The 574,864-nt window shown below is 39.8% G+C and overlaps 9 protein-coding genes and 2 non-coding genes across 22 annotated transcripts; 10 read left to right on the top strand and 1 right to left on the bottom strand.

Annotated features, from left to right (window-relative positions):
* The first annotated feature begins 54 nt into the window (after positions 1 to 54).
* Positions 55 to 53,470, top strand: BICD2 (BICD cargo adaptor 2). Of its 2 annotated transcripts, XM_029203392.1 has the most exons (8): positions 55 to 365; positions 38,255 to 38,467; positions 44,978 to 45,130; positions 45,469 to 45,903; positions 46,542 to 47,549; positions 47,796 to 47,947; positions 49,274 to 49,484; positions 51,364 to 53,470. In XM_029203392.1, exons 1-8 carry the CDS (start codon positions 126 to 128, stop codon positions 51,367 to 51,369), a joined length of 2,418 nt encoding a protein of 805 aa, XP_029059225.1. In that variant the 5' UTR covers positions 55 to 125; the 3' UTR covers positions 51,370 to 53,470. The 2 variants fall into 2 exon arrangements, with proteins under 2 accessions (XP_029059225.1, XP_029059224.1); XM_029203391.1 differs by having other exon boundaries at positions 49,274 to 53,470.
* A 50,582-nt stretch (positions 53,471 to 104,052) lies between these two features.
* Positions 104,053 to 153,674, top strand: IPPK (inositol-pentakisphosphate 2-kinase). Its single transcript, XM_029201725.1, has 13 exons — positions 104,053 to 104,217; positions 112,186 to 112,233; positions 114,350 to 114,445; positions 117,337 to 117,403; positions 119,453 to 119,574; positions 120,971 to 121,060; positions 129,194 to 129,252; positions 129,655 to 129,727; positions 133,160 to 133,439; positions 135,378 to 135,528; positions 136,271 to 136,373; positions 148,843 to 148,922; positions 151,319 to 153,674. Exons 1-13 carry the CDS (start codon positions 104,137 to 104,139, stop codon positions 151,542 to 151,544), a joined length of 1,476 nt encoding a protein of 491 aa, XP_029057558.1. The 5' UTR covers positions 104,053 to 104,136; the 3' UTR covers positions 151,545 to 153,674.
* A 205-nt stretch (positions 153,675 to 153,879) lies between these two features.
* CENPP (centromere protein P) lies at positions 153,880 to 384,568 on the bottom strand. The gene is made up of 8 exons (XM_029201721.1): positions 384,289 to 384,568; positions 366,660 to 366,841; positions 364,053 to 364,141; positions 347,921 to 348,009; positions 325,814 to 325,910; positions 155,772 to 155,851; positions 154,545 to 154,636; positions 153,880 to 154,201 (listed from the first exon to the last, which is right to left on the bottom strand). Exons 1-8 carry the CDS (start codon positions 384,393 to 384,395, stop codon positions 154,071 to 154,073), a joined length of 867 nt encoding a protein of 288 aa, XP_029057554.1. The 5' UTR covers positions 384,396 to 384,568; the 3' UTR covers positions 153,880 to 154,070.
* ECM2 (extracellular matrix protein 2) lies at positions 207,623 to 244,425 on the top strand. Of its 3 annotated transcripts, XM_029201714.1 has the most exons (11): positions 207,704 to 207,740; positions 218,576 to 218,891; positions 223,009 to 223,197; positions 225,433 to 225,933; positions 228,197 to 228,312; positions 229,963 to 230,098; positions 235,517 to 235,674; positions 237,828 to 237,967; positions 239,322 to 239,648; positions 242,990 to 243,040; positions 243,255 to 243,349. In XM_029201714.1, exons 2-10 carry the CDS (start codon positions 218,600 to 218,602, stop codon positions 243,003 to 243,005), a joined length of 1,875 nt encoding a protein of 624 aa, XP_029057547.1. In that variant the 5' UTR covers positions 207,704 to 207,740; positions 218,576 to 218,599; the 3' UTR covers positions 243,006 to 243,040; positions 243,255 to 243,349. The 3 variants fall into 3 exon arrangements, with proteins under 3 accessions (XP_029057549.1, XP_029057548.1, XP_029057547.1); XM_029201716.1 differs by lacking the exon at positions 242,990 to 243,040 and having other exon boundaries at positions 207,623 to 207,740; positions 243,255 to 244,425; XM_029201715.1 differs by lacking the exon at positions 242,990 to 243,040 and having other exon boundaries at positions 207,623 to 207,740; positions 225,367 to 225,933; positions 243,255 to 243,469.
* On the top strand, positions 212,427 to 212,533 carry LOC114884883. Its single transcript, XR_003790944.1, has one exon. It is a non-coding gene; the product is annotated as a U6 spliceosomal RNA (small nuclear RNA).
* Positions 264,491 to 279,834, top strand: ASPN (asporin). Of its 2 annotated transcripts, XM_029201724.1 has the most exons (7): positions 264,491 to 265,092; positions 268,471 to 268,583; positions 270,765 to 270,978; positions 272,035 to 272,145; positions 275,685 to 275,778; positions 276,168 to 276,306; positions 278,578 to 279,834. In XM_029201724.1, exons 1-7 carry the CDS (start codon positions 264,759 to 264,761, stop codon positions 278,773 to 278,775), a joined length of 1,203 nt encoding a protein of 400 aa, XP_029057557.1. In that variant the 5' UTR covers positions 264,491 to 264,758; the 3' UTR covers positions 278,776 to 279,834. The 2 variants fall into 2 exon arrangements, with proteins under 2 accessions (XP_029057557.1, XP_029057556.1); XM_029201723.1 differs by lacking the exons at positions 275,685 to 275,778; positions 276,168 to 276,306 and having other exon boundaries at positions 278,578 to 278,752.
* OMD (osteomodulin) lies at positions 290,278 to 299,271 on the top strand. Of its 3 annotated transcripts, XM_029201719.1 has the most exons (4): positions 290,278 to 290,531; positions 293,868 to 293,872; positions 294,590 to 295,541; positions 298,141 to 299,271. In XM_029201719.1, the coding sequence occupies exons 3-4, from the start codon at positions 294,602 to 294,604 to the stop codon at positions 298,464 to 298,466; spliced, it is 1,266 nt and encodes a 421-aa protein (XP_029057552.1). In that variant the 5' UTR covers positions 290,278 to 290,531; positions 293,868 to 293,872; positions 294,590 to 294,601; the 3' UTR covers positions 298,467 to 299,271. The 3 variants fall into 3 exon arrangements, with proteins under 3 accessions (XP_029057552.1, XP_029057550.1, XP_029057551.1); XM_029201717.1 differs by lacking the exon at positions 293,868 to 293,872 and having other exon boundaries at positions 290,281 to 290,531; positions 294,587 to 295,541; XM_029201718.1 differs by lacking the exons at positions 290,278 to 290,531; positions 293,868 to 293,872 and adding an exon at positions 291,394 to 291,421 and having other exon boundaries at positions 294,587 to 295,541.
* Positions 305,959 to 321,891, top strand: OGN (osteoglycin). The gene is made up of 7 exons (XM_029201720.1): positions 305,959 to 306,157; positions 307,177 to 307,425; positions 308,831 to 308,927; positions 314,760 to 314,918; positions 316,992 to 317,194; positions 319,924 to 320,019; positions 320,827 to 321,891. Exons 2-7 carry the CDS (start codon positions 307,252 to 307,254, stop codon positions 320,995 to 320,997), a joined length of 900 nt encoding a protein of 299 aa, XP_029057553.1. The 5' UTR covers positions 305,959 to 306,157; positions 307,177 to 307,251; the 3' UTR covers positions 320,998 to 321,891.
* Positions 384,569 to 385,006: 438 nt separating the features above from the next.
* Positions 385,007 to 407,295, top strand: NOL8 (nucleolar protein 8). 2 transcript variants are annotated; one of them, XM_029203643.1, is made up of 17 exons: positions 385,007 to 385,147; positions 385,912 to 386,135; positions 386,861 to 386,923; positions 388,306 to 388,384; positions 389,759 to 389,894; positions 390,413 to 390,481; positions 392,119 to 393,996; positions 395,267 to 395,380; positions 395,861 to 395,983; positions 396,266 to 396,356; positions 399,178 to 399,316; positions 399,969 to 400,046; positions 402,627 to 402,898; positions 404,431 to 404,557; positions 405,130 to 405,200; positions 406,327 to 406,406; positions 406,895 to 407,295. In XM_029203643.1, the coding sequence occupies exons 2-17, from the start codon at positions 385,997 to 385,999 to the stop codon at positions 406,943 to 406,945; spliced, it is 3,510 nt and encodes a 1,169-aa protein (XP_029059476.1). In that variant the 5' UTR covers positions 385,007 to 385,147; positions 385,912 to 385,996; the 3' UTR covers positions 406,946 to 407,295. The 2 variants fall into 2 exon arrangements, with proteins under 2 accessions (XP_029059476.1, XP_029059475.1); XM_029203642.1 differs by having other exon boundaries at positions 385,008 to 385,147; positions 385,970 to 386,135.
* A 2,931-nt stretch (positions 407,296 to 410,226) lies between these two features.
* IARS (isoleucyl-tRNA synthetase) lies at positions 410,227 to 491,152 on the top strand. Of its 5 annotated transcripts, none has more exons than XM_029201782.1 (34): positions 410,227 to 410,325; positions 416,993 to 417,118; positions 417,664 to 417,820; positions 418,068 to 418,187; positions 420,069 to 420,151; positions 423,559 to 423,676; positions 427,728 to 427,875; positions 436,866 to 436,953; positions 437,222 to 437,282; positions 440,130 to 440,225; positions 443,166 to 443,288; positions 443,813 to 443,904; positions 444,829 to 444,927; positions 447,077 to 447,203; positions 448,903 to 448,976; positions 449,354 to 449,548; positions 451,683 to 451,769; positions 453,457 to 453,540; positions 454,674 to 454,818; positions 456,422 to 456,542; positions 460,826 to 460,917; positions 461,690 to 461,767; positions 462,683 to 462,804; positions 463,250 to 463,352; positions 463,600 to 463,683; positions 465,928 to 466,102; positions 468,617 to 468,729; positions 470,524 to 470,619; positions 471,445 to 471,621; positions 472,391 to 472,496; positions 479,806 to 479,931; positions 481,866 to 482,009; positions 482,724 to 482,876; positions 490,527 to 491,152. In XM_029201782.1, the coding sequence occupies exons 2-34, from the start codon at positions 417,000 to 417,002 to the stop codon at positions 490,607 to 490,609; spliced, it is 3,789 nt and encodes a 1,262-aa protein (XP_029057615.1). In that variant the 5' UTR covers positions 410,227 to 410,325; positions 416,993 to 416,999; the 3' UTR covers positions 490,610 to 491,152. The 5 variants fall into 5 exon arrangements, with proteins under 5 accessions (XP_029057615.1, XP_029057616.1, XP_029057617.1 ...); XM_029201783.1 differs by having other exon boundaries at positions 410,265 to 410,358; XM_029201784.1 differs by having other exon boundaries at positions 410,281 to 410,460.
* Positions 413,387 to 413,519, top strand: LOC114884876. The gene has a single exon (XR_003790939.1). It is a non-coding gene; the product is annotated as a small nucleolar RNA SNORA84 (small nucleolar RNA).
* Positions 491,153 to 574,864: the final 83,712 nt, after the last annotated feature.

The following is a 574,864-nucleotide window of genomic DNA, read 5'->3' as shown; positions in this document are numbered from 1 at the left end:
GTGGCGGCGGCGGCCGGGGCGCCGTCGGGTTGGGCGGCGGCGGCGGCGGCGGCGGCGGCGGCGGCGGCGGTCGGGAACCCGGCCTGAGCCTCGGACCGAGTGGCGTGACTCCGGCCGTGGTCACCATGTCCGCGCCGTCCGAGGAGGAGGAGTACGCGCGGCTAGTGATGGAGGCGCAGCCGGAGTGGCTGCGCGCGGAGGTGAAGCGGCTGTCGCACGAGCTGGCCGAGACCACGCGTGAGAAGATCCAGGCGGCCGAGTACGGGCTGGCAGTGCTCGAGGAGAAGCACCAACTTAAACTGCAGTTCGAGGAGCTCGAGGTGGACTACGAGGCCATCCGCGGCGAAATGGAGCAGCTCAAGGAGGTAAGGAGCAAGGGCCGCCGGCGCCACGCCCTCCGCGCCCCCGGCCAATCCCGACCCCGGACCCGGACTGACCTTAGCACTGACCCCAGAGCCGGCCCTTGACCGTGGCCAAGACTACCCCCGAGCGGACCCCCAACCGGCCTCCGACGCAGGCCAAACTGATCCCTGACCCCGGGCCGGGTCGACTCCCCAGCCGACCCCTGACCCCAGGCAGCCCGGATCAGCACCGGGGCGCCCAGGGTCAGTGTGCTTGGCCGGCCGGGAGTCGGCCCTGCGGTGGGTGGCGGGCCCCAAGTGTGGTGGGCGATGCGCGTTCTAGAAACTCTGGCCTTCGCGGCAAGGGCTGCGGTGGAACCGTGTGGTCAGCTTTTCTGCTACTGATGGCAGGTCTCGGGCACGGTGGGATGGCGTCCTCTGCGGTGTTTGATTTTCTGAGTGCGGGGGATGGGGACGTGGGATGGATGCAGGTGACCGGCTGGGAAAGACCGGGCGTGTGTCTCCATCGTCTCCAGGCACATCACCTCCTTTCTCTGGGCGTAGCTGCCTTCAGAGGTTTCAGCGCCGGGAGACCAGGAAAAGGCGAAGCCGGGGGCTTGCCTTGCATGTGTTCATCACAGCTGGCGGGGGTACCCCACAGCCTCTCCCCATGCTCAGCTCGCAGACCACCCCGCTAGTTACTTCTCTGTAATGAAGTGCTTCTGTCCACTTCCCGTCCTGGTTGCCTTCCCAGGCCCTTCCCTGAAGTTGGGGGACAGGTCTGTGGGTGTTTGTCATGGATAAGCCTTGTGTCTCCTGTGTGATTTTTACTCCGGGGTGAGCAGGTCGGACCCCCAGGCTGCCAAAGAGCCTTGCAGCGAGAGAGCTGCGCAGTCCTGCCGTGAAGTGATTCTCTTGGGTGATTTAAGCACCATTTTCTCTCAGTCCTCCTTGCCTCCCCAGCCTTGTTGTGGGGGTGGGGAGGGAGAAGTTGCTTACTGGGTGGAACACCCAGGTTTGGATCCAGGTCTTGCCTTTTGCTGGTGATGTGGCTATGAGCAGGGACCTTAGCTTCTTCCTCTGCAACATCCCACCCAGAAAGCGTTCGTCTGAGGCATATTTAAAGAGCCTGGACAAGGTGTTAGGTATCTAGCCTGTCAGTGCCTGAGATAGTCTGCCCCTTCCCTACTTGATTCTTATCCTGTCCAGGTAGGCTCCTGGCCCTTGGTCTCAGGATCCACCATGCTCGCTGCTTCCCAGACTGCCCACCTCCCAGCACCCCACTCCCAGTGGCCTCAGGAAGGTGCCTGGGCTATTTTAAGCCTCCGTGTCTCACTGGGGAGACCAGTTGGGTCCCCTTCTGATAGTGCAGGGAATTAATTCATGAAGGTACTTAAATCTATGCTTGGTGGAGCAGGTGCCCTGTAGAAGACTGATAGGGGCCCCAGGGAGGGTGATGGTGGAGCTCATTCGACCCGAGGTCTTGTATCTGTCAGCAGGTATTGGTGCCTACTCCAAGCCAGGCTTATCTGGCACTAGATCTACAAGAGGGGTGACATGTGACCCCTCTGGCAAGGGCCTCATCTTAGTGTGTGGGGTAGGGGAATGTGCCCAAGATGGAGGGATGCTGAGGGGGCCTTGAGAATATGGAGTGGGAGACCTTAGGCTCACCCTCTGCAGCTCAGAGGTGAGCCTGGTCTTCCCTAGCCTCTCCCCTCAGAGTTCATAGTGAGCTCTCACTGGCAGCATGTGCAATCCCCTTCTGTGTTCACAAGCTCGAATTCACGTCCGCTGTAAGAGCAGACCAGAAGGGAAAGTTGCACAGGAATTAATCATTCCCTGCTTAGGGATGTTTCAGTTGTCAACTCTTTACTGTCACAGACATTTGGCCAGTGTAAGAATATTGACTCAGTTTTGTGGCGTGTGTCGGGAGGATGGGTCCCCAGGGGAATTGGGAAGATGGTATATCGGTCTCCACAGGTGTTCTTCAGGCGGCTGCTTGCTTAGTTTGATGTTACCGTCTGGCTCTCGCGCACACTGGCTACATGGCCTTGGACACATTGTCCCACTGTCCTGAACTTCAGTTTCCCTCATTGTAGGTGGGATGAGAACAGTTCAGCTGGAAGTCTCAGCAGAACTAGAGGAAGGTGCATCAGAGTCTCAGTAGATGTTGCCAGAAAGCTCACACCACTTTACTCAAAGCCATGTCAACACAGGCTCTTGTCAGCCTCTCTTAATTCTTGTTATTATTATACTTGGAAATATTTACTCTTATTTTAAAAATCAAGATTTAAGGAGACCATATCTGTTGGGTCTTTTTAAAATTTTATTTGTTTTCTCCTGTAGAGAGATGAGCCATCTTCATTCTTTTAAAACTTTATTTCTTTAACTAAAGTGGGTTCAGTTACTAACAAATTATGCTACAAACAGAGGGGCCTGTATTCCTGTTGAGCATTTGTAGATAATACTGTCTTAGAGGGAGAGAAGCTGGCTGGTCTGTCGCAGGTGACTGGGTTGTGACCAGACCTGAGGGAGGGTCCTCTGTGGGGCCAGTGGCAGTGGTGCTGGCCCTGCAGCCTTTCTCACATGGTGAGTGTATGTGTGTCTGTGTCCTACTGACACCATGGTGTGCGGGAGGAAGGGTACCCACTGGCCCATTTTGCCTAACCATTTTGCTAGTGATTGAGCTTGGCTTAATAAGGGCCCTGTATGTCACAAGTTCTGCTGTGCCCCCTTCCCCACCATGGTGACAGATTTTGGTCAGCCATGTGATGTTTCCTGTCCTCAGTAGCCATGGAACATCTCACTCTGTGTCCTTAGCTGCAGTTTGAAAAGGACAGGTGTGCTGCCCTTTTCAAGACAGTTCCTGCCTGCATGGCTCAGGCAGGTACCATGAGTGAGTGGTCCTTGTAGGTTGGGAATGTGAGGGCTGGAGGGCATGCCGCAGGCAAGTGGTGGGGGTCCTGGTGCAGTCTCAGCCCCACCCTCGCTTGGCTCCCAGAGAGAGCAGGAAGACAAAGTCTGGATGCCCTTGCTGACTTATGTGCTACCTCGGGATCTTGTCTGTGCAGTATACTTATATCCCAGGGAAGCCGAGGGTGGAATTTGGTGAGCTGAAGCCTGTCACAGGCTGGGACTGGTGCCTGGCACACAATAAGTGCTTACGCAATAAGTGTGTGTTGGCTGGTGTCATCAGCTCCTTCCTTCCCTCCGCCTTACCCAGGCCTGGATGCCCTCCCAGCTGCCCCTGTAGTCACCTTGTCTCTGCTTCTTGTTCTCGCAAGGTCTGGAGTGGCCCCGCTTCGCGTCCCGGAGGGCGGCCTGAGCCTGCCGCCTGGGGCCTCTGGCCTGGCTCAGCCTGCACTGCTCTCTGCATCCTGGTTGCCTTCACTGCCCTCACCATCCCTGCCTCTTCCCAATCTTGGATCTTGGAAGCTCTGCCTGCCCTGCAAGGCCTGGACACTTTTCAGAGCCTCCTCTGGACTTGCCTGAGCCCAGCTCCCAATACCTGGATATCCCTCCCATCCTGCAGGCTCTGGCTGCATGAACAACTGTGGCAGAGCTGGTGGGAGCAGCTGCTCTGTCCTCTTCGCTTCCTCCTTCCCATCCCTCTTGTAATTTCCTCTCTCAGAGGATGGGGAAACCAAGGTAGGGATGGGTGTGAGTGATTGAGGAAGGTCCAATAGGTCAGACCAAGTTGGAAGTTTTCTTTGGGCACCAGGTTCCTGTCCAAGTCTGTGTAGAAGTTCCGGCCATGAGCTGGCTTCACGGAGGAGGGTGGTGTGAGGGCTGCCGCTCAGGCCTCACCCCCGTTGGTGAGCTGTTCCTGCCATAGCCTCCGCATGCCCCACCGACTCCTGCAGTCCTCATGCCATCCCTTGGGGTCACCACCCTGTTATGTCTGTTGTACTGCTGGGGAAACCGAGGCATAGAGAAGCTGAGTTTCACTCAAGGCTCTGAGCCTAGGAAGCCTGTCCCCAAGAGAGCAGGCACCTGTGGAGGAGGGAAGGGCAATTGGAGGACTCTGTGCAAGGCGCATCCTTCTCAAGTGTTTGTTTTGAGACAGGAAAAGTCCTGATTTGGACTAAACCCTGTGAGGATTCTGCTCATCTGATACCACCCTAGAACTTGGAGCAGAGAGCCATTGGGGGTTGGGAGACTCTAGGAGACCTGTGGGCCTTTCAGGGCAAGCTGTGTGGTGGTCTGCTGTCAGCATGAAGAAGCCTGACTTGTGGTGGAAGTTGGGATCCAGGGAGTCCTGGAGGTGCTGAGACAGCCCTGCTCCCAGGGGTCTAACAGCTGGGAGAGGCAGCTACCAGCATCCAAAGGCAATGACCACATGCCCCACTGTGGCTGCATTGCTGGGCATTCCCCACTTTCCTGCCTGCAGAGCTTGTGTCTGGCAGGGCGTTGTGAAGCAATCTTGAGGGCTCTTCCATTTTTAAAAATTCCCAAGACTCCCGTGTCACCTGGCATTCTGTCTTCCTGCAGGGCCTGGGGGTTAAGCAGCTGTGTACCTCAATGTTCTCAGGGTGTGGCTTTGGATGGGTGGTTGGACACACTATGAAGGAGCTGCTTTTCCATAACTGGTGCAGGAGGGAGGCCAGGCCTAAGAGTGGCACTGCCTGGGCAGGTGAGGAGGTACTGCATGTGCTGTCCAGGGCTGTGGTTTCCACACTTTGGCTCCAAGGGAGCAACTGGACCCTTCCTGGGCCCTCAGGAGCTATGTGGCCCTGGAGGAATGGCTCTTCCCTCAGGATCAGGCTGGTGTACCTGGGGCACTTGGGCAGGTAGTGGCCAAGGCTCCTTAAGTTTGAGCAGCTGCCTCAGAGAGAGCCATGGCCAGGTAGACACAGACTCCTGCTGGGCCTTCCCACCTCAGGGACCCCAACCCCTTACTGTGAGGGAGGAGAGATCAGTTTACCCTTGTCAGTTTGGGGCAGCCACCCCCCAGTCAGACCTGCTTCTCCACATCCGTGCACTGGATAAAGGGCCACTACACACGCTGAAGGTAAAGAAAGATTTGATTTCTTCTTAGACAGCCAAGTGAAGGTGGCTAGCAGGCAGGGGCTGGCCAGGACCCTGCAGGCTCTGATGGATGAGACTCTCCTGGACCCCAGGCCCCATACTGTCCAGTGTTTGAAGTATGGCCCCTCAAGCTGTCCCCCAGAGCCGGAGAGGGCCCCGTGTGACTGCCCAGCCGCAGTCCTGGGCATCAAACCTTTCTGTCCCAGCCCTGCTGTGCCATGGGAGGTGGACTGACAGATGGGGCTGCAGGGGCAGGGTGTGTCTCGGGGACATGTGGTGGAACAGGCAGTCCAGGCTCAGGCAGGTGATGACATCAAGGAGTATCGGGGCCTGGCTTCTTCTTTAGAGCTTAATATGCTTAAAAAATTGTTCATTCACTTTAAGAACATCAAAATGTAGAAATGAGCATGTCTCTGTAGGAATTATGGAGTATGTATGGGGAACTACCGGGTTTGTCTACTTGCCAGCTTTTTTCTTCCTGTGTATGTATGTGAGATACATATGATCTATAAAAACTAGAAAGTGCTTTGAGCATCTATAACAGTTGTTTTTAAAAAGACACAGAGTTTGGTGTTATTCTTTGAGTTGCAGAAAAGTAGGTTTCATTCAAGTGGTCGAAGACATGGAGGTTTCCATGGGTTTGGAAGGTTCTGTGCACTTCCAGTCTATTGTTGTATCATGTGAAATAATTGTCGTAGTTTGAGTTTTATGGGTTTGCTTTTTTAAGGCAGTTTTTCTGCACTGTTACCCTCCTAAAGGTCTTCCATCTTTAGGGGAAGTTTTAAGCATAACCAGAGCAGAGAGATTGGCCTGCGTGTTTACGCCCCCACTTTGGCAGCTCCAGCTTTGGCAGCCTCCGTTCTGTGTCTCACTTCTACTGTAAGTACATTGGTGTGTTGTGTTGAGAAATTAATCTGTGATTCTGTTTTTTTATAAAAACAGAATCTCAAGATTAATTTTCATACCTCACAAGATTAACAGTGACTCTTTAATGTCATCTTCTATCTGGTCAGCATCTGGATTTCCCTTTTTGGCTCATAGTCGCTTTACAGTTGTTCTGTTTGCATTGGGAGCCAAGCAGGGTCCACTTGGTGCACCTGGCTGAGGGCACCACTGCTTACAGGGCCTCATGTGACCATCCTGAGGCTGCCCATCCTGCTTCCCCACTGGCAACCTGGAGTAGCTGTCCCCGCCCCCATGCAGGCCAGGCACCTCACTCTTGTCTTGTCTTTCCTTTTTCTTTTTTAGGAAATTGGCCATAGTGCTACCTTCAGCTGATACATGGCCTTGCCCTTGCACTGCTGGGTCATTGTTGCCCATCCAGTTCATTCATTAGACCAGCTTTTATTATGCCGCTGAGGCTCGTGGTCACCTGTCAAGTGTATTCTGACTGTGGTGCTGAGAGGTGTCCAGCTCTCTCTGAACCAGGAGGGAGGAGCTCTCTTTGTCCCAGTTCCATAGGTGAGGATGCTGGGGCTCAGAGTGAGGGCTAACATCCCACACCGTGTGCTAGCAAGGCTTGACATGATCTTGAGTGGTCCTCTTCCGGGTCCTTGGGTTCCTTGTTTTAGGCCAGCACATCCCTGAAGCCCTGGCAGTGGACCAGATTCTCCCTCAGTGATGGTGTCAGGGCAGGCCTGGGACCTCACCCTTCTAGCTCCTGGGGTCCCCTGGGCATTCTCCTCCCACCTTCCCCCTCACATCCTGCCCCAAATTCTCTGCAGGGGTCTAGGCTTGTCCACCAACCTGAGAGATTCCCTGGGTGTTGTAGAACCGTGACCCAGGATGATCAGAGGGGATGTAGGCCCCTGGAGTTGCTGCACCCAACAGTCATGAACCCGAGGCTGTACCTAATGTTGCCCCATTGCCGGCTTGGAGAGGCTGGGGTTGCAGTGAGTGCAGCAGCAGCTGACAAGCAGGTCTGCATTCTCATCAGCACTTAGTGTTGTTGGTTTTGTCATCGTAGCCAGCACGGTGAGGGAGAAAGGGTGTCTCAGAGGGTTTGATTTATTTCTTATGGGAGCAGTCAGTTCTGCCATAACACTGATTTTTTTTTTTTTTTGCGATACGCGGGCCTCTCACTGTTGTGGCCTCTCCCGTTGCAGAGCACAGGCTCCGGACGCGCAGGCTCAGCGGCCATGGCTCACGGGCCCAGCCGCTCCGCGGCATGTGGGATCCTCCCGGACCGGGGCACGAACCCGTGTGCCCTGCATCGGCAGGCGGACTCTCAACCCCTGTGCCACCAGGGAAGCCCCATAACACTGATTTTGAAAATGCAAATTTTTTCCAGAGTGATTGATATTTGAGGGAACAATATGAGCATAATAAGAGTTATGTGTGATTTTGTCCTCAGAAAACACCAGGTGAACACAGAACCTGCACCCAGTGACCCACCCACCTGCATCTGGTGTGACTTTCCATCTCATTTCAGAAGGCCTGCTTTCCTCCTCTGGAGGCATCATATCCACGGGCAAACCTCAGGGTTTTGTCAAGATAAAGTGCCATGTGTTGCAGCATTTATGTGTTTTTAAACTACCTGACACTTCTAAAACTCTGCTGCCTTTTTTCATTAATTTTAAAAAATAAACTGCTTTAGGGCTTCCCTGGTGGCACAGTGGTTGAGAGTCCGCCTTGCCGATGCAGGGGACACGGGTTCGTGCCCCGGTCCAGGAAGATCCCACATGCCGCGGAGTGCCTGGGTCCGTGAGCCATGGCCGCTGAGCCTGCACGTCCGGGGCCTGTGCTCCGCAACGGGAGAGGCCATGGCAGGGAGAGGCCCGTGTACCGCAAAAAAAATAAATAAATAAAAAATAAACTGCTTTAGATCCCCTGGCTGAGGTGTTTGTCAGGCATCTCCACTTCAAGGTGCTCTTTCATCCTTTCCAAACTGCACAGCCGCCACCCTAAGGAGAAGGCGGGGGCAGGAGAGGGTCATGCTCACTGCCTTGAGGGGAAGCATGTACATACATTGTTCGGAATTTTTCCCCATGGGAGACATGTCTCTTCCCAATTTATTTGTTTATTCATCCATTCATTTATATTGGTATGGACTCACGGATATTTATTTTATATTTGGGCTTTATTTTGTTGCTCAGCTTGTTACAGCTTTGGCCCCTGGCAGCTCTTTCATTTGGCTCCTGTGCCCCTTCAACATACCTATCATTGTGATTGTTTCCTTCCTTGCTTCCTTACTTCCTTCCTTCCTTCCTTCCTTCCTTCCTTCCTTCCTTCCTCCCTCCCTTCCTTCCTCCCTCCCTTCCTCCCTCCCTCCCTTCCTCCCTCCCTCCCTCCCTCCCTCCCTCCCTCCCTTCCTTCCTGAGAGCCTCTTTACTTTCTGGTGCTACAGGGTTCTCCAGAGGCATCCTGTGTGTTCCCTGCCCCAATACAAGAGTAAGCATTCTCCAAGGAGTCCTGGTTCCTTTTATTGGAGAATGGTATTAGAAGCCAAGATCTGGGCGCTGGGTGTTTGTTGCTGCTGGAGTGTCCCTGCTTCTAGGCCCTCTCAGCCAACAGAGGCAGGAGATAGATCTGGCCCACATATACACACACATCTATAAACATTTCTAGATGTAGTCACATGTATTTATATTAAGCTGAACATGAGTTCCTACTGATGTCTCCAGCTCTGATCTATCACCACATAGATCATTCCCACCACCTCCCCTTGCTTATCTGTATGTAACCTCCCTCCACCAGAGAGACACCTGGCTTCCCCATCCCCCACACAGCTACATAATTGTTCCATTCCAGCACACATCACAGTAGTGTCAGAACTGTTGACCTATACCCCTTTGTGAAATAATTTATCAACTAGAGTATAGTGCTCATGTGCTGTTCTTTTTGACTTTAGTCTTATATACTCCACTGATTTCCAAATACATTACTTAAGCAAGCACCTTATTTGCTATCCCCTTCAGTGAGGTGGTTTCATCTATCTGTAACGCAGTTAGATTGTTTTACCACGTTCTGTGTTCCAGCCTAGGATCCCCATACGTCCTAAATGATTTTTTTAAAAAATTTTATACATTAAGGTTCACTCTTTGTGTGGCAAAGTTATCTGGGTTTTGACAAACAAGTAGTGTCATTTATCTACCATTACAGTATCATACAGAATTGTTTCACTCTGTTAAAAAAATCCCCTGTGCTTTATTCAACACCACTCCACCCCAAAAAATGAACCCCTGGCAACCGCTGATATTTTACTTTCTCCATAGTTTTGCCTTTTCCAGAATGTCATATAACTGGAATCATATAGTATGTAGCCTTTTCAGATTGGCTTCTTTCACTTAGCAATATGTGTTTTTTTTTTTGCAGTACACGGGCCTCTCACTGCTGTGGCCTCTCCCATTGCGGAGCACAGGCTCCGGACGCGCAGGCTTAGCAGCCCTGGCTCACGGGCCCAGCCGCTCTGCGGCATGTGGGATCCTCCCGGACCAGGGCACGAACCCATGTCCCCTGCATCGGCAGGCGGACTCTCAACCACCGCACCACCAGGGAAGCCCCAGCAATATGTGTTTAAGATTGATCCATGTCTTTTCGTTGCTTATTAGCTCTTTTTTTTTTTTTTTTAAATCACAGAATGATATTTCATTGTTTAGATGTACCACAGTTTGTTTATCCATTCAAAGTGGGCATCTTGGTTACTTCCAGCTGGGAGCAATTATTAATAAAGCTGCTATAAAACATCCATGTGCAGGTTTTGTGTGGACATAAGTTTTCAGCTCCTTTAGGTGAACACCAAGGAGTGTGCGACTTGCTGGATCACGGGGTAAGAGTATGTTTAGTTTTGTAAGAAACCGCCAAACTGTCTTGCGAAGTGGCTGCACCATTCTGTATTCCTACCAGAAATGAATGAGAGTTCCTGTTGCTCCACCTCCTCACCTGCATTTGGCAGTTACTGGAGTAGGTATATAGGGGCATCTCATTGTTCTCATTTGCATTTCTCTGCTGACATATAATGTGGAACATGTTTTCATGTTTGTTTGCTGTCTGTGTATCGTCTTTTGTGAGGTGTCTGTTCTGATCTCTTGCTCATTTTAAAATTGAATTGTTTGTCTCCTTATCGTAGAGTTTTAAGAGTCTTTTACCTATTTTAGATACAAGTCCTACTTTGCAAATAAATAACCCAGTCTGTGGTTTGTCTTTTCATTCCCATAATAGTGCCTTTCACAGAGCAGTTTTTAATTTTTTTAAATTTATTTATTTTTATTTTTGGCTGTGTTGGGTCTTCGTTACTGCGAGTGGGCTTCTCATCGCGGTGGCTTCTCTTATTGCGGAGCACGGCCTGTAGGCATGCGGGCTTCAGTAGTTGTGGCTCACAGGCTCTAGAGCTCAGGCTCAGTAGCTGTAGCTCATGGGCTTAGTTGCTCCGTGGCATGTGGGATCTTCCCAGACCAGGGCTCGAACCCATGTCCCCTGCATTGGCAGGTGGATTCCCAACCACTGCGCCACTAGGGAAGCCCGAGAAGTTTTTAATTTTAATGCCATTTTGTTTTCATGTTAAGATTGTCCTCACCAAACCCAAGGTCATATAGATTTTTTGCCTATGTTTTTATTTAGAGGTTTTATTAGTTTTGCATTTTATATTTAGATCTGTGGTTCATTTCAGGTTGATTTTAGTGAGAGGTATAAGGTCTTTGTCTAGATTCATTTTTCGCACATGGATGTACAGTTGTTCCAGCGTCATTTGTTGAACTTTCTTTATGAAGTTGCTTTGCTCCTTTGTCAATGATCAGTTGGCTGTATGTGTGTGGGTCTACTCCTGGGAGTTCTGTTCTGTTCCAATCATCTGTGCAATTATCCTTTTTCCAACATCCCACCCTCTTGAATGTTGCTGATTTTATTAGGTTTCTGTCTTTTTATGTGTTAATGGTGAATCTTTCCCTTAAGCCCTGTGGTTTTTGTTATGTGACTCGGCACACCTGACTGGGATCTGCTGGCCTAGGTCTTCAGCCCTGGGTTGGCAGGGTTGGTCCTGGTCATCATCAGTTGGTGGTCCTTTTTTTTTCTTTTTTTTTAAATCTTGAGAAAAAGTAATAGAATGCAAATTGTTAAAAACAAAAATCCCTAGTACAGTTGGTTAGATTTTTGACAGAAGATGAGTATGATACTTCTCTGTGTCTTTGTGTCACTGTTTTTAAGGTGGTCCATGGGACCTTCTGTTTGAGCAGCTCAGTCAGGGTTGACTTTACTCCTGGGAAACCACCGAGAAAGCTGCTTATCTTACTAGCCTTATGCATTTGACCCAGGCAATAGTTGGGGGAGGGGTGTGGACTCAGCCACTGCTCAGACCTGGGATTGGGTCCCAATTGGGCGTTTACTAGCTGCTTGCCCCACAGGCAGAAGCTGGTGGCTAGGTCCCTCCAAAACTGTGACAGATGCATCCCCATCTTGGTTTCAGGTACCTTCACTATTATTTCAGGTGCTCACCACCCTATGTGAGCCCCTTTCCAGCCTGCCAGGCCTCTAGGTCTGGCCCTCTTCTCTGGTGCTAGGGTCAGACTCCACCCCAGAGATGCCCGCCCAGCCTTTCCCTATGCCAGCTCTGACTCTTCACTACCTTTGGAACAGGTGTGTAGGGACCCACAATGGATTTACGGTTGGTGTGGGTGGTGTTTACGTGCCAGGCCGCCAAGTCTGCATCTCTCGCAGACTCTCACTACCAAGCACACCTCTTTTTCCTCATGCTCTCTCAGCATCAGTGTCTCACCTCCACTGTGGGATGCCCCTTTGTGCCTGTACTGGTTGAAGTCTGGAACACATCTCTGTTTTCAGGACCCACAGGAGCCTGTGAGGCTTTGGGGAGAGGTAGCGTGCCTGGGCCAAAGGCGCAGGGCAGAGGGTCAGGTCCTGATGTGGCACTTTCTTTGGCTGCGATTTGCACAGTGGCTGCTGCAACTTAAAGCAGTGTTGGTGCTGTTGTGATTGCGCTGAGAAATGGCCCCGGGCAGTCTACTGGAGGGTATCCAGGATGAGTCAGGAGTGTTAGGCTTTCATGCCCAAGCTATGATGAAGTGAACCATGTGTGCGTGTGTGTGCATGTGTTCACATGTGTGTGTGTCACAGCACAGGAAGGATCCCTGCAGGCCTCACTCTTCTGGGTGACCTCGATGTGTGCAGGTTGGAGGGGCGAGGCTGGGAGACCAGGTACCTGGCTTCAGTACAGGGTCTCAGCCGCCCACCCTAGCCTCAGATTCTCACCTCTTTTCATGAGCACTGCAGCATCCTTGGTTCCTCGGGGTGTGGGAGTCCTTCATGACAGGGACTTACCCTGCCAGGGTGACTGTGACAGAATGCCAGACATGAGGGACACTTGGCTCCTGACACCCTTTATCTCATCATGGCTACAGCTGCTGACAGGCCCGTCTGCCTTCCAGAGCCTCTTAGGGCAGATGTGAGAATTGAATCATCATTGCGGCCCATGCCCATACATAGTTCCATTGGCTCCACTCTCGTCTCTAAAGCTGCAGACCTCTGGGTTCTTGAAGGGACATGGCCTGAGTTACAGAGTCTCTGGCTACTTGCTGACTGTGAGGCTTGCTGGATGTCCCTTCCTAAATGGGACTAGTAACGTGAGGACATGTGTTGAGATTAGAGATGAGGTGAGAAACCGCAATCCACTCTCCTGGTGTTTCCAGTCCGGTATAGTCCCGGCTGCTCTGCCTACCAAATGTCTTCTGAGGCTTGGGATAGATGGGAGCTGGACAGCTCCCTCGACTGCAGGCCGTTGAATAGAGGTTTGTGTTGGGTAGCCAGCTGCCTCGGAAGACAAGGGCTTGTCCCCAGGCCCCAGGATTGACAGAGGAGCCAGGGTCTGTGGGGAGTGCCACTGGCTACAGGGCTCAGCTGGCCAGAAGCCTGTCTGCTGACACTGGGGCAATTAGAGTGTAATCTTCTCTAAATGGCACCGATTCTGGCTAAATCCCTCCTGTTCAGGAGTGGATTCCCAGTTTTCTAAAAGCAGCTTAGTGTTTGGACACTGCCCAGGGCAGCTGGGGTTTGTGGTTGGTGATGGGATGGATGTGGACCTGTGGGACAGGCGTGGGGGTTGGGGGTGATCCCTGGGTGAGTACCACCCCTTGGGGCCAGTTTTTCTGATCCCTACAGCCAGTGTGCAGGTGCTCTGATGGGAAACTAAGACGGGAAGCCACACAGTGGGAAGGGCAGGCCAGTGGAGAACAGCTGTCACACACGTGCCCCTCCTGGGCCTTTGGAGGGAGTCTGGGACAGGGTTGGGCCCTTGGCATGCTGATCTGATGGATGAGGCTTATTTGCTTGGGCAGGGTGTATGCAGGTGTGCTTGTAGCCTCTGTTCTGCTCCAGTTCCCAGGTGGAACCCTCATCCCCAGGAGGCCCCCATCCTCTCCTGCAGGGGAGATCTGTGCAGCCTTCCCCAGCTCCTCCCTGTCCTCCTGCCAGGTGAGGCTGCTGGGGGCTCCTTGGAGCCCAGCTCCACCTTCATCCCACCCTGCCCTTCCCAGCTCTGGGAACTACTTTGCTGCAAAGAAGAAAAGTTGTTTTTGGAGTGAGAAGCCCTGTGGTGCCATTCAGGGGAATCACCTGACCTCGCTGAACCTTGGTTTGCTCACCTGTGAAATGGGAGTGATAAGTTTCTACTTTGCGTGGCTGTTGTGAAGATCAAATAAGATTCAAACCCACCTCGGTCACCTTTGGGGGGTAGCCAGGCCTTCCCAGGCTGCCTCCAAAAATGTCTAGAGGCCTGGGGCCATGCCTGCCACCACCTGTCTGTTCAGGAAACCTGTGAGACAGGGAAGAGGGAGTGGGTCTGGGGTAGGTCCTTCTTGGAATGGAAGGTGGGAGCAGATGAGAAGAGCTGGCTGAGGGTGGTGAGCTGAGTTCTCCCATGGAGTGCATGGGGTGTCCTTTTGTGTGGGTTTGCAGGTCTCTGAGGGCCTGTGTAGGGAATGGGTCTGTTTCTGGTTTCTCAGCTGGCTTGGGTTCCCTGGGAAGCTCATGCAGAGCCAGTGTGGTGTATTGAATTTCTTGCACGCCAGGATCACCAGGGAGCTTTCAGAAATTCCAAAACATTGGCCACACCCAGAAGGATCAAACAGTTTCAGGGTGGGACTTGAGCATCAGGAGATTTCATGTTTCTGGAAGGATCCCAGTGGGAAGATGCATCTGGGAAACCTATCATGTTACTGCAGCTTATGCTAGGGATCTGAACCCTCCCTGGCCACATGGGTGGACTGTCATTCTGTACTTCTGCACAGCTACAGGATTTATCCGCATCTCTGCACCTTGGTGCACAGTGGGGGCCCAGGAATGCCCTTGGCTGTGTCCACATGCTGGCGGGAGGGCCTGCCTCTTTGTCTGCTTCCCATGGCCAGGTCATGGGCCACTGGCTACCCGGGGCTGGCCCTGGAAAGGACCCCTCTCTGTAGGTGTGCATGAGCCACAGGCAGACCCAGGTAGAGGGGTGAGCCTAGGAGCTATTCCTGCTGCCAAGTCATGGGGGTGTGTCTCCTGCTGGCTGGGGAGGAGCGGTAAAGAGGAGATGCCTGCAGGGCCCGCTTCCCAGCTCCTGCAAGCACCAAGCCTCACCCAGCACCCCTACCACCTGTCCATTCACTGGACCTTCTGTCCCTGTCCACCCACTTCTGATGTGGGCCTGTCACCCCCTTGCGGTGTCCCCACATCCTCCCTATTCTCCTGTCAGTCAGCATATATTTACTGAGTGCCATTCTCTCGCTGGGAGTGGGCATGCCCACTCCAGGCCTATACCCAACTTAGGAGGCACAGACTCCTTAGGCACAGGCCAGGCATGGGGTGCCGTAAGGTGCACCACTGCTTGCATTCCCACAGACCCACCTTCCTTGTGTGAGAAGCCACCTCACCCCCACTGCCCTGGCCTGCACTATGTGTCCAAGGGGTTTGAACCTTGCCTCCCCCCAGCCCAGCTCTGCATCTATGAACTCAAATGGTAGAGCACCAGCCTTAGGATGGCTTTCTGTAGGGAAGGTGGAAGGTCCCAGAGTAGCCCCTGACACTCTTTTTTGCCTGTCCCCTGCTGTCCCTGGGGCTGACTGCCCTGAGTGCCCTCCCAACCCAGGCCCCCTTGGCCCCTGGTGACACCCTAGGTCTGAGATATGGCCTGATATGGACCCAGTGGGGATGTCACAGGGCTCTGTTCAGCCCTCCAGAAGGTTCTGTCCTTCCTTGTGTGTGAGCTTGGCATGTCATCCCTCCCCACCTTGGTTTCTCTTCCTGGAAGCTGCTCCTGGCCAGTTTGGTCTCACCCACCTGTCGGAATTTGGGTGATTCACTGCGAGGCGAAGCTGAGCCCCTCTTCCAGTGGCAGACTGCATTGTTCAGGTACACCTCTGACAGATGCTTCTGGAGTGACAACTCTGGCTTCTGCCCAGAGGATTCTATCTGTAATCAGCTCTCATTTTAAAATTGGGGCATAATTTACCTATTACAAGACACAGAGTTGTTTGTGCTCCTGTGGCTGCTCTGCCTGAGGGTTGTCCTCTCATGCCTTCCAGCCCACCCCATCCAAGACAGCCCTGCCGACCTTCTGCTGCAGTGATTAGGTTCTTTTCTAGACTTGCATATTGACGGGCTGCACCCAGGTGGCCTTTTTGTCTGGCTCCTCTGAAAGGCATCAGAGCTGTGAGTGTGTTGGTGGTGGCTGTTCTCTCTGAGCAGCAGTGCCTGAGTCGTATGCCTGAGTCACCAACACCTCCCCTTGGAGGACATCAGGGTCACCTGTGCAAGGCTCTGTGTGGACCTGCATTCTCAGTTTCCTCGGTGATACCCGAGGAACAGAACTCACTTCCTTTTGTCTAGGACAGATACACACAGTTGGCCACCCTGGTCCCTTGGCCAAAAGGCCAGCTCCTCTGCAGGTTCTGCCCCTTTATTTAGCTAGTGCTTGAGGGTGGCAGGGCTGTGCCAGGAGAGAGGTAATCTCCATAAGTTATGTGAAGTAGGACCAAGGACCAGCATGACCAGCCTCAGCCAGATCTGGGGATTAACAAGCACTGCCCCAGTAAGCTGGAACATTCCAGATTCCAAGCTTGAGACTGGCAGAGCTGACTGGCAGGTGGGCCTGTACTTGGGAAGGTACATTCCTGGCTCCTGGTGTGATTCTTAGGTGTGGGCAACTGAACAGCAGAGTCATGGGTCCAGGTGCTGGTTCTGCCTTCCAATCTGTTACGCCTCTTTCCTGCCTTTTCTGGCAGTCCCACCTGGGAAGTCATACGGAGTTGCTTGTTCTCAGAGTTCAGTTTCTTACCTGTGAAAGGAGATCCCTCCTGTGAGAGAAGCTGATGGGCTCATGTTGACACAGATTGTGAAGTGTACAGGCCTCGGGTTATTGCCCACCCTCCTGGGCCTCTCCCACCTGGTTCATCTCTTCCCTGGACTCCCATCAGAGCTGGAAGAGGGGCCTGGGAAAATGGGCCTTGGAGCCACTCTGTTTCTGTGTGCTGTGTGATTCTCAGGGTCTTTCTCAAGGACATCTGTCCTGGATGCATCCTTATTGATTGCCAGCTCTAGCCCTTTTCATGCCCCTCTCTCCCTACCCCATCCGGTCCCCCATCCAAGCTGGTACTTTGTAGCTGTTGTAACTTGTTTCTCTCCAGTTGCCAGCAAGACTGTGTTCCTGCGTGGGGCAATTGGAAGCATATGGCCCAGAGTGAGCATGCAGTCCATTTTTTTTGTCCCATTTCCTGGCTGGACCTTGCATTCTTATGTCAGGTTTTTGCTGAAGTGCATTTATGGAAAGTTGATCTCTCATTGTCTCTCTGATACCTTCTGTTTCATTAGTAATGAGTAATTGGTCTCCCTGGGCTATATTGAGATCTGGGGTACATTTGGTTTGGGTTTTGTTAATCTTATAACTGTAATTACATACAGTAAAACGCACAGACTTTAAGCGCATGTGCACACCAACCCAGGCACATTTGCATCCTGCTTCCTGTTCTATCTCATCACCAGGAGTGGTGGTAGCTAAGGTTCTGAGCATCTCACCTCATTGTGCATTTAGATAACATTGCAGATGTTGCATCCTTTTCAATGGTTTGTTTCTATTTCAGTATGCAGTTTCATAAATCATTTTGTTTACTTTTTGAGATATAGTTTACTTCCTATTTATTTTTAAGCCCTATTATAGTTTTGACAATGGTTAAAATTAGTTTTTATTGGAGTATAAAATATAGAAACTACACAGATCATACTTTTACAGTTTGATGTTTCCATGCAGCTCCACAGATGGAGCAAGGAGCATGTTGTCAGCATCCCAGAGACTGTTCTCTAATGCTTGTTCAGGGTTAATAATTCAGACACTGCCCCATACATTGATCTTACCTGTTTTCGACTTACTCTAGGCAGTCCTACAGACCTTGGGTTTTGTGTGTTCACTCAGCATTTTCTATCTAGAGACACTGTTGCCTGAATTTGCAGATTGTCAGCACTCATCACTGGCAGGGTTCCATGTGGACACACCATGCTTCCTTACCCAGGTTTGTGCTGTTGGACTCTGTGCCTCTGTGAGCATGCATGTAGATAGCACCCAGGGTGGGCACTGGCATTTTCCATGTTAAATTCTGGCCTTTCTGATCTGTGTGTCCTAGTCGCCATCCTGGTGCTAGTTTGCATTTCCCCGTGGACCTTTCCTATGTTGACTGCCTATTTGGAAACCCTCTTTTGTGAGGAGCCTGTTCAGGAGCTTTACCCTTTTTTCTGTGGGGTGTCCACTTTTTTCTTCCTGATGTGTCAGAGTTCTTAATATATTCTGGACATGGATCTTCCTGCCCTCCAGCAATAGTTCTGACACTGGTGCAGCAGAAGGAGCTGGTGTGAGGGGGTAGGGATGGCCCAGAGTCCCAGCTGTGCTTCTGCCCAGGATAGCTGAGCATGATAGCTGACAGCTTGACATGGCCCCGGCCTCTGGGACCCTTAGTTTCTTCCTCCATAAAATGGGAACCAGAATTCTCCTGAGAACTTTGAGCTAGGCATTAAGTGAAATAATAGATTTAAGGAAAATTATAGGAGTGGTAGCTATTATTATTACTAATATTAATCTTTTTTTAAATGGGAGGAGACCTTACACCTACTAGGATGGGTAAAATCAAAAGACCAACAATAACAAGTGTCGATGAGGCTGTGGAGAAATCAACACTGGAATGGAAAATGATATGCTGCTTTGGCAAGCAGTTTGGCAATTCCTCAAAATGTCAGGCATAGAATTACCATGTATATGTACCACCGGTTCACTCCTACATATATACCCAGGGAAATGAAAATATGTGTCCACACAACAACTTGTATGTAAGTGTTCACAGAAGCATTATTCATAGCAACCCTAAAGTGGAAACAACACAAATTGTCCATCAGCTGATGAATGGATGAATAAATGTGGCCCATCCACATTTACTGTATTGTAATACTATACAATGGGATAGCATTTGACAGTAAAAAGAAGTGAAGTGCTGGTACACGCTACAACATGGATGAACCTTGAAAGCATTATGCTCAATGAGAGAAGCCAGTCACAGAAGATAACGTGTTGTGTGGTTCCCTTTATATGAAATATCCTGAATAGTCTAAGCCATAGAGACAGAAAGTACATTGGTGGTTCTTAGGGTCTGGGGGAGGGTAGCTGGGGAGTGAATGCTAATGGGGAATGAAAATGTGGGTTATGAAAATGTGAAATTAGATGGTGGTGATGGTTGCTCAACCCTGTGAATCTACTAAAAACCCCTGAATTGTACGTGTTAAATGGGTGAATGTTATAGTATGTGAATTATACCTTAAATTTTTTTTCATTGGAGGCAAAGGGGAGAGAGTCTCTTTGCTAAATCACCTGGATAAATTGCACTATTGCTCTCAAGTAATCCCAGAGGATTTGGGGCAGCTTCCTTCAGCCTTATAGCTGTGGTGTCCCAGACACATGAGCTCCAAATGACAAATCAGGCACCTTACTTATACCCTTTTAGGTTCAGCCCTTCTTGTTAGCCTATTTATCATTTTCTTTGAATATCATTTTCTGGTTAAATTAATATTCAAGATTAATGTTTTTTGATGTTGAGATTATAAATGTAATTTTTTTTTTAAAGTACGTTTTCCTAGCCTAATTTAACTTGGGAGGATTGGAGATTTCTAAATGACCTTTTTGGAGGTGTTTCTTTGTGCGTTTTCTGGAGAAAATTAGGCAATCAGACCTGCAGACAATATGGAATTAATATATCCTTTCTTCTGTTTCTTTCTTCCAGTCTCTGAAGTGTGGTGGGAGGTTATCTTGCCTTGTCCTTTTAAGTGGAGTGGCTCTAGTCCTTGTCCATGATTTATTAACGCGTTCTGTTCCTTGTTAAGTTGGCTCTCATTTTAAATGTCTAGGTAGATTTACTGCAGCTATAGGTGCTCTTTCTATGAAATTAAGAAAGAAAGTTACCATATCCATTTTTCTAAAACTTCAGTTGAGGAGTGAATTGAAAGCATCTTTGTGCAGATGACATTCTTACATCCTTTCTAAACATTGGTTTGTCTGTGACAGGGATGTTGATAGTTCACCTTCTGACAGCACTATATGGTTTACTTCTGTGCTTGCTTATCCTGATCCTGGACAGGCACCAAAGCAATATTTTTAAATTGAATTAAATTAGTGCCTCTGGTTTTGTGTTCCTGGGGCAGGTGACTGATTCCCAAGGTGAACTGTTGGCTTCTGTTTGCTGAGGTCTCACCTAAGTTTTTGCATGCACAGTCAGCCCAGGTGTCCTCGGACACCCCCCCACCCCCACCGGCTTTTGAAGGAAGGATTTGTGGATCTCCTCTATGAGTTACAGGGTGTCCATTGAGCCTGTGATGACTGCCCCTCCCTCCCCTCCCCCCATCCTGTCTTGTGCTGTGAGTGGACATGGAAGTGGACAGAGAAGTCCCAGGTTCCATTCCTGCAGCACAGTTCAAAGTTCCAGGGAGTGGGGCGGCAGGGCGGAGGGGACTGGCTTACAGCTCCCTGTTTTAGGGGCATGTGCTTTTCCTATGGATATAATCATCACCAGCTTGAGAAAATACACTAACTTAGTGGCTTTTTTTTTTTCTTTTGTTTTGGGTTTTTGTTGTGTTACTTCCCCTTTCTAAGACCTTTGCCTCATTACTTTGTTCAGTTTCTGTTTCTTTTTATCATTAATATGGATTTTTAGTGTAACCCCTCCCGCAGCACGGTACTGCTTTGGCAGTGATCCCCAAGTTCTGATATGAGATGTTTCTATTTTTTGTTTATTTGGTTTCCTGTTGTTTGTTCTGTATGCCCTCTCTGGTCCAGACATGACTTAAGAGATCAATTTCCATGTGTTTGGGTGTGAACTGATTTTATTTAATAGCTTTTGTTTTCTAGAACAGTTTTAGGTTTACAGAAAACTTTTTGAAATACATTAAAAAATTTTTCTTCTACAGTGATGCACACGTATATGTAGTTATATTCCCTTTGTCAGATTACTGTGATATCACTCTGTCCCATTGTGATACCATTTCCTTAGGAAAAAGCTTGAAAGGAAGCATGTGCCCTTCATCCTTCTGTTGAGTCTTCTTTACGTTGATGCTAATTCTGACTCATTTGAACCCCGGTCGAGTTCTTTGCCAGTTGACACATTCTTGCATGTCTACCATTATACAGTATTTTGTACCCGGCTGTTTTGGCCAGTGAATTAAGTGTTGATAGGTTTAATCAACCTTTGAGAGACTTTAATCTCCTAATGCTATAAAATCTTTATCTCATAATGTTATAGAGCTTGTTATTTGTGTCCAGTTCATAAGCCTTAGTCCCGTTTTGAGGTTAATGAGGCTCACGTGGTTTCTTGGGGCTGACAACCTCGCACAGAGAGTGTGTGGCCCCATATCACAGGTCCCCCCATCATGTCTTCTTTCCATTTCTCAGAGTTGCCAGATCCCCCTTGACTCAACCAAGTGGTGAAGCCCTGTGGTTTGTATGTACTAGTTTTGGGGTAGGGGGAAATCCATCAGCCGTCAGTATCTGCTGAACAACTTCTGCGGCAGTCTGCACTGAACTTGAGTTACTGGTTCCTCTCCCTTACCTAGCTCCCTGCATAAGGATTGGGAGGGAGGCCAGCTCCCAAGGCTGCTCCTTCCTGCCTCAGAGCAGAAGCAGACAACTACAGCTTTCTACTGATTAGTAAGTGCTCTGTGCTCCAGGTGGGGCTGAGCCTGGGCCGCCAGGTCCAGCAGGCACAAGTGTGCCAGCAGATGGTGACCATGTGGAGTGATGACTGGAGGGAGTCCTCCCTCCCTGAGCACCAGCTGCCATGTGGCCCAGCTCTGCCCCAGGCTGGTGCCCTGCACCTTGGGGCTCTCAGCACACATTTGCTCTGAGGAGCTGCTTCCCAGGGTGAGGTTCTGGTAGGGACACCACTTAGAACCAGAAAAGAAGTGAGGGACACTTTAGGGACTTCTCACTCTGGTTGGGGGATAGAGAGAGGCTGTGGTGCTGACTGGTTATAGTAATCAAGACCATTTGTGAGCTGAGGGTGGGCGGTGTTTCTTTCCATTCAAGTGGTTCCCCAGGATGCCAGACTTTGGAGTCCCAGCTGGGATAGAATTGGCTCCTGAGGGCCTGACAGTGTTGGCTCTCCTGGTACCACTGGCACCCACCTGAGGCCAGACACTCAGTAAGCATGCTCTTGCTAACGGCAAACTGAATGCTACCTGGAAAGGTCCTTGTGAAGCTAGCCGGTGGGATTTCCTATAAGCCTGCACAGGAAGACGATGTGGGGTGGGTACATAATGACCATCCGCAGCCCCTGGTCCCAGGAACAGGATTAGGCAGGAAACCCAACAGAGGGGCCTGGATGGGCAGCTAACAGAAGTGGGGAATTTCCGGGATGCCCACACCCTGCTTGGTAGCCCTTCAGGAAGAGGTAGGAACTGCTGTGAGTGGATGGGGCTGGGTCAGCCCAGGAATTCCAACAAGCAAATCCCAGGCTTCATTGTGAAACTGCTTCCTGGAATCATGCCTTACCTCCTGGAAATGCTTATTAGTCCGGTTCTCCTCGTTTGGCATGTATTGTGCCTGCTGTATCAGATCATCACCCGAAAAACTGGTTCACCTCTTGGTGGATATCAAGCCAAAAGACACGACCAAGCCAAAGAGCAGGAGAAGGAAGGGTTTATTACTTGGCAGCAAGTAAGGAGAGTACCAGGGATCTTTCCCAAAGCAGTGTCTCCCCGAACATCAAAATTGGGGAAGTTTTTTCCTTTTCTTATTCAATATTATTTTCACTTTATTACTCAAGAATATTTCTGAGCTGGATAGTGTGGCAGAACCCCTATCAGATTTGTCAGTGAAAAGAGGCAAGAGGAAATGTAATTCTGCAGGCAATATAATAGATACAGTTTTAAAGAAAAAGGGCAAAGAAAATGTAAATTTGGTCTGTCTTCTTACCTATAAAGAAGGTAGGCACAGGAGTAAATTATTTTTTATGTTACATTTATTTCTAAAGGTTTATAAGATATGATTTTAAAATGGGTGTATTTTATGGTTTCTATATTAATTGATACAGACATAGCAAAATACCTATGTGTATAAACTATTAGGCCAGTATCTGCTCACTTCATACCTTTAAGAAAGAGAATATAAGGTTATTTGCAATAATAATTAGTTAATAACATAAAGCAAGCTAATTTTTTTTTTTTTTTTTGTGGTACGTGGGCCTCTCACTGTTGTGGCCTCTCCCGTTGCGGAGCACAGGCTCCGGACGCACAGGCTCAGTGGCCATGGCTCACGGGCCCAGCCGCTCCGCGGCATGTGGGATCTTCCTGGACCGGGGCATGAACCCATGTCCCCTGCATCGGCAGGCGGACTCTCAACCACTGCGCCACCAGGGAAGCCCAAGCTAAGATAATTTTTAAAGAATGTTGACCTGAAAAAGTGTAATGATTCTCAGTGTAGGCGTTCCTATGTGGAACAAATTATGTGTGAATTACAATACAGTTTAAAAGTACACATGCATATAACTATCCTCTAAAGAGCCTTATAATTTTTGAAGATAAATCTACCACATTTCTGAATAATGTGTTTCAGTCCATGATAATCATCAAAAAACGATCAAGGCTGCCTTCCACATAAAGCGCCCTCTGCCGGACAATATGGGGAAATGAAGAGCTCCATCAAAATGACACTTTGCCATCTGCATTGTGAGATTTATGCTGCACAGAAAAGTTCAATTCCTAAGTGATGTTACACTGTATTGAACAAATATAGAGAATTCACCAATCATAAAATTTCCTCAAAAATTGAGGAAGTTTTGGGCTTCCCTGTTGACGCAATGGTTAAGAGTCTGCCTGCCAATGCAGGGGACACAGGTTCGAGCCCTGGTCCGGGAAGATCCCACATGCCGCGGAGCAGCTAAGCCCGTGCACCACAACTACTGAACCTGCACTCTAGAGCTCGTGAGCCACAACTACTGAGCCCACGCGCCGCATCCCCTGAAGCCCGTGCACTCTAGAACCCGTGCTCCGCAACAAGAGAAGCCACCGCAGTGAGAAGCCCACACACTGCAAACGAAGAGTAGGCCCCGCTCGCCGCAACTAGAGAAAGCCCGCACGCAGCAACGGAGACCCAACACAGGCAAAAATCATAAACAAAAATAAATAAATATATATTTTTTTAAATTGGGGAAATTTTAAGATAGTGGCACATGCATATTCATGAAGGGACTTGGGCAGTGTATGCATATTCATAAAGGGACCAGAGCAAAGGAGAAATCAGCATAGAATTGGGGCACAGATCGATAGAGTCCAGGCATTAGTTGGAAGTCACAAGGGTCAGAAAAGGTCCATATCATTATCCCTTAGGTTCCAGTTGATCTGTTATTTGAGCACTTCAGGCCAATCTTTACCATTGAAACAGAACTGGGAGTCTTTACAAATATATATTATCTTTGTTATTATTACTTCTCTTACTTGATAATAGGGAATCATTTGTTCCCGCATTCTTTTCTTCCTTTAAGATAATTACTGAGACCTGCTCAAGGACAAGCGCTGTGACCAGGCTTAGATCACAAAATGTCTTTGGCCAAAAATGGCTTCTCTTATGTCAAGAAAGCCATGCCTGATTCTTTCTCCAGGGACCCCCTACCCTATCTGCTAACAAGATGGCCAGGCTGGGTCAGGAAGAAAGGTCCTCCAGAGCAGCCCTGTTTGCAGCCTGGTTCCCACTGCTGCTTCTGCCCTGCTAGGGTCAGGAGCCAGGCTTGTGCTCAGTGCCCTCATGCAGACTTGTTTCTGGCCCCTTGTAGGTGTGTCAGAGTCTAAGGATCAACCTCTTTGAGCTAGGACTGGTGACCCGTGCTCATTGCAGAAATGCTAACATTGTTCTCTTGATGGGAAGGGGAGTGGGCAGTGAGGACACTGCAGAGCAGACTCTCACCCAGGGTCACTCTTCAAGCCCTGGCAGTCTTCATAAGTGGGCTCAATGGGGCTTATTTCACCTGGGGCTCAGGGCCCATCAGCTGGCTTGGGATTGGACATTCTAAATACAGCCCAGTTTACAGTTGGGCTCAGCGAGGGGAGGGACTTGTCCAGACTCACAGCCAGGATGGACTTGTCCAGACTCACAGCCAGGATGGAGCAAAGGCAGCAGATGCCACAGTACTCATACCTTCTTTCCTGCCCAGTGAGTGCTAGGGTCTGCCATGGCCGAGGAGGAAGGGGCCTTCTTGTTCAGGGCTCAGAGGCATGGCATAAGGACCCAGCTCTCTTCCTAGCCCACCTTGTCCTGCCCTGGGCTTTCGTCATGCCCATCCCTGCACCTGCAGCACCCCTTATCCTTCCAGGTTCTGATCCGATGCACATTTCCTCCTCTGCACCTGGCTTAGGGATGGGCCCCGTCAACATACACTTAATAGTTTTTCTATAGTGAGCCACAGAAAGTGGATGCCAGGTGATGACGAGGTGCTGGCCCAGACTAGGGGTCAGCAAACTGCTGCCTGAGGGCCATATTTGGCTTTCAGTCTGGTCTTGTAAATAACATTTTACTCATTTTTGCCTCTGTTGTCTACGGCTGCTTTCACACCACAGCAACAGAGTTGAGGGTCATTGCAACACACCCCATGCCTGTGTGATGGTTAATTTTGTGTGTCAACTTGGTTGGACTAAGGGATGCCCAGATAGCTGGTGAAACATCATTTCTGGTTGTGTCTGTGAACGTGTTTCTGGAAGAGACTAGCATTGATTCAGTAGATGCCTCCTCAAGTGTGGGTGGGCATCATCCAATCCATTGGGGGCCTGACTGGAGCAGAATGTGGAGGAAAGGTCAGTTCACTCTCTGCTTGAGCTAAGATGTCCACCTTCTGCCCTCAGGCATCGATGCTGCTAGTTCTCTGGGCTTTGTGCTCAGACTGCTTACGCCACAGGTCTGCAACTTGCAAACAGTAGATTGTGTGACTTCTCAGCCTCCGTAACTGCCTAAGCCAACTCCTATAATAAGTCTCCTCTTATGTATATCTACATATATTCTCTTGCTTTCATTTCTCTGGGCATCCCTGACTAATACAGATTTTGGTGCTGAGAGTATGGAGCTGTTTCAGCTCTCTTCCTGTCTGACTCCCTGTTCCCTCCCTCCTGTCCTTGTCTCTGCCCTGGATGCCCCACCCAGAGAGCCTGTGTGGCAGCCAGGGCTTCTCTGGAGGGACCTTCTGTGTCCGAGGGGTCCTGAGGTCTGTGCCCTGATCCAGGCAAGTTAGGGAGAGGCGGATGGGGCCTTTTACCTGGAAAGTCCACAGACTCCCTGTAGACACCAGGCTCTTGGTCCCTGTCCAGTCGCTGACCCCCGTGTGGGCCATGTGGGCCTCACACCCATGGACTGAAGGCAGAAGCCCCAGCGTCATGCTAGCCTGCTTCAGCTTTCCCATTTAGCTGTGCTCCAGTACAACTTTAGCTGTAGAATGAGGCTTGGACCAGACATGGGCCACAGTGTGCTGACCTCCATTCTTCTCATCAGGTGGAAGAGGCAGGAGGGGGGCTGTTTGTCTACTGGTGGGTCCCAGCCCTTGGTGGAAGCAGAGGTTTGGTTTGTTGCATGAATGTCCTCATGGGGGTCTGCTCCCTGCCAAGACCCCACCCTCATAAACAGTTGATGGTCGGCTAGTTGTCACCCTCCCTACACTCACTCCATCCCCTCTGTGTCCTGCTCTCTGGGTGCCCTGTGCTCTGGACCATGCTGCCCTCGATGCCTCACTGCCAACACACCGAGTTTGGTGGCTGCACTGGACAGCAAGGTGGGGCCACCCAGAGCCTGAACTTCGTGACAGGAACTCATCCTCTCTTGTCTCTAAGGGCTCCCGCAGTGAGACTTCAGGCTTGAGGGAGGGAGGGTCAGGGTGGTACCGGTCTCGTTTACCAAGGTGTGCAAGTGCCCTGGTCTCTGAGCCCTCACCACTGTTGCCACTCCACAGAAACTAGGCAGCATGCTAAGTTACTTGGGGAAGCCCCCAGGCCTGACTCCCATCCTCACCCAGCCCCTCTGCTCCCCACTTGGGTCTTCCTGCCCAGGCTGTCCCTGTGGTCTCTGAGACTCTCAACTCCTCCATTCTCAGAAAGCGGCTCCTGATACTTCCCAGAGAGCCTGGGATCTTCTGCCTGGCATGTGCTCACACCGTTCCCCGGGCTTTGGCCCCTCTTCCCACCACATTTGGCTTTGAAATCTTACACCTGGAACCCTGCAGCTCCCCTTCCTGGGCTGAAGCTTGCCCTTGGCCCCCTCCCCATTTGGCACATGCAGCCTCCCCCACCATGTCTGGTTCTGGCTCCAGGCGTCCACATAAATGTGGATGTACTTGAAGCAAGGCCCAGCGTGACCTCACAACTGAGCTCACTGGGCCTGGGAAGCTTCGGAGCAGTGGGCAGGGTATGGGCTGCAATCCTGTATCAGGAACAGCGTCAGCCGGCTCACAGCTGGAGCAGCCCTGAGGGGACATCACAGAGGCACTACCACTGCTGCCTCAGAGTCAAAACAGGCACGCTGTGGTCCAGGAGGTCGTTGCCTTTCTTCCCCAGAGTGGCCAGGGAATTTTGTGGACAGACCTGGGATGGAGGCCAAAGCTGGGCCCTTGAGCTGCCCAGAAACTTTTGGAGGCCCTCCAGTAGGCACCGGCCTGGGAAGTGTGCAGTGAGGCGAGGACAAGCATTTCCGCAGCTGGACACCCCAATCACATGGTAAATGGTGCTGCTCTGAGCGCTTCCTGGGATAGGGAGGCAGGTTTTGAGATAGACTCAAGCCTGCACAGGATGGTGCAAGGTGGGAGTAAGGATGCTTTGGTCAGAAGAAATTCAGACAGGTGGGCTGAGTGACCAGGGGCATAGATAGTCTCCACTTCTCCCAACTTCAACCTCCTGGCCTGTGAGCTGGGGTAGTGAGCATAAGGGTTGAGGTCTCCAGGTATGATGCTTCAAAGACATCCAGGTTGTTGTCTTAGCTTTATTGAAGTATAAGTGAAATACAATAAATTGCATATATTTAAAGTATTCAGTTTGATAAGTTTTCATATAGGTGTATACTCATGAGGTCCACAGTGTGATCGAGATAATGAAGGTATTCATCATTCCCATGTTTCCTCATCCCCATTTGTAATTTCTTTCCTCCTCATCCCCAAGCGACCATGACATATACATTTGTTTGCACTTTCTAGTTTTAAATAAATGGAATCATACAACACATACGATTTTTTTTTTTGGTCTGGCGTAATTTTTAGATGTACCTTTGTTAATGTGCATATCAATAGCTATTCCTTTTTGATTGCTGAGTAGCATTCCATTGTGTGGCTGCTCCACACTTTTTTTTTTTTCCCACGCTTTAAAAAATCTATTTTCCTATTGATGATCATTGGGTTGTTTTGAGATTTTTGTTTTGTTTTGGCTGTTACAGATATACACATTCCTATATGAGTCTTTGTATAGACAATATGCTTTCATTGCTCTTGAGTAAATACCTAAGAGTGGATGGCTATGCCATATGTCAGATGTATGCTTAACTTTTTAGGAATCTGCCAGATTCTTTGCCAAAGTGGTTGTACCATTTTACTCTCCCCATCAGCAGTGTAGGAGAGTTCTAATTGCTCCACCCTCATGCCAACCTTGATAGGGTCAGGCTTTTTTTTTTTTTTTTTTTTTTTTGCGGTACGCGGGCCTCTCACTGTTGTGGCCTCTCCCATTGCGGAGCACAGGCTCTGGACGCGCAGGCCCAGCGGCCATGGCTCACAGGCCCAGCCGCTCCACGGCACGTGGGATCTTCCCGGACCAGGGCATGAACCTGTGTCCCCTGCATCGGCAGGCGGACTCTCAACCACTGTGCCACCAGGGAAGCCCTTCTTCTGCCCATGTTTTATTGGGTTATTTTTCTCACTGAGTTTTGAGAGTTCTTATATTCTGGATACAAATCCTTTATCGAATGTCTGATTTGCAAACATTTTTTTCCCAGCCTATGACTTGTCATTCTCTTAACTTTCCTAACAGCATAAATTTGTAGTTTTGGAGTCCAGATTACCAGTTTCTCCTTCTGTGGGTCATGTCCAAAGTCACCAACATTTTATCTTGTTTTCCCCTGGAAGTCTTATATTTTCAATGTTTAAGCCTATGATCCATTTTAAATTACTTTTCATATGCTGTAAGGTATGGATTATAGCTCATTTTTTTATATAAGGATATTCATTTATTCCATCATCATTTGTTAAAAGATTATCCCTTCTTCACCAAATTGCCTTTGTACCTTTGTCAAGTCAGTTGGCCATACGTATGGGTCTATTTCTCAATTCTCTGTTCTGTTCAGTACCTCTGTTTGTCCATCTTTATGCCAATAGTATGCTCTCTTAATTACTGTAGCTTTATAATATTGAAATCAGTTAATGTTAGTCCTACTCCTTTGTTGTTCTTTTTCAAAGTCATCTTGATTGTTCTAGGTCCTTTGAATTTCCATAGGAATTTTAGAATGAGATGTTCAATTTCTACCAAAACAAATACTGGGATTTTGATTGGCATTGTGATGAATTAAAAGATCCACTTCTGGAGAATTGACATCTTAACAATATTGAGTCTTTTGGCCCATGAATAGGTATGTCTCTCCATGATTTAATTTCTCTCAGCAATATTCTGTAGCTTTTAATGTATAGGTCTTGCACATCTTCTGTCAGATTTAAGCATAAGCATTTAATATTTTTAATGCTATTGTAAATAACATTTAAAATTTTTTCACTTTCTGATTGTTCAATCCTAGCATATAGAAATAAGCTTGATTTTTGTATATTAATCTTGTGTCTTGCAGCCTAGCTGAACTCACTTATTAGTTCTAGTGGCTTCTTTGTAGAATTCTTTGGATTTTCTATACAGACTGTTGTGTGATGTGTAAATAAAGACAGTTTTACTTCCTCCTTTCCAATCTAGATGCCTTTGGTTTTTCTTGTTTCATTGCACCGTAGGCTGGGAACTCCAGTGCAAGGTTGAACAGAACTAGGGAGACTCAGTTTTTCGTCATTAAATAATATTAGCTGACAGGTGTTTGGAAGATGCCCTTTATCAGGTTGAGGATGCTCCCTTCTGTTCGCTGAGAGTGCTTATCAGGGATGAATGTCAAATTTTGTCAGGTTTTCCTGCATCTTTTGAGATGATCCCATAGATTTTCTTTTTTTGTCTTAATATACTGAATTACATCGTTTTTTTTCTAGTGATTGCTAATGAACACTACATTCTTTGGATAAACCCCTCTGGATCATGGTTCCTTATCCTTTTTATATATTGGTAGATTTTTTTTGTTTTGTTTTGTTTTGTTTTTGTTTTTTGTGGTACGTGGGCCTCTCACCGTTGTGGCCTCTCCCATTGCGGAGCACAGGCTCCGGACGCACAGGCTCAGCGGCCATGGCTCACGGGCCCAGCTACTCCGCGGCATGTGGGATCTTCCCGGACCGGGTCACGAACCCGTGTCCCCTGCATCGGCAGGCGGACTCTCAACCACTGTGCCACCAGGGAAGCCCTATTGGTAGATTTTTGTACTGTCTTTGGTTTTGGTTACAGGGTAATGCTGGTCTCATAAAATTAGGTGGAAAGTATTCCCTGCTTTTCAGTTTTCTGAAAGAATCTGTGTACAGTTGGATTTATGTCGTTCTTAAATGTTTGGTAGAATTCACCAGTGAAGCCATCTGAGCCCAGAATGTTCTCTTTGGGGATTTTAACTACACATTCAATTGCTTTAGTACATATAGGACTATTCAGATAATCTATTTCTTCTTGAGTGGGCTTTGGTAGTTTTTGTCTTTCAAGGAATTTGTCCATTTCATCTAAGCTGTCATGTTTGTTGGCATAAAGCTGCTCATGATATTCCCTTATTATGCTTTTTAATGTTTGTGGTGCTCCTTACCCCCACCCCAGTTATTCTGGCTAGAGATTTATCAATTTGATTAATCTTTTCAAAGCACTTGCTTTTGAATTAATTTATTTTATCTATATTTTTTCTATTTCATTTGTTTCTACTCTGATCATTATCACTTCCTTTTTTTCGTTGAATTTCATGTGCTCTTCTAGTTTTTTGTTTCTGTTTTTACTTTTTATTGAGGAAAAACATACAAAGCACAAAGCATAAGTGTGAACTTCCAGATGCTGAACACACCCATATAACAAGCACCCAGATCAAGAATCAGAACATCTCCAGCCCCAGAAGCCTCTTTCAAGGGCCCTCCCCCAACCCAACAGTCACCACTGCCCTAATACCAGCAGAGATTAGTTTTACTTATTCTTGGAACTGTATATATAAATGGAATCATACAGTATATCTCTTTTGTGTCTGGCTTCTTTCACCCAATATTATATGAGATTCGTCTCTGTTGTCTAAATAGCAGTAATTCACTCATTTTCATTTCTGTGTAGTATTTCGTCATGTGACTATATCATAATTTTTCCTTCTGTTGACAAAACTTGGGAACTTTCTGGGTTTTTTGTAAATAATGCTCCTATAAACACGCAGGGTCAGAGAACAGGTGTGTGCTTAGTGTTAGTAGATAATAGTTTTCCTAAGTGGTTGTACCAGTTACACTTCCACCACCAGAGGATAAGAGGTCATGAGGGTTTTAGGCAGGGCATAACAATATGTGTCCTAGTCCACCATCCTGCTGTCCAGTGTTTGTTGAGCAACAACAAACAGTGAATACACAAGCACACAGCTGAAAAGAGAGACAGTTCTGACTGGGGCTGGCTGAACTCTCATCACCTACCATGTGGGCCCAAAGACTAGCCGTAAACAAGAAACAGCTCCTCCCCTAAGTAATACACAGTCTATAAGGAGGGTTTAAAACCATGCTCCCAGTGGGGTTTATAGGGTCTGTGTTTAGTACAGAATTTGTGTCTGGGACGTAGAGGTGAGGAACATGGCAGCCACCAAGCAGGACTTGAAGGCCTTCATCCCTCGGTCTGTAGAAGGCCCAGAGAACGTTTGGGCTAAGGCCTGGAGGAGTGTTGTCTGGAGAAGACGAAGCATGGTGAGCTGTGGTGAATGTGGGGCTCTTAGGAGCTTTGCACCTGGGGCCTAGGCTCTTAACCTTGTGAGCCTCAGTCGTCTCATCTGTTAAAAGGGCTTAACCCCACAGGGCTTTTAGCTGTACCTTGAGCTTTGTGTCCATTACCTGGTCTAGTTTTTAAGATGGAAGTGAGGTTATTGATTGGATTGGTGTTTGGTTTTGTTTTTTGGGTTTTTTTTCCTGTAACATAGTCATTTAGTGCTATAAATATCCTCCGAGGTCCTTGCTATAGTGGCATCCCACAAACTCTCACATTCATTTCATTTTCATTTAGTTAAAAATACTTTCTAGTTTCACTTTTGATTTCTTCTTTGACCCATGTGTTGGTTACGTGCCAAATATTTGAGGATTTTCTGGAGAGCTTTACATTATTGATTTCTCATTTAATTCCCTGTGGTTAGAGCAAATTCTCTGTATGGCCTGAATCCTTTTGGGGCATGTTTAATGGCCCAGAATATGGTTTGTCTGGGTAAATGTGTCATTGAAAAGAATGTGTGTGCTGCTGTCGGGTGGGAGATTCTACACATGCCAATTAGGTCAACCTAGTTAATAGTGTTGTTCATGTCTTCTGTGTCCTTACTGATGTTCTGTCTACTTGTCCTATGAAATCTTGAGAGAAATATGAGGAGTTGGATGTTGAACTCTCCCAACTATAATTTTGGATTTATCTATTTCTCCTTGCAGTTCTATCAGTTTTTTTTAAATTCTATAGCTACTCTGATTTTTTTTTTTAAGTTATCCTTTCTTTTTATGTATGTATGTATGTATGTATGGCTGGCTGTGTTGGGTCTTCATTTCTGTGCGATGGCTTTCTCCAGTTGTGGCAAGCGGGGGCCACTCTTCATCGCGGTGCACAGGCCTCTCACTATTGCGGCCTCTCTTGTTGTGGAGCACAGGCTCCAGACGCGCAGGCTCAGTAGTTGTGGCTCACGGGCCTAGTTGCTCCGCGGCATGTGGGATCTTCCCAGACCAGGGCTCGAACCCGTGTCCCCTGCATTGGCAGGCAGATTCTCAAGCACTGCGCCACCCGGGAAGCCCAGTTCTATCAGTTTTTGCTTCATAGAATTGTAAGGTTCTCTTTGTGACTTAGACTCCTTTTTTTGGCTGTGTTGGGTCTTTGTTGCTGCGCGCAGGCTTTCTCTAGTTGTGGCGAGCGGGGGCTGCTCTTTGTTGCGGTGCATGGGCTTCTCATTGCAGTGGCTTCTCTTGTTGCAGAGCACGGAGTCTAGAAGCGTGGACTTCAGTAGTTGTAGCACGTGGGCTCGGTAGTTGTGGCTCACGGGTTCCAGAGAGCAGGCTCAGTAGTTGAGTTGCTCCACGGCATGTGGGATCTTTCCGGACCAGGGATCGAACCAGTGTCGCCTGCATTGGCAGGCAGATTCTTAACCGCTGCGCCACCAGGGAAGTCCCTAGACTCCTTATTATTATGAAATGATCCTCTTTGTTGCTGGTGATATTCTTTGCTTTGAAATCGACTTTATCTGATATTAATAGAGCCATTCCAGCTTTCTTTTGATAAGTGTTAGTGTGGTTTATCTTTTTTCATTCTTTAACTTCTTTGAACAACTTTAATGACTTTATTTATTAATATAATTCACTTACCATACAATTCACTCATGTAAAATGTATGGTTCATTGGCTTTTATATTCAAAGTTGTGCATCTATCACCACAACCAATTTTAGCACATTTTCATTAGCCCCAAAAGATACCCCTTTAACTGTCACCCACTCCAACCTCCCAACTCCACCCCCCGCCATGGGCAACCGTTGATATGCTTTCTATCTCTATAGATTTGCCTGTTTTGGACATTTCATATAAATGGAATCATAAAATATGTGGCCCTTTGTGACTAGCTCTTTTCACATAGCAGATATTTTCAAGGTTCATATATGTTGTACCGTGTATCAGTAATTCATTTCTTTTTATTACCAAATAATACGCTATTGTATGGATAGCCCACATTTTATTTATCCCTTCATCAATTGCTGGACATTTGTGTTGTTTCCACTTACTGGCTGTTATGAACATTTGTGTACAAGTTTTAGTGTGGATATATATTTTCTTTTTTTTTTTTTTTTTTTTTTTGAGTCTATACCTAGGAGTGGAATTGCAGAATCATATGGTAATTCTATGTTTAACTTTCTGAGGACCTGCCAGGCTGTTTTCCAGAACAGCTGCACCATTTTTCATTCCCACTAGCAATGTATGAGGGCTCCAGTTTTTCCATACCTTCACCAGCACTTGTTATTTTTCTTTTTTTTAAATTTTATTTTTAAATTATTTCCATCCTAGTGGGTGTGAGGTGCTATCTCATTGTGGTTTTGACTTGCATTTCCCTAATGTCTGCTGATGCTGAGCATCTTTTTATGAGCTGATTGCCTTTTTTTTTATATGCTGTGGATACTAGACCCTTATCAAATGCAAAATTTAAAAATATTTTCTACTGTTGTATAGGTTGTTTTTTCACTTAATAGTGTCCTTTAATACACAGATTTTTAAATTTTGATGAAGTACAATTTATCTATTTTTTTCTTTTGTTACTCATGCTTTTGGTGTCACATGGAAGAACCCATTGCCAACAAGGTCATGAGGATTTATCCCTATTTTCTTCTGACAGTTGTAGTTTTAGGTCTTCCATTTAGGTCTCTGATCCATTTTGAGTTAATTGTTATATATGATGTAAGGAAGAGATCCAGCTTCATTCTTTTGCATGTGGATTTCCATGTGTCCTAGCACCATTTGTTGAAAAACTATTCTTTCATCACTGAATTATTTTTGCACCCTTCTCAAAAATCAATTGACCACATATGTGAGTGTTTATTTCTGGACTCTTCTGTTCTGTTGGTCTGTATTGTCTATCTTTATGCCAGTACCACACTGTTTTGATCACTGTAGCCTTATATTAAGTTTTGAAATCTTAAGTTTGAGAATTTCAAAACTTAATATGAGTCCTCCCACTGTGTTTTTTTTCAATATTGTTTTAGCTGTTCTGGGCCCCTTTCAGTTCTGTATAAATTTTCATTTCTGCCAAAAAAGGTCATTGGAATTTTGATAGAGATTGCATTGAATCTCTTAATTATCTTTTAAAGGGATTTACATAAGAAGAAGAACAAGTCTTTTATATTTACTCTTCTCCTGAAGGATTTTATTTAGCACTTTGTAATGCATATCTGCTGGTGATGAATTCTTACAGATTTTGTATGTCTGGAGTCTTTATTTCACCCTGTTTTTGAACAGTTCTCACTGGGTATGGAGCTACAGTTAATAAGTTTTTTGTTTTGTTTTTTCAAGATGTTGCTCCACTGTCTCCAGGCTTGTCAGAGAAATCCTGTGTCATCCTTATGCTTCCTTCTCTATAAGTAGTGTGTCCTTTTTCCTCTGGCTGATCTTAGTTTTTTTTTTTCCTGCATCACTGGTTTTAAACAAGTCTGTGATATGTTTAGTGCAGTTTTCTTCTTATTTCTTGTGCTTGGAGGTTGATGAGCTGCTAAGATTTGTGGATTTATAGTTTCCATCAAATTTGGAAAAATTGCGGCCATTATTTCTTGAAGTTTTTTTTATCCTCATCTCTTCCTCTCCCATAGGGACTCTTAACTACCCATTTGTTGGGCTCCTTGCAGTTATCCCACAGCTCGCTCACACTGTGTTTGGTGTTTTAGTCTTTTTTTTGTCTATGTGTTTTACTTTGTGTAGTCTTATTGCTGTTTCTTCAAGTTTACTAATCTGTGTTGTGCAGTTTTCCATTAGTCCCATCCAGTGCCCCTTTCATCTCACACCTTGTAATTCCATCTCCTCTACCTTTGGTTGCTGCTTGGCATGGCTCAGTGTTCCTGAGTCTGTAGAAATCAGTCCCGCCCCGTCTCCCAGCTCTGTCACTGTGTCACTCTGTCCTCTCCTTTCCTCGTGGACTGGCTTCTCTGCCCCTTTGCAGGCCCAGTCACCAGTGATTGGGTGCCAGGTTCTGGGTTTCACTGTGTTGGGAGATGGTGCGGTTGTTCCTGTGTGTGTTCGTGTGCTTTATTCTGGGATATAGTTTGATCCTTTCAGGTTTTGCCCTTAAGCTTTGTTGGTCGGGACCAGAGAGCATTTCCCCAGCTCCACTTTGCCCTGACCTGCAAGGGCTCTACCTGCTGCCTGTGGGTTAGGGCTTCCCTCTTGCTGGTAGGAACAAGTGCTGCTTACAGCCTCTGTCCCTATGGGTGGCCGTTTCCTGGCTTCGGTGGCTTCCTCACAGGCTTGCACTGACTGTCCCCTGCGAGGACTGAGGGCCCCTCTGTTCAAAGGTCTACTGCCTTCACTGCCTTGTCCACTCACTGTCTTCCAGTACCACCTCCTTCTCTCAGTCCTGCCAGGCCTCAGTTTCTTTCTGCATGGTGGCTGAAGTTCCTACCCAGAGGAGTGGGAGGGTGTTATGGAGCTTACCTGTGCCCTGCCTCTCACTGTCTGGTGTTCAGTGACTTGAAAACTATTGCTTAGTCACATAAACTTCCCAGTTGTTTTTAGTTTTCCACATGGGAGGGAGATCCAGACTCTGTGAGTGTCTTGTCTTGGCAGGGAGGTGTAAGTCTCCAGCTCCATTGTCTTTGAAAAGCTGCCTGGGTGCTCATGGGCCCCAGGCTGGGAGCCGGGTGGAGGTAAAGATTCAGGCCAAGGTGTGAATGTGTGTGTGTGTGTGCGCGCCCACGCGTGTTTAGCCATCCCACCTCAGGATAGCCTCTGAGGATGACATGGTGCCTCAGGAGATGTCGGTGCTCCAGCTCGAGATCCAAGGGCGTGTTCTGCTCTGCTTACCCTGTTAGGCTTGTCTGGAGGTTTGGAGAGACACCCATGACCTGGCTGATGCTTTCCAGTACACCTGCCCCATGGGTTGGGTTCTTCCTGCACTTCTGCCAAGTTCTGGTTCGCCCAGGGCTGGTGTGCAGCTGGGGGTTGGGGCTGCCACCCAGGATACGGCAGGTCCTATGTAGACACAGATTTGTACTTTAGTCTTTCCCTGGGACCAGGATGGAAGAGGTGGAGGACAGCAACAGAAATCATAGAGCTGAGCTGACTTGATTTAAAAAGGAGCCTGTGTCTTCACAGAGCAGGTTGTCAGTGGCTGAGAGCAGATGAACAAGACTCACTCTTGGGAGGGAGAGCAGTTACCCTGACCATACCCTACCCTACTTTATTTAGCCAGTCCCCTGCCAACAGAGAAACAAGACACTTTCTACATTTTGATTTTTTATATTACAAACAGTCCTGCTCAGTAACATCCTTATACATGGCATTGCACGTTTTCCCAGTTGTTTTCTTGGACTAAATTCCTAGACTTCATATTAAATAATAAGTGAATGAAAATGTTTCTGTTTCTCTCAAGAGATAAAGCCATCATTTTCTTTGCTTTTTAGGAGCCCTCTCTCTTTTATTTTTCTTCTGTGAGCCAGGAGCCCTGTAAAGAGACAAGGTCTCCCCTCAGAGGTCTGCATGGGGTGGCCAGTGGGAAGGGAGCCCCTGGGGAGGACACACACTACAGGCCTATGTGGGTCACGTCCTGGCTACTGTGGTGGTGCAGGGTGAGAGGGAAAGAGAAGCAAAAGTGCTTACTAGGGGCCGTGACACCTGGGGGGACACGGCATGATGGCAGGTCCGAGCCAGCCGGGACCTGGGGCATGGACTTGGGCAGGCCAGCACCAATCCTGGTTGTACTTGCCCATGGGGGCTCCTCCCTGAGCCAGCCACATGCTCCTTTGCCTCTTACAGCCCAAAGCTCTTGCTGGGTACGGGGATGGTGGGTCCTCTCCCCTCTGGTATTTTTATCTCTGTGCTCAGGCCCTGGACAGGTGGGCAGGGTCTCCTGACTAGGACACACATGGGGACCTGTTGGCTGATTCTGAGTGTTCTGGTTCACACTCCTGTCCCCTCACTTGTGCCAGGCTTGGGCTTCCACCTTCCCAGGCCTCCCCAGGCACAGGTGTCTCCCAGGATGAGTGAATCAGGATCAGGCAGGGGAAGGGCACTTCCCTGAGTCTCGGTTTCCATATCTGGAGGGAGACCTCAGACCCACCCTGGTTCTGGGGGCTTCCCTTCCTGGCCCCGAAGTGGGGCCAATCTGCTGATGGGGGCCACACTGGCAGAGATGGTGGCTGGGGCTTCCTATCCCTGCCTCTCCCCAGTTCCTCCAGCCCGTCCCTCTATCCCATCCCACCAGGGCTCGTCATTAGCCCCACTCCCAGCTCTTCTGTAACCTCACAGCCCTCGTGTAGCCCTTAGGTATCTTGCTCCTCCTGTGTCCCCCTCTTCCCCCACGTGTGTGGCCACAGGGTTGCCTCCAGGCTCCCTCTCAAGAGCATCTCATCTCCTGCAGGCATTTGGACAGGCCCACACGAACCATAAGAAGGTGGCTGCGGACGGCGAGAGCCGGGAGGAGAGTCTGATCCAGGAGTCAGCTTCCAAGGAGCAGTACTATGTGCGCAAGGTGCTGGAGCTGCAGACAGAGCTGAAGCAGCTGCGCAACGTGCTTGCCAACACGCAGTCAGAGAACGAGCGCCTGGCCTCAGTGGCCCAGGAGCTGAAGGAGGTAAGCAGCAGAACTAGGGTGGGCTGCTTGACTGGGTGGGTGGGAAAACAAGCCAGTGCTTCCTGGGGGCAAGGCCACCCACAAGTTGTTCCACTCCCAGCCCAGTTTTATGTGGTTCATGGTGGTCCAGGAAGGGCTGAGGGTGGCAGGATCCCAGCTCTGCCCTTGGGCTGATGTGAATCCTGGGTTCCTCATGTGAACAACAGAATTATAGTGTCCACCTGCCAGCTCATGACAACAAAATCAGAAGGGACCACCACAGATAGCTCCTGGGATCAGCTCGGCCCCTGACAGGGGCCTGGCCATGAGAGGCGTGGGCCGGTGGAGAGGGGAGAGCAGGCATCTAGTGCCCTCTGAGAGAGGTGGGAGGGTGGACCACCATTCGCAAGATGGGGTGGGACAGCATCAGGGGAGCAGCAGAAGTCTACATGAGCTGCAGTCCTGGCTGTGGCCTTGGGGGGGGTCCCTGGTTGTTAGAGCCCACAAGTTCTCATTAGGAGGGGCAAGAGGCCTTGTTCTGGGCTGTGGGAAGACCCACTCTCTGGCCTCTATTCTCCTGGGTTGGGGCGGGGGGGGAGCAGTGACAGGTGACCAGAACAGCAGATGGTTCTGAGCGGTGGGCAGCTCTGAGGTCGACACCTCAGATGTGAGGATGTATGACAGTCAAGGTCCCACAGGGCTGGGAGGGGACACTAGCAAGGTTTGGGGCAGAGCCCAGGATCTGGCAACAGTGGGGAGTAGTCACCCACCCTGGTTTGGGATTAGAGATCACCAAGGCTTGTGGGCCTGGGAGGAACTTGGCTGGATCCAGGGGGAGTGCATGATCTCATTTCCTCCCACAGGAGCATTCTAGTCAGGGTGGGGAGAAGGGGCCATCGGAGCTGTAGATTTGACCACCCAAGTTGGAGACTAGACTCTTTGCTGGCTAAGCACCCTTTTCCGGAAGAGCCAGTAGAGGTGCTCTGCCCAGCCCAGACTCATTCTGCTCCTTCCCCCTTCTAGAAGGGGGCAGTCAGGAGCGTGGTGGGGGACTTGCTGACTACTGGCTTTGGTGTCAGGAAATGAGCTCAGCCAGTCCCACACACTGCTATTAAAGAGCAGGTCTGGTTGGGCCAGGATTCCTGCTGTTCCTGTTAGTGCTTCAGGAGGAAGCCTTCCACTCCCCACCCCCATACATCCTCAGTTCATCTTTCTTCTGAGGCCCCACCTGTGCCCCTGATCACTGTAGGAGCTCTGTAGGATCACTGTGGAGCCATGCCAGGTTCTTGGTTGGAGTGGAGGCTCTCCATCACTGCCTACTCAGACTAGAGCCCTGGTCAGTGTCCCCATGATTGCTGGCTCTGTCTGTACTCCGCGCCCATCCCACTCAAGTTACTCTTCTGCTGGTCCTGGCCCTGCTGCTTCTGCCTGAGCTGCTCTGCTGAGCTCCTCCATGGCCGTCCCCCATCCTACAGGAGGCTTGCACCAAGGCTCAGGCCTGGCTGAGGAGCCTGGATCATGAGGACACAACACCAAGCACTGTCCCTGATAAGCACCAACCTGTACCTGTCTTGGTGTGACCCAGCCGAGGAGGCTTTGCACAGTCGCCATAGGAGATGCCCCTTCCACAGAAGGTCATTTCCCTCCTTGTGCCTGGTCCTGCTGCTGTCCATGTTCAGTGACTGATGGGCCAGCTGTGCTGTGCCCTCTGACCCCCACCCCCATCCCCATCCTTCCACCCTGCGATAACTGGCTTAGGGGTTCAATCCCCCATGCCCAACTCTCCAAGAGGAACTTGTGGCCTCCATCATGTGACACGTGTAGCAAACATGCTCAGCATGTGAGACAGTTCCAGCTACCCTATAACGTGTCCTCTCAGTGACGCTGTGGGCATCCAGTTACTTCCCTCATCTCACAAATTGGGAAGCCAAGGTGCAGAAGGTTTGGCTGCATGCCTAAAGTCAGTGGGTCCTGACCTCTGCACTGTGAATGGATGGGCCCTGTCGACTTCTGTCCTGGGACATGGCCTTGGGCCCCATTTTGCAGATGGAGAAGCAGAGGCCCAAGGAGCTGGGCATGGCCACAGCCGGCTGGAGGCAGAGTCAGGTCCTTGGCACATGCCAAGGCCTTCCACGGATTTGCCTTGGGAATGGAGGAGTGAGGGCGTCCTGGCGAAGCAGGACTGTGAGTTGTGGAGGGGTCAGCAGCATCTGCCCAGTGGGACCCCCCACTAGGAAGAATCTTTCTGTCCCATTGGACCCTGGCCTTGCTTTCCTGGTGGACTCTGCACATGTCAGGCCCTGCACAGGCCCAGGAGTAAGTGACAAAGATGTCCCAACAGAAGTCATGTCGGTTGTCATCTCCCCTGTCCTGGCTAGGAGCCAGGAAAAGGCTTATTTCCTGCTGTGGTGGCATCTGGGCCACCAGGAGCTGCTGGAAGAAAGCAAGGTGTTTGGCCACAAAGTGAGGTGGTGGGTGTTGGGTCAGGGGCAGCAGCCCCATGCTCCAGCGTGGAGTGGACAGGCTTGGACAGAAGGACACCTGGCTCCAGAGCCAGGGCATGGAGTTGTCACATGGGCAGACAACCCAGAGGTTGCTAATCATCCAAATTCCTCACTTACTAATTCTGCTTTCCACCCAGCCCTGGTATACAGCTCAGTCTGGTTTTCTACCGCTTTACAGCAAGGACAGCCTTTCCACTGTTTCTTATTCCCTCCTAAGGCCTTACTGGGAGCACTTCTAACTAACATTCGTACCTCTTCTAGTGTTATTTTGTGATGGTATATGCATTCCCTAAGGCAGCTGAAGATTTCTCTGTGACTCTTCTCTGAGCCTCACCAGAGTCACCTGAAACGATTACATTTCTACCAATAGTCTCAAGGCAGTCTGGCCTTTTCCTGTCCTCCTCAAAGCTCTTCCAGCTTCTGGCCATCCCCACCTCCACAGCCACTTCCACATATTCAGGTATTTGTTACAGCAATGTCTTTTTCCTGGTATTAAACCTATATTTGTATATTTGTTTTTTCGGGCCACCATAATAGATTGCCACAGACTACTGGCTTAAAACCACAGAATTTTATTCTCTAAGATTTTATGTATCTGAAATGAAGGTGCTGGCAGGACCGTGTTCCAGGTGGAGCCTCTCCAGCTTTTGGGTGCCGGCAACCCTCAGTGTTCCTTGTCTTGTGTTCACATTGCTCCGGTCTCTGCCTCTGTCTTCACCTTCTCCCTGTGCAGGCTCCACAGCTCTGACAGGGCTGGGGCATCCCTCCCACCTCCGCCCTGGCCTTACATGGGGCCACAGGCCTTTCCTGGGGCTTGGGCTATGGCCTCATGGCTAAACATCTTGTCCTTTCCTCTGAGGGAAAATACTGACCAGCTTTGGAGCGCTCCTGTGCAGGACAGTGCTCCCTCCCTATGCCTTAGTTCCAGCTGTGCCGTGATGGGGCTTCTGCAACATGGGGTACTGGCTGCTCTGCATTCCAGACTCCCAGACCTGACTTCAGTACAACACCCCTCCTCACTTACTCAGGGCCTCACTCAGCAGTAGCTGACACCAGTTGGCAATGTGTGTGCTGTGCGTGGGCGACTATACACGTGCCTCAGTGAACAAGACAGAGCCTAGAGCAGCACCTAGCACAGTTGGTACTCAGTAGTGAAGGAGTGGGTGATGCCCCTTGGGGTGGTCGAGCACCAAGTGCAGTGCCAGTATGGAGACAGCACCAGGGAAAGGTTTTCTGAGCCACACAGGGAGGCCACATGTTGTCCAGGTCTGTTTCTGTGAAAGGCAAATCCACAGACTGAAAGCAGATTGGTGGTTGCTAATTGGTGTGTGGTTTCTTTTTAGGGTGATGAAAATGTTCCAGAACAGGTAATGGTGCACAACTCTGAGTGAGCTATAACCACTGAATTGTACACTTTCAGTGGGTGAACTTCATGGTATATGAATCATATCTCAATAAAAAAAACAAAGACGATTCCTGTGCAGGAAGACTGTGCAAGGGTTCAGCTCAGCAGAGGTTTCTGGTGCAGCCTGGGCACATAGGTTCTGGGGTGCAGAGGGCTTCGGCCTAGGCAATCAGGCTGGCCCGTGGTCTTATCTCTTTCTGTCTTCTTTCTGTCCACCTCGGGACCACTTGTTTTATTGAGGGGAGTTGTTAAGTTTTAAATAGAGCCCATTTACATTGTTCGTGACCAGCAGCTGCCCCTGCCCGCTGCCCCTGTCTCACCATCTTACCTCCTGTGTCCTCCCACACTGAGAGTGGGCAGGTGGTCTCAGCAGGTGCATCAGGCCAGAGCGGGCTGAACCACAACAGGTGGGCAGCAACCAGCTTGCCTTACACAAGGTGGATGCAGCAAGCATGGTTCTTGTATAGCCATCATTGTGTTAGCGAGGACTCTACAGAGAAGCAGACCGATAGGGGTGTGTGTGTATAGAGAGAGAGATTTATTGTAGGGAATTGGCTCACTCAGTTGTGGGAGCTGGCAGATCCAAAATCTGCGGGTTGTGCCAGCTGGCTGGAGGCCCAGGGAAGAACTGATGTTACAGCTTGAGTCTGAAGGCTGTCTTTTTTTTTTCCTCAAGGCCTTCAACTGACTGGATAAGGCCCACCCACATTATGGCATGTGATCTGCTTTACTCAGTGGGTCTACTAATTTAAATGTTAATCCCATCTAAAAGATACCTGAATGGCGACATCTAGGCCGGTGTTTGACCAAATTTCTGGATGCCAGGACCTAGACGAGCTGACACTAAGATTAACCATAACAGTCAGTTGGGTGGTTAACAAGGGAGATGGCCAGAGTCGAGGTGTATGCAGAACTTCGTTAGGAAGCAAGTAAGTATATGTTTCTTCCCATTGCCACTCACACTGTTATTTTGTTTATTTTTGCCTAATAGGAGTTTTGCTTTCCGGGGGCCTTGCATTTCTCCAGTCAGTAACTTGGTGTCTGTTTTTTCTGGTGTTGGCTCTTGGGTACCTCCTTGGGTCACTTATTGAGAAGACTGCATCAGTCCATTTACTGGAGATTTTGGTAGTGAGCGTTTGTCAGGAGTGCTTGATACATATAATGACTCACTCCCCTCTCTGTTGCTTTCCTGAACTTTTTTTCTTATTGGTCCTATTTCATTTTACCAATCCAACATTGCTGTTCCGTGTGTACCTATATGGAATCTTAGTGTATGCACGGATGTGATCACAAGAAACCTCAGCGCCAGCAGAGAGGCCTGTGTGCCGGGTGAGGAGGACAAGGTGAGCTATGGGGCCCAGTGGGTGATGGCGCTTCTAGCCGAGGGTCCAGGCGGGGTGGTGTTGGCCTGGGGGGGTGTTAGATCTCTGCAGGCATGTGGGGGAAGCTGCTTGGATTGTTGGGAACAGGGATGTGGGGAGAGATGGAGAGTTTGTCTAGGGGATGATTCTGCCCCCGTGGCACACTGGCCATGTCTGGAGGCAGTTTCAGTGGTCACAACAGGGGTGGGGGCTGCATCCAGTAGGCAGGGCTCAGGTTGCTGCTAACCATCCTACAGTATACAAGATGGCCCCAGAATGTGGGCCAAGGGACCCAGGTCCTGGCACACGGTGCATAGTAGCAGCCAGTTGAGAATTCCCACCAGTCTTGATTGCACAGTTAATGACAGGTCTGCGCTGGCCTCTCTCCGTGCATGATATTTGAATCCTCAAGGCACCTCGGAGGCAGGAACTCTTTTTTTAACAACTTTATTGAGATAATTCATATCCCTTACAACTCACCCACTTAAAGTGTACAGTCCGTGGATTTTAGTATATTTACAGATTTATGCACCATCCCAAATCAATTCTAGAATATTACATCATTCCAAGAAGAAACCCCATTAGCAGCCACTCTCCATCCCATCTTCTCCCTGCCCCCCAGCGACCACCCATCTGCTTTCTATCTCTGTGGATTTGCCTATTCTGGACATTTCATGTAAGTGGAATCATACAATACAATACATGACCACTAACACCTCTTCTTTTACTCACGTTGTTTTCAAGATTTATTTGTGTTACAGCATGTTATCTCATCAGTTGGTGGACATTTGAGTTGTTTCCACCTTTGCTATTGTGAATAGTGTCTGAACATTTGTGCACAAGATTTTGGTGGACATGTGTTTTCCTTTCTCTCGAGTGCTTGCCGAGGAGGGGCATTGATGGGTCAGATGTTAACTCTGTGCTGAACTGTTCGAGTAGCTGCAGACTGTTTCCACAGCACTGCACCATTGTACATGCTACCAGCAGCATGTGACCGAGGAACTACTTTGAACCCCATTTTACAGATGAGGAAACCAAGGGTCAGAGCTGGCTGAGATCCTGCATTGTTCACTGCAATACCTCACAGCCCAGGGCCCCAGCTCCTCGCCAGGTGGCCACATCGGGCACCAGAGCAGGCCTGGGATTCCAAGTCCCAGCTATATGGCCACTATGGTGGGCCTGGCTGCACTGAGCTCCTTCTGCCCCAGGGGTGGTGAGACCAGCTAGGGCAGGCTGCTCACACCTGCCTTCCTCCTGGCAGATCAACCAAAATGTAGAGATTCAGCGTGGCCGCCTGCGGGATGACATCAAGGAGTACAAGTTCCGGGAGGCCCGCCTGCTGCAGGACTACTCGGAGTTGGAGGAGGAGAACATCAGTCTGCAAAAGCAGGTGTCTGTGCTCAGGCAGAACCAGGCAAGTATCTGGGCTGGGCAGGTGGGACAGGTAGGTTGGCTCTGGGCCACGGCCCTGGCTTAACCCTCACTTTCACTAGGCAACATTTTAAGTCACCTGACAAATTGGCAGTGTGGATGTGTTCTGATTTCCATGGCATCTCTGGTGATGAGCAAGTCTCATGCTTCTGCACTGTTCATACCACGTGCACGTGTGTCCCAGGTGTGGGCTGACCATTTCCTGTGTGCGCCTCATGCCTGTAACCCTCTAAGCATCTGTGTCTTCCCAGCTGTGCAGTCAGCACAATGGTGCTTCTTCCCCATTCCTCAGGCATAGAAGAGTGTTGACCTCTTTCACAGGTGGAGTTTGAGGGTCTCAAGCATGAGATCAAGCGTCTGGAGGAGGAGACCGAATATCTCAACAGCCAGCTGGAGGACGCCATTCGGCTCAAGGAGATCTCGGAGCGGCAGCTGGAGGAGGCGCTGGAGACGCTGAAGACAGAGCGGGAGCAGAAGAACAGTCTGCGCAAGGAGCTGTCGCACTACATGAGCATCAATGACTCCCTCTACACCAGCCACCTGCACGTCTCCCTGGATGGCCTTAAGCTCGGTGATGACGCCGAAGCCCTGGCCAATGGCTTTGAGCACGGTGGCCTGGCCAAGCTGCCGTTGGACAACAAGACCTCCACGCCCACCAAGGACGGCCTTGCTCCACCTTCCCCCAGCCTCGTTTCTGACCTCCTCAGTGAGCTCAACATCTCTGAGATCCAGAAGCTTAAGCAGCAGCTAATGCAGGTGAGCGGGTGGGTAGCCCCACCCCACCCAGGTCTTGTCACAGCCCCGGGCCTTGGGCCCACGTGCACCATTCCCACCTCCACTCCTGTCCCCCATGGTGTTGGCCAGACCTGCTCGTCACCAGGACAGCGCTTTCCTGACACTTTGTCAATGCTATGCACCTTCTTTTACTTACGTTTCTTTTACGTAGGTAATTCTGTATTGTTAACCTAAGTGGAATTGCAGCATTATAGGTGGAAGGTGCCCAGAGAATTAGGTTTCTGGTTACAAGTTTGGGCACCACCAGAGGTTTTCTTATGTCCCTCTGAGGTCCCTGTGTGTAGTTTCCCATGCTGTGTCCTGTAGACACGTCACGTCAGGGTTTCCTACCCCGACTGAACAGAATCCCAGGGTCTGCACCACAGCCCCTTGGTTCACTGCGTGTCTCTGAGGAGGGACTCACCAAGCCCCGCAAGCATCTGGGCAGGGGGAAGAGCCATCATAGCCCCACACATGACACCTCCACCCGAATTTATCACAGAGAGGCTAGCAGGGTGATGGTCATGGCATGGATAGGGTCACTCCTGGGACTGTCCAGGGGTCTTCTGAGCGCAAGTACTTCTGTGGGCTGTTGACGGGCCTTTTCTGTGCCTTCGCAGATGGAGCGGGAGAAGGTGGGCCTGCTGGCAACGCTGCAGGACACACAGAAGCAGCTGGAGCAGGCCCGAGGGGCCCTGTCGGAGCAGCACGAGGAGGTGAGCCGCCTCACAGAGAACCTGAGTGCTCTGCGGCGCCTGCAGGCCAGCAAGGAGCGGCGGACAGCCCTGGACAGTGAGAAGGAGCGAGACAGCCATGAGGATGGTGACTACTATGAGGTGGACATCAATGGGCCTGAGATCCTGGCCTGCAAGTACCGTGTGGCCCTGGCAGAGGCTGGTGAGCTTCGGGAGCAGCTGAAGGCGCTGCGCAGTGCACACGAGGCCAGCGAGGCCCAGCACACCGAGGAGAAGGGCCGGCATGAGGCCGAAAGCCAGGCGCTCACTGAGAAGGTCTCCCTGTTGGAGAAGGCCAGCCGCCAGGACCGCGAGCTCCTGTCCCGGCTGCAGATGGAGCTGAAGAAGGTGAGCGACGTCGCAGGCGAGACACAAGGCAGCCTGAGCGTGGCCCAGGACGAGCTGGTGACCTTCAGTGAGGAGCTGGCCAACCTCTACCACCACGTGTGCATGTGCAACAACGAGACGCCCACCCGTGTGGTGCTGGACTACTACCGAGAGGGCCCGGCTGGCGCCGGCAGCTGCAGCCCTGAGACCCGGGGGCGTCGCTCACCTGTCCTGCCCAAGGGGCCGCCTGCCGCAGAGGGTAGGGCCAGGGACAGCAGCCCCTCACCTGGCTCCTCACTGCCCTCGCCCCTGAGTGACCCACGCCGGGAGCCCATGAACATCTACAACCTGATCGCCATCATCCGTGACCAGATCAGGCACCTGCAGGCAGCTGTGGACCGCACCACAGAGCTGTCGCGGCAGCGCCTGGCCTCACAGGAGCTGGGCCCAGCTGCGGACAAGGACCGGGAGGCACTCATGGAGGAGATCCTGAAGCTGAAGTCGCTGCTCAGCACCAAGCGGGAGCAGATCACCACGCTGCGCACGGTGCTCAAGGCCAACAAGCAGGTGTGCATGGCGCTCGGGTCCATCAGGGGTGGGCACGTGGGCGGGGGGTTTCTCACCCTCCCTGGCCTCCTGTCCCGTGCTGTTCCTGCTACTTAAGGAAAGATGTGAGAAAACCTCACCTCAATGCTGTGGGGAGGGGCTGAGGGCTTTGAGAGGGCTGGCTGGGGCCTTGGTCTGTGGCACTGAGGCAGCAGACCCCTCCTGACGCCCCTCACCTGCCCGTCTTTTGCATCTCTGACCCCCTAGACAGCAGAGGTGGCCCTCGCCAACCTAAAGAGCAAGTACGAGAACGAGAAGGCCATGGTGACCGAGACCATGATGAAGCTGCGCAATGAGCTCAAGGCCCTCAAGGAGGACGCGGCCACCTTCTCCTCACTGCGTGCCATGTTCGCCACCAGGTAACGCTCACCGCTCCTTTCGCTGCTCAGCAGCCCAGGGGCCCAGTTTTGTCTCCACTTTATGCCTAAGATGAGAAAGTTGGAAGCAGAAAGCTGAAAGTGTGGGTCCTTATGGCCAGGCTGGAGGCATGAGCTTCGAAGGAGAAACAGGCAAGTGGGCAAGCCAGTGATAACAAATGAGTTTGCCCCCAGAACTTGGTGGGAAGTTCATGTATTTAGAAGGAAGGTTTCCCTCCCAGCAGGGGCGGGGTCCCAGTGCTGCCCCTCTGACCCTACCAGTTAGAGTTTGTGGGGGTGGTGGGCGGCATCTTTCTTTAGGCCAGTCCTGTGGTCAGGAAGCCGGGCAGGTGCAGAGCTGGAGGCTGCTTTTGGGGCCTGCTTCTGGGTGTTTCCCTATTCAGAGAGGCATGGTGCCATCTGCTGGCCAGTGTCAGTCAGGGTTGGGAGGCTGAGGCTCTGGGTTAAACAGTGTTGAAACTGAGCTCAGGGCCTACTTTGCCTTGTGCTAGGGTGCTGGGCACTCCCTGCATTTCAGCGATGTGGGAGGAGGGGGCAAAGACAAAGAAAGAAGCTTCCAGGCCTCTCTGGAAGCTTTCTTTCCTCCTGGGCAAAGTGCTTGGGAAAGCTCTCAGTTAGTCCTCAGCACATAGTATGTTGACCCTTGCTTCCTCAACTTGTTTTATTTAAAAGCCTGACTTCTCAGATGGTGCCAAGATTGCAAACCTCGGGGCAAGGGTTAAAACTTGCTGATGGTCCTTGGCCTTGGTGGATGGGGGTGTAGGGTGGGTGTGCCCACCATCCCCTTCACCCAGGCCGCACTCCCTCCCTCAGGGACAGACCCAGGATGGGCATTTCTCTCCCAGCTCCTTACCTAGTTGGGGAGCATGTGCCACAGCTCAGCAGATACTAAAATAGGGCTGTTTATGACATCCACATGTGCTTTTCCCAGGCTCTGGTTAGCCATTTGTTCTAGACTTACTAAGCACCTACTGTGTGCCTGGGCTATTCCGGGAGCAAGCCAATTCCTGCCCTCGGGTTTATCCCCACATCCTGAGAGCCAAGTGATATCACACCTCCAGCCCGCTGCCCCTGAGCCACCTGGAGGCCTTGAAGGGCAGCCACCACCTCCTTTAGTGAAAACTGGCTTCAGAGAGCCCCTCCCAGAGAAAGCTAAACCTCAGAGGGGCACATCCTCTTCGTTTCTAGCCCAGTGAGCAGATGGGGTCTGCTCACCTTCTGGAGCCCTCAGTACGGGAGCCATGATCACACACGCCGCTGGCTCTCCCAGGTCCTTCAGCCACGCTCTCGCCTCTTGCGTCCCCGCAGGTGTGACGAGTACATCACACAGTTGGATGAGATGCAGCGGCAGCTGGCAGCTGCTGAGGACGAGAAGAAGACACTCAACTCGCTGCTGCGCATGGCCATCCAGCAGAAGCTGGCGCTGACCCAGCGGCTGGAGCTGCTTGAGCTGGACCATGAGCAGACCCGGCGAAGCCGCGCCAAGGCCACCCCCAAGGCCAAGTCTGGTACCCCGAGCGTAAGTCACACCTGCGCCTGCGCTAGTGACAGGGCTGAGGGTGCTGGGCTTGCTGCCCAGGTGCTCTGTGGCGAGAAATATAACGTTTACTGCGATTAGGGCCGCAAGGGTACACGCTGCAGCTAACCTGCCGCCTATCACCTGTCCGCTTCACCTCAACTAACCTGGCAGCAGTGGGACCATGGTGCTAGGCTGGTCTTAACTGTGACTAATGCACAGAGGGAAGAATTTAGCAGAGGCAGCCTGCTTCTCCACCTGGACACTGCAAGCTTTGTGTCTGTTTCTCACCCCTCGGGACCACCCTTCACAGCAGCTGCTCTCTTGGAGGGGTGGTCAAGGTGGGGTTGGAGCCATGTGTCCTCACGAAAATGTGGCTTCCCAGGGCCCGCGTGCCATTGGCTCTCACTGGGAGGGGCAGAACTTGCATTGAAACTTGCATGTTCCCTGCATGTGTCTAATGCAGTTGTACTGCCCCGGCACCCAGAAACCAGTGTTAGAGGTTCCGGCCTGAATCCCAGGTGCGGCCTCGGAGGACACTCTGTGCTTGGTACAGATTACGGAGACAATTATTTTGTAGTTTGTGCGGCATCTCGTTACAGTTTATATTTGGGACAGAATTACAGAATTCCTTCCCCTAAACCCAGAGGAAGAGCAGCCCTGTGGCCCATGTCCTCCAGCCCAGGCGTACACGTGCTCAAGAGGCACAGGCACACCTAACCACACCCCAGACCAGAGCTCAGCAGCCTCAGCTTCTCTTTCTGAGATTTGTACACTTGTCTGGTGGCCTGCAAGGTGACAAACCGGCAGGCCAAAGGCTTGGGTTTTTTCTAATGGGAAAAACTTCCCAAGTGCCTGGCCAGACCTCTGTCCTCACAGGAAGCCCATCCTTTTGTACTTAGAGTGTCCCCAGCTTCCAGTTGGATTTTTTCACTCTCTGCCCATTATCAGGCCTTCCTCTCAGGGGGCTTCAGACTACAAGAAACAGGGCTGTGGAAACCCCCAACCTGAGCTTGAGTTACCAGCGGGCCAGGCTGAAATGAGGGACTGGGTCCCACACCTATTAACTGAAGCCCGGCCTGGTGTGGAAAGGGAACCTTGAATGGACCCAGGGCTAGTTTCAGGATTCACGGTAGGAGGAATATGGTTCTTGATCATCAGTGCAATTCCAGAGGTGGTGACAGGCAGGAAAGGCAGCCATAGTACTCCCCCATGCTCAGAAGCTGCACCCACACCAAGAGCTTTGGCAGCCGAACTTCTCTCAGTGTTTCTCTCCATGTCATCCTTGGGGCCCACCAGCCATGAAGGTGCAGTCTCCCTGAATAGCTCTTTGCCTCCTCTCTCTGGGGCCCAGAGGGGGAATTTTCATTGTCCCTGCACACAGGTATCTGCCCCCATTCCACTCTTTCCCTTAATTCCCAAGCATGTCTCAATTCCCACCAGATGCCAGGTGCTACCCAGACCAACTTGGATTTGGCAAACTGCGGAGTGAAGATACACAGGATGGACCATACCTGTCCCTTCTGTGTGCCTATACCCAGCTCCAGGCTGTTTTGCAGATGGGATGTCAGGTCTTGGATTGCCCTCCCACTTGAGAAGATGTCAGGCCATCTCCCCTCTGCAAGCAGGACTTCCAGGGGCATGGCTGCCTGCTGGCGCCGCATACTGCTTCTGCCTCCTTGCCAAGCCTGGCACACAGCTTCTCTCCATACTTGTAAAGTAAAGGGTCTTCATGAGGTACTCGGGGCCAGCGACGCCCCCTAACACATGCAGGTCTTCTCTGCTGCCAACTAACACACCCATGCCCTCACAGCTCGGTGAGAGCTTTAGTTGTCTGACGGGTGACCGGTTCTAACGTTGTCTTGTTTTCTCCCATTTTCAGCTGTAGAGTAGCTGCTGGGAGGACTCGGCCGCCGGCCCTGTCACACTGCAGCCCCCTCCCCTCCTCTCCCATGGGCCCACGCAGAGGAAGGAAGGGCAGCCTAAAAGTCCACTTAGAAACGTTTTTGGATATGCTACTGCAATTCTTTTCAAAATAGCATTCCCCAAGTTTTTAATGGCAGAGGAAATAAAAGCTTTAATGTTGAGAATGCCGGCAGCTGCTGCTTGGAAAGGCCTTTGTACAGGCGCTGAAGAACCTGCTTGGACAGCGACCACCAGGCTTGCTTAGGAACCCTCTAGAAACACTCACCACTGGGGTCTCCCTATTACAGATACTCCTTTTTTACCCAGTCCACCTGTGCACTTTTGATATTTTGATATTATATTTGCTTCCTTCATCCCTGGCGTAGAGATGGTCTCAGATGCCGTAGTCTGTCTCGTGGTCCTGTAGCTCCCAACGGTGTGTTGATCTGTTATCAGCACATGGCACAGGTGTGTCCTCCTAGCGTGTAGCTCTAGATTGTTTAGGTGGAGGCTTCAACTTGGTAAGGAGCCCGGCTAAATGTATCCATGCTGTGGTTCAGCAGCCTTTTAATTATACGGCATTGTGGTTCATGTTTGAAATTACAGATTTTAAATGCCATGTTCATTAAGAAATCCAGGGTATTCGGATTCTGGGGTTTTTCATATTGTATTATTATTATTCTTAGGAATAGTTCAATGTAACAAGAAGAAAACTTGACCTTTGCTCTGGTTAAACAGTAAAAGGCACTTGAAAACAAAAAGATAAATTATTGAATGAGTAGTATTACCTACAAATTCCAGAATTTTCTGGGTTTTAGGACATTGTGAAGCATGACTGATTAACAGAATTTTATACAACTGTACCAGTGAAATTCCAAATTGGAATTGTTTTGTTACTCCGGTTGTTGTGCCAAATTGTGGTACACTTAGAAAATTCTACAGTCGTCGATTTTTAGGGTGTTATATTTCAACGCCTTTTTGTTAGTAATCATTGCCAGTAGTGCCTTCATCAGTTTAGGGAGGTGTTCCAGCGTAGTTTATTCTCTAAAATGGACAGTGAAGAGCTAGTTGGGAATGTTGAAGGCCAGTGTGGACCAATCAGTGTGAACAGGTGCACACCTTCTAACCTGACCCTGGGCATCTTCATTGAGGGAAAGAAAACAGCAATTGTGCAAAATTCTGTTAGTCAGTGATTCTTTACTGTGCAGATCCTTGCAAATTCAGGGGCTGAGAAAACGAAAGTGAACACAAACCTTGAGTGTGCTTTGGGAACCAAATGGACTTCATGGGACAAGCTAAGCAAGCTATGTGAACAACACGCCACGTTTGTGAAGAGTGGGGCGGGTGGCAGGGGAGCCGGCACCGTCGGCCTCGTGCATTGGGGTGAGGGCTAGCCATAGTATTCTTTGCAAATGTGAGAGAGAGACATTATATATTCTCTTGCTTGGTGTAACTAATCACTGTTAATTTCAGGAAACAGAAGTCACTAAAGCTCCTTGGCAAACCAGATCTGTGTCCTGTCCTGATTTGCTGAGTGAGGTTGTGCAAGTGGTCAAATTGGTACTCAAGGAGGAGGAAGAAAAAGTGTCCTCTCTCCTCCAAAATACAGGACAAATTATAATAATATAAGTAGCAAGAATAGAAGAATTCTGTTTCCTGGAATAAGCATTTTTATTCCTAGTTGTAGGGACCCCTATTTTTACCTTCTCTTACAGTGTTGATTCATAAGAAATAATGTTACATTTACAAAAACTTCATCTGTACGGGGTATTTATTTGCAATGATGTCTGTGTACTGTATTTTTTCTGTGCATTACCTTAGTGTCAGAATGTCTTTATTTTAAGATCATATGCATGTTCTCCTGCCAAGGAACCTTTACACAGACCCAAACAAACAAAAATGCCTTCAGATTCTGAGAAAATGAGGCACAGCATGGAAAAGGAATAGGAAGGAGAAATCACTCACAACTTGGGACACAGACATATGGTGCAAATGTCTGTAAAGCCAGTGCACGTAGGAACAGTGGGCCTGGGTAAAGGGTCACGTTGGTAGGACCAGTAAATAAAGAATAATAAAAAGACAAAGCACAAAACTTGTTCTCTGTGGCTGCTCTGACCCCCTGCTCCAGATGACTGTGGGTCCAGCAATGCACTATAATTCCAGCACCTAAAACAAGAAAACCAGCCTATCGTTAACCCTGGTGGTGGAAACTGGAAGCAACCTGAAGCCCATCTCAGGAGGCGTGGGGGGAAGGGGAGACAGGGGGTGCCTCCCGTGACGGGCGTCAGGTGTCGTGAGCACCCAGCAGCGTGGCAGTGAGAGCACATTGCCTTTGCATTGTACTGACTAGGAAGCAAAGAGATTTGCATGACGAGGGATCCTTTGCCCTCCAAACTCTTGCTCTTTGTGCCCAGGAATGAATAGGTGCAGGCAACAAGAGTTACTTGTTTGTCAACACAAAACCATGTTCACCTGCAGGAATGTGTTCAAGGCACACCGAGCCCGTCCCAGTGATTGCTTGTGAGTGTGAGCATAGGGTACAAATCATGTCTGAGGGAATAGGAAGTCTTAGGGACAGTTTGCCACCTCTCCTTCTGATGGTCTCAGTCAGGCCTGAGTGATTTCACCCAAATCTCAGGGCTTCCCTTGGGGAGGCTGTCTGAGGTCAGGATCCTGCTACCCTGGCATCTCCCCTCCACCCGGAGTCTCCCTTGGCTTCATGGTCACTGAGAGGCCCCCTCCTTCTCACAATCCCCACCCATCCCACTTTAGTAGCATGGACCCATGTTCAGTTTGAACCTTTCTTTCCAAAGAGAATTGTTTTTGTAACTCAGGAGCTAGAAGGAGTCTTCTTTCTCTACTGTCCTGTCATCCCAACGGTTCCCTGGAAGAGGTTGGGAAGAGAGCCTGCGACAGATCTGGAGGAGACCCCCAGGAGGAGGGGCATTGGCAGTGAGCTGAGCAGGGCAGGCTCTTTTTCAGGTGGGGATACCACCTGGTCCTTGGCCCAGTCCTGCTTTTTGGGGTGTTTGATTTGCACAAGCGCATATGCTGAGGCCTTCCCTACCCCTCAGTGTGCTTCAGGTCCTTGAACATGTGCTTCTTCAGGAGTGGCAGGCTCCTGAGTGGGTGGGGTCCTGGGGAGCCTGTGGGAGGGGGCAGTTGGAGCTGAAAGGCTTTCCACTTGGTCTTCCTTTCCGAGAGGGAATGTCCCCATTCCTGCCACCTCCTCCATCTCCCTGCAGTGATTTTCACCCCCACACACCCAAGCAGGTTACCAGAGCTGGAAACAACAGCGCCAGCTTGGAGACACTGTCTCCTGCCTTTGGGAGCCTCCTGGAAAAACAGATATGCCTTCAGCCTGACATCACCTGGTGTGGAATTTTGGCAGGGATCAGATGCCATCAGGTTTGCCTCTGTGCTCATCTTTCATTTGTGCCCAAACAGAGCTGGAAGAGCGATGTGTTACCATTTTGTCAGATTTCTTGTGGGAAAGCACACTGGCTCTTGTGAGTTCACCTCAGTCATCCATGAGCTTGCCTTGGTAAGCCTAGGTCCCTGGAGCGGAGGCTCCCTCCTCCCCGCCACCCCCCCACACACACACAGCTCCTCCTCCTAAGCAAATGGCAGTGCCACAGCACCTTACCCACAGAAAAGGCCTCCCTGCCTGGATAGTATGAGCACACCCCCTCGTGGGCCTCCATGAGAACAATAGGAATCAGTGGTCACACCCACACACACCAGGATCCATTTTCATCTCTTAAGGAACCAAGATTTGTTTTATTTACCCTAAAGTGTTTGTGAAGTATAGCACACATACATAGGAGTGCAAGCAGGTGTCCAGTGGCTGTATATTTGCAAAATGGACACACTCTGCAGCCACCATCCAGATGAGAAAGCAAATGAAGGCAGGCAGTCCCCCAAAGCCCTCGTGCTTTCTGCACCCACTCCCTTTCAGGGATAACTCCCTGAGTCTGCCAGTTCAGGCCACTTGTGCCATTTTCTGTACTTTATATAAATGGAAGCATACAGTAGAGACCCAGACCTATAATAGATTTGCTTACCAAACTACATTTGATTTCTCACACCGTCATCGAACTATGGGTGTCTCACTTTTGGTTCAAAGACATAAATCAATTGACTGTAAAATGACGGGAAAAGGTATTCCATGCAAACAGTATCCAAAAGAGAACAGGAGTGACTCTACTAATATTAGACAAAATAGACTAATTAAGACAAAAATTGTTACAAGAGACCAAGAGGAGCATTATATAATGATAAAAAAGTCAATTCACCAATAAGATATAACAATTATAAACATATGCAACAGACAACCGAGCCCCCAAATACAGTGATAATACAAATTACGGAATACAAAAGAATAGACAAATAGATCGATGGAACAGATTAAAGAATGGTACTGGAACACTTGGACATCCACATGCAAAAAGTTAATCTAGACTCAGACCGTAAACGCTTCACAAAAATTAACTAAAATGGATTGAAGACTTATACATAAAACTCAAAATTGTAAAACTTCTAGAAGATAACATAGGAGAAAATCTAGATGACCTTGGGTTTGGCTTTTTAGATACAACACCAAAGGCATGATCCATGAAAGAAATAATTGATAAGCTAAGCTTCATTACAATTAAAAACTTCTCCTCTGCAAAAGACATTGTCAAGAGAATGAGAAGACGGCTGTCTTCTGGAAAGAAGCTATTTGCAAAAAACATAAACGTTTCATTTTGGATAAAATAAAAGGGAATACTCTTACACTGTTGATGAGAATGTAAATTGGTGCAGCCACTATAGAAAAAAACAGTTTGGAGGTTCCTTAAAAAACTAAATATAGAGTTACCATATGATCCAGCAATCCCACTCCTGGGCATATATCTGGAAAAGACAAAACTCTTAATTTGAAAAGATACATGCATCCCAGTGTTCATAGCAGGACTACAGACATGGAAGCAGCCTAAGTGTTCATCAACAGATGAGTGGATAAAGAAGATGTGGTGTATATATATATATGCAATGGACTATTACTCACTATAAAAAAGAATGAAATAATGCCATTTGCAGCAACATGGATGGACCTAGAGATTATCATACTAAGTAAAGTAAGTCAGATAAAGACAAATATGATATCACTTATATGTGGAATCTAAAAATTAGTATAAATAAACTTATTTACAAAACAGAGACAGACATAGAAAAGCTTATGGTTACAAAAGGGATAGGGGAGTGTGTGTGTGTGTGTGTGTGTGTGTGTGTGTGTGTGTATGTATTCTAATCACTTTGCTGTAAACCTGAAACTAACATGGTACTGTAGGTCAGCTATACTTCAATAAAAATAAGTTCAAAAAAATTTCAGAATACCTTAATACTGTAATGGTAGTGTGTAAATCACTTAACTCTAGTATAAAAGCTAAAAGACAAAATTTAGCTACAATAATTTGTTAATGGTACACAATATAAAAATATGTAAATTGTGATATCAAAAACATAAAATGGGGGTGTAAAGCAGTACAGTTTTTATATGTGATCAAAGTTAAATTGTCAATTAAAAATAACTATGTTTTATGTAAGCCTCATGGAAACGACAAAGCAAAAACCTATAGTAGAAACACAAAAGAGAAAGAGAAAGGAATCAAAGCACAACATTACAGACATTATCAAATCACAAATGAAAACAGGAAGAAAGGAACACAGGAATTACAAAGCAGTCAGAAAACATTTAGCAACATGGAAATAGTAAGTCCTTACCTATTAATAATTACTAAGTGTAAATGGATTAAGTTTTTTAATCAAAAGATACAGAGAGGCTGACTGGGTTAAAATTGAAGGAAAAAAAAAAAAAAAGACCCAACACCCTACAAGATCCTGCCTGTAATCAGTCCAGCTTTAATGACAGTTGTAGACTGAAAGCAAAGGTGTGGAAAAAGATATTCTACGCAAATGGAAACCAAAAGAGAGCAGGGGTAAATATACTTCTGGCAGACAATATAGACTTTAAGTAAGACAAGAGACAAGGTCATAAATAATGAAATAATGATAAAGGGGTCATTAAGAAGATATAACAATTGTAAATAGGTATGCACCCAACATTGCAGCATCTGAATATATAAAGCAAATATTAACATGTGAAGGTAGAAATAGATAGCAATGCAATAATAATAGACGTTAATATCCCACTTTCAACAGTAGAGCATCCAGACAGGAAATCAGTAAGGAAACATTGGACTTGAACTGCATTTTAGACCAAATGGACCTAACAGGTATATACGAAACATTCCATCCAACAACAGAAGATATACATTGTTCTTAAACACACATGGAACATTCTATCATACATTAGGTTACAAAACATAAGATCTTAACAAATTTAGGAAAACTGAAATCATAATGAGTATCATTTCTGACCCTAATGGCATGAAACTGGAAATGATTGACAGGAAATTTCACACACACAAAAAGGGAAGTTAACACACACCTGAACAACCAGTGGATCAAAGAAGAAATCAGAAGGAATATCAAAAAGTGTCTTGAAACAAATGGGAAAAAAACATACCAAACTTACGGGATGCAGAAAAAGCAGTTCTGAGTAGGAAGTTTGTAGTGATAAGTGTGTACATTAAATAAACAACCTAGTGTTCCCTGGTGGTCCAGTGGGTCAGACTCTGTGCTCCCAATGCAGGGGGCCTGGGTTGGATCCCTGGTTGGGGAACTAGATCCTGCATGCATGCTGTAACTAAGAAGTCTACATGCTGCAACTAAAACCCAGTGCAGCCTAAATAAGTAAATAATTTTTTTTGCTGTATTCGGGCCTCTCACTGTTGTGGCCTCTCCCGTTGCGGAGCACAGGCTCCGAATGTGCAGGATCAGCGGACATGGCTCACGGGCCCAGCCGCTCCACGGCATGTGGGATCTTCCCGCACCAGGGCATGAACCTGTGTTCCCTAGCATCGGCAGGCGGACTCTCAACCACTGCACCACCAGGGAAGCCCCAATAAATAAATATTTTTGAAAAATAACATAACCTTACATGTCAAGGAACTAGAAAAAGAAAAAGCCCAGCATTAACAGGAGGAAGGAAGTAGCAATTATAAGAGTAAAAATAAATGAAATGGAGATTAGAAAACAATAGAAAAGGTGAACAAAACAAGAGCTGTTTCTTGAAAAAATAAAATTGACAAACCTTTAGCAAACTTACTTTAAAAAGAAGAGGCAAACAAAGTCAGGAATGAAAAAGGAGGCATTACAACTGATGCTACAGAAATACAAGAATCATAAAATACTACTATGAACAATTATATGCCAACAAATTTGATAGCCTAGAAGACAGATATAAATTTCTAGAAACAACCTACCAAGACTGAATTGTGAAGACATATAAAATCTGAAGAAACCAGTAACAAATAAGGAGATTGAATCATAATGAAAAACACCCCAACAAAGAAAAGTTCTGTACCTAAGGTTTCACTGGTGAATTCTACCAAACCTGTCAAGAATTAATACCAATCTGTCTCAAGCTCTTTCAAAAAATTGAAGAGAAGGGAACACTCCCTAATTCATTCTATAAAGCCAGCATTACGCTGATACCAAAGCCCAACAGGGACACTATAAAAGAAAATTACAAGCCAATACCTCTGATGAACATAGATGCAAAAATCCTCGACAAAGTCCTAGCAAACCAGATTCAACAGCACATTAGAAGTTCATCAAGTTGAATTGGGATTTATCCCTGGGATGCAAGAACAGTTCAACTTACATAATAAATGTAATATACAACATTAACAGAATGAAGGAAAACACATGATCATCTCAACTGAGGCAGAAAAAGGGACTTCCCTGGCAGTTCAGTGGTTAAGACTCTGCGCTTCCACTGCAGGGGACGTAGGTTCAATCCCTGGTTAGGGAACTATGATCCCACATGCTGCACAGCATGGCCAAAAGATAAATAAAAAATATAGAGGCAGAAAAGGCATTTGACAAAATTCAGTATCCTTTCACAATAAAAATAGCCAACTAGGAACAGGAGGAAACTACCTCACCATAATAAAAGCCATATATGAAAAAGCGACAGCAAATATCCTACTCAGTGGTGTAAGACTTGAAAGCTTTTCCTCTAAGAGCAGGAACAAGGCAAGGATGCCCACTTTCACCACTTCTATTCTACAGAATTGGAAGTTCTAGCCAGAGTAATTAGGCAAGAAAAAAATAAAACAAAAGTCATCCAAATTGGAAAGGATGGATTAAAATTTTGTCTGTTTGCAGATGATATAATCTCATATGTAAAAAAACTGAAACGTTTGCACAGAAGATACTGTTATAATTAATGAATGAATTCAGCAAAGTAGAAGAATACAAAGTCAATACACAAAAATCAGTTTTGTTTCTATACACTAACAATGAATAATCTGAAAAGGAAATTGAGAAAACAGTCCCATTTACAATAGCATCAAAAATAATAAATACTTAGGAATAAATTTAACCAAGGAGGTGAAAGACCTGTACACTGAAAATTATAAATCACTGATGAAAGAAGTTGAAGAAGGCACAAACAAATGGAAGGAAAATCCTGTGTTTATGATTGCAATAATTATTATTCTTAAAGTATCCATACTACCCAAAGCAACCTATAGATTAAGTGAAATCTCTTATGAAAATTCTAATCCATTTTTCACTGAAAAAAAAATCCTAAAATTTGTATTGAACCACAATAGACTTCGTGTACCCAAAGCATTTTTGAGAAAGAAGAACAAAGCTGGAGGACTAACACTTCCTAATTACAAAGATATAATAAAATAATATCATACTGGGACTTCCCTGGCAGTTCAGTGGTTAAGACTCCATGCTTCCACTGTGGTGGGGCACAGGTTCAATCTCTGGTCAGGGAACTAAGATCCCGCATACCACATGGTACAGCCAAAAACAAACAAACAATATGATACTGTCATAAAAAGACACACTGACCAGAGAACTCTGTTCCATTAGAAAGTCCATAAACCCACACATATATCGTCAACTAACCTTCAACAAGGGCGCCACGAACACACAATGGGGAAATGATAGTCTCTTCAATAAATGGTGTTGGGAAAACTGGATACTTACTACAAAAGGATGAAACAGGACACATATCTTTCATTATTTGAAAAAATCAACTTGAGAGCCATTAAAAACTTAAATGTAAGTAAGTCCTGAAACCATAAAACCATAAAAAAAGCTCCTTGATGTTCATCTTGGCAGTCATTTCTTGGATATGACACCAAAAGAACAGACAACAAAAACAAGTGGGATTACATTAAACGAAAAAGCTTCTTCACAGCAAAGGAAACAGTGAACAAAATAAAAAGGCAACCTACATAATGGGAGAAAATATTTGCAAACTATATGTCTGATAAGGAGTAATATTCAAAATATGTAGGGAATTCAATGGGGAAAAAAAGTAACCTGATTAAAAAGTGGGCAAAGGACCTGAATAGACACTTTTCCAAGGAGGACATTGGTACAGCCATTAGGGAAAATGGTACGAAAATTCCATAAAATTAAAAACAAAACTGCCATATGATCCAGTAATCTCTCTTCTGGGCTTTTATCCAAGGGAAACAAAATCAGTATCACATAGAGATTTGCAGTCCTGTGTTTATTACAGTATTTTTCACAATAGCCAAGATACGGAAACAAGTTAAGTGAACCTTGACAGATGAATGAAGGTAATGTGGTATACATACAATGGAATATTATTGATCCGTAAAAAGAAGGAAAGCCTGCCATTTGCAATGACATGGATGAACCTGGCAGGCATTATACTAAGTGAACTAAGCCAGGTAGAGAAAGATAAATGCTGTGTGCTGTCATTCATACGTGGAATCTTAAAAAAAAAAAAAAAATGTCTCATAGAAGCAGAGTAGAATGGTGGTTGCCAGGGGCTGGGGCTGGGGAAAATGGGGAGATATTGGACAAAGAGTACAAACTTTCATTTATAAGATGAATAAATTCTGGGGATCTAATGTACAGTGTGCAAATTAAATATGTAAAGCTGTATATAATTGGATCAGCATATAGTATAGATTACTATAGTTAGGAATATTGTATATATAAAATTTGCTAAGGCAGTAGATTTGAAGCTTTCTCACCACACATACACACACAGAGGCACAAAAGGCAACTATGTGAGGTAATGGATATGTTAATGGTAATCTTTTTACAATGTGTTTGTATATAGAATCATTGCATTGTACACTTTAGATATATACAATTTGACTTGTCAATTATACCTCAATAAAGCTGGAAAATAAAATGACTGAAAGGGGAGAGGATAGAGGTGTAAAAGGAGCAAGGTTTTTTTTTTATGTTATTGCAGTTAAGATGGTATAAATTCAGATTAGAATGGTATAACTTTAGGATGTTAAATGTGACCCTCTGGTAAACGTAAAAGAAAATATCTATAGAATATACACAAAAGGAAATTAGAATGAAATTTAAAGATTTTACTACCAAAAAATCAACTAAACATAGAATAAGACAAAAACACAGAAAATGAGGACGAAAAGATTATAGGGCATAAAAACAAACAAACAAAAAACTGCAATGACAGAAGGAAGTCCCTCTTTAATTACTCATTAATTACACTTAATGAGTAATTAAGTGTAAATGGATTAAACTCTCCAATCAAAAGACAGATATTGGTAGAATGGATTTTTAAAATGATCTGACTATATGCTGTCTATGAACAACTCAATTGAGATCTAAAAACACAAAAAGAAAAGGATATATGCAACAACATAGGAGGATCTTGAAGTCATTATACTAAGTAAAATAAGCCAGTTACAAAACGATAAAAATACTGTATGATTCCGCTTACATGAGGTACTTAGGGTAATCAAAATCATAGAGATAGAAAGTAGAATGGTATTGCCAGGGGTTGGGAGGAGGGGGCAAAGGGGAGTTATTGTTTAATGGGTACAAAGTTTAAGTTTTATGAGATGAAAAGAGTTCTGGAGATGGATGGTGTTGATGGTTGCAAAACATGAATGTACTTAATGCCTTTCTACTGTACACTTAAAAAAGGTTAAGATGGTGAATTTTAGGTTATGTGTATTTTACCACATTTTAAAAATTGGGGAAAAAAAGATGCTCAACATCATTAATCTTGGGAAAATGCAACTCAAAACTACAGCGAGATACCATCTCATACCCATTATGATGCCTACTATCAAAAAAAAAAGGAAAATAAGGTATTGATAAGGATGTGGAAAAATTGGAACCCTTGTGCACAGTTGGTGGGAATGTAAAATGGTACAGTCAATGAGAAAAACAGTACGGTGGATACTCAAAAAATTAAAAATGGAAATACCACATGATCCAGAAGTTTCACTTCTGGGTGTGTATACTCAGAATAATTGAAAGCAATATCTTATGAAGATATTTGTACACCAATGTTCATAGCAACGTTATTCGCAGTAGCTAAGATGTGGAAGCAACTCATGTCCCTTAATGGATGAATGGTTATGCAAAATGTGGTGTATGCATACAATGGAATACTATTCAGCCTTAAAGGTAAGGACATTCTGACATGCTACAACATGGATGAAACTTAAGGACATTATACTAAGTGAAATAAGCCAATCATAAAGAGACAAACACTGTATGATTCCATTTATGAGGTACTCAGAGGAATCAAAATCATAGAGACAGAAATAGAATGGTGGTTGCCAGGAGGCTGTGGGTTGGGAAGGATGGAGAATTCTTGTTTAATGGGTATAGAGTTTCAGTTTTACAAGATGAAAAGAGTTCTGGAGGTGGGTGATGGTGTGGTACATAACAATCTTAATATACTTAATACCACTGAATTGTACAATTAAAAATAATTAAGATAGTATATTTAATGTTATGTGTATCTTACCACAATAAACCACTTTCAGTAATTGAAAGAACAACTAGGCAGCTAATTAGAAAGGATAAAGAAGATTTGTACAACACTTATCAAGCAACTTGACCCTAGCTGACACTTATAAAACACCCAACTGTAGAGTACATATTCTTTTCAAGTATTCATGGAACATTCTTCAGCACAGTCCATATTTTGAGACACAAAACAAGTGTTATAAGGTTGAAAAAGATAGAAATTATACAAGGTATGCTCTCTGACACAATAGAATTAAAGTAGAGGTCCATAATTGACAGTAATATGAGAAAGCTCAGAATATTTGGAAATCAAAAAACACACTTCTTAATACTCTGTGTCCAAAGAAGAAATTAGAAGGAAATTTTAAAAATATTTCTAACTGAAAGAAAAGAAAAATGCAACAAATCAAAATATAGGAGATGCAGCTAAAGAAGTGCTTAGGGAAGTGCTTTAAACACGTAAGTCAAAAAGAAAAAAAGGTATGCCAAACTAACAATTGCTTAGGTTGTTAAGAAAGTATAAAAAGAAGTATAGAGAATTCCATGGAGGTCCAGTGGTTAGGACTCTGCACTTTCACTGACGTTCAATACCAGGTCGGGGGAACTAAGATCCCACGAGCTGCATGGCCAAAAACAAAAAACAAAAAAGTACATTTATCATAACGCAAATAGAATGAAGGAAATTATAAAGATAAAAAGCATAGGGAGAGAGCAAGATGGTGGAATACAAGGACATGGAGCTCACCTCCTTCCATAAATGCATCAAAAATATATCTACATGTGGAACAATTCTTGCAGAATACTGGATGCTGGCAGAACTCATACAACCAAAGCTGCAAGAAGGATCACCACATAACCAGGTAGAGCAAAAGAAAAAAAAAAAAAGGAATCAGAAGGAGACCTGCACCCCTGGGAGGGAGCTGTGAAAGTGGAAATATTCCCTCACCCTGGGAACACCCTTTCCCTGCTGGGAGGTCAGCTGGGACAAAAAGGGAGCTTCAGAGGCTCAGAGGAGAGTGCAGCAACTGGCTTGTGGCAGGCAGAACAGAAAGAGACCAGCACAGATGGTCCTGGCCACCTGGCTGCACGCCCCAGCCTGAGATGTGCATCTGCTGTTGCATGCAGGGGCTGGTTCCTGAAACTCAGGCTTCAGCAGACAAACCTGGAGAAAAGACTGGAGTTGGCTGCATGGAGACAGCCTGAAGGGGCTGGAGTGTGACTCAGGCCATAACTGGGGGTGTGCACAGGATGAAGCCCAAATCCCCCATAGAAACCCCATTGTTAACACACATGAAGGGAGGGCCAGGGCCCCACCATAGCAGTCTCATTTTCTGCGTGCTCACAGCAGGCACAGCTCCACCTCTCTGAGCTCTGGGAGCATGCCCATGGTTGCCCACACATGGAAGTGGGGCTGAAATCAGCCGCGTCTGGTGGCTTTGCAACTTTGACTGATTTATGCTGCTGGTGCCTTTGTAAGCTCAGTGCCTGCAGGACATCTTAGCGAATTACTGGTGCTCCCACGGCTGTGGGAGGTCCAGAGTTAGCAGCTTCAGGCTTTGCGGGTGTACACACGCAGAGGCAGGGCCAGGGTCTATGCTGATTCTGTAGCACCTGTGGTGGGTCCAGATGTGCGACTATGCATGACTACAGTGGGTCCCAGTGCCTGACTTCAGTTCTGCGCTGGTGGATTTAGGAGCACAGTGCCTGAGAGACATCTGGCCAATTGCCTGCATTCCCACGGCTGAGGCGGGGCCAAGGGCAGTGCCAAAAACAGTGTACTTTGTGCACGTGCACGATGGATAACAGATGACACAACAGAGCGCACTTCTCAGTGGAAACCTCCTGTGGAGGAATGCTCAGTGGCTTCTCTCTCAGTGGAAGTGCTCCAGTTCCACCTACTTCACACTGCAGCTCAGAAACAGATCTGTGGCTTCTACTCCAACAACTAGGGAGCAGATCCTCCTCCTGACAAGGCTATAACAGCCAAAGAGCAAAGAGGAGGCCCTACTCAACATCCAGTGCAAGCTCTATTCAACATAACACCAGTCACACCCCCTATCAAGGGGATAATGGCTAGCACACCCAGAGGAAAGATGTGGCAGGCAACCATACCTAAAACAGCCCTCACACCAAAAATGTTAGATTCATGCAGCCTACACAGGGACACTCCCACTTAAAAACAGCCCTTCAGGACCACAGTAGATAATTGTTTCTCTTAAACTCAGAGAAACATAAGTAAAATGAAGAAGCAAAGGAGCCACTCCCAATTAAAAGAACAGGAGAAATCCCCTGAGAGAACAAAGAAAGAGACCTTTCCAGTCTACTAGATCCCAAGTTCAAAAAGGAAGTAATAAAAATACTGAAGGAATTAAGAAAGGCTATTGATAGAAATGTAGATCACTGTAAGAAGGAACTAGAAAGTATAAAGAGGAACTAAGTACAATTAGAAAACTCATTTGCCGAGATGAAAGCTGAGCTAAAGATAATAAATAGCAAACTAATGTTGAAGAACGAATAAGTGATCTGGAAGATGGAATAATAGAAATCACCCAATCAGAACAGCAGACAGACAAATGAAAAAAAAAGAAAGAAAGCAATATACGAGATCTATGGTATAATATAAAGTGAGCCAATCTACGCATAATAGGGATCCCAGAAGAAGAAAGAGAATAGGGGATCAAAAAGTATTTGAAGAAATTATAGCTGAAAACTTCCCAAACCTAAGGAAGGAAATAGATATCTGGGTACTGGAAGCAGAGGGTCCCAAACAAGATGAACCCAAACAGACCTACACCAAAACATAATAATTAAAATGGCAAAAGTTTAAGATAAAGAAAGGATTCTAAAGGGAGCAAGAGAAAAACAAAGAGTCAGTTACAAGGGAACCCCCATAAAGCTATTAACTGATTTTGCTACAGAAATGTTGCAGGCCAGCAGGGAGTGGTGAGATATATTCAAAGTCCTGAAAAGGAAAAAACCTGCAATCTAGGATACTCTACAAAGAAAGATTATCATTTAGAATAGAAAGGGAGATAAAGAATTTCTCAGACAAGCAAAAACTAAAAGAATACAGCAGTACTAACCCTATCTTAAAAGATATATTGAAAAGTGTTCTCTAAACAGAAAAGAAGCCAGAATCTATAGGAAAGAGAAAATCACAGCTGGAAAATAAATCACTTAAATAAGCCACTACATAGAATTTAAAAAAATAAATTGTGAAAGCAGTGATAACTACAGTGAACAGCAAAAGGATAAACATGAAGATGTAAAAGAGGACATTATAACAACAGAATGTGGGGGAGAGGAGTAAGAAAGTGTAGGTCTTTTTTAACGAATGTGTTTGAGCCTATATGACTACCAGTCTAAAGCAAGTAGATATAGTAATTTGTTAATATACTCGAAAAACAGGGTCGCCACAAATCAAAAACATACAATAGACGTACGAAAACCAAAAATAAACGAGAGAACTCAAGCATAATACAAAAAGTAATCAAACACAAAAAGAAAAAGGAACAAAAAAGAAATACAAAATCAATTGGAAAACAAGGTTTAAAATGGCAATAAAACACATCTATCAATAATTACCTTAAATGTCAATGGTCTTAATGCTCGAGTCAAAAGACATAGAGTGGCAAATTGGATAATAAAACAAGAGCCTACATATGCTGCCTATAAGAGACCCACTTTAGGGCAAGGGACACACATATACTGAAAGTGAGGGGATAGACAAAAGATGTTTCATGCAAACGGAAATGACAAGAAAGCCGGGGTAGCAATACTCATATCAGGCATAATAGACTTTAAAAAAAAAGGCCATGAAGAAAGATAAAGAAGGACACTATATAATGATAAAAGGATCAAGAAGAGGATATTACACTCGTTAACAGATGCAGCCAATATAGGAGCACCTAAATACATAAAACAAATAGTAACAGCCATAAAGGGAGAAATTGACAGGAATACAATAATAGGAGACTTTAACACCCCACTGACCTCAATGGATATATCTTCCAGACAGAAAATCAGTAAGGCTAGAGATCCCAAATGAAACAATAGCATAATTGGACTTAATTGATATCTTCAGGACATTACATTTAAAAAAACCGAAAATACACATTCTTCTCAATGCACATGGAACATTCCCTAGGATAGACCACATACTAGGACACAAAAACAAACCTCAACAAATTTAAGAGGATAGAAATTATTTCAAGCATCTTCTCTGACCACAATGGCATGAAACTAGAAATCAACCACAGAAAGAGAAACAAGAAAAAAACACTTATATGGAGGCTAAACAACATACTACTGAAAAACCAATAGGCCAATGATGAAATCAAAGAGGAAATTTAAAAATACCTTGAGACAAATGACAATGAAAACACAACCATACAAAATCTATGGGATGCAACAAAAGCAGTCTTAAGAGGGAAATTCGTAGCCATACAGGCCTTCCTGAAAGAGCAAGAAAAATCTCAAATAACAATCTAACCTACCACCTAAAAGAATTAGAAAAAAAAAGCACAAACAAAAGTCAGCAGAAGAGAGGAAATAATAAAGATCGGAGAGGAAATAAATAAAATAGAGATTAAAAATAGAAAAAATTAATAAAACCAAGAGCTGATTTTTTGAAAGGGTAAACAAAATCAACAAACCTCTGGCCGGCCAGGTCCACCAAGAAGAAAAGAGAGAGGACCCAAATAGACAAAATAAGAAATGAAAGAGGAGAAATAACGACTGATACCACAGAAACACAAAAAAACCTTAAAAGAATACTATGAAAAATTATATGCCAACAAATTGCATAACCTAGAAGAAATGGAAGGGTTTCTAGAAACATATAGCCCACCAAAACTGAATCAAGAAGAAATAGATAATTCAAACAGACCAGTTACTAGAAGTGAAATCGAATCTGTAATTTAAAAAACTCCCTGCAAACAAAAGTCCAGGACCAGATGGCTTCACTGGGTAATTCTACCAAACATAACAAAGAAGAACTTATACTGATCTTTCTCAAACTCCTCCAAAAGATTGAAGAGGAGCAAACACTCCCAAAGCCATTCTCTGAAGCCAGCATCACCTTTATACCAAAACCAGACAAAGACACTACAGAAAGAAAGAAGGAAGGAAGGAGGGAGGGAGGGAGGGAGAGAGGGAGGGAGGGAAGGAGGGAAGAAAGAAAGAAAGAAAGAAAGAAAGAAAGAAAAGAAAAAGAAAGAAAGAAAGAAAAAAAGAAAGAAAAAAAATTACAGGCCAATATCTTAGATGCAAAAATTCTCAACAAAATATTAGGAAACCAAATCCAACAGCACATAAAAAGGATCATACACCATGATCAAGTTGGATTCACCCCAAGGTCACAGGGATAATAGTTCAACATATGCAAATCAATGTGATATGCCACATCAACAAAAGACAAAAACCATATGATCATCTCAGTAGATAACAGAAAAAGCATTTGATAAAATTCAACATCGATTCATGACAAAAACTGTTACCAAAGTGGGTGTAAAGGGAACATATCTCAGCATAATAAAAGCTATTTATGGCAAACCCACAGCCAACATAATACTCAATGGTGAAAAGCTGAAAGCCTTTCCGCTAAAATGTGAACAACACAAGGATACCCAGTCTTACCACTTCTCTTCAACATAGTATTGGAAGTCCTAGCCACAGCAGTCAGACAAGAAAAAGAAGTAAAAGGTATCCAAATTGGGAGGGAAGAGGTAAAATTGTCATTATATGCAGAATGACATGATATTATATATAGAAAACCCTAAAGACCACACAAAAACTACTAGAACTGATAAGCAAATTCAGCAAGGTAGCAGGATATAAGGTTAACAGACAGAAATCTGTTGCATTTCTTTACACTAACAATGAAATATCAGAAAGGGGAAGTAAAAAACAATCCCTCTTAAAAATTGCATCCAAAACAAAACAAAACAAAACTTTGGAATAAAACTGACCAAGAAGGTGAAAGACTTACATGCTGAGAACTATAAAACATTGATAAAGGAAATTGATTCAAAGAAATGGAAAGATAGCCCATGCTCTTGGATTAGAAGAATTAATATTGCTAAAATGGCCATACTACTCAAAGCAATCTACAGACTTAATTCAATCCCTATCAAATTACCCATGACATTTTTTACAGAACTAGAACAAATAATCCTAAAATTTACATGGAACCATAAAAGATCCAGAATTGCCAAAGCCATCCTGAGGAAAAAGAACAAAGCTGGAGGCATAACCCTCCCAGACTTCAGGCAATACTACAAAGCTACAGTAATCAAAACAACATGGTATTGGCACAAAAACAGACATGGATCAATGGAACAGAATAGAGAGCTCAGATATAAACCCACATACAGTCAATTAATCTTCAACAAAGGAGGCAAGAATATACAATGGAGAAAACATAGTCTCTTCAGCAAGTAGTGCTGGGAAAGGTGGACAGCTGCATATAACTCAATGAGGTTAGAACAGTCCCTCACACCATACACAAAAATAAACTCAAAATGGCTTAAAGACTTAAATATAAGACACATCACCATAAAACTAGAAGGGAACATAGGCAAAACATTTTCTGACATAAATTGTACCAATGTTTTCTCAGGTTATTTTCCCAAGGCAATGGAATAGAATAGAGAGTGCAGAAATAAAACCTCACATATATAGTCAAGTGATTTTTGACAAGAGTGCCAAAGATCTTTGATGGGAAAAAGACAGCATTTTCAACAAATTGTGCTGGGAAAACCCAGCACATGCAAAAGAATGAAGCTGGACCCTTACTAATGCCATATACAAAAATTAACTAGGAAGAGGATTCTGGGAAGATGGTAGAGTAGGAAGAACCAAGAATCTGTCTCCTCACCTGGACAACAGTTGCAGTGGCAGAATCTCTCTGATATTACTATATGGGACCTCTGAAGTCTGTTGAAGGATTGCAACTTCCAGGAGAAGGCTTAGATCATAAATTGCCATCAATTTCAGCTCTTAGCATATTAGCAGCTACCCATCAACCACCCACAGCCACATGGCAAGCAACTGTACATATGTTTCTAGAGCAGATTGCATACAGCATGTGGGAGCAAGGGTGGGTAAAAGAGACCCTGTCTTCCAAATATTGGAGATCTGTGTTCTGATTGCTGCTTCTGATCATAAACGTGCAAAGATGTGGGCAGCCATTGTTGTTCCATCTCCTCCCATTGTTGCAATTCCCTCCTCCTCTGGCTTAACTGACTTCCAGAGATTTAAAGGGCTAGCACTCTTCCTCCTGCCCCTTCTTTTTCTTTTTTCTTTTCCCCTTTCAGGAACCAGACTTTCAAGACTAGGACATTCGAAAACAACTGCATATGTGAGGAAAATTACAATAGAAAGTGACTGTGCATGCCCAAAGAAAGGCTCAGAAAAGACCTAAAAAAACCCGTTAAGTTTACACCTCAGACTGATCCTCAGCACAGAGACAGCCTGCAAGAATAAAAATAATAATAACAGAAAGTGGCAAACTCTGGGAAAGGGGGAAATCTCATTTAGCACATTTTTAGATTCAAATGTTCAGTGTTCAACCAAAAAAAAAAAAATCACAAGATATACAATGAAACAGGAAAATATGACCCATTGAAGTAAAAAAAAATAAGTTAACAGTCTGTTCCTGAAAAAGAATTAATGGTTGAGGGACTTCCCTGGTGGTCCAGTGGGTAAGACTCTGTGGTCCCAATGCAGGGGACCTGGGTTCATTCCCTGGTCGGGGAACTAGATCCCACATGCGTGCCACGACTAAGTCCACATGCTGCAACTAAAAAGGCCCCTCATGCCACAACTGAGACCCAGTGCAGCCTAAATAATAATTTAAAAAAATTTTTTTAATTTAAAGAAAGACATAATGGTTGATATTATAGGCAAAGACTTTAAAGCAACTGTCTTAAAGGTGCTCAAAGAACTAAAGGAAGATGTGGAGAAAGTTTTAAAAAATGTGAACAAAATGGAATTATCAATAAAAAGATTTTAAAAACTGAAAAGAAACCTAAAAGAAATTCTGGAGCTAAGTGAAAAAGAAAAATTCACTAGAAGGATTCAAAGGCAGATTTAAACTGGCAGAAGGAAGAATCAGTGAACTTGAACATAGGACAATGCAAATTATTGAGACAGGAACAGAAAGAAAAAATGATTAAAGTGAACAGAACCTAAGGGAGTCCTGCAAATTGAAAGGACACTGGATAGCAACTCAAAGCAGTGTGGAGAAATAAAGTTCTCAATAAAGGTGAATACATGGGCAATTATAAAATCTAGTATTATTGTAACATGGTTTGTAACTATACTTCTTGTGTTCTACATGATTTAAGAGACTAACACATTTAAAGAAAATAAACAATTATTAGTGTAAAAGCTAGTATTACTGTAACTTTGGCTTAAAACTCCAAATCTTGTTTTCTAAATAATTAAGGAGACTAATGCATTTAAAAGAATTATTAGTTTATGTTTGGGGGCACACAATGTATACAGATGTAAATTGGTGACATCACAACTGAAAAGGATGGGGACAGAACTGTAAAGGAGCAGAATTTTGTATGTTATTTATGTTGCTATAAATTCGAATTAAAATGTTATAACTTTAGGATCTTATATGTAATCCCCATGGTGACCACAAAGAGAATAGCTAAGAAATATGCACAAAAGAAAGTAAGAATGGAATTGAAACATTTCACTGCAAAAAAACAACTAAACACAAAAGAACACAGGAATACAGGAAATGAGAGACAAAAATAGCCATAGGACTATAGAAAACAGATAGCATAATGACAGAGGTCTCTCCTTGTGAATAATTACTTTAAATGAAAAGGGATTAAACTTTCCAGTCAAAAGATAGAGATTGGCAGAATTTATAAAAACACATGTTCCAACTATATGCTTCTATAAGAGACTCACTTGAGATCTAAAGACACAGACAGGATGGAATGTGAAAGAATGGGAAAAATATTACATGCAAATAGTAACCAAAAGAGAGCAGGAGTGATTATACCAATATCAGACACAATAGACTTTAGATCAAAAAAGATTACAAGAGGCAAAAGAATCTTAACAAAATACTAACAAATATAATTCAGCAGTATATTAAAAAATTTATACACCATGACCAAGTGAGATATATTCTTGGAATGTAAAGATGGTTCAATGTATGAAAACTGATGAATGTAATGCACCACATCAACAAAATGAAGGGGAAAAGCATGTGATATCTCATTGAAGAAAAAGCAATTGACAAAATTCAACATCATTTCATGATAAAAACACTCAAAAAATAGGAATATAAGGAAACTATCTCCACATCGTAAAAGCCATATATGAAAAATCCACAGCAAACATAACACAATAGTGAAAAGTCTTTCCCTCTAAGATCATAACAAGGCAACAATGCCTGCTTTTATTCTATTCAATGTAGTACTGGAAGTTCTAGCCAGAAATGTCAGGCAAGAAAAAGAAATAAAAGGCATTCAAATGGAAAGAAAGTAAAATTATCTCTTTTTGCAGATGATATGAACTTATGTGCAGAAAATCCTAAAGAACCCACAAAAAAGATCTGATAAACTGAGCAAAGTTTTAGGATACAAAATCAATGCACAAAAATCTGTTGCTTTTCTGTACAAGAACAATGAACAATCTGAAAACGAAATTACAAAAGCCATTTCATTTATAATAGCAATGAAGGAGGTAAAAGACTCCTTCATTGCTATTATAATTTAATGAAGGAGGTAAAAGACTTGAACAACAAAAACTACAAAACATTGCTGAAAGAAATTAAAGAAGACATAAATAAATGGAAACACATCCCATGTTTATGGATTGGAAAACTTAATATTGTTAAAATGTCAGTATTACCCAAATCAATCTACAGATTCAATGCAATCCCTATCAAAATCTCAATGACGTTTTTTGCAGAAATAGAAAAACCTATCCTAAAATTCATATGGGACTTTAAGGGACCCCAAATAGCCAAAAGAATCTGGAAAAAGAAGAATAAATGTAAAACCTAAAACATTAAACTGTTAAAAGGAAACATAGGACAAAACTTCATGACATTGGATTTGGCAATGATTTCTTGGATATGACACCAAAGGCACAGGCAACAAAAGAAAAAATAGACAAATTGGATTTAATTTAAATTTTTTTAAAATTTGTATATCAAAAGTCTTTATCCACAGAATGGGAGAAAATATTTACCAATCATATATCTGATAAAGGATTAACACCCAGAACATAAAAAGAACTCCTAAAACAAAAACAAAAAAACAAACAACCCATTTGAAAAATGGAGAAAGGACTTAATAAGTAGACACTTCTCCAAAGAAGATTTTCCAATAGCCAATAAGCACATGAAAATATGCTCAACATCCCATCAGGGAAAAGCAAATCAATACTATGAGATACCAGCTCACACCCATTAGGATGGCTACTATCAAAAAACAGAAAAAACAAACCACACAAGTGTTGGCAAGGCTGTGGAGAAATTGGAACTCTGTGCACTGTTGGTAGGGATATAAATGGTACAGCCACTGTGGAAAACAGAACGGAAAATTAAAAATTAAAAATAGAATTACCATATGACCCAGCAATTCTATTTCTGGGTATATATATCCAAAGGATTTGAAAGCAGGTTCTCAAAGAGATGTTTGTACACCCGTGTTCATAGCAGCATTATTCACAATAGCTGAAATGTGGAAGCAACCCAAGTGTCCACCACTGGATGAGAGGATAAACAAAATGTGGTATATACATATACTTAGCCTTAAAAAGAAAGGAAATTCTGACACATGCTTCAACATGGATGAACCATGAGGACGTTACTGAGTGAAACAAGCCAGAGACAAAAGGACAAATATTATGATTCCACTTATATGAGGTACCTGGAGTGGTCAGATCATAGGGACAGAAAGTAGATAAGTGGTTGCCAGGGGCTGGAGGAGGGGAGAATGAGGAGTTATCATTTAATATGTACAGAGTTTCCCTTTCATAAGATTAAAAGAGTTATGGGGATGGATGGTGGTGATGGCTGCACGACAGTGTGAATGTGTTTAATACCATTGAATTGTACACTTAAAATGGTTAAGATGCTAAATTTTATATTATGTGTATTTTTGCCATAATAATTTAAAAACTAAGAAAAGAAAAGTTACGTTGAATCATATCACTCCCGTCTAAAAATTCCTCCACAGTAGCGGGGTAGTTTGTGTGTGTTTGGAACACATATGGGAACGCTGTACTTTCTGCTCAGTTTCTCCGTAAACCTAAAACTGCTCTAAAAAATAAAGCTTATTAATTAAAAAAAAATCTTCCATGACTTCTTAGTGCACTTAAACAAAGACCCCGCCTCCTCATCCTGCCTTCCTTTGCCCTTCCCGCCTAACTTCAGTCCTGCTGGCCTTCGGTCCCCTGAGCAGGCTTCTCCCTGGATCACTTCTCACATCCCTACTGTCGATCTGATACCCCCCTCCCCCATTATAGCTCTCATTCCTCTCTACTCTGGGGTGACATGCACAATGCCCCACCATGGGCCTCAGACAAACCAGTGGTATTTTCCTTCCTGGGAATGTATATACAGTGGTCAGTCTCAGGAGGGCAGTTTCCACCCAGGGGGCATTTGGCACTATTTGGAGACATTTTTGGTTTGGGGAGTGTGCTACTGCCCCCTACCATAATCCAGCTCTTTTTCATTACTGCCTACAAGCACTTGCATTATCCAATGATTCAAGGAAGTTCCATTGTGCTTTGGACCTTCTCCCCAAGTCCCCAAAACCTCCTCCCTCACCAATCCCTGCAGGGGCTGGCTCTGGTGACCCGCCTGCTTCTTATACTATCCTGGTGAGGCCTCCTGGGCATCTTCTGTTTCCCCCTTCAGTCTCTTGGGGACTTTGCTCTGTTCCTGCCCTTCACGCACCACTAGGTCAAGCTGGGTTCTGAACCCAAGTCTCGACTGTGTATGTTCTCTGACACCAGGGGTTCATCCTCACTGCTTCAAGCGTGGGTCTTCACTCCACCCTGGTCCACTGCTCTCTGGCCCAGGCGAGGGCCAGTTGCAATCCTGCTGAACCACAGGCAGGCTGAGATGTTTCCTCACCTTCTCTCGGCTATAGAGTTGCTCACCAACAGGGCGCACTGGCAGGGAACACAAAGTCCAGGGCACCCTGCTGGACACATGAGGCTCTTCCCTCCTTCAGTTTTGCTAAATCAGGTAAATCAGCCAACACCATCAGCCCAGTCTGCAGGCCACCATGTATCCCCAAGGATGGCCTTTGTCTCTGCCTTTCACAGTCCCCCCAGAACAGACACCGCCTCCTTCTCCCGGTCTTGTGCCATAGTCTTCTACCACGCTCATTCTCCTTGCTCGTCACTTCTTAGTCACTGACTGCCTGGAGCACTCCTGAGAAACACCATGCACACTCGGCGTGGCAAAGCGGCAGTGCTACATGCATGTCCCAAGGGGAGAGAGAGGAGTTTGGTTTCATTCACTCATTTATTCATCCATTCACTGGACAGGTATTTATTGAGTGCTTACTGAGAGCTAGGCATGGCTGGACACTGGAACACACGGGCACCGCAGTGGCTGGGCAGTTATGGGGTTAAAGTCCAGTGTAGGATGGGGGCAGACATTGAAGAAATATACAAACAGGGCTTCCCTGGTGGCGCAGTGGTTGAGAGTCTGCCTGCCGATGCAGGGGACACGGGTTCGTGCCCCAGTCTGGGAGGATCCCACGTGCCGCGGAGCAGCTGGGCCCGTGAGCCATGGCCGCTGATCCTGCGCGTCCAGAGCCTATGCTCTGCAACCTGAGAGGCCCGCGTACTGCAAAAAAAAAAAAAAAAAAAGAAATATACAAACAAAAAATGAACTTGTGTGATGGTAGATATATACATCCTCCCCATCCCCTGGTAACCACCATTTTACTTCTATTTTTTTTTTTACAGCTTTGATTTTTTAAAAATTTTATATTGGAGTATAGTTTATTAACAATGTTGTGTTAGTTTCATGTGTACAACAAAGTGATTCAGTTATACATATACATGTATCTATTCTTTTTCAAATTCTTTTCCCACTTAGGTTATTACAGAATAACCAAGAAGGACCTACTGTGCTATACAGTAGGTCCTTGTTGGTTATCGATTTTAAATATAGCAGTGTGTATATGTCAATCCTAAACTCCCAATCTATCCCTCCCTCACCTTTCTGCCCTGGTAACTATAAGTTCATTCTCTAAGTCTGTGAGTCTGATTCTGTTTTGTAAATAAGTTCATTTGTATCATTTTAGATTCCACATATAAGCAATATCATATATTTGTCTTTCTCTGCCTAACTCCACTTAGTGTGATAATCTCCAGGTCCATCCATGTTGCTGCAAATGACATTATTTCATTCTTTTTAATGGCTGAGTAATATTCCATTGTATATATGTACCACATCTTTGTTATCTATTCATCTGTCAATAGACATTTATGTTTTTTTTTTTTTTTTGCTTTTGTGATACGTGGGCCTCCCACTGTTGTGGCCTCTCCTATTGCAGAGCAACAGGCTCTGGATGCGCAGGCTCAGCGGCCATGGCTCACGGGGCCCAGCCGCTCCGCGGCATGTGGGATCTTCCCGGACCGGGGCACGAACCCGTGTCCCCTGCATAGGCAGGCGGACTCTCAACCACTGCACCACCAGGGAGGCCCGACATTTATGATTTTTTTAAAGATTCCATATACGAGTGATATGATATAGTACGTGTCTTTCTTTGCTTGATTTATCTCGCTTAGCATGATGTGATCAAAGTCCATCCATGTTGTTGCAAATGGAAGGATATTTTCCTTTCTCATGGCTGAATAATATTCCATTGTGTATATATATTATACCATATCTTTTTATCTATTCATCCGTTGATGGGCATTTGGGTTGTTGTCATATCTTGGCTATTGTGAATAATGTTGCAATAAACATGGGTGTGCATATATCTCATCGAAATTCTGTTTTCATTTCCTTTGAGTGTATACCCAGAAGTGGAATTGGTGGATCATATGGGAGATCTATTTTAATATTTTGAGGAACCACCATACTGTTTTCCGTAGTGGTTGCACTAATTTACCTTCCCACCAACAGTATACAAGGGTGCCCTTTTCACCACATCCTCTCCAGCACCTGTTGTCTCTTGTATTCTTGGGCATAGCCATTTTAACAGGTGTGAGGTGATCTCTCATTATGGTTTTGATTTGCATTTCCCTGATGATTAGTGATGTTGTGCATCTTTTCATGTGCTTGTTGTCCATTTTTGCCTGTTTTAAATTGGGTTTTTTGTTGTTGTTTTAGTTCTTTATGTATTTATATATATTTATGTATTTTGGATACTAACCCCTTATCTGATATTTGGTTTACAAAAATATTCTCCCATTCTGTAGGCTGCCATTTCATTTTGCTGATTGTTTTTCTTGCTGTGCAGAAGCTTTTTAGTTTGATGTAGTCCCATTTGGTGATTTTTGCTTTTGTTGTTTGGCATCATGTCCAAAAAATATCATTGCCAAGACCAATGTCAGTGAGTTTCTTTCCTTTTTTTAATGTTTTATTCTAAGAGTTTTACGGTATCAGGCCTTTGTTTCCATGTTTAAGTCTTTGATTCGTTTTGAGTTAATTTTTCTGAGTGACATGAGATAGGGGTTCAACATCATTGTTCTGCATATGTTCCTCCAGTTTCCCCAGCACAATTTGTTGAAGAGACTATCCTTCCCATATTGGGTGTTCTTGGATCCTTTGTCAAATATTAGTTGACCGTAAATGCTGGGATTTAATTCTAGGCTCTTTATTCTGTTCCACTGGTCTATGTGGCTATTTTGTGCCAGGACTCTATTGTTTTTATTAGTATGGCTTTGTAGTATAATTTGTAATCAGGAAGTATATTACCTCTGGCTTTGTTATTTTTCCTCAGGATTGCTTTAGCTATTTGTGATTGTCTGTGGTTCTACACAAATTTTAGCGTTGTTTCTTCTATTTCTGTGAATGCATTTGTTATTTTGGTGGGAATTGTATTGAATCTGTAGATGGCTTTGGGTAATATAGTCACTTTAGCAATATTTATTCTTATGATCCATGAACACAGGCTGTCTTTCCACTTGTTTGTGCCTTTGATTTCTCTTTTCTTTTTAAAATATTTATTTATTTATTTAATTTATTTGACTGCACTGGGTCTTAGTTGCAGCATATGGGATCTTCCTTGTGGCATGTGAGCTCTTAGTTGTGGAATGTGGGATCTAGTTCCCTGACCAGGGATAGAACCTGGGCCCCCTGCACGGAGAGTGCAGAGTCTTAACCACTGGGCCACCAGGGAAGTCCCGTATCTTTGATTTCTTTCTGCAAAGTCTTGTAGTTTTCATTGTATAGATCTTTCACTTCCTTGGTTAAATTTATTCCTAGGTAGTTTTGATGCTGTTTGAATGGGATGGTTTTCTTTCTTTTCCTGATTTAGTGTAAAGAAATGTCACTGATTTCTGTTAGTTGACTTTGTAACCTGCCACTTTACTGAAATCATTGATTAATTCCAACAGGTTTTTCATTGACTTTTTTGGGATTTTATATATAAGATCATATCATCAGCAAACAGCAACAATTTTACTTCTTCCTGACTCATTTGGATGAATTTTATTTCTTTTTCTTGCCTAATTGCTCTATCTGTGACTTCCAGTACTATATTGAATAGGAGTCTTAGGAGTGGGCAACCTTGTCTTGTACCTCATCTCAGAGGAAACCCTTTCAATTTTTCTTCATTGATTACAATGTTAGCAGTGAGTTTATCATATATAGCCTTTAGTATGTTAAAGTATGTTCCTTCTATACACAGTCTGTTAAGGGTTTTTATCATGAAAGAATGTTGTATTTTGTGAAATGCTTATTCTGCATCTATTGAGATGATCATGTGATTTTTAGCTTTCAGTCTATTAATGTGATGGATTACATTTATTCATTTGCCTATGTTGAATCCTCCTTGCATTCCAGTGATAAATCCTACTTGGTCATGGTGTGTAATCCTTTTTAATGTATTCTTGATTCTGTTTTCTAATATTTTGTTGAGAATTTTTACATCTATATTCATCAGGGATATTGGTCTATATTCATCTATATTCTTTTCTTGTGATATCCTTGTATGATTTTGTTATCAAGGTAATGCTGGCATTGTAGAATGAGCTTGGAAAGGTTCCCTCTTCCTCAGTATTTTGGAAGAGTTTGAGGAGGACTGGTATAAATTTTTCTTTACATGTTTGGTAGGATTTATTGGTAAGGTTGTCTGGTCCTTGAGTTTTTTGTTTCGGGAGTTTTTTTTTTTTTTTTTTACTGACTCAATCTCTTGACTCATTATTGGTATGTTCTGATTTTCTATTTCTTCCTGATTCAGTCTTGGTAGGTTTTGTGTTTCTAAAATGAATCCTTTTCTTCTAGGTTGTGTAATTTTTTAGCATATTATTGTTCATAGTAGTCTCTTACAATTCTCTGTATTTCTATAATACCAGTTGTAATGTTTCCTCTTTCATTTCTTTGTTTTTTCATTTCTAATATTATTTATTTGAGTCTTCTCTCTTTTTTTCCTTAGTCTAGTGAAAGATATGTCAATTTTGTATCTCTTTTAGAAGAACCAGTTTTTAGTTTTGTTGATGCTTTCTATTGTCTTTCTGGTCTCTATTTTATTTCCACTCTGATTTTTATTATTTCCTTCCTTCTGCTAACTTTGGGATTAATTTGTTTTTTCTCCCTAGTTCCTTAAGGTTTAAGCATAGGTTATTTATTTGGGATCTTTCTAATTTCTTAAAATATGCATTTTTTGCTATAAACTTTCCTCTCAGAGGTGCTTTTGCTGCATCCCACAAAATTTGATACGTTATATTTTCATTTGTTTTGGGATAATTTTTTATTTCCCTTTTGATTTTCAAAATCTATTGGTTGTTTAGAATTGTATTGTTTAGTTTCCACATATTTGAATATCTACTCACCTTCCTCTTGTGTTGATTTCTAATTTCATGTGATTGTGGTCAGAGAAGATAGTTGGTATGATTTTAATCTTAGATTTGCTTAGTTTAGTTTTGTGGCCTATGATGTGATCTATCCTGGAGTATGTTCCATGCGCATTTGAAAAGAATGTGTATTCTTCTGCTGTTGGATAGAATGCTCTCTATATGTCTGCTAAGTCCATTTGTTCTAAAGTGTGGTTCAATCCCAATGTTTCCTTGTTTATTTTCTGTCTGGATGATCTATCCATTGCTAATAGTGAGGTATTAAAGTCCCCTACTTTTACTGTGTCGTTGCCTATTTCTCCTTTAAGATCTGTTAGTATTGGCTTAATATCTTTTGGTGCTTAGATACTGGAGGAGTATATATTTATGGTTGTTATACCTTCTGAAATACTGACTCCTTTATCATTATATAACATTTTTAGCTTGAAGTCTATTTTGCCTAATATAAGTACCAGCTACACCTGCTTTCTTTTGGTTACCATTTGCTTGGAATATTATCTTCTACCCCTTCACTTTGAGCCTGTTTGTCTTTGGAGCTGAAATGAGTACCTTAAAGACAGCAGATAGCTGAGTCTTGTTTTTTAATCCATCCAGCCACTCTGTGCCCTTTGATTGGTAAGTTCAAACCATTTACATTTATGGTGATTGTTGATCTATGAGGACTTACTACTGCCATTTAATCTTTTGTTTTCTGGTTGTTTTGTATGTTTATTGTTTCTTTTTCCTTGTGCTTCTGTCTACCTTTTTAAGTTGGTGGTTTTCCATGATGATTTGCTCAGTTTCCCCTTTCTAAATGCTTCATGTTTTTTCTCTAGATTTTTGTTATGTGGTTACCATGAGGTTTGTATAAAATGTCTCATAGATAAACTAGTCCTTTTCTGCTGAAAGCAACTTGTCTTCATTTCCCCACACAAATTCCATTCTTTTTCCTCCTCCCACTTTATATTTTTATTATCACAAATTATTCCTTTTTATGCTGTGCCTTGCTTGCCAAATTGTAGTAGCTATAGCTATTTTAATACTTTTTTCTTTAACCTTTATGATATAATAAAGTGTTCAACACTCTATTCTAAAATAAAGTTACAATTTTCTGATCCTGTCTATTTACCACCTTACTCAAAGTTTTTTGTACTTTTGTCTTTTCATTTCAGGTAGAAGAGCTCCTTTCAAAATTTCTTGTAAGGCAGGTCTAGTGGTAATAAACTCCCTCAGCTTTTGTTTCTCTGGGAAGGCCTTTATTTCTCCTTCATATATGAATGATAACTTTGCTGGTTAGCGTATTCTTGGCTGGCAAATTCTATCTTTCCGTACTTTGAATGTATGGTTGCACCCTCTCTTGGCCTATAGAGTTTCTGTTCAGAAGTTTGCTGATAGTCTAATGCAGGGCTCCTTGTAGGTTACTTTCTTTTTTCCCTGGCTGCTTTTAAAATTCTTTCTTTATTATTGACTTCTGACAGTATCATTTTAATGTGTTCTGGAGGGCGTCTTTTTGCACTGAGATAGTAAGATGATCTTTTAGCTCCATGGACTTGTATGTCTAGTTCTTTTCCCAGGTTTGGGAAGTTCTTAGCTATTATTTCTTGAAATAATCTCTCTGCCCCCTTCTTTTCCTTCATGTATACCCATTAATCTTATGTTGGCTCTCCTAATGGAGTCTGATAACTCTCCTAGTGTTTCTTCACTTTTAAAAAGTCTTAGTTCTCTCTCCCCTTCCACCTGAATCATTTCTAGATTCCTATATTCCAGATCATTTATTCCCTCTTCCATCTGATCTGCTCTATTTCCAATGCTTTCTAATGTAGTCTTCATCTCCTTTATTGATTTTTTCAGCCCCAGAATTTATTTGATTCTCTTTTTTTAGAATTTCAACACCTTCTGTTTATTAATTTTATTTCTAAGTTCACTGAATTGCTTTCTGAGCTTTCTAATCATTCATTGAATTTCTTCATAACAGCTATTTTGAAATCTCTATCAGGAAGATTCCAATCTTCTGTACATTGACTTTGGTTGCTGGAAAATTGTCATTTTCCTTTTGTGATACCATATTATCATGATTTTTCACGGTGTTTGATGAAATATGCCTTTGCTGCCACATTTGAAGTATCAAACCCTTTTCTTATTTTGAAAAGATTTTGCTTACTTTGATTTTAACAGTTCAATGGGTTGGCAATTAGAGGCCTTTCTTTTGTTTTACAGCAGGTGGCACTATAGCAAAAGTTTTTGGTTTCTCTTTACCTGTGCCGCCTCTTGGCTGTATTTGGAGCACATGTTCCACCTTCTACCTCTTCCACAAGAGGGGTTGCTGGCACCCGCATTGCTGCTTGACCACCAAGGTCACTAGTGACCTATCCAGTTCTGGAGTAGTTGGGGTTGCAGGCCCCCCACCACAGTGTCTCCGGGAGTCTCAGGCATTGCTGCAGGGGAGGAGGGTTGTGGGGGCATTTAAAATTTCTTAAGTAACTTCCATTCTGATTTCCATAGTGGCTGCACCAGTTTACATTCCCACCAACAGTGTACAAGGGTTCCCTTTTCTCCACACCCTTCCCAGCATTTGTTATCTCTTGTCTTTTTGAGAATAGCCCTTTAACAGGTGGAGGTGATATCTCATAGTGGTTTTGAATTGCATTTCTCTGCTAATTAGTGATGTTGAGCACTTTTTCGTGTACCTGATGGCAATTATAATACCTTCTTTGGGAAAATGTCTATTCAGGTCCTTTGCCCATTTTTAAATTGGATTATTTGCTAATGAGTTGTGTATTTTGGATACTAACCCCTTATCAGATATAAGGTTTGTAAGTATTTTCTCCCATTCCAAAGGTTGCCTTTTCATTTTGTTGATTATTTCTTTTGCTGTTCAGAAGCTTTTCAGTTTAATGTAGTACCACATGTTAATTTTCGCTTTTTATTGCTGTGCTTTTGATGACATCCAAAAATCCATTTCCAAAGACCAGTGTCAAGGAGCTTTTTCCTTATGTTGTCTTGTAGGAGTTTTATGGTTTCAGGTCTTGTATTTAGTTTTAGATTATTGATTTTAGTTTTTTCTTTTTTCTGCTATATGCATTCACTGCTATAAATATGCATCTAAACATTGATTCCACTGCATCCCACAAATTTTCGTAAGTTGTATTTTCATTTTTTTCAAAATATTTAAAAAATTACTCTTGAGATGTCTTCTTTGATTCATGTGTTATTTAAAGTTTGTTTTTTAATCTTAGTTCACTCATGCTGCTATAACAAAAATACATAACAACAGAAATTTATTTCTCATAGTTCTGGGGGCTAGGAAAGCCAAGATGAAGGTGCCAGCAGATTCAGTGTCTGGTGAGAACCTGCTTTTTGCTGTGTTCTCACATGGGAGAGAGCTCACAAGGGAGCTCTCTGGGGCCTCTTTTTTAAAGGCACTACTCCCATTCATGAGAACTCTACCCTCATGACTTAATTACTTCCCTAAGACGTTCACCTCCAAATGCCATCACGATATTCAGGATTAACTTTAAAATTTTGAATTTGGAGGGTCACAAACATTCAGTCTAAAGCAAATCCGCATGTATTTTGGGATTTTTCAGCTATCTCCTATTATTGAATCTAGTTAAATTTCACTGCGTCCTGAGAGTGTACATTGTATGATTTCTATTCTTTTAAATTTCTTAATGTGTTTTGGCACCCAGAATGTAGTCTATCTTGGTGAATGTTCCATGTGAGCTTCAGAAGAATATGTATTCTGATGTTGTTGGATGAAGTAGTCTACAGTTGTTAATTACACCCAGTAGATTGATGGTGCTGTTGAGTTCAACCATGTCCTTAATGATTTTTTACCTGCTGGATCTGTCCATTTCTGTTAGAAGGGTGTTCAAGTCCCCAACTATAATAGTGAATTCATCTATTTCTTCTTGCAGTTCTATCAGTTTTTGCCTCATATAGGCTGATACTCTGTTGTTAGGGGACTTCACATTAAAGACTGTCATAACTTCCTGGAAAATTGCCCCCTTTATCATTATGTAATCACTTCTTTATCCCTGATAACTTTCCTTGCTCTGAAGTTTGCTGTGTCTGAAATTAATATAGCTATACTCACTTTTGATTAGTGTTAGCATGGTATCCCGTTACTTTCTCCATCCCTTTATTGTTCTTTTAAATAATATAGAAATCAAAAAGTACAGTTACAAGAGACTGTTATAACAATATTAGATTTTAGAATTGCCCATGTATTTACCTTTATTGAGATCTTTATTTCTTCATATGGCTTTGAGTTTTGTCTCCTGTTCTTTCCTTTCAATCTGCAGGACTCCCTTAAGCATTTCTTGTAGGACAGGTCTAGTGGTCATAAACTCCCTTAGCTTTTGTTTATCTGAGAGTGTCTTTTTTTATTGATTAAATTTTATTGTAAGGAATAAAAAACAATGTAATAAATATATCACCAATCATGTACATATACAGTAATATATACATAGTCATAATTCCTTTTTAACTAATATGTTTGATATAAATGATATTTCTACTGTGCTTAAAACCATCTTTTATAAGTTTAAAGTTTTTCTTTGCTATCTTTTTCATTTGTTGGGATTTTCTTTTTTAAATATATATATATATTTAATAATCACAGTGTGCATGTGATTTTTAAATTTTTATTTATTATTTATTTTTGGCTGCTTTGGGTCTTTGTTGCCGCATGCGAGCTTTCTCTAGTTGCAGCGAGTGAGGGCTACTCTTTGTTGCAGTGCACAGTCTTCTCATTGCGTTGGCTTCTCTTGTTGTGGAGCATGGACTCTAGGTGTGTGGGCTTCAGTAGTTGTGGCACGTGGTCTCATTAGTTGTAGTTCATGGTCTCTAGAGTGCAAGCTTTATAGTTGTGGTGCATGGGTTTAGTTGCTCCGCAGCATGTGGGATCTTCCCGGACCAGAGCTTGAACCCGTGTCCCCTGCATTGGCAGGCAAATTCTTAACCACTGTGCCATGAGAAGTCCCTTAAATATTTTTTATACAATTTTTAAAGGTTACATTCCATTTACAGTTATTACAGATATTGGCTATATTCTCCGCGTTGTACAATACATCCTTGTAGCTCATCTTACACTCAATAATTTGTACCTTCCACTCCCTCAACCCTATATTGCCCCCTCCCACTGTAACCAGTAGTTTGTTCTCTATATCTGTGAATCTGCTTCTTTTTTGTTGAGTTCACTAGTTTGTTGTATTCTTTAGATTCCACATATAATTGATATCATACAGTAATCTGTCTGACTTCTTTCACTTAGTGTAATGCCCTCCAAGTCCATACATGTTGCTGCATCTTCTTTATCCATTCATCCATCAGTGGACACTTCAGTTGCTTCCATATCTTTGCAGTTGTAAATAATGCTGCTATGAACATTGAGGTTCATGTATCTTTTTGAATTAGTGTTTTTGTTTTTTAAGGATGTATATGCAGGAGTGGAATTGCTTGGTCATATGGTTCTATTTTTTGTTTTTTGAGAAACCTCTACACTTTTCCACAATGGCTGCACCAGTTTACATTCCCATATTCCCCAGTGTGTGAGGTTTTCCTTTTCTCCACATCCTTGCCAACGTTCATTTTTGTATTCTTTTTAGTGATAGCCATTCTCACAGGTGTGAGGTGATATCTCATTGTGGTTTTGATTTGCATTTCCCTGATGATTAAAGATGTTGAGCCTCTTTTCATGGCCTGTTGGCCATCTGCATTTCCACTTTGGAAAAATTTCTGTTCAGTTTCATTTTTTAATTGGGTTGTTTGTTTTTGTGATGTTGAGCTGTACAAGCTGTTTATATATGTTGGATATTAATCCCTTATTGCTCATATCATTTGTAAATATTTTCTCCCGCTCACTATGCTGTCTTTTCATTTTGTCAATGGTTTCCTTTGCTGTGCAAAAGCTTTTGAGTTTAATTAGGTCCCATTTGTTTGTTTTTGCTTATATTTCCTTTACTTTAGGAGACAGAGCCAAAAAAATTGCTGCAATTTATGTCAAGGAGTGTTCTATGTTTTTCTCTAGGAGTTTTATAGTATTTAGTCTTACATTTAGGTCTTTAATCCATTTTCAGTTTGTTTTTGTATATGGTGCTAGAGAATGTTCTAATTTCATTCCTTTACATGTAGCAGTACAGTTTTCCCAGCACGACTTATTGAAAGATTGTCTTTTCTCCTTTGTATATTCTTGCCTCCTTTGTCATAGGTTAATTGATGATAAGTGCATGGGTTTATTTCTGGGCTCTCTATCGTGTTCCATTGATCTATATGTCTGTTTTTGTGTCAGTGCCATATTGTTTTGATTACAGTAGTATAGTCTGAAGTCAGAGAGTATGACTCCTCCAGCTCTGCTCTTCTTTATCAAGATTGTTTTTGCTGTTCAGGGTCTTTTGTGTTTCCATACAAATGTTTAAATTATTTGTTATAGTTCTGTGAAAAATGCCATTGGTATTTTGATAGGGATTGTATTGAATCTGTAGATCACCTGGAGTTGTATGGTCATTTAAACAATATTTATTCTTCCAATCCAGGAACACAGTATATCTTTCCATCCCTTTGTGTCATCTTCAGTTTTGTTCATCAGTGTCTTATAGTTTTCTGAGTACAGGCCTTTTGCCCCCTTAAGTAGGCTTATTCCTAGGTATTTTATTTTTTGATGCAATGGTAAGTGGGATTATTTCCTTACTTTCTCCTTCTGATAGTTCATTGTTAGTGTATAGAAATTCAGTAGATTTCTGTATATTAATTTAGTATCTGGCAACTTTACCAAATTCATTGACGAGATCTAGTAGTTTTCTGGTGGCATCTTTAGGAATTTCTATGTATAGTATCATGTCATCTGCAAACAGTGACAGTTTTACTTCTTCCTTTCCAATTTGAATTCCTTTTATTTCTCTTTCTTTTCTGATTGCTGTGGCTAAGACTTCCAAAACTCTGTTGAATAAAAGTGGCAAGAGTTGGCATCTTTGTGCTGTTCCTGATCTTAGAGGAAATGCTTCAGCTTTTCACGATTGATATGTTAGCTGTGGGGTTGTCATATATAGCCTTTATTATGTTGAGGTAGGTTCCCTCTATGCCCACTTTCTGGAGAGTTTTTATCATAAGTGGATGCTGAATTTCATCAAAAGCTTACATCTGTTGAGATGATCATATGGTTTTCATTCTTAAGTTTTATTCTTAATGTGGTGTATCACACTGATTGACTTTGCAGATGTTGATATATCCTTGTATCCCTGGGATAAATCCCACTTGATCATGGTGTATGATCCTTTTAATGTATTGTTGGATTCTATTTGCTAGTATTTTGTTGAGGATTTTTGCATCTATGTTCATCAGTGATATTGGCCTGTAATTTTCTTTTATTGTGGTATCTTCATATGGTTTTGGTGTCAGGGTGATGGTGGCCTCATAGAATGAGTTTGGAAGTGTTCCTTCTTCTGCAGTATTTTGGAATAGTTTCATAAGGATAGGTGTTAATTCTTCTCTAAGTGCTTGATAGAATTTGCCTGTGAAGCCATCTGGTCCTGGACTTTTGCTTGTTAGGAGTTTTCTAATCACAGATTCAATTTCAGTATTTGTAACTGGTCTGTTCATATTTTCTATTGCTTCCTGGTTCAGTCTTGGGAGATTGTACCTTTCAAGAATTTAGCCATTTCATCTAGGTTATCCATCTTATTGGCATGTAGTTGCTTGTAGTAGTCTCTTATTGTCCTTTTTATTTCTGTGATGTCCATTGTAGCTTCTTTTTCATATCTAATTTTATTGATTTGGGCCCTCTCTCTGTTTTTCTTGATGAGTCTAGTTAAAGGTTTATCAATTTTCTTTATCTTTTCAAAGAACAAGCTTTTAGTAGTTGATCTTTTCTATTTTTTTTTTTAGTCTCTATTTCATTTATTTCTGCTCTGATCTTTATGATTTCTTTCCTTCTACGAACTTTGGGCTTTTTTTGTTCTTTAGTTGCTTTAGATATAAAGTTAGGTTGTTTATTTGAGATTTTTCTTGTTTCCTGAGGTAAGCTTTTTTAAAATTAATCTTGGGCTTCCCTGGTGGTGCAGTGGTTGAGAGTCCGCCTACCGATGCAGGGGACATGGGTTCGTGCCCCAGTCCGGGAAGATCCCATATGCCGTGGAGTGGCTGGGTCCATGAGCCATGGCCGCTGAGCCTGCGTGTGCGGAGCCTGTGCTCTGCAACGGGAGAGGCCACAACAGTGAGAGGCCCGCGTACCACAAAAAAAAAAAAAAAAAAAAATTAATCTTAATTGGAGTATAGTTGATTTTCAATGTTGTGTTAGTTTCTGATGTACAGCAAAGTGAATCAGTTATACATATACATACATCCACTCTTTTTTAGATTCTTTTCCCATACGGGTCATTAGAGAGTATTGAGTAGAGTTCCGTGTGCTATACAGTAGGTTCTTGTTAGTTATCTATTTTATATGTAGTAGTGTGTATATATCAATTCTAATCTCCCAATTTATCCCTCCCCTGCTTCAGCCTTGGTAACCATAAGCTTGTTTTCTACATCTGTGACTTTATTTCTGTTTTGTAAATAAATTCATTTGTACCATATTTTTAGGTTCCACATATAAACGATATCATATGATATTTGTCTTTCTCTGTCTGACTTACTTCACTCAGTATGACAATCTCTAGGTCCATCCATGTCACTGCAAATGGCATTATTTAGTTCTTTTTAATGGCTAAGTAATATTCCATTGTATATGTGTACCACATCTTCTTTATCCACTCATCCATCAATGGACATTTAGGTTGCTTCCATGTCTTGGCTATTGTAAATAGTGCCACAAAGAACATTGGGGTGCATGTATCTTTTCAAATTATGGCTGAGGTAAGCTTGTTTCACTATAAACTTCCCTCTTAGAACTGCTTTTGCTGTATCCCATAGGTTTTGCATCATCATGCTTTCGTTTTTATTTGTCTCCAGGTATATATATATATTTATTTTATTTTATTTTATTTTTTTTTGCGGTACACGGGCCTCTCACTGCTGTGGCCTCTCCCACTGCAGAGCACAGGCTCCGGACGCGCAGGCTCAGCAGCCATGGCTCATGGGCCCAGCCGCTCTGTGGCACGTGGGATCCTCCCGGACCGGGGCACGAACCCGTGTCCCCTGCATCGGTAGGCAGACTCTCAACCACTGCGCCACCAGGGAAGCCCTCTCCAGGTATATTTTGATTTCCTCTTTGATTTCTTCCATTGGTTGTTTAGTATCATATTGTTTAGCCTCCACAAGTTTGTGTTTTTTACAATTTTTTTTTGTAGTTGATTTCTAATCTCATAGTGTTGTGGTCAGAAAAAATACTTGATACAATTTCAATTTTCTTAAATTTAAAGAAGCATGTTTTGTGGCCCAGCATGTGATCTATCCTGGAGAATGTTCCATGTGCACTTGAAAAGAATGTCTATTCTGCTGCTTTCAGCTGGAATGCTCTATAAGTATCAGTTAAGTCCATCTGCCCTAATGCCTCATTTGAGGCCTATGTTTCCTTACTGATTTTCTGTCTGGATGATATGTCCAGTGATGCAAGTGGGGTGTTAAAGTCTTCCATTATTATTGTCAATTTCTCCTTTTATGTCTGTTAACAATTAATTGCCTTATATATTGAGATGCTCCTATGTTGGGTGCATATATATTTACAATTGTTTTATCTTCTTCTTGGATTGATCCCTTGATCATTATGTAGTGTCCTTCTTTGTCTCTTGTAATAGTCTTTATTTTAAAGTCTATTTTGTCTGATATTAGTATTGCTACACCAACTTTCTTTTGAATTCCATTTGCATGGAATACCTTTCTCCATCCCCTCACTTTCAGCCTGTCTGTGTCTCTAGATCTGAAGTGGGTCTCTTATGGACAGCACATATATGGGTCTTGTTTTTGTATCCATTCAGCCAGTCTGTGTCTTTTAAAAAATTATTTATTTATTTATTTACTTATTTATCTGCATTGGGTCTTTGTTGCTGCGCATGGGCTTTCTCTAGTTGTGGCGAGTGGGGGCTACTCTTTGTTGTGGTGCCTGGACTTCTCATTTTGGTGGATTCTTGTGTTGCAGAGCACAGGCTCTAGGCACGCAGGCTTCAGTAGTTGTGGCACATGGGCTCAATAGTTATGGCATGGGCTCTAGGACTCATGGGCTTCAGTAGTTGTGGCGTGCGGGCTCAGTAGTTGTGGCTTGCAGGCTCTAGAGTGCAGGTTTCAGTAGTTGTGTCACACAGGCTTAGTTGTTCCGCAGCATGTGGGATCTTCCCAGACTAGGGATTAAACCCGTGTCCCCAGCATTGGCAGGCGGATTCTTAACCACTGTGGGAAGTCACAGTCTGTGTCTTTTGGCTGGAGCATTTAATCTGTTTACATAAGGTAATTATTAATATGTATGTTCTTACTGCCATTTTGTTAATCGTTTTGGATTTGGTTTTATAGGTCTTTTTACTTCATTTCCTCTTTTGTTCTCTTCTCTTGTGATTTGATAACTTTCTTTAGTGTTGTAGATTCCGTTTTCTTATTTGTGTGTATATCTATTATAGATATTTGGTTTGTGGTTACCATGATTTTTTGATATAGCAGTCTATATATATATATACATAATTGTTTTAGGTTGCTGATCTCTTGGTTTCAAATACATTTCAAATATCCTGCATTTGTACTCTCCTCCTCTCATGATTATTGGTTTAAGATATCATATTTGTGTGTGGATAATTTCCTACCTTTACTGTATGTTTGCCTTTATTGGCAAGCTTTCCCATTTTGTAATTTTCTTGTTTCTAGTTGTGGCCATTTCTTTTCCACCTAGAGAAGTTCCTTTAGCATTTGTTGTAAAGATGGTTTGGTGGTGCTGAATTCTTTTAGCTTTTGCTTGTCTGTAAAGCTTTTGATTTTTCTGTTGAATCTGAACGAGAGCCTTGCTGGGTAGAGTATTCTTGGTTGTAGGTTTTTCCCTTTCATCACTTTAAATATATTGTGCCACTCCCTTCTGGCCTGCAGAGTTTCTGCTGAAACATCAGCTAATAACCTGATGGGGATTCCCTTGTATGTTATTTGTTGCTTTGCCTTTGTTGCTTTCAATATTTTCTCTTTATCTTTAATTTTTGTCAATTTGATTACTACGTTTCTCAGCATGTTCCTCCTTGGGTTGATCCTGTGTGGTACTCTCTTCGCCTCCTGAACTTGGGTGACTGATTCTTTTCACATGTTAGTGAAGTTTTCAGCTATTATCTCTTCAGATATCCTCTCAGGCCCTTTCTCTCTCTCTTCTCCTTCTGGGACTCCTATAATGCGAATATTGGTGCATTTGACGCTGTCCATTTACATTTAAGGAAAATTTTTTAAAGTATAGATTCCAGATTCCATTCTTTTTTTTTAAAGTATTTATTTATTTATTTGGCTGTGTCATGTGTTAGTTTTGGCACACAGGTTCTTCGTTGTGGCATGCAGGCTCTCTAGTTGTGGTGCATGGGCTCCAGAGTGTGCAGGCTCAGTAGTTGTTGCACAAGGGCTCCAGAGCACATGGGCTCAGTAGTTATGGCACACAGTCTCTCTAGTTGTGGCATGTGGGCTCTAGAGTGTGCAGGCTCAGTAGTTGAGGCACGCAGGCTTAGTTGTCCTGCAGCATGTGGCATCTTAGTTCCCCGACCAGGGATTGAACCCATGTCCACTGCATTGGAAGGTGGATTCTTAACCACTGGACCACCAGAGAAGTCCCCATTTAAGGTAATTATTGATATGTATGTTCTTATTGCCATTTTGTTAATTGTTTTGGATTTGTTTTTGTAGGTCTTTTTTCTCCCTTTCTTCTTCTTTCATTCTCTTGTGATTTGATCATTATCTCTACTTTTATGTTTGGATTCCTTTTTCTTTTTTTTTTGTGTGTGTGTATATCTTTCACAGATTTTTGGTTTGCAGTTACCAAGTGGATTTTGTATAGCTATATATATATTAAGTTGCTGATCTCTTAATTTCAAATGCATTTTAAAAACCCTGCATTAGTTCTCTCCTCCCTTCATGACTGCTTTGTATGTTATCATATTTTACATCTAATTGTTTTGTGTATCCCTTAACTGCTTTTTGTGGATATATATGATTTTTCTACTTTTGTCTTTTCACCTCCCTACTAGCTTTGGTGTGGATGATTTCTTACCTTTACTGTATGCTTGCTTTTACCAGTGAGCTTTTTCATTTTGCAATTTTCTAGTTCCTAGTTGTTGCCTTTTGCTTTTTGCCTAGAGGAGCTTCTTTAACATTTCTTGTAAAGCTGGTTTGGTGGTTCTGAACTCTTTTAGCTTTTGCTTGTCTATAAAGCTTTCGATTTATCCATCAAATCTGAATGAGAGCCTTGCTGTGTAGAGTTTTCTTGGTTATAGGTTTTCCCCTTTCATCACTTTAAATATATTGTGCCACTTCCTTCTGGCCTGCAGAGTTTCTGCTGAAAAGTCAGCTGATAGCTTTATGGGAGTTCCTTTGTATGCTATTTGCTGCTTTTCCCTTGCTGGTTTAATATTCTCTCTTTATCATTAATTTTTGTCGTTTTAATTACAATGTGTCTTGGCATGTTCCTGTTTAGGTTCATCTTGTATGGGACTCTCTGTGCTTCCTGGACTTGAGTGATTGTTGTTGTTGTTGTTGTTTTCCCCCAGGTTAGGGAACTTCTCTGCTATTATGTCTTCAAATATGTTCTCAGGCCCTTTCTCTCTTCTCCTTCTGGGACCCCTATAATGCAACTATTAGTGCATTTGATATTGTCCCAGAGGTCTCTTAAACTGTTCTCATTTCTTTTCATTCACTTTTCTGTTCAGCGGCAGTGATTTCCACTACTCTCTCTTCAATTCACTGCTTGTCCCAGAGTAAGGTCTGGGCTGCTGTGGGCACACTGGTTCTGCAGGCTGTGGGATTGTGGTTTTCTTGCATTTGGTGTCTGCCCCCTCGAGGGTGAGGCTGGTTTAGAGGCTAGTGCAAGCTTCCTGGAGGGCCAGTGCCTGCCCCCTCATAGTGGAGCTGGGTCTTGGCCTGGTGGGCAGGGCAGTGTCTAGGGGCATGTCTAGAGGCACATGAGATTTTGTCTGTGCCCTTTAAGAATGAAGTCTGTATTTTCCCCAGTACTGTGGGGCTTCTGATAGTAAAGCCAAATGCTCTTGGGTCTTGTCTTCCTGGCACATGATCCCAGGGCTGGGGAGCCTGATGTGGGGCTCAGAACTCTCACTCTTATGGGAGAATCTGTTCAATATAATTATTATCCAGTTTGTGGGTTGCCCACCTGGGGGTATGGGACTTGATTGTATCATGAGTCCACTGCTCCTACCTGTCTTGTTGTGGTTCCTTCTTTATGTCTTTGGTTGTAGAAGATCTTTTCTGGTAGGTTCTGTCTTTTTTGTTAATGGTGGTTCTGCAGATAGCTGTGATTTTGGTGTGCTCCTGAGAGGAGGTGAGCTCAGGGTCTTTCTACTCCACCATCTTGGCTGATCTGTATCAGAGAGTGTCTTAATTTCTCCCTCACTTTTGCAGGACAGCTTTGCTGGATATAGGACTTTTGGTTGACAAGTTTTTTTTTTCTATCACTTTGGTCCATTGTCTTGTGGCATCCAGAGTTTCTGATAGCAAATCTGCTGATATTGAGGATCGATTGTATGTGACAAATGACTTCTCTCTTGCTGCTTTCAAGATTCACTCTGTCTTTGTCATTTGACAGTTTGATTATGTGCCTTGGTGTGGGTTTGAGTTCATTTTACTTGGAGTTGGTCGAAATCTTTGGATATTTATGTTCATGTATTCCATCAAATTTGGAACATTTGCAGCCACAGTTTCTTCAAATATTCTCTGTGCCCCATTTGCTCTCTTTTCTCCTTCTGGTACTCTCTCAATGCATATGTTGTTCTGGGAGATTGTATCCCACAGGTCCCTTAGGTTCTGTTCATTTTTCTTGAGTCTTTTTTCTTTCTGTTTTTCAGCTTCAATAATTACCATTGTCTTGTGTTTAAGTTCACTGATCGATTCTATCTTCTGTCTGCTCAATTCTGCTTCTAGTAGTTTTTTCATTTTAATTATTGTAATGGAACTAAAATTATTTTAATTATTATAGTTGAACTAAAAGTTCTTGAATTGCTTTTTAGCTTCTCTATCTCTTTATTGTTCTTTCCATTTTATTCATACATCATTTTCTTGACTTTCTCTATGTCTTTCTTTAATTCTTTGAGCATTTTTAAGACAGTTGTTTTAAAGTCTTTTTTTCAGAACAGTTTCTGTTGGTTTATTTTTTCCTTTGAATGGGCCATATTTACTGTTTCCTTATATGATTTTGTCAAACACTGGACCTGTAAATCTAATAATGTGGTAACTCTGAAAATCAGATTCTCCCCCTTCCCAGGGTTTGCTATGTTATTATTTTTGTTTTTTAGATTGTTGTAGGTCGGTTTTTGTGCTAAGAATTAGCCTGAGGTATAAACTTAAGGTCTTATCTCAGGTTGTGTCTTTCCTTGGGCTTACACAGTGACTTTCTAATTTCCAGTATACACAGTTGCCATTGAATGTCCTAGTTTTTAATATGTTTCTCCCAAAAGGGCAAAAGAAAGAAATGAATGGGGTGGCACCACGCTTTTTACTCCCTTAAAAGTCATTTCAGCAGAAGGGGGAAGGGCTTACAACGAGGAGGTGTAAAAATAATGGCCACCCACCTCCTTGTACCTCTGTGATCAGAGGCAGCAATTAGTGATCAGAACACAGATCCCAAATATTTGGATGACATGGTCCTTATTGCCCAATCTGACTTTCTAGAACAAATGCATAGCTGTCTGCTATGAGTCAGGAGGCTGGGGGATGGGTAGCTACTACTGTGCTAAGAGCTGAAATTGACCAAAATTAACTGCAATTTACCATTCAAGTTTGCAATAGACTCTAAAGTTACCAGATAGTTACATCGGACAGATTCTGCTAGTGTGATTGTTGTTTGAGGGGAGATAAGATTCCTGGTCCTTTCTACTACCATCTTCCTAGAATCTTCTTTCTCTCCTTCACTTTTTTTTTTTTTTTGCAGTATGCAGGCCTCTCACTGTTGTGGCCTCTCCTGTTGTGGAGCACAGGCTCCGGACGCACAGACTCAGTGGCCATGGCTCGCGGGCCCAGCCGCTCTGCGGCATGTGTGATCTTCCTGGACCAGGGCGTGAGCCCGTGTCCCCTGCATCAGTAGGCGGACTGTCAACCACTGCACCACCAGGGAAGCCCTCTCCTTCACTTTTGAAGCTAATTTTTCAGAATACAGACTTCTTGGTTGATGGGGGTTTTCTCTCAACACCTTAAATATTTCACTCCATTCACTTCTTGCATTGTTTCTGAGGAGGAGTCAGATATCAGTCTTACCTTTCCTCCTCTATAGGTAAGCAATTTTTCCCTCTGGTGTCTTTCAGGATTCTCTGTTTTTAATTCTCTGCAGGTGAATATCATATGCCTAGGTGTAGTTTTATTTTGGCATTTAACCTGGTTGGTGTCCTCTGAGCTTTCTGGATCTGTGGTTTGATGTCTGACATTAATTTGGTGAAATTCTCAGTCATTACTGCTTCGACTTTTGCTTTTGTTCCTTTTGATCTTTCTTCACTTTCTGGTATTCCCATTATACATATGTTACACCTTTTGTAGTTGTCTTCTGTATTCTTTTTTTTTTTTCAGACTTTTTACTCTTCACTCTTCAGTTTTGGAATTTTATCTTGACATATCCTCATGCTTAGAGATTTTTTCATCAGCTGTATCCAGTCTACTAGTGAGTCAATCAAAGACATTCTTTCTCTGTTACAGTGTTTTTGATCTCTAGCATTTTCAAAATTCTTTCTTAGATTTTCCATCTCTCCATTTACTTTGTCTACTTTACCTATCTGTTCTTACATGTTGTCTACCTTTTTCATTAGTGCCTTTAGCATGTTAATCATTGTTATTTTAAATTCCTGGTCTGGTAATTACAACATTCCTGCCATATCTAAGTCTGATTCTGATACTTGCTCTGTCTCTTCAGACTATGTTTTTGCCTTTATTATACCTTGTTTTTGTTGAAAGGCAGACATGGTGTACTGGGTAAAAGGAACTAAATAGGTCTTTAGTGGTATAATATAAAATGTGGAAGTGGGGGAAGTCTTCAGTCCTATGATTAGGTCTCAGTTTTTTGTGGGCATGTTGACCTGGGATCTGATCTTCATAAGTAGCTCTCAGTTTTTTCCCCAGCTTAGGTGGGACAGGATGTTTGGAGGGGGTTGAAAGTGGGGTAGTTCCCTTCTCCACATGGAAAGCTAGAGGGGGTTGAATTTGCATATTACCCTTTCCCCAGGTTGGTTAGACTCTGATAGAACCCAAATAGGTTAGGCTCTGGTAAAACAGTTTCTCCTGAAGGCAGACCTTTTAGGAAGTACAGAATGCTCTGTGTGTTTCAAAATGATTACTTTTCTCTTCTTCCTGCTGGAAGCACAAGGGGATTTTTCTCCAACATTCACTGTGAGAAACCTGCTAGTGCTCCTGGAGGTAAACTTACAAAAAGTGTGGAGGCCCCCAGTGAATGGGCCTATGGAGTTTTTAATCTCTCATACTTGTCCACACTGAGCCTCCAGCAATTAGTCAATTACAATTCAGGTTTTCCTACCCAACATTGGTTCCTGCAGATGTCTCTGCCTGAGGGTTTCTACTCCAGTAAGCTGATTCTCTGTATCTGCCTGTCTCCCCAGTTTTTGTGGCAGTAATTTGCCCTGTGACCTCACTTCCTCAACAGAGCTAAGATTTGTTGATTTTCAGTTTGTTCAGCTGTTTACTTGTTAAGCTAGAGTGACAGTTTCCAAGGTTTTTATACGTCAGACCAGAAACCAGAAGTCCTATTTTTAATAGGCAGCACATACATATGTACAAAATTTAAAAAGGAAAAAAGGTTACACAGAGTATACAAGGAATTTTTTTTTTGCTAGCATCACATTTTACTCCTAGTATATAACTGTTACCAATTTCTTGTATCCTTTCAGAGATACCCTATGCTCATAGAAATATTTGGCTGATTAGATATGTATGTTTGTGTTGTATATTTTTATATGAGTGGTATCATAATGTACACAGTATTAAAATTTACCTTTCTCATTTAGCAACGTATCTTGGAGACATTCCTCCTTTGTAATAGCTGCATAGTATGTCTCTGATGGATAATTTAGATGTTTCCAACTTCCTTTTTTTTTTTTAATCTGCTATGTGCATTGCAGTTTTGTGACTTTTGTTGTGCTGAGATTTTCTTTTTAGTGGTATTATGTACATTCATAATGTACATTCACCACCCTCCATCTCCGGAACTTTTTCCTCTACCCAAACTGAAACTCTGTAGCTTTTTAACACTAATTCCCTGTTACCCCTCTCCCCAGTCCCTCGGAACCACCATTCTACTTTTGTCTCCATGAATTTGACTACTCTAGGTATTGATACCTCAAGATTTTAATTTTTAATGTAGACAAAGTTATCAATCTTTTGTTTGATGGATTGTACTTTTCTGTGTTGTCTAAGATGATAATGATGCCCTGGGATGCCCTTATTGGAAGGGTTGGGCCTCCTTAGTCATGCTGTGGCACCATCACCCTTTCCCCTGGACTTTCCTGGAGTGTAAAAGCTGGAGAAAGGAGAAGGTGGATGAGGAGCAGAAATTCTGGGCATCAGACCCCAGGAGAGTGACTAATTCAGGTAATAGCATGCCCAACATCATCATATCCCTGTGTGGAAAGAGGCCAAGTTCCCTCCAAGGACTCTTGACTCACCTTCCAGTCAGGATACCTTGGAGTTGGTGGGATTACCTGAGGTCAGCAGTTCAGGTGGCCTGAATATCCTGGAGTCCACCCTCAAGAACACCTGCCTAATTCTATGTAGCTGAGCATCCTGAGGCCACTGCATGCAGAGCTTTATTATTTTTTTCTAATTACAAAGATAACTCATACTTTGTATGCAAAATTCAAATGTTACAGACACATGTAGTGTAGTCAGTGCACATCACCTGTGGTCCCATCCCCAAAGAAAATCTCAGTACACAGCAAGGCACCTATTTTTTTTTTAGGTTTGTTTGTTTATTTATTTTGGCTGTGCCAGGTATTAGTTGTGGTTTGTTTGTTTGTTTATTTATTTATTTATGTAGGCTGCGCCGGGTCTTAGTTGCAGCACGTGGGATCTTCGTTGCGGTATCTTTTAGTTGCTGCATGCGGGATCTTTAGTTGCGGCATGTGGGCTTCTTAGTTACAGCGTGCATGTGGGATCTAGTTCCCCGTTGAGGGATCCAACACGGGCCCCCTGCATTGGGACTGCAGAGTCTTACTCACTGGACCACTAGGGAAGTCCCAGGCACCTATTTCTTGATCGTTTTTCTTTTCCATTCAAAAACAAACACCTATTTCTGTATTAAACATACCATGGCCATCTTTCCATATTCATACATAGTGATAGATCTATCTAATTTAAAAAGTATTGAGAATGTATTCATTTAAATTTTTATTACAGAAGTGTTACATGAATACATACTCTGAGTCAACAACATAGAAATATAAGAGGAAAGTGACATTCTTCTTTTGTTTCTCCTGCTCTCCTCTTCCCAGATGGGAAAATTTCCTTTCCCTTTTCTTTGCATTTACACACAGACACAACACATACACACACACTTGTTTCACTTAACCATAGACCTTGAACATCTTTCATGTCAGTACAGATCTAACTCATTTCCTTACTGCCTGTATAATTTTCAAGTATACCATAATTCAGTGGTTCTGGGATTCATGTGGGGAAGTTGTTAGAACACGGGTTGCTAAGCCCCTCTGCAAGTCTTCTGCTGGGGTGGGCTGGTGCAGCCTGAGGCTGTCCTGAGGTGCCCACATTGGGAACCAAGTCCTGTCCATCACTCTTGTGTTTGTACAAACATCCTGTACATATCTCTGAGCACTGGAGGGAGGGTTTTGTAGGGTAATTTGTAGGCATGGAAATGGATCAAAGGGGATTAGCTATAGCTACAATACTTTTAATGACATGGCCAAACTGGGCTCCAACAATGCAGATCCTCTCCTCCACAGTGCACACGTCCTGCCTGTGTATACCACGCATATCAAACACTGTGCAAAATTGCTTTTATTTTGCCAGTTTGATATATATTTTAAGATATATACTTATTTTAATTATTTAATTATGAAAGAAGCTGAACAATGAATGCCTTCCTTTTTGTGAACTTTTAATTTTGGATTTTAGATTTATAGAAATGTTGCAAGATAGTACCAAGTTCCCAAATGCCCTATCCCAATTTCCCTCCACGTTAACATACCTAACTATGGTACATTTCCCAGAACAAAGAAATTAACAGTGATCCATTACTAATAACTAAACTCCAGATTTTATTTGGATTTTACCAGTGTTCCCACCAATGTCCTTTTCTGTTCCAGCATCCCACATTGCATTTAGGTGTCTTGTCTCCTTAGGCTCCTCTGGTCTGTCCATGTCTCCTATGACCTGGGCAGTTACAAAGACTCTTGGTCAGTTATTCTGCCAAACGTCTCTCAATTTGGGTCTGTCTGATGTTTTTCTAATGATTAGACAGGGATTATAGTTTTAGGGGTGAGGGGAATACCACAGAGGTGAAGTGCCTTTCTCATCATGTCATGTCATGTCATATCACATGATATCGCATGCTTCCTTCAAAAATAAGAACTGTTTAGTAAGGAAAATTCCAGACACACATAAAAATAGGAAGAATAGAGTAAGTACTCATCACTGGGCTCCCAGTCACTAGTGTTTTGCCACTTTGGTTCTGGATGGCTTTTCAATGTGGTTGGAAGATGAGTTTCCCATCTCATCTTTCTTCCTTTTCTCTTCTCTTTCCTTCCTTCCTCTCTCTCTCATTTCCTTTTTCAAACAGAAAGGTGACACTGATTAACTGTGGTGGGAATCTAGCTGGGACCTAGATGGAGGAGCATAAAGCATCTAGGCAAAATGTCCTCATGTAGGAATCCCAGCTAATGATGGCCTTTTGGTCTTTGCTTCACTTCTAGCTTTTTCTTGAAGAGGTGACTGGTCCAGCCTAGGGTACCCTTATTATTAGCTTGGACTCTAGGATCTGAGTGAAAGGAACCCAACTCAAATTGTTTAAGCAAAATACAGAATTCACTAGCTCAGAAAATTAAAATCAACTGAGTTGGACTCAATCCTCTGGCTCACTTTGTGTTCCCTTTCTTGCCACTTTCCAGCTGTTTCCCCTCTGTTGCTGCCACCTGTGGTACCTGGGTCACTGCTGACAGCATGTGGTGACCCCCCCCCAGCTTCTCAGCTGAGGTTGATTCTCCCCACAGTCATTTCAGTGCAAGCCAAAGGCGTGCGCTTGGTTGGACAAACCTGGATTACTTCCCTGTGCTTCCTGAACCAACCACTGGGAATGCAATTCTTTATTGCACAGCCTTGAGGCTAGAATCAAGTTCATTTAAGTCAGACCACATGGGTTAAATAAAGGAAAAGGTACTTCCCCTAATAAAAACTGGGTTGATGCTATAAAAAAGAAGGGAGTGTGGATCCAGGGTATGAGAAACAACTGATAAACCCTGTTTATCTGGGACCCCTTTCTCATGTCTTTCTTTTCCAGCCTTTCCTTCTCCCAACCCCTGCAGATGAGCCCGCTCTCCTTTGTGTCCCTCACTGTTTAACCCACCATGATTCTTCCAGAGCATTTGTCCCTTTGATAAGGTGGGTGTGGTCCACCCTAGGAGCATCTGTGGAGAATTTTTAAACAATCATAAAATCAAGATTTAATCTTTTAAATAACCATACACTAGTAATTCTAAACAGTGTCAGTGATAAAATGTTCCTTGAAAAAAAACCCCAACAAACCAAGATACAGAACATTTCCAGCACCACAGAGGCTTCCTTAAGGAAATGTTTTTTTGTTGTTGTTGTTTGTTTGTTTTTGCGGCACGCGGGCCTCTTACTGCTGTGGCCTCTCCCGTTGTGGAGCACAGGCTCCGGACGCGCAGGCTCAGCGGCCATGGCTCACGGGCCCAGCTGCTCCGCGGCATGTGGGATCCTCCCGGACCGGGGCACGAACCTGTGTCCCATGCACCGGCAGGCGGACTCTCAACCACTGTGCCACCAGGGAAGCCCAAGGAAATGTTTTGATACTTAACAATCTGATCTGAATTCTGCATTCACAGATGCTGAGAAAATCTCAGACATGTTTAGGGTCCCCTGGCCTTGTGGGGGTGTAGGAAGGCCTTCTCACCCTTTGTGAGTGTCCCCCCCACCCCCCCAAGTAATCCCCCAGTCCCCTTGGGGATTACTTACCTCCAGGAGTGGGCTGTTTCTGCCCCCATTTCTCGACCATCCCTGGAGTGGGGCCTGAGCCTACCTGCGCCAGTCCTTTGGGGCCCAGGGTGGGGGAGATGTTCAAAGCTATCAGCTCATTTTCCTGACTCACTAGCTTCATTTCACTACTATTCCCAAGGCCTTGCCAGGTGCTCTAAGCTGTTCTCAGAGTAGGGTCTACAGGTCTTTCCTTGTTGAACCACATACCTGAGGCTGGGTTTTCTTCATATACTTCAACCCTAGCAATATATTGCAACAGATTCAATGCAGAAGCAGATGTGAGACTCCAGCTATCTTCTATGAAGCCAGACTTTAAAGAGATTTGCAAAAATGTGAAACATTTGCCACTCTTCTCTATATTTGGGGGAATTATAGCTACGTTTTAAAAAAGGGTAATGTTTATTTTAAAACGAAAATTTTTAAAAATTTGTTTTAATTTATAATATGGTAAACATAGAAAGATATAAGCCATATTAGCAAAAACTTTTTGAGGCCTTCAATCTTTTTTTTTTTCTTGGCCACACCACACGGCTTGAAGGATTTTAGTTACCTGACCAGGGATTCAATCTGGGCCCTTGGCAGTAAGAGCATGGAGTCCTAACCACTGCACTGCCAGGGAACTCCCGTCAATCATTTTTAAAAAGTATAAAATGGTTTTGCGAGTAGGAGTCTGAGAATCGCTAATCTAATTTAATCCTCATAGCAGCTCTATAAGGTGTATCATTAGTCCCACGTCAACAGTGAATAAATTGAGGCCCAGAGAAGGGAAGAGATCTGCCCTTCGCTTCACTGCCATTAAGTGGCAAGGGCAGAATTCAGACCTCCTGCTCAAGGTACATCCCTCAAGATTCAACGAAACCTACTCCTCCTGTAGGCAGATAGGGTAGGGGAGGTCCCCGGAGAAAGAAATCCAGGCATGGCTTTCTTTTTTCTTTTTAATACATGGACTCCTGTATTTTTAAAAAAATTTTTATTTATTTATTTTTGGCTGTGTTGGGTCTTCGTTTCTGTGTGAGGGCTTTCTCTAGTTGCGGCAAGCAGGGGCCACTCCTCATCGCGGTGCGTGGGCCTCTCACCATCGCGGCCTCTCTTGTTGCGGAGCACAGGCTCCAGACACACAGGCTCAGTAGTTGTGGCTCACAGGCCCATTTGCTCCGCGGCATGTGGGATCTTCCCAGACCAGGGCACAAACCCGTGTCCCCTGCATTGGCAGGCAGATTCTCAACCACTGCACCACCAGGGAATCCCCTGGGCATGGCTTTCTTGACATAAGAAAAGCCATTTTTGGCCTAAGTCATTTTAAGCCTGGCCACAACGCTTGCCCTTCAACAGGTCTCAGTAATGATCTTAAGAGAAAAAAAGAACAAACTGTTATCAGGCAAGAGAAGTAACAGTAGCAAAGATAACATATCAGTAGTAAAGACTCTCAATTCTGTTTCAATGGTAAAGAGTAGTCTTAAGTGCTCAACTACCAGATCAGTTGGGACCTAAGGGATGATGTAGACCTTTTCTGACCCTCATGACTTCATTCAACTAAAGCTTGGACTCTGACTGCCCAAGCCCTTTATGAATACACATGTTACCTTAGCTTAAAACTTCCTCAATTTTGCTATTTGGGGAGACGCTGCTTTGGGAAAAAGCCGCAGCATTCTCCTTACTTGTTGCAAGTAATAAATCCTTCCTTCTCCCACTCTTTGTCTTCTGGCTTGACACCCACCAAAAGGCAAAGCCAGTTTTTCAGGTAACACTCCGACAAGAGCGCCATTTAGGAGTCCACTTGCCTCTTTGAGCTACGTATCCTCATTTGTAAGATGTGGACCACAATGTTTCCACTTCCTGGGACTACTGGGGTGATTCTGCATCAGGTAAAGAGCAAACGAGGATATTAATAACCCGATGAGTGAGAAATGTATCCCATTTTACAGAAAAGAAGGCTGAGGCCCCATGACTAAGCGGGCTCCAGCTCTAGGGACCACCCGCCCCCGGCCCGCCTGGACCGTCCCCTTCCAAGCTCCCGACTTGCCTGGGCGTCCCCCGCCCCCAGCCCCACTGGGACCCCCTGGCTCCTAGCGCGCCAGTACCGCTCTAACCCCAGCCCGCCTGGACTCATGTTCCCCAGCAGGCCAGTGCTGGTCGCCGGGTAGCAGACGGCTCCTCCCGCTTGCCTCACTTCCGGCGCCCAGGCCGGAAGCCTCTCTTCCGGTTCTCAAGATCGCGCTCCGGAAGTGAGTCACTCTGCCAGCACCTAAGATGGCCGCCAGTCCATCAACCACCGTGGCCAACAGAGGAGAAGCGGGCGCGAACCCGGAAATTGCCCGGCTCGGCCATGGGAGATGTTGGGGGCGTGGCTTCCGGCGGCCAGCGCCTGCGAGTGCGGGCGGCTGGGTCTAGCTGAGGCGGCGGCTGACAGGAGCTCCTCCCCGGTCGGCTGCGCTGGTGCCTAGGCGAACCCGCGGCCCTCAGCTCGTGGCCCCGCGAGGCTCCAGGGCCGCACCGTGGGATGGACGAGGGGAAGATGGACGAGAATGAATGGGGGTACCACGGTGAAGGCAACAAGAGCCTAGTGGTGGCCCACGCACAGGTGAGCGGTTGACGGCGCCTTTCAGGGCCCTTACCCTACTCCCGGTGGGTTCCGCGTCCCCCAAGCACCCCCTCCGCTCAGGTCGGTTCTGCATCCCCTCAGGACCCACTACCCCCGGATCGGTTCCCCAGCAGCCCTCCTTCCGGTCGGTTGCGCGTCTCCCCAGTGTCACTGCCCCGCGATAAGTTTCGCGTCCCCCCAGCATCACCCCACCCTGTCGGGTCAGTTCCGCGTCCCGCTGGTGTCACCGCCTTCCCCCAGATCAGTTCCGCGTCCCCCCAGCGCTCTCCTCTCCCTAGGTTGGTGCCATGTCTCCCCAGCACTCCCCTCCCTCCAGATCGGTTCACTGTTCCTCCAGTGTCACCTTTTCCCCCCGGGTTTGTTCCGCGTCCTTCCAACGCTCCCCATCCCGGCCTCACACGGTGCCGCCTGCGACTGCCCAGCTGCGGTGAGGCCGTCCGGAGTAACCTTAGGGAAGATACAGGGTACGGGCAAGGTCAGGAGAAAGAAGCAAAGTGCTTGGGGTGCTGTTACCTCCCTGAGATGCAGGGAATTGCTCTTCTCCTGCTGCTGTTGTTAATATTAGTGGAGCATTGTCTACAGGTCCTTTTCCAGAATCTTTTAGAATTTAAAGAATTTCCCTTTCTTAATTCAGTAAGGAAGAGAGTTTCAGAGAGTGCAGTGAGGACTCCCAGTGAGTTGAATCCGGGAAGAGAAGCTTGTGGATTTGTGTGAAGGCCCAGATCTCTCTGACATCTTGCTGTCTAATACAACCAGGCAGGAATGTGGTGGGCTGGGGGAGGAGTGATAGATGTCATTGAGGGCTTAAGAGTATGGGAGTTGCAGTTACACAGAGCTGGGCAGAATCCCAGTTCTATCACTGCCTGGCTCAGGCTCAGTTTCTGCATTTTCAAAGTGGAACTAGTAACAGAATCCCCTTTGCGGAATTGCTAGAAAGATGAGGAGCTGGACAAGTTATGCAAGTGATATCTATCATCCACCTTGGACTTGGCGGTTAAAAGAGCTGACCCAGCCCAACAGCTCCTGTGGGGAGCTCATCTAACAATTCCTCAGTAAGATTGCATGGTATTTCATCATTTCATATAAAGCTAATTAAGGCTTCTTTTGGCTAATGTACTGAGTTTCAAAAGTAGCCTCAGATGAAGTAGCAAGTTCCAGACTCAGCGTAAAAGAACACCAGGCCTTGGGCCCTCAGATACCTTCTCCATTGTCCCTGACAAGCATGTGCCTACCCTCCAGGGCAACTGGCCCCTTCCCTTGTTGCACAGCCCCAGGTGTTAGGGTCATGTTTCTTTTTCCTCCCCCCCCCCCTTTTAAACTGAGTCATCAGGCTATCCTGTACCTGTTCTCTTCATTCTTTATTTAAAATCTAAATTTGCTTTACTATGCTCATTCTTGCTTGGTTGTTGTTAGCTCAACATTTGAATTTGAAGATTATCATCACGTGTAGTCTTGTAAGAAAAGGTTCCCACCAAGTGAAGGCGCTGAGTAAAGGGAGAACTCTGACCCTTGGGTCTGGAGAAACCTTTGTGCTTTGCCTGGGCCTTGAGGGAGGACAGAGCCCTGGAAGGCAGCTTTCAGGACCCTACTGTGCCCAAGGAGAGGGTGTGTGTGTGTGAGTGGGATAGAAGAAGGTGGGTGAGCACCAGGTATTTCTGCTCCCATGGGTGGACTCTCCAGACCCACCTCGTTCATTCTGAAGTAGAGGGTGACCCTCACCAGGTTTCTTTCAGATCGGGAGACGGTCTCTTTCTCAGAGGGGGCATCGTCTACTTTCAGAATTGAAAGGTCCTTAAAAAGTGATGAGTCTGTCCCCTCTCCTTTCCAGTGTCAGAACCCGACATACCTTCAGCCAGCCAGTCCTGAGGCCTGGCATCTGCACTGAAGGAACATGGGATAAGACACAGACAGACAACCTTCTAGGCTGGTGGGTTGGGAGGCTTCCAGGAGCACAGGACTTGTAGAAAATGGGGCCTGGATATGGAGGAGCTAAGTGCAGGCCGAAGGAGGCCATAGCGTGGTGTGTGCTCAGGGTTGGGCAGTAAGAGATGACAGTGTGAGGCCTGAACCGTATGCCAGTTCTTGACAGGTTGCTGTCAGTTTTCCTGTGGCCCAGTGCTCAGCATCCTTGGGTCCAGCTGTGCAATTTAACCCTTTCCCAGGCACTGGCCCTTGGCCCTGGCACTGACCCTCTGAGGTGCTCTAAGGCTGTGGCCAACCTGACACTGTACTCTAGTGGGTGCCCGGAGTCCCCGGCACTGACCCTGTGGGGGGTCTTGGGCAAGGACATTTCCGTTGTGGGCATGTACTTTCCTTTCCTTACTGTAGCCTGAGGGTGCTGTCACTTGTTCTAGTGGCTGTGCCAGTTCATGCTGAGCTGTGGTCACGAAGCCTGGCGCTGCCCTCAAGTGTGCTGCTGCCAAGTGGGATTTCTCTCCGTGTGGTGGTGTTGCTTTTACATCTGCAGTGACTCTTCTTTACCTTGGTCTTGTTCGCTTTGGCTTGGCATCTGTCCTGTGAAGGTCACTGTAAGTCTGGTTTGTCATTTGATCTCATACGTGCCTTCAGTGGGGAGAGTCACCCAGGGCAGGCCAGGCAGAGACTCCTCCCCAGGCACTGAGCTGCCTTCCAGCTGCCCTCGCCTCTGGGGTGCAGGGCAAACAGGGGCCCACTCCCTTTATCACACTAAGCTGTTGTGATGTTTTCCTCCTTGTTGACAGAGATAACATGAAAGACCCGACAACCAAGATCTTTTATCAAAAGTTTGTTCCTGATCTTTCAGGTTTTATAGCCTTTCTAAGATTCTGATTGGGCTTCAGATCCTTTCTGCAATTGTTTTGATGCCCTGGGGTGTTTGTCCTGAAGATATGGGGTTCAGGCAGTCAGGAGCTGTGTGTTTCTCTTCTCTTGTGTTTTAGGATTTGTAGATCATACTTCTTAATGGAGCTGTTGGAAGCAAATGAGTTGTTCTCTTTTTTTTTTTTTTCTTTCTTTCTTTTTTTAATGGCGTATTCCCAAGTCCTGGGCTAAATTTTCTCCTGAATCTAGTATAAAGAGTCTTAACGTTCTGTTGCCTATAGTATTTTTTTTTAACAAGTAACTTATTCTGCATTTGAGATTTTTAATGATATTCATACAGGTTGATACAGCTGATGTGCTTTTCTTGGTGATGTCTCATTGAAGAGCTGTGCATGTAGCCCTGTCTTTATTCCTGGGATCACCTGCAGTTGAAAGGTTAGGAATTGTTATTTCCAAAATATATTCCCTTTGGTGGTTTCCAGTCCTGGCCTTGGTGAGTGCTGAGCTCTGCCTTTCTAGCATGTAGGGGTCTGCTGGTCTAGGTCTGGTATCCTAAGGTGGCATGGTCACTTCCCCCGCCCCGACAATACCTTCTTCCTCCTCAGCAGAACTCAGGACAGCAGCTGCCCCTTTTACCAGGAAGGTAAGGAAGGTTTCTGTGTCTGCTGCAGAAGGAGGAGACCACAGCACTGGGTCACCTACCTCTTGGTTTGTTTGGACACCTGCTCTGTGGCCATCATGTGGCCTTGGAGAACCTGGGGTCCTTGAAGGCTCCACTCTACGACACCCTCACTGTGCGTTCCATGCATTTGTGGTGTGTCTTTATAAAACATTCTGATTCTCTTCTGGCTGTTGGATTTTCTATCCTTTAGGGACCATCTGAACACCTCTTCTGCTGCAGCCCCTAAGTGTCCTGCCCCCAAATGTCACCTGGGCTTACACCTCCACTGTCCTGTCCCCCACCTCACAACTTGCATCTGTGTCTGCTTCAGTCCTGAGGCAGCTGTGGGTCCATACAGGCAGGTGAAACATGGGAAGGAAAATGTCCTGCCCATTCCAGACACCTGCTGTCCCCACCTGTGGTCTCCACCTCCTGTCTGGTCTCCCTCTGGAGTCCTTGGCCCCACTTTATGACAGGGGTTCCCAACCCCCGGGCTGTGGACCGGTATGGGTCCGAGGCCTGTTAGGAACCAGGCCGCACAGGAGGCGAGTGACGGGCAAGCGAGCGAAGCTTCATCTGCAGCTCCCCATCGCTGACATTGCTGCCTGGACCACCCTCCCCCCCACCCCCCGGCCTCCGCCGTGGAAAAATTGTCTTCCACAAAACTGGTCCCTGGTGCCAGAAAGGTTGGGGACAGTTGCTGTATGAGATGTCTCGAGTCACCCTCCATCTGTTCTGTCTGAGGCTGTCAGCCCAACAATGCGTCCCACACCTTGTCCCTCTTATCCTTCTGTGGGCCCTGGGGTGTGTTTCTGGTTGTCTCTGGTCAGCAGAGGCAAGTGACTTGGCTTGGTATTCTGTCACGGATATTCTGATGGAAGACTTGGGCTGTGCCCGAGTGGGGTGTCTGTGGGTGGTGGCCTCACTGAGAAGAAGGGCTGAGCCATTTTGGGATGCCTGGGGCAGCACCCTGAGGGTCGATTCCTTCTGCTGTTGTGTTTATCTGTCTCCCTTTCCCTTGAAAGTTGCCTGATCTCTGCTTCCCTGGGGTCTTCTTGGGGCCCCATCCTGGGTTATATCCTCACTCTGGTGGAAGACCTGACTTGGGCTTGTCCTCCAGCAGTGAGGCTTCAGCGACTGATCACTTCACACCTTGTCTTTGCCAAGAGGCCCTGGAGTCTTAATTCCACCCACAAGTTTCCTTCCTTGGGCTTCACATGGGCAGGTGACCCTTTTATATATTGTTTTTGTGGTCTTTTATTTTTATTTAATACCAATCATTTGTTCCTCTCTCTGCCCCAGAAAATACAGAATCCTAGAAGGAAGAAAGTAAAAAGCATCCAATGTCTCCCTACTAAGAAAATAATTTTTGTTAACACTTGGTGCACTTCCTTCTATTATATGCTTTTATTGGGTACTTAAGCATCCTTATCTGTCTGTTTTTGTTTTCTGCTTTTTCACTCAACCCTACAGCATAAATATGTAGATAATTCTTCACACAAGTTTTCAAGGCTGCAGAGCACTTAAGCAGCCAGAGTTCCTGTGCTGTCAGACATTCACATTGTTGTGCTTTTAGAGCTGTTGTGAGCCAGGCTTTGCTGATGTCTTGGTGTTTTGAGGACTTGGGTGGGTTCTCAGAGGGGATCGAAGGAACATCTCCTAGGCCTCGTGGCACATGACATGCCAGTACTCCCCCACCCCTGCCATGGCCTGAGACCCTCACAGCACTGAATGCTTTCTATTCCTTTTATAAGTGGCGTGTTATACGTTTTGAGGTTGTTTAATGTGTATGTGTTTATATGTGTCATTTCTCCATTCACTGACTTTTTCAGCTTGTCAAAATCTTTGATTTTCATCTAGTGTTCCACGGTATGAGAGAGCACACCATGATTTTCTGTCCTCAAGGACAGAGAAGGTGTGGCCCTGGCCTAAGATTCCCTGTCCTGCTTTGGAACAGGGAAGAGCTGCTTCTGCCCCAGACTGTGCAGAAACTCTTGTTAAGCCCCTCTTCTTAGTCTCACCCCTTTCTCTTCGTTCTTAGCATTTTAGCCTAGACACTATGAAGAGGGTATGTTTTAAAATCTGGTTTCAGATATTTAGTTTAAAAGGAAAGGAGTTGTTTCCTTCACAACTGGTTAAGACCTTGTGAGCTTGCAGGGCCCTGGTGCTTACCAGATTATGTGTTGGTTTCGGCTCCTTCATGGGAATCTCCCCGTGGGTGGCTGGATCAGTCCCACTCCATGCCATGGGTGGCCCTTGGACTAACTGCGTCTTTGTGCCAACCAGGGCTGGTGAGGTTGATTTCTCACCTTTTCTCTGCTATCCACTTGAATAGGTGTTGTCTGGTCCTATGGCCAGCCTCGTGGCATGTAACAGGGCCACCAACCCAGCCCAGTCAGACCTTTACAAGGGGCAGTTAGCACTCACCGTCCAGAATAGGTGTGCCCACTGAGTGCTTGTGTTTGTGGAGACTGGCCTTCAAGGCTGACACTGCAGCTCCTATGTGGCAGGTGGGCAGTTTCTGGCGATGGTTTTAAATGGGTCCCTAGAGAAAGCAGTTTTCCTTGAAGCAGACACAACATGACACTCAGAATTTCTTAGCAGGTCTTGAGAAACAGTGAAGTCCAGGTGAGAAGTGAGTGTGCTTTTAGGGGGGGCTGAGTTTCTGGAAAGTTGCCTAGAGTTAGGGTTTCTGCATATCAGCTTTTGTTTTTCCTTGAATTTTTTTTTTTGTGGTACGCGGGCCTCTCACTATTGTGGCCTCTCCCGTTGCGGAGCACAGGCTCCGGACACGCAGGCTCAGCAGCCATGGCTCACGGGCCCAGCCGCTGCGCGGCATGTGGGATCTTCCTGGACCGGGGCACGAACCCGTGTCCCCTGCATCAGCAGGCAGACTCTCAACCACTGCGCCACCAGGGAAGCCCTTGCCTTGAATTTTGATGGACTCCTTGGCCAGTTGATGCCCATGATCGAATATTGATGTCTGCCTGGATTTGGGAGGGGTTAGGGCCATGTGCACGTCCTCGACCTTTGCTTTCCCAAGTCTGAGCTTGGGGCTCAGGGAGATGATGGATGTCTGGGGTTTTGAGAGGAGTGTGCGTCATCTGAGTGGGGCAGGAAGTGCCAGGGGGTCTGTGGGCTAGGGAAATGGATCTCGTCTCTATGGGCCTTCCTTGCTCTCAGCCATGTTTTGGGTTCTAAAGCTGCACTTTCTGAGCCTCTTCAATCACCAGCTCCTCGCACCCCACCTAGATCCCAGTGCTCCAGACAGGGCCCGAGCTCCTGCACCTCTGCTCACCTTCTCCTATTCACTGCTTCTCCCTGAGCACAGTCCAGGTTCCTGACCCAAGCCCTTCTGCCTGGAACTCCCTATCTCCATGAGAATGGTTTCCAAAGTTGTCCACATGGAATTATCTCCCCCATTACCAAGGCTCCACAACACATCCAGGTTATTTCCTTGGAGAATGGCCATTTCAAAGGCTGCACTAGTTTAAAAGGTTATTTTTTCCCATTTTTTAAACTTTTTTTTTTAACATTTTTGTAATGTATGTTATATGAGCATTGTAAAAAATTGGAAAACCCAAATAAACAGAACTTTAAAAAATAAGTTCCCAGTTGGTGCTACCTGGACACGCGGTTACGTATTCAGAAGCCCTTTCAGACAGTTCATACAAACTCAGCATGCACATACTTTATTTAAAATTTTTTGTTTTACAAACTTTAAAAAATGAAGAGTAATAAATCTACAGAAAAGTGGTCAGATCATATGTGTATACACAGCTTGATTATGACAAAATACATGGACCCGTATTCTCATGACCAGCCCCTTCTAGAGCCTTTCTTAGGGACCATCCCACCTGCCAGAGATCTTAGTCTTGTCTGTTTTTGAGCTTTACATAAATAGAACTATACCCATACATCATTCTCTAATACATACACACACAACACACACACACACACACACACACACACACGTGTATGTACATATTTATATAAAGATAGGTTCATTCTATAAGCGCTATTCTGTAATCTTTTTCATTTATCAGTAGATGATGACTGTACCTTTGTGTCTGTAAATACGGATCTTCCTTATTTTCTTGTAAATGACGGCATAGTATTTCATGGTCTGGAATATGTCCCTCTGTATTTAACCATCCTACTATTGTTGGTTGTTTAGGTTGTTTCCATTTTATTTGGAATTATAAACAGTACCTTTATATGCAGTAGCTAAAATCTTCTGTGCGTCTTTAATTAAGATAAATTACTGGGAGTGGGCTGGCTAGGTCAGAGAGCACAGGTTTTCCTGGTTGCTCTGTGTCTTTAGATGTGTGGCCCAGTACTGGCCCCCACCTCCTCCCTGGGGCACTGGCTGCCTGTGGGGCTTCCAGCATCTGCACTGCTGAGGATGGCTCCTTATCCACAGCCACCCACCCTTATCCCCGGGCTTTGGGTGGGTACTAATCAGACTTTGTTTTATTTTCCAATAGCGTTGTGTGGTGCTTCGTTTTCTGAAGTTTCCTCCTAATAGGAAGAAGGTAAGATCAGTGGATTTGCCACCCAATCATTAAAATAATTATTTAAGAAAACTTTGATTTTTTTCTGATGCAGAAGTTTTAATGCTAACTTTAGAAATTTGAATATGATACAAGCATTCAATGCCGAAAGCAGTGTGTCCATCTTTTGTGCTGGATTCAGCACTTTGACCTGCTGGGGTCACTATGGGTCATCATGGTTAGTCCCTGGGTACTGAGCCAGGAGCCTCCCTGACTAGTTCAGAGAGCTCTGCTTGTGGCTGGGGAACCCAGGGCCAGGTCTTGGCTTTACCTTGGCGATTTTCTTACACCCGGCTGCCTCCGTTTCCCCATCTGTGGAATTGTATCAATGAAAATGAAGTCTGTGATGCTGTGGTAGACAGTCAGTGTTACAAGTCACAACAGGCAGTTCAGATGGAGCCTTGTGTTTCTATTCACTGAGTCAACCAGGCAGAGTACCGTGGACACCCTCAGAAAGCCATTGTTGTTCTGTTGTATGCCCGCTGACCATTGAGTTGCAGTGTCTCTATACATTGAGGCGGGATGTCATTGTGGTGTTGATCTAAGTGGTCGCAGCGGTCAATATGGCGTAGCCCTGTGGGAGCCTTTACTCTTTCATGATCTGGGGGGAAGGAGGGAGGTCCAGAGGGGCTAGGTGTGAGCATAGGCTCTTATCTTAAAAGGGGAGAAGAGGCAGGAGCTGCACGTCACACCCACACAGTGGGGGCAGGGCTGGTGGTTGTTGCGTGGTGAGTAGAAATTGGGCTCAAGATCAGGGTGTAGGAGACATGCATGAGTCACTACCTCACCTCGTTTGAGTTATGGAGAAACAGCCAGAAAAGAAGGTGAGGTGGATGGCTGATAGGTATCAATGGTGGCTGACTGTGCAAATGAAGGGCACACTTGCAGGTTAGCTTCATAGAAAGAAGAGTGGGGACTGTGGGAGAAAGCTGGGGGCTGCCATCACAGTGGGGCTGCAGTGAGATCTGGGGACAGTGTGGTTAGTGCAGAGAAAGATGGCACAGGATGGGAGGGTTCAGCTGCTGAAGAGAATTGTGCAGGGTGGTTCTGTTTCTGTGGAATCCAGGTGGAAACTAGAAACATCTCGGAGGCTGCCTCTAGCCCCCCTCCCCTCCCCTCTATCCCCACTCAGGGTCTACAGAGCCTAGCCTCGGTGAAGGGCCAGCGTTCTCTGGATGCCTCTATTTTCAGTTTTTCCTGTTTACATTTATTGAGGCAATGTCTTCCAAGGTAACAATTTGCCTTTCTTTATTATATAAATGGCACTGTGTGATGCCAGCTGCGTTATTTGTGGGGAGTTGTGTGTGTTAATTCTGTCAATAAGAAGAGCTTTTTGTCAGAAGCCCTGTGTCCACAGCTCTACTTACGGAGCCACTGGGCGTGTTCTGGGGTTTTTTGACAGGCTTCATTCTAATACAGTAGTCCCCCGGAATGCAGACTGTGGTCTGCCTGTTTTATGGTGCCTGGGTGGCAGCTCAGACTGAGACCTCCCCAGAGCCGGAGCCATGTGTCAGGCGCCTCCCAGCCTGCGGTTGAAGAAGACAGCCGTCTCACTCCTGAGCGAGACCTGTGATCAACACTTTGCACTTCTCGCCTTGGGTCAGAGTGAGGGATACAGCAATGATTTCCTGTCTCACCTAAATCTCACAGCTTATTGATTCTTTAAGAACCTCTGAGGAGAAAATATTTTATTTCTACATCTAGAAGCTGAAGAATAACATCTAAATACTGATTTTTGGATGGGACCGATTTTTAAAGTCGAATTCCTCAGAAGGTGTGCACGGGCCACTGGCGGGATCCACGTGTGTTCCTGGTGGGGAGGAAGGCAGGGGCACAGATATGGTTCTCAAACTTATGGTTTCACAATCACATGGGGCCCTGAGTACAATGCAGAGGTGGGCCTGGGGGCCCTGTGGGACAGAAGCTCCAGTGAGTGTGGCAGTCTTCATGATGAGGCTCACCTTTCTCCAGGTCCAGGGCCACTGGTGGCTTTTTGTGGCCACATACATGGCAGCCCTGTATGTGACAGGGGCTTGTGGTGGTGTCAGAGTCTAGGAGGTCCCGGTCGTTGAGGTCTTCTTGTCCTTCTCTTTTGCAGACCTCGGAAGAAATATTTCAGCACCTACAGAACATAGTGGACTTCGGCAAAAATGTCATGAAAGAGTTTTTGGGAGAGAACTATGTTCATTGTGGGGTAAGTGATTTTTTTTTTTAATGTAGTCTAAATTCATGGGCCTGTTCTGTATCAACTTCTCATTTATGGTTTGGAAGTTGCTCAATGATACGGCCCCCCACCCCCACCCCCACACTGTGTTAGTTACAGAGTTTCCAGGTGCTTTCCTCACTTGTTGCACTGTGAAATAGCAGAGCAGATAGTGCCCTTCCCATTTTCTAGCACGAGGTTCAGAGATACTTGCACTTGCTGAGACTCCTGGCCTTCACCATCCTGCCCTCATGGAGGCATTCAGTTTGGTGAGAGCTCTCTAGTGAGGTCCAGGCAGCAACACTGGCCTTCAGTGGGCACCTTTGAGCAAGTTAGGGAGAAAAGGGGATCCCCATGCTGGGAGGTGTGACCTGGTCTCACCTAGCTGAAGCCCATGTGGGGTGATGGCCTCCACCTACCTGCAGGTGGTCTGCGTTGCTGGCTTTTTCTGGTCTCAGTGACTGAGAGGAGTGCCTGTTACAGGCAAGGTCTGCTGTTCAGACACTCATGGAGAGGGCAGTGTAAGAAGCCACAGTGGACTGGCCCTGTGATCCTGGCAATCCTCAGAGCCAGTGGCCTTGGTCCATGCCTGGGACAGCCATTCTTCTGTCTCCACTTTGATCACTGCTGCTTCTCTGCTTACACTGGCCTGACTGCTTGTCTTAGATCAGAGCCCTGAACAGACTAGCAGGTTTGTCATTTTGAACAAAGGGAGCACTGCCTCTGTTTTGTAAATTCTGTACCTTGTGTCCATCCTGAGAAAAATGATACCAAGAAGGTTGAGTAAAAGTTTCTTTGAAGCTTCAGGATTGCCTAGCAAAGTAGAATTTAAATGGCTCCGACGGCAAAACATCCTCCAAGGAGGGTCATCCTTTGACAGCTTAGGAAGTACTGTGGATGATGTTGCTTTGGGTTCCTTAGGGCTGTAGTCTAATCTGTAGGCTGGGACTAAGGATCCTCTTCCAGGGTGGCCCAGAGCCGTGGAGCTGGCAGTGTGGTGCTGACTGTTGACTGGGGGCCTCAGCACCTCCCAATGTGGCCTCTCTGAAGGGCTCTGAGCATCCTTGTGACTTGGCCCTGACTCCCCCAGTACACCATCTGAGGGATGACCTGTTCGGGAGTTGTGTCTGTCGTTTCCACAGCATCCTGGGGCCTTTACGGGTCAGCCCTAGGCAGAGTGGGACTACACAGGGGCAGAGGTCACGGGGGCCATCCTGGGGGCTGGCACCACCCCTAGTGAGGTCCCCAGCTGTCCTGTTGAATTGTGAAAGCCTGAAACCCACCACCTGTGAGAGCCTGAGTCTCTGAGCTGTCTGCGTGCTGGGTGCCACCTACTTCTTGGCCTGGACGGTGTGTGAGTGAATGCAGGTATGCCAACTACCAGTGTCCTTCTTGGGGAGAGAGCATGCTCATCTGGCCAAGTGGGAGTGTTTCTCTGTCTCACAGCACTTGGGGGCTCTAGACTTTTCTTCCAGGAGGGGCCAGCAGTGAAGGAGAATGGTGAAGAGCTTGGGGTTCCAGCCAGTGGCAGCCCGGCAGGTGGGAATAGCATTGGGGTGTCCCCCCAGGGCCCAGGGCATGCTCTGGCTCCAGGTTTGATTCTGTTTGTCCACAGTGCACAAGGCTCTGGGCATATGAGGTGAGCCCACCAGGTCACATTTCGGGAATATTCATCCCGTTGACATATCTCCTTCACGTGAAGACACTGCCAGAGTGAAACACAACCTGCTTTTCCTCCAGGTAGTTGTAGTATCAAGAGAGGACTGCCACTCAGGCCCAGCACTGTTGAAATGTGGGATACGGAGCACATCTCTGGCCCGAACAAGACCATGTTCAGGCAAAATCAGCATTTGTAAATGATGCTGTTTTCTCTGACTGATGGCATGAGCTAGGTTAAAGTGGAGCCCTGGGGAGAGTGTTTCCCTCTTCTGTGTCCTGGGATGAGACATAACTAGCACAGTGGTGAGAGAGCAAGGCTCAGACAGAGTGACAGACACACCCCTTGTACCCGTGCTGCCTCCAGCCCTGCCTGGCTGGTTTGGGGACTGGTCTAGGCCTGTCTTCATGTGAGCTGGAGGCTAGGTGGGACGGGGCATGATGGAGAAGGTGTGGCATGTAAGTGGACAGGATCCCAGCATTCTCATTCTAGGCAGGTATCTTGCGTTGCCTTGGGATTCCTTTAGAAGTCAGAATTCTGCCACCCTGGAAACATGGGGAAGGTGATGAGCAATGTGGATTAAATAGAAACTCTTAGTTTGGGAGACTGCAAGAAATAGTAGAGAGTAGTTGCTCCTTTGTTTTTTGACCCAGAGCACCAAATATTGGCCATCCTGAGTCCTGTGGCTGATGGGTACCCAGGACATCTCACCCAGAGATTAATATTTGGTCTAGACCCTGTTCCTTGAGCTGCTTCTCAGATGGAAATGTGAGGAGCCTCAGGTTGTCTGAGGAGATAGCTGGTGAGGAACTTCTTGCAGGCAGAGAACTGCCTCAGGCCCCTGCTCTGCCGTCCACAGACACTGAGAATGAGGATGAGGTCGCCGTGAGAACAGAGGAGCTGGGTGAGGAGCCCTCTGTGGAGACTGACTAGGTGACATGGGGCACGCTTCTGGCCACCACCACTGTGGACACCAGCTGCTCTGAGGAGGGCCTGTTCCTCTTAGTGCACAGAAACTTTAGCCTGTCTGTTTAATCTGGACATGTCCTTAAAATAACAGAGCAGCTTTTATTCCTAAAACCCACATACTGGGTATTTTTTTTAATATGGTAACATAACATAAAACTTACCATTTTAACCATTTTTAAGTGTGTGGTTCTGTGGCATTAAGTACGTTCACATTGTTGTGCATTCCACACTGAGTACTTCTTATTTGTTCTTACAGGAAGTTGTTCAGCTGCCTTTAGATTTTGTGAAACAGCTTTGTTTAAAGGTACAGTGTGAAAGACCAGGTAAGGGTTTCTAACTTACGAATTTATAATATTCCATTTGAAATGTGTTTGAAGTTATTACTCATCTTAGGTAGATATAGATACAGTTTTTAACTTTATTATCAGGGGTAGAAATCCTAGGAGCTCATGAATACAATTCGGGGCATCAGATTTGCAGATCACTGCAGGGAATATATGACCAAGAACAAATTAATAAAAATAAAAATGCATTTGGGAGCCAAGAGGGAGCTGAAGGAGTTCAGGGAGACTTAGGGAAGGGAAGGTGGGCTCCAGGGGGTGCCTGGAGGAGTCCAAAGGAAAACCGGGGTAGACCTGAGCCCTGGAGGGTGGGCTAGGCCCTAGAGGGTGGCAGTCCTGAAAACCTTCTCCCAGAAGCTGGCACCACCCAACCTGCTCATCCTCTTGAGGTAAGGTGAGAGACTTGAATTTTTGTACCTCCCCGCTTCACCTCATGTACTTCCCCACCATCACCATACATACCCCACCCCCCATCACCACACATGCTTTCCACCCATCACTACACATACCTTCCCCTAGTCACCTCCCAGACCTTCTCCCATCGCCTCCCGTACCTTTCCCAATCACCACAAATACGTTCCCGCATCATCTCCCAAACCTTCCCCCATTACTTCCCATACCTTCCACTCATTACCAAACATACCCTCCCCCCATTACCTCTCATATCTTCCCCCCATCACCACACATACTTTCCCCCTGTCACCCCCCAAACCTTGCCCCCCTTTACCTCCCACAACTTTCCCACATCACCACACATACCCTCCCCCATCACCTCACGTACCCTCCCCGCAGTCACCTCATGTACTGCCCCACGTCACCTCACGTATTTTCCCCTCAGTACCTCATGTACCTTCCCTACACTTGCTCGTGGCAATAATGACAGTAACCATGTCAAAGCTTTTCCTGTCACAGTCAGAGGCAAAGATGTAAAACCTGTGTTGTTGAGGAGTGAAATGTCTCCTCCTAAAGCACAGCCAGGCAGTCAGGGTGTGCAGTGAGTCAATATAAAATCCTTTTCATGTTTGATTAGGAAAATGAAAGAAAACAGGATGCTGTGCCCTGGAGCCCTCAGTTTGGGGAGCAGTGAGGAGCAGGGCTTCATGGATGGAGAGGACCAACGAAGGGGAAGGAGGCAGCAGCTTTGTTCAAAGCCTGGACTGTGTCTTGGCTCTGTTTTCCCCATCTAGACAAAGACAGACTGAGGCCTGCTGTGGTTCTGCCATCTAGTTACTAGTGCCACACAGCGTCATTCGTTTTATAATTGGCAGTTATACGACGTAACAGTAATAAGACCGTCCCCTGTTGTAATAATGACTCATAGTCAGCCTTGTTATGTGGAAGGAGGAAAGCTGACTTCTCCTGGGACCAAGAGGCCATATCTTATGTGACTGTCTACAATATAGCTTCTAGCAGTCAGTGCTGAGGAAATATTGGTGTTTGTGTATTCTGAAGGAAGCTTTAAAAGGAAGGTAGTGGCTGTTGTCTCCTTCCTCTCTGAGCTCCTGGGTTAAGGGAGTCACAGAATTGGGGAGCAGTTCCCAAGATCACCCTCACTCATGAGAGCTGCAGTTTGGGGGGTCCCCAGGACCAATCTCAGGTCTGATAATTTGCTAGAAGGACCCACAGAACTGTTACCCTTATCGTTATGGCTTATTACAGCTAAGGGGCACAGATTAAAACCAGCTGAGATAAGAAGGGTTAGGGTTTTTGCTGGGGCTTGGGCATATAGACACAGCTGACCACCTGTGTGGCTGCCCTCAGCCTCCAGCCCCTCTGGAGGTCAAGCTGATACTATAGGCCCCAAACTCCTACCACAGATCGCAGCATTATACTCATGTGAGTCTAGGTTCCCAGGTAAAATCCTCAGGCAAGACATCCCAAGGCTTAGAGGTGACCTCTCAAGAGTGGAGACCAAGGCCAGCCCTCTCTTGGGCAAGGCTGATCCTTCCCCAACAGGAGTCCAAGTTGCCATGGAGTCATCTTGTCTCTCTTGCACTGATCCTCAGTTATTTTCCTTGCTCTGTTTTCCAGAATCTCGCTGTGACAAGGACCTGGACACACTCAGTGGTTATGCTCTGTGCCTTCCCAATTTAGCCAGACTTCAGACCTACCATTTTGCAGAGCACCGGCCGATTCTGTGTGTAGAGATCAAGGTGAATTTTTGTCAAGGGGGAAATGGTGTGGGGGAAAAGGGAAAGGTGGGTCCAGACTGTAAATCTATGAGTCATCTGCCTGGAGTGCACTTTGCCCATGCTGGGCCCCATGACCTAGGCAGCCCCCCAACTCGCAGAGAGTAGGCTTACTTCTTGCTCCTTCTGTGCGTGCCTCTTGCACCGTGCTATTCTGGTTCCTTACCCTGGCCAGACCTGAGGGGCATGGCTTCCCAGACCCCCAGGTTTAGGCTCGTTCTCAGGTGTCATAACAGGGAACTAGCCAGGGACAAGTGCTAGCCGATGGCCACCAGAAGGAAGCATGGGCTCCACTCTGCTTATTTTCCTTGGAGGGTACAGCTTGCCAGGGCCTCTCTTGACCTCCTTCCCAGCTGTGCCTGCTTGGCTGCTTGGTGACACTGCATGCCATGCTCCAAGGGCTCAGCTTGAGGACCACCCTTTAGACTGGGTGACACTCTGTTCCTTTGCTTCTCAGGAGAATGCTCAGGAGAGACCTCCAGGAGGCATAGAAGCCTTTGTGTCTCTCAAGGCCCTGGTTTGTCGTGGCAGGGATCCTCAGGAGGAGGCGACAAAAGATGTCACTTGTCTAGTGCAGGGCAGTGATTGCTGGATAAGGGCCAGGCCGCTGCTTCAGCTCTGTGGCTCAGTGTCCAGAGTGGCCACCTGAGTCTCCCTAAAGAAGCCTGCCAGATATCTTGTTATTCGTTTCCTTCCTCCAAACCTCTGGTGGTGACTTGTGGGTCATGCTCTTGGCCCTGAGCATTCATATCCATGGGTGCTCAGTGTGGACTGATGTTCTGCTTCTCCAAGCAGAGGATGAGTGTCTCAGGCGTCACAAGTGATGGGCAGCGTGATCTTCAGTGCCCGGACGCTAGGCAGTGGTCTTTCATATTGTATGTGCCCAGACATCATGGCTTTTAAAAGGCAACTAGAGTTTCAGATGTTCTGGGAGCCCAGCAGCCACCATATGGGCACCTTCCCCTTCACACATTCTTATCAGAGGGACCAAGGGTTCTTCTTCTTGGGGCTGGAGTGTGTGGCAGATCTGCACTCCTAGAGTCTTTCCAGTCTTGTTCTATGATGAAAACACAAAGCTACTCTTTGTTGTCAAGCTAGCAATTGAGGCATCACTGTTCTTCCCCAGTGAGAGTTCTGGCTTTGGATTCTCTAGTGGCAAAGAGATATTTATGTGATGCAGTGGGGGAGGCATCAATTCCCACTGGGGACTGAAGATAAAAGCAACTTTTGGGAATGTTTATATCTAACACTTGCTGATTCTCCTGGGAGCTGCACTTCATTATCCTGTAGTTATATGTCTACCTAAAGGTATGTGTTTTCTCCCTAAGCTTTTTTTCTTCCTTACTTGTTTATTTTGCAGCCAAAATGTGGGTTTATTCCTTTCTCCAGTGATGTTACGCATGAGATGAAGCATAAGGTGTGTCGTTACTGCATGCACCAGCACCTCAAGGTGAGAAGAGTTGACCAGCTGGGTTCCCTCCCTGCACAGAGCCTTGTGATGAATGGCTGGGCCACCTAGAGTTTTCAGAGGAGTAAAATAAAACATAGATATGATTTACTTTTTATTTCAAAAGTACTTCATGTTCATCTTTTCCTTCTTAATTGAGATATTTGCATATCCTAAGATTTACACTTTTAAAATATATAATCCAGTGGATTTTAGTTTATTCATAAGGTTGTGCAACCATCACCACTATCTAATTCCAAAACATTTCATCACCTCGAAAAGAAGTCCTGTGCGCATTAGCAGTCACCCCCTGTCCTGCCAACCCCTGGCAACCACCTATCTCTGTGGATTTGCCTATTGCGGACATTTCCTATAAATGGAATCACACAAATTATGGCTTTTTGTGACTCTCTTCTTTTACTTAGCATAATATTTTTGAGGTTCATACACATTGTAGCATTTATCAGCACTTCATTTCTTTTATGGCTGAGTAATACTCCATTGTATGGAAACATTTTGTTTATCCATTCATCTATTGATGGACATGTGGGTTTTTTCCTTTTGGCTATTGTGAATAATGTTGCTATAAATGTGCGCGTACATGTACATGTTTGAGTCACTGTTTTCAGTTCTCTTGGGTATATTCCTAGCAGTGGCATTGCTGGGTCTTAGGGGAATTCTGTTTAACTTTTTGAGGAAATGGCAGATTGTTTTCTACAGCTATAGCACCATTCTATATTCCCACCAGCAATGTATGAGGGCTCCAGTTTCTCCACATCCTCGCTTGCACTTGTTAATTGTCCCTGTTTGTGATTATAGTCATCCTAATGGATAGGAAGTAGTATCTCATGTGATTTTCATTTGCGTTTCTCTAACAGGGATGTTGAGCATCTGTTCATGTGCTTATTGGCTATTTGTATATCTTCTTTGGAGAAATGTCTGTTCAAATTCTTCACCTGTTTTTGAAATGAGTTGTTTGTTTTTTAGTTGTTTTAGGGGTTCTCTGTTTATTTTAGATGTTAATTTCTTTATCAGATATGTGATTTGCAAATATTTTCTCCCATTCTGTTGGTTGCCTTTTTACTCTGTTGATAGTGTCCTTTGTTGCACAAAAGTTTTAAGTTTTGATAAAATCTAATTTGTCTTTTTTTTCTTTCATTGCCTATGCCTTTGGTGTCATATCCAAGAAATGTTTACCTAAACCAAGGTCATGGTGCTTTTCCCATATGTTTTCTTCTAAGAATTTTATAGTATTAGCTCTTATGTTTAGATCTTTGATCCATTTTGAGTTAGTTTATGTATTTGATGTTAGGTAAGGGCCCAACTTCATGTGATATCCAGTTTTCCCAGGACCACTTGTGAAAAGACCATCATTTCTCCATTGAATAGTCTTGGCACCTTTATCAAAAATCTATTGGCCATATATATGAGGGCTTATTTCTGGCCTTCTATTGTATTCTGTTGGTCTGTATGTCTGTCCTTATGCCAGTACCACACTCTTGATTGCTGTGGCTTTGTAGTAAGTTTTGAAATCAGGAAGTGTTAGTCTTCTAGCTTTGTTCTTCTTTTTCAAGATTGATTGTTCACGATTGTTTTGGCGATTTGAGGCCCCTTAAAATTACATGTGAATTTGAGAATTGGATTTTTCATAACTGCCAAAAAAGACTTTGGAATTTTGACAGAAATTTCAGGAATCTATAGGTCACTTTGGGTAGTACTGCTATGTTAACAATACTAAGTCTTATAATCCATGAACACAGGCTCTCTTTCCACTTACTTAGGTTTTCTTTAATTTCCTTTCAGCAATATTTTATAGTTTTCAGTGTACAAGTCTTTCACCACTTTGGTTAAATTTATTTCTAGGTATTATTTTGGAATATTGTAAATGTGGTTATAAGTAGGATTGCTTCCTTAATTTCCTTTTTGGTTTGTTTATTGCTAGGGTATAGAAACACAACTAATTTTTGTGTGTTGATCTGGTACCCTACAACTTTGCTGAATTCATTTATTAGCTCTGGTAGCGTTCTTGTAGATTCTTTGGAATTTCCTATGTACAGGATCATGCCATCTGTGAATAGAGTTTTACTTCTTCTTTTCCAATTTAGATGTCTTTAAGCTTCACGATTTCCAAGACAGCAGCTGGGGTTTTTGATAAGGATTCCAACGTATTGCAGATTAGTATGGGAAGTACTGCCACCTTAACAGTATTAATACTCTGTGAGCACAGGATGTTTTTCCATGTATTTAGGTCTTTAATTTCTTCCAGCGATGTGATAAAGTTTTCAGCCTATAAATCCATGTGTCTTTTGTTGAACTTATTCCTAAATTTTTTATTTTGGGGGATGCTATTGTAAATGGAATTTTTAGAAATTTCATTTTCAGATTGTTTATTGCATAGAAATACAACTGATTTTTTAATATATATATTTAATTGTGACGAAATACACATGACATAAAATTTACCATCTTACCCATTAAGTGTACAGCTCGTTGACATTAAGTACATTTACATTGTTGTGCAACTGTCACCATCATCCATCTCCAGAACATTTTTCATCTTGTAAAACTGAAACTCTGCATCCATTAAACAACTCTACATTTCTTCCTTTCTCAAACCCCTGGCAACCACCATTGTAGTTTCTATCTCTATGAATTTGACTACTCTAGGGACCTCATATATGCAGAATCACACAGTATTTGTCCTTTTATGACTTTTATGACCATAAAACCTTTTATGGTTTATTTCACTTACCATAATGTCCTCAAGGTTCATCCATACTGTAGGTTGTGTGAGAATTTCCTTCCTTTTTAAGGCTGAATAATATCCCATTGAATGTATATACCATATTTTGTTTATCCATCCATCCATTGATGGGCACTTGGGCTGCTCCCATTTCTTGGCTATTGTGAATAACACTTCTGTGAACATGGGTGTACAAATATTTCTTTGAGACTCTGCTTTCAATTCTTTGGGGTATATACCCAGAAGTTGAACTGCTGGATCATATGGTAATTCTGTTTTTAATTATGAGTACAATATTGTATAGAAATAGTAAGAGTGGGCATCCTTATCTTGTTCCTGATATTAGGGGTAAACCTTTCAAAATTTCACTGGTGAATGTAATGTTCTCACTGTGAGTTTGTGAAAGATGTTCTTTTAGAGTTTTTTTGTTTTGTTTTTATTAATCATGAAAGAATGTTAGATTTTGTCAAATGCTTGTCCTGCATCTGTTGAGATGATCATGAGTTGTTTTCCTCTTTCTATTAATATGGTGTATTACATTGATTGATTTTCATATGTTGAACCACACTTGTATTTGATAAATCCCATTTGATGATAGGTGTGTAATCTCTTTAATATGCTGCTAATGTGGTTTGTTAGTTTTTGTTGAGGATTTTTTCTTGAGGGATATTTGTCTGTAGTTTTCTTTTCTAGTGATGCTTTTGTCTAGTTTTGGTACCAGGGTAATAACTGGCTTCATAGAATGAGTTAGGAAGTGTTTTCCATCTTTTACTCTTCAGTTTTTTGGAAGAGTTTGAGTATTGGTGTTGATTCTTCTTTAAACATTTGGTAGCATTCAGTAGCAAAGATGGGCCAGATGGTCCTGGGGTTTTCTTTGTTGAAAGATTTTTAAAAAATCTTTATTGAATTTGTTAGAATATTGCTTCTGTTTTTTATGTTTTGTTTTTTTGGCCCCAAGGCATGTGGGAATCTTAGCTCCCCGATCAGTGTTTGAACCCGCACCCCCTGCACTGGAAGGTGAAGTCTTAACCATTGGACTGCCAGGGAAGTCCCCATTGAAAGATTTTTGATTACTGATTCAGCCTTTTGTTATGTCTGTTTAGATTCTCTATTTCTTCTTGAGTCAGTTTTGGTAGCTGTATGTTTCTAAGAATTTGTTCATTTCATCTAATTTGTTGGCATATAATTGTTCATAGCATTCCTCTAAAATTCTTTTTATTTCTGCAAGGTTGGTAGTAATGTCTTTTCTTTCATTCTTGGTTTTAGTCATTTGAGTCCTGTCTTTTTTTTTCTTGATCTAGCCAAAGGATTGCCATATTTGTTGATCTTTTCAAAGAAACAACTTTTGGTTTTGTTTCTTTTCTCAAATTTTCCCTTTCTATACTCTGTTTCATCTGTCTCTGCTCTAATCTACTACTTCTTTCTCTCTGTTTGCATTGGATTTAGTTTGGTCTCTAGTTTTTTAGGGTAGAAAATTAGGTTATTGATTTGAGATCTTTCTTCCTGTTAATATAGGTGTTTACAAGTATAAATTTCTCTCTAAACATTGCTTTCTCTGCCTCCTATAAATTTTGTTATGTTGTATTTTCATTTATCTCAATTTATTTTCTGACTGCTCTTTTGATTTCTTATTTGACTCATTGATGATTAGGAATGTGTTTAGTTTTCATGTATTTGTGAGTTTCTCAAATTTCCTTTTGTTTCTAGTTTCATTCCACTGAGTTTGCAGAGTCATATCTTTTTAAATTTATTGAGACTTGTTTTGTGGTTTAACATATGGTTTCTCCTTGAGAATGTTTCATGTTTACTTGATTAGAATATACTCTGCTGTTGTTGAGTGGAGTGTTCTATAGATATTTGTTAAGTCTAGTCGGTTTATAATGTTGTGCAAGTCTTCTACTTCCTTGTTGATATTCTGTCTAGTTGTTCTACCTATTGATTTAACATCTTAACCTAAACAATCTAACTCAATAACAATTCAACTTCAGCAGTATACATAAACTCTGCTCCTATATAGCTTTGTTGCCTTCCCGCTCTGTTGTGCTGTTATTGTCATACAAATTACGTCGTTATGCATTGTATGCTTGTCAATACAGATTTGTAATAATTGCCTTATGCAGTTATAATAATTGCCTTATGCCATGCAGGGGACATTCTGTCTTTTGAACCAGGTAGAAGAAAAAAGTTACAAACAAAATATATTTATATTATCCTTTATACTTACCTATGTAGTTCCTTTACCCAGTGCCATTTATTTCTTCATGTGGGTCTGAGTTACTGTCTAGTTCCCTTTTAGTTCAGCCTGAAGATTTCCCTTTAGTATTTCTTGTAGGGCAGGTTTTCTAGCAACACATTTTAAAGTTATTGTTTATCTGGCAGTGTCTTAATTATTGCTTCATTTGAAAGGATAATTTTATAGGCAAGACTTCTTGGTTGATAGTCTTTTCTTTCAGCACTGTGTATGCCATCCCAGTGCCTCTGGCCTCCATGGTTTTCAGTGAGAAATCAACTGTTAATCTTATGGAGGATCCTTTGTACATCATGAGTCACTTCTCTCTTCCTGCTTTCAAGATTCTCTCTCTCTTTGTCTTTGGACAGTTTTATTATGATGTGTCTGGGTGTGGAACTCTTGGACTTTATCCTAAAATCCACTGATTGTTTCTTCTGCCTACTCAGATCTGCTGTTGAGCCCTTCTTGTGACTTTTTCATTTTAGTTGTTGTATTTTTCAATGACAGAATTTCTATTTGGTTCCTTTTTATAATTTCTGTCCTTATTAATATCCCCTGTTTGTTAATACATTGTTCTCCTTGTCTCCTTCAGTTCTTTGTCCTTGGTTTCCTTTAGCTTAAAGCTTATTTAAAATAGTTGAGTTAAAGTCTTTGTCAAGTAAGTCCAATGTATGAATTTCTCAGGGACAGCCTATTGATTCTTTTTTTCCTGGGTATGGACCATACGTTTTTGTTTCTTTGCATGTCTTGTAATGATTTGTTGAAAACAGGCATTTTAAGTAATATAACATGACCACTCTGGAAATCAGTTTCTACAACCTTTCTAGGATTTGTTGTTGCTGCTTGTTGTAATTGTTATTGTTTTGTGATTTTTCTTTGCCAAGTTTGAGAAGTCTGTTCTTTGTTGTTTGTGGCCTCTGATGCTCCATTAGCTTAGGTGAGCAGCTAATGGTTTAACAGAGATTTCTTAAATGCCTGATACCATTAAGTCTCCCAGGCATTACTGAGGGGCTCTGTGTGTGCACTGGGGCCTGCCATCAACACTTAGCAGGGCAGTTGCAACTCTGCCTTAGCCTTCACTTCTGCAGAGCCTCAGATCACCAGAAGGTGGTGGCCTTTTCAGGTCTTTCTGGAGCTTGTGCATGGCCTCCTAGATGCCCAGGATATACTGGAGCTTTTCAAAGCCCTGTGTACATGTCCTTCCTCTGCTTTTTCTTTTTAGTTTTAGGTTAGCCTATTGTTTGCCACAACTGTTAACCAGTATCTCAGGAAGTCATGGAGTTAAACAGTTGCCTCTGAATATTTTTCACAAATGTCCCTGGGGGAAAATGCCCCCCCCCCTTTTTTTTTTTTTTTTTGCAGTACGCGGGCCTCTCACTGTTGTGGCCTCTCCCATTGTGGAGCACAGGCTCCGGATGCGCAGGCTCAGCAGCCATGGCTCACGGGGCCAGCCGCTCCGCGGCATGTGGGATCTTCCCAGACCGGGGCACGAACCCGTGTCCCCTGCATCGGCAGGCGGACTCTCAGCCACTGCGCCACCAGGGAAGCCCGAAAATGCCCCTTTTGTAATTGGTTAGCTCTGAGTCAAGTAAGTGAAGACAGGAAACCAAGAGACAGGTCAAATAATGACCACTCTCTGGAAATGAGGCTTTGGAGAAGCTCCTACACCATTTAGCCTTCTCCAGTGGCTGCCACACTTCTGTTTTCACTGTGATTGGGGATGTTGGTTTTTAGGGTTCCCTTGGTGCTAGACAGAAGGGGTAAGAATAAGGCATTAAAAGTGCCACATAGCTCACTGTTCTTATTTAGATATGGCCATTTTTCTTGTATAATACTTTCCAGATTGTTGTAAGCCTTAGGTTAATTTTCTGGTTTCTGAAAATTTTGATCCTGACTGTTTTTGCCAGTTTTCTCCTTGCCCTTATGGGGGAGAGAATTTCTAGAGGTCCTTAGTCCATCTTTTCTTTGTGGTGGTATAACTTTCTAGGCTCTTAGGAAAAAGAAGGTATGTGAGCCATTCCCTTTAGGAGATAGTTTTCATTTGTTACGATTATAATGGATTTTTAAGAACTGTTTGTTTGTTTTTTTTTGCTATGAAATAGTACCTGCTTGTTTAATTGTTAAAATATGTAATTTTATGAATTAGGTCTCCTGCCTTCCCAGAGGTAACTCACGTTGTCAGTTTGCATGTCCTTCCAGACTTCTTTCTGTGCCAACAAAAATATACATGTTATTCAAGTGGAAGTGAGGTGATGCCTTTCCATACACATATTCTCATGTGTGCTCACACGTGCATGTGTGCACACATACACTTTTATAAAGCAAATATGGAGTCTTGCCATAAGTTATTGTTCTGCTAATTGCTTTTTTCACTTAAATAATCCTTGGAGATTGATTGTTGTGTATCCTTCAGGGCTTTTTCAATGCATATTTAGATACATGCATGTATAGATGCACATATCCTTTTTTTTTTTTTAAAGCAAAAGTGATTTCATATGCATTGTTCTGCCAATTGCTTTTCTCCTTGAATAAATATTGGTGATTTTGAGCTCTGCCTCTTTCTGTTAGTGGCTGCATATTATTTATTCATTCAACATGTGGCTTACTGTGTCCTGGCCCACACGAGCAGATGTCCTTTGATTTATTTAGTTGTTTCTAGGTCTTGCTGTCACAGTTAGGTCGCAGTGAATCCTTGACCCAGCAATTCCTCATACATTTGCCAAATCAGGGGGCACGCACATTTAAAATTTTGATGGAAACCAGCAAGTTGCCTTTCAAAAGGTTGTACCAATTTTTCTTCTCGCTGACAACATGAAATTGCTAGTTGGGTGCACCCTCCCCTTCCTGGATATTATAATTGTAAAGATTTGTTCATCTGATTACCAAAATTCAGCCATGTCATTTTATAAAGGTGCTTGCTGCCACTTCTCTGCTCACGTGGAGGGGCTGGCAGCTACGTGAGGCTCTCAGAGGAGGGCCGGAATTTCCTGGGGTCACAGTCAAGCCCGCTGCCCCAGCTAGTGATGTGCACTTGGAGGTGGTGTCATCTGCTGGGCCCTTCGGCTGCCTTGGTCATCTCACAGTCACTTGGGCTGTTTTGTGTGTTAGAGTTGGAGTGCTCCCCCAGTCCACTCATTGGTACCATGTGGTGGTTTCTTAACAGGTAGCAACTGGGAAGTGGAAGCAGATAAGTAAATATTGTCCCCTTGATCTCTACTCAGGGTAAGCGAACACTTCTCCTTTGTCCCTAGTGCTGCCTTTCTTGGTGGGGGGTGGGAGTGGGCCGCATTCTGTGAAATGGGGGCTACTTGACTGCAGATAGCCAGGGCCCTGGGCAGGGCCCAGGGTTCTTGCCTAGGGTCAGTGTTGCCTCCATAGGTTCCTGCAGATTACCTGTGGGAGCCAGTGGCTGGGAAGGTATTGCCAGAGGAAGGGGCAGAGAGCAGGGTGGGGATTAGGGGCAGGGATGGGGGTGCCTCTGTGAGTAGGGCTGGGGAGAATGCAGCTCCTTAATCTGCAAAGCTCAGAGACCTCGAGTGGCAGCTCTTGGGCATGTCCCCTGAGCCACGGGCAGGTGAATGCAAAGTCTGCTTTAATTCTGTCAATAATACTTTCTCTTTTCAGAAATAAACAGAGAATGTACTTTGCTTTGAAAAGCTTGTTACAGGAGGCACAGAACAACTTAAAGATCTTTAAAGTAAGAGCTGCTTCTGTCTTATGGCACTTTTAGGGTGGGGCCTGTTGGTGTCTGAACTGAGCTGGATGAACCCATGGTGCTTTGGTCCCTTACAGGGCTCTGTGACCTTGCAGATGAGGGCATCTGGGCTGGGGCTGGCTTAGCATGATACTTTGGGTCCTTTTTCCAAGCCTCATTTCTTGGGCATGTCATCCTGGGACTCCTGGGATGTGTGATGGTGACTCCTTGACCACTGGGTGGCCTTGGGCTCCTTTGACACATAGACCCTGACTCTGGTTCTTGGAGAAAGATGGCCTTGACTGTGTCCCAGGAGCCTGTGTGGTTGAGATGGGAGCAGGAGCTGGGGCAGGGCATCCTAGAGGGTGGCCACACCTGTGCCTTTCCTCCCGAGTAACTTAGGGAACTTATAATTTGGGGATCTCCTTGTCAATTAGTGAGTTCTCAGAGTCCTGCATCCTGATCGTGGGAACGGTTCTGCATGCAGAATATTCACCATCTGGCACTGGCACCTTCTGCTTCCTCATTGCCACCTGCTGCCGGCACCCTGACCAGACTTGCTGAGGCCCTGTGGTCCCCTGGCCTGCTGCTAGTGGGAGGAGGAGGAGAGGCTGAGGGACAGGAGTGTGGAGAGAGGGGGTGCGGGGAGAGGGGAGGAGGGGCCCAGATCTGGAGGAGGGCTTGGTGTGGCCTGTGTTGGAAATGTGTCCCCTGGGATCCCCCTGGTCACCTCCTTTTCTGCTTACCACTGACTGTCCCCCGTCCTGGTTATCTTCTTATTAAGTATGACATATAAGCGAGAGTTTGTGACAGGCTCCAGGTTCACAGGCTCTGGATCTGTGTGGAGTAGCAGGGCTGTTGGATGTGGACAGCCTTGTGCCCTCTGTGTCCTGCTCCGTGTGGACAGTGCTCTTCTGCACACTGGATGCCCCTCAGAAGTGGGCTCAGAGAAGTTGGGAGGGAAGCCTATTCTTGCCTTGCTTCCCCCCATGGTTCAAAAATCTGGTCAGAGTGAATCAACTTTACCTTGTCTGCCTCCACCTTCCCAAATCTAGAAAAAGAGGACATTTTAAAATCAGTTTTTATTTCTAAATCTTATAAAGACTTCAGGAATTGTATATTTAAATCCTAAAGATAAGTTCCCTTTCATCTGGGGATTTATTTGGAACCTATAATGAGGCTGGCATTTTGTCCTAAATGGACCCTTTTCTGACTGCCCCTGCCTAGGCTGGCCCACACTTAAGCTGAGTGGTGAGTCTGGCTTGGCCCCTGGGTGAGCTGACCTGTCCTGGGGCCTGGGACCTGGGACTGAGAACCCTGGCTATCTGCTGCTTCTGTTGAACTCAGCTGGGGGAAGAAAATCCAGAGGTTGAGATAATAGTTTCAAAAGAGATGGATTAAAAGAAGTGACACGGAATGGTTTTTTAAAATAATCCCCGGAGCAAGTCAGTACATTATTGCAAGTGCCAGCATCCCTCAGGAGCAAGCTCTCTGGTTCTGAAGCTCACGCCTTCCCTTGTTGTGAAATTCCATGTGTGGAGAAGTTTCCTGGGCCACGGTCGGTGCTGCCACCGTGCTTTCTGTTGTTGGAGCCTTCTCCTTGTCTGTCTGAATGTCGTTCACAGACTCCAAGTCTGTGGCTCTGTCCGCTAATACTGGACACTTGTGAGATGTGGGAGACATGCGGGGTTGTCACAGAGCCCAAGACGATAGCTCTCTGCCAAATGTCACATGAGGTGCTTGAGCAACCATATTTGTATATGTAAAATGCCCATCTACCTGGATTCCAGACACTGGGGAGAAGAGACCTTCTATTGTCCAGGGGTCACTCAACTGCTTATGGGCCTGGAGGAGAGAGTTTCATGGTAGGCCAAGGCTGCCCTTGCACTGGACCGCAAGCCAAACTCTGGCCCTACCTCCTGGTTGCAACCCATGTTGACTGGTTTTGGCTTGGTACTTCATCTTGGCCTGCTTTCCTCCTGGGAGCTCCTGCTTTTCCTTTGCCTGGCGCACCCTCCTCCCTCTGTAAGGCCATCTCAAGGGTCAGCATCTCTTGTTGGTTTCCCCTGGTCCTTTGGCCAGCAGTGGCCACAGTTGTGTTCCCATCTCCCTGGACATCCACATCCGTGAACTCTGATGGTGCTAACAGGGGGCTCCCAGGGGAGGCATCATGCTGCTGAATCCCGGGGACTTGCTGAGGGAGGAATGCCCAGTCCACACTTCTCACTGGGTTGAATTGACCCCCATCTGCCACCTGGGGGCAGAGCAGGGATCGTCCTCATCGTATTATCTACTACTGCATAACAGCCACTTATCATCTCAGTTTTTGTGGCCAGGAATTAAGGAGCAGCATAGCTGGTTCTGGCTCAGGGTCCCTCTTGAGGCTGCATCCCATATGAAGGCTCAGCTGGGGCCAGGGCTCTGCTCCTAGGATGGCGCCGCCACAGCCATTGGCAGAAGGCCTTAGTTCCTGGCCACGTGGGACTCCACGGGGCTGCTCAGTGTGGCTGCTGTGATCTGAGAAGAGAGTCATCAGGACAGAAGCCACAGCATCTTTTATAACTTAATCTTGCTGGGGGTATGCTATTGCTCTGCTCGTATTCTCAGTCACACAGACCAAACCTCCACAGTGCAGAGAGGACTACAGATTATGAGTGTCAAGGGATGGGGGCCATTGGGGACCTACCTGGAGGCTGCTGACCACGCTGTCTCACAGACAAGGAAACTAGGGGCAAGGGATTCATCACTCCCCTGGGATTGGCTGATGCCCAGGGTGTGGGGACCAGGATTTCCTTAGGGGTTTTCCTCCTAGATACCACAGACCCCTGTAAAAGTCACAGGGTTGTACCCACTGAGCATCCTTTCATGTAGCCCTGGGAACATTGGTGCCATAAGGAATTTCTTTGCTGGACTTGGTTTTAGAAGGCAGGATGGCCTCAAAGGTGAAGATTTCTATACTAGTGATGCTGTTGGCCTTACCCACCGTGGCTGGAGCCTGGCTTAGTCTTTCGCAGAGGACAGAAGCCCTCTGGGATGCTGGCGGCCGATGTCCACACTGGCCGAGAAGTTTGCTTAGGGTCAGATGACACCGTGTGTCCCTCAGTAGCACAGTAGTGTCACTTGGCCTCTTGCGTAACAGGCTAGGGCCTTTGGGAGTTTGTGCTCTGGGCCTGAAGGTTTGTATCTCAGGCCCAGGGCTCTGATCTTTGGTTCTTGAGAACTTTTCTCCTTTTTCATGTTCCAGTGGGATTTTTCTCTTGGTCAGTGACATGGTACATGAGGGTGAGTTTCCCCAGAGGGCTGCAGTATGCGGAGACCCCAAATGGGGGCATGTAAAATGTCCGGTCCTTTGGCCTGTCTAGTGGATAGGGACGGAGGTGTCTTCCTACTGGCCTGTTGGAGTTGACGTTTCCCTGTTTCTTTCCCTTCCTGAAGAATGGTGAGCTGATCTATGGTTGTAAAGATGCCCGCAGCCCTGTGACTGACTGGAGTGAACTTGCACACCACCTGAAGCCATTCTTCTTCCCATCCAATGGCCTGGCCAGTGGGCCCCACTGCACAAGGGCCGTGATCCGGGAGCTGGTGCGTGTCATCACACGGGTGCTACTGAGTGGCTCGGACAAGGGCCGGGCGGGCGCCCTCAGGTCGGGGCCTGGGCTGCGGGGCCCACCCGTCTGTGAAGCCAGCCCTTTCAGCAGGAGCCTGCGCTGCCAAGGTAGGCCTGGTGGGTGGGCTGGGTGCGGGGGAGCAGAGCCTGTGGCATGGCCTGCGAAGGTCCTGCCTGGCCTCACGGAGCTTCTGTGGGAGCAGCCTCAGTCTTGTCAGGGCTCCCCAAAGCTGGGCCTCCCTGTCTCTCAGCCCCAGGTGGGGATACTGCCTTTCTCATCTCTTATCTGGGTTTATAAGTTGCAGCATACATTTGGGCTATAGGGTTTTCCCTAAATATCGTCCCACACATCTGTGCATCCTCTGTGGTTTGCTGAGTGTTTTCTCTACATTGTCCTGTTCCATCTTATTGCAACCCTGGGGATAGGTTTTCCTTGGCCTTTTTCTTAGATGGGAAGAATTGAGGCCCGGAATGTTGCAGTCCCACAGTGCAAGGCCCTTTAGGGCAGGTGGGTGGCCTCAGTGGGTGGCAGTTTGCAGACAAGTTGTGAACTCAGGCGTGAGGGACCTGTGGCTCTGGGTGCCTCCTTCTCAAGGCCCCATTCCTCACAGACTCGCTGTGGGCTGACTTTGACTCAGTGGGCCTCCAGACTTCAGGGCGATCCGGTGACTGATTTGGGTTTTTGCCATGAATGTTCATGGCCTCCTCGTTTGCCATCTTTGGTCGCCTGCTGGCGGGCTCCACAACACACTCAAGTATGTGGCATGCGGAGCCATAGCCAGGAACTTATTTTGAGGGGCCAACCAGGAAGATTCAGATTATTCAGTTTTTGTGCTGATGATCCCTGTGGGTTCTCAGAGCCTCTGAGGATGGCCGTGGGGGTGTGACATAGGAAGATGGTAGCCCTGCTCCTGCGTGGATTTTAGGTGCTACTGTTTTGCCATACAGCTTCCTAAGCACAAATCACCCTACTTCTGTCCCCCATTTCACATTTTTCTTAGTACAAATGCATTTTGTGGGTATTTTTCTTGTTGCAAAAGTGATACCTAGTCACTTCAGACAATTTTGGTAAACTTATGCCCATATTTGGGTACTTAACTGCTTTTAAGTAGATGGAACGTGTTTGGAAGGACACACAGATGGACACTGGTCTGAGGCATTGTTGACACCTGTGGACTTTTCTTCCAGACCTTCCCTGCGTATGTACACAGACATAAACCTGACGCATGGGATGTGCAATGTGTTCTACATACTATTTTGTAACCTGATATTTTTGTCTGATCAGTATAAATCTGTATCTATATCAGCAATTGTATTTTTTGAAATTTTATGGACCATGAGGTAGATATTCCACTGTATGAATAGCCTATAATTTTAACAAATCCCTTCTAGCTGGGTCTATGCACTTTCACTCTGTCTTACATGACTGAGCATGTTTTGCCAGAGGTGGGGGAGGTCAGAGGTCAGAGTGTCAGAACTGCACATGGCCACAGCTGCTCCCTGTGACTTGGACCCATACTCATATATTTGTTTGTTCATAGGACATGGCTGTTTCTTTGAAGGGTGGGATAAATGGGCTGGGACTCTGTCTCCCCAGCCCTCGAGGCCCCTGGTGCATGGCAGGGGCCCGAGAATGCTCGAGTGTGGAATGGACCTTGTTTCCGCACCATCCCTGCCATGACAGCTCCCTGCTCAGTGTGGTCACTTGTCTCTCAGTATGGGCTGTGGCTCTGGGCTTCACAGATGCAGTCTTGCAGTTTTGGAGATGTCAACACGGTCGTTTTAAATTTTGTGTCTTGTCTTATTTAGACTGAGGGTCATCTCTCTAAACTCAGATCTGGGCTGGTGTGATGGAGGTTGAAGGATGTTGAGAGGAAGGAGAGGCACAGAGTGAGGTGTGGGTCACCTGCCTTTCTTTTGTGCCTGGTCCTGAACGTCTGCTTGTCCCAGCCCCAGCAGCTCCGTGAGGCAGGGTGCGGCCTGTGCCCGCCACCTTCTTTAGTCCTTGACAGTAAACCTCTCATTTTCCCCTGATGTTCTTGGTAGGAAAAAACACCCCGGAGCGCTCAGGGTTACCGAAGGGCTGTCTTCTGTACAAAACCCTCCAGGTGCAGATGTTGGACCTGCTGGACATCGAAGGCCTCTACCCTCTGTACCGGCGGGTTGAGCGGTACCTGGAGGAGTTTCCTGAGGAGAGGTGAGGCCCAGGTCCAGGGCTCCCCTGCCCTTTCTGGGCCCCCATGGGGCCCCAGCAGCCCTGAGGGAAAGATGGGGATGAGGGGAGCAGGTCGGCCCAGTGGGAGGACAGCATTGGCCTCCGAGGAGGATGACTCACCCCAGCTACCTCCCCTCCTTGCCCCCGGATGCCAGGCTCGGCCCAGAGATTCAGTGCCATGTGAAGGAGGACCAGGGTCCTGTCAGATCAGTGGTCATTTGCCCATTTCTAGAAAGGAAAAGCACATCTTGTGAACCTGACAACCCTGCATTAGGCAGCTCCATGTCCTGAGTTGGGCTGAGCCTGCAGGGGGCAGTGCTGCTCCACAGCCAGTGAGCCGTGCTCACCCAGCCACCGCTGGGCTTTGGCCTTCAGGCACTGCCTTGTCCATCTCCTGGCCATCTTGATGGGGGTTGCTAGGGTCCACACCTGTGGCATGTGGTGGAGGCTGGGGCCATTGCCCAGGCCTGGCTTCGCTTCCTCCCTAGCACCCCTTCACTAGCATCTCTTACCTGGACACCATTTGTCATAAATAAGAGACGTTCAGCCTTGGCTCTCCTGGTTCTGGTCTTGCAAGACGCTTCATAACGAAGTTTAGCATTAGGAAGAGATGAATCCATTAATGTTCTTTAAAACCAGATGTATGATTCTTAAACTGCTAACAGTTTAACAAATGATTTCCAGGCAGCTTTGTTATCCTGTTTTTTTGTGCTTTGTCCTTCAGAAAAACATTGCAAATAGATGGGCCTTATGATGAAGCATTTTACCAGAGGCTGCTTGATCTTTCCACTGAGGATGATGGCACAGTGGCTTTTGCACTGACAAAGGTGGGTAGATCCTTCCAGAAACACACTGCATGCTTCTTAGGCTCTTAACACTAACTCGGGGTTTTCCTAAGAAGTGTTTCCCAGTACCTACCCCTGATGGTTAAAGCAGAAAAATTGGGGATTAAAAAAACGTGGCTAAAGTTTCCCCCAGATGGACTGGGCCGGGTGGTAATAACGTTACTTTAGCTTCTAGGAAGGATTTCCCTGTGTTCACTTGGCTCCAGGCCACTCTGGGCCCAGCCGTCTCTCCACCCTCCCTGTACTGGGGTCCAGGACCTGAGGCCACTGCTCTGTGCTTCCTTCTTAGCAGCCTTAGAACAGGCTAGCGCCAACCATTCCTCTCCTTACAGCCCTCAGTGGGACTCTAGGCCCGGACCCCACCTGTGGTTGTGTGTGGCTGGCTTCCTTCCTCCCCATACCTCAGGCCAAGGGGCACCCTGGGAGAATCTCTTAGGGAAGAGGCCTCATCCCATTCTTTCCGGTTCTGTAAAATCGGAATTCAGGGGCTCCATGAACTTGGATAGGAAAAAAATTACATCTTTGTTTTCACTAACCTCTGATTGAAATTAGTGTTTCCTTCCATTACGAATGTGGCAACAACCACTGTGTGGTCAGCAGGACCCCCAACTTTGCCATTTAGAGAAATCAGACCTTTTAATTTCACACTGTAGTTGCTACAGATATCTCATGATATCTTTATATTCTTCACTCCTTAGATTTTGTTATGTAATACTACATAATATATTTGTTTTAAAAAATAGTTCGGTATTTGACATGGTCAAGCCTCTATTTTTTATTTTCTGCATTTAAAAATGTTATTCTGAGAGGGATCCATAGGCTTCATTGGGCTGTCAAAGGTTTTGCTAAAATGGTTAAGGAATACTGTTCTAGTGGGAGCAAAGTGACAAAAAGGTAGGAACAAAACAGAATGACCTCCTTCTCTACATCCTCTGGGCAGCTGCCCTGGAGCCCTTAGTTTAACTGTCCTGGTCCTGACAATGTGTCTGTGGTTCTCACTTGTTAAGAGTCCTCACTCTTGTCCTTGGGTGGGTGCTCCCTCCCTCCCAGGTTGGGTGCTCCCTCTTCTGCAGCTGTTGGGCTTTTGAGGAGGTCCCCTCCAAAGCCAAGGGCCCTGAGGGAATTAGCTGAGGTGCTTGGGCATAGAGCTGTCCTCAAGGTGGGGAGAGACCCAAAAGGGGGCCTCTATCGGAATAAAGTGACGGACTGCCCTGCATTGTCTGCAACTTGGGTACATTGATTTAGTAATAAGTATCAGTATTCCATTTTTCAAGAGAAGAAGCATAGGACTTTACTTCCTTTTTTACACATTTCTATATTTTTCAAAATTGTGATAAATAAGCATGGATTACTTTTTATTGCAATTTTTAAACCTCATATGTAAACATAATCTTGTAGGAGATTCAAGCAATCATTACACAACTATCAGAATGACTAAAATAGTAACATTGAAATAACACTGAATGCTGGTGCAGAGAAACTAGATTTGCAGAGCTAAACATGCATGTGCCCTATAACCCAGCACCTGCACTCCCGGGCATTTGTCACAGAGAAGGGAAGACTCAGGCTCACCCAAAACCCTGTACAGGAGTGTTCATAGCAGCTTTATTTGTGATAGCTAGAAGCTGGGCACAACTCAAGTGTCTGTCAACAGGTGGCCTACAACAGGTTACATAAACTGGAACTGTTGAGCAGTAAAAAGGAACGAAATCTCAATACACACAACAACCTGGGTGAATCTTCAGAGAAATGTGCTGAGTGACAAAAGCCAGTCCCAAAAGATCACACACTATGATTCTGTTTAAATGACATTCTTGAAATGACAAAGATGAATGGTTGCTGTGGGATGGGGAGGAGGTGGAAGGAAGGGGGTGTGGTTATAAAAGGTCAACAAAGAGGGATCTTCTGGTGATGGAACTGCTCTGTATTTTAACTGTGGTGGCAGATGCATGAACGTACATGTGTGATAAAATGCACAACACACAGGACTACATGTAAAACTTGGGAGATTGGAATAAGATCATGGAGTGTATCAATGTCACTATCCTGGCTGTGATATTATACTATATAGTTTTGCAAGATGTCACCATTGGGGGAGACTGGGTAAAGGGCACTCAGGATCACCTGCATGTGAACCTACAATTGTCTCAAAACAAATAATTTAATGAAAAAGATTCAAGCAGTGAGTATATTGTCCGGGAATATCCCACAGGCCGCGGAGCGGCTGGGCCCGTGAGCCATGGCTGCTGAGCCTGCGCGTCCGGAGCCTGTGCTCCGCAACGGGAGAGGCCACAGCAGTGAGAGGCCTGCGTACCGCAAAAAAAAAAAAAAAAAAAAATGTGATGTTATTCCTGCCCAAGCAATAGGTGTTCACTGTTAACAGTATGTATCTTTTCAGAACTTCACACTAACACACACACACTCACTCATACCATTTGGGGGATTATCCACATTATACGTGTTCTTCACTAGCTTGCATTTAACCTAACATGGCTTGAGGTCTGTCTGTGTTGGAATATAAGGGTCTGCCTCTTTTTTTGTTTTAGGGATTTAGGTTCTGTTAGTTGGAATCTGAAGAAGGTGGAAGTGAAGCTGAAGCTGGGGGAGCAGGTTGAGAATATTCCTAGGCTACAGACTATTGAAAGTTCTTTCATGAATACTGTTTATCCAATTGAGCTTTGTACCTCTGATGAAATGAGAGAGGTGCGAATATTGTATTTATTTCGAAGCTCAGGAAACTGCAGCCCAGCGTATTTCTTGCTTTCTGACTATCGTTTAGTATTCTGTAATGGGAGTCAGCAAACTTTTTCTATAAAGGGCCAGACACCACAGCTCTCATCCCAATCTAGAAAACTGATACTGGTGCACAATGGCTTGGAATGGGCTGCAAGGGCCCATACGGTGATTGCTATGGGCAAGGCACAGGAGTCGTATCTGGAAGGTAGAGGAGGGTGTATCCAGGGGGTCTGGTTTGGGGTTGACAAAATGCGTTTAGGGCTTCTTTCCAAGTTCTGCTTTTACATGATCTCTGGACCCCTAAACTGATGGTTCTCAGTCCTAGCAGATCCAACACTCTTTTTCTATAGCAAATACTGTAATTCCCCCTTTACTATCTTGAAATGAAATTCATAGATAATATAACCTACCTAAACACATCTTAACTGTAATATAGATTTTTGTTTTGTTTTGGTTTTGTTTTTTTGCGGTACGCGGGCCTCTCACTGTTGTGGCCTCTCCCGTTGCGGAGCACAGGCTCCAGACGCGCAGGCTCAGCGGCCATGGCTCACGGGCCCAGCCGCTCCGCGGCATGTGGGATCTTCCCGGACTGGGGCACGAACCCCTGTCCCCTGCATCGGCAGGCGGACTCTCAACCACTGCGCCACCAGGGAAGCCCCTGTAATATAGTTTTAACTGTAATATAAATGGGGAGAAAAAAAAAGGCAAGTATTTTGTCATAAAATAACATGTATTTAAATTAAAAAAAAAAAAAGGCCGGGGTGGCAGAGAGTAAATGCTTTAGGCTTTGGCCATCTGGTCTCTGTTGTAGCTACTTAGCTCTGCCATCATAGCTCAGAAGCAGCCAGAGACAAATATAAATGAGCATGGCTGTGTTCTAGTAAACCTTTATTTACAAAAACAGGTGGCAGGCTGGATTTTGCCCCTGGCCTGTAGTTTGCTGACTTCTGTGCACTTTTGCTTGTTAGTTTTTATATTCATTTTTTTCTCTGTTGGTTTGGGAGTTAGACATTCTGCTACTGTCATTTTTCTGGTTACTTGTTCAATTTGACCATGCATATTTAAAGACTAAAATTAATAATTTAACCCCCACTCCCACCCCAGCACCTGCCACACAGATACATAATATTGGGTTGGCCAAAAAGTTCATCTGGGATACTTTAATTCCAGTTATCGCTCCCAACTTATATGCAGTTATTGTCATATAAGTTTTTGTCATATAACTTTTCTTGGGCGTATACCTAGGAGTGGAGCTGCTGGGTCAAGTGGTAACTTACGTTAAACTTTTTCAGGAACTGCCAGACTGTTTTCCAAAATGGCTGTACCATTTTACATTCCCACCAGCAGTGTACGGGGTTCCAGTTTCTCCATATCTTTTACAGAACTTGTTACCTGCCCTCTATTTGTCTTATTGTTTTTTTTTTTTAAAAAATCGCAATTTACAGTATTATTTTTTACAGGTGTTTGTTTAGATCTACCACGTTTACCCATATCTTTGCTTAACATTCTTATATCTCAGATCTTACCTCTTTTTCCTATAAAAGTTTTATTGTGATATGTTACATACCATACAATTTACCTGCTTAAAGTATGCAATTTGGTGGTTTTTACTATATTCACAGATATGTGTAAGCAGCATCACAGTCAATTTTAGAACATTTTCATCACCTAAAAAAAATTCTGTACCCTTTAGCCATCACCTCCTTATCTCCTCATCCCCAGCAGCCCTAAGCAACTACTAATCTACTTAAAAAAATTAATTTATTTATTTTTGGCTGCATTGGGCCTTTGTTGCTGTGCGTGGGCTTTCCCTAGTTGTGGTGAGCGGGGGCTACTCTTTATTTTGGTGCGCAGGCTTCTCATTGCGGTGGCTTCTCTTGCTGCGGATCACGGGCTCTAGGAGCGCAGGTTTCAGTATTTGTGGTGCGTGGGCTCAGTAGTTGTGGCTCGCAGGCTCTAGAGCACAGGCTCAGTAGTTGTGGCACACGGGCTTAGTTGCTTTGCAGCATGTGGGATCTTCCTGGACCAGGGCTAGAACCCATGTCCCCTGCATTGGCAGGTGGGTTCTTAACCACTGCGCCACCAGGGAAGCCCCCTAATCTAATTTTTATCTCTATAGGTTTGCCTATTCCAGATATTGCATATGAATGGAATCATTCAATAGGTGGTCCTTTATGACTGGCTTCTTGCACTTTAGCATAATATTTGCAAGGTTCATGTGTATTGTAGCAGGTATCAATACTTCATTTCTTTTTATGGCTGAATAATATTCCATTGTATAGATATACTGTATTTTGTTTATCCATTCATCAGTTTGATGAGCATTTGGGTTGTTTTCACTTTTTGGCTATTATGAATAATGTTGCTATAAATATGTGTATAAATTTTTCTGTGGACATATTTTTACGTTTCTTGGGCATATACCTAGGAGTGGAGCTCAGGAGCTCAGGAATTTCAGGAACTGCCAGACTGTCTTCCAAATGGCTGTACCATTTTACATTCCCACCAGCAGTGTACAGGTTTCCAGTTTCTCCATATCTTTGACAACACTTGTTACCTGCCCTTTTGTTTTTAGCCATCCTGGTGGGTATGAAATGGTATCTCATTGTGGTTTTGATTTGTATTTCTGTGAAGACTAAGAGCATTTTTTAATGTGCTTATTGCCCATTTGTATATTTTCTTTGGAGAAGTACCTATTCAGGTCCTTTGATCACTTTTAAATTATGTTATTTGTTTCATTGTTGAGTTGTAGGGATTCTGTATATTGTGGATAGTAAGCCCTTAACAGATATATGATTTGCAAATATATTCTGTCAGAGACCTTTTCACTTTTTTGATAATGTTCTTTGTTGTAAAATATTTGCAATTTAAAAACTTTACTTGTTCATTTGAAATATAGTTGATGTACAATATTATGTTAGTTTCAGGTATACTACATAGTGATTTGACATTTGCATACATTATGATATGATTACCATGATAAATCTAGTAACCATCTGTCCCCATACACAAAAAAGTTTTTAACTTTGATGAGGTCCAGTTTGTCTGTTTTTCTCTTTTGTTGTTTGTGCTTTTGGTGTCATATCTAAGAATGCATTGCTAAATCCGAAGTCATGAATATTTTCCCCTGTTTCTTCAAAGAGTTTTAGCTCTTAAATTTAGTTCTTTGATCCATTTTGAGTTAATTTTTATATATGATTTGAGGTAGAGATCCAACTTCATTCTTTGTATGTGGATATATAGTTGTCCCAGCACCATTTGTTGAAGAGACTATTTTTTCCCATAAATGTATGGGTTTATTTCTGGATAGTCAATTGTGTGCCATTGATATATATGTCTATACTTATGCTTGTACCCTGCCTTGATTACTGTTGCTTTTTAGTAAGTTTTGAAATTGTTCTTTTGCAAGATTGTTCTGGCTATTAGGAGCCCCTTGTAATTTCATTATGAATTTTAGAATCAGCTTGCCAAGTGCTACAAGGAAGCCAGCAGAGATTGTGATAGGGATTGTGGTGAATCTGCAGATTGCTTGCATATGGCCATCTTTATAATAGTAAGTCTTCCAGTTTGTTAACATGGGATGCTGTTCCATTTATTCAGATCTTTGTTTTTCTTTCAGCAGTCTTTTCAGAGATACATTTTGTACTTTGTTAAGTTTATCCCTGAGTGTTTTCTTTTTGCTGTTGTAAATGAAGTTGTTTTCTTAATTCCATTTTTAGATTGATCATTGCAAGTGTATAGAAATACAATTTGTTTTTGTATATTGATCTTATAGCTTACAACCTTGCTGAATTTATTAGTTCTAATAGTTTTTTACTGAATTTCTTAGGATTTTCTCTATATAAGATCATTTAGAGATAGTTTTACTTCTTCCTTTCTTTGGTTGCCTTTTATGTCTTTTTCTTGCATAACAGCCCTTGGCTAGAACCTTTAGTGCAATGCTAAATGCAAGAACAGACCTGTCTGATTTGTTTCCGGTCTTATTGGGACAGCATTCAGTCTTTCATCATTATGTGTAATGTTAGCTTTGGGCTTTTCGTAGCTATCCTTTATTGGGTTGAAGAAGTTCCCTTCTTTTCTTAAATTGTTGAATGTTTTTATCATGAAAGGATGTTGGATTTTGTCAAATGTCTTTTCTGCGTCGATTGATATTTATTATCATGTGTTTTGTTTTTCTATAGCTATGACATATTAATTTATTTTTGGATGTTAAAACCAACCTTGCATTCCTGGGATAAACCCCACTTGGTCTATGATTCTTCTTATATATTGCTGGATTCAATTTGCTATAATTTTGTTGAGGCTTTTTGTGTCCATTCTCATAAGAGGTATTGGTCTGTAATACTGGCCTTGTCGAATGAGTTGGGAAGTATTTCAGCCTCTTTTTTTTGGAAAGGTTTGAGAAGGACTGATGGTAATTCTTCTTTAAATATTGATATTTGATAGAATTCACCAGTGAAGCCATCTGGGTCTGGGCTTTTCTTTGTAGGTAGTGTTTTGATACCCAGTTAAGTCTCTTTACTTGGTATAGAAAATTGTGCTATTTCTTCTTGAGTCAGTTTTTGTAGTTTGTACCTTTTTAGGAGTTTTTCCATTTTATCTAAGTTGTCTAATTTATTGGCCTACAGTTGTTTACAGTTTTCCTCTTCTTGAAGTATATCTTTTAGAAGTTACTTTAGTGAATGTCTTTTGGTAAATTCTCTTTGTATCTGTTTATCTGGATATATTTATATTTTGTCATAGTTTTGAAAGGTAATTTTTTCTAGGTACAAAGAAGAGGTTGATTATTTTTCTATTAGCATTTAACCATTTTATGCAACATTATCTGACTGTGGATGTTTCTGCTGAGATGTTTTCTGTCAGTCTAACTGTCTTTCCTCAGGAGGTGATTATTTTCTCTGTGGTTGCTTTTAAAGTCTCCTCTTTTTAAATTTGACATTTTAGTGCAATGTGATTAGGTGTGGTGTACTTTTAATTTATTCTGCTTGGTGTATGTTGTGCTTTCTCTATTTGTGGATGTGTCTTTTATTAGTTCTGGAAAATCCTCAACCATTTTCTCTTCACATATTTTCTCTTCTCCATTACCCTATTCTCTTCTTCTGGGACTCTAATTAGATATATATATCAGAGCTCATTTTTATCATTTTCTTCAGTTCTACCTTCCCATTCACTGATTCTTTCTTCACCTGTGTCTAATCTGTTCATTCATTTGTTCAATGAGTTTTCCACTTCATTAGTTATATTTTTAATTTCTCTCAAAGTTCCGTATGGCTCATTTTCATATCTGTTTGGTATTTTTGATAGTTCCTTGTTGCTTGCCCTCTTTTAAATTCCATCTTTTATTTCTTTAAACAATTTATGAATAGTTGTTTTATATTCTGTATCTAAGTTACAGTAAAATTTTGGAGGTAAAAAATCTCTTGTTATTTTACTGACTCATCCTTGCTGCTTTGTTTGCTTGGGTTTTTAATTATGTATGATTGTGAGCTCATATTTGTTTGATTTTGATCTATGAGAATCTTGGGGACCTAAACAGGGGATGCTTTCCTCCAGAGGAAATATGGATTCTTGACTTAAGGGAGAAGTATCAGGTTTAGACCCTGTGCTCCATGGCTTATTCCTAGAAACCATGCCTGCACTGACGTTGCCTACAGGGCAGCTTAGCCTTCCAATTGCTCCTTGCTCAAAACTCTAGTTTCAGCTCCTGTGGGAGTGAGTGTGAGAAGAGGGGATTGGGTTGGGGATTTCCTTTACCTTCTGCAAGCCTAGCAGTGCATTAAAAGTGTTAACAGGGATATCATTGTTTTGTAGGAGGTGCCTTGGAAGTTCTCCATACACCTAAAAGTGTTGTTCTCCTTAATATGGTCACATAATTAATTGTCATTTATTTGGGTGTTATCTTTAATTTGTTACTGTTAAAAATGTTTACATTCACATTTTTGTACTTTAACCCTTGTGCACTTAAGCATATCTTCCAGAGTGATCCTTAGAAGTTAAATTGCTAGATTTATTTTTTATAGATTGTCATATTGTCCTCCTGAAAAGATTTTGCCAATTTATATTCCTTCTTGTAACAGTCGAGGGTCCTGTTTCCCACATGCCCTCCAAATTACTTGATATTTCTAGTATTTAAAAGTTTGATTTTAATTTTCTAGGCTTTTGTTTCATTAACCATTTGTAATGTTGAAATACAGCACATATAGAAAAGTGCACAGAAAGAGGTAAAGCTCAATGATTTGTCATAAAGAAAACTCTTGGAGAACTACCAGTTAGGTCTGAATATGGAACACTGGCAGCTAATTAGAATCCCTATTGGTTTCCTGTACAGTTATTCCTCTTGCCTTTCTCCCTCAAGTTAACTATTGTATTGACTTACATACCTATAGTTTAGTTGTTTTTGAACTTTATTATTACAGAATCATGCATATATCTCGTGTCTTGTTTTTTTTTTTATGTTCTATATAACATGTATAAGATTTACTCATGTTATTGCATGCATTTCCATATTTTCAGTGCTTTGTAGTGATCTATTTAAATGGATATCACCCATTCTACTGTTGATGTATATTTGAGTTGCTCCCAGTTTTGACCGTTATGAATAAAGTTTCTGCAAAACATTCTTGTACAGATCTCTTAGTGTACATGCACATACGTTTCTCTTGGGTATATTCCTAGGAGTGGAATTTCTGGGTCAGAGGTGTGAGCATATTTAGCTTTAGTAGGTACTATGTAATAGTTTTACCTGTTTATATTCCCTACAACAGGCTAGGGTAGTTCGACAGACTAGGGGGTTCCTGTGGCCCCATACCCTCTCTGCCACTGGGCTGTGGGTCTTTTTAATTTTAGCCATTCTAGTGAATGTGTAATGGTAGCTTATTGTGGTAATGAGATTCAACACCTTTTCATATGTTTATTGGCCATTTATATTTTCTTTTCTATGAGGCACCTATTTAAGTCTCTTGCCCAGTTTTTTGTATGGTTGTCTGTCTTTTTCTTATTGGTTTGAAGGAAATCTTTATGTATTCTGGATAGATGCTCATTGTCAGATATGTGTGCTACAGATATCTTCTTCCACTTGCCATTTTACTCTCTTAATAAAGTCATTTTCAGAAGGGGAGGTCATAATTTTAAGGTCATTTAATTTACATCTTTTTCCTTCTTTAGCAGTCTTTAAGTTTTATCTACCTTAAAGTCACACAGATATTTTAGAAACTTTGTTTTGCCTTCTGCAAATTGATTTTTGGTATGGCATGAGGTAAGGTTTTATTTTCATATGCGGTTGTCCTAGAATCATAGGAATTGTCCTGATCACTCTAGAGTCATAATGAATCTTGATACCCAGTAGAGTAAATCCTTCTACTTTCTTCAGGAATGTCTTTCTTTTAATTAATGCCTTGGCTCTTCTTGACCTTTTGCTTATCTGTACAAATCTTAGAATCAACTTGTTCAAGAAAAGAAACAGACTCACAGATAACAGAGAACAAATGAGTGGTTATCACTGGGGAGAGGGATGAGGGAGAGGCAAGATAGGGGTTGGGGATTAAGAGGTACAAATTACTATGTATAAAATAAATAAGCTACAAGGGTATATTGTACAACATAGGGAATATAGCCAATAGTTAATAATAGTTATAAATGGTGTATAACTTTAAAAAGTTGCGACTCACTGTGTTGTACACCTGAAGCTTATATAATATTGTACATCAGTATACCTAAAAAAAATTTTTTTTTAAAGAATGAACTTTGTTCAGTTCTACAAGGAAAAGCAACAACAGACCTTTTGGGATTTTGATTGACTTGGCTTTAAAATGATGACAAGAGTTGACATCCATACAATATTAAGGCTTCCAACATGGGCGTTTTCTTTTTATTAGGTGTTATTTAAAGTCTGATAAAACATTTTATGATTTTCTTTAGAGAGATCTTATATTTTATTAGATATATTCCTAGATATTTGATAGTTTTAGATATAGATGGTATCTATGTGGATATATAGGAATGTAATTGATTTTTCTACTTTGACCTCTTTATCTGTCAACCTTGTTGAAGTCACTTACTAATTCTAACAATCTATAGCTTCTGTTGGATTTTCATTATATATAATATATGTAATATATGTATGATTATATATAATCATATTGTTTGTGAATTTGATTTTTTTCCTTTCCGATCCTTATACTTTTCACTTATTTATTTTGTTTTGCCTAACTGCATATAGTTAATTTTTGTTCCCACTCTCAAAGAGAAAGTATTTACCATTAAGTAAATTGTTTGCTGTAGGTTTTTTTGGGCGTTGCTTAGTTTATTTTTAAAATAAATAACCATTATCAAATTAAGGAAGCTCCCTTCTATTCCTGATTTGTTAAGAGTTTTTATCAGGAGTGGGTGTTGAGTTTTTCAATGCTTTTTCTGTTTCTGTTGAGAAGATCATGTGACTTTTCTCCTATTTTCTTTTAATGTGATTACAGGTATACCTCAGAGATATTGTGGGTTTGGTTCCAGACCACCACAATAAAGCAAATATCTTAATAAAGCGAGTTACATGAATTTTTTGGTTTCCCAGTGCATATCAAAGTTATGTTTACACTATATTAAGTGCACAATAGTATTATGTCTTAAAAAATGTATATACATTAATTAAAAAATATTTCATTGCTAAAATATGCTGACCATCACCTGAGCCTTCAGCAAGTAATCTTTTTGCTGGCAGAGGGTCTTGCCTCGATGTTCATGGCTAATGACTGATCAGGGTAGTGGTCAGGGTGGTGGCTGCTGGAGGTTGGTGTGGCCATGGCAATTTCTTAAAATAAGACACCAGTGAAGTTTAACACGTTGGCTAACTCTTCCTTCCATGAATGATTTATCTGAAGCATGAAATGCTCTTTGAAAGCACTTAACCCACAGCAGAACTTCTTTCAAAATTGGAGTCAGTCCTCTCAAACTCTGCTGCTGCTGCTTTATCAACTAAGTTTACATCATATTCTCAATTCTCTGTCATTACAGCAATCTTAGCAGCATCTTCACTAGTAGATTCCATCTCAAGAAACCACTTTCTTTTTGCTCATCCAGAAGAAGCAAGTCCTCATCCAGTAAAATTTGCTCATAAGATTGCAGCAATTCAGTCACATCTTTGACTTCAGAGTTGAAACACCTGGGTTTGAGTCTAGCATAGCAGTGCAGAGTGGACAGGTCGTTCTATGTCTGTTTCCTTATCCATAAACTGGGACACTAGCAGTGCCTGCCTGTGGGGTTGCTGTGGGGATGAAGTGAGTTAACAGTTGGTGATCCCTCTGTTTTGCAGTGTCATTCATGGAAGCTGCATGACATTCTAGTGTGCTATGTGATCTGGGGACATTTTGTTGCTCTAAGCAGGGCCTTGGTGTGTGTCTGTGTGCCGCTGTCTTGAGGTATAGAGTGGTATGCTCAGTGCTGTCAGTGTGGCTAGCACATCAATAGCTGACGCCACTTACTGCTTTTTCTTCCAAGGTGGGCTGTGATTGTCTTGCCAAAGACAAGCCCTAGGTCCCAGGTTTTGGAATCAGGGTCCATACACTGCCTGCAGTGAGAGGTCAGAGGGCAGCACTGGCCTCTAATGAGCTCTTTGGGACTGGGTCTTCCTAACCTACCCCCAGGTCTGGGACCAGTTCTTGGACCTCTCCAGTGGGGAAGGGTGTGTGTGGCAATGCCATGGAGCTGACCTCTCCTTCCCCTGCAGGTTCAGCAGTACCGGGTCGCCATGACTGCGAAAGACTGCTCCATCATGATCGCACTCTCTCCTTGTCTGCAGGATGCAAGGTGAGGCACCTGCTACTGTGTCGTGTGTCCTTGGTCTAGCAGGGTTTTGTGGATTGGCAAGAGAGTTGGTGTCCCTATATTTAGAGAGGCTCTGGCAGGATCATGTTTATTAACAGAGGCCTATTTCCAAGGCCTACTTGATATCATGGGGATTATTAACTCTTGCTCTTTAGAAGTTTGTAATACAGTCAAAAAGACATTATTGAGAATAATTTTAAAAGCTTGTTCATTCAAGTTTACTATTATTTTCTAAGAAAATATCTCAAGGGCTTGGATACTGTGGTCCAAATTCTTTCTCTCAAAGAAAACCCCAAGCTACCATCATGGCTCAGAGGCCCAAGAAGCTGTAGGTTCCCGTGGGCCTTATTTTTCCTCCTTTTACCAGGTCCTGATGTACCGACCTTTATAGTCGTTTCGAAGCCTTTAAAACAACATTCCATTGTTCTGCTTCCTCTTTGCAGCATCTTCTCCTGGACGTCATTATCCAGTCCCCTCTGTGCCTTTTTTAGGAATTCAGGATGAACCTGATAATCTTCTCTGTGATTAGATGGCATCCTCAGCATTGATCTTCAGGGTGCCAAACCCCACACACAGTTTTGCAGAATGTTTCACAATCATCTGATGTGTGTTCCTGGGTCAAGATGATCTCGTCACTGGCTGCCAGCCACCCGTTTTTCCGATGCTTTTGAACTAAACATTCCCAGGAGTCCTGCTTCTTGGCAGGCACAGAATTGTCCACTTTCTGATAGGAAACACAGAGGGACATTTATAGGGCGTAACTGAAATATTTTAAAAAAAAAGGTGGTTCTATTTAGTTGAAAACTCTTATTATCCCCTAAGAAGATGCCCCCACTGGTTAGTGACAGGAATCCATTTGGATTAAGCAGTGTTGTTAGATGAGAGAAAACCACACAGATGTGATTATCTATTGCCCTTCCTGAAGCAAGGATGCAGTCAGGATACAGAAATGTGAGGGGCTGAGGGCCAGGAGTCCTGACACCCTTGGCCAGCTGCTCAGCAGAAACCGACATGGTGGGAGAGGAGCGGGGACACGTGTCTAGAAACTTCTGAGCCGTGTGATCACCAGTGTCATCCCCAGGGCAGAGAAGCATTTCAGGTGTCAGGAACCTCAGGCCTGGGCTCACTGGGAGCTTGAGGTCAGCAAACGGTCAGACTCTCCTCAGCAGTGGCTCTTGGGCCGTGCTCCCACCAGCCTCTGCGTGATGGACTCCTCTCTTTATTCATGTCATCTTATTGGGTGTTGGTTCTGATGTGATGTGAGGTATCCTATAAAATGTGCAGCCCTGTTGAGGGCCAGAGATGTTCACTGTCCCAGCCCCGCTGTGTGGAGCTTGGGTTTCAGGCCCTGAGACTGAGACTCAGAAGCAAGACCTTAATTTGTACACATGTTCTCTGCTGTTCAGGAGGGAGTAGCTAAGACCCCAGCAAATGAGCCAGGGATTCGTTTTTCCTGTAAATAGTATTTCTGAGCAGGAATTGAGCTAGAGTCTAGGCCTTGATTAGGTTCATTAAATAGGAATGTTTTATCTGCCTTCCCTCTCCCAGGCAGGAGGTTTTGAAATTGGTATTTTGTTTGCTTGTTTTGTTTTTTTAATAATTTTGAAATTTAGAAGAGTAGTACACATGGAGAAACCAGGACTCCTGAATACTTCTCTCGGGCTAAACTGAGCTCATGTAATGTATTTAACCCATCATTTGGATGCATACTATGTATCAAGCACTCTGAGAGCTAAGTGATATATATAGCAATCTTAGTACAAAATTCAGAATTAGCCTGAAAGTGTTTTTTAAGTACAAGTAATTGTTCATATTTTATTATAAGCACACAACTATTACAATACTTAGAAAGACCACAACTAAACCCTAAGAAACAAAACACCAAACACTGCAGATACAATTTGAGAATAAAACGTGAGACTAGATCTCTCTCTCCAAAAGTGAAAAAGTATAAAGGAGCAAGAGTTTCTCACCAGACGATAAAGGACACGAAAAGAGAAGTCTGTCCTCAACATTTTATCCGTTTGGCTGTTGAATAGCCAGATCTACTTTCCCCATTTTCTTAGGTTTTGTAATACTTGGCTCACGATAAAGTAACTTTCTTAGCATTCGTTTATACTACTGGGATATGGTGAATATCAATCGAGTATTCTACATAATTGCTTTTCCATCTTTCTGCACATTAACTCTCTCTTGTCTGGTGTGCTGGCGGGTATCACAGTAGGTGCCTCTCTTGCAGAAGCTTCTAGCACTAGTACATACAGTTGGCATAGACAGAGATGGAATGCATATTGATGCACAGAATGGGTACTCTTTGTGGGTTGGGTTGAGAGGATTTGGGAGGTTTGTGTATTCTGAAATTGTTCTTTTGCTTCCAGCTCCGATCAAAGGCCCATTGTCCCTTCATCGAGATCCAGGTTTGCCTTCTCCGTGTCTGTGCTGGATCTTGACCTCAAGCCCTATGAGAGCATTCCTCATCAGTATAAACTGGATGGCAAGATAGTCAACTACTATTTAAAGACTGTACATGCCAAAGACGCCACCGTGATGCCAACTAGGTTCAAGGAAAGCGAAGATTGCACATTAGTTCTCCATAAGGTCTAACTTTTTTCCTGTAGTGGTTTTGAAACTTGAACATAGAATGTGAAGGTTGAATGATAGAGTTTCTGTTGTGTTGGGTGACTTTTGGCTGTGAATGTTTTTGCTTTTCAACCCCTGTTCAGGTGGGACTGCCTCTGGGAGACACAGAATGGAAGAGCACTAGAGACATCTTCCAGGACAAGGAATGTTGGACGTGAGCCCAGCAGTGTGCTGTGCCCGGGAGGCCCCTCTGGGCAGTTCTCCCTTTCCACGCAGGGCTCACGTCTAATCTCTAAAAAGCCTTATAAGACCCAAGGTTTGGCTTTCCTACCACCAGAATCCTAACACAGAAAACTTGAATTGTCACATATACCTTAGAGTTTGGACTTCTAAGAAAACACAGATACTACTGGAACTTTCCCAGCTGAGTTACTTGGTCACTTTTCCAATGCAAGCCATGTGTCAGCGCAGGTTTAGTGGTTCCCTGCTGTGGAGAGCAATAAGTTGTTGATATGGACATCAGTTTTGAGCAGTGGACTCAGAGTCCCTGTGGAGATGCCATACCCACCGCTCTGCACAGGGTCAGCAGGGAGCGTGGCACTCAGGGCAGGGGTTGACACCACTCATGCGAGCACTGACTTTTTTTTTGTGCTGAATGATTTTATCCTCTTTAACTTTAGGGGAGACAAGGTGTTCTTTCCCACCTGAAATTGCTGCTGTGGGAGCTGGAAGCAGGGCTGCAACTCTGAGCTGCTGTGCCCAGCGTGGGTGTCATGGGGTGGCTGTGCTCCTGCCAGCTCTGGGTTCCTGGCATTTTTGGGTGTTTGGGAAACCTCAGCTACTTCTGCCAGAGCCAGCATCGAGTTTTCCCTCCTTCCCCATACCTGTTCCTCCCTTGGGTTTCACTAAGATGTGTGGTGTTAGTGGCCTTGAGTGGTGCTGGACCACCTCCCCATCGGGGCTGCCCAAAGCCCTGCTTCCGCAAGACTCCTGGCTGGCACTATGAGGGTTCTTGTTGTGGTCACCAAAAGTGTGCCCAGCTGCTATGAAAACTGTTGGGAATCTTGGCTTCAGTTTTTTATTCTATGGTAGGTTGTATAGATTATTTATATCATCATTTTGAGGGACTAATGAAGGCTTATTGTAATATAATATTAGTGAAGCCGTGGGATTGTATGAAAATACTACACAAAAAATAAGAATATTTTGCTGATTGTAAATTTTTGTGGGGAATTTTGTGATAAATTGAGAATTATGCTTATTAGAATCAAGCCAGCTCTTCCAGAATTTATTCTCCAATTCTGTCCTATCATTTACTTCTTACTACCATTTACCACTTACTACTTAATTCTACACTCAGAGGTTCAAAAACATATTCAAATGACACACATCTCTCATTCATGTGGTGTGTTGGGGTACAGGGGCTTTGGAGATTCCACTCATAGGGATGTGCATGGAGCCGCGTTCTCATGGGCAAGTTGCAGGCTCCAGAGTGCGTGGAAGTAGGCAGCTTCCAGAGTTGTTTTGGCCTGAGGTTCCTTGTTGCTGGCCTGGGGTGAGGATGGTCTTGGCCAGGGTGTGCAGAGGACCCTGAGTGCCTGTGTGCAGAGCTCCGGAACGCCAGCTCAAGGAGGTGGGCTGGGTAGCCTCCTGTTGCCTGTCCTGGCTGGTCTGGACTGTCTGAAAACCATCACCCTCTACTTGGGGGGAAGAGGTGATAGATGAGTGTCCCCTGCTAGAGGGTCTTGACCCAACCCTTTGCTCTTCTCACACTCCACCACGGCCCCTGCTCTGAGGCTTTCATTTGATCGAAACAATGTTTTCACCCATTCTACTTTAAACTGGCAACTCAGGTCAGTGCAGCACTTAGACTCTGGGGGACTTTAATGAAAACACTGTTTCTTCTGTGCAGAGGGACCAGGGGTGCTAAGGTCCTATGTGAAGGGACAGTGCCGTATTTGCTGTCTTCCTGTGTTTTTTTATGCTAACCGCTCTACTTTTTTTGTGGAAGACCAAGAAGAGTGAATGTCAGAGGATTTGCTGCTGAGAGGTGCTGTGAAAGCCTCCAAGTGCTGCTTTCCAGAGCCAGGAGGCGAGGAGGGTGGTGTGGCTCCCCAGAGGTTTCTGAGGAATGTCTAAGAGATGAGGTTGCATTGGCAAGCCCTCCAAGAGTCCCTAGGTGGTGGGTGACACGAGGAGGGTCAACCTTTGAGATGGGCTGGGGCCACCTCTGCCGTCATATTCATACCATGGTGGGGCGCAGAGTGGCTCCCCACATCCCAGGGTGGGCAGCCACTCCTGTACTTCCTCAGATGTTGAGTTTACTTTTAAAAATACACTATATGTGTCACTTATTTGGTATTTTGAATTTAAATAACTGTATTTATTTTTCATGTCCTGACAACTTATATATAATGTGCCATAACTGCATAAACATGTTCTAGAGGTAAGGTTTCTAAGTGGAAAAGAGCAAATTTTTATATTCAATAAAATCACATGCCTCCAGGTGCAGCATCTTACTTCTGTGTGTAGTTTTTCACTGTTTGGGAACTAGTTGCTTGCCTCTGTGTGAAGTGATTTAATCAGACTTTCCAGAGTGGCTTCAATGCCCAGCACGCCCAGTAGGGTTCGGAAGCTGAGAGGAGCAGTTTCTATGACTCCGTTCTTGTCCAGTTCCAGGGCTGTAAAGAAAACAAACTGGGTGAGAAACTTCACCGAGACAATGCCCTCATTCTCTGCTGGCCACACTGAATGGGAAGGCAGGACGACTGAATCATGACCTTGAACAGAGCACTTACCCAAATGCCTGCGGCAGAGACATTGAGCACTCAGCCTAGGAGGGCCGTGGGGGAGCAGTCCCCCTTGCCTGTGCTTTTTGAGTGATTATGGACAAAAATATTTTGAAAACTGATTTAAAAAGTACACTAATGAAATTTTTGACTTTTGATTCTTGCCATATAAACCCAGATGAAATAAGTAGGTGTCTGTGTTGAGCATAGTGAGAAATCACCAGAACATCCCTACCTTGCAGCGGCACTTTGGTGAGAAGATCCAGCTTTGGCAAAACCTTCCCTTCTTCATCTATTTGTATCCTCCAAACAATTACTAGTTCAAACCTGAAAGAGGTAAGACGCATTGCTAAGTGCTCTTGAAATCAGACTAAACTGTATGCAGCACCTGCCTCTCTCTCTAGAGGAGAGAATGCCCACCCAGGCAGGAGTGCTGCTGTCCTCCCAACCATCCTGGGAGTTCCTGCCCTTCCCCAAGGCCGTACTCGGACTCCCCTGATCTTAAAGACCCACAGATGAAGAGAGAATATGGCCAGTGAAACATGAAAAGATGTTCAACATCATGAACAAACAGGAAAATGGGAACTAAGACCATAGTAAGCTACTGCAATATACCCACTGCATATTACTGTGATCATACAAGTGAAGTACAGGATGTAGAGCAATAAGAGCTTAAAAATTACTGCTGGGAAACATAAATTGATAAACTACTTTGAAAAGAATTTGGCAGTGATAGCTGAATCTGTCCTATGACCCAGGAATTTCACTTCTAGGTATATGCCTAAGAGAAGCTTGTGTACTTGTGTGCCAGAGGACATGAACAGGAATGTTAGAAATAGTGGAAAATGATGAATAACCCAAATGCCCAAGACCTGAAGGATGCAGAAATACATATATTCACCTAATGGAGTATAAGCACTGAAAATGAATGAACTACAGCTACATGCACCATCAGAGGTGAATTTTGGAAATAATGTTGAATAAGGCAAGTTCCAGAAGCTTACATAACTACAACACCATTTTAAGGCTTGGAAACAAAACATCTTTAGGCACAGGTCACAGAAGCACATCCTGTCCATGTGCACATAAAGGTGCCCATGGTGGGTGGAGGGAGACCCAGATGAGTTCTCCCCTCACTCAGTGCTTGCTGACTCCCCACATTTCTTGAAATAAGTTGGTGAAAATAGAGCTCCACCCCTCGTGGCCTCCCCTCCTTGGCCTCCTAAGGACCCCAGCAGTGAGACTGGCACCTTTTCCTCACAGACTCCGTCTGTGTTTACAGTCCCCACATGGTCCCCCTTGTGCTCTCCTGCCATCGGCTGCTTATCTGTATGACTCCACAGACATAGCTCAAGATGTCAGTTAGGTGGTTTACATTTGTTTTCTATTTGTAATCCTCATTTTTAACAGGAAACAACCGTCTGGGTGTTGGGGAGGGACTTGGTGGGGCCTGTGCACTCACCCTGGTCGGCTGGGGTTCCTGATGCCCATGCAGCTGGAGGAGGCCCCCTCTGAAAGGTGCACAGCCTCTGGGTACTTTTCCTGTGGGGAGAAGAAACGGTTAGAGAAATCTGTGGGGTGCAGGGACGCTGTTCAGGTGACTGAAAAGAAGCAAGAAACCCTTTTCAGGTGTGTCTCGCATTCCCTGAAAGTCTTTAATTTTCAGGTGTGCCATTTTCTCATCCAGGCATCATGGCGTCCTGGCCATGGCCGTCCCCACTCCTGCCTTCTGTGGTCATCAGCACTGCCTGTTCTAGATCTCCACTGACACACAGCCTCCAGGATTCCACACCATCAAGTGCCCAGTGTTAACAGGTTACAGAACTCCATTCTGATTTCACTGGCTTGCAGGGCCCCACAGCGTTTGGCCGACCTGCTTCCTTTGTCTGTGTCTTGTGACCAGGACAGCTTGAGGAGGCTGGTCAGGCATGCCGGCCAGCTGACCCACCAAGGTGATGCTGATCCTGATGACTGAAGTGAGGTGCTGTCTGCCAGGTTTCTCATTGTAAAGCAAATGTTTTTCTCTAGAGTGCTAGCATTTGGCCTTAAAAGCCTTTCAAACTGAGGCCTGTGGGCTGGTCCCCACCACAGTGGATGCTTCCACCATCTGTCCTCACACTTGCTGCCGAATGGCCCTAGCCTGCATATTGGTAACTGTGGGCACTTGGCTCCTGCACAGCCCGCGCGGGGCCACCTGGATTCTCCTAGTGACCTGTGTGTCTCCCCCAGGCATGGTGTCTGGCTATTCTGGATAATAGGGTTTCAGGGAGCATGCTCTGCTAAAAGTTAGCTTCATGATGAGATCGTGTACCATTTTAGAGTCAAAAGTATCCTCTCTAAAATGGAAATGAAGTCAAATTTCACGAGTTTCTAGGCTTGCAACTCTAAAGTAGGGTTGGCTTTTCCCTCCATGTAATGTAATAGTTCTGGAAATGTCTGCTTCTATTATTTGTAGGGGGCTCTGGGAACCTCTAGCATTAGACTTGTAGATCGTTAGAATAACAAAGCTTTGCAAGAATCTGAACAGAATGTTCACAACAAATAGAGTAATGAGTGGCCCCATCTTCTCAATTCTTGGAAAAACTTATTTTTGTTTGTTCTTGTGAGAACAGATTGCGGGGTTGGGGTGATATGATAGAGACTAAAAGTAGGCTCCACAGTAAGATTCTAAGTTCCAAAAGGGTCAGCTTTTGAAAGACACATTTTCTTTCCCTCTTCTCACAGCTCCTGCTGTAGAAACGGACACCTGGACTGATGCTGAAATCACATGTAAGCCCGGCCATGTCCCAAATCCAAACCCAAACCCAGCCATCGTGGCTGCCCCAAACCTCGTGGAAGGAAAGTGAGGTGCGGCTTCCTCTGAGAAATGTCTGATCTAGCAGCGAGTCAGAGAAACCCCTCCTCCTGCAAGAGAAGGGGCAGGGCTGGAACTGTGGGTGAGCAGAACTTGCCTGCTTCAGAGGATGGGGCCTTCCTGAGGATGCAGGTACTTGATGGGCTGAAGAAAATCAGCTCCCGTCAAATGAGGTCTTGTGGGGACAAAGATGTGTCATAACCTTTAAAGGGCCAGCCACATATCAGTGAGTTTGTTGCCAACGTGTGAGGCCAGTGCTCTCAGACCCCTGTGTGAGAAAGATGCTGATGGAGCGAGAACACGTCCAAACACCAAGCCATTCTGACCAAAGGCTGGGTTGGGCCTGGTTTAAACTTAGATGATTTCTAATTTCAGCGAAATAGTTTTTATGAGAAAATGTATACCTAAGTTTTTAAAATGGAAAGAGTGCTGGGTGATTTTTAAACCTCAGGCTCTTCTAAATTAATAACAGCTGTATGAGGAATGTAAAGGAGAACATGTGAATGTGGCAGTGTAACTTCCAGGCTGAGCTGGAAGCACATGGCCTGGGCCAGTTCCAGCCTGAGGCTCAAGGGCTTGGTCTGCTTCCAAGCAGACCTCACAGCCTCTCTAGGCCTTCTCCTCATGAGCAAAAGGAGGGTTTAGATTAGAAACTTTCTCTAAAAAAAATAAAATTTACTCTCTTTAGTTTTTAAAATAAAAAACCAAAAGTAGAAACACTAACGTTAGGAAGAGATCAGGCATTTAGTATGTGTTTCTGGAGACCTTTTAGGGGCTTGTGTGGAAAGTTCCCTTTTATACAAGTTAATAATATTGCCCTGTTTATCCAGCTTCATTCATTTGTCTGGTGACCTCAAATATTCAAAGCTGACAGGAAGAAAGCAACTAAAGGCTGAAGAGTAGCCCAGAGACGCAACATAAAAAGCACAGTCTAGATACCGTCAACGATAGAAATACAAAGGGTGGGTCTCATCCACATGAGACATGTACAGGTGGCTTTGAGGGAGAAGACAGATAAGTTGTGAAATGTGATACAACTCTAAATGCAAAGTGGGCCTGAGGTCATAGCATAAAATCAGCATATTTCAATAGCGATTGAAAGTTTTACATATTACCATATTTGACATTCAGAAAAGCCAGCTGAATCACCAAGAAAGGATTAAGATGATGTACTCTGATAAGGCAGCAATCTGGCCAATATATTTTAGAATATTTAACATGAAAAAATAGCTTCACACAGAAAAAGTTGACTGGAAAGTTATCAGCCTGACCTGGAAAGCACCTTAGATACTTCACATGCTGCCACTGGTGAAACTAAGGTCGAGGTCTGGTACATAAAGGGAGCAAATGGGAGGCCTGTGCTTCCCAGCGTTGTTGGGAAGGCTGGGAACAGGCTGCATGGTGTGGGTCCTTTGCACACACTGGGCCTGTCAGCCTTCCATAGGAAGCTTGTTCTAAGCGGTGATTCAAAATGGATGTTTATTTAGCTGCTTGCCATATATATGCCTGGACTTTTCATTCAAGAACTCTCCTGGTGTTTATGATAGAAAAAATGGTAACTGTGAGAAAGTTGCCAATTTGTTATTCATCCCAGTTTTCTACCTGAGATCTACTCTGCTGTTGGAATGGCTGCTGGATGCTGGTCCAAAGGGAAGAGAATTTTAAACAGAACTTTAGAGAAAACCAGCCTTGTGTTATGGATCAGTCATACCATCCCGCTTCACCCCCCACCCCCACTTAAATGAATGGGAAACCTTGAGTCTTTAGTTGAAATGTACCCTTGAGTGTCCATAGATACACTAATTCATCTTGACTTTAATATTTTCCCAAAGATTATGTCTGTCTGATTCGGTAGTGTTTTCCCCTAAATTGAGGTATAATTCACATTAACAAAATTCACTCCTTTAAAGTGTATAATTCAGTGAGTTTTGGTATAGTCACAAGATTATGCAACCATCACCAGTTTCTAACTGCAGAACATTTTCATCCCCTCCTCCCCCGCCCCCGCCCCGTAGAGAATCCCTGTTCCCTTTAGTTACTGTGCTATTGGGGAGAGGTGGGCATGGTTAGGAAGATGTGCGACTCCCAACACAGGTCAGTCTGTGGAAGTGCCCATGAAGATGGCAGAGGTGGAGGCCAGGTGTGGGGCAGGGAGCACAGGCAAGGCTCAGGGAGGAGGGAGTGGTTGACTCTGTGGCTCCCTCTGTGGTGCTGGGACAAAGGTGTTGGTGGGGCCGTGAGGAATTGTGCTGGATTCTGGTGGATGAAGAAGAATCCAGGATGAGGAAGGACACAGACACAGGCTGTTCCACAAGGAGCGCTTGTTGCCAGGAGAAGCAGGGAAACAGTGGAGCTGCCAGTGAGGGATATGAGGTGCTGGAATTGGGTGTGTGCAGATGGGAATGGGTACAAAGGATGAGGGCCAATCCTCAAATCGTCATGGCATTGGGACAGACTTAGGTGGATGGTGGCAGAGGCAGCTGATAAAGTTAATTTGTAAATCAGGACCCATAAGATGGAAGTTACCCCTGCGGCCTGGCCCACGGCACACATCTAAAGCTAAGTCAGCCTGCATATCTGGACACCACCTAACCCCAATCACAGTCCTCCAATTCAGCTTTAATGAGCTCACTACACCCTAGAAAATGGGATCTCCTAGCCAATCCTGCCTTGTTTTTGTGTGGGCTCTTTAACAAGTCTATAAAACTCCCTAGGGAGCAGTGTTCCCCTGCTTGTGAGTCCCTGGACTTCCCCAATTCATGGATTTTTTCATTTAAATAAAACACATCAAACTTGTTACTAAATTGTATTGCTTTTGTCACTTGACGCAGTACACAGATTCCAAGTTGCTGGGTGTAGGAAAAGGAGGGAGAGCCCATCTGCCTGTAGGCCTGGGTTGGGGCATCACCTGTAGCAGCTCTAGGCTGGGGGCCTGTGCAGCTCTGGGAGGGTGTGCGGCCAGAGTCAAGATAGGCATCCACACTGTGCCCCACACCCAAAAATCCTGAGACAACGGTTCCAGTTGTTCCCAACATCAGAAGGCTTAGAAATGCCTACAACATCTGCACTTAGAAGACAATGTGCTCTTATTTTAAAGATGAAGCTAACAAACGTTAAGTGGTTCCTCTGTGCCAGTCACAGGTGCAGTTTCTTTTTTTTTTTTAAACGTCTTTATTGGAGTATAGTTCCTTTACAATGGTGTGTTAGTTTCTGCTTTATAACAAAGTGAATCACCTATATGTATACATATATCCCCATATCCCCTCCCTCTTGTGTCTCCCTCCCTCCCACCCTCCCTATCCCACCCCTCTAGGTGGTCACAAAGCACTGAGCTCATCTCCCTGTGCTATGCGGCTGCTTCCCACTAGCTATCTATTTTACATTTGGTAGTGTATATATGTCCATGCCACTCTCTCACTTTGTCACAGCTTACCCTTCCCCCTCCCTGTGTCCTCAAGCCCATTCTCTATGTTTGCGTCTTTATTCCTGTCCAGGTGCAGTTTCTTTACACACATTTTACATCTATATAATCACAGATGTCACATATGATGTTATGGAGTGAACAAGTGTACCATTTTGGGGCCTCTGAGGCCATTCTGCCCGGATGGGACCCTCTGTTATCTCCCTGCAGGCTCACTCACAACCATTACACCCACAGTCAGTCGTCCGTTTCTAGAGCGAGCAGTAGATAAGATACCCATCACCCCTGGACACTCAGTGGGCATTTCCCCAAATGGGGCCATCTTCCTGCTTTACCAAAACATAACATTCCATCCAGAAAATTTCAGATGTCCCCAGCTCCCCTCTGTGCCCATCATAGCCCCTGCCCCCGCCCCCAATCTCCAGTCGGTCCCTGCTTCAAGTCTTGGCGGTTTGGAGAGTGAGACCTCTTGGGCTGCAGATGGGCCTCAGCCCAGGTTTGACGTCGCCTCATGATGCTACATCAGGAGTGCCACAGAAATGCTGCTGTGCTTTTGGGGTGACCCAAAAGTCACCCTTTTCCCTCCGTAACTGGTATTTTCCAAGGGGACATCCTGAGACCAGGCCACTGTCTGGCTCCTCAGTCAGATGTCCACTCACCAGCCTGGGCCTGCTGTTGCCTCACAGCTGAGTCAACCACATGAGGGTTGCCAAAGGGTGACAGTCTGTCTCCATCATTCCTTCCACACTGACGAGAAGATTTCCACCAGAAGAACGAGCTTTTACTTCTCCCTTATTTATTTATTTTGTATCGGTATTGACCCTAATTTATTCAACAGGTAATCAGTGTTTCTCCAAGGAGCTAAGACCTGGGCTTATTGCTCCTGGGGCTTCAGTGCATCCAGGCCCTCTCAGGGGAAAGAGCTTGGTAAGACAGGTTGGTGTGACACACGCACACACCATAGCCCCTTCAGAATCCTTCTGCACATGCATATTAACAAGCAGGAGATCACCCCAACACCTCGGTCCACCCCTCCGAATTCTCTAGCCTTCTTTCTTCTGTGGCTCTAAAATCACTCTATTCCTAGGAAGGGATAAAGTTTACACATATAATCCTTCTATAACTTCCCTGTTTAGAATGGAAAGGGGAAGGTTAGACAAGCAAAATCAGTCATATATACAGCCAAGAAACATACACCATGCAATCAATCTGAAGGCAAGTGTACCCTTAAAAGATCAACCCCATTAAGATTACTAGACAGTAAACATCACTTCAGGTGGGGATACATGTCCAAACAGTAGTTCTGTTTTTAAGATTGTTTTTTTCATTCTAAGCTAATTGGGTAGCAATTGTACGCTTTTAAATGTAGTCTGTTCCCTCCTAGACTGATAATTAAAAAGGCAAGCCAAGTTGGTTTCTTTTAAAATAGTCAGAAATGATAATTAAGAAGCTGAACACACACACACACACACACACACACACATAAACATAATCAATGCTAGAAACCCTTTAGAGGTAAGGTCACCACTTCCTCTTCATAAAGCTTTTAATATGTAATTAAGCAAAATAACGCAATGCAAGCTGATGATGGAAGTAATACTCCAGACATTCACTGGCAATTTTATCATTACTAGGGTTGAAACTCTCTCATTTCATAAATCTCAAAGTAATGTCCAAAGCATCGAAACTCATTATAATTTAAAGTAACTATGGTCTAATTTAAATTTTTTCATAGAATCACAGACTTTTTGAGTTTTTAAGGTGTCTAGTTTCTTTTTCAAAAGACAAATTACACACCCATACTGCCACACACAATTTATCGATCTCAACATTTGCAGGCCCTGTGCACTTGACATGCATTAGCTCATCAAATGTTCACAGCAGTCATATGAAACCATTGGTATAATGCCCATTTAAATGAAACTGAGGGGACTTCCCTGGTGGCACAGTGGTTAAGAATCCGCTTGCCAATGCAGGGGACACGGGTTCGAGCCCTGGTCAGGGAAGATCCCACATGCCGCGGAGCAACTAAGCCCGTGCGAAACGACTACTGAGCCTGCGCTCTAGAGCCCGCGAGCCACAGCTACTGAGGTCTGCATGCCTAGAGCCCGTGCTCCCCAACAAGAGAAGCCACTATGCAATGAGAAGCCCGCGCACCGCAACGGAGAGTAGCCCCCACTCACTGCAACTAGAGAAAGCCTGCGCGCAGCAATGAAGACCCAACGCAGCCAAAAAAAAAATAAGTAAATAAATAAATTTAAATAAATAAATAAATGGAACTGAAGCTTGAAAAATTAAGATACTTGCTCAAGATTGCACAACTAGTAAACTGATTCAAACCTAAGGCAATAGGTTTCCAAAACCTGAGCTCATAAACAATTCTACCATTTAATATTTCTAATTTCAAATATAGTTGTAATACACAGGTCAAGTGTGATTACAATCAACTTGTAACAGAATTCATGCTGGCAACTGATTTTGATGGTAGCAACAGAAACATTTTTGTTGGGAAACATAATAGCCCCTACAGGTTTGTTCATATATTCCATGTGGTATAAGACTTAAGTCCCCAACAGTAAAGGGCTCCTGATCTAGTGAAGGCAACTTGTTGTGTCTATTTTTTTTGAGGGGTGGGAGGGGGTGGCCCACACCATGTGGCTTGTGGGATCTCAGTTCCCCAGCTAGGGACTGAACCCCGGCCACGGCAGTAAAAGCCCGGAATCCTAACCACTAGGCCACCAGCGAACACCCCTGTGCTTATTTTTATTAGAAGTCCACAGTTTTCTCTCCAGAGGAGTCAGGTTGCAGAGTCCAGGCCCTTTCTGGAGGTTCCTAGCTTTTTCACATAGGCCTTCTGTCAGGGTGAGGACGGACTGACTCTCATATAGACTTTCTACTAATTCTCCTATCCATAGTCCCTCTATCAGAGCTTCCACAGAACAAATCAACTTCCTTCAAGGGTTAGGTTTCAGCTTTCTCTGGTCATCAAACAACACACTGTTATCTGCTTCCTGTATGTTACTGCTGCCTTCCTCTGGCCTATTCTTCATCCTTGTGCAGTATGTCTTTTAAAACACTCTCTACTGTCATTTCAGAAGGGTTTTAGCAGGGTGCCCAGCAAAGGCAGTGTGTTTCAATTGTCCATTTTTGAGGCCTTTCATGTTTATATTTTCAATTTTCCCTCATACTTGATGAATAGTTTGGGTATAGAATTTAAGGTTTAAATAATATTTAAATTACATTTTATATATAGAGCTAATGATATATGTCCAAACTTGTATTCTAGAGTCCTATGTTAAAATGCCTTCAGTTTTTAAAAATGGGAAGAAAATATATGAACCATTGTCAACTCATGTCCGTAGAAACAGAGGAACCCCAAAATAAAATAGGGCACAAATAATTTATGTAAATAAAATTTTAAATGGTTGAAATTTTGGGGGCTTCCCTGGTGGCTCAGTTGTTAAGAATCCGCCTGCCAATGCAGGGGACACAGGTTGGAGCCCTGGTCTGGGAAGATCCTACATGCCACGGAGCAACTAAGCCTGTGCGCCACAACTACTCAGCCTGCGCTCTAGAGCCCGTGAGCCACAACTACTGAGCTGGCGTGCCAAAACTACTGAAGCCCACTCGCCTAGAGCCCGTGCTCCGCAACAAGAGAAGCCACCACAATGAGAAGCCCGCGCGCTGCAACGAAGAGTAGCCCCCGCTCGCCACAACTAGAGAAAGCCCACGCACAGCAACGAAGACCCAACGCAGCCATAAATAAATAAATAAATGGTTGAAATTTTGTATTACATCAAATCCTGATGGTTTAAAGAAAAATAAAATAAAATGAATAAAATAAAATAAAATAAAATGTGAGAGGGAAAACAAACCTTGGTAAAATAGTCCAAAGGACGATAATAATTTATTCTATTTGCACAATACTTCTAACTTTGCCAGGTCTTTACGTATTTAATCACAGGATAACTTTATGAGGCAGGGATATAAAATTATGTCCATTTTAAAAATAAGAAAAAAAAAGGCTCAGAGACTTGCAAGGCTGCTCCAATGACCCCAAGCCCAAAGTAAAGAAGCCAAGCTGAGCTGGCCTCTTGACCCCAATGCCTTTCTCAAAGCAAATTTCAGGTGACCCACAGTCCGGCTCAGTGCTGATCAGAGTGAGGGAGGTCAGAGTGAATTCACCCTAAAACCAATAAGGCTTATACGCTTCAGGGACCAACACCCCCTCCTCATACATGGGCTCCTTTCAAGACCCTCTACTGAATTTTTATTTTAAAAACAAACTTTTAAAAAACAGTTTTAGACTGACAGAAAAATTGGGAAGATAGTACAGAGTTCCTATATCATTAACATCTAATATTGGTGTGGTATATTTGTTACAATTAATGAACCAATCTTGGGACATCACTTTTACAACTAAAGTCTACACTTTATTCAGCTATCTTAGTTTTTGCTTAATGTCCTTTTTCTCTTTCAGGATTCCCACCCAGGATCCCACATGACATTTGTGAGAGAGATAGGAAAATTCACCTAGATCCTTACTCTATACACCTCCTTATGTCCTGCCACGGGTGTAAGTATTTTGCTTATTATTGTTATTGTTTTGAATAAGGGGCTCCCATTTTTCCCTTAAAGACTCAAGAGAAAATGCATAGTTGTTTTTGGGGTCTTAGAATAACACACGTCTTGTCATCTGGCCACAAATGATATAAGCATCCCCTTCAGGACTGGGCAGTAGGAAGGGGCCAGCTGATCCTGGGCTTGACTTGAGACTCAAAACAGGTAACAGGAGAGTAGCAAACATGGAAAATGCTTTCATTTATGCATTTCTCTACAGACCGTCCACGAACTGGCAAAACGCATTCTGTAACAGTTCAAATTTTCAGCATGGAATATCTCTTAAATTGATTGAGGGCAGAAGGATTTTCTTTGCTGCCTTGTCCTGAAACTGCTTTATTCTCCTAGAAGAGCTCTTTATTTATTATTTTTTTAAATGTTTGTTTATTTATTTAGGCTGCTCCGGTCTTAGTTGCGGCATGCGAACTCTTAGTTGTGACATGCACATGGGATCTAGTTTCCTGACCAGGGATCAAACCCAGGCCCCCTGGACCACCAGGGAAGTCCCTAGAGGGCCTCTTAAGTAAAAGTATTTCAAGTTCATCCTCTCATACATCATGAGGCCTACACACATGATGAACTTGGATTGACTAATTCATTCACTCAGAATGATTTGCAGAGTGTCTACTGTGTGGAGCTATTGTGGACTGCAGACCCATTTTTCTTTGCCTGGCAAGCTTTCTTATTACCCCTCCTCTGGTAACAGACCTGTCCCTGTTCACAGGATTGGCTCAGGTCATCACAGACTGTCAGCTCCTCACAAACAGCATATGACGTGTCCTGGGCCAACTGACAGGTAGATGCTGGGAGGACAAAATCTTTTCCTACAGGGGTTGCTCAGCAGACAGCCTCTTCCAGGCTGTATGAGGCCCGTGTGTTGTCCAGAGAACCAGCAGAGAACCGTGCAGAGATGAGGGCCTCACAATGGCAGGGAAAATCCTCTTATCTTGGTGTGATCCCCAAACGCAGGCAACCTTTCTTTGATTGTCTGAACTACTCTAGCCCTCTACTACTACTGGAGTGACTAACTTTCCTTTTTTAAAAAAATATTTATTTATTTTTGGCTGTGTTGGGTCTTTGCTGCTTCATGCGGGCTTTCTCTAGTTGCAGCGAGTGGGGGCTACTCTTTGTTGTGGTGCGTGGGCTTCTCGTTGTGGTGTCTTCTCTTGTTGCGGAGCACGGGCTCTAGGCACGTGGGCTTCAGTAGCTGTGGCACGCCAGCGCAGTAGTTGTGGCTCACGGGCTGTAGAGCACAGGCTCAGTAGTTGTGGTGCACGGGCTTAGTTGCTCCGCGGCATGTGGGATCTTCCCGGGCTAGGGCTCCAACCTGTGTCCCCTGCATTGGCAGGCGGATTCTTAACCACTGCACCGCCAGGGAAGTCCCTAAATTTCCTTTTTTGCTAAGCCAATGTGAGTTAAGATTCTGTCCCATCCTCTGTCACTTGCATTGAAAGAGCTCTAATAAAAACCACGGGCGCTTTGTTAAATGCTGGGTATGTCCTGGTGAACAAAATAACACTGAGCATCAGGAAAGTACAAATAAAAACCACAATGGAATACCACAACATACACACCTGAATGGCTACAAACAACTGACAAAAGCGGTGTTGAAACTGAATTGAGCAACTGGAACCCTCACACCCTGCTGGTGAGAGTATAAATGGGCACAGTTACTTTGAAAAACTGTTTGACAACACCTCAAAGCTGAACATACATCTACCCTAAGATTCAGCAACTCTACCCAACATAAACATGTACATGTGTCACCAAAAGACATGCACACAGCAGCACTATTTACAATTGCCAGGACCTGGAAGGGCCCAGGAACAGAATACTGGGTGAATGCTTTGTGGCTTATCCACAGGACGGAAGGCTACATGGCAACAAGGGGAATGATCACCAGTTATACTCCACATGGACGGACCTCATATGGACACCGTATGCAGTGACAGGTGCCAACCCCGTCCTGTGGAGTCCTGTGGCAGGTGGGTGGGCCCTGGCCCTGGCGCTGTGGAAGAAATGACAGAAGGGAGCACAGGGGCTCTGGGGGCTGCTCTTTGCTCTGCTTCCTCTTCTGGCCGGTGGTTCTATGATTTTGAAAGAAATTATCCAACTGTATATTTATGATGTGTGCCCTTTTCTGTGTCTATATATTTCAACAAAAAGTTAAAATACAAAAGACAGCATCCCTGAGCCCATGAAGCATACGATCTAGTGGAGAAGACAGACATTAAACAAGTAAATACACGAATGCCTCCCCTCTGCCACTGCCATCCAGCGTGGAGAATGCTTTGTTCTTTTCTTCATCTGGAAGCTCTGTTGCCATCAAGATTACTTTGCTGTCTCTTTTGCGTCTTTTCCAACTCTGTCATGTCTGTCCTGAAGAGCAGTGACCATAAATGCATGAAATATTGTGTACAGATGTTCCAGGATTTGGGACAAAGAACATAAAATCTATTTTCTTTTACCTGATCTTCCTAAATTAAGACTAGCAATCTGCAAGCCTTTCTTGATGTAGAAGTATCTGAAATACTGTTTTGGGAAGCAGTCAGTATGCCTTTTCTTGGGTCACGATTAATAGCCAAGGGCACATCTTTTTGTTTTTTTTTGGTTGCTGCGCAGCATGTGGGACCTTAGTTCCCTGACCAGGGATTGAGCCCGCGCCCCCTGCAGTGGAAGCTCGGAGTCTTAACCACTGAACCACCAGGGAAGTCCCCAAGGGCACGTCTTTTGATAAGTATTTTCTGGATTTTTTTTTTTCTTGAAGGTCTTATCTTATGCACAGTAAATTTTTATTACTTTTATGTGTGCTCTGGATAATGTTTTCAGTGCATTCCCACCCTCTGGGTATTTCAATGTGTGGAAATGCTTAAAGTTGTCTGAAAATATGGAGACCTTACTGTTGACTCCCTCTTGGGTCATTTACACAGAAGTGCAATTGTTTAACACTTCTCTATTCTGAAAATATGGTCACATGATTTTGTTCAACTGGAATTAGTTGAATCACATTTGAAATAAAAAAGGGCCAAAAGCTGCAGCTTAGAAATTTTTGTTACCTGAAAATTTTACTTGTAAAGACATTTGTTTGAACGTTTATAAGCTTTCTACTTATCTTTCCTAATCTCCTTCTATTAAAGTTCAGCTAACTTGTACATTTAAATAATATCTGAAGAAACATACTAATTTCCAGAGGCTGAGGCTGACCAAAGAAATGGAAAAGGCCTGCACAAACTTTAGCTTTATTTGGGAATAGAGAGACACCGTGTTGACGGGCTGGAGGGGAACTCGGGCCCCAGGACCCCAGAGGCTTGCACAACTGTCCAATGTGGATTATGCGCCCAGCAATAAGAGAAAATGGAAACAGAGGATGTGGGCCAACAAAGTCAAGCTTTTTTTTTTTAAAGAAAAAATAGCCAAAGGACAGATTCTAATTTCCTAAAGGTCATACTTTAGCCTCAGACAAACACATATTCCATGCTGTTTTAAATATCAAAAGCTGTAAGCAGAACATTTACACATTTGTAACAGAAAGAGGGTTCTTTATTTACAAGTGCCATAAGCACTGAATACTAACCAGATGTAGTTTACTGCCTCTTATAAAGCAGAAAACATACAGAGACGAAACCAAAGTTTGAGCTTGAAAAAAATCTTAAAACAAGTGGTTAACAATTTGTTATACTAACAGAACTAGAGAAGTTGAAAGCCCTTTGCTGAAGCATGCCTCCACTGACACACTATTAGTGAACTTGCTTAAGCAGGGCCCTCTTGTTTCTTTCAAGAGCACTTGCAAATATATGGGCTTTTCTGCCCACACCTTTGTATGTGAAAGTGATGGTGTTCTGGTAGGATGTTCCTAAGTGACTGGCCTGAAGACCCTGACTTATGCAAACATGGTTATGAATGTCTGAAATCATTTAATTAATTATAAGAGGAAGGTGATTACCTCAAACATGCTTTTCCGAAGTAATGAATCTTCAAGTTCTTGAGGCAAAAAATATAATCAGCCTTTTCTTTTGGGGGGTGGGGTGGGCAGTGATACTGTGCAGTTCGTGTTTATCAGAAAAATACACTATTTTAAACATGTTAAAAACACTGTAATCAAAGATTGGATAAAGACCAATAGAGTCAGGAAATGTGAACATATGGTTATTTTCAATTTAAATTACAACTAGACTTTGTAAGATAAGGTAGTTTAGAAAGGCATTCAACAACAATTTGAACTGTCATAAATAGCTTGAAGTAAAATAGTTCAGGGTGAAAAACAGATCTGCAGGATGCTTAGTTTGAAATCTACCTTAAAACCATACAAAACCACTTCAGATCCACTAGAGTACCTATTATAAAAAAGACAGACAGTAGCAAGTGTTGGTGAGAATGGGGAAAGTGGAAACCTCAGGCATTGTTGGTGAGATGTAAAATGGCACAGCCACTTTGTAAAACAGTTTGACAGTTCCCTTTTTCCTCTTTTTAAAATGTCCTTTATAACTTCTGAGATGATAAATTCACGTACAAAGTAAAGTTATAATTGTTCCTTTAAACGTACTCCCTCTTTTCACACAGAATCCTGTCATTCAAATCTTTCTGCACTGGGACAAACAACTGAGGATATCTGACAAGGTAATAACATTCTTCTCTTTAAATATAGCATCTATTTCATTCTCTCTGTCTGGAACTCTTATTAGATTACGCTGAACCACCTAATTCCATGCTTCTTAACTGAACTCATTTGTTTTCCATCTAATTATCTTTCTGTTCTTTGGGTGATTTCTTCAAATAAATCCTCTAATGTTCTCTTTAGTAATATTTAACGTGTTGTTTGACTTATCCACTGGTTTCTAAATTTTTAAAATTCTAATCACATTTTAAAAATTTAGAGTCAATTTGTTTCTTTTTCCAATAGGCTTCTGTAAAAAATTGTCCTATATTTTAAATTAGATCTATTTGTTTAGTTATTACTTTGATATCTTAAACCTTGTACTTTGTAGTTTTTGTCCAGATTGTTCTACAATTCTCACTTAACAGAAGTTTGTTTTATACAATTAATGTATAATTTAAAAAATATTTTATTTATTTATTTATTTTTGAGCTGCGTTGTGCCTTAGCTGCGGCATGCAGGATCGTTTGTTGTGACACCCAGACTCTTTGATGTGGCGCGTGGGCTTCTCTCTAGTCACGGCACGCAGGCTCTGTAGTTGTGGCGTGTGGGCTCTTTAATTGTGGTGCGCGGGCTCCAGAGCGCATGGGCTCAGTAGTTGTGGTGCACGGGCTTAGTTGCCCCACGGCATGTGGGATTTTAGTTCCCCTACCAGGTATCGAACCCGCATCCCCTGCATTGGAAGGTGGATTCTTAACTACTGGACCACCAGGGAAGTCCCAATTAATGTATAGTTTTTTAATGTGCACTTGCTTCATCTGGGGTCATTTTTGTCTGTGACAGTTGTGTATGTGTGAGAATTTCCCTCCAGGGAAGTTTCAGGGTGGCTTCTCTCAGAGCCTGGGGGAGTCCCTGTATCTACAATTTATATTCCTTTCCAGATTTGGGCTTCTACCTAGCCCACACGTAGGCAAGGTAAACTGAGACCTTGTATATATCTATGTCAGGGATCTGAAGAGGTGAGTTTTTCCCCTGCCAAGTTCCCTGCAGCTTCTTTGGGGTGGCTGGCACTCTTTCCTCTTCCTCTTTCAACTGACGGAAGTCTTTGGATCCACCCCAGCATCTGATGCAGCCCAGGCTGTCCTCCATCTCTGACCCAGGGCCCAGATCTGCTCTGAGATGCTGTGGGCTGGCCAAAACCAGCTCCTGCTCTCGCTTTGATTTTTCTCCTTATTTCTGGCTCTCAGGACATTTTTACTTCTTTCTTTTGAGCTTGACTATGTACTTAAAACATGTTGTACTTAATCCAGAATTTCTGTAAGATTAAAATGGCAGGGGAGGGTACATATGGTCATCTCGGCCTGCCATATTTCTTTTTTTTGTTTTTTTTTGGCCGTGCCATGAGGCATGAGGGATCTTAGTTCCCCGACCAGGGATCAAACCTGTGCCCCCTGCAGTGGGAGTGTGGAGTCTTAACCACTAGACCACCAGGGAAGTCCCTGCCGTATTTCTTTAAGTCTCCTCTTGCTTTCTTTTTGGTGAGAAATATCACATTTTCATTTCTCTTTAATTATACAAGTAATTAACAAATGCATTCTCACTATAAAAATTAAATGGTTAAAGCTAAGTTAAACTCTTCTTTGATGTAAGCCCAATTCTAGTCTCCACCCCTCTCTCCCCAGATGAGTATCTTGCAGATCTCTCCTCATATTACAGATCTCTATGGACCCACAGCAAATAGGAAAGTTACACCTCAATTAAAAATACCTCAATAGAGAAAATTTAATAAATACAATCATACTATACCATATTGTTTTCGCATTTCTTTTTTCTTTTCTTTTTTTTCCCGGTACGCGGGCCTCTCATTGTTGTGGCCTCTCCTGTTGTGGAGCACAGGCTCCGGACGCACAGGCTCAGCGGCCATGGCTCACGGGCCCAGCCGCTCCGCGGCATGTGGGATCTTCCTGGACCGGGGCACGAACCCGTGTCCCCTGCATCAGCAGGCGGACTCTCAACCTCTGCGCCACCGGGGAAGCCCGGCATTTCTTTTCTTCACTCAACAATGTGTATTGAAGAGCTTTTCCTATGAAGATAGAGTTGCTGTGTTCTTTTTAATGACTGTGTAGTATTCCACTGTGAATAATTTTCAAGGGTGTGTCAGCCTATGAGGGAAAAGTTCCTCAAAGGAAGGGGGTGGGGCTTCCCTGGTGGCGCAGTGGCTGAGAGTCCGCCTGATGATGCAGGGGACGCGGGTTCGTGCCCCGGTCCGGGAAGATCCCACATGCCGCAGAGTGGCTGGGCCCGTGAGCCATGGCCAGTAAGCCTGCGCATCTAGAGCCTGCGCGTCCAGAGCCTGTGCTCCGGAATGGGAGAGACCACAACATCGAGAGGCCCACATACCGCAAAAAAAAAAAAAAAAAAAAGGAAGGGGGCACTGTCAGAAGAAGGAAGGGAATGTGTTGGGCACCAGACAACTGATGTCCACCCTCTACTACCATGTCCTACCAGGCACTCATTGCTACATACTCTAAGTATGGTGTTGAGACCATTCCACAGACCATGATGGACACCCCCCACCAAACTTGGGGTCAGATGTCAACATTGATGGTTCCACACATTGCAAGAGGGTGTGAAGAGATTTATTACTCACATAATGAGGATTCTGGGAGGGAAGGGCAGTTAGTGTCCAGCTGAGGATGACAGTCATGAAATGAGCCAAGTTGGTACTGGGGGCGGGGGGCAGTGGAGTGGTGAGGGAGAGTCCCTGAGAAAATATGAGGAAGCAGGATTAATTACAGTGGTTTGATTCAGTCTTTGATTCCTATCTGATATGGAGCATAATGCTTGCATAGGGTTTATGATGGTTCAAGAAACTGAACTACGATGGATCGACTTGGAGGGCATTACACTAAGTGAAAGAAGTCAGACAGAGAAAGACAAATACTATATGATATTACTTATATGTGGAATCTAAAACATACAACAAACTAGTGAATATAACAAAAAAGAAGCAGACTCACAGATACAGAGAACAAATGAGCGGTTACCAGTGGGGGCATGGGGAGAAGGGTAATGTGGGCGGTACAAATTTTGGGTGTAAGATAGGCTCAAGGATGTATTGTATAATAAAGGGAATATAGCCAATATTTTGTAATAACTGTAAATGGAAAGTAACCTTTAAAAATTGTATTAAATAAATAAATAAACTGAACTAAGAAGAGTCATTGAATTGTAGACAGAAAACATGGTCACTGCTAAGTGCTTGATCATTGCTAATTCTCCCTTCCAAAGACGTAAATAAGCCATTTTCAGCATGAAAGCAGTTAAAATTTACTTTCACTGTTCTGAATTACAGATATCAAATGGCATACCAACATAAATAGATGATGGCATGGCTCCTCCTGCAATCATGCTGGTGATTTTATAGTGAAAATATTGTTTGTTTCACTAAAGCCTGCTTGAAATTTGTCAGTTTAAAAGCAAAACAACTCTCAACCAGAGAGGAATTTGCTTTTTGTGTGTTATAACAAATGGTTTTTAACCACCTCTAAAAAAGAAAAAAAAAACCTCTCAGTAATTTAAGTATATATTCAGAAAAAATTAAACAAAGCAACCACAGTCCTTGAACATTGTATATAATAATTAAAGGACAATTCTCATGAGAAAGAGCTAAAAATTATATAAAATCTCAATAATCGGGACTTCCCTGGTAGCCTACCAATGCAGGGGACACGGGTTCGATCCCTGGTCCGTGAAGATCCCACATGCTGCAGAGCAACTAAGCCCGTGCAACACAACTACTGAGCCTGCGCTCTAGGGCCCGCATGCCGCAACTACTGAGCCCACATGCTGCAACTACTGAAGCCTGCACACCTAGAGCCGTGCTCAGCAACAAGAGAAGCCACCGCAATGAGGAACCCATGCACCTCAATGAAGAGTAGCCCCTGCTCGCCGCAACTACAGAAAGCCTGCACGCAGCAACAAAGACCCAACGCAGCGAAAAATAAATTTTTTAGAAAATCTCAATAATCACTTATAAGTATTGTTATAAATGAAACAAACTAAAAAGAAATAATCAGTAAATATTTACTGACAGATTAATAGGCACAAAGCTTGCCTTAGGCTACACAATAGAGCACTCCAACAGTATAAAGATGTTCTCTTCAGGAAGTAAAGATAAATACATGCTGATTGAAGAAAGTTATATTAAATTTTAATAAATTTTCTCTTTCTTACAAAAGCTTTACCTGGGATTGTCTATGTGAAAATACTTTTGTTAAATATGTTTAACTCTGTACTATATTATATCACCAACACCCAGCCAAGCTTTTATGACCTGCACTTGCCCTAGAGATCATAGTTGATAGGACTAGGGGTGAACACATGACCCAAGCTGGCTAAATCAGGTTTTCTGGAAAAATCTGAAATTGAGGGCCATACCACCAATCTGGGAAGTTGCTTGAACTGAAGGTAAATAGGCTTGGGTTCTTTGAGATGGGCCATTGGCCACATTCCTGTCAACACAGTGGGAGCTGTCCTGCAGAAGGCAAGACCTACTGAGAGGAGAATGAAGTGAACATACAGAAAATGGTAGAGATGATTTAACTCAGAAAAAGAAAGCAAGATGAGAGTCCGTGAGGACTGCCTGGACCATGAGGGTGACCTCATTCCTGGTCCCAGGCCCTTGGGAATCCTTAATGCCCTTCAATAAGAGGGTATTCTCAGTGTCCTTTCAATACACCCATGTTGTACTTAGGCTTATTTGAAGTTTCTATTACTTGCAATCAAAATGTATTTACAAACAAAATGGTCATTTCAATTCCATTAGTGACAATAAAGAGTATGGGATGGATGAGGGAGATATTTTTGCAGAAAGACTATCTAGGTCATCATGAGTAAACATAGATATTAAAAGAGAGGCAGAATCAAGCTCTGAATTATTTGTTCTTTGCCTTTGGTCAATCTCCTCAGTCCTGAAACAGTTCTTTTTACACAATTTTTCCAGCTTTACACTTATTTTCCTATGGAGAAGATTCAGTGACCTCTTCATTCTGCCATATTTGGAAGTTCCACCACAAATGACTTTTTAAATTTTATTTAAAATTTTTTTATCTCTTTGCTTCTTTTTGATTAGCTTTTAAAAATTTTGCTTTTTCCCATATATTAGTTGGGATGTCACATGCTCTATTTCTATATGTCAAATGGTTACCTTAGCTATTTTATCATGCATACTCATCAAAGTCCAAATTAATCCGTGTCTCAATCCTCCTCACGAACAAAGGACAGCATTTTAATTTCAGTCACACTTGTACTTTTGAATTCTAGCTTAAAAAAAAAAGACTTCCCTTGACATTATTATGACTTTATTATATGGTCACTGTTTGCTGTATTTACCATATTCTTTGCTCCTATTGCTTCTTACATCTCAAACCTTCTTAGATCATTTTCCCTCTGCCTGAAGAATATCCTTTAATTCTAACATGAACATCTGTTAGAGGTGAATTCTCTCAGTTTCTACTTGTATGACTTTCACTTTTATTTTTTCCAAATTTTATCGAGATATAATTGACATATAAGATTGTATTAACTTAAGGTGTACCATGATTTGATATATGTATATATTGCAAACTGATCACTGCTGTGACATTTTTATGCATATTTCTGTATACACATGTGCACACATTTCTTTCGAATACATACCTAGGAGTATGTGTATCTTCAACTTTTATAGATAATATCAAAGTGTTGGTACCAATTTACCGTCAAACAGCAGTATATGAGAATAGCTATTGTTCCATATTCTAACAATTGGTACTATCAGTCTTTTTACTATTAATCATTTTGGTGGGTGTGCAATGGTATCTGATGGTGATTTAAAATAGATTTTCCCTCATTTGACTAGTGGAGTTGAACATGTACATGCATTTATTGGTCATTTGAATTTTGGGATCAGTCTGTTCAAATTGCTTGCCCATTTTTCCCTATCAGTTTTTGGAGTTCTTTACAAATACTGCCTGGGATATACCAAATTCTCAATAAAACACACTTGCCATATAAACTACTTATGATTGATTTTGCCATTTAATGTACCAAGATATATCCCATATCAGTAAACACAAATCTACTTTGTTATTTTTAAGGCAATAAGGCAAGCCATTGTATAGATATACAATATATTGTGACTTAACCAATTGTCTATTGATAATCTTTTAGGTTATTTGTAATTTTTCACTATTTTATATACTACAATGAATATCCTTCTAAGATATTTTTGTACATTTTTAGAAGCAGAACGGCTTAATGTTGAGTAAAGGCTGATAAAATGACCTACATAAAAAAACTATCAATTTATATTTCTACCAACAATGTGTAAAAGTGCTTATTTTGGAAAGAATTTGAAAATTCTCTTCTCTTAGTTCCTGTAATTCTTGTGAACCTTGCCCAAAGGCCTGGATAAAGACTTTATTATATATAAGTGGATATATATATATATATATATATATGTATTCTTTTTCATATTCTTTTCCATTATGGTTTATTACAGGATATTGAATATAGTTCCCTGTGCTATACAGTAGGATCTTGTTATCTATTTTATATATACTAGTTAGTATCTTCTAATCCCAAACTCCCAACTTATCCCTCCCCTTTCCCTCTTGGTAACCATAATTTTGTTTTCTATGTCTGTGAGTCTGTTTCTGTTTTGTAAATAAGTTCATCTGAATCATATTACTCAGCCATAAAAAAAAACGAAATTGAGTTATTTGTAGGGAGGTGGATGGACATAGAGTCTATCATACAGAGTGAAGTAAGTCAGAAAGAAAAACAAATACTGTATGCTAACACATATACATGGAATCTAAAAAAAAAAAAAGGGTTCTGAAGAACCTAGGGGCAGGACAGGAATAAAGACGCAGATGTAGAGAATGGACTTGAGGACATGCGGAGGGGGAAGGGTAAGCTGGGACAAAGTGAGAGAGTGGCATGTACATATATACACTACCAAATGTAAAATAGATAGCTAGTGGGAAGCAGCCACACAGCACAGGGAGATCAGCTCGGTGCTTTATGACCACCTAGAGGGGTGGGATAGGGAGGGTGGGAGGGAGACGCAAGAAAGAGGAGATACGGGAATATATGTATATGTATAGTTGATTCACTTTGTTATAAAGCAGAAACTAACACACCATTGTAAAGCAATTATACTCCAACAAACATGTTAAAAAAATGAATCATTTTTTAGATTCCACATTTAAATGATATCGTATGGTATTTGTCTATCTCTTTCTGAATTACTTCACTTACTATGATAATCTCTAGGTCCATCCATGTTGCTGTAAATGGCATTATTTCATTCTTTTTTTATGGCTGAGTAGTATTCTATTGTGTGTGTATGTGTGTGTGTATGTATATGTGTATATATATATACACTACATCGTTTTTTTTTTATATCTTTATTGGAGTATAATTGCTTTACAATGGTGTGTTAGTTTCTGCTTTATAACAAAGTGAATCAGTTATACATATACATATGTTCCCATATCTCTTCCCTCTTGCGTCTCCCTCCCTCCCACCCTCCCGATCCCACCCCTCTAGGTGCTCATAAAGCATCAAGCTGATCTCCCTATGCTATGCGGCTGCTTCCCACTAGCTATTTTACGTTTGGTAGTGTATATATGTCCATGCCACTCTCTCACTTTGTCACAGCTTACCCTTCCCCCTCCCCATGTCCTCAAGTCCATTCTCTAGTAGGTCTGTGTCTTTATTCCTGTCTTACCCCTAGGTTCTTCATGACATTTTTTTCCTTAAATTATATATACGTGTTAGCATACGGTATTTGTTTTTCTCTTTCTGACTTACTTCAGTCTGTATGACAGACTCTAGGTCCATCCACCTCATTACAAATAGCTCAATTTCGTTTATTTTTATGGCTGAGTAATATTCCATTGTATATATATGCGCCACATCTTCTTTATCCATTCATCCGATGATAGACACTTAGGTTGTTTCCATCTCCTGGCTATTGTAAATAGAGCTGCAATGAACATTTTGGTACATGACTCTTTTTGAATTATGGTTTTCTCAGGGTATATGCCCAGTAGTGGGATTGCTGGGTCATATGGTAGTTCTATTTGTAGTTTTTTAAGGAACCTCCATACTGTTCTCCATAGTGGCTGTACCAATTCACACTCCCACCAGCAGTGCAAGAGTGTTCCCTTTTCTACACACCCTCTCCAGCATTTATTGTTTCTAGAATTTTTGATGATGGCCATTCTGACTGGAGTGAGATGATATCTCATTGTAGTTTTGATTTGCATTTCTCTAATGATTAATGATGTTGAGCATACTTTCATGTGATTGTTGGCAGTCTGTATATCTTCTTTGGAGAAATGTCTATTTAGCTCTTCTGCCCATTTTTGGATTGGGTTGTTTGTTTTTTTGTTATTGAGCTGCATGAGCTGCTTGTAAATTTTGGAGATGAATCCTTTGTCAGTTGCTTCATTTGCAACTATTTTCTCCCATTCTGAGGGTTGTCTTTTGGTCTTGTTTATGGTTTCCTTTGCTGTGCAAAAGCTTTGCAGTTTCATTAGGTCCCATTTGTTTATTTTTGTTTTTATTTCCATTTCTCTAGGAGGTGGGTCAAAAAGGATCTTGCTGTGATTTATGTCATAGAGTGTTCTGCCTATGCTTTCCTCTAAGAGTTTGATAGTTTCTGGCCTTACATTTAGGTCTTTAATCCATTTTGAGCTTATTTTTGTGTATGGTGTTAGGGAGTGATCTAATCTCATACTTTTACATGTACCTGTCCAGTTTTCCAAGCACCATTTATTGAAGAGGCTGTCCTTTCTCCACTGTACATTCCTGCCTCCTTTATCAAAGATAAAGTGACCATATGTGGGTGGGTTTATCTCTGGGCTTTCTATCCTGTTCCATTGATCTATCTTTCTGTTTTTGTGCCAGTACCATACTGTCTTGAATACTGTGGCTTTGTAGTATAGTCTGAAGTCAGGGAGCCTGATTCTTCCACCTCCGTTTCTCGTTCTCAAGATTGCTTTTGCTATTCGGGGTCTTATATGTTTCCATACAAATTGTGAAATTTTTTGTTCTAGTTGTGTGAAAAATGCCAGTGGTAGTTTGATAGGGATTGCATTGAATCTGTAGCTTGCTTTGGGTAGTAGACTCATTTTCACAATGCTGATTCTTCCAATCCAAGAACATGGTATATCTCTCCATCTATTTGTATCATCTTTCATTTCTTTCATCAGTGTCTTATAACTTTCTGCATACAGGTCTTTTGTCTCCTTAGGTAGGTTTATTCCTAGATATTTTATTCTTTTTGTTGCAGTGGTAAATGGGAGTGTTTTCTTGATTTCACTTTCAGATTTTTCATCATTAGTGTATAGGAATGCCAGAGATTTCTGTGCATTAATCTTGTATCCTGCTACTTTACCAAATTCATTGATTAGCTCTAGTAGTTTTCTGGTAGCATCCTTAGGATTCTCTATGTATAATATCATGTCATCTGCAAACAATGACAGCTTTACTTCTTCTTTTCTGATTGGATTCCTTTTATTTCCTTTTCTTCTCTGATTGCTGTGGCTAAAACTTCCAGAACTAAGTTGAATAAGAGTGGTGAGCGTGGACATCCTTGTTTTGTTCCTGATCTTAGTGGAAATGCTTTCAGATTTTCATCATTGAGGACAATGTTGGCTGTGGGTTTGTCATATATGGCCTTTATTATGTTGAGGAAAGTTCCCTCTATGCCTAATTTCTGCAGGGTTTTTATCATAAATGGGTGTTGAATTTTGTCAAAAGCTTTCTCTGCATCTATTGAGATGATCATATGGTTTTTCTCCTTCAGTTTGTTAATATGGTTTATGACATTTATTGATTTGCGTATATTGAAGAATCCTTGCATTCCTGGAATAAACCCCACTTGATCATGGTGTATGACCCTTTTAATGTGCAGTTGGATTCTGTTTGCTAGTATTTTGTTAAGGATTTTTGCATCTATGTTCATCAGTGATATTGGCCTGTAGTCTTCTTTCTTTCTGACATCCTTGTCTGGTTTTGCAATCAGGGTGATGGTAGCCTCGTAGAATGAGTTTGGGAGTGTTCCTCCCTCTGCTATATTTTGGAAGAGTTTGAGAAGGATAGGTGTTAGCTCTTCTCTAAATGTTTGGTAGAATTCGCCTGTGAAGCCATCTGGTCCTGGGCTTTTGTTTGTTGGAAGATTTTTAATCACAGTTTCAATTTCAGTGCTTGTGATTGGTCTGTTCATATTTTCTATTTCTTCCTGATTCAGTCTTGGCAGGTTGTGCCTTTCTAAGAATTTGCCCATTTCTTTCAGGTTGTCCATTTTATTGGCATAGAGTTGCCTGTAGTAATCTCTCATGATCTTTTGTATTTCTGTAGTGTCAGTTGTTACTTCTCCTTTTTCATTTCTAATTGTATAGATTTGAGTCTTCTCCCTTTTTTTCTTGATGAGTCTGGCTAATGGTTTATCAATTTTGTTTATCTTCTCAAAGAACCAGCTTTTAGTTTTATTGATCTTTCCTATTGTTTCCTTCATTTCTTTTTCATTTATTTCTGATCTGATTTTTATGATTTCTTTCCTTCTGGTAAATTTGGGATTTTTTTGTTCTTTCTCTAATTGCTTTAGGCGCAAGGTTAGGTTGTTTATTCGAGATGTTTCCTGTTTCTTAAGGTAGGATTGTATTGCTATAAACTTCCCTCTTAGAACTGCTTTTGCTGCATCCCATAGGTTTTGGGTTGTCGTGTCTCCATTGTCATTTGTTTCTAGGTATCTTTTGATTTCCTCTTTGATTTCTTCAGTGATCACTTCGTTATTAAGTAGTGTATTGTTTAGCCTCCATGTGTTTGTATTTTTTACAGTTTTTTCCTGTAATTGATGTCTAGTTTCATAGCATTGTGGTTGGAAAGTATACTTGATACAATTTCAATTTTCTTAAATTTACCAAGGCTTGATTTGTGACCCAAGATACGATCTATCCTGGAGAATGTTCCATGAGCACTTGAGAAAAATGTGTATTCTGTTGTTTTTGATGGAATGTCCTATAAATATCAATTAAGTCCATCTTGTTTAATGTATCATTTAAAGCTTGTGTTTCCTTATTTATTTTCATTTTGGATGCTCTGTCCATTGGTGAAAGTGGGGTGTTAAAGTCCCCTACTATGAATGTGTTACTGTCGATTTCCCCATTTATGGCTGTTAGTATTTGCCTTATGTATTGAGGTGCTCCTATGTTGGGTGCATAAATATTTACAATTGTTATACCTTCTTCTTGGATCGATCCCTTGATCATTATGTAGTGTCCTTCTTTGTCTCTTCTAGTAGTCTGTATTTTAAAGTCTATTTTGCCTGATATGAGAATTGCTACTCCAGCTTTCTTTTGGTTTCCATTTGCATGGAATATCTTTTTCTATCCCCTTACTTTCAGTCTGTATGTGTCTCTAGGTCTGAAGTGGGTCTCTTGTAGACAGCATATATATGGGTCTTGTTTTTGTATCCATTCAGCTAATCTGAGTCTTTTGGTGGGAGCATTTAGTCCATTTACATTTAAGGTAATTTTCGATATGTATGTTCCTATTCCCATTTTCTTAATTGTTTTGTGTTTGTTATTATAGGTCTTTTCCTTCTCTTGTGTTTCTTGACTAGAGAAAATCCTTTAGCAGTTGTTGTAAAGCTGGTTTTGTGGTGCTGAACTCTCTCAGCTTTTGTTTGTCTGTAAAGGTTTTAATTTCTCCATCAAATCTGAATGAGATCCTTGCTGGCTTGAGTAATCTTGGTTGTAGGTTTTTCTCCTTCATCACTTTAAATATGTCCTGCCAGTCCCTTCTGGCTTGCAGAGTTTCTGCTGAAAGATCAGCTGTTAACCTTATGGGAATTCCCTTGTGTGTTATTTGTTGTTTTTCTCTTGCTGCTTTTAATATGTTTTCTTTGTACTTAATTTTTGACAGTTTGATTATTATCTGTCTTGGTGTGTTTCTCCTTGTATTATCCTGTATGGGACTCTCTGTGCTTCCTGGACTTGATTAACGATTTTCTTTCCCATATTAGGGAAGTTTTCAACTATAATCTCTTCAAATATTTTCTCAGTCCCTTTCTTTTTCTCTTCTTTTTCTGGAATGCCTATAATTCGAATGTTGGTGCATTTAATGTTGTCCCAGAGGTCTCTGAGACTGTCCTCAGTTCTTTTCATTCTTTTTTCTTTATTCTGCTCTGCAGTAGTTATTTCCACTATTTTATCTTCCAGGTCACTTATCCGTTCTTCTGCCTCAGTTATTCTGCTATTGATCCCTTGTAGAGAATTTTTAATTTAATTTATTGTGTTGTTCATCTTGCTTGTTTCATCTTTAGTTCTTCTAGGTCCTTGTTAAATGTTTCTTGCATTTTCTCTATTCTATTTCCAAGATTTTGGATCATCTTTACTATCATTATTCTGAATTCTTTTTCAGGTAGACTGCCTATTTCCTCTTAATTTGTTAGGCCTGGTGGGTGTTTACCTTGCTCCTTCATCTGCTGTGTATTTTTCTGTCTTCTCATTTTGCTTATCTTACTGTGTTTGGGATCTCCTTTTTGCAGCCTGCAGGTTTGTAGTTCCTGTTGTTTTTGGTGTCTGTCCCCAGTGGCTGAAGTTGGTTCAGTGGGTTGTGTAGGCTTCCTGGTGCAGGGGACTAGTGCCTGTGTTCTGTTGGATGAGGCTGGATCTTGTCTTTCTGGGGGGCAGGTCCACATATGGTTGTGTGTTTTGGGGTGTCTGTGGACTTATTATGATTTTAGGCAGCCTCTCTGCTAATGGGTGGGGTTGTGTTCCTGTCTTGCTAGTTGTTTGGCATAGGGTGTCCGTCACTGTAGCTTGCTGGTCGTTGAGTGAAGCTGGGTGTTGGTGTTGAGATGGAGATCTCTGGGAGATTTCGCCATTTGATATTACGTGGAGCTGGGAGTTCTCTTGTGGACCAGTGTCCTGAAGTTGGCTCACCCACCTCAGAGGCACAGCACTAACTCCTGGCTGCAGCACCAAGAGCCTTTCATCCACACGGCTCAGAATAAAAGGGAGAAAAAGTAGAAAAAAAGAAAGAAAGAGGATAAAAGAAAATAAAGTAAGGTAAAATACAATAAAGTTATTAAAATAAAAAAGTAATTATTAAGAAAAAAACTTTTTTAAAAAGTAAAAAAAAAAAAAAAAAAAAGGACAGATAGCACCCTAGGACAAATGGTGAAAGGAAAACTATACAGACAAAATCTCACACAGAAGCATACACATACACACTCACAAAAAGAGGAAAAGGGGAAAAAATAATAAATCTTGCTCTCAAAGTCCACCTCCTCAATATGGGATGATTCGTTGTCTATTCAGGTATTCCACAGATGCAGGGTACATCAAGTTGATTGTGGAGATTTAATCCGCTGCTCCTGAGGCTGCTGGGAGAGATTTCCCTTTCTCTTCTTTGTTCGCACAGCTCCTGGTGTTCAGCTTTGGATTTGGCCCCACCTCTGCATGTAGGTTGCCAGAGGGCATCTGTTCTTCGCTCAGACAGGACGGGGTTAAAGGAGCAGCTGCTTCGGGGGTCTGGCTCACTCAGGTTGTGGGGAAGGAGGGGTACGGAGTGCGGGGCGAGCCTGCGGCGGCAGAGGCCGGCATAACGTTGCACCAGCCTGAGGCGCGCCGTGCATTCTCCCGGGGGAGTTGTCCCTGGATCCCGGGACCCTGGCAGTGGCGGGCTGCACAGGCTACCCGAAAGGGAGGTGTGGACACTGACCTGTGCTCACACACAGGCTTCTTGATGGCGGCAGCAGCAGCCTTAGCATCTCATGCCCGACTCTGGGGTCCGCGCTGTTAGCTGCGGCTTGCGCCCGTCTCTGGAGCTCCTTTAAGCAGTGCTCTTAATCCCCTCTCCTTGCGCACCAGGAAACAAAGAGGGAAGAAAAAGTCTCTTGCCTCTTCGGCAGGTCCAGACTTTTTCCCGGACTCCCTCCTGGGTAGCCGTGGTGCACTAACCCCTTCAGGCTGTGTTCACGCCGCCAGTCCTCTCCCTGTGCTCTGACCCGAAGCCGGAGTCTCAGCTCCCAGCCCCGTCTGCCCCGGCGGGTGAGCAGACAAGCCTCTCGGGATGGTGAGTGCTGGTTGGCACCGATCCTCTGTGCGGGAATCTCTTCGCTTTGCCCTCCGCACCCCTGTGGCTGCGGTCTCCTCCGCGGCCCCGAAGTTCCCCCGCTTCGCCACCCGCAGTCTCCGCCCGCGAAGGGGCTTCTGGTGTGTGGAAACATTTCCTCCTTCACGGCTCCCTCCCACTGGTGCAGGTTCTGCCCCTATTCTTTTGCCTCTGTTTATTGTTTTTTCTTTTGCCCTACCCAGGGAGTTTCTTGCCTTTCGGGAGGTCTGAGGTCTTCTGCCAGCGTTCAGTAGGTGTTCTGTAGGAGTTGTTCCATGTTTAGATGTATTTCTGATGTATCTGTGGGGAGGAAGGTGATCTCCACGTCTTACTTTTCCTCCATCTTCCCCCTCTCTCCTACACTACATCTTTTTTATCCATTCATCTGTCGACGGACATTTAGGTTGCTTCCATGTCTTGGCTACTGTAAATAGTGCTGCTATGAATACTGGGGTGTATGTATCTTTTCGAATTAGAGTTTTCTCTGTTTATGTGCCCAGGAGTGGGATTGCTGGATCATATGGTAATTCTATTTTTAGTTTTGTAAGAACCTCCATACTGTTTTCCATAGTGGCTGCACCAATTTACATTCCCACCAACAGTGTAGGGGAGGGTTCTCTTTTCTCCACATCCTCTCCAGCATTTGTTATTTGTAGACTTTTTAGTGATGGCCATTCTGACTGGTGTGAGGTGATACCTCATTGTAACTTTGATTTGCATTTCTCTAATGATTAGCAATGCTGAGCATGTTTTCATGTGCCTCTTGGCCATCTGTATGTCTTCTTTGGAGAAATGTCTATTTAGGTCTTCTGCTCATATTTTGACTGGGCTGTTTGTTTTTTTGTTATTGAGTTGTATGAGCTGATTGTAGATTTTTAAAATTAAGCCCTTGTGCATTACATCATTTGCAAATATTTTCTCCCAGTCCGTACAACATCTTTTTGTTTTGTTTATGGTTTCCTTTGACGTGCAAAAGCTTAGAAATTTGATTAAGTCCCATTTGTTTATTTTTGCTTTTATTTCTATTGCCTTGGGAGACTGACCTAAGAAAACATTGCTATGATTTATGTCAGAGAATGCATCACCCAGATACCAAAACCAAAGATGCTACCAAAAAGAAAATTACAGGCCAATATCTCTAATGAATATAGATGCAAAAATTCCCAACGAAATATTAGCAAACTGAATCCAACAACACATAAAAAAGATCATACACTACAATCAAGTTGGACTCATCCCAGGGTCACGAGGTTGGTTCAACATATGCAAATCAATCAATGCAATACACCATATCAACAAAGGAAAAGAGAAAAACACAAACGATCATCTCAATTGATGCAGGAAAAGCATCTGATAAAATTCAACATCCATTCATGATAAAAAATCTTACCAAAGTGGATACAGAGGGAACATATCTCAACATAATAAAAGCTATTTATGACCAACCCACAGCCAACAAAATAGTGAACAGTGAAAAGCCTTCCCACTAAAATCTGGAACAAGACAAGGATGCCCAATCTCACCACTTCTATTCAACATAGTATTGGAAGTCCTAGCCACAGCAATCAGACAAGAAAAAGAAATAAACCAATCCCTTTTAAAATCACATCAAAACAAAACAAAAAAACCACTTAGGAATAAACCTGACCAAGGAGGTGAAAGATTTATATACTGAGAACTATAAAACATTATAAAGGAAACTGAAGATGATTCAAAGAAATGGAAAGATATCCCATGCTCTTGAATTGGAAGACTTAATATTGTTAAAATGGCCATCCTAACCAAAGTAATCTATAGATTTAATGCAATCCCTATCAAATTACCCATGACATTTTTCACAGAGCTAGAACAATTAATCCTAAAATTTATATGGAACCATAAAAGACCCAGAATTGCCAAAGCAATCCTGAGGAAAAAGGACAAAGTTGGAGGCATAACCCTCCTAGACTTCAGACAATACTACAAAGCTACAATAACCAAAACAGTGGTATTGGCATAAAAACAGACACATGGATCAATGGAACAAATAGGGAGCCCAGAAGTAAACCCACACACCTATGGTCAATTAGTCTTCAACAAAGGAGGCAAGAATATAAAATGGGAAAAAGACAGTCTCTTCAATAAGTGGTGCTGGGAAAGTTGGACAGCTGCGTGTAAATCAATGATGTTATAACACACCCTCACACCATGCACAAAAATAAACTCAAAATGGCTTAAAGACTTAAACGTAAGACATGTCACCAGGAATTCCCTGGTGGTCCAGTGTTTAGGACTCTGCACTTCCAATGCAGGGGGTGCGGGTTTGATCTCTGGTCAGGGGAACTAAGGTCCCACATGCCGTGCAGCACAGCCAAAAAAAAAGAGATCATAAAACTCCTAGAAGCAAACATTGGCAAAACATCCTCTAATTAGGTCTTGAAATCCCCCCTACCCTCATAGAGAAATCTTCTCCCTCTCTTGAATTATTGTAATCATTTCTTAAATGGAGCCCTGTCCCTAGACTTGATCCTTCCACTCACTTCATAAGCCAAACTACAGAGTTATCCATCTATTGATAAAATGCCAAACTGGTTATGCTCCTCTCCTGTGGCCTTTGGGTAAAGCTCCAAACCTCCAACATCCCTTTTAGAGCCTGTGGAGATCTGGCTGCTTCTCTCCTGCACTCAGTCCTCCACACCTCACAATCACTTTCGCTTCCCAAAAGATGCCAGTTTCATCAGGTCTTTCTCCTACACTATCCCCTCTGGCTAGAACATTCTCTCTTACCTTATCCCTCTGTATACAAACTCTTATTTAACTTTTAAGTTTCAGTTTAAATATGTCTATAGTCAAATTTAATTTAGGTTTGAGATGACTCCTAGACATTGAAACAGATATGTCAAGAAAGCAGCTAGAAACTTCCAGCATACAGATGGTAATACAGATGATCAAACTCACCTGGGGAGAAATTATAGCTAGAGAAGAGGTTTCAGGCCTGAGATCAAGTCGATGAAGAGGAGGAATCAGCAAAGGAGATTATTAAGTGTGGCAAAGGAGTTGGGCTGTAAAAACCAAGAGATATGAGTGTTGGAAAGAGGGGAAGAATCATTTCTGCTGAATGTTGCTAAAAATTGCTCTGACAGCTCCAGATGGGTATCTCCTGCATATTTCCAATACCACCTCACAACCCAGCCACAGAAGTGATCATACTGTTTAATACCAAGGCAGCCATTTGTCTGATCCCTTAGTAGTAAGAACTGACTTTAATTGACTGTAAGTAAGAACTCTGTCAACCTTATTTATCGTTATAGATTTCTGCAGTGAGCTCAAGATGCACTCAGTAAAAAAAACTTGTTGAATGACTTAATCACCGGCACACATACGTGTAAGTCCTCAAGGAATTTACATACATTTGGGGAAAACATATGGAAACCACTATTTATAATACAAAGCAGGGTGTAATCAGTGCTGGCAAAGTAGTACAGCCAGCGTGCAGTGGTTGAACTGTGGAACGGGAGAAAGCTTCCTGGAAAAGATGATACTGAAGTTAGGGACTGAAGAAAAGAGCAGGCTATCAGAAAGTGGAGCCTTGAGGTTCTTTTTTTTTTTTTTTTTTTAAACATCTTTACTGGAGTATAATTGCTTTACAATGGTGTGTTAGTTTCCACTTTATAACAAAGTGAATCAGTTATACATATACATATGTCCCCATATCTCTGAGGCTTGAGTTTTTAAAACAATAAAAAATCGTTGTTAATTACCCAATTGTGGCAAGGCAGAGATTATTTACATATGTGCCTGGGAATGGCAACACTCAAACTCTTCACTCTGGCAGAAATGCAGGGTAAAGATGAGCATTGTATTTAAAAATACTATTATTTATGCATTAGTTATCTGAACAGGGTATGACCATGGATAATTTTAGTCTTCTTTACATTTTCTAGCAATTTCTAAATTTACTATTCTGCTATAATTTCCAGAGAGGGGTTTAGTTTTATTCTTTTTAAGACCAGAGTTTCATCTGGGCAAATTGAGAAAAGAACTTAATTCAAAAATGATATCTTTGTACGTACACAAAAAAGTCAGTAATTTCCAGGATACTATTCATAAAAATTCCACAAATCTTAGAAGAGTTTGAAAACTGCATTCACAAATCTGGCAGAATTAAAATTAAATTTCTGTTTAAAAATGGAAATACAACATAATAAATGAAGTTAACATTAATTTTTTCCTACTCTTGGATGCTGAAAGATTCTAATGGAAATGAAAAAGATGAGATCACCCACCAGTAATGGGGAAAAAATGAGGCCATGGACAAACACACTATGTTTTGATTTATTAAACCACAAGCAAGCTTCACTTTATCCCCCATGAGTGATGGCTTAACCGGTTGCCAAAGTCTTCTTTTCCACTAAATACCTTTGTAAATATTGTGGTTACTCTGATTTATAGCCATCTCCTTCAGACAGTGTATCAGTAGAAAAGAATCCCTTTCCCAACAAATGTTAAAACTACCGTCTGTGTAATCGTCTCACAAACCTCACGCTACGCATGGGTTTCAGGGTTTGCAGGAGGAAAATTATAGGAAAAGACCAGTTCTGGAGGCTGTGTCTGCAGTGACTCATCCCAAAGTGGGAACGCCATATCCAGAACGCCAGAGAGAAACACCTGAGTTGTCAACAGGGGACTTTTTTAAAGATAAGAACCTAGTTCCAGAGAAGGATGTGACTCACCCAGTCCTCCCTGGGAGGCAAGAGGCCAAGATGAATTCTGGCCCTGATGCCTCTGAAGTGACGTTTACCACGTCTGCTCTCCAAACACTCAGGCAATCTGGTTTTCATCTCAAAGGCGTCTGACTCCTATGGCTTTATGGGTGTGTGGAGCCATAATGGTGATGAGAGTCGGTTTCTGCTGATGTGGGCTGCAGAATATAGTTCTACCCATCCTTCCATTTCTGCTGGGGGAAGGAGCACTGCAGGGGCAAGCTGTAAAGTGACTCTAGCTTGACTGTTGTGGAAAGAAAGAAATAAGACTAACTTGAAGTCACTCTTAGTTCTCCCATTTCTCAGCAAGTCAGGCAAATCATTTAACTCTGTGAAGCTTTAGTTTCCTCATTTAGCCTCTGTAATACTTCAGCTTTCTTCCTCTGTAAACTGGAGGATAACAAGGTACATCACTGGGTTGAAGGATTTATTGAGCACTGTGTCCAGCAGAGAACTAGGCGTCTGGCACACAGTGGAACTAGTTAATGCTGCTGGTTCCTTTGTTTCTCTTCCATACCCATCATGTATAGGAACAGGAGAGGACCTGATTCTGCCAATGCACATACTAAAAATGTCTATTCCTAGGTTATTTTGCAACTCTACAAAACTATCTAAGTGTTATAATAACATGCATTATATTTTTAGCTTTGAATGCACACTCTTACGGCAAAAAATGACTTACTGTAGTTTTTAAGAATGGAAATTAAACCATAAATACCAAATGTATTTTCTTTGCACAAAATTTCTCCTCTACAAAATTTAACCTAAAGTCTCTTGAACTCTTGTCAGAATATTACAAGTGTTGAAACAGGTTAGTTTGGATAAGCAAAACAATATCCTGGCTATAGGGACATAATATAAACTCACATCTCCTTTCAAGCCTAAACTTAAATAAACATCTATAAAAAGCAGAGACAAAACCAAAATTTAAAACCTCTCTGAGCAGTAAAACCAGCAATTAGGTAAATCTTGCATTTCTGTATTTCCATGAGTTATCTACAATAAGGAATACAGTAGGAATAACAAATTTTGGAGGGTAGATAGTATATCTTGTTATTCTGGATGTGCTGATGCAATGTGTGGGAGAGATCTAAGCCAAGTTGAACAAATGGAAGTTGGCAATTTGAATATAAAGCTCAGGAAACAGTTTAGAGCTTAGAATAGATCTGTAGCTTATTGGTATATGTTAAAGCAATGTGATTACTGCTCATTTATGTTTGCTTAATGGATGAACAAGATCGTGAAGGAGAGCAAGGACAGATAGAGAAGAGGGCTATGGAGGATGGGGAACATCATTGTTTACAATGTGTAAGTGTGTGGGGTAAGGGCAGTAAAAGATGATGAGAAAGAAAGTAAGAAAGATAGAAGTAAGAACAGACTGACTTCCAAGAATAGGGCAATCAATAAGAAAATGACAAAAAAAAAGAAGGCTGATTAGATAGCTTCTGAGGGCCACTGGACATTTGAGAGGACACTTTCACAACAACCATAAATGCCACAGCAGAATCGCAGTAGTAGCAGAATTTGTTAAGGAACAAATGGGAAGTTGAATACGTGGAGGCATTTCCTGTAGATATTCTTTTAAGAAATTAAGGAGAAAATGGGAAGATAAAATAGATGGCAGTTTGAGGACAGCCAGACAGGATATAGTAAGATTCTTTCTGGCTTACAGAAGCTGAATATATTAGTAGGTGAAGAAGAACAAATTATGATTATGCAAAATGCCATGTTACTGATTCAAGGACACCAGGATTCCATTGAGGCACAGTCACTGCCATCATTGAACACCTGGGCATGAATGTCACACTCTCGAGACAGTTGAGTCATTTAGGTTTAGGTCATGAATACAAAAGAATGGATACCTGGGAGGTATGAATTCATACACAAGACCAGACTGGCAAATATTAAAGGTCTCCTCCCGATCCACAGATAAGTTTATAAAGATGCTGTCTTCAGTCATGTATGAGAACCTACCTGCTTCTCACACATTTATTTGCTGTACTTTTTGTACCCAAATCAGATTATTTCAGAATAGTTTCCTTGATTTGTATTACACTACAGTAGCACTTCGCTTATCTCAAGAACAAAGTACATTTAGAAACATACGATATCACAGAGGACATCATTTTTGGGAATTGTGGTGTATCACGTAACCACTACACCTAAGTCCTTACCATATGATTTCTCCACTCAGAATATTTTCTTCTCTGAAAACTATGGTTTCCACTCATGATATTTCTTAGTTTGTAATCCTAGTCCCACACTTAGACCTGGGTGAGAGTGTATCTCTGGAGTCTCTGAAATGGGCTCCACATTGGTCTTCCTCTGGCTCTCCCCTTCCCACTAAGCAAGGGGCCCACATGCTTTCTTACAGCTAGCACCTCCCCCTCAAGATCATGCTGTGGGCATGCACCTAACACCCCAGAGTTTCCTGCCCTAGTGTCTCAGTTTCCAGGGCCCATGCAGGCCTCTTCCCTGGCTCTATCACCCTAAGGACACACCCAACTGCTAGTGTGAGCAACCCTAGGCCCAAAGGGTTTGCTTGTGTGCAGTTGAGGAGGAACTTGGAAGCATGGGCTGGGTGTCCACACAAGCAGGTCAAAACTTGGGGCAGAACATGACATGGGGTAGGAGGGAAGTGGCCACCATCCTGTTCCTTCCTGAGCCACCATATTCTTGTGGAGGCAAATTCTGAGAAGTTCAGCTTTCCAGGTAGTTATAAAGGATGCTGGACAGGGTAAGAGAATGGAGCCCCAACATAATTTATTTAACTATTTCCTAGCTTGATTTATAATTTTGCACATTTGTAATATCATATATGAACCTTCACCCATACTCTTGCCTTAATCCCTTCATCCCTTCCAGCCTCCCCAAATGATTGTTCCTGCAGCACAATAGGAAATCAAACTAAGATGAAATGAAGAAATGATAGGCCCTAGGAACACTTGTTATATCAAATGTAATCTCTTACACTTTACTCAAATCTTAATACAAGGAACGGCACTAATTCATTAGATTTTTCCCTTATCAAGACTCAGCAGGGACTTCCCTGGTGGTCCAGTGGTAAAGAATCCACCTTACAATGCAGGGGATGCAGGTTCGATCCCTGGTCAGGGAACTAGGATCCCACATGCCGTGGGGCAACTAAGCTTGCGTGCCTCAACCAGAGCCCACGTGCCGCAAACTATAGAGCCCACGTGCCGCAAACTATAGAGCCCACGCGCTCTGGAACCCACGCACCACAACTACAGAGCCCACACGCCCTGGAGCCTGTGAGCCACAACTAGAGAAGAGAAAACGCGCATGCCACAACTAGAGAGAAGCCCGGGCACCACAATGAAGAGCCCGTGCACCACAGCGAAAGATCCTGCATGCTTCAGTGAGGATCCCACATGCCGCAACTAAGACCCGATGCAGCCCCAAATAAATAATAAAATAAATAGATAACAATCTTGAAAAAAAAAGACTCAGCACCCCAACATCCTCAAGTGGCATCATTCGTTCACTTGAGTTTGTCTCCACACCTAGAAGTAATGCAGAGAAACCCATCAATGTATCCTCTGCCCGGTATGCTAAGCATGGGATTGCAGGGTCTGTTCTAGAGATCTGGGAGTTCAAAGGAGGGTTGCAGAATTAGTAGACTGGAGGACCCATGGACAGAGAATCTGACCTAGAACTTGCCTCTGTCCATGTCACCTGTTTTACTAAGAATGGCCTCTGATCAAACTCTGCTCAGGGAGTGAGGGAAGTTCCCAGAGACGGGTGGACCTCTATGGTCCCTGTGGTCTGACAATGCCATCTTAAGAAGGCAGAATCAAAGACACATGGAACCTTAGCATTAAAATGATATCATCGAGTCCATGTATCCCTGGGATAAATCCCACTTGATCATGGTGTATGATTCTTTTAATGTATTGTTGGATTCAGATTGCTAGTATTTTGTTGAGGATTTTTGTGACTATGTTCATTAGTGATATTGGCCTGTAATTTTCTTTTTTTTGCGGTATCTTTTTCTGGTTTTGGTATCACAGTGATGGTGGCCTCATAGAATGAGTTTGGGAGTATTCCTTCCTCTGTGATTTTTTTGGGAATAGTTTCAGAAGGATAGGTGTTAACTCTTCTCTAAATGTTTGATAGAATTCGCCTGTGAAGCCATCTGGTCCTGGACTTTTGTTGGCTGGGAGTTTTTTTTTTTTTTTTTTGCCACACTGCACAGCATGCGGGATCTTAGTTCCCTGACTAGGGATCAAACCCGCGCCCCCTGCAGTGGAAGCATGAAGTCTTAACCACTGGACCACCAGGGAAGTCCCTATTGGGAGTTTTTAAATCACAGTTTCAACTTCAGTACTTGTGACTGGTCTGTTCATATTTTCTATTTCTTCTTGATTCAGTCTTGGGAGATTGTATGTTTCTAAGAACTTGTCCATTTCTTCCAGGTTTTCCATTCTTTTGGCATATAGTTGCTTGTAGTTGTCTCTTATGATCCTTTGTATTTCTGTGGTGTCCACTGTAACTTATCCTTTTCCATTTCTAATTTTATTGATTTGAGCCCTCTCCCTTTTTTCTGATGAGTCTGGCTAAAGGTTTATCAATTTTGTTTATCATTTCGAAGAACCAGCATTTAGTTTCATTGATCTTTCCTACTGTTTTCTTCGTTTATATTTCATTTATTTCTGCTCTGATCTTTGTGATTTCTTTCCTTCTACTCACTTTGGGTTTTGTTTGTTCTTCTTTCTCTCATTGCTTTGGGCATAAGGCTAGGTTGTTTACTTGTGATTTTTCTTGTTTCCTGAAGTAAGACTGTATTGCTATATACTCCCCTCAGAACTGCTTTTGCCACATGTCCCATAGATCATTGTGCTTTCATTTTCATTTGTTGCTAGGTTATTTTTTGATTTCCTCAGTGATCCTGATCCATTGGTTGTTTAGTAGCATATTGTTTAGCCTCCACATGTTTGTGTTTTTTCAGTTTTTTTCTTGTAGTTGATTTCTAATCTCATAGAGTTGTGGTTGAAAAAGATGCTTGACATGATTTCAATTTTCTTAAATTTACTGAGGCTTGCTTTGTGGCCCAGCATGTGAACCCTCCTGGAGAATGTTCCATGTGCACTTGAGAAGAATGTGTAATCTGCTGCTTTTGGATGGGATGCTCTATAAATATCAATTAAGTCCATCTGGTATAACATGTCATTCAAGGCCTGAGTTTCCTTACTGATCTTCTGCCTGGATGATCTGTCCATTGATGAAAGTGGGGTGTTAAAGTCCCCCACTATTATTGTGTTACTGTTGATTTCTCCTTTTATGTCTGTTAACATTTGCTTTATATACTGAAGTGCTCCTATGTTGGATGCATATATATTTACAATTGTTATAGCTTCTTCTTGGATTGATCCCTTGATCATTATGTAGTGTCCTTCTTTGGCTCTTGTAACAGTCTTTATTTTAAAGTCTATTTTGTCTGATACTAGTATTGCTACACCAACTTTCTTTTGATTTCCATCTGCATGGAATACCTTTCTCCATCTCCTTACTTTCAGCCTGTACGTGTCTCTAGATGTGAAGTGGGTTTCTTGTGGACAGCACATATATGGATCTAGTTTTCAAATCCTTTCAACCAGTCTATGTCTTTTGGTTGGATAATTTAATCAGTTTACATAAGGTAATTGTTAATATGTTCTTATTGCCATTTTGTTGTTTTGGATTTGTTTTTGTAGGCTTTTTTTCCTTTCCTGTTTTGTTTTCTTGTGATTTGATAACATTCTTTAGTGTTGTGTTTGGATTCCTTTTATTTATTTGTGTGTATACCTATTAAAGATATTTGATTTGTGGTTGCTATGAGGTTTTGATATAGCAGTCTATATACATACATAATTGTTTTAGGTTGCTGATCTCTTAATTTCAAATGCATTTCCAATATCCTGAATTTGTGCTCTCCTCTTCTCAAAATTGCTGGTTTTGATATCATATTTGTGTGCAGATGATTTCCTACCTTTACTTTATGTTTGCCTTTACTGGTGAGCTTTTCCATTCGTAAATTTCTTGTTTCTAGTTTTTCAATATCCGTAAATCAATCAGTGTGATACACCACATCAACAAATTGAAGAATAAAAACCATGAGATCATCTTAATACATGCAGAAAAAGATTTTGACAAAATTCAACACCAATTTATGATAAAAACTCTCCAGAAAGTAGGCATAGAGGGAACATATCTTAACATAATAAAGGTCATATATGGCAAACCTACAGCTAACATCATAATCAACAGGGAAAAGCTGAAAGCATTTCCTCTAAGATCAGGAATAAGACAAGGATGTCCACTGTCACCACTTTTATTCGACATACTTTTGGAAGTCCTAGCCACAGCCATCAGAGAATAAAAAGCAATAAAAGGAATCCAAATTGGAAAAGAATAAGTACAACTGTCACTGTTTGCAGATGACGTGATACTATACATAGAAAGTCCTAAAGATGCTATCAGAAAACTACTAGAGCTCATCAACGAATTCAATAAAGTTGCTGGATACAATATTAATACACAGAAATCTGTTGCATTTCTATACACTAACAACAAGAGATCAGAAAGAGAAATTAAAGAAACAATTCCACTTACCGTCACATCAAAAAGAATAAAATACCTAGGAATAAACGTACCTAAGGAGATAAAATACCTGTACTCCAAAAGCTATAAGACACTGATGAAAGAAATCAAAGATGACACAAACAGTTGGAAAGATATACCATGTTCTGAGATTGGAAGAATCAATATTGTCAAAATGACTATACTACCCAATCTACAGATTCAATGCAATCCCTATCAAATTACCAATGGCATTTTTCACAGAACTAGAACAAAAAATCTTAAAATTTGTATGGAGACACCAAAGACCCCCAAATAGCCATATCAATCTTGAGTAAGAAAAACGGAGCTGGAGGAATCAGGCTCCCTCACTTCAGACTATACGACAAAGCTACAGTCATCAAAACAGTATGGTATGGGCACAAAAACATACAGATCAATGGAACAGGATAGAAAGCCAGGAATAAACCCACACACCTATGGTCAATTAATCTATGACAAAGGAGGCAAGACTATACAATGGAGGACAGACAGTGTCTTCAACAAATGGTGCTGGGAAAACCAGACATCTACACATAAAAAAAATGAAATTAGAACATTCTTTAACACCATACACAAAATTAAACTCAAAATGGATTAAAGACCTAAATATAAGACAGGATACTATAAAACTCTTAGCAGAAAACATAGGCAGAACACTCTGAGATAAATCGCAGCAACATCTTTTCTGAGCAGTCTCCTAGAGTAAAGGATATAAAAGCAAAAATAAATGGGACCTAATTAAACTCAAAAGCTTTTGCACAGCAAAGGAAACCACTGACAAAACGAAAAGACAACCCACAGAATAGGAGAAAATATTTGCAAACAATGTGACCGATAAGGGATTTGCCTCCAAAATTTACAAAGAGCTCATGCGACTCAATATCCAAAAAACAAACAACCCAATCAAAAATGGGCAGAAGACCTAAATAGACATTTCTCCAAAGAAGATATACAGATTGCCAACAAACACTTGAAAGGATGTTCAACATCACTAATCATTAGAGAAATGCAAATCAAAACTACAATGAGATATCACTTCACACCGGTCAGAATGGCCATCATCAAAACATCTACAAACAATAAATGCTGGAGAGGGTGTGGAGAAAAGGGAACCCTCTTGCACTGTTGGTGGGAATGTAAGTTGATACAGCTACTGTGGAGAACAGTATGGAGGTTCCTTAAAAAACTAAAAATAGAACTACCATATGACCCAGCAATCCCACTACTGGACATATACCATGAGAAAACCATAAATCAAAAAGAGACATGTACCACAATGTTCATTGCAATACTATTTACAATAGCCAGGACATGGAAGCAACCTAAGTGTCCATCAACAGATGAATGGATGAAGAAGATGTGGCACATATATACAATGGAATATTACTCAGCCATAAAAAGAAATGAAATTGGGTTATTTGTAGTGAGGTGGATGGACCTAGAGTCTATCATACACAGTGAAGTAAGTCAGAAAGAGAAAAACAAATACCATATGCTAACACATATATATGGAATCTAAAAAAAAACAAAAAACGTTCTGATGAACCTAGAGGCAGGACAGGAATAAAGATGCAGACGTAGAGAATGGACTTGAGGACACGGGGAGGGGGAAGGGTAAGCTGGGATGAAGTAAGAGAGTAGCACTGACATATATACAGTACCAAATGTAAAATAGATAGCTAGTGGGAAGCAGCTGCATAGCACAGGGAGATCAGTTTGGTGCTTTATGACCACCAAAGGGGTGGGATAGGGAGGGTGGGAGGGAGATGCAAGAGGGAGGGGATATGGGGATGTATGTATGCATATAGCTGATTCACTTTGTTATACAGTAGAAACTAACACAACATTGTAAAGCAATTATACTCCAATAAAGATGTTTAAAAAATACAAAAATGGAAGTATTTAGAATTAAATATATTAAAAGATGTATACAGTCTCTCAAAGAAACTTATAGAACATTACTGAACACAACTGCTTACTTGAAGGAACACCGACAGGTTAAATTTTTGATAATTTGGGAACAAAATGAAAAATGACATAATGGACTATAATGGATGGCATAAAAAAAAAAGAATCCATGAGTTCATGCTGATAGCAAAAACATTCAAAAGGAGGGTGGGAAGGATGGAAAGCTCTTCTTCACAAAAGAATGCCACCGAATAAGAAATGAATGATGGAATTTCAAATCACTGTTTTGCAACCTCCATAGTAAGAACTGATCATCAATGGATGCTAAAATCATTAGGTGAAAGATTATAGGGAACAGATTGTGTCATATAATGTCATCCAGTAGGTTATTTATTAATTTCAAAGGAAAAAGGTCCCTTTTCAAAGATGAGATTTGGCAGACATCACCTTAGTGAGGAGATCAAACTTAACATCAGGAATAATGAGACATCAGATCAAGTATGTTCTGAGGTCAGCACTGAACAGGGAACAGTACCTTTCATCCAATACATCTGCCAAAAATTTTAACCAAAATCTAATCATGAGGAAAGAATAATCTATCCAAGTTAAAGATTTACAAAACGATTTACAAAACGTTGTTCAAAAATGTCAATGTCATGAAAGACCAAAAAAAAAGAGAGACAGAGACTGAGAGAACTGGAGAACTGCTGCTTTAGACTGATGAGACAAAACATGTCGGGACTTCCCTGGTGGCACAGTGGTTAAGAATTGGTGGGCTTCCCTGGTGGTGCAGTGGTTGAGAGTCCGCCTGCTGATGCAGGGGACACGGGTTCGTGCCCCGGTCCAAGAAGATCCCACATACTGCGGAGCAACTACGTGCCACAGCTGCTGAGCCTGTGCTCTGGCGCCTGCGAGCCACAACTGCTGAAGTCCGTGCGCCTAGAGCCTGTGCTCTGCAACAACAGAGACCACTGCAATGAGAAGCCCACGCACCGCAATGCAGAGTGGACCCCGCTCGCTGAAACTAGAGAAAGCCCGTGCACAGCAACGAAGACCCAACGCAGCCAAAAATAAATAAACAAATAAATAAAGATACATGTCAACTAAATTAAAAAAAAAAAATGGGCAGAAGACCTAAATAGACATTTCTCCAAAGACAACATACAGATGGCCAAGAGGCACATGAAAAGATGCTCAACATCACTAATTATTAGAGAAATGCAAATCAAAACTACAATGAGATATCACCTCACAACTGTCACAATGGCCATCACCAAAAAATCTATACAATGAATGCTGGAGAGGGTGTGGAGAAAAGGGAACCCTCCTACATGGTTGGTGGGAATGTAGATTGGTACAGCCACTATGGAGAACAGTATGGAAGTTCCTTAAGAAGCTAAAAATAGGGCTTCCCTGGTGGCGCAGTGGTTGGGAGTCCGCCTGCCAATGCAGGCGACGCGGGTTCGTGCCCCGGTCTGGGAGGATCCCGCATGCCGCGGAGCAGCTGGGCTTGTGAGCCGTGGCTGCTGGGCCTGCACGTCCGGAGCCTGTGCTCCGCAGCAGGAGAGGCCACAACAGTGAGAGGCCCACGTACAGCAAAAAAAAAAAAAGAAGCTAAAAACAGAGTTACCAGATGATCCAGCAATCCTACTCCTGGGCATATGTCCAGAGAAATCCATGGTTCAAAAGGATACAAGCACGCCAATATTCATTGCAGTGCTGTTTACAATAGCCAAGACATGGAAGCAACCTAAATGTCCATTGACAGATGAATGAACAAAGACGATGTGGTACATATATACAACAGAATATTACTCAGCCATTAAAAGAATGAAATAATGCCATTTGCAGCAACATGGATGGAACTGGAGATTATCATACTAAGTGAAGTCAGACAGAGAAAGACAAATATCATGATATCACATCTGCGGAATCTAAAAAAAATGATACAAATGAACTTATTTACATAACAGAAACAGACTCACAGACTTTGAGAACCAACTTATGGTTAGCAGGGGGGAAGGGTAGGGCAGGAGGGATAGATTGGGAGTTTGGGATTGACATGTACACACTGCTACATTTAAAACAGATAACCAACAAGGGCCTACTGTATAGAACAGGGAACAGTGCTCAATATTCTGTAATAACCTAGGGACTTGCCAGGGACTTGCCTGGTGGTCAGTGGTTAAGACTCCATGCTCCCAATGCAGGGGGCCCGGGTTTGATCCCTGGTCAGGGAACTAGATCTCACATACCGCAACTAAATATTCCACATGCCACAACTAAAGATCTTGCATGCAGCAATGAGGATCCTGCATGCTGCAACTAAGACCCAGAGCAGCCTAAATAAATTCTGTAATAACCTAAATGGGAAAATAACTTGAAAATGAATAGATACATGTACAACTGAATAACTTTGCTGTACACCTGAAACTAACACAACATTGTTAATCAACTATGCTCCAATATAAAATAAAAATTAAAAAAAAAAAGAAAATCCCTTAGCCCAGGAAAAAAATGATATCATCGAGTTCAGTGTCTGAGAATTACCTTCTGCAGCATTTCCAGTAGAATGTCATCTGGTTTCTACTGGACTTAGCATCTCAGTAGGCAGCTCAGTTGGACACTTCTAGTTATGAGAAAGGGCTTTTGTTTTTTAAACTCAGCCCAAACCAGCCTGTCTGTATCATCTGTCCATTGATTTTGGTTCTAGTCTCTGGAGCACAGCAGAACAAGTCCATGGCCTGTTTTAATATCTACAGTCTCTTCTGTCTTTGTTCCTCAGTCTCTCTAAATTCACCTGGCAGGGCCACTTCTCTCAAAAATCAAGTAGCCGAACGTGAATGAATTCTTGTACTACTTTCTGTTCCATTGGTCTACTGATTTTCCTTGTGTTATTACCAAACTGTCTTAATTACTGTAGCTTCTTATAATAAGACTTGATATTTAGGACAGAAAGTCCTTTAGCCTTGTTCTTCTTCAAGAATGGCTTGGCTATTCTTTGGCCTTTGTATTTCCATGTACATTTTAGAATTTGTCTAGTTTAATAAAAACAAAAAAAATACATCTTTTTCTTTAATTCTCTAACCATAGAAAGACACAATTGATTTTTATTTATTAATTGTATATCTGGAAAACGTGTTAGATGATTTAATCATTTTTCTGAAAGTTATTTCAGATTTTCTTTTTCTTTTTCTATTGAGGTAACATTGATTTTTAACATTATATAAGTCTCATGTGTACAACATTATATTTCTACTCCTGTATACCCTGCAATTTGCTCACCACAGAAAATTTATTTTCCATCTGTCACCACACAGTTGAGCCCCTTTACTCATTTCACGGTCCCCAACCCCTTCCCGCCACCATTTCAGATTTTCTATGTATACAACGATTTTACCTGGGCTAATCAGAGATTTTTCCTTCTTTTACTTAATTTTCTTTTAAAATAAATTTATTTCTTTATTTGTTTTTGGCTGCATTGCTGTGCACTGGCTTTCTCTAGTTGTGACGAGCAGGGGCTATTCTTTGTTGTGGTGCGTGGGCTTCTCATTGTGGTGTCTTCTCTTGTTGCGGAGCACAGGCTCTAGGCGTGCGAGCTTCAGTAGTTGTGGTGCGCGAGGTCAGTAGTTGTGGCTCGTGGGCTCGAGAGCGCAGGCTTAGTAGTTGTGGCCCACGGGCTTAGTTGCTCTGCGGCATGTGGGATCTTCCTGTACCAGGGCTCGAACCGGTGTCCCCTGCACTGGCAGGTGGATTCTTAACCACTGTGCCACCAGGGAAGTCCTTGATTTTCTACTTATACATTTAAAACATTTTTTTCTTTTTCTTGCCTTACTGCACTGGCCAGGACCTTCAGTGGGCCTGCTTGTCTTATTCCCAGAAAGGGAAAACTTTCAATATTTCAACACTGAGTATTTTTTAATAATAGCTTTACTGAGATATAATTTATATATCATTAAATTCACCCTTTTAAAGTATACAATTTAGTGTTTTTAGTATTTTCATAGTTGGGAGCCATCACCACTGCCTACTTTTGGAACATTTTGGTGACTCTATAAAGGAACCCTGTACCCATTAGCAGTCACTCCCCATTGTGCCATCCCAACTCTTACCCTCCTCACCCCAACAACCCCTCATCTACTTTCTGCCTGTATGGATTTGCCTATTATGGACATTTCATATGAAAGAGTCATACAGGGCTTCCCTTGTGGAGCAGTGGTTGAGAGTCCGCCTGCTGATGCAGGGGACATGGGTTCGTGCCCCGGTCCGAGAAGATCCCACATGCTGCGGAGCAGCTAGGCCTGTGAGCCATGGCCGCTGAGCCTGCGTGTCCAGAGCCTGTGCTCTGCAACAGGAGAGGCCACAACAGTGAGAGGCCCGCGTACTGCAAAAAAAAAAAAAAAAAAAGAGTCATACAATATGTGGCCTCTTGTGACCGGCTTCTTGCACTGAGCATAATCTGTTTGAGGTTCATCCATGTTGAACATGGATGCATCAGTGCTTCATTCCTTTTTATTGCTGAATAATATTCCATTGTAGAAACAGACCACACTTTATCTGTTCATCAGCTGATGGATATTTGAGTTGTTTCCACATTTTGGCTGTTATGAATAGTGTAGCTACACAATTCAAAATTCATGTACAAGTTTCCATGTGGATTTATGTTTCCACTTCTCTTGGGTATATAGCTAGGAGTGGAAGTATGTTGTTTTTTTGTAGATAACTCTGACAGACTAAGGAGTTCCCTTCTATTTTAGTATGGTAACAGCTTTTTCTCTCTTCCTTCTTTAAACATTAAGGTGATAATATAATGTTTGGATTTCCTTAAATCAACCAGGTATTTCTTAAATAAACCTAGTGTAGTCATGATATATTATCCTATTTATATACTGCTAGATTTGGTTTGCTAATATTTTACTTTTTTTTAAATCTATGTTCACTAGTTAGACTGATCTATAATTTTCCTTTCTTGTAATGTCCTTGTCAGGTTGCAGTATGGTATGGTTATGCTGACCTTAAAGAATTGTTTGGTAGAATCTGTTGATTAATATAGGCCTATAGTATTCTTTGTGGGAAGGTTTGAAATTATGGTTTCAATAGTAGACAATTCAGATTTTCTATTTCTTCTTCTGACAGTTTTATTAAATTGTCTTTTTCTAGGAAGTATCCATACTGTCTAAATTTGCTGGCATAAAGTTGTTTATAATATCCTCTTATTTTAACTGTTTTCACTCTGTAGTAATAGAAATTTTCCTATTCCTCATACTGGTGATCTGTGCTTTTTCCCTTTCTCCTGCATCAGTCTTGCTACATATTTTATTAGTTTTGTTAAAAAAAATTTTTTTTGGCAGTGTTGATCCTGTCTCCTGCATGAATTTTTCTATTTCATTGATATTTTTGCTTTTAATTTTTTTTTTTTTTTAGCGGTACGCGGGCCTCTCCCGTTGCGGAGCACAGGCTCCGGACGCGCAGGCTCAGCGGCCATGGCTCACGGGGCCTAGCCGCTCCGCGGCATGTGGGATCTTCCCGGACCAGGGCACGACCCCGTGTCCCCTGCATCGGCAGGCAGACTCTTAACCACTGCGCCACCAGGGAAGCCCTGCTTTTAATATTTTTGACAGACACCGCCAGGGCAAAAAGGTGCTCATGAACCCTCTCAGATCTAAACCCAGTGATTCCTTATGGTCTTTTTTTTTAACCTCAATGACGATTTTAAGATGTTTTAAAATAGTGATCCAGTTTTTTTAGTTGTCTTTGATGGAAAGGTTGGTAGAATCATCCAATCCTCCAATATTGGATATAGAAAACTGAAAATTTTAACCGTGTATTAAAAAAATTTATGCTACTTATATATATTACCTATTCAAAAATACAAAAATCATTTAAAAAATAAAGTGGCAGGTAAATGGACATTTTACATATTTCCGGTGGGAGTATACATTACTAGAATGTTTTTGGAAAGCAATCTGGAAAAATGCACCAAAACTCAAAAAGGGGAAAAATCCAAATGTCCACTGATAGGGGAATGTATCATGGCATATTCATACATTAGTACTCCACTTAAATGTAAATAGTCCTCTGAGAGGGTAAATTCAATGAAAGCAAATGAAGCACTGTCACACTTCAGCGTGAGTTAGCTGAAAAGGCATTTAACTATGGCACTAGCAAGGGATATAGAATAGGCCTGAAGCAAGATAAGACTCCCATTTCTGAGAGGGGAAATTTAGCTTTATCTGAGCAACTACACCCTTAAAAGAAAGACTAACTCATTGAAAATATTGAAAAGGTGACTTTACTCAAACACATGTTTTGGAGTTGGAACCCATGCTGGCTGTGCTTGTAGCCTGGGCACTCAGGGACCTGTTGACACCCTGTTTGGTGACCAACACCAAACTCTGCAGAGTGGCTGTCAGAGCCAAGCTTTAGAACATAGTTATGGCTGCAGTACTAAAAAGGAAGAGAACACCAATACCAGCATTTCCCATGTACTACTGTGGTTAACATAGTTTCTGCAGGACTCATGTAACAGTCCATTAACCCACAAGATTTTAGAGCAGGGACCTCAGAAACTGTATAATCTGGTTCTCCGCAACTTTGCCAATCTTGGTATGATAATCTTGGCTATTCCTCTATGCTGCTATTTAAGTTTTTTCTTTTTCTGATTGTTTAAAGTTTTTTTAAAAAAAGGTATTCTTTTTTTTTCTGATCTGGTTATGAAAAGCTCAAAACATTATAAAAGTACAGAATTACATACTAAAATCCTCCCATAATTCCATCACCCAAAGATAACCACTAACAGTTTGTTGTTTATTTCTTCCAATTTGTTCTCTAGGAAGATGTTAAATTGTATACATTAAAAGAAGGGAACATAATAGCACGTGTACTATTTTAAAATTTCTTTCTTCCTCTTGGTATATTGTGGACAATTTTGCATGTCTGTATAACAGTTACTTCGGTCTCTCTACGTAGCTTATGGCAGCCTACTGTTCCCTATCAGTATATAACTGGTTAATTCCCCTCCCCCCTTGGGAACAATACTTCAAAGTACTTTCCTAGAGGCACACTTGTGCAGAGAAAGATGTGTTTCTACAATGGATTCCTAGAAGTGAAATGCTGGGACAGAGTATAGCTATTGTTAATTTGTCCCCTTATTTATTTATTTATTTGGCTCTGCCGGGTCTTAGTTGTGGCACATGGGATCTTTAGTTGCTGGCATGCGGGCACTTTTAGTTGGGGCATACGGGCACTTTTAGTTATGCGGGATCTAGTTACCTGACGAGGGATCGAACCTGGGCCCCCTGCATTGGGAGCGTGGAGTCTTAACCGCTGGACCACGAGGGAAGTCCCTATCCTGTTTCTTTTGAGGACAACTTAACAATAGCTATACTCGGTCCCAGCATTTCACTTCTAGGAATCCACTATAGAAGAGTTTCTCAGACTCACAAACTTAGAGAACAAACTTATGGTTATCATGGGGGAAGAGTGGGGGGAAGGGATAGTTAGGGAGTTTGGGATTGATATGTATATACTGCTATATTTAAAATGGATAACCAAGAAGGACCTACTGCATAGCACGAGGAACTCTGCTCAATGTTCTGTGGCAGCCTGGATGGGAGGGGAGTTTGGGGGAGAATGGATACAAGTATAGGTATGGCTGAGTCACTTTGCTGTGCACCTGAAACTATCACAACACTGTTAATGGCTATAGTCCAATATAAAGTAAAACGTTTTTTAAAAAAAAATATAAGTTTCTGTTTGCCCTAAGCAATGTGTCCAATACTGCATGTCATCCACATTGTTTTCCTCCCAGAACAATGTATATATTTCAAATCAGGCCACATTTTTTTTTTTTTTTTTGCGGTACGCGGGCCTCTCACTGCCGTGGCCTCTCCCGCCGCGGAGCACAGGCTCCGGACGCGCAGGCCCAGTGGCCACGGCCCACGGGCCCAGGCAACCCGTGGCACGTGGGATCCTCCCGGACCGGGGCACGAATCCGCGTCCCCTGCATCGGCAGGCGGACTCTCAACCACTGTGCCACCAGGGAAGCCCCAGGCCACATTTTTTTTAAAGACTTCTTTTTAGAGCAGTTTCAGATGCACAGAAAAATTGAGAGGAAGGTTACAGAGGTTTCCCATATATCCCTAGTCCTCCCCATCACACAGCCTCCCCTATTATCAACATCCCCCACTAGAGTGGTGCATTTGTTATAACTGATGAACCTATACTGATGCATCATAATCACCCAAGTCTATAGTTTCATTATGGTTCACTCTTGGTGTGTACATTCTATGAGTTTAGACAACAGTATAAACACATGTATCCATCATTATGATATCATACAGAGTATTTCCACTGCCCTAAAAATCCTCTGCGTTCCACCTATTCATTCCTCCCACCACCAACCCCTGGCAACCACTGACCTTTCTACTGTCTTCATAGATTTGCCTTTTCCAGAATGTCACATAGCTGGAATCACATAGTACATAGCCATTTCCAAATTGCTTTTTTTTACTTAGTAATATGCATTTAAGGTTGCTCCATGTCTTTTCATGGCTTAATAGCCCATTTCTTTTTAGCACTGAATAATATTCCATTGTAGGATGCACCACAGTTTATCCTTTCACCTACTGAAGGACATCTTGGTTGCTTCCAAGTTTTGGCAACTATGAATAAAGCTGCTGTCAACATCTGTGTGCAGGTTTTTGTGTGGACATAAGTTTTCAACTTATTTGGGTAAATACCAAGGAGCATGACTGAATTTTTCTAGGAAACCACCAAACTACCTTCCAAAGTGGCTGTACCATTTTGTACTCCCACAAGCAATGAATGAGAATTCCTGTTGCTTCACATTCTCACCTGCATTTGGTATTATCAGTGTTTTGGTTTTTGCAATTCTAATAGGTCTGTAGTGGCTTCTCATTCTTGATTAAATTTCCAAAGCTCTTTTCTGATTGTGGGTAGGTATTTTGGGGGGGAGATGAGGGGAACTCCTATCTCTAATGTTAGAATCTTTGCAAATGTTTGGTAATCTTGGGCTATCTGCATATGTCAAGAACACTGACCCAAAGCTCTGAATGTGTGGGTGGAGATAGTCAACTTCGTGCTTGTACTGGGTTGAGCTAGTCTGGATTCTGAAGATGGGGGTTCCCTTTTCTACTAGACACCCAGGGCCAAGTGGATGAGAACATGGGTTCACTTTGGGGGTAAATGCCTAATACTTTGAACAAATGATGGAGACATCAGGAAGGTTGGGGTCATATGCCCTGCTTCTCTTGAGTACAGTTTCCCAACAAATCTCACCATTCCCAGGATCTATAATTTCTAAACCTGGAACATCCTCAGAGTTACCTTGTCTCATATGTGTTTTGTTGTCGTCTGCCAGACAGAGCCTATGCACCTTCAGTTTTCAAGAAATTTCTCAACATTTCTTGTCTTCTAATAGTACTAATTATTTTGTAGTGCAGTGTTACATTTTTAAAAACAAACATAGTTTTTGTTATTTTTAGGAATTTGGGTGGCGCGTGTGCTCAGTCCATCATCTTGATTTGATCTATCTAGGTCATGTTAAGATTTTGGAAAGACAAAAATGTATCTTCTCTCTGTCAAATAATTTAGACCCATGAGGTAAGTAAGAATTTTTAAAAATACATATTATAATTACCTAGTCTACGACAGGTATTTTGTATGTGCTATTCATTCTATCTGCACAAAAATTTGAAAGATAGGTATTACCATCCCAGCTGTACAAAGAAAAAACTTTAGTCACAAACAGCAGTAACTCACCCAAGGTCCTCTATAAGCAGCACTGTGGGCCAGGAACCTTGATCTGTCTCTGACCTGCTTATTTGCAGATGAAGAAACTGAGGCTGAGGTAGATAATTAATTTGCCAGTTACCTTAATCAGAAGCCTCATAGCTCCCTTGAATATTTTCTTCTTATTGCTTAAGGTTGGAAGTTACATAATTTCAATGACATTAATATGTAACAGCTTTCTGTTTTGTTAACAATATTGTGTGTGAGACTGGTGTGGCAGGCAGAGAGCCGATGAGAGAGTTAAATAACATTAACCCAATTAAAGGCATTCCAGGAATGCACAGTCCTCTAACTTGGAACGTTAAGATTTTTAATGTAATTAGTCTATGAAAATCACGCATTTCTTAATCAAGCTCCCCTTTTGTGCTTCCAACTCCGCCTTCTCAGCCTACAGACTAATGCTTTTTCCCCCCTCTGCTGCTTTCCACTTTTCCCATGATTTAGAACAAATATTTGCCTTGGTAACTATTTTCCCTGGTTACTCTCTTGGCTGATTTTCTGCACAAAGAACCGAAAGGCATGTATCCCCAAGGGAAGCAGTTATTTTAGATTTTGCAAAGAAGTCAGTTAACAATTTTCAACAATCCCTTCTTTGTTTTAAAGAAAGCTCTGGTTTTGTTTCATTTTCATCTGGAGACTTAAATGACACCAAGCAAAGCCTACTTAGTTTAGATTTCCAGGTAAAATGTTTTAAATTTTAAGTTTCTACTAAAGCATGTGGAATGGTTTTAATATTTGGCTGTTTTATGTTGCAAATATGTTTAACCCTTGAGGAAATAAGCTCTTACTAATAGATTTTAAAAGTTTAAAGTGTACATTATTTTGTTTACTTGTTTTTTTCAGGATGACTACTTCCGAAGTATTTAAAACTTTATGAAATTAGGATTCAATATATTTTTATATGTTTAAATAGAATTACATGCTCAATAGAAGTATAAGTTGGTTTGAAAATTTCATTCTTTTCTATTTTTAAGTCCTAAAAGAGCATAAAGGATTAATTAAAAATGTTTTTCATTATAAGCTTATAGAGTGAAGTTAAAAGGGATAATAGGCATCTCATGGCTTTGTGTAGAAGTTTAAAATTTAATTTAAACCCTTTTAAAGCTTACTTAAGACAGATCACGAAGAATTTTAATGGAAAAAAATAATAAGTTAACCAAGATTTACAGATGATATTTAATGTTGGGATAAACACAATAAATGCTAAAATGAAAGAAAATTTTACTTGATCAAAATAATACCTACAGTGATTAGACCTATTGTGTCATAAAAGTTTACCTCTAGAAACATATTCACTCAATTATAAAGTTGTTTTTGGAATAAATATTAAAGGCAATGTGAAATTCTATAAATCACTGAAAATAACAAAGGCCGAGGCATCAATGATAAAATTAGTATTGAGAGGCCATTTCATAAACATTATTTAAACATTTCAATTAGACTATTTAGATTCTGATTTTCTTAAAATTAAGATAGCTCTGTAAATTTATTTTTGTACATATCTATTTAGATTTCTGGATAAGTAAAAGTGAGCCAGTTTGGGAGGGGGGTGGAAGACAAAGAGGGATGGGGATAATGGGAGAAGGGTGAGCTTGGGCAATGCTCTGCTAAGTAAGAGGCTCAGGGACAACACGATGCCTGAGACGCTCATGGAAGTTTATCTCCAGAGCCCTTAGATCCAGGGCCTGACTCCTCATAACTCTCACCTACCACAGGATGGAGAGTCACATATATGACTGTCAAAGCAAGAAAATCTCCATGTACAGATTTTATGTAGAGCACATTTTATGTAGAGCACATTTTATGTATGCTCTCTGTCAGAGCTCACTTCCCCCGCCACTCAGCAAATTCTACTTCTACCCTGTCTCACAGTGCAACTTTTCATATTGCTTTCCCCTGCTGCTGTTGCTATTTCTTCCCAACATATTACCTTGCTCTCTGAATGGGCTTTGACAATTTTAGCCACCAATCAGCTAGGGGATTTGCTCCTCCCTTATATTTTGCATGTTAGTTTTTCTAAAACTAATATAGATTATGAAAAGTTGTTCTAATATAGTTTCATTTCAGTGACCTAGAGTAAAGGGTTTGAAATTACTGCAGTAATTAAAGTACCTATATACTGAAAAAGAGATTGCATGCTGAGGTTAGTTGACATGAAAATAACTTAGAGGCTGCTATTTGTTGAGCCAAGGGAAAATGGTGACAAGTCAGCATATGATCCAAGTACATCCTGACTACAGGAGGATAATTCTGGCAAATGAAGTTATAAAAAGAACTGAGATTCAAGAGGGCAAACTAAGCAGATATCACCCTTTTCCTCTTACCAAATACCTAGACATAAGAGAAGATATATTACAAACAAATACACACATGGATATATAGCTGCAGTAGGAAATAAGAAGGGGAGCTTCTGGTGAGACAGAAACTGTGAGGAATCCTTCAAATACAGAGAGAAGATGGGAATGAATTTAAAGAGAAAAACCATAGCCTTGAATAGGTATGGGAGAGAACTGTGTAAAAAGAGCTTGTGTGGAAAAGAAAGAAGTCATTAGAGTAAAAGATCCTAAGAAGGATACAATAAGGAAAAAAACAAAACCCGTACATTATAGTAGAACTTCTGAATATTAAAAATGAGTTCAAAATCTGAAAAAAAAACTTCTACAGAGAGAGGAAAAAAGACTTATTACAAAGAGATGAGAATCAGATTCAATTTAAACTTTTCATCAGTAACAGATATAAGAAACAAATGGAACAATACCTATGAAGTATTGAAGGAAAATTATTCTAAAATCATAATTCTATTTCCAACTAAACAAAATGATATTTTCTGACATATATGAATTCAAAACTTTTACAACCCAAAACATTCTCTTAAAGAAAAATGATATATTTCAGGGAAATAAAACTAATCTGAGGGAACTCATGCTTCTTATAATGGCAGACTATGCAATTCAGACCATTCAGCCTACTGAGAATAATCAGAAAAAAATAGGAAAAATAACAGGGCCAATATTTGGGATAGGACTGGAATCCTAAGAGGTCTGGAACAGCTTTTCTTCTGGAGGCATCTGTGGAACCAAAAGAGGTGACTGAGAAGCTTAGTATAGCTTTAAAACAGCCTCTCAAGTCAAGACAGAAACAAAACTCAAGGAATGGGGCCAATCAAGCAGCAGGGGTGGCAGGCAAAAGTGATGCAGATGAAATCACCAGGTTTTGGTTTGGGACTTAAAGTATAATTATTAATTAGTTATAGTGAAACTCAGCTTCAAATCATTCAATTTATGATTGTTAGTGCCCTTAACCTCATGTCTGAATGTAAATCCTTTTAGGATAAATAATAAATATATCATTGTAGGCTTCAAAGTATATTCACAATTTTTCATATACAATGGCTGGCAATCAAATGCCATCAGGCATAGGAAGAAACAGAAGAAAATGGCTAAAAACCTAGAAAGAAATAACAGACAATAGAAATATACATATAGAATGTCCTGAAATGGAGTTTTCAGACTCAGACTTAAATAAATGTGATTAATAAGTTCAAAACGTGAAAAACAAGATTGAAAATTTCAGTAGAGAAACAGAAACAATAAGAACCCACTGAAAAGCCGAAAAACTAAAAAGACACAATAATAGAAAAATAGAAGTCAATGGATGGATTTAATAGCAGATAAACCATAGCTGAACAGATAATTAGTGAATGGAAGGGAGGTTAGTGGAATAACCAGAATCAATCACAGGGTGAGAGAAGGATAAAAAATACAAGAGAGGGAAAGTGACATTAAAGACATAATGAGAAGGCTATCATACGTGTCACTGTAGTTTTGAAAAGAAAGAGGAGAGAGAAGTAGGAAAGTATTATTTGAAGAGGTAAGGGCTAAGAAATTTCCAAATTTGATAAATATCAGTCCACAGATTCAAGAAGTGCTATGAATCCTATATAGGATAAAACCAAGTAAATCATATCTATGTACAACAGAGTAAAACAGCTGAAAACCAAAGCCAAAGAGAATATCTTAAAAGCAACAAAAAAAGTTACTTTCAAAGGAGAAATAATTAGATTGACAGATGACTACTCAACACAAAATACGGAAACAAGAAGACATTGGAATGAAATCTTCCAAATGCTGAAAGAAAACACTTGTCAACCTAGAATTCCATATTTAGCAAATACACCCTTTCAGAATGAACATAAGATATAAACATTTTCATATGACCAACAAACAAAAGAACTGGTCATCAGCAGTCCTGCACCAAAGGAATTACTAAAAGGTATTCTTTTAGGAAGAAAATAATCCTGATAGAAGACTGGAGATGCAGAAAGAAGTAAGAAGAAAGAAAAAGGATAAATGTTTAGGAAGATCTAAATCAGTGATTCTTAATTGGAGGCAGGCTGAATCCTTCCACCCCCAAGACACATCTGGTAATATATGAAGACATTTTTGGTTGTTATAACTGAGAGGAGGTATCTACTGGGTAGGAGCCAGGGATGCTACTAAATATACAAAGGCCAGCCCCACACCACAACAAAGGAATTATCCAACCCAAATGTTAATAGTGCTAAGGTTGAGAGAGCCTGATCTAAATGAACTTTTAGCATAAAATAATAATAATCTTTTGAGGGTTTAACAAATATAAAGAATTAAAATATACGCCAAAAGTAGTATATGTTCTGGGATGAGGTAAGTAAAGTTAAAGTCCAGAAAGAGGTAAAGGTACTAATTTATATTAGACTTGATAAGTTAAGGATGTATGTGGTAATCTCTACAAAGAACTTTATAGTGAAAAGTATACAATTACTAATGGAATAATAAAAACTAAGCAATCAATTGAAAAGAAAGCAAGCAAGAATGAAAAAAAAAACACACAAAGAACAGGCAGGACAAATAGAATGCAAATATTCAGAAAATATATTTAAATTCAAACATATCAAGTGTTACAGTAAATAAAAATAGACTTTCTATTCCAATTAGAAGATAAAAATTGTCATATTGAACTAAAAATGATATGCTAATAGAAAATATATTGAAAATATGAAAGGCTGAAAGTAAAATGATGCAAAAAATATATTAAGCAGGCATTAATAAAAAGAAAGCAGCTACATTAATTAGACAAAGTAGATCTTATGACAAAACACACTACTAGAGATACAGAAAGTACCTAATGATAAAAGCACCAGAAATATATAACAATTCTAAATGTGTATATACCTATACCATGGCCTCAAAATATATTAATAAATATGATCAAAGTGACTTATATTAAATTTCATCTAAAAATAAACCCAAGAGACAACATAGTTAAAAACAACAGAAAATCTATTATTACATTATTTATAAATTAAAATTACAATTAAGAACATAAAAGTGCTCACTTTGGCAGCACATATACTAAAATTGGAACAATACAGAGAAGATTAGCATGGCCCCTGAACAAGGATGACATGCAAATTTGTGAAGCATTCCATATTTTTACATAGAGAACAGACTTGTGGTTGCCAAGGGGGAGGAGGGGCGGAGGGGAGGGAGAGGGATGGGCTGGGAGTTTGGGCTTGGTAGATGCAAACTATTATATTTAGAATGGATAAACAACAAGGCCCTAATGTATAGCACAGGGAACTATACTCAATATCCTGTGATAAACCATAATGGAAAAGAATATGAAAAAAGAATGTATATATGTTTATAATTGAGTCACACTGTTGTACAACAGAGATGGGCACAACATTGTAAATCAACTATTCTTCAATTTAAAAAAAAAAGAAAAAAGAACATAAAAAATATTTCCAGAAGATATATGCACAAGAGTGTTTTGTTTTGTTTCATTTTTTGGCCACGCCACGCAGCTTGTGGGATCCTAGTTCACTGACTACAGATTGAACTCGTGCCCTTGGCAGTGAATGCTCAGAGTCCTAACAACTGGACCAAAAGGGAATTTCCACAGGAGTGTTTACAACAGACGAAAAGTGGAAAAAATTAAATATCCATCACCAAATTGTTTGTTACATAACTTATGGAATGAAAATAGAGTGCACAGACCAGATAGATTTACATACATTGACATATATGTCCATATGACCACAATTTATTACTGAATGGAAAGAAAACAGATTGCAGTATATTGAACAATTCCATTTATGTTTAAATATATATGTTCATATATGTTTAGAAGGTATCATGAAAGATACCCTTAAACTAGGGGATGGGAAACTATGGCCCATAGGCCAAATTCTGTTTTTCAAAGTGCCATCAGAATACAGTTGTGGTCATCCATTTACTTGTCTATGGCTATTTTTGGCTACAATAACAAAGTTGAGTAGTTTTAACAGAGACTGTTGTCCTGCAAAGCTAAAAATATTTACTCTCTGGACCCTGAAGAAAAAGTAGGTCTACCCTTGTACTAAACTATGAATTATGGTTAAGGCAACTTGTTTTTTATGCCTATGTATCATTTTGAGTTTTTAAAAATTATGTACTAGTTTTAGAAACTTAAACACATCTTAAAAAGCATTGATAAAAAAAGATTAAGAACTCAGGAGAAAGAAAACTGTGAACATGGCTTATCTTTAAATCTCTTATGGGCCATGATATGAACAACAAATTGTATCTCAATCTAAGGAAGACTTTTCTGACAGAGCTGTCTGAACATGGAAGATAAAGAACTTCCCATTACTGGAAAAGCAGATGACTTCAAAGATTCATTCAAAATCTGAGTTCTATACAGTGAAGCACCATTATAAATGATATAGATTGCTAGGAAGCAAAAGCATCACCTGGCCACAATGAAAACACAAACTGAAAGTAGGATCATAAATCAATGAACATGCAACTCTGACTAAATAAGCATATAAGCATACCACAGAGATGTGTGTTTGGTTACAGACAACCACAATAAAGCTAATACTGCAACACAGGGAATCACACATTTTTTTTTGGTTTCCCAGTGCATATAAAAGTTATGTTTACAGTATACTGTATTCTATTTAATGTGCAATAGCATTATGTCTAAAAAGATAATCAATGTTCCTGTCTTAATTAAAAAATACTTTATTGCTAAAAAAATGCTAGCCATCATCTGAGCCTTCAGAGCATAATAATCTTTTGGCAACCGTAACATCAAAGATCACTGATCACAGATCACCATAACAAATATAGTAATTTGGTAATAATGAAGAAGTTTGAAATATTGTGAGAATTACCAAAATGTGACAGCATGAAGTGAGCAAATGTTGTTGGAAAAAAGGTGCCGATAAACTTGCTTGATGCAGGGTTGCCTCAAGCCTTCAATTTGTTAAAAAATGCAGTATCTGTGAAGCATGATAAAGTGCAATATAACGAAGTATGTCTGTACTGTCTCCACAGTTTTGTCTTTTCCAGAATGCCATGTAGTTGCAGTCACACTGCACTAGCCTTTTCAGATTGGCTTCTTCCACTTAGTAATAAGCATTTAAGATTCTTCCATGTCTTTTCATGGTTTGAGAGCTTTTCTTTTTAGTGCTGAATAATACTCCACTGTTTGAATGTAACACAGTTTATTTATCCATTCACCTACTTAAGGATGTCCTGGTTGTTCCCAAGCTTTGGCAGTTATGAATATAGCTGCTGTAAACATCCATGTGCAGGTTTTGGTGTGGATATAAGTTTTCAGCTCATGTGGGTAAATATTAAGAAGCATGACTGCTGGATTGCAGGGTAAGAGTATGTTTAGTTTTGTAAGAAATTGCCAAACTGTCTTACAGAGTGGCTGTATGGTTTTGTATTCCCACCAGCAATAAATGAGAGTTCCTGTTGCTACACACCCTTACCTCACAATTTGTCAGTGTTTTTGATTTTGGCCATTCTAACAGGGTACAGTGCTATCTTGTTGTTTTAGCTTGTGATCTACTATTTTAAAAATCCAGATTTGGGAGAATAAAGTAGAAATTCTGGATGATAACTGTGGATTTGTCTAGTTCTTCTTGCAGCTATACCAGTTTTTTTCTTCATGTAATTTGAATCTATACTGTTCAGTGTATAAAGGCTTAGAATTGTTACATCTTCATGAATAGATCCTTCTATCATTACATAATGGCTCTCTTTATTCTTCTTCATCTTATATTAATATAGCCATCCACTTTTTTTATTGTGTTAAATATGTCTTTTCTTAAAACTTTATTTTATTTATTTATTTTTTTGGCTGCGTTGGGTCTTCATTACTGCGCGTGGGCTTTCTCTAGTTGAGTCAAGCGGGGGCTACTCTTCATTGCAGTGTGCGGGCTTCTCATTGCGGTGGCTTCTCTTTTGTGTAGCACGGGCTCTAGGCATGTGGGCTTCAGTAGTTGTGGCACATGGGCTCAGTAGTTGTGGCTCGCAGGCTCTAGAGCGCAGGCTCAGTAGTTGTGGCGCACGGGCTTAGTTGCTCCACGGCATGTGGGCTCTTCCCGGACCAGGGCTTGAACCTGTGTCCCCTGCATTGGCAGGTGGATTCTTGAGCACTGTGCCACCAGGGAAGCCCCCACTTTTCTTTTGATTAGTGTTACCAAAGTATATATTTTTCCATCCTTTTAATTTTATCCATTTGTATCTTTATTTAGCATGAGTTTCTTATAGGCAGCATAGAGTTGGGATTTTATTTTATTTTGTTTTGTTTTATTTTATTTTATTTTGTTGTGCTGGGTCTTAGTTGAGGCTGTGGGCTCCTTAGTTGTGGCATGTGAACTCTTAGTTGTGGTATGCGTGTGGGATCTAGTTCCCTGGCCAGGGATTGAACCCAGGCCCCCTGCATTGGGAGCATGGAGTCTTAACCACTGGACCACCAGGGAAGTCCCTAGAGTTGGGTCTTAATTTTTAAAAATTCAATGTGGACAGTCTCTGTGGCAATTAATGAATTCACATTTAATATGATTTACATGTAATATGTTTTGGATTATTTTTATTACTCCACTTTATCACCTTTATTGGTTTACTAGCTATAACTCTTGTTTTTTTTGGTGATTACCTTAGGGCTTATAGTATGCATCTTTAACTTATTACAATTATCTTCAGTTGATATTCCACTTTGCTTATAGTATTAGAACATAACAGTATATTTACACTTCCTCTTTCCTGCTTTCTGCTTCTGTTGTCATACATTTTACTTTCACTTAAGGTAGAAACCCCAAAATACAGTATTGTTATATTAATCAACACAACTGTTAAACAGATGACTGTATTAAACTAGCATCTTTTAAAGAGATTTAAAAATAAAAAAGAGTATTTATCTACATATATGCCATTTCCTGTGGTATTCATTCCTTTGTGTAGATCCATAAGTCTATCTGATATAATTTTCCTTCTACTTTAGCATTTCTTACAGTGCAATTATGCTGGTGATTAATTCCTTCAGCTTCTCTATGTCTGAAAAAGTCTTTATGTTGCCTGTGTTTCTGAAAGACATTATCACTGAGTATATAAGTTGATTTTTTTCAGTACCTGAAAGTCATTGTTCCACTGTCTTCTGGCTTGTACTGTTTTGAATGAGAAGTCTTTTATTCTATTCTTAACTTTGTGTCTTTTTCTCTGGTCACTTTTAAGATGTTCCCCTTATTACTGGTTTTAAAGCAATTTGATTATGATGAATATTTGACATTATTTTCTTCATATTTCTTATTTTGGGGGTTTATTGATCTTGGATATGTGGGTTTATAGTTTTCATCAAATTTGGAAAATGACCAGTCTTTATTTCTTCAAATATTTTTGTGCCTCCCTAGTCCTTCAGGGACTGGAACTGGACATAAATTGATCTTCTTGAAGTTGTCCCACAGTTTGATGATGCTCTGTTCATGTTTTTTACTGGTCGTGTGTGTGTGTGTTTCATTTTGGATAATTTCTGTGACTATGTTTTCAAGTTTACTAATTTTTTCCTGCAATGTCTAATGTGCTATTCATCCCTTGCAGTATAGATTTTCCTCTCTCACATTGTAGTTTACATCTTTAAAAGTTCAATTTGGATTTCTTTAAATATCTTTCCTCTACATTCTTGAACACGCAGATTATGGTTTTAATAACTTTTAGTGACCTACTTAATAATTATGTCAGCTGTGCTATGGATGGGTTTCAATAGATTGATTTTCCTCATCATGGGTCAACAATTCCTGTTTCTTTGTGTGCCTGGTAAATTTTTGCTGGATTTCCCAGTACTTGTTGGGTGCTCTGGGACATAGTTAAGTTGTTGCACACAGTTTGATCCTTTCTGGAGGCTTGCTATTCAGTGCTGTAAATGGGATCAGATCAGCCGTTAGTCTAGGGTAAATTGTTTTCTCTGATGTGCCGATGCCCTTCTGAGCACTCTGTCTGATGCCCTTTGCAGTACAGGTTCTCCACTATGACTGGTGGACACACAGAGTCTGCCCAGCCTTTTCTAGCCTAAAGGATTTTTTCTTTTTGTCCGTCATGGTAGTTCTTTCTCAAGTGTTGAGTAGTTTTCTCATACAAATGTGCTAATCATACTCGGTTGAAGACTTGATATCTTTGGAAGTCTTTTTCAGGGTAGCTCTCACCTCCCTGTGCTCTGCTCTGCAAACTCTTTCTTGCCTCTCTGGCATCCCCAGGACCCCAGGTTTTTTGTTTTTTTTTTTCAACTCAGGGAGATTGTTGGGCTCTGCCTGGGTCCTCACCCTGGGCTTCAGCCTCAGGAGGAACTCCCTCCAGGCAGTGAGCAGGAGCTCAACTTGGATTTTCCCCCTCTCGGGGATTTCTGTTCTGTGCTAATCCATGTTTAAGGTTTGAAAAAGTATTCATTTCTCAAATATGTTTTTCAGCTTCACCATGTGCAGGGCACTGTACTCCTCGAGACCAGCTGATTAAAAGTTACTCTTTGTCCCTCTTACCTCTTTATAACTGATACTAGTTTGCTGTTATTTTTATTTGGTGCAATTATGCTCTTTCCCCCCAACAAAGAAAATTAGAACACTAGAGAGTAAAATAATAAAATATAAGAGCCGGGAAAATGAATTGTGGATGATGTTAGTCACAGAATGACTTGGCAGAGAGGTGGAGAGAAACCTCCTGAGTAACCTCTGAAAACCTACAACACAGTGGTCCAGAGAGGGGTTGGCACACTCTGGCCTGGGGGCTAAGTCTGACCCACTGCCTGTTTTGGAATTTGTGTACACAATTGTGCACATATCACGTACACAAACTGTGTACATATCACGTACACAAACTGTGTACATATTGTCTACCTTCATGTTACAAGGGTCGAGTGGAGTAGTTATGACAAAGACTGCATGGCCTGTAAAACCTAAAATATTTGCTATATGGTTCTTTATAGAAAAAGTTTGCTCATGTCTGGTCTAGCAATAAAGTACTAAAAATTATTTGATTCTGACAGAAAAATTCTAAATTCTGACTTGGCAGTAATACTATAGCATAGAGCCCATATATTATATGTGTTATATCTCACAGACTTGCTACTGAGGGATATAGGCAATTATAGGCCAATTTTCAGAGGTAAAAATTTAGTCACTAACTCTGAAATTGTTTCATTCTCATCGTAGGAATCAAATAGTGAAAAAGCAAGCATGAGGTTTTCAAGCTTGTATTGTTTTCTTCTGCTTCTCGTTATTCAAACTGACTTTGGACAAAATGAAGAAACTTCTAGGAAGGAAAGAAGGAAGATGTATTATAGAAGACAGAGAAAAAGTTCCTCGCCCATCCACAGATCCAGTAGACAGCTTGGAATTCAGCAAATGAGGATAGTTACACCAGCAGCAACACTTCCTCCCATGGTTAACTTGGATTATAGTACGGAGGAAAAGTTTGAATCCTTTTTAAGATTTCCCGGAGTAGAATCAAGCTATAATGTGTTACCAGGTAAGAAAACAGTAGAAGAGAGGAAGAGAGAGAAACTCCAAAAAGAAAATTTTTAAAAAATTCAAGTTATTATATTATCTTTTGGTTTAATCTACAAAGATAAATTTTGAAATAATTAAAAAACCCATTTACAGAATATACTTATAATACAAATTATTGTAAAACAGAAAAAATATTACTTATCCTATAACTACATTTATAAAATCATAGTTACTATTTTGGTTTATTATTTCTAGTCTGTTTACTATGCCGTGTATTTAAAATAGTTGTAATCATAATATAGTAATATACATGTCAAAACTGCTTTTTCATTTATCATGATAGATCATCTAGGATATAGAAATAAATGATTCAGATGAGTCTATGAACTCACGGCTATTAAATATTTTCAACCAAACATGAAGTTAAGCCACTGAATTTATTTTATATAGACCAAACTACTGAATTTTTAAAGTTTGAAAAGATTGGAAATTCTTCCGAAGATTTCAACTAGGCATTTTTAAACACTAATATTTAATGGTCCACATTTTTCCAGGTTTGGAAGGAAAAAGTAATTATATTATACATATGGTACCATTACATAAAACTTTCAAAAGACAAAAGAATGTATCACTACATAATGTTCTGTGACCAATACTTCATACATTGTCTCAAGAAAACCAAATGCTTCTAAATGATGTTATTTCCACGAAGTTAACAGAAATAACATACAATTACCATGAAAAGAGACAATTTAGGTCACATTTACAACATGATTGAGAGAAGAGCGAGCCTGGAGGCAGGGAATTTAAAATGATGATTATAGCGTACCCATAACTCTTAAAGAACGATGAGGTCAATTTCCCTAATTAAGTGGAAAGATATCCAAGCTATAATAATAGAAAATAAAAAGGTTGAAAAGTAGTATGCATAATGTGATCTCAAATCTGTTTTAAAAAATATGCAGCATAGGGTGATGTGCATTAAAAGGTATAGAAGATGTATACGAAAGATTTCTAAATTGTCCTAAAATGTTTTCCAGTGGTCTTACAGTACTTTTTAAAAAAATTGTGGGTTTCCCTGGTGGCACAGTGGTTGGGAGTCCGCCTGCTGATGCAGGGGACACGGGTTCCTGCCCTGGTCCGGGAGGATCCCACATGCTGTGGAGCGGCTAGGCCCGTGAGCCATGGCCGCTGAGCCTGCGCATCCGGAGCCTGTGCTCTGCAACGGGAGAGGCCGCAACAGTGAGAGGCCCGCGTACCGCAAAAAAAAAAGAAAAAAAAAAAGAAAAAAAATTGTGGTAAAATACACATGACATAAAACTTATCATTTAACCATTTAAAAGTGTACAATTCAGTGGCATTAAGTATATTCACAATGTTGTGCAACCATCACCACTATCTTGTTCCTGAACACTTTCTTCACCCTAAAAGGGAACTACATATATATTAAGCACTTACTCCCCATTTTCTCCTCCCCGCAATCCCTGGCAACCACTAATCTTTCTGTCTCTATGAATTTGCCTATTCTGAATATTTAATATAAAAGGAGTCCTATAATATGTGGCCTTTGGTGTCTGACTTCTTTTACTTGGCATAATGTTTTCAAGGTTCACTCATGTTGTACAGTGTATCAGTACTTCATTCTTTTTTTATGCTGAATTATATCTCATTGCAGAGAAATACCATGTTTTGTTTATCCTTTCATCCATTGATGGATAATTGCGTTGTTTCCACCTTTTGGCTACTGTGAATAGCACAGCTACGAACATTTGTGTACAAGTTTCTATCTGAATTCCCGTTTTCAGTTCCCTTGGGTATATACCTAGAAGTGGAAGATCAGGTACCTAGGAGCTGGGCCATGTGGTAATTATATGTTTAATTTATTGAGAAATTGCCAAATGTTCCCCACAGAAGCTATATCATTTTATATACCCACCGGCAATATACAAAGACTCCAATTTCTCCACATCCTTGCCATTATTTTCCATTTAAAAAATATAGCCATTCTTGCGGATGTGAAGCGGTTATCACATTGTGGTTTAATTTGTATTTCCCTAATGACTCTCAGCATCTCTTTATGTGCTTATTGTTCATTGTATATCTTCTTTGGAGAAATGTCTATTCAAGTCCTTTGTCCATATTTTAATTGGGCTGGCTTTCTGTTGTTGAGTTATAAGAGTTCTTCACGTATATTCAAGATATTAGACCCTTATCAGATATGATTTGCAAATATTTTCTCTCATTGTGTACATTGTCCTTTGACTTTCTTGACAATGTTCTCCAATGGACCAAATTTGAAATTTTGATACAGTCCAATTCATCTATTTTTTCTTTTGTTGCTTGTGCTTTTGGAATCATATCTAAAAATCCATTGCCAAATCCAAGGTCATGCTTTATTTTATGAATATTATATTTTACATCTTATATTTAGGTTTTGATCCATTTTGAGTTAATTTTTATATTTGGCATGAGGTAGGGGGCAACTTCATTCTTTTGCATACGGATATACAGTTGTCCCAGCACCATTTGTTGAAGAGACAACTTTTTTCCCCATTGAATGGGCTTGGCACTTTTGTCAAAAATCAATTGGCCATAGATGTAATGGGTTTATTTCTGGACTCTCAATATTCCACTGGTCTATATGTTTATCCTTATGCCAGTACCATACTGGTATAAGCTGATTATTGTAGCTTTGTGGTAAGTTTTGAAATCTGGAAGTGTGAGCCCTCAAAAAATTTTTTTTCTTTCAGGATTTTATTTGGCTATTTGGGGCCCCTTATAATTCCTTATGAAATTAAGGATTAACTTTTCCATTTCTGCAAAAAAGGCTGTTGGAATTTTGATACACTATAGTACTTTTATAATCAGGAGACAACTCCTGATTATATCTATTTTTTTTTCCAGGGGAGAAATTGGATGGGTGGGATTAGTTTACTGTAAGTATCCAAATGAGAGATGGGTAGGGCTTGAACAGGGTTGACACAGCAGTAAGGGAAAGAAGGGGACAAATGTGAGAGCTCATTTGCGGGGACAGTGGCTCAACAGATGGAAAAGAGTTATCAGGAATAACACTAGGATTGGAAGGAAAACATCCCCTCTAATATTCAAATTGACTGTCTAATGGCCTGCTTAGTTGACACACATATCCATGTATCTACAACACTGTATGTAGAGAAAACAATATACTAAAACCCACTGCACTGTGTACTTTAAAAGGGTATTTGAATTGTATTTCAATAACACAACTATTCTAAAAAAAAAGAGATTGTTGCAATGTCTCATCGAGAATTCAACGTAAAAAGCACCACAAGCATACTGTCTTGTTTCACCTCTCCATCTGCACATCAGGAAGGGTACAATGTGGGCTCATTCATCATTAGTGCTGTTCCAGCTCTCTGCTCTCTGGCACGTGATGGAACTATACTGCTTTTTCTCTTCTGAAGTTAGATGTAGCCGTATAATTTGCCTTGGTCAATATAATTAGACATGTTTAGAGCTTGTGTGTTATTTGCAACCTCACATTCCTACTGCTGTGGTCATCAGGGCAGCCTGCTTGGAGATGAAGCCTATTTTTTTTTTTTTTTTTTGCGGTACGCGGGCCTCTCACTGTTGTGGCCTCTCCCATTGCGGAGCACAGGCTCCGGACGCGCAGGCGCAGCGCCCATGGCTCATGGGCCCAGCCGCTCCGCGGCATGTGGGCTCTTCCCGGACCGGGGCACGAACCCATGTCCCCTGCATCGGCAGGCGGACTCGTAACCACTGCGCCACCAGGGAAGCCCGAAGCCTATTTTTTATCCTGACAATATCTACATTGGACACATAGCAGGAACAAGAAATAACTGAGATTTAGGGGTTTGTTGCTGTTGTATAACTTCGCCATCCTGACAGATGCAGGATGGAAGTACAATTCAGGCTCAAGTTACCATGAGGAGGTCACTCTCCGAGCCTAAGTAAGAGGGGTTGAGAATACAGCATGTGAAAAGCATTTCAGAGGTTTACATCTGTAAGATACTTTTATCCTCTGCATGAAAGAACATAGAATGTTATTCTTGTGTGGGTCTATCACATTGGGCTCACTTCCATTCACAAGTGCTAGTAATCATACAAGAAATTTAAATGTTACTGTTCTCTTCTAGGAAAGAAAGGACACTGTTTGGCAAATGGGATGACCATGTATAACAAAGCTGTATGGTCTCCTGAGCCCTGCACTATCTGCCTCTGCTCGAATGGAAGAGTCCTTTGTGATGAGACCAAGTGCCACCCTCAGATGTGCCCCCAAACAGTTACACCTGAAGGAGAATGCTGCCCCGCCTGCTCTGATACTGGTACAAATATTTAGCCCAAACAAAATATCACATGTGATTTAGTCTTTAACTTCCATTTGTTTTTATTTTGTCACTACCTTAAATTTTTAATTATGATAAACTAGTCATCAGGGTACTTAAAATATTGGCACAATGATGATAAACATGGAAATTATTTGGGAAATTGCATGATAGGGGAGAGAAAAATAAAACATCTTGGCTTTAGAGTTCTAGCTCTATTAGAATGAGTAAACTCAGACCAGATCACATTCCACATTTGACTCGCAGCATTACAGATGTAGTGATAGAATTTACATAGCAAACAGCTCCCATGTTCTTAGTATGTGTGAAGAACTCTGCTTAGTTCCTTACATGCATTATCTCACTTAATTCAACTCAGTGTGTTTACAGTTATCAACCCAAATGAAGATGAAGAACTCATGGTGAACAAAGGGAGGAGTGGCTTGCATCTAGAGAGAATAAAGCCCAGTTTTCCCAGTCTATGTGCAGTCATTACTGCTCAGGTAATCCTAGGGAAATAAAGGGCAATGGCCCTGGAGCAGTGGCTTTCTGTTGTGGCACTGCTGTGCACAGAAAGATCACACTATGAGGTTTTGTTGGCTGCTCACTGTGCCTTATCTATGAGGCTGATGCAGTAGAGGACTCTAGGGAGGAAGCCTCAGGACTCCTGCAAGAAAAGCCTGGCCAATAGCTTATGAAATAAATAAATATGTGTTAAATAATTCGATGGGAAGGGATACAGATATTTTCTGTTGCCTATGATCAAGGTAGATTGTTTCCAAGCACACAGGATGATCACAGGGTGGTTACCTACAAAAGTCTCCTACCAGGAAGAACTTCAGAACATTTAAGAACTGTATTTTGGTGTATACTACTAATTATTTTACTAAGGTATTATGACTTTAAAAAATGTTAGAAAATAAAAGTGTTTAATGAAACTGACTCCTTGGGATATGAAACAGAAGATTTATAAAGGCAAGATCCAGAAATTCTCAGACATTTTTCAAAGGACTTGAACTATTATTCTTGAAATGCTGTGGTTATTTTGGAAAAATAAACTTGGATATACAGAAAAGATTTTAAACGTTTCAATATGATAGTTTTAGTTTCATTTTGCTAATTTTTTCCTACTCTCCTTTTGCATGTTCTGTCAGAGATGTGAAAAAAATAACTCACAGACTTTATAATACATACTGAATTGAAATCTCAAGTAATTCCTTCACATAATTATATTTTGAGTTCTTTTTTGGGGGTGATTTATGTATGGCATTAAATAAAATCATAGAAATGATTAAGTAAATTTTTATATTTTGATGAAAGAAAATCTATGTACTAAGCTCACTTTTCCCTAAAACTCTTCATTCAGAGGGTGAGTCTAAAATCTGGTCTTTGTCAAGTCTTCCCCACTTTCTGCCAAAGATAATAACAGCTAAATACAAATGTAGATAAACTTTCTACTATTATATATTATGCTATCATCATCATGGAATAATAAAAAGTACTCTTGTGCATATGTCTAGGTTAAAGAATCATCATCTAAATCCAGGACATCTTCTATAGGTCTCAAGAAGTAAAAATAATTTAAGTACAGAGTCTGGGAGGAAAACAGAAGAGAATTTTCTATAACTCTAAATTTCAGAGGATGCTTTTAGGCCCATGGAGCTGAAAGAAAATCAGACAGATATAATAAATCTATAAATAAAAGCCAATTTCACTACCATAAACAAGTAAAAGGTACATCTCTTTCACTTTTTTATGTCTGACAGTGTACAAATTCTTACATTATCAATAAGCCCAATTAACTGAACAGTATCTACTATAAAGTTATCACATCTGATTATATTACAATCTCACAATAGGACTGCTTATGGTAAGCAACATATGGTAATATTCCCTCTTTAGTCACCAGATAGCATGATACTTTAGTAAAAATAAGTATTAAGGCTCACAAGGAAAAACAAGAATTGCCTATAAAGTCTTATAAAACAGAAATAAAGTTTATTTATTTCTATTAAAACTTCAAACAAAAATTTCAAGATGCATTTCACATTTAAACTGCACTCATATACCTACAGGGAATGTTATTTACTAACCTAATTTTCACTATGATTTTTCCTTTCATTAATACCACAACTTGCCCCTGCTGTCTTCTCCTTATGTGGTCAGTAGCCTCCTATTTGCTACTCAGTAGTATAGCATTAAATGACAGAACTGAATTTTCTGGTGATTCTTCAGAACAAAGAGAGCCTACCAGTTTACTTCATAAGCAACAGCCGTCTCCTTGGGTGGAAATGCATCAAGCACTGAGAAAAGAGGAACTTCAATTTGAGGAGGAAGAAGAAGAAATTAAACAAGATGAAGATAGGGAGCAAAAGGAAAAGATCCCTAGACCTGGAGACTGGGGGAGACCTCCCAATGAGGGACAGAGCAGAGAAGGGGGAGAGCAGAGACCTGGAGAGGAGGGGAGGCAGGCCCATCAACACAGAAACCCAGCAAGGGAGAATGAGGATGAGGACGAGGACGAGGACGAGGACGAGGACGAGGATGACGATGACGCCGTCAGAGGAGATATGTTCAGGATGCCCTCTCAACTCCCAATCCCAGCTACCCCCAGAGGCATACCACCTCTGCCAAGCAGGTGCTCTCTGTCATACAAAACCATCTCCTGTATCAGCGCCGACCTCACACAAATACCACCGCTAACAGCACCAGAGATAACAAGTCTGGAGCTCATAGGTAAGAGATGTTGACGTTAAATTGATTTTGTGGTTAACTCCCATTGTCCTATGAATGTTATATTTTAATTTTATAATATAAGTTGACCCCAAACAGATTAATTTCACAATCTTCAAACATAAAAACTTTGCAGAAGAGATAGGTGTTTACTGCAGAATAGCACCATCAGTTATAAAGTAAATTCCTCCAAATCAAACCATGATTTCCCATTGACTTTTTTCTGAAGCCAGGTTTAGAAGGTATAATTTATATATAGTAAAACACTATTAGCATGTTATTCTTTGAGGGTTTTTTTAAGATTTTTTTTTTGATGTGGACCATTTTTAAAGTCTTTATTGAATTCGTTACAATATTGCTTCTGCTTTACGTTTTGTTTTTTGGCCGCAAGGCATGTGGGATCTTAGCTCCCCAACCAGGGATCAAACCTGCACCCCCTGCATTGGAAGGTGAAGTCTTAACCACTGGACCACCAGGGAAGTCCCTGTTATGCTTTGAGTTTTGACAAATGCTTACAGTCAATACCACAATCAAGATATAACATTTCCATCACCTCACCAAATTCTCTCATGTCCCTCCTTTCACCAGCCCTGATGTTTTCTGTCTCTAGAGTACCTTTTCTAGGATGTCACAGAAATGGAATCATACAGCATGTAGGCTTTTCAGCTGGACTTCTTTCACTTATCATAATGCTTCTGAGGGCTATGCAGGTTGTGGCGTTTATCAGTAGCTGGCTCCTCCTTACTTCTGAGAGGTGTTCTGTTGTTTGGACAGACCACAGGTCTCAGGTGAAGAACATCTGGATTATTTCCAGTTTGGGGCAATTATGCATACAGTTGCTATAAACATCCACATATGGATGTTTGTGCCGACCTAAGTTTTCTTTTTCCTAGGGTATATACCCAGGAGTGGGATTGCCGAGTGCTACAGTAAAAGCATGTTTAACTTTATAAGAAACTACCAAACAGTTCCTTAAAATGGCTGTGACACTCCTTCCAGCAGTATCAGAGAGTTCCTGTTGTTTTCCCCCCTTGTTTTAGCCATTGTGGTAGGCATGGAGTGGTCCAGACTTTTTGCCCACATTCTTATAGGGCCAGGAAGAGCTCTGAGTGGAGGAATGGCAGGACAGATACGTGTGTGAGGCTGGCTGGTGGGGAGACTGGGACAGTGAATGAGTCTTGGCAATAAGGCCCATGCTGGGGATAGCTCTGAAGATGCAGGGGTGAGAGAATCTGAGTGGGGTTTCAGATGTGTCTTGGGGGAAGTAACAGAAATCAACTACCACAGAAATAATAAATGATCGTATAAATAAATACTCAATGGTCACAGCGTGACCCCTTTAATCAGGATAGCCAATCTGCAATAGGACATTTCTGGTGTTATGGCCTTCCTGATACCATGTTCACATGACCTCCTAAGGAATTCTTCTCATGCCCAGAGTGTCCTGCTCCAGCAATGCCCCCTCCTTCTATAGCCTGCATGCCAGGTGTGCTCTGCCATTAAAACAAAACAAAACAAAACAAAACAAACTGTGAAAGTCTAAAGTCTTATGAAAGATGAATGACCTGTGCTCAGTCACAGTATCTTGGTTTTATAAGAAGGTCACCACATGATTTTTATAGTACTCACTATTTCTGATAAGCTCATTTTCTGGCTTTAAAAATCATTGACTACTGTACTTAATTAAATGTCAAACCAAAACCCCATAAATTAAAGCATGCAGGAACTTCTATAGATTGAAGTCACAGAATTATAAGATCTGGAGGCAATTTGAGAGATTATCTCCCCAAGCTTCTTACTTAGAGGAAACTGATGCTCAAAGAAGGCAAGTCACATGCCCAAGGTTTCATTGTAAAAAACAGTATATTTCTGGTCCAGGGTCTAGGAAATGTCAATAGGGAAATACGAAGAACTATAAAAATCAGTTTCTATAGCACCTTCCATAAACACATCTTTGTTGTAAAATGCATAATGTTAACAGAATTGTCTACCAAACCACATTCTGGCTGTTTTAAAGCAGCTTCATCTGAAACATGATGTACTAGAGCATGACAAGTCCTTAGAGTGAAAATTTTGACCATATGAAATAGTCTAGTCCCAGTCTTGTTTTTTTCCTAAACACTCATTTTCTTATATAATACATATTGTCCTTGCTATAAGTATTGCTTTTCCTCCAGATAAAGCTCTCTTTTGCTATCTATGCATGTGCATGTATACATGTATTTATAGGTACATAGGCCTAAAACACAATTGCTACGTGTCCTAGGAAATTCTATCACCTCCATTCCGGATGAAGCATTTAATGGATTACCGAATTTGGAAAGGCTTGATCTGAGCAGAAATAATATCACCTCTTCAGGCATAGGTCCAAAAGCATTCAAGGTAAATAACATGCTCTGACTTCTAACAATCCACGTGGATGGCTTTTTCATGACTTGTACTGTCAGTGAGTGGAGATGGAGAAGGAAGGAAAAGTAAAATGTTTTACTGGAGTTTCCTCTGAAGAAAGTTTCTGATGTCCCTAAACTGTAGTCAAGTTTTATCTTGAATATACTATATTGTTTTATAGGTTTCTAGCTGTTTTTCCTATGCTTTGTCCTTAAAGCACCCACAACAGCATGAATGACAAAACTAATGTTTTGAATTTATAGAGGAGTTTCTCCTTAAGTAGCAGAAAACATGTTGAAATATGGTCTCTTAGTACATGAGGTGTTTCTGGGAAAAAAGGAGAGCTTATCTGGAAATTCTGTTAACATTTTCAGGCCAGCAATACAAAATTTCCTTATTTTGTGCTATCTGCAAAATCTGATAAAGGATACTTCAGCAGGAGGGGGTTCTAGAAAAACAAATGGGCTCAGATGAAAATTAACATGGGGATACGCTAGGGAAAGAGAAAAGCATAGAGTAAACCTTTGAAAGAATCAGATTTAATTAAAATTTTTTTCTAAAAGGGAGAAAACAGAGTATCAAGGACTTTCAGAAAAACAAAGGCAGAAGAAAGGAGGGGTTTATGTGTGTAAACAAATACTCATAAATGTGTGCGCTTAAAGAAGCCCAAGTAAAACAAGTTACATGCCAGGAGGTCAAACTTTATCCCCTTGGATGGTCTTCTGTCCACTCTTTGGACAAATCACTGGCCTCTTACAAGCTCAGTTCCTGGTTCTCATATAGATTCTGGACTGCAGACGAGAGAGCTCCAGATACTTGGTGTCCACGTTCATGTGAAAGACCTGGAGTCCTGCCTCATGCTAGTCGTCCTGATAGAACAACAGTTGGGACCTGTGCATTTCCTGTATTTGATCAAAAAAGAGGACACTGTAGGAAATTACCTTTTTCTTGTTTTGGGATTCTCTGTCCCATTTCCAAACTGCTGAAATTGACTCTGAGCACCACTGATGTAAATCATTCTGTAACTTTGGTAGTGTAGGTTAGTTTGGCCAACAAACATGTAACTACAAATGTGGATATGCACTCTCCAGACAGTCAAAACTGTTTGGGTACCATATAGAAACAGTTTGTTACATTTGTAGCATTTAATTTTGAAGAATTTCCACAATCGTTAGTGCTATTTTATGACTCTGTCTCTACTTAGTATAGATGGAAAACTGAGTTCACAAACACATTGAAAGGGTTCAGACTGCTGTCTTGTTAGCATCTATGACAGATTCACATTATTGCATGTTTTAATTAACTTTGTGTCTACTGCTGAGAAGTTGAAAACCTAAGATCTAGGAAAATATGACTGGTCCAGCGGTGACATGAGCTTTCTCTTGCTTTCTAAAGTCACCATAAAAATATGGGTGAGTGTGATGCAAAATCACCAAATGTAGTTTGCTGAAAATACCAGGGAATAAATGCTATTAACAGGACCAACATCTACGTGGCAGGGAGAATATGGGGATTCTTGTCTAAGCCTGAGCAACTGAAGGTTTGTGAAACTTTAGTAACTACCGCAAACTGACCATTAAATGACATATATGACTGTACATCTGTAACAAGATAAAAAAGTAATTTTGAGATTTGCCTTTTAAGCTTCTAAAGAATTTAATGCGCCTGAATATGGATGGAAACAATTTGGTAGCGATTCCTTCAGAACTACCATCTACATTAGAAGAACTTAAAATCAATGAGAACAATCTTCAGGTTATTGAGGAAGAAAGTTTATCAGGTATTTAACGTTTGACTTTATGATATGTGTCCATATAACCTTTCTTCTGTAGTTGTGTGGAAATTTTATTTGCAATATTGCTAAATGAATAGCTAGTAAAATTTTTTTAGGTCATGTTACCATTTTAAGTTGATAAAATTTATTTTAACTATTGACTGGTGAAACTTAAAAAAATGTATTTTAAACTGCCCGTTGTCTTAAAAATGCATTTTATAAATAAACTTTCACTGATTTCAGGTTTTCATCATTCACAATACAATAACTAAATTACAAATCCATAATATCCTAAGAGCTACATTAACATTCCCCACACAGCCAGGTGTTCTGGTGCTGTGTTTGTACCGATGTTTTTGGTATCAGTGGTGATAACACAGTATCATGGCTTGTTGAACGGGTCTCCTTAGATGCACAATACACCCCATACACAACTCCCACTGTCTCTGAACATTTTGCTATTTTTAACTTGACATGTTTTGGCAAATGAGAATTATGCATAAAATATAAGTAAATGAGCAACTATGTGAGGCTGAGGGGTAATCCTACAAACAAAGTACATAAACTTTAGCACATGCACTCTATATGGCAGTCACTTTGGCTTTGACAGTCTTGTTCCCTAGAGGGCTGCTCTGGCACTTGTCCATGAGACACATGCACCCCACAGGGCAAGACAAATGATGCCCATGGGTGTGTGGTTGCCACGACAGCCTGGCTTTCCCATGGATGGGTTTTAGTGAAGGTGCCCCACATTCTGTACATTTGATACAACTGGAATTTACTCTTAAGACTGTTTCTGGACTAGCTGGATAACTAAAGTTGTCATATTATGAACTCTGTATAAAAGAGGCAGTATTACATTTACCTTTTTGTGAATTCTAGCTATGTCTTTATATGCTTCTTTAAGACAAAAACTGCCTAATTTTTCTTTTTATCTTCCTAACAGTCTAGTGTAGTTCTTGAAGTATAGTGCTTAACATTTTTTATTTGATTTGAAGTATATTTATTAGGTTAATGTTGATAACCAAGCCTTTAAAGGAATAAAACAATTCCATTATTTCCTTTCATTCCTCAAAAAACTTCATAAGGACAAAACACTTCTGGTGATGGGGAAAAAACAATAATGAGAACTGCCAGATCTGAGGATTACAGAGTTATGGAAATACTCTATTTCCAGATGGATTTCGGGGTACTTAACAAACAAAATTTGAAGGTCTTTTGTCATATGGAAAAGACATTAGAAAGTTCAATTTCTAACTGCTAGGTGAAACAGACCAAAGGAACACTTAATTTAGGACAAGTGTACTAATGGGTTATATGTGATCTACACGTGAGATGGTATTTATAGCAGTGTTGTCAAAATGACATGTTTTAAGTCCTTATTTGGAAGGTGCTCTCACACATTCCTACAACTGCTTCTCCACACGCACTTCCCCCTTGTGAAAAAATTTCCATATTCCCAGAGGGTTGACTGTGTTCCAGGGTGAACACTGGCCTCTTCCTTGATCCACCTCGCATCTCTACAGTCTGAGCACCTCACAGGCCTTGGCCCTGTGCAGGCGGCCAGTGAGGAGCCTCTGCACTGTCACCTTGTCCAGAGAGGCCCCTGTAGTGTGTGGCCCAAAGGCCTGTGTCTTTAGTCCCGTTCCAGTGCTGGTCCCTCAGGTACTGAGTTCTTAGTTCTGCTCTAATGCTGTCCCCTCAGGTACTGGGTTTTCTCTTGACTGCTGTAGCCACTGGGGCTCCTCAGCTCCTGTGAGTCCCACTGCTGTGGATGGCCAGGTTGGCTGGCAGTGAGCAAGGCAAGCCCAAGCACAGTCCACTGCCAGCGCTGTGACACTGCTTTTCTGGGTGGAAGCCCCTGGCTTGACCATCAGTGGTCTGTAGCACTTCTGTTAGCTCCCTCATGACCCTTCAGGTTTTATATATATAGTTCCAGAGAAGTGGGGAAGCAGGGCACTCCAGGGAGAGAAGCAGTATGTACAAAAGTGTGAAGAAACAAAACAATTTGGATGCTATGGGAAATCCAGTTTCATGGATCTTGGATGCAGTGTGTGATGGGGAGTGAAGAACAAAAGATGATGTGAAGAGGTAGGAAGGAACCACACAACAGACAGCTCTGCACATGCTATGCCAAGGTGCTGGGAGTTCATCCAGAATCCACTGAGAGATGTGCATACCCACTATAGAGAAAAGGAAGGTCTTAAAATTGAAGGGAAGGTGAAAAAATAGAAGGGAGGGATAGCAGGAGAAAACTGGACATGCTAAAAAATGTTCCTGTCTTCATTAATGTTAAAAACAAAACAAAACCCATGATCATGGTGTCCTTTCTAGCAATGATGGTGGTGTGGCTATCCAGTCAGAATATCTATGAGGTCAAGTTCTCACACAAGTCTACCCATGTCTATAACCTGTTATGTAGCTCCCCGCCCACAATGGGAAGGACTTCCTACCAACTTCCTGCTAATAAATCCTCTTTCTGCCACAGTCTAACCTACAAGAACCTTCTCTACCTCCATCCTGTTGCCTGTTACATATAGGAACGTACATAATATCTATGTATATACAATATACACATAAGCCAGAGAATAACCGTAAAGTAATGTATAATATTAATTTACATTGTTGTGTTTTGTTTCTCTTTCTTGTGAGGTCATGTAATGACCACCAGTCTACTTCTATTATCTATTTTCCTCTGAAAAACTTGTATTACATTCCAAAACCTCAACTATGTACTAGATAATTATGCTGGATTCTCAGTATCTTTAGTTGTGGAAATTAAAGAGTTTTGGTTATATGAGGAAATAGAATCACTTATCATAATTTACTAGTTGGCCTCCATAATTCCTCTCTGTCCTTCAGCTGATGTTAAAAACACCAGCAGATTAATATTTTGTCATGCTGTTCCCTATCCAGAGGCTGCTTGTTGCCTAGAGAAGGAAAGTCAGACCTTATTTTCTGGTGCACAAAGTCCCTGCACAGCCCACCTCTGCCCTCTCAACAACCTTCATCCCCTCTTGCATATGGCCCACTCCAGGGCTGGTCTCTTTCCTACTCCTGAGCACATCCATGTGGGTTCATGCTTCCATGAGTTCACCTGGCTGCCTCACCCTCCCATGTCTACCTACATCTTTCTGTCTTGAGAATCTAGCCCCACTCACACTTCCGTACCACTCAGGTATACACTGCCACCTCCTCCTTGTCATGTTCTAGAATCTATGATCTGTACTCCTGATGGTAGTATCTTTTGTTTATCCTTAGACTATGTTTTACTTCTCTGATATGCCTAAGAGTAGGATCTGAGTTGCACAGAGCATTTCAGTGCAGTACCCATGACTTGAGCTGCATATGAAAACATCCCCTATTCTGAAAATTTTGGCCACTGAACAAACTCCAAAGTTACACCCTGAATGTCTGACTCAGATACCTCTGGGTATCTTCACTGCTGAGCTGTCCATTTTCCTTTAAGTTTCCAGTTGATTTGGTCATACCACTCCTGAGGCCAGTAGAAACAATTTAGAAAAATCTTGTTTGTAAAAAGGCCTTTCTTGGTAGCTCAATCTGAATGTGTGGAGAATTTTTGATCATTCTCCTTTCAAAACGTCCATCTGGCTGCACTGTCTGCCAAGAGTGAACACTGTGATGGGAATTCACTGCTAAAACTCTCTTGTTCAGAGACTGAGGGTTTGCCAGGCAGAGAGTGCTCCTTCAGTGTCCTGGAAAAAGGAACCACCCATTGCATTACATTCCTCATACATCCTTGATTATGCTGCCATTTCATACCTGTCCGTCTTTGCAAATACTTCGAATGACCCTCTACAACCTTCTACTTCTCATCTGCCTGCGTTCCAAGTCCCTGCTTGGCCATTGGTTCCTCTGTGGGGTGCCCTGGCCCCCCAACTCCCTCCTCTGGCTTCTGTTCCTTATACAAACTTTCCTTTCCATTCTGTACATTCTTGACTTCCTTTGTCATAGATTAATTGACAATAAATGCATGGGTTTATTTCTGGGCTCTCTATTCTGTCCCATTGATCTATGGGTCTGTTTTTGTGCCAGTACCACACTGTTTCAATTACTGTAGGTTTGTACTATAGCTTGAAACCAGGGAGTGTGATATCTCCAGCTTTGTTCTTCTTTCTCAAGATTGTTTTGGCTATTTGGGGTCTTCTGCGTTTCCATACAAATTTTAGAATTATTTGTTCTAGTTCTGTGCAAAAGGGTATTTTGATAGGGATTGAACTGAATCTGTAGACTGCCTTAGGGAGTATGGTCATTTTAACAGTATTAATTCTTCCAGTCCATGTACAAGGTATATCTTTCCATTTGTTTGTGTTGCCTTCAATCAGTTTTTTTTTTTCATGAATGTCTCTTGGTTTTCTGAGTACAGGTCTTTTATCTTCCTGTTTAGATTTATTCTGAGTACAGGTCTTTATTCTTTTTGATGCAATTGGAAATGGGATTGTTTTCTTAATTTCTCTTTCTGATAGTTTGTTGTTAGTGTATAGAAACTCAACAGATTTCTGTATATTAATTTTGTATCCTGAAACTTTACTAAATTCATGTACTAGTTCTAATAGTTTTTTGGTGGCAGTCTCTAGGATTTTCTGTATATAGTATCATGTTGCCTGTAGTGGCAATTTTACTTCTTCCTTTCCAACTTGGATTCCTTTCACTTCTTTTCCTGTCTGATTGCTGTGGCTAGAACTTCCAACACAATGTTGAATAAAAGTGGTGAGTTTGGGCATCCCTGTTTTATTCCTGATCTTAGAGGAAATGCTTTCAGCTTTTCACCGTTCAGTATGAAACTGGCTGTAGGTTTGTCTTATATGTTGAAGTATGTTCCCTCTATACCCACTTTGTTGAGAGTTTTTATCACAAATGGATGTTAAATTTTGTCAAAAAAGCTTTTTCTGCATCTATAATAAAAGATCATTTGACATTTATTCTTCAATTTGTTAAGGTGGTGTATCACATTGATTTTTATTGTGGATATTAAACCATCCTTGCATCCCTGGGATAAATCCCACTTGATCTTTTTGAATTTGGTTTGCCAATATTTTGTTGAGGTTTTTTGCATATACATTCTTCAGTGATATTTGCCTATACTTTTTTCTTTTTTTGTGTGTGTGGTGTTTTGGTTTTTGTATGAGGGTTACAAACTTTCATCATACAGCACAACAGTGATTTCTCTACAGGTCTGCCTCTCCTAGACCATGCATTCAGCATTGAGTCCTGGCTTATCTGAGCATTTGGGATTTGCAAAGTACTAGGGAAAAGGCTCTAAGGGGGTAGGGGGATACAAATAAAGAAGCTACAACATCAGTCCTCCAAATAAACTGAACATTTCACATGACATTTTGAAAGCCTATAGAAATTACATGGTTTTAGTTATCCTAATGTCCCAATAATTTTATCTTTTTATAGACTTAAATCAATTGGTCACCTTAGAATTGGAAGGAAACAGTCTCAGTGAAACTAATGTCAATTCTTTAGCTTTCAAACCTTTGAAGAGCCTATCCTACCTGCGTCTGGGAAGAAATAAATTTAGAATTATACCACAGGGTCTTCCTGCTTCTATTGAGGTACCAATATCTTACTTATAATATTTTATATTTTAAATACAGTACACTATGACAAAACAAACAATATATTTTAAAAGGTTATTGTGATGCATATTAAACTCAATAGTTTTGGTGCTATATACAGAATTTACTATACTTTGAGCACTGTTTTCAAACAATACAAAATTATGAGTCAAAATTATAACTACTAGTAGAAAATCTTGATAAAGCGAAAATTGGTTCTGCCGACGGCTCTTGGGGAGAGAACAGGCAAGATGAACTGAGTATTCAAACAGAAACTATAACTTGCAAAAAGTACCTTGACTTGCAAAACTGTCTCAAACTGGAACTGTGACATTCATCCCAGTCTGTTCCACCCAGAGTCCCACATGGACTAGCAGTGACCCTGTGAAGATGGACAAGATTTGCAGAGAAGGCTGCTGACTGTGCCAGCAGCACCCACCCCCACCCCCTTCCCACAGCTTACTAGTTCTAACTAGCTCCTACCAAGGGCCCAAGCACTGTTGTGTCTCCATCCCCTCTGGAGACACTCCCTGCTGCCCAAGTGTGTGGTCTCTCTTGCTACAAGGAACACACTTAACTAAGGGGGGACTCTGGGGGTCTTCCCTGCTGAGTGTACGCCCCAGCTTCCTGCATTAAGAGGCCTGGCAGATCCAGCTGACTCCTAGGCCACCTCCTCTGAGCTCTGTTTCTGCCGCATACACAATCAGACAGCAGGACGAAGCTTCCCACTGCTGTGGATGCAGTGAGCCAAGAGAGGGCCATTAATCTCAATATGATACTGCTGCTACCACAGCCACCATGCTTCCTCTTCCTACTTCCAGATTAAGACAGACCTTTAGAATTTACCAAAATTGTAAAGATTGAGGTTCTATAACCTGGCTTTACCTCAGAATCACTTGGATTCTAAAGAAATACAGATTCCTGGACCTATCCCAGACATGCTAAATCAGGTTCTTTGGAGAATGGGGTCAACAATTTATATTTAAAAAATTAAAATCTGAAATAGATAATGCATGCACACAGTAAAACACACACACAACACTTGAATAGTACAAAAGAGCAATGTGTCTCTATTCCACGTCTGACCCTCTCATCCCTGGTTTCTCTTTCCAAAGACCCTCTCGCTAGCTTCTTGGGAGGTGCTGTCCATGCAAGTACATGTACTGTGAATCCTTCCAATGCACTGCTTCACAGCTGCAGTTTCAACGTATAAATGAGTGTGCTCTGATTTAGGTTGGAATTTATACTTTAAAAAGCTCATGAGTGATTCTAACATACAATCAAGTTTAGGAACCACTGATCTAGTTCACCCCTAAATATGTAGGAAGGTAAAAGCAAAAAGCTAAAAATCACTTTACTCACTTCCAACAATACCAAAATTAAATGACAAAGAGGGGGAAATTACTACAACAGGAATAGAAAGTTGCTCTGAATATATATACCAATTTTACTTCTGAATTCCAACAAGATCCCTGAGTGAAAAATTCCTTGTAATGCCAAATGAATTTAACTTGAAGGCAGCTAGCTGTTGAAAACTTACTAATGGTTCTAGCAAACTTCACCCTGATGTTAAATGAAGGCTCTTAATTAACTGTTAATTAAAGTAATTATAATACATACAAATCTAAAAAATGTGAGCCTAAAACAATTACAGACAGCATGGACTGGTAGGAAGCAGGCTGACCTAAGCTGGGGCCAGCCAGCATGAGTTTCCCTCATGTATTAGCTGTGTAACCTTGCAAACATCTTGCCATCTCTCCAGGCCTGAGTTTCTCTACTGCTAAATGGTGATAATTTCTACTTATTTCCTACTTTCTAGGATCTTGAAGCCCAAATGAAATAATTTATGTGAATAAGTTTTGTAAATTAGAAAGCTTTATACAATTATTATGGTATGCTATATCATATATCATTTTATGGTTAAAAAATAATTAAATAAAATTCATTTATTCCATAACCATGACAGATAGTACATTTTATTTTACTAGTTAGAAAATCTGACAACTTAAAAATATGAACTCATTTTGAAGTGCTGCAAGACTCTTTAGCTAACACTAGTGACAACAGTCTATAACCTGATTTTAATTCTGTGAGATTGAATATATTTATCAACTAATATGAAAAAAATAAGTCTCTTCTCTTAATTATAGGAATTATACCTAGAAAATAACCAAATTGAAGAAATAACTGAAATTTCTTTTAATCATACCAGAAAGATCAATGTCATTGTACTACGTTATAATAAAATTGAAGAAAATAGAATTGCTCCTTTAGCCTGGATAAATCAAGAGTAAGTACATGCTACAATCTGACTTTCTTAGATGATTTCTTTCCTTTGCCATTATTAAACAGGGTATGAACATGGGCAAGTGAGGGAGGTGACAGCATTCTTTCTTAGTGAACCTCCCCCTACATAAAACTTGGCTATTTGCATAGACTTCAAACCACTCATGATATGACTGATGTTAGGACGGCCATGGTCACTGCTGCTGGGGACACCCTACAGTGTGCAAGTGCTAAGCCCAAGCAGTGTGACCTTAGGTCTGATCACTGTTCTGCTCTCTGCTGACCTCACAGGCAGTCATGAAGTTTAAGTGAGATAATCCCCTACCCATAGTGAGGAAAGAAGCTGCCCTCCTCCCGCTTTCTCCCTCACCATTAGGTGGAAGCACCAGCATTCACTGTTCTATACCACACTGTCTTCATTCCTTCAAACTATTTCTCTATTTCAAGTGCTACAAAACAGACTAAAGAATGCCTGACCCAACAGCAGAAGCAAAAAGCAGAGCCCATCCTCCTGGAGAGGAATCAGTGGCCCCAGGCTGTAGCCTCAGTGAAGGGCAAAGTGTGGAGGCCTTGCTCATCAGGAAGGAGAGGATTAGCTACACAGGGAAGCAGGGTCAGGCCCTGGCAGCAGCTGCATCAGAGCAAATCTAGAGTCATGTGGTGAGGGAATGAGGGATCTGAGTGGCACCATGGGGACAGGCATCTTTCAGAAGCAGGACAGAGATGAAGAGGCCTTGAGGGCCAATTAGGTTCAGCAGGATGTGGCAGTGGCAGGGCAACTGAGTCTTCATCAGGTGAAAAGTCTTCATGGGGTGGGCAGAAGCCGCAGGTAAGGCTCTGAAAAAAGCCAGATAGTTTACCACATTTCCCAGATCTTCTGGCTTATTAACAACCTTTTCTAGATGCCTCATTCTCACCCCAAGTCTCAGGTCCCAGGTCATCAGATCAAATGTGGAACAAGAATGCAAAAACCCCTCAACACTGCTACTTTCTTGCTGGAACCAGAGATGATTTTAGGGTTTGATGTCAGCTAGGACTCTGGACTTCATTTCTGATACAAGTTTGACCTTAGAGATATTTGGGGGACCTCTTTGGGTCTCAGCATTACCCCTGGGATATGAGTTTTTCTCTCTGAACTCTGGTGCTCCTCTATTAGAGAAGAACTCAAGCAGCTGTGTGGTACCCGGGTAAGAGCACTAGCCTTGCAGCCAGACCACCATACAGCCACACTTGCACTGGGAATCATTACAGCACACTGAGTACTGGCAGGAAAATGGACAAGCATCTTGACTGGCTTGTCAAAACTTAGAGCTTACAGTCACTGCCCTGAAGTCCCCACTCTGTTTACTCTTTTCTAGAAATCTAGAATCAATTGACCTCTCCTACAACAAGCTCTACCACGTCCCCTCCTATCTACCCAAGTCGCTGCTGCACCTTGTGCTCATCGGCAACCAGATAGAGCGCATCCCTGGCTTTGTGTTTGGTCACATGGAACCAGGCCTGGAATACCTGTACCTGTCATTTAATAAACTTGTGGATGATGGCATAGACCAAGTTTCCTTCTATGGGGCTTATCATTCTCTGCGAGAGCTGTTTCTGGATCATAATGAATTAAAATCTATACCACCTGGGGTACAAGAAATGAAAGCACTACATTTTCTGAGATTGAACAACAACAAGATACGGTAAATTCTGGCCTTTTCAAGTATCCATTTAAATTGTCATGGGTGACAAAATATAGGATTAAACAACAATGACATGATGTCTGGAATTTAAAGAAAAAAGTGACAAGAGGTTGCATTAAACAAGATTGGCAAATGTTAATGATTGTTGAAGCTGGATGATAATAGGTATGTAAGGAATCATTATAGTGTTTTTTCTACTTTTCTATGTATGCAAACTTCCATAGTAAAAAAATGTAAAAATAGAGTATGATTATATAATACCTAGAACCTTAGAGGCATGTTCAAATGAGGCTTCAATGCAGTAGACTATGGTGCTAATCCCACCTCCATATGTAATTTCAAACACTGTAATCTGCAGAACACAAAGCCTAAGTATATGCTAAAATTAAAATTGCTTCTATCAAGATTTTTCTGAAGACAAAATTCTGAATAAATTTATTGACACTCAGCTCCCTCACTTCTGAGGATACATTTTTCTGTGTGTGTTCCGTCTGCTGACAGAGTCATCACCCCTGCCTAGAAAGTATGAATGTCTCAAGAATTAATCTGGAACGCTTTGTTAGTGCAGCCAACGAGGGAGGCAGATTCCAGAGCTCTGTGGTCCTGTCCTTGGAGATTATACCCCTTACTCTTTTACCTGTCTCTACATTTCCAAACACAAACTCCTGAAAAATAAAACAAAGAAAGAGTCAAAAGTATATAGGGGAAGAGGTGGGGATGGGAAAGGCTTTAAAGATTCAGAGTCAAAATTTTTGGGCCAAAATAATTCCTAGGTCATGCTTATATGCTTCCTATTGCACTGCATCAGGAGGCATACAATAACTGTTCCATTCTGGTGGGATTTAGGCGGTCACGGCCTGATATCTCCATTATAACCTTTCTCCTCCACCACTGAACCAATGGTTTTTTCACTCACAGATGCTTATTGCTTGCATCTGTTATTTCCTTAGGGGTAATAAAATGGTGAATTTCTATTTTTGTCATTCTTTCCACATTTTATAGCTGGACTTCCTCTGTAAATAATATTCTCTTTTCAATTAGGGCAACTTTGTTACTCTGAAAGGTAGGCTCAGTTCTTTCCTTTAAACTGCCTAGCAGAGTAAGAAGTTGGTTACAGATTTGTAACTGTGTGAGGTGATGGATGTTACCTAAACTTACGGTGGTGATCATTTCAAACACATACACATACATCAAATCATTACGTTGTACACTTTAAACTAATACAATGTTATGCCAATCTTTATAAAACTGGAAAAAATTATATATATGCATTAAACATGAAGGAAAAGGACTATAAAATATATTAAAATTTTAACAGTGGCTGTCTCAGGATAAAAAGGAAGTTGGTGCCTAAATATTTTTGCTTTATTAATTTGTTTTTGGCTTCCTCTCTTTCTCTGGAGAATCAATATGAACTTATGGCTTTATATATTAAGAATGTTTCAATCAACTGCAATCATTGTTCTTAAACTGTCCCATCTTTGGCCAATGGTAGCCCTTCGAGTTGGTTCCTGTGTCCTTGGATAGGCCTCTGTAGATCTTGAATGGCTCACTTTTATATTCCCCACTACAGCCCGATGCCAGCCTTCTTCCAAAGAGCCCTAGCTCCTCTCACTGGGGAATCATGTTCAGAGGCCCCAATCTGGGCACCAGGCATCTTCCTTTCAAATGTGTCGTTATTGTTTCAAGGCCTTTCAGTGGACTGCCAGAAATACGTATTTTGTGAAGAAAAAAAAATGAGTTCATACTGATATTCCCAAGTCAAATTTAATGTTATAGAGAAGTCCTTCTGTTTTAAACTTGCTTATCTTACACTGAAAATCTAGGTTCCCAACAATAACTTATATTTACTATAAACAATAGTTTCAAAATGATAATACCATTATTACAACTAACAACAAAAGTATTTAATTAAGTTTTTATGTTTTTAGTAGTTCTACTTGTCCTAAGAATATATTCCATGAAGGATGTATAGCTTAAATACAGAAGTTTTCTCTGTAACAATAGGTCAACAACTTAATATTCAGATAGGTCTTTAATTTGCTTTGGCTTTTAGGAATTGCTACTTTCTATATAATATTTTTCTATGCCTGTCCCTTATACCATACTCCACCCTTTCCCACAGGTTAAGTTTTTTAAAATTTATTTTTGGCTGCACTGGGTCTTCATTGCTGTGCACGGGCTTTCTCTAGTTGTGGTGAGCGGGGGCTACTCTTTGTTGCAGTGCGCAGGCTTCTCATTGCAGTGGCTTTTCTTGTTGCGGAGCATGGGCTCTAGGCGCGTGGGCTTCAGTAGTTGTGGCATGCAGGCTCTAAAGCACAGGCTCAGCAGTTGTGGCGCACGGGCTTAGTTGCTCCGCGGCATGTGGGATCTTCCCGGACCAGGGCTCGAACCCATGTCCCCTGCATTAGCAGGCGGATTCTTAACCACTGCGCCACCAGGGAAGCCCCTAAACTTTTAAATTAATTTCCCATTGATGATCCCAGTGTTATTTTTTTAAAATATAAGCATACATACATGCATTCATATTCCCCACTGCCTCTCACAATTATTATACAAATTATTACACCAAACGATTATTATTTTTTTCTCTCTGGAAAGAGTGTATATTTTTCTGTTCTTCACTTTTAAAAATTATCAGTATATCCTGGATATCACTCCATATCAGTATGTAGAGAATTTCCTCATTCCTTTTTACAGTTGAATAGTATTCCACTATATGGACATTTTATTCAACCAGTTCCTTATTGATAGACATTTGATTGTTTCCATTTTTTTATACTATAAATAATGCCACAACGTACAACTCTGTTCAAATGTAATTTTGTATTTTTCCAATCTAACTTTGGGATAGATCCCTAGAAGTGGGATTGCTGAGTGAAAGGTATAAAATACACATGTAATTTTGCTAGATACTGCCAAATTCCTATCCATGGGGCTGTACTGTTTTGAATTTCCTTCAGTGATGTTTGATCCTATAGAGCCTCATCATCAGAACATGTTAATGAACTTTTGGATTTTTCTGGGAGGGCGTTGGGCAAATCTGGTAAGTGAGAGTGGTATGCCAGTATCATTTCAATTTACATCTTTCTTATCATGAATGAAATTAAGCATCATGTTTACATGCCATTTCATTTTCTCTTCTGTAAACTGGTTACCCAGGTATCTTTTTTTTTTTTTTTCTCATTTCCCTCTCCTCCTAGGTTTTTAGGTCTTTGTATATTAGCCCTTTATCAGTAATATAAATTGCAAATACTTTCTCCTAGTTTGTGATTTGTCTTTTAACTTTGCATTAAAAAAAAAAACAAACCTGTAGTCAATTTATTAATCTTTTCTTTTAGTGCATCTGGTTTTTGAGTCACACATAGGAAGATTTTTCCCCCACTCCCAGGGTATGACCATGTTTTATTCTACTATTCTATGGCTTCATTTTTTCACATGTAGATCTTTGACATATTTGAAATTTTTTCGGGTGTATAAGAAAAGGATCCAATTTTATTTTAAAAACAAAAGAGTTTTTAAAACAAATGTAAAATTTAACTCCTAAATTATGAAGGCAGAATATTACTTGGATCATTTATGACTTGCATGTCTATTTTTCCTTAGGAATATTCTTCCAGAACAAATTTGCAATTCTGCAGAAGATGATGATTCAACCCTGGAACATCTTCATCTTGAAAACAACTATATTAAAACAAGAGAAATATCATCCTACGCATTTTCATGCATAAGATCATATTCAAGTGTCATTCTTAAACCACAAAATATCAAGTAATTCCACGTTTTTCTTTGTCATTTGTAAATTATACTCACATATCTGTTTCAGTAGCATCTTTCATCAATAAGAGAGATATAATGTCATGTTATTCTTAGTATCATTATGCTAGCCAACCTGATTCGCCAATGCACACAAGAACAACCAAAGACATATCTACAAGGTTTAGTCTTCTGGCAGTTTTAGTGAAGGTTTCAGTTTTACACTCTAGAAAGAGGCCATCTCATTGCACAGTTTTCTCATGAGAATAGGATGTTGTGTGCTACTGAACTAGACTGGAAGAATCTGGAACAAAATAAGCATGTCCTTTACAACAGATCTTAGTATTGCTATTAGCTAAGAACTCCCTAAGTCCTTTTAAAAATTATGTATATTATGGTTCAAGACCAAGAAGTTGATAACAGGAAAAAATAATAGGTAGAATTTATGAACTAGTGTTCTGTTTATTATTCTACTGTTAAAGCAATAATTTATTAATTTTCTATAAGACCCTATGATACAATTACTGGTATAAATAAACTTAATTATTGTCTTAGCTTTAGTTCCTTCTATTAATTACACGTGTGGAATTGAAACACTACTATAAAGTTAATTTCCTGGTTTTGAGAATTGTACTATGGCTAAGTATGTGGTTATTAACATTAGGGGAAGCTGGGAGAAGTGTATATGTGAATTCTATATGATTTTTGTAATTTTTCTGCAAGTCTAAAATTTCTCTGTAAGTCTAAAAAGTTTAACAGTATTTTAAGATCACCCTCATTATTCTTTGCTCAAGATCAAAAGATTTTATGGGAAGCAGTGGAGTTTGCTTAAAATATATGTTAATTTTCCTTGACTAAGCCTTGTAAATGTAAACCTAATGCATAAATTAAAAAAAATGTTTGCTCCTCTGGTCATTGTTAGTACCTCTTTTCTTTGCCCTAATTTGCTCAAATGTATCCTTTTACTCAGTTCAATTTAACATAAAGCTATTAGTATTCACTATGTACTAGACCCTAACAAAACCATATAATATATTAAAATTTTCATTATATAATGATCTTTTATCTTTATTTCTAAAGTAATTTGTAAAAGACACATACAGAAACCACATTGACTTTTCTTGTTACTCTCAGTTTTGTACCTTGAAAAAACACCAGATTAGGAACTTAAGTTCTAGTCTTGGCCCCCTTGGGCAGGTTACTCTAATTTTTCAAACTTCAGTTATTCAATCCTTTAATAGTTCTCTCACTATCCTCAGAACCTTCCAGCCCCACTTCACAGGGTCATTATGAGAACCAGAGAATAAAAAGCATCTAGGAAGTGTGGTATGCACGGTGAGTATACTTATAATTGCCAACATTTCATATAAAATTGACAGCAACCAGCATATTCAACCAAAGTTGATTATTATCTGGACAGCTTTCAAAATGTGTAAGTTTGATTTATCCCCTTTAAGCTAATGTTATTTCTAAGCCCCTTTTCTTAATATCTAGGTTTCTGAGATTACAAAATGAACAAGAATAATAATATGATACAAACTGTTAGAATCAAGGGTCAAAGGCTTAAGCCAAGTTGCTAAGAAGAGAAATAAAATCCTATGGAATAAAAGTTGAGATTTATAACTAGTTTAGGAATGTAGAAGCATTGCTAATTTAAACTGGCCAAGTTGAATGTAAGAGACAGATGAAAACAAGAAGATATGGTTATTCATTTAATCAACAAGAACCCTTGTGCAATGCTTCTTGCTGTGTGAATATAAATGCATTGACATAAGTGGTTTAAGGCAACCTAAACAGTAAACAAAATTAGTGTCAGAGGGGACTCAAACTGAATAAGGTGAGTCAAAAGAATTAGCATCCTGGACAACACAGACGAATACTGAAACACTCCAGCATTCATTTCTCACTCTGACTTTAATCAGATGTGTCCCAGGTGCTGTTCTACAGAGACAGGGATGAATAGATCAGATGAGGTCTCTGCTCTCTGGCAATGCATGCTGCGTTAGGGGCAATAAGCAGGAAATCAAATAGACAATCAAATCAACAGGCCAAGTGTAATGAAGTCAGCAGAACAGGGTGGTGATGCAATGAAGCATGCTGAGTTCCTGAGGCCCCTCTGCCTGGGCCTGGGGGTACTCCCAGATCGTGGGTTTCTAGAGTGTGCAAACAGCACAAGTTGCAGTAAGACACAGCAATCCCTGGAAGCCTTGGAGTAACACCAGGCCCAGGAACACACTGAGACCCTATTGTGCACTCAGGGACACCCTGTTGGGAGCAGAATCTCTAGAAAGGCTAAAAATCAGAATGACTGATGAAAGCTTTGTTTTTAAGTTGTAAGATGCTTTTATTTCTGATTTTATAATTTAAAATATAAAATATATCTAGCATTGAACTTGTTTGCTTTGAAACTTCATCATACTCTGGATAGAAGCTTTAATTCCATTTTTAAAAATGTGATAAATGTCCATATAGCAAACATTGTTCATGATATATAATGTTTAAAATAAAGAGGTGCTCTGTTTGGCTTCAGAAATATGCTGTAATTACTAATACATATGTACACGAAGGAAATCCTGGCCCAGCTATGGTCTGAAAATATTAATGGTGTGTCATCTTTGCACATAAGTACGAGGAGTACTAACTAACTTTTCAATTTTGAGATTTGGCTTATTGTAGATTAAAATATTTCAAAAAGCACTAAAGGTAAGATGTGGTTAAAGAAACATATAGCCTAGAATCATAAGGAAATAATTACACCAGGAATCAGGACACCTGGGAGCCCATCTTGGTCTCCAATAATTATGTAGTCATTTTACTTTTCTGAGATCACTTGATTCAATTATAAAATAGCATGCTGTGTGAATATAAATGCATTGATGAACACATCAGTGGTTTTCAAGCATGGCTCATTAGGAGTTCATGGTGCCCTGGGGTGGAAGTGTCCCTAAAGAGGAAGTACACAGACTCTCTTCAGACAAAACAGCTTTGCTACCATCAGGAAGGGTTAGCTGCCACTGTTCCTGCCTGCCTCCCTAACCACCCTTATTTCTTGAAACCAGTAGACAAGGTACTATATAAATGACACATCAAGTTTTAAGAATCATAAGGAATATTCAGCCAAAGTCCCTGGTCCTTATCCTCTGCTCAGCTCCTCCCACACTTTCAGAGAACTTCACTGGAGAGCTCTGGTCTGAAGAAACGCTTCTCAGGTATGCAGATTACAGCTGCCTGGACACAGCCAACCTCTGAGTATGCCAGGGCAAGGAAGTTTAGTAGATGTGTCTGTTCCTTTGGAGCTCCTAGGGTGGGATCAGCCCTGAGCACTTCTGCCACAACCAAAGACTACTGACCTCCAACCTGAAACACCCTGAAAGGCAGTCAGCATGAGTACGTGTTCTGTAGGACAGGCACAACATGGCACAGTGCTGTAGCGTGCACAGACTGGGCTCACATCCTCGTCTCTGTCAGACTGTGTCACTCCCTATGGAGAAGGCAGGTCAGGATGACCCCAGCATCCTGAGGGTGAGTGTGTGGCGCTTGGGAATGACAGGGAGTAGGTGGCTGAGTCTGGACTTAACATGCATCTTCTGAATGAAGACCACAAAGTGGAAAGTCTGGACACCTGAGAGTGCGTATGGCACACCTCTGAGGGTGCAGCGCACCTGGTTTGGCAGGTGCTGCCAACAGGAGCGAGAAGATACAACAATCTCTCCTTGGGCTTGTATTGTCAAATGACTCTACACACATCCCTTAGGAGTCAGGCTTGTGAGGTTAAAGTTAACTACTCTTAGGGATGACTGCTTTTATTAACATGGAAAACACCACCCACTACACTAGTTGAAATCTGCCCCTGTTCTGCATGGACACCACTAAGAGCAGTGAGGATGACACCCCATTCACACATAAGAATGTGATTATTCCAATAACTGTTCAAACTATGTAGTATAAACCTTTAAATTCATTGGGAAGTGTTAATAAATTATAATGCTTGTTTCAAGATAATTTTAGATTTGGTAAGTGAGTGGAAATTTAAGCCACAGATGATGGGTATATAGCTAAAGGATAAAATCCCAAATTTTTACTGGTGCCACACATTATGTTAAGCATAATGCTGTGTGCTATAGGCAAAAATGGCTTCCCTGAATTGACAAATTTAAATCAGGAGTAATAAAGGAAGCCTGTGGTATATACGATACGGGAAATAACTAGCACTGAGTTTGGAGAAGAAAAGATCAACAGGCTTGAGCTGGGCCTTGAAATAGGATTTGAATCAGTCGAGGGGGAAGGAATGACTGACTAAAAGAGGCATGAGCCAAGCATAGTTGAGGTTCACCAGTGGAGGAAAGATTATACAGGAAATAAGAGGCCTGGGACGGCTTGGAAGGCCAGCAAGAAGAGACCAGACTTACTGTGATGAGCAATGTAGTGCACCACCAAAAAACTCTGAAGGGAGGAGTATGTCATGAAAGCAATGGTTTCAGGAAGGAAAAAGAGCCACCACTGTAATAATCTAGAAACAGAATAAGTGGGACCCACACAGCACAGGTGACAGGAAGAAGAAGCAAGAACAGGAATAGGTATGACAGAGAGTTTGAAAGAAAGAAAAAAATATCTACATTCTCATCGTGGAGATTAAGTCTGAGGGCAAGTTTGCCATAATTAGTGACCACCTGTGGTCTTCTGAGGGGCTCAATCTCAGAAGGACATTATGAGCCATGAATAACTGAGAATATATTAAAAATAAAATGAACTGATTAAATGTAAAAAGAAAGAAAGAGAATAAAAGAAAAGAGAAGAACTATTAGTGGATAGTGATCTACCATGTAAGGGACACACACAAAGAGAAAAGGAGACAAAAAGGAGAACTGCTCTGAGTCTCATTGATACTGCTGAGAAGCTGTAAGAAAGGGACAGTTTGGGTGAGAATATGCTGAAGTTGGGAGGGGGGGGTGGTCACCATGGAATTCAGGCAGGAGGGTGGGAATGCACTCAGCTGGAGTGGAATCCAAAGGAAAGGATACACATTGAGGGGCAGGTGAAGAGAAGGGCAGGGGAGTGGAACCCTAATGAGCACCGACTTCCAATTTCAAGGGGAGCAAGTACACCATAAGTCTCCATCTGACTTGAGCCATATGATCTGATCTCAAGGAGCTTCCAAGGCACAAGACAAGCTGTGCTTAGAAGCCCAGCTCCCTGGGAAGTGACCCCTCCCTTCGGCACTCGGCATGTGTTCCACCAACCTCATGAAAGACAGATCTGGTATTATGAGTTAGGTCTGCATTGATTATTTCTTTGCATGTGGGGTGTTGTACGGTAGATGGGTAGGAGGTGTATCTTGTTTTCCCCAAAAGACTGTAAAACTTAGAAGAAGAGAGACAATTCATTTCTTGGATCCCTGCATTCTGTGTACAAAGTAGGTACTAAAATGACTGTTGATTCCTCAGTCTAAACAATCAGCTCATGAGTTGTCCAAAGTTGATCTTAATACTACTCCTAAACAAAACAAAAAGAAATCTGCAAAATTTAAGGATTTTTAAAGGAAAAGCAATAAATATTTATAAAGGGTCATAAAATTAATAAGGAATAATTTCTCATTAATATTTCCTGACATGGACATTAGAAGACACAGAGTATATTTTATAAAAAATTAAGTCATGCTTTGACAACTGGTAATACTTAGTAATCAACTGATTGTTCTCCATAACAGCAACTTTGACAATGTTTTCCAAAGCCATCATTTAAACATGAATTACTAGGTTCATAGATGCTGACATAAAAGAATGCAATACTCATGTTCTGCTGTTTAAGTGAAACCTCAAAGGGCTGGAAAAACCCTCTAGGATATCTATTCCATCTCTTTCCCTTATTTAGAAAACAGAAAGTTTCCTCATAGGAGAAGTACTTACAAATTGGTGATAAATGAATTATTCAACTGTCCATAGTTGAATTCAGACTCTCAGTCAAATTAAAATTCAAAAATATTAAAAGTACTTATGAAAACAGAAGTTTCTGGCCAGCTCTAACATATACCAGATGACTCCAGGGGCCCTTAAACCCTAGAAGTCTGTGAAACAGGAGGTCCACCTCTTGAAATGAAAAAACAAGAACGAGTATCTTGGGTCTGAACTGGAATCCTTATTAGCTGTGGGCTTGGTCAAGTTACTTAGACTCTGATTTCCAGTTTCCTTGCCCATGAAATTGAGGAGAACATCTGCCTACCAAGGCTGCTGGGAAGGTTAAATAAGGTGATGTCCATGACAGTACTGAGCACAGGGTGGACGTCAGATGAGTGTCCATTCCTTCATGGATAGGCACTGGGAAACCAGCAGGTAGGAAGGTTCAGTGACTTGCTCAAGGCTGCCAAGTCTCATAATATGGTAGATATTAATTATTAAAGGACATTGATTCCTTAGATTGTGATATACAGTGGAAAAAGGAGTGGACCTATTACAGCAGGGCAGGAGTCAGCAAATGCTCTCTGTAGACGGCTGCACTCAAGTGGGACTCTGCAGTCATGTCAGCGTCTCTCTTGAGCTTGGCAGTCTTTGTGCTGTGTCACTGCATGCTCATATCCATCACACAGAACAGAATGAAACTAGCTTAGAACAAGGGCTAAGCAAGGGCTCGAGCCTTACCTGAGCAAGGGCTCTCTAAACACAGAGTAAAACCAGGACTCACAGAATCTAAACTACTTATTGTCATAGATATGGCAATAGTTTAGAAGCAGATTAAAAAAAAATCCTGATTATAGGAAACAAAAGTAATTCTAACTTATAAGTGTGATTCACTGTAATAATATAACACCAAAAAGGGAGAAAAACTGTATTTAAAATAGCCAAACTAGAAGAATATTTGATCAGTAAACCTGTCCTGCAGATGGATTCCTACCTCAGAGATAACCCACAAGTGGGTCTACAGGGATACAGTAAGAGTCTGCGTGTAAGCCTTGGCCAGGTGCGGCATGCTCTGGGCAGATGGTTCTCCTGGGGAGTTTAAGTATTTACTATCCTTATAAACATCAGCTCTGATTAAACCTACTCCAACAGACCCAGAGGCATTTGTGAAAGATTTTCAGAGAAACTAAAATCTACTGTAAACAGTATAGATATGTGTATATAGATATATAGATAGATATCTATATATCTATATCTATCTATATCTATCTATCTATATAGATATAGATACATTTCATCCTATATGTCTTAAACAACGCTTTGGCATATTAACGTATTACTCACATGTCGTTGCTTCAACATGCTGTACAGGAACAGTTGAAACTATAAGTCATGTTGGAATTTGGTCTGTCACACACTGTTATGTGCAAAGAGGTGAATGTTTCTAACTAGATTAATAGAGCTTAGTGATTATACAACTAAAAAATAAAGGCATGACTGTTTCTTCTTTGACATTATATTTCCCTTTCTACATGAAAATGGATTAAAAAATTTACAGTCTAGCATATTTTTCCCTTTGCACAAAATATGAAGAATGTGAATCCACACAAGGGAAAGCAGACTGCATTAAAAATAACATATGATTGCACTAAACACATATTAGTTTGGAAAAGAAAAGGAATACATCATGCTATTAGAATGTCATGGTGTGTTTCTAAGTAACAGAATCCCTGTGGTCAAATAAACTTACATTGAACTATCAGCTGATATAAGCAAATCTTTTTATAAATTGGAATCTGCTGAAGGTTCATTTGCTTTACATAAGTTGAGAATTACATTCACAATTACCAAATTTATACATGAACTGTCTGAAATGCTAACTAGTATGTAGACACTCAAAATAAAGAATGCATTATAAATTGTAAATCTACTCTAGGTCAGTAGTTCTTAACTATTTGAAGGATGGACCCCTCCCTTGGAGGATATGATAGAAGCTATGATGGACCTTCTATGCAGAAAAATACACATATACAAACACTCTGCATGTATCAAAAGACTCATAAAACCCATCCTAAATCCTCTAGGGATTCTTGTACAATAGCTAAGAATCTGTAGGTAGAGTAACACCTTAATTAACTTCAAATAAATTTTACATGTAAATATTTCGCTAGAGTTAAAGATAAATCAGAGTTAAAATTAATTTAAGGCAAATTGCCTTATTCCCCACAACTATTTAGCATTTATTTAGCAATATTTTTATGGCCATAGAAAAGTTGAAAGAATACAGTGAACATCTACATATTCTTCACCTACATTCACCAATTAATATTTTGTCATCTTCATTTTATCTTTTTCACTCTTTCCATATCCCTGTCTATACATATATATGTATTTGTGGGGTACAGGGGCTGGACCATCTGAATGTAAGTTGCAGATATCATGTCACCCTAGTACTTCAGTATAAGTCTCCTAAGAACAAGGACATTTTCTTACATAACCATGAGACAATGATAACATTCTCTCACATTATCAAACCTCAGAAATTTAACATCGATTCAGTTTCAACATACAGTCCATATTCAGATTTTCCCAACTGTCCCAACAATGTCCTAAATTGCTGTGCGTGTGGTATGTGTATATGTGGCTCAAGATCTAATCAGAGTTCACTTGCCTTTAGTCTCCTATAAACTAGAGTAGAAATTCTCTGCCTATGTTTTCACCCCTTCACTTTTTGAAGGGTCCAAGCCAGCTATCATGTAGAATGTCCCCTAATATGTATTCGTCTGATTGTTTCCTTACGATTAGATTTAGGTGAAACGTTTTCGCCAAGAATCCCACATAGGTGATGTCATGTACTTCCTTTTGTATCATATCAGGAGGCACAAAATGTCGGGCTGGCGTGTTATTGGTGATGCTGAGACATTGGTTAAGGTAGTGTCTTCATCTCCTTGTAATTAAGAAATATCCTGCAAGGTAAGACTTTAGGTCTGTGTGAATATCTTGCCATCCAATAACCTTTCACTTAGTGGTTTTAGCTCCCATCTTTGCCTAAGTCAGTGACTATGTTGGAGGTTTCACAGTGGTGATTTTCTAACTCTGTGATTCCTTCTGTACTCATTAGTTAGCATTCCTCTACAGAAAAAGCTATGATCCTTTTGGCCCTCTTCCCTCTGTTATAAAAAGGATTTTGCATTTGATGTGCTATAATCCATTGCCATTCTTATTTGAGGTATTCAAACTATGCCTTCACCTAGCTTCTATGTTCTGTTCACAGTCCTCAGTAATCTCTGAGTGCTTTTGTGCCTGCTGGTATGATGAAATGTTGCAGGCACACTTTACAGATTCCCTGGCCCTGATCTATTACTTGACATTTTTCTCAGGGGCCTTGCTCCTTCTAATGAAAAACGGCCCTTAGAAACACAGATCTGGAAGTTAGATGCGCTCCCTGCTTTTAGGTCTTCTCAGTTAAAAGAGCCTGGAAATTTATTTAAAACAAAACCATTACTTGCACCCATTCCTGAAAGCAAACTGGCCTTTGAGGCATTACTTAAAAATATTTGATACCTACATTTTTATTATAAATTCAACTCAATCCATTTTAAATGACAATTTATGGCATTAATTCATCTTCAGAGCAAAACATCCAACAGGATGATGACAGGAGCTCAGCCTGCAAGTTGCAGAAGCAAGTCCTTACCAGCACAGGGTATAGAAGAATGGGAACTGAGAACCAGGAACCAGAAGCCCATTTGAAGAAGGTTGCTGCCATGAGCTCAGCCAATTGCTGGAACTGCACAGGAATTCAGGGCCTGTTTTGTCAAACTGAGTTTTTAAGATATGGTAAATTTAGACTTTGATATAAAATTTCCTGGTTTTTAAAAATACCATATGCTCCAAACAAACCATATCTGTGGGCTGAATACTGCCCATGGGTCATGATCTACTGTATAAAGTCAATTCTCATTATAAACCACAGAGCCTAGTCCACCATGAAGGATGCTTGAACATTCAAAACAACCCATAAAATCATATCAAACCCATGAATTCACTTCTTTCAGAAGTTTTTGTGAATGCCTACTATATACAACCTCTGTTATGCATAAAGAGCATACATTATTTACATCCTAGGATTTGATGGTCTAGAACATTCTTGAACTAGGTATTTGGAAGGCACATCCCCTCATTCCCTCAGGGTTTCCCTGACAATCCCCCATCCCATTTTGCTTTTCTTCATGGCACTTAACACCGTTCTTTGAATAAACGGATGGACAAAATTTTCCTTGTAATTTCTACTATGAGAGACTAGTACACAATCCATTCCAATGTACTCAGAAGGTTAAGGTAAACAGGGGAGGAAGCACCAGATACCAGCTGACAAACATCATAAAACTCAATCGTCCTAGTGATACTTGAGCTCGGGAAGGTGTCTCATGCGACCACAGTCACCCCTACTCCTCACCCACTGGAGTTTTAATTTGCATGAGATGATTTCTAAGGTCCTTTCCAGTTCTCATTTGTTTGGGCTTTGACCACTGTTCTCCATTTCTACATTAGCAGAAGGTCAGGAAAGGGTCTTAAAAATTATATGCAAGCGTGGCTTAAGCAATTTATTTTTATTTTCATCATGATTGGAATATACTGGGCCATGCAAGAAATTTGTGTTGATGTTCCTTTTATGCAATCAATGTTTCTGTTCATAAAATGTCAGTAGAGCGAATATTACTTTTCTAATTTTGAAACTTATTGCAGTTTATTAGTGCAGATTATTAACTTAGTGCAGATTATTCATGATTCCCAAAGACACTGTTTGATATAGTAACACTAATTCTCCAGTATTTAGACCAAGGCCCAATGAAGCAAAAGCCAAACAATAGAAAACAAACATGTAGAAAAGAATTAGGTCCCCTTCATAGGACCCTTATAGGAACCAAAAAAGGAAGATTTTTTCCTCACAATACTCTAAGGAAGAGGAGGTACACTGATGTGTCTGGAATGACAACCCGCAAAGGTGTGGAGAAAAAACTCCAGTTTATATCCAAATGGTGTGTTTGTGCACGCTGGGCTATCTCTGCAGTTGTGAGGTAAAGCTTCCCACCTGCAGCTCCAAGACTGTGGGAGGGGTTTTGGGCCCTGGGCTGTACCTCTAGTCACAATGTCAGCAGAATAGGGTGAATAAGCCAGAAAGACCACCTGCATCTTGGCATTATACTCCAGGGCCCATTTCTTTCCCTAAGCCTTCTGACTAAAGAGCACAACAACATGCTGGAGGAAGATAAGCTCAGGGCTCACAAGTGAGGAGAGGAGAGAGGCTGCAACACATCTTTAGAAAAACAATCTCACAGGAAGTGCCTCCCAGCTCTCTAGACAAGGTGGCAGAACCCTGCCTAGACGGGTGGTCGCGGGGCAGATGCCATGACTGAGAGGTGAGGAGAGGCTGGTAGAATGATGTGGGAGAGGAACACTGTGTGAGCACAGGCAAAGGTAGAGAGTGGGAGGCACACATCCCACTGAGAGGAGGCGCTGCCACTCAGCCCCAGCCAAGTGTTGCCATGCAAAAACAGGAGCCACCCAGTGGCAAGGCTTTACTTATCAAGAGAAGTTGAAACTTCATATTTTTTTTTTTTTTTTTTGCGGTACGCGGGCCTCTCACTGTTTTGGCCTCTCCCGTTGCGAAGCACAGGCTCCGGACACGCAGGCTCAGCGGCCATGGTTCACGGGCCCAGCCGCTCCGCGGCATGTGGGACCCTCCCAGACCAGGGCACGAACCCGTGTCCCCTGCATCGGCAGGCGGACTCTCAACCACTGCGCCACCAGGGAGGCCCCATAATTTTTTAAAAATATTTATTTTATTTATTTTTTTGGCTGCGTTGGGTCTTCATTGCTGCGTGTGGGCTTTCTCTAGTTGCAGCAAGTGGGGGCTACTCTTCACTGCGGTGCACGGGCTTCTCATTGCAGTGCCTTCTCTCATTGCAGAGCACAGACTCTAGGCGCGTGGGCTTTAGTAGTTGCAGCATGCGGGCTCAGCAGTTGTGGCTCACGGGCTCTAGAGCACAGGCTCAGTAGTTGTGGCGCATGGGTTCAGTTGCTCCACAGCATGTGGGATCTTCCCGGACCAGGGCTTGAACCCCTGTCCCCTGCATTGGCAGGCAGATTCTTAACCACTGAGCCACAAGGGAAGCCCCACAATTTTTAAATATAGAGCAATTCTACCTGACAGAAACACATACACATGAGCCTCAAATGACAGATCAAGGAATGCTTAAAAGTTCATAGCTACACTCCAAATGGAAATTAACCCAGTTGAATGAATATATATATATATGTGAATATACATATAAAATATATAATTTCTGGCATATTCATACAGAAGAATGTTATATAATATGGGTATACCTTGGAGATATTGCAGGTTTTGTTCCAGACCACTGTGATAAAGTAAATATTTCAATAAAGTAAGTTACACGAACTTATGGGTTTCCCAGTGCACTATACTGTGATCTATTAAGTGTGCAGTATCATTCTGTCTTAGAAAAAAAGAACAAAACTTAATTTAAAAGATTTTATTGCTAAAAAATGCTAACCATCGTCTGAGCCTTCTGCAAGTTGTAGTAGTAATATCAAAGACCACTGATCATAGATCACCATAACAAATATAATAACAAAGGAAAAGTTTGAAATATTGCAAATTACCAAAATGTGACACAGAGACATGAAGTGAGCAAATGCTGTTGGAAAAATGGCACCAATAGATTTGCTCGACACAGGGTTGCCACAAACCTTCAGTTTGTCAAAAAACACAGCATCTATGAAATGCAATAAAGTGAAGTGCAATACAAGAAGGTATGCTTATAATGAGAATGAACAAACTATTGCTAACCACAATGACCTGGATGGATCTCTAAAACATAACGTTGAATGAAGAAAGCCAGACTCAGAAGAGAATGCACTGTATATATAAAGTTCAGAAAGCTATGGTTTTTGAAGTCAGACAGCAGCCTCCTCTGAAGACAGAGTGATTCTGAAGGGTCCAGGAGTGCTGGGATTTCTTGATTAGGTGTTTGTGAAAATTAATTGAGCTGTACCATTACAATGTTTATTTTTTTGTAATGTATACTTCAGTTAAAAGTTAAAAAAACAAAACAAAACACTGTGAAGGACACAGATTTCTGCCCAAGGAGCTTCTCATTTATGGCCACTGCTTTGATGGAGCTCAGGTTAATAAAATCCAGTTCAACACTCACGATGTCCCAATTCATCAAGGTAACAGACAAATGTTTCGAACTAAACATAACTGAATAAATGGGAACATGAGCATTATAACCAAACAGAAGGCCTGCCAAACCTCAGGTGCTGCACCCAGGGCAGGCCTAAAGCTCTGCAGAGGCCAGCATACGGGACTGTCTGATGTGAGGGCCACAGAAGTATATTTTATTTAAGTGGGGGCTGGGTGTCCTGCACATTGGAGGCACAGTACTTTTTCTATGGCTTGCTTCAACATGTGCCATTTCTCTGGGAATCAGGAACAAACGACAGTCAGATTCTTTGTGTCAGGAGAGACCAGACTCTGCTAAACTACTGGAAACACGCTTTGCAAACAGGCTGGCCCCCAAATCTGCACGTCATGAAGATGCTAGTTTGGCGTTACCTAGTACTTAGGTACCCAGACTTAGAAAAATGTCCTCTTGAAGGATAATGTCTTAATTGATGTGGGAATTGGGCATTCTCTCAGGCCTAATTGTGAATGTTGTCTTCCTGCTCCCATGTCCTCCCTAAATGCTATGTGGTCATAGGTGATATTCTCTTGAAAAGTGAAGGTCCAAGCAGGCTTCACCTGTATCCTTGCATCAATGTCTGTATCACAGCATATAGGCTGGGGCCAGAAGCATTATATAGGGCCTGGTCTGCAGTTCCCCTGACATGCCTGTGGCAGGGCCAAAAGCTTTTAAAGAAATTCTTGAGACGTATGCTTGATGTAACAGCTTCAGTCATCAGAAGAAAATTAACAGCATGGCTCCTTTCTTAGGTACATCTGGAGATTGGGTTTACATTTCAATAATGTACTCTTTCAGTATTCCTTCCTAAAACTGATAAATATTTTGTTAGTCTATATAGAGTGAGTGATTTTTAAATTTGTAACTTATAAGTATTCATTCATTTAAGAATTTCATATTTTTTTCAAATCAGGTATTTCTTGAATGGCTTTGACTGCACTTTCAATGGCCAGTTGCCATGAATTATTAAACTCTCTCTTTTTTTTCTTCAGAATCTTCCAGTAGACGTCTAGAGTTTAGCTAGAAGTCTTGGCTACGATACAAACAGTGATGGAAAACATATGAGCAGTAACAAGTTTTAATCTCGCTTCTCAGTACTAACATGGGCTAATCTGTGGAAGCAGCTTATTCCAGTGTCACCCAGGGTGCAGCCACACCAGGCTCTGCAGAAGGCTGTTTTTCTTTTAAATGTAATACCTTCTCATATTTTCTTCTTAAATAGTAGCTGAGAACACTTACGTTATAGATAAGTAGTACATGGTGGAAAATTCTACTTTCAGGAGAACTTACTCTCTTCTTACAAGGTATGTTTTCATGTCTTTTTTTCATGTACTAGTGTACAATTGTTTTAGTCAATACTAAGAGGACATTAATGTTATTAACATAAATGCTTGTAAATTATATAATATAGTTTAAAGTTTATCTGTATAATTTCTTAAAAAATAGCACTTAAATACATATCTAAAATTACTCTAGCTTTTATGTTTTACATATAATGGATTTACTTTCAACATAATTGCGACTTTTTAAAATGGCTAAATGATAACCTGTCATTATACTTTACCATATAAGTTAACAGGATTGATTTTTAAAATCATTTAAGCAAATATCTTGTGAACATGTTCTTTTAAGAAAATAACATTACCTTAATAATGAATGATAAGAAAGTTTGGGGATATTACAAATACATTAAGTGAAAACAGTAAAAGATTTTTTCAAAATGTGAAACTATGATATTTTCTAAGGTATTTTAAAAATATACGAGTTATTCAAATGTTTTTACTTACATATTTGAATATTCATATTTTGCCTTGATAAATGTATTCCTTATTCTTATGTAATGAAATGACACTGGACAGTTAAAATGGAGATCCATATAACTCTAAGAAAGAATATGTATCAGCAATAGTTTAATTAGCCCTATATTCAATGTGAAAGATTAGAAACTTCTTTTCACAAAATCCAGTTGGAGTGTAAAACAAAGATTTCCTTTGTCCCCTCCCAAAGTAAATTTTTAATTTAATATTAGATTTTAACAAATTAAACAATGTATTTGATATTCTACTCCCTCTTTTTATTTAATATTAGATTTTAACAAATTAAACAATGTATTTGATATTCTACTCCCTCATAATCTAATACAGCACAGCATTCTTTCTTGTTAACCTATTTGGAGGTGTGGCAGCCATAAACAGTAGCCACATGGTATATAGGATTAAGTCACAAAGAATCTGAGGGGGTATATATCTCTCTAAAAATAAAGAATTAAAAAATCCCACCAAGAACCGAGTTGTTTAAAAAAAAAATCATAAGCCCACACACGTGTAAAAGCATCTTGATGTTTTTAGTATTTAGCCATATAGGGTAGTGGTGGAAAGAATTGAGGATATGCAGTCTTCTGTTACAGCTACTTAATTAAAAAAGAATATTCAGATATCTGATCTGAGGTTTGAGACAAGAGATTAACTTTACAAGCACAAGTTTTAAGGAAGCATAGGAAACAATAGAAAAATGAAGAGGTAGGAGTTTTTTGTTTTTAAAGACAGTAGCTAGGTTGCTAGATGCATTGAAAAACTGATGAAGGATAAAACATATAAAAGGAAAAGCAGCCAGCAAGTTCTTCAATCAGCTGCTATTTATACTTTCAAGGTAAAGTTAAGTATCTCTTTAAGGAAATCATAGGCTTTAAAAGTATCAGTTTCCATGACAAAAAGGTACTGTGAATAAGTTTCCAAAGTTTAACTTACTTGTCCATTTACAAGGCTGTGCCTTGACTACACCAGAATTTAGTCTGGATTCCTTCTGTGAATACACGGAGCATGTTATATCACATTTATATACTGAAAACTATTATTGGTACTTGTGAATCGAGAGGAATTTCAGCCAAGCAGAACTTTAAGCATAGGATTTCAAAGTACAGTGACTTATTTTCCTAATGATAGTGTCTGAGAGGAAATACCATTTCACTTAGACAAATTTTCCATTCCAGTTTGTGGAACATTTAAACAGAAAATAGGAGCTTATGTAAATTCAGAAAGACACTTCTCAAGCTACATTTCCAGTCCTAAGAACGTGGCCAAGCCTCTCACCCCATCCTCTCTGAGGAGAGTCTGGTTACTGTCTGGAAGTCACTGTGGGAATAAGACCCATTTAGAGGAGGCCAAGCAGAAGGGTGGACAATGCAGCAGTGAGGAGGCCAGCTTCGGCTTCTTCTGCTATAAAAGAGGGCATGGTAGCAAAGTCTCAAAGGCCTCTCCTGGCTCTAATGTGCCATGGCTTAGTAATAACAGCAGTAGCACTGAAATAATATTTCAAATATTATTCAGAGTAAGAGAAATTTGAAACCAAATTTCAAAGTTTTCCATGAGTAAGAAACTCTGTCAAAACGTCTATATCAGGGAAATACTGAGCTTTCTTGAGAACAAGACATAAACATTTTTAAAGGTTTTAAAAATAACAATCTAAATACTGCCAAAACTAAACAAATAAGAGCTTGAGCCATATTAATAAACACAAGATTTAAAAATAAAACAAACAACTAAGAGTCATCATTTAAATGAGAAACAATATTCTCTACACTCTCTGAATAATGGGGAAAAAACATTGTTATTTAGTGTTCCCTCTTGGACATTCCAATATTTTTCTACTGATAAAAAATTGCTTAACTAGAATAGGGCAAGGTTTGGGGTCTATAATCACTTGTTTTTTTAATCAAGGCTTTGCCATCTCAAATGAAGGGAATAAATGGTTAATTCCTCATGGAATCAAGGTTCTCCTAACTTCTCTTTTCAAGTAAACAGGATAAGAGAATGCAAAAAGATCAGGTTAATTTCATATAACTAACAGAAAACAAGTAGCACAGAGAGAAGAATGTGACAGAAGGCATTTTTGGTCTCAATATAAAGAATTTCCTGTCAACCACAGATGGACAGCAGTGGAACTGGATGCCTCTTGAGGAGGTGTGCTCCCTGAGTCCTCTCACTGGAGTCATGCAATCAGAGAGCAGACACACCATCTGGTCTACAATGTTCTGGAGGAAACTTCAACACTGGGAGGGAGTTTCAACTAAATGACATTTCCTGCTTCCACATGTCTCCTCTCTCACTCACCAGGGAAGGGTCCAGAAGGGCATGACTGGTGGCTGCCCCCACCAGCCAGCAACTGGAAAGCTTGCCAACTACCATAGACAAGCCACTGCCTAACATAGCAGGCCAGAGTCACAATCTTATCTAGGCAGGGAGGAACTCATGTAGCTTATCAGTGTAAGAAAGAAGAGAGAGGAAGGGAGGGACACTGGCTGATGTTCCTCCTGACCCCACAGGTAGGCTGACCAGCAGCCCTTTTGGAGGGAACATGTAAGAGAAATAAGTCCTCTCCCTCATGCTTGGCTTTCTTCCTCTCTTTCACCTGAGCACTGATCTTCTGTGTCTCCTCCCAGCTCTGCTCCTCATACCAGTGTCCCTCTAAGTCTGTCACAACTGCTCTGCTCCCCCTCATCCCAGCCTGCACCCCGCTCCAGGGCTCTCCTACATCATAGGGCAACATGACTGCAGCAGGAAATGGGGTTTGCAGGAGTGAAGGCAAGTCCCTGGCCCTGCTGCCAGGCTACAGGGAAAGCCAAGGCATTGCGTCCTGGCCTCCCACTTTGGATCTCTAACATATTCCTCTTGTTATATATATATTTTAAAGTTTTACCATTTTCTTAGGTCTATATTTCTGGTATATTATGCATTACATAGATTTTTCTGGTCTAGACGGGGAAGCTACAGCCTATTTATCTCTAAGTTTCTACAAAAATAATGAAACTCAAACAACCAACCAACTCAAAAATAACTTTTTATTAAAACTCTTTTATCTCCCATGGACCAGAGTAAATAGTGCTAGCCCTCAAGAAATTGTGGCTCCAGACTATTTTGAAGGTAGGCACTGTTGGTTGAATTTTGAGGGGACAGTGTATGGAAAACCTTTAATTGTACTGTCTAATGTTTCTAGAAGTGGTAAGAAAAGGCAAAAGTATATGGAGGACCAGAGTAAAGACCATTTTCTTGCAGATTGCTATTTAAAATATTTAAAAAGCAAAATAATAATTTTAAAAATATGCACCATAGACAAGAAAATAATCCTTCACTCATAAGCCCACTACCCCTCTTATTAGGTTTGTGTATTCTATTTCAACCTTTTTTTCATGTATGTATATTTTATAGATGTCTTTATTTCTATTGGTCTCAAATAGTAAACTGAGATTTATGAGGAGTACACAATTTATGAGGAGTACACAAACTTATGGTGAAGAATTTTATTTTCAGAGTTTGGGGACCACACATCTGGAGATTATTCCAAAATGTTAGAGCCAGAGTGTACACAGCCAGCACTGACCACCCACAGTTTAGTTCTATTTACTAACTTGAGCATTTATTTTTTAGTTTTCCTATTAGCATACCTGACATTCAAGTATTAACTTTTACAACAATCCCACACTTACCTGAGAGTAGCGGATTAGGAGCTGTGGTTGTGTTTTGAGCAAGGAAGCGTGGGAGAAGTGGATAGGGAGAAGCATGTCCATTGAACATCCAAACATGTTCTACTTCATGGATTATGTATCCTAACCCTGTGCCTGGTACACAGTGGGTACTTGATAAATGCCCAATGAAAAACTCCAGCAACCTCAAAGAAAGCCAGAGACATGACCTCAAACGACATTTAATTCACTAACTTCTCTACCAAGGTCAAATAAGGTCAGGGCAGCTATGGACCTAGAAGATAGAGCTGCGATGCAGAACAATCTTAAAGAATAAATTGGTACCAGAGACAATCTTTGGTTTTGCTAAGGACCAAGAGCTAAATTAGCTCAAGAATGAGAATTGTGGAAGTCAAGGCAAGGCAGGGCACCAAGCATTAAGGAGCCAGGAACCACAAAGAAGCCTACGGTCAAGAAACGTAATGGAGCATAGTTAGGCAGGCAGCTAAGAAGCAGAAATGATGTGCCAAAGTGATGCTGGAAATGAAGCCTAGTTGACCAAAACCAGGTGCCTGTGCCAGGATTCCAGGGTGACTGGAATAGTAACCTGCCTGTCCCCAGGGCCGGCTGACAGAAGCTGCTGGCCCTTGAGTTGCCAGCACAATCTCTCTCTGCACCATACAAATCTGAGCACACAACCACTCCCATTTCCACCCTCCGAAAGCTGTGAGTGCACTCCTTTATGTACAGATGTACACAGGACAGCAACATGTGGACTGGCTGGAAAGGAGGAGATGATAGAGGCCACTAGATAAAAGAAGATAAAGGAGAGTGCTCCTGTGTGGGTTGCAGCAGAAGATGCAAAGAATGGGTTGGGACACGTGAGCTCTAACTCAATTTCCACTTCAATTTGGTTATGTGGCCTTGGGGAAGGCACTGACGCTCTTTGCACCTCTCAGGCCTCCTGGTTAATGTGAGAGACGTATCTAGAATAAACTGAATTGACAATTCCACAGGCAGTGTAGAGATGGAAGGACAGAACTGGTTCTGAAGTGGGATTCAGAATAAGATTATAAAAATATAAAAATCTTTTCTGTTCTGTGTCCTGTAATCTCCCCTTTCCTAGCACAATTGAGTGTGAGTTCTCATAGGGAAACCTGATAAGGCTGGTCATGTCCAGCCGCCCAGTGGGCAAAATGTACTTGTTGCCATATAGATTTCTAAGAGTTAAATAATGTTAGTTATCAGGTTAGTCACTGATGACAGTAGGGTTTTTTAAAAAACCTTTCTCTGATGATTAAAAGATATATAAATGAATATTTTAATTAAGTTAGTTAATTCATTTCTGATTCTTAAGTCCAAAAAAAAGCAAGGCTGTGGAGAGATATTAAAGCTGATTTCTGGGTTCTAGAAAACTGTAAGAAGCTGGCATAATTCAAGGATTTGGAGGGCCAGGTCTTCCTGAGGCTGGACCAATTCTGACTGACTCTAGAAGCCCTCTGTGGCTAAGGTGCTATCTGGTGCTCAGGCATAGCAGGACAGCTACACTGTTGGATGATCTGGCTGGGCGTGGACTCCCTCCTGCCAGGATACAGACTCACCAATGGGCATTATGTGAAGCTAACTGCATGCCCCAAAGGGAAGACAGGCATAAGTCTGTTTTAGATGATATCATAATGCTTTTAATTTTTGAAAATTACAAAGAATGTATGTTTCACAGTTGATGGTTAAGAAACCATGATATGTAAACATACCTGTAGGAATATCCGCCATCAGATGACAACAAATCTATTCTCAGAAGGTTCTAATTCGTACATTCCAGTTTTGTGTGGGCTTTAAAAACTACAACTGAAAGCACCCCATGCCTTCCCCCTGCAAAAAAACTAAACAAAAGGAACTCAGTGGAAAGATCAGTAAAAAAGAATAGCCTGGACCAAAGATGCTTTGGATCAGGTATTAGATAATGGAACAGATTGAAAGGAAGAAATCCAATAACACTGTGGAAAAAGTAACCAACTCTGAGAGTGAGGCTGGGGAGGATGGTGGGAGAGAAGTTAAAAGAAAACTTCCAGATGTACTAAGGGGATATGAAGGATTTTACTTTAAAAGTGACATAGATATTAAGGCAATGGAAGGATTTTAGGAGTAAACAGTCAGGTATGAGAATATGTTTTTGTTTTTAAAAGCATTTATTAGTTTCCTAAGTATAAATGTAGTTCTTATTGCTCAGTATAGAAATTAAAGAAAAAAAAAGACACAAGTAATTCATGACTCTACCATCCAGATATTATCATCAATTAGGTATATTTGTGCCAGGTTTCGTGTGTGTATGTGTTTGTAAGTATACTATGTATAGATTTTTTATATTTTCTTTTATTTCAAAAAACAGTTTTTCATATTTTTAAATATCTTTGCAAACATTTTGTGGGTTCCAAAGTATTTCATGGAATAAATATACCCTGTTTTATTTTACTATTTCTCTTTAACCATTAGTATTATCTTTAATTTTTTTGCTATTATATATGATTCTCTGATGAACACCTTTATGCACATTAGAATTGTTTCCTGAGACTAGATGCCAAAAGTAGAACTGCTAGATGAAAAATAAAGATATTTATAAAGCTTCCAATGCATATTGCTGAACTGCTTTCCCAAAACTTTTAATAAACTTACTCTCACACTGGTAATAAATTAGAATGCCATTTCATTGTACTCTTGCCAGGTCTGAGAAATGTACAGCAGCAGGAACTGTATTTATTTAAACTTTAACTTAATCCTCAATGTCTACTTAGTTCTAGACCGGTCTCCTACACAGGACGACATGAAGGAGTATGTGCTCCTAGTGTTCTTGACTTTGTGCTCTGCCAAACCTTTATTTCACCCTTCGTACCTGACACTGAAGAATATGATGCTGAAGGACATGGAAGACGAAGGTGACAGTGATGCTAACAACTCTCTTTTCCCAACAAGAGAGCCAATTAACCCCTTCTTCCCATTCGATCTGTTTCCAACATGTCCGTTTGGATGCCAGTGCTACTCGAGAGTTGTACACTGTTCTGATCTAGGTAAGGACACATGTCAACTTGTTTTGTAGAATAATGTCGTTTTGACAAAATTTAAAGGATAGGGAAAGACCTCACTGAAATTTCAAAAATCAGCTGATTGTAAAGGAATTTTTCACTTAAATTTTTGAAAAGTATAACAAACCCCAAAGTACATCCAAACTTATTTTTAAAATCCAGAAAATCAGAGGAAAACAATGGAAATTTCATATACAGAACATTTCCTTCTCTTCCCAAATTTGAATCAGTATTACATTTTAATTTCCTTTAGAGAGAACGGATGTCACTGTGGTTTCATCTTATAGAGTGTCAGCTGGTTGAAACTGTGCTTCCTAGCAAAATTTTACCATAACAAAATAAGTTGCCCATCCAGAACAATAAATAGGTTATAGAGTTTGTGAAATCTCTAATCTAGACATTTTAAAGACAATACTCTATTTGTTTTGAATGTTTTGGGTTTAAAACTATCTAGAAAATAAATGGCTGAACTAAAAACCACTTTCTAAAGTCTCTTAAAAATGTGTAATTCTCTGCTATTTTATTCTTTTAATACTTCTAATGAAGGTGCTCTCAAATAGAAGGGCATACTCAGGGAGAGGTGTAACAGGAATGCACATCAACAATTGTTGTACTCAGCTATTTGTAAAAGAGGAGATGGCTCAGACCTGACCCACTGTGGGAAACCCAAAGTATGGCACACACCTCCCATTCTGGACCTGGAGGCCCCTTAAGGCCACTTCCAGAGCGCATATGAGCAGACAGTGCCTCTGAAAGCTTTAGATTCATTTCCTACTGCCACAGCATTCGTGGCAATAGTCAAAGCTTGTTACAGTGAACTCCAGAGACTTTAAAAAAATGTGTTACTGGGCTTCCCTGGTGGCGCAGTGGTTGAGAATCCGCCTGCCGATGCAGGGCACACGGGTTCGTGCCCCGGTCCAGGAAGATGCCGCGGAGCGGCTGGGCCCGTGAGCCATGGCCACTGAGCCTGCGCGTCCAGAGCCTGTGCTCCGCGACATGAGAGGCCACAACAGTGAGAGGCCCGCATACCGCAAAAAAAAAAAAAAAAAAAAAAAAATGTTATTATGGGACATAATGAGAAAGGTGAACAAAAAACATCCCCAAACGAGGATATTATTATGAGCTAGAATCGCTCGTAAAGTCTTAATGGAATATACAGGCCAGGAAAAAATGGGTTTTAAGCTTTACCTTTGACATTCTTGTGAGAAAGAGATGACAAGATGCAAACAACGTCTGCTGGTCTGGAAGCACAGGCAAGAATGACTGTGGGAAGAGCGGCAGGAAGGAGAAATGTAGAAGCTGAAACAGACCCTGGTGTGAGAAAAGGTTAGATTAGGGAGTATCGGAAGGTCTTTTTTTTTTTTCTTTTGGTACTGTCGTTTTTAAGCTGCATCCCAGGCAGGAAAAAACTTCACTATCAATTTGTAGAGTTGAAGCCTGAGAAAACACTTTGCTAAACAAAGATCAGGATAAAAATGTATATATCTACTTTGATACTGCTGGATGTAAACTGGGTTTGTTCTGGGTAAAACTTTGACTAAGGAGATGTTCACCTTTAGCACACACCATCCTTGAGTGATGGCCTTCATGTTCACTCCAGCACAAAGTCTTCTACTTCAACTTAAAGACCTTGAAGGAAACACTGCATAGCTCTGCTCCAGTATGTGACTGTCTTCAAAGAACTGAGAAAAACCAAACTGCCTCATGACAGACAGTTGGTTGCAAATAGTGTTTTACTTACATGGTCTCTTGAATATTTAGCTTTGAAAAAAATCTAATAAAATTCACCCAAGAATATCTGTAATAGTATGACACATACCTTTAAAATGACACAGCACTGTTAGCAGCATATAGTGGTCCCCCATGACAACTGAAGATGAAAAGGACACTTAACAATCTTCTTCCCTCAGGAAATGAAATTTTTTTCAGAGCTTCCAAATTCATCAGGGGTAGGGTAGGGGAAGGTTTGTCAAAGTTTATGTTACTAGATCCTGTCTGCAGAACCTCTACCTTCCTATAAGAACTTCCACTTCATTTTCTAAAACCAAAGTAATCTCCTAACAAAACTGCTGTTACCTTGGTAACACATCAAGTTACCCCCTTTCCCCCCTTTCCATCTATGTCAAACTTCTTAAAAGAATTCTCAGTTTTAAAGTATAAAGGGCAAAGAATTGAGGGTTGTCAAGTGAAATGTTGATATTCACAGTATTTCAATATTGGATTCTTCAATTTGGGCCTATTAAATATAATACTACTCTTTAGGAGTAAGGATGCCTCCACTAAAAGTGTAGTAATATCTAAAACTCACTTTAAAATACATAAAAAAGATAAATTGATGGATGGACAGCAAGTACAGTATAGTAAAATGTTGATGGGAGAAAAAGGAATATGAATTTTCACTGTAAAATTGTTTAAACTTTTCTGTATGTTTGAACATTTCAAAAATAAAATGTTGGGGAAAACCAAGAAAGCCCCATGCTCGTCAAGCATAAATACCATATGGAATGTCTGACAACAATCAGAGGTGCACATGCTCAGCCATTTAGGGAAAGCAAGGAAAGTAAGGAAGAAATGCGCCACATACAGCTCCTGGCAATTTTCTGCTTCTTTAAGAGAGGAAAAACACACTTAAGTCTTTAAATAATGTAATTAACATTTACTGAGTACCTACACAAAAAGGAAGATGCAGCTGCTGAGATGAGAGAAAAGAAAGCTATTACTAGAGTACACAGCTCGAAAAGAGCTAAGGCTGTGTGGGTGATAAATTCAGTAAAGGTATACTACACACCTAGATGTTAATTATATGTTATGGATGAATAAGTTTTCGTAAATCAAATAATTTACGACTAATTAGAGGAGCTCATTATTAAAGGAAATGGGTAGTAAAGTCTTTGAGAGTGTACACGAAAATAATTTATCTATTTTCTAAGCACAACTTTTTACATGTTGATGCTTCTTAAAATGATCAAAACCCACAGGCTCCAATTTAGCACTACAAATGCCTGAAAATCTGCAAAGAATGTTAATATTCTTTAGTTAAAAGTGCATCAGCAGAAGCTGTGCCTCAGCTGTAGATCTCCTCCTCGTAGTCATATTAGAACCCCCCAGCTTAGCTCCATTTAATGTCACCTTGCAGCAGACTGAACGGTGATAGCTAGGACCAGCTAGACACCTTGTAAAAATAAAGTTACTTGATAAGATCTTTAGGCCTTTCCAAAGAACAATGTTTTTGTCATCTGTTACATGTTGAGTCATCTATTACTTAATGGTAACCATGAATTTTAAAAAAAGCACATTTCTATCATATCAGCAATATCATCTTTAGCATATAACATATATGCAACGTGTTTGTTTATTTCTCAGGTTTGTCCTCTGTCCCAAGCAATATTCCATTTGATACCCGAATGGTTGACCTTCAAAACAATAAAATTATGGAAATCAAAGAAAATGATTTTAAAGGACTCATCTCACTTTATGTAAGAATACATGCAAATATTTAAGTGAAAATCTCTGTCACTGCTAAAATGATTGCTTGTATTTGTGTAAACAAGTCTTACTTTTCTGTGTATGATGAGTGACAAAATCCCTGTTATTCAGAAGTGGTCTAGTTAATGAAAAATTATAGATTTAATTCAATTAATAAAATTTAATTCAACTGATGTTTACTGAATAACAGCCAGGTGGAAAGGCAGCGGGCTAAGAATTCAAATAAGTGGTCCTTATGATCTATTTAGGTTCTATTTAGGTAATCATAGTCATTATACACTAAAATAATAAAACTGATTATTTTCAGGAACTCATTAGTGTACAATGTAAGAAAAGCAGTACCCAAACCCACAAAGCTCTAACAGCAGCACGTGCAATATAACATAATTGACTAAATATACTTGTATGGCTTTTTTTTCTAGATCTCAAAAGATGAAAAAGAACTTTTCCTTACTATACTCATTAATATTTTAATTTTCTAAGATTTAAAAGATTCTTATTTTTCTATTTAGCATTTTGAGCCTCTAGATTTTAGCAGGTAAAATTTCTAATTCTATTTGAAATTGGGTTTGAGGGAGAGCCTGATTCCACACTGTCACAGACATGGGGTGTGCGGCACACACAGAAAGGAGTATATTTTACCAGTGGTAACAAGATGTATTTTAAATTCTTCTAGGCTTAACCTATCTCAGTTGAAATTGTTAAAAGTAGTGATGTATCTGAAAGGAAGGTAAGAAAAAGGAGACACTAAGGGCCTATGGTGAAACCAGTAAACATGATAAGTAAAGGGAGTTTAACTGCAGAAGTATTTGTATTTCTTCTGTGAAACAGCAACAATGTGAATAATACCAGAAAGGCGTATATTAAGTGATTCTGGAAACAATGGGAAGGTTGTTGTAGAATGGAACCAGGGACAAAAATCATAAAAGGAAATAATCTAGAGCTGCTCCCTGAAAGAATGAGAGGATCCAGATTAGCAGAGAGGAATAAAAAGTCCTAGGAATGCCATTGCCCTTGTGAAACATTGAAAATTGTTTCTGCAAAATCTGGCACATTTTGAAAATAGTTACTAGGTGAGTGGCAAGCCCTGGCTACCAAGGATTTTCCCAGTTTTGGTTCTGAAGTTCCGCACCCCAGCAGCTCAAGATGGCTGCAGTCAGAACCCTCAACATGTCACAAAGGGCTTGGCTGTGGGGAACAAAGATTCAGGCTGCATTAAGCTTTCACTCTCTGGGGTTGTGTCTTCTCTGAAGAGTGCTGCCACGTTGCACTGAGAAACAGTCACAGAACTGAGAAGAGGTTGAGTCACTCTCCACAAACTACTACCATTTCCCCATTGTCTAAAATATGCCAGAATGCTGAGGGCACTTTGTAAGAGTTTATTCTTACAGGCCTCTATTCTGGGGAAAATGGTAAACATTAGTAAACAAGACAGAGGTGAGGTTTTAAGAGTAGATAAAATCATGCAAAAATGTACTTGTTGTGTACTGAAGTTAATTTTGTAGAGTGAATAGCTTTTAAGATAAGATAAAGAGGGCTTCCCTGGTGGTGCAGTGGTTAAGAATCCGCCTGCCAATGCAGGGGGACATGGGTTCGAGCCCTGGTCCGGGAAGATCCCACATGCCACGGAGCAACTAAGCCTGTGCGCCACAGCTACTGAGCCTGCGCTCTGGAGGCCGCGAGCCACAACTACTGAAGCCTGTGCTCTAGAGCCCGTGCTCCACAACAAGAGAGGCCACCACAATGGGAGGCCCATGCGCCACAACGAAGAGTAGCTCCCACTTGCTGCAACTACGAAGAGCCCCCGCGCAGCAACAAAGACCCAATGCAGCCAAATAAATAAATAAATTTTAAAAAAAGATAAGATAAAGATAATACTATCCATCACTTCCATGAAGAGAAATGGGAGAGGGGAGCCTTAAACACGTGTCACCTACTCAAAGACAAACCAAAGGTGTGAAACCAATCGTTAAAGCTTTGCACTGTTCCAACTCAGTAGTAAATTTTTCTTTTTTTAAGCTTAGATTGGGCTGGAGAATTATTTACATTGTTAATAAAGTATATGAATGACATAATTTGCATTGATTTCTATGAGTGACTAATCACTGTAGAATATACTGGTAAATCATATCCACTTCCTGATATGGTGTAACTTTTTATGCTTTATCTAGGCTTTGATTCTGAACAACAACAAACTAACAAAGATTCACCCCAAAGCCTTTCAAACCACAAAGAAGTTGAGAAGGCTATATCTGTCCCACAATCAACTAAGTGAAATACCACTTAATCTTCCCAAATCGTTAGCAGAACTCAGAATTCATGACAATAAAGTTAAGAAAATACAAAAGGAGACATTCAAAGGAATGAATTCTTTACATGTGCTAGGTAAGTTTTTGCAAATAAATGGAACATTTTAAAATTATAAGCAATATGCAGATGTAGAGATCTTTATCATCATTAACAACTTTAGGACTGATAATTTCCAAAATTAATTTTTTGAATCTAGTAAGCTGTACCTAGATAAGCCATTCATAAATCAATGAAAGTATCAAACAAAATTTATAGCACTTAAAGAAATACACCTTTTACAATATAAATACACATGCACTCTGCACTCTCAAGAATCCCTTAGTGTGGTTTCTGTTTTCTGACTGCACTTAATTGGTTAAAATCTGTTATTCTTATTTAATTTAATGGTATCATTTTTAATGTATTGTAAAAACTACTCAAGTACAACCTACAACATTAATTCAGATATTATTTGGAATGCACATCTAACTTTTCATTATCTGATTTGAAGATTATTCATCTAAGGTGTTTTTGCTGTATACTTCCATTCTACACACCATTTTACTTCTAACACCCATGGTATAACCATGCCATCTTCCCCTACTATATCCATTCAAAATCCCTAACCAATATTCTCATTCATTTATTTACTCATTTATTTCAACCAAGTGCCTGGCACTTAACCAAATAGCTTCACTTTCTGGCATTCCTCAGTTATATTTCTGTTAATCAAGTAATTTCTAATTGACTTACAATTTTAAAAGTTTAGGTGACAAATAAATAAATGTACAGTGGAAAACACAAAGGTTTTAAATTATACGAAGGATGGTCTTTTTTCCTATGTTACATTACTATAACGAAACCTTGATTATGATCACGGTTGGAAAAGAGTGATAAGTAAGTTACTGACTTAGTAATTCAAAGCAAAATAGTAAAGCTATTATATATTCCAGCCTATGTAATACAAAGCAGTCTTTTTCTGAGACTGACAGAAAGGAGAGTAGATAGACACAGAAACAGATATACTGAGTGAAGGAGAGTGAACGATAATGCTCACACTTCTTAGAATTTTCTTGGGACGTGCATCTCTGTATTGTGAGTTTCCTTCACATACAACATATGTATGCTAAATTATATAATTTCCCCCCACAGAAATGAGTGCAAACCCTCTTGATAACAATGGGATTGAACCAGGGGCATTTGAAGGGGTAACAGTGTTTCATATCAGAATTGCAGAAGCAAAACTGACCTCAATTCCTAAAGGTTTGTATTTATACAGTATTTATTGAATTGTCATTTTAAAATGACCATTAAATGTAAGGTTGTAAAGTGTACACACTGTCAAAACCACACTGCAATTAGAATCCTTTTTACCAGTATATCTGGTCAGTGTAGTATGAAAGTTAGTGTTTTCTCATGTACACATCAAGAGCCATATGTAATTCTTTTTTCTTTTTTTGACAGTATGAAACCAGAATCTTTTTTTCCCAGTACGAACAAATATTAAGAAGCAAAGAACTTTTTATTTTCTGTCTCTTTCCTAACATTTACTCATCTATACTTGTCATTCTCTGAAGTGTCTGTTAGAGGTGAGAATTCTGTAGAGAAGAAAGCAGAGGAAGAAGCACAGGGCCAGAGACCTTTCTCCCAGCCTTGCAGCAGTGGTTCAGGGTGGGGCTTGTGAGGAGGGATTGGCGCAGACGCTGGCTCTGGCAGGGATAGGTGTATACTCTGGGCAAGGCACTCTATACCTCATTTTTTTACACAGGGGTGCTGTGTAGATTAATGGGCTGATGCACAGAAAGGTCTGAAGACAATGTTGGGCACATAGTAAACGCTCTCTCCTGACATAACCAATAACAGAATGAGCACCGTGCTCTTTATCATATGAGCTGAAGCTGGTGCCTCAAAGTAAAAGGCTTAAGTTTGCTACTGGACCAGTTTTCTAATGCATTACTTCTAAGCTCCCAGCCTGATGATTAACTAGATTGGATTTGCCTTTCTCCAAACCCATGCTCAAGGTCACACCTTCCTCCTCCCTGACAAGTTCTCTCTTCTATGCTAACACCTGGATCAGAAATAACCCCTATGATTAATAACACATTTTCCTTTCAAACAGCCCTGTCTTTCAGTATCCACAGTAAAAGCAGCAATAACCTGTTTTCTTCTATTTTACCATAACCCCTTTTCTACTACTCAGATGATCCAGAAGATTAACAAAACAAATACATGCTGATAATTTAAAAGACCCAGCAAAGCTGCTGTTATTAATTAAGGAAAGCTGCTATTATTAATGTTTCATTTAGGAGGAAAATCATCTAAAGTAAAAGTAGAAAGACAATTTCTTTTAGTATAGAAAAAATCAGTTTAATTCAAAACTACACAATTAAAAACAACCTTAATTTAGGTTTCAAGGAGATGGCTGTTTTTCTACAAGAAACATAAAATATTATATTTACCTTCTAATCTTTAGAACAACAAAAATACATATGTACCTAACAAGTTAAATAAAATCCCTTTCATAAGCTGGAAGCTGACATAGAGTGAGGGGGGAGAGGAAGAGGACAGGACAGAGTAGAGGCAGAGAGGATAAGAGGATATACTGGAGCAGAAGAGTAGGGCGCCACCCCAGAGCTGTGGCTCTGAGGTCCTGCAGTTATCATCGCTCTTTATATTTACATCAGCAGCTTTCTTATACCACAAAACATCCTGAGAGTAATTCTCTTCAAGTTTCAAAGTGTATCTTAAAAATGAAGTTTTAACTCCTCGTGAAATTCTCAAGATTCTTCCAAAGTCTAAAGGAACATTTTATGTTTTTAGAAATTTAAATTTCAAATCTCCAAATTTACATAACTACTGCTTTAAGATCCTTATGACATTCGAATGCCAGTTTTTTGTTTTTATGACTTATTTGCTCAAATGTTAAGGCTGACTGCCCAAATGTTATAATTCAATCATCACTACCCATTGTGACAGAATGAATTAGGCCGAGGTCCAGAGGGTTCTTACCAGACCTGACAAGTTAACATAAGAAGAGTGAAACTGTTTTCCTTCCTATTCATCTGGAAAATTCTGTTACATAATAGTATTGTGTTGAGGGGAGGAGAGACCTGTTTGAAGATAGAGTAGGTATAGAAATATCTGTATGAAAGTATACTATATTTGTTGGCAGTCACTGAACTACCCAAATTCATATGAGAGGACAGTCCCCTTAAATTCTACAAACCCTCTTCCAAGAAGTTTTCCTGACTCAACATGCACAGAGATCTCTCATCTTTGACTTGCTACAGCATATTCTAGAATAGACTGGCACACTCTAAAATATTTTTCTAGTAATTTTTGTATACATGATAGACTTGCTCAATTAGTGTTTAAGGTCTTTGAAGATAGAACTTACCTTCAACAGTCTTTACTACTAATAAAATAAGGAAATGTTTTAGCAAGAGTTGAAAAACGAATGCATTTCCTAGCTAGCTAACAAGAACTTTTGACTGAAAAATAATATCTTATGTGTAGGATTAATAAAATGAGATCTGACTGAATTTTCTGGTTAATCTCTTTCATTCCAGCTTCAGTTAATCTGGGGAGGGCTGGGGTCAGAATATGAAGGTGTGAGAAGAGAAGGTGCAAACATTCACAAGGTACCTGCCATGTGCCAGGTGGCACTGAAGATGCTTCCCTTAATTTATGCAGAAACTACTACTAATTGAAAAGAATAAATACTGCAGTGGATCAAACATATCAAACAGGGAAAAAATCCATATGTTCATAATGATATAAAAAAAATTCATTGGTCACCTCTGGGCATTGCACTAATTCATTACTTGAAAAAAAATCAAGCATTTATGCTGCTTTTTCTATAAAAACTGTATTATAAAGTAAATAATTAATGAAAAAAAATTCTTTAGAGAACAATCTCACCTAATAAATGAATAACGAATGACAAAATCAGAAAATCACTTTTCCCATTCTGAATGAAATAATAAATCTAGGTAGCAGTAATCAATAAATGAGTGCAAAGACTGTCAGATGAAAGAGTGATTTGCTGAATCTAATCTGGTCTCTATATCTAACTACAGGTCATAAGAAATAAGGGGGCTAGAAACCATGATAAACTATATTATGTGGAGGCCAACAGCCCAATCTACAAAGGAGTATCTCAAGCAAATTAATATCTGAAACGAATCAATAGAAGAGGAGAAAAAGGAAAGAGTAATAGAAGAAGAGATTTAAAGAGATATAAGACCCAAATATATCCTGTAAACTTTATTTGGATCCTGACCTGAACAAGTCAACTGTAAAACAATACATTTGAGATCATTAGGGAAAGGAATATTAGATGATTAAAGAATTGTTGCTAATTTTGTTAGATGTGATACTAACATGATGGTTATGTAAGGGGAAAAAAAGATGACCTTATGGGTTAGAGATGTCTAGTGAAGTCTCTACAGGTGAAATGACATTATGTGTGTGAAATTTGATTTTAAGTACTCCAGCAAAAAATAAATGAATAAATAAAAACAAGTCAATAAACAAATCAATAATAAATAACTATTGGCGTAGATGAAACAAGATTGGAAAAATGGAGATAACTGTTGAAGATGGGCAACAGCATGGTGTCTCATAATACTAGTTTCTATTTTTGTATATGTTTGAAATTTTCCATAATAAAAAGTTTAAAAAAAAGCAGATTCCCCCAAAACTGCCTAAGCCTATAATGTGAAACTTAACAAGTAAACAAATAATCAATAGGGCTTGGTCTTAACCTGATCTAACATACATATGTCTTTTCTTATCGCTAGAACTACCTTCAACTTTACTGGAGCTACATTTAGACTATAATAAAATTTCAACCGTGGAACTAGAGGATTTTAAACGATACAAAGATCTGCAAAGGTAAACATCCCCCAAATCCTAACTTGGAAGTGGTAGTCCATATGATGAAGATATTAATGAAACTTCTTGGAGAATGTGTACAGGGACATAAAATTAAGGGAAAACTAGAAGGAACTGCTATCATTCTGTCTCAGTAATGGAAGAGGGACAGCAAGTGGAATGAGAAAAGGACACTTTCCAAATGTCCCTTTTGTTGCATATAGGTTAGACAGAAAATTTTCTGACAGTGGAGGAGAGGGCTGTTACATCCTGAAATAGGTTATTAAAGGAAACCATGAAATACCTTTCTCTGAACATATATACAAATATTTCTAACTCAGTTGTGGTGTTTGCAGCTAAGTGTATCATACCATCTGCTCAAGAGCTGATGCATTTTATGTCATTTTTAGGCTGGGTCTAGGAAACAACAGAATCACAGATATCGAAAATGGAAGTCTTGCTAACATACCACGTGTGAGAGAAATACACTTGGAAAACAATAAACTGAAAAAAATCCCTTCAGGATTACAAGAGTTGAAATACCTCCAGGTAAAATATTCTACTTGTGTTTTGCAGATATTAGTACTTTTCTTTGTTTTTATGAAACATATTAGTATCTGGAGCAAAGACCAATCAAGTAGCAATGGTAATCCACACCCTAAAGACCCTCCAGGTTGGCCGAGGTGTTTTATGCCAAGGAGAGGGTTAGAATACCAGTTTCTATTGAGATATCAGCTAAAATGCTCAGGTACCCATTTCCATCCCTCTGTTTCTTCTACTGAAACTGCTAAGGCCATTGTGGTGAAGGTACGGACACAGCTAATTTCAGGTTTCTGGGGTGGCAGTGGCTATGTAAAGGCAGGACTGGTCAGGAGGAAATCAAGTAAAATTATATAACCTTTCATTCTGGAAACATTTCACAAAGGCAGAGCATGTGGATGAAGTCCCAGGTATTTTCACTATCAATGTGGTGCCACATTAGAAGTGTGCATGCTTTTTAAAATCTCAGGCCAGAATATATAGTCAAAAGTCAGTATTTGGAGCATTAAGGGTGCACATTTCTTGTTCTTCATTACTAGAAAACTTTTCCTTCTAATCTGGCAACTCTTGACTAGCTGGGAGGGGCCACAGAATTGTTGGAAAATCTGATAAAGCTTTAGATACTCCCAAGAACAAAAATGAGACCATATTTTCACATAATTTTAGGAGTTTCACAGATCCTCCTGATTCCCATTTGTGGACCTCAAATTAAGAATCTCATGTCACGTTAGTCCATTTTTCTCATGTGCTTTCCTTGATATACAATTCCTCATCTTCCAAGGAAAAACACATTGAGAACAAAACTGGGCCTTGAGCCATTTGCTTCTAGATTTCTTTCTAATTTTTCTTTAAACAAGTTTTGTTCACTACACAAATAGAAGCCTGTGAAACAGAAGCCATCAAAATGGATGTGCTATATAGGCAGATGCTCATTTCAAGATTATGACTTTTGCTTTGATTTTTTCAAACGCTGCGTTTAAATGTTTATTTAACCAGTGAGCATGACCAGAGTCTTTCCTCCCTCAAGCTGTCCAGTCTTTGAGTACTTTACTCCACAACGCTGATCCCAGCTTCTGGGTGTCTTAAATCTATCCATACTATTGCTAGCATTTTAAAAAATGAACAGAATTATAACACATAGTCATAAGGATACAATTCAACGGATGTCCACAAAGCAAACACACTCATGTCCAGCACTGTTCCCCATTCTCAATTAGGTCAATGCTGTGGTAAACTACATCTTGCACTGCTGCTGGGCTGCCAGGAAACCATATAATGCATCTGTCACAAAATCTCCAAGATTAATAGAGGGCGGCAGGGACTCCAACAGAAAACTAGAGGTTTTAGCAGTGCCTGCAGTTGTCATGACTGGCTCAGATCAATCTCACCAAGGCAAAATCTAGAGGTAACAACAGCTAGAACTGGTATCTTAGCCTTGCCAGCAAAAGGCTCCTTCTTCCTAATATGCCGAAACACTGTTAATTAAGTAGATTGTTTTTACTTCCCAGAAATCTCAGTTGCCAAAAAAATCCAAGGAAGAAATTTAAAGGGCTATTAAAGGGAATGAAGGGAAGGTCCTATATTGTCCATTCTTTCTGAGTAATAATTTAATAAGACACATACACAGCCTATAAAATTGTATTTTATCCATTGGAGCAAATAAAAATTCAACTATTGATGTTGTATTACAGATACATATTTAAGATGTCGATAGACATATTTTTCTATAAAATTTACAAAAAAGCAGCTCTACACTTCTCCCTTTGATCACAGAAAATGCTGGCTAAAAATTCTTCACATTCATATTGAAAGTCATTCTTAGAGCATTAAATTTCATTCTTCTGCTCATTTCTAATACTTTTAAAACACATTATTGTAAATATGGCACTGAAGTAACCATACACACACACACACGCACACACCTATATGTGTGTGCGTGTGTGTGTGTGCGTGTTTGTGTATAGAGACAGAGAAACAGAGACAGAGAGAGACAGAGACAGAGGAGAGTGGCATGTGCTGACCAGGCAGTGTGCCCTGGGCACTGGCATGAGTGCTACGCCACACTTCACACATAGAGCACTTTTGTATATAACACAGGAGCCTGCGTCCTTGTAATAAGTATTTAACAGGCATAAACAGGCACATATACTTTAAGCAAAATGTATTCAAATCAGTGTAAAATAAAGAGACAAACCCATGAACAAATGCTGACTATAAGCAGAATATCTTCTTTTTACATTTATCATGTATTTTTAATCCACTCTTTTCCCACTACAACAGATAATCTTCCTTCATTCTAATTCAATTACGAAAGTGGGAGTGAATGACTTCTGCCCAGCAGTGCCAAAGATGAAGAAGTCTTTATACAGTGCAATAAGTTTATTCAACAACCCAGTGAAGTATTGGGAAGTACAACCTGCAACATTTCGTTGTGTTTTGAGCAGAATGAGTGTTCAGCTTGGGAACTTCAGAAAGTAATAATTAGTAGTTAGTGATATCCATTTAATGTAAAATTCAAAAATTGTTACATTTGGAATACTTGAACTCTATTTAAAATGGTGGTATTATGCACATAAGCAAAAAGTCTATTCCCATGTGGTAAGTCCACTGACTTACTGTACGACAAAAAATTTCAACAGAATTTTGCAAAAACTACAACAGGATTAAAGGAAATAAGTATCTGTTGCAGTTTCCTTTTACATATAAATGATTTTGCATAAATCTCATGCTTGAATGTTCTTTCTTAGTAACAAAAAATAAAACATTCAGTATTTAACACTTTGTTATCAAGTGCATTTAAAAAAGAACTGTACTGTAAATGGAATGCTTGACTTAACAAACTTTGTGCTCTTTCATTTGCTATTAGAAAAAGAAAATTGACAAGTACGGTTATATAAAGAGTATGTTATATTATCCTTATTCTGTCTTTAAAAACTTGGGTATTACTGTAATATTTCTAATAATGTTGAAGTATGGTTTGATATAATCTTATTCAAATTCTCATGCCTTAGAGCCTTACTGTCTTTATGTTTAAAACTCCTTATAATAAAGCCTTCACTAAGTGTTTATTACCAACCCAACAGATGCTATTCATAAACAGCTTTTTTCAAGCTGTAGCACATGCTTTTCTTTTTAACTATTATTACCTGATTATAAAACCTCTATAGAAATGCATAGTGAGTGTTTATATAAAATCTCACACTTTTTATTATCACAGTTATTATAAGCTGTGTCAATTGTTAGGTTATATAACACTGTCACCTCAATGCTAAGGAATATTTTTGAGATGTCCCTTTGTAAGACCTTCGTTGGAAGAGACTGGATACTATCAACTCTACACCAAACTGTCTCCTTAAATATGCACAAACTGGATAACTCTGAAAAACACACCTGGTATAACCGAATAGGCAGAGGATTAAACAGAATGCACAGCTCTGTATAAAAATTAAGAGTACTTTAACGTATATTTTTGTTGGTGTTCAACATAAGTAAAACTAGAAAATAAGGAAAATATTAAAATATTGGTTTGAAATAAAATATTTTGCTTTGGTTTAATTTTTCTTCTCCCATTCAGGAACATAAACTATTTTTCATAAAACTCTTATATTTTTACTAAAACATTTTTAGTAAAGTGTTAATGCTTATTCTTAATAATAGTACCGAAATATCCCAAATTATACCTATGCCATGAAAGATAATCACCTTTATGGTAAACCACCTCAAAAACTAGACTTTAAATAATTTTGGGGAGAGCAGTACCTTATAGATATGTAAAATGGGGTGGAGGGTCTGGATATCTAGGTCAAGAATGGGTAAATAGGTCTTCTTCTTCATAGTGAGGTTCCCCAACTCTGGCACTGCTGACACTCTAGGCTGGATCATTCTCTGTGTGGAGTGCTATCCTGTCCTTTGCAGAATGTCTGGCAGCTCCCTGGTCTCTACTCACTAGATGCCAGCAGCACTTGCACGCTGGCCCCACAGTGTGACAATCAACAATTTCTCCTCAAAACGCCAATGTCCCGGTGGAAGGGGTGGAGCCAAATTGCAGCTGGTTGAGAACTACTGCTTTATATAAAATTTACTTAATTTCTAAATTCTGACACAAATTTGGAAACCTGAAACAAAATAGTTCGTATTTTTGTTTGGTAAAACTGTAGGGGCAAGGTTAAAGTGTGATTAAAATAATAGCACCAATAGTGATGTAACAGAAAGAGCCCAGGGATACAGAGCTCCGAGCTGGAAAAACATACACAGAAGTCCAGTTCCACTTATAGTCTTGGGCAAATCACAATCTCTCTGAACCTGTCTTCTCATCTATAAAGGGTAGGTATGAGAATACTGATCAAATAAGTTGCTATAAGAACTGAATAATAAAAGTATATGTGAAAATGCTTTGTAAACCATAAAGATTCATGAAACATGCATAACTGTTATACTGGACAATTCACTGCAAGAAAGATTAAGAAGTCCTTTAAAAACAGAAGAATACCTAACAATGATAATCATCCTAAAATTAAAATGTTCTAAAGTTCTAATAGTTTTAATAAATAAAATTCATTTTTCTTTCTTTTTTTAAGTTCATTTTTCTACAATATATCATAAAAATAAAATTGTGACATCATGCCACTTATAAGAACATAAGTAGAAGTGAAATGTTCACTGAAATTGTAAGAATCCAGTTCTTGAAATTAAATTAAATTATAAGGTTAGTGCTAAGGTTAGAATCATCTAAACAAATAGATTAGTCTATGATCTGAATAGAGAAGCTTAAAGTAGCTAAATTAGCCTTCCCTAAAAAGAAAAGACAGCAAAAAATTTTTAAATACTGGAAATGATTCCTGAAATCACTGCAATTAATTTCCTGTATTTAATGTTTGTGTTTTTCATCCCACAGCGTTAACCATTTTTGGTTATATGTTTGCAAAAGACAAATCACTAATAAAAATCATAAGCAACCAAAACTGCATTAAAGCTTCTGCCACAATCCCATTTTATGGTAAATACAAAATACTACCCACTTGAAATCCATTAAAGTTTGGAAACAAATGAATTACTACAACTTACTGGGCTTATTAAGGACTTCAAGGTAGAAAAAAAGAATCTCAATGACCATCTATCCTTATTTCCTCTCAAATACTACAATAAAAATGATCACTGAATTCATGAAACAAATATAATACTTTTAGAAAATCACTTGAAGTCACTAAAACTAAAGCTTTTTTCCTAAATCAATTTTGTTCCTCCTTAAACTACCGCATTTTCTTTCGTTTGTAATTCCATCTTTTGGGAAAAGAATTGTCTTACCTTGGCCTTAATTACTTCTCTACTCACATGGTCCTTTACCTACTGCAACTGACTTAATTCTCTTGAATTTATTTTCCCCAAATTGTACCATACGAATAATACTTAATGCTAATAGGTGGTATGTAAAGAACATTTTCAGACATTCTTCCAAAAGCCTTACTTGCATTTATTCATTTAATCCTCACAATAGCCCTATGAGGTAGAAAGGAACGAAATTGAGTTACTTGTAGTGAGATGGATGGACCTAGAGTCTGTCATACAGAGTGAAGCAAATCAGAAAGAAAAACAAATACCGTATGCTAACACATATATATGGAATCTCAAAAAAAAAAAAAAAGGTTCTAAGGAACCTAGGGGCAGACGAAGAGAATGGACTTGAGGACACGGGGAGGGGGAAGGGTAAGCTGGGACGAAGTAAGAGAGTAGCAGTGATATATATACACTACCAAATGTAAAATAGATAGTTAGTGGGAAGCAGCTGCATAGCACAGGGAGATCAGCTTGGTGCTTTGTGACCACCTAGAGGGGTGGGATAGGGAGGGTGGGAGGGAGACGCAAGAAGGAGGAGATATGGGGATATATGTATATGTATAGCTGATTCACTTTGTTATAAAGCAGAAACTAACACACCACTGTAAAGCAATAATACTCCAATAGAGATGTTAAAAAAAATAAAATTAAGATATACAGTGTAAAAAAAAAATAGCCCTATGAGGGAGCTACATTTACGTATTCCTATTTTTTGGGGGTGTGAAAATTGGAAAACAAAGATTGGATACCTTGTGGCAGACCTAGGATTTGATCCCAGCAGTCTGGCTCCAGGCTTTTAACCACGATGACACACTAATTTTTTAGTCAGTGATCAACTTTATAAAAAGGTGGACAGTGCTTCCTCCTGGACATTCTTTGCTTACTTGGCTTCCACCTATCATGCCTTTCAGTTTGCTCTTTTTTTTTTTTTTTTAATAGTTAAGATGTACCATTGTACTTTATTTATTTATTTTTAAAATTTACTTATTTAATTTATTGATTTTTGGCTGCATTGGGTCTTCGTTGTTGCGCGTGGACTTTCTCTACTTGCAGTGAGTGGGGGCTACTCTTCGTTGCAGTGCGCGGACTTCTCATTGTGGTGGCTTCTCTTGTTGCAGAGCACGGGCTCTGGGTGCGTGGGCTTCAGGAGTTGTAGCACGCAGGCTCAGTAGTTGTGGCGCACGGGCTTAGCTGCTTCGTGGCATATGGGATCTTCCCGGACCAGGGATCGAACCCGTGTCCCCTGTACTGGCAGGCGGATTCTTAACCACTGTGCCACCAGGGTTGCTCTTTAATGGCTAGTGTTCCCCAATATTGTTTTGGCCTCTTCATTTTGCCCCTGGTAATCTCATCCATTTCTAAACATTAGCCATAATGTCTCATGTGAAGACCTCTGAAATCCATGTCTCAAAAGTGGATCTTAGGTATCACCTCACACCAGTCAGAATGGCCATCATCAAAAAATCTACAAACAATAAATGCTGGAGAGGGTTTGGAGAAAAGGCAACCCTCTTGCACTGTTGGTGGGAATGTAAATTGATACAGCCACTATGGAGAACAGTATGGAGGTTCCTTTAAAAACTAAAAATAGAACTACCATATAACCCAGCAATTCCTCTATTGGGCATATACCCTGAGAAAACCATAATTCAAAAAGAGTCATGTACCACGATGTTCATTGCAGCTCTATTTACAATAGCCAGGACATGGAAGCAACCTAAATGTCCATCAACAGATGAATGGATAAAGAAGATGTGGCACATATATACAATGGAATATTACTCAGCCATAAAAAGAAATGAAATTGAGTTATTTGTAGTGAGGTGGATGGACCTAGAGTCTGTCATACAGAGTGAACTAAGTCAGAAAGAGAAAAACAAATACCGTATGCTAACACATATATATGGAATCTAAAAAAAAAAAATGGTTATGAAGAACCTAGGGGCAGGATGGGAATAAAGATGCAGACCTACTAGAGAATGGACTTGAGGACATGGGGAGGGGGAAGGGTAAGCTGGGACAAAGTGAGAGAGTGGCATGGACATGTATACACTATCAAAGGTAAAACCGATAGCTAGTGGGAAGCAGCCACATAGCACAGGGAGATCAGCTCGGTGCTTTGTGGCCACCTAGAGGGGTGGGATAGGGAGGGCGGGAGGGAGGGAGATGCAGAGGGAAGAGATATGGTGATATATGTATATGTATAGCTGATTCACTTTGATATAAAGCAGAAACTAACACACTATTATTGTAAAGCAATTATACTCCAATAAAGATGTTAAAAAAAAAAAAAGGCGGACCTTGCTGCGGAGTAACAAACTCTCAAAAGCAAGTCCAGGGCTTCCCTGGTGGCGCAGTGGTTAAGAATCCACCTGCCAATGCAGGGGACAGAGGTTCGAGCCCTGGTCCGGGAAGATCCCACAGGCCGCGGAGCAGCTAAGCTACTGAGCCTGCACTCTGGAGCCCGCAAGTCACAATTACTGAAGCCCGAACGCCTAGAACCCGTGCTCCACAACAAGAGAAGCCACAACAATGAGAAGCCCACGCACCACAACTAGAGAAAAGCCCGTGCACAGCAACTAAGACCCAATGCAGCCAAAAATATATAATTAATTTTTTAAAAAAGTGCTTAACCCATCTTTCAAGACTTCCATGATCTACATTTAAGTAATGCTTTCTGAGCTTTTTAGTTCATGTTTACATCTTTTTATACTCCAGCTGAAGATTACTTGCTATTTCTCAAATATACTATGTATTTTCTGGCTTCTGTGTCTTTATTAATGCTGTCTTTTGCATCTATCAAAGTCTTATCCAACCTTAAATGTCTGTGTCAAAGGTCACCCATCTCAGTTCATCTTCCTGATTCTCCCATAAACGGATGTGGCTTCTCACACCCTACCCTCCAAATCTTCCCAGTATTTTGATGTGCTTCTCTTTTGTACTTATAAAAATCTAACTTATTATAGCTATTTATACATGGGTTTTTTTCTTCACATTCTCTAGAGGATTGTAGATACCTTGAGTGTAAGCACTTGATTGCAAAGTCATCTTTGCATCCCCTTTTTCTCCGCCCCCCCCCCCCCACCAAAGCCTACCACACTTCATTGGCTCAAAACATTCTTCTGGATTAAATCAGCAAAGGGTGCTTATCGAAGGGAAAGAAAAAGCCTTTATCCTCATTCGAACAAGGCAATGTGTTTTTATCCTACATATCTTTCTTTCATCCTAGAAGCTCCCTCTCTGGCTCCAGTTCTCCCACAGACCTGATGCAGATGTACTGTGTGTTCCACATTACTATGAAGTAGGGGCAGGTGGCATTTTTTCCCAGTGCACATTTTTTCTCAATACAGTTTCTATCACAGGCTCTGGGAAGCTCTAAAACAGATCCGCCACCACGGGAATAAAGACGACCAGTGCTGTAACAAGGTACATATTCCCAGCAGTGACATCTCTCCCTTGGTAAAATAACAGCATGAAAATAAAGATAACTGCTTTAAAACGAGCCCTTCCATAGTCAAAGGAAAGAGCTTACAGAGGACCCTTTAAAACGAGACCTTCTAAAGAAAGGGGAAGAGCTTACTGAGGGACCTTTAAAACGAGCCCTTCCGTAGACAGGGGAAGAGGTTACAAAGGCTGCAAGGGGCAGAAACACAAGGACAAATTAGGCCAAGGGGCAAAAGCATGTGCCATGCCAGCTCTACATGGAAGGTGCAATCAGTCGTATGAATTCCTAATATTAAAACTTGCAGTTTGAGTGCTGGAGATTTCCTTTTTTTAAAAAAAATTTTTAGTTTTTAACACTTTATTGGAGTATAATTGCTTTACAATGTTGTGTTAGTTGCTGCTGTATAACAAAGTGAATCAGCTATACGTATACATATATACCCATATCCCCTCCCTCTTGCGTCTCCTTCCCACCCTCCCTATCCCACCCCTCTAGGTGGTCACAAAGCACCGAGCTGATCTCCCTGTGCTATGTGGCTGCTTCCCACTAGCTATCTTGGCATGGACATATATACACTACCAAATGTAAAAAAGAGACCTCCTTTTTATTAAGGAAAATTTTCAATAGAAGCAAAAGTAGACAAAACACTACAATGAACTTTCATCTACTTCTCACTCAGTTTTTAAAATTATCAACTTAAGCCAATTTTATTCATTTAAACTCCCATTGCTATTATTTTTAATAACAGCTTTATTGTGGATATAATTCACATACTGTACAATTTACCATTTAGAGTATACAGTTCAAAGGTTTTTAATATTCAAGCTTAGCAGCCATCACCACAATCAATTTCAGAACATTTTTATCACTCCAAAAAGAAACCCTGTCCTGATTAATGTCATTTACTCCCAGCCTTAGGTAACCACAAATCCACTGTTTCTATCAATTTGCCTATTCTGCACATTTCATATAAATGGAATCATAATATGTGGTCTTTTGTGACTGGTTTCTTCCACTTATAATGTTTTCAAGGTTCATTCATGTCATAGCATGTGTCAGTACTTCACTCCTTTTCATTGCCAAGTAATATTCTATTGTATAGATGGACCACACTTATTCATCCATTCACCAACTGATCAACATATAAGTTGTTTCTACTTTCTGGCTGTTATAAATATGTGCATTCAAGTTTTTGTGTGAACATATGTCTTCACTTTTCCTGGGTATATACTTAGGAGTAAAACTGATGGGTCAAATGGTAACTTTATGTTTAACTTTCTGAGGAACTATAGATTGTTTTCCAAAGTGGCTGTGCCATTTTTAATCTTCATCAGCAATATATGTAGATTCCAAAATCTCCACATCCTCACCAACACTTGTAATTGTCCATATTTTTTATTTCAGCTATCCTAGAGAATGTGAAGTGGTACTTCATTGTGGCTCTGATTTGCATTTTCCTGATGACTAGTGATGTTGAGCATCTTTTCATGTGTTTGTGGACCATTTGTTATCTTTGAAGAAACATTTATTCAGATCCTTCACTCATTTTAATATTATTATTATTGAGTTGTATGAGTTCTTTATTCTAGACACAAGTTCTTAATCAGATATATGATTTGCAAAATTTTTCTCCCATGTGTGGGTTTTTTTTTTCCACTTTCTTGATAGTATCTTTTGGCACAGAAAACAATTTAAATTTTAATGACATCCAATTTACCTATTTTTTCTTCTGATTCTTGTGCTTTTAGTGCCACATCTAAGAAACTGATGCCTAACCCAAGGTCATAATGACTAACATTATATTTTCTTCTAAAATTTAACCATATTAGCTCTAACACATAGGTCTTTGTTCCATTTTCAGTAAATTTTTGCATGTGTTCCAGTTGTCTTAGCACCATTCGTTCAAAGCAGATCAAGATATAAAAGATTTCTATCACTCCAGAAGGTTCTTCCGTGCCCGTTCCCAGTTCATACTCCCACTTCATCCAGCAAACATCCATTCATTCACTCACTCCACCAAGCAGACATACCCATCCCAGAACCTTGCCACCCTCTCCTAAAAATTTCAGTATGTGTCAGTACTTCACTCCTGTATAACCCTCTCCTAAAAATTTCCTTAATAACTGTTAACTTGAGTAAACATAAGTAATAGGAATTCTGCTTCCTGGATCCACATGGCCTACCCTCTCCTTTAACAGAAAAGAAAATATTCCCATTAATTTGGCATTCCCATTAATTTGGCAAAGGGAAACACATCTTATCGCCCTTTCCTGAGTCTGAAAACGCTATTGTTTTGTACTCAGTCCCAGTCAGTGGAAAAAAAAAAAATTTAATGGATTATATAGACAACTACTTTTTAATTGTGTATATTATCTTGGAACTTTACTCTGTGAGGGTGGAAAGTACTGGCTTCTCCATGAGCCTTTGAGTGCTTCCTTGCTCTCTCTTTGCCATCTGTGGCTGGTTGTATGCTGGTCTTTTTAAATTCTTCTCTCTATACCTCCTTATTTGATGAAGTTTCTATGATGTCTTCCAGTTTTGTTATCATGTGGCTTATTGATTTGAATTGTACTTTTATCTCATGTGGTTTACTTAGGAGTTAACCGGGAGAAACACAAAGCAACAGTCCAATTGTCTGAAGAGTAAAGATTTGCAAAATATCTTCTTGAAATAAGAGCTATCCTCTCAAAAACAATTAGAAAGAAGGTACAATATCATTTGCATATGATTCGTATGCAAAACCCAAGAGAATCAACCTGAAAAACCCAAGAGAATCAACTGAAAAATGATGACAGTGTCACACATATAACAAAAAATGGGTATCCATAAACATATAAAAAACCCCTAAAAATAAATAAGAAAAAGACAAATAACACAACAGAAAAATGAGCAAAAACATTAACAGGCATACCTCAGAAGAGAAAATCCAAATGGCTGAAAAACATTTGAAAAAATGTTCAACCTCTTTAGTAATCAGCGAAACGGAAATTAAAATCACAATACCATCATATACCTAAAAATTGGGGGGAAAGTTAGATAATGTCAAGTATTAATGAGATCTAAAACAACCATAGCCTTTCATTCCCACCACCTCCACTTGCTTATCTGTAACCTCCTTCCAGCGGTGAGACACCTGGCTCCCCCATTCACCACACAGTTACATAACTATTCCTTTCCAGCATACATCACAGTAGTGTCAGAACTATTGACTTAAACCCCTGTGCTCGTTCATTTTTACCCCTCTGCCTTGCTTTGTTCTTCTCCATTGCACTCCACACCACTTGATATGTTTATTTTCTCTCTTCCTCTTCAGTGATAATAGGGACTTTTACTGCTGGGTTCTCAGCACCTAAAACTGCCTTGAACAAAGTAGGTGCTCAACAAATATTAGCTGGGTGAATAAATGAATTAAAAATCTTTATTATGGTTTATTACCATAATTACCAGTCTCAGTCAGACCTTTCCTAGCCAGCACTAGTTATCTGGCTCTGAGATAGTTTATCTACTTCAGTCAAATTATAACCATAGAATATAATTTAGACTTTCACCAACTCAACTGACTTCTCTCCCTAATTGCTACAGTTATAATCACCAACTGAGGGAATTCCCCGGTGGCCCAATGGTTAGGGCTCTGCGCTTTCACTGCCGAGGGTGAGGGTTCAGTCCCTGGTCAGGGAACTAAGATCCCGCAAGCAGTGCAGCACAGCCAAAAATAAATAAATAAAATTAAAAACAATTTTTAAATAAAATAAAATAACCACCAACTGAAACAGTGAACTATCACAATCACTTGCAGCTTCTAGTTTTCCTCTAAGGCCTGACTCAAACCACCCTTCCCACCCCCTGCCAAACCTAAACCTCCTAGACACCATCAACCTTATTTAAATTTCCTAGACACTTTCAACTCTGAGGGTTCTAGCTATCTATTGATAAATATTTTCACATTTGTTAGGAACATGAACAACATAATCACTATCATAAGTTCAAATCACAGAGTTAAAAGAAGAATTTAATAAAAATTAAGCTGTTAATTTTACATTAACCTTCCAAAAGAACTGTGAGGGCATGTAAAATGACTTTTGGAAAAAGTACAGATTTGCTCTCTTTTCCTTAGCACGGAAGTCTGAGTTTTAAGAACAAACACTAAAAGGAAACATATGGAAAAGATCAGTAACAAGATGAAATCTTGGCCCAAATATGGTCTGCCACGTTTTACATACCACTGTCTCAAATAATAGATGAGATTTTTACAGTATTGCCAAAACATCTCTTGAAACACTGTACACTTTTTAAAAATCTGAAGTATAACGAAATAAATCTTGTGCATTCTTTATGAAAACCTAATGGAAAATACTATTTTGAGGAAACAAAAACAAATTCCAGGAATCACTTTACCTTATTAGTTTGTACAAGCTTGAAAGAATCTCCTAAAGAATGAACTCAAAGTTCACTGCCAAGAGATACAAGTTAACTCTGTTTAAAATATGAAAATATTGGTATAAAAATATAGCATTTAAGTAGTTAACTGCCACTCTTCAAGAGACACAGCTCAGTGAAATTTGTAAATTTTCTACATCTGCAAAATAAAAGCAATAACAGCTGGTCAACAGAAGTTCCTAATTCCATCTTATTCAATACTATAAAATTATTTTTTTGTACTAGTAAAAACAGACAAATCAGAGATATACCTTCTGAGTGAATTCCATAACTAAGAGATTAATTTTATTTCAAAGGTTATTAGAACACATGCTAGTGGATGTATTTGGGAGGAAGGTGAGAAAGGGGATAGCTGATAGAAAAGAAGGTATACTTCTTTGTATGGAAAAGTGATATATTTAATCTGTGTCACTAATGACCATCTATTTCATTTTTAAAATAAACTAGATGTGAAATGCTGTATGTTTCTAATCCTGGTTCCTTGTCTTAATAAAGGGAAGCACTGGTGTGAATACACGGTATCAGACAACCGAGGTCTCAAGATGACTCTGAGTTCCACCTTAAAATGCCAAGACACTGAGCTCCATGTTACAGTGGACCTTACTTTGAAGAATTCTTTGGCATGAAAATGAAAATAAAAACAGTAATCAGTACATGCTGTTTCATTTAGTTCTGTTTGCCTTTCATACTAGAGGAAATTCTTGCCATACCTCAAACCAAAATTAAGGGGAAAAGAAAGAAGTAAGCCACATAAATCTGACCAAGAACACAAGCATTTTAATTTGAGTCCACAAAGTTTTGGATAATGAAAAGAAATACATAATTTTAATTCAACCCAAGTATTTTCCAAGTAGATTATATTTGCTTAAATTGCTATAGCAATTCAAGGGACAGCCCTGCCTGGACACACAGTTACTGTGGATTTTTAAGAGATTCAGTTTAAGAATTTAGGAATTTCTGATTCATTTACAGGATTTGCAAATTCATCAGCCCCTGAAAACTAAAGCAAACTCAACAGGTATGATGATAAAATAATTTTCATTTTTTAAAGAAAATATTCCTACTGTTTAAAATATATTTGATTTAACATTAAAATAGATTGTAGCCATCATAAATGCACATTTTTATAAGCAATATCTGGTGAAAGCTACATTAAAATTTGATTAGCAAAAATATTCAGGGAAATAATATAGGAATTTAATTTTCTAACTTAAGATTTACCCAATAAATGATTTTTGTTTAGATTTTTTTTTTACTTTGAATGAAAGATTCTCACGTTAATGGAATAATTTTCTGTTTCTCTCTCCCTCTCCCTCTCTCTCTCTCTCAACTTTAAGTGACAAAAAACCAGCGAACGCCTTTGAGCCATACATCTGAGCAATGCTAGAGATTCTGGTTTTAGAGAAATGGGCATTTGTACAAATTTCACTAGAAATTTTCTCAAAATTTCTTTATTAACCAAATCCCTGATGTTACGATGTGTTTGCCTCTTCCTCAAAGAGAAAATACAAGTACTCTATCTAGCACTGAATGTTCTAGTTTCTTGGGTTTCAGTTAATTAAGATCCAAATGTATTATGGCTAAAAATAATTTTGAGACTTTCATATTTTTAATAGCAAAAGAGTTTTACTTCCTTAGGCCTTGTGTGTGGCAGTGATGTACACAACTTTAATTTTACAGGGTTAAATTTAAAACTGCTTTGGAAAAAATTCTGAATCATATCCTAATACTTGGTTTCTTATATTTTAGTTTCTGTGGCATACCAATAAAACAATTAAGTTTTTAAAATAATAAAATGCTATGAAGCTTTCCAATTACTTTAAACTTTCCAGGACAAAGTTTCACCTCATTTTGATTAGTAATTTAAATTAGAACTTTCTTGATGAAAGCACGAGTGCTTTTTTCCAGGTAAGAGAAATGTTATGACATAGAAACTTTTTTAGCTATAATATGAAAAATTCATATTAATGAGTAATTTAAAAAACCTGGTAACATATTTCAGTTTGCCTTAAACTTTCTTTTTCACATTTGTGATTTTTCTACTAAACAAGGTAAGGAATACAGGTAGGAAAGTGAATACAGTATATTGTGACAGAAATATTCAATAGAAAATAGAATAGCCATGTTCTCTGTGAAAATGTTCATTTAGAGAAATCACTGTGGTGAAATAAATGCCTAGAAATAATCAACATTAGTAGCAATAAACATCACTAACAAGATGTAATCTATAACAAAAAAATCAATCATGCATTCAACAAATCTGTGAGCACTTACAAACTGTGCATTGTACTAGAGTCTGTCAAAAATTAGAGGTTGAGAAATGAGATGATTGACAGTGAGTTATAATGTTTTGCTATGAGTTATCCTATAGGAGACAAGGCATAAATTGCCGAACATAAAAGGCAGAAGTAATAAAAGTATGCCTTGCAAATGGCTGGTAAAAGATTAGCTGAATGAAAAATTTGGATAAAAAGAAATAAGAGAGCACTATAACAGGGAAAATGATCAGGGGTGAAGTTGAGGAGTAAGAAAAATAGAAAATAATGGGTATATCAGTGGAGATGGAATGGATTTTAGACCAGAAAACAGCACTTATTGAAAAGGGAGTGGGACAAGGTTGAGCTAGAGGGCCGAGGTCCTCAGTGGATGAGGACAATGATGATGAGCTCAGATTTAGAAGAGAAACTGTCTTCAGGGAAAGACCTTTCTTCTTAGGTGGCCAAGAAGACCAAAAGCAGATAATACTAAGAATCCCTTTATTTTCAGAGAGGCCTTCGTCATGAGGTCTTGATTCCTAGGCAAAGGTAAGTGCTCAACCAAAAGTATCATCCAGGTCTCCTTTTTTCCCAACAATTTCTTGTAGTTGTTGAACAGTCATGACTTTAATTCTCAAATGTAAGATTACTAACTGATGATTACTGATGTTCTAACACAAGGATAAAATTCAGAGTTCTGATGAGCAGTACTCTTTTCAAAGTTCAACTGTGTATCAGTCAGCTTCTGAGACCCCCTACATGGCCTGACCCTGTACAGCTGCATGTCTCTGCCTCTGCTTCTAATTTCATCTCAACTCCATAGTGCAGTACTTTAAATGAAGTATGACAAGCACTTAAAAAAAAAGTTGATATGTTATAGTATAATGAGTATAAAATACTATAATTTTAATACATAAAATATTATCAACTAGAGAGTAATATGTATAGGGTGTTCTATACCCATTCCTGTGAATCTCCCGAAGTCTTGGCCAAATGATGTCTGCAAAGGTTTCCCTGTCTCCCGCAAGCAGGGTTAAGACACTGGTTCCCCCAGCACTGGTATCTCTGCTGCAAACCATATTTCCCTCTGCCTGAGAATATGGTTCACTGTGCTGTGCCTCTCTTGTCTACTAAATTGTATGCACTAAATTGTATGCTCATGTCTTCATATTTTCTTCATTTCTGTATTTCCCACCAAGCACAGTGCCTCACCTCTAAAATTCGAGACAATCATCAAGTAACCCAATCAAACTAACTAAATCACTAGTAATATTTGCAAGGCTCTTTTCTAACCATGTCCACACACAACATCCAGTACAGGGTCACTAATTATAGCAGGTGAAAAAGCACTCCTAATCATACCCACTGGGAGCTTCCCAGTGCCCTGTCTGCGTCAGCCAGCACTGAACACTGCCCTTTGGGATGAGACCATACTCTTTCACTTCTCCTCCCAGGACTCTATCTTACTTGATGCATGAACACTGCAGTGTGAAGATTATGGCTCAGCTATATTAATGAAGTAAACTAGGTGTTCATTCCCAGAGTGCAAATTCCTGAGGTCACAATTTAGGCCTCTAGGTTCTGGTTGAGATTGGCTGTAACAGTCTTATTGTGCTCCTTCAACAGTTAACCACCACATCCCAAACATCTCACCCTTTGTTGCTTACATGTTTTTGCTCATCTCTTCTAGCTGCAAATCTTCCCTATTTCCCTCTGTGAGAACCCTCACATTCCTTCAAAGTCTAATGCAAATGCCATGTCCTCCATGAATCACATGGATAAAAAGGAACAATGGATGGAGTCTATTTAGATTTGCAAAAGGAAACTTTATGAATTTCAAAATCAATACTGTTTAAAAGATGAAACCATTACCATTTTGGCATTTTATGTAGGAAGGGATAAGATTAAATAGAAGTCAATATATTAGAGTAAATGATTGTCTATTCTATTTTCTTGGTGAAAAAAGAGGCAAAGTCATCATCTGATTCTCCACTAAGACCTAAACTCCTGGGAGACAGGACAGTGTGTTTTTAATATCTGTGTATCCAGAAATTAACTCCAAAATATCAGTGGAAAGAAAGAAGCTAGGAAGGTAATAGGAAAAATGTATAGAATAACCAATTAGAAACTAATTTTGTAGAATGTAAATATTGTGTGTGTTTGTGATTTAAAGTAGTTATTCAAGTAGAGTCAGAGACAAAATAATTGGATTCTGCAAACTATTTCACATGGAAAATTTGAAGTCACAGTTAGTCTTGGACAGAAAACACTAAGAGGAAACATGATAGTTATTTTTAATATCTCAAGCTTTCACGTAAAATGGAGTGTTCTATGTTCTTCCAAAGAGCAGAAAAGAACATCAGCAAACAAAAGTTGCAGTGGGAAAATTTTGGTTAATATCAGGAATCTCCTAAGTAACTAAAACATAGAGTCTCTCTTCTCATAGGCAGTAAACATCACTGAAGGGGCCAAATAGTCAGTGAGAACATCCAGCATTTATATGGAAAGAGCATTCGGCTTTGGGGTGGAGAGATGTCATGCTATCATTGTAAATCTATAGTCTAGTAAACAAGACAAATCGAGATTCTCTTAAAAGATGGTTACTTAGTCTGGTTCAATGCAGTATGTGACATTTTAAAAAATACCACCTTATACATTAATTTTGGTCTGAGCAGTACCCATTAATTCTGGACATTCTTTTATATATTTCAATACAGATAGAGATATTATGCATTTTATATAACTGTCAATTTATATACAAATTATTCTAAGTTTACTCACTTTTCCCACAATATATTTCCTTTTTGCCTTGTAATAGGACAAAAAAAGGAACATGGGCTTTTCAAGTCCAGTGTGTGTCCTTTTCTTCTTTCTTGGAGTCAAAGTATATTGCCAGTATGAAAGTTATCAATGGGATGAAGATTATGACCAAGAACCAGATGATGTCTACCAACCAGAATTCCAATTTCATCGAAATGAAGATTATGGAGTTCCATTTCATCAGCATATTTTAGGTTGTGCCAGTGAATGCTTCTGTCCACCTAACTTTCCATCATCAATGTACTGTGATAATCGCAAACTCAAGACTATCCCAAATATTCCAGCATACATTCAGCAAGTTTATCTTCAGTTTAATGAAATTGAGGTTGTGACTGCAGATTCATTCATCAATGCCACTCATCTTAAAGAAATCAACCTCAGCCACAACAAAATTAAATCTCAAAATATTGATCATGGTGTGTTTGCCAAATTGTCAAATCTACTACAACTCCACCTACAGCATAACAATTTAGAAGACGTTCCGTTTCCTCTCCCTAAGTCTTTGGAAAGGATTCTTCTTGGTTACAATCAGATCTCCAGACTGCAGACAAATGCTGTAAATGGGCTAGTAAACTTGACCATGCTTGATCTTTGTTACAATAAAATTGATGATTCTACATTACAAGAAAAAATCCTTGCGAAAATGGAAAAACTAATGCAGCTTAACCTATGTAATAACAGATTAGAATCAATGCCTCCTGGTTTGCCTTCTTCACTTATGTATCTGTCTTTAGAAAATAATTCAATATCTGCTATACCAGAAAATTACTTCAATGAACTCCCAAAACTTCATGCTCTAAGAATGTCACACAATAAACTACAAGACATCCCATATTATATTTTTAATCTTTCCAACCTTATAGAGCTCAATGTTGGACACAACAAACTGAAGCAAGCATTCTATATTCCAAGAAATTTAGAACACCTATACCTAGAAAATAATGAAATTGAAAGTATGTAAAATTTCATTGTTTTGTGTATATTGTTTTTATTTTTATTATTTATTTAATTTTAATTTATTTACTTATTTATTTTTAATTTTTATTTTATATTGGAGTATAGTTGATTAACAATGTTGTGTTAGTTTCAGGTGAATAGCAAAGTGATTCAGTTATACATATACATGTATCTATTCTTTTTCAAATTCTTTTACCATTTAGGTTATTATAGAATATTGAGCAGCGATCCCTGTGCTGTAGAGTATGTCCTTGTTGTACATGTCAATCCCAAACTCCGAATCTATTCCTCTCCCCCACTCTTCCCCCCTGGTAACTATAAGTTCGTTCTCTCAGTCTGTGAGTTTGTTTCTGTTTTGTAAATAAGTTCATTTGTATCATTTTTTCTTAGATTCTGCATATAAGTGATATCATATGATATTTTTCTTTCTCTGACTTACTTCACTTAGTGTGATAATCTCCAGGTCCATCCATGTTGCTGCAAATGGCATTATTTCATTCTTTTTTAATGGCTGAGTAATATTCCATTGTATATATATGTACCCTATCTTGTTTATCCATTCATCTGTCGATGGATATTTAGGTTGCTTCCATGTCTTGGCTATTGGAAACAGTGCTGCAATGACATTTGGGGTGCCTCTATCCTTTCGAACCATGGATTTCTCCAGATATATGCCCAGGAGTGGGATTGCTGGATCATATGGTAGCTGTATTTTTAGTTTCTTAAGGAACCTCCATACTGTTCTCCATACTGGCTGTACCAATTTATATTCCCACCAACGATGTAGGAGGGTTCCCTTTTCTCCACACCGTCTCCATCATTTATTGTTTATAGATTGTTTGATGATGGCCATTCTGACTGGTGTGAGGTGATATCTCATTGTAGTTTTGATTTGCATTTCTCTAATAATTAGCGATGTTGAGCATCTTTTCATGTGCCTCTTGGCCATCTGTATGTTGTCTTTAGAGAAATGTCTATTTAGGTCTCCTGACCATTTTTTGACTGAGTTGTTTGGTCTTTTGTTATGGAGTTGTATGAGCTCTTTATAAATGGAGACTAATCCCTTGTCGGTTGCATCGTTTGCAAATATTTTCTTCCATTTTGTAGGTTGTCTTTTCATTTTTTTTATGGTTTCTTTGCTGTGCAAAAGCTTTTGAGTTTAATGAGGTCCCATTTGTTTATTTATTTTTTTATTTCCATTACTCTAGGAGATGGCTTAGAAAAGATATTGCTGTGATTTATGTCAAAGAGTGTTCTGCCTAAGTTTTCCTCTAAGGGTTTTATAGTATCTGGTTTTACATTTAGGTTTTTAATCCATTTTGAGTTTAATTTGTGTATGGTGTTAAAGAATGTTCTAATTTCATTTTTTTACATGTAGCTGTCCAGTTTTCCCAGCACCATTTACTGAAGACACTGTCTTTCCTCCATTGTATAGTCTTGCCTCCTCTGTCGTAGATTAATTGACCATAGGTGTGCGGGTTTATTTCTGGGCTTTCTACCCTGTTCCATTGATCTATATGTCTGTTTCTGTGCCAGTACCACAACATTTTGATGACTGTAGCTTTGTAGTATAGTCTGAAGTCAGGGAGCCTGATTCCTCCAGCTCCATTTTTCTTTCTCAAGATTTCTTTGGCTATTCGGGGTCTTTTGTGTCTCCACATCAATTTTAAGATTTTTTTGTTCTAGTTCTGTGAAAAATGCCATTTCATAGGGATTGCACCGAATCTGTAGATTGCCTTGGGTAGTATAGTCATTTTGACAATATTGCTTCTTCCAATCCAAGAATATGGTACATCTTTCCATCTGTTTGTATCATCTTTGATTTCTTTCATCAGCATCTTATAGTTTTTGGAGTACAGATAGGTCTTTTGTCTCCTTAGGTAGGTTTATTCCTAGTTATTTTATTCTTTTTGACATGATGGTAAGTTGGATTGTTTCTTTAATTTCTCTTTCTGATCTTTCGTTGTTAGTGTATAGAAATGCAACAGATTTCTGTGTATTAATTTTGTATCTTGCAACTTTACTGAGTTCATTAGGAGCATCACTGTCTTTTAAAGACAGAAAGAAGAGTATTTTGACCTTTTAAAGAACAAATCTTTAAAAACATATGCTTTACAAATTGCTGAAAATGGTTGCTTTGAAGCTGGCTAGGGAAATGGCAGAAATTGGCCCCACAGAAAGGTGTACTCCAAGGTTTATAGTCTTTTCTATTAAATGTTATCACCTTGAACATTGAGAATTAGTACTGTAGAGTATACAAAGAAATATGAGATCCTGAGTAGTAGAACTATAGGTGATTTTCACTTTTTTCTTTTTGAGATTGTTTCTACTAAGAATTTATTACTTAAATAATTTATTTAATACTTAAATAATTACTTAATAGCCAATGAAGACATCGTTTATTTTGATAATATAAAATTCATTTATAGTTTCATTTTCATTTTACTATTTGATTACTGTAAAAAATAATTAAACCTAATTCCACTTACAAGTATTTTAATTAATAAAACTATACCCCATAAACATTTTAATAAAATTCAATACAGGATTATGGATGTAATACAGCAGGATTAATTTTTAATTTGTATTTTTCAGATATCAATGTCACATTGATGTGTCCATCTGTTGACCCACTACATTACCATCATTTAACATACATTCGTGTAGATCAAAATAAGCTAAAAGAGCCAATAAGCTCATACATTTTCCTCTGCTTCCCTCATATACACACTATTTATTATGGTGAACAAAGAAGCACTAATGGTCAAACAATACAACTGAAGACCCAAGTTTTCAGGAGATTTCAAGATGATGGTGACAGTGAAGATCACGATGATCACCATGAAGCCACAGAAGAAGGAACAGAAGAAAATGTTGACCCTCACTATTATGGAAGTCAAGAATGGCAAGAAACTACATAGGTATACATTTATAACTTCACGAAATCTTATTATTCAGTATAAATTTAACTAAATATGCATAGCTCGTAGTAATATACCTGGAATTCTGTACTAGTATGAGACCAAGTTGAATTTAGGTTGTTGACAACATTTGCATCATTACACAGGATTAGAACTTACTCAAAATGATATAAATCTTTAGAAATGTAAATTAGAATAAGTAGGAATCAAAAACTACACTTTGAATATTAAATTATCATCATGTTGAGAAAAAAAGCAAGTATGACCACTTCTATTAACAGTAATTTTTCTAATAATGATGTAAGAAGTAGTGTTAGAAGCTAAGAACTGTAAGCCATGTGCTTTAAATCACTATGAACATAAGTGTTTAAATGCCAGAAGGTTACATTAATGTAACAGCAGCTACTCATTTAAGGACTAGACTAATTTTTTGACCTAATGTCCAGAAAAGCTTTCACACTTGTATTTGAATATCATCACCATGACAGCCACCCGCTGGTCCTACCACTTAGAGCACAGAATGATATTCTTGATTTTCAAAAGAGGCTATCGTACTAAGGATCCAAGGCACACAGACTTATGAAATCAACTAGTCTTGTTTTTCTCTCAGAGCACGAAAGCAACAAATATTTAAGCCCTGTATTTGGATACCTAAAAAACACCACATCATCTTATCACAATTCATATTTTAGCAAATTTCAGCAATTGTACAAAACAATCTTGACTGCATTCCACTGTTTCTATAGTAAATTCACTAGAGAAAGGTTTTAGTTACATAAAGATTTGCTAATAAATAACTGCTCTGTTCACAAGGTTAAGTTAATGTTAGCACAAGAAAGTATATCAACATAATTTAACACTTTTATTTTCCTAGCACAATATATTAGAAACATATATGTATATCAGCCAATGTTTATTTACATAGTGTTAAAGTTGAATAGAGTTCCTTTGAAATTTGAATGACAGGCTTTGATATCTTCTTTAAATCCTTAAAAATCATATATCATTTTGAAGCATTTTAAGTATGCCTTATAATGAAGTATAACTTCTATGATGAACTTTCTTGATTTACCAGGCTAATATTTCACAGAATTCCTCAGATAAGGAATAAACACAAATCTGGAACTGCCTACACAGGAAACCCCTCAAACAAACAGTAACAATTTAAATAGTATGCAAAAAAACAAATTAAAACTATATTTTAAAAGCAGTTGTCTAGTGGTGAGTCTATTTTTCTGGAGATGACAGTTTAAAATGAAGCCTCTAATGCTCTTTATATCTTTGAGTAGGTTATTAGCATGTAGCGGAAACAGAACACCCACATGTCCCCAGGGACAAGCTCAACAATCCAGAATGAACATGAACAACACTCCATTCATTCATTCATTTAATTAACATTCAGCAAGTCATTTGGTATGCAGGGTTTAGTAATGAGAGGTCAAACATAATACATATGTACACCTGTGACGCTATGAGACACAGGTGTGAGGGTAAAGGTAAGAGCAAAACGATAGTGATGTGGGTAGAGAACATTTTCCAAAGAGGTAAAAAACTTTAAGGACCATCTCCCCCTTTAATGAAATTTTTAAAAATAGGGTTATAAATTTAAACATTTATTATGAGCTAATATGTGGAAAATACTGTTGGTGTTTTAGGAGATCAGAAAGAGAAGACTATTTCTTACCCAGAACAATTTAAAATTTAATGAGGAGCCATCAGGAAAATGCAAATCAAAACCACAGCAAGATATTCCTTTACATTCACCGGATGGCTATAATCAAAAAGGCAGACAAATAATAAGTATTAATGAGCAGGTACAGAAAGTGGAATCCGCTGGTGACGCAGTCAAATGGTGCAGCTGCTTTGGAAAGCAGTCTGGCAGTTCTTCAAAAAGTTAGTTACCTATGATCCAACAATTCTACTCCTAGATATATACCTAAGAGAACTGAACACATATGTTCACACAAAAACATGTACACAAATGTTCATAGCAGCATTATTCATTAATAGCCAAAAAGTGGAAACCACTCAAATGTCCTTCAGCTGATGAAAGGATAAACAAAATGTGGTATATCCACACAATGGAAAATTATTCAGCCAAAAGAAGGAATGAAGTACTGATACATGTTACTACATGGATGAACCATGAAGACATTATGCTAGTGAAGTCAGTCACAGAAGACCACCTATTGTATGATTCCATTCATATAAAATGTCTAGAAGAGGCAAGTCTATAGAGACAGAAAGATTATTGGCTGCCTGGGGTTGGGGGGCAGGAGAATAAAGGGAAACTGGGGGATGACTGACAATGGATAGAGTCTTTCTTTTGGGGGTGATGAAAATATTCTGAAATTGATTATAGTGATGATTGTACAAGTTTGAAAATACTAAAAACTATTGAATTGTACACTTTAAAAAAGTGAATTGCATGAGATGTGAATTATTTCAATAAAGCTGTTATTTAAAAATTTAACAGAGACAATAAAATCTAATAACTCACTCTAACAAAAGGAAGAAAGAAATACAACGTGGCAGTAACTGAAACACGATGTCAACACAGATATGCCGACTTTATTTCTGGCCAGGATGTGAAGCAGTTGAAGGCTTCAAAGAGGTGGTACTTTGATGTGTGAGTAGGGACTGATTGGCAAGAGTGGAGAAAACAGGTCCTACGGTGAGATTAATATAAAGATGTGGTAATTACTTATTTCACCTCTTGCACAGTTAAAACCCTCCAAATTTTCAGAATTCTGGAGCACCTATTTTTATCTCCTCCTAAATTGACAAATGAAAATACATTTTAATCTTCAATGAATAGGCTTAGTGAAGAAAAAACCTGCACAGTTTAGCAGTTCGTAACAAGGAACTTGAAATCAGATATACCTTGGTAGAAGCCTGACTTCACACATGTAACTAAGCAAGATGACTCTGAGTAAGTTACTTCTTGAAGCCTCCCTTTCTGCATTTCTGTAAGGAAGGTGGTTCTCACAGGGCTATTATAAGGACAAGTAGAGATAGTATACATACCAAAGCATTTAACAAACTGCATGCCAGTTACAGGTACCCTACAAGCAGTAATTACTGCAGTATGTCCAGCCCAGCAGCCCACTGGATACATGTGCCCCCAGCCATCAGCTGTGCTTCGCATTCCTTGGCGCTCTCTCGGGGACCCTCTAGAATGGAGTTAGCATCTTTCAGGTTCCTTGCAAGGTTCCACTTGTACAAAAGACTAGTAAACAAGACAGAATTTACTAAAGATTTCATTAGGGAGAGAGAGGAGGGAGCTTAAATCATATACCCACCACAAACATATTCCAAGTCATTATTTGATGGTTCAGCTTCCAAAGCACCTCTAGATGGCCTACAAGGGTGGGAAGCAGAGTTCCCTCCATCCCTCAAAAGGCACTTGGCTGCCTGGCTCCTCTGGCTAGAGTAGTCAAACTCTTCCTGTCTATTAGGAAGAAGAGGTCACCTCTGCTCTCCCTTTAAAGGCATGTATATATAAACACATCACAAAATGTCCTCCAGCTGCAGGGCCAAGTAAGGAGGCAGGTTAACAACCATCTTTTGTTACTCAAAAATGTCCAGAGGAACTCATGCCTACCCCAAGTATTTCTCGTTAAAAAGAAAACAAAACAAATAACCACCAATGCTTTCCCTAGGAGGATGGAAGAATAAAGTTCTACCTCCTACCAGAGCTGCAAACAAAACCAGATGATATATTTATATCAGGAAAGAAAAAGATGAAAATTCATCAGTTTTCTCATTTACACTTCAAGGTATTAGCTATATTAGCTCTGAGGCTGAACTGTGTGTGTTTGTGACCACTAACAAATAAATCCAAATCATACGATGAACCCAAGCTTAATTAGCAAACATATTAGAAAGGAAATAAAAATAAAGGATATTTAATAAATTTGCTTATAATAATGCTGGTTGAGAATGTTTAGCATGTGTTTAAATATTACCTGAAAACTATACATTTTTACTTTATTCCTCAAGTTGGAACCACTAACCCAAAATGCAGATGTATGCATATTACGTAACATACTAAACCAATTCCATGGGGAAAAAACAGAAGAAATAAACCTGTCTCTTCTGTATACTTTTACTATAGCAAAGGATTCATATGACCCATTGAAAGCTAGAACTAAAACCCCAATTTCCTGATTCCAAATACATCTTTTCTAAATCTTAGAAATAAAGAATAACAGCAGCTGGAAACAAAATTAAGTCATAACCGCTAAAAATCCAAAGTTTCTTACACGTTCCAATTTCCTAAATAAGTATAACCTGGTATGCCTAGCAAGTAAATAACACGGCATTTATGGATATGTCTGTCCTTGCATGCTTAGGTTGCAAATTTATTATACCTAGACTTATGTACTACTCAGAAAAATTAAAATCACAAATATGATAAATTTTTAACATTAACCCTTCTTTATATTGAGTCATAATTCCCCTCCCTTTAAACTTAAGCCTTTAGTCCAGGAAGTACTTGGGTTTGCATCTTTATCTCATTTGACCAAACAACTACATCTTTATCTCATTTGACCAAACAACTAGGCTTCAGGCATAAGCAGAGATTTGAGACGGAGATTCAAATCATAGACTTCCCATAAAATCCTAGAATGTTCATTAGAAACAAGTCAGAGGTCATTCCCACACTGAAGGGGAGATGACTACACAAGGCAAAATTCTGGGACACCTTCAAAGATATAAAACCCTATAAAGATACCAAGGATAATGTGGCAGGGTCACCAAAAAGAACTCCACAGAGATAACCCTCTCAATTTTGGATAAATGCATGCTCTTGAGCCTTAGCTTTCATCTTTTATTACTGTTCAGTGAAAGCTAAACAGCTTTCTACCAGGACACAATAGTTCCTTCTGGAGTAGAAAACAATCTAACTTTGAAACATATTTTATACTGGAAACTATGTAGTAAAGAATTTGACACCAAAGAGGGGTTTGGGTTTTGCTGTCAGCTTCTAGGAGGTAATCTCTATCTTTGTTTAGAATGGGGGTTAACACATCCAATCTTAGGGTGGGACGGGCCATACCAAATAGCCTTAGGTTGGCCATGCCAGAAAGACAACCATGTGATTTAGGATGTGTCATATAGTATCAGTCAACCTGGGGGCAGAGTTCAACCATGTGGGATACTCAATTGATCATGCATATGTAATGAAGCCCCAGTAAAAACTGAACTGTGAGGCTCAGTAGTGCTTTCCTGGTTGGCAATACCCATATTCCTTGTCATACATCAATGCTGGGTGGGTAACGCATCCTAAGAACAATGGAAGCTCTGCACTTGGAACCCTCATGGACTCTGTCCAATGCGTCTCTTCCTCTGGCTGATGTTTATGTGTATTCTTTCCCTGTGATAAACCGTAACCATGAATAGAATGGTTTTCAGTGAGTTCCATGAGTCCTAGAAAATTATCAAATGTGAGGGTAGTTTGGGGAACCCCCCAAACTTTCAGTTGGTATAAGAAATGAGGATGGTTTGGGAGACTGTGCTCTCAAACTCTGGCTAACTGTGGGTGGGAACATACATATTTTCCAGTGTAATTCTGAATACTTCTAGAATCTTACCTTGTATAGTCATCTCCCCTTCAAGTGTGGATGGGACCTCTGACTTGCTTCTAACCAACACAATATTGCAAAGAGATGGCATATATATGATTATGGGTGCATGACTGCTACAAAGAAACTGTGAGATAATAAATGTGTGTTATTTTAGACCCTTAAACTTGTAATAAATAACCAATAAAATAGATAAGCAGTGATATTCTTCAGAAATGCAACATTAGAGGGATACTTCTAAAATGAAAATAGAATCATGTCACTCACTGGCTTAAAAATCTCTCAGTGGTCTCTCACTGGCTACAAATAAAACTCAAACACCTCAGCAAGGTATAAAAGACTCTCCTTAATCTGACCTCTAGTCCCCTGTCTGATCTCTTAACATGAGCCACCCCCCTCACCTCTTCTCTCTCCCTCCAAGCTCCAGCCATATACAACTAATTATCCATTTCCTTAAGGATCTACCCTCCCCACCTGTGTGCTGCTCCCATTCCTAGAGCACTTCTCCCTCGGCCTGCCCCCCACCCCCGCCCCTCATTTTCTCTAGAGAAGTCAGTACGGTGCAGTCTCTGTGGCTTCACCCTTTCCCAGGCCACTGCAGAACTCTGTGCACATTTCTCTGTAGCAGGTCTCTCACTGTGCATTCTGTCGCTTGTTTGTTGCCCTTCTTGCTAACTTACAAACCCTTCCTTTTTGAGGGGAGAAAATGAACTTTGCTTGTCTGAGTTTATTTTTCTGTAGTGCTGGCAGAGAAGTGGCACTCAATAAACTTCTACTAAATGAATGAATGCCAATAAAACTATATTTACTGGTCATAATTTTTCAAGAAAAAAAATGTTATATCCACAAAATAATATTCATTACTACAAAGTGTCAAACTGTGTATACCATTAGTAAACTATGAATCTCTAAGATTCTCTAAATCTATTTAACATCTATCCAGTTCATTTCTCAACATCCCATTAAACCTGCCACACAACAGAAAACAAATCAATATCTGCTGTTTCATTATTAGATATTTTCAAAGACTTTAAAGCCATAAAATTGACAATTTATATCAACCAAAACCAGAGAATATCACAACTAAATTTAAAATAATTCACATTCAAATAAAAACATGAGTATTCAAGTCTTAGTTTATCCAAGCTTTAATTCGAAAAACTCTAAAGCCAATTTTGAATAGAAAAGAGAAAAAATTAGTATTCTTTCATTTTCTACTTTTTAATAAAGTATTTATCCATATCCATATTTATTGAATTTTTAGCATAGAGGAGAAAGAAATATTACCTTGACTGCTAAAAGTACCAAAGAGTGATAAAATTAAAACAAATCTTTAAAGATGTTCACATAGTTATCTAAATCCCACTTCAACTTAAAAAAAATCAAATTTAATATTAAAATAATTAAAACAACTTCCTTCATTTAGCAAACAAAAATATATTTTACTATCAAACCCCAAATTATAAATAAAATTTATTTTTAAAAAGCTAATTCTGACACTTGAGTTTTTGTTATATGTAACAATATAAAGGGGGAGAGGGACCTCAAATGACTAAACTAAAAAATAATTTGTGCTAAAACTAATTTCTACACCGGAAACTTTTTGGCTATATACTAATTAAAGTACTAGAACAACATTTTTACTCTTCATAAAATTAAGAGCATAGATTATGCTTTAGTTTGGTGTTTTATTTCATTCAAAAAGCAGATGTTTTGTCTACTGGGAAAGCACTAAAATGAAAAGAATGATTTTTAAACTATGTCATCTTCATAAACTAATATTCACAAAAACATGAGTATTTATTACACAAGGTAAAAATAACAAAATTATGGTAAACAGTAGAAGCAATCTGAGTACAGCAGTTACAAATACTTTAAGCACAGTTCTCTAGTACAACACACTACATTTCACCCTAGAGAAAGAATGTTGGCAAAGATCTCTACCACATGGAAACTGCTTTGAAAGCTGTTGGGCCCTGAAATTCTATTCAGCAGTTTGAAATCGATCCACAGCTTTTCTCATTCACCCGCCCACTTGGGGCTAATGCAAGCCATGACCATCTACTGAGGAAAACCACAAAAAACTTCAAAACAGCTACAACGGTAGGCTCTTTTTTCACATATTATTTTAAATATCGTTTGTTAAAATGTGACACCTAACAATCTTAGTAAATGTAAAGGCCATATTTAATTTTTTTATGTTTCAGTTACTTTGAACAATTATTTTTTAACAAGCACTTAAGTATATCATTGCATAACTTTAATGTCCACGCAGGCAAGAACAAGGTGCTGCAAAAGTCACAAAACCACGTTATTCTTAATTTTCAACCATTGATTTTTGACAAACTGGTATCTACAATGCAGCACCAGCAACTATGAGTGATTCTGTCTGAAGTTACTTATGAAAAAGTGTAAAATGTGCACCACCAGATAAAATCCAGCGGTGAGCCTAAAAATCTTTCCCATTTCATTCCCTCTAAATCTTTGATTAAAGTTCTATATTTTTTCTAGTCTGCAATACTATTTTTGCATTTTTCATGGTTTAAATTTTAAAAGAAATGCTATTAACTAAAAGAAATGATATCTATAAAAATTATAAAACTAACAAAATTTAAATTATGGCTTTTCCCATATTCTGTACCACCTAAAAAAGTGTTAATGACTACTTTTCATAATGTTAAATTTAAAATTTAATTATAAAACTGTTCCTGGAACTTGCTTCTGCTCATACCAATACAAATCAAGAGTTCTTATAAAGGAGCAAAGTTGAAATATGATATTTTTTAACTCACATGAGACAGGATCATGGGACTTCATTTTAACTGTTTATATTACAGGTATCCTAAGAAGACTTCAATTACAAACAAGTACCTTTGTTCAAGGCACCTAGTTATTAAAAAACTGAAATTATCAACATTGCTTGGATTTTTGATATAAAAGGAACTAAAACCATTTTCTGAAACTATTTTTCAGAATGTGGCTGATACATAAAAACTTTTAGCATCTAATTAAAGATCACTAAGGGTTAAATACTTGTTCTCTGGTCCCTACTGCGTATACCCTGCCAAAAAGTCTTCTAAGCTTTTAAATATTGCTTCAATGGTCTGCGTTTTTATTTCCAGGGTAAAACAGAGTATTGTCCCACAGTCAGCAGGCCACTAGCTTATTAACTTCCAGTCACTTTCATTTTTGCTAAAATGAAGACTCTGAAATCTACACTTCTCCTGTTCCTGTTTGTGCCTCTGATAAAGCCAGCACCACCATCTCAGCAGGATTCACGCATTATCTATGATTATGGAACAGACAATTTTGAAGAAAGCTTATTTAGCCGAGATTATGAGGATAAATCCCTGGATGGAAAAAGTATTAAGGTATTTTATTTCTACTCTAAATTTAATTTCTAAAATGGTCGCCCATTTAAATGTATGTTTTTGTTTTTTCTGAATGTGTCTGATAAGGTAAGAGGAAAGGAAAAGCACATTAAATGCTTCAAAATAATTCAAAATAACTGTCCTAAGATGATATTTTTAAAGTATGCATGCTTCCCAAATTAATACATAGAATCCATAATAACCAAACAGTATCTATAGCAACCAAAACATAAGATTTAAGGAAAACTAAAATTTAAAACATAAAATTTAAGGAAAATTAAACTTTGAGAGGATCTCTGACCAGTTGAGATTTATATGTTAAGTAATATTACATAATGTCCTATATATGCATATTAAAATAAAATAGGAGAAATGTGTATTAGGAGAAATAAAAATGAATCACCAGCTTAAGGTTTATTGTTTTAGGAAGAAGTGGTTCAAGGAAATAAAGAGTACTGCTTATTTTGTATCTACAGCATTTCACAATAATTCACATATGTCAAAAACTGAAAACTACTTAATATAGCTTAATTTTTAATCGGTTTTAACAATTCAGACTCCATCACTTTACCAAGTAACGGTAACTGTCATTGTCTACAGGGATGACTTTCACACCACATCTTCATATTCTACTTGTACGGGGGCTAAGTAATTACTTGTGGTTTTACTGGCACACAGAAATGAACACCGGGAAAGGAAAAAGTTAATACAGCACATAAGTATCTGTTGCCTGCCTACCGTGTGTCTGTATGTGTCTCTCTCTCTCTCTCTCTCTCTCTCTCTCTCTCACACACACACACACACACACACACACACAAATGGAAAATGAGCAAAGCAGCCAAATATATAACAATGTTGATTGCTTCAAAAGTTCTCCACTATAAATAAGATGACAAAGATTTTAAGAGTGAACAGTTTTAATTGCTTCTTTCTTTTTTTAGTACAGATGAGCAAATGTTAACTGTACAATTTCTTTCAACGGAGTTGGTTAATATGCTATTATTATTATTATCACATATATATAATATAGGTATACATATATAGTTATAGCTTAGGGAAAAAAAAGGCCCACTATAACAACAAGTTGTTGGCTCACATGGCTGATTTGAATCTATCAATCAGTTTAAAGAATACTTTCAAAAATCTACTGGCCCCTAAAAAGTAGTAAATAAAAAGTTCTCTGCTTCTTCTCTTTACATTGCTTTAGGATTCTCTCTATCTTAATATAAATGCAGGGACCAAGATATTTGTGGAGTAGAATTCAACGACATTTAATAGACAAATGGAAAGGGGAGAGGCTGTTCAACCAGAACACTTACGGGAGAATGTTGTCTGTAATCCCTCAGTTTTACCGTCCAAATTGGTCCTTGTCACACCTGATAATAAATGTTTATTTTTTCAACAGGAAAAAGAAACTATGATAATAATACCCGATGAGAAAGGTTTTCAATTACAAAAAGATGAGAGTATAAAACCATTATCCCCCAAGAAAGAAAATGATGGTAAGTATGAATACTCTAGCATCAAATTTTTTTAAAGGAGCTTTAAAAAATAGCTTATAATGGAACTTTATTCCTTATAGTAATCAAAAATTGCATCAGGATATAGTAGATCCAAACAGTGGAATTTTATCTCTAATGATAAAGTCAAACAGGTATATTGTGCGTTTTCATCATTTGCCATTCCACATTATGAGTGAGAAATGTGGAATAGGAACATTCAAGAACAAAGTTTAGTCTACGTTTAGCCTCTACAAAGTGTGTGCTTCTGTCTATATAAAATCAGTTCAAGAAATACTTGTTAAACACCAATTACTTTCAAATACTATGTAGCCTGAGGATAAAGTAAATAAAATATAATTCTTGCCTTTAAGAAACTCACAGAAGAGAGACATAGTTATATACATAAATAATTATAATGTACATTTCAATTAAAACAATAGAAAACTTATAAAATAACAAATTACAAAGTCCTACTTATTAGTTTCTATTTGGTTTATTCTTGCTCTATCACAGAACATTACTTCACATGACAATATGAAAAAAAAAATCACACACTGATTTCTATATTGCTACAATAAAATTAAAATGGACAAAACCAAGGCTTCCCTGGTGGTGCAGTGGTTGAGAGTCCACCTGCCAATGCAGGGGACACGGGTTCGTGCCCTGGTCCAGGAAGATCTCACATGCCGCGGAGCGGCTAGGCCAGTGAGCCATGGCCGCTGAGCCTGCGTGTCCGGAGCCTGTGCTCCGCAACGGAAGAGGCCACAACAGTGAAAGGCCTGCGTACCGCAAAAAAAAAAAAAAAAAAGGACAAAACCAGAAAATATATCTTAAGAAATTTGAGAAGTATCATAGTGAAAGTAGACTTGAAGAAATGGAAAGACATTCTTTGCTCTTGAGTAGGATGATTTAATATCACAAAGATGTCAGTGCTCCCTAAATTTACAACAATGAACTTCTTTAAAGAGCTGGTAAGGCTGATCTTCAAGTTCAGAAGGAAAATCAAACCTGCATGAAATCACCTATCAGAACATGCTTTAAAGCCTGCATACTTAAAATAAGTGTAATACTGGTGCATGAACGAAAGTCCACAGACAAAAAGAAATACATGTAGAAATTTAGTAAATAATAAAGGTAACATCTTTAATCACTGAAGCAAAGATGATATTTTAAAAAACTGGGGCTGGGACAACTAAGTAGTCAACTGACAAGGGATACAATTAGATCCCTATCTTACACAGAAAAACTCCAAATAAATTAGGGTCTAAATGCAAAAAGTGAAACCATACAAATAGTAGAAGATAACCTGGGTGTGGGGTATCTCAAACTCCAGAGACGATAATAGAAAAGATCAATAAATTTGACTCCATAAATGAAACATCTCCATGGCAAAAACCATCATAAATGAAGCCAAAGGCAACTGAAAACTGAGAAAAATATTTGTAATATATATCACTGATAAAGAGTTAATATCTCTAATTTCTAAAGAACAAGTAAAAATCCAGGAAAAAGAAACTGATCAAAAATCCACTGGAAAAATGGACAAAAGATATGAACAGACAATTCACAAAATGATATAAAAATGACGCTTAAACACATAAAAGATGTTCAATCTCACATGCAAGTTTAAATTATGCTGAGATAAAATTTTTTAACCTATCTGACAAATATATTAATATATTCCATTGGAAAAACTGTAGGGTATCAGACACTGACATACGTTGCTGGTGGCAATACAAACTGGTAGAATGGACAGGAATTTGGTAATGTCTAACGAAACCTAATACGCATTTACTTTGTGACACAGCAATTGACTTCTAGGAATTCACCCTAAAGATATACCTCCAAAAGTAAGAAAACACATATGCAAAATCTCTGAAGCATTGGTTGCATCTGCAAATTATTGGAAACAATCTAATTATCCATACATTGAAGAGTGGTTGAATAAAGTATGGTACATCCACCCAGGGGAATAGTATGCAGTTGTAAAAGTGAATGAGGATGATCTCTATAACTAATATGGAGTGATTTTCAGAAGAGATTATGTGAAAAAAAAATGCAATAGAGTATCTACAGTATGCTGTCTTTCACCTAAGAATGAAGGGGGGCTTCCCTGGTGGCGCAGTGGTTGAGAGTCCGCCTGCTGATGCAGGGGACACGGGTTTGTGCCCTGGTCCGGGAAGATCCCACATGCCGCAGAGCGGCTGGGCCTGTGATCCATGGCCGCTGGGCCTGCGCATCCGGAGCCTGTGCTCCGCAACGGGAGAGGCCACAACAGTGAGAGGCCCGCGTACCGCAAAAAAAAAAAAAAAAAAAAAAAAAAAGGAATGAAGGGGATGTAAGAGAATATACATACATCAGCCCACTTTGTGAAAAGAAATTCAAGAAGGGTAACTAAAAAACTGAGACTAGTTACCTATGGGTTACAGATGGGACTAGGGGTAGAAAGGAGGGGGAGATGGTAACTAGGGGTACTAGGGGAAGGTTCTAGAACTTCTTGGAGTATACACTTGTTGTGTAGATTTGATTTTAGAATAATGCTATATTCAAATAAGCAAACAAACAAATACATTTATAAATAAAACCAACTAGGATAAGATAAAAAGAACCCAAATTGGCAAACAAACAGAAAAATAGAAACTTAATTGCATTTCAAATCAATAACATAACACACTACAGGGGGAAGAATCTAATCGAAGTAATCCTTAAACACAGTATTTTGACTGTATACTTTCAGGCTAAAGACAAAATAAAATAGGCAAATACTAAAATTCTAGTGGGTAGGTTTGTTTTCCATAGTATTATAGGTTAGCAATAATGAAACTACTTAATGTGTGTTCTGGGACTGAGTAAAGTAAATGCACAGTGGATCACAAGAGCCAGGTTTCTCATTGTCAGAGAAGGGTGTTACAAATATGGTAAGGGGGAAGGCTAAAATGAACACTGTTGAGATGGAGTGGAATGAAAGATATCAGGATCAACTCCTGGTTTGTATACAGAGATACAGAAATAGATATATACATGTTTGCCTCCCTGTATGAGTGTGTATGTGAAAATATGCATATGATGTGCTTATGTTTTCGTATGAGCATGACACATATTATATACATGTATATATGTATGTCTGCATGTGTGTACTTGTGTATTATGTCCATGTCCATATACATATACTTGTGTGTATGTATGTGTATTATATATGAAGAGAGCGCCAAATAAAAATACATATATTTCCCAGGCCCCTTTGCTGAAAAAGCCCAGAAGCAATGAGATCCCAGTAGCAATGAGCACATCCACACCCAAATGTTGGTTTCTAAATACCATCCTCCACTAAAAGGGACCAGTACTCCTTAAAATAATAGCTGATTTCAGGCCTGGGGCAAGGAAAGGGCAAGATTGGTCTGGGATATCTTAGCATGCCAGAAAATAAGTAAGTTCTCAAAAAACAGTGGGGACATTTAATTTTTTAAATTAATCAAAATATAAAAAATACATAGGTATAAATGTGTAAAAGATGTACAAGACCTGCTCATTGAAATCCAGACAATATAAAGGGATCAACTGTTATTCATTAGAATAAAAAATGTTTGCTTTTCTTTTTTTTTTTTTCTGGCCCCACCATGCGGCATGTGGAATCTTAGTTCCCCAACCAGGGATGGAACATGCACCCCCTGCAGTGGAAGCGTGGAGTCTTAACCACTGGACTGCTGGGGAAGGCCCCAAATGTTTGCTCTTCAAAAGACATTGATAAGGAAATAAAAAGACAAGCCACAGACTGGAGGAAAATATTTGCAAAACATAAATCTGACAAATGATTTATATCTACAGAATATACTTTTATAATTCAAAAATAATAATACAAAAAGCTATTTAAAAAAACAGGCAAAAGATATGAATAGACACTTCACCACAAAAAAATATGTGGATGGCAAATAAGTATATAAAAAGATGCTTAGCACATTAGTCATTAGGAAAATGTAAATTAAAACACGCGATACCACAACAAACCTTACTTGAAAGGCTAACATAAAAAAGTCCAACCATACATACCAAATGTTGACAAGAATGTGGAGCAACTGGAACTTTCACACACTGCTAATGAGAATGTAAAATGGCACAACCACTTTGGAAAACACTTTAGGACATTCTTCAAAAGGTAAAATACATACGTATAATAAGACCCAGCCATTCTACTCTTAGGTATTTATCCAAGAAAAATGAAAACATTAAGTCCATACATAAATGTTCATGGCAGCTTTCTTTGAAATAGCCAAAAACTGGAAACAACCCAAATGTCCGTAAGAGATGACAGTATAAATGGTGTTTATTGAGACAATGGAATAAATTGGAATGAACTCAGTAATAAATAGGAATGAATTACTGATACATACAAAATTATTTTGAGAAATAATTATGCAGAGTGAAAGAAGCCAGACAAAAGAGTGTATACTGCATGATTCTTTTGATATAAAAGTTTCAAAAATGCAAACTAACATATAATGACAGAAAGGAGATTAGTGGTTGCTGGGAGGGAGAAATTACCAAAGGGCATGAGGAAACTTTTGGAGTGATGGATATGTTAATTATCTTGATTGTGGTGATGGTTTCATGGGCATATACACATGTCCAAACTTAGAAATTATACAAATTAAATATGTGCAACTTACTGTATATCATGGAACCATAAAAAGGCTGTGGGAGGATAAACAGAGCTTAAGAGTTCTCACTGACTAATCTGTGACAACGTGATTATCAAAATAAATAAGACAGTAACGTATTATGGGATACGTTATCCGTGGGATGAGGAATTCATAAGTTCATACTGACAGAAATAAACAAATAAGAAGGGAATGTTCCACCTTATATCAGAATGCCAACTAACAAATATAGAAGAAATGATGGAATTAGAAAATAATTGGCAATTATCCTAGTGATAAATGATTCAAGTAAGAATCTTCAACAGATGATAAAACTAGAGGGTGAAAGTTTGATGACAAACCTGATGTTTAGAATCTCAAAGTACTCCTCTAGAAGATACAAATTACAAAGTGAAAAACAGTAATTTCACAGAGTGAGAACCATGGCAGATACTAACTGAACCAAGTGACCAAAGACAGCATCATAAGGAATGAGACAGATACATAACACTAAGGATGTAACATTATTTCCATGGTATTCCTGCCAAAAAATGAGGAACCTCATATAAACCCTAATTGAAAGATATTCTGCAAAATAAATGCCCTGAAAATAAAAGTTTTAAAAAATTCAAAAATTTCCAAAACAGTAAAAGGTATGAAAAACAAAGACTAAGGAACTGTTGCAGGTTGAAGGAGATGAAAGATGCATGACAAGTAAATGCAATGAATGACATAGGGTACAATAGGGATTCTAACAGTACCCATGATGACTCCAATTTTTAAGTTAATAGTTTGCTTATTTAGCTAAGTGGTTTCTAAACTCATTAGAAATGTGTTTGCACCACTCCAAGTGATAAATCAAGCTTATATTTACCTTAAGTCCTGCTTTATGATTTTTGATACTCCAATGAAGAAATGTAACTGTCAATCAATTCAGCAATTAAATGATCACTGCTAAAACAGATAGGAGAATAAAAGAGATTGTGGATTACAGAATTTAAAATAAAATTCTGGTGAGTTATCAGATACAATATCGATTACTAGCTATCATGGCCATAACGTCTTTCCTGTTATCACCCGTAATTCTGTAAAGGATCTTTTCAAATTGGTAATAACATAAATGATAGCAAGAATTTTAACACTAGAGGTCAAATATTTTTAAACTACTGATTTTTATGATTTTTGTTTCCCAATTTAGAAATGCCCACATGCCTGCTATGTGTTTGTTTAAGTGGCTCTGTATACTGTGAAGAAGTTGACATTGATGCTGTACCACCCTTGCCAAAGGAATCAGCCTATCTTTATGCACGATTCAACAAAATTAAAAAGTTGACTGCCAAAGATTTTGCAGACATACGTAAGTTAATTTTAAATAAGATATTAGTGTTAACTCATGTTAGTATTTAACTCATATAAACACAAGTTTCTAGGTACCTGTGGCCTATCACGTGTACGGTAGTGACCGTTGAGGTATTTTAAGTATCCACCACACTTCACATGGAATCTCCTTTCCATTCAGATGTTCCCTGTCATCTTTCTTTACTGGTGACTATGGAGTCTATGTTGACAGCCCATCTAACATATGGGCAACTATATCTTCTCAACCCCAATATTTCAAGATCCATTTGCCTCAGCCAGTCAGCAATACAAATATAATCAGGATATTTCTCCAATGACAATGTTTTATTTTCTACTTTCACTATAAAAACACAGAAACTGCTTTTTCTTACTTTAACTCACGGTTCTTAAATCTGGCTGCATATTAAAGTATTTTTGATACCAGGTCCTAGTCCCCAGAGATTCTAATATAGGTCTCTAAATTTAGAGGCCCAGGTGTTGTCATTAACCACAACCAAACTCTTCAGATGACTCTAATACAGAATTAATGCTGAGAGCAGTGCCATTTAACTCCTTCCCAGGTCATTAAAAATCCTGGACTTCTGGTGTCCAATCAAAGCTTACAACAGCTGCCAGGAGAGTGTTGCCATGAGCACACCCAAATCCCCTACTTCTGCAGTATGAAGTCCAAGTCTGGATCACTAATCCCTCATAAATTTTCTAGATTCCAACGCTGTCAAGGGCTTCTGAAGAAAGTCACATCATGAAATGCAACTGGCCCCACGTCAAGGGCTTCTGAAGAAAGTCACATCAAGAAATGCACACTGGCCGCGCTACACATTTACAAGAATAGCCATAACTAAATTCATGCTGTCAGCAGTAGCTCCCAACTGACTGAATACAGTTGTTCCTCTTTTGTGGATTCCATGTTTTCAAACTCACCTACTTGATAAAATTTATTTGTAACCCAAAACATCAATACTTCTGGCACTTTCATGGTCATTCGTAGACATGTGCACAGTGGCAAAAAATTTGAGCCATCCAGGATAGGCTGAATGAGATGCTTGGCCTTTTGTTTCAGCTTTTATACTGTAAACAAGTATCCTCTTTACAGTCTACTTAGTGCCACATTTTTCACATTTTTGTGCTTTTTGCTGTTTAAAATGCTCCCTAAGTATAGTGCTAAAATGCTGTCTAGTGTTCCTAACTGCAAGAAGGCTGTGATGTGCCTTACAGGGAAAACACATGTTAGGTAATCTTTATTTAAGTGTGAGTTACAGCGTTGATTGGCTGTGAGTTCAATGTTAATGTATCAACAATATATACTAAGTAAGATGCCTTTAAAAAGAAACACACATAAAATTTTCCACTGATTGGTTGATGAAAATGTGTGATGAGAGGCTCTAACCCTGTATATTCCCTAGGAGCAATGGTTCCATATTCACTAATTCAGCATTTACACTGACTTTATAGACATGACCACCTTGAATAGTGAGAAGGGACCATATTTTCTAATCATCCCAGATGGACAAAAGTGATGCACACATAAATACACACATTGAATTTCTCACACATTGAATTTCTCTGTCTCTCAGTATGCACCACGGTAACAAATTAGGGAACATTTTTGCCTTTATTGTTGTCAAGCAATAAGGCATGGAGAGATTAAGATATCCTCAGTCACAATATAACAGGCTGGCAAAAAATCCAAAAATATTTACATGATTTTATTCAATCAGATGTAATGCTTACTTTCCATAATTTGCAACAAAAAGTTTCTTTCAAACTACTTGAGCATACTGAGAATTCAAACAAAAAAGGATGGAAGGACTCTATTAACTTTAAGTTCCCTTCCAAACCTGAGGTTTTAGAACTTCAGTGAGAAAGACCATCAGTGTCAAGCACAGAGTAGATGCTCAGTGTTCAACAAAACTTACTGAGCTACTAATTGTAGACACTCTGCTAGGCACTAAAAATAAAAGACGTTTGAATGACCTGATAAACAAATGCTTTTCCTCAGTCCAGACAATTAAGAATTTAACTTCATATATTTTTTAAAAATTTCTTATTTTTTGTATATTTTTCCTTCAAGCTAACTTAAGGCGACTTGATTTTACGGGAAATTTGATTGAAGATATAGAAGACGGTACTTTTTCAAAACTTTCACTGTTAGAAGAACTTACACTAGCTGAAAATCAACTACTGAAACTTCCAGTTCTCCCTCCCAAGCTTACTTTATTTAATGCAAAATACAACAAAATCAAGAGTAGAGGAATCAAAGCAAATACTTTCAAAGTAAGTACTTTATAGTATGACTGAGCACAATATAAAAATATCGGTTATACAGCCAATAATTACATGATAAAAGAAAAAGAAACTATGGTCTAGAATTTTGTTTTAAAACTATTTTAATGTGATAAATGAAGATATTATTTACATGATAAATAGTGATACTACTAGGCTTATTCAGTCTAGCTTATGCCTGTACCTCACTTAAAATACCTTTATCTTGTTTCATGGGACTACCTGGTGTCACATCTTTTTCCCTTGTTCACACAGCAATATTTATTTACACAGACAAGGTTTGCACCCTCATGGCACCAACAGTCTGCAAAACCTCAAAATGGGAGTGTTCCTGTGTTTCTTTTTTCCTTACAATATTAGTAATTTACAAACACCAGAAAAAATCATGTTCTAAAGTAAACACTGAATTTTATTTTTAATACTTAAAAGTATTACACCATAGACTTCTGTAGGTAGACATTCTTTTGAATTCCATGATGGCACCTAATACAAAATTCTGTATGTAGTAAAAATTACACATATTCCTTAATTTAGTAATACAAGAAAATAAATGCACATGAAAAGGGCAAGGTGATTTCCTCTGATTTAGATAGCCAGGTTGTCTCAAAATGCAGAGCCTACAGGGAAGTAACCTCAGCCCAGGACTTCCATAGCTCTATGTACTCATTCCCAGTCCTGGAAGAAACCCCAGATAAAAGGATGAGACAATCACGCTACTGTTGGCAACAGAAGACCTCATTCAAAAGGAAGGTTTGGGGCTTCCCTGGTGGCGCAGTGGTTGAGAGTCCGCCTGCTGATGCAGGGGACACGGGTTCGTGCCCCGGTCCGGGAAGATCCCACATGCCGTGGAGTGGCTGGGCCTGTGAGCCATGGCCGCTGACCCTGCGCGTCCGGAGCCTGTGCTCCGCAACGGGAGAGGCCACAACAGTGAGAGGCCCGCGTACCGCCAAAAAACAAACAAACAAAAAAAACGAAAAGGAAGGTTTGTAGCTCCTTAGGACAATTCCTAGCAGTTCCTCAGAAGTTAAGGGACTCTTAGGGGACTTTTAAAAACTGGACTCATTTTAAAAACAAAAAAATGTTTGTAATTTGAAGATATGCAATTTGAGCAGGTAAACCTTTGAATAACTGACATGCTAAAGACCTACAGGAGTAGGGACTTCCCGGGTGGCGCAGTGGTTAAGAGTTCATCTGCCAACACAGGGGACACGGGTTTGAACCCTGGTCCGGGAAGGTCCCACATGCTGTGGAGCAACTAAGCCCATGCGCCACAACTACTGAGCCTGCATTCTAGAGCCAGTGAGCCACAACTGCTGAAGCCCGTGCATCTAGAGCCCGTGCTCTAGAAGAAAAGCCACCACAATGAGAAGCCCACACACTGCAATGAAGAGTAGCCCCTGCTTGCTGCAACTAGAGGAAGACCAAGCACAGCAACGAAGACCCAATGCAGCCAAAAATAAATAAATAAATAAATTTATAAAACAAAAGAAAACAAACAAAAAAGACCTACAGGAGCTAATCAACATTTCACAAAAGGAATGTTTGAATATTTCGGATTTTACACGTGGATTACAGAAGGGATTCATGACAAGTTGGCATGAAAATGATAAACTCAGCTATTTTCTAGTTTTGCTTAATGCCCTAAGCTGCCAAAGCCACTGGTAAAATCAGGTTACTCTAATCCATGTTAAAGAGGCCCACTGGGAAAGACAGGAGCTTGGTGCCCATATGGTGAATTATAGGATGCTTAAGAAAGGATTAGGGCTTCCCTGGTGGCGCAGTGGTTGAGAATCCGCCTGCCGATGCAGGGGACACGGGTTCGTGCCCCGGTCCGGGAGGATACCACGTGCCGTGGAGCAGCTGGGCCCGTGAGTCATGGCCACTGAGCCTGTGCGTCCGGAGCCTGTGCTCCGCAATGGGAGAGGCCACAGCAGTGAGAGGCCCGCGTACCACACACACAAAAAAAAAAAACAAAGAAAGAAAGGATTAAAATAACAGCAAATTAATTCTAAAAAAAAAAAAAATTACCAAATTCTGTCACAGGATGCATATCAAAGGTAAGGTAAAAGATTATTGTCAAGGGAAAGTACATCTTGAGATCATATTATAAAATTATACACAATAATGGATTACTGATCATGAAGAGTAATCCAATGTAGAGTCCTTGGGGTGTAAAAAAGTCATACTTGGCTACGTATTTAATAAACTGCTTTGGGAGACATCTTACTAACAAGCATACACATCTCTTAGGAATATTCATTTTACTACAAATTGGTGGAGCTGAAATGGAAAGTTGTGAAGGTTCAAGAGAGGTTATGGCAGTACCAGATGCAAATATAATCCTGCATAAGAATTAACCTTATTACCTGCTCCCAAGAGAAATTTAAAGGGCCCCAGAAATTGGCATGAGGGCTGAGGCTGAATATGATGGTATTCAGAAGTGAGATGAGGGGACAGAAATGTGGGGATGCATCAGGACTCTACTGCCCTTCGTGAAGGACCAAATATACTACTTGTAAAACCAAAAGCACCAAACAACAACAAAGCAAACAAAAAAATCCCACCAAACCTAAAACTACCATACCAATGATTAATAGTATTGATATATGTCTATATCTATATCTATGTGTTTATACATATATGTGTGTATATAGCTTGAATCACGTGAAGAAATGCAATGAGCTCAGTAACACTTAAGCAAAAGCACCTTTTCCTTACAGAAATTGAATAACCTCTCCTTCCTCTACTTGGACCACAATGCCCTGGAATCTGTGCCTCTTAATTTACCAGAAAGTCTGCGTGTAATTCATCTTCAGGTATGATTGCTCCTTTCACATTATCTGACTTTAATTCAAATTATTATGGGTCAATCTTACGATTCATTAGGAAGCTCACTTATTTACACGTAAATTTTGCTCATCAAAAGTATTAATATTTAGCCAAATGTTCTCTCCTGCCCAGAAGCCCTGGTTCTATCCAGAGCACAACGAAAGGACCAGTAACACTAGGTGGGAGGTCTGCTCTTATAGTAGGATTTGTCTCCAGGTGTGCACTTGGCATCTCCTAGTTAATCTGACATGTGGATTTGAAGTTAGGGGACACTTAGACCTGTGGTTTATGTTTCCTTCTCCAAATAGCAGTAAACACTTGCTTTTGGAGACTTCCCAGCTGACTTTATTGTCCAACATCAACTTAGGGTAATAGAAAAGTGAAAAGGGAATAAAAATAAACTAAAAGTGGTCTTTTACCATCACAAGAATTCCCATTTTTTCTTTTTATTTCTTTAAAGTATATTTAAGGAAACAGTACCCATTTTGAGTTGACACTCTAGAATAGGATACTTTATCCAGCTATTATAATCTTATTTATACTCAGAAATTTGTTATATGGGTTTTGCTCTTAGAAATAGCCAGTAGTCTGTTCTTCCAAAGTAATACTGTAGACTTTAAAAAGGGAGGCTCAGATTGCTCAGCAAGGGTTTTTATTACCATGAAGATATATACACAGTATGTACAATATTTTAAAAATCACTTTTTAGATAAAATATTCTGTGAGATATCATTACACAAAATACAAAAGGATGATTTCGGGTTTCTAAACCATTTTTCCCTTTTATTTTCTAGTTTAACAACATAACTTCAATTACAGATGATACATTCTGCAAGGCTAATGACACCAGTTATATTCGGGACCGCATTGAAGAGATACGCTTGGAGGGCAATCCCATCATCCTGGGAAAACATCCCAACAGTTTTATCTGCTTAAAAAGATTGCCTGTAGGGTCATACATTTAACCACTATCAATGCAGCACATAAGCTAAAGTACACACATACTTATAATCTGTCTCAACAATGTCTAAAGGAGCTTAAGTATTTAATATTAATTTTGTATCCTACTATGAAGGAACTTATGTTTTAAGCAAGGATGTTCAAAAAACCTTACATATAACAACGAGCAAAAAGTAAGAGTGAATCTTTAAGTTCAAAACAAAGTAATGTGAAAATATTTGAACAGCATTACAAAATCCCTGCAGTTTATACTGGAGTACCATTTAAAAGGTATGTTTTTATATAAATACCCAAATTTAAGATGTATTACGAAGTGAAAGGATAAGTCCAAGAAACTTTCAACTGTTTGTCTTTCCTGGCTTCTAGCGGATCCCTAAAGCATTTAAGGCATATGTTCCAAACACTTTGAAAAGCTAAATATTTCCAGGGACCTCTCACTTTTCTTTTATCATTCATACATTATTCATTATGAAGTAGGAACTCTGTTTTCTTTCTATTAAGGCAGCTACTATATTTTTACTTAGCCTCAGAAATAGGAATATAGTCTCATACCTAGGCAAAACTTTCCAAATAAAGCATAATTTTACTCTCTGATAAAGAGCTAATATAGTAATGTTCAGTTATTCCGCTTTGTGATCACACAATTAAAGGCTTTAGTAAAATAGTACAAAATTTTCTTTAATCTAAATATTAACATTCTAAGTCCACCATAAAACATTTTAGGAAGCCAAGCACATCAAAATCAGTATGCTTATAAAAAAACCTGAAAGTCCATCCTGTTTCTCAGAACATAGCCATAAAATTCTCCACTGTAAAGGCTTTCAATTATGATATATACTGCAAAATATTTTCTTTTTATACTATAGGAATGAGAATCTCATCAATAAATTTATCCAAATGTAAGACATGAAAACAAGGTGCATTCTGTGGTGTTACTACTACACACCACCTTCCCACCCACCCATACACATCCATGTTCTTGAGAATAGACCTCACATTCACAAGAAAGCATCTCAGCAACATTTTCTAGAGACCCATGATTAACTGGTATGTTTAAAGATGAGAATTCATCTTCAATCTAATAGTGATGATAAAGTTCCTAAAATTACTTTCCTCTTGCGCAAACCCCACTCAAAAGTCTTAGTCTCCACACTGCTTTGGGGTTGCATATAAAATGATCAGTGCTTTAGAAACAAGAGTCTGAACTGTGTATATAAAAATTGCCGACATTGTTTCCAACATAAATTATGCATTAGAATCAAGTTGGTCTCTGTATACTACTCCCAGAACAAACACTATTGGTGGTTTTTCATTTGCTTCTGTTTTTTCCATACGTAGAATGACCTGTTTTTCAATTTTCCCATTTGTCAAGGTTGACCCCAAAATGAAATTTTTTCACTAAAACACCTGTGATGTCTTAACACCACAATAATTACTGCTACAACACTAACGCGTTCACTGATTTTATTGTGGTAACTGGCAACAATAACTATTATATGGCTTTCTCATTTTGTGTGCGAGCCTCATTTCTCTGTGACTGAGAAAGCTCACTGAGCACACTGAACACATCTAATATTCCCTTTATACATTCAAAGTGCTAGCATAATAGTGTGCACATCTAAATTGAATATATAGTAAATAGTGCAAAATAAAATCCATTTAAACAGAAGGGCTCTGTTTTATTTGGAAAAATAGAATAAACTACCATAATCTTGAATAAATCAACAGAAATAAACTGTAACTTTATCTGGAAAAACAAACTTAATAAAGGATTGCTGAGTGGTGGAACCAACACTGGGGAAAGGGGTCAGTACTTTCTTCCCATTTCCAGATGTCAGAATAATAATGTATTCCTATGTTCTTTATATTACTAAACTTAAAGGGGAAAAGCACCATAAAATAACTCTCAAATTTTAGAGAATTTAAAAGCCAGTGGTTTATATAAAATAGCAATTAGGAAAGAGCACTGGTTTAAAAGTCTGAATTATGGAATTATTTTAAAAAATAGTTTTGAGACTTCTAGATAAAAAGATATGAACCTAGGTACCCGACAACCTTATATATACCTTTAAGTCACAAATAAAATAATGAAGTAAAATATATGCTGATCCCCATTATCTTAAATAGATATTGCTTCATTCTTGACACTGATAATGAAACAGAGGATTAAAATTAAAAATATTTTACCCCTACAAACATTCCTGAAAGAAACTAAAGAAGATATGCATAAATGGGAAGACATCTTGTGTTCAAGAATGGAAGACTGAATAGTTAATTTGTCAGCACTACCCAAAACAACTTCAAAATGATAGGAACAGAGTAAAGGGACAAAGCAGGTGATTAAATAGTTAATCCCACTAGGGGATTATAAGTAAGGAAAAGTATGGGAGACCCCTGTAAGTTAATGATCGCTCAAGAAAGCAGGTTTGCTTAACCACAAAGCCAAGCATGCCTGCTTAGCAACAAAACCATGCAACAGAAACATGAGACATGCCCCCAAACAATAAACAATGGTGGCATGAGACCCACATCCTGACCAGTGAGCTCAGTAAGTTAATGACCCCTAGGACATGCTCTCTGCACACATAAAAAACAATAATTTACGGAAAGGTGACATCTCAAAGTGAAAGACCCTCATTGTATGGAGACCTGAAATAATATTTCCACAGTGCCATGACAGTCCTGGCTTGACCACGTAGGGACAAGAAAACTCCCCTGTCCAACCTAGAGGAGAAGTTGATGATGGAAGCGTGATATCTACTCAAGAATGAGGAAGAAGGTGGTCTTTTCCTCCTCCCCACTTTTCCTTTGATTATAAAACTGTAGCCAACTAAGTTCTCAGGGCACATCACCCCCTAGCCCACCTGCTTTTAAGCCTCACAAGCATCCTATTCTAATAAATCACTTCTTATCTATCACTTTGTCTCTTGCTGAATTCTTTCCACAATGAGACATAAAGGACTGGAGCTCCTTGGAACGCCCCCGAAACGCCACCTAGTGGTTTCAAAAGCAATCCCTATCAAACTCCCAACGACATTTTTTGAAGAACTGGAAAAACCCACCAAAATTCATATGGAATCTCAAGGGACTCCAAACACCAAAAAGAAATTTGAAAGGAAGAACAAAACTGGAGGATTCACACTTCCTCATTTCAAAATGTAACTATAAAGCTACAGTAAACAAAAGTGTGATACTGCCATAAGGACAGACGTACAGACCAATGGAATAGAATAATGAATCCAGAAACAAACCTTTGCATATATAGTCAAATGATTTTTGACAAAGGTGTCAAGACCACTCAATGAGGAAAGGACAGTCTCTTCAGCAAGCGATGCTAGGAAAACTGGATATCCACATGTATAAGAATGAAGTTGGACTGCTGGCTTACAGAATATATAAAAATTAACTCAAACTGGATTAAACACCTAAACTTAAGAGCTAAACTATAAAACTCTCAGGAAAAAATAAAAAGAAAATTCTTTATGATGTTGAATTTGGCAATGATTTCCTGGATATGACACCAAAAGCACAGGCTACAAAAGAAAAGAAAAGAAATTGGACTTCATCAAAATTAAAAACTTCTATGCATCAAAGGACACTATTGAGAGAATGAAGGAATGGCAAATTAGTGTTTAATGGGACAGATTTTTACTGGTGATGGTTGCACAACAATGTGATGTTTCTTTCCATTCTAGTAACCTTGTCACCAGCAAAGGACCAGCTCAAAGAAGCACTTTATCCTCTACAGGAAAAACACACCAATTATACTTCTACACTTGCCTTAAAAGCACCTAGAGGAAAATCAGTTTGAAAATGGGACTAGTGCTCACATTTCCCACAACCCATTCTAACGTATAAGGAAATGGCCGTATTAGGTGATTCATTACCATAACTGCCAGCAGACTCCTCAATCATTATTGTATTTTACCAATTCTGAAGAAGAGCTATTTAATTGTCCTGGTGCAAGAGCACCTGCAAGTAAACAACATAATCCTGAGCACTCCTCAAGGGACCACAGTACAGGTACAGTACAGGTACTGACATGTTTCATTCTAAAGAAAATCTTATGCTTGACAGATATTACTAGCTCAACCAAATAGAATGCAAATAATGATGATGATGATAAAAGAAAAAAGAATCCAAAATAAATGAGAATTAGTACCAGTCATAAAAACAATAGTCAGGACTCAGGATTTTGAGGGAACCTGAACCTTGAGATATTATTTATGTTAACTCTTTCAGAACTGGTTTCTGTGTGCATCACTGCTGTCAATAATTTGATACTATCTAAGTAGGACCTGAGGGATTACAATGCAGCCAAATATAGTTCTAGTTATGACAGAAAACAAAGGGAATTAAAAAAAAGTCTCTGAATGTATATGTATCAGACCTAAGAAGCATTACTTTACAAGAATCAGACTTCAATATTTAAACTTGAAATATACAATAAATAAGAAGCTCAAAATACAGAGTGTGGCTCAGGAAGTAAAGATTACACTGTGACTTTACAAGGCTGCTATGCCTATGTCCTTTATTAGCATTTGGCATTTTACTTCAAGTGTCCTTGACAGATTAATTTTTCAAAATGTGTACTGTAAAATAAATATATTATATATATATGACTATATTCTTTCAATATAAATGGTTAACTGACTTGTACAGAAGCATTCCTCCTTCATTTATTCCAAATAACTGCAAATCTAGAAGCCAATAAAAACATTTTCTATTGTTTGAAAGCTTTAAGAATGTTATCTTAAACCCCCAAATTAACATCAGCTTCACTTTCCATATACGTTTAAATTGAAAGACTTTAGACTCTACCTTGAAACGTTTAAATGTGCGCTTACGATATTCACACCATTCCACAAAGAAGTGTAGGCTTCGGAAAAACATAAACAGATCTCTTCTTTCTTCTGCTCTGTAAAAATAAAAGGCTCTACGATTAATAAATATCGTTTATTATCGTTCATTTAAGCGCTCCATCTGGCTTTATATTATTATTGTTTTTTATAGATTTGAAACTAAAGCTAAAAAAGTACTTAATATATTTCTATACACTGAACTCTGCCCTTTGGAGTATGTGCCCCTGTGTGATTTCTCAGGCTGGAATTCCCTTTTCTCCATCTTCCAATGTTTAAATCCTACCCAGCTTTCAAGATATCACACAAATGCCACTTTTGGTCTTTGTCACTAGTTCCTAACAGAGTTTCAAACACTCTTGGAATTCCTGAGTGACAAGAGTGCCTTTTTTATGCTAATGAGGTGAATCAAGGTGGTCCCTAGGTAGCCTTAGGATGGGAACTATTCACCAGAAAGACCAACCACATGATTAAAAAGTTGGAAATGTGGGCTCACCAGTTCTCCAGGGAAGAGAGGAGAGCTGGAGGAGTTTAATCACATGGCCAATCATGATGCCTATGTAAGGTAACCCAAATAAAACGTCTGGACAACAAAACTCAGTGGCACTTTCAGGTTGGTGAACATGTGGATGTGCTAGGAGGCTGATGTGCCCAGATTCCATGAAAAGAGGGCACAGAAGCTCTATGTCTATCCTCCTCCCCCAGCCCCCACGGCACCCCGCCCCACCCCTAGACCTTGGTCTATGAATTGTTTCCATTTGGCTGTTTCTGGGTTGTAACTTTTACTGAAGTCTAGCAGTCTTATGGAGGACTCTGCCCTTAACCTGTGGGTCTCTGCTAAATCTGGGTAGTGTCAGAATTGAACTGAATTACAGGACACCCAGTTGGTGTCACAGAATTATTGTGTCTCACCACCACACCATATGTCCTATTCCAAAATAGCTAGAAATAATTTCATTCCTATGCCTATGAGCTCCCATAGGAATTTAGCTCAATTCTCTTAATACTATACCTATTGTTATATTGACACCTACAAACACTTCTGAGCAACTTATAGGCAAGATGCATGTGTTCATTTAATCATTCATTCAATAAATGATTGTGGGAGTAGAGTTCCCATTCTAGTCACAGTAGAGTAAGCACATTGAACCTGAATGTTCCCATTAATTACAATTTAGAAACATGGAAATAACACATAAAGCAAATATTGGAAGATTCTGATATGTGGACAGAAGAAGCAAAACAGGTAGAGACTTCAGGAATTAAGGGAGGACCAGATAATGAGTTCCTTGGGGTTCATTTTTACCTCTTGTACATCCCAATCTGGATGCTAGAGCAGACTGAAATTAAAAAAACAAAAAGGCCCAGGGAAAGACTGCTCCTTCTAGCCAGCAGAAGTCGTACAAGATGAGGAGTGAAGACACTGGTTTTAGTGATGATTATTTGGACTTGACACCAAAAGCTAAGGCAACAAAGCAAAAATAAACACGGGACTACATCAAACTAAAAAGTCTCTGCACAGTAAAGGAAACCATCAACAAAATGAAAAGGCAACTTGCGAATGGGACAAAGTACTTGCAAACCAAATATCTAATGGGGTTAATATGCAAAATATATAAAGAACTCACATAACCCAATAGCAAAAAATCCAAACAAGCAGATAAAACAGGCAGAGGATCTGAATATAAGCATACCTCAGAGATATTGCAGATTCAGTTCCAGACCACCACAAAAAAGCAAACATCGCAATAAAGCGAATCGTACAGATTTTTTTAGTTTCCCGCGTATTAAAGTTATGTTACACTATAGCTTCATGTCTAAAAAAAAAAAAAAAAAAATCAAGGTACAGGTCTTCCCCGGTGGCGCAGTGGTTAAGAATCCACCTGCCAATGCAGGGGACCCGGGTTTGAGCCCTGGTCTGGGAAGATCCCACATGCCATGGAGCAAATAAGCCCGTGCGCCGCAACTACTGAGCCTGTGCTCTAAAGCCCACGAGCCACAACTATGGAGCCCACATGCCACATCTAGAGAAGCCCGTGCACTCTAGAGCCCATGCTCTGCAACAAGAGAAGCCACTGCAATGAGAAGCCCACACACCGCAACGAAGAGTATCCCCCACTCGCCACAACTAGAGAAAGCCCGTGTGCCAAAATGAAGGCCCAACACAGCTAAAAATAATAAATAAAAATAAATAAATTAATTTAAAAAAACAAGGTACATATCTTAATTAAAAAATACTTTAGGAGTGGGGGAGAAATAGGTGCAGGGTACAAACTTCCAGTTATAAAATAAATAAGCCACAGAGATGTAATATACAGCATAAGGAATATGGTCAATAAAATTGTAACAACTTTGTGTGGGAATGGATGGTTACTAGACTTACCATGGTAAACATTTCATAATGTATGAAAATGTCAAAACACTATGTAGTACACCTGAAACTAACATAATATTGTACGTCTACTATATTTCAGCTTAAAACTAAGTTTCTATAAGATATAAATATACTTGCTATATATCTGGACCCAATCAGTCCATATCTGATTGAGGACTCCTGAATATTAAACTGATCTAATGTTCACAATAAAGAGGAAAAAGTTCACAAGAAAAAAAATCACTTTACTGCTAAAAACTGCTATCCATCATCTGAGCATTCAGCAAATCTTTTTGCTGGTGGAGGGTCTCTCCTCGGCATTGATGGATGCTGACTGATGAGGGATGTTTACTAAAAGTTGGCCACCACCCTTATTCTTCAAATAAGACGACAATGAAGCTTGATGCATCAAGTGACTCTCCCTTTCATGAACGATTTCTCTGTAACATGCAATGCTGTTTGGTAGCATTTCACCCACAGAACTTCTTTCAAAACTAGTGTCAATACTCTCAAACCCTGCCACTGCTTTCTCAACTAGGTTTATGTCACAGTCTAAATCATTTTTTGTCATTTCAACAATCTTCACAGCATCTTCACTAGGAGTAGATTCCATCTCAAGAAACCACTTTCTTTTTCTTCATCCATAAGAAGCAACTCCTCATCCATTAAAAGTTTTGTCATGAGACTGTAGCAATTCAGTCACATCTTCAGGCTCCACTTCTAATTCTAGGTCTCTTGCTATTTCCACCACACTTGCAGTTACTTCCTCCACTGAAGTCTTGAACCCCTCAAAATCATCCACGAAGGTTGGAATCAACTTCTTCCAAACTTCTGTTAATGTTGATCTTTTCACCTCTTCCAATGAATCATGAATGTTCTCTCTTTTTTGTTTGTTTTTTCTTTTTTCTTTTGGCTACGTCGGGTCTTAATTGCGGCATGTGGGATCTTTGTTGAGGCATGCGGGATCTTTCGTTGCAGCACACAGGATTCCCTCTAGCTGTTGCGTGGGGGTTTTCTCTTCTCTAGTTGTGGTGTGCAAGCTCCAGGGCACATAGGCTCTGTAGTTTGCAGCACGCGGGCTCTCTAGTTGAGGAGTGCACAAGCTCAGTAGTTGTGGCACGTGGGCTTAGCTGCTCCATGGCATGTGGGAACCTAGTTCCCCAACCAGGGGTCAAACCCACGTCCTCTGCATTGGAAGGTGGATTCTTTACCACTTGACCACCAGGAAAGTCCCATGAATGTTCTTAATGGCATCCAGAATGGTGAATCCTTTCCAGGTTTTCAACTGACTTTGCCTAGATCCATCAGAAGAATTCACTATCTATGGCAGCTACAGCCTCACAAAACATATTTCTTAAATAATAAGACTTGAAAGTTGAAATGACGCCTTGATCCATGGGCTGCAGAATGGATGTTGTGTTAGCAGGCATGCAAACAACATTAATATCATTGTCCATCTCCATCAGAGCTCTTGGGTGGCCAAGTGCATTGTCAATGAGCAATAATATTTTGAAAGGAATCTTTTTTCTAAGCAGTAGGCCTCAACAATGGGCTTAAAATATTTAGTAAACCATGTTGTAAACAGACATGCTGTCATCCAGGCTTTCCATTTATAAAGCACAGGCAGAAGAGATTTAGTATAATTCTTAAGGGCCCTAGGAATGGTAAATGAACACTGGCTTCAACTTAAGGTTACCAGTGGCATTAGCCCCTAACAAGAGAGTCAGCCTGTCCTTTGAAGCTACCGATATAAGGCTGTTTTGTCTACATTGAAAATCTGTTGTTTAGTGTAGCCACCTTCATGGATTATCTTAGCTGTATCTTCTGGATAACTTGCTGCAGTGTCTACATCAGCCCTTGCTGCTTCACCTTGTACTTTTATATTATGGAGATGGCTTCTTTCCTTAAACCTCATGAACCAAACTCTGCTAGCTTCAAACTTTTCTTCTGTAGCTTCCTCACCTCTCTCATCCTTCATAGAATTGAAGAGAGTTAGGGCCCTGATGTGGATTACACTTTGGCTTTAAGGAAATGTTGTGGCTGGTTTGATTTTCTATCCAGACCACTAAAACTTTCTCCATAGGTGCAATAAAGCTGTTTCACTTTCTTATTTGTGTGTTCACTAGAATATTACTCTTGATTTCCTCCAAGATAGACAGATAGATATACACACACAGGGAGATACATATCCCTATCTATCTATCTATCTATCTATCTATCTATCTAATGGAATATTATTCATCCATAAGAAGAAGGAAATCCTGATATTTGTAACAACATGGCTGGACCTCGAGGACATTATGCTAAGTAAAATAAGTCAGAGACAGAAAGATAAATACTGTATGATCTCACTAGTATGTGGAATCTAAAAAACAAACAAACAAAAAACAAACTCGGTTGCAGAGAACACACTGGTGGTTGCCAGAGGCAGGGGGTTATGAGGTCAGCAAAATGGGTGAGGGTGGTCTAAAGGTACAAACTCCTAGTTATAAAATAAGTAAGTCATGGGGATGTAATATACACCATGGTGACTGTAGTTAATAATACTGTATTGTATATTTGAAAGTTGCTAGAAGAGAAAATGTTAAAGTTCTCATCAGAAAAAAAAAAAAGTTACTATGTGGTTATACATGTTAACTAGAGTAATTGTAATGATCATTTCACAATTTATACATATATCTAGTCATTACATTGTACACCTGAAACTAATATAATGTTATATATCAACTATATCTCAATAGAAAAAAAACAGTGTTCAAAATCATGCAATTTAATCTACTGGACATAATAAAGTTTCTTTTGTGGTTTATTACTTAATAGCAAAAGTTTTCAAAAATTAGGCAATAAAATTTTTGATGCAGTTAAAAAAAAGAAAAAAAAAAAAGATGAGAAAAGGGAAACCATGTAGTACAGAACCCTAATGCCAAAGAGGAGCCGTGTCCCTAATCCTCCCAATTAGGCAACTAGTACTGCTGGTAATACGCAAAAGCATAAGCACACGGATAAAGGGAAGAGAATTGAGAGTCCAGAAATAAAATCATAGATCTATGGTCAACTGATTTTCAACAAGAGTGCCAAAACCATTCAATGGGGGTAAGAATAGTCTCTTCAAAAACTGGTACTGGGACAACCAGATATCCAAATGCTAAAGAATGATGTGGCACCCTTACTTTGCACCATATGCTCTAAACTCTAAATGGATCAACGACCTAAATATAAAAGCTAAAACTATAAATTCTCAGAAGAAAACACAGAGGCAAATATCGACCTTAGATTTGGCTGTGGTTTCTCAAATGACAATAAAATCAAGAACATCAAAATAAAATATAGATAACGTAGACATCATAAAAAGATCTCACATGCTGCGGAGCAGCTAAGCCCGTGCGCCACAGCTGCTGAGCCTGCGCTCTAGAGCCCACGAGCCACAACTAATGAGCCCATGTGCCACAACTACTGAAGCCTGCGCACCTAGAGCCTGTGCTCTGCAACAAGAGAAGCCACCTCAATGAGAAGCCCGCGCACTGCAACAAAGTGTAGCCCCCCTCACCGCAACTACAGAAAGTCCACGTGCAGCAACGAAGACCCAATGCAGCCAAAAAAAAAAAAAACCTCATCAGAAGTGTTCCATAGCAGAATGGAGATGGCAGGGGAAAGAAACTTAAAGATAGACCACTAGAAATTATTCATACCAACAGAGAGAAAAAAGATTGGGGGAAAAAAAGGTAAGAGATTCTCAGAGTTGTGAAATAATAACAAAAGGTTTAACCTTCATGTCATCAGCCTCAGAAGGAGAGGGGAAAGGGCCTGGGACTGAAAAAATATTTGAAGAAAAAAGGACTGAGTACTTCCTAAATTTGACAAAAAAATATACCTACAGATTCCCAAAGATGTCTAAGCCCAGAGAAATGATGATCACATTTCTAAAAATGAAAGACAAAGAAAGTCCTTGAAAGCAGGCACAGAGAAATGAGGCATTACAAATAAGGGAACAATGGTTTGAATAACTGTCTATTTCTCATCAAAAACCATGGAGGCCAGAAGCAAGTGGCACAACATTTTTTAAGTGTTGAAAGAACAGAACTGTCAAACTAGAATTCTATATCCAGAAAGAAGCTTCCTCAAGAATGAGAGTAAAGACATTCTCACATGAAGAAAATTAAGAAAATTTGCTGCCAGAGCCATCATTCACTTAGTTTCCTTTAACTCTTTGAGCATATTTAAAACAGTTTCTTTGTCTAATAAATCCAAAGTCTGGGCTTCCTCAAGGACAGTTTCTATTGATTGATTACTTTTTTCCCTGTGCATGGGCCTTACTTTCTTATTTTGTTTTTCGTTCTGCCTGTTTGGTAATTTTTGTTGAAAACTGAACATTTTAAACACTATAGTGTGGCAATTCCTGGAATCTGATTCCCCCTCTCCCCAGGGTTTGCTGTTGTGCTTTTTGTTCCTTTTGTTGGTTTAGTGACTTTTCTGAACCAATCTGTAGAGTCTATTTTTTGTTGTGCGTGACTACGTAAGTCTCTGCTCAATTAGCTAATATTTGGACAGAGATTTACTTAAACACCTTGAATCCATGTCTCTAAGTCTTTGCCAAGGGGCTTTCTGTTGGGCATAGCTTCAATACTCAGCAAGGCAAAGCCTCCCTGGTGGCGCAATGGTTGGGAGTCCGCCTGCCGATGCAGGGGACGCGGGTTCGTGCCCCGGTCCGGGAGGATCCCACATGCCGCAGAGCGGCTGGGCCTGTGAGCCATGGCCGCTGAGCCTGCGCGTCCGGAGCCTGTGCTCCGCAACGGGAGAGGCCAGAACAGTGAGAGGCCCACGAACCGCAAACAAAACAAAACAAAACAAAACTCAGCAAGGCAAATGACAATACTACCTTAGCTTTCACTTCCTGCTTTTGCACAGCCTCACGGTCAGCCAGTAGTGAGAACTTAGGCCATCTCAGGTCTTTCCTGAGTATGCACACAACCCAGCCTTCTAGATTCCCAGGGATAGGTCAGAGATTTTTGAAGTCCCTAGCCATTGCATTCTACAGCTTTTCCTTTTAAGCTTTTTCATTAACCTATTAATTGCCCCAGCTGTTATCCACCGCCTCAGGCACCCATGAAGTTTAAAAATTGCCTCCAGGGCAAGTTTTAATTAAAAATTGCCTCCAGGGCAACCCTGGCAGTCCAGTGGTTAGGACTCAGTGCTTTCACTGCTGGGGCTCAGGTTCGATCCCTGGTCGGGGAACTAAGATCCCACAAGCTTCATAGCGTGGACCAAAAAAAAAAAGCCTCCAAATATCTTCAACAAATTCTCCCAGAGAAAAGCCCTTCACACTAGATTAGTTCTGAGTCAGGTCAAATAAATACAGCCTTTAAAGTGAGATCTTCCAGGGAATAAAGAAACAAGTCAAACAATGACAACTTACTGGGAATGTGGCTTTGAATGAGTTTGAACCTATTCTGCTCCCTCTGGTGGCTGCCAGGCTTGCTGGTTATCACCAGGATTTTTGTTGTCAAGGCTAACACAGAGCTGGTAAAGGAGAGATAGGTATAGGGCATTTAAAAAACACAAAGCTCACTCTTGTTATCAAGATTCTGCCATTTTTCCTGAATAAATGCTCCCTGGATTGCTACAACCCTTTGGTTCATTTCTAGAATTCCAAAAAATTTGATTCTGACAGTTTTGGCCAGTTTTTTTGTTGCTTTTACGGAGGAGAGAATCTTCAAAGGCACTTACTCTGCTAGTTTCACTGACATCTATGCCTTGAATTTTAAAAGAACTCAGCCAGGGCTCTGTATTAATCATGTCTTTTATTTTCTGTATTCTGATGCTTTGACATCTGGGGCCTTGCTGACCCTGGAGAAACTGTGCCTCCCAAGGTTAGCCCATTCCTAGCGATAGTAAACAACTTGCTCCTGAATGCTTTTCTAACGTGATACAACCAGTGCAGAACCCATATCTCAACCACCTCCTTTATATTTGCTATTCCTGTATCCACTTGCTCAGGGCTAGGTACCAGAGGTATCTAGTGACAGCCCCTATGACCCACAGCCTCCTGAAATTATTCAAACTAGCCAACCTAAGCCTGCTCACACTGACTCACCTTTTCCTTACCTCAGAAACCACAGTAAAGGCTCTTGACCAGTTTCCCATTCTCCCTCTGTCTCCTGACCTACTCTAGTGCTTCTCCCTGTGGCCCCCAGTGGCATGATGTACCCCTCCCTCTTAGGAACCAGCTAAGTAACAAACTATCTTTTCAATGGTAATCATCTTCCTGATCTGTTGGCCTTACCATACTCAAATAATTTTTTTAAAAACCTATTAAAATAGGTTCCCATGCACTTATTACTAACTTTTAAACATTAGCCATGTAGTATATATGAGCATAGATGTTTATTTCACATGTAAGCTGTTGGTTCCTGTAGATAGCAAAAAGACTACCCCAGAACACATACACAGTAGTGGTGAGGTTTATTCTCTCCATACTTGGTCACTCAGCCAAATGGTCCTGTAACCATGAGTTAATAAAATCATTGGAACTGCTTCTCAGAGGGACCTCACCAAACTAGTCTTCGTGGAAGCTATAGTGATATTTCTATGAAGGTGACTAATTTGGTGCAGCTCTTCACTGAGTAAATGGCCCTCTGAAGCTGCTTTGAAGCTAATCTTGGTGAACTTATCAGAACTTGGGATAGTAAGTAACTTGTGGAAGTCAGTAAGGGGATTAATTGAATTGTGATTTTTGGAAAATGACCTAAATTGCCTCAGACATACGAAAAACGAGCATGTCTGCATAATAATCATTCAGCTTACCTGTACAATGACTAATCTGAGGAGTAGTTTTGTCCTAAATCCCTTCCAGTTATAGCTTTTTATGCTTTTCTGTGCTTTTTTTTTCCTTCAAAAATAACAACAAAAATAGTGAAGAAAGCATCTGGCATATAGAATTCATTCTCAAAGAATCCTTGTAACTCGATCAGTTGAGTATATTGTAAATAGTGGTGGGCATGTATTCTTACTGAAGGAGTTTAGGAATCTATGCCACAAGTAATATCACACAATAGGGAATCTGTAAGATGAAGTAATTCCATGTAGAGTGGGTGGCCCAGAGAAACAGTGCTTTGTAGATCCAGTTTTGCTGAGAAGCATTCCCCAAATATTGGCAATCACTCCATGTTGTAAAGGGGAGACCCAGCTCATGGATATTCTTCTAATAGCTCTATTATTCCAATTCCAATAAGTGCCATTATTTCTCAGAAATATTTCTATTCTTTGATTTGTTATTCTTCATATAAACTTTTGGAATGGGGCAGAAGCTTCCAAATACTTTTATCCAGTTCCTTCATTTTGCAGATAGAGCTCCACAGAGTTTAAATATCTTTCCTAATTCAGTGGTTAGTCATTAGTTTAAAGGAAAAAACCCAACGAAATGTGTTATATGAAGGTACACTGTCCTTGTTATCACATATTTGTGATTTCCACTAAGGATAAGATATGCACACTAAGTGATTATAATACAAGGCAAAATAGGATTCATTTTTAGAGAGTACCTAGAGTTGGTAACCAGCTGGGTACAATTAGGCAAGTTTAGCTCCCTGACTTACTCATAGTCACCCTCTCAGTGAGGTCTTCTCTGACCATACTATTTAAAAATGGATACCTCTCCCTCATCCTGTACATTCTCTATTTCCCATCCCACTTTATTTTCCCCCATACCATTTATCTCTATCTAATATATTATTCATTTTATATATCAGTTTATTTATTGCCTTTTCCTCTTCCTAGAAGATAAGTTTATGAGGGCAGAGATGTTTTGTTTTGTTCACTGCCACATACTAAGCACATACAATGTTTGCCACGTAATAGGTATGCACTTACATTCCCATAGCATTTATCCCATCATCATTTACCACACGTTATTGGTTTTGCTCACTTACTAGTTTGTCAGCTTCATGAAGTCAGAAACTATGTATCTTTTGTTCAATTATATTCTTAGAGACTAATACAGTACAAAGTACATAATATGCTCTCAACAGGCAAGTATTTATTTATTTTAAAATTTTCATCCTGGGGCAGGAGAGGTATATTTTAAGCCTGGAAAGTCTTTTTATCCCTTAATATATGAAGTGCTCAAAAATATGAAAAGAAGAGTAAAGAATTATAAACCTTTAAAAAAAAGAATGAATGATACCATATCTATAGTAAATATATATGTACACATATACACATATATTGATACACAGGGGTGAAGGGAGATATATTTCTCAAGCACAAGGACTAATGCTTATTGAGAAATGTAAAGGGAAGTGCTGGAGTTGAAAAATCATCATTTTGCAACCACCACAGTAAAAAATAGATCAGATATGAATCACCAGGGGTGCTAAATATAGGCAGAAATTTTAATGAAGAGTAGTATCTGCATGACCATAATGTATCTCCCCATAGACTGTCTATTAGTTGTAAGGGAGGAAAAAAAGCAGTGATGATACAGTGGAGAATCACGCAACAGTTTGACTGATGATCATAATTAACATCACCTGTAAGAGACAGTTATCTGAGAAGGACAAAACATCACCTATACAGTATTTTGCCTGAGAATACATAACAGTAATTGATGATGAGAAAAAAAATCAAAGACTAAATTAAAAACATTCTATGAGTGGCAGGGAGGGGGAGGTGGAAGAACTGTATTTTTTAAAGATGGCAAAGTCATAAAAGGCTCTAGAATTGCTCTAGATTAAAGAAATCTATAAGACATGACAACTAAATGCAATACTTGACTCTAGCCTGGATCACGTACTGCAGAGGAAAAGAAAATACAATAAAGGACATTATTAGATCAAATAACCAAATTGGAATATGGATGGCAAAGTAGATAAAAGTATTATATCAATGTCAATTTATGGAGTCAATCACAGTACTATAAGAGAATACCTCTACTCAGATTGCACACCAAAGCATCTAGGAGAACACAACCATGATATATGTATCAGGAAGAAAAACAGAAATGGTAAAAATCTGGGTAAATATAATAATCTATCACTCTTAAATTCTTTAAATTATGTATCATGGTTGAGGGTAAAAAACCATAACTGTCTGATGAGGTTTTCAGTGCATACATATGAATGTAATTCATATAAAAACTATAACATGAAGCAGGGAGAGAAAGGGATCTATACTGTTATAAGGATTCCCAGACTGTAAATGCAATGGTAAAGTATTAAATCTAAGTAGACTGTTAAAAGTTAGCTTATGCAGTTGAAATCCCTCCAGCAGCCAATAATAATAATAATATAATAATAATAATACTTTTTAACGTCTGACAGTGGAAATTACTCTCCAAAGAATATAGGTCCATAAAGAGCAGTAGTTACTTCATTAGAGTGTACAAGGCCAAAATGACAAGAGGTTTTAATCTCCATTAAACAAGGGAGCAAAAAAAAACTCTTAATCATGTGATGAGGGAGTGAGCCAAGAAATAAATCTTAAAAACTACAATGGCCAAAGTTTAAACACACACGCACACTACAGACACCCAGAGAAAGAAAGAGAAAGAAAAAGACTGTTCTCTTACATAACTTTTTTAAAAGAACTGTATTTAAAAGTGGATTAAGCCACAATTCCTTCACCCCCATTCATATCTCCACAGTCTTCCATTATAGAAAGAAAGTGTGTGTGTGTGTGTATGTGTTTGTGAGAGACAGAGAGAGACAGTGTGGTTTTTTTTTCTGTGTGTGTGTGTGTGTGTGTGTGTGTGTGTGTGTGTGTATCGGCTCTTAGAGCTGTAAGAGTGATTGCAATTTATCTATTTTCCCAAGCATAGTTCAAACTTCACTGGATGTAAAACAGATGTTATGGATTTCCTTCACAAAATGTTGGCAATGGCACATTTCCAATGCAACTAGAGGAATCAAAAAAGTAACTCCAAATGTCTCTTTCTCAAGGATAAAGCAAAGCACAGAGAGAAATTTGGAATAACACTTTTAAACTTTTCTTTAAAAATTAAATTCCTAGGAATATTAGGTCTAAAATCAAATGATTATCAGAACTTAATTCACTAAAATATTATCAGTTACTCTCACACACTGCCAGTGGGGATGCAAAATGGTATGGTCACTCTGGTAAACAGTTTGGCAGTTTATTATAACTTTAAACATATTCTTATCATATGACCCAGCAACCCCACTTCTGGTTATTACCCTAGAGAAAAGAAAATTTACATTCACATAAAAAACTCTATTGAGCAGCACTATTCATAATCACCAAAACTGGAAATAACCTGAATGTCCTCCAGTAGGTGAATGGATAAAAAACCTATTATACATAAAATGGAATACTACTCAGAAATGAAAAGACAGATGAATCTCAAAGGCATTATGCTAAGTAAAGAAGCCAATCTCAAAAGGTTACACACTGTGTGATTTCATTTATTTGACATTTCGTAAAGGAAAAATTCTAGTAATGAAGATCAGAGCAAGTATTGCCGTGGGTTAAGAGTGGGGAGAGGGTATAAGGGCTTTTTGGCATTGATGGAACCGTTTAATACCCTGATTGTACTCGTGAGTACACAGGAACGATCTAATCAGAATAACACAGAAGGAAAAAACTGAATTAAATGAATGGAGCCACAGGGACATGTAGGACGATACCAACGATTTTACATTCATGTCATCAGAGACCCAGAAGCAAAGAAGAAAAAGTGCTGAGTGAAAAATATATTTGGAGAAATAATGGCTGAAAACCAAATTAGGTAAAAAGACATAAACTTACAAATTCAAGAAACTCAGAAAACCCTAGGGAGAATAAACTCAGAGAAATCCATGCTTAAACACATCATAATCGAACTACTGAAAATTAAAGAAAAAGAAAACTTCCTGCATCAGTAGAGGAAAACAGACACATATCATATAGAAGAACAAGGATTCCAAGAGAGTGGATTTCTCAACAGAAACAATGGAGGCCAGAAGGAAGTAAAACAACATTTTTAAAGAACTGTCACCCAGAATTCAATATCCAGCGAAAATACCCAAACACATGGAGGCTAAACAATGTGTTACCAAATAACCAAGAGATCACTGTAGAAATCAAAGAGGAAGACAAAAAATACCTAGAGACAAATTACAATGAAAACAAGATGATATAAAACCTATGGGATGCAGCAAAAGCAGTTCTAAGAGGGAAGTTTATAGCAATACAAGCCTACCTCACGAAACAAGGAAAATCTCAAATAAACAACCTGACCTTACACCTAAAGGAACTAGAGAAAGAAGAACAAACAAAACCCAAAGTTAGTAGAAGGAAAGAAATCATAAAGATCAGAGCAGAAATAAATAAAATACAAACAAAGAAAACAATATCAAAGATCAATAAAATAAAAGCTGGTTCTTTGAGAAGATAAGCAAAATTGATAAACCTTTAGCCAGACACATCAAAAAGAGGGAGAGGACTCAAATCAATAAAATTAGAAATGAAAAAGGAGAAGTTACAACAGACATGGCAGAAATACAAAGCATCCTATGAGACTACTACAAGCAACTCTATGCCAATAAAATGGAAAACCTGGAAGAAATGGACAAATTCTTAGAAAGCTATAACCTTCCAACACTGAACCAGAAAGAAACAGAAAATATGAACAGACCAATCACAAGTAATGAAATTGAAACTGTGATTTAAAATCCTCCAACAAACAAAAGTCCAGGACCAGATGGCTTCACAGGCGAATTGTATCAAATATTTAGAGAAGAGCTAACACCCATTCTTCTCAAACTCTTCCAAAAAATTGCAGAGGAAGGAACACTGCCAAACTCATTCTATGAGGCCACCATCACCCTGATACCAAAACCAGATAAAGATACTACAAAAAAAGAAAATTACAGACCAATATCACTGATGAATATAGATGCAAAAACCCTCAACAAAATACTAGCAAACAGAATCCAACAACACATTAAAAGGATCATACACCATGATCAAGTGGGATTTATTCCAGGGATGCAAGGATTCTTCAATATATGCAAATCAATCAATGTGATACACCATATTAACAAAGTGAAGAAGAAAAACCACATGATCATCTCAATAGATGCAGAAAAAGCTTTTGACAAAATTCAACACCCATTTATGGTAAAAACTCTCCAGAAAGTGGGAATAGAGGGAACCTACCTCAACATAATAAAGGCCATATACAACAAACCCACAGCAAACATCATTCTCAATGGTGAAAAACTGAAAGCATTTCCTCTAAAGCCACAGCAACCAGAGAAGAAAAAGAAATAAAAGGAATACAAATTGGAAAAGAAGAAGTAAAACTGTCACTGTTTGCAGATGACATGATACTATACATAGAGAATCCTAAAGATGCCACCAGAAAACTACTAGAGCTAATCAATGAATCTGGGAAAGTTGCAGGATACAAAATTAATGCACAGAAATCTCTGGCATTCCTATACACTAATGATGAAAAATCTGAAAGAGAAATTAAGGGAACACCCCCATTTACCATTGCAATAAAAAGAATAAAATACCTAGGAATAAACCTACTTAGGGAGACAAAAGACCTGTATGCAGAAAAGTATTAAGACACTGATGAAAGAAATTAAAGACGATACAAATGGAGAGATATACCATTCTTGGATTGGAAGAATCAATATTGTGAAAATGACTCTACTACCCAAAGCAATCTACAGATTCAATGCAATTCCTATCAAATTACCAATGGCATTTTTTTTTACAGAACTAGAACAAAAAATCTTAAAATTTGTATGGAGACACAAAAGACCCCAAATAGCCAAAGAAGTCTTGAGGGACAAAAACGGAGCTGGAGGAATCAGACTCCCTGACTTCAGACTATACTTCAAAGATACAGTAATCAAGACAATATGTTACTGGCATAAAAACAGACATATAGATCAATGGAACAGGATAGAAACCCAGAGATAAACCCACGCACCTATGGTCAACTAATCTATGACAAAGGAGGCAAGGATATACAATGGAGAAAAGACAGTCTCTTCAGTAAGTGGTGCTGGGAAAACTGGACAGCTACATGTAAAATAAAGAAATTAAAACACTCCCTAACACCATAAACAAAAGTAAACTCAAAATTGATTAGAGACCTAAATTTAAGACTGGACACTATAAAACTCTTAGAGGAAAACATAGGGAGAACATGTTTGACATAAATCACAGCAAGATCTTTTTCGATTCACCTCCTAGAGTAATGGAAATAAAAATAAAAATAAACAAATGGGACCTAATTAAACTTAAAAGCTTTTGCAAAGCACAGGAAACTACAAACAAGGTGAAGAGACAACCCTCAGAATGGGAGAAAATATTTGCAAACGAATCAATGGACAAAGGATTAATCTCCAAAATATATAAGCAGCTCACGCAGCTCAATATTAAAAAAAACAAACAACCCAATCCAAAAATGGGCAGAAGACCTAAATAGACATTTCTGCAAAGAAGACATACAGATGGCCAAGAAGCACACGAGAAGCTGCTCAACATCACTAATTATTAGAGAAATGCAAATCAAAACTAAAATGAGGTGTCACCTCACACCACTTAGAATGGGCATCATCAGAAAATCTACAAACAATAAATGCTGGAGAGGGTGTGGAGAAAAGAGAACCCTCTTGCACTGTTGGTGGCAATGTAAATTGATACAGCCACTATGGAGAACAGTATGGAGGTTCCTCAAAAAACTAAAAATAGAATTACCATATGATCCAGCAATCCCACTACTGGGCATATACCCAGAGAAATCCATAATTCAAAAAGACACACGCACCCCAATGTTCATTGCAGCACTATTTACAATAGCCAGGTCATGGAAGCAACCTAAATGCCCATCGACAGACGATTGGATAAAGAAGATGTGGTACATATATACAATGGAATAGTACTCAGCCATAAAAAGGAACAAAATTGGGTCATTTGTTGAGACGTGGATGGATCTAGAGACTGTCATACAGAGAGAAGTAAGTCAGAAAGAGAAAAACAAATACCGTATATTAATGCATATATGTGGAACCTAGAAAAATGGTACAGATGAACTGGTCTGTTGGGCAGAAATTGAGACACAGATGTAGAGAACAAACATATGGACACCAAGCGGGGAAAGCGGCAGGGTGGTGGGGGTGGGGGTGTGATGAACTGGGAGATTGGGATTGACATATATACACTCATGTGTATAAAACTGATGACTAATAAGAACCTGTTGTATAAAAAAAATTAAATTAAATTAAAAAATTGTTTTAAAAAAGAAAGAGAAATACCATTTGATATCACTTATATGTGGAATCTAAAAAATGGCACAAATGAACCCATCTACAAAACAGAAACAGAGTCATAGACATAGAAAACAGACTTGTGGTTGCCAAGGGGGAGGGGGAGAGGGAAAGGGATGGACTGGGAGTTTGGGGTTGGTAGATGCAAACTATTATATTTAGAATGGATAAGCAAGGTCCTAATGGATAGGACAAGGAACTGTATTCAATATCTTGTGATAAATCATAATGGAAAAGAATATAAGAAAAGAATATCTATATGTGTATAACTGAGTCACTTTGCTGTACAGCACAGATTGGCACAACATTGTAAATCAACTATACTTCAGTAAAAAAAAAAGACAATGGATAGGGGTTTAAGAGCAGATTATGGGAGACTGGGACTGACATATACACACTACTATATATAAAATAGATAACCAATTAGGACCTACTTTATAGCACAGGGAACCCTACTCAATACTCTGTAATGGCCTGTATGGGAAAAGAATCTAAAAAGAGAGATGATATATGTCTGATTAACTTTGCTGTACACCTGAAACTAACACAATGTTGTAAATCAACTATACTCCAATAAAAATTTAAAAAAAATTTTTTTTAAAGAGATTAGTCAGAAAATGAAGAAATAATTACTGAACTGAAATACAGATCTGAAGAACAATCAGGAATAAGCACAAAGATATGAAGAGATAGAAAATATAAAGAAAGGGTAAGATGGATGCAGAAGATGAAAAAATAATATGCCCCAAATTCCAGAACGAGAATCAAAGAAAACCAAGATAGAGTTCCACTTCTACTTAAGATGTAAAAATCTGCAGAGAAGGTCACTCTCAATCTAACATCCTGGAAAATCTGAATAATCTATAAAATCATAAACTTTCTTGAGCCCATCAAAGACCTGAGGTTACAAGGCAATCAAATAAATTAAAATTCTTCTCCCTCTAAGGAGAAACAAGACACATAAACTATTCTCCTTTGGTTAAACATAGGGGAGGGAAGCAGTTACCATACAAGTGGATAACAAGAAATCAGCTAACATTTCAACAAATTCTTGAAGGACAAATGTGGGGTGGATGCCATTTTGGAACAGATGGGAACCCCACACACAAAGGGACTCCACCAGAAAGATCATGGCAGGAGCCCAGAGAGAGCTCCCCTCAGTGGCACAGGCACAAAGAGGTGATCAGCTGCTGCTGGGGTACAAAATGAAGCCAGAACTTCTCTTTGGTAGGAAGCAAAAACCCTAAGCTGCTAAAGAAGCAGCAGCAAAGCAGTGCAAGAAAAAAAAAAAACCTTGCCTCCAAGGGAGGAGTAAAAGTCAAACCCATATGATTCTGGGAGAGGGGCAGAAAACACTCCTGCTACCAAGAGAGAGATCCATTGCTTTGGAAAAAGGAGCAGAAGCTTAAATCCCTCTGTTGCACGGGAGGGATACAAAACCCTTTGGGTGTATGATCCTACACCAAAAGCAAGCATAACCCTGGGGTGTGGGGGGAGGGGCAAGGAACTCTCTCCCCGCAAGATCAACACCAGACCCAGGCTGAGTTTGGCTGCACTGGGGAGGAGGAGCACAAAAACTGGTGTTCTCAACCCCTGAGGTGCAGGTCTACAGGACCTGCCCAATACTAAGGATGGACCATGGAACACAGATCTCCCTTTGTTCCCACCATGAGCCTAGCACCAAGAAACAGGCATCACCACCTACTGCTGAGGGAGTGTCAAGTGCAGGGAGAAACATTCCCCACTGAGATGCAGATATACAGGGACTACTAAAAGTTGAGAGTGAAGCTGGAACACTGATGAAAACCCTCCAGCTCCCCAAACCCTATTCTAAGCATAAGGAAGAACTGAATTTGAAGTTGAGTTTGAATTCACTGCTGGAAGAATTTGAAGCCTTTGGTGCCTAAAAATAATGAAAGAAACAAAAATCCCAAACCCAGCTCAACTGCTAACTACCCTGAATTAAACCCCATACTAAGAGCCCGATAAAAGAAATGTACCCATTTCTGGGCATAACTACTATTTGTTTCAGACTCTACTGTTTTCCACAGACAATGTCCATCAGTCAATAAAAAATTATGGAACACAAAAATTCAAGAAAAAACAAACTATTGTAGACTAATCACCAGAACTGAACTCAATGATGACTCAAATGTTGGTAATATCAGATATGGGCTTTAAAATAACTGTGATTGGGCTTCCCTGGTGGCGCAGTGGTTAAGAATCTGCCTGCCAATGCAGGGGACGCGGGTTCGAGCCCTGCCCCGGGAAGATCCCACATGCCATGGAGCAAATACGCCCGTGTGCCACAACTACTGAGCCTCCACTCTAGAGCCCGGGAGCCACAACTACTGAAGCCCGCACGCCAGGAGAAGCCACCGCAATGAGAAGGCCGCGCACCGCAACGAAGAGTAGCCCCCACTCGCCGCAACTAAAGAAAGCCCGCACGGAACAATGAAGATCCAACACAGCCAAAAATAAGTAAATAAATAAACAAATAAATAAATTTACAATGAAATAACTATGATTAAAAATCAGAGACAAATAAGAATGGTGGGGCTGGGCAGAGAAGGAAATGGGGAGCTACTGTTTAATGGGTATGGATTTTCAGTTCTATACGATGAAAAGAGTCATGGAGATGGATGGTAGTGTTGGTTGTACAACACTATGAATGTATTTAATACCAATGAACTGTACATTTAAAAATGGTTAAAAAGGTAATATATATTATATATATTAATATATAATGTTATAGTGTTACACACACAAGTGCTTGCAAAACTGGTAAAATGTGCAAAAGCTCTCTGGATTTTACTAATATCAAATTTCTGGTTTTGATAGTATACTATAATTATGCAAGATGTTATCACTCTCAGAGGCTGGATGAAGTGATCTCCTTGTATATTGTTTTTATTGCAACTTCTTGTGAGTCTCTAATTATTTCCAAATTGAAAGTTTAAAATGTGTAAGAATAGATGAAATAAGATTGGAAAAATACTGATAACTGTTGAAGGTGCCTAATGGGTAGCTACAGGTTAATTATACTATTATTTTTACATATCCATGTATCCCCCCACTTTTCAAAAGTTTGATTCACACCACTTCACTTTTACCAAAGACCTACATTATTACCTCTTTTTGCTAATCGAAAGAAATCTGATGGAAGAATTTTCACTTTTACGAAAAAAGGCAAAAAATGAAAATAACATTCAGGGTTTGTTTTGGAGCGAGCTATCATAAAGACAACATGCACCCTGAGCAGTGAAGTGGCACCACCAAGCTCCTTCCCCAGAAACTACACTCAGCATCTCAGCATCAAGCCACCATAGCTTTGAAATGTGTCTGTGAGCATTTGTGCTGTATCTTGATTTATTTTGTACATCTGTTAGCAAAATGTGTCCTGAGGTAACTGCTTCTTCACTTTACACCATTTTGGCTTACAAAAGGTTTCATAGGAATGCTCTATTTTCAGATGTGGGGGAACCTATATTTAAAATTTTCCATAATAAAACATTAAAGAAAAAAATAACTATGATTAATAAGTTAAAAGATCTAGTGAAAAAAGGTAGATAACATTCATGAAGAAATGGGGAATTTCAGCAGAGAGATAAAAATTAAGAATCAAATGAAAACACTAGAAATAAAAAAACATTACTTTAGAGATGAAGAATTTCTTTAATGGGCTCATTGGCAGAATGGACTTCAGCTGAGGAAAGAATCTGTGAACTTTAAGATACGGTAATAGAAATTATCCAAAATGAAATGCAAAGAAAAAAAGAGTGAAAGAAATAGAACAGAGCATCCAAACACTGAGACAATATATCAAATGTTCTAACATATGGCTAATCAGAGTTGGAGAAGAAGAAAGAGAACAGGACAGAAAAAGTATCTGAAAAGATGTGGTTGAGAATTTTCACATAAACACACCTTAGAAATAGCACGAACTGTCAAAAAACAGTATTAATAGAAACGTTTGAAAGCAGCCCAAAAAAATGCATGCACAGACAAAAACAATATAGCAGACTTATTTTCACAACCCATGTACTCCAGTAAACACTGAAAGGATTGCTTTAAAGAAAGCAAACTGTGAAAGAAAAAGTGTCAATACAATTGTCAATGGTCAACAACACATTCCTGGTTTTCCTCCCATCTCTCAGTTTTCTAATTTCTTTGCATGATCCTTTAATTCTACTCAGCAGGACATTTTAGAATTCCTCAAGGTTCAGTGGCAGTCTTCTTCCTATTTTCACTCTATATTCTCTCCATAGGTAGTCTCATTCCTGCTCAAAGTTTTAACTTTACCCACTGCCAGATAACCCCAGTGTTTATATCTCCTACCTACACCTCTTCTTAGCTTCCTACTTCTTATTTTTACTTCAGTGTTTCAAAGGCACTTAAGTTCAACATGTCCAAACTGAAGTCACCAACTCATCTGACATGGTCTTCTTCCAACTTTTCCTATCTCAACAAATGCAATCACCATCACCAAGGAGTTAGCACCTGTCAGTGACTCCTGACTCCTCTTATTTAACCAACACTATGCCTATTCAATTGTACTTCCTAAATATCCCCCAAATCCATTCAGCCCTCTATCTCAACCACCATTATTCTAGTCCAAACTACAAACTTCTGTTTCCCTGAACTGTTTTATAGGCTAGTCACTGACCCTCCTGTATCCAATTTTGCACCCCTTAAATCCCTTCTCCCTGCAACATCAAAAATAATTCTTTCCAGGATGTCACACTTCCGCCTTCCTTAGGCTCTCCTTAAAATCTTTCAAGAGCTTCACACTGATCTTAGGACTATGGTCAAACTCCTTATACCAAAATCCATAGTGTGGACCTTACATACGTTGCTAACCACATCTTATACCATTCTCCCCTGCTCTTGCCCTCTCCCAGACACTCTGGCCTCCTGTCCCCCCACCAGCACAGTGCCTGTGTATAAGCTATCCTATCTAGGACCTCTTTTGTTAGTGTATGCCTGCTCATTTTTCAGATATCAGCTCAAGTTTCAGGAAATTATTCTATGTTCTCCCTGAAAGTCAAATTCCTGATACACGCTTCAACAGCACTGTGCAACTCTTATTTGTAGCATTTGCCACAACGATAATTTTAGATTTATTTCTGCAATTATTTAATATAACTTCACTCTAGGCTATAAATTCCATGAGGATCAAGGATTATATCTGGTTTTGCTTACATTTTATTTTAATGCCTAGTACATGGTGAATGTACAATAAATTTTAATTGAGTGAATGAGAGACATAGAAAATATAGGCTTAAATATAAGCCACAATAATGGTGTTATGCTTTCAGAGATATTTTGATATTTACTTATCAAGAAAAAAGAACAGGTAAACTTAAAATTGTAAGCTGAAAGAAATTCCTAAGAAAAGAAAAGTAAAATATCTTACCTAGACACAAATTCACTTAATTCTGAATATTCGGTGGGTTCCATTATTATGCTGAGGTCAGTAATAACAGAAGATAAACTCTCCTCATTCTAAAATAGGAACAAAAAAACTTTTTTGTATCAAAGCACAGTCAACTTTTAAATAAAATTAAGAGACAAAACTACTTTCAAAATATGCAAAATGAAATGTCACCAAGTAATAGGAAAAAGTAACCAAGAAAAAGTATGGCAAATATGGGTTACTTTTTTTAAAAATTTTTATTGGAGTGTAGTTGATTTACAATGTTGTGTTAGTTTCAGGTGTACAGCAAAGTGAATTAGTTATACATATATAGATATGCACTCTTTTTTAGATTCTTTTCCCATATAGGTCATTACAGAGTATTGAGTAGAGTTCCCTGTGCTAAATGTCCTTACTAGTTATCTATTTTATATATAGTAGTCTGTATATGTCAGTCCCAATCTCCCAATTTATCTCTCCCCTCCCCTTTACCCCCAGTGACCGTAAGTTTGTTTTTTACTTCTGTGACTCTATTTCTGTTTTGTAAATAAGTTCATTTGTACCATTTTTTTAGATTTCACATATAAATAATATATGATATTTACCTTTCTCTGTCTGACTTACTTCACTTAGTATGACAATCTCTAGGTCCATCCATGTTGCTGCAAATGGCATTATTTCATTCTTTTTTATGGCTGAGTAACATTCCATTGTATATACATACCACATCTTTATCCATTCCTCTGCTGATGGACATTTAGGTTGCTTCCATGTCTTGGCTATTGTAAATAGTGCTGCAATGAACACTGGGGTACATATATCTTTTTGAATTATGGTTTCCTCCAGATATATAACCAGGAGTGGGATTGTTGGATCATATGGTAGCTCTATTTTTAGTTTTTTAAGAAACCTCCAAACTGTTCTCCATAATGGTTGTACCAATTTATATTCCCACCAACAGTGTAGGAGGTTTCCCTTTTCTCCACACCCTCTCCAGCATTTATTGTTTGTAGATTTTTTGATGATTGCCATTCTGACTGGTGTGAGGTGATATCTAAATAGTTTTGATTTGCATTTCTCTAATAGTGATGTTAAGCATCTTTTCATGTGCCTCTTGGCCACCTGTATGTCTTCTTTGGAGAAATGTCTATTTAGATCTTCTGGCCATTTTTTGATTGGGTTGTTTATTTTTTGATATTGAGCTGCTTGAGCTGTTTGTACATTTTGGACATTAATCCCTTGTCAGTCAGTTCGTTAGCAAATATTTTCTCCCATTCTCTGGGTTGTCTTTTTGTTTTGTTTATGGTTTCCTTTGCTGTGCAAATGGGTTACTTCTTAAAAGAGTGAAATCAGATCCTCACTCCATACCAAAAACCAAAATGAACTCCAAGTGAATTACTTACTTAAATGTTAACACTGAAACCATAAAGTATTAGGAGGGAATATAGACATGTAACTGATGACTGAGTGAGAAAGAACTTTCTAAGCAAACAATAACAACAAAAAAGCAAATATGATTACATAAAAACACAAACTATCAATACAAAATGGCTTTATAACTAAAAGAAAAGAAATAAACAGGAAAATTTGTACTATAAAAATGACAAGGAGATATGAAAACTTAAAAGAAAAAGGCACATAACATGCACTAAAAACTCAGAGGTAAAAGACAAGTTACATGGAAAAAAATGTTTGCTCTGACAAGTAACAAGATAAATGTAAATTAAAACAATGAGATGACACTTTTACCTATAACATTGTTTTGACAATGCATAACTTAAAATGTTTATATTCTCTGTCTCAGCAATTTGAATTCTATGAATATATCATAAAGAAATGAAGACAAAGGCTAACAGCTTCTTATTATAAAAAGCCAAAAACAAGTCTATATTCAATAATGGGGATTGTTAAATAAACTGTTAAGTACTTTGATCTGCAAAATCCAGGTTTTCTCCTTTACTCTAGTAAATTTTCTTCTATTATATATTTACCTATAATTTCTCTTTCATTTTTTCTTGTTTTTGGAAAAATCATATGAATCTTCATTGTCTTCCAGATTTTTCTTCTTTTCAATTGCACTTGTAGGTGATTTTTCTCAAGCTTATCCTCCATGTGCTACTCCTAACTACTTCTAATTTATTTTTCAGCACTATAATCATTTTATTCTTCCTTTCTTTCTCCCAGCTCTCTTCCCCTCTTATTCAATTTTCTTTGAATGCTTTCATTTGAGAGTGCAGTTATAATATAGCATGTTCTTTTATTTCCTGGATTAATTATTTCAAAGAGAATTTATCTACATTTTCTAATTCCTTTCATGGCAAGGTTTCTAAATGATGACTAACAAATTCTGTACCATTTTTGTGTTCTGTACTCTGTGGATCTTTTTTGTTAACAGGAGTAGATCTAGCAATTTCTTCTATTTCCTAAGGATATAGAGTGAGTAGATAATGCTTGACTGTTTACCATTTGTCTGGGTAATATCTGACTTGTCTTTCTGTATTTTCAGCTGCTGGAAAAATGGATATTAATGGCTTATAGTCACTGTTTAGTTTTTTCCGCTGCTCAAGAATATAGTGGGAATTGTTAGGAGCAGCTGTAGTCAAAGTAGACTGTTTGTGGGCATCTACCACCATATCTCATCAAAAAAAAATTCCAGGGCTTCCCTGGTGGTGCAGTGGTTGAGAGTCCACCTGCCGATGCATGGGACGCGGGTTCGTGCCCCGGTCCGGGAAGATCCCACATGCTGTGGAGCAGCTGGGCCCGTGAGCCATGGCCGCAGAGCCTGCGTGTCCGGAGCCTGTGCTCCGAAACGGGAGAGGCCACAACAGTGAGAGGGCTGCGTACCGCAAAAAAAAAACCCAAAACAAAATAAAACAAAACAAAAACACAACAAATTCCAGAACATTCAAACAACTCAATAATGAAAAGACAAATAACCCAATTAAAAACTGGGCAATGGATCTCAACAGACATTTCATCAAAGATGATATACAAATGGCCAATAAGCTTATGAAAAGATGCTCAACATACTAATCATAATCTGGTACTTCCATCTGACCAGTAATTCTCTACCTAGATTTATATAAGAAAAATGAAAACATTATGTCCACTTAAAAACTTATACATGAATATCTTCAGAAATGTTATCCATAACAGCCAAAGGGTGAAAACAAGCGAAATGTTTCTCAGCTGACGAATGAATAAACAAAATGTGATAGATCCTCACAATGCAACCAAAAAAAAATTTTGAAAAGAATGAAGTAATGATATATGCTACAACATGAATGAACCCTGAAAACATTGTGCTAAGTGAAAGAAACCAGTCAAAAAATTTGTAATCATACAAATTATATGATTCCATTTCTATGAAATGCCGAGAATAGGCAAATCCATAGAGATAGAAGATAGATAAGTCAGGTCTGGGCAGAAGAAAGGCAAATGAGGGGTGATAAAGAGCATGGGGTTTCTCTTTGACGTGATAAAAAGTTCTAAAATTGATGTGGTGATGGTTGCACAAAGCTGAATAAATTAAAAACTGCTGAATGTATACTTTTAATGGATGAATTATATGGTATGTGAACTACATCTCAGTAGAGTTGTTATAACAAAAAAAAAAGGGGGAAAAGAAAAAAAATCTCAGAGAAATGCCTTGTCTTTTGTTTGAGTATGTGTAAGTGTTTTGGATTTTGGCCTTATACCCATTAGAATAGGCAAAGTATCCTGTCAACATAAAGCCTATGATTTACTGGCCCCTCCATTTTTAATTCATTCATTCATTCATTTATTTTTGGTGTGTTGTGAATTCTTCAATATATTTTTTCTCCATCTCTCTCCTTGCCAGTCATACTGCTAACGAGGTCAACCCACCCCAGTTGGCAAACAAGGGAAGGACCTTGTAAACAACCTGACCTCAAAGACCCTGCATGAGTGTCAGCAGCACATTCCTTTCTACCACAGTCAATTTAAGCCCGCATTTCTCATTCTTCTCCACAACTTAAGGATTTGGGGTAAAGACATTCAAGAAAAGGGTCCTGTAACTTCACAAAATACCCTACATCAGATTTCAGTGTTTTCTTTCATTTGGGTTTGAATGTCATCACATCAGGTAAATTTTCTCTGGAGCCTATGATATGGGACTGTATTCTTTTTTCTTTTTTTTGGATTGTATTCTTTTTAAAAAATTTTTTTTGAGATATAATTGACATATAACACTGTATTAGTTTCAGATGTACAAAATTATGATTACATATTTGTATACATTGTGAAATGATCACATAGTCAATATTCAACACCACACATAATTACAAAAATTGTTTCTTTGTGATGATTTGAAGATTTACTTTCTTAGCAACTTTCAAAAATGCAATAAAGTATTATTAACTATAGTTGCCATACTGTACATTAGATCCCCATGACTAATTTATTTTCTAACTGGAGGTCTGTACCTTTTGACCACCGTCACCCATTTCCCCCAACCCCCTCCCCTGGCAACCACCAATCTATCCTCTACATCTATAAGCTTGCTCTTCTTTTTGTTTATGCTGTTTCCTAGATTCCATATATAAGTGAGATCATACAGTACTTGTCTTTCTCTTTCTGAGTTCACTTAGCATAATGCCCTCAAGGTCCATCCATGTTGTCACAAATGGCAAGATTTCATTCATTTTATGGCTGAATAATATTCCATTTTATATACAGACCACATTTTCTTTATCCATTCGTCCATCGATGGACACTAAATTTGTTTCCATGTCTTGGTTATTGTAAATAATGCTGCAATGAACATGGGGGTGCATGTATCTTTTTGAGTTAGTGTTTTTGTTTCCATTGAAAAAAATACCCAGAAGAATTGCTGGATCATGTAACAGTTATATTTTAACTTTCTGAGGAGCCTCCATATTGTTTTCCATAGTGGCTGCACCAATTTACATTGCAACCAACAGTGCACAAGAATTCCCATTTCCCTACATCCTCACCAACACTTGTTATTTCTTGTATTATTTACATTACACATTCTAACCGGTGTGAGGTTATAGCTAATTGTGGTTTTGATTTACATTTCCTCGGTGCATAGTGTAATGTTGAACACCTTTGCATGTACCTGCTGGTCTTCTCTTTGTCTTCTCTGGAAAAATGTCTAATCAAATCCTCTGCCCATTTTTAATCAGATTGTTTTTTGCACTATTGAGTTTTATGAGTTCTTTACATGTTTTGGATATAACACCTTATCAGACATGACTTACAAATATTTTCTCCCATTCAGTCTTGTAATTTTGTTGATGGTTTCCTTTGCTGTGCAGAAACTTTTTAGGTTCATGTAGCTACTTGTTTATTTTTGCCTTTAGTGTCAAATCCAAAAAATCATCACCAGAATGATGTCAAGGGTCTTACCACCTATGTTTTTTTCTAGGAGTCTTATGGTCTCAGGTCTTACATTCAAATCTTTAATCCATTTTGAGTTAGGTTTTATGTATGATGTAAGAGTGGTCCAGTTTCATCCTTTTGCATGTGGCTATCCAGTTTTCCCAACACCATTTATGGAAGAGACTATCCTTTCCCCTTTCTATAATCTTGGCTATTTTGACATAAATTAATTGACCGTATATGCATGGGTTTATTTCTTCAGTTCTCTATTCTGTTCCATTGACATATGTATCCATTTTATGCCAACACAATATTGTTTAGACCACTATAGCTTTGTAATGTAGTTTGAAATCAAGATGCGTAATGGCTCCAGGTTTACTCTTCTTTCTCAAGATTGCTTAGGAGGGACTTGGTGGCACAGTGGTTAAGAATCCGCCTGCCAGGGACTTCCCTGATGGCACAGTGGTTAAGAATCCGCCTGCTAATGCAGGAGACACAGGTTCGAGCCCTGGTCCGGGAAGATCCCACATGCCGCGGAGCAACTAAGCTCGTGCACCACAGCTACTGAGTCTGCGCTCTAGAGCCCGCAAGCCACAACTACTGAGCCCGCATGCCACAACTACTGAAGCCTGTGCGCCTAGAGCCTGTGCTCTGCAACAAGAGAAGCCACCGCAATGAGAAGCCTGCGCACCACAACAAAGAGTAGCCCCTGCTCGCCACAACTAGAGAAAGCCTGCACACAGCAACAAAGACCCAACGCAGCCAAAAATAAATAAATAAATAAATTTATAAAATAAAAAAAAAAACAATGAATCCGCCTGCCAATGCAGGGAACACGAGTTCAATCCCTGGTCCAGGAATATCCAACATGCCGTGGAGCAACTAAGCCCATGCGCTACAACTACTGAGCCTTCTCTCTAGAGACCGTGAGGCACAACTACTGAAGCCCGCATGCCTAGAGCCCATGCTCCACAACAAGAGAAGCCACCGCAATAAGAAGACTGCACACCACAACAAAGAGTAGCCCCTGCTCACCGCAACTAGAGAAAGCCCGCATGCAGCAACAAAGACCCCATGCAGCCAAAAATAAATAAATAAATTTATTTTTTTAAAAAAAAAGATTGCATTGGCTATTTGGGATCTTTTGTGGTTCCAACAAATTTTAAGAGTTTCTTCTATTTCTGTGAAAAATATCGTTGGAATTTTGGTAGGGATTGCACTGAATCTGTAGATAACTTTCGTCAGTATGGACATTTTAACAATATTAATTCTTCCTATCTATGAGCATGGAGTATCTTTCTACTTATTTGTGTTAATAAACTTCTTTCATCAGTGTCATAGTTTTCAGTGCACAGCCCTTTCACCTCCTTGGTTAAACTTATTTGTAGGTATTTTATTCTTTTTGATGCTACTGTAAATGAAACTGTTTACTTAATTTCTCTGATAGTTCGTTATTAGGGTATAGAAATGCAACAGATTTATTGATTTTGTATTCTACAACTTAACTGAATTAGTTCATTTGTTCTAACAGTTTTTCTGGTTCTTTTTTTTTTTTTGGTGGAGCCTTTAGGGTTTTCTATAAATAATAACATGTCATCTATGAATAGTGACAGTATGACTTCTTTCTTTCCAATTTGGATGCCTTTTATTTCTTTTTTTTAATCTAACTGATCTGGCTAAAACTTCCAACACTGTGTTGGATAAACACGGTAAGAGAGGGCACCCTTTGTCTTATTCTAGATATTACAGGAAAAGCTTTCAGCTTTTCACTATTGAGTATGAAGTTAGATGTGAGCTCATCATACATGTCCTTTATTATTTTGAGGTATATTCCCTCCATACCCACTTTTTTTTTAACATTTTATAATAACTTTATCTTTTTCTAACATCTTTATTGGAGTATAATTGCTTTACAATGTTGTGTTAGTTTCTGCTGTATAACAAAGTGAATCAGCTATACGTATACATATAACCTCATATCTCCTCCCTCTTGCGTCTCCCTCCCACCCTCCCTATCCCACCCCTCTAGGTGGTCTCAAAGCATGGAGCTGATCTCCCTGTGCTATGCGGCTGCTTCCCACTAGCTATCTATTTTATTTATTTATTTTAATTTTTATTTTTTTAACATCTTTATTGGAATATAATTGCTTTACAATGTTGTGTTAGTTCCTGCTGTATAGCAAAGTGAATCAGCTATACATATACATATATCCCCATATCCCCTCCCTCTTGTGTCTCCCTCCCACCCTCCCTATCCCACCCCTCTACGTGTTCACAAAGCATCAAGCTGATCTCCCTGTGCTATGCGGCCGCTTCCCACTAGCTATCTATTTTACGTTTGGTAGTGTATATATGTCAGTGTCACTCTCTCACTTCGTCCCAGCTTACCCTTCTCCCTCCCCATGTCCTCAAGTCCATTCTCTATGTCTGAGTCTTTATTCCTGTTCTGCCCCTAGGTTCGTCAGAAGCTTTTTTTTTTTTTTAGATTCCATATATATGTGTTAGCATACGGTATTTGTTTTTCTCTTTCTGACTTACTTCACTCTGTATGACAGACTCTAGGTCCACCCACCTCACTACAAATAACTCAGTTTCGTTTCTTTTTATGGCTGAGTAATATTCCATCCATCTGTCAATGGACACTTAGGTTGCTTCCATGTCCTGGCTATTGTAAACAGTGCTGCAATGAACATTGTGGTACATGTCTCTTGGAATTATGGTTTTCTCAGGGTATATACCCAGTAGTGGGATTGCTGGGTCATATAGTAGTTCTATTTTTAGTTTTTAAAGGAACCTCCATACTGTTCTCCATAGTGGTTGTATCAATTTACATTCCCACCAACAGTGCAAGAGGGTTCCCTTTTCTCCACACCCTCTCCAGCATTTATTGTTTGTAGATTTTTTGATAATGGCTATTCTGACCGGTGTGAGGTGATACCTCATGGTAGTTTTGATTTGCATTTCTCTTATAATTAGTGATGTTGAGCAACCTTTCATGTGTTTGTTGGCAATCTGTATATCTTCTTTGGAGGAATGTCTATTTAGGTCTTCTGCCCATTTTTGGATTGGGTTGTTTGTTTTTTTGATATTGAGCTACATGAGGTGCTTGTATATTTTGGAGAGTAGTCCTTTGTCAGTTGCTTCGGTTGCAAATATTTTCTCCCATTCTGAGGGTTGTCTTTTCGTCTTGTTTATGATTTCCTTTTCTGTGCAAAAGCTTTTCTATACCCACTTTGTTGAGGTTATTACCATAAATTGTTGCTGAATTTTATCAAATGCTTTTTCTGCATTTATTGAGATAATCATATGATTTTTTATCCTTCTTTTTTGTTCATGTGGTGTAGCACATCGATTGATTTGCAAATGTTGAACCATCCTTGCATCCCTGGAGTAAGTTCCACTTGATCATTGTGAATGATCCTTTTAATGTATTGCTGAATTTAGTTTGCTAATATTTTGTTGAAGATTTTTACATCTATGTTCACCAGGAATATTGGCTTATAATTTTCTTTTCTGTGCCCTTGTCTGTTTGGGGTATCAGAGTAAGCTGGCTTTCTAAAGTAAGTTCAGAAGTGTTCCTCCTCTTTTTGGAAGAGTTTGAGACGCACTGGTATTAATTCCTCTTTAAATGTTTGGTAGCAGTCATCAGTGAAGCCATCTGGTCCTGGATTTTAGTTGGGAGGTTTTAAATTACTGATTCAATCTCCCTATTAGTAACTGGCCTGTTCAGATTTTCTATTTCTTCCTGATTCAGTCTTGGAAGGTTGCTTTTAGGAGTTTATCCATTTGTTGGTGCATAATTGTTCACAGTAGTCTCTTATGATCCTTTGTATTCCTGTGGTAGCAGTTGTAAAGACTCATCTTTCATTTCTGATTTTATTTGAGTCTTTTTTTTTTCTTGGTGAATCTAGCTAAAGATTTATCAATTTTGATTATCCTTTCAAAGAATCTGCTCTTAGTTTCTTTGATCTTTTCTAACGTCTTTTTAGTCTCTATTTCATTTGTTTCTGTTCTGATCTATGTTCATAGGTTTCTTGTTTGCTTTGTTTGTTTGTTTGTTTTTGGCCCCACCAAGTGGCTTGCAGGATCTTGGTTCCCCAACCAGGGATCAAACCCAGGCCCTTGGCAGTGATAGCACAGAGTCCCAACAACTGGAACACCAGGGAATTCCCTCTGATCTATGTTATTCCCTTCCTTCTGGTAACTTTGGGCTTCATTTGTTCTTCTTTATCTTTATACCTCAGTTCCTTGAGGTATCAAGTTAAGTTTTTTGAGATTTTTCTTGTTTCTTTAGATAGGCATATATTGCTATGGTCTTCCCTTTCAGAACTGCTTTTACTGCAGTCCATAAGTTTTGGTATGTTGTATTTCCATTTTCATTAGTCTCAAGGTATTTCTTTATTTTGCTTCCATTTCTTTTTTGACCCATTGGTTGTTCAGTAGCATGTTTTTAATCTCCACATATTTGTGAAATTTCCAGTATTCTTGTAATTGATTTCTAGCCATACCACTGTGGTTGGAAAAGATGTTTGACATCATTTCAACCTTCTTATATTTAAGACTTATATAAGTTAAGAATATATGTTCTATCCTGGAGAATGTTCCATATATACCTGAAAAGAATGTGTATGCTGTTGCTTTTGGAAGGAATGTTCTATATACATCTGTTAAGTCAACCTGGTCTAACATGTTCTTTAAGGTCAATGTTTCCTTATTGATTTTCTCCCTGGATGATCTATCCATTGATGTGTGATCAATTTAAGGTCCCCTATTATTATTATATTGCTGTCTGTTTCTCCTTTAGGTCTGTCAATATCTGCTTTATATATGTAGGTGCTCCTCTGCTGGGTGCATAAATATTTATGTTATATCCTCTTGTTGAATTGACCCCTTTATCATTATGTAGTGCCCTCCTGTCCCTTATTATAGCCTTTTTGAAAAGTCTATTTTGTCTGATATAAGTATAGCTACCACAGATTTCTTCTGGTTTTCATTTGCATGGAATATATTTTTCCACCCCTTCACTTTCAGTCTGTGTGTCCTTACACCTGAAGTCAGTCTCTTGTAGGCAGCGTACAGAGGGGTCTTGTTTTTTATTTGTTCATCTACTCTATTTCTTTTGATTGGAGAATTTGGTCCATTTACATTTAAAGTAATTATTGATAGGTATGTACTTAATGCCACTTTGTTCATTATTTTCTAGTGTTTTGTAGTTTCTCTGTTCTTCTCTTGCTTTCTTCCTTTGTGGTTAAATGACCTTCTTTAGTGGTATGCTAATATTCCTTTCTCATTACCTTTTGTGTATCTACTATAGGTTTTGGCTTTATGGTTACCATGAGGCTTACAAATAACAACTTAAATTTACAACAGTCTCTTTTAAGTTGATAACAACTTAAACACATTCCAAAGCTGTACATGTTTACTCTCCCCCTCAACATTTTATGTTCTTGATTTTACATTTTACATATTTTTATCATGTATATCCCTTAAATAATTATTGTAGTTAGTTGTTTTTACTATTTTTGTCTTTTAACCTATGTATTAGCTTTATAAGTGATGAATTCACTACCTATACTACATATTTACATTTATCAGTGAGATTTATACTTTCATGTTTTCCTGTTACTAATTAGTGCCATTTCTTTTCAGCTTAAAGAAATCCCTTTAACATTTCTTTTAAGGCTGATTTAGTGGTGATGAACTCCTTTAGCTTTTGCTTATCTGCAAAATTCTTTTACCTCTTCTTCGATTCTGAATGATAACTTTGCCAGGTTGATAATTCTTGGTTGGAAATTTTTTTCTTTCAGCCCTTTGAATACTTATGCCACTCTCATCTGACCTGCAAAGTTTCCCCTGAAAAATCTGCTTAAGGTCTTTAGGGTGTTCCCTTGTACATAACAATTGTTTTTCTCTTGCTGCTTTTAAGAGTCTCTCCTTGTTTTCAAATTTTGGTATTTTAATTTTAATGTGCCGGTGTGGGGTTTTTGCGGTTCCTCTTATTTGGAACTCTCTGGGGTTCCTGGATCTGGAGAACTGTTTTCACAGTTTAGGGAAGTTTTCCACCATTACTTCTTCAAATATGTTTTCAGACCCTTTCTCTTCTCTTTCTGGAACTCCTTGTAATGTGAATGTTAGCACACTTCATGTTGTCCCATAAATCCCTTAAGCTATCTTCACTTTTTTTTCATTCTTTTTCATTTTTGCTGCTTTGATTTGGTGAGTTCCTGTGCCCTGTCTTTGAGTTCACTGATCTTTTCTTCTGTCTCATGCTGTCTGCTATTAAAATCTCCAATGTATTTTTCAGTTCAGTTATTGTACTCTTTAGCTTGGGGACTTCTGTTTGGAACTTTCTTATATTTTCCATATTTTGTTGAAGTTCTCCGTGTGTTCATCCATTCTTCTCCTGAGTTTGGCTAGCATCTTTATGACCATTACTTTGAACTCTTTATCAGGTAAATTACTTATCTCTGTTTCGTTAAGGATTTTTCCTGAGGTTTAATCTTGTTCTTTCTTGTTTCACACATATTCCTCTGTTTCTTCGTTTTACTTGATTATCTATGTTGGTTTCTCTGCATTACATGAAACAGTCACCTCTCCAGTCTTGAAGGGCTGGTCTTGTGTAGATGAACCTTACTGTTCAACCCTGCCCTAGTTCTTGGTTGTCTCTCAAACCCTTATGATTATCCAAGCTGCCAATTTTATTTTTTATAGCTCCCAGTAGTTGAAGTTGTGCCAGGACCAAATATTCTTTTTAATTTAAAATTTTCCCTATTTTTGAATCTTTTTTTTCATTTCATTGCATTTCAGGGAGAGCAGTTATGAAAACATACTTAACTGTCACTTCCCCCAGAAACTGCCACCCATTTGACTTATTATGCTGCATGGACTGTGAATGCTGACACATGTTAATTCTAATGTTCTTGCAACTCCTCACAAACAGTACATTAGCACTAACAACACCAGAGAGTAAATCTGGGGAAAAGAGTCGTATGCTCCAACTGCATCTGACAATAATAGCTGTGCCAACATGGGTAATCATTCAAACATTCTGGGTGTATTTCCCTATAAGAGGGTTGACCTAGATAATCTATAAGGTCACTTTTGGTCCCAGCATTCTATTAATATGATTTTAGGTCACTTTGGTTTCTAACATTGTACTACCATGATTTTATTATAACAATATTCTACAAGTAAGATAATTTTATTGTTTAGGTTACTTTTTAATTTTCTGATAGTTAAATGTCACCCTCTAGTGGAAATTTTGTTTTAAAAAGTGTTTTAGAACACAGAAGGTTGCTATTTATTTATGACTGTTTTTTTTCTATCAGTCTCAACTATAAAAATCTGCTCAACACGTAAAACGGTAAAATTATTTTAGAAGGCAGTTTGGTACTATCAATCAGAATTTACATGTAAATCTCCTTTAACCTGGCAATTCCATTAGAGATATAGTTCTAAAAATATACTTACCCAAGTAGGTCTAGAACATCTGAGGGTTTCCCAATAAATAATAAAAATCATAAAACTGGAAAGGTGCAGAGAGAAAGGGAGTGTTCTTAACATAGCCTGGGACAGCATGCTCTTTTTGTAGCAAATTAGGTAAAACCAAGCAGTTGAAAAGCACCTACATACTTTGAAATGTATATAATGACAACTTATGTCCCTTTAGAGATTCAGCAATTACTGTGTTCTATGTCTTTCAAAGAATATAAATTGTTCCTCTCCTTATATATTTTTTTCCTGCATCCCCTAAAGCATGTGGGGCAGAAACTGCTGGTAGTCCCCAATATATGTACTTCTTTCTTGCTCCGATTTTTTCACTGGCTACATGGCCATGCATAATGAAGGCTAAATTTCCAGCCTCCCTTGCACTAATTTATTGGCCATTAGAATGTAGGTGAAAATGATGGGTGTTACAACTTCTGAGAAGTGTCCTTCAATGGAAAAGGTGAGCCCTGGTTTGCCCAGCCCTTTCCCGATGTCTGAAATGCTAAAGTGATAACTGCACTATGATTTGGAAGTCACACGGGTGATGGCAGAGCCTGATGATCATGAAACCACCATTCTAGCCCTTGAAAACATATCCTGCAATTTCATTTAAGCAATAGAGAAATAAACTAGTACTTTGAACCTTCCTTATTTTTAAGTTTTCTGTTATGTGCAGCTCAACTAATTCTAATTCATTCAACATGTGAGCTAACAGTGTAACTTTAGGCCAATACTAAATGGTTACAAAATTTTCAATCATGCTTTGGTGGTATGAGGATCAGAATATTAGCTTAAAAGGTGAGGTCTGGGCTGGTGCCACTACTGCCTGGTAGGAGGTAGGGAGCATAGCCACTACAGCAGGGGTAGCGGGTCCTGTATGGCAGGGCCCACATGGCTCTGGTCCTATGTGGCTTCATGGTGGCCACCCAGGACCATCAAGCTAAGCTACTGCGGGACCTGCAGGGGCCCAGTGCCAGTTCATGCTGGGAATGCCTCTGGTCAGGTAATAGCCATTCTTAAGAAGCACGTTGCATTATAAAAAAATGCCCCCAAACTGAAACCTCATCCTTGATCTAACTCATGATGTGATCAAATTATCACTTGATGCTTTTCTTCAGAGGCTTAAGATGACCACAGTACGGAACTTCAACAAAATGAAATTAAAATATTCCAGTCTATTTTATCTCTCAGGCCAAAGCCCCACTAATGAGCACACTAATCAATCTGGCTACAACCTATCCTGGAATGTATAGCTCCACTGAGCAGCTCGTTCACCTCAGCTTCAGAGGATGGTCTTTCTTTTTTCTGTTGGACTTGTGGATATCCTCCCAAGGATAAGCCTAATTTTGCTAGCAGTCTAACTTCTCTCCAGATAAGTCAGGAAGTGACTATAAAAAAGGTGAATGCCAACAGCAGAAAAAGCCTGTAGGACCCCAAGGCTACTAGGATGACCCTGAGCAGTTTCCTGGACAATGTATACACTGATAGTGCAGATGTTCTCAGACATGGAACTAGACCTCAGACCTCTGACTCTGCCAACCCGACACAGATTATAGGCCTGGCCATTAATGGAGGCCAGAATGCAGGTAAGCATTTGGTATCTCACCACTCTGAGCTTAGGATTACATTAGCCATAAAGAAAGAAAAGGCAGTTGTCCAACTATACATCCTTATGCAATGAGACAACATCCAGGAATTTCTGGGCCACACAAAGGAGAAGTCTGGAGTTCTGGCATGGGTTTTTCATCCTAAACAAGATCAACCCATTTGGGTCCATATTCTGTTTTAGTCTTCAGCAGATGATGTTTGAGGTCATACAGAACTACAATATCATCTTGGTGACTCTGCATGGCTCTGAGGCCTGGTGCCAACCTGGGATCAGTTTACCTTCCCTAGGGACACTCATCACCCAGGTCCATGACATCCTACTCAACCGGCTTTGGCAATGCCACACTGTGGATGTTCTTGGTCACTTTGACAGACTAAACGGGGATACTCTGAGGTGGGAGCAAGCTGGAAACTCTGCCATCAGATGAGAGGCCTAGATATCCCTCAGTCAGTTCTCAGCCTGCCGGGGTCTGTGGTGACAACCACGGACATAGACTGCAAAGAGTTCTCAAGAAGCAAAACCTCTAGCCCAGATACCTGGACCCAGTTACTCTTGACTAGTTGGGGACAGTTTCTGATATGTGACATCAACTCCTGTTGCATACAAAAAGGGACAACTTGAGGCTGTTTCTGTGGCTGAGGATAAGCATGAGGAACCCAGGCACATGACTGTGAATGCAAGCAAGCAGCAGATCCATATGACTTGGTTGTGACAACTGGTCTACATCCACTTTAGTTATCTGACGAACTGAGGCCAAGGCAGCGTGCCTGCCCTTCCCTGTTCCTCTCCTCTACACATACTCCCTGTAGGCCCAAACTCATAAAACCAACGGGTTGAAATTGCCTTCTGCTATCAAAGCACGTGCCCAGGATTGATCATTTCTCAAAATTATGCCTGGATCCCATTCTTCTTGGAGCCAGACTTTGAAGATGTCTGAGTCTTGTTCTGCCCTATCCTGGCCAGGGGCTGCACGTTAATATTCTGTCTGCTTTCTGATTTTATGTGAAAATCCTACCAAGAGTATCTTCCTCCTATGTTGTGTCTCAGCAATCCTGTATAACTTGCTGGCATAACCGTGAACCACCTTGAAGTCTAACCCTCCAGCCCTGAGCAGTCTTCAGACTGTAGTGATCCCACATGGCCACAACTATAGGAGAGGCCCTGAGCATGAACACCAACTGTGCTGCTCCCAAATACCTGACCCACAGAAAATGGTGAGATAATAAATGTGTTTTGTTGGTTTAAGCTGTTAAATTTGGGAGAAAATGTTAAGCAGCAATAGATAACTAACAGATGATAGATAGATAACTAATTATAGATATATAACTAATAATAGATAACTAATTGATGACTGAGATATCAGCTGATGACTGAGGGCATCCAAGACTGTTCCCATGACCTCGGGGCTTGCACTGGAAGCCCAGGAACATCTTACTAACTGCCCTCCAATAAAGCACTATGCTCTCAGCAACAATCCTACTGCACACAGTTGCTGGGGTATTCATACTTAAAATTTATTTTTAATGGTACCACTTTGCACAAATGTGCTACGAGGGGGCCCTAGCTCAAGAACGTCTCCTCAACTCAGCCACTGCTGAAGACTGGGGTGTGGGAGTTTTTATTTCATAGCAGCAGAATCTGTGTTATCTACCACATGTATTCTTAATTTACCTGGATTTCCAGAAGCTGAAATTCAAGTTGAAACGTAATCATGTGGCAATTTCCTGATAATCTGTGTCTCTGCAGAACTTTCTTTATACCTGTAAATCATAAAAATAAATATTTTTGTTTGAAAATAACAATTTCCTTTAAATATCTATTATTTAATTTTGTGTGGATACTTATAATATACGTGGGTATATGTGTGAGAGTGTATTTGCATTGAAAATACCTGGAAGAATGTGCACCAAATTGATCGCCTTTGCAAAATAAGATTAAAGACAACTTGTACTTTCTAGTTATCGATTATACCAAAGATTAAGGTAAGAAACAGAAACATGCTAGTATGACCCTAGACAAACTTGAATCATGATAACTGTTAGGTATTTTTCATTTTTTCAACATTATCTAGACCTAGTTAGACAATAAATTAAATCCATGTATTTACCTCAGTTAACTCTCAAAACTTTACTAAAATGACAGCAAAAGTATTTTTTTAGGTATAACATGAATACACTCAAATGCATAAAATGCCCTATTCTTAAGTATACATCATAATATATATATATGTACGTATATATATACATATATATATGTATATATTTACAAGCGTTTCCCATGTAACCACCACTAAGATCAAGATACAGAAAGTTTAAAGTACCCCATAACGTTCCCTCATGCCCTTTCCAGGCTATACACTATGTTCCCCTCAAGAGATAACCATTATTCTGACTTTATTACCATCTACTTTTGCTAATGAAGGTATTTTTAAATGAGCACAATTCTCTTTTTTAAATTTTTATTTAGTTTTTTAAAAAAGAAATTGGTAGAGCTTCTTTTTTTCTTCTAATTTTATTTATTTTTGGCTGCATTGGGTCTTTGTTGCTGCGCATGGGCTTTCTCCAGTTGTGGTGAGTGGGGGCTACTCTTCGTTGCAGTGCGAGGGCTTCTCATTGTGGTGGCTTCTCTTGTTGCGGTTCATGGGCTCTAGGCATGCAGGCTCAGTAGTTGTGGCATGTGAGTGCTAGAACGCGCGGGCTTCAGTAGTTGCAGCACATGGGCTCAGTAGTTGAGGCATGCGGGCTCTAGGCGAGTGGGCTTCAGTAGTTGTGGCACGCAGGCTCAGTAGTTGTGGCTCGTGGGCTCTAGAGCACAGGCTCAGTAGTTGTGGCACATGGACTTAGCTGCTCCGCGGCATGTGGGATCTTCCGGGACCAGGGCTCGAACCCATGTTCCATGCACTGGCAAGCAGATTCTTAACCAATGCGCCACTAGGGAAGTCCCCACAATTCTCTTTTTTAAAAAACTGAAGTATAGTTGCTGTACAATACACATACATTACACATGGACAATATAGTGATTCACAATTTTTAAAGGTTATAGTCCATTTCCAGTTATTATAAAATATTGGCTATATTCCCCATGTTGTATAATATATCCTCGTAGCTTGTTTTATATCTAAGTCTGTACCTCTTAATCTACCCCTATATTGCCCCTTCCCCCAGAAGGGCACAATTTTACAAGGATAAAGAGAAAAAGATGAGAGTAACCTAATTTTAGAAGCTGAAAAGCAGATAGGTAAGCTAGATATTACATAAAAAAGTGGAACTAACCTGGCAGATCCAGGAAAATTAAAACCTAAGCCAGCAATGGGGAAAGCTCAGAATCAAGCCCATTCAAAGGCATTCTGAATGGGCACCACCAAGTACCTCTACAGATGGGGTAAACCTGGGGCTCAAAAAGAAAGAGTGAGACTTTTGTACAGTAAAATCTCACTCTCCATATTCTCTGTATTCCATCTATTCCTTTCAAGTACCTGAAGTGTCTAAATTTCATTTCTACATGTAATTCAAAGTTTCACTGAGGTAAGCTGCCCACCACCTTCTGAGGGTCACTCTTCCTCTCCCTGGTCATGAGGGTTATTTTGGTGGAAAAATCAGGAAGCATTTCCTAAAGTGATTCCTTCTTCTAAACCAAGTTCCCAACATCCAATCGCACAGCTGAATTAGCTTCCCCTTACTTGTTAGTGCATCACAGATCCTTGGTAATAAAACGTAAGTCATTGGGACCAGAAACCCTCCTCTGCCAAATGGTCCAGTTCTTGAAATATTTATCTTGGCCACAAGGCCATGCTCATTAGTAGCAGAGCACCACAGATGACACAGCTCTCATGTCAGTAGTGAACAACAGCTAAGATTTACAAATTAATGCTGCTACTGTTCTTAAAGTCGCTAATGGCTGTTACTTGACTATTAAGTTACATAATGACAGACTGTGTCTTCTTTAATATCTACCTCAGGCAGCTTTTAAGAGTATTACACACACTGTGATATTGAATAGACACTTGACAAAACAAGTTTACCACAACCACACATTCAAATCATTATCTCGCAGAATTTTAATTCAGCGATAAGGCAACCAATTTCCTATGTATAATAAGGTAAACTTCAGTACCACTTCTAGATTAAAATGAATGCTTACTCTGGAAATTCCCTGGATGCGTAATGGTTAAGACTCAGCATTTACACTGCCGTGGGCCCAGGTTCAATCCCTGGTCAGGAAACTAAGATGCCACACAGTGCAGCCAAAAAAAAAAGAAAGAAAGAAACTAATGCTTACTCTTTTCTGTCATCTCAGTGCTCGTTAGGTCCTCTGTTTTCTTGGAGTAATGTCTTATATTGATGCCAGTAAGCGTACTTAGAAACTGAAGTTCTGATTCTAAATGTCCAAGATGACTTCTCAGATCTTTTGACAATTCCCATCCTTCAGAATCTGCTTGGTATATTTCTCGAAATGATTTTCTAAAAAGCAAATACCACAAATAATTACTTCAATTAAGAAACGACTAATAAGTGTTTCAACTAGTATCTATAAATTTCTTCAAACCATTCCCATTTTATCCTTCTTACTCTCTTCCCATTAAAACTAGTAAGATTTTTCTTAAAGCCAGTAAGATTTTTCTTAAAACCAATGTGGCTACTAACACTGCAATCATTAATCTCAATATAAAACAAACCTAACCAAGTTATAATACCATTTTCCTACATATTAGAAACAGCTATAAAATAAATTATAACAGGAGTACTTTGTAAAATTAAAATGTCTGTTTAGGCTGGAATATTTAAAGTGTTCCAACCTAAATGTCTGATATCCCAAGACGCCTCAAACTATTTTAAAAGATATGATGAACCAAAGACAAAATAAATCATCCAGCTTCAACTTCTAAAACAAGTGAAGTATCACAAAGCATTTTATACTCAGAAAGAGATTCTTGCGAAACTGAAGAGTATAGAGGTAAAAATTCCAAACAAATAACAAATAGCATAATCTCTAAACAACACTGTAATCAGATATTCTGCACTGAAAACATAGCTCTGTTTTCCTTGAAAAAAGTAAAATTTCAGCAAATAATCGCATTAAATGATATTTTATTTTTTGTAATCCTTTATTGCCATCATGCTATCAGCTACATTCTACCCTGCTGACTTCCACTATCTTAAACATGCTTTCCTTTCCTTCTGGGGCATGATTATCCTGATTCTCATTTTACATCTTGGGTCTTCCACTGTCCCTGCTTTTTGTCTCCCGTGTTAGAAGAAAACCCTAACACTCTTGCCTCTGCTCTTCTGAATATGCATTCTCTCATTCCAGAAGAATCTGATGATTAATCTCAGCTCTTTTATGCCAGTAACTCCTAAAACACACCTTTAATCATCTCTTCTTCCTGCAAGGTAGATTTAACTTGATAAAGCATCAAATGTTTTCTTCTTCAAATTAGTTTTTCCTTCAAATTTCCCTACTCTTGTTAATGACAAAATCTGTCCCCTGCTATAGCAGGTTCCATTTCTTGAGGGTCACCCTTGCTCTATTACTCCTCTCACATCTGGATCTGAGGTCATCTTTTCTGCTCCCCCACATAGCTATCCCTCCTTTTCTAATTCCACTACATTAGCCTATGTTCTTATGACCATATACCATGTCTATAAAGAATAACCTAACTGTATCTTCACACTCATATTTCAAAACTTGTATAAAGCCTGTAGAAATTTTTTAAACTTTGTTTTAATGCGAATTTAAAATATCACTATAAGTATATTCTATGTCATCTGAGAGACTACAACATGCTCTTTTGTATTTGCTTTTTGAAAATTAAATAGATAAAGCTAATGAACAAAAGAACAGAGTTAATCTTTATATAAATGAGCTCCTTCCAAGTGAATACTAAACAATGACACAGCAAACTACGGATGAAAATTTCAAGGTATTTCCAACAGAGCAAACTGATAAGAGAACTAAGTAATCACATTAAAGGACAGATATGCAGAACTCAAGAAAGAACTTGTGGCTGAGAAATGGAAAAATGGGGAGTTATTGTTTACTGGGTACAAAGTTTCTCTGTGGGACAATGAAATCATTTTAGAGATAGATAATGGTGTGATGGTTGCACAACAATGTGAACTAAACTATATACTTTAAAAGGGTTAAAATGGTAAGTTTTATGTTATGTATATATTACCACAAAATAAAAAGATAACCTGCATATTCTCATTCATAGCAGTAATTTACTTTGAGCAAAACATCACTGGTCCATTACAATTAATGATGCTATTCTGAATGAATTGGGGATATGGGTTTTATGGTTTTGTAGTTTTATTTATTATTTGCAAATTTGTCTTAGTAGCATATTTTTTTTTGCCCAAAATTAGATGTTCACAAGAAGATTTTTTTCTTTAAAAGCAAATCTACACAAGACTTGAGTTTAAAACTCAATGATCTAGGATTCTATGAAGATGGCAGAGTAGGAAGCACCAGGAACCTATCTCCCCAACTAGGAAGCAATTGCAGTGGTGGAATCTGTCTGATATAACTTTTTTGGAACTCTGGAGACTGCTGAAGGCTTGCAACTTCATGGAGAAGGCTTAAACGTACGTTACAGTAAATCGAGGGCAATTTCAGCTCTTAGCACAGTAGTAGCTACCCACGCCCCCTCCAACAACATGGCAAGCAGCTGTGCACATGTTCTTGGAGCCACCTGCACACAGCTTAGGGGAGCAAGAGTGGGCAAAAAAGACTCTGTCCCCCAAGTATTGAGTATCTGTGCTCCAGTTGCTAATTGCGGCTGCTGATCACAGAGAAGCAGACAAAGAGGAGGGGAGTCACTGCTGCAAGCCCCTACCCTCTGGCTGAGGTAGCGTTAAGAATATTTAAAGAGTTGTTGCTTTTTGTTTCCCACCATCATTTTTGTCTTTTCTTTTTCAGGAGTCAGACATTAAAGACTAGGACATGAAAAATCAAACTAAATATATGGGGAAAATTAGAAAATGATTGCACATACCCAAGTAAAAGCTCAGAAAAGACATAATTAGACATTAAGTTTACACTTCAGGCTGATCCTCAGCACACAGACAGCCTACAACAACAACAACAACAACAAAACAACCTAAAACAATAACAAAAAAGTGCAAACACTGGGGAAGAGGGGAGAGAATCTGATTTCCAGAGTTACCACATTATTAAATTAAAATGTCCAGTGTTCAACAAAATATCACAAGGCATACAAAAAACAGAAAAGCATGGCCCATTCAAAGAAAAAAAATATTCAAAAGAATCTGTCCCTGAAAAAGACTTAATGGCAGATATATCAGACAAAGACTTTAAAACAGAAGTCTTAAAGATGCTCAAAGAAATAAAGGAAGATGTGGAGAAAGTTAAGAAGACGATTTGTGAACAAAATGGAAACATCAGTATAAAGACAGAAAACCAAAAAGAAATTCTGGACCTGAAAAGTACAATAACTAAAATGAAAAATTCACCAGAGGAATTCAAAGGCAGATTTGAGCAGACAGAATAATGAATCAGTGAACTTGAAGATAAGACACTGGAAACGGAGACTGAGGAACAGAAGGAAAAAACACTGAAGAAAAGCAAACAGAGCCTAAGGGACGAGTGGGACACAACCACAAGGACCAGCATATGCATTGTGGGAGTACCAGTAGGAAAAGCAAGAGGAAAAGGGGAAGAAAGACTATTTGAAGAAATAATGGTAAAGGGCTTCTCTGGGGGGGTGCAGTGGTTAAGAATCCACCTGGCAATGCAGGGGACACAGGTTCAAGCCCTGGTCCGGGAGGATCCTACATGCTGCGGAGCAACTAAGCCCATGTGCCACAACTACTGAGCCTGCACTCTACAGCCTGAGAGCCACAAATACTGAGCCCGCATGGCACAACTACTGAAGCCTGCGCACCTAGAGCCTGTGCTCCGCAACAAGAGAAGCCACTGCAATAAGAAGCCCATGCACTGCAACAAAGAGTAGCTCCCGCTCGCCACAACTAGAGAAAGCCTGCATGCAGCAACGAAGACTCAATGCAGCCAAAAATTTAAAAAAAAAAAAAAAAAAAAAAAGAAATAATGGTAAAAAGTGTCCCAAACTTGATGAGAGACATGAAGGCTAACATTCAAAAAGCTCAACTAATTCTAAATAAGATGAACTCAAAGAGGGTCAAAAAGAGACATAATCAAATTTTCAAAAACCAAGGGTAAAGAGAGATTTTGAAAGCAGCAAGAGAAAAGCAAATCATCACATATAATGGATCCTCAATAATATAACAGCAAATTTCTCATCAGAAGTTTTGGAGGCCAGAAAACAGCGGGCCAATACATTCAAAGTGCTAAACGAAGAAAACCATCAACCAACAATCCTTCTGGCAAAATTTTCTTTCAAAAGTGAGGAAGTGGGACTTCCCTGGTGGTCCAACAGCTAAGACTCCAAGCTCCCAATGCAGGGGGCCTGGGTTTGATTCCTGGTCAGGGAACTAGATCCCACATGCTGCAAATAAGAGTTCACATGCTGCAACTAAAGATCCTGTGTTCTGCAACTAAGACCCGGTGCAGCCAAATAAATAAATATTTTAAAAAAAAAAAGTGAGGAAGAAATCAACACATTTTCAAATAAACAAAAGCTGAGGAAGTTTGTTACCACTAGACATGACCTCCAAGAAATGCTCAAGGCAGTCCTGTAAAGTAAAATAAAAGTACACTAGACAGTAACATGAAGCCATGTGGAGAAATAAAGATCTCAATAAAATTAGTATATGGGCATATAAAATCTACTAGTATGGTAACAATGGCTTATAACTGAACTTCTTTTCCTACATGATTTAACATTTTAAAAAATTATTAGTCTAAAGGTACTATGAGTATAACTTTCATCTGTAACTCCATGTTTTCTACAAAATTTAAGAGATGAATGCATTTAAAAGAATTATTAGTTTATGTTCAGGGGTACAAAAGTATTAAGATGTAATTCTGTGACATAAAAAAACAAAAACAGCGGGGATGGAGCTGTAAGCAGGCAGAATTTTTGTATGTTATTGAAATGAGGTGTGTATAAATTCAAATTAAGAGTGTTGTAACTTTAGCATTTTATTTATAATCCCTCTGATAACCACAAAGAAAATAGCTAAAGAATATATATCAAAGCAAATGAGAAAGAAATTTAAGCACTTCTCAAAAGACAGAAATGCAGGAAATGAGGGACAAAAGAGCTTAAGGGAACACACACAAAAAAAACAAAGAGCAAAATGACAGAAATAAATCTCTCCTTATAAGTACTTATTTAAATGTAAAGGGGTTAAATCCTCCAAACAAAAGGCTGAGTTTGGAAGAACTGATAAAACCACAGGCTTTAACCATATGCTGTCTATAAGAGAATCACTTTAGATACAAAGGCTAAAAGTGAAAGGATGGAAAAAGATACTCCATGCAAAAAGGAACCGAAAGAGAGCAGGACTGGGGATACTAATAACAAACAAAATAGAGTTTAAGTCAAAAGAGGTTATAAGAGACAAAGAAAAAAATATATATATTAATGAAAGGTTCAATACAGCAAGACATAAAAATTATAAACATTTACAAACCTAATGACAGATATCAAAATACAGTTTTCCTTCAGTATCTGTAGGGTATTGGTTCCTTGACTCACCACAAATACCAAAATCCATGGATGCAGAACCTGTGGATATGAAACCTGCAGATACAGAGCTGACTATATTTCAAAGCAAAAACTGAGACAGTTGAAGGGAGAAATAGTTCTACGTTCAAAGTGGCTACATAAGAGGATGATGAATTCACCCTCCTCCCATAGTCACACCAAATCTACACGTACATATGAAACAATTTTCTCTGAAAGAAACCCAAAAACTAGCTGAGCAGCTCCTACACATCAGGAAATGAGAAAAAGCCTATGTTGAAATGGATAGTAGAGGCTGAGACACAATCCACATAAAAGCCACCTGTTGCACGGCAACCCACAATCAAGAGGGACTAACAACCCCGACCTGCTCCCTGAGGAGTGAAAGGTGTGAACAGCACAGCTGGCACCCCAAATTTTAAGACCAGCACCTGAGAGGCCCTAAAATAAGCCCCTAAAATATCTAGCTTTGAAAGCCAACAAGCCTTGGATCCATGAGATTCACAAGGCTAAAGGGCACCAGTCTCCAACCTTTTTGGCACCAGGGACCAGTTTCATGGAAGACAATTTTTTCACAGACCAGGGCGGAGGGCAGGGATGGTTTCGGGAGGATTCAAGCACATTACATTTATTGTGCACTTTATTTCTATTATTATTACATTGTAATATGTAATGAAATAATTATACAACTTACCATAATGCTCATAGGAGGCAGAGCCCAGGCGGTAATGTGACCTGTGGGGAGCAGCTGTAAATACAGATGAAGCTTCACTCACTCTGCCGCCACTCACCTCCTGCTGTGCAGCCCGGTTCCTAACAGGCCACAGACCGGTAGTGGTCCGTGGCCCAGGGGTTGGGGACCCCCACTATAGGGAACCGAGAAACAGTTCTTAAAGGGCTCATGCATGCAGACTCACCTACCCCGGAACCCAGCACAGAGGCAGCCAACAAAAAAGCAACCAGTGTTTCTGTTTAAGAGGCCTACTTCCTTACCTTAAAGCTTTGGCCTGAAGACTTCTAATTTAACATCATACAAGAGCCTACTTAAATACCTCCAAAGAAAGAGGCCAGAGCATCATCTTTGTACTCTCTCTGTCTTACTCCATATCACCAGTATCTCCTGGAAAGGAGTTTGTGCACTCTCTGGAACCCTGATTTTTGTGGCTGCTGCCCAGTTGGACACCTCTTATTCACTGGGCTCTGGCAGTCAACAGAACTTACAGCAGAACTTATTGTGGGTCCTGTAGCACTGTAACAAAAGGAGAAATAGTTCTTAAATGACTAATGGCCCCAGGGCACAGTGGAGATATAGCAGACTAAAATGCAGGCCTAATCTTACTGTGAAAGAGACAAATAAGCTTGTCTTCAGAACTGGAGCCTGAGTGGCAGGCTTATCATTAAACACACATTCAGGGCCCAATTACAATCCTCTGCAGAGACTGAGGAGGCCAGAGGATGCTACCCTTCATGCTTTCCATCTGACCAGGCCCCAAGTCATCAGTGTCTCCAAGACAGGGGCTTGTGCACCCCAACTGTTGTGAATGCTGTCCAGAGGACACATCCCTTTATAGCCTGGCTCTGGTGTCCAGCAGGGCTTATGTTCACGATTTCGAAAGAAAAGTAACGGAGAAACACTTCTTACCTGGCTAGTACCAGGGCTCAGGGCAGAGGGAGCAGTCTTCCCTCGAAGTATATTTGTGTACTTTAAAAGCTCCTCCCTGGGGGCTTCCCTGGTGGCGCAGTGGTTGAGAGTCCGCCTGCCGATGCAGGGGACATGGGTTCGTGCCCCGGTCCAGGAAGATCCCGCATACCACGGAGCGGCTGGGCCCGTGAGCCATGGCCGCTGAGCATTCACGTCCGGAGCCTGTGCTCCGCAACGGGAGAGGCCACAACAGTGAGAGGCCCGTGTACCGCCAAAAAAAAAAAAGCTCCTCTCTGAGCTTCTTCTTGCCAATCAGCCTGAATCTACCTGCTGACTGAGAACCTCCCCTTTGCGACACTGACAAGTCTTGAGGTACCCTCAACTACTGGGAGCAGCTAAGAATAAATAGGCTGCTTGGACAACACCAAGGTTTGAGAGAAAACCAAGACAGAGCTGAACAATAAAGTTCATCTACTACACGAGGTCACTCTTCCAAGACTGCAAGAGAGGGCTCTTTTATCTAATACATAGAAACCAACACAGAGAGTCAAGAAAATGAAGAAACACAGGAATATGTTCCAAATGAAAGGACAAGATAAAGCCTCAAGAAAATACCTTAATCAAATGGAGGTAAGTGATTTACCTTATAAGCAGTTCAAAATAATGATCATAAAGATGCTCACAGAGCTCAGGAGAACAATGGATAAACAAAATGAGAATTTCAACAAAGAGAGAGAAACTATAAGAAAATACTAAGTAGGGGTCATAGACCTGAAGACTACAATAACTGAACTGAAAAATTCAATAGAGGGGTTCAACATCAGACTAGATGAAGCAGTAAAAAGGATCAGTGAACTTGAAATTATGGCAATGTAAGTTATCCAATCAGAACAGCAAAAAGGAAAAAGAAAGAAAAAGAAAAAAAGCTAAAATAGCTTAAAAGACTTATGGGGCAACAACAAATGGACAAGCTTTCAAATTATAGGGGTCCTTGAAGGAGAGGAGAGAAAGGGGCAGAAAACTTATTTGAAGAAATAATTGCAGGAAACTTTCCTAACCTGGGAGAAGAAACAGACATCAGATCTAGGAAGCACAGAGAGTACCAAATAAGAGGAACCTAAAGAGACCCACATCAGACACATTAGAATTAAAATATCAAAAGTTAAAGACAAGGAGAGATTCTTAAAAGCAGCAAGGGAAAAACAACTTGTTATGTACCAGGGAACCCCAAAAGACTATCAGAGTTTTCAGCAGAAACTCTGCAGGCCAGAAGGAAGTGGCATGATATATCCAAAGGCTGACAGACAAAAGCTGCCAACCAATAATACCCTACTGGCAGAGTGGTCCTTCAGAATTAAAGCAGAGATAGTTTTCCAGACAACCAAAAGCGAAAGGAGTTCATCACCACCAGATAGGCCTTACAAGAAATGTTAAAAGAACCTCTCTGACAAAAAAGGTCAATAAGTAGAAGCAGGAAACAAGAAAGTATAGTTCTCACTGGTAAAGGTGAATATATAGAAGAATTCAGAATAATCTAATGGTGCAATGGTGGTAGGTTAATCACCTAAAAGCTAATATGAAGGTTGAAAAACAAAAGTAGTAAAAATAATGATAAATACAACAATTTGTTATGGTATACACAATATAAGAAGACCTAAATTGTGACATCAAAAACATAAAACATTGGGGGAGGGAGTAAAAATGCAGAGATTTAGAATGTGTTAGAACTTAAGTTATTGTCAACTTAAAACAGACAGTTATAAACATGTTTTATGTAACCCTCATGGTACCCACAGAGCAAAAAGCTACAGTAGACACAAAAAAGATAAAAAGGAATCTAAGCATATCACTATAGAAAATCACCAAATCACAAAAGGAGAGAGCTAGAGGTGAAGAAAGGAGCAATGGAATTACAAAACTTCCAGAAAATAAAATGGCAATAAGCACACACCTATCATAAATTACTTTAAATACAAATGGACTAAATTCTTCAGTCAAAAAGCACAGAGTGGCTGACTAGATTTAAAAACCAACAAAAGACCCATCATGCTGCTTACAAGATACTCACTTCAGATGTAAGGACATACACACTTAAAGTGAAGGGATGGAAAAAGATATTCCATCCAAATGGAAACTAAAAGAAAGCTAAAGTAGCATATTTATATCAGAAAAAAAAAGGCTTTAAGACAAAGTTGTAATAAGAGACAAAGGTGGTCATTATATAATGATAAAGGAGTTAATCCAACAAGAGGACACAGTGGTAAATATTTATGCACCCAATATAGGAGCACCTAAATATATAAAACAATATTAACAGACCTTAAAGAGAGAAATAGACAGCAATACAATAGTAGGGGATTTTAGCACACCACTTACATCAACATGTAGATCATCCAGAGAGAAAATCAATAAAGAAACATTGGTCTTAAATGACACATTTAGACCTTAAGAACTTAACAGACATATACAGAATATTCCACTCAAAAGAAAGACTACAGATTCTTCCCAAGCACACAAGGAACATTCTCCAGGATAAGCCATATGTCAAGCCACAAAACGAGTCTTAATAAATTTAAGAAGACTGAAATTATATCAAGCATCTTTTCCAACCACAATGATATTATACTAGAAATAAATTACAAGAAAACTAGAAAATTCACAAATATATGGAGATTAAACAACATCCTACTGAATGACAGAATGAGTCAAAAGAAAAATCAAAAGAGAAGTAAAAAAGTACCATGAGACAAATGAAAACAGAAATAAAACACACCAAACTGTGGGCTGTAGCAAAAGTCATTCTCAGAGGGAAGTTCATAGCAATAAAAAGCAGTAACAAACCATCTCAAATAAAAAACAAATGAAGCCCAAAGTTAGTAGAGGGAAATATCAAAGATCAGAGAAGGAAAAGAATGAAATACAGCCTAAAAAGGTGATAGAAAAGATCAAGGAACCCAAGAGCTGGTTAGTCAAAAAGTAAACAAAATAGACCAAACTTTAGTTAGAATAATCAAAGAGAGAGAGAGAGAGAAGACACAAATAAAATCAAAATGAAAGAAGAGACATTACAACTGACACCACAGAAACACAAACGAAACCACTCACGTCGTAACAAAGTATGAAAAATTATATGCCAACAAACTGGACAATCCAGATAAAACAGAAAAACTTCTAGAAACATAGAATAAGACTGAATCATGAAGAAACAGAAAAACTGAGCAGACAATTAATAATAAGGAAATTGAATTAGTGTTTAAAATCCTACCTACAAATAAAAGTCCAGGACCAGATGGCTTCACTAGTGAATTCTACCAAATATTTAAAGAAGAAGCAAACCAATCCTTCTCAAACTCTTCCAAAAAACAGGAGAGGGAAAACTTACAAAATCATTTTATGAGGCCTTTACCCTGATACCAAACTCAGACATGAACACTACAAGAAAAGAAAATTATAAGGCCAATATCCCTGATGAACATAAACATAAGTCCTCAACAAACCATTAACAAAGCTAATTCAGCAATATGTTAAGCAACACACACCAGGAACAACTGGGATTTAGTCCAGGAATGCAAGAATGGTTCAAATCTGCAAATCAGTCTGATACACCCCATTAACAGAATGAAGGATAAAACCCATGTGATCATCTCAATAGATGCAGAAAAATGTCTGACAAAATTCAACATCCATTTATGATCAAAATTCTTAACAAAGTGGGTATAGAGGAAATTTACCTCAAAATAATAAAGGCCACATGACAAGTCCACAGCTAACATCATACCGAACAGTGAAAAGCAGAAAGTTTTTCCTCTGAGTTCAGGAACAAGACAAAGAATGCTCACTTTCACCACACTTATTCAACATAGTAATGGAGTCCTAGCCAGAGCAGTTAGACAAGAAAAAGAAATAAAAGGCACTCAAATCAGAAAGGAAGAAGTAACACTGTAAGTATTTGCAGATGACATGATATTATTTAGAGAAAACCCCAAAGACTCTACCATAAAACTGTTAAAACTAGGAAACAAACTAGTAAAGTTGCAGGATACAAAACCAATACAAAAATCTGTTGTGTTTCTATACACTAATAACAAACTATCAGAAAAAGAAAATAAGAAACCGATCCCATATATAACTGCATCAAAAAGAATTAAATACCTAGGAATAAATTTAACAAAGGAGGTAAAAGACCTATACACTGAAAATTATAAGACACTGAAAAAAGAAACTGACAAAATACTAATATTTGAAAAGATATTCCATACTCATGGATAAGAAGAATATTGTTTAAATGTCCATACTACCAATGCAATCACCAGATTCAATACAATTTCTAACAAAATTCCAATAGCATTTTTCACAGAAATAGGAAAAAATCCTACTGTTTGTATGGAACCACAAAAGACCTGGAATAGCTAAAGAATTCTTGAGAAAGAACAATCCTGGAGGCATCATAAGTCTTGATTTCAAACTAGATTACAAAGCTATAGTAACGAAAGCAATATAGTATTGACATAAAACAGACACATAGATCAACAGAAGAGAAAAAAAAGCCCAGAAATAAACCCATTCATATATGGTCAATTAATTTATGACAAAGAAGCCAAGAATACACAATGGGGAAAGGACAGTTTCTTCAATAAATGGGTTGGGAAAACTGGACAGCCAGAAGAAAAAGGAAGAAGGAACCACTATCTTACACCATACACAAAAGTTAACTTAAAATGGATTAAAGACCTGAAACTATAAAAATTCTAGAAGAAAACATAAGCAGTGAGCTCCTTGACATTGGTCCTGTCAATAATTTTTTGGATTTGCCACCAAAAAGTTAGGCCAGAAAAGCAAAAATTAAACAACAAGTAGAAGTACATCAAATTAAAAAGCTTCTAGACAGCAAAGGAAATCATCAACAAAGTGAAAAGGAAACCTATGGAATGTAAGAAAATATGTGCAACTTATTTATCCCCTAAGGAGTCAATATCCAAAATGTATAGGGAACTCATACAACTGAATAGCAAAAATCCACATACAATCTAAAATGAGCAAAGGATTGCAAGACATTTTTCCAAAGAAGACATACAGAAGGCCATGAGGTACATGAAAAGGTGCTCAGCATCACTAATCATCAGGGAAATACAAATCAAAACAATAAGAAGACATAACCTCACACTTCTTAGAATGGTTATTATCAAAAATGCAAGAAATAACAGGTGTTGGTGAGGATGTGGAGAAATAAGAATACTTGTGCACTGTTGGTGGCAATTTAAATTTGTGCAGCCACTACTGAAAACAGTATGGAGGGTCCTCAGAAAGTGAAAAATAGAACTACCAGGGAAATTGACAGTAACACAATAATAGTAGAGGACTTAAAACACCCCACTTTCACCAACGGACAGGTCACCCAAAGTGAAAATAAATAAGGAAACACAAGCTTTAAATGACACATTAAACAAGAGGGACTTCATTGATATTTATAGGACATTCCATTCAAAAACAACAGAATACAATTTCTTCTCAAGTGCTCATGGAACATTCTCCAGGATAGACCATATCTTGGGTCACAAATCAAGCCTTGGTAAATTAAAGAAAACTGAAATCATAACAAGTATCTTTTCCGACCACAAGGCTATGAAACTAGACATCAATTACAGGAAAAAAACTGTAAAAAATACAAACACATGGAGGCTAAACAATACACTACTAAATAACCAAGAGATCACTGAAGAAATAAGAGGAAATCAAAAAATACCTAGAACAATGACAATGAAAACACAACGATCCAAAACTTATGGGATGCAGCAAAAGCCATTCTAAGATGGAAGTTTACAGAAATACAATCCTACCTCAAGAAACAAGAAAAATCTCAAATAAACAACCTGAACTTACACCTAAAGCAATTAGAGAAAGAAGAACAAAAAAACCCCAAAGTTAGCAGAAGGAAAGAAATTATAAAGATCAGTTCAGAAATAAATAAAAAACAAATGAAAGAAACAATAGCAAAGATCAATAAAACTAAAAGCTGGTTCCTTGAGAAAATAAACAAAATTGATAAACCATTAGCCAGACTCATCAAGAACAAAAGGGAGAAGACTCAAATCAATAGAATTAGAAATGAAAAAGGAGAAGTAACAACTGACACTACAGAAATACAAAAGATCATGAGAGATTACTACAAGCAACTCTATGCCAATAAAATGGACAACCTGGAAGAAATGGACAAATTTTAGAAATGCACAACCTGCCAAGACTGAATCAGGAAGAAATAGAAAATATGAACAGACGAAGCACTGAAATTGAAACTGTGATTAAAAATCTTCCAACAAACAAAAGCCCAGGACCAGATGGCTTCACAGGCAAATTCTATCAAACATTTAGGGAAGAGCTGACACCTATCCTTCTCAAACTCTTCCAAAATATAGCAGAGGGAGGAACACTCCCAAACTCATTCTATGAGGCCACCATCACCCTGATACCAAAACCAGACAAGGATGTCACAAAGAAAGAAAACTACAGGCCAATATCACTGATGAACATAGATGCAAAAATCCTCAACAGAATACTAGCAAACAGAATCCAACAGCACATTAAAAGGATCATACACCATGATCAAGTGGGGTTTATTCCAGGAATGCAAGGATTCTTCAATATACGCAAATCAATCAGTGTGATACACCATATTAACAAACTGAAAGAGAAAAACCATATGGTCATCTCAATATATGCAGAGAAAGCTTTCGACAAAATTCAACACCCATTTATGATAAAAACCCTCCAGAAAGTAGGCATAGAGGGAACTTACCTCAACATAATAAAGGCCATATATGACAAACCCACAGCCAACATCATCCTCAATGGTGAAAAACTGAAAGTATTTCTACTAAGATCAGGAACAAGACAAGGTTGCCCACTCTCATCACTCTTATTCAACATAGTTTTAGAAGTTTTAGCCACAGCAATCAGAGAAGAAAAGGAAATAAAAGGAATCCGAATAGGAAAAGAAGAAGTAAAGCTGTCACTGTTTGCAGATGAGATGATACTATACATAGAGAATCCTAAAGATGCTACCAGAAAACTACTAGAGCTAATCAATGAATTTGGTAAAGTAGCAGGATACAAAATTAATGCACAGAAATCTCTGGCATTCCTATACACTAATGATGAAAAATCTGAAAGTGAAATCAAGAAAACACTCCCATTTATCACTGCAACAAAAAGAATAAAATATCTAGGAATAAACCTACCTAAGGAGACAAAAGACCTGTATGCACAAAATTATAAGACACTGATGAAAAAAATTAAAGATGATACAAATAGATGGAGAGATATACCATGTTCTTGGATTGGAAGAATCAACATTGTGAAAAGACTCTACTACCCACAGCAATCTACAGATTCAATGCAATCCCTATCAAACTACCACTGGCATTTTTCACACAACTAGAACAAAAAATTTCACAATTTGTATGGAAACACAAAAGACCCCGAATAGCCAATGCAATCTTGAGAATGAAAAACGCAGCTGGAGGAATCAGGCTCCCTGACTTCAGACTATACTACAAAGCTACAGTAATCAAGACAGTATGGTACTGGCACAAAAACAGAAAGATAGATCAAAGGAACAGGATAGAAAGCCCAGAGATAAACCCATGCACATATGGTCACCTTATCTTTGATAAAGGGGACAGGAATGTACAGTGGAGAAAGGACAATCTGTTCAATAAGTGGTGCTGGGAAAACTGGAGATGTACATGTAAAAGTATGAGATTACAACACTCCCTAACACCATACACAAAAATAAGCTCAAAATGGATTAAAGACCTAAATGTAAGGCCAGACACTATCAAACTCTTAGAGGAAAGCATAGGCAGAACACTCTATGACATAAATCACAGCAAGATCCTTTTTGACCCACCTCCTAGAGAAATGGAAATAAAAACAAAAATAAACAAATGGGACCTAATCAAAGTTAAAACTTTTGCACAGCAAAGGAAACCATAAACAAGACCAAAAGACAACCTTCAGAATGGGAGAAAATATTTGCAAATGAAGCAACTGACAAAGGATTAATCTCCAAAATTTACAAGCAGCTCATGCAGCTCAACAACAAAAAAACAAACAACCCAATCCAAAAATGGGCAGAAGAGCTAAATAGACATTTCTCCAAAGAAGATATACAGATTGCCAACAAACACATGAAAGAATGCTCAACGTCATTAATTATTAGAGAAATGCAAATCAAAGCTACAATGAGATATCATCTCACACCAGTCAGAATGGCCATCATCAAAAAATCTAGAAACAATAAATGCTGGAGAGAGTGTGGAGAAAAGGGAACACTCTTGCACTGCTGGTGGGAATGTGAATTGGAACAGCCACTATGGAGAACAGTATGGAGGTTCCTTAAAAAACTACAAATAGAACTACCATATGACCCAGCAATCCCACTACTGGGCATAAACCCTGAGAAGACCGTAATTCAAAAAGAGTCATGTACCAAAATGTTCATTGCAGCTCTATTTACAATAGCCAGGACATGGAAACAACCTGAGTGCCCATCATCGGATGAATGGATAAAGAAGATGTGGCACATATATACAATGGAATATTACTCAGCCATAAAAGGAAACGAAATTGAGTTATTTGTAGTGAGGTGGATGGACCTAGAGTCTTTCATACAGAGTGAAGTAAGTCAGAAAGAGAAAGACAAATACCATATGCTAACACATATATATGGAATCTAAGAAAAAAAAATGTCGTGCAGAACCTAGGGGTAAGACAGGAATAAAGACACAGACCTACTAGACAATGGACTTGAGGATATGGGGAGGGGGAAGGGTAAGCTGTGACAAAGTGAGAGAGTGTCATGGACATATATACACTACCAAACATAAAATAGATAGCTAGTGGGAAGCAGCCGCATAGCACAGGGAGATCAGCTCGGTGCTTTGTGACCACCTAGAGGGGTGGGATATGGAAACATATGTATATGTATAACTGATTCACTTTGTTATAAAGCAGAAACTAACACACCATTGTAAAGCAATTATACTCCAATAAAGATGTAAAAAAACGTTACAAATTTTTAAAAAAACTATATTAAATCCAGACACCTTGGACTCTTTCGACTTTCTCAACTTTATCACTGAGGAGACTCAAATTACATGGATACTCTACATACTATCCTGAGCTAAAAATGACATCCTGTGGCCAGTAAGGAAATCATCTTTCATCATGGTGCTTACTCAAACTTTCTGAAGTGCATAAAATCATCAACGGTCTAGTTAAAAAGCAGATTCCGACTCAGTAGGTCAGGATTGGGCTGAAATCTGTATTTCTGTTCAACCCAAGTGATGCTAAAGCTTCCAATCTGTGGAGCAGGCCTGGAGTAGCAAGCATTCTGATACATTTACACCCTCACTTGCAGAGGAACATATTTGTTCCCTGTTCACCTACTTCCCTCTCCCTTTTACTAGTTACAGCATCCTCTACCTTCATGATCCCTTCCAACATGCATGCAAACATTTTCTTTACAACTCCTCCTTCCCAATTTCAACAAACTCTTGTCCAGTTAGCTCAGGAAAATCTTATTCTCTCTGCATCTATGTCAAATTAGAATTGACTAAAAAATGAAGACAGTTTCTGCTTTTCAAGCAGCTTGAAAGCTTGAGACAATAGGTACATAATTAACTGTCATGGATCCCTTCTCTCCTTTTCCAGTAAGCAAAGTGCCTGGGCTTTGAAGTTTGATTTTTGGGTTCCAATCCAGCTCTAACACTTACCTTCTCTGAGACTTCAGGCAAGCAACTTAATTTCTCTGAGCCTCAGTTTCCTAACTCTAAAACGGTGTTAACAACTGCACCTAACTCAGAGGATTGTCGTAGGTATTAAAAAGAGATGATGCACATGAAGATGTTTGCATCTCTCAGTCTAGCACTTAGTAAGTAAGCAACAGACCATGGCTATTGGTAGTAACAAAGACGTCATGATGCCATCCCTCTATGGTAGACGGCACTCTTCAGTTATTTCTATTAGTGCATATGGCTCTGTTCATCTTTGAACAGGGAGTTCCCTCACTTCCTTTACAGGGATGCTTCCCCTCCTGCAGTATATGACAATCACCTTCGCAGCTTCTGCCAAATTCTCCTATAGACTACATTGCCTACTCTTCTTTATATCAACTTATTCTTTTACCTAAATTATTTCTCAAAGGAAATTTCGTATCACTACCGTAAGCGAAAAATCAGTATCACTTGCCACAGTTAGGTGACTCATAAAAACAAATACCATGAAACCAGAGTTTTTAAATTCCAACTAGATACTGCTGCCCACTAAAGGCAAGATTGCTAAGGAGATAAGCAAGACTTTCACCTTGATAGTTACGAGCACGAGAAGAGAACACCTTGAAATGAAATGAAACACCTTAAATGAAAACACCTTCCCCATGAGTGTGATTAAATCCGTTAATATATGGTAATACGATTACAACGGGATCCACGCGTGTACTCATCACTCTCAGCCCTGTTGGAAGAGACAGATAACGAGTTCCCGCCCACGTCTGGTGCTCGGGAAAAGTCTGGGGAGGTCCGGGGCGCCTGGAGTAGAGATCTTCACCCTCCCCACTGGACCTGAGGAAGGCCACGTACCGAACTCGGGAGGTGTCTTCCCCGGGCGCCGGCGGCTCCACGCACGCCCGCCTCAAAGCGGTGATCTCGGCTTCCAAAGCGCGAGCCTCAACCAGCTGGGAATCCATAGGGCCGCGCTGACGGGAAGCTGCCTAACAGAAGCGCGCCACGTCCTGCTCTTCAAGCCTCGCGCGCTGCTGGCGTGAACCATCCCAGAACTCGGCGGGGGAGGCAGGGGAATGACGCGCGATTCCCGAGCTTATAACCAGCGCTCGCAAGCATCCCAGGCTCATTGCCATCCCTGCTTACTTTTCCACAGCTGTCCCCCAGCAGTCCCTACGCTTCAAGAGAGTTGACTCCCTCGAACCCAAAGCCCGAGGGCATACCTACCCACCCCGACCTGGTGGCGCCTTGGAGCAACTAGGACGAATAAGTCACAGAAGAGGAGGTTCCGGGAGCACTTCAGGGGGGAGTCTCTTTATTTTTCTTCCCCTCCCTCACTTCCGCCGACCATATCCAGGAGAACACAAGGTGATAACCCTCTTCAGTATGAATTAGGGAATTTTAGTTTGGGGTCTTTCGCGAACTTTGAGGCAGGGGACGGAGGCATCGCGGTCGCCCAGAAGCCTGGAAACGAAATAAAAAGCACTGGGGAACTGAGCGTGGTAGTGGAACCTTAGGATGCTGGGTTGGAAATCCAGTAGGAAGGAAGAGAGGCGACACTTGTTGGGACACGTGACTAAAAGTTACGGCCCTAAACTGCGCGGGATGTAAAAAACGAAGTGGTGAGGAGTCGGTTTGGGGCATGGGATGTGCCGAGGTCAACTGGCCTACCTTCTCCCTTCTCGTCTTTGAGTCTTCTCAGAGGAAGACGGCTAGGGTGAGTAGGTTGGGGGCGGAGGAAGCTACCAGGAAGATGTAGGCCGTGGCTCACGCCTAGATCAGGAGCGATGCTCAGGGCTTTTGGCGCTGTTCTGCGGTCGCGCGTGGGAGGAGTCTGGGAGCTGAGCGCCAGCCGGGTGCTAAACGAGATTAGAGATCTCATGAAAAGCCGCAAATCTCAGTACCTCTGGAAGAGTTTTTCTGAGTCCCTTATAATCTAACAATCTCCCTAGTATAAAGAATTACAGGTTCTGAAATTAGATTTGGGTTATAATATTGGCTTCACCGCTAATTCTCTGAATGGCATTGGGAAAGTGACTTAACCTCTCCTGCTAATCTGAAAAAAGATTCCTGCAAACTATTTTGTACAACGCTGGCACATAGTGTTTTTTAAAAAGTCTGTATTAGCCATGATATCAGTTGCTCTTTTTATGCCTGAACAGTACTTTGTAGATATTTCTGTTGTGACATAGTATTGCAATTGCAGCATTTGCTTACTTCTCATGTGACTGTGAGGAGCTTGAGGATTGAGAGCCTTTTAGCTTTCCGTGTGCTAACCTGTCCCATCCCATTTCTGTCAGCGTTTGTTAAAGTGAATGAATGAAGGAAAAACACCTAACAATATGGATAAGTAAAATCGGGAGGAGTAGAGTGTAATATTGTGGTCATTTAGAGGGAAAGTATGTGCCTGTACCTGTGTCTGTGTGTAGAGGTGCTGTTCCAAAATGCATTCATGAAGACGTTTTGTTTAGTTTTGTTTAGATTTGAGAAGATTTAAGGGAAAGAGCTCTTCTCTGTAGATAATGATTTTTTCCACTAGAAATACTTGAGTGTATGCCCAGCCTTGATGAAAGCCAACAGAGAAATGAAGCGCCTTTTTGTGGGTGGCCTTGGCCAGAATATTTCTGAGGCAGACCTACAAAATCAGTTCAGCAGATTTGGAGAAGTTTCTGATGTGGAAATCATCACTCGGAAAGATGATCAAGGTAAATTTATAGTTCTTCATGGGTAGTTAAAGGCAAATATAACTGAAGTCAAGTATCACAAAATAAAGGAACCCAAGAGATGAATGTTAGCCCTGAACACTGAAAGTGATATGCATCTCATTACATGATACTGTTGTAGTAATCCCCCATCCCCCGTCGCTCCCCCTCCTATGCTCTGGAGGTGTTATGTGTGACCTGGAGCTTGCCCAGAATTACGTTTCTGAAATCAAAAATTTCTAAATTCCCAAACATCCGGTTTTCGTTTTTGTGGGGTTTTTTTTGGCCGTACGGCTTGCTGGGATCTTAGTTCTCCAACCAGAGATTGAACCCAGACCCTCAGCAGTGAAAGCACAGAGTCCTAACCACTGGACTGCCAGGGAATTTCCAAACATCCAATTTCTGAAACATATAGCTTTCAGTTTTCAGAGCTAAAATTCTAATAATTAGTAGGGTCCTGTTAAGTAGAATATCACTAACATACAAACATGCAAAGTGTTTCCTTAACTGAGTACTTGACGTTTTTCTCTTACGTATTTTCTTTTGGAATATTTAGATAATCATGCTTTAAAAGAAAATGCAGTCTTTGTATCCAATGATAAATAAACAAGTTTCAAACTTTTCCTTTGAAAGAGTACGTTTCTAAGAGCTCTTTTTTAAATTTAGAAACTTAATAATGTTTACATTGTTCTCTGCATAGGAATTTAATTTTTTTTTTTTTTTTTTAGGAAACCCACAGAAAGTCTTTGCATATGTCAACATCAGAGTAGCAGAAGCAGACCTGAAAAAATGTAATGAATGTTTTCTATACTATTTACCAGTCCATGTCACCATGTAATTTGGAATAACTTTCGTTCTAAATCTAAACATCCACCTTTAACTCATCCTGAGGGACAACCATGATCAAGAGAATTTCCATATCCTACAATTCAGGAGGTCTAGGTTCATTCCATAATGAATGACATATGGTAGCACATTGCCAGTGAGTTTGCTCAAAAATGGCATTCTCAAATAATTTGGATAAGGAACCACACTTTAATAGAAACTGCTTGTTACACATATCCCACTGCATATTATGAAATACCCATCTCCTCAGTGTGTTCATTTCTCAGGCAACTAATTCTTCTTATTGAGTGCTGTTAGGAAAGGGGCTTAGAATATGCCCTTATAAGATCATATCCTTGAAATTATGAAGTCTCCATCGATAAGTTTAGTAAAGCTGAGGGCCACCTGTGACCTTCGATGAATAAAGAGGGGGAGATAATTCATACTTCCACTGATGTAGTAATGCATTCTAATTATTTGGAGACTGAAAAGTCAAAAGACACTGAGCAGGAAACATGCTAATAGAGAAAGAGGGCCATTGGCCTTTTGTAATTTCATTTGCAAAAAATTGATTCGTTCAGTTAGGAAATAGATATAACAAATATGTTGCAGTTAAGAACACATCCGTTCTGCTGTGTGACCTAGCAGTTTATTTAAACTAGAAGACCCGGTTTGCTTATCTGATGTATAACCAAGATACTGCTTATCTCATAATATTACTGTGAAGATTAAGTTGAATAATATCTTTGTGCTTAGCATAGTACCTACCTCATAGATATTTCTGTTAGTGGTAATTATTAAGGAAGCTGATAGCAGATGTTGAGAAAAATCAACTACTAGGGCACAGTAGTTTAAACACAGTTTAGTTGCTTGCAGCTAATATGTTTGCAAGTTTCACAGTGATAATTAGTATGAGGTGATAAATAAAAGTGAGGTGCTACAGGATTCCAGTGTCCTCTGATTCACTCTAAGAAAATTGCATTAATGTTTTATAGTTTTAGTGTGGGAAATAACAATGAAATGTTAAATAAATACCAGCCATTTGCCACAGATTCCTGACATTACTTTATAAACAAATGACAAATTTTGCTTTATGGTTTACACGTTTGCCTCATTCAAATCTTTCAATTACACGGGGAGGTAGGGAGTGTAAAGATCTAATAAGTGGTCAAAATGAGAATGGACCCTAAGCCTTCTCCTTCCAGCTCTCATTTTCTTTATTCTATTTCCTCTGTGTCTTTGTGATAAGCAGGTTTTCTATTTTTGGTACTAACTAATTAGTAAAAGCACATGCTGAAATATATTTTTGCATTGCCATGTACTTGGGTACTAATTCTTTGCTTTATAGGTATGTCTGTTTTAAATAAAACAAAATGGAAAGGTGGAACTCTACAAATTCAGCTAGCAAAGGAAAGTTTTTTGCACAGGTAAGATTTACTCTCTGTGATTTGACCCAATGTTTTTTATATTGTAAGTGGTTTTATATGGTCACTTAATTGATTTGAAACTATCAAATAATGTATTATTACAGTTTTAGCAAATATATGCATTACAAGTAGAGCTAAAATCCTTCTTAACCGTGACTCCCTGTGACCCCAGACCCGACCAAAGAAGATAATGTAATGCTCCTGTATACGTATATTTTAACCCATAAAAATATATACTTATTTCAGCTTTTTAAACACAACCTTATGTGATGATGTAGGTCTTCCCCCTTCTTGTAATGAGTGTTTAGTACTATTTTAGAAAATGGCTGTGCCACAGTGTAGTCAGTCATCCCTCACTCATAGACATTTAGACCATTTCCACTTCCTCTTGATAAGACTCTTGAGGATGGTCCCTCTGGGGTTTATGTCAACAAAAGGAGTTGCTATGTCATATAGTTATGCACATTTAAAATTTTAATAGACAGTACCAAATTGCTTAAGTTGACTTTAGGCTGTTAATGAAAGTGTCATACAAAAACATAAAGATAATAGGAAATCCCTGTATGAGAGGCATAAGATTAATTATGCATGTGATTTAAGAACAAGGCAATGTAAAAACTATTAAAGCATTTTAAATCCTAAAAGTATTCTTAGGGAGAAAAGATTGTATGAGATTGGGTGCTTCCAAAATAGGAGATATTTTAGGAATGTACACATGGAGTGACCAAGAGCATTGTTCTGGGCCAAAGAAATGCCACAAGGAAAAATAAGGTCTAAACCAAGTTTTGAGGGAGTGGTCTGGTGACGAAGATGAGAATTTGATTTTGTTCTTCACCTGGGGGTCTCTGTGAACAGGGTAGTGATGAGATTTTCATTCAGCAGCACTTGGCTGCCTATTATATGCAGGAACCAGGGCCCTAGTCCTGAGCAGGTGAGCACACAGTGCTGCTGCCTTGGAGTGTCTATGCAGTTGTGCCTGGGGAGCATGAATCTTGGAAGTTGGAATGTAAGGGAGACAGACCAGAGGCAAAGAGGCCAATGAGAATTGGTCAGCATAGTTGACCAGGCCTGTATAAGGTGGCAGAGTTTGAACTGGTAGGTTGAGTTGGCGTTCTGCATTCTCTTTGTTGTGAGAGTAGAAATATTTAAGACTTAGCATATTAGTCTCTGAAAGACACCTCTTCCTCATAAGAGTGAAAAGATTAAGGATAGATAAAATGCCAAAAGTACATAAGTTGAAAGGGAAAAACTGAGAGACCCTAAATGATCTCTATAAAGTTAAACAGCTTTACAGTATTAAAAAACAAAACAGAAGCACTGTTAATAGTGTGGTTAGTTATTTTAACTCTTATTTATATTTTCTGTTTGATTCAGATTGGCCCAGGAGAGAAAAGAAGCAAAAGCAAAGAAAGGAAAATCAACAACAAGCAACATCAACTTGTTAGAAAAGATGGGAGTGGTGGATTTCCATGTGAAAGCTGTGCCAGGGACAGAAGTACCAGGGCACAAAGTGAGTCTCCTCTGGTAGCCTGAGTAGCTCAGGAACCAATTCCTGACACCAGGTGACCATGAGCATCATTTTTTAAAGCAACTGCTTTTTTCTCTTGCTTTGAAGCAGTTAACATAGATAGTGCTTTATGGTCTTCAAATGCATTTACAACTCTTGGGAAAGCACAGCTTTCCCCCATTTTAGAAAGAGAAATCAAAACCCAAGTGGAGGCAGGTCTCCCAGGGGGCATAGGTGGTGAAGAGTGCAGGCAGGTCCCACGTTTGCCTTTTTAATGGCTGTTATTTGTGTAGCATCCTACATGGTTTATATGGGATCAATAACTGCCCCAATTTTCCTTCTTTCTTTTTCCTTTCCTGATACACTTTTTTGAGCACTCGTGTTTCATTATCAGAAAACTAAACCCAGCAGTAATCATGGTCCACTATGAGTTCAGATATTTTTAAGTGACATTTATTCAGTGTGGTTAATCTTTTCCATTTGTGACAAGTATAGTAAATGTATTTTTTTTTTTCTTTTAGAATTGGGTTGTGAGTAAATATGGAAGAGTCTTACCTGTCCTTCACCTAAAGAATCAACATAAACGTAAAATATCCTTAGCAATTGGCCTTTCAGAGAAATTATTGTTTACTACGATGTGGATATTTGCAAAAGTTTACTTCATACCTTTAGAATTTCACTGCCTCTGTCAGTAAGTCTTTAGATGTTTGTGTAACAGTTTTTATGTTCCCAATTTCTAAGTAAGGTAAGACCCACCTACCTACATGTATGAAACAATTAGTGGATAATGAGAGAATGTAATTAGGTTTTATGCAAGTGATGCAAATGATGATTGTTAAAGAAGCACATTGACTTACTAATTTATACCTCATTCTTCTTGTTTGACATGGATTCAAAGCCATTGCCAAAGGAGCTAAAGAAGGACAAGGGAACACAGCACAATCATTAAAGAAGGCTTTAGAGGAAGTAGGATAAGTTTCACATTAATAGAAAAGAGATAGGAAGGAGTCTGGGAGAGAGGAAAATAGTAGGTAGGAATGTGTAGACAGGCAGAAGAATGGTGGATGGAGAAATAGTATGGAACCCAGTATGAGCAAATTCAGATGCCCATTCCCCTGAGGAAATGAGGTCAGATTGTCTAAGACCTTGAATTCCTAGTGTCATGGACTTCTGGGCAGAGGGTGTTTTTTGTATTCTTTTAGCTCTAAGCCTGTGTGTCATGGGAAGCAGAAGCAATTTCAGGTATTTCAAACAGAGATGTGTCCTCACTGTTCATGGCTATTGAGGCCCCTGGAGCCCTGGCCACAGCTGCTTGTTCTGCAGTCCCTGCCAGTGGCACTAAAGTCAGGGAAATACTTCTTTCTTCTTCACCTTCCAGCTTCCCACCAATGATACCACTGACAGCAAAGAGGAGGATTTGGAAGGACAGTGTAAAGCCAAGAGACAATAGACACTGTTTGGCATACCTCATATATAATTGTCCATGTATTCAGTAGTCACTAAATGAACAAAGGGACTTTTCAGTAGTGATAGATTAAAGCAACTTGTACTTGTCTATTCATATGTTTTAGGAAATCAGCAAATGCCAGCTGTCACTACAGCACAGTGACATTAACTAGAATCTTTCTGGACAATGTCAGCAACAAAGACCTGATAAAGAATTATTAGCCTTCTAAGAAAGACCTATAAAATGCAGAGAGCGAGTAAAATGTGAAATGGATGTCATTGAACTAAGAGAATCAGATCTAGGATGAGGCAGCATTGAGAAAACAGGAATGGCCAAAAAGTTTGAGAATCTTTGAGTCTCAAGTTTGAGATACCAACACTTAGTATAGTATCTAGCTGTGCCTGCTCTGGGTTCCTCTCTATACTCCGTTTTATGGTGTTATCTCAGTGGATAGACTTCTCAGATTTACAGAAAAGTCTTGTGGCCTCTTGTACCTAGAATATAATCTGAATCGGTTTGCTGTGATATACACATGCAGCCCAAGTAATTTCTGCCAATTAATAGTGATGGTTCTTGGTTTTCACTCTGGACATGCCATGGACATGTCAGTTCCAAAGACCCTGAGTCACCTAATTAAGTCCTTATTTTGTTTGATAGGAAACTGAGGGTAAGATGAGTCAATGACTTGCTCAAGATTAAACAGTATTCTTTTTGCTTTACCAGTTTGATAGGTTTTTCTAAAACCTAGTGCCTTTGTTTTCTTCCTTGACTGTTGGTGACATCATAAAGTATGATCCCTCAAAATACTGCCACAACCTAAAGAAAATAGGGGAGGATTTCACAAATGCTATCCCTATATCCAGCCTCACTTGGGAATTGGAAGGAGGGAATGATCCTGTGAGTAAGAAACGACGAGGAGAATTCTCTGACTTTCACAGCCCTGCCAAGAAGATAATAAAAGTGCAGAAGAATGAGAGTTCCACTGCATCTCTGGCTTTGAGACCAAAACCTAGTAGCATAATGGAGAGCCCACATTTAATACAACAACAGGCTGCACAAAATACACCTCATAATTCCTTTACTCCTAAATCACCCTGTGTACCTGATTCTGATAGTCAGAAACTTAAAAACGTATTTTTTCAGCCTTCTGACTTAGAAACTACCAAAAATAGAAATAGCATGTCTGATGATGATATTGATTCTGAAGATGAATTAAGACTAATGATTGCAAGAGAGGAAAACCTAGAGAAAACTACATGGTCCTCAATAAATGGATCTGAAAATGATCCCTTTGAAGTTGTAAGAGATGATTTTAAATCACATTTTCACAAATTTCATACTTCAACAGGTTTAGGCATCAAAAATAATGTCTTTTGCCTCAGTAGTGAAGATAATGTTATGGGAAATGATTGTGACTCTGATTCAGGAGATACAGATGAAATCATTGCAATGAAAAAAAATTCTGATAAGATCAAAAACAGTGTAGAACTTTCACAAACAGAAAAGTCTATGCACAAGAAAACTTATTTGAAAAATAGAAAAAAGTGTGATCTTTCTGTTGATTGTATTAAAGTACAAAAAAGAAAAAACAAAGAGACAGCCCTCAGTCACAGAATTAAGCCTCTCAGTTGTGAATCTCCGATTGAGTCCAGTAGCAGTGAAGATGCTGATTCTGTATCAGAATCAACCGAGTCTGAAGGAGATAAGGAGTATAACACCATGATGAAAAACTGTCTCCATATGAATCTAACTTTAGCTGATCTGGAACAGTTGGCTGGCAGTAACCAGGAGGCGCCAAAAGAAGATACTGAGAGCAATGGCCGGAAAACCACTGCCAAGTCTGACAGGGCCTCCAAGAGCCACAGAACTCCAGGTGGCCTCCACAAAGGCCAACAGTGTATTCATCCTGAGGAGATTGTGGCTTCCCTTTTAGAAGGAAAAGAGAACACACATGGAAAACAGGAACCAAAGGAAAATACCTTCAAGCCCAAATTCCAGGCTTTCAAGGGAGTAGGCTGTCTCTATGGAAAGGAAACAGTGAAAAAATCCTTGAAAGAGAGTGTTGCCTCTAACAATATTAATAAAGATCATAAATTTTTGAAACTTGAGGATCCCAGGAGCATGTCCATGAAAAAATGGTCCTTGTATGCTAATGGCCCATCAAGTAAACTGACTCTTTTCCAACATGCAAAGAAGGCAAATGACTCAAACCAATTTCAGCCTCAAAAGAGACAGTCGACTTTTGAGAGCCAGGCTCACAAGGTGGTTGTCCCTAGCAGTTCAGAAAAGGGAAATGGAAATCCTATTTCTAGTCTATTGCCACTAAAAGATAAGAAATCTTTGAGTCTTGGTGCCAAGACTCTCAGGAGAGGCTTTGATGAAGACTGTTGCCACAGGACTGGAAAGTCAGGAGAGAGCTCCAAAAAGAGGCCTCATCTATGCACCCGCAAGGCCCCTGAGAAATCACCAGAGGTCTCCTCCAGGAGAGACCCTCAGGGAAGCAAAACTGACTTCCCACTTTCTGTTAATAGTTCATCAGATGTTAATGCTAAGGATAAGCACGCTGAAGATAATCAGAAGCGTTTGGCAGCCTTAGAGGCAAGGCAGAAAGCAAAAGAAGTACAAAAGAAGTTGGTTCACAATGCTCTGGCAAATTTGGTGAGTATATTTTCAGTCTAGGGATTTAACAAGAACTCGTTTCCAAGTCCAACCTTTCTTTCCTACGAAGGTAAGCAGGCTCCTTTAGAGCTGAATGTTTGTGTTTTGTGTCCTTGTATCTTTAGTATATCCGGATATCGCTTTAGAAGCTGTAACTGATATAGTTAAGTGATATGTCCTAATATGTCTGAATTTACATATAAATCACTTGCCAAGTGATTCATATCTTACCAAGATTTACTGTAATGAGTCTTTATTCATTCTTTCAACGATTGTTAATTACCTGTGAAATTCCAGGCCTTCACAGCAAGTGCTAGATTTACAGAGAGGATCACTGTTAGGTGGTTGGTATTGGCTTACAGTGTGGTGGACAGAAGGTCACAGTTCAGTTCCATGGGATGAGAAAGAAGTACGCCTGTGTGCTCTGACAGCACACTGATACTAATTTGTTGGCAGTGGTGGGGCAGAGGTGGGTGGGGAGCCGGCGCTTCCTCAGCTGAACTGAGTCTAGTATGAAAGGATCAGTGGGAATTGGTCTGGCAGAGGTAAAAGGGTACAAAGAGAGAGGAAAAGCATTCCAAGTTAAAGGAACAGTTTGTACAAAAGTGAATATTTGCAATCAGTGTGACCAAATGTATAGAGTACAAGATGGTGAGAAATGAGATGAGAGAGATAAGTAGGGGTGAGGTGTGAAGAGGCTACAGGGGTTGGACTTTATTCTCAAGGCTGTGAAAAGACTAAAGAACTTGAAGCAAGGGAATGGAGATTAGTTGTGTATATATTGGAACAGGAGTTGGCAAACTAGAGCTCACAAGCCACTAGCCCATGGCGTATTTTGGAAGAGCCTCCAAGCTAAGAATGGTTTCTACATTTTTAAAGGGTTTAAAAAAGAAGAGTACAGAACCAAAACTATATGTGGCTTGCAAAGCCTAAAATATTTACTCTCTGGCCCTTGACAGAAAAAGTTTGCTAACTTCTGTTTGGGAAAGATAGTTCAGGACATGATGAGAACAACAAATCAAATGGGACAGACAGCCTTTGGGAGGTCTTGAGCCAGAACCAAGGCAGTGACAGTGGGAATATATTTTTAAAATAGCAAGACGGTCCAACTGATGGAACTTGGTGATAAACTGGAAATGGAGAGAAAGAGAAGTTTCTATCTTGGGGTGATGGCAGCATTCACTAGATAAGAAAATAGGGTCAGAAGTAGACTTGCTAGGGGAAGGAGATGAGGGGTTGTCTTGGGTAATGCTTTTGATGCCCACTCTAGGATGGTTATTCAGAGGACAAGCCAACGCACATCATCTTTGGTTCCAACAGTGAAAGTGAAACAGAGGAGACATCCACTCAGGAGCATAACCATCCAGGAGAGGAACCAGTAAAAGTAAGAAATTTAGGGTGGGCATTCCTATACTTTTGCAGATCCATTTCTGCATGTTGCACACCAAGACTTGCACACAACTGCTGGGCTCAACATAAAATCCTCTGGGAGCCACAATGAAACCCGGGGCTCCCCTGACCATCACGCATGGATACCACAGGGGCCTTAGAGATTTTCTCCCACATAAATCTATCCTCCACATCATCTGCAAAGTGACATCAATATTAGTGAAACCCTGCAGAAGGTGTTCACACATTTAAGAACTCCCCCCATTCCAGGCTGCATTAGGAGCCTCTGGATTTAGTGACCCAAGGGGCCAAGTAGATATCACTGAGTCAGAAGTTTCCATTCTAACCACCATCCAGTCTTTCCTGAGACATGCATCTGGGTTGTTGTTCCATACATGTGAGGAGGAAGATTACGTAATGAAGGAAATACTGTCTTGGTTATTAATAAACATTTCTGTCTTTACCTATGTAACAGGAGTCCATGGGTGGAGCCTCTGGGAAGCTCTTTGACAGCAGCAATGATGAGGAATCTGGTTCCGAAGATGACAGTAACAGGTTCAGAATTAAACCTCAGTTTGAGGGCAAAGCTGGACAGAAGGTTAGTGGAGACTGAAAATAATAAAACTTGCAACATGTCCTTATTTTTCGACATAGTCCTTAAATCTAGGTTAGTGCAGGCAGACCTTGACCCACACTCCAGTGTTAAGGTGTTTATTTTGATAGTCCTCCGTGACCCTCTCTAATTGGTTCATGGGTAGGTGAGGTTATGCAAATATTAATGTAGTGAATTTCATGGCATGGAGGTATACTTGGAAGGTCTTGTTTATAAGTAATTTCTTGGGAATATGGCTGTCAGTTGTCTTTGTGTTTTGTCTTATAGCTCATGGATTTGCAGTCTCACTTTGGCACTGATGACAGATTTCGCATGGACTCCCGATTTCTAGAAAGTGATAGTGAAGAGGAACAGGAAGGTAAATGCCTTATTGTCCAAACGAACAGTCCTGATGTCAGAGCTGGGGGACCTTGAGAAGTCATGTAGTCTAGCTTCTTCACTTAACACATAGAGAAACTCTGTACCCCAAGACACTGAATTGTGGAGCTTGTAATCCAATAGTTAGCTTACTCAATACTTCTTGAGTTTGTTTGTACATATTAATTTATTTATAAAATTTTAATTACCTGAAGCTGCCAGAAAAGACAGGAATAGTTAGCATCTACCAAAGATGCCATCTTCCATCATCCTGTCCCTGGCATTAGAGAGAAGGCAAGGACCCTACCTGGCAGTAGATCAGGTCCTGGTGAGGCTGTGGAAGCCAGTTACATCACGCTTGGCTTACTTAAAGGAAGTGTTTATCTTCCAGCGTGCGTGCTGGGTGCAGGTTTTTAAAAACAATGTACCATTGAATGTCAGTCTACGTAGATTCATCCCATGTGAATATATCTAACAGCAGTGATGCTACCAGAAGCATCCTGATTCTGCTCTTACTTCCTGTACCATTTTCTACACCAGTGGTTCCAAACTTTCTCTACAAGATCTTCTACTCTTATCCTTTTCAAAAGACCTTACCTCCTACGTCCTACCATCCTCACTTGAGGATGGCCACCTCAAGTGAGCTCCCTGCTTTCCTTTCCAATCTCAGAACTACTCTGTCCTTACTTTTTTCCTCTTCGTGAGTTAATCTAATCTGCATCTTAATCTTCCTCATTCATACCTCCTTTTAACCTCCTTATGTGCATCTTCATACTTTCCCTTTCTTCTATCTCTTCCCTCTTTCTACAGACATAGGTCTCATAGGTTCAAAAAGCCATTTCTTCAACCCTGCCAGTTTTCAAGTTGCCACTCCCATCTTTTTTCAGTTCTAAACCTGAAATGAAAAAATAAATTGCACTAATTTAGAAGCAGTTGGCTTTTTATTGAAAATACAACCTCTGGAAATGATGCTCTTGATTCTTTGAGGTGATTATTGTGTATATTGTACATTTCTGAAAACAAGTGTTCAGAGAGTAAGTTCTCCAGGATCCACAGCAAATTACATTTCAGAGCTTCTCACTCAAAATTCCATGTTGAAAACAGGAATGGACAGAACCTTGGGAATAGCCTAGAAGCTATACATAGAGTTTACTTTCTAACTTCTGCCACTCTTGTCTGTCTCTTTACAACTCTTTAGTATGCATTCCCTGCACATACTAACTGGTTCACCAGATGCAGTGGCACCTTCCCAAGCTTCTTCAGCCTGCCTGTACCATTTGTCACTGTTAATCATCCTTCTTGAACTGTTCTCTTCCCTTAGCTTCCATTGCAGTATAACTTCCTTATTTTCTTCTTAATTCTTTGTTCCTAATTTTCCCTTTGCCTTTAGATATGTAAAGGTTCTGTAAGTCCCTGTGGCTTTAACCTTCTTTTGTGCATGAATATTTTCCAAATCTGGGTCATCTTTGCTCCTGACTATTCTGCTGAGCTCCCAATTATTCTTTTCTCAATGCCTGATGGATATTTCTCACAGGCGTCCCTGAACGCGTGTTAAAACGCAGCAAATCCCAAACTGAATTTACTCTCTCTCAGGTGCTCTGGACCCTTCTGTTTCTGTTGATGGTACTTCCATTCTTAGGGCAGTCAGACATAGAATCTCTGTCTTTTGTTTCTTTCCTTCCCAACTTTTGAGACTGAATTTTTTGTGAGTTGCACAAAGACTGTCCTGCAGGTAAGCAGCCTACACATACCTTGCAGCCAGTCTACAAATACCTTGAGCCCTTTCTAGCATTGTGTTCTATTTCCTAATGGTCAATATTAGGGTAAAATTGAAAGTACCATTTTTTGAAGTCAAAAATTGTTGAATATTAGCAGTTTCATGTGGTTTAACCTAATGCAATGTAAACTCTTTGAACTTTCTTATTTCAATGTATGTGTTCATTCTTTCACTTGCCTGGCATGCACTCCTCCCTCCTCAGGGGATCTACTTGTCTTTCCTACCTTAGACTCCACCTGGTTTATAAAACGTTTCTTAATCCAATTGAACATAATCTTTACCTCTTTTGAACCCTTAGACACTTTTGGGTCATCTCTATAGAGAACTATTCAAATCAGCATTTTATTCTGTTTATTTCTGTTACTTGGTTGTTTATATCCTGCAGTAATTTGAAAAGGTCTTTAAGGCTTACTTAGACTTCTTTTGTATTTCTATCTATAATCCAAACTAGCTGTTAAATGTTTAACTTTGTTCTCTGATATTTGTCTGTTTCTAGTAGCTAAGGATAACAAGCTTCTAGGCTTCCACAGTGCCCTGTGTGTAGGCTTTCTTCCTGCAATATTTAGTACTGAATCTAAAGGCTAAAGTAACTGTCTACTAACATTATATTAATAGTCAGTAAAATTAGCATCTTTCACTATTTTTCATGTTTAGATTTACATGTAATTTAGATTAATTTTTAGAAAGTTAAAACATCAAAGAATCTCTAATCACTTTAGTTTTATAATTAGTATCTTGCTCTATTATATTTGTCAATCTTTACCTTAAAAACTTTTAGACTTGCCACTGAAAGCCATTAAATTCAGATTTCATTTTTATAATTACAAACAGAAATGGGAATTTTGTTTGCTGGTCATGCAGTTTCTAGATTCACTATGACATTGGGGATCTTGGGGATAGGGAGGTTAGCAAAACAAGGTTTAACTTTTCTTCTTCCTATCTTAATGTGCTTTGCACATGTTTACGTGCTTGATAAATATTTGATTATTGAGACTTCTCAGGTTATGTTTGCCAAGAGATTACTAATTATCCTCTTCCCTCTAAGAAATAAATGAAAAGAAAACTGCTGAGGAAGAAGAGCTTGCTGCAGAAAAGTTGAAAGCCCTGAATGTTGTGCAGAGTGTTTTGCACATCAACTTAAGCAGTTCTACAAGCAAAGGATCAGTAGCTGCTAAGAAATTTAAGTATGGTTTATGTTTCATCCCATTCTGCCCTTTTCCTTTGCCATAAAATGAGGCCATTTTAAACTTCCTGGGGAGAGCAGTTAGCAACATGTATCAGACCCTTAAAATTGTACTTACCTTGACCTAGTGATTCACTTCAAGAAACTAATCTTAAATTATTTCTGTATTTATTATTAGTAAAAAAAAATTGGACAACTGTTTAAATATTAATAAATGTAACTGTTTACTATGGAAAATTTCCAGCATATAACTTAGAGAGACTAGTGTAATGAAACCCCTATGTACCATCACCCAGCTTCTACAATCACCAACATGTGACCAGTTTTCTCTTTGATACCTTTACTCACTTCCCCCTACTTTCCTCACTGAAATATTTTATGCAAATCCTAATAGCATATCATTTTATCCATATATATTTTAGTATGTTTAAAATAATATTAAACATTTTTAAAGATCCAGGACAAGTCAGAACTAGATAATTTAAAATATGATTGCTTCTGAGGAGCTCCTAATACATTTCTTTGATATTATGTGCCTTTTTCTTGCTCAAAAAGTGGAATTGCCCTGGTATTGCATTATAATTTGCTATTAGTTTTTTGCATTAATGTTCTGAATTGTCTCTTCCAACTTATCACTCTCCTTTCTTTAATAGGGACATCATACGTTATGATCCAACAAGGCATGACCATACCACTTATGAAAGAAAAAGAGATGATAAACCAAAAGAAAGGTACATTAAGCTACTACTTTTAGTAGCAGGTTCATATGAATTAATCTCATTTCAGACAGTGAGAAAAGTAGATAGTAACCAATATCACATCCATTGGTCCCCATTGTATTTAGTTTAAGAACAGGGAAGGGGGAAAGAGAGGAATTATTGATGTGGTGGAGAGAGTCTTACTTTTGACAAAAGGAATCTTCATGCATAGAAATGATGATATGTGCCCCTCCTCTAGTCGGTGTCTTCTACTTACATTAGTTTCCTGTGGCTTCTGTAACAGATTGGTGACTTAAAAACACAAAAATTTTTCTCACAATTCTGGAGGCTAGGAGTCTGAAGTCCAGATTATTGGAAGAGCTGTGTTCCCTCTGGAGATTCAGGGGGAAAAAACTCCATTTCGTGCCTCTCTCTTAGCTTCAGGTGACTGCCAGCAATCTGTGGTATTCCTTGGCTTGTGACTATATTATTCCAGTCTCTGCCTCCATCTTCACGTGGGCTTCTCATTTCTATTTGTCTCTCATCTTTGTGTCTGTTATAAGGACACTTGTGATTCCATTTAGAGTCTGCCTGGATAATCTCTTCATTGCAGAATCCCTAACTTTATTACAAAGACCTTTTTTTCAAAATAAGGAAATATTCACACGTTCCAGGAATTAGGGCCCGGACATATCTTTCTGGAGGCAACCATTCTATCCACTGCACTACTCTAGTGTGGTAGGAGCGTCTATTTCTTATAGATATGCTGTGGCAAATATTTTTTTGATAAATATGGCAAATATATGGAGCAACCAGTAACTTTGCCTGATTTAATTTCTTGATTTCTTGCTATTTAAAATCACTAAAGGCACTGTGGTATCCTGAATTAGATCCTGGAACAAAAAAGACACTTGTAGAGAAACTGGTGAATTGGGAACAGAGTGTGTGTTTAGTTAATAGTAGTACCAGTGTTAATCTTTTAGTTTTGACAATTGTATCATATCTATGTAAGATGCTACCTTGAGGGGAAACTAGGTGAAGGTTATTTGGGAACACTGTTTCCAGTTTTTCTATAAATCTAAAATTATTCCAAAATTAAAGGTTTCTTTTAAAAAGAATTGCATACCAGACCAAAGTAGAACTAACATAAACGTTCCCTGCAATGTAGGATTCCACATTGCAATGTGATTCTGGGTAGTCTCTGGAGAGCTTGCAGTCAAAATGTTGCTTGGGGCTTCAGTCTCCGAAGGCCTGACTAAGCCTCATGATATACTTCCAAGATGTCTCACTCACATAGCTGTTAGCCAGTTCCTCACCTTGTTGGCTTTTCCATTAGGCTGCTTAAGTGTTCTCATAACGCTGACCCAAAAGAGAGATAGAAGGAGGAAGCCACAGTATATTTTATGACATAGTCTTAGAAGTCACACAGTGACACATCTGCCTTATTCAGTTTTCTTGAAATAAGTCACTAAATCCAACCCATACTTTTATAGGGGAAGGGGAGATTAAGCACTCCTTCCTGAAGAGAGAGGCACTGAGGAATCTGTGGACATATTTTAAACTACCACAATCTGTCCTCTGGTTGAAAATTGTTTTATATTCCTACCATATGCAGAACATGCTCAACCCTGCTCTAGACTCCCCAGAAGTCTCACCTTTTTATAGTGTCAGTTCAAAATCTAGGATGTTGGGCTTCCCTAGTGGCGCAGTAGTTGAGAGTCCGCCTGCCGATGCAGGGGATGCGGGTTCGTGCCCCGGTCCGGGAAGATCCCACATGCCGTGGAGCGGCTGGGCCCGTGAGCCATGGCTGCTGAGCCTGCGCGTCCGGAGCCTGTGCTCCGCTACGGGAGAGGCCACAACAGTGAGAGGCCCGCGTAACACCAAAAAAAAAAAAAAAGTTTCTCTCTGTAAGATAGTCTCCACCAATAAGATGATCATTTAGAACATTATTATTTTAGGTAATATAGTTAGAATATTTGGCCTAGTAAATAGAGTAGACTCTAATAGAAAAGAGGATTTTAATATTTTACTAACTGAAAACTCAATATTGGAGACTGCCGTGTAACTCTGGTTTAAGATCAAAGAGAAAAACATATTCCTAAATATAGAGCAGGTTGATGGTAATAGAAAAATTTCATTCCCAAACAGACTAGATTTAGCACATTTATAAGGCATTTCTAAAACAGAATTATGACTAAATCCTTTAATGCCAGTGTCATAAAACTCATAGAATTTTAGAATTTGAAAAAGTCTTATAAGTCATGTGGTTTAACATGGTTCATTTTACAAATGAGGATACTGAGGCCCATTGCAGTTAAGTGATTTTCTTACTTATAGCTAATATCTTAGATGTGACTTCTGAAATGTAGTTCAGAGGATAAGAGATAGGAGAATATGATTCTTGTTTAATACTTGGAGTTGTTTGAAATAGTTTTGTCTATAAAAAGCTTTTTGGTTAAGGTTCTGCCTTTATGAGTTTTATATGTAGATCCTCTTGGTTGTTGAAAGGATGGGACTAAAGTTATCCAAGGTGTTTTTCTTTCCTGATTTCTGGAAATTTTCCAAAAATTGACTTTTTTTGTGATGCACATATCTCTATATATGTCAATGCAGTAAAGCAAAACGAAAGAAGAAAAGGGAGGAAGCTGAGAAGCTACCTGAGGTATCTAAAGAAATGTATTATAACATTGCTATGGATTTAAAACAAATATTCCAAACTACAAAAGATACCATTGAAAAGGAAGACAACACACCTTGGAATGAGGACTCTGATGGAGAGAAAGCCGAAGTAGTCCAGGACCCTACAGCTCTGATGACTGGGGATGAACAGCCCAGCGGGTTCACATTCTCCTTTTTTGATTCACACACTAAAAATGTGAAGGAAGGTACTTTTTTTTTTTTTAAACGTTTTCATTTAAAGTGGTTTGAACTTAATTGATTGAATCTACTGTAACTGTAATGATTTAACATTAGCTGAAGAAAGGATTCTTTCTTCCATCTGTATAAACAGTATTACAGTATTGCAGTCAGCATTACATGACCATAAATGTACTGTGCCTAGAGCTGTGTTTAACACACTAAGAAATTGTTCTTGCATTTGGAAGCAAACTTCTAGATAGCTGCCATATGAAGGGAAGCCAGAGAATAATGTGCAGCATCCCTTCTAATGTTGAGTAGAAATAGTCATGAAGAAGTATAAGGAGTCAAATATTTAAATAGCTTTGTATCTTAGATGCAGTTGGAGAAGCCATGACTTCAGGAAAACCAGTGCTATATGGTAGGGAAAGGGGAGAAATAGGTAACCCTGGCTCTATACAATTATGCTATGTCATCAATACACCAGTTGTTTCAAACTTTATCCTTGGAGATTTGCCAGAACCTAGAAAAAAGTATCAGCACCAGTATAAACAATTTGGCATTCCATTTCAGGAGGTTTACCTCTGAAGTCCTACATAGTCTAAAAGTTAAAAACACCTATTCCTTAGAAAGTTGCTCCTCACCTAGTGTTTAAGATGAAGTGTAGCTTTTCTGGAAGTTCATTGTAAAAAGCAAGATATACCTCTACAGGAGAATACATGCACAGCTAACAATAAGCTCTACTTTAAAGATCAGCAGTAAAGTAGTATCCATGTGTTTAGCAGGTGAGTATTAAATGCCGGCTTTGTAGTGCTCCAAAAGGAGGTATAGCAATTTAGTAGTTTTTCCAAAATTGTTCTAAATAAGACACAATATATCATTGCTCTGCTTACTTCATTCTCTTGCCTGTGTTGTCCATTTGAGTACCAAGGTCAGTCCTAGACTGTTGAACAGAGTTGATATGATATAGATACTGTCTTTAATTCTTCCAACTTTGAGAGCCAAGTGTGAGAAATTGGCCTTGAAATGAGTACTAAGACACCTCAGCAACCTGGGAGATGTGTTTTGTGGACTTAGGAAATTATGAGGACTTGTGAGGAGATCACCCACATCTTATAGAAGCTTTTTCAGAAGTTTTAGAAAGAGGCTTTGGGAATTGAAAATATAAAGATATGTTCCTTTTCTCATTTATGAATAAGCAGGAAGGCAACCTGGTTTCACTGCATCATGTTACAGTTTAGGCTTCTCATGCTAGCACAGGTGCCATGCTTTTTTTTTTCCTTTTAAATTGTGTTGCTCATTTATAAACCTTTAGTTCGTATATCTTTTTATAGTGTTGCTATATTCCTTATCAGATCACCCTAGCAATGCCCAAAAATATGATAATAGCTTCTCTCAATATTTGAAAATCTAAAAAGATACTACATATTTTGAATTAATGATTAAGATATTTGAAATTTAGAAATATGAGTGCATGGTGAAAGTAAACAAATTAGTGTGTCCACGAATAATCGGTCGTTAGGTTACAATTCTGTCATCTTTCATTGTCATGACGATATAGAGACCTATAGAGTTGAGGCAGTGAAACCTGGGAAGATTGCCTGGCAGGGAGACCCTCGTTTCCAAGACAGCAGTTCAGAAGAGGAAGATGTTACTGAAGAAACAGATGACAAAAAGCCCAGCCCTGGGTAAGTAGTGTGTTTCTGTGCAGGTTTATTTCATAATTCATAAAATCTGAGTTAGACATGCTTTAGAAATGTTATAGAAGTATCTAAGCTTAGCTTCTCAAGACAACTTTCTTTTTTTGGCTCCTTTAGAGAGTTCTGTAGCCTTTTTGTAATTAGGAGCATGTTTCCTTTTCCTTGAAATTTGGATAGACTGGGTGGGGGATATGACGTGCATGGGGAAGAAAACTTGCCACTGAAGTCCTTGATCTGGAAAGAGTATGCTTCAGCTCGTTGGCTGCTACCACATGGGAAACACTGGCAAATTGGGTAGCAATGCTGGGGTGAGAATATCAACAATCAACACAGGGAATATAGAGCGTGTACTTAAGTAAGTCTTCGTTACCAGAGTTTCAGGTAGAAGAGAAGAATGTTGAATAGAGAAAGGGTGTTATCACTTTAACTCAGGAAAGAAAAATGAGCAAAACACAAAGCACATATATTTAAGGAATAGTTCATTTATACTTACAGTGTAAACATTTCTTAAATATTGAAATTAAGTGGCCAATTCTCTCTCTCTTTCTCTCTCACTTCAGAGAAGTATCATTACCCAAGAAAGAGACCACTAGATATTTCTTTTTCTCTAAGAATGATGAGAGACTTCATGGTAAGTCAATGTTTTGATTAAATGGTATAAAACAGGTAATAGTACAGCTCTCACCATAGCGCATTCTGATATACTAACATGCATCCAAGTAAGAACTGATTAGGAAAAATTCTGATCCTTTGCAGTGTCATGTGCTTTAGCCCCCTCTGTTAGACAGATGCATGTTGACTTGCAAAGCTCTGGAAAACTGAAAGCTCCCACTCGCCACCTCCCTCACTTGTTCACTAACCTCAACAAGGGCTTGTTTTGTTCCAGGGGTTTGCTGAGATACTAGATGTACAAAACTCCTAAGTCTTTAGTACCCTAAAAAGTTCACATGAACTATCTCAATATCTTGTAATAACCTATAATGGAAAAGAATCTGAAAAAGAATATATATGTATAACTGAATCACTTTGCTGTACACTTGAAACTAACACAACATTGTGAATTAACTATACTTCAGTAAAAAAAAATAGAAAAAAATTTCACACGAAAACTCTGAGACTGTTGATGAACTCATTTCTTTTTTTTAAAAAATATATTTTATTTATTTATTTTTGGCTGCATTGGGTCTTTGTTGCTGTGCGCGGGCTTTCTCTAGTTGCGGCGAGCGGGGGCTACTCTTCGTTGCGGTGCGTGGGCCTCTCATTGCAGTGGCTTCTCTTGTTGCAGAGCACTGGCTCTAGGCGCGCAGGCTTCAGTAGTTGTAGCATGTGGGCTCATTAGTTGTGGCTCACGGGCTTTACAGCACAGGCTTAGTAGTTGTGGTGCACAGGCTTAGTTTCTCTTTGGCATGTGGGATCTTCCCGGACCAGGGCTCGAACCTGTGTCCACTGCATTGGCAGGCAGATTCTTAACCACTGCGCCACCAGGGAAGGCCCAATGAACTCATTTCTTAAGCCTAACACAAACAGAAGGCAAGTTACATAATAGTAAATGGTTTATAAACAGTAAAATCCTAGCAGTTCTACATTTTCATTTTGTAAAGAAAATAAGATATTCTTGAAAATTAGCATAAATTGGCTGGGGGCGGTGGGGGAAATGGTCTTAACTAGAATTGAAGACCTTGATAATGCCAGCACTAGAATATTGTCTGTTTTAATATTAATGGGCTGTCTTGTACTTCTTTATTTTCCCCTTTTAGGTTCTGACTTATTCTGGAGAGGAGTAGGAAGTAATATTAGCAGGAATTCTTGGGAGGCCAGAACAAACAGCTTGCGTATGGTGAGTAGTTGTATTTTCATGTTAATTGTCTCCATATTAATTTAAAAGATATGGTGTTATCTTTGTGTTAATATTTGCCTGGTGTAAGAATATAGGAGGGCATGAAACTTAAGATAACTGAGAACATGACTTAAATGCTCAGAATGATAGTGCTGGAAGACAAGTTTTAAGTTGTTTAATTCATTCAACCCATGGTGCAGTAAGGAGACTGAAGAGTGGCCCCATTGAGTGACTGGAACGAGTTCTGGCCATGCTTATTAAGTAGCAGGAAATCATAAGACTTTTGAAAGACTGAATTACAGTTTCCATTTGTAAACACTTAAAGCCAAGAGTTTGAATATCCCCTGTACATTCCAAGTGAGCACTTCCAAAATGGCTTCTACAACCCTGACACTGAATAACCTAAATTTTACTTTATAGTTACTAAACACCTTGGAAAGCATTTACCACTATTTTTAACAAAGGCTTTTGGTTTTATGTTTTTCTAGGACTGTCGGAAGAAACATAAAGATGCCAAAAGGAGAGTGAAACCAAAATAATAAATGTCATCATTAGTTTTGATACTGAATGTGAACAAGGCTCACCTGTGGAAATTGGAGTGATCTAGAAAATAAGTTTAGCTGACAAAGAAGAATTCAGAGTGAAGGAATATTCAAAATCTTATCTGGTGGATATCATTCTGGTTGCTTTCTTTTCCTGTAGATTTCCTCTTCATTTGTTCCTAACTAATTACTTCAAATAATTAACCTGAACATTTTTTTAATGAAGCACAAGATAGTCCCTCAAAATACTTTTCATATATAATCTTTGCCCTCCATCTTCAATAACTAATGGCTATCTTCTGACACAAGGTTTACATAAAGCCTTTTAAAATATATGGATCAGAGCACTTGTATTTTCCAAGTTACGTTTCATGTGAATTATACTTGAAATATTTCTGATTGTATCAAATACACCTTACCTCCATCTTGTGGTTTTTGTTTAAGATGTTGAAAACAAATCAGCCTTGAGTTCTGTACTTGTGTCCTGATGAATAAGCTAACTGAAATGCAGGATATTTCAGACCAACATCATGGGAGAGTTCTGTGAGGACCAGAAAAGGATGCCAAATGCAGAGTTTTCCTGTCCTTGGCCTCCATGAATTGAGGCCAAAATTCAAAATCTCAAAATTCTAATTAGACTACAGGCTTTTGAAAAATCCAAGTGTCTGAAAGATATGTAGTCACAGTTAGGAGTCAGGACCCTGGGTCCAGATAGGGAAGCAGACTTAATACCTCATTAAATCAATGTGGCTAGGATTCAAGACAGATAAGCCTCTATCAAACTGGGCTCTGTACAAAATTATGCTATATATAAAGTCCCAAGGGATTATCATTGAGCCATACTGTGTATATCTGAAATTAAGTATTTATTGATTTACATCTTGATCAAATATAAACTCTTTGAGGGCTGGGATATCACCTGGTTTGTTAACGGTTACATCCACACTGCCTAGAACTATGTCTAGCACTAAGTGGGTGCTTAGTAAACAGAGTCCAAGGAACTAAGTAGTTGAAAAGTCATTCGAGATTCCTGTGTTTCCAAGACTTCAGACTTTGTGTAAAACAGAAACCACCACTCAGGAGGATAAATAATCCAAATATTCCACTTTCTCTTGATGTTGATTATATTTATACCTTCTTATCTATTGCTGCATAGCAAGCCATCCCATTAACAGTTGTTCATTTTCCTCACAAATAAGCAACTTGGTCAGGACTCAGTGGGGACTGCTCATCTCTACTCCATGTAATATCATGTGAGTGGCCCAGCTGGGGCTAAAGGATCTATTTCTAAAATGGACTGCTCACTCAGTGCCTGTCCATTGCTTTCCTCACAGCATGGCAAATAGGTTTCAGGAGTAGGAAGCAGATGCTGCCAGTCTCTTAAGGCCTAGTCCAGAAATTGGCTCAGTTATTTCCACTGTATTCTACAGGTTAAAACACACTGAGCCCACCCAGACTCAAAATGAGGGGACATAGATCCTCACCTCTCAGTGAGAAGTGTCCAGAATTTTTGGCCATGTTTAAATTTGTTACACCCACCTTCTCCAGAGCAGACAAGTAACATCAAGCAGCCTTCTGCATCCCCAGTTTCTGCTCCCCAGATACAACCACATTCAAAACTTTGTTTCCTCTGATATTTATCACTGAATTTCTACCTAACATGCTTATGCTGTGATTTCTTGGTTTTTCAGTTTTAGATATTAAATTTAGACATCAGACATTTTAAAATACTGAGCTGGCCAAAAAGTTCGTTCGGGTTTTTCCATAATGTCTTACGGAACACTCAGATGAACTTTTTGGCCAACCCAATAATTAGACCTATCATCCCCACCTTTTTTTCCCCTGGACACATCTGTCTGGAAGCCCTCTGTCCTGCTCTAATCTGGGCTGTCTGGACAGATTATAAAAATGAACTGAACAGGTGGCAACTTGAAGAATGTGAAAATTAAAACACATTCCAAATACTTATAGTTAATAAGGTAAAGACACTACTAAATATATGTGTTCAAGTAAGTTAAGTTATTGGAGAGTCACCCCTTTGGGCAAGGACATAAAATCCCCTACTCTAATCCCTTTAGGGTGCTCCTAAACCATGTATGACTTGAATGAATGCTACACAGACTATCAAAGTGTTCTGAAACTTATCAAGGAATGCCTTATACATATTCTTAGATAGATCAGTTTTTTTCTGTCCTTTTATTGGATACACTAAGAAGTTACATACAGAATTACTCTCAATTTGTCAAGGGCTAAAATTTCCGTCATAGTCTCTGGTGAGGTCTACTGTCCTTTGCATGGCTCTGGATTCCTTGGTTTTTAACCAGCAGATCCAAAAGGTGCTGGGCAGACTCACAGCAGTGATAATAAATACATAAGTAAGCAGACTAATATGCAAATAATTTTGTTTTCAATACAGGAAACAATTATTCTAAAGCTGGTTGTCAGGCATTTCCTTCCTTTTTGTTATATCTCTCCATATGGCTGTTACCATCATTTCTGCAGTAAAATTTATGAGACCTCTACAGGTGGCACTGAAGGACATAAAAGGAGAGGCTTCTCTGAACACCACTGACCACCAGTGCCTCAGCTCCTCGCAGACCATGTTGTGGCCTCTGCATTTCCCCGAGAAACGGGAGGGTCTCTTCAGATAGGTGGGTCAAGAGTTTTAGTATACAACAGAATTATCCAGGATGCGTGTTAAGATTTGTATTTTTGTGACCCACCTCCAGAGACTCAGCAGGCCTAGTCTATGCCCTAGGACTCTGCATTTTTAAAGACTCCAAGGTGGTTTGGTGCAGGTCTCCACTACACCAGAAAACATAGTCCTAGTGCCTAGGGCTGCTTTCCTTAACAGTCATCTAGTAAAGCAGCCTTGAGACTGCGCACTCACGGCCCCGCAGTATAATTACTGAGGCTACTATCGTTGGATTTGGTTAACCCCTGGTGAAATGCATTTACGTCTTGTGTACAGTGAACACCGACAAAGGCTGTGTAACAACGCCCAGTTAGAACGCACAACAGCCTCCTCTCTGTGCCCTTCCCAGTCAGTCCCCACCCCGGAGGCCACAAAATAGTCGTGTCCACCACCGTCGCCCTAGCTGCGTGAAGGACACAGCGCGTCACCGCCACGCCACGGAGTCGCACAGCCTGCCAGGGCACAGAGCAACGCCTGGTCGGGTGGTCGTGACTTCGAACGCACGCGGCCAATCGGCGTCCGGCTTGTTTACGGGTGTCAAACGACGGGCGCTGATTGGCCGGTGCAAACCAGGCCACTTCCTCTTAGCCTCACGCTTTCGGGGCGTTGCATCACCTCTAGACTCTTGACCAAGGCGTAGACGCGGCTCCTTCCGACGTACTCAGGCTCGGAGGCCCCTCAGGTACGCCTGGTACTGCTCGCGGAGGCCCCTCAGGTACTCCCCATCCTGCACGCGGGGCCCCTCAGGTCAACCTGTTCTGCACACGGGCCTGTCAGATACGCCCCTTACTGCCCACTGGGATCCACAGTCCCTCCGGTACACAAGATTTTTTTTTTTTTTAATGTTTATTTTGGGCTATGGGTAAGTTACGTGTATATCCGTTTCCAAGGAAAACATTGGGAGGAGGTCTAAGTGGGGCGAAAGAACTCAGAACCAGGTACCAATCCTGGCTTAGCTCTCGGGCCGAGGATTACAACCCTTGGAAGTTCCTCAGCTTCAGCCTGGTATCCTGGTAACACTTGAACTGTTGGGTGGTTCTCAGAATTTGGTGTGATTTTGCTTACTGGAGTTCAGAAGGTGGACGAAATTACTTGGAAGTCTAGGTATTCATAAGAACAAATCAAGTCTTAGGTTCCCACGAATGGGCATTTATTGCTGGGTGCCTGGGATTAGAGGGAAGTCCCCGTTCTCGGCTCTTACACAGTCTAATAATACAGTATTCCAAGTGCACAGAGGAGGAAGACAGTTCCTAAGTGGGATTTTGAGGTGGGAGAAGGAGAAGGCTTCTCAGGAACTGCAGTGGGTTTGGAGCCTTGAAGATAAGTAGGAACTTGGGGATATGATGCAGGGGACTGTAGTATAATGTATAGCAGGATTTTAAAGTGTGTGTGATTCAGGAGATGGGGAGTTGTAGTCACTGCAGTTTCGTGTGAGGAACAAGTGGAAGATGATGCTTGGCTTCCAGCCTTACTGAGTTTGTGGTTTCCTTCTTGAGTGAAGTGGTGTTTGAAATGAATCCAGAAGGGAAGATAAGTTTTTTATTAGGTTTGACAGTATTACTTTTAGCATTCATTCAGGTGTTGCAGAGAGGTCAGGAAGAGTGAAACTATAGGCAAAGCAATTGTTTTAGGGATTTCTAAGTAATACGATGAACTTTTACAAAGTAAATATCAGTAAAATGGTGGACAGTATATCTTCTTCATAAGTGATTAGAGAGTGAATTATATGGAAGAGAAGGCAGCTAAATGCAGATTGCACTCTTAAATGTTTTTGGAAAGATGATATAGTGACTGGGCAAAGGCAATAGAGTAGAATTTGTGGACAAAGGAGTAATGATAATAATTTCCGTAGATGACGTGTGATTGCTCAGATAGCCATTATTTCACTTAACGTTAAATTAGCATTGTATTTACAAACTTTATTTTACAGGTGGCAGAATTGAGGTTTAAAGGTTGAGTAACTTTTCCTATAAGTCACATAGTAAGTTGTGGCAGCAAAACTGTCAAATTCCAAAGCCAACCCTCTTAACCATTATCCTTGCCAAGAGGAGACCCCGGAGTGGGATATTGGAAAGGCAGCTGGGGGAAATATCACTGATGGAAACTAAGGATGCTGACAAAGGGATTTGTTCAAACTTTTTGAGCACTACCATGTGTAAGCACATGGTAAGACAGTAAGAGGTTAGACAGTAAAATGCTTTTGCCAGCAATAAGTTTACAGTTGAGTTGGAGAGACATGGGCATGCAATACAAATAAACCATAATGTGTAGGAGAGGAGCAGATTCCGGGGAGGGGGATATTAGTTTTGTAAAAAGGGGATTGGTAAATCCCCATAGAGCAGAGTACATTTAAGCTAAGCAGTGCTAGAGTATTTGGAGAAAGGGCCTGAACGCAAAGCAGTATGTCAGCAAAGCAGTTCTGTTTCTCAGCAGTGTCAAGAATGTGATGTAGTTGGAGCTTGAGTTTTGTAAGAGTAAAGGCCAGGAGTAGTAACTGTGGGTAAGATCATGCTGCCCCACTGAAAAGTCTGTACAGAAACCATTGGGAGTGAGGAACCATTGCATTTTTCTTTTTTTAATACAGAAGTGATACTTTCAGAACTTTTCTATTAGGAAGGTGGTGTGTAGGATGTATAGTATTTATTTTTCCCCTTTATTTTTAAACTTTTTATGATAATACATACTCAAAAATAATCAAGACAGAGTAATATGAAGTAAATAAAAATCTGTTCTTTCACGCCTTCCTCATCTAATCCTATTCTCTGGTGGTAGCCATTGTTAAGTTTGGTGGGTAACCTTCTAAATTAAATACAGAATTACTTAAACATAGACTTAGTGTATTTTTAATCTCTTGAAAATATTATAATACACATAGTATATAATATAATACACATAGTATAAATTGGTATAATTTATAAATTGCTATAATTTATACTATAATACACATAGTATAAATTGCTATAACTGTAACTTGCTGTTTTCTTTCTCAGTATGTATAAGGAATATATATATTTGATATATTATGATTTATTATCTTTAATGCCTGCATGGTATTGATGTACCATAATTTATTTTATCTAGATAATAGTCTATTATCTATTCATGGATATTTAAGTTGTTTTCAGATATTTGTCTATAGAAACGCTTCAGTTGATATCTTTGTACATATTTTATACATTTGTGTAAGTAAATCTCTGGGTTATATGTTAATAGGATATAAGTAGTTTGTGAAAAGGCTGGAGATAGACCCACCTCTTGGGTTAAATTTGACTTAATGTAACAAGTTGTGAAGACCTGAGAATGAGGAAGAGGAAATAGAGAAATAGACTTAGAAGTCAGACCCACATGACTTGGTGATCACCTGGATGTGGGGATCATCTGGTAGTATTAAGGGTAACTCAGAAATTTCAGGTAATGAGAAGGAATAGTGGAACTACTAGTACAGTGGAATTAAAAATGGGAGCAAGTGTGGCAAGGAAGATCATGAGGTTTATTTTAAACAAAAATGTTTTTGGTATGCTTTTCCAAGATCTGTGGAGGTAAATACAAGTAAAGGTGAAGGAGGGTATCTAGAAATTGCTGAACAGGAAGTTGAGGCTAAAGAGGTCTGCAGGAGTCATGGAATAAGGAAGATAGTGGAGGCCTTGGATTATAGTTAAAGGGAAGAAGAGGAGGTTGCTTCCCTGAGCCTGACCTGGTAGGGTTAATCTCCCTCTTCTTTCTGCTCCCCCTTTCCCCCAAGAGCCCTGTGGTTACTGGATGCTGTTGTGCAGGTACAGCTCTCCAGTGGATGTGAGGGGCCAGAGCAATCCTGTGATTTATGCATGGGGGCCGTTTCTCCTCAGCAGCCACCATAGCCCGGTCACTGATACATGGCTCTTCCTGGAATAGTCTATACCATTACATGGGTCTTTGTGTTTGGCCTAATAATGCAGTGGTTCTTAATCTTTGGGGGGAGTAGAGGCTTTCTAGAAAATTTTATAAAAGTTAAAAACCATCTTCACAGAAAGCTTAAATCTCATTTTCTCAAAAAAAAAAAAAAAAGTTCAGATAGATATTCCAGAATAATGGTCAGAACAGTTTAAGAGAATGACTTAAATTTTGATGTGCATGCTCATCCCCTAGGATCTTGTTAAAAAGCAGGTTCAGATTCCTCAGTCCAAGGTGGGGCTGGTGAGTCTGCTCTAATCAACTTCCATAGATGCTGGCAATCATAGGACCAGCCTTGACAAGCATTAGGGGGTGACAGAAATAAGTATGTTGATATCTAAAGATCTGTTAGTCTTCAAATGTAACCCCTTAAGTTTCAATTGGCCTCTAGTAAGGTTGTCACTGAACCAGTAGGACTCCTACTAAATCAGTAAATGCACAGACTGACACCTCTCTCCATCCTTCAAAGGCTGGAAATTATAACAAGAACTCAAGATCCAAAATGCTTTTCAACTTCTGTTTAATAACATTTAATGGAACACCCTAATCAGAAATGGATAGTTGAGTTAAATGGCCCACCTGTTCTTTCCTTATTTTTTTCCTATATAAAACTCAAAGGTACTCTCACATCTCAAAAATAAATGACAGGGGGACAAAAGGAAAGACACCGCTTGTAACAAACTTAAAAAAATGTTTTTTCTGATGTTAAAAATGTTTATTAAACAGATCACTCATTTCCATGTGTGACTCAGACCTCGGTGGCAAAAATCTCATTTTTTATAGATTTTTCTCTTATGTGCAAAATCAATATCCTTTTAACTTTTTATCCCTTGTCTTGGCTGCTAGGAAGCTCACAGTCATATGTTGAATCAGTGTTGCTAATTGATAAAAGCATAGGAGCTGCATGATTTAAATTTTCCCTGATCCTGAATTTCCATATAATTTTTTAGATTCCCTAATTTTATTTTTAATCAATGTGTGTATTTGCCATTTTATGGTTAATCTTTTGGTTAGTCTCTTCACATTCTCTGTCAAATAAAATAGAGTAGAAATTAGTTAACATAGTAAGACTATATTTGTCATTGAAATTCCATAATTTCTAGCATTGCTTTATATACATAAATTTATTTTTTATTTGTTTTTTATAAAAAAAATTTTTTTTTGATGACATGGGTCAATTACTGTACTTCGGCTTTGATGTTTTCAGAATTGGTTGAGGTATGTAAGTCTCTTTGCTCCTAGAGTCAGTTATCCCAGAGTGTTACAGTTCTTGTGTTCTTAAGGTTTTCCACCTACTCTGTTGTTTTCTCATTATTAGCAATTCTGTCCCCTTCTAATCTGATGTTGGCTTGGAAATCTGGTCACCATCCTTATTAGAATTATAAAGTGAGAATAAATAGGCTTTGAGGAGGAATGGGCTCGAGGATGCTCACTAGATAGTTAAGCCCCGACTGATCAAATGCTTCTGAAAGAAGTTATTAACAAACTTCTGAAAAAAAGATACTTTAAGACTTCTCTCACCAGGCACTAAATCAGAGAGATATAGAGTTTGTCTTTTACAAAAATCATGAGTAAGCAACAAAAGTGATAAAATGTAAAATTAGAATGAGCTAGGAATTATTTGAATGTGATTCTCATCTTTTTAGCTTTAAAATTTTTTTAGGTTTTGCCTGTTTCCTTCAGAAAGATTAGGTTGATTCAACAGAAGTGCTTTCTGTCCTGTGAATGTAGGTAAAAATTTTTACCTACTTTGAGATTTATTTTTTCAGATTATTAATGAATTTTTAGCATCATTAGACAGAATTGCCAAGATTTTCTTTTCCTTTTTTTTAAGTGTGTTGTCTGCAATTACTAAATGTTATACTGTAGTTGTAGAATAAGTGAAGAGTGTGAATTGGACACAGATTCTGAAATAAATTTAAAGGTACCATATATTTCTACTTCATACCATATACAGAAATAACTCAAGGTGGATCAGTGGCCTAAATATAAGAGCTAAAACTTCACAACCTTGTTATCTGTAGTGGTCTCTTAGATATGACACCAAAAGTTGAAGTAGCGAAACCAATAAATAAACAGGACTTCACCAAAATTAAAAGTGTTTGTGCTTCAAAGAATATACCATGACGAAAATAAGAAACAAGCCACTGAATGGGAAAAAATTTTTGCAAATCCTGTAACTGATAAGGGGATTTTATCTAGAATATAAAGAACTCTTACAACTCAGCAGTAAAAAGACAACCCAGTTAAACAATGGGCAAAGGATGAATAGACATTTCTCCAAAGAAGGTATGAAATGGCCAATAAGCTCAACATCACTAATCATTAGGGAAGTGGAAATCAAAACCACAATGAGATACCATGTTATACCCACTAGGATTTCCTATAATCCAAAGATGGACGATAAGGAGTGAGGATGTAGAAAAACTGGAATCTCATTCTCTGCAGGGAGAATGTAAAATGGCACAGCAGCTTTGGAAAACATTTTGGCAGTTTCTCAAAAAGTTAAACATAGTACCATATTACCCAGCAGTTGTACTCCTAGGTATTTACTTAAGAGAGCTGAAAACACATATCCACATAAAAACTTATACGTGAATATTCATAGCAGCTCTGTCCAAAAGTGGAAACAATGCTAATGTCCATGAACTGATGAATGGATAAACAAAAAGTGGCATATCCATATGATGAAATATTATTCAGCCGTAAAAAGCAATGAAGTATGAGTGCATATCACAACATGGATGAACCTCAAAAACATAATTCTAAGTAAAAGAAGCCAGACGCAATAGGCTGTATATGCATAATTTCATTTATGTGAAATGTCCGGAATAGGAAAATCTAGAGAGGCAGAAAGCAGATTAATGGTCTCCAGGAGGCTGGGGAAGAGGAGAATAGAGAGTGACTGCTAATGTGTACAAGTTCTTGGAGGGCAGAAGTGGGAGTAGTGAAGAAAATGTTCTGGAAGTAGTGAGTGGTGGTGGTTGACCAACCTTGTGAATATACTTTAAAAAAAAAAAAAAAGGTAAAAATGAATTGTACACTTTATTTCTTAAAAAATATTTATTTATTTATTTGGCTGTGCCAGGTCTTAGTTGCAGCATGCGGGACCTTCGTTGCGAAACATGGGATCTTTTTTCAGTTGTGGCATGCGGGATCTAGTTCCCTGACCAGGGATCAAACCCAGGCCCCCTGCATTGGGAGTGTGGTCTTAGACACTGGACCACCAGGGAAGTTCCATATTATATACTTTAAAAGGGTGAACTTTACGGTATGTGAACTTTACCTTAAAAAAAGGGGAATTTTTTTTAAGTACCAGGTAGTATCATGGCTAGTGATAGGTACATCTATTTTAATGTATGGTACTCTGTTATTCCTAGACTTCTCTTTTGAGAATAATAATTTGATTTCTCTTGCAGTAACAAAATGGTTCAACAAGTTCCAGAAAACATCAATTTTCCTGCTGAAGAAGAGAAAATCTTGCAGTTTTGGTCCGACTTTAATTGTTTTCAGGAATGCTTAAAGCAATCAAAACATAGGCCAAAGTATGTGAATTTCTTTGGTAGAGTCTTTAAGAATAAGAGGTATTCCGAATAGAGTTTATATGTCACTCTCTTCCTTTCCATTTTTCTCATTATCACTACCCTCATTTAAGCATTTAGACTAGTAGTGTAATAGCCTCCTATTGGGGTACTTCCTGCCTCTAGTCTTCATTCACCTAAAGACTAGTCCTTTCTTTAATTACTGTTTTCATCATGTGTCTCCTGTGCTCAAAAACTTTATCATAGGTGTTTGTTGCCCTATTTTATAGATAACTCAGGATCAGGGTGAATAATTTCCCTTATATCATGGAACTAATTAATGAAGGATGGATGGTCCAATACAGGTCTCTCCAACTCTGTCATAATTAGCTTTTTTAAAGGCAGGGCCTACAGTAGATACATAATCAGTTATGTCTGAGTTTCCTAGCCTCGCAGCTTTTCTTCTCCCCAAAGGCTCTACGATTACAGGAGCTATCTATAGAAAAATGCTGTCCTAAATTTTTGCTATCTGTTTTAAAGTAACTTAACGTATTTTTATTACCTCTTAGATTTACCTTCTATGATGGGCCTCCTTTTGCAACTGGACTGCCTCACTATGGACATATACTTGCAGGGACAATTAAAGATATAGTTACAAGATATGCTCACCAGAGTGGGCTTCACGTTGACAGAAGATTTGGATGGGATTGTCATGGTTTACCTGTGGTATGTTTGAGTCACCAGCCTTATAATGTTTTGATTTTTTAATATTTCATTATATTTCATTATATAATATGTTAAAGTATGAATTTTTGCTATAATCAGACTTTCTTCATTTTTATAATACTATTTATAGTTCATTTTCTCTGTAGATTTTCTGAGAACTAATTTTTTTTAATCTGTTTTCTAGTTTTGTCGAATTGCATTTGCTTCATAGGGCAGGGATGTTAACAATCTTATTGCAAATTTTCAGGAATATGAAATTGATAAGACACTGGGAATCAGAGGACCAGAGGATGTAGCCAGATTGGGGATTGCAGAATATAACAGTCAGTGCCGAGCAATTGTGATGCGATATTCTACTGAGTGGAAGGTATTTTTGGTTATTTTAAGGAGAATGAAAAAAAACTCTAGCTTTTAAATGGGGGTTGAAATGTTTTATGGTTCCTTGTGCTTTTTATGATATGTGCCCAAAAGAGGGGTTGATAATCCTCTTTAAAGGAGTGTTTAGCTTCCATCTTCAACTCCATTACTTAAACTGTTAGCTTAAACTGAACCCTCTCTTTTCTGATTTCTATGTGCTTGATTGGTCTTCCATGTTTAATCTACCTACCCACAGTATATGACAGGAATCATGCTGTCCTAGCAAATAGATTAACTTGAACGTTGGCAATAAAAAAATTCAGATATTAAAAACAACTCACATTTGTACCCATTGTTTTATATTGATTCCCATCTTGCCCACTGTTTCTCATTGTAATAGAGCTCCCACAACTGGTACATTTTAGTAACCGTCTGGTGCCGGCAGAGCTCTTGTCCTCTCTTATTCTGATGTGCTTAGGAACAAAGGTCCTCAACTCCCCCTTTCCTCAGTGGCTCTCAGATTAATATATATATATACAACTTAAAAACATGTCTGGCTTTTATTTTTTTCCATCTTTACTATCTTACCACTTTGTCAAATTTGCTGTTCTTCAGAATTCCCTCAGTCTTCCAGACTTCAAGCTTTAATCATCATGACCGATTCAAATGTCAAATCCTATCAAGCCTTTCTTAGTATCTCTTATACTAAGTATCTCTTATACATTTCTCTTCATTCCTACAACCTAGTCTCTCACCCACCATTGTCTTTATTTCTATAAGAATCTACCAATTGGTCTCTTGCTCATGTTCCTTCCACTTAGCCTGCCAAGTTATTTCTCTCAAGACTGTTCATTGTACTCTTCCTGCTCAAAACTTATCTTCATTGTTGAATGAAATCTGATTTCATCAACCTAAGAATCAAAGCTCCTCAATTTTCTCCTAACCTAACTTTCTTTAATCTACCTTTCTTGCTTGGTCACCAGTAGGGGAAAATCCTGATGATTATAACATGCATATGGGTTCTTTTTTTTTTTCTCCCCCCAAAATGGTATGAAGAGCCTCTATACCCATCACCCACTTCCCAAAAGCTAACACCTTTAATAACTATCGTATAATTATCAAAAGCAGGATTAACATTGATACAATATTATACACCTTATTCAGATTTAACCAGTTGTCCCACTGATCTTTATTTTTGATGCAAGATCCAATCTAGGAGCATAGATTGCATTTAGTTGTCATACCTCCTCAGTCTCCTTCAATCTGGAACATTCCCTCAGTGTTTGTCTTTCATGACCTTGTCACTTTTAAAGAATACAGACCAGTTATTTTGTAAGAAGTCCCTCAGTGTCTGATGTTTCCTTATGATTCAGTTTAGGTTATACATTTTTGGCAAGAATTCCTCAGAAGTAACATCATCCCCTTCTCAGCCTATCATATCAGAAGGCCTGTGATGCTGATAAGTCTCATTGGTGTTGTTCACTTTGTTCACTAAGGTGATTCTGTCAGGTTTCTCCATTGTAAAGTTGCAGTTTTTCCTTTGTAATTAGTAAGTACCCTGTTTCTTATCATACTATGACTCAGTAATTTTAGCAACCATTGATGATTCATGCCAGCAACAGTTAGACGTGTGCTTGCCAAATGGTAGTTTTGGTAGACTTTTATAAAAGAATGTTAATACTTGTAAATAACATTCCCTGCATATAGGATGAATGCCAAGAAAACTTGTTCTTAACCTTGCAAAATGTGTTGTTTACAGTATACATTTACTGGAACCATCGATTGTTCTGTTTTTCCAAAATCATCATATGTAGTGATATAGAAGTAAAACAAATAGCTATACAATAACAAATACCATTGTCTAAAAACTCTAATATTCATATTTTTTAAGTCTACTATTACCAGACTTGGCCGATGGATTGACTTTGACAATGACTACAAAACTCTCTATCCACAATTCATGGAATCTGTCTGGTAAGTTTATTTGAAGTTGAAATATAATGACTATTTTGTTATATTAGTTAGTAGAGATGCTCTAGCATGAATCCACTTGTTTTCAGATCCACAATTATCTGAAATCTTTGGGGATGGATTTGTTTTGTTTCTGTTTTTAAAGGCTTAATTTTGTTGTGAACCTAAAAATGCTCTAAAAATAAAAAAGAGGAAGATATACAGATTTCCCATGTACGCTGTGCCTCCACACATACATAGCCTCCTCCATTATCAACATCCCCCACCAGAGTGGTACATTTGTTACAATTCATGAACCTACCTTGACAGATCATAATCACACAAAGTCCAGAGTTTACATAAGGGTTCACTCTTGTTATGCATTCTATGGATTTGGACAGATGTGTGATGACATATATCCATAATTCTAGAATTATGCATTGCCATAAAATTCCACTGTACTCCACCTATTCGCCCCTTCCACCCCTAGGTTTATTTTTGAATTCAGTAAATTTTGGATTCTAGAAAGGTATTAGGTTATCCATATGTTCTGTAGTACTTAATGGCCCTAGCAGATTGAGCAGCAACCTGTAATCAATTTCATTAGTATTTCTATATCAGAACATATAACTCTTCACACTAAGTAAAATAAATGAGGAATATAAATGGCCTGATGTGAGTTCAGGGTTTTTTTGTCAAATTAATTAGTACCAAATTTTAGGAAAATTAGGTTTCAGAAATGGGTTTGTTTGTTTGAAGGAATTAAGTCTAAGAGATGTGCACTTGAATTTTTTACTAAGAGAAGTTGTATATGCAGTCACTGTTTCATGAGTTTCAAAATGAATTTTGCTTCCTTTTACTATTATAAGACAACTGTTGCAATGCCAGTCTTTTTTTTTCTTTTAATCTATTTTCTTTATTTTTGGCTGCATTGGGTCTTTGTTGCTGCATATGGGCTTTGTCTAGTTGCAGTGAGTGGGGGCTACTCTTCGTTGTGGTGTGCAGGCTTCTCATTACTGTGGCGTCTCTTGTTGCAGAGCACAGGCTCTAGGCACGCGGGCTCAGTAGTTGCGGCACACGGGCTTAGTTGCTCCACGGCATGTGGGATCTTCCCAGACCAGGGCTCGAACCCATGTCCCCTGCATTGGCAGGCACATTCTTAACCACTGCACTACCAGGGAAGCCCATTGCCAGTCTTGATAGGTGATTTAACCTGAGCCTCCTACAATAGCCTGAGAATCATTATGTATCATTAATGGGCAAATAGTTATTATGGTTGCAAAATGACCTATGTATATAACTCAGGCCTTGAGGGAGTCCTACTTTTGTTAAATTATGCATGATTACAGGTGAGTTGCAAAGCTCTTTTGTAGGATACATATTTTTGTGCTGCACTGTAGGTGCTTGTGCCTCTTACTGTCGTCCTATCTACCTGATTACATTTCTATTAGTCAAGATCTGTTGCATATGCTTGGCACGTGCCTTTGCCTTTGAGGAACTAGATACCATGGGACAGTTCTCAGACCCTCTGACTCTGATGTGCCCCTGTGGGTGCATCTCCAGACCCATGTACCCAAGGGTGAGAGCTGATTAAACTCTCTGACATGGCAGAAACTTTGGACAGGGAGGCTTCCCATTTCACTGAGTAGTTGGAGTTCTCATGATTAGGGCATTCTAAAAAGCAGGGTTTCTCTTAAACTTCTGAAAAAGAAGGTACTCTTTATGCTTAGATCAGGACAGTTTAGCACTTAAATGTGGTTAGTATGACCAAGAAACTGAATTTCTAATTTTAATAAATTTAAATGAGCACATGTGGCTAGTGCTACCATGTTGGACAATATAGCTCTACATCAGACTTCTTAATTTACATAAAACATACTTGAATCGGGGGAAAACCATTTTCAAAGCCTCTTGCTATTAGAATGTTAGTTATTCCTGAGGAACATGTTGGCATATAAATAAGGCATATAGACCTAGGGTGAATATTTAAAAAATAGTAGGAGATACGTTTAAAATGATAACATTAATTTAATGGTGATAATTTAGATTGAGTTGGTGCTTTTGAGTATATAAAGTACTTCCACTTGATTTTTCTCAGATGATCCAGAAAGTCCTGTGGATTGGGTTAGGACCCACTTTGAGGTAAAGGCAAGTGGTTGTGACTTGCTTGAGATCACACAACTAATTATATGGCTCTTAGGCTTGAATCTTGGTCTTATGATGCAAATCTGACACTTTCCCTCTGGTCTCCGGTGAATGTCCTTGCATCAGAGTATATAATTTAAGATTGAGTTTAAACTTGGGAAATTTGTTACAAGATGTCACCTTTTAGGCTTTATCCAAAGCCAAAGGAATACCATGAAAATACTTGCACAGTTTTACATAAAAATGTATTTTAACAAATGGGAGAGAATTTAATTCATTTATTGTGCCAAGTACATAGGAATCGAACTGTAAAAATGAGTTAAAGACAAGTAAGGATTCCTACCAAATGAATTCTGGCACCCAATTGGGAAAGGTGAGTAGTCACCACAGGAGAACCTGGGATGACTGTTTTCCAGTGTCTTGCTACATTTAGCTTAGAGCAACATGTGTAAGTGTTTAATAAAAGTTTTTGACTAACTGTAGGAGAGATATCTGATCCTAATCCCAGTGGTTTATACTTTTTAAATTGCCTCTGTAAAACTGTCCATTACAGTGAAATTTAAGCAGTATACCAGAAAACTATTAAGAAAAACAAGAAGTCTGGGCTTCTCTGGTGGTGCAGTGGTTGAGAATCCACCTGCCAATGCAGGGGACATGGGTTCGATCCCTGGTCCGGGAAGATCCCACATGCCGCGGAGCAGCTAAGCCCCTGCGCCACAACTACTGAGCCTGTGTGCCTAGAGCCTGTGCTCCGCAACGAGAGAAGCCACAGTAATGAGAAGCCTGCACACTGCAACAAAGAGTAGACCCCGCTTGCTGCAACTAGAGAAAGTCTGCGCATAGCAACAAAGACCCAACACAGCCAAAAATAAATAAATAAGTAAATTAAAAAATTTTTTTAAAAAGTCTGAAATCCCAACCATAGTTAACATATTGGTGAAAATCTACTTTTTTAGCATCTCTAAAAGTGTAAATATGTATACTGATACATAGTTTTACATAATTGGTACCTCATTGTACAGTATGGTGTCAATTGCTTTTCTCAGTCAACATCAAGTCATGAACACCTTTCCATGTCAACAGTTATTTGCCCTTTTAATGTCTACATAATATCTCATTATACTGATCTATTGTAATTTACCAGCTATTCAGCAGTTGAGAGACATTGTGTTTCCACTTCTTTGGCTGTGAGAAACTCTACAGACAGAAACTGGCATAAATGTTTGCATTTGGGAAAATAGAATTATGGTTATGTAATTGTAAAATTCTGTCTCTTTACTTGCCAGGTGGGTCTTCAAACAGCTCTATGATAAAGGCCTTGTTTATAGAGGAGTGAAAGTCATGCCCTTTTCCACTGCATGCAATACTCCACTTTCCAACTTTGAATCTCACCAGAATTACAGGGTATGTGAGATGTCATTGGTGTTAAGTTATGTACTCAGAAGTTAAATGGCTCTGGTGATCATGGTAACTTAGTCCCAGTGTGGAATGTTAGCCGGGGGAGTGATGTGAATGATGTGTCTTAATGTGATAGGCTTTGCTTGTTTTAACCATATTTTTATGCCTCTCTTTGTTTAATAAGTCCAGCTCTGCTCTATTTTCCTCCAGTCAGTTTCATAAGGGTTACAGCTTAGGGTGTTTTTGTGCCTCATCTGAGGCTTTGTAATATCACTTATTTGTTAAAAGTATTTGGAGGAAAATCTGATTTGCGATTGGTGATGTGTTATGATCTTTGATGAATGGAGTAACTTGCTGTCATTGGTATCAGAGTTTAGACGTGTCTGTTGTTTACAAAGTGTACTGCTTTACCTTATCCAGGGAGATAGTAAAGACTGTAAGTCTTCAGGAATAACTATCTATTCTCATGTGTGTATATTCAAGGGGTGTTTTATTTCTGAGTTTATCTAACCCTCTTTGTTTTTAAAGGATGTTGATTTGTTTGGAATTCTATCTCATGGCTAAGGTTTGGAAAAGAGAAATGTGCTGTAAATAAACAAACTGTGTATTTACCTACATATCATTATTATTAACACTTGCATTTCAAAAGCACTTTTCGTCTTGCAGAATGCTTTCAATATCCCATTGGATCGTTGCATATCCTTGTGAGGTAGGCATGATGATGCCTGCCTGTTGTCCCCTAAATACCCTTCTATGGCGGTGCTCATGTTATGTTTTTTTTAATAAAATATTTTAAGCACATAAAAATGTAGAGAATAATATACTAACTATTGGGTACCAAAGACTTAAGTTTTGTCAAATCTTAATATATTGCTGTATTTGCTTACTTTTTAAAAACACTTGAACATGGAGAATTTCAAGCATATACAAAAGTAGACAGAATAATTAATTAACAGAATAATTAACTCCCATGTCCTATCGTGTATCCCCTACAATCTCTATGGTCAATCCTGCCCCATCTACACACTACACTTACTTCTCCCAGACCCTTTTTCAAAAGCAAATTTTAGACATATCATTTTATCAATAAGTAATTCATTATATATCTTTACTAGATAAGAAATATTTCTTTTAACATTACCAGAGTACCATTATCACACCTTAAGAAGTCATCATCAATCATTTTTAATGTTCTTAACATTAAATATTCTGTAGTTGTTTAACTCCTGGATATCATCAGTGTTCACATTTCTATTTGTCTCATAAACAGCATCCTTTTTTTCCCTCAGGTTATTTCTAGTTGTTTTTGTTTGTTTGTTTTTTCTTGTTTTGTTTTAATCGAGACATAAGGAAGGTTCATACATGGTAATAGTTGTCTTTTAGGTCTGTTTTAATGTGTAGGTCTCCATTTCTCTTTCTATGTTTTTCTTTTTCTTTTTTTTTTCCCCCTTGCAAATTGTTGTTTGGGAAACAGATATTATCTTGTAGTTTCCCACAATCTGAGTTTTGATGATTACATCTCCATAATCTAACATTTTCTCTGTCCTCTGCATTTTATAGAAATAAGTACTTCATTTTTTTTTTTTTTTTATGCGGTATGCGGGCCTCTCACTGTTGTGGCCTCTCCCATTGAGGAGTACAGCCTCTTTTGGGGAAGGAACTAAGATCACGCAAGCCTCGCGGCGTGGCCAAAAAATTAAAAAACAAAACATGGGTTTCACTAAATGCATCTGTTGTTGTTGATTTCAAATACATCAAATGTCACAGATAGCAGTTGATTAGTTTGTCTGGTTCTGTACTTTGAAGAAATGGAAAGATCCACTATGTATTCTTCTGTTTCTGGCTTTTCTCACTCAGCATTATGTTTGTGATAGTCATCCATGTTATGTGTAGTTTTGGATCTTTTGTTCTAATTTCTGTGTAGGTAAATATACCACAGTTTGTTTATTTACAGCACATTTCTCTTTTCCATTTCCTTCTTCACATCCTGATAGGTAACCACTATGCTGAATTTGGTGTTTCTTTTTCATGCATATTTTTATTATCTATATAAGTATCCATAAGCAGTATTTAGCGTTGTTCGCAAGTTTTTAAATCTCATTCATTGTATTCTGCACCTTGCCTTTTATACTAAACATTGTTTTAAAGTTTCTTCATATTGATACATGTAGCTTTAAGTTTATTTTTAACTGCTGTATAGTGTTTCATATAACAGACTACAATTTATTTATTCATTCTTTTGATAGATATTTGAGGTGTTCAGAGGGCACAGCCTTTTTTTTCTTTTTAAATGGTAACAATTGGTGTTGCTCCAAATGTTTTGTAATATAAATCCTTGTGTACTATGCTGGAATTTTGTTTGGTAACTAAATTTTTACATGTTAGAGTCCCATTATAGCTTGTTAGGTCCTAGGGTTTTCAAAGTGTATACTCTTCTATAAGTAAATAAATACATTCTCTTATTGGGAAAGAGCAAGCTGTACGGAACTAAATTGAGTTACAGAAGAAAGTCCTTCCAACTTTTCCAAAAGGTAAACCAACTTGTGGTATATAAAAATATTTATTTTTTATATTGTCTAAATTTTTAGTTTTTAGAAGTCTGGTTGATGTGATTATTTATGAGGCTTATGCTCATTGTGGAAAATTTAGAAGCCCTAGAAGATATAAAGAAGAGGGAAAAAAATTATAATCTCAGTACCCAAAGGAAATCACTATTAATGTTTTATTTAGATTTCCCTTCAGTGGCTTTTTAATTTTTTTCTGTTTATTACTATACATACTAAAATTAATAATTTTTATATCTTAGTACCTATTTCCTGGTTTAATAAGACAACATCTTTTTGCTCCTCCATTTACTTACTCTATTCCATATACTTGCACAAAATGAATGTGAAGCCAACACCCAGATAAAGTTAAAGAAGAACCTTGTCAAGCAACCTGTCAAAAGCTCTCCCTTCTCATGGTCCCTTCAGTTTAGCATGTATCCCCCCACTCCTCTATAGCAACCACTGTCCTCACTTCCAACCTCATTGTTTGCTGATTCTGTACTAAATATAAATGGAATTGTACACTTTGTTCTTTTTTTGTATCTGGCTTCTCTTGCTCAAGATTATGTTTGTGAAAGTCATCCATGTTGTGTGTAGTTGTAGATCATCATTTTAATTACTGTCTAGTATTTAACTATCCATTCTATTGTTGATGGACATTTGGGTAATATCCAATTTTTGGCTCTTATCAGTAGTACTACTGTGAGCATTCTGAAACTTGTCTTTTGGGGAGCATATATACACATTCCCAGGAGTGGGATTATTGAGTCATAACGTATACTTACATTTAGCCCTAGTACAAGAGTTGGCAAACTTTGTAAAGGCCAGATAGTAAATATTTTAGACTTTGTTGGCCAGATCTTTCAGTCCTATCAAAACCATTCTTAGGTCTTGGGCTCTATAAAAACAGGTAACGGCCAGACTTGACCCATGCATGGACCATGGTTCATTGCCTCCCACTCTAACCCCAAAGGGATTATACTTCCACTAGACAGTTCTGATTACACTGCATCCTTGTCAGCACTTAGTATTTTCTGTCTTTTTTCACTTTGGCCATACTATGAGTGTGTACTAAGGATTGTGTTTGTTTTTAATTTTTGGCATAATTTCAGACTTCCTGAAAAGTTGAAAAGAATTCTCATATACCCTTCAATTCAAATAAAGAATAACACTGTTTTCCAAAATCGTCATTTTATTGACCTAATTCTTTATGGACTTGTTATAAAATAGATCATTGTAATAGTGAAACCTCATTTATGTATCCCACTTGCTACACTATAAATGTTTTATTTGTGACTACTAAGGTAATTATTAAAGCATTTTCTTTATGTAAAAAATGTATTTGGGATTTCTCTCTTTGTATTTTTTTTTTACAAATATGGCAGATTTTTTTAAAGCTCAGTTTATTCTGAAAATAAAAGTTTATTTTATTCTTTAGGATCAGTTCATTTTTCTTCCATGTCTACTATTATGGAATCTGTGAAAGAATACTTTATTTCATTTTATTTCAGGATGTTCAAGATCCTTCAATATTTGTAACTTTCCCTTTGGAGGAAGATGAAAATATATCTTTGGTTGCCTGGACAACTACTCCCTGGACTCTACCTAGTAACCTTGCCCTGTGTGTTAATCCAGATATGCAGTATGTGAAGATTAAAGGTAAGTGTGAGCCTGGTTACTTATGATCAATATGAATAAAATGATTTTAATGAATTTTGGGAAAGAATGAAAGCTTACATTTCTTCCCTTTTTTTTTTTTTTTACTTTTTTTATCGAGGTATAATTGACATTATGTTAATTTTAGGTTTACAACAAAATAAACATTTGTGTACCTCATGAAATGAACACCATGGTAAGTCTAGTTAACATTCATCACCGTACATATTTACAGAATTTTTTTCTTGTGGTGAGACCTTTTAAGATCTACTCTCTCAGTAACTTTCAAATATGTAGTATTATTATTATATATTTTTTTGCGATATGCGGGCCTCTCACTGTTGTGGCCTCTCCCGTTGCAGAGCACAGACTCTGGACGCGCAGGCTCAGCGACCATGGCTCACGGGCCCAGCCGCTCCGCGGCATGTGGGATCTTCCCGGACCGGGGCATGAACCCGTGTCCCCTGCATCAGCAGGTGGACTCAACCACTGCGCCACCAGGGAAGCCCTGTAATACAGTATTATTAACTATAGTTGCCATGCTATAAATTATATCCCCACGCCTTATTTTATAATTGGAAGTTTGTACCTTTTAACTCCCTTTACCCATTCCACCCCCCACACACACATACACACCCCTGCTTCTAACAACCACCAGTCTGTTCTCTGTATCCATGAGGTTTATTTTTGTTGCTTTGATTTCATTCTTATTCCACATATAAGTGAGATAATATATTATGTGTCTTTCTTTGACTTATTTCACTTAGCCTAATGCCCTCAAGGTCCATCCATGATGGGGTTTTTTTTGTTTGTTTGTTTGTTTGTTTTTGCGGTATGTGGGCCTCTCACTGTTGTGGCCTCTCCCGTTGTGGCCTCTCCCGTTGCGGACCACAGGCTACGGACGCGCAGGCTCAGCGGCCATGGCTCACAGGCCCAGCCGCTCCACGGCATGTGGGATCTTCCCGGACCAGGGTACGAACCCGTGTCCCCTGCATCGGCAGGCAGACTCTCAACCACTGTGCCACCAGGGAAGCCCCATCCATGATGTTTTAAGCAGCAAAATTTCATTCTTTCTTACAGCCAAATAGCATTCCATTGTATATATACATACCATATTTTCTTCATCAATCCATCCATTGATGGACACAGGTTGTTTCCATAATTTGACTGTCGTAATTAATGCTGTGATGAACATGGGGTGCAGATACCTTTTCAAGTTATTGTATTCATTTTCTTTGCATAAATACCCAGAAGTAAAATTACTGGATCATATGTAGTTGTATTTTTAATTTTTTGAGGAACCTCCCATACTGTTTTCCATGGTGGCTACACCAACTTACATTCCCATCATCAGTGCAGAGATTCTCTCTTCTCCACATCCTTGCCCACACTTGCTGTCTCTTGTCTTTTTGAAAACAGCCACTCTAACAGGTGTGAGGTGATACCTTATTGGGGTTTTGATTTGCATTTCCCTTATATAACTGGTATTGAGCATCTTTTCGTGTACCTGATGGATATCTGATTGTCTTCTTTGGAAAAATGTCTATTCAGATCTTCTACCCATTTTTTAAATTGGTTTGGTAGGGTTTTTTTTGTTGTTTGTTTGTTTGTTTTGCTATCAAGTTGCATCAGTTCTTTATATATTTTGGATATTAGCCCCATATCAGGTATATGATTGCAGATATTTTCTCCCATTCAGACGGTTGCCTTTTCATTTCGTTGATTACTTTTGCTATGCAGAAGCTTTAGTGTAATGTAGTCCCACATTTTTTTTCTTTTTTTCTTTTTTGCTTCTGTTTCCTTTGCTTTTGTTGTCAGAGCAAAAAAAAAAAAAAAAAAAAAAAGGACATTGCCAAGACCAGTGTCAAGAAGTTTATCAACTATGTTTTCATCTAGGAATCTTATGGTTTCAAGTCTTACGTTAAAGTCTTTTATCCATTTGCGTTAATTTCTGTGTATGGCATAAGAAAGTGGTCCGGTTCTCCCAACACCATTTATTGAAGAGATTCTCCTTTCCCCATTGTATATTCTTGGCTCCTTTGTTGTAAATTAATTGTCTTATGTGTGAGTTTCTTTCTGGGCTCTCCGTTCTGTTCTGTTGATCTATGTGTCTGTTTTTATGCCAGTACCATACTGTTTTGCTTACTAGAACTTTGTAATATAGTTTGAAATCAAGGAGTGTTGTGCCTCCAGCTTTGTTCTTCTTTCTCAAGATTGCATGGACTATTCAGGGTCTTTTGTGGGTCCACATAAATTTTAAGATTGTTTATTCTATTTCTGTGAAAAATGCCATTGAAATTTTGATAGGAATTGCACTGAATCTATAGATTTCCTTCAGTAGTATGGACGTTTTAACAATATTAATTCTTTGAATCCATGATCATGGAACACTTTTCCATTTATTTGTGTCTTCCATTTCTTTCATCAATGTTTTAAACTTTTCAGTGTCTAGGTCCTTCATTTCCTCTGCTAAGCTTATTCCTACATATTTTATTCTTTCTGATGCAATTGTTTTCTTAATTTCTCTTTCTGATAGTTCATTATTGGTGTATAGAAATGCAACAGCTTTCAGTATATTGATTTTGTATGCTGCAACTTTACTGCATTTATTTATTTTTATTTTTTAAAATAAATTTATTTTTATTTATTTTTGGCTGCATTGGGTCTTCTTTGCTGTGCGTGGGCTTTCTCTAGTTATGGCAAGCGGGGGTTACTCTTCGTTGTGGTGCACGGACTTCTCATTGCAGTGGCTTCTTTTGTTGCAAAGCACGGGCTCTAGGTGCATGGCCTTCAGTAGTTGTGGCACACAGGCACAGTAGTTGTGGCTCGCGGCCTCTAGAGCGCAGGCTCAGTGGTTGTGGCACACGGGCTTAGTTGCTCTGCGGCACGTGGGATCTTCCCGGACCAAGGATCAAACCTGTGTCCCCTGCATTGGCAGGAAGATTATTAACCACTGTGCCACCAGGGAAGTCCCTCCATTTATTTTTTAGTTCTGAGTTTTTGGTGGAGTCTTGAGTTTTCTATATGTACAATCATATTATCTGCAAATACTGAGTTTTACTTCTTCCTTTCCAATTTAGATACCTTTTATTTCTTTTTCCTGCCCAATTGTTCTGGCTAGGACTTCTAATACTATGTTGAATAAAAGTGGCAAGAGTGGGCATCCTTATCTTGTTCTTGATATTAGAGGAAAAGCTTTCAGTTTTTCACCAAAGAGTATGATATTAGCTGTGGGCTTGTCATATATGGCCTTTATTATGTTGAAGTACATTCCCTTTAAAAGAGGCATTTTTAGTAGAAGTTGTTCAAGTAATTTTATCTAGTACAAAGAGAGATTATCAGGATAAAGTTGGGGTTTTTTTGTTTGTTTGCTTGTTTGTTTGTTTTTGGCCACACCACACAGCTTATGGGATCTTAGTTCCCCAACCAGGGATCGAACCCGGGCCCCCGGCAGTGGAAGCATGGAGTCCTAACCGCTGGACCGCCAGGGAATTCCCAAGGATGTTGTTATTATCAAGTAATGGAAAAATCTCTTAACTCCCTGGGTTTGTGTGAAGGCAGGGCCTGGATATGTATTGTTTAGGGCTATGCCCTTATAACCCATTACCTAGAACAAAATAAGTATTCAATAAATATCAACTAAATGAATGAATGCTTAAAAAGTCTTATCATGATAGATAGGAGGAAATAAATAGACAATAGATGGGTCACACTAGAAATAGAACACAGTTAATTCATTAAGGAAAACTGAGTTGGATACAATATTAGAGAACATCTAAAATTTTCTCAGAAAGTTGCTTAAGTCATGCTTAATTATTATTTTAAAAATATTCTTTACTTTGACTTTTAAATAGACATCAGTATCAGTAATCAGGACATAGTTTATACTTATAACTTAATAAACTTATTACAAATTATACAAAAAATAAATGTATTTACTAGAATCAGTAAAGCTGTTGGGGCTGGGAGGTAGCATGAACTCTCTGGTCACATGTCTTATGATTTATTGTTTGGGAATCTGTTCTTAGGTATGTCATAATCACTCATATGTGCTAATAACCCTGGGGAAATTTACCTTTTATTAAAATTTCTTAGAACCCCAGAAAACCTCTACTAAATAATTTTCTGGTAGTGAATACATAGGTATGGTGTTATGTAGCAGGATATGTTTTGGAGGGAGAAATCTGATAATGAGTTTCAAACAGCACAGCAAAGCCGGTTAGCTTCCAGTGTACTTCTAAAGCTGGAAATAATCCAACTGTTTGGGCCTCCTGAAAGGATAACCATGCCTGTTTCATGTTGGTGAATTCCAAGGCTTGAGGCAAGGGATCCAGAAAGGAAGCCATAAGAAGTGGACAGAGTGAAGGTCAAGAGTATATTTTCAGGAGTTTAGAAGAAAATAAGAAAACATGTGGAGCACGTCTTAGTTTACTGATTCCTACTCCCCTCTTTTACATGTCCAAGCAACTAGTTTATCTACTTATTTCCCTTGGCCTAGGAAAAGGACTATTTTTTTACCCAGAATTTCCTTCTTGGTCCAGTGTAGAAGTAAATACTACTTTTTTTTTTTTTTTTTTAGTTTTTTATTTAATTTTTCTTTTGTATTAGACTATAGTTGATTTACAATATTGTGTTAGTTTCAGGTGTACAGCAAAGTGATTCAGTTATACATGCACATATCTATTCTTCTTCAGATTATTTTTCCATATAGGTTATTATGGAATATTGACTAGAGTTCCCTGTGCTATACAGTAGGTCCTTGTTGATTATTTTATATATAATAGTATGTATATATGAATCCCAATCTCCTAATTTATCCCTCCCCCCAACCTTCCCCTTTGGTAACCATAAGTTTGTTTCCTAAGTCTGTGAGTCTTTTTCTGTTTTGTAAATAAGTTCATTTGTATCATTTTTCAGATTCCACATATAAGTGATAACCATATGATATTTGTCTTCCTCTAACTTACTTCACTTAGTATGATAATCTGTAGATCCATCCATGTTGCTGCAAATGGCATTGTTTCATTCTTTTTTATGGCTGAATAATATTCCATTGTTTGGTTTTTTTTGATGTAGAGCTGCATGAACTATTTTTTATATTTTGGAGATTAATCCCCTGGCGGTCTCTTCATTTGCAAATATTTTCTCGCATTCTGTGAGTTGTGTTTTCCTTTTGTTTGTGGTTTCCTTTGCTGTGCAAAAGCTTTTAAGTTTAATTAGGTCCCATTTGTTTGTTTTTGTTTTTATATTCATTACTCTGGGAAGTAGATCCAGGTATTGCTGTGATTTATGTCAAAGAGTGTTCTGCCTATGTTTTCCTCCAAGAGTTTTATAGTATCTGGCCTTACATTTAGGTCTTTAATCCATTTGGGGTTTTTTTTCTGTATGGTGTTAAGGAGTGTTCTAATTTCATTTTTTTACACGTAGCAGTCCAGTTTTCCCAGCACCACTTAGGAAGAGACTGTCTTTTCTCCATTGCATATTCTTGCCTCCTCTGTCATAGATTAATTGACCATAGGTGCGTGGATTTATGTCTGGGTTTCTATCCTGTTCCATTGATCTATATGTCTGTTTTTATGCCAGTAACATATTGTCTTGATTACTGTACCTTTGAAGTATAGTCTGAAGTCAGGGAGCCCGATTCCTCCAGCTCCATTTTTGTTTCTCAAGATTGCTTTGGCTATTCGAGATCTTTTGTGTTTCCACACAAATTTTAAGATTTTTTTTTCTAGATCTGCAAAAAATGCCACTAGTAATTTGATAGGGATTGCACTGAATCTATAGATTGCCTTGGGTAGTATAGTCATTTTGACCATATTGATTCTTCCACTCCCAGAATGTGGTGTATATTTCCATCTGTGTCACCTTTGATTTCTTTCACCAGCGTCTTATAGTTTTCTGAGTACAGGTCTTTTGCCTTCTTAGGTAGGTTTATTCCTAGGCATTTTATCCTATTTGATGCAATGGTTAAAAAGAAAAACAATTACATTTCTTTTCTTTTCTTTTTTTAATTAATTAATTTATTTTTGGCTTTATTGGGTCTTCGTTGCTGCACGCGGGCTTTCTGTAGTCGTGGTGAGCCAGGGCTACTCTTCATTGCAGTGTGTGGGCTTCTCATTGCGGTGACTTCTCTTGTTTCAGAGCACAGGCTCTAGGCATGCGGGCTTCAGTAGTTGTGGCACGCGGGCTCAGTAGTCGTGGCTCGCAGGCTCTAGAGCGCAGGCTCAGTAGTTGTGGCACACAGACTTAGTTGCTCCATGGCAGGTGGCATCTTCTTGGACCAGGGCTTGTGTGCCCTGCATTGGCAGGCGAATTCTTAACCACTGCACCACCAGGGAAGTCCTACATTTCTTTTTGGAGTAAAAATAGAAGTTTTTGAAAAAGTATTAGATTTAATCAGAAAAATAACCTCTTAAGAGCATTTTCATTTCTGATTGAAAAATTAACACAAAACATTAAAATTAACACAAAAAAATTAACATTGTACAGAGATATAAAAAGTAAAAATTTCATATACTTTTCAGATTATAATACTTTTATACATCATGCTCCTATTACAGATGAAGAACCTGAGATTCAAAGGGGGTAGCGTATCATTGCTATTAGGAATCTCCAGTATGTGTTTTCTCAACACCGCCAAGCAATTAAATCAGTTCAAGCACTGGCTATCTGGAGCTTGAGTCAGATATCACAGGTCAAGAGCTTAGTCCTACAAGACTTCCCCCTGCCACTGCAACTCCCCCCCCCCCGCCCCCTTTCAGATGTCAGTCACAAGTTCCGGTTGTCACCTGGGCTTCTCACCAACCCATGACTTCCTCCTTGGGTCCGAAGAGCAACTCACAGAACTCAGAAACATTGTACTTACTAGATTACCAGTTTATTATAAAAGGAGATTGTAATGGATACACATGAACTGCCGGATGAAGAAGTGCATAGGGTGAGATCTGGAAGGGTCGCAAGCACAGGAACTTCTCTCCCCAGAACTGGGGTGGGCTACTCTCATAGCATGTGGATACATTCACTAACCTGGAAACTCTCCAAACCCCATCCTTTTGGGGTTTTATGGAGGCTTTGTTACATGGGCACAATTGATTAAATCATTGGCCATTGGTGATTGAACTCAATCTCTGACCCCTCTCTCCTCCCCAGAGGGGGCTGGAGGTGGAGTATGAAAGTTCCAACCCTGTAGCCATGTGCTTGGTTCACCATCCTTAGGTTACCTAGGGGTTTTACAAAAGTCACTCCATTAACGTAACAAAAGACACCTTTGGTTCCCATCACTTAGGAAATTCCAAGGGTTTTAAGAGCTCTACCAGAACAGGGATTAAGACCAAATATATATTTCTTACTATATATCATAGTATCATAGAATTGGTACCAGAACTTGAGAACTTTGTACCTTTCAAATATTTCCTGGTGTCAAGTTAACCATAGTCTTGAAGAGGCCCTTTCCATAGAGATTTATATGAAAAAAGAAGGTTGGTACCTTCAGGTTTCTATAGTTTATGGGGAGCAGGGGGAAGTCAGGGAAAGAAAAGAAAAACTCATAGCCAGAAAAAGAATCTGTCTTACAAGACAGTTAACTTGATTCACAATAGCTTGTGCTATCAAGGGAAGAATATTGAGAAAGGAATGGGAAAGTGTTGGGTGTCAGATATTTTTATCATTGTTTAGCTGTGCCTTAGGAGTAGCTAAGACCAAGAGTTGGTTTCTAGCGTTATCAACTGGGAAGGAGCTGTTTCCACATAGAGCCTGGCTCTGGTGTCTACTGCTGCTTCTCCCTGCAAGTGCATTTCTGTCTGTTACAAGTTTCCTGTGTTGCCTGTGGATCATGGCCATTCCGTAGTAAGCCTGACAGCCATAAAGGCCATCTGGCTGAGATTTCAATCGTGTCATTCATCTGCCTGCATACAACTCTTTTACTTCTTGTGTTCTTGTGTATCATGTGTTCTGTGTTTTATTCAGAAAATATAGACTCCACTTATAATGAAGTTCCTGTGAGGTCAGAACTGGTGGGTGGCAACATTATTTGTGGTAGTTTTTCAGTGAATTGCAAAGGCCTTCACAATGATCCATAGAGACTCATTTTTCTTACAGCCTTAGTATATTCTTAGGTATAGCTTTAGTATATTCTTGGGTATGTCATACTTTACATGTGGGCGTTTAAATTAGCCTAAATTCTTGTAAGGCAATTTGTCAGTATCTATTAAATTTTAAATGTTTATGCATTTGTTTCAGCTTTTCTCTTCCTAGGATAGTATCCTCCAGAAATGTTTCCAATATGGGTACAAAGACATGTATAAGAATATTCGTTATCCCAGTGTTCATAGCAGTAGCAATTTGAAAACAGTTTAATTGTCTAGCATTAATTGATATGTTAAAAATAACTTGTACCTCCATAAGATGGAATACTATAGAAGCTATTTAAAAGAATGAGAGAATCTATATGTGCTAACATATGAGAAAATGTTCACAATGTATTATGTGAAAACAAATTACAAAACTGTATTGAGTTATATCCCATAATTATTAAGTTACATGTTTACATAATATGTATGTTGATATATATGTAGAAAAACACCTGGAGGAATAGACACTGAAACGATAGTGTCGAGGCGGGGGCGGGGTGGGGTGGGGAGTGTGAGATTATGGGAAACTTTTACTTTGTGATCTCTTCTTGGTTTGCTAATGTTACGGATTTTAAGCACTCATATATATTACTTTTGGTAGGAGAAAAGATTACTTAAAATGAATAGAGGTGCAGTTAACAACAACTGATGAGCTGCCTTAACAGCATTTGATGTTTTTGTCTTTTTCGTATTTGGAAAGCACGTGTGCCCTAGCGTTCTTTGTGGTGTTCCTCTGTCAGTGCTGAGCACATTGGATGCAGGTTATATAGGAGCCCCTGGAGGGAAAAATATGCAGATGCGTTTCTTTAGCGTAAGTCAAAGCCTGAATATCATTGAAGTCCACTTTTTCCCTTGCTCTCATAGATGCTGTCAGAGGAAAATTATACATTTTAATGGAAGCCAGATTATCAGCCCTCTATAAATTGGAGAGTGACTATGAGATCCTTGAAAGGTGAATATACAAATCATTGATTTGTACGTGTGTGTGTGTGTGCACGTGCATGTGTGTCTTTAGCTTTAAAAAGTGAGATACTTTATTGCCCAAAAGCTATATTATGCAAGTTTAGTTTTAAGTACTAATACCAAGTACATTCAGGTCACACGTTCCAGCACTCATGATTTAGGAACAAGGAAACCAGAAGGGAATGGTAACTTGATGTGGCTGTAGCCTCATTTCTTTGATAATTTTAATTGTGAGTTTGCCTTTCTCTTTTTTCTAGATTGCCTGGTGCCTATCTCAAAGGCAAGAAATACAGACCCCTGTTTGACTATTTTATAAAGGTGAGCTTAGAGACTTCTACCGCAGGAGCTGTCCACAACCCAAGTATTTGATAACTGGAGTGGTATTTATATTGTCTTATTGTTATATTGTTTGTACAAGTGTGCCTAAATCCAAAAATCTGTTTTAGTATTACAAAAATTAAATTCTGTTTGTATTGCCTTCTTGCTTTAATAATTAAAATCCTATAGGAAGTTTTAAATACTTTTCTTAAATTACATAAGGAATCAGTTACTTTGATAAGATTTAATGTGTGTATATTTGTATTGTTTATAGTCTACACATCACCCAGGCAAGTCGTTGAGGTGTTTTTTGTTTTTTGAGTTTTGTTTTTACAAACTTAAGATAGTGCTTTTACAAAACTGTGTGTGTAAAAGTAAACAGAGTTCATTTCCAGGAATTGATGAGGTGGGTGCTTTAAGCTCAGACATTTAGTAACTTAGTTCTTATAAGAGTCACAAAGCTATTTTATGTGGTTTTCCATTTTCTGGCAACAGAATCCACAGCTGTAGCTGTAAACCCCACCACCAACAACAAAAGAATAAAGTCAGCAGGAATTTCCTGTTGGTTATTATTTATAGGTCTTGGAGTGAAATAATGAGCAACACTCTCAGACCCCGTTTTACACATTATGTGGAAATTATATTCAGTTGGACATAGCATTAGCCAGCAAAACCTTACACCATAGCCCATGATAAAATATTTGCTCACCTCTGTTCTGATTCAGTGTAGGGATAGAGTTTGGCTAATGCAGGTGATCTCTGCCATTTGGGCTCTGTCCACAACATCACATCTGCCTCTACATTTTTGTGCACCTGAGTGTTTTCCCATGTTTCTTATCTCCTAACTAATAACATTCCTCCTCATTCCATGTTGCTGCTGATGGATTTCCAAACACTTTACCTGGTCTGGTCCCTCCCTTGAGCCTGTAGTCATTTGCCAGCACATTCCTCAATGGGTATTCTCCAGTTGACACAAGGCAGTCCTGCTCCCTAACCACATTCCCTAATGTTGATTTAAACATATCCTTTGCTTCCATCACACTGGCCCTTTCTTTTCCTCCCTCTCTGCCTTTGTTTTTATTGTCTTCCTCCTCTTTTTAAAAAACCCTCACCTTTCTTTAACGTCATATCAGCTTGACACTCTTCAAGGCTAAACTCAGGTGCCATCTGAAAAAAAAGCAATTTTTGAAATGCTTCTTTGGTTTCTCCCTCTGAAAAATATCATTCCTGCATTCTTCTCTTCTGTATCATAACATGTTTTATTTTTTCTTGTATTTGTTTTTATTTGTCTTAAAACCTCTTACACTAGATCCCTTTGAGAACCTAAGGAAAGTTCATCCCTCTCAGAAAATGCACATGAGCACAATAGATAGGAACTTTAGGTTAAATCAGAAGTCTGGAATATGCACTCAGTTCATACTGATCTAAGTTATTTAAGAACAACTACTATCCATTCAGTTAGCTTCCTGAAATTTCTAGAATGTTTGGTGAGTTTTAGAAAGATGCTGCAAATTCTTTGAAGACAAAAATCATCTGGTGTATACCTAAAATACACATGTTCTGAAATATTAAGTGAGAGCTATGAGAGTAGATGCTGTCTTTGAAGGACAGCACTATAGCTCTCTGTGTGAATGCTGACCCAGTTCAACCTTGGCAGGGGAAGGATCTAAAACTGGACTTCGAGAGATAGGAATGCAATGTAGGGTTTCTTTGTTAGAAACCCTCTACAGTTAGAAACAATAAGATACCTTTGTATTCCCTGTTCTTACATCTGATTCTAAGAACCCACATATTATCTCTCCATGTTTAAACTATTGAAGACACACCTTTTAGCACCTATCATACCACACCAAAGATATTTCCAGGTGACTTGGGTAATAGCAATTAAAAATTCGTAGTTATTTTTCAAGTTTAGTTTTAAGTGAATGCCAAAGAATTAAAGAGTTGTGATATAGTTGAAAATAAAATTGCGTTTGGAACCAGAAGACCTTCTTTCAGGTCACTAGTTGTATGATTTGGGCAAACCATTTCATCTTTGTTCAGAGTTTGTTCATCTGTGAAATTCAAATACAACCAGAATATTTTTAAAACATGAGACTGCTGATGCCTTTTTCACAGGATTATAGGATTAAATGTGAAAATAATTTCTGAAAGTACTTTTTGCAAAGGCAGAGAGGTAAGAAAGCAAAGGGTCAGTTTGGCTGAAACAAAGGGTATGTGAAAAGAAATATTAAGGGATAAAGGTAGAAGAAGTAGGTCTGTAGTGTTATGTGTATGAACCTGACTTTATTGTTGTTATAAAGAAAATCAAACTGAGAACATTTCCCTTCAGTGTTACAGTAGGTGGAGTACCTGTAACTAGAACTTGTAACTCAGCTCCCATACCGATTCTTCCAAGGTTTGCCTTTTATTACTGAATAACTTGAGCTGGACTGAAAGGAAAAGGAGCAGCAAAGCATATGCAGTGATTGAAAATATACCAGAAAGTGAATGGTTAAGGAAGCACATCGTCTGAGACATTTTCACGAAAAACTGCATTCTAGGGCAGGGGTGAGGTTGGAAGAACTGATGAAAAAGCACAGTTTTGTGGCGAAGGAAGTTAGAAATTTTTCTCTGCAAGTCTTCAAATAATTATTTCATTTATAAGTGATGACCTGTTATTCATGGAAACGATGTATTGAATTAGCATGTTTCTTCCCAATCTGAATTATTCTGTCTTTTCTATTTATGAAAATATAATTTTTCATGTTAAAAGATTTTTCAGGCTCTTACCAAAAACTGTTATTAAATTAATATTATGGTATGGTATTGTTTTATTCTTTAAGCCTGATAACCTTTCTTTTCCAGTGTAAAGAGAATGGTGCTTTTACTGTGCTTGTTGACAACTATGTGAAGGAGGAAGAAGGCACTGGGGTTGTACACCAAGCTCCTTACTTTGGTGCTGTGAGTAGTATATATCTTGCAAATGCATTTATGAGAAATAAACGTCAGTGGCCACTGAGTCGTGTGTGTGTGTGACAGGGAGAGAGAAGAGAGATGTTTCTCACTGTTTTTCACACTATGGAGTTAACCTCTTTTCAGGCTCACTGCCCCCAGAGATAACTTTATAAAACTTGCATCTGTAATTCCTTTTCACCCTGAGCTGATTTTTGAAAATGGTGTGCTAAATCCTGAGTGTTGCTGGGCATTTAGTCTTTCTAAAAGGCATGCTGTGTTTTCATTCATTCACTATTTACTTGCTGTACACTTTGCCATTTATGATATGCAGTTCTGGGAGTTTTGACAAGGGCATAGAGTCATACAGTCACCACAACCATCAAAACGCTGAAAGGTTCCATCACCTTTGCTGTGTTCTTGACTAAATAAATACTATATGATCAGAAGGGAGAATCTGACCTCTTTCCTCAAAGCTATGCAGTGTGGTTAATTTTAAGTTTTTCTCAGAGTAATTTTTCCAAAAATGTAATCCTTTTAATGTAATTTGTATATGAATAAAACAAGAGCATAGGGATTAAGTGCACACATTTAGAACCAGACCTCACCTTAGGTCACAGCTCTGCCACTAACAGGCCATCTCTGGGTAAATTACTTAGCCTGTCTGGACTTCCTTTTCCTCCTCTGTGACATGGAATGATAGTACCTGCCCGTCTGGGAAACTACAGGGATTAAGTGGAATCATCCATATAGAGCGTTTAGCACAGTGCCTGACACTGTAAGAGTGTGTACTGCTGGGGGTGTAGCACCCACTGGGGACCTACCAATTCCTCTTGGCTTGATCATTTTGTCAGTGAGAGAGGCAGTGAAGCTAGTCGGTCTCCGTTGGTCTTTTTTCTTTTCATACTTAATCTCTGCAGGGATTTTTATTATGGAAGTCTTCAAACATAAACAGAAGTAAAGAAAATATAATATTCCTTATGTTCACATTATCCAGCTGCTTTAATTATTAATTTGGAATTTCTGTTATATCTGTCTCGTTCCCTGTCCCCTTCCCCAACACCTTTTTTATTTTGGCTGGAGGGTTTTGTAGCAAATTCTCAACATCATATCTTTCATCTGCAAATACTTCTGTATGCATCTCTGACTGATAAGGACTTTTATTTTTAACATAGCCACCATGCCATTATACCCAATAAAATTAACAATTGCTTAATATCACCTAATACCTGGTCAGTATTCAAATTAGATGGAAAGTAAGCATTCTTGATAATACTATTTATTGAGTTTTAGGAATTAGTCAAATTTCAGCTATTCATTATAATTTTAGGGTCAACAGGTGTCATTGTTCCACTGTTAATAAATAATGAAAAGGTAACTTCTTGGTGTGTATCTGTCCTGAATGCCAGGCAGGTTAATGTTATAGAAGATCAGATCTTTAAATTTCAGCCTTTAACCCCACTTGGTAGACGTTTTCCAAGAGACCTTCCATGTTGCGGCTTTGCCAGACAATGTGCTATGTGATCTCTCCACAGAGTCTATGCACTTCTACATGACCGTGTTGAACATCACCTGTTACTCTGGCTCCATTCAGGAATGCTGCTCTTAGCTAGTCGAATCGAGTAGGGCTGTTTGCTCTATACTAAATGGTTCAAATTGCTGGACTTTGGGGCTTGTCCTGTCTGTGTTGCTTACTGTTTTTTTTTTCAGGGTCTTCCTTCATGGCCAGGCTGTCATTGCCCTTGGCTGTCATGTGCCACACGCACATGTCGCATCACGCTAGGCAGCCTCTCAGCATAGTGAGAGTTGAACATAGGCCCAGGTGGAACCATACTGGCTTTCCAGTTCATCTTGGAGTCAAACCAGGGTTTGGTTTCACTGTTTAGTCCAAGACAGTCCCTTTAATTTTATATTCAAACAGCATAGCAAAGAGGTAAAGACCTTGGACTCTGGAGCCAGGCTGTTTGGTTCTGAATGTGAGCATTGCCACTTTGCAGCTGAGTTATTTCTTTGTGCCTCAGCTTCTTCATCCATAAAATGGAGATACTTGCTGGTTTGTCTGAGGGGAACACATGATGAAAACCTAGTACATCTATCTGCCTTCCTCACAGGATCGTTGTAAAGGTTAAATGAGCTAATATAATGTAGTTAGATGTTCAGAGCACTGTTTGATATAGCACTTTATAACCAGTTTGCCCTGAGTATTGTTAACATTGCTCAAAATGTATTCCTGAAGCATTGTGGTGAACCCAGCCTGCATGGGGCCCATATTACTTATTTGTAAAGTGAACAGTTTGGGGTTTGTTTGTTTTATTTATTATTATTTTTAAATTAATTTATTTATGCACGCCACACCACGCGGCTTGTGGGATCTTAGTTCACCGACAAGGGATTGCTCCCAGGCCCTGACAGTGAAAGCGCCAAGTTCTAACCACTGGACCACCAGGGAATTCCCGTAAAATGAGTAATTTGGATTTAGATCACTGTTGCCATCCTTTCAGGCACTCTTTGACAGGATGCAAATCCATATGCACATCAAGCATTGTGAAGTACTAAACGGTTCATGCCTTATACGTGTATGTTCTTCTGCTTTGTGCATACATGTATGTGTATACATGCTGCTGTTATAAATCAAATTTGATTTTGTTCTAATGTATTCATATGTGCCATCTTTCTTCTTACTTAGTGGATACTCAGCTATATTAGGGGTTTGTGAAGTAATGGCTGGGAAGACTGATCTAATCCCCTAACCCTGCTATAGGGCTCTGGATTCTCTGAATAATCCTTGAGTTAGCTTCAGTTGAGAGGATAATGAAAGTTGGATACATTTATATGTCAGAATACTGAAAAATTTTCCTATAAATTTATTGCCTCATATGCTCCTCTCTTGCCACACCCACACTTAACTATTTTATTCTTCCCTTCTTCTACCTTTCTCCTTTTCCCCAGGATGACTTTCGGGTCTGTATGGATTTCAATATCATTCAGAAAGACTCTGTCCCTGTTTGTCCTGTGGATGCTTCAGGCTGTTTCACAGGGGAAGTGCCAGATTTTGCAGGACAGTATGTGAAGGTCTGTATCTCTATGGCTTAGAAAGGTGTCGGTTTCATCGTACTTCTTTCATTAATCAGTTTTTTGTTAAATAGCTTCCATATGTGGGATTTTTGTTTTCCCCAGGAAGTAGATTTTGTTTTGTTTTGTTTGAGCACATAAAATCAGAAAAAACAGACATATTATCAGCTGCATTCCAAGGGTCTAGTATCTTCAGAGGAAGCATGCTGTAATTTCAAAGGTAGGAATCAGAAAAAGTGGGCTCTGGTTTGTGACTCCGGAAACGGCTTTGTGACCTTGGGGTAATCATTGCTGATTGAAAACTTCACTGCCTTAAGTGGTCTGGAACGTACTTTAAAAGTACTTAAAGTTAACACAGTGGCTGAAATGTGAACCAAGTATTTGTATAGTACATTTGTTATTTGTGCCTTTTATTCATAGTAAAGGTATCAAAATAACAAAGTTTAGTAATATACTTAATTATATTGTATTACTAAGTATTGTAGGATATTTTAATGGCTAGATTTAAAATTTTTTTTAAATAGGATGCTGACAAAAATATTATCAGGACCCTAAAGGAACAAGGTCGACTTCTTGCTGCCAGCACCTTCACCCACAGCTACCCTTTCTGCTGGAGGTGAGATGAAATGTAGCTCGAGCTTCAGCTTTGTGGATACATTTGATATGTGTGCCCATTCCATCAATTCATGGTTCCCATCTCATTTGTATCCTTTAGAGTTAGTGTTTGAAAACTTCATCCTTGTTTTAAGGAGAATTTTATGAATTCATATATATAGTTATTTCGTTCCTTAGGTGTAAGAAACATAGGCATATGCCAATATGTATTGTGTTGGGATCACAGTTCTCTAGGATGAGATATATCTCTAAAACTTTCTAGTGGAATTTAGTGAGAAATATAATGTGCAATTTTTTTTTTTTGGCTGCATTGGGTCTTTGTTGATGTGCATGGGCTCCTCATTGTGGTGGCTTCTCTCGTTGCGGAGCACGGGCTCTAGGCATGCAGGCTTCAGTAGTTGTGGTGCGTGGGCTCAGTAGTTGTGGCTCATGGGTTCTAGAGCACAGGCTCAGTAGTTGTGGCGCATGGTCTTAGTTACTCTGCAGCATGTGGGATCTTCCAGGACCAGGGATCGAACCCGTGTCCCCTGCATTGGCAGGCGGATTCTTACCCACTATGCCATCAGGGAAGTCCCTGTGATGCAAGTTTTAATATAACATCATACTATAAAGATGTGGGTGAAAATGGAATGTTCAGTGGCATCACGTTTTGTTCCCGTGTTTCCTCTTTGCTGAGGTTGACATCATTTCTTAGTCAACTATCACACAGCAGAACTATATTTTTTCTTGTTCTCTTATTAGCTTTCACCTTCTTGTGAAAGATGGAGGGAGATGACATAGACATTAGTATTTGCAATAGAAATAAATATCAGTAGAAGGCCTAATAGTTGGTGGTGATATCAGTAAGAAACTAAAGGTCAGTCTTACCCTTTGCCCCTGCATACCTCAGTCTGCCCAGCCACATTCTGCATTTTTGCTTCCACAGGTCAGACACTCCCCTCATTTACAAAGCAGTGCCTAGCTGGTTCGTTCGGGTGGAGCATATGGTAGACCAGCTGCTGAGGAACAATGACCTATGTTACTGGTGAGCAATAAGATGTGTGTCTTCATAATGTCCTTTGTCATGTAGTTAGTACTGGTTTATACTTCCCTCAAGTTATAGTAATTTTAAAAGCCATCTTTTTCTGTATATTGTAATAATAGCTATTTTTCTGTTTATTCAGGAACACAAAATAATTTAAATAATATTGTATAACAGAAGAAACAGCCCTCTTATGACAGGACATATAGGGGAACATTTTTCTTTTTTAAACCCAATGGAAATGAGAAGTTGCCATTTATTTGATTTAAAGAATGGAATGACTTTGGAAAACTGGCTGTACTCTCAGAGTCCATTAGCTTTAAATAATAGTCATTTTCAGGATATACATTTATTTGGATATACCTACAAAAGCCATTTACACTTACTACTTTTGACACTTGTTGAGTTCCTAAAATATGACAATGTCTTGTGTACACTGGTCTCATGGATAAACACTGCAGGAACAGAAGCCTTTCTCTCCTCAGCTAATATCTAAACTGCAGAGAGGTGTTACAGTAGTTCCTCCATTTTTCCATAGCGGGTATGTTCCAAGACCCCCAGTGGATGCCTGAAAACGTAGATAGTACCAAACCCTACACTGTATATACTGTGTTTTTCCTATACCTACATACCTATGATGAAGTTTAATTTATAAATTAAGCACGGTAAGAGAATATCCAAATTGCCAGCATCACTGCTTTTGCCCTTTGGAGCCAGTTTTTAAGTAAAAATAAGGGTTATTTCCACACAGGCACTGAGATAATCAACAACTGATGTGGTAGCCAAGATAGCTGCTAAGTAACTAATGGGCGGGTAACATATACAGCCTGGATACGCTAGACAAAGGGATAGTTCATTTCCCAGGCAGGATGGAGTGCAAGGGCGCAACACTTCATCATGCCACCCAGAACAGCGTGCAGTTTAAAACTTACGAACTTTTTACTCCTGGAATTTTCCTTTTAATATTTTTGGACCACGGTTGACTGTGGGTAACTGAGACCATATGAAACCACAGATAAGGGGGAACTACTGTACTTCAACCTGTAGGTGCAAGAATGATACAAAACTAAATCTGTGTATTCCAGAAGAATGTTTTTCCCTGAGAGTTTTGAGGGTAATCACTATTTCTTATTTTCCCCAAGAATCCAGCTTGACTTTAAGTTGTGTTCTCTGGGGAAGTAAGAAATAGTGCATTTTGATTTTGGAAGAATGGGGAGAATCTCAGGGCAGTAAAAGAAAACTATAGCTTTCTATATTTCTTAGCAAAGTGAATTTCTCAAGAGCAAAATGTTTTTTCATTTTTATACCTAGGAAGCTCTTTAGTTTCCTGGTGGAGCACTGAGTATAGAATATTCGTGTGGCTGCCTCATTGGAGGTGGTGGTGACAGGTGTGCAGGCCTATAAACTGACCTAGGATGGTAACTGCAGCACCTGAGAGGACAAAATGTTTTGGAGCCTAGGTGTGCCCTAACTCAGTCTTGAGCTTGACAGCGTTTCCTACAAAGCTGAACCTTAAAGAATAAGGAGTCATTTACCAGTCAGAAGCTATAAGAGCCTTGGGTAGGGGGGTGGCTGAGGGAAGGAGGGTGGCGGGGTGAACGTTATCGAAGTGGAGGGATGGCATGGACAGAGGCAGTGAGGTAAGAAGCTGCATTCTAAGGAACTTGCCTTATTGCTAGAGCCTAAAGTGCAGTGGCGGGACTGCAGGTGAGCCTGGAGAGGCAGCTTCTCACCAGCTACACATAACCCCGCCTATTCAGACTCTTACTTTGTAGGTGATTAAGAGCCCTTGCTAATGAGTTTCGGTAAAAGCGCTATTGTATGGATGACCTGAAGACTAGATCTAAGTAAGATCAGGCTAGCTGTCGTCCTGGTGATTGGTTAAAGGATTGTGGCAGTCCTGCAGTTGGAGAGCAGGACAGAAAAGCTTGTGTGCTGTGGGGTTTCATATTACAGAGCATCTTCCTGGGATGGATTCATAGCAGAAACAGCCTCTGTGGGTCTTCTGGTGCTGTCCATTTGGAAGACATTCTCGTAGGAGTGAGCTCAGCATTTCCAGAATGTTAGGTTCACAAAGGCTTATGCAGATCTAATTTACAAATTTACTTACTAATGTTTTTATGTGATTGGTTATCTGATCTGTTTATTGCAGGGTCCCAGAGTTTGTGCGAGAAAAGCGATTTGGAAATTGGCTGAAAGATGCACGTGACTGGGCAATTTCCAGAAACAGATACTGGGGCACTCCTATCCCACTGTGGGTCAGCGATGACTTCGAGGAGGTGAGGCAGGGCAGTGTTTACTTGTGTTGATTTTTGCTAAAGCACTTCATTCATGCATCTCAGTATGGGGTAAAAGAATATGGTTTCTTTTTTTCTTTGCCCCTTTCTTATTGCATCAGGTTTTTTTTCGTTGTTCCTTCCTAGAATCATGACATAAATAAGAATATGTTTTTAAAGTTAATTAAATATAGTTTTAAATTTCCCTCTGTGTAGGGCTTCCCTGGTGGTGCAGTGGTTGAGAGTCCGCCTGCCGATGCAGGGGACACGGGTTCGTGCCCTGGTCCCGGAAGATCCCACATGCCGCGGAGCGGCTGGGCCCGTGAGCCATGGCCGCTCAGCCTGCGCGTCCGGAGCCTGTGCTCCACAATGGGAGAGGCCACAACAGTGAGAGGCCCATGTACCGCAAAAAAAAAAAAAAAAAAATTTCCCTCTGTGTAAAAGTGAAAAATGTAATTTGTATTTTTCTCGGGAAACTCCTCACATTGTTTATCTTGTGTTGCTCAGAACTCTTTTTCTCCTTTTGAGTTTCTGATGAACAGAATAGAGACTCCACCCGCTGCACTAAGTCACAGCATATTAAAACGGCCCTATTAGTGATAAAAAAGGACGACTTAAAAGAATTACCAAAGTGGGCTTCCCTGGTGGCGCAGTGGTTGAGAGTCCGCCTGCCGATGCAGGGCACACGGGTTCGTGCCCCGGTCCGGGAGGATCCCACATGCCACAGAGTGGCTGGGCCTGTGAGCCATGGCCGCTGAGGCTGTGCGTCCGGAGCCTGTGCTCTGCAACGGGAGAGGCCACAGCAGTGAGAGGCCCGCGTACCGCAAAAAAAAAAAATTAATAATAATAATAATAATAAAATTACCAAAACATTGCAGACCTTTAATTTAAAATCAAATTGTGTGTGTGTGTGTCTCTAAATAAATACATACATAGGTATATAGATGTATCCCCTCTGTCCAATGCTGACAGCATTAGAACAGTCATGAGCAGCAGCAGCAGCCCAGGGACCTCAGTAAATCTCCAGTAGGGACCTGAAAGGCAACAGTGAAGTAGCTGAATCAGAGGACTTTACAGGACTGAGCAGGAAGTGCAGAGAAAGAGGCTGTGGGTATTCATTAGGTAGTAGATGACCTCTGGGTGTGAACCCACAGCAGCTCCTGCTGGTGTAGCCTGGCTACACGGCCCCTGTTAGATGACTCACCCTGTTCTGAATGCCCCTGCTGGGCCCATCTCCCAGCCTCCTTACATGAGTATAATCCTAATGTCTTGCAATCTGACTATTTGGTCCAGTTCATGCACAATAAATTAGTCCCAGCTTTGACTTGAGAAGGTTTCAGATTAAAGAGCCAAGTTCAAGTGCCAGGAGCAAACTAAGATGCCTTAGAGTAACAGTCTAGGCATTTCACTTATGCTAGTTATTTTTGTCAGAGATTTGGACACAGTAGACCCTCAAGAAATACTCGTTGAGATGATGGCTGTGAAATTCTCTCCTTGTAGGGAATCCCTCTGATATAGGGGTAGATAGCAAAGAAGTGAGGTCTGCTCACCAATTCAGTCAGTGACCTATAGTCTTTCATGTGGTAAGCCACCTTGATGATAACTCATGAAGATCAAAAGTTTCTAAACCTAAACATGAATGTTACATAAATTAACTCTGTTTGATCCTTGGCTCTGAGGCCTTTTAACTTTGTTTTGACAGGTGGTGTGTGTTGGGTCAATGACAGAACTGGAAGAACTGTCAGGAGCAAAGATCTCAGATCTCCACAGAGAGAGGTCAGTTTCTGAATGTTTGATTCACTTCAGTTCAGTATCGGGCTAGATAGCCTGTTTAGACATGGTCTCTGTATCAGATCACAGAGCTACATGTAGAAATCAGACACTAGTTTGCTGAATTACTTCGTTGTTGCTGATTCATGTCATATTGAGGAAAGGTGGCCTCTTGTCCTTGAGTTAGATGTCAGGAGACTTTGGTATATAACCTTCCAGATGGAGCCCTGATGGTGCTCTGAAAGCCTGTGATAACTGCCTATATTTCTGTTTGCAGATGCATATGAAAGAGCTGTGAGGGCATTGTGTTTCCTCTTGGCAATTAAACTGTAATTTCTGTTTTGCTTAAAATTAATAGAAGTGGCTACTTCTTTGTTTACTAGCATTGACCATCTGACCATTCCTTCACGCTGTGGGAAGGGATTGTTGCATCGCATCTCTGAAGTGTTTGACTGTTGGTTCGAGAGTGGCAGCATGCCCTATGCTCAAATTCATTATCCATTTGAAAACAAGAGGGAGTTTGAGGATGCATTTCCTGCAGATTTCATTGCTGAAGGCATTGACCAAACCAGAGGATGGTATGTTTCTTTAAAGCGTATTTATTTATTTATTTATTTTTGGCTGCATTGGGTCTTTGTTGCTGCACGTGGTATTTCTCTAGTTGCGGCAAGCGGGGACTATTGTGGTGCATGGGCTTCTCATTGAGAGGGCTTCTCTTGTTGCGGAGCATGGGCTCTGGGCACGCGGGCTTCAGTAGTTGTGACACACGGGCTTAGTTGCTTCGCGGCATGTGAGATCTTCCTGGGGCCAGGGATCGAACCTGTGTCCCCCGCATTGGCAGACAGATTCTTAACCACTGTGCCACCAGGGAAGTCCCTCTTTAAAGTGTTTTACTGATTTGATTTAACAGATATTTTACTGAGCATTTAGCATTTATCAGCTGGGTGCTGGGGAGATTGTGTCAAACAAGACAGGCTTGGGCTTCCCTGGTGGCACAGTGGTTGAGAGTCCACCTGCTGATGCAGGGGACACGGGTTCGTGCCCCGGTCCGGGAAGATCCCACATGCCACGGAGCAGGTAGGCCCGTGAGCCATGGCCGCTGAGCCTGCGCGTCCGGAGCCTGTGCCCTGCGACGGGAGAGGCCACAACAGTGAGAGGCCCGCGTACCACAAAAACAACAACAAAAAAAAAACAAGACAGGCTCTGCTCCTGCCCTCTGCCCCTCACCACTAAACATACCATAAAAGTGTCTTTTGAGCAGGAATCTCACACTCTATTAGGGCTGTAGTTTTAGAGTTTGAATTGTTTCTTTCACATTTTGGAATACAGAGATTTTGGTGTATGGAAAGGTTAAGTGATACAGACCAATTAATGTGTCCTTAGTTTGTTTACTTCAAATCATTTACACAAGTGTTTAGTGGGTATTTACATAGAATTTACTGGAGTGGGTGCTACAAATTGGAGGGTTAGTTGAAAATGTACTAAGATGTTAAGGCTGGCCTCATAACATTCTAAAAAATCCAGGTTTAAAATTTTTAAAAAAGAAAAAAAAACATGGTGGGGAGGACTTTGGCATTGGTTTTATCTGATGCCTTATCTAAAGCAGTACCCTCATCCTCTTAATTAGAAAAAGATGAATTACCTTCTCTTCATGCATGAGTTTGGCTGACCCAGGTTCTAATTATACTTTCATTAGTAATGTTTCTGCAGGAGTGTTAAAAGAATGTTGGTATCATTTTCTCTTTACAGCTTGTAGTCATCACAAACTGATGGAATTCCAGACTTAATGTTCTTAATGTTTTCAGCTTCCAATCCATTTTTCTGTAGAAACAGCTACCATATACAAACTCCTGTTCTTAGGGAGGGCCAGATGACTCACCAATAAGTTGTTTCTCTGAGGAGTTGCCATGTCTGGCCACTGTTAAAAGCCCTCACGTGGGTCCCCATGTGCACATTGCCTCCCTCGCCTTCTGTCAGGTATGGGCTGCCTCTCGTAAGAACCAGGGTCCTCCTGACCTGTCTGATTTCCGTCCTCATTAGTTGTGTCTGGTGATGTTCTTGGGATGCAAAATCAGGTCGGAGATGACACAAGTGCATTACTTACTGGGACAGCTTACATGAATGTGATAGAGTTCTTTTAGCGAACAATCTAGGTAGCATATAAACATGCATGATATCTGATAGAATAAAAACATTTTCTATGTTCATATAGAGTAGCTTTTAACTTTTGGATGAGAGTGCTTTTTTCATCTTTTGTCATCAGACTGGCCCATATGACCTTGTGCTAAAGGCAACACATCTCTGGATTTCCAGCCTGGCATTTCTGGGAGGTCCTGAGAGGCCACCCAGTGCTGCCTTGGTCTGCCTTGTGGCTGTCCAACTAGCTCTCCAAGGAAGGTGATAGTACTGTCCCCAGCAGGGGGTCAGTACCTCATTCCAGGGCTTTATTTGCTTTAAATAAAGTTCATTTTATTTTTTCTAGTGAGAAGCTCTAATATGACTGGTCTGCAGTGGGTCCTGTGCCTAATTTTTCAGCACTCCCCAGATGATTCTGAGGTATCCAGGATCAAGAACCATTGCTTTGTGATTATCAAGAAGTGTAACTTACCTAAAATAGAAATTCAGTCCAATAAGTAAACACAGTTTTTTTTTCCTATGCTTGAATTCCTTTTCTTATTTTATTGAACTCTTTGTTTGTGGGTTTTTTTCCAGGTTTTACACCCTGTTGGTGCTGGCCACAGCTCTCTTTGGACGGCCACCATTCAAAAATGTGATTGTGAATGGGCTCGTCCTGGCAAGGCAGGTGCACTCCCTTGTGTAATAATGAGTTGCAGTTCCTGATCTCCTTTATTCTTTCAGCATGTTCTGGTTGGATCTAACCATTCTTTGTGAAAAAGGGATTCAGGAATGCCCCAGCTCTGTTCCTATTCTCTTCCTTCCTTCTGCCTTTATACTTCTTCCTGCTCTCCCTTTTCATCCAACTCCTGTCTTGTGCTCTTCTCAATCTGTAACATTCTGTCTCTACATATTCCTCTGTCTTAGGAGAAGGACTGCATTAAGAGCTAAGCCTAATGGAGGAGGACAGAGGGGAGGACATGTGTCCCATGATACTACTAGTGATAAAATAACATTTGTCATTTAGAATTTTATAAAGTACTTTTGCTTATAGCTCTTATTAAATCTGTACACTGGTCCTTTAATATAGATTTTTGTTGTCCTGTTTTTAATATATGAGGAAGCTATTGGTTCTAGAGGCTTATTATAGAGGATTCTTATTTTTTCCTTCTACCGCCTCTAGTCATTAAAAGTAAAAACAAATAAAAAGAAGAAAATGAAATTTTTATACCTAGATACTTTGCTTCATGTGCTGTTCAAGGCAGGGGATGACACCTGGCACTGTACCAGGCCCTGTTTTGAGCATTTACACATCTTCACTCATTTATCCCCAGAACTATTTGAAATGGGTCCTTTCATTGTCCATTTTGACATTTGAGGAATTTGAAGTGCAGAAAAATTAAGGTCATACAGCAAAAGAGTGTGAAATTCTAGTTCTATATCCAGGCAGTCTGGCTCTATAGTCTGTACTTTTTTTTTTTAATTGAAAATCTTACTGAATTATAGTTGTAAAAATTAATAGAGACCCCTCGTGTGCTGTGCCTGGTTCCCCCAATGGTCACGTTTTTGAAACTGTAGCACATTGTCACAATCAGGATGTTGATTGAATCCACCAGTCTTACTCAGATTTCCCCAGTTTTACTCATTTGCTATTGCATGCAATATTATCTCATATATGGGTTCCTGTATCCACCAGCACAGTCAAGATACTTGGCCTGTTTCAACATCACAGGATGCCTCTGTTGCCCTTTTATAACCATACCCACCCCACCCCTTCACACTCCTCCCACCTCAGCCTTCAGTCCTAATCCCCATCCCCTGGCAACCACTCATCTATTCCCCATCTCTGTAATTTTGTCATTTCAAGTATGTTATATAAATGGATTCATATCATATATAACCTTTTGTGATTGGCTTTTTTTGCTTACTGTAATTCTCTGGAGATACCTCAGGTGGTTTTATGGATCCATAGTTCTTTCTCATTGCTGAGCAGTGTTCCATGGTGACCCACAGTTTGACTTTTCACCTGCTGAAAGACATTGGGGTTGTTTCCAGTGTTTGCTGACTATGAATAAAGCTGTGAACTTTCTAAGGTTTTGTGTGAATATAAGTTTTCGTTTCTCTGGGATAAATGCCAAGGCTGTGTTTTTTCACTGTTACACTCTGGCATCTTCCTGCTGCCATTTATCCCGAAACTTTTCCATTGACTCGCTACAGTATTCAAAAAGAAGCTTAAACAACCTATTGTTGTGCCTTAGTAGTAGCTTGTGTCCCATTTGCACTTACGTATTCCAACTTGTAGATAATCTGTAACCATATATAAATTGTGATGTTGACTTATTTATTTGGTGTTTCCCTTCTATTTTTCAAGTGATGGCCAAAAAATGAGCAAACGCAAAAAGAATTATCCAGATCCACTTTCAGTCATTCATAAATATGGTGCTGATGCCCTCAGGTACAAACCAGTGCTCTGCCTTGTGTGTATTTGTCATTTCTTATTAAGCATCTTACATTCTGTTAATCATGTTTTCAGTGATATTAATCATTCTATTAATTTGGTTTATAATCAGCTTTTTTAAAAAAATGTACATCTGTTACATGGAGAATTACATTGGTATGGTGTTGACTTTAAACCCCCAAGGTGGTTTTCTAAATAGTAAAGATGTTTCTATATCTATAGGTCTTTTGGAAGAGGAGGCTGTGTGTTGGATTTTATTAAGCAGCACACGTACTCCCAGGCTAGTTGCTGGTGCCTTTCCCTCATTCCTTCTGTAGGTTCCCTGTCTTATTGATATTAGAATTCTTTTATATCATTTATTTAAATTTTACACTTACTCCTCAAATAGCCGTATGAGGTACAATTTATGCTAGAGCAAATAAAAATACTGAAAAGTTTTTAGAGAAATGTGAGATACTGCTTGAAATAGTCATAGTCATAAACGTTGAGTGCTCAGGTTAAAAGGCACCAAAGATATCTTATTCAGCATCTTCCTGTTACGAACACAGAGACCCACACCCAGGGGCAGTGGGCAAGCACATTCACGGTTGCCATGTTGCCCAGGAGCAGTTAGTGGGGTGTCCTGCCACCCCCAGTTATCTGTTAGACTCACCTTGGCATAGCTGACAACTTGGGCCTCTTAATTCTTTGTTTGAAGGAAACATCCTGTAGGATGTTTAACAACATCCCTGGTCTCTGCTCCCTGAGTCCCTCTGTGCTGGCAGAGCACATGTGGCTGTTCCTTGTGAATCCCTGATGCCTGCACATATGTCCTGGAAGGAGGGCCTGGCTTCTTCCTCTTAGTGTTGCCATACTGCTTGAGGCCTGTGCTGGGACCAGCCCAGGGCATGCTTCTAGGTTAGTTCAGTGCCATATTTTGGTGTGGCACTTTTGGTCTCCCCTTTATAATTTGCTAGGTCTCTTACACAAAATAAGAATTTTGTCGGTTTTAAATTGACTGTTAGAAGCATATTTATAATTCCCCACTTTTGTAGAAAAAGGGCTGATTTGGGTATTGCCCTGTCAACATGTCAGTAATATTTGGTTTACTGTCTATGTCCCTTTTCCATGTAATTTTTCTCCTCTTCCAGATTATACCTGATTAACTCCCCTGTGGTGAGAGCAGAAAACCTCCGCTTTAAGGAGGAGGGTGTTCGAGATGTCCTGAAGGATGTGCTGCTACCTTGGTACAATGCCTATCGCTTCTTTGTCCAGAACGTCCTGAGGCTACAGAAGGTGTGGGTTGCAGTGCTGTGGGGTAGGGTCTGCCCACGGAGCTGGGTTGAGCTGGGTTTGGGAAAGATGGTCAGGGGTCAGCTGTGAAGCAGAGCTCCATGGGAGACAGGAGCTAACAGGCCTGGTGGGTGGGGGCTCAGAGCCACTGGGGAGGCCATAGATGAAAGTGTGACAGGTGTCTGGGGTCCATGCTGGGCCAAGAGCACAGGACTGGAGCTTCACCATTTGGATAGATGCTCACCTCTGCAAGACACAGAAGCCTCACCTGTTGAAGAAGAGTTGCATTGGATATTCATTTAGCCAGCCAAATTGGTACTGGGGACTTAGTGATGGGGGAGCCAGTAAAGAGTCAGCTACTATCAGAGTGAGTGCCTAGTAAAGGCTGCTGCAGATGGGTGGTCAGGGAAGGCCACTTGATGAGTGCATTTGGGCTGAAACTCTGAAAGTGAGAGAAGTTCTCATTGGGTTGCTGGGATGAAAAATAGTGGTTCTGATATATAAGAAAGTGCCTCAGAGCAGTTACCTGCTGGCCTGGGAGGCATCCTCTGAGAAGCCCCTTCCCTTGCCCCTACTAACTGCTCTCAGGCCAGCAGGCTTCATTGCACATGTGCCTGTCCATGCTTCCTAGACTCCATTTGGGGTCAGGGCTCAGGTACCACTCATCTTTTTATCTCCAACACCTTAAAAGTAGAATTCCTTAGTAAACTACTTCTGACTAAACGTGATATTATTCCTTCCTGAGAAACTGGTTGGAGAGCTGAGCTTTGAGCATTGCATTCCAGCAGGCTGGTCACTTCTTGCTGCCTCTGGCTCATCTCATTCTGCTAATGAACCCTCCCAAGAAGAACAAGGTCTTTGGGAACAACATCCCTAGTGTTCCTATCTTTTGGATCCCACCACCTCTCAGGCCAGCAGTGCTAAAGTGGGTCTACTTTGCAGGCCTCTGCTGGTGTGGGATTCAGGAACACAGGCTGGTTCAAACCACTCACAGTTGGGGCTCATCTGGGCATGGCAGAAAGATGCAGGCTCCAGCATCAGAGCAAGAGTCAGCATGGTCACTGCCTTGCCATCCTGATGGTGATGCCGTTGAGTAGGGACAGGTAAAGTAGGCCTTCAGGATCGAGGAGGATTTGCAAAGGAAAAAGCAGGGGTGGAATAGAGCATTCTGGGTAAAATAATTTAAGCAAAGACATTAATTCCTAGTACTCATTTTCAATTTACAGTTGTCCAGTCCTAGCCAGTTTTGCTGTCCTTCCTTCCTCAGATTCAAAGTAACTAAACCGCCTACTTAACGACAAGATGTTGGAATATTTCTTAATTCATAATTACTCTTTGGTGCATAGGAATCATTTTTTCCTAAATTCTCTTTAGTTCACTCAAAAATGTAATTCATTAATTGAGGACTTAATGTTCCAAGTTCAGAGTTTACTTGGAAAATATTGCTAAGAATCAGAAATTTAGATTGCCAACAGGGTCTGGGTTTTTGTGGTGTTTTTTTGACTTGTTTGGATACTTCTTTCAGTTTAAATAATTAAAAAAATTCATTTCTCTACAGTAGTTTCCCCCAGGCATGCAGAATGTTTCAATAATTGTCACTTCCTAGGAGGAAGAAATGGAATTCCTTTACAACGAGAACATGGTTAAAGAAAGTACCAACATCACAGACCGGTGGGTCCTGTCCTTTATGCAGTCACTCGTTGGGTTCTTTGAGACTGAAATGGCAGGTGTGTCTCTCTTGGGCCTTCTCTCAGGAATAAGGAGTCTTCTCTTTGTAATTGTCCTTTTGATATTTAACTGTTTTTCTTTATAAACATAGAGGAAATTTTTTTTTGAAGTATAGTTGATTTACAATGTTGCGTTAGTTTTTGGTGTACAGCACAGTGATTCAGAAATATAAATGTGTATATATATATTTTTTTTTTCATTTTCTTTTCCACTGTAGGTTATTATATGATATTGAATATAGTTCCCTGTGCTATACAGTAGGACCTTGTTGTTTATTTTATTTATAGTAGTTTGCATCTGTTAATCCCAAACTCCTAATTTATCCTTCCCCCACCCCCTTTCCCCTGTGGTAACCATAAGTTTGTTTTTTTTTATGTCTGTGAGTCTGTTTCTGTTTTGTAAATAAGTGCATTTGTATCATATTTTAGATTCCACATATAAGTGATATCATATGGTATTTGTCTTTCTCTTTCTGACTTACTTCACTTAGTATGATAATCTCTAGGTCCATCCATGTTGCTGCAAATGGCATTATTCTTTTTTATGGCTGAGTGGTATTCCATTGTATATGTATACGTGTGTGTGTGTGTATAAGTACCATATTTTCTTTATTCATCTGTCAGTGGCCATTTAGATTGCTTCCATGTCTTAGCTATTGTAAATAGTGCTGCAGTGAACATTGGGGTGCATGTATCTTTTCAAGTTCTCTCCAGGTATATGCCCAGGAGTGGGGTTGCTGGATCATATGGCAACTCTAGTCTTAGTTTTTTAAGGAACCTCCATACTGTTTTCCATAGTGGCTGCACCAATTTACATTCCCACCAACAGTGTAGGGGAGGGTTCCCTTTTCTCTACATCCTATCCAACATTTTTTATTTGTAGACTTTTTAATGATGGCCATTCTGAAAGGTGTGAGTGATACCTCATTGTAATTTTGATTTTCATTTCTCTAATAATTAGCGATGTTGAGCATCTTTTCATGTGCCTCTTGGCCATCTGTATGTCTTCTTTGGAAAACTGTCTGTTTAGGTTTTCTGCCCCTTTTTTGATTGGGTTGTTTTTTTTGGTATTGAGTTGTATGACCTGTTTACATATTTTGGAAATTAAGCCCTATCAGCCGCATTGTTTGCTAATATTTTCTCCTAGTCCATAGGTTGTCATTTCATTTTGTTTATAGTTTCCTTTGCTATGCAAAAGCTTATGTTTGATTAGGTACCATTTGTTTATTTTTGCTTTTATTTCTTTTGCCTTGGGAGACTGACCTAAGAAAACATTGGTATGATTTATGTCAGAGAATGTTTTGCCTATGTTCTCTTCTAGGAGTTTTACGGTGTCATGTCTTATAAGTCTTCAAGCCATTTTGAGTTTTTTTTTGTGTATGGTGTGAAGGAGTGTTCTAATTTCATTGATTTACATGTGGCTATCCAGCTTTCCCAACACTACTTGCTGAAGAGATTGTCTTTTCTCCATTGTACATTCTTGCCTCCTTTGTGGAAGTTTAATTGACTGTAGGTGTGTGGGTTTATTTCTGGGCTCTCTAAACATAGAGGAAATTTTATAGAAATTTTGAGAGATACAGAACAATAGATAAATAAATATTTCTCTTTACCTCTCAAATATTATTTTAAGGCTTGTTAGTTGTAGAAATGTGTTGTTCCAAGGCCTTAGAGATTGTCTTGGGGGGATGTCTAGTGACCTCACCCCTCCACAGATACCACACAGGCCCATGGAATCACAGGCTTCAGTAGTGGATGCCCATGAGTTCAAAACCCAACTGCACTACTTGTTCCCTGGGGGAAACGTTACCTAATCTATGAGCCTCAATTTCTTTCTCCGAAAAATGGCCTGGTAAGAGTTAATATGAGGCTCAGATGGAGATTATGTACATACCGTAGCTAGCAGATAATAGGTACTTAATAAGTAGTAGTTGTTATTAATATGTTTTTAATTTATTTTTAGGCCTACTTTATTAAATAAGTAGTCCCTGTTCAGCCTGCAAAAATTAGGAAATACAGAAAAACAATAATGAAGTTGACATTTCCCCACATTTCTCTTACCTAACAACAACGAATTTGGTTTTAGACAGGTTGGAAAAGTAGGTTATGTTGGTTTCCTAGAAGTTGGAGATGCAACAACCGTAAGTCAAGGTGAGAAATTCCAGAAACTGTTAACCTGGATACCTGAGATGGGCCTGATAAAGTCTGTGGGCAGGGGAGAAAAGATGGCATCCCTGTGTGCACCCTTGTGACATAAACCAGCCTCCCCCAGCGTCCTGTGGTTGCCGGGTGCTGTTGTTCAGGTATTGCACTCCAGTGCCTTCGAGGGGCCAGAGCAATCTGGTTCATACAGGGTTCTTCCATTCCTCAGCTGGTACATAGCTCTTTGTGGAATAGTTGGTGCCTCTGTACTTGGCACAATAGGATGGTTAGTCCAGGAAATTCTGAATGTTTTATCAGTCATCCTGAAGGACTACACCCACTCTATTAAACATATGTAATAAGGGTCATATGACTGTCAAACTATTGGACAGATTGACATAAGTGAAGATGGAAATGAGTGTGCAAAGCAGACACCGGCACTTGGGTTCTCACCACACTCCCTGGGATACCTACTCATAGCTGTGTCCAGTTTTCCCTCCTGAGTGATATAAATGAATGGGATTGTTGCCTGGGGGCCCTTGCCATCTTTAGACAGCAACGGCTGTGACCTGAGAATGTATATCCTGGCTGGGACCTGGTCTGCCTGGGAACTAGAGGTTTGGCAGCAGTTGTACACACAGCCGAGTGGTAAGGGCCAGGTGCAGGAGGCTAGGTGGTGCACGTTGAACCGATGAGAGGGGCTCCAGACCCAGATTGCCCAGTGCAGTTCCCACTCCACCAACCTGTCAGCTTTATGCCCTTGCCTCCCTCATCAAAATAGAATTCTGAGAACTAAATAGGTAGCATCGTTGAAGAGTCTGCAGTTGGTATTAGTGATTTCAGTGGTAGCTGCTCCTCCCTTTTATTATATATGGGCTTAGTTTACCTTATAAGAGTTGCAACTCTTGAACACTCTAGCTTCCTAGAAGGTGAAAAGTGTAGTGAACCCTAGAAATAACTTAGATGGGCCTCTGTCTTTACAGAACAAGCCTCTGATCACAAAAATTGCCTCTCTATAAATGTATGACCAGCGAGTGCCTCTGGCCTGGGGTCCAGGTGTTGGTCTAGCAGCACCTCAGTGCTAGTCTTTTTGAACTGCAACAGAGAGCAACTCTGCCCTTGGCAACTTAACCACTGTGTTAGCTTAGACTAGGAACCTCATTAACAGTCACTGAACTCTTAATATAAATTGTGGTGTGTTTTTATGATTTTTGGTCTTACTCTCCTTGTTTTTGGTGTTTGTTTTTGTGCAGCAGAGAGTATCAGTTAAAGGGGAGGTGAATGGCAAAAATCCTGAAGATAAGTCTGGGCCTCAAAGTTGGCTAGATGCCCTTAACTTCCTGCTTGCCCTCTGAGTTCCTCAGGGGAGCCTTCAAATTTTTCTGATTCTTCAAGGTTCTTCTCTCCTTCCAATACCTCCTTTAGCTTTCTTTCCTTGACTATTTTAAGCTTTAGAAACCCTGTTCTATTTTATGCGCAGCCCCTGCCTGAGTTTCTCAGTGGCAGCACTGCTGACAGTTTGAGCTGGGTCATTCTCTGTGGTGGAGGCTGGCCTGTGCATTGTATGTTGTTGAGCAGCATCCCTGGAGTCCACCCACCAGATGCCAGGAGTGCCCACCTCCCCAGTTTGACAACCAGCATGTCTCTCTAGACATTGTCAGTGTCTCCTGCAGAGCAAAATTGCTCTGGTTGAGAAGCCCTTATCTATGCTCTGCCTCTTAGGATCTAATTAAAGCTTTTTGCTTTTTATGTGTCTGTCTTAGTTGAGGTCAAGGTAGCACAGTGGAAGAAGTCAGGCTTTTGTGGTACTACCACCTGATACAGTTCCAGATAAATGGTGGCTCATGGAGTCATCTGGCGGGCAGCCTCGGCCCCTCAGCCACACATACGGGGTTTCCTGTTTTCTCACTGACACTGGGAGTTTGCATGTAGCTCACAGGGTGGTTTGTGCATGCCCCTAGACACCTTGACAGCTACATAGTACGTCCTCAGTTTTGATTGTTTCACTTTGGTACTTCTGCCTCCTTAACAGGTGTGACAGCCCTTGGATAGCAGGGGCTGCTTGCTCTTTCTTATATCCAGCCCTGTCCTAAGCACCCAAGATGCTTATGTGTTCTCACTGCCTGATTGGTTGTTACTTTCAGCTTACAGACTCTATACTGTGGTTCCTCGCCTGGTCAAGTTTGTGGATGTTCTGACTAACTGGTATGTCAGGATGAACCGTAGAAGATTAAAGGTAAGTGCAGGCTGCTGTTGGGAAGAGCAGAAAGTGTAGGAAGTATGAGAGTTGAGGAAAAATGAGAACAGCCAAAAGGAAAAAGAGCATTTTCAAATGCCCTGACCTTTTTAAGCTATCTTTTTCCTTTTAATTGCATATTAACTGTATTGCCATTTGTTGGTTGGGGAACGCATAAGTTTAGAAGACATCTTGCATATTTTCAAAGCACAATTATGGACATTCATATTAGAGGGAAAGTCTCAGGCCAAACAGGACTGTACTGAGCAGACCTCTTAAAATCTGAAATAAATTCATGCAGATATTTTTCAGATGTTTTTAGGTAGAGCTGTGATATTGAGAGGGACACCTCCTCACTTCTACCTCTAAAGGGACAGTTACTTGTTGACAAGACTCGTCCTTAAGCCTATTGGGGATATAGGGTGAGTGAAGCATGGATCCTGTCCCAGGACTTAAGCTGTACATAAGCAACAATGGTAGAAAACAAGGAGTGAGGGATGCCCAGACCACTGTCCATCAGTACTGCCTTCAAATGTGTTAACAATAAAATCCCGTAACAAAACAATAATCTTGTTTTTGTTAAATTATATTACACACACATGTACATGTATGTGTGTATATGTACATATATCTAGAAGGACATACACTAAAATGTTTAAAGTAGTTATCTCTGGGTAACTTAATTATGGTTGAGTTTTTCCCTTTTTATTCTTTTTTTTCTTACAATGAACTATTGGTTTTAACAGTTTAATGTGTGTTTTTTATTCCCTAGGGTGAAAATGGGATAGAGGATTGTGTTATGGCTCTGGAGACCTTGTTTAGTGTTCTGCTTTCTCTGTGCAGACTTATGGTAAGATGCTAGCCCTGTGGGCTGCTTGTGGTGCCCGGTTGCTGCACTGTCCTCCGTCTGTATCTATTCTGTATTTGTTCCACTAAAAATAGAAATAGAAGTGTTAAAATAACCTAAATTTCTAGTTTCTTTTCAGAAATCTCGTTAGCTTATGTATGTCAAATAACGGCTAAAAAACATTAGCTTTAAAAGCTGGATTCTTTCTTTTCACCCTTGGCAGCACATTTCAGGTCAAGGTCCTTGCATCTAGACTCAAGAGTGGCATACCTCATCTTAATGTAGATTCCTGTAATTGTCTGTGAGTAGTGGAGAAGTTCTTGAACTAATAGCTAACCAAACAAAAATATATTGCAAATAGTATTTTACTTGAGACATGTTCCTATCAATTGAAATAAATGACATACAAGTAAAAATTCCAGTTTTAATTTCCTGTATCTTATTTCTGCTATTCCAGTTTAATGTTATAAGGCTTCTATTTATTTCTTAAACGTACATGGAATGAAAACCTGCTTTGTACCAGGTCCCCTGCCTGGTGTCTCATGTCTGACCTCATTCCCCTTCATCCTGTGAAGCAGGTGGTGTTTCCCCAGTTTACAGAGGTTTAGGGACATTCATTCCTCTGCATGTTGACTTGACTGGCATGTGGTCAGGGACTCCTGTTTTTATTACAGACATCCTCAAGAATGTTTTAGGCACTTCTGGCTGTTAGTCCTGCTGCTGTGTTTCATGAGTGTCTAGCTCGCCGAGTTCAGAATGACGTCATTTCTTTCATAGGGCATGTTTTGTAACCTCATGTTCATTTCTGTGCATATTCCCATATCATTTCTCTAAAATGTTTATGTAGTTGCTTCTCACCCTGAGATCAGTTAATGATGGCTACGTATGAATGACCTGATGTCTTCTGTCCTTACACAGGCCCCCTATACCCCTTTTCTTACTGAATTGATGTACCAGAATCTGAAGACACTGATTGACCCTGTTTCTGTCCGGGACAAGGACACATTCAGTATCCACTACCTCATGCTGCCCCATGTTCAGTAAGAATCAAATATACATAAGCCTCTCCTGGGCCAGGGGAAGGAGAGTTGCCAGAGATGCACTCAAGTGGGGCCCCCAGCTCCCTGCTCCAGCCCCTTCATGCCCTGCCTCCCCCCTGAGCTGCTCCTCAGGCTACAGAATGGATAGGAGGGATGCTTAGTGTGGAATCCCCAGTAGAGCTATGGCAGGTAGGGGTGGGTAGGCCTGTTGGGATCGCTTTGGGGAGCTGCTAGGCACTAAGCAGCAGGCTCAAGCTTGCTGCCTGCTTCTCAGTGTGTGCCCCAAAGGCAGGCATGTGCTGTCCTTCCCAAGAGCCTCCCCGGAAAGCCTAGCTACACCATCACATCTCTAGCCTGACCCTGTTCCTCACTTAAGCATGCCTGTTCTTTGGAATTTTCTCCTTTTGAATCTAATCTCTTTCAAATCCCTACCTCTACCAACCAGAGAGGAATTGATTGACAAGAAAACCGAGAGTGCAATATCTAGAATGCAGTCTGTGATTGAACTCGGGCGAGTGATTCGAGACCGCAAAACTATTCCAATAAAGGTTTGAGATTTTATATCTGTTTTGCATTGCACATACCTAGATAATTATGTTTTGGAGTATTTTCTTAATATAAAGAGCTGCCAGCAATGGCGTAAATTTCTTTTCTGCAATAAGGGTGTGAATGACTTAGTACTAGTTATGCCTGCTTAGTCTGGAGCTTGAGATTCAGATAAAACATTTAACATTCATTTTTCTGCAGTTTAGAGGACTGGATGCTTATAAACTTTCCCTTCCATTTTCTTTCTAGTATCCTTTGAAAGAAATTGTAGTTATTCATCAGGATCCAGAAGCTCTTAATGAAATTAAGTCATTGGAGAAGTATATCATTGAGGTAAGACAGTTGATTTGTTTGATTTGGTCCAAACAAACTTCTTGCCTTGGGAAGATTATTTTGGTTAGTACTCTTTAGTCAACTACACTTTGAGTGTATCATTTGTCCTTTTCATTTTTATATCAGTATATACATAAATTTAACCATCCATGGAATTTTACACTTTGCTTTTAGATTCATCATGACTTTTTACAATGTAATTGTAATTCTTTAACAGTGATTTTCAATGTCCATGAATTTTACACCTTTGTTGGATCATTTATCCTTTCATCCACTTCTCTTCCCCAAAGTACTTTTTGATAACTAACACCAAAAAAATCTTTGTTCCTTCAAATTATACAAGTATCAAGTAAACACACACTGGTTGTAAATAAGCACTAGCATCGAGTACAAAGCAAGTCTCCTGTTACCCTGGCCACTCCCTGGTGTCTCATCACCCACTTGTTCACTAGGTTATCTCCTGCTGGGTTGTTCCTAGCATTTTACATACGTGTACACACATTTGTACATACGTATACATACATGCACACATCATTGTTTTTATTTGTGAATAGAGAGGATCATATATGTAGTTTTTAACTTATTTTTTTCACTTTATAGTATTTCTTAAACAGCATCCCATGTTAAAACATAGAGATCTAATTTATTCTTTTTGTTCACTTTCTGACTGCATCATAATTTATTTAATTACTCTTATATTGTTGGAAATTTAGGTTTCTGATTACAGACAAAAGGGGTGTGTGTGTGTGTGTGTGTGTGTGTGTGTGTGTGTGTGTATACATGTGCAAATATGTCACAGTATGGATGTTGGATAGGTTCCTAGAAGTGGAGTTTTGGGGTCAGAAGTTTAAACTGTCATGTCAGTTATCCTCCCAAAAAGCTTTTACCCTGTAATGTTTTAAAAAGAAATATATTTCAAATTTCATTTTTATTCCTTTCACAGGTAGTATTTAAATCTTTATGATAGAAAATAATTAATTTCTATATTTGGTTTTGAATTGCTTGAGAATTCCAGACAAATATTAGAAACCAAGGAGTTTATAACTGTTTAGAAACAGAGTTTATAACTAAAAAGCTATAAATTCTATAATCAATGCTTAAGATATGGATAAAAATAGAACTATTTAAATAGAATATCTTAATCACTCTGAGAGCAAATAATATAATAATGTATAATAGCAAAACCAGAAATTTCCCTATAATTTGCTTCAGTTGACAGTTCCATGATATCTCATTTTCATATTTCCTACTGTGCAGTCACCATTTCCTGCTACGTTGGTAATCCTTAACTAGCTAGTATGATGGAGACATGAAATGTTAAGATTTTTTCCAAAAATATTTATTTATTTATTTATTTGGCTGCATCAGGTCTTAGTTGCGGCACACGGGATCTTCAGTGTGGCATGCAGGATCTTTTGTTGCAGTGTGTGGGCTCTTCGTTGTGGCACGCAGGCTTCTCTCTAGTTGTGGCACGCAGGCTTAGTTGCCCCGCAGCATGTGGGGTCTTAGTTCCCCAACCAGGGATTGAACCCACATCCCCTGCATTGGAAGGCAGATTCTTAACCACTGGACCACCAGTGAAGTCCCGAAATGTTTTGATTAACTGATTCTTCTAGTTAATTGATAGTTATTTGTGGTGCTTTGAAATTTCTTGAGCATAAGCATAGGTCACCCTTAAACATGAAGTCCATATTTCTAAGGCTACAGTCCTTGTTAGTTGCGTTAGACTCAACTTGATTGATCTGGACAGATTTTTTTCATACCATACAATTATTTATTAGTATTATTTACAGAGCTGTGCAGCCATCACCACAGTTTCGTAGCATTTTCATCATCCCAAAAAGAAACCCAGTATCCATTAGCATTCATGCACCGTTTTCCCCTCAGTATCCCACCATCCTCTGGCAAACACAAATCTATTTTCTGCCTCTGGATGTGCCCACTCTGGACATTTTCTATAAATGGAATCATACAATATGTGGTCTTGTGTGTCTGGCTTCTGTGACTTAGCACTAAGGGTCAGTCATGTTATAGCATGTATGCGTGCTCCATTCCTTTATATCACTAAATAATAGTCCATTATATGGATATACCACATTTTGTTTATTCATTCACAATTGATCAACATTTGGGTTATTTCCACTTTTTGGTTGTTGTGAATAATGTTGCTATGAATGTTTGTGTGCAAGTTTTTGTGGACATGTTTTCATTTCTTTTTCATTTCATCTTGTCTACCAAATATAGGAATTGAATGTTAGAAAAGTTACATTATCTACAGATAAAAACAAGTATGGCATTCGCCTAAGGGCAGAACCAGATCACATGGTCCTGGGGAAGCGTCTGAAGGGAGCCTTCAAGATGGTGATGACATCCATCAAGCAGCTGAGCAGTGAGGAGCTAGAGCAGTTCCAGGAGAGTGGTGGGTATCTGTTTTATTGGGGGCACCGTTTGTGTCCTCAACCTGATGGGTGTCTCATACTTAGGCTCCTCTTTGATTTCTACTGTCACAGTCTTTTCTTAAATAAGAACTTTTTTTTTCTGTTCATAAAAATATTTGTTATGAATAATTCTGATAATTTAGAAAAAAGTAAAGAGAATAAAAATGACCCATAACCGATCACCCATCCATTTAATGTAGATTGAGTGCCTACTGTCTGGTATTTGTTATGTTAGGTGCTGGGGTGCTATTAAAATTCTGATTTATATAATTACAGCTTTACAAAATGGAAATCACATAATTTTAAATTTCACATTTTTCACTCATATATTTTTACATTTTATGTTATTTTGTTTTTATTTATATTTTTAGTCTGTATTTTCACTTTACAAACATTTTTGTGTGTTATTAGTCTTTAAAATGCTGTTTCAGTAAGTGCTGAAAATATTTTCCTTCCTGTGGATACTGGATAGTGTCTTTTTTTTTTTTTTGCGGTACGTCGGCCTCTCACTGCTGTGGCCTCTCCCGTTGCAGAGCACAGGCTCCGGACGCACAGGCTCAGCGGCCATGGCTCCCGGGCCTAGCTGCTCCGCGGCATGTGGGATCTTCCCGGACCGGGGCACGAACCCGCGTCCCCTGCATTGGCAGGCGGACTCTCAACCACTGCGCCACCAGGGAAGCCCCGGATAGTGTCTTTAACCAGTCTCTTATTGTTGGTGCTTTAGGTTGTTTCCATTCTTTTAATAGTAGAACTAATATTTCAGTGAATATTTTCACATATAAGTGTTTTGTGGAATTGATTCCTTTTGGCTAGATTTCTAGATAGAAATTACTGAGTCAGAGGTGTGGACCTTAAGTTACCATTGAACTCTATAAATGCTAATGTGGGCCTAGAAAAATCTACCCTAGTGAGAGAGCAGAACCCCCTGAGATTCACCAGCCAGTGGTATAGAGTGTTATTGTTATCAGATGTTGCTTGTAGAGAAAAAGATGGTGACTTTTTAGAGGTGCCAGAATGAAAACTAGAAGATATTCAAAAGAAAAAAGATATGTTTTAATTTTAATTCAAAATTTAAATTTTAAATTTTAAATACTTAAGTATTTTTAGAGAAAGGGATTTAGCATTGAGGTTTGGGGCTTCTTGTGAAGGAGGACTGGGTCAGAACTTATTATAGTTTCTCTAAAATATCTAGAATACATATGTTGGTCTCATCTGAGCAAGACTGGAGTCATTCATTCAGCAAATATTTTTTAAGGCCCTTCTGTTCGGTTGGCACTGGGAACATAGAGTAAAATAAGGTAGACATTGTCCTTACCCTCATGGTGCTGGCAGACACTAAAGATTTATGGACATAATCATAGTTTTGATAAGTACACTGAAGGAAATCTTTAGGGAGCTTTTCCAGGTGCCCAGGAGTTCCCAGCTCTGCCATGATTAGAATCATATGTGGTCTAATTATGGCCACTTGACATCCTGTAGCAATCCTAGGGCATGAGTTCTTTGATTGTTAGGGTTCCCTCTGAAGTTGAAAATCATAAGCATGGAAGTGTCATGAGGAAAGATTTAAAGATTCAGAAATCAGATGGGTAGTTATGGAAATTGGGGGAAATGTCCCTAAGATTCCCCAAATTTTTAGGTAAAATTTATAAAACATAAGAGGCTAGCAACTAAAAGTTGAGTCAGTACTAATTTAACTTGATTTGTTAAATTAACAAAATTAAAGGATCAGCCTTCAAGTCACAAATCTTAAGTTGTTTCACCAGTTAGCCAAAATATTAAAAATTCCTCAAATAAACCTTATTTGAAACGGAAAGCCTACAGTTTCTAAGCTATAGTTTCTGAATGGACTGTTCTGCATTGATGGAAAGCAAAGTAGTTTTCAGAATGCAGTGACATAAAGTGAAAATGACAGCCAGTTGCTCAAAGACCAAGAAGATCATTTGTGAGTTACCATCATAGGCTTTCCTTATGATGGGAACTGCCATCCTTAGCTGTTTATACATTCTGCCTTCCATGAATAGGCATGATGCTCAGAACTTCACACTGTCTACCTTTTTTCACCCTCACTGCACTCTGATAGGCAGATAATAGAACACCAGGGTCCTACAATCAATGAGTGGTGGGCCTAAGTCCAGTTTGACTCTACAGACTGTGCTTTCTTCATTATAGCGTGCTTTCTCCATCATAAACATGCTTGCACATGTTTATGGTGGAGTTTCGTTGCCTTCTGGCACATGTCTTTGGACCTGGGAGCTTATATACAGCAGTAGATATCAATGGTGATTTAAGTGTCCTCAAGATAGCATGGTGCAGTCTAAAGAAAGTTTATCTCATCCTTGACCTCAACAATGACATGAGTTCAGAGGACATATCTCTTGAAGACTGTGTAGCTTGATTATATGAAGGTTTTATTAAAGAGTGGCAAAATATATTGGTAGCAGGGCAGCTTGAGTGGGGTACTGATTGAGTAACAGTGGCAGTTGTTTCCCCAATAGGGACCATTGTTGTGGAAGGCCATGAACTGCATGAAGAAGATATCCGCCTCATGTACACCTTTGATCAGACAACAGGTGGAACGACACAGTTTGAAGCACACTCAGATGCTCAGGTATTTTTCTGTTCCCTAGAATATTTCTTTACCAAAAGATAAGAACATAAGAGGAGAAAACATTTACCTATGCCTCTCCTGACAGTATTGGCAGCTTGTCTCAGGGTAAAATAAACCAGTTATTTATTTTAGATTGGCCTTATTAAACTCCTCTATTATAACTTCTTGACATATGCATTTCTTTAATGAATACATAAATTGATATCTTGTGACTTTATGCATGCAGTTGTCCTAAGTGTTGGGTCATACAAAAATGAGTAAGATGTAATCCCACCCTTCAAGGAATGAGTCTGTCATGGAGATAGAAAAGTAAGTCAATTCTTATTACTGTACTTGATAAGTTATCTAGTAGAAATAAGTGCTCCTATTTGAAGTCTGGGGTAGCAGTGGGGGTGGTTAGAGAGCACCCCTTGAAGAGGATGTACAAGCAGTTTTGCATTCTGGGGTCTGTCTTTTTTTGTTGTAATGGGTCACAGCATCTCTCTTCACTCTTGACCAGACTTCTCCAGGCAGATAGGTTGTAAGGTCTCCATTGTGAGAGTGAGGGACCTGCTGGAGTCCCTCTGTGCTTAATATGCCACATACAGGGGAATATGCCTCATATGAGGCAAGCCAACCTCCTCCAGCCTTTACACAGGGTTTGTTTGTTTGGTTGGTTGGTTTTTTTGGCATGCCATGTGGCTTACAGGATCTTAATTCCCCGGCCAGGGATTGAACCCAGATCCCCAGGAGTGAAAGCACCGAGTCCTAACCACTGGACCACCAGGGAATTCCCATACACACAGTCTTAAATATGATGTAGACAGAACTCCATGTGGGCAGACAGTGGTAAGGAGCCAAAGGTGAGGAAACTAGGAAAGAAGGAATTGGGGCCAGGGAAAGAGATTTGTAAACAGTGAGAGGGTGCAGTCCTTTCTGATTACAGCCAAATGAGAGAGTCCTGAAGTCGTCTATACTTAAGGAAGTGTTGTCTGTGATGCTTCTGAGTTTCTTGACATGATTTGTGTATTGTGGGCCATGGTTGCCCTGCTATGACACATTATCCATTTCCAGTTTGCCTCCTGTGCCTTCATGAAGTGCAGCAAGTTTGTTAACTTCTCTCATTGAGTGTCCTCAAAAACATAAATGGCGATGATGCCTAACTTATACGTATGTTCCCCTCTATAGTAGAAGTGACAGTCATTATTATCACATCATCATTGACAGCCTTTATGACCAATGAGATAAAAAAGTAGTTAAAGTTGACAAGAAGGTGGCAATTTAAACTAAACCATATAAAAAAAGAAAGTATGGTGGCCCATTGTAGAAATTGTGTCTTGAATCACACCAACAAACCAAAGAATAGAGTCATGGTTAAAGAAAACAACAGATGGCGGCTTTGAGATCTTCAGTCCACTTGTTTGTGGTGGATGCATTGTGAAAAGTCGTGCTGCTGTAAGAGCTTCATGATTGGTGATTTTATTTATTAGAAGAGTTGATATTATTCATTAGATAGACAAAAAGCAGAGTTACATGAGAGACTCTCTTGAAAGTCGGTCTCAGGACATCTCCTGTGAGCAGCACCCTACAGAAGAAAAATGAGAAGTCTCTCCTTTCTTCAGAGATGAAGGATTAGCTGTTTATAAAGGAGGACCCAAACATAAAGAAACCACGTTAATTTTGTCTTTGGCTCAGGTGTGTGACTAAATAATGCTGCATTATAGACTTCTGAGAATTTAGACACCATTTTGCTGAGTTTGAAAGAACTGTTTTTCTATATTTGATTGTCATGGTGTACACCGTTCATTCCTACAGGTTTTGGTTCTCTTAGACGTCACCCCTGACCAGTCAATGGTGGATGAAGGAGTGGCTCGGGAAGTCATCAATCGTATCCAGAAACTTCGAAAAAAGGTCAGCTTGTCAGATTAAGAACAAGCTACTGTTTTGGAGTTTTGTTTTGGTTTTTTTGTTTGGTATTTGTTTTGGTTTTGGGGGAGGAGAGGAGGGGCAAGTAATATAAACCATAGTAATTCATTAATGATGATTAGTCACTGATCTGTGGTCCATTCAGATTGTACTGTTAGGAGAGGTAGGCCACTTCCTTTCTCTCCTGTTCACTCCCAAGCTGGATGTGGCTCTTTTGTTTCTCTGATCAGAAGCTTTCAGCTAACATGTGCTCCTTGTCCTTTTTCAGTTCTTTACGGCTTCCACAAAACCATCTTCTGGATAGATAGTCCTCCTGACTGGCACATAAGGTTGTCAGAGCTGACAGCAAATGTCTCTGAGGAAGAGCAGAGATGCAGTCAGTGTGGAAGGACTCCTAGCTCAGGGAGAGATTGTTGGATCTGGACAGAGTGAGGTGGTTCTTCCTCATTCAGAAGTTGGGAGCCAGGACAGGTGCACAGAACATTTGCCTGCCCCTACTGGGTGAGAGAGCCAGGGAGCTTCTGTCCCACGGAGGGCTCCCACAAGTCCTCCTCCTCTGGCCAGGTTTCTTAGACCTGTAGTTCAGGGTCTGAGGTGGCCACTCCAGCAGATAATGGGATACTTGTAACCTCTGTCTCAGTTCAGAGCTTTATGAGTTGTTACTTGATCACTCCTTTTTTCAGAGAATTGGTCAGGATACTGTACCCTTCCATAATGATTCAGTGTGGGATCATCAGCCCTGTTTAACAGCGCCTTACATTTTAATTGACAAATGTGCTTCCCTTTTAAATTTTCTCTATGTGCTTTCAGTGCAATCTGGTTCCAACTGATGAAATAACAGTTTATTATAAAGCAAAATCTGAAGGAAAGTATCTGAATAATGTTATCAAAAGCCACACAGAGTTCATATTTGCCACCATAAAGTCTCCTTTAAAACCATATCCAGTTCCTACATCAGATGAAATCCTTATTCAAGAAAAAATGCAGGTGAGTTCTGAGTTCTGTTGAACATTAAGAGATTTAGGATTAGATTTTATGTTAAGTTTATGTAGTTACATCTCGATGTTCTGTCCCCCGGTAGCAATTAGTATAGTACTCAGTCCTGAAGTATTGCTCTGGAGAATAGTGAGTAGAGTCCAGAAGAGAAAAAAGGGAAATTAGAGCCGTTCTCTTTGGGAAGGTAACTAGGATATACATAAGAATTGCCAGGTTAGATGACTGTATGGTGCTGTTTTATCTAAAACTATAAAAGTCAGTATTGTGGATTCTAGTGCTTACTGTTAAACATAAAGAGCAATTGACTTGAAAAGCAGTTTACTTTTATGGTAGTAGGTTATGCATAAAAATATAATTTCATTTCCTGTTCATACATTTTAGATGTAACTCTGAAAATCTGACCAAGACATGAAAGGTATTGGTCAATAATTCAGAAGCATGTCTGATAAAAATTCTTTTCTATATCAGTTAGTCATTTATTCAGTCATATGTTCCTTGTCTTTTTCTACTTTGTATGGGACAAATGGAATAGAAAAGCAGGACCTGAATGTGACTGTCTTTTCAGTGGCACAAGTTACAAGATGGTTTCATATTCTATTTTGCATGTTTTCTAAGGAACAAGGAAAAAAGAGGGGAAAAATTGTAGCTCTTCACTGTTTTAGTGTTGAGATTGAATATGCTCTCAGAATTGTATAGAGCTCTTATTCGACACTGTGGTCAGATGCTACAGGCAGCTGCTCACATACTCTCATGTGCTTAGTTAAAAGGGTCAGACCTGGAAATTACACTCACCAGAGGATCTTCCATGCCTGGCCCTGCTTGTGCATATGTCAATCTTAACATTTGTACAGATGGCAGTGAGCAAGGTAAGAGTGACCTCCATTGTTTGTATTTTATTTTTTAATTAAGCCTATGAATGTTTTTAAGGCTATTACAAGAGAATTGGTAAAATTGGATAACTTTTTCTTTCTAATTGTCATCAAAATGAATCCACAAAAGTAAGTGATTGAACTGGCACTTCTAGAAAGATGGAGTAGACATACTTTTCCCTATTCCTCCCACAAAGTACAGCTAAACACCCCAGACATGATATATAAAAACAAGCATAAGAAAACTCTTAATGGTAGAGGGAAGAAGGCAGACCAACTAGGGATCTTGGGAACAAGTAAGAAAACAGTGGAGAGTTCCCTGGTTTTTCTTTTTGCTTCATGTATCCCAGGCTTGGAGCTGAAGAAGCTGGCAATCTGGAAATGCCAATGGGCATGGACGTAAATACCCCAATAAAATCCTGCTCTCTGCAGGTGGGACCAGGAGAGTGGCAACCAAGCAAGACAAAAAAACTTCCAGACAGTAACTGCTCTACTCCACCCAAACAAGACAGAGGAAACTAGGCTCTACTACCATTCACACCAGAAGAGCCAAGTGGGGAGCCTAGACCTTTCCCAGGCTGAGGACCCTCAAGCCCTCACTGCCATGGTGGTATCAGAGAAGACCAAGCAGTGAGCTGGGACTTTCATCCCACCTGGGTGATAACGAGCTCTTTTGCCCAGCAGTGTCATTGTAGACCACGTGGAGAGCCTAAACTTCTATCCCCATCAGGCAATAACAAGGCATCCCTTCCCCTTACCACTGCCCAGCAGTAGTGAGGCCACATATCCCACCACCCTGTCAAGATGTCAGTGAAGGCCACATGGGGAGCAGTAAGGAGGCATTCCTACTCTTTGTGGCCAGGGGAGGCATTAGTGGAGGTCTAGAGGAGAACAGGAACTCCTTTCTTGCATCACCTTACCCCTCACCACCACCCCACCACCCCCGCCCCAGAAGTAACAAGGAGTCCTGACCTCAGTGTCAATGCAAGCTAAATAGGGAACCCGGACTTCTCTTACTAATCAGTGATGAAGCAGTATTCCCTTTCCCTCGCCAGTGTAATGTCAAACAAAGTCAACTAAAATAGAGGATGTAAATAAGAACCAGAGTCTCATAATGCCTAACATGTCCAGGTTTTAATTGAAAATTATTCATTATACCAAGAACTGGGAGATCTTAAACTGAATGAAAAAGTCAATCAGTACATAGGAACACCATGATGATAGAAACGTTGACATTATCTGACAGAATGTAAAGCAGCCTTAACAAAAATGCTTCACAGAGCAATTACAAACACAATAGAAACAAGTGAAAAATAGCCTCAGTAAACAAGTAAAAGATATAAAGAATAGAATTAAAATATTAGAACTGGTAAATACAATAATTAAAATACAGAAACTCAGTGGATGGGCTCAACAACAGAATAGAAGAGATAGGAAAGAATCCATAAACAGGAAGAAATAACAATAGAAATTACCCATTCTGAATAACAGAGTTAAAAACAAAAAAGCTTAAAAAACTGAACAGAGCCTGAAGGATCTGTGGGATAATAACAAAAGTTTAATATTCTTGTCACCGCATTCTGGAAAGAAGAGAAGATAGGACAGGACTGAAAAAGTGTTCAAAGAAATAATGTCTGAAAACTTCCTAAATTTGGCAAAACACATAAACCTACAGATTCAAGAAGCTAAGAAAACACCATACAGGATAAATCCAAAAGAATTCGCATCAGACATAACATAGTAAAACTTCTGAAAACTTAAGGCCAAGAAAACATCTTGAAAGCAGTGACAGAGATGTTGCAATACCTAACTTCTAGGGGAAAAACAATTTGAATCATTGGATTTCTCATCAGAAATCAGTAGAGGTCAGAAGATGAAAGGACAACATTTCTCAAATGCTAAAAGATGAGTATTGTCAACCCACAATTTTATATCAAGCAAAAATATCTTTCAAGGTAAAGGGATAATCAAGACATTCTCAAATGAAGGAAAACTAAAGAATTTGTTACTAGCAAGACTTACTCTGAAAGAATAGCTAGAGGAAATTCTTAAAACAGAAAATGATAAAAGAGGAAATCTAGGGACATCAGAACAGAGGGGAAAAAAATTGAAAGAGTCAAAATATAGATAAATTCAACAGACTTTTCTTCTTGAATTTTAAAAATTTATGTTTGATGGTTGCAACAAAAACTAAAACCTCTAAATGCATATGCAAGGAATATTCAAGATAGTTATAAATAGGGAAGAGCAAAGGGATGTAAAGGGAGTTAAGATTTCTACACTTATCTCAGACTGGTAAAATGTCAACACCAGTGGTTATGTATATATAGTGTACCACCTAATGCAACCACTATAAAAGCCTACACTAAAAGATACATACAAAAACACTAAACAAATAAAAATGGAATTCTAGAATATGTTCAAGTATCCTACAGGAAGCATGGAAAAAGAAAGTAGAACAAATACAAAGCAGAAAATAAAATGGAAGGCTTAAACTTAACATCAGTAATTACGCTAAATGTAAATGGTGTAAATACATCAATTAATAGAGATTGGCAGAGTGATAAAAACACATTATCCAGCCTTTTGCTGTGTACAAGAAAGTCCTTAAATATAACAAAATAGGTAGGTTGAGAGTAAAAGGCTAAAATAGGATATACCATGCAAGCATTATTCAAAGAGAGCAGGGTGTCTGTGTTCATTTCAGTGAGTACACTTTATAGCAAAGAAACTTACCAGTGATACTAAATAATGATATAATGTCAACCCAGTGGAAAATATAATGATCCTAAATGTATATGTACCTAACAACAGAGCTGCTTAAATACATAAAACAAAAACTGTTAGACCTTGAACGAGAACAAAAAAATCCGTAATTATAGTTTGAGAGAACAGTTAGACAGAAAATCAGAATCTAATCAGTATTTATGGAACACCCCACCTAACAGCAGCAGACTACACATACTATTCAAGTTCCCATTTACCAAGGTATATTATAGCCTAGGCCATAAAATAAATCTCATCACATTAAAGAGTTGAAATCATATAGAGTATGTTCTCTGACCACAATGGAATCAAACTATAAATCAATAACAGAAAGGTAAAAGCAAAACCTCAGCATATTTGAAAGCTAAAAAACGTACTTCTAAATAATCCATGATCAGGGAAAAAGTGTTAAGGAAAAACAAATGCGTAAAACTCAATGAAAAGGAAAATACAGTATCAAAATATGTGGATTACAGCTAATTTGTACCTCTGAAGACTAACATTAGAAAAGAAGAAAGTTTCGATCAATAATCTAAGTTCCAACCTCAAGAATCTAAAAAAGAAAGTAAGCAGAAAGAAGGAAAATAAAAATAAGAACAGAAGTGAAAGCAATTGAAAATAGGGGAACAATAAAGATAATAAAACAAAAAATGTGGTTCTTTGAAAAAATTAATAAAATCAATAAACCTCTAGTGAGACTGACATAGAACCAAAGAAAACACTAATTACCAATATCAAGAATAAAATAGTAAAAGTTTACTGTACATTAAAAAAAGAAAAAAGAATAAAATAGGACATGAATACAGACTGCAGAAATCAAAAAGATAAGTAAATACTGTGAATAACTCTCTACACATAAATTTGACAACTTGGATGAAATGAACCAGTTTCTCAAAAAGCACAAACTGCCTCAACTCACTCATATGAAATAGATAATTTCAGTAGCCCTATAGCTATTAAGGAGATTGAACTCATAATTTAAAAACTCCCTAGAAACTTTGATTGTAAATTTGATTTTTTAGTTGAGTTTAATGGCATCACTGATGGTGTTGCACAATACAGATGTCCATCAAAAAGGGACATAGACATATTCATAATGTCTGTTCCTTATACCAGTTAAAAGTAATGAAATGTATCTCTGTGTATAAATTTTTCTATATTTAAAAAACATTTTCAATGAAAGCAAGTTTCACAATTAAATATACAATAGCGAGCATTCATGTAAATTTTAAAAATACATCATCACACATTGTTTATGAACATATAGAATTATGAAATACGAGAACATGGACTTGAAAAACAAAGTTCATAATAAGTCTTGGGAAAGGGAGGAAGGGAAACTGAGGAAAAATGTAAAAGAGATGGCAATTTTAAAAAAGTAATGAAACTCTCAAGAAATCTCCAGATCCAAATGGTTTTGCTAGAGAATTCAACCAGACTTTAAAAGAATAAACACCAGTTCTACACAGATCTTCCAGAAAATAGAAAAGGAAGGAACACTCCCTAACTCACTTTATTCCATAATAAAGTATTGACACCAAAACCAGATACAAACAATACCAAAAAAAGAAAACTACAGATATCTCTCATGCATATAAATGTACAATTCTTAACAAAAAATCATGAAATTGAATATAGCAGTATATACAAAGAATTATGTATCATGACAGGTGAGGTTTATTCCAAGGTTACAAGGCTGGTTCAGTATTCAAAAACCAATCAGTATAATCTACCATATTAACAGACTAAAAGCTTATAAGACTATACCAGTTAGGAAAAGCATTTGACATAATTCAATGTTCATTCATGATAAAAAAAAAAGTCAGAAAAATAGGGAGAGGAACTTCATCAACTTGATAATGAGCATCTGTAAAAAACCTATAGTTAACATTATACTTAATTGGAAGAGATTGAGTGTCTCCTGTGTAAGATCAGAACTAATACCCGTTCTCATTACTCGTATTCAGCATTGCATTAGAAGTTCTTGCCAGTAGAATGAGGCAAGAAAAGACAAGCCATGCAGATCAGAAGGGAAGCAATAAAACTGTTTATATTTGAAGGTGACATGATTGTCTACATAGAAAATTGCAAGGAATCTACAGACTGAGATGTATACTGGGACCCCTCCGTTGCTTTGCCACCAGCACTGTTACCAGCTATTCCCAGGATGTTTGTGTATCCATTTGGACCTGTGATGATACCTCGGGCAATACGTGGTCCTCTGCACTGCTGCACAAGTTCAGTGATGTGTGGCATGTGAGCTGGTCCATCACTGCCAACATTCTGCCTGTCTTAGGTGGAGACAGGTGATCCTGTGGAAGGAATTAGTCGCAGGAGCAGAGGATGTGCATAAGAAATGTCAACAGGGCCAGCGTTTTTTGTCAGCTTTAGTCACAGAAGGTCAGCAGAATGAGCAGTGACAAAACAGATGGGGCCTAGCTCCCCCATCTGCTGACTTCAGTACTGCTTCTTTCTGGACCAACTGACCAAACAACTAGGAAGAGCTCACAACTCCAACAAGATGATTTTCCCAGGATTGATTTCAAATGCAACCACAATTTATCATCTGCATCAACATGATGCGATATGGTTTGTAATTTACTGTCTGACTGAAAGCATTCATGTTATGAGGAAAAAACTACAGGTGATCTTGATATTATTTTAAAGTATTTTGGCTAGTTTTATATACCATTTGGGTTTAAGCTTTAATTGGGAGGGTTTGTTTCCAAAGTAATTGAATAAAATCTATTACTTTTTAAAAAATCATATTGCTTATAAAAAGAAAAAGGTTTTCATCAAATTCACAGGATATAAGATAAACATACAAAAATTAATTTTTATATTCTAGCAATGAACACATGGAGAATGAAATTTAAAATGTAATACCATTTACAATTGCTCAAAAGAGAGATACTTTGGTATAAATCTAATAAAACAGGTAAAGGACTTTTATGTCAAAAACTACAAAATAATGATGAAAAAATCAAAGATCAAAATAAATGGAGAGAGACTTCCCTGGTGGCGCAGTGGTTAAGAATCTGCCTGCCAATGCAGGGGACACAGGCTCGAGCCCTGGTCTGGGAAGATCCCACATGCCGCGGAGCAGCTAAACCCATGCGCCACAACTACTGAGCCTGCGCTCTAGAGCCCATGAGCCACAACTACTGAGCCCACCTGCCACAACTACTGAAGCCCACGTGCCTAGAGCCCATGCTCCACAACAAGAGAAGCCACCACAATGAGAAGCCCACGCACTGCAACGAAGAGTAGTGCCCGCTCGCCACAACTAGAGAAAGCCTGTGTGCAGCAACGAGGACCCAACGCGGCCATAAATAAATAAATAAGTTTAAATAAGTAAATGAATGGAGAGACATGCCATAATCATGGGTTAGAAAATTCAATATAATAAACCTGTCAGTTCTCCCCCAGTTAGTATATAAGTTTAACTCAGTCCTGTCAAATTTCAGCAATATTTTGTTGTAGATATAGCCAAATTTTCTTGAAAGAGAAGAAAAATAAAGTAGTTAAAACACTTTTGAAAAATAAGAATATAGTGGGAGAAATCACCCTGCCCAACTTCAAGACTTATCGGAAGACTTGTGTGGCATGAGCATTGAATAGACACAAAAATCATTGTCACAGATACAGAATACAGAAGTAGACTCACAATAGATCACAAAATGGGGCCAGATGATTTTTGAGAAAGGAGCAAAAGCAACTTAATTGAGTAGTCTTCATTATATGGTACTAGGCAGTTAGATATCCACATGCAAAAAAATGTCCTAGACCTAAGTCTTACACCTTATACAAAAACTAACTTAAAATGGATCACAGACTTGCTTCCCTGGTGGCTCCGTGGTTAAGAATCTGCCTGCTAATGCAGGGGACATGGGTTCGAGCCCTGGTCTGGGAAGATCCCACATGCCGCAGAGCAGCCAAGCCCGTGCACCACAACTACTGAAGCCCTCGCGCCTAGAGCCTGTGCTCTGCAACAAGAGAAGCCACCTCAATGAGAAGCCTGCATACCGCAACGAAGAGTAGCCCCCATTCCCACAACTAGAGAAAGCCCGTGCACAGCAACGAAGACCCAACACAGTCAGAAATAAATAAATTAAATAAATAAATTTATTTTTAAAAAAAACATAAAACATTTAGGAAAAAACCAAAATTTTTAGAATTCAGGATTAGGCAGAGTTTTTAAGGCTTTATACCAGAAGTCCAATCCATAAAAAGAAAAACTGATAAATTGAACTACTTCAAAATTTTAAATTCTTTGTGAAAGATCCTGTGAAAAGGATGAAAAAACAAGCTACAGACTAGGAGAAGATCTTTGCAAACTTCATATCCAGCAAAGGATGTATCTAGAATATATGAAGAAGTCTCAAAACTCAACAGTTTCTTTTAGATCTAATTAGAAAATGGGAAAAGACGTGAATAGACATTTACCAAAGAAAATATACAAATGATGTGTTCCCCTTGACTTTTTATTCAAATTTAACTTTTTTTTTCTTCAGTTTCACTTATATTTTTGGCTTTTTAGGTGGAGTACTACTTCTGGAAAATCCAAAAGGAGATAATAGGTTGGACCTTCTAAAGCTGAAGAGTGTTGTTACTAGCGTTTTTGGTGTAAAAAATAGAGAGCTGGCTGTCTTCCATGGTGAAACAGGTGTGTAGGAAGTCAAAAGATATTCATCTATGTCCTTTGACACGAGATTGATCATTAAGGATCTTAATTTGGTAACATAACCTTTGCCTTTTTCCTGACTCTGAGTCAGGGCCAGCCTCTACAGTAGTGCCTGCCTGCAAGTGTCTCTTTATGCTTTCTTTGTGTGATATGGCTGAAAGAACACTGGACTTACTAGGAGATGAAGCTTCTAATCCTACCCTTTACTGTTAGCCATGTGATGCATTCTAGGCTTCAGAGACTTCCCTGTTGTGTTTTAACTTTATTAAACATAGTGTCTGCGTCTTGCTAAATCCAGCGTCTTGCTAAATCCAGATTCTCAATGAGACAAGCCTAAATAAAATTTTAAAGAATTATAAGTACATTTCCTCCCACTGTCATGGGTTGAATTGTGACATCACCACCGAATCCCCCACCTCTACCCCAAGATGGGTTGAAGTCCTTATGTTTACCCCCAGTACCATCTAATGTGACCTTCTTTGGAAATAGGTTCATTGCAGATATAATTAGTTAAGGTAATACTGGAGTAGGGTGGGCACTACTCCAGTATGACTGGTGTCCTTATAAGAAGAGGGCCATGTGAAGACATAAACAGGGAGAAGGCTATGTGGTGACAAAGGCAGAAATTGGAATTAGGCAAACCTGCAAGCCAAGAAACACCAAAGATTGTTGGGAACCTCCAGAAGCTAGGAAGAGGAAAAGAAGGATTCCCTTACAGGCTTCAGAGGGAGCATGGCCCTACTGACACCTTGATTTTGGACTTCTCACCTGCAGAGACTGTGAGACAATAAATTTCTGTTGTTTTAAGCCATCCCACCCACCCCACCCCACCTCCCTCCCCAGTTTGTGATTCTTACAGCAGACAAAGGAAACTAATACACTCACTTAACAAACCTGAATGTTCATTTTCAGAAACTTTTAAATATCAGTAGCTTAAAAGAAGAAATATAAATGGCCAATAAATAAAGGGAAAACTGCTGAACCTCAATAGGAAAAACCACAATGAGGTACTATCACATGTAACCGAATTGGCAAAAGCTAGAAGAATTTCACAATATCAGATGTCAGGGATATTATGTAATAGGATTTGTCATTCCCTGTTGGATTGTAAATTGATAGAAGCACTGTGGACAGCCATTTGCTAAGGCTGGATAAGGGAAGCAAACATGATGTGGGGAAACTGAGGAAGTTAAGGTCTGGAAGACAGATGGTTCACTGGGGGCTCTGAGGAAAATCTCTCACCAGGATCCACCAAGGGGAGCTGGTAAGTAAGTCAGTGGACAACTTGGATCTCTATCTCAAGTCACTGTAGAATAGGAAGCAAGGACATACTGGAACTCACATCTCTCTAGCTCACTGTCCCCTCTGATCCAGCAGGCGGCAGCCTGTGAAAGCTGAGTAATGCCTGAGCCCCACCTTAACCTTTAGTGGCATAGTGGCTGTAACCAATCTTCTACCCTAAGCAATGTTTAATTGTATATAAATGAAATTACACTATGTGTGTTCTGTGTGTCTTGCTCTTTTCCACATATGTTCATTAGTCAGCTTATCTTCTGATCATAATTATCTTTTTTTAATATAAGCCTCCTTTTCATGGTAAAGTTTAGGATTCTGATATAAGAGGAAATTTTAAGAGGAGCTATATAATATGGAGGAAAAATACTAAAAGGGGAAAAAACAATTTGCCTTATAAGTTATGAATATTATGCTATTTTGCAACATTAAGATTTCCTACTATTTGCATGTCATTAAAGCCTGATTTTATAGAAAAGACCGTATCCTTTGATAAATAGAAATAAAGTGGAAAGCATCACTGTAAAGATACATGATAGTTTAATAATTAAATAGGAAAAAGTGAATGACTTCAGCTCTGAACTTTCCCCCTGAAAGAATGATTTTTTTGTTGTTATTTTTAGAAATAAAAAAGCAAACCAACTTACTGAGTCTTAGTGGAAAAACACTTTGTGTGGCTGCAGGATCAACTCCCTCTGTGGTCAACAGTCCTAGTACTCTTCTCTGTCAGTATATCAACCTACAGCTCTTGAATGCAGACCCACAAGGTGCGTGCCTCCCCCAGCTGTGAACACCCTCAGCAGGCAGGTTATGGTGTGCTAGATGTTAAGATTTCCTTTAATGTTCAATCTCTCTGATTTATATGGATTTTTTAAGTCAGCTTCAACTTGGTAATTTAAAATGTAGACTCCAGCACTTCTTTGGGGAATACTCACGGCTTGTTTCTTTTGGTGTATTTATGTAGAAACACCCCTCCATCTGATATGGTCAGGAAATGAGGTAAATTGGTTAGGTAAAAATAACAGCTAAACGAAGCTGAACTGTTTAAATGTCAGAACATTGTAGTCTTAAATTTTGCCTTCTTTTTTTCTTGGAAAATGTTCTGAGAACTGTTGTACATATCCATGCCTTAATCAACAGACTAGATTGATACTTATTTTTCCTTGATATTTTGGGGTCCTCATTGTGCACATTTATTACTGTCTTCAGGCTCTTCATTTGACTGTTTACTGAATATCTCTTCCCTAAACTACTGGGCTTTTATACTAGTTGTTTTTTCTTCTTCCCTTTCTCCTTTCCCCCTGTGAAATATTTAAGACTGTTTCTGCAGACTGTACAATTAATCCCACTCTTGCTCTTGTACTCACTGCTGGCTTTCAAAGCCAGCACCACTATCTACTCACTACCTCCATTAGGGATCCACTAGCTAGAGGGTGAACTCTCAGGATTTAATCCATTTTGGGGTTTTTTTTTTTCTGTAGAGTGTTTAATGGGAACAGTAGGCACTCTCCTGCTTGAAAATCCACTTGGGCAGAATGGGCTGACCCACCAAGGTCTTCTGTATGAAACAGCCAAGGTGTTTGGCCTTCGGAGCAGGAAGCTAAAACTGTTTTTGAATGAGGCTCAAACAGAAGGTGAGGAGATTATAGAACGTGCTAATTGTTTTTCATTTTTGTTTTTATTTTATTGAAAATAGATTGTGATGCCATCAATTATATGTGTAAGAGATAGTACTATTGTTATACTTTTTTCTTTTTTTTTGCTCTTTCTCCAGAAATTTGCCATACTATAAATGTTAAAATAATAATAATCAAAAGGATGATATGTATAAAATAGATAATAAGAAAAAAAATAAAAGGATGATTACTTTTTGCTTTGGAAATAATCTAAAAATTATATTGGTATATTAAAATACATGCTTCTAGGTAAATTAGCTTATTTGCTGATCCTAAAATTGTCCTCTTCCCCGAGAATCAAAATGTTCACTGTATTTTAAAATAACAGCTTGAAGGAAACATAACTGACATTGTACTTCCTCCTTAACAACTTAAAAAGCATACCTTTTCTCAGTGAGCTGCATAAAAATGTGAAGAGCTAGGTCATTAGTTGACATATTCTCCATTCCATAATTCAGAAAACAGAGTCAGGATAGAGTCAGGATAAGGCACAGGCTAGTGTCTTCGAGGATATGTTTTCTCTTTCTCCCACTTATATCATCCACTTCTGTGATTTCACCTTCTGTGGCTGTTCTGACAACTTCTCTAGTGACATTTTAGCCGTCCCCCGAGTTCTGTTCTATATTCGATTCCCTGTTACACATGGGTGTTCATTTTAGTGCTGCTGCCACTGGAATCATTTCCTCAAACAGCTTCTGCTGATGGGATCTGGGTTTTTCTGTTTATAGCCATCCTTCTTGTCATCCCAACTCAAAACCTTTTACCATTTCATCCTTTTATTTATTCAGCCGTACAGCCTGGGATTTATTGGACTTTCTGAGTCAAGATTTGTGTCTCCTAGCACTGGTGCAAAGTTGCTAGGCATTATCTTTTCCAAAGATAGTCTTTTGATTTTCTGCAGTTTGAATATGCTGTGCCTGGGTATAACTTTTTTGGTATAATGCATTATTCATTTCTGTTACAGAGTTTTGATTTCTAGCTTTTAATTCTTAGAATTTCCATCTTTCTGCTTACATTACCCATCTGTTCTTGCATATTGTCCACCCTTTCTATTAGTGTCCTTAACATTAATCCCAGTTATTTTCAATTCCCAATCTGATAATTTCAAAATCTCTGCCATATCTGAGTCTGGTTGTGTTGCTTGCTTCGTCTCTTCCTATTGTGTTTTTTCCTTTTTAGAATGCTTTGTAGTATTTGGTCGATAGCAGTACATGATGTACTGGGGAAAAGGAACTGAGGTAAATAGGCCTTTATTGTAAGGTTTTATGTTTATCTGGCTAGGAGTTAGGCTGTGTTTATTGTTTACTGTTGCTGTAGGTTCCAGAGGCTCAAATTTCCTTCTTCTGTCTTATGGTTTCCCTAGAGATTCCTTTTTAAATATGGTCAGAGCTTTGCCCATTCTTTCAGCTATAATGCCCTATTGTCATACAGGAGCCCATATGATGTTGTAGTAAAGTATGGGGGAAGGAGAAGTGGGGGAAGTGTTCTATAATTTTATGATTAGTTCTCAGTCTTTAGTAAGCCTGTGCCTCTGGGCTGTGACCCTTACAGGTGTTACTCAGCTTTAAAATTTTTCCTCTTTAGGTAAGAAAGGAAGGTAAAGGGGGCTAGAGGTGGGTATTTCCCTTTCCCCGGGTCAGTTAGGCTTTGGTTAAAAAGAAAAAAAATAGTTACTCATAAGGAAGAACTTCTACCATTTTACTGGGAATTTTTTTCTAGAAGCCTTGTACCTTTTTTGTCCTCATTTCCTCCATTACTGCCACCTTTTGTGTTCAGTTCATTTTTTGCAGTTTACTGTTTTCTTTTTTTACTTCCTCTTGTGTGTGTGTGTGTTTTTTAAGATATTAGTGTTTACCATGGGGATTACAATTAACATCCTAAATTTATAACAATTTAACTTGAATTAATACCAGTTTGACTTTAATAACATACAAAAACTCTGCTTCTATACAGCTCTGCCCCCATTTATATTCTTGTCAGAAATGATATCTTCATAATTATGTTCCCCAAAACATAAGTTCTTAACTGTGTTTTATGTATTTACTTTAAAATCATGTAGAAAACAAAAAATGGAGTTAAAAATAAAAAATGCAACAACAATATGGCTTTGACTTACTGTCTAGCATCCTTTCATTTCAACCTGAAGGATCCCTTTAGCATTTCTTGGAGGGCAGTTATAGCAGTAATGAACTCCCTCAACTTTCTGTTTATTCTGGAATGTCTTAATTGCTCCTTAATGTGTGAAGAAAAATTAAGAAGAAAAAAATCTGTTTTGCAAAATGGAGAATTCTTTGTTGATAGTTTTTTCTTTCAGCACTTTAAATATGTTGTCCCACTGCCTTCTGGCTCTCATGGTTTCTGATTAGAAATTAATCTTTTAATCTTATTGAGTATCCTGGTATTTTGCTTCTCTCTTGCTACATTCAAGATTTGGTCATTATTTCTTCAAATATTCTTTATATTCTTTTCTTCCTGAAATTCCCATAGTGTGTATGTTGGTCCACTTGGTCTGTGTCTCAGACGCCCCTTAGGCTCTGTCCACTTCTCTTCATTCTCTTTTCTTTCTTCTCCTTCAGACTGGATGATTTCAAATGTCCTATCTTCGAGTTCACTGTTCTGTATGCTAAATTATGCTGTTAAGCTTCTCTAGTGACTTCTTAATTTCAGTTATTGTACTTCAGCTCCAGAATTTCTGTTTAGTTCCTTTTATAATTTCTCTGTTGATATTCTCATTTTGTTGATACATTGTTTTCTTGGCTTGTTCTTTGTATGTGGTTTCCATTGACCTTTCCATTAGTCAGTTATTTTCCATTTAAGACAGTTGATTTAAAGTCTGTCTAATAAGTCCAAGTATCTGTGCTTCCTCAGGGACAGATTGTGTTAATTATTTTTTCCTGTGAATGGGCCGTACTTTCCTATATCTTTGTATGCCCTGTAATTTTTTTTTCTCTTTGAAAACTGGATATTTGAATTTGGTGACTCTGGAAATCAGGTTCTCTTCCCCAGGGTTTGCCGTGTTTGATGGTTGAAGGCTACAGTCGTCTGTTTGTTTGTGACTTTTCCAAACTATTTTTACAAAGACTATTCCTGGTTGTATGTAGTCCCTGAAGTCTCTGTTCCTTTAGCTTATGTTCAGCTATTATTTTGACAGAGATTTCCTTGACCTCCAGGAACTAAAAATTTAAAAACAAAATACCTACCTCTCCCAGTCTTTAAAGATTGACTCTGTTCTGGTCCACTCCTTCAGCTCCACCAGGCTGTTTACAGTTCTGCCTCAGGCTTCTCTTCCTGTTTTCACTGAGCCCTGAAGATCAGCCACATTTGGCCAAAAAAGCTTTTTACCTTTATCAGAATCAAATGCTTAGGGTCTTCTCAGATCTTTCTGTATATGCATACTGCCCTGGGCATGAATGTGGCTTTCTAAATTATTCAGCATACAGAGGCACTTTTTAATGCCCTAATTGCCCAAACTTTTCCTCCCAGGCCTTAAGCAATCCATTGCCTGTCTCATCCATAATCTTTTGCCTCAGGCAGCCGTGGGTTTTTTGTTTGCCTTTGGTTTTCATGCAGTGCCCACCACTTTTCCACCCTGAGTGAGTTCCAAGTAGGCAAAACAGAGACAAGCACCTTATGTAAGCACTTCAAGTAGCTCCCAGACAGGTTAGAACAAACGCAGTACTTTTGCTCCATTCCTCCTGGAACTAGGAACCAGGGTCCCACACTGGAAACAGGGGCTACTGTCTTCAAGCCCACCACCAAGCTAGGAAGGAGCTGGTAAAGCACAAGTAAAAACACAGATCTTTCCTGCCATTTTCAAGTTGACTTTTCTCTGATTCAACATTCACTTGGTTGCTGTAAACGTTTGATTGCTTTCTAGAGTTCTGATGAAGTTGATTCTGGCTGGCTGTTTTGTGATGTTTCAGTTGATGTCCACTTTAAGGGAACATTTCTTTAATTCTTTGGGGGCACTGTCTACCCTGGCCCACTTTAAACTCAATTATTTTGGGCCACAGAGAGTGTTTAGAAAGTTCTGGCCCCAGTCATGCAAGGGGCCAGAATTCTCATGGGGACATGTTATGTCTCTCTATCTCCCCAAACCAAGGCTAAGTGGGGCAAGTCTCTATATTGGTTTACTGTGACTGGTGCAATAAATTACCAAAAACTGGGTGGCCTGAGACAACAGAAATGTATTCTGTCACGGATCTGGAGGCCAGAAGTCTGAAATTGGTGTCAGCAGGACTGTATTCTCTAGGGGAGAATTTGTTCTTTGCCTCTTCCAGCTACTGGTGGTTCCAGGCATCCTTGTGGCTACATCACTTTGATCTCTGCCTCATTGCCACCTCTTATGTCTGTTTCTCCTTTTTCCAAAAAAGGTCACAGTCACAGTTTCCAGGAATTAAAGCGTGGTCATATCTTTTGGAAGGCCATTATTAAACCCATAACGTTCTCTTAACTGTTTCTCTCTGTGGTGAAGGATCTTTTTGAAATTTACCCTTTTTCCATGGGCTCCTTATTTGAGGTCTCAGTTTTTTGTTTTTTAATTTTTATTTATTTATTTATTTTTTATTGGAGTATAATTGCTTTACAATGGTGTGTTAGTTTCTGCTTCACAACAAAATGAATCAATTATATATATATACATATGTTCCCATATCTCTTCCCGCTTGCGTGTCCCTCCCTCCCACCCTCCCTATCCCACCCCTCCAGGCGGTCACAAAGCACCGAGCTGATCTCCGTGTGCTATGTGGCTGCTTCCCACTAGCTATCTACCTTACGTTTGGTAGTGTATATATGTCCATGCCTCTCTCTTGCTTTGTCACAGCTTACCCTTCCCCCTCCCCATATCCTCAAGTCCATTCTCTAGTAAGTCTGTGTCTTTATTCCTGTTTTACCCCTAGGTTCTTCATGACATTTTTTTTTTCTTAAATTCCATATATATGTGTTAGCATACAGTATTTGTCTCTCTCTTTCTGACTTACTTCACTCTGTATGACAGACTCTGAGGTCTCAGTTTTTTGAGGGGGGTTTCATTGGACTCCCCAGTTTGTGTAGACCCTAGGATTTTTCTTCTCTCACTTTCATAGCCTATTAGTGCCAAATCTTTAAGCCTCCAGGCCCACCAGAAAATCTTAATGTTCAGCTACCTCTTGGGATTCATGATATTTTGGGCTCTGTGGATTTCTCTCATTTTCTTCCCTTGCTCAGCTATTTTTTTTTTAATTAAAAAAAGTTTTTTTTAATTAATGTTTTATATTATACTTTGACATTTTCTGCTACATTATTAAAAGTGAAAGCCTTCTTTTCCACTTGCATTTCTCTCTTCAATGAAGCACAGTTATTTTGCTTGAGATTTATTTTCAATAACTCTCCTTTGTCTCTTTACCCCTCCCTAGTTTTAGGGCCTCATCATCTAATGAGACAGCCTGTCTACAGGCTGTATTCTTCCACCAAGATTGTCTTCATGCACATTCCTCCCTTGATGATGTTCCCCTGCTCGGATCCCCCAAGGCTCACTATTATCTAATGCTTCAGAATCTTTAGCTTGACACATAAAATCCTTCCTGTTCTGGTCCTTATCTGTCTTTCCAGTTATGTCCATGAAGCTTTCATTCTATCAGAAGGCTTTTTTCACTCTCCTTCCAACACACTTGGCTCTTTCATAATGGTTTGGTAGTCAGCATCAACAAGTAGGTGTAGCTTCCTGTTTTGATAACCTTGTGTGAAACTTCAAAGACATTCTTAACTTCTTTTTCTTAGCCCTCAAATCCATTGGTCACCAAGTGCAGTTGAGCAGTGAAAATGAAGAATTGTCATCATTTTTACTTGTTGTATGCAAGTGTAGGTACCCGGTTGAAACTGATCAAGGATAGAATCACATCCATGTGAATCAGGTATTAGTACTACTACCTATGATTCACAAACCAGATCTTACCTATAATGTCTTATTACCTTCTTTTTGCTCTTTAAGGTTGACTGGGCAAGTTTAGTAGGTAAAAGCTTGAAAGTTAACTTATTCACCCAAGATTATCAAGAAACCTGGTATTCTTTCCAATCCAGTATCTTTTCCCAATCTGGTATCTCTTGCCTCATTTTCATTGTATTCTTCCTCTCAAGATTATCTTTCATAAAATATTAATAATTTGGTAAATTAGAAGGATCTCATAAGGCTTACAGTTTTAGAAACTCACTGATGCCTTCTTGCTTGTTCCACTAGACTCTAAATATCTTCTCCAGCTCCTGTAGTTCTCTATTAAGGAGGCAGCTTTTGAGAGCATTTTCTTATCCAGGGTTCCTGTTAGGACAGGAGCCATTTTTAGAGAAAGTTGGTCCTTCCCTTTGAATTCAGATCTGGCTAGATGCAAAATGCCCCACAGTAGGCATAGAACTTTTAAAAATTTTCTCCTTCCTTCCTTCCTTCCTCCCTCCCTCTTTCTTTCCTTTCTCTTTCCTTCCTCCCTTCCTTCCTTCCTTCCTTCCTTTCCCTTCTTCTTCTCCCTCCACCACCCCACTCTTTTTCTGAGCTTTAATATATTCAGTGTGTTTTGATCTATAGTGTTTGTGTTATGCTTTTGGATGCTCAGTTTTTTCTTTTATCTTTAGCTGTATTGGCTCCTGTATTTTTTGACCTGAGTCTTTAGTCTTTGATAAATTCTTGCTTTCTGACATTGCAAGCTGTCCTAGGTTTATCATGTATACTCTTTCTTCCCCAAACATGGAAACGACTTGCTGTTTTTCCTGTTATAGGGTGTTAATATTTAGGAACCACAAATCTGAGCTGCTTGCTTAGCATTGCTTCTAGGCCTTTTCTGAAGACATAGGAAATATTGTTCGTGTGGGATTGTGGGGACATCTTGGGCAGTACTCAGAGTTAGTTAGGTTAAGGGCACAGTCCTCCAGAAGTCTGCCCAAAACTTCTAACCCCAAGTATAAGGAGTTAGGCTCCAACTACAAGCTCAGACAAAAGAGTTCACACAAGACCGTTGTCACTTCTGGCACCAACTGCAAGTTCAGAGGGTTTCCAAAAATCACCCTCAGGTCTGATAATTTGCTAGCAGGATTCACAGAACTTGTGGAAGCTATTGTACTCATGACTACATTTATTATAGGGAAAGGATAAAAACTAGAACCAGGCAAAGAGAAGAGATGCACAGGGCCAAATCTGGGAGGGGGTCCAAATATGTAACTTCAGATTATCTCTCTGCAAGGAGGCATGGACAGTGTTGCCTCCTAGCCTGAATACATGACAGTAGTACGTACAGTTTATTACCAACCAGGGAAGCTCACCTGAGCCTTGGTGTCTAGAGTTTGTATTGAGGCTTCATTACATACGTATGATTGCTCTTTCTGGTGTAGCCAGCTCCACCCTGAGTCATCTCAGTAGCATAAACCATCAGGTGTGTTCAGGGGCCTACAATAAATAACAAAAGATGCTCCTATCACTCAGGAAATCCCAGGGTTTCAGAACTACCCCCAGTAGCTGGGACAAAGTTTAGGTTTCTCTTAAGGTGAGGCCGAATTTCTTACTACCCAGGCAGTTAACATTTTTTTAATATTCATCCAGAATAAGTAGAAAAGTGATTTCTTTAAAACTTCTTCTTTCCATTCTAGAAATTACAGAAGAAATCCCCATGAAGACTTTGAACACGAAGACTGTGTATGTTTCTGTATTACCAACTACAGCAGACTTCTAACATTCAGTTATCTGTGTGGTTCAGTCAACCTTTCCCTGGCATATACCTCTTCTCCCCTCCCCCCCCAACCCCGGACACACACACGGACACAGACATGTTGATATTTCCTTCAGGTGCATGTATAATATACTGCTTTTGGTCTAAAATTGAAATGGAATTGATCAAGTGACTTGAGGCTTCACAGTAATAGTCACACTTAACCGTAAACACCTATGTAGTCGTGTTGAGGAAAAGTTACAGTGTTACCTCAGCACTACAGAGTATATTTCTATACTTGAATTTTTAAGTATAGAACATAGTTGTTTAAATGGTATTGTGTGTGTGTGTGTGTGTGTGTGTGTGCGCGCGCGCACGTGTATATATATATCTCTGTTATCTGTCTATATATATATATCATTCTGTGGCCTTTTAAAACTTATTTGAAATCTATTGAAGGAATGGACAGTGTTATATATTTTTGCTACCTGGATTTTCCTGGGTAATTTGATGGAATATTTTAAGTTTTAGTAAATCGGAACAATAAACTTTCTCACAGATAATAAACATGTTAGAAGTAATTCATTCTCCCATAGTTCAGTGAAACTTGGAATTTGCAATCTTTAAAGAACAAAAAAACTTAATAGTGACTTCCATATTAAGACACTAGACTAAATATCTAATTTCACTTCTTCCCAAAATCCTGTGTCAAAGAAGCATATGCCAAGACAAAATTAGATGTGCAAGAATTTATTGGGGGAAGCATACATGAAAGATGAAGGAGAGAGAGTAAAGGCAAAGGTAGAGAGAGCCTTCAGGCAGAAATGACCTGACTTTGGACCCATGCCTTGCTCAGTCAGTGGCTGGGAGCAGCTGAGGGGGTCCATGGCGTCAGCACAGATGGATCCATTGATCTGAAAATGTAGTAGCTGGAAGCTGTCAACCAACTATACTCCCTACATCAGATTCTCCTGAAAGGAGCTCTGAATGGTGCGTCTTTAGGTGCTAGAATAAATGCATTCAAATCCATACCCACAAAGTTGGAGGAAACCACACAAGATAACAAGTGTTGGCAAGGATCAGCGAAACTGGAACCCTTGTGCACTGTTGGTGGGAATGTAAGATGTTGCAGTCACTATGGGAAGCAGTATAGTGGTTCCTCAAAAATTAGAAGTAGAACTACCATATGATCCAACAGTCAACTTCTGTTTACATATCCAAAAGAATTGAAAGCAGGGCCTTGAAAAGATATTTGCACACCCAGGTTCATTGCAGCATTATTCACAACAGCCAAGAGATGGGGCAACCCAGATGTCCACTGAGGGATAAATGGATAAAGAAAATGTAATCTGTACATACAATTGAATATTATTCAGTCTTAAGAAAGAAGGATGAACCTTGAGGACATTAAGCAAAGTGAAATAAGCCAGTCACAAAAAGACAAATATTGTGTGATTCCACTTGTATGAGGTACCTAAAGTAGTCAAATTCATTGAAACAAAATGCAATGGTGGTTGCCAGGTGTTGCAGGGAAGGAGAAATGGTGAGCTGTTCAATGGGAATAGTTTTAGTTTTGCAAGTTTTGAAGAGTTCTAGAGGTCTTCTGCACAAAAATGTGAACATAGTTAACATACTTTGATCCTTAAAAATAGCTAAGTTGGTACATTTTATGTATCTTTTACCACAATTTAAAAAAAATTTTTGAATGTCAGAGGGACAGAAGCCAACCTGAAAGAGCTCCCAGTGGCCAAAGCTGGAACAGTTTGAACAAACATATAATGTAATATTGAATTAAAATCCAAAATATAAAATAAATATCAATGAGTACATGCTGATATAAATGATTGAATAAATAAATGAGAGAGGTGAGGCAAATCTATATAAAATTCCAAATAATGTATATACATACTCTTTCACAAGGTGGTGTACCTTAACTCCCCACACCTTGAGAGAGGGCTGTACTTTGTGACTTCAAAAGAGTAGAGTATGTGAAGGGGGCAAAAAAGTACTTCACAGTTTAGAAAACTGACAAACACTACCTCAGACAGGTTAACATCATCAGGCATGATAGCATATACTCTTTTTTTTTTTAAATTTTTTTATTGATGTGTAGTTGATTTACAATGTTGTGTTAGTTTCTGCTGTACAGCAAAGAGATTCAGTTATATATACATATATTATTTTTCATATTCTTTTCCATTATGGTTTGTCACAGGATATTGAATATAGTTCCCTATGCCCTGACCATTTTTTTTTAATAACATCTTTAATGGAGTATAATTGCTTTACAGTGTTGTGTTAGTTTCTGCTATATAACAAAGTGAATCAGCTATATGGATACATATATCCCCATATCCCTTCTCTCTTGCACCTCCTTCCCACCCTCCCTATCCCACCCATCTAGGTGGTCACAAAGTACCGAGCTGCTCTCCCTGTGCTATGCAGCTGCTTACCACTAGTTATCCATTTTACATTTGGTAGTGTATATATGTCAGTGCTACTGTCTCACTTCATCCCAGCTCCACTCTCTACATCTGCGTCATTATTCCTGTCCTGCCCCTAGGTTCATCAGAACCATTTTATTTTTAGATTGCATATATGTGTGTTAGTATATGGTATTTGTTTTCCTCCTTCTGACTTCACTCTGTGACCAACTTTAGGTCCATCCACCTCACTACAAATGACTCAATTTTGTTTTTTTTTATGGCTGAGTAATATTCCATTGTATATACGTGCCACATCTTCTTTATCCATTCATCTGTTGATGGACACTTAGGTTGCTTCCATGTCCTGGCTATTGTAAATAGAGCTGCAATGAACATTTTGGTACATGACTCTTTTTGAATTATGGGTTTCTCAGGGTATATGCCCAGTAGTGGGATTGCTGGGTCATATGGTCTTTCTATTTGTAGTTTTTTAAGGAACCACCATACTGTTCTCCATAGTGGCTGTATCAATTTACATTCCCACCAACAGTGCAAGAGGGTTCCCTTATCTCCACACCCTCTCCAGCATTTATTGTTTGTAGATTTTTTGATGATGGCCATTCTAACCACTGTGAGGTGATACCTCATTGTGGTTTTGATTTGCATTTCTTTAATGATTAGTGATGTTGAGCATCCCTTCATGTGTTAGTTGGCAATCTGTATCTTCTTTGGAGAAATGTCTGTTTAGGTCTTCCACCCATTTTTAGATTGGGTTGTTTGTTTTTTTGTTTGTTTTGTTTTTTGTTTGTTTTTGCGGTATGCAGACCTCTCACTGTTGTGGCCTCTCCCGTTGCAGAGTACAGGCTCTGGACACGCAGGCTCAGTGGCCGTGGCTCACAGGCCCAGCCGCTCCGCAGCATGCGGGATCTTCTCGGACCAGGGCACGAACCCGTGTCCCCTGCATCGGCAGGCGGACTCTCAACCACTGCACCACCAGGGAAGCCCTGGGTTGTTTGTTTTTTTGATATTTGGCTGCGTGAGCTGCTTGTATATTTTGGAGATTAATCCTTTGTCAGTTGCTTTGTTTGCAAATATTTTCTTCCATTCTGAGGGTTGTTTTTTCATCTTGTTTATGGTTTCCTTTGATGTGCAAAAGCTTTTAAGTTTCCTTAGGCCCCATTTGTTTATTTTTGTTTTTATTTCCATTTCTCTAGGATGTGGGTCAAAAAGGATCTTGCTATGATTTATGTCATAAAGTGTTCTGCCTATGTTTTCCTCTAAGACTTTTAAAGTGACTGGCCTTAAATTTAGGTCTTTAATCCATTTTGAGTTTATTTTTGTGTATGGTGTTAGGAAGTGTTCTAATTCCATTCTTTTCCATGTAGCTGTCCAATTTCTAGCACCACTTATTAAAGAGACTGCCTTTACTCCATTGTATATTCTTGCCTCCTTTATCAAAGATAAGGTGACCATATGTGTGTGGGTTTATCTCTGGGCTTTCTATCCTGTTCCATTGATCTATCTTTCTGTTTTTGTGCCAGGACCATACTGTCTTGATTACTGTAGCTTTGTAGTATAGTCTGAAGTCCGGGAACCTGATTCCTCTAGCTCCGTTTTTCTTTCTCAAGATTGCTTTGGCTATTCAGGGTCTTTTGTGTTTCCATACAAATGGTAAAATTTTTTGTTCTAGTTCTGTGAAAAATGCCATTGATAGTTTGATAGGGATTGCATTGAATCTGTAGATTGCTTTGGGTAGTAGAGTCATTTTCACAGTGTTGATTCTTCCAATCTAAGAACATGGTATGTCTCTCCATCTGTATTGTCTTAGATTTCTTCCATCAGTGTCTTATAGCTTTCTGCATACAGGTCTTTTGCCTCCTTAGGTAGGTTTATTACTAGTTATTTTATTCTTTCTGTTGCAGTGGTAAATAGGAGTGTTTCCTTAATTTCTCTTTCAGGTTTTTCATCGTTAGTGTATAGGAATGCAAGAGATTACTGTGCATTAATTTTGTATCCTGATACTTTACCAAATTCATTGATTAGCTCTAATAGTTCTCTGGTAGCATCTTTAGGATTCTCTATGTATACTATCATGTCATCTGCAAACAGTGACAGTTTTACTTCTTCTTTTCCAATTTGTATTCCTTTTATTTCTTTTTCTTCTCTGATTGCCATGGCTAGGACTTCCAAAACTATGTTAAATAATAGTAGTGAGAGTGCACAACCTTGTCTTGTTCCTGATCTTTGAGGAAATGGTTTCAGTTTTTCACCACTGAGAACGATGTTGGTTGTAGGTTTGTCATATATGGCCTTTTTTATGTTGAGGTAGGTTCCCTCTATGCCCACTTTCTGGAGAGTTTTTATCATAAATGGGTGTTGAATTTTGTCAGAAGCTTTTTCTGCATCTATTGAGATTGTCATATGGGTTTTGTGGGGTTTTTTAATAAATTTATTTATTTTTTGGCTGCATTGGGTCTTAGTTGCTGCACAGGCTTTCTCTATCTGTGGCAAGCAGGGCCTACTCTTCGTTGCGGTGCGTGGGCTTCTCATTGTGGTGGGCTCTCTTGTTGCAGAGCACAGGCTCTAGGCGCACGGGCTTCAGTAGTTGTAGCATGTGGGCTCAGTAGTTGTGGTGCACAGGCTTAGTTGCTCTGCTGCATGTGAGATCTTCCCAAGCCAGGGCTCAAATCCGTGTCCCCTGCATTGGCAGGAGGCTTCTTAACCACTGCGCCACCAAGGAAGCCCCTATCATATGGTTTTTTTCCTTCAATTTGTTAATATGGTGTATCACATTCATTGATTTGTCTATATTGAAGAATCCTTGCATTCCTGGGATAAACCGCGCTTGGACCATGGTGTATGATCCTTTTAATGTGTTGTTGGATTCTGTTTGCTAGTATTTTGTTGAGGATTTTTGCATGTATGTTCATCAGTGATATTGGCCTGTAATTTTCTGTTTTTGTGACATCTTTGTCAGGTTTTGGTATCAGGGTGATGGTGGCCTCGTAGAATGAGTTTGGGAATGTTCCTCCCTCTGCTATATTTTGGAAGAGTTTGAGAAGGATAGGTGTTAGCTCTTCTCTAAATGTTTGATAGAATTTGCCGGTGAAGCTATCTGGTTCTGGGCTTTTGTTTGTTGGAAGATTTTAAATCACAGTTTCAATTTCAGTGCTTGTGATTGGTCTGTTCATATTTTCTATTTCTTCCAGGTTCAGTCTTGGAAGGTTGTGCTTTTCTAAGAATTTGTCCATTTCTTCCAGATTGTCCGTTTTATTGGCATATTGTTGCTGGTAGTAGTCTCTCATGATCCTTTGTATTTCTGCAGTGTCAGTTGTTACTTCTCCTTTTTCATTTCCAATTCTATTGATTTGAGTCTTCTCCCATTTTTTCTTGATACGTCTGGCCAGTGGTTTATCACTTTCGTTTATCTTCTCAAAGAACCAGCTATTACTTTTATTGTTTTTTGCTATTGTGTCCTTCTTTTTTTTTTTTCATTTATTTCTGCTCTGATGTTCATGATTTCTTTCCCTCTGCTAAGTTTGGGGTTTTTTGTTCTTCTTTCTCTAATTACATGTAATGTTAGGTTGTTTATTTGCGATTTTTCTTGTTTCTTGAGGTAGGATTGTATTGCTATAAACTTCCCTCTTAGAATTGCTTTTGCTGCATCCCATAGGTTTTGGGTCATCGTGTTTTCATTGTCATTTGTTTCTAGATATTTTTTGATTCCCTCTTTGATTTCTTCAGTAATCTCTTGTTTATTTAGTAGCATATTGTTTAGTCTCCATGTGTTTGTATTTTTTATAGTTTTTTTCCTGTAATTGATATCTAGTCTCATAGCATTGTGGGCTGCAAAGATACTTGATACGATTTTAGTTTTCTTAAATTTACCAAGGCTTGATTTGTAACTCAAGATATGATCTACCCTGGAGAATGTTCCATGAGCACTTGAGAAGAAAATGCGTTGTGTTGTTTCTGGATGGAATGTCCTATAAATATCAATTAAGTCCATCTTGTTTAATGTGTCATTTAAAGCTTGTTTTTCCTTATTTATTTTCATTTTGGATGATCTGTTCATTAGTGAAAGTGGGGTGTTAAAGTCCCCACTATTATTGTGTTACTGTCAATTTGCGTTAACATTCGCCTTATGTATTGAGGTACTCCTAAGTTGGGTGCCTAAATATTTACAATTGTTATATCTTCTTCTTGGATGGTCCCTTGATCGTTATGTAGTATCCTTCTTTCTCTCTCGTAATAGTCTTTATTTTAAAGTCTATTTTGTCTGATACGAGAACTGCTACTCCAGCTTTCTTTTGATTTCCATTTGCATGGAATATCTTTTTCCATCCCCTCACTTTCATTCTGTGTGTGTCCCTAGCTCTGAAGTGGGTCTCTTGTAGACAACATATATACAGGTCTTGTTTTTGTATCCATTCAGCCAGTCTATGTCTTTTGGTTGGAGCACTGAATCCATTTACTTTTAAGGTAATTATCAATATATATATTCCTATTGCCATTTTCTTGATTGTTTGGGGTTTGTTTTGTAGGTCTTTTCCTTCTTTGTCTTTCCTGCCTAGAGAAGTTCCTTTAGCGTTTGTTGAAGCTCATTTGGTGCTGCTGAATTCTCTTAACTTTTGCCTGTGTGTAAGGGTTTTAATTTCCCTGTCAAACCTGAATGAGATCCTTGCTGGGTATAGTAATCTTGGTTGTAGGTTTTTCCCTTTCATCACTTTAAATATGTTCTGCCACTCCCTTCTGGCTTGCAGAGTTTCTGCTGAAAGATCAGCTGTTAACCTTATGGGGATTCCCTTGTATGTTGTTTATTGCTTTTCCCTTGCTGCTTTTAATATTTTTTCTTTGTATTTGATTTTTGATAGTTTGATTAATATGTGTCTTGGCATGTTTCTCTTTGGATTTATCCTGTATGGGACTCTGCACTTCCTGGACCTGATTGACTATATCCTTTCCCATGTTAGGGAAGTTTTCAACTATAATCTCTTCACATATTTTCTCAGACCCTTTCTTTTTCTCTTCTTCTTCTGGGACCCCCATAATTCGAATGTTGGTGCGTTTAATGTTGTCCCAGAGGTCTCTGAGACTGTCCTCAATTCTTTTCATTCTTTTTTCTTTATTCTGCTCTAGGGCAGTTATTTCCACTATTTTATCTTCCAGATCACTTATCCGTTCTTCTGCCTCAGTTATTCTGCTATTGATTCCTTCTAGAGTATTTTTAATTTCATTTATTGTGTTGTTCATGATTGTTTGTTTGCTCTTTAGTTCTTCTAGTTCCTTGTTAAACGTTTTTTTTATTTTCTCCATTTTATTTCCGAGATTTTGGATTATCTTTACTATCATTTACTCTGAATTCTTTTTTCAGGTAGACTGCCTATTTCCTCTTCATTTGTTTGATCTGCTGTTTTTTTTTACCTTGCTCCTTCATCTGCTGCATATTTGTCTTCTCACTTTGTTGAACTTACTGTGTTTGTGGTCTCCTTTTCACAGGCTGCAGGTTCGTAGCTCCTCTTGTTTCTGGTTTCTGCCCCCGGTGGGTGAGGTTGGTTCAGTAGCTTGTGTAGGCTTCCTGGTGGAGGGGAGTGGTGCCTGTACTCTGATGGGTTGGGCTGGATCTTGTCCTTCTGGTGGGCAGGGCCACGTCCAGTGTTGTGATTTGGGGTTTCTGTGAACTTAGTATATATGACTTTAGGCAGCCTCTCTGCTAATGGGTGGGGTTGTGTTCCCCTCTTGCTAGTTGTTTGCCATGGGGCTTCCAGCACTGGAGCTTCCAGGCCATTGGGTGGAGCTGGGTCTTAGTGTTGAGACAGAGATCTCTGGGAGAGCTCTTGCTGATTGATATTACATGGGGCTGGGAGGTCTCTGGTGGCCTAGTGTCCTGGACTCGGCTCTCCCCCCTCAGAAGCTCAGGCACAACACCCAGCCAGAGCACCAAGACCCTGCCAGCCACACGGCTTAGAAGGAAAGGAAGAAAATTTAAAAAACGAACAGATAGAACCCCAAACCAAATGGTAAAAACAAACCTAAACAGACAAAATCACACAAAGAAACATACACATAGTCACCAAAAGAGAAAAAAATATTAAAATTTTAAAAAATAATAATATAATTTTTTAAAAAAGGAAGAGAGCAACCAAACCAGTAAACAAATCCACCCACGATAACAAGCACTAAAAACTAAAGATAAACATAAAACCAAAAACAAATCAGTTGCAGAAAGCAAACCCCAAGTCTGCAGTTGCTCCCTAGGTCCACCACCTCAGTGTTGGGAACATTTGTTGTCTATTTAGGTATTACACAGATGCAGGGTTTATCAAGTTGATTGCGAGGATTTAATCCTCTGCTCCTGAGGATGCTCAGAGAAATTTCCCTGTTTTCTTCTTTGTTCGCACAGCTCCTGGGGTTCAGCGTTGGTTTCAGCCCTGCCTCTGCATGTAGACTCCCCTCAGGCACCTGTTCCCCACCCAGGCAGGAGGCGGTTAAAGCACAAGCTGATTAGGGCTCTCTTGCTCACTCAGGCCAGGGAGAGGGAGGGGTACCGCAGTCATAATTGGAATGTGAGGCGAGCCTGCAGCGGCAGAGGCCAGCATGACATTGCAACATCCTGAGGCTCACCGAGTGTTCTCCCAGGGAAGTTGTCCCTGGATCACGGGACCCTGGCAGTGGCGTGCTGCACAGGCTCCCCGAGGGATGTGGGTAGTGATCTGCACTTGCACACAGGATTCTTGGTGTCAGCAGCGGCAACATTAGCAGTTCATGCCCATCTCTGGGGTCCATGCTGATAACCGCAGCTTGCGCCTATCTCCAGAGCCCACTTAGATGGTGCTCTGCCTCTTGTGGGCACACACAGCAGGAATCCCCTCTCCTTGTGCACCCCAAAAACGATGGTCTTTTGCTTCTCCAGCAGGTCCAGACTCTCTCCCAGCTATCTGTGGCACACTAGCCCCCTTCAGGCTGTGTTCATGCAGCCAACCCCAGTCGTCTTCCTGGGGTCTGACCTCCAAAGCCCGAGCCTCAGCTCCCAGCCCCAACCTGCCCCAGCGGGTGAGCGGACAAGTGTCTCAGTTTTGTGAGTGCTGGTTCACACTGATCCTCTGTGTGGGAATCTCTCCACTTTGCCCTCTGCACTCCTGTTGCTGCGCTCTCCTCCATGGCTCCAAAGCTTCCCCCTACCCACCCACCCACCATCTCCACCAGTGAAGGGGCTTCCTAGTGTGTGGAAACTTTTCCTCCTTCACAGCTGCCTCCCAGAGTTGCAGGTCCCATCCTATCCTTTTGTCTCTGTTTTTCCTTTTTTCTTTTGCCCTACCCACGTACGTGGGGATTTTCTTGCCTTTTGGGAAGTCTGAGGTCTTCTGCCAGCATTCAGTAGGTTTTCTGTAGGAGTTTTTCCACATGTAAATGTATTTTTGATGTATTTATGGGGAGGAAGGTGATCTCCACATCTTACTCCTCTGCCATCTTGAAGGTCTACCAGCATATAATCTTGATAGGACTTGATGAGATTAGCACTTCACTTCTGTTTTCCCAAGAACTTATAACCCCAGTCTAACCATGAGGAAAACATAAGACAAACCCAAATTGAGAGACATTCTACCAATACATGACTCTTCAAAACTGTCAAGGTCATCAAAAACAAGGAATGTGTGAGAAACTCACAGACAAGAGGATACAAATAAAGTATGGGGTTTAGTTAACAGTACTGTTTTGTTTGTTCAATAATTGCAAAAAATGTACCGCGATAATGCAAGGTGTTAGTTAGCAATAGGGTAGACTGGGTGTGGAGTATATGGAAACTCTGTACTATCTTTTCTATAAGTCTGAAACTATTCTAAAATAGAAAGTTTATTTTTAATAACTGGAAGAAGGTGAAATTTAAAATTATTTCTAATAGCATCAAAAAATATGAAATACTCAGGGATAAATTTGACCAAAGATGTGCAGTACCTGTACCCAGAAAATTATAAAATATTGCTTAGAGATAATAAAGCCCATATAATTAAAAGATATGGTCATATTAGTCAGCTAGGGCTGTCATAACAAAATACCACAGACAGGGTGGCTTAAACAAGAGAAATTTATTTTCTCACTGTTCTGGAGGCTAGGAGTCCAATATCACCAAGTCTGCAGGTTTGATTTCTCCTGAGGGCTTTTACCTTCTCACTGTGTCCTCACATGGCCTCTTTCTGTGTGTGAACTCCTGGTGTCTTCTTGTCAGGACACTAGTCCTATTGGATTAGGCCCCCACCCCCATGACCTCATTTAACCTTAATTACCTTTATAAAGGCTCTATCCCCAAATACAGTCACATGGGCATTAGAACTTCAACATTTGAATTTTGAGGAAACAACTCAGTTTATAACAATTTTCATGGATCCAACGACAGTATTGTTAAGCTGACAGTTCTCCCAAATTGATCTATAGATTTCGATGTAATCCCAGTCAAAACCCCAGCAGGACTTTTTTTATAACATTAACTAGCTAGTTTTATATTTTATATGGAAATGCAGAGGATTCAAGAACCAAATAAATTTTCAAAGAGAAGTACAGAGTTGGAGGATTTAATTAACCTGATTACACGATTTATGAAACTAATTAAGACTATGGAATTGGCATAAAGATAACAAATAGATCATTAGGGCAAAATAGAGAATCCAGAAATATACCCATACGTGTATTTTCTTTTTTTTTTTTTTGCGGTACGCAGGCCTCCACTGTTGTGGCCTCTCCCGTTGCGGAGCACAGGCTCCAGACGCACAGGCTCATTGGCCATGGCTCACGGGCCCAGCTGCTTCACAGCACGTGGGATCTTCCCAGACTGGGGCATGAACCCGTGTCCCCAGCATCGGCAGGCGGACTCTCCAACCACTGCACCACCAGGGAAGCCCCATACATGTATTTTCAATTGATGTTTGTTTGTTTTTTGATGATGCCAAGGACGTCAATGGGAAAAGGGTCATCTTTTCCCCAAAATGGTGCTGGAATAAGTGGATTGTCGTAGACATACACACCCAGAACCTTGCCCTATACCTCTCCATAAACAAAAGGCCTCAAAACTATCAAATATAAACATAAATACAATAAAAAAATATGACAAAATATATTTTACCACAATAAATGTATATTTAACAGAACTAAATGTAAGAACTGAAATTATAGAACTTCTAGAAGAAAACAAGAAAATCTTAGTGACCTTGTATGGTAGGTAAAATAGTCCCCCAAAGATGCCCACATCTTAATCTCTGGAACCTATATATATGTTACATGCTAAAGATCTTTGCAGCTGTGATAAAGGTTATAGGCTTTAAGATTAAAGAGATTATCCTGGTTTATCTGAGTGGGCCCAATCTCATCACAGGAGCCTTTAAAAGCAGAGAACTTTCTCTGGCTGGAGGCAAGAGAAATTGGCAGAAGGGGAGGTAATAAATTCCAAACATGAGTATTTGCTCTACTGTTGCTGGCTCTGTGATGTCGGGACCCATGTGCAAGAACTGGAGAAGGGCCTCTAGGAGCTAAGGTCAACCCCAGATGATAGCAAGGAGACCTCAGTCCTACAACAGAAAGGAACTAGAAACTGCCAGTATCCTGACTGACCTTAGAAATGGATTCTTTCCAGAAGTTTCTGATAAGAGCCAAGCCAGTCAACACCTTCACTTTGGTCTTGTGAGACTCAGGGCAAAGAAATCATCTAATTTCACCAGACTTCTGATTTACCAACTTCTGTGGAACAATAAATTTGTGTTGTTTTAACCTGCTAAGTTTGTGATAATTTAATAGAGCATAATACACTCTGAGCTAGGCAAAGATTTCTTAAGTAGGTTACAAAAAGCAGAACTATAAAAGAAAATATAAGTAAATTGAACTTAGAAAATTAAAGACTTCACTTCTTCAAAAGATATTGTATAGATAATAAAAAGGCAACCAACAGACTGAGAGGAAATATTTGCAAAACATATCTGGCAAAGGACTTGTATCTAGACTATATAGGGATCTCTTACATCTCAATGATAAGACAAACCACCCAGTTTTTTTAATCTGGCAAAAGATTTGAACAGATGTTTCACCAAAGAAGGTATACAAATGGCAAATAAGCACATGAATGATGTTCAGCATCATTAGTCATTAGGGAAATGGAAATTAAAGCCACAATGAGAATCATTACACACCCACTAGAATGACTAAAAGTTAAAAGTCTGACCATATCATGTGTTGGCAAGGATGTGAGAGCACCTGGACCTCTCATAACACTGCTGTTGGGAATATAAAACAAGACCATTAATTTGGAAAACAGTTTAGCAGTTTCTTAAAAAGTTAAGCATAGACTTCAGGTCCATACAAGTGCACAGACCTGTTTTTCTTGCTTCTCTGGATTAAAAACAAATAAAAGCCATGGAAATAACTAAGCAGGCAACCAAAGGAGAATTCTGAAAAGTGTTAAGAGGGAGGTGAACTGGTTTGGAACGTCGTGACTGGAAAAACAACACAAGTGGTAGGATGTCATAAAGTTCCCCACCCAACAAAAGACAGTGACCCAACCTAGCAACAAAAGAGAGCCCAGGTAGTTCATTCCTCCCACAGATCAAACAGAAGTCCCTCAAACTACACCAGGTAAACCCAGTGCCATCAACAAGGGAGCTCTGCTAACAGTAAGCAGTAAACAATAAGCCCCACTTCCTACCAGAGACATGGCATTACAGGGGATAACCAGCAGGGGGCATCCTGCCATAAGCACCCAGACAAGGCAGCCTCTTGTCTTCATTGGCCTGAGACTCCCCTCTCCTGCCTAGAGACACCAGGGTGGCTAGGGTAACTGGTATGTGGGAGAGGAGAGAGAGGACCAGGGGTTGGGGGAGAAGAAAGTCTCCCCATAACAAGCATGTGGCCTCTAGTGCAAAGATAGGGGAAATCCCCCAACAAACTCTGGGACAGAGAAGCCTCTTAGTTCCTTGAGGCCAGAAAACCCCTCATCCCGGAGAGAGACCCAGCACCCAAGCCTGGGAAGAATCCTTTTATCCCCTCAAGCAGCACCAGCAGGGATCCCCAGTGGCACTTAGTTAAAGCAGACCAAAATGGTACCACAAAGCTGCTAAAACTGTCAGTGGAACCACTATCCACAAAAGGAGGTTAAGACCTGCATACTAAACAGAGCAGGATACCTACCTGCTAAAATGAAAGATTAAATAGGAACCTAAGCCTCCTAACAATAGAAAATCACCCTTTACTTTAAGAACCAAAAAAATCACAACTCAAATGAGAAAAGAATCAACCGACACTAACACCAGTGTCTAGATCCAATCAATGAATTCAGTAAAGTTACAGGATTCAAAATTATCATACGGGGCTGCCCTGGTGGCGCAGTGGTTGAGAGTCTGCCTGCCAATGCAGGGGACACGGGTTCGTGCACCGGCCCAGGAGGATCCCACATGCCGCGGAGCGACTGGGCCCATGAGCCATGGCCGCTGAGCCTGTGCGTCCGGAGCCTGTGCTCCGCAACGGGAGAGGCCACAACGGTGAGAGGCCCGCGTACCGCAAAAAAAAAAAAAAAAATTATCATACACAAAATGGTAGCATTTCTGTACACTAATGATGAATTATATGAAAACGAAATAAAGAAAATGACCCTATTTACAATAGTATCAAAACCAATAAAATATTTAAGAATAAATTTAACCAAGGAGTTGAAAGAAATAAACGTATACTCCCTACTCAGTCTTCTGCAACACCATCCCAGTGAGTAGGGAGTGGGGATGATTGGGAATACTTTGTTATAACAAAGTACTTGAGGGTAGAAATCTGGACTTTGCTGGTGTGCTGGGATGCAGCCACAGTGTATTTTATGGTATTTTGCTGGAGTAGAGAGGTTATTCTCCAAAAGTTTCTGTCTTGCTAGGCTTTTCTGGCCCTTTTGTTGCAGGAAGGGAGCCCCTTCCAGGGCCTGAGAGTGGGCTCTTGTCTAACACTCAGAAATGAATTGTCCGAGGAGACATACGTGCTGACAAAGCAAAACACTTTATTGGGAAGGGGCACCCAGGTGGAGAGCAGCAGGGTAAGGGAACCCAGGATAACTGCCCTGCCACATGGCTCATGGCTCACAGTCTTGGGATTTATGGTAATTGGGTTAGTTTCCAGGTTGTCTCTGGCCAATCATTGTGACTCAGGGTCATTCCTTGTGGCGTGTGCATCACTCAGCCAAGATGGATTCCAGTGAGAAGGATTCTGGGAGGTTGATAGGACATATGGACTGGAATCTCCTCTCTCCTTTTGACCTTTCCTGAATTCTTCTGGTTGGTGGTAGCTTGTTGGTTCCTCATTCCTTACCAGGACCTCCTGTTGTAAGATAACTCATGCAAGTGGTTACTATGGTGCTTGGCCAGGGTGGGCGGTTTCAGTCAGTGGTTCCCCTAACATTTTCTTTTTTTAACATCTTTATTGGATGCTTTACAATGGTGTGTTAGTTTCTCCTTTATAACAAAGGGAAACAGTTATACATATACGTATATCCACATATCTCTTCCCTCTTACGTCTCCCTCCCTCCCACCCTCCCTATCCCACGGCTCTAGGTGGTCACAAAGCACCGAGCTGATCTCCCTGTGCTATACGGCTACTTCCCACTAGCTATCTATTTTACATTTGGCAGTGTATATATGTCCATGCCACTCTCTCACTTTGTCCCAGCTTACCCTTACCCCTCCCCGTATCCTCAAGCCCATTCTCTACTAGGCCTGCTTCTTTATTCCCGTCTTGCCCCTAGGTCCTTCATGACCATTTTTTTGTTTGTTTTTTAGATTCCATATATATGTGTTAGCATACGGTATTTGTTTTTCTCTTTCTGACTTACTTCACTCTGTATGACAGACTCTAGACCCATCCACCTCACGACAAATAACTCAATTTCGTTTCTTTTTATGGCTGAGTAATATTCCATTGTATATATGTGCCACATCTTCTTTATCCATTCATCCGATGATGGACACTTAAGTTGCTTCCATGTCCTGGCTATTGTAAACAGTGCTGCAATGAACATTGTGGTACATGACTCTTTTTGAATTATGGTTTTCTCAGGGTACAGGCCCAGTAGTGGGATTGCTGAGTCGTATGGTAGTTCTATTTGTAGTTTTTTAAGGGACAGCCATACTGTTCTCCATAGTGGCTGTATCAATTTACATTCCCACCAACAGTGCAAGAGGGTTCCCTTTTCTCCACACCCTCTCCAGCATTTACTGTTTGTAGATTTTTTGATGATGGCCATTCTGACTGGTGTGAGATGATATCTCATTGTAGTTTTGATTTGCATTTCGCTAATGATTAATGATGTTGAGCATTCTTTCATGTGTTTGTTGGCAATCTGTATATCTTCTTTGGAGAAATGCCTATTTAGATCTTCTGCCCATTTTTGGATTGGGTTGTTTGTTTTTCTGCTATTGAGCTGCATGAGTTGCTTGTAAATTTTGCAGATTAATCCTTTGCCAAGTTGCTTCATTTGCAAATATTTACTCCCATTCTGAGGGTTGTCTTTTGGTCTTGTTTATGGTTCCCTTTGCTGTGCAAAAGCTTTTAAGTTTCATTCGGTCCCATTTGTTTATTTTTGTTTTTATTTCCATTTCTCTAGGAGGTGGGTCAAAAAGGATCTTGCTGTGATTTATGTCATAGAGTGTTCTGCCTATGTTTTCCTCTAAGAGTTTGATAGTTTCTGGCCTTACATTTAGATCTTTAATCCACTTTGAGCTTATTTTTGTGTATGGTGTTAGGGAGTGTTCTAATTTCATTCTTTTATATGTAGCTGTCCAGTTTTCCCAGCACCACAAATAGAAGAGGCTGTCTTTTCTCCACTCTATATTCTTGCCTCCTTTATCAAAGATAAGGTGACCATATGTGCATGGGTTTATCTCTGGGCTTTCTATCCTGTTCCATTGATCTATCTTTCTGTTTTTGTGCCAGTACCATACTGTCTTGGTTACTGTAGCTTTGTAGTATAGTCTGAAGTCAGGGAGCCTGAATCCTCCCACTCTGTTTTTCGTTCTCAAGATTGCTTTGGCTATTCAGGGTCTCTTTGTCTTTCCATACAAATTGTGTAATTTTTTGTTCTAGTTCTGTGAAAAATGCCAGTGGTAGCTTGATAGGGATTGCATTGAATCTAGACTGCTTTGGGTAGTAGAGTCATTTTCACAGTATTGATTCTTCCAATCCAAGAACATGGAATATCTCTCCATCTGTCTGTGTCATTTTTAATTTCTTTCAACAGTGTCTTATAGTTGTCTGCATACAGGTCTTTTGTCTCCCTAGGTAGGTTTATTCCTAGGTATTTTATTCTTTTTGTTGCAATGGTAAATGGGAGTGTTTCTTTCATTTCACTTTCAGATTTTTCATCATTAGTGTATAGGAATGCAAGAGATTTCTGTGCATTAATTTTATATCCTGCTGCTTTACCAGATTCATTGATTAACTCTAGTAGTTTTCTGGTAGCATCTTTAGGACTCTCTATGTATAGTATCATGTCATCTTCAAACAGTGATAGCTTTACTTCTTCTTTTCCGATTTGGATTCCTTTTATTTCTTTTTCTTCTCAGATTGCTGTGGCTAAAACTTCCAAAACTGTGTTGAATAATAGTGGTGAGAGTGGGAAACCTTGTTTTGTTCCTGATCTTAGTGGAAATGCTTTCAGTTTCTCACCATTGAGGATGATGTTGGCTGTGATTTTGTCATATATGGCCTTTATTATGTTGAGGTAAGTTCCCTCTATGTCTACTTTCTGGAGGGTTTTTGTCATAAATGGGTGTCGAATTTTGTCGAAAGCTTTCTCTGCTTCTATTGAGATAATCTTATGATTTTTCTCCTTGAATTTGTTAATATGGTTTATCACATTGATTGATTTGCATATATTGAAGAATCCTTGCATTCCTGGGATAAGCCCCACTTGATAATGGTATATGATCCTTTTAATGTGCTCTTGGATTCTGTTTGGTAGTATTTTGTTGAGGATTTTTGCATCTATGTTCATCAGTGATATTGGCCTGTAGTTTTCTCTCTTTGTGACATCTTTGGTTTTGGTATCAGGGTGATGGTGGCCTCATAGAATGAGTTTGGGTGTGTTCCTCCCTCTGCTATATTTTGGAACAGTTTGAGAAGGATAGGTGTTAGCTCTTCTCTAAATGTTTGATAGAATTCGCCTGTGAAGCCATCTGGTCCTGGGCTTTTGTTTGTTACAAGATTTTTAATCACAGTTTCAATTTCAGTGCTTGTGATTGGTCTGTTCATATTTTCTACTTCTTCCTGACTCAGTCTTGGCAGGTTACGCATTTCTAAGAATTTGTGCATTTCTTCCAGGTTGTCCATTTTTTGGCCTATAGTTGCTGGTAGTAGTCTCTCATGATCCTTTGTATTTCTGCAGTGTCAGTTGTTACTTCTCCATTTTCATTTCTAATTCTATTGATTTGAGTCTTCTCCCTTTTTTTCTTGATGAGTCTGGCTAATGGTTTATCAATTTTGTTTATCTTCTCAAAGAACCAGCTTTTAGTTTTACTGATCTTTGCTATCGTTTCCTTCATTTCTTTTTCAGTTATTTCTGATCTGATATTTATGATTTCTTTCCTTCTGCTATGTTTGAGGTTTTTTTGTTCTTCTTTCTCTAATTGCTTTAGGTGTAAGGTTAAGTTGTTTATTTGAGATTTTTCTTGTTTATTGAGGTAGGAATGTATTGCTGTAGACTCCCCTCTTAGAACTGCTTTTGCTGCATCCCATAAGTTTGGGGGCATCGTGTTTTCATTGTCATTTGTTTCTAGGTATTTTTTTATTTCCTCTTTGATTTCTTCACTGATCTCTTGGTTATTTAGTAGTGTATTGTTTAGCCTCCATGTGTTTGTATTTCTTACAGATTTTTTTCCTGGAATTGATATCTAGTCTCATAGTGTTGTGGTCGGAAAAGATACTTGATATGATTTTAGTTTTCTTAAATTTACCAAGGATTGATTTGTGACCCAAGATATGATCTATCCTGGAGAATGTTCCATGAGCACTTGAGAAGAAAGTGTATTCTGTTGTCTTTGGATGGAATGTCCTATAAATATCAATTAAGTCCATCTTGTTTAATGTATCATTTAAAGCTTGTGTTTCCTTTTTTATTTTCATTTTGGGTGATCTGTCCGTTGGAGAGCATGAGGTGTTAAAGTCCACTACTAATGATTGTGTTACTGTCAGTTTCCCCTTTTATGGCTGTTAGTATTTGCCTTATGTATTGATGTGCTTCTATGTTGGGTACATAAATATTTACAATTGTTTTATCTTTTTCTTGGATTGATCCCTTGATCGTTATGTAGTGTCCTTCTTTGTCTCTTGTAATAGTCTTTGTTTTAAAATCTATTTTGTCTGTTATGAGAATTGCTACTCCAGCTTTCTTTTGATATCCATTTGCATGGAATATATTTTTCCTTCCCCTCACTTTCAGTCTGTATGTATCCATAGGCATGAAGTGGTTCTCTTGTAGACAGCATATATACAGCTCTTGTTTTTGTATCCATGCAGCCATTCTATGTCTTTTGGTTGGAGCGTTTAATCCATTTACATTTATGGTAATTATCAATATGTATGTTCCTATTATGATTTTCTTAATTGTTTTGGGTTTGTTATTGTAGGTCTTTTACTTCTCTTGTGTTTCCTGCCTAGAGAAGTTCCTTTAGCATTTGTTGTAAAGCTGATTTGGTGGTGTTGAATTCTCTTAGCTTTTGCTTGTCTGTAAAGGTTTTAATTTCTCCATCAAATCTGAATGAGATCCTTGCTTGGTAGAATAATCTTGGTTGTAGGTTTTTCCCTTTCATCACTTTAAATATGTCCTGCCACTCCCTTCTGGCTTGCAGAGTTTCTGCTGAAAGATCAGCTGTTAACCTTATGGGGATTCCCTTGTGTGTTATTTGTTGTTTTTCCCTTGCTGCTTTTAATATTTTTTCTTTGTATTTGATTTTTGATAATTTGATTAATATTTGTCTTGGCATGTTTCTCCTTGGATTTATCCTGTATGGGACTCTCTGTGCTTCCTGGAGGTGATTAACTATTTCCTTTCCCGTATTAGTCAAGTTTTCAACTGTAATCTCTTCATATATTTTCACAGTCCCTTTCTTTTTCTCTTCATCTTCTGGGGCCCCTGTAATTCGAATGTTGGTGCATTTAATGTTGTCCCAGAAGTCTCTGAGACTGTCCTCAATTCTTTTCTTTTTCTTTTTCTTTATTCTGTTCTGCAGTAGTTATTTCCACTATTTTATCTTCCAGGTCACTTTTCTGTTCTTCTGCCTCAGTTATTCTGCTATTGATCCCTTGTAGAGAATTTTTAATTTCATTTATTGTGTTGTTCATCACTGTTTGTTTGCTCTTTAGTTCTCTTAGGTCCTTGTTACATGTTTCTTGTCTTTTCTCCATTTTATTTCCAAGATTTTGGATCATCTTTACTATCATTATTCTGAATTCTTTTTCAGGTAGACTGCCTATTTCCTCTTAATTTATTAGGTCTGGTTGTTTTTTACCTTGCTCCTTCATCTGCTCTGTGTTTTTCCGTCTTCTCATTTTGCTTAACTTACTGTGTTTGGGGTCTCCTTTTCACAGGCTGCAGGTTTGTAGTTCCTGTTGTTTTGGGTGTCTGCCCCCAGTGGCTATGGTTGGTTCAGTGGGCTGTGCAGGCTTCCTGGTGGAGTGGACTACTGCCTGTGTTCTGGTGGATGAGGCTGGATCTTGTCTTTCTGGTGGGCAGCTCCATGTCTGGTGGTGTGTTTTGGGGTGTCTGTGGCCTTATTATGATTTTAGGCTGCCTCTCTGCTAATGGGTGGGGTTGTGTTCCTGTCTTGCTAGTTGTTTGGCCTAGGGTGTCCAGCACTGGAGCTTGCTCGTTGTTCAGTGGAGCTGGGTCTTGGCATTGAGATGGAGATCTCTGGGAGATTTTTGCTGTTTGATATTACGTGGAGCTGGGAGGTCTCTTGTGGACCAATGTCCTGAACTTGGCTCTCCCACCTCAGAGGCACAGCCCTGACACCTGGCTGGAGCACCAAGAGCCTGTCATCCACACATCTCAGAATCAAAGGGAGAAATAAAAAAGAAAGAAAGAAAGAAGAAGATAAAATAAAGTGATTAAAATAAAAATTAAAAAATAATTATTGAAAAATATTTTTTAAAGTAATTAAAACAAAAAGAAAGACAGAAGAGAGCAACCAAACCAAAAAACAAATCCACCAATGATAACAAGCGCCGAAAAGTATACTAAAACAACAAAAATACTGATAGAACCCTAGGACAAATGGTAAAAGCAAAGCTATACAGACAAAATCACACACAGAATCATACACATACACACTCACATAAAGAGAAAAAGGGAAAAAAATATATATATCGTTGCTCCCACAGCCCACCTCCTCAATTTGGGATGATTTGTTGTCTATTCAGTTATTCCACAGATGTAGGGTACATCAAGTTGACTGTGGAGATTTAATCCACTGCTCCTGAGGCTGCTGGGAGAGATTTCCCTTTCTCTTCTTTGTTCACACAGCTCCCGGTGTTCAGCTTTGGATTTGGCCCCGCCTCTGCGCGTAGGTCGCCTGAGGGTGTCTGGTCTTCGCTCAGATAGGACGGAGTTAAAGGAGCAGCTGATTCAGGGGCTCTGGCTCACTCAGGCGGCGGGGAGGGAGGAGCGAGCCTACAGTGGCAGAGCCTGGCGTGACATTGCAACAGCCTGAGGCACGCCGCGTGTTCTCCTGGGGAAGTTGTGCCTGGATCACGGCACCCTGGCAGTGGCGGGCTGCACAGGCTCTCGAAGGGGAGGTGTGGATAGTGACCTATGCTTGCACACAGGCTTTTTGGTGGCGGCAGCAGCAGCCTTAGCATCTCATGCCCATCTCTGGGGTCCGCGCTGATAGCCACAGCTCGCACCTGTCTCTGGAGCTCCTTTAAATGGCCCTCTTCTTGCGTACCAGGGAAAAAAGAGGCTAGAAAAATTCTCTTGCCTCTTTGGCAGTTCCAGACTTTTTCCCAGACTCCCTTCCGGCTAGCTGTGGTGCACTTGCCCCCTTCAGGTTGTTTAACCCAGCCAACTCCAGTCCTCTCCCTGGGATCTGAGCTCCGAAGCCTGAAGCCCAAGCCTCAGTTCCCAGCCCCCACCCGCCCCAGCAGGCAAGCAGACAACCTCTTGGGCTGGTGAGTGCTGGTCGGCACCGATCCTCTCTGCGGGAATCTCTACGCTTTGCCCTTTGCACCCCTGTTGCTGTGCTCTCCTCCGTGGCTCTGAAGTCTCCCCACTCCGCCACCCGCAGTCTCCACCCGTGAAGAGGCTTCTAGTGTGTGGAAACCTTTCCTCCTTCACAGCTCCCTCCCACTGGTGCAGGTCCCGTCCCTATCCTTTTGTCTCTGTTTATTCTTTTTACTTTTGCCCTACCCAGGTGCGTGGGGAGTTCTTGCCTTTTGGGAGGTCTCCTGTCTTCTGCCAGCGTTCAATAGGTGTTCTTTAAGAGTTGTTCCACATGTAGATGTATTTCTGATGTATTTGTGGGGAGGAAGGTGATCTCCACGTCTTACCCTTCCGCCATCTTGAAGCTCCCCCTAGCATTTTGACTAGAGATTTGGGGGGGCTTTTGTTTTTTTTTTGTCCACCCTGTGGCATTCCTGGATTGTTGGCTTCTTCAGCTCTAAGTCTAGGATATACAAGGCAAAAAGAAAACCCAAAGAACTGACCAGCATTTTGTTCCTTGGGTCCTGTGATATTGTGATTTATAATGAACATATATTTAGTCTTTGTCCCTATTTCTGGCACAGAGCTCCTAAAATCCTTGTAATTTCCTGTAATGAAAGATAAAGGTGTCTCTTGTTATGTTAATAAGGTGACTTTTGGACAATGGCTAAGGATGAGGACTGGTTGCCAGGAGAACCAACCATGTGATTAGAGGGTTGGAATTTTCAGTCCCACCCCCACCTCCCCAACTTCCAGGGGAAGTGATTTAATCAATCATGCCCATGTAACGAGGCCTCCATAACAGCCCAAAGGGCAAGGTTCAGAGAGCTTCTGGGATGGTGAACACTCGGAGATATGGGGAGAGTGGCACACCTAGAGATGGCATGGAGTCTCCTTATTTGGCCCCCATACCTTGCCCTATGCATCTCTTCCATATGGCTGTTCCTGAATTATATCCTTTTATAATAACCTGGTAATCCAATAAATAAAATGTTTCTCTTGAATTCTGTGAGCAGCTCTAGCAAATTTATCAAACCCAAGGAAGGAGTCATTGGAATCTATATCCTATCAGAAGCCCAGGTGACAACTTGGACTTGAGATTGGCATCTGAAGTGAAGGGATCAGTCTTGTGGATCTGAGCCATTAACATGGGGAATCTAGTGCTATCTCCAGGTAAACAGTGTCAGAATTGAGTTGAATTGTAGCTGGTGTCCAAGAATTTCATGATGGGGGACTTCCCTGGTGGCCCAGTGGTTAAGAATCCGCCTGCCATGCATGGGACACGGGTTCAAGCCCTGGTCCGGGAAGATCCCACATGCCACAGAGCAACTGAACCCGTGCGCCACAACTGCTAAGCCTGCGTTCTGGAGCCCGCAAGCCACGCCTACTGAGCCCACATGCTGCAACTACTGAAGCCTGCGTGCCTAGAGCCCGTACTCTGCAACAAGAGAAGCCACCACAGTGAGAAGCCCACGCACTGTAACGAAGAGTAGCTCCTGCTCGCCAACTAGAGAAAGCCCGCACGCAGCAATGAAGACCCAACGCAGCCCGAAATTAATTAATTAATTACCAAAAAAAAACATGAATTGCATGATGGTGTGGGGAAACCCCACCTCCCACACACTGAAAGTAAGTGCAGACTCCTTAGGTCCCAAGAACCATTGTCTTTCTGCCTTCTTCTCTCCACATTTCAGAGCCTTCTTATGTTTGATTTATTTGTAATTTCCAGGGATTTAGTTGTACTTAGAGGAATGAACAGGGAAAAAGTACATCTACTCCATCTTTCCAGAAAAATAGAATTGTTCTGAGAATTATGTGAGGCAGTGATTCTCAACTAGAGGTGATAATGCCCCCCAGGGAAGGGAGCATTTGGCAATCTGGAGACTTTTTTGGTTGTCACAACTGGTCGGTGGGGGTGCTGCTCACATCTAAGTGAGTAGAGGCTAGGGATGCTGCTAAACATCCTACAATGCACAGGATGGCTCCCACAACAAAGAATTATCTAGCCCCAAATATTAATAGTGCCAAGTTTGAGAAGCCCTGCTGTGACTTTGTGAAAGGACATTGTGAACTACTAGACACCATTTATCATTACCATCATGAGAGAAAAACATGTTTATGTGCATTTGAGCAAGCTGCCTCCACAGATCAAAGGTTTTTTCCCTGTTGTTTTACATCAGTATATGACAAGAATCTGGACATTTAAAGCTTCTACGCTATAGGCTAAGAGATTTTAAGCTTCTATACTGTAAGCAGAGAGCACCAAACACAGCACACTGCACACACTAGGCAGTTTATAAATGCCTACTATCCAGCACACAACAGAGCTTTTCAATCTAGAGAGGTCTGTGGACCTTCCAAAGAGCAAACCTTAAGGAAAATAAGAAGATGACATTAATATAAGCTTCCAAGCAGGTACATTAAAAATGAGTATTCTAAATACAGGTATCAGGCATCAGCAACATTTTCCCGTTGCTGATCTGGCCTGAGGAGGATTCAAAGGAAAGAAAGATCCAGGTGGCAGATACCAAACTACTAATGAAGCTCAGGTTTCCATTTTAAATGCCTCTGTCTCCCAACAACAAATGTTGTTCCTAATAACCTTAATAATCTCTTTACACTATCAAGGATAAGTATCAAGGGGTCTGTGGAGGGCTGTAAAAGCAGATAAGAGTAGAAGATAATGGGGTGAAGTTGGGAGTATAGAAATCATATCACAAATTTGCAGCATAGGCAAGAGAAGTGGAAATGTCAGTGCCTGACAAAACCAAAAAACTGCAAATCAGGGTTAGACAGCCACCTTGGGAACACAACTCAGATGGGTGGAGGATGGATGGATGGATGGGACAGTTAATCCAGCCTAGACCTGACTCTACTGATATTAAACCAAAAATGCTCAATTAACTTCTCAGATATCTTCATTTTCTTGCATGACATATTAAGGACTTACTACTTACTAAAAACCTTTCTTCCCTTCTTGAGCTGGCAAGTATCAGTTTATGTCTTCTGTATTTCAGGAAGTACCCTTTCTTCCCTTCTTGAGCTGGTAAGTATCAATTTATGTCTTCTATATTTTAGGAAGTACCCCCACATTCTAAAGTACTAGTGTTAAATAGTCTGTTTTCCTTACATGTACACACACACAGGGAGACAGCCCAGTCCACTGGCTTTGGAGTACCTGGGTTTAAATTTATGGGTTCAAATTCAGCTCCTTGCCAGGTATCTGACCAAAGGTAGTTATTTATAACTCTCTCAGTGCTTGATTACCCTCTTTTTTTTGTTTTGTTTTGTTTTTTTGGCTACACCATGTGGCTTACAGAAACTTAGTTCCCCAACCAGGGATTGAACCCTGGCGCCACGGCGGTGAAAGCACCTAGTCCTAACGCCTGGACAGCCAGGGAATTCCTGCTTACCCTCATTTTCTAATAGCAAGAATATTGTAAGGAATAAATGAAAAATGTCTGCTAAAGTTTCTACCACAGTTCCTAGCATTTTGATCCATGAAGGATAACTGTTGGTATAATAATATTTATATTATATATAATGTATTAATATAAAATATTATTATTGGCCTTCCACACCCTTCTCAATCTCTTCAACTGACAAGCACTCACCTAACCACTCTGTCTTTATCCATTCCTGTTGGCATATTTTCTAGCTTCCACTTCTGTGCCAATGAGATCTACATTCAGAATTCCAAGTCTGAAGTATCCTGGCTTTATACCTGTGTAGGATAATCTTTATTTGGTTTCTATATCAGTCAACAATTGCCACACTAATCCTGTATAATGAAACACCCCAAAACTCAGTAGCTTAACAGAACCATCATTTATTCTCATTCTTAAGTCTATAGGTTGGCTGGGAGTCAGCTGGTCCAGGCTCAACTGGATCCAAGCGCAAATTACATATAGATCTTTTCCACGTGTCTCTCTCATCCTCCCTAGACCACAGGGCTACCCAAGACAATTTCTTATCATAGTGATGACAGAAGCTTCTGGAGGGGCAGTAGAAACACATGACTGTTAAGCTTAGTCTCAGGGCTGGTACACTGTCACTTGTGCCTACCTCATTGGCAAGAGCAAGTCATATGACTATGCCCAACATCAGTGGGGCAGAGAAATAGACTGTACCTTCAGTGGAAGCATATGGAAAGTCACACAGCAAAGAGCAGAGATACGGAGAGGGTTGAAGAATTGGCAACAATAATGCAATTGAGCATAGTTTCCTATACTCCTCTTGCTGATCCTCAATTTCTTGTTGGCCCATTATGTGCCTCAGCCTCACACTTCAGAGCCCAGGCTTGAGTAACATTGTTTTCTTTCCTGCATCAGAGTGATTGAACAGAACCCATGGTTCATTTACCAAACAATAAACAAGGCATAATGGGGGAAACAATCATGTGTGAAGCCTGGTTCCTGCTCTCAAGGTATTCCCAGACTGGTGTAGAAGGTAGAACAAAAGAATAAATAATTCTACTAGAAAGTAGAATGTGGGGGGCACCCTAAAATATAAATGTGATAAATTTACCATATGACCCCACAATTCCACTCCTAGGTATCTGTACGCAGTAAATGAAAATATCTACCCACAAAAAAAACTTGTACATGAACGTTTACAGTATTATTATTTATAAATGTCAGTAAGTGAAAACAACACAAATGTTCATTAACTAATGAATGGACAAGGAAAATGTGGTATATTCATACAATGGAATATTATTTGGTAATTAAAAAGAATGATGTACTGGTACATGCTAAAGCATGGATGAATCTCAAAAACATTATGATAAGTGAAAGAAGCCAGACACAGAAGACCCCACATATTGTACAACTGCATTTGTATGAAAAGTCCAGACATCAAATCAATTGAGACAGAAAATAGATTAGTTGTTGTCAGGGCCTGCAAGTGGGCATGGGGATCTTGTTGGGCTTATCGAAATGTTCTAAAACTGAATTGTGGTAATGGCTGCACAATTTGTTATAGTTACTAAAATTCATTGAATTGGGTGAATTGAAATGGGTGAATTTTGGGCTTCCCTGGTGGTGCAGTGGTTGAGAGTCCGCCTGCCGATGCAGGGGACGCGGGTTCGTGCCCCGGTCCGGGAAGATCCCACATGCCGCGGAGTGGCTGGGCCTGTGGGCCATGGCCGCTGAGCCTGTACGTCCGGAGCCTGTGCTCTGCAGCGGGAGAGGCCACAGCAGTGAGAGGCCCGCGTACCGCCAAAAAAAAAAAAAAAAAAAAAAAAAGAAATGGGTGAATTTCATGACGTAAATATTACCTCAAAAAAGTTGTTTTTTTTAAAAAAAGGAAAAACTTGTGCAGCCAATGTACAATGGCAACTATTAGATGTCTTAGGAAGTTAAATGTTACTACATATGTTGGCTTTTGTGATTTTTTAAAATGTTTAACTTGTGGTTTTCTAAATATTTCAATTTTGTACCTACTTCTGTATTCTTGAAAGATGGACCCCAAATGATATATGCTTCAGATTTTAAAAACCCAGATTCATGACAGTCTGATGGGTAATAAGACATAAATGCTTTAAAAATTCAAGTTAAGATTTTGAATACTAAATTAAGATTTAACAATTCATTCAATGACAGTGAAAGTTGAGAGAGAAGAACATTTTTATTTTCCATGTACATATGTCACCAAAATGAATGGAGAGACATGGCATTACATACACTAATACAAAGAAATAAAGCAGGAATGCTCTCTCACTCATGCTCTACCTGGTCAGGAGGGACTGTGCTCCAGGCATCCCCAGGTCCAGCCATGTGATAGAGGGGGCCCCAAACTTAGTCGTCTTGGATCCCTTTGGTTAGGATTCTTCACAAATGCTTTGTGTTGCCCGAAGTTGAGAAGAGACTGGAGAGAATGTATATTTGAGGCTGAAGTTTGACAGCCTATGTGAGCTGTGCTGTGGCTGAGGAGAAATAAAAAGACAGTTTAACATGGGGAGGGGGAAAGGTAAGCTGGGACGAAGTGAGAGAGTGGCATAGACTTATATATACTACCAAACGTAAAATAGATAGCTAGTGGGAAGCAGTCGCATAGCACAGGGAGATCAGCTCGGTGCTTTGTGACCACCTAGAGGGGTGGGATAGGGAGGGTGGGAGGGAGGTGCGAGAGGGAGGGGATATGGGGATATATGTATACATATAGCTGATTCACTTTGTTATACAGTAGAAACTAACACACCATTGTAAAGCAATTATACTCCAATAAAGATGTTTAAAAAAAAAGACAATTTAATAAATGATGGCTGAAAATGTGGTTTTTAAAATTTAATAGTAGATATTTGTATTTATTAGGTACCATTAAGTTAGGGATACTATATTCATTGGTTTGTTCATTCATTGCATTTATGTATAAAATTTATTTTCGCTAAAAACAAAAAACAGAAACAATTTACCTCCCACCCCCTGCCTCCAATTTGTTCTCTGTATCTATTAGCTTGGTGTTTGGTGTGTGTGTCTGTGTGTGTGTGTTTGTGTGTTTATATTTATTTTATAGTCTACATATAAGAGAGATCATACAGTATTTGTCTTTCTCTGTCTGACTTAGTTCACCTAACATAATGCCCTTGAAGTCCATTCATGTTGTTGCAGATGACAAGATTTCATTCTTTTTATGGCTGAAAAATTGAGATATGCATAGATATAGATATATGTATATATTCATTCATCCATCAACGGACACCAATGTTGTTTCCATACCTTGGCTATTGTGAATAATGCTGCAATGAACATGAGGGTGCAGTTATCTCTTTGAATTACTGTTTTCATTTTCTTTAAATAAATACCCAGAAGTGGGATTGCTGGATCCTTAGTTCTATTTTTAGGTTTTTGTGTAACCTATCCAGTATTATCTGTAGTGGCTAAACCTATTTACATTGCCACCAACAGTGCACAGGGATTCCCTTTGCTGCACATCGTCAAGGAAAATCCTTGTGCACTGTTGGTGGGAATGTAAATTTTTGCAGCCACTATGGAGAACAGCATGGAGTTTCCTCAAAAAATTAAAAATAGAAATACCATGTAATCCAGCAATTCCACTTCTGGGTATTTATCGTAAGAAAATTAAACACTAACTTGAAAAGATATCTACACCCCTGTGTTCATTGCAACATTTATTTACAATAGCCAAAATGTGGAGAAATTCTATGTGTCTGCTGATAATGAGTGGATAAAGAAAATGTGATATACACAATGGAAAATTATTCAGCCATAAAAAGAAAGAAATCCTGCCCTTTTTGCCAACAAGGATGCACCCTAAGGGCATTATGTTAAGTGAAATAAGTCAGAGAAAGGTACTGTATGATCTCACTTATACCTGGAATCTAAAAACAAAAAAATGGAAGTCATATATACAGAGAACAGATTGGTCGTTGCCAGAGGAGAGGGTGGGTAAAGTGAAGGATGTCATAAGGTGCAAAATTCCAGTTATAAAATAAATGTCATATAGTGTACAGCATGGTAACTATAGTAAATAACACTTTATTGTATATTTGAAAGTAACTAAGAGAGTAGATCTTAAAATTTCTCATCACAAGAAAAAAATTTTTGTAGCTATGTGTGGTGACAGATGTTACCTAGACTTATTGTGGTGATCACTTTGCAATATGTATAATTATCAAATCATTATGTTGTACACCTAAAACTAATACAATTTTATATGTTTATTGTATCTCAATTTAAAAATAAAAAACAACTCATCATAGTATAGAGGTTAAGTGTTTCGAAGTCAAGCTGACTTTTTCCCTCTTTCTCAAGTTACATTGTAAGTTATATAACCTTAATTTCCTCATCAATAAAATGGGTTTAATATTAAAAAAAAAAGAATTGTACATACTCCAGAGAAGAAAATAATTATTGTCAGAATCACATTAAATTTACATAAGAAATTCCCTGCATCATGATAGTTAGTTTTATATAATGTATTCAGCAGCATAAACACTACATTATTTGGAACCATCCATATATGAAGTTGGTTACTGTGTAGTTCCATTTGTTTTCACTTTCCCAAGCTTCATACTCCACAGTGAACACAATTGTGATTCTAAATTGCTTTCCTTAGTTTTCCATAAAAATTTTGGAATTACATGCCTAACAAGAATTTCTATAAAAATGCTTTCAAAATATATCAACATAATAGCTTCCTCTTTGTACGAATTTTCTAGTTTAAGAAGACCTCAGCCATATTGTTCACTGTTCCACATTCAGTAAATTTATAGGTTTTTCTCCCTTGTGGGAGTTCTATAATGTGTAATTAGCTCTCACTGCCATGCAAAAGCCATCCTGTGTTAAGCACAGGTTTTCCCTACATTGAATCCTCTTATGTATGAGTTCTGGCTTTTCAGTCTTTTCCATATTAATTGCTTTAATGAGGTTTGTCACTAGTATGAATTAAATGATCCTTAACAAATTGTGCATTACAGGGAAAGACTTTTCAACATCCAGTATGTTCAGACGGATTTTCTTCAGCACAAACATTCTTCTGTCTAATGAGTTACTCCTTCCTAATGAAGTGTCTCCCATAATTATATTCATGGTGCTTCTCACCACCATGTATTAATGAGGTATGATTGCTGAGAGAAGGCTTTCCAACTTTCATTACACTCATGGGGTTTCTCTTCAGAATGAATCCTCTGACATCGGATGAGTTTTGATTTCCTGCTGAAGGCTTTCCAATATTCAATACATTCATGGGGCTTCTCCCCAGTATGACTTTTCTGATGTGTCTTGGGACCTGCCTTACAAGATAAGGCTTTTCTACATTCTGCACATTCATGGGATATCTCCCCAGTATGAATCTTCTGATGAATAGTAAGTTCTGTTTTACTTCTGAAGGGTCTTCTACACTATTTACAATCATGTGGTTTTTCACCAGTATGAATTAACTGATGCTTAATGAGGTGTCCTTTCTGGGAGAAGGCTTTCTCCTCAGAATGAACCTTCTGATGTCTGATGAGTTCTGGCTTCAATCTGAAAGCTTTCCCACATTCATTACTTTCACAGGGTTTCTCTCCGGTATGAATTTTCTGATGCCTGATGAGGGGTGCTTTTAGGGGGAAAGCTTTTCTACATTTGGTACATTCATAGGGTTTCTCTCCAGTATGAATTGTCCAGGGCTTGCAGAGATCTAGGTTACATAAGTTTTTCCCACACTCAGCACATTCATAGGGCTTCTCCCAAGTGTGAATTTTCTGATGTGTCTTGAGATCTACCTTATGAGAAAAGCCTTTTCCACATTCTGTACATTCTTTGGCTTTATCTCCCATCTTTATTTCCCTCTGATATATAACGAATGTTGTCTTACTTCTGAAGGCTTTCTCACATCTTTTGCTGTCATAAGGTTTCTCATCAATATGAATTAACAGATGTCTTACAAGATGAGTTTCTGAGAGTACGCTTTCAAACATTTAGAACACTCATAAGGTTTTAACTGAGTATAATTTCTCTGATGGATACTAAGTTCTGAATTACCACCTCTAAGTTGACTTAAAATTTGCCTTGATTTGCCACAATTTGTTAATTTTCTAAAATGGAGCAAAGCAAATCATCCCTTGTGAAATGATCCAACTTCTCAAAAGGGAAGAAATATTCTTCAGAAATTCCCACTTTTGTGGTTTCAAATCTAAATTCTTCATCTGAAAGGAGAAGGAAGATAAAATTGGCTAAACAAGACATATAAAATCAGACAGAAACCAAGCTATGCAGCCCACAATCAGATGTATTACTCTTCTGATTGCTGGTCCGGGGCTTGGCACATAGTTGGTGCTTAATAAGCAATTGTGAAAAACATCAGTGTCTTATCCTATTATAGCTCCTGTTCTCTGAATTTGTATTGATCATTACTTCCTTCCCCTATTGTCTTCATCCCTAGATACTACTTTTATTTATTTATTTATTTATTTATTTATTTATTTATTTATGGCTGTGTTGGGTTTCGTTTCTGTGTGAGGGCTTTCTCTAGTTGTGGCAAGTGGGGGCCACTCTTCATCACGGTGCGCGGGCCTCTCACTATTGTGGCCTGTCTTGTTGCGGAGCACAAGCTCCAGACACGCAGGCTCAGTAATTGTGGCTTACGGGCCCAGTTGCTCCGCGGCATATGGGATCTTCCCAGACCAGGGCTCGAACCCGTGTTGCCTGCGTTAGCAGGCAGATTCTCAACCACTGCGCCACCAGGGAAGCCCCCTAGATACTTCTTTTCTTGCCTCTGAAACCACATTTCCCTTTAACTCTAATATTAAATCTTGACACTTAAGGCTTCCACTTACTGTGACTATTATAAACTTAGGCTTTTCTCAAATTTTATTCCCATTTCCTCAAAACAAACCAACCAGTAATAACCTAACTAGACTGTGCTGCCAAAATATTCAAATTATATACATAATTCCTGTGATCAAAGCCCATCTGTAACACTCTTAAGCCAACAAATCCAGTTATCTACAATATTTCACTAGTACCCACAAATATATTCTGTTCCAGTGGGATCAGAATACTAATTATTCTGTACAAAGTCAGGTTTATTGCAAGTTTGTGTATATACAAATGCCCCTCTGCACCACTTTGCTTGCTTTTCCTCTTCTTGACTACTTATTCAAAACATGTGTGTGAGGGTATGTAACCGAGAGAAATTAGTGTACCATGCTCTGAAATAATAATTTTTCCTAACTTTTTCATACTACTTCAAAGGTCTTTTTTCTGTGAATTCCTAACAATAACACTGATTTTGACAGTTTCATATTCTCGAAGATATTTATTCTGAGCTGCTCCAATCGGCAGTGAAAGCTCTCTAGAACTCCTGCAAAACTGTGGCCATGGGATCTACCTCCTCCTTCTTGCCTTGGATTCCCTCACTTACGTTGTTTGCTGGATCCTGATACTTTGATTCCATGTTTTCTTTTTCCAGTAGTTTCCTGATAGAATTGTGAATAGGAGATAAATTCTTTTGAGACCATGCATGTCTGAAAATGTTGGTATTGTATACCAAAACATAATTAATAGTTTTGTATGGTAGAAAAATTCTAGGTTGGAAATAATTTTCCCACAAATTTTTGAAGGTATTACTCTATTATATTCTAGGTTCCATTATTGCTGTTGAAGTCTAAAGCCAATTTGGTTGCAGGTCTCTTATTTATGTTCTTTTCTCTTCCTCTTAGGAAGCTTTACAGATATTCTGTAATTAGCATTTAGAAATTTTATGATCTGGATTAATGTCAGTTTACTTTCATCCACTTTGCTAGCCATCATTCAGTGGACACTTTCAGTGAGAAAATTTTCTTAAATTATTTTGTAACAGTTTTCTTCCTCCATTTTCTCTCTTCTCTCTGTTCATGAAATTTCAAAATGCTAATTACATTACTTATGGACATTTCAGATGATTACATTTTTGATGATTATGAATAAAGCTGCTGTAAACATTCGTTCAAGTCTTTTCATGGACATATGATTCCTTTCTCTTGGGAATATAGGAATGGAATTGCTGGAATCATAAGGGAGGCTTATATTTAATTTACCAAAGTCTGCCAGACAGATTTTCAGGTATCTGTGTATGCAACCCCCGCCAGTTATATATGAGCATTCCAGTTGTTCCACACCCTTGCCAACACTTGGTTTGTTGATCTTTTTTTAGCTATCCTGGTAGTTGTGCAGTAGAATCCCATGGTGATTTTACTTTGCATTTTCCTGATGACTAATAAGGTTGAGCATCACTTGATGAGCTTACTGACATTTGTATATCTTGGTATGGGTGCTCATTCAAGTCTTTCACAAAATTTTTGGATTATCTTTTTAATTATTTCTGACTTGAAGGAATCAGTTTTATTCTGGATACAAATTCTTCGTCAGTTTTATTCTGGATACAAAAAAATATTGAAAATATTTTTTCCAGTCTGTAATTTGCCTTTTCGTTTAAACATTATGTTTGATGAGCAAAAACTTTTAATTTTGAGGAATCCCAATTTATTTATTTTTCTTTCATGACTAATGCTTTTTATGTCCTCATTAATAGATCTGTTCTCTCTCTAAGATTGTGAAGATTTTCTTCTAGAAATTTTATAGTTTTAGCTTTCACATTTAGATTTGTCAATCTTGAATTATCATATGTACTGTGATGTAGAAACCATTGAGTTTTTTTAACTTAAAAAATTTAATACATGTTTAAAGTAGTTGTTCCTTTGTGTGTGTGTGTGTGTGTGTGTGTGTGTGTGTGTGTGTGTGTGTGATATAAATGAAATAAACACTTTTTCTGAAGGTCTGAAAGTCAGGGTTTCTTTCTTAGATGGTTTGGAAGAAGTCTGTGCTGGGTTCTATTTATTCTTTTGTTTGCTTAATGTGGCCTTCAAGGTGAGAGTTTGGTGTTTTTCTTTTTAAACAGATATTTAGTTGCTCCAGCATCGTTTATTGAAAATAAAGGTCTTTTGAATTAGGAGCCTATTCAATTTCATTTTCACCTTTGACAAAAATCTGTTGACCTTATTTACATAGGTCTATTTCTAGATTCTATTATGTTCCATTGCTCTATTTTTCTATCTATATTAATGCAACACTATGTAAGATTGCTATATAAATCTTGAGATTTCAAGGCTTGAAATCTGGGGGTATACATCCTACAACTTTCTTCTTCAAAATTGTCTTAACTATCACCATAATTTTTGAAGGATTTTTTTCTGCTTATATAATTATAGGTTGACAGTTCTATTCTATCAACATTTCAAAGATGTCATTGCGTTGTGCTCTGGCTCCCACTACCCAGCCATCATTCTCATTGTTTCTCTGAATGTTATCTGTGTCACACTCCTACTCCCTGTTTTCTTTAAAAGATTTTTTCTATTCCTTCCTTCTCCCTTCGTCCTTCCCTCCCTCTCTTTTCCTCCTTTCCTCTCGTCTTCCTTCTCTTTCTTCCTGCTTACTTTTGAGTAGTTTGACTCTCATGTGTCTCAGTATGCTTTTTTTCATTTTTTTGTGTTTTTCCTGCTTGGAGTTTTTGAACTTAATAGATACCAGATTAGTAAATGAATATTCAAGTGGCTTTTGAGTATAGTAACTTGACTATACATCTTGACTGTACATCTTTAGGAGAATATGCTCTCTGGACAAAAAAGAACTTCAAAGAAGGATTAAACTTCATCTATTAAGTCCACCATTAGTAATTTGGTACCATAACTCTGAAGCTATTATATGTATTTGGTTTAGAAAGCATATAAGTAAATATATTAGTGATATTAGCAGATATGATTTTAAATCTAAGAGTGAAAAAAGACATAAAACATTTGAAAGATTAAGGGGAAAAAACTGTGTTAAATTTAAATTGGAACTGTTAATATTTGGAAATTTTAAATTTCTAGCTCCGTTTATTAAAAAAGCCTAAATTCAATGACACATCAGTAACAAAGTTCATACCTAACACCCAGATCTTGGTTTTGTCCTGCAAAGTAAAATGAAAACCACTCCTTTGTAATGAATCATGGTGAAAAAGAATCAAATTCATTTTTGGTACCTCCCTTTGTCATCACCCAATGCAGACAACCTCAGATTAAAGTGAGTTTTTCTATTACAAGGATCAATGTCTTTCAGGAACGTGATTGTGGGTTTCATCTGGGAGGAATGGCAGCACCTAACACCCCTGTAGAGGACCCTATACAGGGACATGATGCTTGAGAACTACAGCTACCTAGCATCTGTGGGTGAGTGTCACTGTCCTGTGTAGGCTTGACTGTGCCTCGCTGACTGATGCCTTTGCTTTCTCTTGCTGACACTAAATGGGGGCAAGGGAATAGGGGCAGAGAACTTATGAAGTGTATATTGACTTTGTCCTCAAGTTCTCAATTTCACAGTCTCTCTTTGGATACTGAATTTATATTTCTCTCTCACTGGTAACCTTTTATCTTGCTAACATGCAAAGTGGAAACATTACTATATGATCCTTAACACCATGTCTGAGGTGGTTTCTCATCAACAGGATCTTCAGTTCCTAAATCATATACGATCTTCAAGTTGGAGCAAGGAGAAGATCTAGGAACGTTTGAAGGGAAAATTCCAAGTGATCTCTGCTCAGGTGAGTATGAGTCAGACACATGGAAGACAGAGGAAAGAGAGAAAATGGAGGAAGAAAACTGTTAAAAATAGTTTAAGAAAATTTTCTCACTGAAAGTGTCCATTGAATGATGGCTAGAAAAGTGGATGAAAGTAAACTGGCATTAATCCAGATCATAAAATTAAGCAAACAAAAGAATAAATAGAACCCAGCACAGACTTCTTCCAAACCATCTAAGAAAGAAACCCTGACTTTCAGACCTTCAGAAAAAGTGTTTATTTCATTTATATCACACACACACACACACACACACACACACACACACACACACACAAAGGAACAACTACTTTAAACATGTATTAAATTTTTTAAGTTAAAAAAAACTCAATGGTTTCTACATGACAGTACATATGAAAATTAATTCAAGATTGACATAAATCTAAATGTGAAAGCTAAAACTATAAAATTTCTAGAAGAAAATAGAGAAGAAAATCTTCACAGTCTTAGACAGAGGACAGATCTATTAATGAGGACATAAAAAGCATTAGTCATGAAAGAAAAATAAATAAATTGGGATTCCTCAAAATTAAAATTACTCATCAAACACAATGTTAATTAAATGAAAAGGCAAATCACAGACTGGAAAAAATATTTTCAATATTTTTTGTATCCAGAATAAAACTGATTCCTTCAAGTCAGAAATAATTAAAAAGATAATCCAAAAATTTTGTGAAAGACTTGAATGAGCACTCATACCAAGATGTACAAATGTCTGTAAGCTCATCGAGTGATGCTCAACCTTATTAGTCATCAGGAAAATGCAAAGTAAAATCACCATGAGATTCTACTGCACAACCACCGGGATAGCTAAAAAAAGATCAACAAACCAAGTGTTGGTAAGGGTGTAGAACAACTGGAATGCTCATATATAGCTGGTGGGAGTTGCATACACAGATACCTTAAAATCTGTCTGGCAGATTTTCATAAATTAAATATAAACCTCCCCTATGATTCCAGCAATTCCATTCCTATATTCCCAAGAGAAAGGAATCTTATGTCCACGAAAAGGCTTGAACAAGAATGTTTATAGCAGCTTTATCCATAATCATAAAAAAATGTAATTATCTGAAATATCCATCAACAAAATGAACAAATTATAGTATACAAGTAACATGGAATTCTACTCTTAAGAAAAGAATAATTGATGTGTATAACAATATGGATAAGTGTTAAAAACGTTATGTGCAGTGAAAGAAGCCAAACACAAAAGAGAATCACACGGTAAGTACTATGTTCATATACATTTCACCGCATGTAACTTACACTCAATTTCTAAAAATTGTGGGTAAATGTGGGTAAATATAAAAGACAGCTGGCTATCTAAAACAAAAATAACACAGTATTATGGGTTTATTATGTATATAGAAGTAAAATATTTGAAAACAACATAAAGATCAGAAGGTTAAATGGAATTATACTATTGGAAGGTTTTTATGTTGCTTGTGAAATAGTATGTTGTTAATTAAAAGTCGACTGTTACAAATTAAAGATGCATACTGTATTCTCTGGGACAATTTTCAAAAGGGAGAACCACTTGAAAAGTCAATGCTTGATTAAGAAAAAGAAAGCAGAAAAAGAGGAACAAAGAACAGATCAGACAAATAGAACGAGATTGCAAGTTGGTGGACTTGAATCATATCAGTAATTATATGAAATGAAAATGAATTAAACAATGCCATTAAAAGACAGTTATTATAAAACAACATTTTTTAAAAACCTACATAAATATTTAAATCTTTTGTGCATCAAAAGACACAATAAACAAAGTGAAAAGGCAACTGATGAAAGGGGAAAAAATATCTTCAAATCATGTCTGATAAGGGATTAATATCCAAAATATATAAAGAACTCATGTAATTCAACAACAAAAAAACCCATCTGATTAACAAATGGGCAAAGGACTTTAATAGACACTTCTCCAAAAGATACACAAATGCAATAAGGATACGAAAAGATGCTTAATATTCCTAATCACTAGAGAACTGCAAATCAAAACCACAATTAGATACCCCTCACATCCATTAGGATAGCTACTATCAAAAACACAGAAAATAAGTGTTGGTGAGGATGTAGAGAAATTGAAACCCTGTACATCGTTGGTGAGAATATAAAATGTTACAGCTGCTATGGAAAATAATATGGCAGTTCCTCAAAAAATTAAAAATAGAATTATTATATTACCATATAGCAATTCCACTTCTGGATATATACACAAAAAACTGACAACAAGGTTTTGAAGAGATACTTGTATATGTTCATAGCAGCATTCTTCGCAATAGCCAAAAGGTGGAAACAACCGAGGTGTGCAACTACAGGTGAATGGATAAACAAAATGCGGTATGTACCTACAATGGAATGTATTTCAGTCTTAAAAAAGAAGAAAATTCTGACACATGCTACAACACAGATGAACGTTGAGAACATTAGGCTAAGTGAAATAAGCCATCATAAAAAGACAAATATTGTATGATTCCACTGATGTGAAATATCTAGCATAGTCAGTCATAGAGACAGAAAGGAGAAAGGTGGTTTCCAGGGGCTGGGAAAAGGGGGAATGAGACATTATTTTTCAATGGATACAGAGTTTTAGTTCTGCAAAATTAAAAGAATTCTAGAGATGAATGGTGGTAATTGTGGCACCAAAATGTCAATGTACCTATTACCGCTTAACTTAAAATTGGTTAAGATGGAACATTTTGTGTTATGTGTATCTAACCATAATTTTTAAAAAGACTCAACTGTATGCTGACTACAAGAAACATATTTTGAACTTAAGGACAGCTATGTTGAAAGTAAAAGGATGCAAAAATATATACCATGCAAACACTAATTATAAGACCAGTACGGCTATGTTAATAGAGATAAAGTAGGTATCAAGACTTAAGTATTTCTAGCAAAGAGGGAAATTTCAAATGACAAAATGATAATGTCATCTGGATGATATAAAATCCTAAATGTATATGCAACAAATGTCACTTCAAAATTGACAGAACAAAAAGCAAAATAGGCAAATCTATAATCACAGTTAGAAATTTTCATACTACTCTCTTGTCTGATCAAACAAACAAAAAGTCAGTAAAGATACTGAACACTATCAAGCAATTTAACCGAATTGACATTTATAGAACATTACAACTATACTCAGGTAATGCACATTCTTTTCAGAATGTATGAAATATTTATGAAAATAGACCATACGCTGGATCATAAAATATGTCTCAATAAATTTTAAAGAATTGAAGTAATGCAAACTATGTTTTCTAATGATAAAGATATAACAGAAATCAACAATGAAAATATGACTAGAAAATACCAGAATATTTAGAAATTAAACAAGACACTTCTATATATCACATGGAGCAAAAAATCCTAAATGGAAGGGAAATATTTTGAGGTGAATAATAAAAACACAATGTATTGAAGTTGATAAGATGCAGCTAAAGCAGTAGTTAGAGAAAAATTTAGAGGTTTGAATACATGTATATTAGAAAATAAGGTTTAAACAAATGTACAATCGATAAAAAGAAAGCCAAGAGTTGATTCCTTCAAGTGATTAAATTGATAAACTCTGAACAAACCTAAACAAATGAAAAATATACAAATTACAAAAAATAGAAATAAAAATAAGGATTACCACTAACGATTATACACAGATTAAAAAATAATAAAAGGACATCACGAACAACTTTCTGGCAATAAATTTGACAATTTAGAGAAAATGACAATTTCTTAAAAGAAATTACTGAGTTACTAAAACTGACACAAAAATAATCTTAGTGACTAATAATATCTACTGAAGAAAATGAATCTGAATAAAAGCTTTCCCACAAAGAAAATACCAGGCCCTGATGCCCTAATAGTAAATTTCATTAAAATATTTAGAGAATCTTACACAAACTTTTTAAAAGAATTAGTAAATAATAAGCCCTTCCCAATTCATGTTGAAGCTAGCATTACCTACCAAAATCTGACAAGTGCATTAAAAAAAGTACAGACAAAAATACCTCGTGATCATAGATGCAAAACTTCTTAACAAAATATTAGCAATTTGGATCCAGCCATGTAAAAAAATAGAATTACACACCACGACCAAGTAAGTTTTATCCCAGCAATGCAAAAAAAAAAATAAATCAATACAATCTACCAAATTAACGAAATAATGGAGAAAATTTATAATTATTGCAGTAGACGTAAGAAAAGCATTTGACATCACAGTTAAAGGTTAAATAGCCCTTAAGGTGGGGTGCCAGGCAACATGTCTACTTTCACTGCTCAATTCAACATTTACCAGAGGTCCTAGCTACTACACTACAGCAAGAAATATAAATAAAATATGTAAAGATAAGAAGGAAGAAATAAAACTGGCTTTATTTGCAGATGATATAATTGTGAATGCAAAAAAATCCAAAAGAATTTACAAATGAACTACCAAAGAAAATTTCCAAGACTGTAGAATAAAGTCAGTATAAAAATTGATTATAGTTCTATATACTATCAACATCCATTAAAATGAAATTAAAAAGCAATACTTTTTAGAAAAGTGTCAAAAAATATTTTGATATACTGAGAAATAAACTTAACCAAAGATACAAAAAACCTGCACACCAAAAATTAAAAATTACTGAGATATATTAAAGAAGACCTAAATAAATAGAGAGGTATGTCAGCTAATGAATTAAAGTCTCATTATCACTGAACTCAAGTCTCCCAAAATTTATCCATAGGTAAAATGCAATCTCAATCAAAATCCAAACACCCTTTTTATACTAAATGGGAGACAATATCTGCAAACAATATATCTAAGAGGTTGTTATCCTTTTGTATATACTATATATTTTTATATAAAGAATTCATAGCACATAATATCAAAACAACTTGATTAAAAAATGGGCAGAGGATGGGACTTCCCTGGTGATGCAGTTGTTAAGAATCCACCTGCCATGCAGCAGACACAGGTTCGAGCCCTGGTCTGGTAAGATCCCACATATGGGAGCAACTAAGCCTGTGCACCACAACTACTGAGCCTGTGCTCTAGAGCTCGTGAGTCACACTACTGAGCCTGCGTGCCTGGAGCCCATGCTCTGCAACAAGAGAAGCCACCACAATGAGAAGCCCGTGCACTGCAACCAAGAGTAGGCTCCACTTGACGTAACTATAAAAAGACTGAGCACAGCAACGAAAACCCAGTGCAGCCAAAAAATAAGTAAATAAACTTTAAAAATGGGCAGAGGACCTGAACACATTTTTCAGAGAAGACATACAGATGGCCAACAGGTGCATGAAGAGATGCTCAGCCTCACTAATCATCAGGGAAATGCAAGTCAAAAACACAATGAGCTATCACTTCACAATTACCAGAATGGCTATTATCAAAAAGACAACAAATAACAAGTGTTGGCAAAGATGTGGAGAAAAGGGAACCTTCGTGCACTGTTGGTGGGAATGTAAATTGATGCAGCTACTATGAAAAACAGTATGGAGATTCCTCAAAAAATTAAAAATAGAACTACCACATGACCCAGCAATTCCATTCCTGGGTATTTATCTAAAGAAAAAAAAACACTAATTAGAAAAGATATATGTACCCCTGCATTGATTGCAGCATTATTTGCAATAGCTAATATATGTAAGCAACCTAAGTGCCCATCAATAGACAAATAAAGAAAATGTGAGATATACGCGCGTGCGCGCGTGTGTGTGTGTGTATACTGAGTCATAAAAAAGTATGAAATCTTGCCATTTGACACAACATGGATGGATGGACCTGGAGATGATTTTGCTAAGTGAAATAAGGCAGACAGAGAAAGACAAATCCATCTGATTTCACTTATATGTGGAAAACAAAACAAATGAACAAACAACATAAACAAAACTGAAAAACAAAACAAATGAACAAACATAACAAAACAGAAACAGAGTTATAGATACAGAGAACAAACAGGTGGCTGACAGAACGGAGGGGTGTTGGGGAAGAAAGAAATAGGTGAAGGAGGTTAAAAGGTACAAACTTCCAGCTGCAAAATGAATATCACAGGTATGAAATGTACAGTATAGGGAATATAGTCAGTAACTGTGCAATATCTTTGTATGGTTACATATCATAACTAGATTATCATGGTGATCATTTTGAAATGCATAGGAATATTGAATTACTATGTTGTGTAACAGGAACAAACATAGTGTTGTAGGTCAATTACTGTATTCTTAAAAAACGAACTCATCGAAAAAGAGATCAGATTTGTGGTTACAGAGGCAGAGTCAGGGGAGGGGAAATTGGATGAAAGCAGTCAAAATGTACAAAACTCCAGTTATAAACAATTGCTAGGGTTGTAATGTACAACATCATAAGTACAGTTAACAATGCTGTATGTTATATATGAAAGTTGTTAAGTTAGTAAATCCTAAGATGATTTACCACAAGAATAAAAAAACTTTTTTTCTTATTTCTTTACTTTTGTATCTATGTGTGATGATGGATGGTCACTAAATTTTTTGTGATAATCATTTCATAATTTATATGTCAAATCATTATTTTGTACGCCTTAAACTTTTACAGTGCTGTATGTCAATTATATCTCAATAAAACTGAAAGAAAAAAGCCAATTTGGAAATTTATATGGAAATTCAAAAGACTTAGAACAGCTAAAATAATCTTGAAGAGGAACAAAGTTGGAAGACTTATGCTAATTAATCTAAATCATTACTATAAAGTAACAGTAATTAAAGAAGTGAATTTTCGACATAACAAAACAACAGATTATTGGAATAGAACAGAGAAATCAACTCACAATTATATGATCAATTGATTGTTTTAAAAGACACCAATGCAATTGAATAGGGAAAGAAAAGCCATCTCAAATATGGTGCCAGAACAACTAGATATCAGTATGGGGGGGGGAATATAAGCCTCAACTCCTAGTATATAACTGTTGTGACTTTATTAAATTAACATTTGTTAAGTAGAACCCCAGGATGTCTGAATAGTGAGCTGTGGTTCAACAAAAGACAAGGAAATCAAAATAGAAGTTTATTACTCACAGGTTCTGGAGGAAGTACTCACATGCCTGAGGGGTCACACTTCAAGGTCAAAGCAGAGTGTGGTCAGAGAAAGCCTGACACTACCTAGTACATGCCTTTATTAGGATCTTTGGGTGAAATGCTTTGAGGTCCCCAGATTAAGCCAGATTGGTCAATTCAATCCCCCAAAAGAGCAAAGGTTTCATATGTTCCTTGAGGTTCGTATCTAAGGGGAAGGCCCTGGGAGACGAGGAGACTGATTATCACAAGAGCCATCGGGGAGTTCTATCATCAACTTACATTTAACTCTGTGAGCTGTTTTCTAGGACATGTGATGGAGGGAGGAGCTAGTGTCTGTTCAAGGTCTCTGCAGGCTGTGCGGCCACACAAAATGGATGCTGAGGCAGCAATATTATGGAGTAGTTTAACTAAACTGTCAACATACAGAGGAAGGTGGCCAAGATGGCAGTGTTGGAAGACCCTGAGTTCACCTCCTCCCATGGTGCACCAAAATTACAACTATTTACAGAGCAAATATAGATGAGAACTACCTGAAGACTAGCAGGAAATATTTTCTAGAACTAAAGATATAAAGAAAGAACCACAACAAGATGGGTAGGAGAGGTGGAGACATAGTATAGTCAAGTCCCATACCCCTGGGTAGGAGATCCACAAATGGGAAAATAATTAAAATTGCAGAGGTTCCCTCCAAGGAATGAGAGGTCTGAGCTACATATTGGACTCCTCAGCTCAGGGGTCCTGCATGGGGAAGATGAGCCCCCAGAACATTTGGCTTTCAAGGCCAGTGGGGTGACTTTGGGAAGTGCTGTGGGAAATAGAGACTCCACTCTTAAAGGGTGCACACACAATCTCACGTGCTCCAGCACTCAGGACAGAAGCAGTAACCTGAAAGGAGCCTGGGTCAGACCCACTTGCTGATCTTGGAGAGTCTCCTGGAGAGATTAGAAGCAAGTGGGACTCATCCTGGGGACACAGACGCTGGCAGCAGCCATTTTGGGAAGCTTGTTCTACCATGTGGACACTAGTGCTAGCAATTGCATTTTGGCATCCTCCCTCCAACTTATTAGGGCCAGGACCCAACACTGCACACAAGCCCATGGCACCAGTCCTGGGATGCCACAGACCAAGAGCTAGCTGAGCAGGAACACAGCCCCATCCACCAGGAGACAAGCTGCTGTAGGACCTCCTGAGCCTTCACCCACCCCAGAACCAAGCCCTGACTACTGGAATGTTGGTATCAGCCCTAGGATGCAGCCTCACTCAACAGGGGATGGGTACCAGCCCAGGGACCCCCTGGACACTGGTCCTGCCCACCTGTGGGCCAACACCAGCTCTGGGACCCCACTCCCACAGGCAGAGTCCCCAGGCTCTGACCCTACCCACCTGTGGGCCAGCACTAGCTTTTGAAGCACCTGGAGCTCTGTAGCCAACCACCTTGTGACCTGGCTCTGTCCACCAGCAGGCTGGCATCAGGATCAGGACTCTCTTCCTTTACAGTTGGCCATGCAGCCAGCTGTGCCACGACCTGGCCCCATCTACCCGTGGCCAGCAGCCACTGCACAAGGCAGAGCCTGGAAACCAACCAGACCATGGGCCAGGCATGCCTACCAGCACACCCACAGCAGTCAGCCTGCCTCAACAGAAGGGCCCATGCAGCCCACAGAGAGGACATCCCTAGAACATATAGCTCTGGTGAACAGAGGGGAATGCACTGGTGGATAACATAGGATGTTTCCTACATAAGCCCACTGCTCCAAGATCAGAAAATGTAACCAATTTACTAAATACATAGAAATAAAAACAGCAAACTAGGCAAAATGAGGCAACAGAAGAATATGTTCCAAATGAAGGAACAAGATAAAGCCCCAGAAGAAGAACTAAGTGAAATGGAGACAAGCAATCTACCCAATAAAGAGTTTAAGGTAATGATAATAGAGATGCTCAAAGAACTTGGGAGAAGAATGGATAAACAGAGTGAGAACTTAGAAGTTTTAACAGAGTTAGAAAATATAAAGAAGAACCAAACAGAGATGAAGAATACAATAAGTGAAATACAAAACACACTAGAAGAAATCAATGTAGATTAGATGATGCAGAGGAAGAGATCAGGGAACTGAAAGACAGAGTAGTGGAAATCACTGAAGCTGAACAGGAAAAAGAATTTTAAAAAATGAAGACACTTAAGAGACCTCTGAGACACCATCAAGCATATTAACATTCACATTATAGGGGTACCAGAAAGAGCAGAGAGAGAAAGGGGCATAGGACATAGCTGAAGAATAGCTGAAAAATTCCCTAACCTGGCAAAGGAAACAAACATCCAGGTCCAGGAAGCACAGAGAGTTCCAAACAGGATCAACCCAGAGAGGACCACCCCAAGACACATTATAATTAAAATGTCAAAAATTAAAGATAAAGAGAGAATATTAAAAGCAGCAAGGGAAAAGCAACAAGTTATGTACAAGGGAACTCCCATAAGGCTATCAACTGACTTTTCAGCAGAAACGCTGCAGGGCAGAAGGGAGTGGCATGATATATTTAAAGTGATGAAAGGCAAAAGCCTACAACCAAGAATACTCTACCCAGCCTACAACCAAGAATACTCTACTTTCATTAAGATTTGAAGGAGAGATCAAAAGTTTTACAAGCAAGCAAAAGCTAAAAGAGTTCAGCATTACAAAACATCTTTTCTCTAAGTGAAAAAGAAAAGGCCACAACTCGAAATATGAAGAGTTCAAAAGGAAAAATGTCATTGGAAAAGGCAAAAACAGTAGTCAATCAACCACTTATAAAGCTAGTAGGAAGGTTAAAATACAAAAGTAGTGATATCATCTATTTCCACAATAAGTAGTTAAGGGATACACAAAACAAAAGGATGTAAAATATGATGTCAAAAACAGTAAACAAAGTGGGGGGGAGGAGTAAAAATGCGGGGTTGTTAAATGCATTTCAAATTAAGTTCAGCAACTTAAAATAATCATGTATATGTATAGATTGCTATGTATAAACCTCATGGTAACCACAAACCAAAAATTATAGAAGATACACACACAAAAAAGAGAAAGGAATCCAAATATAACACTAAAGATAGTCATCAAATCATAAGCAAAGAGAGCAAAAGAAGAAGAAAAGAACAAAAAAGATAAATCAACTATACTTCAGTTGAAAAAATTGGACAAAAAAAACAACAACAACTACAAAAACAACCCAAAACAAAGAATAAAATGTCAATAAGTACATACCTATCAATGATTAAATGTAAATGGACTAAATGCTCCAATTGAAAGACAGAGTATCTGGATGTATAAAAAAATAAGACCCATATATATGCTGTATGGAATATTAGCCATAAAAAAGAATGAAATCTTGCCATTTACGACAACATGGATGGACTTAGAGGGTAATATTTAAGTGAAATAAGTCAGACAGAGAAAGACAAATACTGTACAGTGTGAGTAATATAGTCAATAATTATGTAATGTCTTTGTATGGTGACATATGACAACTAGTCTTATTATGGTGACCATTTTGAAACGTAGAGAAATATTGAATCACTATGTTGTGTACCAGAAACTAACACAGTGTTGTAGGTCAATTATACTTCAAAAATAAATAAACAAACTCATAGAAAAAGAGATCAGATTTATGGATAGCAGAGGCAGGGCATAGTGGGAGGGGGGTATTGAATGAAGGTAGTCAAAATGTACAAACTTCCAGTTATAAAATAAATAAGTACTATGGATGTAATGTACAGCATGATAAATTTAATTACCACTGCTATATGTTATATATAAAAAGTTGTTAAGAAAGTAAATCCTAAGAGTGCTCAACACAAGGAAAAAAATTTTTTTTCTGTTTCTTTAATGTTAATATATATGAGATGTTGGATGTTCAATAAACAACTTATTGTGATAATTGTTTCATGATGTATTTAAGTCAAATCATATTGTACAGCTTAAAATTATACATGTCAGTTATATCTAAATAAAACTGGAAGAAAAAATAACTATAACACATACAAAAATTAATTCAAGATGTAAACTAATGTGTTTAAAAGTATAAAGCTTCTAGAGAAAAAAGATAATTTGTTAGTAAACCTTGGGTAGGCAAAGATCATCATCATTATAGTTAACATAGCAGCACCATTACAGTTAACAGTGAAATGTTAAAAACATTCCCTATAAAATGTGAAAGTAGACAAGGATGGCCATAATCTCCATGGCTACAGAACATGGTATTGAAGGTGCTAGACTTCATAGTAAGATTTTAAAAAAATAGAAATTAAAAAGGCTAGCAAAGGAAGAAATAAACACTCAAGATTCACAGAAATAAAGGTCTACACAGAGTGAACAGATGATTACACTTAACAAGAGAGTTTAGCAAGGTTGCTAGATGTCAAGTTGATGTACAAAAATCCATTGAGTTCTGTATACCAACAATAGTGAAAAAGATTAAAGATAACCCAACTTAAATTCAAACTCTCTATAAAATAAAGTAACATCTGGAACTCACTCAAAATAAGGAGGGCTGGTGGCTATTCAAAATATGTAAGTGCTTTTATCACTCAATAAAAATAAACAACACAAAACAATGGGCCGCGAAAATCCAGTCAATAGAAACAAAAATACAAATGGTCAACAAATACATACAAAACAGGCTCAAACTCAAAAGTCATTAAGAAATACAAATTAAAATGAGACACAACCCTTTAGATTGGCCAAATTCTTGAAATTAATTCATCTTTTTGAATAATATATGCATGGTAAAACATATAAACACACAAGCATACCCACAAAATTTACAAAGTAGAAAAGGGTACAGAAAAAAGTAAGCTGTTTCTCCCATCTCTAGGCCCCATTCGTTGGTACTTGTGATCAGAACAATAACTCTTACCACTTTCTTATATATTCTGACAGGGACAGTTCAAGTATATAATAGCATATATGAACACTCCCCTTTCAACGCAATGGCTAGTATCATAGGCACAGTTTCTCATACTGTTAATGGGAAGTCAGGTTGACTTCCACTGGCATCTTGAAAACACTTCAATGTCATAACCTTGCTGCCAGAACCAACCCTAAAATCTATTTGCCTCCTGACTGTATACATGTGTATGAGGAAGTTCCTTATTTCACTGCTCGGAACTGCCAACAATGTAAAACATTGAATGTGCCTCTGCAGACGTGGTTATCTAATTTTGTGGGGGAAATTGTACTCAGAAAAGGACAATCACACAGTTGACAATGGTTGAAGATGGATAATGATACACAGAGGCTCCTGTTACTGTTCAACTTTTGTGTATGTTTGAAATTTTCCATTACAAAGTTAAAGAACAATTAAGCCCCTTCATTCTCTGTCTTTTCTCGGAATTAGTGTAAAGTCGCAAAGCAATCTGATTTTATTTAAAAAGATAAACTTTGTTTCATTATCTCCAGTTGATTTTTCAAAATTAAGTCTCATAAAAAGTTTCCCCCACAATTTCCTAGGAGATTTTGGTCTTTCCTTTGAGTTGATGTTCTCTAAACACACCTTTTCTGTACCACTTACTCCCCAATCACAAGACCTCCTGTTTTTGCCTTTCCCTTGCATGGAACTGCAAAAACTTCCTGAAATCTGCTGGCAAACAAAGAGTGGTAGGTGTGGATGTGTAAATACAAAGCTTAACTCACCTGAGTCTGGGTCATCCTCTGCAATCTGGAGGAATGGTGGGCACTATGGCCTCTGAGTTAGGGTATCTTCCTGGGCTTTCCCTGGTCCTTACCCTATCTGATCCTCTACTGTGGACCTTGAGACAAGGGAAGCCACCAGCACCCAGGCTGAATCCCTGGTACTCTAAAGGAGAAGAGGTTTCATGGGGGCTGTGCCTGACCCAGGTACTCTGAAGGAACAATCACATAACAGAGGCAGGCATGCTGTAGGTCACTAAACAAAAAGAACACCATCAAACCAATTCTGGAGTCAGGCAGATGGGATCCAAGAGAGGCCAGAAGATAAGGACTTACAGGTAGGGAGAACAAGAAGATGAGCTTATAAGGCCCTTGTGAGAGTTTGTGAGGCCCTCAGCACAGCATCTGGCAAAAGGCACACCCTCTGTATGATGGGGTATGATGCAACTCATTTAATCCCAAAACAGCCTGACTTAGGGATTGTCCATGTCACAGATGACCCACATAACTTAACATGCAACCAGCGCTCCTGATACTTCAAGCCCTATTAAGGCAAATGTCGCCTCTTCCAGTGAAAACAAAACCCTGACCCTGCCCCAGATGGGCCTGCCACCCTGCCTCATGTGTAGGGCAGAGATGTGAATGCAGGCTCCCACAAGTGGGGCTGATAGCACATAGGGATGAAATGAAATACAAAATTTTACTGTTGAAACATGTCTCCAGATCTCAAAAAGAAACAATGACCTGGCCCAAGGATCCAGTTTCCCAGGCCCCAGAAGCTCCTGATAAGCATCACTTGTCCTGGGACCTGGGGTCTCTAAAGGTACAGGGCCACTGTGTCCTGAAGTCACCTACTATGATTCCATGCCAGAGAAAAACACAGGTAGGGGTTGAAACTGCACTGGGAAATTTGTGAACATTCTACCCCATGACTCCAGCAGGGATTGCCTGCTTTAGCTCTGACTGCATTTTTTTCCCTATAATGTTCTTCATGTTATTTTTTAACATCAATTATTTGGCACATAGGCCATAATAAAGTCCCCAGGACCCTTTTCTCCACCCCATCCCTTAGTCCCCGGCACCCAGAGTGGTTTTAAAAATTGAAACAGATCTCTTCACTCCCTACTTTAACACCCTCCCGTGGCTTCCCACAATCAGTCAACCCTGTTATGCCATTTTCCTCACTGCACTTAACACTACATGAAGTCACCTTCCTCATCTGTTTGTATATATACATACAGCCTGTCATCCCTACCATAACATGAATATTGTTACCTGGATCACTGGTTCTTTTTTTTTTCAAGTTAATTGCATTTTATTATTGTGCTATGATGTAGTTTGTCTCTTCTTAAGCAGAGCAGCATAATGTAAAGTATAAGGTGTATATTGCCAAACTTTTATGTATGTCTACTTTATTTTGGCCTGTGAATTCATTTATTTATTGAAGTAGAGTTGATTCACAATATTATATTAGTCTCAGGTATACAGCATAATGATTCAGTATTTTTGCAGATTATATTCCATTAAAAGTTATTACAAGCTAGTGGCTATACAATATATCATTGTTGCTTATCTATTTTATAGATAGTAGTTTGTATCTTTTAATCCCACACCCATAATTTGTCTCTCCTTACTTCAGTAAACACCAGTTCATTTTCTAATCTATGAGTCTGTTTCTGTTTTGCATATACATTCATTTGTATTATTTTTTAGATTCCACATATGAATGATATCATACAGTATTTACCTTTCTCTATCTGACTTATTTCACTAAGCATAATATTCTCTAGGTCTATCCATGTTGTTGCAAATGGAAGAATTTCATTCTTTTTTATGGCTGAGTAACATTCCATTAAATAAATATATATATATATATTCACATCTTCTTTATCCATTCATCTATTGATGGGCACTTGGGTTGCTTCCATGTCTTGGCTCTTGTAAATAGTGCTACTATGAACACTGGGGTGCATGTATCTTTTTGAATTAGTGTTTTCATTTTCTTCAGATATATACCCAGGAGTGGAATTTCTGGCTCATGTGGTAGTTCTATTTTCAGTTTTTTGAGGAACCTCCATACTGTTTTCCATAGTGACTACATGAATTTACATTCCTACTAACAGTGTACAAGGATTTCCTTTTCTCCACGTCCTCTCCAACATTTGTTATTCGTAGACGTTTTTTTGTTTTTTGGGTTTTTTTTTTGGGGTACGCAGGTCTCTCACTGTTGTGGCCTCTCCCGTTGCAGAGCACAGGCTCCGGATGCGCAGGCTCAGCGGCCATGGCTCACGGGCCCAGCCGCTCCGCGGCATGTAGGATCTTCCCGGACTGGGGCACGAACCCAAGTCCCCTGCATCAGCAGGTGGACTCTCAACAACTGCGCCACCAGGGAAGCCCTATTTGTAGACTTTTTGATGATAGCCCTTCTGACATGTATGAGGTGATATCTCACTGTGGCTTTGATTTGCATTTCTCTAAAAATTTGCAATGTTGAGGATGTTTTTCATGTGCCTGTTAGCCAGCTGTAAGTCTTCTTTGGAAAAATGTCTATTCAGCTCTTCTGCCCATTTTTTAAATTGGGTTGTTTGGGGTTTTTTTTGATATTGAGTTGTATGAGCTGTTTATATATTTTGGATATTAACCACTTGTAAGTCACATCATTTGCAAGTATTTTCTCCCATTCTGTAGGCTGTCTTTTCATTTTGATGATGGCTTCCTTTGCTGTGCAAATGCTTTTAAGTTTAATTATATCCCATTTGTTTATTTTTGCTTTTATTTCTTTTGCCTTAGGAGACAGATCCAAAAAATATTGCTACAATGTATGTCAAAGAGTGTTCTGCTTATGTTCACCTCTAGGAGTTTTATGGTTTCAGGTCTTACATTTAGATCTCTAGTCCATTTTGAGTTTATTTTTGTATATGTTGTGAGGGAATGTTCTAATTCCATTGTTTTACATGTAGCTGTCCAGTTTTTCCAGCACTACTTGTTGAAGAGACTGTCTTTTCTCCATTGTATATTCTTGTCTCCTTTGATGTAGATTAATTGACCGTAGGTGTGTGGGTTGATTTCTGTGCTCTCTATTCTGTTCCATTGATCTACATGTCTGTTTTTGTGCCAGTACCATGGTGTTTTGATTACTGTAGCTTTGTAGTATAGTCTGAAGTCTGGGAGGATGATACTTCAGCTTTCTTCTTTTTTGTCAAAATTGCTTTGGCAATTCGGGAACCATTTGGTTCCATATGAATTTTAGGGATCACTGGTTCTTGATTCACATAGGTGCACAATAAATATTTTCTGAATAGAGGAGTTTGAGCAAAGGACTGCAAGGAAGGCAAATATTCCTGTCCATTGACTTAAGTGAAGCTGCCATGTACCTTCTGCTGCAGATTCAGCTCATAATCCATTCAGTCATCAACATGGGAAATAAAGTGATCAAATTCTCATAAGTTAATTAACATAAAAGTTGACATTTCAGTTCAGTAAATAGTGGATGATGTTACAAAAATTACCATCTGTGAGGAAGAAAATAAAATAGGAGAAGGTATATTAGCTTAATAGCTAACATTTGTTGAGCAGTTATTCTATGCCACACACATGTATTAACTCATTTAATTCTCTCAGTGGAGATGCAGAGAGTTAAAGAAAACTGCCCAAGGTCACAAAGGTCATAAAGGGTGGAGCCAAGATCTAAAAAATTCATGAGGCAACTTGAATGTGGTGATGGTTACACAAAACGCATAAATACTACACCAAAAAGAGCTGATTTTATTGAATGTAAATTAAAAATAACTTAAAAAAATTCATAGGTGGTAATTATGAAAAAAATGGAGATGAGTTAAAGAGAGACAAATAACTTAGCACTAAGCACATGAATGCACTGTACTAATAACTATTAAAATCTATACTTGTGACCAGGGTATCAAGAAAGTCTCTACCAACTGACCCTGTTAATGACTACCCCCAATCAGTCAGCCATTCACTGACCTCACCTGATCCTCATCACTGAACCCATGGACCCTCCTCACTAAATTTCACTGACCCCAGTTATTACAGCCACTAATCTCTCATTACTGAACTCAATGAAAGCCATCACCAATCACACAGACTCTCCTCACTGATGCCCCCAAACAACCAATGTTACTATCCCATAAAGCCCACATTCCTGGCCCGACATCCATGCCATCAGCGAGCAGGAAGCCCCACATTAGTGTTCCCACATCGTGAAGCCCACACATCCCTGTCACTCACATCACAGACGCCTGAATCACTGGGGACACAGTCATCCTTAGTGAGCCTACATTGACCTCACAGGTGTTGCATCAGTGACCTGGACACCATCAGTCAATGCACTCAAGAGGGAGACCAGTCATTCTGATTTGCATGGGATTAGCTATGTTCATGACTCCACCTGGGAGTTCTGGGCTAACCGAGACAAATCGGTTAGCCTGGAACCAAAATTGACCACCCCATCAGCGAGCACAGAGCACCCTCAGTGACTCCCAAACTCAACCATCTCTGCCTGACCATCACTGAGTGTGACCATCACACTCTCTGGACCACAGATGTCTGTGCTTACACTGATCCCAGTGATAACAAACACGGAATTCCAAAATGACTCTCGCTTTTGGAACCTCTCTCCTCTGTCAGAACGAGCCTGAAGCTGTGCACTGATCAGTGGGACCACAGGACTCCTTGCCAACAGTAACAAACATGCCCCCCACCCGCACCCCCACAGCCCTCCCTCGCTGCTGCTTGTGTCCAGGAACAAGGCGGCAGTGCCCAACTCATAGTTTTTGCTTTGAGACAGTAATATTGGTAAGGCCCTTCTCCCATACGGAGTAGGTGCCTTCCGGGGACCTCAAGGATTCTCTCTGGAGGGAGGAGAATGGGAGGCAGGTGGATTCGGGTCCAGAATCGTTCAGGAGAAAGTTTGGGATTAAGATCTGGAAAAGAAAATCTCTCACCTGGAAAAGTCAGACAGGTGGCAGTATGGTGGGCTCTGTAGCGACACAGGCTAGGGGCTGGGGACCAGTCCAGATGGGAGCCCCAGGTAACAGGGCCCATATGCAGCACTTCCCATACGTGACTCATTTCTCACATAAGAAAAACTGACTATCAGAAAGGCTTCCAAGTCCAGCAGTTAATCCACCTGGTTAACTCTCCTTTGTGTTGTATTCATTACCCTCATGGATTTCCAGAGCCATCAGGATGGTGACAAAGACCCTCCTGGGCCAAACCTGAATGAGGCTCCTCTGAGCACTCTTCTCCACTAGGCCCCAACCTTGGGCTCTGTCCTTGGACTTCTTAGTCTGGTATTAGCAAGAATCCTAGAGTGAAAATCTCTCACCCTTAGTATCTGATCATCTTTAATATCTGATCAAATTACTCATCCTCTCTCTCCATATCTTATCACCCTGGCTGGCTTTGGGCAAGAATCTTGTTGCATCCTCGAAGAAGAATTCCCCCTAGGCTTGGTGTTTCCTTAGTAGTTTTCCATCATCCTGCTCCTTGGCTATAAATCTCCCTCTTATTCTTGGTGTATTCAGAGTTGATCCCAATCCCTCTCCCCTACTGCAAACCCCTTTGCAGTAGTCCGTGTATATGATGCATCTATTATTATGGTCCAGAATAAAGTCTGCCTTGTTGTTTTAACGTGTCCAAATAATTTTTTCTTCAATAATAAGGAAATAAAAACAATAGCTGAGATATGTTTATACCAGAAATACAGTTTTATATGAAAAATACAGCTTCCAGTCAGCAGAGGGAAAGAGGGAAACTGGATAAGTAAGGGCTAAGGGCAAAGAGCTTGGTATCTAGGAAATCAGACTTTGTCTGAACTCTGAACTCTCAAGAGGCATATGGCTTATGGCCTCCTATGAGCTCCACTATCTGCCCTCTTTGTCCCAGGCCCCTCTCCTTAACTCCCCCAAATCTCAGGTCAGCCACTCCTTTCATGGAAACTGAGCCTTTGCCAAATGGCAGGTGCATATTAAATCTGAGATTAATATAAAATTCAGTCTTAGTTCTCTTGATCACATTTCTAACTTGTATTTTTCCCCAGGTGCTTGCATACAAAGATATGACCTCCCTATCATGTACAGGGCCCTGAGGTAGGGCCTGATTCAGTGCTCAGGAACCTCTTCACCAGGGAGTCTTTAAGAGCCCTTCAGTTAAAGACCACTAGGAACACATCTGTAGTTAAACAATTACAATGCATTTAGGATGAAGAACGTCATGGGGAACCATAGGGTGTCTTAGTAAGAGGAGTTAGAACCTATCATAGGATTTGGGTTCTGAATGATTTTGGGGTAGAGTCTCAGGGAGTAGGGGGTCTGTTCTAGATTGGAATCTGTCAGAAGTGGCAACTTGATAATTATTTTGTGAGTGGCAAAGCAATCTTGTTTTGGTCTGTGCTTAGACAACATGATAAAGTGTCCTTGTTTTTGATTCAATTTATGATGGTCTCAGAGTAATCTTCTCTGAAGTTAGTATTCTGTGAGGTAGTTTATGTCCAACAAGAGAACAAAATGGCCTGGCTGTGAGTATCAGACCAGCTTGTAGTAGCATTGAGATCTAGCTATGAAGCAAACATTGAAAAAATTGAGGGAGAAATACAGTCTTACAATAATATTTGAAGACCTCAACACTGCACTTACAATAATAAATAGGAAAACCAGAGAAAGAATATCAGTAAGGAAATAGAGGACTTGAACAACACTATCAACCAATTGGACCTAACAGATATAAAAAATAATCCATCTAGGGCTTCCCTGGTGGCGCAGTGGTTGAGAGTCCACCTGCCGATGCAGGGGACACGGGTTCGTGCCCCGGTCCGGGACCACATGCCGCGGAGCAGCTGGGCCCCTGAGCCATGGCCGATGAGCCTGCGCGTCCAGAGTCTGTGATCCGCAACGGGAGAGGCCACAGCAGTGAGAGGCCTGCGTACCGCAAAAAATAATCCATCTATAAGAAAGGTTATGTATGAAAACCTCACAGTTAACATCATACTCAAATATTGAAAGACTGAAAGTGTTTCATATAAGATCAGGAACAAGACAAGACCTTCCCTACATCTAGTCATCATAGTAATGGAAATTCTAGCCAGAACATTTCTACAAAATATCAATGAAAAATCTAAAAAGGAAATTAATAAAACAATTCCACTTACAATATCATCAAAAAGAATAAAATAGTTAGGAATAAACTTAACTGAGGAGGTGAAAGACTTGAAAACTACAAAATGTGCTAAAAAAATTAACAAAGACACAAATAAATAGACATCCAATGTTCAAGGATTGGAAGACTCAACAACGTTAAGATGTTAATACTATCCAAAATGATCTACAAATTCAATGCAATCCCTATCAAAATCCCAATTATGTTTTCTGCAAAAATAGAGAAATGTATCCTCAAATTCATATGGAATCTCAAGGGACTTCAAATAGCCCAAACAATCTTCAAAAAGAAAAACAAAACTGCAGGGCTTATGCTTCCTGATTTCAACACTTACCTTAAAGGTGTAGTAATCAAAATATTGTGGTAGTGGAATAAAGACACACATATAGACCAAGAGGATAGAATAGAGAGCCCAGAAATAAACCCTCCAATATATGCTCATGTTAAGGCTTGAATGTATATGCTCCCCCAAAATTCATATGTTAAAAACCCAATGCCCAGCGTGATGTAATTAGGAGGTAAGACCTGTGGGAGGTGGAGCCCTCATGAATGGAATGAATACCCTTATAGAAGAGACCCAAGAGGGAATTCCCTTGTGGTCCAGTGGTTAGGACTCAGCTGCTGTGGCCCTGGCTCAATCCCTAGTCAGGTAACTAAGATCCCACAAGCTGTGCAGTGAGACCAAATATAAATAAATAAATAAAAGAGACCCAAGAAAACTCCCTTGTCCTTTCTTTTTCTTTTTTTAAAGGTATTTATTTATTTTTATTTTATTTTGGCTGAGCTGGGTCTTTTTTGTGATGCGTGGGCTCTTTGTTTTGGCACGTGAGCTTCTCTAGTTGTGGCACCTGGGCTCCAGAGCACACAGGCTCAGTAGTTGTGGTGCGTGGGCTCTCTAGTTGTAGCACACAGACCCCAGAGCATGCAGGCTTCTCTCTAGTTGCAGTGCATGGGCTTAGTTGTCCCAAGGTATGGGGGATCTTAGTTCCCCAACCAGGGATTGAACCCCCATCTCTGGCATTGGAAGGCCGATTCTTAACCACTGGACCACCAGGGAAGTCCCCTCCCTTGCCCTTTCTGCCATGTGATGTTATAGTGAAAAGACAGCCATCTATGTGGAAGCGAGATGCTGAATCTGTCTGTGCCATGATTTTGGACTTCTCAGGTTCCAGAACTGTCAAAAATAAGTGTTTGTTCTTATAACACCTAAATTATGGCATTTTTGTTATAACAGCCCAAATAAGCTAAAATAGGGCAAATGATTTTTTTTTTTTTTGTGGTACGCGGGCCTCTCACTGTTGCGGCCTCTCCCGTTGCAGAGCACAGGCTCCGGACACGCAGGCTCAGCGGCCACGGCCCTCGGGCCCAGCCACTCCACGGCATGTGGGATCCTCCCAGACCGGGGCACGAACCTGTGTCTCCTGCATTGGCAGGCAGACTCTCAACCGCTGCGCCACCAGGGAAGCCCTGGGCAAATGATTTTTGAAAAAGGTGCCAAGACAATTGAATTGGAGAAAGGACAGTCTTTTCAATGAATGGTGTTGGGAAAACTGCATACCCACATGAAAACAAAGAAGTTGAGCCCTTAACTTACACTACATACATAAATTAATTAAAAATGGATTAAGAGAACTCTTCCCAGAGGCTCTGGCCTGCTGGCCTACTACATCAGATTTTGGATCCACCAAGCCTCCACAATCATAGACTTGGTGCTCTAGCTGGGTGTCAGGCCTGAACCTCTGAGGTGGGACAGCCGAGTTCAGGACATTGGTCCACCAGAGAGATCCTGGCCCCACGTAATATCAAATGGTGAAATCTCTCTCAGAGATCTCCATCTCAATGATAAGACCCAGCTTCACTCAACGACCAGCAAGCTACAGTGCTGGAGACCCTATGCCAAACAACTAGCAAGACAGGAACACAATCCTACTCATTAGCAGAGAGGCTACCTGAAATCATAATAAGTTCACAGACACCCCAAAACACACCACTGGACATGGTCATGCCAACCAGAAAGACAAGATACAGCCTCACCCACCAGAACACAGGCACCAGCCCCCTCCAACAGGAAGCCTACAAAACCCACTGAACCAAACTTACCCACTGGGGACAGACACCCAAAACAATGCGAACTATGAACTTGCAGCCTGCAGAAAGGAGGCTGCAAACACAGTAAGTTAAGCAAAATGAGAAGACAGAAAAACACACAGCAAATGAAGGAGCAAGGTAAAAACCACCAGACCAAACAAATGAAGAGGAAATAAGCAGTCTACCTGAAAGAGAATTCAGAGTAATGCTAGTAAAGATGATCCAAAATCTTGGAAAAAGAATGGAGAAAATACAAGAAACGTTAAACAAGGACTTGGAAGAACTAAAGAGAAAGCAAACAATAATGAACAACACAATAAATGAACTTTAAAATTCTCTAGAAGGAATCAGTAGCAGAGTAACTGATGCAGAAGAACGGATAAATGACCTGGAAGATAAAATAATGGAAATAACTACTGCAGAGCAGAATAAAGAAAAAAGAATGAAAAGAACTGAGGACAGTCTCAGAGACCTCTGGGACAACATTAAACGCACCAACATTCGAATTATAGGGGTTCCAGAAGAAGAAGAGAAAAAGAAAGGGACTGAGAAAATATTTGAAGAGATTATAGTTGAAAACTTGCCTAATATGGGAAAAGAAAGAGTCAGTCAAGTCCAGGAGGGCACAGAGAGTCCAATACAGGATAAGTCCAAGAAGAAACATGCCAAGACACATATTAATCAAACTATCAAAAATTAAATACAAAGAAAAAATATTAAAAGCACCAAGGGAAAAGCAACAAATAACACACAAGGGAATCCCCATCAGTTTAAGAGCTGATCTTTTAGCAGAAACTCTGCAAGCCAGAAGGGAGTGGCAGGACATATTTAAAGTGATGAAAGAGAAAAACCTACAACCAAGATTAATCTACCCATCAAGAATCACATTCAGATTCGACGGAGAAATTAAAACCTTTAGAGACAGGCAAAAGCTAAGAGAAGTCAACACCACCAAACCAGCCTTACAACAAATGCTAAAGGAACTTCTCTAGGCAGGAAACACAAGAGAAGGAAAAGACCTACAATAACAAACCCAAAACAATTAAGAAAATGGTAATAGGAACACACATATTGATAACTACCTTAAATGTAAATGGATTAAATGCTCCAACCAAAAGACATAGACTGGCTGAATGGATACAAAAATAAGACCCGTATATATGCTGCCTACAAGAGACTCACTCCAGACCTAGGGACACATAGAGACTGAAAGTGAGGGGATCAAAAAGGATATTCCATGAAAATGGAAACCAAAAGAAAGTTGGAGTAGCAATTCTCATATCAGACAAAATGGCTTTAAAATAAAGAATATTGCAAGAGACAAAGAAGGACACTACATAATGATCAAGGGATCAATCCAAGAAAAAGATATAGTAAATGTAAATATTTATGCACCCAACATAGGAGTACCTCAGTACTTAAGGCAAAAGCATGCTAACAGCTATAAAAGGGGAAATTGACAGTAACACAATCATAGTAGGGGACTTTAACACCCCACTGTCACCAATGGACAGATCATCCAAAATGGAAATAAATAAGGAAACGTAAGCTTTAAATGACACATTAAACAAGATGGGCTTAATTAATATTTATAGGACATTCCACCCCAAAACAACAGAATACACTTTCTTCTCAAGTGCTCAGGGAACATTCTCCAGGATAGATCATATCTTGGGTCACAAATCAATCCTTGGTAAATTTAAGAAAACTAAAATCGTATCAAGTATCTTTTCCAACAACAACACTATGAGACTAGATATCAATTCCAGGAAAAAATCTGTAAAAAATACAAACACATGGAGGCTAAGCAATACACTACTAAATAACCAAGAGATCAGTGAAGAAATCAAGGAGAAAATAAAAAAATATCTAGAAACAAATGACAATGAAAACACGATGACCCAAAACCTATGGGGTGCAGAAAAAGCAGTTCTAAGAGGAAAGTTTATAGCAATACAATCCTACCTCAAGAAACAAGAAACATCTCAAATAAACAACCTAACCTTACACCTAAAGCAAGCAGAGAAACAAGAACAAAAAACCCCCAAAGTTAGCAGAAGGAAAGAAATCATAAAGATCGGATCAGAAATAAATGAAAAAGAAATGAAGGAAAGAATAACTAAGATCGATAAAGCTAAACGGTGGTTCTTTGAGAAGAGAAACAAAATTGATAAACCACTAGCCAGACTCATCAAGAAAAAAATGGGAGAAGACTCTAATGAATAGAATTAGAAATGAAAAAGGAGAAGTAACAACTGACACTGCAGAAATACAAAGGATCATGAGAGATTATTACAAGCAACTATATGCCAATAAAATTGAAAACACTGGAAGAAATGGACAAATTCTTAGAATTTGTCCTGAGACTGAACCAGAAAAAAATAGAAAATATGAACAGACAAATCACAAGCACTGAAATTGAAACTGTGATTAAAAATCTTGTAACAAACAAAAGCCCAGGACCAGATGGCTTCACAGGCGAATTCTATCAAACATTTAGAGAAGAGCTAACACCTATCCTTCTCAAACTCTTCCAACATATAGCCGAGGGAGGAACACTACCAAACGCATTCTATGAGGCCACCATCACCCTAATACCAAAACCACACAAAGATGTCACAAAAAAAGAAAACTACACGCGAATATCACTGATGAACATACATGCAAAAACCCTCAACAAGATACTAATAAACAGAATCCAACAGCCCATTGAAAGGATCATACACCATGATCAAGCGGGGTTTATCCCAGAAATGCAAGGATTCTCCAATATACACAAATCGATCAATGTAATAAACCATATTGACAGATTCAAGGAGAAAAACCATATGATCAGCTCAATAGATGCAGAAAAAGTTTTTGACAAAACTCACCACCCAGTTATGATAAAAACTCTCCAGGGGCTTCCCTGGTGGCACAGTGGTTGAGAGCCCGCCTGTTGATGCAGGGGACACGGTTCGTGCCCCGGTCTGGGAAGATCCCACATGCCGCGGAGCGGCTGGGCCCATGAGCCATGGCCGCTGAGCCTGTGCATCCAAAGCCTGTGCTCCGCAACGGGAGAGGCCACAACAGTGAGAGGCCCACGTACGGCAAAAAAAAAAAAAAAAAAAAACTCTCCAGAAAGTGGGCACAGAGGGAACCTACCCCAAGTTAATAAAGGTCATGTATGACACACCCACAGCCAACATCGTTCTCAATAGTGAAAAACTGAAACCATTTCCTCTAAGATCAGGAACAAGACAAGGTTGCCCACTTTCACCATTATTATTCAACATGGTTTTGGAAGTTTTAGCCACAGCACTCAGAGAAGAAAAAGAAATAAAAGGAATCCAAATTGGAAAAGAAATAAAGCTGTCACCGCAGATGACATGATACTATACATAGAGAATCCTAAAGGTATTACCAGAAAACTACTAGAGGTAATCAATGAATTTGGTAAAGTAGCAGGATACAGAATTAATGCACAGAAATCTCTTGCATTCCTTATACACTAATGATGAAAAATCTGAAAGAGAAATTAAGGAAACACTCCCGTTTACCATTGCAACAAAAAGAATAAAATACCTAGGAATAACTTACCTAAGGAGAGAAAAGACCTATAATGCAGAAAACTATAAAACACTGATGAAAGAAATTAAAGATGATACAAACAGATGGAGAGATATACCATGTTCTTTGATTGGAAGAATCAACATTGTGAAAATGACTATACTACCCAAAGCAATCCACAGATTCAGTGCAATCCTTATCAAACTACCAATGGCATTTTTCACAGGACTAGAACAAAAAATTTCACAATTTGTATGGAAATAGAAAAGATCCCGAATAGCCAAAGTGAACTTTTTTTTCCATTTACTTATTTTATTTATTTATTTTAGTCTGCATTGGGTCTTCATTGCTGGGCGCAGGCTTTCTCTAGTTGCAGAGAGTGGGGGCTACTCTTCGTTGCAGTATGCAGGCTTCTCATTGCGGTGGCTTCTCTTGTTGCAGAGCACAGGCTCTAGACGTGGGCTTCAGTAGTTGTGGCTCACAGGATCAGTAGTTGTGCCTCGTGGAATCTGGAGTGCAGGCTCAGTAGTTGTGGTGCATGGGATTTGTTGCTCCACGGCATGTGGGATCTTCCCTGACCAGGGCTCGAACCCATGTCCCCTGCATTGGCAGGCGGATTCTTAACCACTGTGTCACCAGGGAAACCCCAAAGCAATCTTGAGAAAGAAAAATGGAGCTGGAGGAAGAAGGCTCTCTGAATTCAGACTATACTACAAAGCTACAGTAATCAAGACAGTATGGTACTGGCACAAAAACAGATTATATATCAATAGAACAGGGTAGAAAGCCCAGAGATAAACCCACGCACATAAGGTCACCTTATATTTGATAAAGAAGGCAAGAATATACAGTGGAGAAAAGACAACCTCTTCAATAAGTGGTGCTAGAAAACTGGACAGCTACATGAAAAAGAATGAAATTAGAACACTCCCTAACATCATACACAAAAATAAACTTAAAATAGATTATTGACCTAAATGTAAGGCCAGACACTATAAAACTCTTAGAGGAAAACATAGGCATAACACTCTATGACATAAATCACAGCAAGTTCCTTTTTGACCCACCTCCTAGAAAAATGGAAATAAAAACAAAAAGAAACAAATGTGACCTAATGAAACTTAAAAGCTTTGCACAGCAAAGGGAACCATAAACAAGACAAAAAGACAACCCTCAGAATGGGAGAAAATATTTGCAAACAAAGCAACTGACAAAGGAGTAATCTCCAAAATATACAGGTAGCTCAATATCAAAAAACAAACAACCCAATCCAAAAATGGGCAGAAGATCTAAATGGCCATTTCTCCAAAGAAGATATACAGATTAGCAACAAACAAGTGAATAGATGCTCAACGTCACTAATCTTTAGAGAAATGCAAATCAAAACTACAATGAGGTATCACCTCACACCGGTCAGAATGGCCATCATCAAAATATCTACAAACAATAAATACTGGAGAGGGTGTGGAGAAAAGGGAACCCTCTTGCACTGTTGGTGGGAATGTAAATTGATACAGCCACAATGGAAAACAGTATGGAAGTTCCTTAAAAAACTAAAAATAGAACTACCATACGACCCAGCAATCCCACTACTGGGCATATGCCCTAAGAAAAGCATAATTCAAAATGATTCATGTACCACAATGTTCACTGCAGCACTATGTACAATAGCCAGGACATGGAAGCAACCTAAGTGTCCATCAACAGATGAATGGATAAAGAAGATGTGGCACATATATACAATGGAATATTACTCAGCCATAAAAAGAAATGAAATTGAGTTATTTGTAGTGAGGTGGATGGACCTAGAGTCTGTCATACAGAGTGAAGTAAGTCAGAAAGAGAAAAACAAATACTGTGTGCTAACACATATATATGGAATCTAAAAAAAAAAAAAGCTTCTGAAGAACCTAGGGACAGGACAGGAATAAAGATGTAGAGAATGGACTTGAGGACAAGCAGAGGGGGAAGGGTAAGCTGGGATGAAGTGAGAGAATGGCATGGACATATATACACTACCAAATGTAAAATAGATAGCTAGTGGGAAGCAGCCACATATAGCACATGGAGATCATCTCAGTGCTTTGTGTCCACCTAGAGGGGTGAGATAGGGAGGGTGGGATGAAGACGCAAGAGGGAAGAGATATGGGGATATATGTTTATGTATAGCTGATTCACTTTGTTATACAGCAGAAACTAACACACTATTGTAAAACAATTACGCTCCAATAAAGATGTTAAAGAAAAAAATGGATTAAGAACCTAAACATAAGACCTTAAAGTATCAACCTCCAAGAAGAAAACTTGGGGGGAATGCTTAATGACATTGCATTTGGCAATGATTTCTCATTTATGACACTAAAAACATGATCAACAAAGAAAAAAATAATAAATTGGACCTCATCAAAATGAAAAATTTTTGTGAATCAAAGGACTGTATTAACAAAGTAACTAGTAAATCATGGAATGGGAGAAAATGTCTGCAAATCATATATCCGACAAGGGATTGATATTCAGAATATATAAAGAAATATAAGAATAAACACAAACAGTTTTGTAATCTAAGTATATCCTATATTTAATCTGGCACTCCTAACTCTCTGGTCCCATCAAGCTCTCTCCAGTAGGGTCTTCTCTTAATTACCTTTCTGTTTTGGAGTCCTGCACCTCCTTGGAAGAGTCACTCAACGCCTCTGACCTGTTTCTGCCTCTGGGTAAAGGAGATAACAGCACCAGCAACCCAGGGTGTAATTAGGACTCCAAGAAAATGAGCTACCCATTTCTTAGCACCCAATACAGATGCCATAAAGAGCAACAAGTAAGGTCATTAAAATGGGCAAAGGATTGAATAGATGTTTCTCCAAAGAAGATATACAAATTGACAGTAAACACATGAAAAGATCACCAATCATTAGGGAAATGAAAAGCAAGACTGTGAGATACCACTTAACATTCATTAGTATATCTATTGTTTAAAAACAAAAAACTAAAAAACAAAATAACTGTTGGAGAGGATATGGAGAAATCGGATCACTCCTGCATTGTCCGTGGGAAAGTAAAATAGTGGAGCTACTGTGGAAAACAGTTTGACACTTCCTCAAAAAGTAAAACATAGAGCTTCCCTGGTGGCGCAGTGGTTGAGAGTCCACCTGCCAATGCAAGGGACGCAGGTTCGTGCCCCAGTCCGGGAAGTTCCCACATGCCGTGGAGCGGCTGGGCCCGTGAGCCATGGCCGCTGAGCTTGCGCATCCGGAGCCTGTGCTCCACAACGGGAGAGGCCACAACAGTGAGAGGCCCAGGTACCGCAAAAAAAAAAAAAAAAAAAAAAAGTAAAACATAGCATTACCATATAATTCATCAATACCACTTCTAGGTATATATCCCAAAGAACTGAAAGCAGAGATTCAAACAGATGCTTGCACACCAATGTTCATAGCAGCATTTTTCTTAATAGCAAAAAGGTGGAAACAACTCAAATGTTCATTCATATAATAGATAAACAAAATGTGATATATACTGTACATACAATGGCATATTATTCAACCTAAAGAAGGAAACCCTGACACATGGTTCAGCATGGGTGACATGTGAAGACATTATGTTAAGGGAAATAAGCCAGGCACAAAAAGGACACATATTGTATGATTCCACTTATATGATGTACTTAGAGTCAAGTACATAGTCAAATTCATAGAGAAAAAAGTAGAATGATTGTCGCCAGAATTGGGATTAAGGAAGAATAGCAGTTATTGTTTAATGGGTCCAGTTTCAGTTGGGAAGATGAAAAAATTCTGGAGATAAATGACGGTGATGTTTTCAAAATAATGTGAGCATACTTAATGCCACTGAACTGTGCACTTAAAAATGGTTAACATGGTAAATTTTACATATGTATATTTTACCTCAATTTTTTAAAAGCCAGTATTTTAATCCCCAAATAGGGAAACGAAGTAGGGGGTGCCTCCCGTATTAAACAAAATGATCTCTTTTTTAGATAAAGAGAACAAATATTTTCCTCAGGTCCTTTTTTTGTTGTTGTTACCTCAAGTCTCTAAAATGTTTAGCAAAATGTTGAATTTCATGCCATGGGATGATTTTTCAGTCAATTTTTTGTTTACATACCATATTTGTAGTTTCTGGCTCCGAGTCATCAAGAAAAAAAAGTCAAAAGAGCATTAGAAATGCGAACAGTAGAAGCTAGTTCTGAATATTGTCTAAAGTTACTGTTTAGGGAAACAGTTTCTCATATTTCCTCATAATTCTCATATTAAATTTATATACTATTATAGGGAGGCAATTTTTGAGTCTAAGTTTCATTTTGGAGCCTCCGCATGTGAAACAGACAGTTGAACTGTAAAAATATTTTGTTGTTCTTGTTCTAAGGCACCTCTCATATGAACAACTTGTTCATATTCAAGTTCTGCAACAGTGACCACTGTAATTCCAAAATGTTCTTGGTGTCTAATTGTGCCCGTTAGAAAGGTACACTTAGGAATTAGCATTAGAGTGAGAAAACAGAAAGAGAGCAGGTGCTTTGTGTGCAGAAGGCACAGTTTTAATTTGAAAAAAACACATAAGAAATGCAAAGTAAGAGTGGTGCTGGTGGCCTATGTCTGTAGCCATGGCCACCAATAGGGAAGGGGTTCAATGCTGCCTTGTTATTATAGGGCAGGGATGAAATACAGGGTGCCACACATATTCTCGGAGCCTCAGAACCTGGTGAGGAGAAGGGCACAGATTTTTTGTGGTGTTTACTTGGAATTGGGTAGTACTATGGCCTAGATATCTGTGACCTTCCAAAATTCATATGTTGAAATCCTAATGAGGAACAGAGCTTGGCCAAGATGGTGGAGTAAGAAGTGGTGTACTCTCATGGTACACCAAAATTACAACTATCTACAGAGCAACTATTGATGAGAAGGACTGGAATCTACCAGAAAAGATTTGCAACTAAAGATATAAAGAAAGGACTAAAATGAGACAGGTAGGAGGAGCAGAGTCACAGTATAGTCAACACCCATACCCCGAGGCGGGAGACCCACAAATGGAAGGATACTTATGATTGCAGAGTTTCTTCCCAATAAGTGAGGGTTCTGATCCCCATATCAGGCTCTCCATCTCGGGGGTCTTGCACTGGAAAGACAAGCCCCCAGAACATTTGGCTTTGAAGACCAGTGGGGCTTACTTTTGGAGGAGCAAGAGGGCTGTGGGAAATAGAGACTCCACTCTTAAAGGGCACACACAAAATTAGATGCAGAAATCAGATGCACACAAATATCAGATGCAGAAAAATCTTTTGACAAAATTCAACAACTATTTATGATTAAAACCTCTTCATCAAGTGGATATAAAGGAAATATACCTCAACATAATAAAGGCCATATATGATATGCCCACAGCTAACATCATACTCAACAGTGAAAAGCTGAAAGAGTTCCTTCTAAGATCGGGAACAAGACAAGTATGCCCACTTTTGCCACTTTTATTCAACATAGTATTGGAAGTCCTGGCCACAGTGATCAGACAATAAAAAGAAATAAAAGGAATCCAAATTGGAAAGGAAAAAGTAAAAGTGTCACTGTTTGCACATGACATGATACTATACATAAAAATTCCTAAAGACAGCAACAACAAACTAATAGAGCTCATGAATGAATTTGGTAAAGACACAGGATACAAAATTAATATGCAGAAGTCTGCTGCATTTCTATACACCAATAACAAACCATCAGAAAGAGAAATTAAAGAAACCATCTCATTTACCATCTCATCAAAAAAAAAAAACAAAAAAAAAAACCTAGGGATAAACCTACATAAAGAGATAAAAGACCTGGACTTGAAAACCTATAAGACACTGATGAAAGAAATTGAAGACAACACAAACAGTTGGAAAGATATACCACTTTAATAGATTGGAAGAATTAATTTTGTTAAAATGTCCATAGTACTCAAGGAAATCTACATATTCAATGCAACCTTTATTAAAATACCAAAGGCATTTTTCATAGAACTAGAAGAAATAATTGTAAAATTTGTATGGAAACACAAAAGACCCAGAATAGCAAAAACAATCTTGAGAAAGAAGAACAGAGCTGGAGAAATCATGCTCCATGACTTCAGATTATACTACAAAGCTACAGTAATCAAAACAGTATGGTACTGGCACAAAAGCAGACACACAGATCATTGGCACAAAATAGAGAGCCCAGAAATGAACCCACACACTTATGGTCAATTAACCTATGGCAAAGGAGGCAAGAACATACAATGTGGAAAAAGTCTCTTCAGTATGTCAGTGTTGGGAAAACTGGACAGCTACATGTAAAAGAATAAAATTAGAACATTCCTTCACAAGGAAACAAAAGCAAAAATAAACAAATGGGACTTAGCAAAACTTAAAAACTTTTGTACAGCAAAGGAAACCATTGACAAAACAAAAAGACAACCTACTGAATGGGAGAGTATATTTGCAAGTGAATGATCATAAGAGATTAATATCCAAAAATATAAACAACTCATACAACTCAATATCAAAAAAACAAACAACCCAATAAAAAAATGGGCAGAAGACCTGAATAGACATTTTTTGAAAGAAGACTTACAGATGGCTAACGAGCACATGAAAAGATGCTCAACATCACTAATCATCAGAAAAATGCAAGTCAAAACCACAGTGAGATATCACCTCATACCTGTCAGAATGGCTATCATCAAAAAGAACACAAATTTTGATGAAGATATGGAGAAAAGGGAACCCTTGTACACTCTTGGTGGGAATGTACGTTGGTGCAACCACTGTGGAAAACAGTATCGAGGTTCCTTAAAAAACTAAAAATAGGGAATTCCCTGGTTGTTCAGTGGTTAATACTCCATGCTTCCACTGCCGGGGGTTTGGGTTCAATCCCTGGTCAGGGAACTAAGAACCTGCATGCCACGTGGTGTGGGGAAAAAAAAAGGAGAAAAGAAGGAAAAAATAAAAAGAAAGTGAAAAGACAAACTAAAGGTTGGGGAAAAAATTAAAAATCAAAACTAAACTAAACTAAAAGTAGAACCACCATATGATCTAGAAATTCAACTCCTGGGTATATATCTGAAGAAAATGAAAACACTAATTCAAAAAGATACATGCACCCCAATATTCATGGCAGCATTATTTGCAATAGCCAAGATATGAATACAACCTCAATGCCTATCAAGAGTTGAATGGATAAATAAAATGTTGTATATATACACACAATGGAATTCTACCCAGCCAGACCAAAGAATGGAATTTTGCCATTTGCAACAACAGGGATGGACCTAGAGGGTGTTATGTATGCTTAGTGAAATAAGTCACAGGTAATGACAAATACTGTGTGTTATTACTTATATGTAGAATCTAAAAATAAACCTAAAAAATAATTAATCCAAGAAAAAGAAACAAATGAATATAACAGAAAAAAATAGACTTACACATATAGAGAACAAATTAGTGGTTACCAGTGGGGAGAGGGAAGCAGGGATGTGCCAGATAGGGGTAGGGAATTAAGAGGTACAAACTACTATGTATAAAATAAATAATCTACAAGGATATATTGTACAGCACAGGGAACATAGGCAATATTTAATAATAACTTTAAATGGAGAATAATTTATAAAAATTATGAATCACTATGTTGTACACCTGAAACTAATATAATATTGTAAATCAACTATACCTCAAGAAAAAAATAAATAAAATAAAGAGAAGTTAGAAAAATTCTAACCCCCAAAGATGATAATATTAGGAGGTGAGCATTTGGGAGGTGCTTAGGTCTTGATGATGGAACAATCATTAGTGGAATTAGTGCCTTATAAAATAGGCCCCAGAGAGATCCCTAGCTTCATCCACCACGTGAGGACACAGTCCACCATGTGAGGACACAGCAAGAAGGCACTGGCTATGTACCAGGAAGGGCCCTCACCAGAAGACAAACATGCTGGCACATTGATCTTGGACTTTTCAGCCTCCAGCACCATAAACATTAAATTTCTGTTGTTTATAAGCTACCCAGTCTGTGGTATTTCTTATAGCAGCCTGACCAGATTAAAACAGGTCAAAATGTTTCTGTCCTTCTGGACTGCCTTCTTCCTTGCTTTTTGCTAAATAGAGCTGGCTTTTCTTGGGGACAATTTTGTCTACATCCATCAGTGTTATAAGTTGTTATGTCTTCTTGGAGAGTTGACCCCTTTATCATTATGTAATGCTTCTCTTTATCCCTGATAATTTTCCTTGCTCTGAAGTCTGCTTTGTCTCAAATTAAAATAGCTACTCCAGCTTTCTTTTCATTAGTGAGTGTTAGCATGGTGTGTCTTTCTCCATCATTTTACTTTTAATCTATCTGTGTCTTTGTATTTAAAGTGGGTTTCTTGTAGACAACATATAGTTGGGTCTTGCTTTTTGTCCACTCTGACAGTTTTTGTGTTTTATGTGTACTCAGTGTGTATTTAAACCATTGATGTTTAAAGTGATTATTGATATAGTTGAATAATATTTTTCTTTCTATTTGTTGCCTTTGTTTCTTTTTGTTTGTTTCTACTTTTTCAGTCTTCTTTTGTTTAACTGAGCAATTGATATGATTCCATTTTATCTCCTCCCTTAGTGTGTCAATTATACTTCTTTTTAAAGACTTCTTAAGTGATTGATTTGAGTGTGCAAAATACATTTATAACTAGTCCAACTCCTCTTTGAAATAACACAATACCACTTCACAGGTAGTGCAATTACCTTATAATGGAGTATTATATATCCAATTCCTTCCTCCATCCCTTACAACATTGCTGTCATTCATTTCACTTATCCATAGGCTATAGTCACTGATTATTTGTTGCTATTATCATTTTGAACAAATTATTATCTCTTACCTCAATTAAGAATAAGAAAAATGAAAGATTTTATTTTACCTTAATTTATTCCTTCTCTAATATTCTTCCTTTTTTATGAGATCCAAGCTTTTGACCTATACATAATTTCCATTCTTTCTGAAGAATTTCTTTTAACATTTCTTGCAACACAAGTCTTCTGGTGACAAATTCCCTCAATTTTTGTTACTTTTGGAGGTAATTTCACTGTATACTACTTCTTCAGCTCCTTTCTCTCTTTCTTCTTCTTTTATTCCCATTAATCAGATATCACACCATTTTTAACTGTCCCTTGGTTCTTGGATAATATGTTCTATCTTTTCCATTCCTTTTTATCTTTGCTTTTCATTTTGGAAAGTTTCTATTGACATATCTTCAACCTTACTGATTCTTGTCTGACTGAGTTCACTCTATTGATTAGCCTATTAAAGCAATTCTTTATTTCTGTTACAGTGTTTTTTATATCTAGCGCTTTCTTTTGATTCTTTCTTAAGAGTTTATATCTCTCTGCTTACATCACCCATCTATTCTTGCATGTTGTCCACTTTTTCCATTAGAGCCCTTAACATATTAATCAAAATTGTATTAAGTTCCTAGTCTGAAATTTTCAACATCTCTGCTATATCTGAGTCTGTTTTGACAGTTGGGTTCTATCTTTTTAAACTGCTTTTTTGTTGTCGTTTTTATAGTATGCCTTGTGATTTTTTTGAAAGCTGGACATGATGTACTGGGTAAAAGTAACTGAATAGGTGTTTAGTATGGGGATTTATGTTTATCAGGATAGGAATTAAGCTGTGTTTAGAGTTTACTGTAGCTGAATGTATCAGAGGCTATTTCCTCTAGTGCCCTTGGTTTTATCTCCCTTTTTGTACAAAAATGCTATTGATGTGGTGGTAAATGTGTGTGAGGGGGTATTCATTCTATATCCCTCTGATTAGGTTTCACTTTTAGTGAGTCTGTGCTCCTGGGCTGTGACCTTCACACGGTCTCCTCAGATTGTTTACACTTTAGGTGGGTCAGAAAGGCTTGAGGGAACTGGAGTTGGGTATTTCCCTTCCTTCATGTGTCTTCTTGAAAGACACAAGCTGATAAAATTCACACAAGCAGAAATAGACACTCTGTATAGGCCTATATCTATTAAAGAAATATAGGCCTATATCTATTAAAGAAATTGAATCAATAATTAATAACCTTCTTAATCAAAAAGCACTAGGTCCAGATGGTTGCACTGGTAAATTCTAATAACTATTTTGAGAAGAAATTATACCAATTATTTACAGTCTCTTACAGAGGATAAGAGCAGAGGGAATATTTCCTAATTCTTTCTTTGAGATCAGGATTGTCCTAATACCAAAAACCAGACAAAAACTTTACAAGAAAAGGAAACTAAAGAACAACATCTTCCATAAATATAGATGCAAAACTCCTCAACAAAACATTAGCCAATTAAATCCAACATGTATAAAAAGAATTATACACCATGACTAAGTGAGATTTATCTCAAATATGTAAGGCTGGTTCAACACTAGAAAATCAATTCATATAATCCTTCATATCAATGGGCTAAAAAATTCAGATGATTATATTAATAGATACAGAAAAATAATTTGACAAAATCCAACACCCACTTATGATAAAACTCTCAGTAAACTAGGAATAGAGAGGAACTTTCTCAAGTTGATAAAGAATATTTATTTTAAAACCTATGTTAACGTCATATTTAATCATGAGAAACTCAAAGCTTTACCACTAAGATCAAGTACAGTGCAAGGATGTCTCCTCTCACCACTCTTTTGCAACATCATACTAGAAATCATAGCTAATGCAATCAGACAAGAAAAGTAAATAAAATTATACAGATTTGGAAAGAGAAATAAAACTGTCTTTGTTCACAGATGACATGATAATCCATGTAGAAAATCTGAAAGAATCAACCAAAAAGCTCCTACAACTAATATGTGATTATAGCAAGGTTTCAGAATACAAGGTTAAAATACAAAAGTCAATCACTTTCCTATATATCATCAATGAAAAAGCGGAACTTGAAATTAAAAACACAGTATCATTTATGTTAGCACCCCCCCAAATGAAACCTTTACATATAAAGCTAACAGAATATGCATAAGATCTATACCAGGTAAACTACAAAACTCTGATGAATCAAATCAAAGAAGAGCTAAATAAAAGGAGGGACATTTCATGTTTATGGATAGGAAGACTCAGACTCAGTATTGTCAGGATGTCAATTCTTCCCAGCTTGCTCTATAAATTAATTGTAACCCCAATCAAAATCCCAGCAAGTTATTTTGTGGATACTGACAAACTGATTCTAAACTTTATTTGGGGGAGTTCCCTGGTTGCCTAGTGGTTAGGATTCCAAGCTTTCACTGCTGTGGCTTGGGTTCAATCCCTGCTTGGTCATGGAACTAGGCCCCACATGCATGCCACAACTAAGAGTTTGCATGCCGCAACTAGAGTCCACATGCTGCAACTAAGGAGCCCGCCTGACACAACTAAGGCCCAGTGCAACAAAATAAATAAATAAGTAAATGTATAGTTCAATGATTAAAAAAAAGAAGATATACAGATGTTAAATAAGCATATGAAAAGATGCTCCACATCATATGTCTGCAGGGAAATGCAAAATAAAACAGCAATGATATACTACTACACATCTATTGGAATGTCTAAAATCCAGAACACTGAAAACACCAAATGCTCATGAGGATGTGGAGCAAAAGGAATTCTCATTCATTGCTGGTGGGAATGCAAAATTGTACAGCCAATTTGGAAGACAGTTTGACAGTTTCTCACAAAACTGAACACACTTTACCATATGACAGCATTTGTGCTCCTTTCAACCCAAAGGACTTGAAAATCTATGCCCAGACAAAAATCTCACATAGATGTTTATAGCAGTTTTATTTATAATTGGCAAATCTTGGAAGCAACCAAGATGTTCTTCAGTAGGTGAATGAATAAATAAACTGTGGTACATCCAGACAATGGAATATTATTCAGTACTAAAGAGAAATGAGCTATTAAGCTATGAAAAGATGTGGAGGGATTTAAAAAGCATATTATTAAGTGAAAGAAGCCAAAGGCTATATACTGTATGATTCCAACTATATGAAATTCTAGTAAAGGCAAAACTATGGAGGCAGGAAAAAGATTAGTTGTTGCCAGGGGTTACGGTAAGGGAATGGGTGAATAGGCAGAGCACAGAGAATTTTCACAGAGGATATCATAATGATGGGTACATGTATTTATACATCTTCCAAACTTATATAATGGACAACACCAAGAGTGAACTTTAATGTAAGCTATGGATTTAAGTGATTATGTTGTGTCAACCTAGGTTGCTCAGTTATAACAAATGTACAATTCTGGTGGAGGATATTGATGATGGCAGAGGTTATGCAGGTATAGGGACAGGCAGTATATGAGAAATCTCTGTAGCTTTCTCTCAATTTTGCTTGGAAATTGAAACTGCTCAGAAATTTACATTCTTCTAAAAAATTCCTTTTTTGTCCTTTTAATATGCATGGGATCAGTAGTGATGTTCTCTCTTTCATTTCTGATACTAGTAATTTTGTCCTCTCTCTCTTTTTCTTAGTTAGCTTAGCTAGAGACTTATCAATTCCATTGATCTTTTCAAAAAACAAGCTTTTGGTTTTGTTCAGTTTCTCTATTAATATCCTGTTTTCAATTTTATTTATTTTTGCTCTAATTTTTATTTCTTTTCTTCTGCTTGCTTTAGTTTTACCTTGCCCTTTTTCTTTAACTTCCTAAGGTGGAAGTTTATTTTTTTTTAACTTTATTAATTATTTATTTTTACAGTAGGTTCTTGTTTGTTATCTACTTTAAATATAGCAGTATGTACATGTCAACCCCATACTCCCAATCTATCCCTCCCCCTCCTCCTTCCCTCCTGGTAACCATAAGTTAATTCTCTAAGTCTGTGAGACTGTTTCTATTTTGTAAATAAGTTCATCTGTATTCATTTTTTTGATTTTTGCATATAACCTATATCATATGATATTTATCTTTCTCTGTCTAACTTATTTCCCTTAGTATGATAATCTCCAGGTCCATTCATGTTGCTGCAAATGGCATGATTTCATTCTTTTTAATGGCTGAGTAATATTCCATTGTATGTATGTGCCACATCTTCTTTATCGATTCATCCGATGACGGACACTTAGGTTGCTTCCACGTCCTGACTATTGTAAATAGAGCTGCAATGAACACTTTGGTACATGACTCTTTTTGAATTATGCTTTTCTCAGGGTATATGTCGGTAGTGGGATTTCTGTGTTGCATGATAGTTCTATTTTTAGTTTTTTAAGGAACATCCATACTGTTCTCCATAGTGGCTGTAGCAATTTACATTCTCACCAACAGTGTATGAGGGTTCCCTTTTCTCCACAACCTCTCCAGCATTTATTGTTTGTAGATTTTTTGATGATGGCCATTCTGACCAGTGTGAGATGATATCTCATTGTAGTTTTAATTTGCATTTCTCTAATGATTAATGATGTTGAGCAGTCTTTCATGTGTTTGTTGGCAGTCTGTATATCTTCTTTGGAGAAATGTCTATTTAGCTCTTCTGCCCATTTTTGGATTGGGTTGTTTGTTTTTTTGTTATTGAGCTGCATGCACTGCTTGTAAATTTTGGAGATGAATCCTTTGTCAGTTGCTTCATTGGCAAATACTTTCTCCCATTCTGAGGGTTGTCTTTTGGTCTTGTTTATGGTTTCCTTTGCTGTGCAAAAGCTTTGAAGTTTCATTAGGTCCCATTTGTTTATTTTTGTTTTTATTTCCATTTCTCTAGGATGTGGGTCAAAAAGGGTCTTGCTGTGATTTATGTCATAGAGTGTTCTGCCTATGTCTTCCTCTAAGAGTTTGATAGTTCCTGGCCTTACATTTCGGTCTTTAATCAATTTTGAGCTTATTTTTGTGTATGGTTTTAGGGAGTGATCTAATCTCATACTTTTACATGTACCTCTCCAGTTTTCCCAGCACCACTTTTTGAAGAGGCTGTCTTTTCTCTACTGTATATTCTTGCCTCCTTTATCAAAGGTAAGGTGACCATATGTGCATGGGTTTATCTCTGGGCTTTCTATCCTGTTCCATTGATCTACCTTTCTGTTTTTGTGCCAGCACCATACTGTCTTGATTACTGTAGCTTTGTAGTATAGTCTGAAGTCAGGGAGCCTGATTCCTCCAGCTCCATTTTTCGTTCTCAAGATTGATTTGGCTATTCAGGGTCTTTTATGTTTCCATACAAATTGTGTAATTTTTTGTTCTAGTTGTGTGAAAAATGCCAGTGGTAGTTTGATAGGGATTGCATTGAATCTGTAGATTGCTTTGGGTAGTAGAGTCATTTTCACAATGTTGATTCTTCCAATCCAAGAACATGGTATATCTTTCCATCTATCTGTATCATCTTTAATTTCTTTCATCAGTGTCTTATAATTTTGTGCATACAGGTCTTTTGTCTCCTTAGGTAGGTTTATTCCTAGATATTTTATTCTTTTTGTTGCAATGGTAAATGGGAGTGTTTTCTTGATTTCACTTTCAGATTTTTCATCATTAGTGTATAGGAATGCCAGAGATTACTGTGCATTAATTTTGTAACCTGCTACTTTACCAAATTCATTGATTAGCTCTAGTAGTTTTCTGGTAGCATCTTTAGGATTCTCTATGTAGAGTATCATGTCATCTGCAAACAGTGACAGTTTTACTTCTTCTTTTCCGATTTGGATTCCTTTTATTTTCTTTTTTCTTCTCTGATTGCTGTGGCTAAAACTTCCAAAACTCTGTTGAATAAGAGTGGTGAGAGTGGGCAATCTTGTCTTGTTCCTGATCTTAGTGGAAATGATTTCAGTTTTTTGGGGATGATGTTGGTTGTGGGTTTGTCATATATGGCCTTTATTATGTTGAGGAAAGTTCCCTCTATGCCTACTTTCTGCCCGGTTTTTATCATAAATGGGTGTTGAATTTTGTCGAAAGCTTTCTCTGCATCTATTTAAATGATCATATGGTTTTTCTCCTTCAGTTTGTTAATATGATGTATCACGTTGATTGATTTGCATATATTGAACAATCCTTGCATTCCTGGAATAAACCCCACTTGATCATGGTGTATGATCCTTTTAATGTGCTGTTGGATTCTGTTTGGTAGTATTTTGTTGAGGATTTTTGCATCTATGTTCATCAGTGATATTGGCCTGTAGTTTTTTTCTTTGTGACATCTTGGTTTTGGTATCAGGGTGAAGGTTGCCTCGTAGAATGAGTTTGGGAGTGTTCCTCCCTCTGCTATATTTTGGAAGAGTTTGAGAAGGATAGGTGTTAGCTCTTCTCTAAATGTTTGATAGAATTCGCCTGTGAAGCCATCTGGACTTGGGCTTTTGTTTGTTGGAAGATTTTAAATCACAGTTTCAATTTCAGTGCTTGTGATTGGTCTGTTCATATTTTCTATTTCTTCCTGATTCAGTCTTGGCAAGTTGTGCATTTCTAAGAATTTGTCCATTTCTTCGAGGTTGTCCATTTTTTTGGCATAGAGTTGCTTGTAGTAATCTCTCATTATCTTTTGTAGTTCTGCAGTGTCAGTTGTTACTTCTCCTTTTTCATTTCTAATTCTATTGATTTGAGTCTTCTCCCTTTTTTTCTTGATGAGTCTGGCTAATGGTTTATCAATTTTGTTTTTTTCTCAAAGAACCAGCTTTTACTTTTATTGATCTTTGCTATAGTTTCCTTCATTTCTTATTCATTTATTTCTCACCTGATCTTTTTGATTTCTTTCCTTCTGCTAACTTTGGGGGTTTTTTGTTCTTCTTTCTCTAATTGCTTTAGGTGCAGCATTAGGTTGTTTATTTGAGATGTTTCCTGTTTCTTAAGGTAGGATTGTATTGCTATAAACTTCCCTCCTAGAACTGCTTTTGCTGCATCCCATAGATTTGGGGTTGTCATGTTTCCATTGTCATTTGTTTCTAGGTATATTTTGATTTCCTGTTTGGTTTCTTCTGTGATCACTTGGTTATTAAGTAGTGTATTGTTTAGCCTCCGTGTGTTTGTATTTTTTACAGATATTTTCCTCTAATTGATATCTAGTCTCATAGCATTGTGGTCAGAAAAGATACTTGATATGATTTCAATTTTCTTAAATTTACCAAGGCTTGATGTGTGACCCAAGGTATGATCTATCCTGGAGAATGTTCCATGAGCACTTGAGAAAAATGTCAGAATATTTTAAAATTTTCTCCGAAGACTTTTTTGATACATGTGTTATTTAGCAGTGTATTGCAGAGTCTCCAAATATTTTGGGATATTTCAGCTCCTTTTTTGTTGCTGATTTCTTGTTTAATTCCACTGTTGTCTGAGAACATACTTTATTTAATTTGTATTCCTGTAAATTTGTTAAGACCTGTTTAATGGCCTAGAATGTGATCTATCTTGGTGAATGTTCCATGTGAGCTTGAGTTCAACGTGTATTCTGCTGTTGTTTGATGAATTTTTTATAAATGTCTATTATGTCCAGTGGATTGATGGTGCTGGTGAGTTCAAATATATCATTACTGATTTTATGCCTATAGGATCTTTCAATTAGTGATAGAGGAATACTGAAGTCTCCAATAGTAACAGTGAATTTGACTTCTTCTCTTTTCAGTTCTACCAGTTTTTTTTCCAGTTTCATTGAGAAATAATTGACACACATCACTGTATAAGTAAGTTTAAGGTGTACAGTATGGTGGTTTGATTTATATATATTGTGAAATGATTACCACAATAAGGTTTAGTTAACATCTATCATCTCACATAGATACATAAATAGAAAAGAAAAAAGCAATCTTTAAATTTATAAATATTATGGGATGAAAATTTAATACCTCCTCCTGTCATTCCTCACCTTCTATCCAAAAATTTTATCATACTTTAAATTATATCATAATTAGTGTTTGCATCATTATAACAATGTAAATATAGCTCACTGCAGAACCTTTTAGAATACTGTGATTATATATCCTTTTAAAAAATTGAAGTATAATTGACCTACAGCACTGTATTTGTTCCAGGTACACACCTCAGTGATTCAATATTTCTGTACATTACAAAATGATCACCACAGTAAGTCTAGCTACCATCGGTGACCATACAAATTTATTACAATATTATTGACTATATTCCCAAAGCTGTACATTTCATTCCCGTGACTCAATTATTTTGTAACTAGAAGTTTGTACCTCTTAATCTCCTTCACCTATTTCACTCAACCCCCCATCCTCCTCTCCTCTGGCAACCGTCTGTTTGTTCTCTGTATCTATGAGTCTCTCTGGTTTGTTTTGTTGTTGTTGTTCATTTGTTTCAGATTCCACATATAAGTGAAATCATACAGTATTTGTCTTTGTCTGATCTAGTTCACTTAGCATAATACCCTCAAGGCCCATCCATGTTGTTACAAAGGGCAAGATTTCATTCTTTTTTATGGCTGAGTAGTATTCCATTGTATGTATATGTGTCTGTGTGAATATATAGATATTCATACGTCTTCTTTATCCATTCAATCTATTGATGGACACTTAGGTTGCATCCATATCTTGGCTATTGTAAATAATGCTGCTATGAACATTGGGGTACATGTATCTTTTTGAATTAAGTTTTTTTGTTTTCTTCAGATTTGTACTCAGAAGTAGAATCGCTGGATCATATGGTAGCTTTTTTTAAAAAATAAATTTATTTATTTTATTTATTTATTTTTGGCTGTGTTTGGTCTTCATTGCTGGGCATGGGCTTTCTTTAATTGTGGTGAGCAGGGGCTACTCTTCATTGCAGAGCAGGGGCTCTAGGTGCGTGGGCTTCAGTAGTTGTGGTGCATGGGCTCAGTAGTTGTGGCTTGTGGGCTCTAGAGCACAGGCTCAGTAGTAGTGGAACATTGTCTTACTTGCGCTGTGGCACATGGGATCTTCCTGGACCAGGGCTTGAACCTGCATCCCCTGCATTGGCAGGCAGATTCTTAACCACTGTGCCACCAGGCAAGCCCCATATGGTAGTTTTTTTTTAGTTTTTTGAGGAACCTCCATACTGTTTTCCTCAGTGGCTGCCCCAATTTACATTCCTACCAACAGTGTACAAGTGTTCCTTTTTTCTCCATATCTTTGCCAACATTTGTTATTTGTGTTCTTTTTGATCGTAGCCATTCTGACAGGTGTGAGGTGCTATTTTATTGCGATTTTGATTTGTATTTCTCTGATGATTAGTGATGTTGAGCATCTTTTCCTGTGCCTGTCAGCCATCTGTAAGTCTTCTTTGGAAAAATGTCTATTCAGATCTTCTGCCCCCTCCTCCCTTTTATTTTTTGGCCATGCCACATGGCTTGCATGATCATAGTTCCCCAACCAGGGACTGGACCCTGGCCCAAAGCAGTGAAAGCACCAAGTCCTAACCACTGGACCACCAGGGAATTTCCCTCTGCCCATTTTTAGATTGGGTTGTTTGTTTGTTTGTTTGATAGTGAGTTTTATATATTTTAGATATTAACCCCTTATCAGCAATATCATTTGCAAATATATTCACCTATTCAGTAGGTTGTCTTTTAATTTTTTAAAAAAGATTTTTTTTATGTGGACCATTTTTAAAGTTTTTATTGAATTTGTTAAAATATTGCTTCTGTTTTATGTTTTGGTGTTTTGGTCATGAGGCATGTGAGATCTTAGCTCCCCGACCAGAGATCGAACCTGCACCCCAGCACTGGAAGGCAAAATCTTAACTGCTGGACCACCAGGGAAGTCCCCTCTTTTCATTTTTTTGATGATTTCCTTTGCTGTGCAAAACCTCTAGCTTCATTTTGACTAATGTTAGCATGCTATATCTTTCTCTATTACTTTAATTTGATCTATTTGTGTCTTAAAATATTTTTTGTTTAGTTTGAATCCACAGTTTATTTAGAAGTAATTAATATATAACATTATGTAAACTTTAGCTGTACCGTGTAATGATTTGATACACATATATATTAGAAAATGATTACCACAAAAGATTAGTTAATATATCCATCATCTCACACAATTACAGTTTTTTATTGTGATATAATGGACATACAACGTATCAGTTTCAGGTGTACAACATAATGATTTGATATATATGTATACATACGTACATATATATATAACAAAATGATCATTATTATAAGTCTAATTATATCCATTACCACACAGTAACAATGTTTTTCTTGTGATGAGAACTTTTAATATCTACCCTCAGCAACTCTCAAATATACAGTACACTATTATTAACTATTTTCACCGTACTGTACATTATGTCCCCAGGACTCATTTATTTTATAATTGGAAGTTTGTACCTTTTTTAAAAATAAATGTACGTATGTATGTATCTATTTATGGCTGCATTGGGTCTTTGTTGGCTGTTCACGGGCTTTCTGTAGTTGTGGCTAGCAGGGGCTACTCTTCATGGCGGTACAGGGGCTTCTCATTGCGGTGACTTCTCTTGTTGTGGAGCACGGGCTCTAGGCGTGTGGGCATCAGTAGTTGTGGCACACGGGCTCAGTAGTTGTGGCTCGCGGACTCTAGAGTGCAGGCTCAGTAGCTGTGGTGCACGGGCTTTGTTGCTCCGTGGCATGTGAGATCTTCCTGGACCAGGGCTCAAACCCATGTCCCCTGCATCGGCAGGCAGATTCTTAACCACTGTGCCATGAGGGAAGTCCCAGAAGTTTGTACCTTTTGACTCCCTTCACCTCATTCAACCACCCCCACCCCCATGGCTGGCAACCACCAATTTGTCTGAGTTCAATTTTTTCCTTCTTTCTTTTTAAAATTTTCAAATATAAGTGAAATCATACAGTATTTGTCTTTCTCTGTTTGACTTATTTCACTTAGCATAATGCCCTCAAGGTCCATCCATGATGTTGCAAATGGCAGGGTTTCCTTCTTTTTATGGCTTAATAATTTTCCATTATATATACATATGAAGGTCTATACAGATCCTTTTCCCATTATTTAATTGAATTATGTCTTTTTGCTATTGAGTTGTATGAGTTCTTTATATATTTTGGATATTAACCCCTGGTCAGAAATAATTGATATATAACATTGTGTAAGTTTAAAGTGTACATTTCTCTCTACCTGGAGATAGTAGTGGATTTCACAGGTTAAATGCTCCCCCCTTTGCTGCCCCCCTACTCCCTCCCAGACTTTAGATCCCAATGGTAAGTAAGGTTTTGTTACATGTACTTTTGACCAACTGGCTATAAATCAGAGGTTCCTGTGATTTCCTCCTTGGTTTCCATTAATTTGCTAGAGTGGATCACAGAACTCAGAGAGACATTTTACTTACTAGATTACCAGTTTATTATAAAAGGGAAAGGTATGGGGAATAGGCACTGCACTTCCATGTCTTCTCTGAGAGCGTCACTCTTCCCAAATCTCCATGTGTTCACCAATTCAGAAACTCTCTGAACTTTTGGATTTTTACAGAGGTGTCATTTCATAGACATGATTGATTAAATTGTTGGCCACTGGTGCTTGATTCAGACTCTCTCCCCTCCCTGGAGGTCAGTGGGGTGAGACTGAAAGTTAGGTAGGAGGTCAGGGGCCCCTGGTTAGCTCCCCTGATAACTAGCCCCCATCCTTAGGCGATTTCCCAAAGTCACCTCATTAACATAACAAAAGACAACTTTTTCTTTCTTATCACTCAGGAAATTCCAAATGTTTTAGTAGCTTTGTGCCAGGAGTGGGGGGACAAAGACCAAATATATATATTTCTTTTTATAAATCACAATATCACAGCTTCCAAACCATTTGTTGTGTTACCGAGTCTAAGCTTGTACTGCTTGTCCACAATAGGCCAATATGTCGAGAGACAAGTTATTGGGGCAAGGAATAGTGACTTTATTTGGAAAGTCAGAAAATTGAGAAGATGGCTGGCTTATGTCCTAAAGAACCATCTTAACTTGGAATAGAATTCAGGCTTCTTTTATGTTAAGGGAAAGGGGAAGCAGGAGGATTCAAGATTAAAGGGTAAAAGTGGAGTGCAGACTTCTTGGAGCCACCTGGCCTACAAGGGAAGCATAACATTTCTTTGTCCTTCTGCTTGCTCATGTAGGCTGGATCACAAGCCCCCTGTAAAAACTTAAAATTGTTAGTAGTTAGTTTTACTCTACCATTCTTATCTCTGCTTATTAGCAAGATTTCTGGGCTGAAAGCAAACTTATCTACAAGTAGTAGCCATAACTAGCTCGGGACCAGGGGATGGAAACTTTCCTCAGGGAACTTAATGAGCTATTTGGGCACAAGCAATATTTCTCTAATATTTAACTCTTTATGCGCAGGACTAGAGTAATAGAGTATAAGCTAAAAAATGAGGGAGGCTGTTCCAACATGGTGTTAGTTCTGTTCTTCCTCTGTTACAGTTGGAAAGACTATACTGCCATTGAATTGCTTTTGCACCTTTGTCAAAAATAAGTTGGCCGTACTTGTGTACTATTTCTGGGTTCCCAATTCTTTTTCTTTGAACTGTCTGTCTCTTTGCTAATATCAAACTGTCTTGATACTGTAGCTATATAATAAGTCTAAAAAATGAGTAGAATGATTTCCACTTTATTTTGTCTCAAAATTATTTTATTGAGCTGGCTGGGTCTTCCAGGGCTAGGTAGGATTAGAGTGGTGAGAACAAACATATTTGCCTTGTTCCCAAACTTAGGGAGAAAGCATTCAGTCTTTCATAATTTAATTTGATATTAGCTATAGTTTCCCCCCCTAACTTATGAAGTTAGGAAGTTCACCTCTACTCTTAATTCCTGACAGTTAAAAGAAAACAAGAAATGACTGTTCAATTTTGTCAAATGCCTTTTCTGCATCAATTGATAAGATCATGTAATATCTTTAATTTTATCCTGTTAATATGATGGATTACAATGATTGATTACATTGGTTTAATTTATTCCATGACTTAATAAACACCACTTGGTAATAGTGTATGATTATTTTTATATATTTGTTAAAAACATAATAACAGGCCCCAAATGGAGTCACTTATGCTAAACCTCATGTCACCAAACCGACACATACCTTAATTACAGTTTCAGCTCTCCAAGAAATAAAATCTTAAACCAGTCAATACAGAATCACCTGATCAGCACTTGTTAGGTAATCTGCCTGATAGACCCCTGTCATTCCCTAAAGGAAAGTAATCTTGCAATAACCAATCTGCTTTCTGCCTGATAGAAATAACTTCCTTGTTCCTGCTCTCTTCTGCCCATAAAAAAATTTCATTTTGCACAGCTTCTCAGAGCTCCTTTCTATCTGCTATGTTGGATGCTGCCAGGCTCATGAATCGTTGAATAAAGCCAATAAGATCTTTAAAATTTACTCAGTTGAATTTTATTTTTAATATATTTAAAAATTCTATTTGCTAATACTTTGTTAAGGATTTTTTCCTTATCAACATTCATGAAGTATATTGATCTGTATTCTTTTTTTTTTTTGGTACTGTCCTTCATGTTGGTATCAGAGCAATACTGGCCTCATGAAGTTAGTTGGACTGTGTTCCTTTCAATTGTTTATTCTGAAAGAGATTGTATAGAATTTGTGTTAATCTTTAAATGTTTGTTAGAAATCTCCAATCTCCAACATCTGGGCCTGAAGATTTCATTTTCAGATGTTTAAATTTTGACTTCAATTATAGAGCTACTCAACATATTTATTTCTTGCTGTGAAAGTTGTTGGAGTTTGTGCTTTTATGAGCAATTGGTGTATTTTTCTAAGTTGTCAAATTTATGTGTGTAGAATGGTTTTGGGTATCCTCTTTTATTTTAACGTCTTTATTGGAGTATAATTGCTTTACAATGGTGTGTTAGTTTCTGCTTTATAACGAAGCGAATCAGCTATACATATACATGTATCCCCATATCCCCTCCCTCTTGCATCTCCCTCTCACCCTCCTTATCCCACCCCTCTAGGTGGTCACAAAGCACCAAGCTGATCTCCCTGTGCTATGTAGCTGCTTCCCACTAGCTATCGATTTTACATTTGGTACTATATATATGTCCATGCCACTCTCTCACTTTGTCCCTTCCCCGTGTCTTCAAGTCCATTCTCTAGTAAGTCTGTGTCTTTATTCCCATCCTGC

The sequence above is a fragment of the Monodon monoceros genome, unplaced genomic scaffold, assembly GCF_005190385.1.
Source record: "Monodon monoceros isolate NGI ecotype Baffin Bay Population unplaced genomic scaffold, NGI_Narwhal_1 Super_Scaffold_5, whole genome shotgun sequence".
Classification (NCBI taxonomy): domain Eukaryota; kingdom Metazoa; phylum Chordata; class Mammalia; order Artiodactyla; family Monodontidae; genus Monodon; species Monodon monoceros.
Note: the sequence above shows the minus strand (reverse complement) of the source record. Positions and strands in the feature narration are given on the sequence as shown.

Excerpts from the sequence above, each read along its gene's own strand:
- BICD2 (XM_029203391.1), top strand. The coding sequence starts at position 126 with ATGTCCGCGCCGTCCGAGGAGGAGGAGTACGCGCGGCTAGTGATGGAG. Across the intron at positions 45,904-46,541 it reads TTAAGCAGCAGCTAATGCAG|ATGGAGCGGGAGAAGGTGGG; the intron begins GTGAGCGGGTGG and ends GTGCCTTCGCAG. Across the intron at positions 47,948-49,273 it reads CGTGCCATGTTCGCCACCAG|GTGTGACGAGTACATCACAC; the intron begins GTAACGCTCACC and ends GCGTCCCCGCAG.
- IPPK (XM_029201725.1), top strand. The coding sequence starts at position 104,137 with ATGGACGAGGGGAAGATGGACGAGAATGAATGGGGGTACCACGGTGAA. Across the intron at positions 112,234-114,349 it reads TTCCTCCTAATAGGAAGAAG|ACCTCGGAAGAAATATTTCA; the intron begins GTAAGATCAGTG and ends TCTCTTTTGCAG. Across the intron at positions 136,374-148,842 it reads TGGCTTTTGCACTGACAAAG|GTTCAGCAGTACCGGGTCGC; the intron begins GTGGGTAGATCC and ends CTTCCCCTGCAG.
- ECM2 (XM_029201715.1), top strand. The coding sequence starts at position 218,600 with ATGAGGTTTTCAAGCTTGTATTGTTTTCTTCTGCTTCTCGTTATTCAA. Across the intron at positions 218,892-223,008 it reads AAGCTATAATGTGTTACCAG|GAAAGAAAGGACACTGTTTG; the intron begins GTAAGAAAACAG and ends GTTCTCTTCTAG. Across the intron at positions 235,675-237,827 it reads GTCTTCCTGCTTCTATTGAG|GAATTATACCTAGAAAATAA; the intron begins GTACCAATATCT and ends TCTTAATTATAG.
- ASPN (XM_029201724.1), top strand. The coding sequence starts at position 264,759 with ATGTACAGCAGCAGGAACTGTATTTATTTAAACTTTAACTTAATCCTC. Across the intron at positions 270,979-272,034 it reads GAATTCTTTACATGTGCTAG|AAATGAGTGCAAACCCTCTT; the intron begins GTAAGTTTTTGC and ends TTCCCCCCACAG. Across the intron at positions 276,307-278,577 it reads AAGAGTTGAAATACCTCCAG|ATAATCTTCCTTCATTCTAA; the intron begins GTAAAATATTCT and ends CCACTACAACAG.
- OMD (XM_029201719.1), top strand. The coding sequence starts at position 294,602 with ATGGGCTTTTCAAGTCCAGTGTGTGTCCTTTTCTTCTTTCTTGGAGTC. Across the intron at positions 295,542-298,140 it reads AGAAAATAATGAAATTGAAA|ATATCAATGTCACATTGATG; the intron begins GTATGTAAAATT and ends TGTATTTTTCAG.
- OGN (XM_029201720.1), top strand. The coding sequence starts at position 307,252 with ATGAAGACTCTGAAATCTACACTTCTCCTGTTCCTGTTTGTGCCTCTG. Across the intron at positions 308,928-314,759 it reads CCCCAAGAAAGAAAATGATG|AAATGCCCACATGCCTGCTA; the intron begins GTAAGTATGAAT and ends TTCCCAATTTAG. Across the intron at positions 317,195-319,923 it reads TCAAAGCAAATACTTTCAAA|AAATTGAATAACCTCTCCTT; the intron begins GTAAGTACTTTA and ends TTTTCCTTACAG.
- CENPP (XM_029201721.1), bottom strand. The coding sequence starts at position 384,395 with ATGGATTCCCAGCTGGTTGAGGCTCGCGCTTTGGAAGCCGAGATCACC. Across the intron at positions 364,142-366,659 it reads CACTGAGATGACAGAAAAGA|GTATAAAGAAAGTTCTGCAG; the intron begins GTAAGCATTAGT and ends TATGATTTACAG. Across the intron at positions 154,202-154,544 it reads CACCAAAGTGCCGCTGCAAG|CCCTGGAACTGGACAAGAAC; the intron begins GTAGGGATGTTC and ends TTTTCTTTACAG.
- NOL8 (XM_029203642.1), top strand. The coding sequence starts at position 385,073 with ATGGGATGTGCCGAGGTCAACTGGCCTACCTTCTCCCTTCTCGTCTTT. Across the intron at positions 393,997-395,266 it reads ACAATGCTCTGGCAAATTTG|GATGGTTATTCAGAGGACAA; the intron begins GTGAGTATATTT and ends TGCCCACTCTAG. Across the intron at positions 402,899-404,430 it reads CACTAAAAATGTGAAGGAAG|AGACCTATAGAGTTGAGGCA; the intron begins GTACTTTTTTTT and ends ATGACGATATAG.
- IARS (XM_029201782.1), top strand. The coding sequence starts at position 417,000 with ATGGTTCAACAAGTTCCAGAAAACATCAATTTTCCTGCTGAAGAAGAG. Across the intron at positions 449,549-451,682 it reads ATTGACCAAACCAGAGGATG|GTTTTACACCCTGTTGGTGC; the intron begins GTATGTTTCTTT and ends GTTTTTTTCCAG. Across the intron at positions 466,103-468,616 it reads AGAGCAGTTCCAGGAGAGTG|GGACCATTGTTGTGGAAGGC; the intron begins GTGGGTATCTGT and ends TTTCCCCAATAG.